Genomic DNA, 576716 nt, shown 5'->3' on the forward strand with positions numbered 1-576716 from the left:
GAGCATCTCTCTTTGATGTTTCTATTCTCAAATGTTCAAAAGCCAATTCCAACCACAGGATTTCCTTTTGCCTTACGTGGGAAAGAGACAAATGTTAAGTAGTTGCTGACCAATATGATAAAACAGATACTCACCTCAAAGGCTCTGATGCTCTAGTTTCCTCAGTGCAGGTTCACAGGTACAGCTGACTCTCCTAAGTGAAAAATCTCTAAGGGCCAGACAATAAATGAATTGCGGGGTAGAACAACATAAGAATAAGAATAATAACAACAACAAAACAAAGACAAAAAAAGCGATAATCTGTCCAACCTCTTTACTAGCTACCACAGTTCACAATATATTTCCAAGGTTTTAAAAAATGTATTCCTTTTGTTACTTTTCGAGCTACATTTCCTGGTTTTTGTCCATTGATGAAAGAATCACATTAGTTTTACATTATTGTTATGACAATCTCATTCTGATTATTGAAAATAAAAATAATTCTCTCTTTTGCCATCTAAAGAGGAAAAAACAGTAATGAATCCTTTGTCTATTTTCCCTCCCTTCCTTCCTTCCTTTTCAATGAAAATTTCAAAACTACAGAAAAGCAGATGGTCATATAACAAACTCCCATGTACTCTTTTAGAATTTGTAAATGTAACTTTTCATCATATTTTTCATGTATTTTCAAGAAACAACACATAACAGAGTTCAAGTGCCCCCTACTTATTCTACTCTCTCTCTCCTTCCCTCTGAAAAAGAACCACTGACCTGCATTAATCTCTCATATTTTTCTAGAGACTGCTATCTGTTCTAACTTGATTCTTTGATTCAGACTTTTAAAACTTGTGTCCTGCCAAATAAACTGTCCTTGTTTAATTATTTGCTTTTATTTATTTTTTTTAAGATTTTTTTAAACGCTTATTCATTTTTGAGAAACAGAGAGAGACAGAGCATGAGTGGGGGAGAAGCAGAGAGAGAGGCAGACACAGAATCCAAAGCAGGCTCCAGGCTCTGAGCAGTCAGCACAGAGCCCGATGCAGGACTCAAACTCACGGACAGTGAGACCATGACCTGAACTGAAGTGGGACACTTAACCAACTGAGCCACCCAGGCGCCCCAATTATTTGCTTTTAAAGAATAACCATGACATGGTTGATATACAGAAGCCCCGCACTCCTAGAAAGCTAAGACTTGCAGAAATAGAGTTTGTCCTGCTAGATGAAGGTAATCATATAACTCATGGACCAGGGCACTCATGCTATATGAGTAGGTGTGTGTCTTCAGATCACTGGGTTTCTGGATCAACAGATACTAGCTCTGTGAGAGGCAAGCTCAAAAACCAACCATTTTCCTCTTGAAGGGAATATTTTTGCTATTATCATGATTTGAGTGGCTCCAGGAAACTGGACATAAAACTCGCTCTTAACATTGAAAAAGATAACTTTCATTTTAGCATCCCCTTGAGCATAAACTAAATAAATAATGGACAAAGAAAGGTAGTCAAATGAAATGACAATCTGAAAAGAGAAGCTTCTTTCATTCCAGACACAAATTTGCTGGCTCCACAAGACGAGGCCACATCCTGGCTCCAACTAAATGGGTAACAGGCCAGGGTATAAATGACAGATACTAAGAGATATGGAAGAAAAAAAAAAAGGAAACATGGTGAATAATTCTTTCATTGAGAATGTTATAGCTCTGTATAAATTCAGAAGACATAAATGCATTGGTAATGCCTTCTTACCCCAGTGCTTTTGTCTGAGTTCATTTTTCTGTTGATAAATAACTCCTTGTCTAGGCAGCTCCCTGGAACGCCTTATTCCTCCAGATCCCTCATAATTAAGATGAATGGATAGGAAATAGTATCCCGTCAATGTTTCAAGCTTTTATAGTGATTTATATTGGAAACATGAAGGAAAAAATAAGGAGACAATTAGTTTAAGCACACAGCCCTAATTTCCTTTTCTTACTATAAAATATCAGTATTTACATGGAACATGATGAGTTTGAGAAAGTGACAGTATTTGAAGTCACAAAATCTGGACTACAATTATGGGTCTATCACTAGCTGAGTGAATTTGGGGGAATTACATTAATTCTCTCTTTCTGTTCCCTCATCAATAAAATGCGGATAAAAAGCCGTGGTATGAGAAAAAAAAAGTGAATTGTTGCATACCAACCTATAACTGCTTTCTACAAATAGTAATTGTTATTTTCTTCAGTGCTTGGCCCAGTTTCTAAGACTCCATATGTAACAATCAACAGGTCTTGCATTAATGCTATCTGGAACTTTTGTTTTTCAACGGTAGATAGAACTATATGTAGTATATAGCTAACAATCACTAATCAGTCTTACATGTGATCGAAGTGAAAATTTTATTTTGGGAAACCAAGTCAGATTACCTCCTGTTCCAATCCTAAAAGTTTTAGACATTTGTCCCCTAAAAGTATCCTAGACCAAAGGTATAGTCAGATGTATGCGTGAAACTTACTATTATATAAAAATATACTAAAAATAATAAGATATGGATAAACACTTTTAAAGATTGATGTTTTAAAGCAGAGCCCACATTAAAATTTACTCAGTTTTGACTATATGATGTCCAACAAGTTAATAATTCTTAATATCGGCTGGTCACTAGGAATTATAACATTCAAAGTACAATTCAACTTGCTTAAGTGTTTTATTTCTTACCAAAAAATATTCAGTGTGACTATACATCCAAATAATATACTACAAAATCATTAGTTGTATCAAAAAGGAGTTTTTGGCTATAAAATTTACACCTTCAAAAATATATATTGCTGTCTTCTGCAATAAAATGGACTGAGCAGTTCTGGGAATAACTACAGTATATCAAGGTGGGCTAATCTAAACTTCTCAAAACCATACATTTATCAAATACATAAGTTAGGAGCATTTTCAAAAGAAAACCTGAGATTAAATACTATGTGAAAACTATAGTAGATTAATTATCTGATGAAGTATTTTATTTTTAATATAATCATTATTTTTATGGCTTGATTTTAGCTAAAAATTAATTGCGTTAAAAAATTTGAATGACTTAAGACAGATAGGATTCATAAAACGTCTATAACATTATGGTAAGTCTGGTAGATGTAGAACTTGGGAATTACCCTTTTAGCAAAACACAGTAAAGATGTAATATTGTTAGCTAGCTGGATTATTCATTGTAATGGATATAATTTTTGACATTGGCTGGCAAATTCATAATTATTTACTTAAAAATTTAATAATCAGTAATTAAAATAATGTAATCTTAAATCATATAATGATGATTAATTTCACCATTTACCAGTATCTTTTACATCTGGATCCTGAGAAGTCTTTAATTGAGTACAAGTCATAAATGAAAATTCCTCATGGGGAAGGCAAATCCAATTTTATTAGAAACATAACTATTTCTGTTGATCTTTAAGTACTCTTCCCAAAATTCTAGTATACTTGATACAGAAATCAGGTTTGCTTGCTTTGTGTTGTTTACCTTTGAAGACAGTGAATAATGTCTAAGAAACCACTTTGAAATGTGTCCTTGTGACAAAAAACAACTATGAATTTTTGAAAAAGCCTTTTTTTGTTCTTTTTTTTTAATCCAAAGATCAGTTCTGTTTGTTGTCCTAAAATAATTCAAATGCAGAAGAGACAAAATCTGAGCCAAGTCCAGTCCCCCTTAGCCAAGAGGAGAACAGAACTCTGCTGGAGTAACAAAAGGGAAACAGTCTGCTTAATCAATTCAATTCATTACATATGTAGTGAGTACTGATTTTTTGCCAAGGAATATTCAAGGTGTTGAGGGAGCTTAGCATACAGGAGATAAAACAAGTAGGGAAATCAAATGTTACTCAGACTATAGTAAGTGTCACAAGAAGAAAAAGAGAACTACAGATCAAGAAAGGCCTTCTGAAAAGCAAACCACAAGTCACAAAGGGTGAGTTGGGTTTTGACAGAGGAAGATGGGTGAGGTCATTCCTGGCAGAGTTAGAAATGGGAAACAGTGAGCAGGCCTGCTTGGCTGGAAAGCACAATGCTTGTAGGGGAGTCATGGATGAGGCCAGGAAGAATGAACAGGGCTTGAATGTGGGGCACCCTGCATGAAAGCGAGAAACTTTTTGATTAAGAAAGTAGGTATACGCTGGTTCATACCTGCTTTGCAATACTAACCTTACCTACAGTCCTAAGTCCCTGGGCTTGATGCCTAGTGGCCTCTGTTCTATTACTTAAGACCTCAAAGCTTTTGTAGATACAAATTCTCCTGACAGTGAGCACTCCTGCTGCCGTCAGCCCCTGAATTTCCCGTCCCTTGCTGAGCAGGCTTGGGAGGTGCAGTGAAGGCTGGAGTATGAAATCTCAATGTGTGGTGCAAGGAATATTTGGAGAAGGGGTTGGAACTCGGAGGCAAATTTTCACCATGGAAGGGGCAAGTTTCTAAATGAATCGGCAGTGTGTTCACGATAAGAGGTGATCTCTTGTTGTCTGGGGCTGCGGGTCGAGAGCAGTTGTTGCGAAATCAGAGATCCAACAACAGTGCAGAAAGCTCAGAGCTGTGACTGATGAGATAAGCAGATAGATGTCTGCTTTACTGGGGATGGGGTGTGAAATGGAAGATTAAATTATACACGGAGGCATCAAAGAAAGGTTTTCGTTGTCCCCGTATGAGAGTGTACCAGTTTTCTATTGCTGTGTAACAAATTTAGCAGCTTATTTATTTTTTTAAAAGGGCTTTATTTTGGGGCACCTGGGTGGCTCAGTTGGTTGAGTGTCTGACTTCAGCTCAGGTCATGATCTCACGGTTTGCAATTCAAGCCCGGCGATGGGCTCTGTGCTGACAGCTCAGAGCCTGGAGCCTGCTTCAGATTCTGTGTCTCCCTCTCTCTGCCCCTTCCCTGCTCATACTCTGTCTTCCTCTGTCTCTCAAAAATGAATAAACATTAAAAAAATTTTGTAAAGGCTTTATTTTTTTTTAATTTTTTAGAATTTATTTGAGAAAGACAGATACAGTGAAATTGGGGAGGGGCAGAGAGAGAGACAGAATCCCAAGCAGGCTCCGCTTGGGAGCCTAAAGTTGGGCTCGAACTCACAAAACCATGAGATCGTGATGTGAGCTGAAACCAAGAGTCCGATGCTCAACTGACCGAACCACCCAGATACCCCACAAATTTAGCGGTTTAAAACAACACGGATTTGTTATCTCACTGTTTCCATGGGTCAAGAATTTGGGTACAAATTAACTGGGTCATCCATTCAGGTCTCAAGGATGAGATCTCATCTCAGGCTTGCGGTCCTTTTCCAAGTACATTGGTTGGTGACAGAATTTAGTTCTTAGCAGTTACAAGACTGCCAGACATTCTCTTGCTGACTAACAGTCTGGGGTGACTCCCAGCTCCTAGAAACCACCCTAATGTCCTTGTCATGTGACCCCCTTCAAAGGCAATTCACAACATGGCTGTTTGCTTCTTCCAGCTCAGCAGGACATTCTCATTTTCAGTCCCTGACCTCTTTTCAAGTCTCATCTGATTAGGTAAGACCCACTCAGGATTATCTCCCTACCTTAAAATCAATTGATTAAGAGCCTTAATTACATCTGCAACATCATTGCAGCACCAAGATTAATTGTTGAATAACTGGGAGAATGTGTATACAACCAGAGTAGTGGGACAGTTGGGAGCCATACTAGAATTTTGCTAGTCACAAAGAGTCATGCCAGAATCTTTAATACGTGAGAATTCCATACTGATGCCCTTATTCTATAGGGAAAGTTGTTGAAAAGTGGGCCAGCCCAACCATTTCTTGTATGTCTGTACAACTCAGTTTAGCACACAGTGCTTGAAATTTTACTATCTGTTAAAATAGCTACATTTGTAATATTTGATGATGGCTATATGATCATATGATTCAAAATTATATATATATGTGTGTGTATATATATATATATATATATATATATATATATATTTAGAGAGAGAATGAGAGATGTGGAGAAGTCACAGGGAGAGAGAGAGAGAGAGAGAGACAAATATTTTATTTATTTATTTATTTAAAAAAATTTTTTTAACGTTTATTTATTTTTGAGACAGAGAGACAGAGCATGAACAGGGGAAGGGCAGAGAGAGAGGGAGACACAGAATCTGAAACAGGCTCCAGGCTCTGAGCTGTCAGCACAGAGCCCGACACAGGGCTTGAACTCACGGACCATGAGATCATGACCTGAGCCGAAGTCAGACGCTTAACCGACCGAGCCACCCAGGCGCCCCAAGAGAGACAAATCTTAATCAGGCTCCATGCTCAGCGCAGAACCCAACTCGGGGCTGGATCTACAATCCTGGGACTATGACCTGAGTCAAATACAAGAGTCAGACACTCATCCTCCTGAGCCACCCAGGTGCCCCCAAAATTATATTTTAATAAAAGAATTTTATGATGTGATATTCAGGGTACCAGCACAAATGCACAAAATGATATTATAGTGCCCAGTAATATACAATAATGTATATACCAAATTAAATCAAATGTTTTGTCTGTTTTTGAGAGCCCTGTGGAACAGTGGGAGAGTGCATTAAGGGATCTAGATTTCATTTCAGGCAGCATCAGTTACTAACAGAGTGCTCTCAGGCAGCCCATTCCAGTCCTCTGAATCTCTACAATTTGTACAACGAAACAATAAACCTAACAGACTTACCTATTTTGCAATGTTGCTATAAGGATCAAGCAAGAATGCTGTTAGGATGAAGTGATAATGGTTGTAGAAATGTATATAATACAGAAATTCATGTAAAACTTAGGGAGAAACTCCTAGGCAAAATCTTGATGAGTTACTAGCTGGGCAAGGCCCTCCAAATATTTAAGCCAGAGGAGTCAAATATTGTGAGCCAGAACAGTGACAGACTCCTGCAACACAATAAAATAATTCTACGAGCAATGCAACCTTCAGATGCAGCCTCAGCAGCCCCTTTCCTTTTGAGGTGGGCTTCAAACATTATCATGATAAGGCTCAGAAGTGGTCTAAAGTTGAAGACTTGAGAACATAATTCAAGTGCACATGGCTAAGTCTCCAGGCTCCTCTCCAGGAGATACCCTTGCAAGGCATTTTCCATTGAGTTGAAATATAAGTTTCTTCTCTTCTTGTATCTTGTTAAAAGGGAATGATGGAATTGCATTGAGGAAGATAAACAAATTCTACCTGTTATACATGCTGTGAAAGTTAAGTGCTAGTCCAAAAATAATTTCTATGATTCCTACTACATCTGACTTAATAGCATCCATCCTAATGATTAGCCAATTACAGCCGCATCTAGCCCAGTGCCTATTTTCCTGTGCCATACAACTTAAGAATGTTTTTTACACTTTTAAATAGTTGAAAAAAAATCAAAAGATTTCATGATGTATGAAAATCACATGATTTGATTTTCAATGTTTAAAGTTTTCTAGGAGGACAGTCATACTTATTTATGTATTGCCTATGACTGCTTTCACACTGGAATGACAGAGATGAATAATTGCAACAGGGACTGCACCATCCACAAAACTGAAAATATTTTCTGGGGCACCTGGGTGGCTCAGTCGGTTAAGTGTCCAACTTCAGCTCAGGTCATGATCTTACTGTCTGTGAGTTCGAGCACCATGTCAGGCTCTGTGCTGACAGCTCAGAGCCTGGAGCCTGCTTCGGATTCTGCGTCTCCTTCTCTCTCTGCCCCTCCCCTGCTTTCTCTCTGTCTCTGTCTCTCTCAAAAATAATAAACATCAAAAAAAATTTAAAGAAAAAAAGAAATTATTTGCTATCTGGCTCTTTACAGGAAAAGTTTGCCAACTCTTGATCTATACCACAATCAGGTTGGTGAATGTGTTGCAAGATAGGTTCCCATTGCTTCCAGGAATGTTTATAACATGCAGTGATTATAAAGGACAGTTGACAATAGATATTAAGAGTCCGAACATATTTAAGAAATTTGCATGTTAAGATGCATCTGTTGGGTATTTCTGCTGCAGTTGGTTCTCAGTCAAGGCACGTTATCCAAAATGGTACTCTCTTGTGTCTCTGGAAACACTTCTATTGAAACTCTTTTTTTGTTACATGGTGTGGACGCTTTCCAACTTGGGGAAGGTCCCCAGGTCTCACTTCCCTGCCTATGCTGGTATAGGTGAAAACACTTCTGTAGGAGCTGTTCTTTCAGCACCACACTCCACAGGTTCTTTCAAGGGGCCTTCACTCACCTGAGTGCCCATGGGGAACTGAGGGGTCCCTCTTCAAAGAGCAAATCCTCCCAACTCTTGGGATTCTCCAGTTTAAATGGTAACAGCCTCGTATGGACTGCAAATCACAAAATTTGGGGGTTTTCCTAATACACTAGAATGGTTTAACTGGTTTTTTTTTTTCCTTGAAGAGTGTGACTTGACTCTCTCTTAGGAGGCAAACACTCACAGTTTTACAGTCAGGAAAAAGGTCCTGAACATAATCTCTATGTTATAATGTCCTGTTTGGGCTTCATTGTGTTTTAAGCCGTAACACTCTGTTTTAAATTTTAACATCAATTTCAAAGAGCTGAAATTGTGTACCAGGTGTTAAGAAGAAATCTGGACTGAGGTTAGCAATTTAATTAATCCAACTGTTCCCTATTGCCATTTTTACATCTGAAGCAAACTGATATTTTAGCTAATGTTTCCATGTCTGCCAAAAGGTAAAAACGAGGGGCACCTCGGTGACTCAGTCAGTTAAGCATCCCACTCTTGATTTCAGCTCAGGTCATGATCTCACTGTTCATAAGACAGAGCCCCGAGTCAGGCTCTGTGCAGACAATGGTGAACCTGCTTGGAATTGTCTGTCTCCCTTTCTTTCTCTGCCCCCTCCTTGCTCTCTCTCTGTCTCTCAAAATAAATAAATAAACTTTTTAAAAAAAGGTAAGACTTGAGAATGGCCCAGAAAAAGCTAATAACTGAAATAGAAAAGAGAAAGTCAGGGCACCTAGGTTGGTTAAGCTCAGTTGGTTAGGCGTCTGACTTAAGCTCAGGTCATGATCTCACAGTCTGTGAGTTTGAGCCCCGTGTTGGGCTCTGTGCTAACAGCTTGGAGCCTGGAGCCTGCTTTGGATTCTGTGTCTCCCTCTCTGCTCCTCCCCTGTTCATGCTCTGTCTCTCTCTGTCTCAAAAATAAATAAAAACATTAAAAAAATTTTTTTAAAAAGAAAAGAGAAAGTCATTGATCATGTAAAACAGTTCTGTACATATCTATTATTTGGTACCAAATAGCTTTTGGTTCCACTTCAAGAAGACTGGCAATATGGGGCTTTGCAATATGACACAAGATGCAGCCTAAATGGTTTAACGTGGATCACAAAAATTGGAATTATGTAATTCCTTTATTAAAAGAATTTCCTGAGTTTATCATTTGTGGGCACTTTGTTCTACACAGCTGGTGCATCAGTCATTATTGTTTGTCTCCCTCAACATCATGAGGGAAACAAACAAATAAATTGCAAATTAAAATATAACCTAAGTGTTATCAAAAGGATCAGCTCAGTCATGGGACACATACAGCCATCTTTGGAAGGTAAGGGAAACCAAGTTAGTTCTAAACAATGAGTAGGGAGGAGAGTGGTGTTGAAAGACCATGCTACAGAAGATCACAGGTGACCCTTGAACAAAGCAGGGGTTAAAAGCACTGACCTCCCCCCCACCACCATGCAGTAAAAAATCTGTGTATAACTTTTGACTTCCTCAAAACTTAACTACTAATAGCTTACTGTTGACTGGAAGACTTACCAGTGACATAAATAGTCAAGACATATTTTGTATGTTATGTGTATTATATACTACATTTTTATGATTAAGTAAGAGAAAGAAAAGAAGATGCTAAGAAAATCATAAGGAAGAGAGAAAATACATTTACAGTACTGCATCTATTGAAAAAAAACAGTATGTAATTGGACATGCACAGTTCAAAACAGTGTTGTTCAAGGGTCAACAGTATGTGCAAAAGACCAGAGGCAAGAGAGATCTTGGCTGGTTCTTGGAAAGCTTTTTATGAACAGAGGGGGAGGAGCAAAGAACATGAGAAATAAAATGGGTAGATCTGATATATGTATGTAAATACATACACATAATTTTGAATACGTAAAATATTTCATTAGTTTAAAAAATAAAAATACACGTAGAAACTCTAGAGGAAGTGATTCAAAGGAAAGAAGAAGGCATATAAGGGATCTGGTGCCTGATAAGCCCTCAACAAATGTTAGCTACTGTAGTAATAGAAATGCTAAGTTTAGGTTTTCTGAGATGGATACTTTATTTGCTCTGTTTGAGCCAGAACAAAGGGCAAGAACCTTGGTGGGTCAAGAGGGAATTTAGTGTAATGGTTAAGAGCTCGTCAGACTTTAATTCAAATCCATATATTAAATCTTAGCTCTGTGCCCATGGGCAAATGTTTTAACCTTTCTACACCTATTTCATCATCTGTAAAATGTAGATAATGTACTTCATTCACAAAGCTGTTGTGAGGGTTAAATGCAATAATATATGTAAAATAATTAGCACAAATTGACTGGCACAGAGAAAGCACTCAAAAATGGTTGCTTGTCTCGTTACAAAAGGAGACATAGGACATGTGGCAGGGATTGGGGAACATTCCCAGAAGATGCATGGTGATAAGGACAATTGTCTCAGCTGGGCATGAATTTGTCTTGCTGTGGCTGGGTCTGTTTGCAAAGAAGAATAATCCCATGGATGAATAGGCAGCCAGCCAAGATGGCTTGATCCTTTCCATTGGTTCTAGCCAAGAAATGTCTAAGTGTGAGTAGAATGTGAATCACCTACTTACTGTAAATTAATTATTATTATTCACTCAGCAAAGAGAAAAAGATGCTTGGTCAGAATTAATCATCTCAAAAAGCCCAGTGATTTTAGATTCATTACATTTGAATATGTTAATGAGACATTTGTCACTTTTATAACTCTTTGTGGGGGAGAGTGTCTATTGTAGGATGGAAAAGGATTAACATGTAATTTTAAGGGTGTGCCCTTCTCTTTTTCTTTTTCCATATTTATTAAAGTTCTAGTATAAAATTTGTTGCATGTCTCCACTTTACAGATAAGGAAACAGGCTTTGAGTCTCAAGTGATTCATAGTGAAATGGAGTTTACAATCGAGACTTTTTAGACTCCAACAATTCACAGTTCTGGATGCACATTAGAATCATTTGGAGGACTTTTTAAAACTAATGATGACCAGGGCCCACCCCTGGAGATTCTGTTGAGTTGTTCAAAGGTAAACAATTCTTAAATATAAAATTCCTTGGTCAAAAGCAACCTCCTTTTTTAAGGCTTGCTAAATACAGGATTTAAAAATTTTTTTTTCAATATGGCTGTGCTGACTACTGAGGAATCAACCTGGACAATAAATGGACTCCCTCCTCTCCCCATACCCATCTGTGCTGTCCAGTTCAGACTATTTCAGAAGCAGGTTCAAAGCTGGGAGAATGAATTCAACCATTTATTCTGTACTGGGGGAGGGGAGGGAATAGTTTTTGTCTCCCTTGACCTTTTTGATGAGTCACTGATAGCCTTAATGTGATGCCTTTTCTGCCTCATCAGAGAACAAATCTCTCCAAACATTCTAAATAATCAGAACATTATCTAACACTTGAATGAACTTGGTCCACATCACTTAACCAGTTGAACTTGAAGGCTTACTTCTCCGTAAGAAAGATGATTCTTTTTCCTTTTTCTTTTTCTTTTTTTTTTTTTTTTTTTTTTTTTATGGCACTGAATAGACAAGAATTTTGAAAAGTAGTCTCTGTTATTCTGGAAATGGCAGTGATCACATACTCTGGCTTCTTGCAATCACTCTCTCTCTCTCTCTCTCTCTCTCTCTCTCTCTCTCTCTGAATTACACTCACATCAAGTGCTAGCCTTGGAGGAGAGATGGGACAAAGACTGAGTCAAAATCCCTTCTTTGCTTGCCTGTCACTATTGCCTACGAACCAGAAGAAATTATAAAATTATTCCATTTTTTAAAAATCCTCTGAAGCAGTGAGTCTTAAATTTGGGTTAATCCTGAGCCCTTTTAAGTAGTTAACAAAAGAAGGTCCCTGGAAGGACTTATTAAGATATATATGCTTCAAAATGTTTATCTGTCTGGACCTCTGATGGGCCCATAAATGCATAATTAAAAAACTTGACACTACGGGAAAAAAATAAATACGGCTTTCGTCTAGTACCTATGGAAACAGGCACAGAGTAGAAAACAAGACAATGCAAAGCAAAGCTATGCATCAAAATGTTTTTAAAATTTGTTCTGATACAGAAAACAAAAGCAGCTAAAAAAAAAAAAATCTTTCCCTCAAAACAACAACAACAAACAAGAACAAAACAAACCCCCAAGCACTGCGATTGTTTCCCTGAGATAATTTCTTCCTCCTGAGCAGTAGATCACAAATTGCCCTGTGTGTGCAGATAAGACTGCTTTTCCCAATCTGGCTTCCCAAGTCAGTCTGACACTTCCTTTCCCTACCACTACCATTTCTGTGCTGTTCATCCTCTTTCTTATCTTTATCTTCCAGATGCCCAGTCGGATATACCCATGAAGGAGTCTGCTATATCATCTGGCCAAAAAGGGACATGATAAAATGTAAGGTCATGAAGGACCTAATAATGTCCCAGAAAATACTTTAACGGGAATTGGCTGGAAAAGGATTCTAAATGGGTCTCTTGAGACGGATATAACCCTGATAATTGTGCCTCAGCCCCATTTTCCAGTTTGAGTCAGAGGGGTGATTTGTAAGAAATCCTGGGAGAGTGAGGATGTGAGAGACTGTGTCTAAAAGTGAGAGAGAATCAGAAAAGGCCTGTCGTCTGTCAATTAAGTGGCCTTGGTTTGAAAAGTCCAGGGCTAACATTTTAATGCTTTATTTGTAAAGTGGGACAAGGTTGTGGAATAATATCTCCAGTGAGATTTATTCTACCTCTTTCTCTCATTTCAACTTGTCCTCCTGTAAATGGAATTGAGGCTGTGAATACTTGGGACATATGATTGGCAAAATTATGCTTTTTGTCTTTAACCTGCTAAAATGTAATGGGGCTAGGATTTACTTGCATACATGTCTCCTTATTAAATAATAATATTAATAGCTGGTATTTATTTACTGAGCTCTTAACTATATGTCACACATTGTTTGATGAGCTCATGTAATCCTTACAACAATCCTGTCAAATCAGTAGTGTGATCTCCACCTGAGGCACAGAGAGTATGGCAGGCCAAGGTCACAGAGGTGAGGGAAAACACAGAGCTTAGGTCTTGACCCAGGGAGTCTAACTGCAAATCCTACACTCTTTACTACACTCTACTACCCTCGAGCTCAGGCGTATTGGGCGTTACCTCAGAGTATCTTGATTATCTGAGTGATTTAATGCAATTCAATCTTGTTAAAATATAATTTTCAAAAATAGGAAAAATGATGATTCTCATGTAGATATATATATGACCATGTGTCAAAGTTATTAACTCATTAATGAGGAAATTAGAGATGTGTTAAAATGATATACACACGAAAGAGACATTCATAAGTCAGAAATATTGAAGTGAAAGTTAAATGGAGGCAAAATTGAACTTCTCCACAATGGAAGACAGAAATGCACTGAACAGAATTTGTACAGGAGCACCTGGCTGGCTCAGTGGTTAAAAGTCTGACTCTTGATTTTGGCTCAGGTCATGAGCTCACAGTTCATGGGATTGAGCCCCACGTCTGACTCTGCATTGACAGTGTTGAGCCTGCTTGGGATTCTCTCTCTCTCCTTCTCCCCTTCTCTCCGCCTGTCCCCCATTCACTCATGCTCTCTCTCAAAATAAATAAATAAACTTAAAAAAAAAAGAATCTGTACATCTATAGACAAGAATTATTTTGCATTGTTATCTGTTATTTACACTGTACAGAATTGTAGCTCCCATGTAATCAGAGTAAGATAACACCAGAATGATGTGCCACAGGCAATGCATAGTTTTCTGCTAAAGCACTAGCTTTTTTTTTTTTTTTTTTTTTTTTTTAACAATGCTTACAATTCACCCTTGCTCCTCAAACTCAGAAAGGTTTATACCTGATCGGTATAAAAGGCATTTTGGGAGACAGTCATGTGAATAAAAAGAGTTTTGCAAACTCCCAGGGCAGACATTTATAAATACTTTTAAGAAGGCAGATTATTAAAGAATATAAGTATGAGAAGGAGAGATTCATTCAGCTTTAGGAACCTAACGGAATTTCTATATGAGGCATTTAGGGGAGACAGTCCAGTTAGAGGAGAGGACTGAAGGCTATCCTCAAGCTTACCTCTTGGTAAGAAAGCACTTGGTTTTAGAAACCACTTTACATAAAACAAGAAAAAGTAAGCCATCTCTATTAAAGAATGCCATGGGGCTTAGATGGGACCATGGAAGCTTCCTAAAGCCATTTCATGTACTCACTTGGAAATCTAGAAAAGTTCCTTGCAGGAAAAAGCACTAAGATTGACCTGAGAGGGAGTAGGAAAACGTAGAAGTTCTATTCTACATTTTACATGACAGAGGGGCATCTTGATCAAAAGCACAGAGACCAAGAGAGGGGAGGTGACATGGACATGGGAATGACAGGAAAGAGGAAGTTAAGCATCTGGCTCAAAACCCAGTGCTCTCTCAACCTGTGCGGGTCCAGCATCTACTAAGCTCTGTTTCCTTCCATAGGGACCTTGACATCAGACTCCCTTCCTAAGGCCAGAGCTCTGGTGCCAGCATAAAAATAAATACGTAATACGTATTTCCAGAATGAACAAAAGTATGGAAAGAAGAAGGAAGGGAGGAAGGAAGAAAAGAAGGAAGGAAGGAAGGAAGGAAGGAAGGAAGGAAGGAAGGAAGGAAGGCAGGCAGGCAACAAGGAAGGAAGGAAGGGAGGGAGGGAGGAAGGGACAGAGGGAAGACATTGAACTTTAACTAGGCACTCTGCTACAAAAAAGTTCTTCTACCAAAAAAGAACTCCCCTAGCTTCACTGTTTCAGGAAAGAGCTAACCACAAAGAACCACTCTTTCCATATGACTCAGTTAAGACCCACCTCCACTGTCTACCTCATGATTCCCCTGTCTACTTCCTTCTATAAAACCACAGGTCCTCATGCATTTCTTTGAGATGCTTTTCATTAATGAACATTTTCCTTACTGCAACAACCTGAATAAAATCATATTTTTAATTGTCCTGTGCATTTTATGTTTCACCATTGGAAAGAAGAGGGTTTAAAACCTAATCTCTGGGTTTGAAGAACACTTCTGTGGGTCTGTGGCTTAATGCAGGATGAAGGCATGCAAATCTTTAATTTGTTTTAACTGTACCCTTTTCATATAGATGAAGCAGGGACATGCTTTGTGAAAGCCTCAGAACACAGCTTGACCAGGAAAAAGCCATCTCTTGTGGCTCTGGCATCTGTATCTTTGTCTTTGGGACAAAGGGTGAATTCAGGGCTTTTGGGATCAGGGCATATAAGGGAGGGTGGTTTTCCTTTCCTTCTTAGAAGATGGACTGGGATGGGGAGAGGATTTGAGTTGATTAAATTATAGATAGCATCAACAGAAAGACTCATTTGGGGTAATAAATATGCATACTTTTTATTGATCCAAAGAAAGTATTCCAGTTGAAGCTAAAGGTGGAAACAAGCAACAAAGCTATCTTTGGCCTGCTTAAGGCAAAAACAAAATCAAAGAAGTGACTGGAAGGATATGGTAGAAGTCAGTACTTTAAAAAGCTGATGTGTACATGCAGCTCTGAGATGTAGATGGTAGGAAGTGATTGGACAGTGATGGATGAGACCCTGTTCCTTTTGGCCTCACTCTCTCTCTCTAACAAAGAATCAAATACCAGGGAAAAGGCAGCTGATTGGTAGGACCTGGGTCACATGCTCACCCCTTGGCAGGGAAGTTCCAGACTGGGAGATTGACAGTTTCACCAAGACTGCAGCCAACATGGAAGAAATTATACAGCAAAATGGAATGGAGGCAGGAAGAACTGTTATTAGAAGGAGGAGCCAAGGATTTTAGGCAGGCAAAACAGTAGTTTTACATAAAATTACCATATGACCCAGTTGTCCCACTCGTAGGTATATATACCCCAAAGAAATGAAAGCATACATGGGGTACCTGGGTGGCTCAGATGTTGGTTGAACATCTAACTCTGGCTCAGGTCATGATCTCAGGGTTCGTGAGTTCAGTCTCAGGGTTTGTGAGTTGGAATCCTGTGTTGGGCTCAGTAATGTCAGCACAGAGCCTGCTTCAGATCCCCTGTCCCCCCCCCCCCCCCCGTGCCTCTCCCCAACCCCACTCATGCTCTCTCTCTCAGAAAGAAAGAAAGAAAGAAAAAAAGAAAGAAAGAAGAGGAAAAATAAATGAAAGCATACATCCACACAAAAACCTGTACTTGAATATTCATAATGGCATCATTTTATAATAGAAAGTGAAAACAGCCCAAATGTCCATCAACTAATGAATGTATATTCATACAATGCAGTGTTACTCAGCTTTATTTTTTTAATGTTTATTTATTTTTGAGAGAGAGCGGATGAGTTGGGGAGAGCGCAGAGAAGAGAGAGAGGGAGACACAGAATCTGAATCAAGCTCCAGGCGACTGAGCTACCCAAGTGCCCCATTGCTTCATCCCTTTTTAAAGCTGAGTAACGGGGGAGGGGGGGGGGGGGCGGACAAAACAGAAGAGACTCATAAATATGGAGAACAAACTGAGGGTCACTGGAGGGGTTGTGGGAGGGGGGATGGGCTAAATGGGTAAAGGGCACTAAGGAATCTACTACTGAAATCATTGTTGCACTATATGCTAACTAATTTGGATGTAAATTAAAAAGTATAAATTAAAATTAAAAAAAAAAATAAAGCTGAGTAATACTGGGGCACCCTGGAAGCTCAGTTGGTTAAGTGTCCAACTTCGGCTCAGGTCATGATCTCACAGTTCGTGGGTTCGAGCCCCATGTTGGGCTTTGTGCTGACAGCTCAGAGCCTGGAGCCTGCTTCGGATTCTGTGTCTTCCTTTCTCTCTGCCTCTCCCCCCATTTGTGTTCTGTCATGCTCTCTCTCTCAAAAAAATAAATAAATAAATAAACATTAAAAAAATTTTTTTAAAGAAGGAATGAAGTACTGATACATGTTACAACATGATGAACCTTGAAAACATGATGCTAAGTGAAAGAAGCCAGTCACAAAAGACCACATCTCATATGACTCCACTTTCATGGAATGTCCAGGATAGGCAATTTCATAGAGACAGAAAGTAGGTTGAATAGATTAGTGATTACTTAGTGCTGAGGGAACACTACTGAGTAGGAAAGAAGGGAAAAGGGGATTGTCTGGTAATGAATACTGGTTTCTTTGGCGGGGGGTGGGGGGAACAATATTTTAAAATTATATTGTGGTGATGGTTGCACAACCCGGGAATGTACCAAAAACATTGTATTGCATACTATAATCTTAGGACATGTAAATTTATCTTAACAAAGCTTTTTAGAAAGAAGAGGCAGCTTTTCCATTACAATACCATTACTGCAATGATGAAATTTGTTCTAATTACCTTTACTGTTTTTACTTGTCGATAAACTAAGGAGAAGTTACTGGAGTGGATCTTAAGAGACAGGGAAGGAAGTCACTGGTCTATCATGGTTTCGGAAACACAAATCATACCCTTGGATCAAGGCACTATTTTCTGTTAGAAACAGCTACCACCAGTGTGAACCTTAAGTTAGTTTTATAAGTTTTTCAAAATGAGTATGAATTATTCTATTATTCCCTTCCACATGCGTCAACCAAACTGAAACAGGTCCTGTCAGGGATAAAATTTACTCAAGGTGGTGGGGAACACTGTAAAGGATGCAGACTAGGTGGGAGAGCTGAATTAGTATCACTGATGTATATATGCCTGGTAAAAGAATGGTAGGTAGGTAAGTTTTTACCTGGTAAAAAAGGTAGATAAGTTCCTTCCCTTTTCTAGGCCTGTTTCCTAACGTGGAAAAGGATAGAGGTGAAGTAGATCAGTGGTTCCCAAAGACTGGTTTCTCATTAAGGGTTATGATATTTACTATTTCCTCAAAACAAATTAACCTAAACAATATAAAGAGAATTCTGGGCAAATAATATGGATATTGTACAGATATGGCAAAACCCATGATATTAATATAAGAATTATTGAGACCCAGCCAACGCTATGTGATACATTCTGCTATAATCTGATTACTTGCAACAAGAGGTGGGAAGACATTGGCTATAAACATCATTATTTTATAAAGCTATCTTCTCCCATGTATTGGATTTACAGCATTAAGCTTCTAAATGACAATGAGGTTAGTGTATAATTATCACTTGTTAGGTGCTTGTTATAGGCCATGCCACAAGAGCCGATGGCTTAGGTGACTGGGGAGGGCCTCCCTGGAGGATTGGGACTGGTGGGATGCAGAGGGTTAGTGAGCTAAGGGCGAGGGGAGCTTCCCACAGGCAAAATAGCCGCTGTGAAGGCCTCTGGTGAAAATCGAACCTGTAGTTTCTTTTAGGAACTATTGTATCCTATGTGTTTGAAACACGGAGAATGAAGAAGAGAAATGTACATTAGCCACCAACACTTACCTAGCACACCCCTCACTTCTGACCCTGTGCTAGCTGATTTGCTTATTTCATTCAAGCCGCAGAAAGGCTCTATAGGGTCAGTACTATCACTCCATTTTACAGATGAGGACTGAGGCTTTGTCTGTGGTTGCAGAGCTAGCAAGAGGGAAAGCCCGGATCTGAACACAACCAGCCTGCCTCCAGAGCCAGTGTGTGGAGTCACGACACGATATGCCTGCTGCCTGTACACTACTTACCTCAGCTTCTCCAAAGCTTTGCCATCCCTTGATTTTCCTTGGCCCCAGCCAGGATGACAGGCGGATTTAGCAATAGATTACTTGCTCTGTGATGCTGGTCAGGAAGCCTGTTGTTAAAGTAAATAAGACACTTGAAAGCAGAGCCAAAGTTATTAAAATTTTATAAGCCAACGTTACCCAAGATTCTGCACTGTGGATAAATGTCAAAAGGACTTGTTATGAAATCATATCTTTTAGAACTTCCATATAATTTCTTTCTCCTTAACAGAGAGTTGAGAAAGGTAAAAATAACAGTGTTTTATTTTTACTGGGAAAATAATATAGCTTGATTTGGGACAACGATTGAAAAACAACTGTTTGGTCGGTTTTTTCCCCACACGCTATGATTTGATGCAGAGAGGGCAAAAAGTCTCTCTGTACTACATTTATAAGAGGGTTGCTTAAATTTGTGTAACTTCTCAAGGTTCAGTGTGTACTCCTCCTAGTAGAATAAATCTCAAATAATAACAAACATTGCTCCCTCCACTGTGTACCTCTAACTGCATTGTTACTGAACAAACGGTCGAGGGAATATAATGCCGGAATTATACCCTACCCCATTCCAACTTCAACAGATAAAACAAATGACCCAAACACTTTAATTCCAGTCCAGACTTTGAAAGAAAGCCCTCTTGTTAACGTGTGAGTTTATTATCTTACCATTGGCAAGTCGAATAAAAAGAAACAAAAATAAAGGCAGTGTTTACTCATGATGGCTGAGGACTGGACCTACATTTTGGATAAAACTGTCGTTCTTTGGGCCTTTTCCTAAGAAGCATTTTAGAAAGAACTCAGAACAGCTAAGAATCTGTATCGTGTTCTCTTAAATGAAATCTCATTGGGAAAGAGAAACATTCAGGAAGTTAGAAGATGAAAAATCTAAGTGGTTTTTCGTTTTTCAAATATGACCCTTTTAACGGTCTCAATGCTCCACAAAGAAATGACTTAGGCACTTCAAAGGTTTCACTCCATTCTTTCTGGTTCTCATTTCTCTCTGTTTGCATCATGACTAGAAGAGTTTCGGGTGTATTCTGGCTAGGTGTCTGGAAAGATGATTTAGGATGACCAACTATCCCTGTTTGGCCAGGACTGAGGAGCTTCCTGAGATGCAGGACATTTAAATACTAAAATCCAAACAGGCAGGGGGAAAATCAGAACAACTGGTCACTGCAGGATGGTATTTGTTGGCCTAGTTACAGATCTTTGCTTCCACAAACCAGAGAAGACACCGTCACTTGTGTCCTGAGGCATAATACCCTGCTTCCCCTGGCACCTATTATTTCTAAAAGCTTCCCAGTTGTTCTGATAACAAGCCAGGTTTGGGAGTGTCTGATGTGGTGTGGGTAATTCTTAAATAGAATCATTTCTATGGTCTCAAATGAAAAATGCAACCGACATACTATTTTCTTTTTCTAATTTTTTAATACCTTCGAAGTTGAACTGTATTTAAAAACAAAATAGGGGCGCCTAGATGACTCCGTTGATTAGGCTATTGACTCTTGATTTTGGCTCAGGTCATGATCTCACAGTTCCTGAGTTCAGGCCCCTTGGGATTCTCTCTCTTTCCTTCTCTCTCTCTGCTCCTTTCCTGCTCATGCTCTGTTTCTCTGTCTCCAAAATAGATAACGAATATGTATAAAGATAACTGTGATCATAAGATATATGTGCAACATTACACTTTGCTTTCCTTTTCAACATTATATTGCTTTCCATGTGGTATAAGCTTGCTCCTATATCATAACATGCTCACCATAAATAGTACTTTTAATGGTTAACTTATGCTTCAAGAGAATGGGCATAAGTCACTTTATCAGGCTCTTGACTAACTTTCAAGAGTAATGCCCTTAAAATAATCTACCAAGTGCCAGGAGATCATTATAAGACAGATATTCCAAAAACATAATCTAAAGAAGAATCACTATCCTGATAGATCACTACAACTAAGTCTTTGCTTCAGGTGAAGAATATGTCCTTCCTCATGAATCTTTCTTTATTTCAGTGTTTTGTTGGTGTTGCTTTTAATTAAATGATAGAGTAGCTTGAGATGAAACTTAAAAAATAACCTATAATTCCACGGCTCTAACATAGCCATTCAAAGATGTATAGGCATATAGATTTTTATATAGATATAATCAGACAATGGATGCACTTTTGTGTTCCTTTTTTTCCACTCAATATTGCATTATAGCCACCTGGCCATGTTATTACATAGTCCTTATAATTATCCCTTTTAATGGTGGCATAATCATCTGCAAGTCATTGCTTGTGGCTACACAGTTCCTCTGGTTTGAGAACAGGTAACAATTATATGGAATAACTGAGGAAGAAAAAGTATTTAAACACATTCTAAAGCAGTGATTTTCAGATTGTGATCCTCAGCATATCCCAAAGCTTACCATAGTATGGAAATGAAGAAGAACCTGGGCCTAACCAAGCTTCCTTCTCTCAGAACACTTCTCCTTTAAGTTCCTTTCAAAAGTATGCTCTTAAAAAGAAAAGAAGGAAGGAAGGAAGGAAGGAAGGAAGGAAGGAAGGAAGGAAGGAAGGGGAAAGAAAGAAAGAAAGAAAGAAAGAAAGAAAGAAAGAAAGAAAGAAAGAAAGAAAGAAAGAAAGAAAGAAAGAAAGAAGAAATAAATAACCTAAAATCATGGAACGTTGTGGTAGAGTCTGTCATTTAATAGCTGTATCATTTTGGGCAAGTTACACAGATGCCTGAGTTTCCTTACCTAAAAATGAGGGTGTTAATATCCAGTTATGGAATCAATAAGTCACAGGGATGAAAGGCACAGCATAGGGAATATAGTCAATGGTATTGCGGTAGGATTGTATGGTGACAGATGGCAGCTACATTTGTGAGCACAGCATAATTTATACACTTGTTGAATCATTATGTTGTACACCTGACACTAATGTAACACTGTGAGTCAACTATACTCAAAATAAAAAGTGAACATGTTCATTTTACCTAACTCATTGGGTTGTGGTAAAGATTAAATGAATGTATGTGTGATATGTATAGATTGTGTAGAACAATGGCCGGCACCTAACTGTTGTATGTTTGTTAAATACATAAAATAAAAACTGGGGGAAAAAAACAGTATCAGGGCAACAAACCTAGAGAACATTCTTGCGAATTTTAAAGCAAGAAAGAGAACAATTAGTGATAGATCTATGGATGGCAGTGATAGCCCCAACATAGAAAAAGCCTAACCCCTAGGCTTGGGAGTAAGATCACCAAACTGTATGACTAGACTCTAATACCCCATACCTGTGTAACTTTGGGCAATTGACTTAGCTTCCCTAAGTCTTGATTTTTCTCAACCGTCAAAAAGTGGTGATAATATTAGCTATATCATAAGGTTTCTGTGAGCAGTAAACGAAGTTATCCCTATAGAGCATTTAACCCAGGACTTGGCACACACCGAGTCTTCAATAATAGATAGGCAGGATCATCCCGGGTACAATGGTTTGTTGAACACTAAGTGGAATTTTGGGGGGGCACCTGCAATTTGTTTTATTTTTTAAACGACCAAATATACTATATAAGGTGTCCAGATGGTCACGATGAAAAAGAAATTCGGTTTCAGTTTGCAAACACAGTAGAGGAAGGAAATCTATGCTGATATCTCTCTGGAAGTTAACGTGCAGACACCCACTTTTCCATCACTGCAGGTGTGGCATTTGGGAATTCATGGCAACAGTGGAAAGCACTGCCTGAGGAATTAGGGGATCCAACTCCTGTCCCAGTTTTATCCTAAATTTGCCATGTGACCTTAAATAAGCCACTTTTCTTCTTCTCTCTTAAATTATCTCCTGTCTAAAATGAGGTGGTTGAGGGGCACCTGGGTGGCTCAGTCGGTTAAGGGTTCAACTCTTGCTTTCAGATCAGGTCATTATCTCATGGTTCCTGGCATCCAGCCCCAGGTCGGTCACTGTGCTGACAGCATGGAGCCTGCTTGGAATTCTCTCTCTCCCTCTCTCTCTGCTCCTGTTTGTGAGCACACGTGTTTTCTCTCTGTCTCAAAATAAATAAATAAACTTTAGGGGCCCATGGGTGGATCAGTTGGTTAGGTGTCCAACTTCGGCTCAGGTCATGATCTTGTAGTTCGTAGGTTTAAGCCCCACATTGTATCCTCTTGTCTTTCTCTTTCATTCTGCCCCCCCACTCTCTCTCTCAAAAATAAATAAATATTTTTAAAAATTCATGGTAAAATATAACGGGTATTTAAAAAAAATAATAAATAAATAAACTTTAAAAAATAAAAAATAAAGTGGGGTGGTTGACTAACAGACAACCTCAAAGATCTCTTTTTCTCTCTTATTCCTATGGAGTAAAGAGGTATGTGCTATTTTTAGAATCCAAGACATCAAGGTTTTACAGATAAGAGGTGTTACATTTTACAGAGCAGTATGCAACTTTGGTAAAGATTGCCAATTGTAAAATCTGTTACATTGGCTCCATCTTTTCTCCCTATGGGAGAGAAATTATCATACAAAATAATCAAGATTTGGTGGAGAAATTCCTGGAAAATATGGATGGTGTTGTAAGTTTCTACTTCAAAAAAAATATTTTACCCAGATATTTGTAGTTGGAATCCATGTATTTAGCTTAAACACTCCCTTGTCTGTAAAATAAAATGAATTACCACCCTTAACATTGTATCTGGCCTTAAGCAGAGGGGAAAAACATTCTTGGTCAGCAGTACAGTAGAATTAGAGAATGCTTGCCTTATTTAGTCATGGTCTGGCTAAGTCATTCCGACTGATATTGTTTGGAATGAAAACTTGACCAGATGTTCACTTAAATGAACTAGAGATTAATTATCAGTCCTACCATATTATCTTGGAGGGTGGGTATAATCATCTCCAAAGAATTTCCTGGAGCCGGACACAAAAGTTGCCAATTGTAATCACAGCAAACACTTTTAAAATACACACAATGTACCAGGCATCCCTCTAAAGGCCTCACATGTATTAATTCATCCGGTCACACACTACTCCTTGGAGGAAGGTACTATTGTTATCCTTATTTCATGAATGACGTCATGGGTCTCGAAGAAGTAAGGGACTCACCTGTGGTCACTGTTGACTAAGTGGTAAGGGCAGAATTTGAATCCAGGAACACTGACCCATAGGTCTTCACTTTTAAAACTATGCTATACTCATTGCTTATATAATAATTATATAAAGTATGATCTTATTAGTTTATGTTAATTGTATAAATCAGTACTTTGTTTTTGACGTAGGTGTTATTAAAACTTGAATCTATTAGACTCTTCTCTAATCTTTCAATGAGTAAAGATGAATTTGAACTTTTGTGAGTAGGAAAAAAAACACAGAGCCCAATCCAAGGAAGGAAGAATGCTAAATTTTGGAGAAAACATTTATACACCTGATTAAAAATCTCTTGGGTTACCAAATCAACATATCTGTTGCTTATTCATCTCTTAAAATAATTTGAGGAATGTAAGAGTAACTGAAATTTAGATCTCTACTCCTTGTCTGCATTAGATATCTGGAATGTTTTGTTGTTATGATCAAAGCCAGGCAGATAATGCTGATTGAGGCTTCTTGGTTAACCTTAGGAAGAAGCAATAAGAACTATTGAATTCTCCTCATTTACAATGGAATCTCAAATATTTCTTTGTTGTTGGGGTTTGTTAAAATTACTATACTGGTTGACACTGACATTCTTCTAAGCTTAACTTACTGTCTGAAAGCTGCCTTATCTTTTGTCAGCATATACTCTCCAACAATATAAAGAAAGCATAACATTTATGCTATCCATTTAGGTTTTGAAATAACAGAGTGGTTTCAAAACGATGTTGGTTCTGGATGGGGAGATTGTGGATGGATCTTTTCAAATCAGGGACTGAGAACTCATAATATATTTGAGTAGCATAATTTCATCTCAGACTCAATCCTCCATTTTTTTTTCCTCTTAAGGATTGTGTTAAAGATATTTTTAATACAGCCTATTTTTTTTTTAAATTCCTCTCTCTGTGAAGATTTTCAGTCCATTTGCATGCAACACAAGCTCTCATTTATATAATTAGGATCCCAGAAACTTGCAGCAGTTGGCTGTGACATCTGCATAGATGCAATTTTGTGAGTTCAAGCATTGCAATATGACATGTGAATTAAAAGCTTGGGATAAGAAAGGGAGGCAGCTTTGACACAAGTATAAATATTGTGCTAATCACAAGCCACGAAACAAGTTAGAACTCAGATTAAGACTTTGATTAGCTAAGATATTGTCTATCCTAATAATAAAAGAAACCAGCTTAGTCGTGCCTCCTACTAAACATAGAATTTCTCTAGTAGGGAATCTGTGTCCTGTCACCTAAATTGTTTGTCCTTTTAAGGAGGTTTTTCTTTTCCTACTATTAAAAAATATACATGATCAATGAATAAAGCATAGAAAAGTAGAAAGATTACCTAGAGTCTCTACATTATCACCCTTATACTGTTATTTAAATGTTGGCACACATCTACTTAGTTATAATTATGCATAGAAGTGCTGCATCCTTCATTTTGAAAGCCGAACATAAAACTGTCTGTATTTTCTTTGTATCTTTTCTTTATGGAACCAGAGCTTTTACAGGTTTTTATAATAGTGTTCTGAGTGGGTGCTCTATAGTTAACTACATATTTCTAGATGCCTGAACAACTAATATGTTTCCCACTTTTCTATTCTAATAAATAATTGTTTGGTGTTCATCTTCATGTCTAAACATTTTCCTTTTTAGGATTATTTCTTTGTGTTAGAGTCCCTCAAGTGGACTCACTACTCAAAAATGTTGTATTCTGAAGTTTATGGCAGATAAACATATTTTATCAGCTTATACTAACTTCTTGCAATAAACTCATCTATGGTACACTGTTAATTGGTTTACCTCATTCCAAAAATGAACTTTGGAAAGCAGAAAGTCACTGTTCCCCAAAGGAATTCTGTGTTTTTCCAGTGCTGTAAACAAAGTTTCTGTATTTTCCTTATGTGACTTTATCTTTCTGCTATGGCACATGTTTCTGCCAGGAACCTAAGTCCTTGAGTTTATTCACTGGAAGGTTCTGCCTTTGACTACTGGCTCTTTCCACCTAGATAAATTCCCTTTTGTGACCCCAGTCTTCTGCCTCTCTCCCAGCGAGAGCGGATACTGTGGAGGCACCTGGGGGGTTCAGTTGCTTGAGCGTCCAACTCTTGGTTTTGGCTCAGGTCGTGATCTCATGAATTGTGGGATTGAGCCCCACGTGGGGCTTCATGCTGACAGCAGAGAGCCTGCTTGGGATTCTCTCTCTCCCTCTCTCTCTGCCCCTCACCTGCTCGCACACACGTGCTTGCTCTCTCCTCTCTTCCTCTCTCTAAAAATAAATAAACTTAAAAAAAAATAGAGAGTGGATACTGTGGTTATTTCCCCATGTCCAGTCTAGTTGTTCCATACGTCAATACTTTGGAAAATTGACCCTACCACAGCTGTGGCAGTGGTCTCTGATTTCATGTGATTGACCTTTCATTTGCCCACCACTCCGACGAAATTGCTCTGGCCATGTCACCAATGTCCTTTTTGTTTAAATCCATTAATCAATTCTTAGCCCTCACCTTCTTGATCTCTCAGCAGCAGTTAGCACACTTTCTCACTTGGCTTCCAGGACCTAGTCAATCAGGATCTAATCAAGAAAACAAAAACTCTTCTTAGTATTTTAACAAAGGGAATTTAATTCAGGGCCTTGATGACACAGGTGACAAAACATGAAAAGCCAAACAGGAGATACTGAGGAAACCAGAGATTGGCAACAGCAGAAATTCAGTACCAACCTAGGCTGGAGGAACAAAGAGGAGAGAAGGTGCTCATGGGATTCCGGCTAATGGAGGACTTGTCTAGCAGAAGCCACAACCCAAGAAGAGATACAGCCACAACCAGAGACACCACCCCAGAGAAGGAGAGAAAGCCCTTGATTTCTCCTTTTCTCCCTCACTGCAATTTTCCATCAATCCCCTTCCATAGCTAATCCCACTTAGAAACCAACATTAGAATCCTGGAAAAGCAGGTTGTCCTGGTCCATTCCACTGCCACACAGTCAAGTAGAGGAAAAATGAGGGATGGATTGAGAATCTACAGGGCCAAGTCTGGCGTAACAGACTTGCTATATCCCCTATTTGCCAGTCACTCCTTCCTTGGCTTTCTACTGGCCTACTCTTCTCCATGTACTTTTAATATACAACAGCTTTGACGCGTACTCTTTATTTCCTCTTTTCTTCTAGTTGTCCATGAAGCTTAACACACTTCCTCAACCCTAAATTGCTCTAAATTGTTTAAAACAACAATTTATTGTCACCTCTTATGATTCTGTGTGTTGACTGGGCTCAGTTGGCCAATTCTCTCTTGGAATCCATGATGAATTTTACGGTGAACATTGCGATATGTCAATGAGATCTTATTTTAGGAATGAAGGACATACTATGTCAGTTGCTGGGAGCATGGCTGACAACCCTCAGCTGTTCGTGTCATTCAGGGAATGCCTCTGAGCATCACCTCATCTAAGTTCTCTTACTCTTCCCAAGGTAGTCCATATCTGATGAATATGTGAATATAAAGGCCAACACTTTTCATCCCAAATTGGGATATATATGGAATTGTCCCAGCCTCAGAACTCCCTAAAGGAGTCAGTTCTTCTGACTTCAGACTTCTGATGAGATTGTCTAGAAGTTTGATTTCTCCTTCTGTCGATCCTGCTTCCTATGCTTCCCTTCCCTTCAACAGGTATGCATACCCAAAGCACTCTCTAGTGAACCTCCTCTGTCTCAGAATCTGCTTCCTGGGGAACTCAGCCTACAACATGGTTGCACTCAGACAATGGCTGAGGTTGGAGTCATCTAACGGATTGATTGGGCTGGACACTAAATGGCTCACTCACAATGCTGACAGTTGTCACTATCAATCAGGACTATCAGTTGGAATGTCTACACATAGTCTCTCCACCTGGCTTGGGTTTCTCTCAGCATAGTGGCTGGGTTCCAGATGGGAGCATTCCAAACATAAGTGTTGAAGAGACCTGGGCATATTGTCACTTCTCAGAACGTCGCTTTTTTTGGTCAAGCAAACAACAAAAATGCAGAGAGTGGAGTGTTAGACACCCCTCGTAATATGAGGGAAAATATTTCCCTACAAAGAAGAAAGAAAGGAATGGAGGCTTTCTGCCACATTTTCTCCTTTCTTTACCACTCCATTAAAACCACTCCCATCTTGGGGTACCTGGGTGGCTCAGTCAATTAAGTGTCCAGCTCTTGATTCTGGCTCAGGTCATGATCTCATGGTCATGATCTCATGGTTGTGAGGTCAAGCCCCAAGTCAAGCCCTCCATACTGGGTGTGGAACCTGCTTAGGATTCTCTCTCTCTTTCTCTTTCTCTCTCCCTCTGCCCCTCCCCTGTTCACATGCACAAGTGCACTTTCTCTCTCTCAAAACAAAAAATGAATTAAAAATAATAAAATAGGGGGCCTGGGTGGCTCAGTCAGTTAAGCTTCCAACTTCGGTTGGGGTCAGGATCTCACGGTTTGTGAGTTCAAGCCCCACATTGGGCTCCCTTTTGTCAGCGCAGAGCCACTTCAGGTCCTCTGTCTCCCTCTCTCTCTGCCCCTCCCCTGTGCTCTTGTTCTCTCTCAAAAATAAACAAACACTAAAAAAATAAAAAATAAATAAAAATAAAAAATAAACTGCTCCTGTTTTAATCCCCAGTGATCTTCATATGGTAAATCCCATGATCTATTCTCAGTTGTAATCTCACTTGACCTCTCCTCAGTATCTCTCATTTCTTTGATGATCTCATAATATCTATTAACTGATGGCTTCACAGTTTATATTCTAGCTCAGTACTATCTTGCAAACTGTGACTCCTATTTCCAACTGCCATCTCATCATCTCAAACTGATGTGTCAAAACTGAATTTCTGATCTTCCACTGAAATACTACTCTTTCCCAAACTTTTTCATCACTGTGAACACCATTCTTACAGTTACTGAGACCAAAAGGCTTAGAATCATCCCCAACTCTTGTCTTTCTTTCATAGTTTATATATAACTCAATAAAAAATACTGTTTGTTCAACTTTCAAAACATGTCCCAGGGGTGCTTGAGTGGTTCAGTCAGTTAATCATCTGACTCTTTATCTCAGCTCAGGTCTCCATCTGGGGTCCCCACACTGGGCTCCACCCTGGACAAGGAGCTGGCTTAAAACCAAACCAAACCAAAACAAAACGTGTCCTGCATCTGACTACTTTGCACCAGCTCTTGTTACCACCCTATTCTGAGAATCTATCTTCTTTCACCTGGATTACTTCAACAGCCTCCTAACTGGACCCTTTATTTCAACTCTTGTCCCCTTATAGTCCATTCACAACTCATCAGCTGGATGGTTCCTTTTAAAAACAAGTCAGATCATGGAATTTCTGAGGGGGAAAGAAAGCAAAACAAAACAAAACAAAACAGTGGCTCCCCCTCTCATTCCACATAATAGTCAAGCCTTTTCAGGTGCTCATAAGATTTATATAATTGGTTCCATTATGTCTCTGACCTCATGTTGCATTTTTGCAACACTTTGGTTTCACTGCTATTCTTTGAATGTGCTATGCTTGCTCGTGCCTTAGAGTCATTGCACTGGCTATTTGCTCTGCTTGGGGTGCTTTTTGTGAAGATAATCTGATAGATAACTCTCTCCTTTCCTTGAAGGTTTTATTCAAATGTTGTCTTCTTAATGAGTCCTGTGTTAACCATCTTGTTTAAAATCGAAACTATCTATTTCAACTTATAACAGCCCAATTACCCTTTCCTCTGCTTTATCTTTTTATTCCACAGCATTTATCACCTTTTAAACTAATATATAATTTACTTATTTATTGTGTAAATGTCTATCTCCCCTCCCCCACTAATATATGGATTTTTATTTTCTTTACTGCTGTATTCCAAATGCTTAGAACAATGCCTGACATGTAATAGGCACTCAAATATTTATTGAATGAATGAATAAGTGAATCATCATAAACCAGTCCTTTGCCATCAGTTCATGGAATTCACCCAGAGGAGAGTTTAGACTGGGAAAGTGCTTGTGATTCAGTTAAGGTCAATGAGAAGAAAATCTTTGTTGAGTAATTTTGGAAGTTGCTCACTCTTCTGAGAGAGCTTCTAAAAAACATCTTTTCTCACCCTCTGGATGATATGGCATGAGGATATGAAATCTGGAGCCGCTGCAGCCATCCTGTACTGAGGCAAGCCTTCTTCCAAATAAAGTGTCAGTGTGTAAGGCAGAGGAGAGCGATGAAAGATGGGTCCTTGATGACACTGCTGAGTTGTGGAGTGAAATCAATTCTGAAGCCTTTGCTAACTCTGAATCTTCTAGTTATGACAGGCAATACATCTCCTTCGTTAGTTAAGTCAATGTGAATTGCATTTTGATTACCTACAATATACAATACTCTCTGAGACACCCTCTAAGCAAGATTTTGTTTCTACAGTGCAAAGATACTTCTAGGGTTGTCTAGGATGATCTCTTCAAAAGTCTTACATTTGTTTTCTGAGTTCTCCATAATGTTCTATGTTGCCATAAACTGATTCAAACATATCCCATCCATCAGGTTTTCTTGGATTATGAATGTTTTTGAAAAGATTAAATCTTTTAGGTTTTTTTAATTTATTTAAAATTTATTTATTTATTTGTTTGTTTATTTATAATGTTAATTATTTTTGAGAGAGACAGAGACAGAGTGTGAGCAGGGGAGGGGCAGAGAGAGAGGGCAGACAGAATCCAAAGCAGGCTCTAGGCTCTGAGCTGTCAGCATAGAGCCCGACACAGGGCTCAAACTCATGAACTGCAAGATCGTGACCTGAGCCAAAGTCAGACACTTAACTGACTGAGCCACCCAGGTGTCCCTAGTTTTTTATTTACTGTTTACTATTTACTTACTCATCAAATAATATCTATTTCTATGTTCCTAACTGATGGTAGTCTTGGATACGTCCACTGCTGAGTTCTGATTATTTGAATCTATTTCTGCTCCAAGTATCAGTAAATGGTATGGCCCCTATTACTTTTCTTCCCCTCTCCCCTTATGACTTTTCTGACCTTATTTCTTACAACTCTCCCACTCGCTCACTCTGTTCTATCCCAGCTGGCCTCCTTGCTGCTCTTCCAAAGCATCAAGCACTCTCTGCTATCTCAGGACAGTTGAACTGGACATTCACCGTAAAGCATTCTTTTCATAGTTGTATTCCTGGCTTCCTACCTCAACTTCTTTGCATTTGAATTCAAGCCTTTTCAAATATAGTTGTAATGGTTAATTTTCCAGGTCCATTTCACTGGGCTAAGGGATGCCTAGATGGCTGCTAATACATTATTTCTGGGTGTGTCTGTGAGCCTGTTTTTAGGCAAGATTTCAATCACTAGACCAAATAAATGTGAGTGAGCCAAATCCATCCATTAAGGGTCTGGATAAAATAAAAGGTAGAGGAAGAGTAAATTTGATGCTTGACCTGGAACATCTATCTTTCCTTGCCCTTGGACATAGACACTCATGCGTCTCAGGCCTTTGGACTCAGATCAGGAGCCACACCACTGAGTTCCCTGGTTGTAAGGCCTTCAAGCTTGGATCAGAAGCATACCACCAGCTTTCCTGGACCTCCAGCTTGCAGGCAGCAGATTGTGAGACTTGTTCACCTCCAGAATGGTGTGAAACAAACTCTCATAATAAATCCCTATCTATCTATCTATCTATCTATCTATCTATCTATCTATCTATCTATCTATCAGCTATCTCTTCTCGGTTCTGTTTCCCTGGTAAGCCCTGACTAATATGATCACTTCCTTAGGGAGGCCTTCTCTGACCTTCCCATTTAAAATTATACCTTTCCCTCTTCACTCATTCCCTACCCCTATTCCTGTGTTTATTTTACTGCACAGTACTAAGAGCCTTTCTCATGTAATTTTAATGTATTTACTTATTCTATGTGTATCTCCCTCAGGACGTACAGATCTTGCCTATTTTTTTTTTTTGTTACTATAGCCCCAGTGCCTTAAAAAGTGCCAGACACATGTGTAGGGATCCAATAAATGTTGCATTTATTAAGTGATGAATGAATGAATTTACACAGGAGAGTATAGCTAGACATAGCCACCTTTACAGTGAGGTCATTCTGCCTGCCTTTTGTAGTGATGTTCCACAAAGTACATTATCACTGATAGTGATTCTCAGTAAATGCCTCACCATGTTGAATAGCTGTTGAATAGCTTCTTGCAAATAGAATCTCACATCCCAAAAAGCAGAAAATGCGTGCATTTTACACTGCACACTTCAGATGAATCACAAGGAGGAACGGAGTCACACATAACCATTGATGTCCTTGGGTAGAATTAGAAGTTTACTGAGAACTAATGTGACTCTCTTACATGTTCTCAGCTCTCAGAAGTCACCTATTTCCCTTGAGACTAGAGCTATATTTCCCGGAGAAGCCAATCTCCCTATCCACATCTCCATTCTGACATAGTTTTCAGTAGCCATGAAACACCTTCCTGGGCTAATTTTACCATGCAATACAGTATATGTCCCAAACTCAAATCTGAGTCAAGTCTGTGTATGTCTTTGAATTCTCCAAGTCAACAAACAAAATAACAGAAACATCATACCTCTTAATTAACTTAATATATGACTCAACAAAGAAAGAAACCATCGTTTGGAAGAGGGTTCTGAATAGTTTCTTGCAGAGTTGGATGATAGAACCTCTTCTTTTTATACTGTCTTTTTTCTTTTTTTCCATCTGAAAAAAACCTGATTCCAGGGAAAAGGCCTTGGAGACTTTCAGAATAAAGGGCACCCTGAACAGGAATGTAAGTACAGTCTGAGATCAGAAAAGAAACATCTGGACAATAAGCTGATGATAAGCACACATGGAATGTAGATAATAAGACGGATGGAAAACAGTCTTGTTGCTTCTCTCTGAATCACTCTTTCACTCCCATAGAGTGAACCACAGATGGATGTCTGGGAGTCCAATGTGTTTAACTTCTCTTACATGTTCTATCCAGTGCGCAGTCTCTGCTTCATCAAGTTTAATAGTCAAGGCCACGGTCAGGGTGATTATCATTTCTGCTCTATCCTGGGAGAATGGTACTAGCTCCTTTATAGACCTTCTCAAGAATGGAATCAGGATTCAGGGCATATAAGGTAAACATATCTTTCTATGACTCACATTGAGTGTGTCTCTCATAAATATTAGTAATATTTTTTAATAGTAAGGTAAGACTTCTTCCTAGTGATAAGCAAAAAAAAAAAAAGGAATGAATGAATATAGAGGTACAGTGAAGTATCTTGCCAAGATAGATTGACACAAGGCACTTATTTGTCAGTGGTGTATTAAGGTTGTTTAGGTATAAATAGGAGGCAGATCTAAAAAGGTAGGTGCTCAAAACAACAAAACAAGACAAAACAAACAAAAGAAAAACAACCCAGATTTGTTGAATCAATAAGTGAACCAATGATTTGTATTCAAACCCCAATTTAGCAAATGTTTGATTTGTCTCCAGTTTTTAATCTCTTCTCCCCTCCCTCTACTTTCTTCAGCTACAAAATGGTAGTAAGTAGGATTGCATAAAATAATGTCCATAAAGTCCTTAGAACAGCACAAGCACAGGGGGTGCCTGGGTGGTCAGTCAGTTGAGCAACCGACTTTAGCTCAGGTCATGATCTCACAGTTTGTGAGTTCGAGCCTTACACCAGGCTCTGTGCTGACAGCTCAGAGCCTGGAGCCTGATTTGGATTCTGTGTCTCCCTCTCTTTCTGCCTCTCCCCCACTTGTACTCTGTCTCTCTCTCTCTCTCTCTTTCAAAAATAAATAAAATGTAAAAAAAAAAAAAAAAAAGAACAGCACAAGCACAGAGTAACTGCTCAATAAATAGGATCTATTTCTACTATTCTACTTGACAGCTTCACAGTCCTGAATAAATTGCTGAAGGATGTGAAGGGAGAGACCACACAAAAGAAGTGTTGGAAGAACTACTGAGGATGCTGATGGTGGTTTCACAGTGGTCCAGTTCCACTGTTCCTTGCTTTTGCTTATTTGCAGGTCTGCCAAAGGATCCAGAAACTTTCCTGCTAGCTGAATATATGAGTAGTTCTACCCAGGACACAGAGTTACATAAATACTTATCTAGGTGGTCACACGCTTTTCATATTCTTCTGTGAGGACCCTTAGAACTATACAGAGATTACGTGAAGGCAAGCTTGCACCATAGCTTTGCTTTTATATACTTGATGTATCAAGGACCCACATAAGATTTTATTTATTGCAGCTTCCCTAAAAGTGTTGACAACATGTTGACTTGGAATATGAAGCCTATAGTCTCAAGAGTGAGACACAAATGAAAGAAACAAACACAAAATAAGGAACCGCAAGTGTAAATAGGGATGAAGATTAGGTTTTCTATTGCTGGGAATTCTGATTATTAAATTTATGGTGAATTATTTTGGGGGGCAAAAGGGCATCACCAAATGTAGAAATGGCTGGGTGACTGAACTTGAATCTTTTCTACAGAAAGACTCACAGATGACTATATTTTTTGCAAGAATCCTAGTAAAATGAATTTCAACACTGAAACTAAAATAGCTAATTTTGGGGACACCTGGGTGACTCAGTCAGTTGAGCATCCATCCGACTTCAGCTCAGATCATTATCTCATGGCTCATGACTTTGAGCCCTGCATCGGGCTCGCTGCTGTCAGAGCAGAGCCTGCTTCAGATCTTCTGTCTCCCTCTCTCTCTGCCCCTCCTCCACTTAAGCTCTCTGTCTCAAATAATAATAATAATAATAATAATAATAATAATAATAATAATAAAATAAAGAATAGCTGAGATTTAAAATAAATAAATAAATAAATAAATAAATAAATAAATAAATAAATAAATTGGCTAATTTCGTTTTTAAAAAGAAAAAAAATTCCTGCTGTGCAGAGCAATGGAAATGCTAAGACAAATAGTTTAGTGGAAATAGAAGGTCTTTCTTCATTTTTCTAAGTTTGGAAGCAGTTTTGAACGGAATTATTAACTTGTGTGTAACTGACCAGAATGTGGTTTGCTTGCTGAGTTCTTTTAGTTCCTTGGTTTTAGGTGACTTCGTGGTAAGTCTCGAGTCTTTCCTATGGTTTTGTAACCAAACCAAACAAGAGTTCATCCACACAATGTGCAGCAAGCCAATAAAAACTAATATCCAACTTTTACAGGGAAGAAAGATAGGCTGTTTATTAGTGTGGCAGCACCCAGGAGAAAGGGGAGCTAAAGTTCAAAATCCCAAACTCCCTGAGGGCTTACAAGCAGGGGTTTTTTAAAAAGTGAAAACTCAGGGTAAAGGTCTCAGGGTCTTAGATCATAGTGGTTGATTAGGGACTAGGTCAGCCGTAAGTCCTTTCTTGATCATCGTGTCCCTTGTGGCAACTCCCTGTCTAGTTTCAGAGTGATTGTAGTGACGTGATCGTTCTGCTGCAGGAGCCTGGAACGTAAAACATTCCTGGCAGACTGTATTATCAGGGTCGTGTCCAGCACACAAAGGAAGTTCTACATCCTGTGACTACTACGAGCCGCAAATTATTATTATTGTCTCTTGCGAACAACACATTATGTTTGTTATCTCAAGCAGAAGAGCATCCCATAGACTTCTTAGGAGGCAACTTTACGTTATTTCCTGAGACAATTTTTGTAGGTTTCTCATCATGTGACTCTCGTCAGAGGCAGCTGGGAGCCCCATGTTGCAATTCTGGGGCTTACATCTCCAGCTTTAGTTTCATCGCTGAACAATGATGGAGACTGAAAGTTTGTGATCCTGGGAACAGAGGACAAGTACCATCTTGGATCTAATCAGGACTAACACTGAATCCAACCTTCACCATCAAGGGTCTTCTTTTAAAAGAACTTCTTCCTGAAGTATAACAGGGCACAAATCCTAAGTGTACAATTTGCAGAATTATGGCAAAGTAAGCAGACCTGTGCGACCACTTCCCAGGTAAAAAGCTAGAACATCACTATTCCTGCCTTTCCAAGATTCTGGCTACCCTGTCACATAGCACCATTATATATCATATATCTGGTATACCATATATTATACCATATCATACCATATCACATAATATCTAGTATACCAGATATTGTATATCTGTAATTCTATAAATTCATTGCATATAAACAAACCCTGTGGTATCTAATCCTTTGTGTCAGGCTTTTTTCCCTCAGCCTGAATTTGGTAAGATTTGCTTATATTTTTGTATGTGGCACGATTTCACTTGTTATTATTATTGCTGTGTGGTATTCCATGGTGTGAGTTTGTTCTGTTGGTGGACATTGGACTTGTATCCAGTTTGAAGACATCAAGAATAATGGTGGGATAAATATCCTTCTAAAGACTTTTTCGTGAGCAAATACTTATATTTCTGTTGAGCATACATCTAAGAATGAAACTGCTGGGCCATAGGTTTGCATGTGTTCAATATTAATGGATAATGCTAAACAGTTTTCCAAAGTGGCTGCACCCATTTTTGGTCCTACTGGCAGTATATAAGAATTCCAGTTTCAATTCGAGAATGATTAATCCTTTTAATTTTAGCCATGTTGGCAGGAAATAACCTCATTTTAATAATGTTTCTTTAGGCAGACGTTTTTGCCCTCTCAGCTAATTTTACATTCACTTATCATTGTTGCATATAAATGTCACCTCATCATAAATCATCTCATAAAACTACATGTTCTAAAAGCTTAGTCTTCACAGGTTCCTGACTTTGCCACATTATCTTCCACATGGAATAGTCATAATAATGATAAGTACATAAGATAAAAATCTGTTGAAGGTTTATGACAGTCCAGATACTATATTCATTTATCTTAACATCATTTAATTAATTTAACCCTCATAACACCACTAGGAGATAGGTTCTGACATTATCCTCTTTTTACAGGGTTCAGAAATGAGGCCCAGAGAAATACACTCACTTGTCCAAAGTCACACACAACTGGTATAAGTCATAAACAGTCCAACCTCAGAGCCAGTGTGTAAAAATAGTTTACATCACTACGTATTCACACGTAGTAGAAAATCCAGCATCCCACCATTATCCCCAAGAATTCCAGGAGGCTTACATTTTTCTCCTATTCATTTTTTTCTCACGCTGCTGACTTTTGATATGCAATTATTGCCACTCTTATCTATCTGCCCTATTCTCTGGAAGGCTGGATGTGACCTGCAACATATTTTCCTCGATTTCCTTAAAATATCCCAATACAAGGAAATGCATGACATTCGTCGAAGACAGTTATGTCACATCACAACAAAGCAAATGATATAAAATGTAATGTAAGGCTTTCATGTTCTTAAAATCCTCCTGCCAGCCAGACTACTGAACAATTTGCCACTGGCCAGTTTCTTAGAGGGTCCTCTCACTGATACTGTTTTGTTTTTCCATTTCATTGTCTCTTTAATATTTCCTTTCATCTCTCTAAAGTAGAAATTCAACCCCATAACGTGCATTTTAGAGCCTCTTGACCACTCATGGATTGCCCTAGAAAACTTTTAAAAACCTTCTTGCTCTGTTATGCAGAACTCTTTGGGTCTTGGGGCACCCGGGTGGCTCAGTTGGTTAAGCATCCAACTTCAGCTCAGGTCATGATCTTATGGTTCACAAGTTCAAGACCCACACTGGGCTCTGTGCTGACAGCTCAGAGCCTGGAGCCTGCTTCAGATTCTGTGTCTCCCTCGCTCCCTGCCCCTCCCCTGCTTACAGTCTGTCTTTCTCTCTCTCTCAAAAATAAACATTTAAAAACATTTTTTAAAAAGAACTCTGGAGTTCTTTTGTTCTTTTGATCTGATTTCTTGGGCCTTCAAGTCGTTATCTTGGAGTCTCTTCTTTCTCAACCAAAATGGATGATCATGGAGGTTTGCACTGTAGCCTTTTCTAATAACCTGATAAAATTCTGAGCCATGGCCTCTTCATTCCAGTCTCTCTTCTGGCGAAAGAAAACTTGTATCTGTTAGGTGAAAATACTGCTGCAACAAACCAACGTCAAAATGCATAATGGCTCACTTACAGGAGTTTATTTCTTTCCCCCACCAAACCCATAATAGGTGTTCTGGAAAGGTGAGCGTCTCTCCTCCACAGGGCGATGCAGGTGCCTCCACTCCTTCCTTTCCATGGCTCTGCTTCCTTCAACACATAGCTTCTCAGATTTCTGTCCTTTTTCACATCAGCTTGGGAAGAATGAGCATATGGAGGACAAGAGCCAGGAGATTTGTATGAACTGCCTCTGACTGCTGGGCAATCTGAGACATGTGTTGTGGCTGTGAGCCCAGGAGGAAGAGTTGATGGGTCTGGTGACAGGTGAGCAGTCTCTGCCCCTGACAAGTGTGGAACTCTGTCCTCTCTTGTTATGAATTGTGCCACTTCTCCCACCCCTTCTACACCAAAGTGAATCTAACAAAAATAGTTTCTGTCATTTTGACATGTTTGTAGGCATGTCCAATTAAACACAAAATAGGGAATGTGCCTATGAAATGGGTTTTGAGTGGCTTCAGATGCAATGGGACCAGGAAAGGAGGAGAAGCAAGAGGCCAAGGTTCATATGAATCAGAGAAAGGAAAGGAGGGGAGAGAAACAGTTTACCTGCATCACCGGTCCCAGGGTATTTCTTTGCCTTGATCACGTCTTTTATTTATAAATCCTTCATGTTCAAAGCCTCAACAAAGAATCCATACTTGGCAATTGTTTCCTGTGGGAAATAAAATAGGAAGGATGTGACTTCACAGATGGGGGAAATGGGAATTTCAAAGAGGCAGCAGTCACCAGTAAGCAATTCTGGGCAAGAATGTGGACTTCCTTGTTCATTTCATATAATAGCTAAACACTGCGTCTGTGTGTGTGTGTGTGTTGGGGGGGGGGGGGTGTTTTGCTTGATTCCCCACCTCCCACTTTCTCCTCCATTGCTTAACCCCACCTCCATGCTCTTTGCCAAGAAAGTAGGTCGCTCTAGTCCAGAATTGACATTTTCCCATCATCTTCCAAAACTATTTTTATTTAGAACATGCTGGAAAACTAGCAAATTGTGTTCCAATTAAATTACTCTTTCCGTCTTTAACTGGTTGAAAACCTTTCCATCTTTTTCATTCCCATGTTTACTCTCAGGCAGTGAGTTCTCTGCTTTATGGATCTAACTACAGGGATTTATCTACAGACGTACACTCTTCCTCAGATTATCAGAGGCAGGGTCAGTAAGTAGACACAAACAGGGTGTGACAGGTTTTTTACCTTTGGGTACTGTGATTTTGCCCCTCATTTGATAGTTGACCTATTTATAGAGGTAGGGAAAATAAAGGGATAGACTTATTTTTTTTAATTTATTTTTTAATTTACATCCAAGTTAGCTAGCATGTAGTGCAATCATGATTTCAGGAGTAGATTCCAGTGATTCATCCCCTATGTATAACACCCAGTGCTCACCCCAGCAAGTGTGAAGATTTATTTTTTAAATAAACTCTATGCCCAACATGGGGCTCAAACTCATGACGCCCAAATCAAAAACTGCATGCTTTACCAATGGAGTCAGCCAAGCACCCCACAAAGGGACAGTTTGAAGATTTTTAATTACATATTGATAAGAACAAATATTGCTGATGATATCAATATAACACAGACAAATATTTCTTTAACCGTATATACTCCTAAGTGGAAGATATTTTGCCATGTTAAATAAAAAATGGGAAAATCTATGCGTAGTATCTTTGTGATGAAGAGACAACAACCATCTTAGAATTAGAGATTACTCTGCTGATAAGTATTTTTCATTTGTATTTGAAAAGTAATTAGCTGAGCAAGTTACTTAACATTTCTGTGTCTTACTTTTTTATTGGTAAAACAGAAATAATAATAGTAATGGTAATAATAATAATAATGATAATGATAATATCATTGACCTCTCTGATTATCTGGATGATTACATGAATTTCTGAATGTAAAATGCTTAGTACAGTAGGCTCGTACAAACTACCTGTTCTACAAGGGGAAAAGTGATATCCTCAGCTAATAGATTATCATCTTGTTGACATGAATGCTTCCTCCCAACACCCACATGCACACACATAACAGAAACACAGTCAAGGAATATTAGTGTGTGGTGTGTACTCTACCAAGCTTTTATAAACATGTACATGTTCATGTTCATATACTACCTATTTGTGTGCTTTATCTAGTAGAAATGAAAATGAGGTCTAATAACAATCCTGTTCTATAATTTGATTTTTTCCACTTTATGATTCTTGGTCTTTATTCTATTGTAAAGATCTATTTTAACATTTTGGCTTAGGATTCCATTATATGAATGTGATGTTTACTTAACCAGTCTTCTACTGAAGGACATTTGGGTTCTTTTGAAATTTTCATTTTACCAGGGTGCCTGGGTAGCTCAGTTGGGTAAGTGTCTGACTCTTGATTTCGGCTCAGGTCATGATCTCGTATTTCTTGAGTTCAAGCCCTGTGTTGGGCTCTGCGCTGGCAGTGTGGAGTCTGCTTGGGATTCTCTCTCTCTCCCCGTCTCTCTGCCCCTTCCCCATCCTCTCTCCTTCTCTCTTAAAAAATGAATAAACTTAAAATAAATAAATGACTGCTTTCTTATGCCACTAAACATTTTTTTGTTTCATTTTACCAGTCAAAATAGTGAAAGTCCCACTTAGGATTATATCCACCTTTGAAATAGTCAAGGAAATATAATGAGGCAGGACTTCTACATTCCAAACTTTGTAAAGATCATGTGTTGCCATTGCAAAAGGCTCTGCTACAACCTGACTTGTTCAAGGTCCCATACTTAGTAAGTACTGAAATGAGACTCAAACCCAAGTCCCTTGCGTTTCAATACAATAGGTATCTTTGACAGAGGTGGAGTATTGGTAAAGGTACTGGGCTTGGAAGAATTTGATTTTGATCTTAGAAACTAGGGGTCAGAGATACTAAGTGAATCACCCAGAACCTCACACCTGGTAAGTAATAGATGATAATAATCCTCTCCCTCACTAAATCCTAGTCATACTCCTCTGAGTTTTCATTGGGACTGGACCTCAACCTAAGTCTATAAAGACTTGAACAAAACACTAACATAGTTTCAACAGCTTCAAGACTGCATCCCTAGGATGACCCCAGCCCCCTTAAAGTGCCTGTCTGAGAAAACTCAAGGTTGCCAAAAGAATTTAATGTGTTCCAGTCAGCACCTGAAGACCGTACCCCTGTCCCCCAGCCTCTGTGGCAGAGGAGGAGCCTAACTTCCCTAAGTGCTGCTTACCAAAGCAGATGGATTTCACATGGACCAACTCTCCCTTCCTTGTTTTTGTGATTTTTCACTTCCCTGACTCTGCTGAGCCACTGCTCACCCCCCTCCCTGTTCTCTCATTCTCCTTTTAAAACACCCAGTAACTCCTGTACAAATCAAAATTGAGTTCAGGTCATGCTGGACATTCCTACTGCAATAGGCTATCATAATTAAAAGCTGTCCACACCCCTTCCACCAGTGTCTAGCTTTGTTTCTCTTTGACATGGAACAAAGCTCCTCTAGAACCCAGGTTGCCCTTTCTAATCTTGAGCTTTTCAACGAATCCCTGGATTTTTTTCTTTTGAGGTACCAAAACCAATCTGAAACACTGCTGTGATACTGAGTCCAGTGGCTCAGTCTGCTGGGAAATTCTGCTCCATTTTCTCTTTTTCTTTTCTGGAAAGTGAAAGTTTAGCTCTGTGACTGATAGTTTCTATTCCTTTTGGCAGCAAAAAGATGAGAGATTATGAGCAGCTTTTTTTTTTTTTAGTTTCTTTATTCTGAGAGAGAGAGAAAGCATGAGTGGGAGAGGAGTAGAGTGAGAGGGAGAAAGAGAGAGAATCCCAAGCTGGCTCTGCACTGTTAGCACAGAGACGGATGTGGGGCTCACACTCATGAACCGTGAGATCATGACCTGAGCTGAAGTCAGATGCTTAACCGACTGAGCCACCCAGGCTCTCCCCCTCCCTGCTTTTTAAAAATGAGCAGCTTTTAGTGGCCTTGCTGTGACACCTATCTAAATCTATCCGCCTTGGTCTGCTGGGTTTCCTGGACTTTCCACAATCATTTAATCTTTGGAACGTTTCAATCATCAGCAGCTGTTTATCAAATGTATTTATTCATAGGTACTCATTAGACCTTTTTAAAAAACAGATATGTATCATATTAGGGGGGTTTTTTAGATAGAAAGTTGAGAAATATGGAGCAGAGGATAATTTTGATGCAGAAGAAGAAAGGAATTTGAATTTTGGGATACAAGAAGGAATGGCATGCAGAGTCAATATTATTGATTAGTCGCCTAAGTAAAAGGATTGTCAAAATGGCAAAGGAAGTTTCTTTTTTGCTTTTGTTTTTCTTTTTTAAATATAACCACCTACTGAGGTATAATTCATATACCATATAAACCACCAATTTAGAGTATACACTTCTAAGGTTTTTAGTATTTCCCAGAGTAGTACAACTGTCACCACAAAAAATGTTAGAACATTTTCATCAACCCCAGAAAGACATGTTTCACCCATTAGCATTTACTCCCCATTTTCCCCAATGCCCTCCAGTCTCAGGAAACCGCTAACCTACTCTCTGTTACTATAGATTTGCAGCAAAGGAGGGTTTGTTTTGTTTTTACCACTTAACCATTTTTAACTGCAGAGTTTAGTACCATTAACACATTCACTAATCTGGTCTTACAACTGTCATGACCATTCATCCTCAGAACTTCCTTTATCTTCCAAAACTGACTCTCTGTACTCATTGAACAATAGTTCCCCATTCCCCTGCCCCCCTCTCATCCCTGCAACAACCATCCGACTTTTTCTCTGTGAATTTGACTATTTTAGGTACATGATGTAAGTGGAATCATACAATGTTTGTTCTCTTGTGACAGGCTTATTTCACTTAGCATGCTGTCTTCAAGGTTCATTCATGTTATGGCATGTATCAGACTTTTTCTCCTTTTTAAGGTTGGATACTATTCCCTTGTGTGTAGAGACCACGTTTTGTTTATCCATTCATCTGTCAAGAGATATTTGAGTTGCTTTCATCTTTTGGCTACTGTGAATAGTGCTGCTATGAATATGGGTATTCAAATATCTGTTTGAGATCCTGCTTTTAATTCTTTGGTGTAGATACCCAGAAATGGAATTGCTGGAATATATGATAATTCTATGTTTAGTTTTCTGAGGAACTGCCATACTGTTTTTCAGGGAGGCTGTACCATTTTACATTCCCACTAGCAATGCATAAGGGTTCCAATTTCTCTACATATCTGCTAAGAGTTATTACTTTTTTTTTCATAATAGCCATCCTAACAGGTATGAAAGAATATCGCTTTATGGTTTTGATCTGCATTTCCCTAATGATTAATGATGTTTTCATGGTCTTCTTGGTCATCTCTATATCTTCTTTGGAGAAACGTCTATTTAAGTCCCTTACCCATATTCATTTTTTGTTTGTTTGTTTGTATGTTTTTTCCTTCACCCATTTTGAATTGTGTTTGGTTTTTGTTGTTGAGTTGTAGGAATTCTTTATATTCTGGATATTAACACCTTATCTGACATATAATTTGCAAATATTTTCTCCCATTCCATAGATTGCCTTTTTACTCTGTTGATAGAGTCCTTTAACACACAGAAGTTTTAAATTTTGAAATTAAAAATAGAGTTGTGGGTCACCTGGTGGCTCAGTCAGTTAAGCATCCGAGTCTTGATCTCAGCTCAGGTCTTGATCTCAGGGTCATGCGTTCAAGCACAGCAGTGGGCTCCCTGACAAGTGCTATATGATCCAGTAATTCTGCTACTGGTATTCGTCCAAAGAATATGAAAACACTAACTGAAAAATACATATGCACCCCTGTGTTTATTGCAGCATTATTTACAATAGTTACGGGAGCACCCAGTGACCATCAATAGATGAATGGATAAAGATGTGGTATATATATATATTCAATGGAATATTACTCAGCCTTAAAAAAGAATGGGATCTTGATATTTGCAACAACATGGATGGAACTAGAGAGTATAATGCTAAGCAAAATAAGTCAGAGAAAGGCAAATAACATATGATTTCACTCATGTGTGGAATTCAAGAAAACAAATGAACAAAGATAAAAAGAGACAAAAAAAATAGACTCTTAGCTATAGAGAACAAACTGTTACCAGAGGGGAGGTGGGTGGGGGGTGGGTGAAAACAAGTGAAGGAGATTAAGCTTGTATTGATCATGATGAGCACTGGGTAATGTATAGAATTCTCAAATCACCATATTGTACACTTGAAACTAACATAACACAGCATGTTAACTATACTGTAATTAAAACAATAAAAAAGTAAGTTTTAAATTTTAATATAGTCCAATTTATTTTTTTTTCTTTCATTGCTTGTGCTTTTAGTGTCACATCCAAGAAATCATTGCCAGAAACAATGTCATGAAGAGTTTTGCCTGTGTTTTAAGAGTTTTATGGTTGTAGCTCTTATGTTTAGGTCTTTGATCCATTTTGAATTGATTTTTGTATATGGTATAAGGTAATGATCCAACTTCATTTTTTTGCGTGTGGATATCCAGGTTTAGTGACACCATTTGTTGAAAGCAAACTAAGTTCTTACAAGAAAATGTTTTATTTTGGGTTCCTCTGAAGCAGCACCTGTGACAAGAACGCACCAACAGCTTATTTAGAAGGTGATTTCAGGGGCACCTGGGTGGCTCAGTCAGTTAAGTGGCCGACTTTGGCTCAGGTCATGATCTCGCGGTCCATGAGTTTGAGCCTGGCATCAGAGCCTGCTTTGGATTCTGTTGTCTCTCTCTCTGTCTCTCTGCCCCACCCCAGCTGTCACTCTGTCTCTTTCTCTCTCTCTCAAAAATAAATAAATGTTAAAAAAAGCTTTTTAGAAGGTGATTTCAGGAAGTAGGAGTGAGGAAAAAGGGGCAATTGACATAGAAAAGGATAAAAATCTAGTAAAAACGTGTATTATGGAGGCTACTTCCATTATTGATAGAAGCTCATTTCTGTCAGGACATCTGAAAACTTTCTGGAATGTTTCCCAAAATGACCCCTCTGAAAAAAAGGAAAATGAGGCACCTACTCCTAATTTCTGTCTCTACTGTCTGAGGATTACCTCTAGCTGGAAGGGAGAGGGTCCCTGGCAGCTCTAAAGGGTGCTTGTGTGTGTGGCGTTGCTTGCCTGCTGGACTTTGAAGAAAATTTTACATGTGGTACCCACCGGGAGACATTGGCTATAATGCTTCAGCTTGCAAAGACCTATGCTCATGTGCTTAACAGCTCACACGTCAGATGTGGGCCGAAGAATGGGATGCAAGCCACCGAAAGTGTCTGCTAAAATTAGTAACCAAGAAATAAATAATGTCTGCCTCAACATCTACCAGAGGGCCAGCCGTAGGTCCAGGCCTATGTCTGAGGTTCACTGCAGCCGTAGGAAGCAAAACACTTAATTCTTTCATCAAGCACCTCTGATACAGAAGGATATGTTTGGGAAGTTATGAAAATGAACCAGCTGATCCTTAAGAACCTAGACTTTAATAGATATAGCAGCTATGCAAATCACACATATAAATGAAAAGAAATGATCAGTGCTGTGTAGGAGATGTGTGGGAGGGGGAGGAAGTTTCTAGTAATGGGTAATAAAGGCCTCATGAATAAAGGGTGCATATGAACAGTTCCTGAAAAATGATGTTTATTCATTCTATATGTGTGTGTATTAATAAATTTATTTTACTTTTCTAAGTTTATTCATTTATTTTGAAAGAGAGCACAAGTTGGGGAGGGAAAGAAAGACAGGCAGAGAGAGAATCCTAAGCAGGCTCGGCATTGTCAGCGCAGAACCTGACGTAGGGCTCAAATTTACGAACTGTGAGGTCATAGCTTGAGCTGAAGTTGGATGTTTAACCAACTGAGCCGCCAAGGCATCCCCCAAAATATATTTATTGACAGCCTTTTATTTGGCACTTTACTAGGTGCTAGGGAGTCTGTGGCAAGCAAACAGAAATAGTCCCTCCTCAACTCACACTCTAATGGAGAGACACGGACAGTGAGTTATCAATTAGATAAGCAAGATACCATCGGAGTCTGTTAAATGCAGTCAAGAAAACAAACCAGGACAATTGGGATAGGGTGCTGAGACAGCATGGGGTAACTGCAGACAGGGGTGGTCAAGAAATTCTCTAAGAAGAAAACATTAAAGCTGAGACCTAAATGATGAAGGCATCAGCTCCAAAACAATCAGAGGAAACTTCCAGAGTAAGGGAAAATGCAAAGGCCAGAAGCAGGAAGATTTTAGCATGTTTACGGAATGGAAATAAGGTCAGGGATTCAGGAGAGTAAGGGCCAAGGCATAGAATGGTATAAAATGAAGTCAGATGGATGAGCACAGGCCAGGTCACGCAGGACCCAGCAGGCAGCGCGAAGCCTTTGGACCAAATCCATATGCTTGAAAAATCACAGAAGAGTTTCAAGCCAGGGAATGAACTAATGTGATTTATATTTTTAAAAGATCATTCTGATTGCCGTGTCATAAACAGAGCGTGTGGGACAGGAGTAGAAGCACCACACCCAGTCCAGAGACTCTTGTTGGGACACCCAGGATGGACTTGGGAATAGCTTAGTCCTGGCTGGTGGCAGTAGAAACAGAGAGGAAGGAAAGTCTGGGATTCAGTTTTGGGGGTGGACTTGAACGCTATTTTGGTTGTGCTCAGATGATCGCTGGGAACATGGACAGAAATACCAAGGTCATGGGGCGCCTGGGTGGCTCAGTCAGTTAAGCGTCCGACTTCGGCTCAGGTCATGATCTCACAGCGTGTGAGTTTGAGCCCGACATTGGGTTCTGTGCTGACAGCTCAGAGCCTGGAGCCTGCTTCAGATTCTGTGTCTCCCTCTCTCTCTGCCCCTCCCCTGCTCATGCTCTGTCTCTCTCTGTCTCAAAAATAAATAAAAACATTAAAAAAAATTTTTTTTTAAAGAAATACCAAGGTCAGGCAAGAAAAAGTCTGATAAAGAAATTGGACCTCTAACTCCATGAACAACTTAAGGGGCCTGTTGATAAATAATGGTGGAGATGTGACATTGAAAAAGATCAAGAACTTTGAACACCAGGCAAAAGAATCAGATGTCATTCTGTAGGCAATGGGAAGTAACTGAAGGTGTTTTTTTGGTTTGTTTTTGTTTTAAGAAAAGGGTGACAAGAACAAAGCTGTGTTCCTAGGCCTTGTTGTTATTGGGTCTAATGGTGCACAGAGATAACAACAATCACAACAACAACTGTGTGTGTGTGTTTGAGTAGGGAACATAAGAGCCATTTGGACAGTATAAAGTCAGCAGACTTCTTTAGAGGTTAATTTACTTCTCTGTTTATGGATGTTGCTATGGTGACACAAAACGCTAGCCAGAAGGACAGAACAGTGGACTGTCTCTGCAGTTAATAATCTGATTTTATGTAAGACATGGAGAAAGTATGCAGTAACTCAGGCCCTTTGCTGCGAGCATTAAGAGAAACCAGATGAAACTGTGCTCACCTCCTTCCAGGAGGTGCCCCTCCTTGGGTACAGGGTTTCAGGCCCAGCTGTCCTGGCACTACTCTGCCTGACATTTGGAGGAACCCATCCTGCATTCTGCCTGGTCTCTCCCCATTCCTCTCCCAAACCAGAAATTTGCAAGCAGCCCACAAAGTGAAATAAAACCCCAAGGAAATGGAAAAGGAATTCTGCCTATAAAAGGGGGTTTGCAGAGGGAAGCCAGTTTCATTGGTGGATGCAAACTGCTCCCTCCTGGAGGATTCCTTGATATGGACCTGAGCTCGGGTTCTTGGAGAAGCTGTAGATTATTATTTAGATTTGGATTTTTCCACTTTATTTCAGGAAGTCAGTGTTTAGAAGCTGGTGGTCAAGGTATTTTTTTCCCCCAAGTAGAAACACATTCTTTCTGTTGTTGTTTAGAATAAAATCAGGAATTTTTCCCTTTTCCTCAGTTTCATAGTCAAGTTATGTTCTTGAACTGGATTTTTGGTGTGAGCAGTAAGAAACGACAAACCAAACAAAAACCTAAAAGAGATCCCTCGTGATTCTGAATTCTAAACCTTGAGTATCCTAGAGTTTTGAAAATGTTTTTATTCATTGCACAAATTTTGAGCACCTTTTATATGCCCCACACTGTAGCATAGTGAGAAGATGGCCTTTTTTCTAAGTGTCACCATAGCAGTGCTGATAATGAGAGTAGCTTTTCATCTTTGCCCTGTGAATGCCATCGTGCTCAGTCTGTTCCATGTAGAGCCTCCCTTATACTTCCTAGCAATTGTACAGAGTCAGTATTAGTATTATCCTAATTTCATAAGTGAAGAAGCTGGGGCTTCATTGTTTGACATGGAAATGCACTGAGTATTTTCGTGTTTTGTGTGGTGTGATTTGAGGAATTAAAAGAAGGACGACGGGCACTCTGAAAGAGCAGAGGCTAGACACTGTGCTCCTTAGAGTTAAGGGGGAGATCAAAATTATTAGTCCTTAATATCTTCGACCAAATATCTAAAATACTTCCCAGCTGGGATGTTGTGATTTATAAGAAAAATATACATTTGTTCTTCCTCCACGGTTCCTGGCTCACAGCTCCCCACACCCTTGGAATTTCCTAAATGCTGAGAGCAATGCATCTTTTGTTATGTTAATGAGACAACTCTTGGAAAGGGTGGGGGCTGGTTGCTGGTGGAGCCACGCTTGTGATTTGGGGTTGGAACTTGTAGTCCTATTCTCTGACCTCCAGGAATGAGAGAGGATCTGGAGAATGAGCTCAATTGCCAACGGCCAGGGATATAATCAATCATACCTGTGTAATGAAACCTCCATAAAAACCCAGAAGGACAGGGTGTGGAGTTTCTGGGTTGGTGACCGCGTGGAAATACACAGAGCAAGCCACATTCAAGAGAGCACGGAAGCTCCATGCTCTTTCCCCATCCATCCCCTATACGGAAGCTCCATGCTCTTTCCCCATCCATCCCCTATACATCTCTTCCATCTGGCTGTTTCTGCGTTAATATCCTTTCATAATAAACCAGTGATCTAGTGGGTAAGTGGGACTTTTGAATTCTGTGAGCTGCTATAGCAAATTAACCAAACCCAGGAAGAGAGCTGTGGGATCTTGAACCTATACCAGTCGGTCAGAAGCATAGGTGTCAGCCTGGGGCTTGCAACTGGCATCTCAAGCATGTGTGTGAGGGTGCTTTTGTAGGACTGAGCTCTTCATCTGTAGGATGAGAAGCTATCTCTAGATAGATGGTGCCAGAATTGAGGTGAATTGTTAGTATAGCAGGATTCTCGCACAGAGAAAAGGGACATCGAGGCTTTCTCTGTCTAGGAAGCAACTTTATTTGTCGTGCCAGCGCGGGCTCAGTGGGTTCCGACCCAAAAAACTGAGCCCTGAGTGCAGTGGGGTGTAGCCTTTTAGGCAATTTCTACTTCTTTGTCGCCCATATATGGTGACACATAATCTGATTGGACACAGTCCAAGTTACAGAGTCAGGTCAAAACTGTGCATATGTGTATAGGAACCAATAGGGCCATGTTGCCTTCCTTTGTTCTGAGGAGGCCTCCACCACACTCCTTAGGGAGGAGCTCCACCTCTACCACAGAGGATACCCAGCCTGTGTCTAGAGCTTTGTGTGGTGGTGTAGGGAAAAAACCCCTCCCCATATTGGAATTGGTACCAGAACCCCTATACCGGCATGGCAGGTAGCTGAGAACCATTCCGGTTGAGAATGAAACAGGTATAAAGGCCAAAGGCAGGCCAGCCCAAGATGGGCCACTTTGGGATATTATTTTATTTTTATTTTTACTTATTTTGGGGGGGGGGAATACTATTTTAAATAAAGGTTACTTACAAGACAGACTGCAAGAAAAACACTCTGACCCTCCTCTGTCCTGCTGAAAGCAGAAAACAAATCTCCCATGTGAAACATCCTCAACCAGTCTTGGGAAGTAAAGAGGCAATCTTATCCCCCAAAATGGGAAATTTAGAGCAGAGAAGGCTATATAAACCACCTTTGTTACTTGTACTAATTTACTACCCCAGCCCAATTTCTGTTTAGAATTCCTTACTAACTGAAGCTCCCAAAATTAAGGTTTTTTTTTTTTTTTTTGCCTTGTTAATTCCTCACAAATGTATTGTCTCTTTGTCTAAAAAGTGTAAAAACTGCCTGCCTCGTCATTTCTTTGGCTCTCATGCCATTATTGGGCATCTGATGACACGTAATAAAACTTTGTTTTTTTTCTCCTGTTAATGTATCTAATGTAAATTTAATCCATAATTCATCTGGAAGACCTTGAAAGGTAGAGGAAGAATGTTTCCTCCCCTTCACATGTCTCCCTCAGTGTTCCACCCTGAACACTCCATTCTCATACTGTGCTTTATTAAAAAATGCTATCTCAACAATTACCAGATTTCCGCCCCATCCCCGGCCCCCCAGCTCAGTCTTCTCTCATCAATTCCCTACTCTTTCTGTGATTGCATTCTCTCAGGTTCATTATGATATTGTCAAGGTCCTTGCTAATATTGATTTATTTTATTCAATATGCATAAAGTGTTCTTTTCCCGTAACAGAGGATTTCAAGAATTGTTCCCAGTACGGTGCAAAGTGAGTTAAGTTCAAATCTCATAGCCTTGATAATTTGTATTTAATAGAATAAGAGCTCCCCTCCTCCTAGTCTGTGATGACCTCATAAAATCACAATATCTATAGCATATGCTAGAAAAAATTGACTCAAAATGATAAACCGAAACAATAAAAAGAGTGAATTCAGGCAGTAAAAAGGAGGAAAAAACCCTCAGTTTGACACACATAAAAAAAAAAAAAAAAGAGGGGTGCCTGGGTGGCTTAGTTGATTAACGTCCAATTTCAGCTCAGGTCATGATCTCGCGGTCTGAGGGTTTGAGCCCCGCATCGGGCTCTGAGCTGACAGCTCAGAGCCTGGAGCCGGTTTCACATTCTGTGTCTCCCTCTCTCTCTCTGCCCCTCACCCACTCATGCTCTATCTCTGTCTCGCAAAAATGAATAAATGTTAAAAAAAATTCTTTTTAAAGAAAAAGAGTGAATTCACTGAAAATGAGCCATGATGAGTTCTTACCAAAATTCCTTCAAATAGTGATAGGACAAATACCAGGTGCTCCAGGTTAATCTTCCAATAGTAAAGAAGAACGTTACAAATCACAATAGTAAGAACTACTCGGCTGTCCTCCCTTACAATCAAGCATGAGGGGCCTTAAAATGAACATCTGCAAAAATATATGCATGGCAAGAAGTAGAATGCTCATTTGCAAACAAGAGTGCAAAGTAATATACTGATCGTTTTAAGGTGTTCATTTTATAGTTCTTTCCTGCCTAGGTGTAAGACCTTGGAGAGTGTCTGAAAATTTTCCATCATGCCAGATAAAAGGTAGACTTGGTGGTGAAGTCCTGAGTGGTGTTCACTGACTTATTCAAGAGCAAGGTGTAGCAAGGTTGTCTTCAGGAATATTAACAAGGCTCAACCTAAATCCCTTTTCTCTGGGGAGGATTTCCCCAACACTTTAGACTGGACCACATCTTTTGATATATCCACACTCTGACCCTATGACTTTCAGCCATAGCATTTGTCACAAATGTAATTTCAACACATATATGGGTAATAATTCGTGTAATGAGTGCCTTCCTCATTAGAACAGAGTTCCATTAGATGGTATTTGTCCTATCACCTTTTGAAAGAATCCAAATGTTTATGTCAAAGCTGAATATCTATGAGGAATTCAATTCATTTTGTTGAATGGATCTAAGGAAAAAATTTACTCAAAACGATAAACCAAAACAATAAAAAGAGAGAATTCAGGCAGCAAACAGGAGGAAAAAACCCTCAGTTTGACACGCATTTCAAAAAGAAAGGAGAGAGAGAGAGAATTCATTGAAAATGAACCAAGATGAGTTCTTACCAAAATTTTGATATTAAAAGAATGGTCCTCCATGAAAGCACCTATACTTTGACTTATATTGAGAAAGTTTTCAATATGTGATGATATACAAGCCCCTGTGTATTCAGTCATGCCTTTATAAGGTTTTGTATTTTGTTGTGATTCAATCTACATATACTTGGAAAATAACGGAGTTTTTGTATGCGGTACGTGATTCATTCCATCTGCAGACAACACTACATTCAACTGCACACATTTGGTGTTTTCTTCCACAGTTCCGTGAATACCAGGGGCTTGTCACCCACAATCTGGGAGCTACTAGGCTGCTGAATCATATCCCCAAATTGCTCCCTATCCTAAAATTCTGAGGTTTGTATGCTCAATGTTTGGGAATAAGGTAAATAAGCAAAACTGATTCTTAATAATTAGCACAAAACCCTCCCCAAATCTCAATGTTTTCCAGGCTTCGGCATTGCACAGTAAAGATGGCATCATGTACACTTTTGAGGTTTATTTGAGGTAACATAGGTATCTATTCAGAAGCCAGTACGAGCGAGAGAGTAAATACCCTCACCTCTACCTGTGTCTCCTCTTGCTGTCTAGTTTCTTGTTGCTTCCCACCTGCCGAACCCAACAGAATCCAGTGGGCAAGGGGGTCTGGACAATACATTTCAAAGGCATGAGCATTTTGGGGTTTCTTGTCCAAGATGGTGATATAGGAAGACCCTGAACTCACCTGCTCCACAGAACACACCAAATTATACCTATTTATAGAACACTTCCTCCTGAAGAAGAACTGAGGGCCAACTGAACAGATTGCGAACAACCAAAGAGAGAAAGAACAGCAAAAGAGAACAGCAAGAGAGAGGGAAACAGACATAAGCATCGCAAGGCACAGTCTAGCTCGGAGAAGGACCTAGATTTGATCTAGGGGGTCAAATGTTGGGTAACTAGCTGTGGGAAAAAAGAAATTCATTGTGGTCCTTGTCCTGGTTTCCTAGCACAAAGCTCCTTAAACCCTTGTAATTTCCAAAGTGAATCTTCCGTTATTGGTTACAAGGCCTTTCAATCACACCTAAGTTTATGCCAATGGAGTGACTTAGGGTGAGGTCCTCATGTAGGCTCAGGATGGGCTGGCCAGAAAGGACAAGTAAATCAGAGGGGTAGTAGAGGAGATGAACATTTCAGAAAAACTCCTCACCAGCAAGATTTGATGTACTTCCAAGTAGAGGAGCACATGGAGGTTTTGAAGAGGGGCTTTGCCCAGAGAGGGTGTGGAAGCCCTGTATCTCTTCCACAGACTTGGCCCTACGGGACTCTTCCATCTGGCTGATAGAGCTATATTCTATTATACTTGTATAATAATTTTCCTGAGTTACATCCTTTTATACTAAACTAGTAATCTAGTAAGTAAATGTGTTCCTGAGTCCTGTGAGCCTCTCTAGTAAATTAATGGAACCCGAGGAGGAAATAGTAGGAGCCACCAACTTATAGCAAGTCAATCAGAAGTAGAAGTGACAGGGACTCCTGGGTGGCTCGGTCGGTTAAGCTCTTGATTTCGACTCAGGTCATGATCCTAGGGTCATGGGATTAAGCCTCGAGAGGGGCTCCATGGTGAGCCAGGAGCCTGCTTCAGAGCCTCTCTCTCTTTCCCTCTGTCCTTCCCCACCCCTTGCCCCCCAAATAAATAAGTTAAATGAGTAGAAGTGACAAACTAGGACTTACAAGTGGCATCTGATGGTGGGGAGGGCTTCCTTGTTGGATTGGGTCCTTAACCTGTGGGATCTGATGCTATCTCGAATCGTGAGACACCTAGCTAGTGTTGCAGAATTGCTTGATGTGTGAAAAATTCACACATCTGGTGTCACAAATGACAGTGTTGCAGTAGAGAACTGAGAGTAGATAAGACACACAGACGTGTTTTTCCCTAGACTAGCCCAATGGGGAAACTAATGCATTTAAAGCACTCATGAAATTCACAAAGCCAAGGATTGGGAAGCTGACAATGGGATGAAATAGAGGAAAAGAGCAGTTAAGGTACTCACCCAAACTTGAACAGCTGGTCAGAAGCAGAACTACATCTTTGCTTAAGGGTCTGAACTTTGTCTGGTGTCTTTGTTGTTTATGCTTTCTACCTTCCCCACTTCCCACAAACACAAGATATCAGTCAATCTAGAGTCTAGAGTGCTATGGCTGAACAATGTGGGTGGTTTGTGTTCTGTTTCTTTTCTGTTTATTGGGGGATTTTGTCTCTATTTATAAAATATTACCTCTCTCTGTGTATAATATTTGTTGTTGTTGTTAAAGTGCCCAGAATGTTTCAGGCCCTCTGTGTAGATGAGTTATGGCTAACGAGATGCCTGATTATGCATGCTGTTGGTGAGAAGAGCTGGTGCTCATAAACCCACACAGGGCTGCTCGGTGGGGGCTGGAAGAAGGAGCCCCTTCTTGGCAGGGAATGGAACGCCTGATGTACTAGAATGATTGTGTGAGCCCTGGTGTCTACCCCAGAAAATTTCAGCAGTGACATTCCAGTCTCTGTTATGCCAATTCATGGTTTCCTGTATATTACTTTTCTTACCACTTGGGTGACCAGATTCAGTGAAGATCATCAAGAAAACCTAACTTTCAAAAATGAATAGGTGTTTTCTCAAGAAAACTCAAAAAGTAACAGACAAAATTGTCCATAATCCCATCACCAGAGAGAACATTTTCTTCTAAATCCTTCTAGTCTTTATTTTCTGTATGGATATACATGCCTATTTATATAAAATTCATTTTAAAATAGAATTATTCCATACACACTGCTTTGTAGCTTACTTTTTAATCCCATATGGTGTCTTAACGACATAAATTTTTCAAATTTCATACAGAACTTTTCTCAGCTATTTTATATCCACAGAATGCTATAGCTAGAAATGAATGCCCCCAGTTAGAGTAAGTGATATGGGGAAAGGCCAGCTTTCCAAACTGAAGTAGGCATATGACTCACCTGGGGATCTTGTTAAAATGCAGATCCTGATTCAGGAGGTCGGGCATAGGACTTGAGGTTCTAGATTTCTAATAGGCTCCCTGGTGACACTGATGTAGCTGTCTGTGGTCTGCACTTTGAGGAACACACAGGTGTGATGGAAAAAACTCCAATCTAGGAGTCAAAAACATTGTCTCCAAATTTTGCTCATGAATTTTGGATAAGTTTCTAAACCTCTTAACTTTAGTTAACTCTCTCCTCTTTTTATTTTTAAGTAGGCTTCACACCCAGCGTGAAGCCCAACGCAGGGCTTGAACTCACTACTGTGAGATCATGACCTGAGCCAAAATCAATAGTTGAATGCTTAACCAACTAAGCCACCCAGGCACCCTATAGGTCGTATAAAGTTTTCATTTCATAACAACCTGAAAATGCTTAGCAGAAAATATGGATTTAGTTGTACAGATTAATTACATGTGTGTATAGTTTTATGAAAGGAGGGGTACCTGGGTGGCTCAGTCAATTAAATGTCTGACTCTTATTTCCGATCAGGTCATGATCTCATGGTTCGTAAGTTCGAGTCCTGCGTTGGGCCTGGAGCCTTCTTCAGATTCTTTGTCTCCTTTTCCCTCTACCCTCACCCCACTCACACTCTGTCTCTCTCCCTCTGTCTCTCTCTCTCTCTCAAAATTAATAGGGGCGCCTGGGTGGCTGAGTCAGTTAAGCGTTTGACTTCAGCTCAGATCATCATCTCGTGGTTCATAGATTCAAGCCCCAAGTCTGCCTCTGTGCTGACAGCTGAGAGCCTGGAGCCTGCTTGGGATTCTGTGTCTCCCTCTCTCTCTACCCCTCCCCCACTCACACTCTGTCTGTCTCTCTCAAAAATAAATAAACATTAAAAAAAAAAAAAAAGAAAGTATTGTCAGACTCAGATCATCATAGAAAAGCTAGTTGAAGGAGAAACACAACTTTCTTTTCTCATATCCCCTATTCCCCACCTCCCACTGCACCAAAAGAACAAAATCTGCCATCAAAATAGAAAAGAAGGTTCATTAAATGGCTTCTTGTGCTCAGAGAAGTCCAAGACACTGAATTTTGAGAGAAAAATTGATCCATTTTGACTTTTTTTTTTTAAGTTTCATTTATTTATTTTGAGAGAGAGCACATGTGCACAATAGCAGGGATGGGCAGAGAGAGAGAGGAGGAGAGAGAGGAATCCCAGGTTCCATGTTGTCAGCTACAGAGCCAGATGTGTGGCTCGAACCCACAAACCGCAAGACCATGACCTGAGCTGAAATCAAGAGTCCAACTCTCAACTGACTGAGCCACCCAGGTGCCCCCCATTGTTACTTTTTTAAGTATTCAGTAAAAAAGGGATCTATAACCCAATGTGACCAGATGCCCCAGCAAAGCCTCTATTCATCCATCAGCAACTTGCAGTTTCATTCATTTCTCTTACAAATATACTAACATCACAAATAGATATACAAAACTACATAGAAGCCACTTTTCCTATTTATTCTTTTTCTATGTTTTCTGTCTAGGTGCCAGGCATTTTCTTCCTCTTCCCCAAATCTCCTCTTCCATGGCCTCCCCATCTTGATGACTTCAACTTCCCTTCTCTCCAAGACCATCCCCTATGGACCCTCCATATCCCTTTCCTTATGAGGTTCTTGGCTTCTCCTGTTTTTTTTTATCTTTATATGCATTTCTCTGCTCAATAAATGGCACCTCTCCAGGAGTCCAGTGGGACCTTGTGTTTTTCTTGCCATAATCATTATATTTGATGTTTTTTTTAATCTTCAAAAGCAGAAGAATATAGAATTAGACTTTGTTTGTCTTTTCTTCTATGGAATTTTCCAGCTGTATCAGTTTATAATTCCTGATAATTTTTTTAAAACATGAGGACAGACTCTAGCCTGCCTTATAAAGGTAGAAGCAGAGGGAGCCAGGTCTGTCCTGGGAGAAAGGACTTGCTCCGCCTGTATAGGGAGCTATGAGAAGGGTTATCAGTAGGTCATCTAGCTTTGTGAGGAGGAGTAGATGCCAGGCTCAGTAAGTCTGGTTTCCGCCTGTGTCCCAGGAATTTCTTTTTATGAAAACTCAAAGAGCTAATTCTTAGGTGCTGTTGGATTCTGGACTCCTGTGATTAAATTCTCAAGGCCTCCTACTGAGATTAAAATTGGAGGATTAGGTCCTCTTGAAATACCACCCTGGGTGGGCTCAGTTTGTGGATAGTTATAGCTAGATGAAGAAAAAGAGTGAACTAAAATAGTTTTATTAATTCTCCAAATCAGGCCAAGATAAAATTTCTGAGGCTTACATGTCCAGATCTTAATAAGCAAGTGCTGTCTTTTGGTTGAATTTAAGTAGCTGTATCTAATTTACTCTGTTGTAATTTCCTTGTTTATTCCCTTGGAGCCTAACATACTCTCAGGCTTCTTAGCATGAGCATTGCAAACCTTTCCCTTCAAACCCATAGTAGTGGGGGAGGGGCAGAGGAGGGATGGCTTCTTTGCTGTGACCTGGTAATTTTTTTCTCAGATTCCTGAGAATCTGAGCAGTGGAGAAAAGGCAGGGGTGGGGGTGGGTAGGGTTAATTTAAATACATGAGATTGCGCAAATCCTTTTTAGAATATTGGGTATATAAATATATATGTATATATATTTTTAATGTTTTTTCATCTTTGAGATAGCATGAGTGGGGGAGGGGCAGAAAGAGGGGAACAGAAGAACTGAAGCAGACTCTGTGCTGATAGCAGTGAGGCGGCTCGAACTCATGAACTGTGAGATCAAGACCTGAGCTGAAGTCAGACGCTCAAATGACTGAGCCACCTCGGCGCCTGGGATATATTTTTGATACAGAGTTTACTTTTATGGAAGGGAGGTAATTCAGGAGTGAAAAGAGAATGAAGGGGAGCAAAATAAACCACTTCAAATATGCCTCTTTGGCATATTGATTTTATTGAGCTGTTTTTGAGAGGTTGCATAGAAGAAAGTGAAAACCATATAGAAGTTACCCTTTTGTAAGACACTTTTACATTTATAAGGGAAGTCTGTATTTGTAAGGGTGTCTCCCTCTCTGTGCCAAGAAGGGGGGGATGGCCAAATCTCTACGACCTCTCGTCAGTAGACAAGGCATGGCTTTAAATCTGCATAATAACCACACCCATGCTTGCTGTGCTTTACTTGAAAACTTCCCATAACTAGCCTCCCCACCCTTTATCTCCAAAGTGAAGCATCTTTCTTTTGTCTTTAGCTGGAGGTATTTAATTCTGGCACATTACTCAGTTTTACTGGGTATCTCCCAAGTATACATAAGGTACACATGTAACTAAACTGCTTGCTTTTCTCCTGTCAATCTTTTATGATGGGGGGTAGGGGTAAGGGTGGGGTCGTAGCTGAGAACCTAGAATGGTAGGTGGGAAAAATTTCCCCTCCCTTATAGCAGGAGCAATGGAGGGAAGAAGACCATGAAGATATTTTTATATATTTTGGAGAATAACAAGATAATTAGGAACTAGATTAAGAAGATTGAATTTAGAGAAAATGAAAGTCTGAGCTAAAATGATGGAGGTTGGATGATATTTAGGGCATGTGAGGATAATAGCCCGGACTCAGTTTGATGATAATCCACACAGTTGTTCCCATCTTGGAAGGAAGCATCTCACCCACTGGTAACATCTTATATTTGTAAAGTGGTTTCCATTTATGGAGTACTTGTTAAGCAGATAGTAATGTTTCTTAGGTGTACAGGGCAAGCGCATTACAATCCCCATCTGGTAGCTCCTCTTGGTTACACAGAATTGGATGAAGGGAGGTACAAGTGGAAGCACTGTGAGACACAGGTTTTCCTACTTGGTCTACCGCATTCCTGCCCAGAGAAGTCTGGACCTCAACATTTTCCACCTGCAGAAACAATAGTTGGTGCTCATTTTTTAATGTGCAGTTCCGAGTTCTCTCTGCCGGAGGCCACAGAAGTATGTTTATACTTCTGTAAATTAGGAGGAGGTCAGTCTTCAGGGGGTGCAAGGGATAGTTGTGAATTTTGGTATACAAAGAGTTGCAACAATCACCCCTTCTCTTCCCTGGAGATGATTGTAATTCTCACGAATAGCTCAAAACATAATGCCTCCACCAGCATCTCTATTTATTATATATTAGACTGGATTTTTAAGCACTATCTGCTTCTTTTTAAAAATTGTATGTGGTCTATGGCTAAAACAAGGAGGAGAGTTCAGGGCTCTTGGGTTAGAATGGAGAAGGGAAGAAAATCATGCATCCTCCATGGTTTTGATGGTAGTGATTCTGCTTCCTATGACAAGCAAAATTTTTCCATTCCACAGTCCTTAGATAATATACAGTAAGTCATTTAATTTGCATAGAACTCAGCAGTTGTATTTTCTCCACTTTTTCAACTATGGAAACCAAGTCTCAGAGAAAAAATATTAATTTGATCAAGAGCACATGATCTGAGCAAAGAAGAGCTAGGCTTTAAAGCTCAGTCCAAAGACACCAAAGGTCCTATTCTTTACCATTTTACACTTCTGCCAGTGCAGAATACATCAGCCATTACTACCCTGCTCCCAGCTGCAGGGACTAACGGGAAGGGAGTGTCACAAAGGTCTCCTGCTCTGATAATTGCTCCTAAGTAGTTACCAGTCCTCTCCACCCCACTTGGGTTGTTTTGTTTTGTTTGGAGAGGGGGAGGAGGTCCTGTCTGTCTGCCAACTTCTTTATTCCTCAGAAGTGATAGATCTTGGGATTCCAGTTTAAACTTCAGTTTGGAGAAATCTGAGCCCAGTGAAGCATGTCATGGCCACGTCAGGGTGGGTTTTTTCATTCTTTCTTTTTCTTTCTTTTTTTCCCTTAGCCAAGCAGAGTTGAATGGACGGGCTCTTGGCAACCTCATCATATCTATTATGTTGTGATCATTATTTAAACAAATGGTATTCACTAGGGTCCAAGTCCAAGGGACGGGACACAGAGAAGGCTTTTAATCAGTCAGCTGGACTGCTCTTCTCTTTTCATGAGTCTTTTGTGTTCCCCGAGGATCCTTCAAGTGTGGAGCCGTTCACAAAGGAAGGAGATGGACACAGCTATTGTCTGGGGTGGGACATCCAATCAGTCCCCTTTGCCCTTTTGCAGATGTCTTGATCCTTTTGACGATTTTCTGTCTCTATTCAAATAAAAAAGTGGGGTTGAAACCTCCAACACACTTTTCAGATGCTGGGGCTGCAGAAATGGCAAGAGTCAGGTGCAGGTGTTTTATAAGGTAAGGCTTGATAAAGTATCAAGGAGGTACACCGTGTAGGTGCTCAGACTTACACAACAGAGAAGAAATGGGTGTTGAAGAACGCTGACTCTGCAACGGTGTGCCTTGGTTCCAATAATTATGCAAGTGATCTTGAAAAATGCCTCAACCTAGCAAGACTTAGATCCTTTGTCTATAAATAGGGACAATAATTATAGTAATTTCATTGCATTGACTAGAGGATTACATGAAAGATTGTATGTAGCTTGCTTATTGGCATATTTTGAGCTTTTATTAAACTCTCACTTTTATAATTACAGCTAAAGATAGATATGTGGAGGGCACTGGCCCTGGGTCCTGGAAAGGGAAAAATTATAGAATATTTCAAGCCCAAGTATTGGGAATTGGACTTGGTTTTGGAGAATAAAGACATCTGCAATTTATCTTTTTACTTTAGGTGCAACATTAGTAAGGATTTTACTAATCTGAAAGGTGTCAGGTAAACGACACTGGTTTACACACTGATGATCAAGCATAAGTTCCGAAGCCACATTCCCACAGAATAATAGTATAGGATTTTTTTAAATTATCTCTCTGAACCCTGTTAAAGAAAAGGGGGGGGGGGTTTGGCTCTTTCATTTAATGTATTTGAAAAACTCGGCATATTTGGCAATTCCTAATGAACAGTACCATAGAGGCTCTGAGCAGGCCTGCATAAAAATAACATAATCCAGCATTAACCAAATACATTTGAATATAAAGTGTCTGTTGTTGTTTCTATGGTTGTTTGGAGTCAGGAAACAGAAGGGTGCACGTACTGAAACCCTGAAAAACAGAGGTCTGTGTTGCTCTGCTCTCTGGTTATTCCCAAGAACGGGGTTGGCTGGAAGCTGGTTCACCCAGATGTGTGCCATGAGAGCAGGTGTTTGCATGCAGGACATCTAGTCCATCAAAAAATGTCCTTTGCAACAAATATGATGACACCAGGCATTGCTTTAAAGTGGTGGATATTAAGGACAGTAATTCTGAGGACTTGGGAGCTAAGAAGTCTTAATGGGTAGAACCAGCATGGGTAAGTACTTTATCATGATATTGGGACCTTGCAGTAAAGTATGGATTTTAATTAGTGGCATTCCCAAGATATTTTCATTATCAACTTGCTTCTAAAAACATATTAAGACTTTACTCACTCCAACTCTTTCCTACTGTAGTATACAGAGTGTATGAAAGTTCAGGGCATTACGTAGAACTGAGAATGTCATGGAGTATGCTTCAGACAGGGGAAAAGAAGGAGGGGCAAGGAAGGAAGCTGGAGAGAGAAAATGGTGAAGCTATGGTCTCTCAAGTATATATATAAAAAATGTATATATATAAATATATATATTTGACAGAGTATATATTTAGAAATATATATGTTTGAGAGAATACATATAAGTACATACACACACATGCACAGTATATAATGATTAAAATATTATCCTTATGGGGCGTCTATGTGGCTAAATTGGTTATGCGTCCGACCTCAGGTAAGGTCATGATCTCATGGTTGGTGAGTTTGAGCCCTGAATCAGCCCGTTTCGGATCCTCTGTCTCCCTCTGTCCCTGCCCCTTCCCTGCTCGCATGCGGTCTCTCTCTCTCTCTCTCAAATAAATAAACATTTAAAAAATATACCATCCTTATAACAAATCAGTAGCCATACTTTTAGATTTATCTAAACATGTAATTTGGGGTTTGGGGGAGTGGCAAAACTCTAAAGATAGCTGCTGAAAATTTCAATTTTTAAAACATATTTATAATCATATAACTGTGGATTAAAATTTGCTATGAGAAAGTTTTCATGAATTATTTAGCATCTCTTAGGGCACTGGCACTAGATCATGAGAACTTCCTAATTCTGAACTTCTCAGTCTAATGTATTGGGCCTTGGGAAATTTCTTTATATATTCCTTAGTTTCTTCATCTGTCAACTAAAAATAATAACTGTTTCTGGGTTTTTATGAAATAAAATAATATACTATAATATAATATACATTCCCAAATACCAGTCCATATACTGAGGTTAGTGCCATAGCAAAGGTTTCATGAGTATGTAGCAAAATAAGAGAAAGAAGATCAGTGTCATGAGTGTGAATCAAATTTTGCACAATTTTGAAAATGGAGATATATCCTTTTTACTCTTTGGTTTAAAATCCACTTGACTTTCTAAACTACTTTTTGGAGGTTTCTCCCTTATTTTCTCCCCTTTCTTATTAGGAGGGAAAATCTTTAAGTCCCAGAGCTGGTAAGGTAATGACATGGAACCACTGGGCCCAGCACAGATATGAGTCAGTGCCTCCTATGATTTTGCTTTCTGTGGGAAGTTATCCCTCTGTCTAGCAGAAGAGAGAGAGAGAGAGAGCTCTTCAGATATAAGTGTTTTTGGATTAGTCCCTCTCAAAAACAGTGTTTTGAGTGGCTGCCTTGAAGATGTTATTGGTGCCTATGGAATCAAATAAAGTGAACTGCTCACAAGGTGTGGCCTCATTAGCACTGAACTCCTACAGACAGAACAGCCAGCAGAACTGGAAGAGAGCCATTGGGCTTTCTTTTCCAAATGTCTCTGGCTGCATCACACAGCCGATACCTACTGATCTCCTGTTAGTCATTGTTTGGCATTTTCTGTGTCTCTTCTGTCCTCTATTCATGCTAATTTCTGCAGGCTTACTCCTTAATTCATTTAACAGACATTCACTGGGGTCTTCTGTTAATCAGGTATCATGCTGCATATTTTAAATGCTTCATTATCTCATTTAACTCTCACAACAGTTTAGTGAACCAGGCATTATCTTCATCCTCAATTTTCACAACTCAGGAAATGAAACTCAGATGGCTGTGTGCCATGCAAACTCCGTTTAGCAAGAGAGTCACTTAGCTGGGTTCAAGCCCAGGTGTCTCATGGTCACAACATGGACCATGGAAATATAAGCTCTTCTGTACAGCAGGGAAACTGTATGGTGGCAACATTAAAAGCAAGGACTTTGGAAATATACAGACCTGACATTGTTTTTAGTTTGTTTCAAAAATCGGGACAAAAATTGGGCCTAATTTTAAGGTTGCTGCCATGATTAAGTTAAATGCTGTATATAAATTTTCGGAGCCTAGTAAGGTTTTATGAAAAGGTGATGTCAGTAATAACGTTAACATTAGTAATTGGACAGTGCCGTGTGTTGTAGGAGTCTTTCTGGGAAATGAGAAAATACATAGACAATGTGAAGTAAAGCCAGAAGTTTGGGTGGTGGGTTCTAAGTTGTGTGGAAGGCTTGAAGGATTATAATCAGAGGTGAAAAGATGATTTTAAGTGGGTTCCAATATGGTGAGTGAAGCCTTCCTCACTGAGTCCATGGTGGCCTGGTGGGCCCTAGGGCCTTAGACATAGAGTTCTAGTTGTCTCTGTCAGCCATGTTTGCTGAGCTTTGCCCCACTCCTGCAGGGGAGGGAAATGACCAATGAGGGATGAGGTTCACATAGGTGAGACCTTGTGAAAGTAGTCTGTGGGGATGAAAAGCTGAGCCAGGCCCGAGGGGGAACCCTCCACACTGGCTGTCTGGTTTGTGTTGAGAAGTTCAGTTAGTCTCTGATTACCTTGGCTACAAACCCTTTCTCACAATGGTCCAGGAACGGAAAGATTAGGACTCTTCTGGCAGCTGCTGGCATGTTCTGAACCACAAGTTTTGAATTTACTCCAAGACTGGGAATCAACTACCCAATGGGGTGTATGAGGAGGGGATTTCACATGGGCAAGAACCTGAAAGGGGGAAATTGCTATGGAAGGAAATGAGATCATGGCTCCTGCAGCATAGCATTTCCTCCAGACTAGGGGACTGGGGCGACAGTTTAGATATCTTTAGAAACTAAAATCCACTATTATGATGAGCATTTAGAAGCTGGAAAAATTTAAGAAGCATGTCATGTTTGTTATCATTTATTTGCATACATTTTCTTTCTTTTTTTTTTTTAAGTTGATTTATTTGTTTTGAGAGAGAGAGAGAGAGGGAGGGAGGGGCAGAGAGACAGAATCCCAAGGAGGTTCCACACCAGCAGCACAGAACCTGATGCAGGGCTTGATCCCATGAACCGTGAGATCATCACTTGAGTTGAAAACCATGAGTCAGAAGCTTAACCGACTGAGCCACTCAGGGGCCCCTGCACACATTTTCAGTGTAGACAAAGCATCTAAGTTCCTCTAACTTCTTCAGAGGATGACTCGTTTCTCTTGGTTCTTATCTTGGGTGATGTTATCTGAGAGGATTGAGGGGCAATGTGCCTAATTTTAATGGATTCTCTTGCATTTCTCGTACATTTATACATATACCCTAAATAAACAGGTTAATTATAAGTTATTGAGTATCTACCAACTGCATTGTCGTATATAAATACATGTATATATGGCAATGTATTTATGTATATTGCCATATATACGCACATACATGCATACATACATACATGCATGCATATACTTAACCTCTTACTTTGGAATAATTATAAGTCCATAGAAAGTTGTAAAGATAGTACAAAGAGGTTCCCGGGTACACTTCATCTAGTTCTTTCCAATGATTACATCTTGTCTAACTGTAGCACAATATCAAAGTCACAAAAATGGCATTGGTACAAGGTACAGTTCCATGTAATTTGTTACATGTATAGGTTGGTGCAAGGAGTCCTGACTCAAGATACAGAATTATCTCATCACCACAGATTTTCCTTACATTATGCCTTCAGGCTTACACTCATCCCTATCCCTCCACCGTCGCTAATCCCTGGCAACCATTAACTTGTTCCCCATCTCTACAATTTTGACGTTCTGACAATGTTATATAATTAGACTCATATAGTAGGTTTTTTTCGTTTTTCACTCATTTCACTCATTTTTCACTCAGCACAAGGCCCTTGACACGCACCCGTATCAGTATCTACTAGCATTTATGGCTGAGTAATAGTCTATGATATGGCTGTACTACAGTTTGCTTAAGCAAATTGTCCTTTTGAAAGGATTTTCACTATTGGGAAATTGCAAATAAAGCTGCTATGAACAATAATGTACAGGATTCATTTGGATATAAGTTTTAATTTCTCTGGAGTAAATGTCCAAGGTTTTTGGGTTGTATGGCAAGTGCATGGATAGTTTTAAGAAAGCACCCAACTCTTTTCCAGAATGGCTATACCACTTTATATTCCTACTAGCATTAGATGAAAGATCCCATTTCTCCACATGTTTACGGTATTTGGTATTGTCACTATTTTTTCATTTTAACCATTCTAATAGGTATGGAGTGACATCTTATCATAGTCTTAATTTGTATTCCCACCAGCTGTATTGCCACATTTACATAGCCTTATTGAGTTGTAATTCACATACCATATAATTCACACTTTTAAAATAATTCAATGGCTCCTAGTTTATTCACAGAGTACTGCATCCCTCACCATAACAATTTTAGAGTATTTTTATTATCCCCAAAGAAACCCCTTGCTTTTTAACCATTCACCCTCCAAACTTCCATCCCACCCTCAGCCCTAGGTAACCACTAATCTATTTATCATCTCTAAAGATTTGCCTATTCTGGACTTTAAAAAAAATTTTTTTTAAATCTTTATTTATTTTTGAGAGAGAGACAGACACAGCGCAGGCAGGGGAGGAACAGAGAGAGGAGACACAGAATCTGAAGCGGGCTCCAGGCTCCGAGCTGTCAGCACAGAGACCGACGAGGGGCTCAAACTCATGAACAGTGAGATCCTGACCCGAGCCGAAGTCGGATGCTGAACCGACTGAGCCACCCTGGTGCCCCTGGACTTCTTACATAAATGGAATCATACAATTTTTGGTCCTTTCTGACGGGCTTCTTTCACTTAGCTTAATGTTTACAAGGTCTATCCATGTTGTAGCACATATTACTGCTTCATTATTGCCAAATAGTGCTCCAATGTATGGTTACATCACATTTTACTTATCCATTCATCAATTGCTAGATATTTGGGTGGATCCACTTTTTGGCTATTATTTATAATACTGCTATGAATATTCATATGAACATTTTTATGTGAACAAGTTACCGATTCTCTTGGGTATACACCAAGGGATACAATCATTAGGTTATATGGTAACTATATGTTTAACCATTTGAGGAATTGCAGACTTTTCCAAAATGGCTGCACCAATTTACACTCCCACCAGTAGTGTATAAAAGCTCCACTTTCTTCATGTTCTTGCCAACAGTTCTTCTTCTTCTTCTTCTTCTTTTTTTTTTTTTTGATTAGAGTCATCCTACCAGGTATAAAGTGGTAACCCATTGTGATTTACATTTCCCTGATGTCTAGTGATGGTGAGCATCTTTTTGTGTTTTATTGGCCATTTATGTATCTTCTTTAGTGAACTATTTAGATCCTTTGCTCACTTTCTAAATGAGTTATTTTTTATTACTGAGTTGAAAGATTTCTTTATATCTCCCTTATCAGATATATGATTTTCCAAATTTTCTCTTATTCTGTGGGTTGTCTCTTCACTTTCTTGGGGGTGTCTTTTGAGGCAAAAAAGTTTTGAATTTTGATCATCTTCAGTTTAACTATTTTTTGTTCTTGCTTATGCTTTCAGTGCCTTATCTGTATCAGTGCCATATTTTGGTGCCTAATCCAAGAGTATGAAGATTTACACCTTCCTTCTAAGAGTCTCACAGTTTTAGCTCTTACATTTAGGTCTATGATATATTTTGAATTAATTTTTGTTTAGGGTGTGAGGTCCAAATTCATTCTTTTGCATAGAGATATCCAGCTATTCCAGCACCGTCTGTTAAAAAGACTATTTTCCCTCTATTTAATTGTTCTGGTAGTCTTATCAAAAATGAATTGATAGGATGCTATATTTTTTTAGAGTTGTTTTTTTCTATCCCCAATCTCCAGTTCCTGAGAACTAAGCAATTTAAGCTTCCAAAGGATGAACTAATGCCTGATCTAAAGCCCCAGGAGCAACAACTTTCAAAGCTGTCGAGAGTCACTCATCCTTTATCTTAAATGAGATCCAGACACTTTTTAGAGAGCAACTTCAGATAGGGATGAGAGAAAATAGAGTCCAGTGGCTTTGGGTCACTGGAGGGGAAAAGGGGAAAAGGACAAAGAGACAGAGAATACAAGACAATCTCAAAGGTCAACCTTCCTTCTTTTCAGTTGTACTTTAATTAGTCTTGGGTTTTGATTGTTTGGTCTCCCTCTGTTCTCCACTGACTATAATGTAGCCTCACTCTGGTTAAAAATGTAGGATTTTGCGTCAGACAATCGTGGGCTCAAATCTCAGATGTTTTGTTATTTTGCTATTTCCTTTGTTACTTCCTACTTGTTTGATCTCCTTGACTTCAGTTTCTTCATTAGAAAATTGGGAGAGTGATTATGTCTACCTCAAAGGATCAGTGAGTATACATAGCACAGTGCCATGATATCTTTAAACTATTATCTATTATTATTATTTTCTCTATCCAAAATAAAATTTATTTGTCCCCCGTTCCATTTCCTTGGATCCTGCCCTATAAGATAACCTACTAATATGATTTTTAAAAATCCTCCTGAGTACTGATGCATAGGGGCACCTGTACCCCAATGTTTATAGCAGCACTCTCAACAATAGCCAAATTATGGAAAGAGCCTAAATGTCCATCAACTGATGAATGGATAAAGAAATTGTGGTTTATATACACAATGGAGTACTACCTGGCAATGAGAAAGAATGAAATATGGCCCTTTGTAGCAACATGGATGGAACTGGAGAGTGTTATGCTAAGTGAAATAAGCCATACAGAGAAAGACAGATACCATATGTGTTCACTATTATGTGGATCCTGAGAAACTTAACAGAAACCCATGGGGGAGGGGAAGGAAAAAAAAAAAGAAGTTTAGAGTGGGAGAGGGCCAAAGCATAAGAGACTCCTAAAAACTGAGAACAAACTGAGGGTTGATGGGGGGGGGGTGGGAGGGAGGGGAGGGTGGGTGATGGGTATTGAGGAGGACACCTTTTGGGATGAGTACTGGGTGTTGTATGGAAACCAATTTGACAACAAACTTCATATATTGACAAAAAAAATAAATAAATAAGTAATAAAAATAAATAAAAATCCTCCTGACCTCTTAGTAAATTTGAAATATTTTTCTTTGGGGGGAGTTGACAAGATTCAATTCACTTCATGCTTTAATTTTTTGATATACTACAAAGCTGTATTAAATTATATTTACGATTTGGGAGTTTTAAGGGTCTTTAAGTCATACTAAGCCTCTGTTAACATGTGATAGAAAAGATAAAAGTCCAGAAATCGGTAAAACTCTATGGCCCCTCCACTTACTCCTACGATCATAGGCAAGTTGTTTACTTTGTTGGGGCACCTGGGTGGCTTAGTCGGTTAAGCATATGACTCTTGATTTTGGTTCAGGTCATGATCTCACGATTTTGTGAGTTTGAGCCCCGCGTTGGGCTCTGTGCTGACCACACGGAACCTACTTGGGATTGTCCCTCTCTCTCTGTCCTTCCCCTCACTCATACTCTCTCTGTCTCTCTCAAAATAAATAAATAAACTTAAAAAAAAAGCGCCTCACTGTCACTACTTGTAAACTGGGGATAAAATATCAGCCTGGAGTATTGTATGGAGCTGCTATGACATTCAAAGGAGGTAAAAAGTGTGCAGAGCTTTCAAAGTGATGAAGTTTGCTCTGTCAGATGATTTTATGATTTCATTGAAATATGGAGCAACATGAATTCTGTGACAAAACACCAATATTAAATGTTTTTCTTATTTTTCATTAATATTGTACTACAGTATTGGTAGCCTTGAGAGATATAAAATGGACAGTACAGTTAAAAGTTTTAGCTATGAAACCAACGGAGGAGTCAAATACAGAAAAAAATAGTTGTCAGTCAAGTTTCTAAGATAAAAGAAAAAGATTCTAAGATGTTTTGAAGGGTTAGTGTTTTTTGCATTCTTTTCTGAAAGCTTAGTGGGCTGGCTCTCTCAAAGCTTCCTTTTTTAGTGGTATTATCTTTGAAAACGGAAAAAGAATTCAAGTTATAATTTTAGGGGCCTTAATTTTAAGGCCAAAATAATGGTCCCACAGGCTCTGGTCATTTAAGAAATTTGATACACCATTTTGTGTGTGTGTGTGCGTGTGTGTGTGTGTGTGTGTGTGTGTGTGGTAACAGTAAACTTATTTCAAACTATTTTTTTTAATTTGGTTTTTAAATTTCAGTATAATTAATGTACAGTGTTTTATTACTTTCAGGTGTATAATACACAATTCCATACATTACTCAGTGCTCATCATCATAAGTCAAGTTCACACTGATTCTTACATTGTTTAACATCAGGTTCTTTTGTTAAATTCAAGTATAATTATTTACAGATATTTAAAAATAGGATCTATGATAGAACTCCATTTCCCTAAAGTAGCTCCAAGTCTCCCCATCCACCTGTATAGTTACATAGAAAGATGTCTAGGATGATATCCCTGTATTGATAATGATGATCAAATGATACAATTTGTAGGTAAATTTCACTGTCATCTATTTGCCTATATTGTTTGAGGGTCTTTCCCCCAACCTAAAAAAAAAAAAAAAATTATAAACTCGAAGTTGGAAAATTGGTACAAAGTCCCATCTAGATTCTCCCTATGGTAACTACTTACATAACCATAGTGCAATGGCAAAACCAGGAAATTACCATTGGTATAGTACAAACTACAGGCTTGATTCAGATATCACCAGTTTTCACATGTACTGATTTGTGGTGACTGTCCATCTTAACTCTGTTTATTCCTCAGTGAGCACTACTATTATGGGTGGGGTGGGGTACAGAGCACATTGTACATCATAGGGATAAACACATGCCTACTTTGAAAAATCATATCACTTATCACTCATATGGCAGGAAGTTATCTTTAATTACTGGTGATGATGTACTTGAGTTGGCTTGTACCAGCCCTGAAGGCCGATTGTTAAATATTCTGGAATTTTGTCACTGGTGGCTTGAAATCAGCCATGGTAGAAATGTTTATCTTAGAGAAATCTGCAAAGAGTATAAATCAAGGCTTCCTGTCTCTTCCTGCTAGCCAGCATACCATTGATCACAAGGCATTTACAGTTTGTTTTGGCTAATCCTAATTCCCCATATCCCTCCTTTCATCTGGGTCTCTCTGTAAAACCTTATTCCCTTGTAAGACAAAGCCTGATAGGTTCCCGGCACACCCAGCCCCCCCCCCCACCCCCTCCCCCCCACCCCAGCCCTCAGGGCTATAAAACAAAACAGCTAGATAATCCAGTAAAAAAGGTTCTCTGTTCTACTTTAGTATATCGCCTTTCTGGGTAACTCACTTCTGTTCTGCCCAGAGACTTTCTCGAATATGTATTTGTTTTTAACTCCATGAGAATGTTTGAGGGCATGTGAGAGACAGGCAGCAGAAAAGGTAAGGAGGGTAGAAGGGCAACGGGGCAGGCAGCCGTGGTTTACCCACACTCAGGGTCAGCCCTGACTTCACTCCCCCAGTCCCACCCTTCCCTCTGTAGAGCAGCAGGGAGTCACTGGGCCCTCCTGGTTAAGGGAGAGGACGGGAATGGAGGGGAGAACCTTGCTTTCTACTTCAAAAGAGGTCAAAAGCCAAAGTGATTCTTTGCAGAGAACAGTGTGAATACACAAGCTTTTCTATAGTGAAGAGACAATATCCTTCCATCTTTAGTTAACACGCTAGCTATGTTTCTTCTTAACTCTTAGGATTGTTAAAGAAGAATTCAACTGAGTAAATTTGAAGATTTAATTGGCTTTATAAAGAGATTCATGAATCAGGCACCATCCCACCTGGCAAGCAGAAGGAAGTTTCGAAAAGTTGTATGATATGGAAGGTTTTTATAGGTGAAAGGGTGGGGCCATGAAGTTACTAGTAACAGGAAAGGAAGGATTGTTGCAGGCAAGGTCACTTTCCCTTAGGGGGAGAGCAGAGGGTCTTATGCATAACCCTTTGAGGGGTTGGGATGGGGATGGAGAGGGTCCACAGGACAAATTACCTCACTGGTGCTAACCAGAAAATTTATGACTGATGGGTTAAGACTACACCTCTCTGGGAGGTTGAAACTGTAGTTAGGTTAGGTATTAAGCCTCAGTTTGGTGACATGGCCTAGCATAAGTGACTCCATCTTGGGTCTGTGGTTTCCTTTGTACCAGTACATTAATTATAGACACACACACACAAAAGAGTAAAAACAAAAATATAACTTTCCTATTCTGTATTCTCCCCTTGCCTACATATGCTGCTCATTTAACAGACATGTGTAGACTAACTGGTAGAGGGGAGCAAAATTTGCCACCTCAAACATGTCTCTTTGGCATGTGGATTATTTTGGGCTGATTATTTTTAAGACACAGAAGATTTAAGAAGAAACTCTGACCTTCCCTCTAACTACCTAAAAGAGTTTAGGTAGAGTTCCCGTTTCAAAAAGGGAACTATCACTACAGATTAAGCCCAGTATAACATGAACTAGGTGTGGTCGACAGATTGGAACTTGGCAAAGTATGTTAAAATTTCTGTCTATGTCCAATTGTTTCTATAAGGCCGAGCAAACATTTGTTTACCGAACCTTTATGTTTTTTCATCTTTCTGTGAATTGTCTTTCTTCACCTGAAGTCTCAGATCTCCACCCTCTTTTCCTTACCTCTGAATGGCATATAAGCCTCAGTTGCCTGTTGTATGTGGGCCTCATATTCTTGTGATGACCCTTTGAGTAATTAAATTTGATTTTCTCCTATTAATCTGTCTCACATCAATTTAACTCTTAAACCAGCCAAAAGAATCTTAGATGATAGAGGAACAATTTTCCTCCCCAACATGTTTTATGTATAGCCTAAGCCAGGCACTGTGGGGCGCATTAAATATTCTCTCACCTCAAAGACCTAATCACTGTTTGGAGACAAAAAGCACACTGGCAGCACAGTACAGTGCAGTGAGCACAAACTTCAGAGGTAGATCTGAGTTCAAATTCTGACTCAGCCAATTATTAGCTGAATAAACACCGGCAAATCACCAAAAGTTTATGTGTTAGTATCTTCATTAGTAAATGCAACGTTAAGAGCATGAATGATAATAATTGAAACCCTACCCTATAGGGGGCATTTTTTAAATGAAGATTTTATTTCTTTAGGTAATTTCTACATCCAGCATGGGGCTTGAACTGACGATCGCGAGATCAAGAGTCACATGCTCTACCAACTGAGCCAGCCAGGTACCCCATGTATGGGACATTTTACATAGCTTACTAATGTTTTATTTCATTTTAATTTAATCCTTATCATAACCCTTATCATAATAAGTTGCATTATTTCCATTTTAGGAATGAGAAAATTGAGCCTCAGAGACATTCATTAACTTAATTAAGGTCACAGAGCTAATGGGGAACAGAGTTGGGACTCACAAGACCAGTCAAGAGGCCATATAGTATATGGAAAAAAAATGCATAAAAATTCCTGACATATGGTAGAGTCTCAGCCACTGTATGTTGTTACTCATTTAATATATAAATAATTACACGTTAGTTATATTGATGATTATATTAATATTATACAGGATTATATATTATATGATGCCTTAATTGCATGAATTAATTATATATATATTTTAGGGGAAGTTCACTACACTTGAAATCAGATTATCCGAGCCATGTCTTGGCTCTGCTATTTATTAATTCTGCCAACAGCCAAGTCATACAAGTATTCTCATTTATACACAGGCATGCTTGCCACATGGTAGCTGTTCAATAAATGTTGAAAAATGAAGGAATAAAAAAAATGAATGAATAAACAAATGAATAAATGTTTAAGATCTCTTCTAGATCTAAAAAACAACTGTTCTCGGAGCGCCTGGGTGGCTCAGTCGGGTAAGCATCCAAATCTTGGTTTTGGCTCAGGGCGTGATCTCATGGTTTGAGCCCCGTATGGGATTCTGTGCTGGTAGTGCACAGGCTGCTTGGGATTCTCTCTCTCTCTGACCCTCCTGCGTTCTCTCTCTCTCAAATAAATAAACTTAAAAAAAAAAATAAAAGAAAGAAAGCAACTTGTCCTTATGATGTACACAAAGAAAAACTGTCAGCGATATCGGAGTTCCAGATGCACAAGATCACAGGTCCTTATAGTGCCCCCCTGTGGTACTAAGGGGGAACTGCAAGGTCATTGCACAGGCTTCCCCGCAGCGCCGGGTCCTTCACACGTTGCCAGGGATTTGTCCAGCCCATTGTTTGCTCTCCCTCCACGGCCTAATAACCCCTGCCCAAGCAGGAAGGCTTCTGCTTGCTCCTCTGCATAAATCACTGTTTATTCTGCAATATTCTGGTTGCGTGTTTTTCCTGAGTGGCAGGATTTAGGGAAGGATCATGAAGACAGGGATGTCTTACTACTGTTCTTTCATACTTTGTGCTCTCGTATCATCCTGTGTACTTTTTCCTTTTATACTAACAAATGAACTTCAAACATAACAAATAATACAAATCTGATTTATGGAGACTGCCAGTGACTGGGCCCTTATATAGCAGTCATACATTAAAATTTTCTGTACTAATCTTGCTACATGTCTCATTTAATTCTGACAACAGCTCAACAAGGGAAATTATTTCATTATCCTATTTTATAAAAAAGGAAAGGGAGGCTTGGAATGATTCTCTCACTGAATAACACATACCTAGTGGCAGAGGTGGGACTGGGGCCTAGTCTGTTGGTCTTCTATACATAAAATGCCTCTCATAGCAGGAAAGAAAAGATAAATAAGTCAGAGAAAAGACAAACATGATTGGGTCTCTGCTTTACTTTCTTCCTCTTATTTTTTAAAAATACTTTTATGTTTTATTTTATTTTATTTTTGAGAGAGAGAGAGAGAGAGAGGGAGAGAATGAGGAGGGGAGGGGCAGAGAGAGGAGGAGAGAATATCCAAAGTGGGTATTTGATAGCCAAAGCGCTGATAACAGCCCGAAGTGAGGCTCCAACTCACCACCGGTGAGAGCATGACCTGAGCCGAAGTCTGACGCTTAACCGACTGAGCCACCCCAGGTGCCCCTAATTTCATCAGTAAATAAAAGAAAATGGTGGGGCCCTGGGTGGCTCAGTCGGTTGAGTGTCTGACTTCGGCTCAGGTCATGATCTCACGGTTGGTAAGTTGGAGGCCCGCGTCAGGTTCTGTCCTGTCAGTGTGGATCCCACTTTGGTCCTTGTTCTTCCTCTCTCTCTCTCAAAAATAAAAAGAAGTAAATAAATAAAGAAAAGAAAATTGAAGGTCCTGGCTCATTTTGAACTGTGCTTTCCCATCGCAGCCCCATATATATGCAGGGGGACGCCAGTACTAAGAAGCAGGGATCCTTTGTCAATTACACAGAGACATACAAAATGCTGTTTATGATTAAGAAGGGCAGACTAGTGGAATAAAAGCTTATTTAGCCAACGTTTTGTGCAAACAACAAGAAATTATTGGTGTTTCCATGCTTCTTGGGAGGTAAATGTTTTTTAAGGACAAATCCCTAATTTTTTCTTCAAAAATTCCTTTAAGAAACATAATACGTTTTGGCAAAGATATTTAAAACATAATACTGTTATTTAAAAAAATTCAAGTGCATTCACATAGAGAAACTCTAGACACAATAACATACCTTTCCTTGTCTGCTCCCTGGGGAGGGCTTGCTTCAGAGGTGGAGAATTAGGGAGTGAATCTGATGAACTGCCTTGACCCCTTTTGTCTGGCGTCTGAGCGAGTTTGGAATATTTGGAGACTGTGTAATTGGTCGCTAAGTTTCTCTGAGCCTGTGTGTTTGTAAATCAATTTGCTGCCTGGGTGAAGACAACTCGGCTCCCTGAAATGAAGAAAGGCTAAAAACACCAGGATGGTGAAAAACCCTATCAGGAGAGTGGACAAGGCATTGCTTCTATTTAGATTACTGCTTTCCCATGGATGTGTGCAAGAGAAACACAAAACCCAGGGACACAAAATACTCCCTAAGATCTGCTTCACATTTTCCTTGAGCTAACACTTTTTGCTGGGCTTCCGGACAAATGCTCCCCTCCTGTGGTCAGATAGTAAAATACAGGGGGAGTTAAGGTGAAGCGAGCAGGGAAATGTGGCTTTCTGTCTAGTTTTTTTTTAAGAGCTTTTTAAAAAAATTTTTTAATGTTTATTTTTTTTGAGATGGGGTGGGGGGAGGGCAGGGCGGGGGAGGGAGAGAATCTCAAGCAGGCTTTGCCACTGTCAGCACAGAACCTGATGTGGGGCTTCAACTCATGAATTGTGAGATCATGGCTTGAGCCGAAACCAAGAGTCAGATGCTTAACCCACTGAGCCACCCAGGCACCCCTGAAGAGCTTTTGTTTTACGGAATAAAACTCTTCTTGCAAATGGAAAAGAGGGAAAAAGAAAAAAAAAATGGAAAAAAATAAGGAAATAAGAAAAACCCAGAAACTACAACAAAATAACTTTCCAAAAAATGGCCCAATTTACCTATTTCCACCTTCATGGAGACTTTGATCATCCAAACAAAAAGCGATTCCTCCCTCCATAGTTCCGTACATAAACAACAGAATAATTCAGTGAGACTTGGCTAGGTAGTAGGAACTATGTAACATGCACAGGACTGAAAGTTGAAAAAGGCTTATTCTCTGCCCTCAGATAACTCAGATTTAATTGGGGGTATGGTGGGGTCAAACAGAGCAAGTAATACACATGGTAAATGACAAGCTAGGTTAACACTAATGCTTCGGGAGAACAAAGGCTATTTTGTTCATTCTCTTGAAGAAGATCATGGCTCAGCAGAGTCTTTATGGATAGGATTTATCCAGGGCATACATGGCCATGCTGAGGAGACAACGTGAGCCTTATTTTCTGGAGTTTGGTTAGATAAAATAGCAGCCTTCTGCTGTCTGCAGTGTCTTACCCCAGGTCCCACTCCCAGGTTTATGTCATGTGTTTAGTTCAATAAGCATTTGAGAGTTAACCCAAGGAAGGCATGGGAAACCAAGAAAGGATTTTATTTTTCAAAGTTTATTTATTTATTTTGAGAGACTGAACATGTGTGAGCAGGGGGGTGGTCAGAAAGGGAGGGAGAGAAAGAATCCCAAGCAGGCTCCTCACTGTCAGTGCACAGCCCGATTCGGGGCCTGATCTCATGAACCTTGAGATCATGACCTGAGCTGAAATCAAGAGTCAGATATTTACCAACTGAGCCACGTAGGCACCTCCCAAGATGGATTTTTTTAAAAATTTTTTTAACATTTATTTATTTTTGAGAGACAGAGTGCAAGCGTCGGTGGGGGGGTGGGTGCAGAGAGAGAGGGAGACACAGAATCTGAATCAGCCTCCAGGCTCTGAGCTGTCAGCACAGGGCCTGACGTGGGGATTGAACTCACAAACTGTGAGATCATGACCTGAGCCGAAGTCAGACACTTAACCGACTGAGCCACCCAGGCGCCCCCAAGATAGGATTTTAATGCGAACAACCTGGTCTGATTTGCACATTAAATCAAACTGGAAACAAGTAGGTATATTCATTGTGTTTTTATCAGATGGTTTTAGCTCTACGCCCAAAGTGGGGCTTGAACTTACCACCCCAGGATCACAAGTCTTGTGCTGCACTGACTGAGCCAACCAGGTGCCCCAGTAGTGTAGATTCAAAGACGGCATAACTGGACAGTTAATTTAACTAAGAAGCTGCTACAGGAGTTCAGGTGGAAACTCCTAATAGAAGTGATGAAGAACAGAAGACAGGTAGGAGAACTAGGCTCACTGGAACTTGGCAAGGATTTGATGCTGAGGGTCAGGGAAAAATAGGAGAGAATTAAGGCCATGGATCCACGATTTCATCTAGAATCTCCCACTGAGTTGGGGGAACATGAGAAAGAGCAGTTCTGGAATGAAAAATTAACTCAGGACACTTACTGGTTTGTGGTATCCTCATGGCTTTTCATCATCCTGGATTGATTTCTGTTTCATTGTTTCTTGGCCTGATCTGTCTTATTTTCCTACAAGTTCATTGACAGCAAGGACCATATCTTGTCTCAATATCCCTTAAAATGCCTTTTGAAAAAACACTCTTATCAAATTGTTAAAAATGTCATTCTCAGGGTGTCTGGGTGGCTCAGTCAGTTAAGTGTCTGACTACAGCTCAGATCGTGATCTCGCAGTTCATGACTTCAAGCCCTGTGTCGGGCTCTGTGTTGACAGCTCAGAGCCTGGAGCTTGCTTCTGATTCTGTCCCTCTCTCGCTCTCTGCCCCTCCCCCACTAGTGTTCGGTCTCTGTCTCTGTCTCTGTCTCTCTCTCTCTCAAAAATAAACATTAAAAATTTTTTTTAATAAATAAACATTAAAAAAAGTTTTTTTAATGTCATTCTCGGGGCACCTGGGTGGCTCAGTTGATTAAGTGCCTGACTTCTGATTTTGGTTCAGGTCATGATCTCAATGGTTTGGGAGTTTGAGCCCCACATCAGGCTTTCAACGGACAGTGCAGAGCCTGCTTGGGATTCTCTCTCTCCCTCTCTTTCTGTCCCATACATGCACACTCTCTCTCAAAAGAAATAGATAAACTTTAGAGAGTTATTCTCATAAAAATAAATGAACATATGTCTAAATGTTATGTACTTCATTAATTAAAGAAACCAATCAACATCACTCATCATAAGGGAAATACAAATCAAAACCACAATGAGATACCACCTCACACCTGTCAGAATGGCTAACATTAACAATTCAGGCAACAACAGATGTTGGCGAGGATACAGAGAAAAAGGATCTCTTTTGCACTGCTGGTGGGAATGCAAACTGGTGCAGCCACTCTGGAAAACAGTATGGAGGTTCCTCAAAAAACTAAAAATAGAACTACCCTACGACCCAGCAATTGCACTACTGGCATTTATCCAAGGGATACAGGTATGCTGTTTGAAAGGGACACATGCACCCCCATGTTTATAGCAGCACTATCGACAATAGCCAAAGTATGGAAAGACCCCAGATGCCCATTGACAGATGAATGGATAAAGAAGATGTGGTATATATATATACACAATGGAGTATTAGTTGGCGATCCAAAAGAATGAAATCTTGCCATCTGCAACAATGTAGATAGAACTAGAGTGTATGGTGCTAAGTGAAATAAGACACAGAAAGACAAATATATGATTTCACTCATATTTGCAATTTAAGAAACAAAACAGATGAACATGGGGGAGGAATGTAAATATAAAATAAACACAGAGATGGAAGCAAACCATAAGAGAACCTTAAATAGAACAAACAGGGTTACTGGAGGGGAGGTGGGTGAGGGATGAGCCAAATGGCTGATGGGCATTAAGGAGGGCACTTGTTGGGATGAGCCCTGGGTGTTATGTATAAATGATGAATCACTGTGTTCTGCTCCTGAAATCATTATTGTACTATATGCTAACTAACTTGGATGCAAATTAAAAAAAGAAAGATAGGAGGAAAGAAAGAAAGAAGGAAAGGAAGGAAGGAAGGAAGGAAGGAAGGAAGGAAGGAAGGAAGGAAGGAAGCCCCAATGCGGGGCTCTCGAACTCACAAACTGTGAGATCATGACTTGAGCTGAAGTCAGACACACAACTGACCTAGCCACTCAGGCGCCCCAAATTACCTTCTAGCTAGCATGTTTGAAACCCCTCCAAGGTGAAATTATAAAGATACACACTCATCATTTTGTCTTATTCTTATTTAAGATATTTTTCTACATACTTTCCTATAGTAGCTCTTAGAATATTTAATGTGCATTTAAAAATTTTTCAATTTATATCCTGTTCTGTATAAAAATAGATTTGAGGTGGTATAAATTACAGGCTAAATTAAAGGCAAAACAATAAAATCAATAAAGTAAAAAAACCAGAAAGAATTGATAGGATGCCATAATTAAATTTTAGATTTGTGCATTTCTAGGTAGGGTAAAATAATTTGCACAGTAAATTATCTCTTTATAAAGGAATAAAAATTCTGTTCCTGAGGTGGTTCTTATTTAGTTTTGTTTTTCCTCCTCCTCCTCAATTCTAAAAAAAACAAAGTGTCATATGGAGCTTCAGATGGATAACATACATGTAGTGGCCCTTGTTCTCAAAATTTTACAGTAATTACAGGCACAGATTACCAGTGACTATTTGTTACTGAACCTTTTGATCAAAAGGTTCTATATTCACATAGAATGTATTTGTCAAAAACAGATTTTTATTTGAAGTATCTTCAGTGAGCAAAAAACCCTTCATAATTCAACCTCACATTCCATATGTAACTACAAAGTTCCTTAAATAAAATAAGCATGCTCCGTCAGCCATTTGGCATAGATCTTTAGCCAGGAGGTAGGCAACCATTTGTCTAAATATCTGCACTTGTGTGACTGTACTTGCTCACCTGGAGGTAAGAGGCAGCGCTGTATCCTCAGAGGGATCCCTCTGTGTAGATGTTCACTCATCTCCTAGGCACTGTAGTAGGAAGTGTCTCCCATCCCCTGGACTATCTCCAGGAGACAGTGGGGTACTCTCTTCATGAGCTAGGAGAACTCAGTTGAGTTGCTGACATGATGGCATAGTTGACTTATGTATCAGAATTAAAGTTCATCAAAACAGAGCTTTTCATTTATAAAATTAGATAGAATCCATAACAATAACGGCCAATTTCCTAGAATATTGACATGCTTGGTACCTTTCTCAAAGAGGTTCAGTCAGTTGTAAGGCTTCATCAAATAATGCAGATTGTGATGTCTTGAGGGCTGGGGCTTTGTTTTAGTTTTCTCTGTTTTAATGGTTTGACACGGCACACAGATGGTTCCTAGAAAAGAGTAACAGAAGGTTGTAATGAACTGATGAGCAATGCTTTTTGCTTAAGCACTTAAGTCAACTAAAGTTTGCTGCAGTTAAAAATAACAGGATACAACTGAAAAAAGAAACTGTCTTAGCATGGGTTTTTGAAGCCCACCCCAAATACCATTATTAGTTTTACTGGTTCTTAACAATGACCTACAAAATTGTACCTCATATTGTGCCATCTTGGTTCTTTGTTTGATGCATACATGGGTTGTTTCCCACATTAAACTATAAGCTCTTTGAGGGTAGACCCATACATACCAGGCCATAAGGATGGGTACATAATGGATGCTCACATGATACATACTTGTTAACTTGCTACATTTAGTGACCCTGTACAATAGGGAACAAAGGCGGTGGATAAAGGAAAAGAAATATCTGGAATAAGGATGGCAAATACCCGTTAAGATTCTCTCCCAAGTTACACTCAGAGCAGGCATGCTGAATGATCATTGTTCCCTCCTCAGAAGTGTAAATTCTGCCTTCGATTCTTCACCACAGTGCTCCTGACAGGTGCAATAAAAATTCAGAGTGAACACATGAGGACAAAAATGTTTCCTATCCTTGATCACTGTCATTATACCGATAGCTCTGATTTACTTGAGCCTGTTTTTCAAAATACAGTTAAGCACAACAAGACAAAAACAAAAACCTATGAACGATGCAAGATAAAGTTTTAAAAAATGCAGCTTGTTTTATTTTTATATAAACTAAAACACCAGAGCTCATTGATTCCTATATTAAATACATAAATTATAAAATAACCATTCATAAAACTTTACATACAATAAATTGATTCCCATCTCTACGGTAATACATACATTACATGTACATGTTCAGTGTACTTCAGAGGGATCATCCTGGTGAAACTCAGTCAATTTGTATTTCTCTCGCATTAATAAACAAGCACTGAACCAATATATGGAGTCATGCTAATGAGATGAGATAAAGAACCCCAAATGAGGCAGTTGACTGGATGAAAGTTCTGAGAAATTGGTCCCCTGGCCACATTAGTACAGTAGGCATCTGGGGAATCATGTATTCAAATACACTGGCTCTCTACTTGAGTCCCCAAAGAATTGTATCTTGAAGGTTAGAACACGCATAAACCCTTCTTGGAACGAGATTTTTAGCTGAAAAAATAATGGGACTGTGGGATAATATTAATGCTATAGATCATACTGGACTTTCTGTTGCTCTTTCTAGAAAACCAGTGGCATCACTACAAGGCTGGTTCCCGGCCTGAGTAATTGGAAAACCAATCAGTAGTTCTTTGCCTCAGTCAACAACAGGGAATCGTGGTAGTGAACTGAAGGTAGGGGAGGAAGGAGAAGAGGCAGGGAAGGAGGAGAGCACAGACACCAGATGCTAACCCAAAATATGAGTTACCTAGCAGCATCAGAAAAACCCCTTCCTGAAGTCCTCAGTCCTAGGACAGAAGTACACATCTAGTAAGTGCTCACACCATCATACTATGTACAGAATATATATGCGCATATATGTACATATTTATAAAAGTGTTTGGATTTTGATCTGTCTCATTGTAAGAAGTTACTATAGTTAATGGGGGAAAATAGGCACATTTTGTGAGATGTCAATCAAAGGTAAGTGATTGCTGTTACTACTGGATGCTGAGGATGTGCTTTTGGGAAATTGCATCACCCACACTTTAGCAAGTTTGTAGAATCTTGATTGTAGGCAAAGTTGGACACAAACTTCTTTAGCTACACCACCTCCATCCTACAGAACTTTGACATAACAAGGATGGAAATACAAGCACGGATGCAAAGATCTCAATGAGAAAACACAAATACAAAATCAGGGAACTTCACCCAGTCGGTCACCTGCATCTCTGAGTATGATACATTAGGTTGAATATAGCAAATTATAATCCTCCTATTTTTGTCACATTGCTCCTTGAAGTAGATCTTTAGTAACTTGATTAAACATTGGACTTGGACCTTCAACAAGAGGTTTCTTTAGGAAGAACTGAACTACCAAATTAAAGGCAACAAAGGAATGTGAATCTGCCCGGCCCAGTACTAAAATGAAACCATAGGATCAACTCCACCCTTCTGTTATGTCTGATTCCTCTTGCCAATACACCTGAAATTCAGTCTCAAGGTAATATATTATATAGAAGTGACAAGGCGGTTGAACAGAATGGAAGCTTTTGTCCTTTAAGACCTTGTGACCTACTGTTTTTCCATTTAGAAAGGAGAAGTCCACTTAAGGAAAGGCTCGGGCCCATCCTGAAAGCATGAACTCATGACACAAATAATCGTCTAAGGTTTGCTTTGATTACTGATCTCTCAGATGTTATATTGAGCTTTTTCAATATAGTAGATAATGTGTTGTATACATACACCATACGTATACTGTATATATGTGTATATATGTACATATATAGTGCCACTCTTTGACAGATCAAAAAAATGCAATATTTAGAAAATAAAATGGCTATGCTGTCCATCTATTTCGATGTAACATAACACACATGATCCAATTATTCAAACATCAACACAAATTATAAATATTATTTTTACAGCTCCCATGAAAACCTAGGCAGTTTTTAAAAAACACTTCATTTTGAAACAATGAACTTTCGAATTACATTGAAGACATTGAACATGTGAATCACACAGTGGGTTTACAGAAAAAGGCGACAATAAATACGCAAAAAGGAACAAGCTTATCAAAGATTTAAACAAAAATTAGTTGCAAAAAATACTGTAGCAAAAATTATTTGGCAAAATTGTATCTTCTATATTACCAGAGAATGAATGTCCCCTTTCTACTCCAGCGATGACTGATGAGCCCTCTACATCATTTCTATCCTCCTGAAGAACCAGGCAACCTATGTGAACGCTTATTTGTGAATGGCAGAAAGATCAAAGCAAAATTTATTCTTCCACCTCTACAACCTCCCTATTGGCAATGATTTCATTTATATGACATAGGTTAAAAGGGATCTGATACTTATTTTCAGTACATTCTAGTGTTTCCTAAAATAAAATGTGGGTGACCAAAAAAAAAAAGGTTAGACAGTCAAATTAGTAATAGATGCTTGCTAGTATAGCCAAATAATTTTTTATTTTGTTTTTCCTTCCTCATGAAAATATTCCTGCCATGAATAACTGTGCCAGAGTGGGACTTTCATTTTAGGGCAAACTATTTTTTAATATTATAAGTTATGTTTAATTTTCCAAGAGATGAATACTTTGTTAAGAAAGATTAGGCAAATGAGCCCTGAAGAACGCTGTTCTGTTACTAACTCGTTGGCCAAATGTGTCAGGAGTGTCAAGATGCAGAAATTAAAGATCAAAGTGGGGATTATGTACTCTCTGTAAGAAGTTCAGCCACAGTAAGCCTCTTCATTACTAATGAGACACTCTTTACTGTTGCTAAACATTATCTGCAAGGGAAGCATTCATTTAAATATAATTCATTTCTCTGGATCCATGAGTGAAACACACATTTACAATTTTGTTAAATTTTTTGTAATTGTTGAGTAACAGAGAGATGTACCTACCAAAATATTCAGCCTCATTCAAAGATATGTTAATTATGAGGATCAGAAGTAAGACTTGGTAAAATATCACCATTTAGCCTAAGATCTAGAGAACTTTGCTCATCTCTTGAATGTTAAACAAAGAATCTCTCCTTTTGCATTCACCCTAAAAACATCAAAAGCTGCTTAGATGGTCATCCTACCTGTATTGCTCTTGTATGATTTTCTGTGTGATACAATCAGATTTATAACAGATAAGGTACATGATCAAGCCACACTAGTTTACAAATGTTTCTGATCATTTAAACCAAAGTCAGTGTTTAGATATAAAATTTAATATAAAGTTTCTTGGTGGAAAAAACACGATGAAGAGAAGGAAAGTAGGTATGATATAGCAGATGGAGTATGAATTTGCTCAGATGGACCCTGGAATGGCCAAGAAAGAGCAACGGAAGACAGAAGTCAAAGACAGGGAAGAATACTTTATCCTCCTCCATATATTCTGAGACTTGAAAGGGCTGGGTCACAGACGGTAGTGGCACCTTCTTTTACATTGTCTGCACAATGAATGTGCTGTTCATATTTAGTGTAGAAACTACCTAGTTGAATACAGAATCCAGCAGAAGGATATTTTGTATATTCCCAGTAGGATATATTACTGTACATCTCCCCAAAATTAAAGGGATAATCAGACTAATTATGTGATAACTATCGGTTTACTCCAAGCCTTAATTTCATAGTTGGCTCTCCTAAGATAAAAGTGGAGTTTGGTATCATGGCATGCATATGCAATAGAGAGAGCTAGGAGATGCTTATTAGTGAGATGATATTCTTCTATCTTGCTCAAAAGCATGAGATGATCTATTTACTATAGGTTATCAGAGATCCTGGCTCTGGATCTCTCAACCTTTATTGCTAGCAATATCCCAGGTAGTTTGATGGGAAAGCTTCAGTGCTGCAGTGCTTAGATTTAACCAGATGGAAGCACTATTTTATGACACAGGGGACTCTTTCTCAACAATATAAGAAAGTCAAATAATACAGCAGTCATAATTTTACAAAGCACTTTGTGCTACTTTAAGCACCTCTTGTTCGAGAATTGCAAAAAAAAAAAAACTTTATGAAAAAGCATTTAACCTCATTTTGCAGATGAGGAAACTGAGGCACAGAGAGGTTAAGTGACTGGGCCAAAGATACCTGGATTAGCAGTAAATATGAGGACAAAAAGTGGGACCCCAGCATTCTAGCCTTTCTTGCCTATTCTTCAGTTATTGTTCTGGCTTTGAAAATGCCAGTGCTAAAACCAAAGAATAAGATACTGAACTCATGTCTGGAAGGATTTGTGTAGCATTCCATAGAAAGAGTTTCTGGTTCCCTACACACATTCTTTAGGCATGGGAGATCTAGCCCTGTAAATAAAACCTTGACAATTTGAAAAATTGAGGCTGTTTTGTTATCTACAGTCAATGAGGTGTAAAATTAGGTTTCAGGAACATTTATTGGCTCTCAGAGCTGAATCCAAGACTAAGTATTACATAACTTAGGAAAAGTACCAGTCTTCTAATTGCCTCTGGTAGAAAATGACCTTATCATAACATATGTTGCTTCTGTATAAAAAAAGTAGAGCTGTCTTGCTGTGGTCAGCTCTCTGGGGGAAAAAAATGTTATCAGTCTAAATGACAAGAGGTCAGAATGCTCTAGGCATATCAGGATACTTTAAAAAATAATCATCATTTTATTTAATATTCACATCTCTGTGGCAAACTCAACTGTTGGTAGAAGTTTACTTATCGCCTCTATTGTGTGTTTTTACTCAAATCGTATAACATATTTATTTGCAGGCATTTTAAGCAGCCATTTGAAAACCGGTATTTTAGAAATGGATTCAAAGATGCTCTCTGGCCCATGTTCCCTATAGACATTGGCATTCGAAAAAGAACTACGTCAGGGAGCTTGTGATTTAGAGCATCGTCTTCTTAATTTTCGATAGCAATGAGATCAGTCTGTTCGTGGAGGAACACAGATGTGACAGAAGGCCAGGGAAACATCAAATCTGCTTTTATTTCTTATGTTACATTTGCCGAGGTCCTTTGCCTCGCCTCGTTGCCAGTTTAGTTAGGGCTCACTGTGATCCTGTGTCATCTGTGGAATGCATTCCACAAGCTTCACCTTTTGCAGAAAGACCAACGGGAGACTGCTTTTCTTCCCATTCACACTGTAGATGTCTCTGTTCCTGAGTTTTAAACAACAATAAAGACAAAAAGCAAATCCCTGTAGTAAGAAACCAGACTTTTCAAATGAAACATTTTATTGTAAATAGCTCCTCATAGGTATTCCTCGTGCTTCATTCCCCACCCTCCCTTGTTTTTTGTTTGTTTGTTTTGATTTTTTAAAATGTTTATTTCGGGACTAGAGTTTCCATGGGGTGTAGTGTTACATTAAAATGATCCCCCTGCACAGCAGGGGTAGAATGTTTCTTTGTAACTTTGGTTCCATGCCCAAGACACATCTTTCCTTGATCTGCTGAAACTGTTTCCATTGCTGATTTTTTTTCTTTACACAATATATGTTTATACTTCTTCTCTTCTGGTTTGACATATACATGTTTCATTAAATGCAGCATATATTGTAGATTTTCAACAGGGTCATGTAGGAACTGTCAAGTAAGAAACCTTGAATAATGGCTTTAAAATACACAGTTGTAGTCCTGGCTACAGGGTAGTTCTTAGCATTTGATCTCCCTCTCACTGTTGTAAACATTTCTGCCATCTTTGAAGGTTTAGAGGCATTTGCCTTTCTGGGGTCTTATCCATGTTTTCGGTTACTCTGTAAAACAGAGGGAAAATTCTTTAATCATCATTTCCGTCCATGGCTGAAACTGGAAAAAGCTCTTTCTTTTTCTAAAGAAAAAAAAAATTCTTTACCACCTCTTTGAGCTCTACGATCTTTTTTAAGTTACACCAATGAAGTTTCTAAGCTTAATTACTTTAAGTGAGAAAACAGAATGATCTATTTTAAGGGTTATTGTAACATAATGCACATAAAGCAATTAACAGTTCTTGTTTCATAATAAGTGGCCTGACATATTAGCAATTATGATTGTTGTCTTTTCTTCTGTGGCCTTCTAAGACAATACCTTAAGAAGCTCTCATGAATTATATCACCAAATATAAATAAGATTTTAAAAAGCAGGTCTGTCTATGCCCTTCAATGACTTACTTTTATGTCACACTTCCTCCTCAACAATTGTATCCAGTACCAGATGGTCTCCACTCTGAGGTCCTGACCTGGGAACTATGCCTTACAGGGTTTCTTCATTGGCTCCAGTGATCTTCCTGAAAGAGGTACGTCCCTGGACTATGCCAGTTAGGATTCCTATCCCTATTCCTCTTTAAGTCTCTATGTCTGGGTTTTTAGTTGGTTAGAAGTTAAGGACATAATAATCTCTTCCTCCAAACAGGCAAAGACAGCACAGAGGACATGCTATCATGTACTATTTAAGAACCTGGCCTGTTTCTATATAATATATATACAAATATACTATATGTATACAAATATATATACTATATGTATATAGTATATGTATGTGTGTATATAAAATAAATATGTAAACATAGAAAGTCTTTTACTTACAAACTTTCAATTTATACATTCTCAGAGATAAATCCTAAATTCTGTTTCAAAACACACAGGCATCATTTCTGCCTGTCACAACTGAAGTAAAGCCCATCATTTGAATAAAACCATGTTGGTTTAAAAAAAAAAAGGGCTTGTAGTCTCCCAGAATATTAAATTTCTGTACAGTGAGTATCTGTAAAGGAACTAGGAGCAAAGCCACATTTATTCAAACGGGCATTCCGAATACGTGAAGCACTAGCCATCTATGACCAATTTTCAGTCAGCTAAAGGTCAGTACACTATAACTCAAACTGTATAGAATATAAATTCATCTTGGTTCTGAAAGCTGATATTACAGAACCTCAAGGATTCTTTTCAGTGGGTTCCGTAATTTCAATGAGCTTTAGTTTCCTCCTCTGTAAAATAGCGATTGCAGCTATCATTTCTGAGAATTTACTACCTGCCACCAGACTCTAAGTGAATGAGCACAGTGATGTCACTTCTGACCTGAGACTCTAGTATCCAAGTACCCACCATGCCAGTTGATTCATAGATGACACTTAGCGAATATTAGTCGGGTCCAATCGGCAGACTACTTATGTTCACCATTCTTGAGGGTTTTCTAACTGCTAGAAGGTAGTTTAGATCCTAATTTATGGGCCACATATTTAGAGGCATATTAATTAACAAACTGTAGCCACATCCTGATCTCTAGTTACCACAAGTAACTGTAAATCCTGGACAGCAGTCACGCCCTCTTCCTGCTTCCTGTGTCTCTATAAAGGTCACCACGACCCAACCAACTGTACCATCCAGACCCCTAAGGGCCTTCATGACACCTTGCATTCCATCAGTCCTCATATACAGTTTATCATATGGTAGAATATTCAATAAAAGATAGCTCTTATTATTGCCTCCATTTTACAGATGAGGAAACTGCCCCATGAGAAGGGCAGGAAATATTGAATGAAATGTAACTGAAGTCAGAAGATCAGGGGAGGCTTCCCTGAGTCCCTGATTTTACACTGGGATGGGCAGTATAAACGGATATTAAATAGTTGACCATGGTGTGGGAAACATGTGGCCCGAGTAGATGCAAGTATGTCTCACAATGCATGATCCAGGACAGAATGCTTGCTATGTCCTAGGAAGTTGGCTTTTAATGAGTCTTTCTATGTGCCAGGTACTGTATTGGTTGCTTTACTTATATAACATCAGTTAATCCTTAGGAAAATAGTAGATGCTAATACTTGCTAATTTTTTATATTAAGAAATTAATGTTTAGAGAAGTATAATAGTATTTATTTTGTAGAATCACTCTATTAAATACAATAGATATGAAATGTACTCTTTCAACCACACAAGAGATAACCTCTTCCTCTTCCTTACCATAATATCATCACTACCATTAAGAAGTATTTATTGATTGGGGCACCTGGTAGCACAGTTTGTTAAGCATCCAACTCTTGACCTCGGCTCAGGTCATGACCTCATGGTTTGTGAGTTCAAGCCCTGCATCGGGCTCTGTGCTGATGGTGAGGAGCCTGCTCGGGATTCTCACTCCCTCTGTCTCTCTGCCCCTCCCCTGCTTGTGTACCCCTTCTTTCTTTCTCTCAAAATAAGTATATAAACTCAAACAAATAAAAATAAAGATAAAAATAATAAAAAAGAAGTATTTATTGATGGCCAACTATAAGCTAGGCACTATCTGGGTACTGGGGTTACAAGGACGAAGAAAACATGTATGGTCCCTGCCTTCATGAACCTATATACAATGAGGGAGAGAGGCATTATTAATTAAAAACAGCAACAACAATAACAACAACCAAAACAAGCCAAATGCACGTGAAATGTTGCTGGGAGTGAAATCAAGGAAGATTTCCCTGCAGGAATCACAAGTGAGCTGAGTTCTGAAGGATGAGTGAGTAGGTATTTACTAGATAAAGCAGGGTTGAAAGTACCATGCACACAAAGACTGTGTGGGCAAACCCCTGTGGTAGGCAGAAGGGAGCAAGACTCATCAAGGGAGATCCTAGAGCAAGAAAAACCCCAAAGAGACCATCTGCAGTGAGATGACACAGGGCTCTGTTGGCCACATGAAGGGATTGGGATTTCCCCCTAATAATGATACTTTCCCAGGAATGGGGCATGATTAGATTTGTTTCCTAAAACGGACTCAGGGGCCGTGTGGAGAGTGAGTTATAAGAGTGTCTGGAGAAGCAATGAACTGAGTTAGGAGGGTATCCCCACTAGGAAGTTGGGGTATTTGTTCATGTACCCTTTCCTTTGTTCACTTATTCTTGAGGTTATTCTCCAATGACATATAAAGAACAAATCACACACTTATCTTTGTATTACACTACTATGCTATCAAGGGCTACAATCTAACATGTCATAAATCTGCTTTCAATTTACCCAACTATTTACTCATTCATCTGTCTACCCTTTTGTCTATATGTCAACGTAAAATGTATTTAGCACCTAGTATGTATAAGACACTGTTGTAGACATTGAAGATACAAAGATAAAGCATAAGCCCTACTCTACGCTTTCTTAATAGTCTATGTAAGACAGATAGGGAAACATTCTTAATATGACTAGATGAAGGCTAATAGATACATCTACATAAAGAAAGACTGATTAACTGGCATACAATGAGTCATCTTACAGACCTGTCCTACCAATATAAAAGAATAAGGAGCGAAATTCTTTATTTGAAACAATAAATATAGTAGAGTTCCTGTTGCCATCTGTTTTCCACAGGCCACCTGCAGGCCTTGGTGGGAGGAGAGACTGAAAATTATAAATAAGAAATGAACATTTGCATATTTTAATGGAGAATTTGTAACTAATGACCTGTGGCTGTTCTTATACTGCAGTATATATATTTTAAAGGTTTTTTTTTTTTGGATCAGAACAATAATACAGTATTATGTGACTTTTAGTATGTTTTATGTTACTAGACAGGAAGTGAAAATACACAGCTATCAGGTTCAAGAGTTCGTGGCTGACACAGGAATCATTAAAAAGGAACCATGGTACGGGTGCCTGGGTGGCTCAGTCGGTTACTCTTCCGACTTTGGCTCAGGTCATGATCTCGTGGTTTGTGAGTTCAAGCCCTGCGTTGGGCTCTGTGCTGACAGCTCAGACCCCGGAGCCAGCTTCAGATTCTCTGTTTCCCTCTCTCTCTGCCACCCCTCCCCTGCTTGTGCTTTGTCTCTCTCTCTCTCTCTCTCTCTCTCTCAAAATAAATAAACATTAAAAAAAATTAAAAAGAGAAAAAAGGAACCAGAGTACGTAGACAAAGAATCATGATCACCTGTTTTCTGTCTGGTCTTCCAAACTTCATAATGAACAGAGCTGGTTCTATTATGTTCTTTATTAAACTGTCCCTCTTCAGAAGAACAGGGTTTTCAGTGGGTTATTGTAACCTGGATATAACAACCCAGTGATAGCTATTTCTGTACTCCTCTCATTTTCTTCTTTCCTTTGTCTCCTGAAATAACTAATATGAAAGAATTTGTGGTACCCTACTTATTTCGAGTAAATATACAGAATGCATGGACAGATGATATCTCCTAAAACTACCTGGGGTTCCCCTCCTTAAGATAAAAGTCCCAATATAATCCACGGACTTGCGTTACTTAGCAGCCACTGAGAGCAATAAGGCAATAAGGGTGCCTTCTTGGGAGCCTTCAGCAGCTTCTAGATCATCACTGACAAAAATGACTTAGGTAATTGTAATTGCTAAAAGGAAAAAAACCATGAGTCGCTTCACTTTAAGGAGGATATCTTTAAATATACTTTAAGTTAGTCTTGGGTTTAAGAGCAGAATATAAACCCTTAATTTAGTAGGAAAAATATTTTTATGATTATGTGTGTAGCATGCCTTTACTCTCTGCAGACAAGCCAAGCATTTTTCTCCCTGATTTTTTTCCCTATCTCTAGCTCATCTGCTATGGAGATAAAAGTGGCATTAATCAATTTCCAGGCATGTCTTATTTAAATCTAGATTACTCCCTGAAAAGAGGAGATGAAACGGCAACTACTTGTTCTGGTTTAGGTGGTAAACTACTTGATAATGCTAGAGGTTATAATTTCAAACTTATATATTGACAAATTCAGTAAACGTGATAGCCAGCTTTTAAAAATAATACCAGCTAAGAGTTGCTGACGATTGAACTATGTTCCAAGTGATGCAATTAGTCCTTTATATGCACAATCTCATTTAGTTCTCTCAATATAATACCGTGGTGTGGGTAATACAACCACTTTACAGACAAGGAAACCTAATCTCAGGTGGATTAAAGCTACCACGCCATAGCTTGTAAATGGCAGGATCCAAACTTAACAGTATATCTAACTTCGAAGTTGTAACTCTAAACTACTCAGCCATTTTCCCATACGTATTTTAGACTCCCCAGATTCCCTGTCACATTGATCTGCTATATCCATATTACTTATAATCATGATCTTTCATTCAACAGACAATTACTAAGTGTCAGTTATGTGCTACTCTGGAGGAAAAGCAAATTAGTCTTGTACAACCCTCAAAGAGTCACACAAAATGGGAAAAGGTAGAGACGAGCACAATGTAATTTCAAAACCCACTAGCCCAGCAGTACCACCCACATTTCAGAAGACGCCTCTGATTGCTTATATATACAAACAGAAATGGCGCTCACAAAGTGACAGCAATGCCCTCTCCTTTGGGAGGCAGCGTGGTGCTTAAAAGTGGCTAAAAGCCTTTAGAGTGAGGGTCTGGGTACAAATACTAATCCTGCCAATTGTAGCTCTATGGCCTTGGAAGTTCCCGTGCTACTGTTTCTCCAACTGTAAAGAAAGGAATAAAAGCAGCCCTTACTTTACAGGGGGCATTTTGAGGATTACTGTATCTATAGCTCAGAACAGCCCCTGGCGTGTAAGGGTAAGCCATTAATGATGTGACTGTTCGAACCTACCCATTTTCTGACTAGTATTGATGAGTTTTGATTTTTCTCCCCTCAATTACCACATAGTACTTGTGTCCTGTTTCTTTATTATTCTTGGTGGGGGAGGGCTATTCGTTTTCTGATGCTCTGGCCATTCCTACCTCGTCCTAGAAAATCTCACCCATTTCACCTTACATTTTCATTCAATTTAAGAGACACAGTCTTTTCCCTATGTTCTGCAGGATTACCATCCTTCTTGGCAGACGAAGGACGGCTGGCAGGCTGAACAGAAACTCTTTCGGAAGAAAGCATAAAGCCAGAAGGTTGGTTATATGAGGACATAAACTTTCTGGGCATATATGCTTAACTGCTTCCTTGTATCAGGCCATGCTAATGTACTTTTGCTTGTCAGTTCCTCACGTAGGTAACAGGGTTGATACCCATGGAGAGAAAGTGTCTCTTCTCTATTTTTCAACTTGCTATAGAAAATGTTGAATAACATGAGGCCCAGGGAAGATCCCTGTGTAATGGAACTTAAGAGGAAAATCAAAGTGGACGCAGACCATGACTTATGGATTTAGAAGAGCACCTGGCCCTTGCTCATTTTTAAATAATGCTATTACGAGGTGCAGTTTCTGTACCCGGGGAGACATCAGACTCAGCTGGTATGCCTGTTAGAAACACAGACTGGTCCTTGCTTTCCACCTCTCCCACCCCTCCATCTCACCTCCACCTCCAGTAACCTGATCCACTGAGTCGGAGGTAAGGACTTGGAACCTGTATTTTTCATAGCTTTGGGAATCAGTGTCTAAGATTATTTATACATGTATTTGTGAGACAAAGACTTAATCATTGAGAAGTAATAAAACTCTCGTTTTTCTATATGGGCACTGAAAGTTAGCTTACTTGAAAAGAAGATCCAATTTCACTTAATAGCCTGCTTTCCTGAATTCTGATGAAATCAGACTGGGAGAAGGGGTTAAAAATAACCAGCCATTTTTAGCTTGTTAGGTTTACAGAATCAGAATTTTCAAGCTGGATGAGATACTAAAAATATACTGATATTTCCTCATTTTGCAGAGAGGGAAGCAAATCCTTCCATATATTAAAAGACTGATGAGAATACTAAGCCCCATAAACACCATGACTTCCCAAAGCAACACGGTTAACTAGAACAATATTCTTGATTTCCATATTTGGTGGTTGCTTTATTTTTTTTAATAATCACCCAAATGGGGGGCCCCTGGTTGGCTCAGTCGGTTCAGCATCCGGCTTCAGCTCAGGTCATAACCTCACAGTCTGTGAGTTCGAGCCCCACGTGGGGCTCTGTGCTGACAGCTCAGAGCCTGGAGCTTGCTTCGAATTCTGTGACTCCCCCTCTCTCTGCCCCTCCCCTGCTCATGCTCTGTCTCTCTCTGTCTCAAAAACAAATAAAAACATTTAAAAAATAAAAAAAAAAATCACCCAAATGGACTGGATCTGTTTCTCACTTTTTTTACTTTAATCTTTTTTTTAATTGAAGCACAGTTGATACACAATGTTACATTAGTTCCAGGTGATCTGTTTCTCCTTTTATGGCATTTAAGCTAACCAAACCAAATGTATTTGTGTTTTTTTTTAAACCAAACATGGGCATTACTAGTAACTGTATACAGCATCCTTCTGATCAAACACCTCTTAGAACCACATTTTGAGAATTAAATGAAATCTTACCTGAAGAGGCACCTTGACATCAAGGCCATAGAATAAAGGCAAGAGAGAAGAACAAGAATAGAAACAGAAACTGCAGAAGAAAAAGAAGAAGATTACATAAATCTGAATTTCTGTAGTGTCAACAAAACCTCAAGCTTTTCCACTTTGCTCAAGTCTGACCACTTGTCACATATATACCAAGGACCTTTTGTTTAAAAAACAAAACAAAACATGTTTTACTTATCTATTGGCAAAATAATGTGAGGACTAACTGGTGTCAACCAACATCAACTGATACATTTTACAACTGAGGTGGTCTAATAGATCATGGATCTAAGCTCCTAATTCTTTAAGTGAGAAAAGCAAGCACTGAATGGTTCATCAACAGTCTAATTGCATGTAATTTCATGTCATAGTAAAGCCTTGAATTTAGACTTCCTGGATCCTACTTTATTATATATTATTGTCTGTTTTTTAATGTGTGACAGGGTAAATCAAAACTACAAAAATATGATCAGAGTATCCACTTCATCACTTAATGCTATCATTGTTTGGTTAATGTGAAGAAGGCATAGCAGAGAGAATATTAATATGTAAGGTAAACCTGTGATAAATTATCTGCAGTGGGCTACTCCTGAGGTAGAAATGCAGACGCTATCAGTAATTACATCAGGACAGCAGGTGTATCCTGGGTCTACCCTGGATGAGCCAGGATGTGTGGTATGAAAGGTGCTTGTACATCAGAGGACGCCTTAGATAATGAATAAATGCATGCTGCTGTTCAAACCTCCATGCTTCGCAGATATTCTCTTTCTTTGACTCATAGAACTTAAATGGAGTCTGAATTGTGTCTCTTCGCTTAGAACTTTCTCCAGAAAAGCAGATACTTGGGTGGACAGACATGCTTGCATAGCAGTGGTGCATAACCAACTGCATACTAATTGTAGAAGGTCACAGGTCAGATCAGTGGTTTTCAAATACCAATTTCCTTGGTGAGGTACTCCTACAGAGTCAGACTTTGACCTTGTTATCACATTTCAGCACCATTTTGTCAGACACGACTTCCTTGAATAAGGGTGGTGTATGGCATTCTAATGTTGAGCATGTTATCCTCATGTGTCTTTTAAGGCCACTGTTTACAGGGCTCTGGCTTCATCATAGCAAAATTGTAGGGACAAGTTATAAACATGGTGCTAAGAGCCATGTGTTGGTGACCGTTCTAGGAGTCTGGAAAGCAGAAACTCTGTCCTTTTTCTTTTTTTCTTTTTTTTTTCCCATTCTTCGAAGATGGAGAGTGGTAAAATGATGCCCGTAGTAGAAGATGGAGGGGAAAGGAAGCTTCCTCTACTCCTCTGAGGTCAGATATCAGCGCCGCCTCTCGGGGCATGAGGAGAGGCCCATCACCTCGCTGGCAATGAGATTCTTTGTCCAGGCAGTGTGGTGGGCCGAACGTAGCACCTTGAGTCAGACACCCTGGCCTCTGGGTGTCTTGATATGGACTGGTTATATGGTCCTGGGAATGTTGTTTAATCTCTCTGACCTGTTGTTTTATTACCAGCAAAAAAGGGGATCCTGAGATCCGCTGTGTCTGTCTCACAGAGTAACTGCAGAAGAGTCAATGAAGCCGATGAAGCCTGCTTTGCATTCTGTGTCTCCCTCTTTCTCTGCCCCTCCCCTGCTCACGCTCTCTTTCTTTCTAACATAAATAAACATTAAAAAAAGAAAATGCCTAGGGTAGTGACATTAATAGATATTTTAAAAATCCACTCCCCCCCCACCCTTTTTAGTCTGGTTTTCCTTACATGAATGGGGATGGAATCAAACTGAAGTTTGTGGTTTCAATTCTGACTTCCTCTTTGTCAGCCACAGAGCTGGTTAAGACTTCGCACAGAAAATTACTAGAACCAAGAGCTAGCCATTTGAAGCTGTGGAAAATGGAAGGCATCAGGCATGTGCGTTGACAACTGGAGAAGCTGGAAACAGTTCCCACCTTCTGTGGGTCTTCTTGCCAAACACTGGGAAGTCAGACTCAGTCCTTGGCTTACTGCACTTCACCTTTGCCTCATTCAGTCCCACAGAGCTAGGCAGCACACTTCTGAAATGAGGACCATTCAAATTTAAAATTTTGCAGAGGATGTGTACTTTATGTCTGGAAATTTTAAAAATTATACTTTTTAATCGAACACTCTCAGTGTTTCGTAATTTTCACGTAAGTGGCCCTGTTTGTTCCTTGCAGAACCCACGAGAGGAGATGAGGGCAAGCTCTATCATCCCCATTTTATCGATAAGGCTTAGACACAAGTCTCGGTCACATACCCAAGGTCAAGTAAGTATGTGAAGACCCAGCCGACGTAAGAATCCAGGCTGCTGATGGTCTGGCTCCTGGCCCCGACCAGCTCCCTCTGATCTCCCATGTATGGGCAGCTACAGAAGCAATTTGGGAGGAAGAAAATTCTGACCGTTGTCTCAGAAGCAGCAGATGGTTTGCTATTTTCTTCTTGGGTGCCCACGGAAGATGCTGCAAAATAGCCATATTCTTTGGCATCACAGGAATTCAGACTGGAACTCTAGGCAAAGCCTCTTGCGATCCTTGCTGTGTTCCTCAGCACGATGCTCCCGGGCATCACGGCAGGGTCACTGTTGTTGTGTTAAGATTGTTGGCCTCACTGCAGCTTGTTCAGCACTCCTGTGTGAGCCTTCTTCCGTCCCCCCACCGTGTACATTCCCAAATGCAGTCTTTCAGGACTATTACGCTCTCCCCTGAAAGTGTTGGCTGACTCTGAGGAGGCTTTCAGGCCACTGGGGGAAGTGACATGAGGGCTTCCTCATCACGTGTCAACCTAAGTTTCTGGACTTACTGTGGAGGAGACACTGCAGCACAAGGAAGAAAGGGCTTTTTATCAATAGTAACAGGAATGATTTTTTTTTTTTCAAAAAGGGACCAAAAACATTTTGAAAAGAAAGAGCAAAGTAGAGGCATAAAACTCATGAGAAATTTCTGGAAAGGAAATGAAGATAAGAAAGGGGAAGCGAGAAAAGAAAACACCCATAGCAAAAAATAGGAATCAACACAAAAGGCAAACATGTCCAGGTTAGGTTGCTGAACACAGAACCTTTTCTGGAATGCTGGTGACTGACTGGAGGTGAAGTTTATATTGACTGTAACAACACCTGCCTCAGCAAGATACACAGTAACAGAAGAAACACAATGCGGTGAAGGAAACTCCTATTATTTTCTGGTCTAAAAGTTAAAGACTGAAATTCACACTGAATTTAACACATACCTTTTCTTCTAAGTCCTTTATCTGTCTTTTCTGGATGTCTGTTTTATCTTCTAAGTCACGAATTCTCTGAACAAAGGAAAAAAGAGAAAGAGTTAGTGGGTGTTAACAAGAAGACTGTTTGCCAACCTAAAACACGAAACTTGCTATGAAAACATTAACATTAGTACTCACAGCTGGAAGCATCACATATACGTTTTCCCACACCCAGAAGATGGTTGGATTACCCATACTTGTCATGCAAAAGCATGGCATTGATTACATATGTGTTTTTAAATTTGCTACCCCTGTCTATGCACCTGTCTCTACAGACCTATCTCTGAGAGGGAGGTAATGTTCTCACCCCAGCGTCCTCGGGCTTGGCTGTGAGGCCTATTTGGCCAGTGGAACGTGAGTAGGAGATGCAGGAGTACCACCTGCTCATCGAGACAGCATTATGTCCTGGAACTAGCGAGCAAGAAACTAACTGTGTTGGAGCCATTGGGATTGGGATTTTTGGTTGTTGATTACCACTGTAAAAAATGGCTAGTGGTGATATACATACACAAATACAAACAGTCCCCTTGTTTTTTGCTACCCTTCCTTTCCAACCATGTCTCATCTCTGCTTCAGGGTAGAATTTCCTCATAAAACAGGATTTGCCAATTCTCATAAAACAAAGTAGAGATAAGACTTGGGCAAAAATTCCAAAGAGACAACTGATTAAGTTAGGGGAAAACTAAACATAGCAAAAAGCATAAGGAATCCTAAGGACAAAATAATTCCAGAACTATCTTTGAATTCACCTGTCAACTGTGTAACAAAATTCCAGTGATTTAAAAAGTGCAGATTTGAAATCAACATTACATAATTATTTGCAAGTGAAAGATAATCTTCAAATTTCTAGGCAACTAAAGGCCTTTTATGTTCATGGCACATGGTTACACAGTGTAAGTTTGTTATTTAATGCCTCTCTTGGGAATAATCAGAAAATGAGAACAGGAGTCTGAGAAGAAAACAGTGGAAGCTAAATGTGGTAATAATATAGAAAAAGAGGTTTTTATAATGCAATATGTGAAGAAGAGGAAGCTAGAACAAATACTTGAACTTGAAAATCATGTCTCCCTACTCTGAAACAGTGGTTCTCAACAGAGGATGACTCTGCCCCCCAGGGGAGCTTTGGCAATGTCTGGATATCTCTTAAAGTTATTTAATTTAATCTGAGGTATATAATTCAGTGGTTTTAGAATATTCACAAAGTTATGCAACCATCATCACTATCTGACTATCTGGACATTTTTTAATCACATGTGGTCAATAATCACACCTAGGGTGGGGGTTGCAATTAGCATCTAATAGGCAGAGCCCAGGATGATACACAGGACAGCCCCCTACCATAGAGAATCATCGAACCAGGGGTGCCTGTGTGGTTCAGTTGGTTGAACGTCTCACTCTTGATTTCGGCTTAGGTCATGATCTTATGATTTGGGAGTTTGAGCCCCACATCAGGCTCTGTGTTGACAGTGTGGAGCCTGCTTGGGATTCTCTCTCTGCCTCTCTCCCGCTCACACACACATGTGCATGCTCTCTCTCACCCTCTCTTTCTCAAAATATATAAACAAACAAACAAAAAAAGAATCATCTGACCAAATGTAGGGAATGAGAAAACTGAGGAATGTGCTCTAAAGGGAAGGGACTGAGGTTTGTGCAGGAGAGGATGAGATGTTTGGGTCAGAGAGACTATCAAGGCTGACCGTGAAATTATAGGACAATGAATGATGGGTAAGAGAACGGGTCTGGAAGCTAATGGTGCGTGTACTCGGGAGTGACGTGTGTGCTTGTGTATATTTCCACAGTGCTGCTCAGGCGCCAAAGCTACACAATAAAAGAATAAATTTGCTAGACATTTCCACCTTGAGTGTACATGTAATTCCTTTATATGTCCACTGAATGTGGAGGCAAGTGTTATCTCACCACAATCATGGACATGTGGGATTACTAGAGATTACTACAGTGTCTACTTGGCCACCAAGGGCATGTTTGTTGAGCAACTTCTTACAAAGGTCAGGACTATGCTGGATATAATGGAGAATACAGACACCAGTCCATTTTTGGTCCCAAAGAACCATTGGAATCAGATGGGGAGATGGAGTCTAAAACACAGGGAGAAACAAATTAAGTAGAAAAGGTAAACGATGGCAACGCCATTGTAACTTCATCACCAATCTCTAGTAAGTAGGACAGCGTTCAGCACAAGGAAGTTGCCTATGCTTGTTAACTACATGAGTTATTTATGCTACAGTCGTGTGCTGCATGCTCTATTTCTTTCCTTTCCCATTCACTTGCCACCCCATCCAAGGGGGAACCTTCTCAGGTCCAAAAGAGACCCCTTTTTATCTTACCTGTCCTGCTAATCAGTATGCAAGTCACTGTTGTCCGCATCAGGACTGGGGTGAGAGCTTACTGCTAGTTCTGTTTCTAATTTAGTACATCCATCTACAACAGCTGTGTGTACTCCTGACATGTGGAATAATCAGGGCAGGCCCTGAGTTTAAGGCGGAGAGGAACAAGCGTAAGAATAAGGGAGAGGCAGCCAGGCTGCACTCAGAATAGAACCCAACTCCTTCAAGGCCCAGTGTGATTTAGCCTTTTCTTCCTGGTCCAACTTCACTTCACATCCACTTCACCTTGGCTGTACGTGCTCCATTTTTATGGCCTTCTCTCTGTTCCTTGACTATTCCAAATGTTCCCACAATAGAGACTTAGACTCTGTTGTCCCTATCTTCTGGGGCACTTTGCCAAGATCTTTGTGTGGCTGGTCCCTTGGGTTTTAGACATCTTCAAAGATGCCTGATCTGCCTAGCCAGTCTAAAGTGGAGAATCCTATTCCCAAACACACACACACATCGTATACTTTTCTTCATAGCATTTATTGACATTCTCTGAAATTGCCTTGGTCATTGCTAATTTGTGTTGTTGCTTTGACCTTTTCATGGGTAGGACAGACGAGAGCAGTGACCTTTATGTCTCTGTCCACCATAATATCCCTGGCACAAGCAGGCTTTCAAATATGGTTTTGAAACAATGTGTAACAGGATATGAAGTACAGATTTTTTTCAGTAGTATGCAGTCCATTATTATCAGGGGAACATCCTAAAGGAGGTGGATCTTAAGCTGGGACTGGAAAAATGAGAACATTTAGATAAATGCAGCAGACACGAGGGGCATTTTATGGTGAGTGGTCATGCCAACAAAGGCTTAGAGGAGGGAGTCATGACCCAAGCGGTACCAGGAAGAGTTCTGCATGAGTAGAGAGGACAGTATACTCTGGAGATTGTCTCAGATCAGGTTTTCAGAGAAGGGGTAGCCAGCTAATGAAGGACCTGGAGAGAGCTGCATAGGCCTAGACCCAACTGCAAATTGAGATCATAGAGGTTTGAGGAAGAATGTACCATGAGGAAAGGTGAAAGAATGTGTAGTGATATGCATGATGAACTACAGAGAGGGCAGGAAGTCCTCTCCACCACTCAATCCCCGTGGCATCCTGCATATGACTTTTTTATGCCACTTGTCAAGAGATACCAAACGTAATTTTTTTGCTTTGTGTTAACCTCCTTTGTCTCCATCAATAAGTCCTATGCTTCCTAAAAGCAGAGTCCATGTGAGTTCTCTATGTCTGAAATGGTATCCAAAGACTGGGAAATGCATTTAAATATGTGACTGAATAAATGCCTAGATGACGGAGTCAGGTTACATCAGAGGACATCTGGCAGCATCTGGGAGCTGTTGCAGGATTGAAAGGTCCTGCCTCTGCCTCAAGTTACAAGTGTGGACAAAATAGACCACCTTCAGAAACATTTCAGGAGAAATACTAATTGGACGTAGTGCTATATTAGTGATTGGAGATAAAGGACAAAGAAGACTCCAGGGTTTCCAGCCTGAGTGCTTTGGGATATGGTAATTCTACTGACGAAAACAGGCACATGGAGAGAGAAGGGGAAAGAATAAAAATGCACACTTAGATATGTTTCATATGAGTTCACTGTGAAACATTCAAACAGAAATGTCCAATAAATAGTTACTGATAGGCTCTAGGGTTTAACTGGATCACATAGCTTATACATGACAAAACCTGGCCAATACCTTCTGGAATAATTCTCTTAAATCTACTGATTATAAAGGGAGACAAAGAGTAAGAAATAATTAGAAAAGGCATTTTCTAATGAACATTTGTTTGGGAGATAGAAAATTTCAATGGTTATCTCTGAGGCTTAGAAATGTAATGTACCTCTCACTGGATAGCTTAAAACAAAGTAAACAAAACATGTCTTTCAGGTTTGGCTTGGTTAGAGACTCAAAAAATGACAAGGTTTTAATCATAAATAAATTTAGATAACTCTTTGCCCATCTTAAAAATAAATACTTTTGGGGCACCTGGGTGGCTCAATCAGTTAAACGTCTGACTTTGGCTCAGGTCATGATCTCACAATTCACGAGTAGGAGCCCCGCATCAGGCTCTGTGCTGACAGCTCAGACAGAGCCTGGAGACTGCTTCAGATTCTGTGTCTCCCTCTCTCTCTGCCTCTCTCTCTCTCTCAAAAATAAATAAACATTAAAAATTTTTTTTTAAATAAACACTTCTGTGGTTCCATAGCACAACTGCTGATTTGTTGAAATAAACTAAATGCCATTGCAGTATAAAAAAATTACGCAGAGGGCACTTTTATTCCCGCAACTAATGAGGCCATGGGGTCTATCATTAAAGGACTAAAAAACATTCCAGGATCAAAACCCAGAACTTTATGATGGAATCTGAAAGCGCAGTGAAACAAACATGCATGTGTTCACCATCTCTGGGACAAAAGGCTTCACCGCTCTTAGCTCCCTGTTAACTCAGATAATCTGTTCGATTATAAAGATTCACACAACTCCTGGCTACGCGGGAAGTGTGCTAAGTGTCATGTTCCCCATAAACCGTTCTTATGGGTGTCATAAAATAACCTGTTCCTTTTCCACCCACCTTGATCTCTAAAGACCACACAACTCTTATTTCTTGTATTGTCCATCTGGATTGTGTATCAGTTGCTTAACCCAGCTTCTAAGTACCAAATCCTACTGGCACTATCAACTTTGTAATTCTTTTGGAATCTGCTTTTTGACCAGGGCCTTAGTCCTCACCTGTCAAGCTAAGACATGAACTATGAGATGGAATTAAGAATTTTGGCTATAAATGAATACTGAGTGTCTCCAGAGCCTTCCTGGTCTAGATGGGTCACATCAATCAGAGAGGACTCAAGTTGCGTAGGAGAGGGTAGCACAATGGTTATACGCACTGGCCTTGAGTTATGCACACCTGAGTAGATACTGGCTCTGGTGCTCGCTATCTGTGTCACCTTGGGCAAATGACTTAAGTACTCATGTCTTCAGTATCATTATCTCCTCAATGGGATAATAAGAATACTTACCTCAGTGGGCTACTGTGAAGATTAAATGCAATGATGTAAGCAGAGCCCTTAGTTTAGTTCCTGACATAGCAAATGCCAGTAAGTAAGCGGCAGCTTCCAGGCTTTGTTGTTGTTGCTGTTTGTTCTGGGAATAAAGAAAAAGGCCCTTGTTCTCTTTTACCCTATTCAGATGATCTGATCAGGCTAGATTATGGACTGGGATGAGTAACAGGAGGAAGCAGTATTTCTGTCCTGGGGAGAGTCTTGCCCTGCATAAGGGAGCTAATCAGGCTCCAGGAGACCCAAAGGGTATTTCATGACAAAACAGCTCCCCGAATAGTAGCAGTAGGCAATGCTTCTGGAATGCCAATTTTCTCAAGACTGAATCATTACCAAACTGTCATCCTGTCTCTGAGTCTAGGCGGCCAACAAGAGTTCTGTATCTTACTCTCCGAAGATGGCATACAGCTCCTGGGCTTCTCTCACCCACACTCCATACCACGCACTTAGTACTAAGTCCCATTTGCTTAGTACCAACCCTACAGAGATGCAGTGGCTCCGTCCTCACCTGATGGGCTTGCTGTAAGAGCTCCATTCGCTCCTGAAGAATCTGACAGTCATACTCTCTGCTCTTCCTCAGCATCTGCCGCCGTAACTTTTCTACCGCTGTTCTCAGCTCTTCTTGCTGTTTTTCACTTAATAATTCACCAAACTTGATAACGGTTTCTTGCTGCAGAGCATTGTACAAAGTAGCTTCTAGTTCCTGGATTCTCTGGCAAACAGAATTAGAAAAGTCTAACTTTGGAACTTAGCATTTCTGGTGGTATGTGAATGGAGACACTTGCGTGTGGGGGAGAGGGGAGTTATGTATTACTGGAATCTTACGGGATCATAGCACTAAAATCAATCTCAAAGCTTATCCAGCCACACTACCATTTTGATAATCCCCTTTGTAAGACTCCGTGAGTCATCGATCTAACAATACCTGAACTTCTCTGATAATGGGGCATCTGTTCTTTTTCTTGGGATCCTGTCCATTTCACACACCTTTCATTTTTAGTAAGTCCTTACTTTGTTATAAAAATTGTATATTCTTCTATTCTCAAATGTAGCTGAGAACAGATTTGTGCTCTCTTCCATCTGACAGCCCTTCAGATATGTAGACATCTATCATGGTGGCTGTAGGTTTAGAAATAAGCACTGAAAAGTGGTCTAAGTTGGAATACTAGGTTGGGGATCTATTTCACACACAAAATGCCTCCTCTCTTCCACATGACACACATACGAACTTGAAGATGGCTTTACAGTCTCCCTATCTTAAAATACAAATTAGGAGACATGATCTGAAAATGGCCTGGAGTCTTTGGAATTGGTTTGTTTTTTAATATTCTGACATTTAAAGCTGCTTTAGCTATAAAATGCCTCCTTGAGTCTTCTCTGTTTTGGATGAAGAATCCTTATATCCTTATATTCCAGTTTTGTTTTGTTTTGTTTTTTAAACATGCTTCAGTTATAGTCACCAAAATCTACAATCTTACCTCCTGTGACTTTGACAGAGGTGAATGGTCATGCCTTGGTACAGAGTATTTTCCTAGCTCTTGTTTCCAAGTTCCTAGCTCTTGTACTCGACTGAACAGATCTCATCTTTTTAACATGACATGTGTCTGAATGAGTACTTGCTCATGGGACACATAAGCACCTGAACCTGACCATGTGTAGGTAAAGAAGGCAAGGATAAAAGGGTAGGAAGGGAGGGGAGAAAGTGCTTCCTTCTTTATTCTCTGATGACCAACTCTCATTTCTCTCCTTTCCCCATCGAGCAGTGCTCAGAATCTCTTACTCATTTTGGAGAAGAATACTAATTCATCTCTGTTACAAGCAGGGGCTAAGTGCTTCATTCTTATCCCCAAAGTGACTCAGGCTGCTTCCAGGAAAGCATTATAAAAACCTCTACCAGCAACTCCTTGAAATGTTCCCCTTTTAAGTTTGGTCTTTTTCTCTTGAGTCATTACTGTGAATTAATGGTTGGGGGGGGGGGGCAGTATATGGAGAGAAGAAATGCAAGCTGTTGTCCCGTATTAGGAATTATGTGTTATGAATCTGTCATGGGGAATGAATCAAATGGGGTCCTCAGTCCACACAGCCTTCTGTGGGGGAGAAAAGGCACAACCCATCTCCCGAACAGCCTCACTTACTGTGGCTGGATTACGGTAGAGAAGGCCACAGGGTCTGGAGTCAGAACTGAGCACTACGTGCTTGTTCTCTCGGGCAGAGTTCTTTCACTCTCCAAGCCTTCATTTCCTCATATGTAATACAGGAATGATATTACCTGCACCCCAGAGGGTTGTTGTGAGAAATATGTGAAGGAAAAATATACACAGCAGACATTAAATGCTCTACTCTTTTCTCACTACGTGAGGCTCCCAAACAGATTTAATAAAATTTCTCTTTCATCTACAGTACCATCCAACCTGTCTCTCATTAAAGTATTCTGTAACAGACACTTAATTTTTTTATATGAAGCATAATTAAGTATGCATTACATATTATAAGAGTAATATAATGGGAAATAGGTAGGGATGTATTTATTCTACAACCAGAACTGGAAACCACTGAATAAATGAGCTTGCATGTTGTGGTCTATTCAAGTACATGGCGGGACAAGTGAACCATGATGCTTCACTCCACAGCACAGGACTGTGAACTCTGGGTGTCCTGAGTGCTTGCTGTACCTACCATATACGCTTGGTCGAGAGCTTGTTTTCTGTAATCTAGTTCTTCCTCCAAATAGCCTTTTATTTTGCAGAATTGTTCCTATAAAAAGGATGAAGACAAAAGACAAAGCGATATGAGCTTACATGATAAAAGATGAAGAGAATGATAAAGAGAAAAGAACTTAGTTTACTAGAAAGCGGTATATAAATGGTATTGATGAATGTTTCCTCTAACTCCCCAACAAGACCAGTCACTAGCATTTATAGGGTCATAGATTCTGTTAGGAAAATAGTTTAACTTTCATAGTCTCACACAGAGAATGTGAAAATCAATGGAAAGAAGTATACCAGATATCATGAACAATCCACCACATGGAATGCTTTCAAGGATTTTTATGCCAGTCCAAGAGCGCGTGGTTAAGGACAGGGTTACTAATAACTATATCTGTGCAAATATATTGTGAGAGTCTATTTTTGTAAGAATGTTTTGAAATGTAATATGCACAGTTGCATAATAAAAAATGATTCAAAATTATCTCGCACAATTAGCAAACAAAAGATGGATAATGATGTGGGTGGATGGCAGCTATTCCACCCACAATGTCACTTCATGAATGGGCTTCTGCTTCTGCCACAAAACCAGTACGAGATGGGACCGAAATCTGAAGTTCCTTTGCTTGTCCCCAGTGTCTGCATGCCTAGTCTCACATCGCAAGCATCTTTCCAACAGCATTTAAAAACATAACTTTGTGAGGCACTTGGGTGGCTCAGTCGGTTCAGGGTCCAACTTCGGGATCAAGGTTCATGAGCTCAAGCCCTGCATCAGGCTCTGTGCTGATAGCCTGGAGCCTATTTTGGCTTCTGTGTCTCCCTTTCTCTCTCTGCCCCTCCCCTACCTGCACTCTATACTCTCTCAAAAATAAATAAACATTAAAAGTATATATATATCTCATGGGGCACCTGGGTGGCTCAGTCGGTTGAGCATCCAACTTCTGCTCAGATCAAGACCTCGTTTGTGAGTTCGACCCCCGCATCAGGCTCACTGCTGTCAGCCTGTCAGCATGGAGCCCGTTTTGGATCCTCTGTCTCCTCTCTCTGCCCCCTTCCCACTGATGCTGTCTCTATTTTTTCTGTATTTGACTCCTCCGTTGGTTTCATAGCTAAAACTTTTAACTGTACTGTCCATTTTATATCTCTCAAGGCTACCAATACTGTAGTACAATATTAATGAAAAATAAGAAAAACATTTAATATTGGTGTTTTGTTACAGAATTCATGTTGCTCCATATTTCAATGAAATCATAAAATCATCTGACAGAGCAAACTTCATCACTTTGAAAGCTCTGCACACTTTTTACCTCCTTTGAATGTCATAGCAGCTCCATACAATACTCCAGGCTGATATTTTACCCCCACTTTACAAGTAGTGACAGTGAGGCTTTTTTTTTTAAGTTTATTTATTTTGAGAGAGACAGAGACAGTATCAGTGGGGGGAAGGACGGAGAAAGGGGGAGAATCCCAAGTAGGTTCAGCTGACCGTGTGGTCAGCACAGAGCCCAATGCGGGGCTCAAATTCACAAAATCGTGAGATCATGACCCAAGCCGAAATCAAGAGTCAGACGCTTAACCAACCGAGCCACCCAGGCACCCTGCAAGTTATTCTTGTTATAGAATTCCCTAACCTGATAGGAATCACTACCTGTTTTTCAGTAGTAATAATAATAATGACAGTACAGTTACAAAATCCTATGTATTCCTGTAAGTTATAATGAACAATTCCTGTGCTTAGGGATTTAAAGAAATATTTAATTACGGTAAAACACATAAAATTACTCTTAACCATTTTTAAGTGTACAATTCAGTAGGGTTAAGTATATTTACACAGTTAAGCAGCCAATCTCCAGAATGCTTTTCATTTTGCAAAACTGAAACCGTATCCATTAAATGACAACTCATTTTCTCTTCGTCTTCACTCCTAACGGCCATTGTTCCTACTTTCTATTAGTCTGACTACTCTAGATACTTACGTAAGTGGAATCATACATTATTTGTCTTTTTGCGATTGGCTTATTTCACTTTGCATAATATCCTCAAGGTTCATCCATGTTATATCATATATTAGAATTTCCTTCCTTTCTAAAAGTTTTTTTTAATGTTTATTTTTGAGAGAGAGAGAGAGAGGAGAGAGAGAGAGAGTGAGTGAGTGAGAGACAGCGCAAGCAGGGGAGGGGCATAGAGAGAGGGAGACACAGAAGCTGAAGCAGCTCCAGACTCTGAACTGTCAGCACAGACTCTGACGCGGGGCTCAAACCCTCAGACAGCGAGATCATGACCTGAGCCACAGTCGGATGCTCAACCGACTGAGCCACCCAGGCACCCCAAATTTCCTTCCTTTCTAAAGCTTTAATAATATTCATTGTATGTACAGACCACATTTTGCTATCCATTCATCCAGTGATAGACTCTTAGGTTGCTTCCACATTTAAGCTACGGTGAATAATGCTGCTGTGAGCATGGGTGTACAAACATTTCTTTGAAAACCTACCTTCAATTATCTTGGGCATATTCCCAAAAGTGGTATTGCTGGATTATACGATAATTCTATTTTGAATATTTTGAGCAACCACACCATACTATTTTCATTAGCAGCTACACATCATTTTATGTTCCTAACAACAACGCAAAGGTTCCAATTTCTCCATGTTCCCACCAACACTTGTTATTTTCTGTTTTGTTTTGTTTTGTTTTCGATAGTGGTCATCTTAATGGGCACAAAGTGGCTTGGAGATTTTTAAAATCATAGTTATACTCGTCATTTCTGTAATTTTTACTCTGACTATACATGGTGGAAAAATTATTTAGCCTAAGAAAGAAATCACCTAGTTGAATTTTATTCAGCATTAGTTTTAGAAATATTGTAAAAATACAACATATCTTTGAAGAATATAACTTGAAATTGTGGGATACTTTCAGGAATTTCATTCCCCAGTCTGTACACCAAATAATGCGAAGCTGCAAACTTTCATTGGTGCCAGTGAAACTGGTAGAAAACAGTTGTTTTCCATTTGCCTTGACTATTTTTCTTCATTTAAAAAAAATTTTTTTTTGAGAGAGAGGGTGCAAGTGATTGAGGGGCAGAGAGAGAGAGAATCCCATGAGGGGCCGAGAGAGAAAGAACTGGGGCTCACCTGAGGTGGGGCTCATGCTCACGTGAAGCAGGACACGAGCTTACCCTAAATGGGGCGTGTGCTCACCTGATTCGGGGTTCCAACTTACAAAGTGTGAGATCATGACCTGAACTAAAGTCCGGTGCTTAAGCACTGAGCCACCCAGGTGCCCTATTTTTTGTCATTTTTATGATGCCTCATCTTTGGACTCACCATGTCACTTTCCAATTCCATCATTTTCTGGTGCAGGGCAGCCTCCGCTCCTTCGATTTGCTGGATCCACTAAGGAGTAAACAAGGAGTAAACAAAAATGTCTGACATCTGACTGCTTGACATGGTGTATATGGTGCAGTCTACTAAGTTGCTTTGTGTCTTCCTCTTTTTTCTCAGAGAACTGAAGTGGAAACTCGGTGCATTTTATCTCTTAGTTCAGGAAATAGAGTTATTCATTCATTCATTCATTCACTCACTCAACAAACGCATTCACTGATGTCGACCATGTGTCAGGCACCGCACTAGGTACAAGGGCTTCTATGGTGAGTAAGACCAACATGTTTTTTGTGCTCATTAGAAAACATCATAGGAGGCTTTCTTGGAAAAGACAACTGCGCTAGAGTCTGACGATTTTGAGTCAAAGATGATTAGGCAAAAATGACAGGCAAGTTCCAAGCAGAAGAGATACCAATTCTTCGTGGTTGGGGGAAACATAATGAAAGTAAGAAGGCCAGGTGAGACTGGAGAAATGGCCATTTTTCAGTGTATGAAATGGACTACAGCTAAGTGTTGAAGAATCATTTTTGTTAAGTGGAGGCATTTTAAATCACATTAAAAAACTTACCTTTCCTAACACTTAGAATATATCATCCTGTTATATGGCACTGACGTTAACATTGATCAACACCCTGAGTAAAATCAGATTTTGAATAAGATTTTGAATAATAAGATTGAATAATAAGATTTTAAGTAATAAGCTTACCACATATATTGCTTAATAGAACATATTATAACATGTCTCTCCCAAGTTAAACATCGGCTTATCCTGTAGGGAGGCAACTGGGCGTAATAATTGTGGGGGTTCTACAGGCAGACTACCCTGGGTCTAATCCCAATCCAGGATTTTCATGGCTGTGTGGCCTTGAAAGGTTATCTGATTTCTCTAAGCTTTAACTTTCTTTTCTGTGAAATAGGGTTAATAATTTGAAGAATTACAGGATGTAATTAATGGAAGACACTATGCACAATGTACTGCATGTACTGGGTACACAATAATTCTAGTTCTTGGTTAACATTCATCCATTCATTTTAGAGAGAGAGATGAAAGCATGTGAGCAGGGGAGAAGGGCAGAAGGAGAAAGAGAATCTTTTTTTTAATATAAATTTTTTTTTAACATTTATTCATTTTTGAGAGATAGAGACCGAGCATTGAGCAGGGGATGGGCAGAGAGAGAGAGAGAGAGAGGGGGACACAGAATCCACAGCAGGCTCCAGGCTCCGAGCTTTCAGCACAGAGCCTGACATGGGGCTTGAACTTGTGAACGGTGAGATCGTGACCTGAGCCGAAGTCGGACGCTCAACCAACTGAGCCACCCAGATGCCCCAAGGAGAAAGAGAATCTTAAGCAGTCTGTATCCTCAGTGCAGAGCCCGATTCGTGGCTTGATCCCACCACCTTGGGATCATGACTTGAGCTGATATCGAGTCATATGCTCAAATGACCGAGCCACCCAGGCACCCCAACATTTATTTTTATACATCTACACTGTTAGGAATTTGCCTCCATACTAGTGATTTCATTTCAGTTTATCTGTGATAAATTATGTGGTGCACTGAGCATTTTTTTAAAATATTTATTTTTGAGAAAGAGAAACAGCATGAGCAGGGGAGGTACAGAGAGAGAGGGAGACACAGAATCCAAAGCAGGCTCCAGGAAAGAGCCTGATGCATGGCTTGAACTCACAAACCACGAGATCATGACCTGAGCCAAAGTCGGATGCTTAACCGACTGAGCCACCCAGGTGCCCCGTGCATTTTTTCTACGTACTAAAGCCTGACATTCACAAGGTGATACCATGTCCAACAGCCTCTTAGCTATAAGAAATGTGGGGAAAGAATAAATGCACAGGGAGACTGAGGACCTACTCTCTCAGTTCTTGTACATACACGTGGCCTCCCCTTGAAACAGATTTCCATCCGAAATCATGGGTAGTCTCTGCAAGTGCAGACCATCAAGCTTTATTAAAATGCTGCCTTTTACTTACTGCCCATTTATCATTGAGAAACTGTATTTTTAAGTATAGTAAATTAAAGCAGTTCAGTCATGGGCTTCAGATACAGACTTGTGTGTTGACTTGTAGCCCTTCTGACTTGTGAAGCTTGACACAAGTTACTGAATAGCCCACACCTCAGTTTCCTCATGTGTAGAATGAAAACAGTGGATAAATTTAGGATGGTTGGGAGAACAATGACATTTGTGCAGCACCTGGCCCATAACATGTTCTCACTTAAGGTTACTGCTCTTACTCTTATTAACACAAAGTCACAATAGGATTTCTTGTTGGAAATTTGTCTATGTTCAATCTCTGGTTATCAATTATACTCCTAGACAGCAGAATGCTATCCAAGGTTGTGGTATTCAAAAGTTCAAGGCTGACATTTAGAATTACTTGGAGATAAACATGTTCATCTGTAAATCCCAAAGGTAGGAGGCAACACTAACTGTGAACTGCACAGACTATGAGCACTCTAAGGACAGATTTGCATCTTGTGCATTTGGTTCTTCACTTATCCCTTCAGTGCTAAGCACACTGTCATCACTCTAAATGTTCAACTGAACCCCTCATACCGGTCTTGCAAAGGAGGTAAGTGGAGGCGTGAACTAATTCGCTGAAGGGCTAACAGATCAGCTCCTACAGGCTCTGTAAAGGGCACTTCCTGCTTTCAATAGAATGCTTGAGGGGAATTGTGGTGCAGTGGAGAAGAAGATCATGGACTCCGGGAACAGACTGCTTGAGTGTGAATCCTGTCCCCATCATTTTCTAGCTGTGTGACTAGGGCAGTTACCCGCCTTCTCTGTGCTTCAGATTCCTCATCTATAACAGTAGTATCAAGAGAAGTGCCAGATACAAACAAAGCACTATGCAAGTGTTAATTATGGTTAAGTTCAAGTTGCATCGCATGCACACAGGGCAGGGAATGGAAGAAAATTTCCATCAATCTAAGTAAATGTGAGGCACACAGACCCACTTTTCCTTTACTTTTTCCTATTCCTACTTTCTTTTTTTTAATGTTTATTTATTTTTGAGAGAGAAAGAGATCGCGCGCGCGCACGCACGCACATGAGTGGGGGAGGGGCAGAGAGAGGGAGACACAGAATCCGAAGCAGGCTCCAGGGTCTGAGCTGTGAGCACAGAGCCCGACGTGGAGCTCAAACTTATGGACCTCGAGATCCTGACCTGAGCCGAAGTTGGATGCTTAACCAACTGAGCCACCCAGGCGCCCCAGCCTATTCCTATTTTCTTTTCCATTTCCCTAATCTGTCCTTCACATCCTAGTCCTTGCCTTTTACAGAAATTGGCCCAAGTTTTCTTGATATCCCTAAATTAAGGTGACTTTTCTTTCAATAAGGAATTGTAGCCCTCATGAGTCCAATAGAATGCGACACTGGCTATTGCTGCCAAATAAATGTAGCAGATATGGGAGTACAAACTGTATTTTCTTCATCAGCGTGGCATTGTAACACTGTCCTGTGGACATTCACAAAGTCACTTATTCACTCCCTCAGTAAATACTTGCTGATCACCTGTTAGATGTGCTGGACTGTTGTGAAGAACTAGGGAAACAAAGCGGAATAAACAGATACCATAGTTGCCCTCATGGAGTTTAACGTCTAGTGGTAGGTAGTTGTGGGGCATATAACAACAACAAAAAACAAGCTGCCACATTACAATTGTTAAAAGCCATAGTAGCAGATGCACAGGTCACTGTGGAAATACAGAGAAAAAAGTACCTAACAGGGCTTGGGTGAAGAAGAAGGCTACCCATGTATGGGGATGTCTAATGGTTAAGATTGAGCTACACAAAGGGAGAAAAGGAAGAAGAAAGTAACTTCTAGGCAAAGAGAACAGCCTAAGGACCAAGGGATGGAAATACTGATAGAGATGGAGAAAGAGAGAGAGAAACAGAGACAGAGAAGACTGGGACACCAAAAGGATTTGTATATGGCTGGCCCTCAGCTAGGGACCAAGGAAACAAGTGGGATCCTGGAGAAGCAGGCAAGAGCCAGACCTAGGGACCCTCTTGGCAAGTTCTAGATTCTGGACCTTATGTTTGGGACAATGCAAGGTTATTAATGTGTTGTGGAGAGGGAAAGTGATGGGTCTGTAATTAAATTGCAAGGGAACTAAGTTTTTTAAAAAGCAAATACCAGGTACTATTTCACAGGTATATAATTCCTTTTGTTATCTGATACCTGGTCCATACTAAAATCTCCCCAGGTGTCAGCAAAATGTCTTCCCCCACCCCCTACTTGGTTTCCCTGAATCAGTATCCAAAAAAGGGATTATTTTAATAATTTTTAAGTAATCTTTTATTTTATAGCAGCCCTTCCCTCTTCAAGTACGTGCTGATTCTCAAGGCACGCTGAACACAGCCACTTCTCAGGCTTCTCTGATCGGCTCTTTCCTCCTCTCTTCCTGCCATTTACCAGGTTAAGACACAAGAGGGCCAGAGCACACACTCAGTGTTGCTCAGCTGACAGTCCCCAGGTTGGACTTTCTGAATTGTATAGCCATGAACCACCGCCAGGTTACAGAATCATCTGGGAACAACTGCTATATGCACACCCAAGGAAAAGCCCATAAAAAGAGCCAGGCTCTCTAGTTTACCATCTCTCAACAAAAACCTCTATTGGTTTCCCAGCTTGGGAGGGACTGTGTGGATAATATAATCCAGGAAGTTTTCCATTTTGTAAAAAATACATTTTTTTAAGAGACTACAAAGCAAGAATTATCCACCCACCCCAAATCACACTTTTCTTTAGTGTGTTCCCATTCTATTGGGGTTGCATCACCCTGAAAAAAAAGACATTTATTAGGTATTCAATAACACAAAGTCATGTGCAAAGAGAATGTCCTTCAACCCTACCCTAGTCTTTAGGGGTTAAGCCAGACACTGAGATGATCTGAATGTTAGTATGATGTATTACCTTTTCTGCCAGGGACAGCACAGTGCTGGCCTGAATTATGGCCACTTGTTCTTCATTTCTTAAGTTCTGTCAAAAAGAAAAGAGAAAGAGAGAGAGAGAGAGAGGAAAGAAAATAAGCTGAAGACACAATATTTACACTATCAGAAAATACTGCCTAACTGCCTGTTATAGATACTCTTGCCTATGCATGCATGAAGGTTAACAACTGTTCTATTTCACTTGGTAACAATTCTTAAAAAAATGTTCATTCAAAATGTGTAAAAAGTACATTAAATGTGATTTTTTATATGTCTAAAATGGACTTGATTTTGTTTCACAGTCGTTTGATGTGATTTAATTGATTCTGTTCTCTCCTTTGATAACTTTTCAAGGCAAAAAAAAAAAAATGGTGTGACTCTTTCAACCTGCATATGCATCATTCATCTAGTATCTCAATGAATGGTCCTCCCACTGAATTAATATGCCTTGACCCTGCCTGGAAGGTGTTTTTTAGAAAGAAAAGAGATTATAGTTTCCTGGTCCATTTTTATGGGGCTGCCACCAACCCTAGTATTTAGCAACATTTGCAACTGCATGACTGATTAATTTCACGCCGGATGGCTCTAAGCAACAGTGAGAAGGTAATTAGCTTTAATCACTGCAGATGTGGTCGGCATTCAAACCTGAAACCAGCCAGCGAAAAGGACTTTACCAGTTTCCATTTCTGCCACTACCTTCCAGAGATCCTTAGAACCCCTCAACTAACTTGTTTGATAAACCATGACTGGTTCTCTTCCATGAGCCACATCCTTAAGAGAACATGGTATCTCACTTGCTATTATTTTACATGCCTGGCAAAAATTTCTTGCTTCTCATTGGGCAAATTCGTATCTTTACTGCCCTTAATCAATTCATTACTTACCCCATTATCACCCAAGATATCAAGCTGCTTTATGAGATCAGGGATGTTCACATCCTGCAATATCAAGGAGATACATTCAAGTTAAAGACACAAATGCGGTTTAGCATTCTATCAGTGCCCGACCCTTAAGTCTGAGAAGACATTTTAAGACCTGTACTTCCTTGGGTTGTTTTCAATCAGGTACATGTGGCTTTATGTTTCCACTCTGCTTCTTGCAAGTTGCGTGAACCTGGGAAAACTACTTAATGGCTCCTTCTCAAATTCACCAGCTACAAAATATCTCCTGATCTTGAGGATAAGAGATTCTATATCAAAGAGTTTAGTTTATAATAAGGACTTGGAATTCTTTCATTAATTTTTTTCCTGATAATTGCCATTTTCTTTTCAATTGCAATAAATTTTAGGTATAAAGAAAACTAACAGGTAATAAATATAATCAACCAATTTCATTTTAATTAATGGAATTCTAACCTGGTTGAGATTTTGACTGCCACCTAGAAAAAAATACAGCACATTCCATCTTTTAGCATTAATTTCATGCTGTGAAAAACAGCTCATTTTAACTATATTTCTTGAGACAGTTTGAAGTAGCCGCACTCCATTTGAAAAAATTTCCCTGAATATAAATTACATCCACTGGATTAGCTTGTTTGTGATTTATCTAAGAAAAAGCATCTAAGGAAAAGACAAAGTACTTTTCATTTAATTAGAGCTGAATAAAAAACAAAACAAAACAAAAACATGGCTCTGGTTTACAAATTTTTGTGCAGCCCAGGAAGGCCAGAAATTTAAACACCATGAAAGAGGTTCAGGATGGAAAACAAGGAAACACAATTTTACTGCCTAATTTTCCTCCCACTTTTTACTGCGTTAGTACCACTTTCTCCTCTTACTCACATTCAGATAGTGGTATATCCTTTCCTTCCACCAGGAAGGGGGAGGTCTAGCTCAATCTCATAGGTAGAGAGAAAGCAATGAAAGCAGGTATTATCTGGCAGCTTGGGGTGGGAGCAGGAAGGGCCATGCACAAGGTCAAGGAGAGACCAGGAATAGCGGGAGGCATCCCAGCTTTCCCTCTGGGATAGATATTCACCATGTGATTTCATTACATTGAAGGGATAATATATTTTCCAGGAGATGGAGCCACCTCCATTCAACCTTAATGTTTAAAATGTATTCCGATATCCCTAAAGATAAAATTACATTTTATCTAAATGAACAATGTTACAAATCATAAATCCTTCCAAAAGACAAATCTTCCCTAGATGAAACATATCAAAAGAGAGGGTGGACCAGATGATTTCAAGGTCGCTTCCAGCACCAAATTCCAGGATTATGAATCCCACAGCACTTAGAACAGCACAACAAAGGGACTCGACAAACACTTTTTTATCTGGTATCCTTGAAATGTGTTTCTTGAAGTATGGAATTTATTTAGTATCTCCCCTAGATAATGAAGGTTAATTATCTTAATATCTGAATTTGCATCATTCCTTATGCTATTGTGTTCTAAATAATCATGGTTTATTGTGTTCTCTATTAACCATTCATACATCTGTCACACATCTTTTTAATAAATAAAAAAAATTATTTTAAATAAGCTCCACATGCAATGTGGGGCCCAGACTCATGACCCCAAAGATCAAGGGTAGCACACTCTACTGACTGAGTCAGCCAGGCACCCCTAGGTGCAGCTATTTTCAATATCTACATAGTTTGTATCAAAATGACATCCAGTGACTGAAAAACAAGTCATGAACAACCTCCCCTTTTCCAGTTCCCAGTTTTTCCACTTTCTACAAACATAAAAAAATTGAGTGTCTGCCTACCTTGACACCTTCTTTCATACAGTAGATCTGTAGAGCACTCACACCATCTGAGAATGGGTGAATTTGTAGATTAAATGGAGGGGATCGTCTCTCTCTTTCCTTGAAATACAGTGAAAAGTATATGGGAATTAAAAAACAAAAAGCAACAACTGATCAAATGCTAAACCAGTTGTCTGTGTTCTCTCTTTATACTGTTTCGGTTTATCAATGTCATTGTGCAAAAAAAAAATTGAACTCAAGATGTTCATGCTTAAATTTAATGGAAAAGAAGAGATAAATCAACTAAGTATGGTAGAAGAATTTATAGTGTCATTCAGTCTTGCGAGTTTTTTGATCAGAGAAATGTAGGAAGTGAAGTTCCAATTTAAACTACATGAATATTTAGAGCTTTCAGGTATCACAGAGAATGGTCTTTTGACCATGAAGTTTTATGGCAGCTAACAGCCTTTTGCATATTCAATCTACTCAAGCTTTATGATTAAGATATGTGGGCTACCAAAGATGACTTAACACTTCTTCACCGAGGAGCACCAACCACTAACTCTATCCAAATCTAATTTGAAAAAATCTCAAAAAGAAGCTGCTGGCAAAATAACAGAGCTATCAAATGGGAAATTTCTTACCTTTTACATATCAACATACATTCAACCAGACCCTATGCCAGATTCTTTTTTTAAAAAAATATATATTTAAGTAATCTCTATCCCCAGTGTGGGGCTAGAGCTCATGACCTCGAGATCAAGAGTCACACGTTCTTCTGATGGAGCCACCCAGACACCCAAAAGAAGTCAGGTTTTGTGTGTGTGTGTGTGTTTCAGATTATTTTTATAAGTAATGTCTATACCCAACATGGGGCTTGAACTCATGCCCTGACATCAAAAGTCATGTGGTCTACTGACTGAACCAGACAGGCACCCCACTAGGCCAGATTCTGTGTGATAAAATAAAACTCTGATTTTATTGATATGTTTTACTTAAAAAAAAATAAAAAAGACAGAAATTTGGCCAGGTTAGCCAAGGTATTTCCTTAAACAAGTTACCTTGCTTTTTGGCCTTTTTCATAAGTACGTTATAGATTTAAAAGTTTACTCACAAATTCAAGTGTCTAAAACAAAATATTTTTGTATATACCAGTCTGAAATACTGTTCTTGAGGTAACATTTTTATGAGTCAGAATTCAATGAAGGATGGAAATGATTATTGAGAAGCAATGAAATATTGATGAAGTTTGATATCTATTATTTAAATTATTTAAAAATTATTCATTAGCCTTGTTCTTAAAGGCAATAGTGTTGAAAAGTACAGTCTCTGAGCAGACAATTCTGACTTGCGTCAGTGTTTCACCACTTATAGTCACAGGTCTTGGGCAAGTTGTTTAACCTCGGTTGCCTCATCTATAAAATCCTGATTATGGTCGTTGAGGTCCAAGGAGAGTATGCATCAGAAATGCTTAATTCAGCACCTCCCACACAGAATGTGTTCAGTGCATGTTAACTGTTATGAGTATTTCTATTATCATTATTATCATCATTGCCTTACTTCTAGCTCTAGGTTTCGAAACTCCAGCAGCTCATTCTGGTCTCGGGCATCCTGTAGTTCTTGTTGCAACCGGTGATTTTCTGCCTCCTGTTTTTCTATCTAATAAAGTAAATCCTCAAGTTAGGTGAACATTGCAAACACCGTCTACAGCTTAGCAAAGCAAGCATGGAGAGCACTCGTTTATGTGGTGAATAAATCATCTAGACCATGAAAAAAAAAATCCCAATGAGATGTGAGCAAAAGAAGTCTTAGACTTTTCTCCTAGTTATCCTTTGGTTGAGTTTTTTGTGTCATGGAGGAAAATGAGACAAGATGACACACATTCACTGACAACGTCTGGGGACCCTGTGAGTAGTGAATCTGCGAGTACTCATTAGACTCTTGCTGTGGGTCAGGGACAGTGTCCTGAGACTAAATTTAATGGGGTAAATCATGGACACTGACATCTCTTGTTTCTGGAGTTACAAATGGTTGGAGAAATTTTACCTAAATAGCTCTGATCATATACAAAACTTTGAGGGGTTCCAGTTATCCATAAAATAAAGCCAAACTTGTCAATGTGGAATTCAAACACCTAGCTTTCCAGGCTTAAATATTCTGTCATCTCTAGACACACACACACACACACACACACACACACACACACACACACACTCTCACGTGTGATCACACATAAGAATCTAGAAATTCCTATCTACCCTATGGACTGATTATGCCAGGAGCTAGATCTTTGCTCATCTCTCTGCCTAAAAGAGGCTCCCCCCATTTCCTTTCCTATGTGAGGAAATCCTATTCTTCCTTGAACACGGAACTCTAATATCCCCTACCAGAAGAGGCTTCTTTTGTTTACCCATTTAGAAGTTACACCTTTTACCTCTGTTTTCCTATACGACGTCTATAACCTGATGAAGCATAGAATTAAGTTAGTTGTGTAAAATACGCCTCACCCTGTAAGACAGGCCCATATCTACAAGGGCTCAGAAAATTTTCATGATCTGTAATAGGTTCGGGGCTGCCTTTGATTTTTAAGCTGTGTGGGTGGACCCTTAGGCACAGTAACTATTTAAAATCTTGAACTTAGAAACAAAAATCCAGGGGCTTTTTATCATAGGATGAATCTCACTTCCCCAAGTATACACACTTGAAGTAGGATGTTTAGCTTTATTATCATTTTTGGTTTTCTTTTACTCTTAGAAGCTTGAGCCCCTCAAATTCTCCTTGTAGCCCAAGAAATCAAGACCGAATGGAATCATAAAGACATAATGAGAATTATTTTTTAGGTGATAAAGAAGTGTAATAACACTTACTACTGGGCATCTCTGAGACTACTAGAAGTTGACTTAGATCACAAAAAGAGATTCTACTACCTAGAATCTTGAATTTGGATCAGAGATGGGATATTTGAGGAGATGTTTGATTCTGGTGGATAGCACTAGCAATTAGGTCAGTGGATCTTGGGTTGCAATTCAGAGACCAGGGCCGATGTGTGATGAAGCTTCTTTACAGGGACCCCTCACCTCTCTGAGAGTACCAGTTCTCGATCCTGGAATACCCACCCGCCTTCTATCCATCTGCTCTGTTTCTCCTCATTCAGAAAGTGAGGTAGGGTAAGGACTGCTAGATCAGAGGGGAGGGAGGACAAGCATCTTCTTTCCCTTTGCATGCTTACAAGAGTGTTGTGGTTAATTTTCAACTTGCCACGGCTAGTGAATATTGGCAGAAAAAATCCTAAAGTAATTTCCACATAACCTTTGGATGAACCAACAGAATTATTTCCCTTATTCAAATGGGCTTTCAAATTCTGTTTTTTTTTTTTCAAGAATAATTTAAAGTTACTTTGTAATCTTTTCACTGGATTTATGGAAGGTGAATACTGATGGAAAGAACCACCTCTGAAGTTAAAATGATCTCTGTTGTATTTCACTGCCCCAATCAAAAGCCTGTGTTCAGATAATCGAATTAATTATATGTACTAGGCCTAAACCATGCTTTTGCATCTTGATTTGTTGAACAACTTCCTGGACATGCTGTTTTGTACCTTGGATGCATCTTTTAAAAAGTTCTTTATTTAAAAAAAGTATATATATATATATATATACATATATATGCATATATATATGCATATATATGTATATAAATAGCCAAGATTAGCAAAATGATTAAGAGTGAGAACACAATCTATGCTAGGGTGCAGCATGTTCTTGGAGTTATATTTTGTCACTGCCTTGCACAAAATAACAGGTCCTAATCACAGTGTGTTTTTTGTAGATGGACAACCACATAGGATGTGTGCACGTGTGGGTGTGTGCATATATATACATACAGATGTACAGTACCTACACAGTATATATATATATATATATATATATATATATATATATATACACGCACATATAGTTAACAAATCAATAGGCTTCAGGGATCACATCCTCTTAAGTTGGCACAACGCCAGCACAGAGCCATGCACACGTGCCACTAAGTGATGGCGATGGTGGTGACAGGGATGCAGTTGAGCACGCAGCGGAGGAGAGTGCAGCGCCGGGAAAGCCTCCCCTCCCCCGAGCCCCTGTGCCACTCCTGAGAGGACCCCCTGCTGCTCCTGGATCTCTCATCATTTTCTCCTCTGCCCCACTAGGGTGTTGCGCCCAACATACCTTTTCTAAAAGCTCCTGGTTTCTCTTAATGAAAAGTTGTTTATCTTCTACCCAGTGTGAATCCTGTTTGACAAAGAATACCGTGTAGTCAGCATTTCAGAGTGGCACGAAAGAGCCTGTGTCAAACCACTTTCCAGAGCTGTCTTCTCTCACCCAGTTTGTTGGCCTGCTGATGGCTGGTAAATGACACCCACCCCCGTCAGCTCCTCATTCAAGAACATTGGGGCCAAAGTTGCCAGGAAAATTGAACCCCCTCTTCATTGTCACTCACTATCTCTAACTTATTCAGTCTGAATAATCCAGGACCAGCCTTCCGGGGACTCAGAAGTGACCACATAGGCAAAAAGTGAAAAGGGTCAGAATGCACACAGGCTAGATACATATGGATGGAAAACATTAAAATGCAGAACCATAAATGTAGCAGAGAGGCAAAGAATGCAGCTTGAGGGGCGGGTCTTTGTCTTAGCAGCTTATGACCACTCTAGGCTACTTGTACAGCGCTCCGCTTCCTCTGGCATTCCCTCTCTTGCCCAGCCTCATTCATTGTTGTAGCTGGGCTCACACTCTGGCCAGAAAAACACCAGGGACAGAAACACAGAGTTGAACATTCTGACACAGTGTGAGAAAGGTCACTGTGGAGAGCCAAGCTGTGTCCTGGGTGCAGCCCATGCAAAGGGTGGTCTAGAGGAAGGTCAGATTGGATTGTCTGCATCTGCAGGAGTGCTAGCCATCAAATGCCTACCTGCCCTTTTTGAGCCAGAGTCGCTTCCAGATCTTCAATTTTGGCTTTATACCTTAGCACCTCTGCTTGAAGCTGTTCCTGAGCCTAGTGAAATCAAAATTCCAGAACTCAGTAAGTAAAATGGTTCAGTACTTTTCCTCCCCTCATGTTCCTTGATTAGCACTCAATAAGAAAGAAAAACAACTTTTTTCTATGACCAAAGATCCTTTTAAAACTATTTTTTTATGTTTTTTTTTTTTTTTTGAGAGAGAGAGAGAGAGAAAGCACGAGAGGGACAGAGACACAGAATCCGAAGACAGGCTCCAGGCTCTGAGCTGTCAGCACAGAGCCTGATGAGGGGCTCGAACACACGAACTGTAAGATCATGATCTGAGCTGAAGTTAGACACTTAACCGACTGAGCCACCCAGGTGCCCCTCCTTTTAAAACTATTTTTATGGTCGGGGCTCCTGGGCGGCTCAGTTGGTTAAACATCTGACTCTTGATTTCAGCTCAGATCATGATCTCGCAGTTCATGAGATGGGAACGTCGCCTGGGGCTCTGTGCTGACAGCGCAGAGCCTGCTTGGGAGTCTTTCTCTCTACATCTCCCTCTGCCACTCCCCCACTCACCTTCTCTCCCTCTCTCTCTACATAAATAAATGAACTTTAAAAAACCCTATTTTTATGGTCTAAATTTTTGCTTAAAACTTTCAATGTTCTCTTTATTATCAGGTTAAAATTCAAACTTGTTAGCTAAGATTTGAGAACTCCCATTATATTTGCAGTCTTTTCCCCCTACTCATCAACAAAGTTCACCCCTGATTTACTGGTGATCTCCTTATATCCTAAATATGCCTTATAACCCTCCACTTCTCTGTTTATTTGAACAAATTCCCCTTCTGGGGAGCCTTCTCTCATGTTGCCTCTCCCAAAACTTACCATTCTTTCAGAACCAACTTTGTGCTTTAAATCTAAATCCAGATGTATGCATGCATGTATGTATTGTGTGTGTGTGTGTGTGTGTGTGCGCGCGTGTGTGTGTGTGTGTGTGTGTGCGTGTGTGTGCGTGCGTGTATCAGCAGTTTTGGATACTGATCAGCACAGAGCCCGATGCAGGGCTCAAACCCATGAATGGCAAGATCATGACCTGAGCTGTAGTTGGATGTTTAACTGACTGAGCCACCCAGGCACCCCTGGACACTGACCTTCTATGGAGCAATCAGACTTCATTTGTTTTCAGATTCCCTTGTATTCTCCCTACACAGGACCTTATTCTCTGTGAAAAATTAGTGGGTTTTTTGTTTGCTTTTTGCCCATACACATATTTTATCTTGTCTTATCTGGATAGGTTCCTTATTACAATGTAGAATAAAGTCAGCAATGGCAGGTATCCTTTCCTTTTTTCTTTCTTCCATTCTTCCTCCTTCCTTCCTTAAAAGTAATCTTTATGCCCAACATTGGGCCCAAACTTGCAACCTTAAGATCAAGAGCTGCATTCCCTATTGACTGAGCCAGCCAGGAATCCCTCCTTTTCTTATTCTTCATGATGAGGAAGATGTATCTTTGGACAATGAAGATTATATTTACCTTTATCAGGTTAAAAAAAATTCTAAGCTTAATTTTGCCAAGAATCATTTTAACTTCAAATGAGTGTTGAGTACAATCAATTTTCTTTCGTGTATCAAAATGATTACATCTTTTGTTTCACTGATACTCATTCATCTATATTATTTATTTTTGCATTTCTACTTTGAACTTACTCTATTGCTTTATTTCTAACATATTGATTTGTTTTACACTATTTTGCTGAGAATGATTAAGTTGTTTTGTTTTTGGCCAGAGATAATGCTAAACCTTTATTTGGAGAAGAAGGTGAGATGAGAGAAAGTTTCTACATCACTACCTCTTCAAAAACAAAACATATGGTCTTATTTTAAATGACCAATCCTATGTTGGTGAGAATGCTTAGAACATACTGAAAATGAAAACCACAACTGATAGTAGAGCATAAACACAAAGGAACACACATATCTCCCTTTCTAATGATTGCCTGCCTGTCTATTCCAAATCACAGGTTTCTTTTTTAAACATTTATTCAGTTACGTATAAACATGTGCATGTACATATATTTCCATTTAAAAATACATAATTATAGTATCTATCCTGTCCCACTAAACAACTAACAGTAGTTCTTACAACATTCCTCAGCACACTACAGACCCTCTAAATTGAAAGTGAGACAAAATCACTGGGTGGTCATATTCCTTCTTGCCCCACGTAAATTAATCTATGAGGCAGTTATGGCATGGTGGTTATGACTGAACTCAGAAACACGAGGTTCATATCCTAGCTATCATCTAACTAAGCTACATATCCTGGTTTAAACCTAGCTAATCTACATTTAACTCCTACTAAGCTATTATCTCCTCTCCTATAAAAAGCACATAGTTAATAATAGCCTATAACTCATAGGGTTGTTTTAGGATTACGTGAGATAATGTATGTAAAGTGCTTAGAACAATGCCTGGAACACAGCAAGCACTCAATAAATTGTAAGCATTAGTACTGTATGCATATATGTATGTGTGTGGGGGGGGTGGGTGTCTTAAAATAACAGTTTTTAAAAAAACCGTGAGGCAGTTGTAGCGTAATGAAAAGAACGTGTGACCCAGTTAGATTTTACCTGGAATCCAAGTTTTCTATTTATTAGCTGTGTGATCTTGGGCAAGTCAATTAACCTCTCGGAGCCTTAAACTCCTCTTTTATAAAATACCTGCCTTAGGGTGCTGTTATAAAAATCAAATGAGATACTGGCACTGAAAATTCTTTATGAGCTTTCAGTTTCATGCTGTGCACTTATTAACTAAGAAAAGAAAATGACTAACCACTGAAGTATTTTTTTTCCCAAGAAAGAAGCTAAATAAAGTGGATTATCAAAATTCAATATTGTCTAGCTTTGAAAATATAAGTTTTCAAAAAGCAAGCATAAGAACTACTATCTTTACAGGAACAAAAGCATCGATCTAGGTTGGTTCTAATGTCTCTAGATCCAAGGTTTGTTGACATAAAAGATGAAACAGTTCAAAAGCCACAGTGGAGAGAAGGATCCATGGAAATCTATCCTATTGATATTTTTACGTCCATAGTACTTTCATGTTGTGACTGCTGCAAGCCAATTCAGAGCATGCTCCCTGGATGGATACTGACCTTGGCTTCTCTTTCAGCATCGATGATGCCTCCAGTCTGCTCCTGTAGGAGGGCATATGCTCTCTGAAGGGCCTGGTATTCTTTTGTTAATTGTCGAAAGCGTAGCTCTGATTCTTCAGCCGCTAAACTCTTAAGGTGACAAAAAAAAAAAAATAAAAGCCAAAAAATAATTATGTTACGTTCCGGTCCTGTGTTCAATATGAAATATTAACATTTTCCCACTTTATAAGGAGAAGTAAATGTTTGATACTGGATTTGGTGTGATTTTATTAATTTTAAAATGCATACATAGACACGAATTATGTACTTTCAACATGGACATTGCAGAAATACTCAATATTTGTTAATAAGAGGCATTTGCTTATTTATACGTTTCTGATGATTGCTCATTTGGGCTTGCATTGCAGTCAATTTTGGACCCAAATGAGAACTTATATCTAGTCTGGATACAAATGTGAGTCAATAATACTTAGAGTTTTAGTCTCAATTCTTTTCAATACATTCAAATCCAACAACTTCTTCCAGAGATAAATTATAAAAACATAGTTTTATAGTTTTACGTCTCAAACTTCAGAACATAATACAATCATCAGGAAGTTTTGGGAAAAATGCAGAGTTGAGGGTTCTACCCACAGGATCCTAAGTCAGGAGTTGTGCAGTAGAATCCAGGAATTTTCAATGTGATCAAATCCCCCTAGATGATTTTGATAAAGGTAGTCTACAGGGCACTTTCTGCTAAACCCTGTCTTTAACTGTATCGAGAAGCTTGTTCTTCTAAGCTTGTTTCTTGGTTCACACCTTCCCTAGATGAAGAATTTTGGAAACTTTCTTTTTTTAAGTAGGGGCTTGAACTTATGACCCTGAGATCAAAAGTTGCATGCTCTACTGACTGAGCCATCCAGGCAGTCCAGAAAAGGGACTTTTATTTTGGAAAAAAAAAAAAAAAAAAAAAAAAAAAAAAAAGTCTTCAAGTTACAGAAGTTTACACAAGTTGTTAAAAAGGCTACATGACACAGGTGAAGCTATTTTCCAAGAGGTAAAAAAGTCAAAAGGGTTCACTATTATGTGATCATGTTGTGCAGCTCATACAGGATATTAGAAGTGCAAGGCTTCTTTCCCACCTTAAAGGAAAGATTTGGTGACAATATCACAAAAGACTAGAGAAGCGGAAAAGCTTACTTCATCCAAGTCGTCATCAGGAGTAGCTGGTGTTCGGTCTGTTCTAAATGATGCCATAGATGACGTCTCTGAATCCATGGAGTCCTCATCATAGCCAATAAATGGGTCCAAAACAGGCCTCTAGGGTAGGGAAAGTACATATTTACTGACACGACTAGAAGTGGAGAAAGTCAACATATTATGAAGGCACCATCGGCTGGCATATGTGCAAATGGACACAGAAGACAGAGGTCCTTTAGTGCTTCTCAGATGAAAGAAAAGCTTTGGGCATGAACACTATAATTCCAATAAAAGTTTGTCCCACATTATTTCACACTTCTGAAGTTTTGGGGGGAATATTCATTAACATTTGGCTCCATTCATTGAATAGTCTTTTCAGTATTTAAAATATAATCAAGAAACCTAAAGTCCAGGCATCTATGTGAGAGTCTCAAATCTTAAGTCTTATCATCCAATCCCATATCCAAATCAAATGATGTACTTGATAAAAACAAAATCAAGTAGACAAATTAAATAAAAAAACTCTGTGGATTGTAAGGGGCTATACAAATATTGGTGGATTGGGAGTACCATTATTTTTTAATGATAATTTTTCTACGTTTATTTGAGAGAGAAGAGAGAGAGTGCAAGCATGAGCAGAGGAGGGGCACAGAGAAAGAGTGAGAGAGAGAATCTCAAGCAGGCTCCACACACAGCACAGAGCCCAATGCGAGGCTCAATCTCACAACCACGAGATCATGATCTTAGCCAAAATCAAGAGTTGGACACTTAACCGAATGAGCTACCCGGGCACCCCTGAGAGTACCATTATTAATAATCATTATCAATAATATTATCCAAGTGAATAATGGAATAAAAATCAAACCCTTATCAGTAATATTATCCAACTGAATAATAAAAATATACTAATCAATTATAGGGTGGGTATGAGACACTAATAATATTTTTCGCTGGGAAGCATTAAATCATACGTATCTCTTGCATGTTCTTGGAGTTTGACTCTCCAGCTTGTCAGATACTGCTTTCTACATCAAACCCAGTGCTTTCTTTCACTCAGATAGTCTCATATTAAAGCAAACTTTAAAGGTTAAAATCCATAACACAATCATTTGGGGACTTCTAAGAACTGTCAGGAGAAGAGATTTTCTTCTAGCAAATAAAGCCCATGGTTTGCTTCAGTGTAGGAACATCTGATTTATCACATCTTTGCAGGAAGATTCCTTGGCAAGCCTCACTTCCCTGGCAGTGTTTGTGGCAAAAGCCTGATAACCTAGTTTTCCCATTACCTTAATTGGCTTGGAACTTCTTCTATGTTTTCTCCTACGGATGAGCTTTTCTCGGTCCTGGAAAACAGATGAAGCTTTTCAGGTGTTGAGTTGTTACATATTTTCCTGTAGGTGTTTTTTTTTTTTAATTTTTTAATGTTTATTTATTTTAGAAAGAGAGACAGAGCGTGTGAGTGGGGGAGGGGCAGAGAGAGAGGGAGACACAGAATCCAAAGCAGGCTCCAGGCTCTGAGCTGTCAGCACAGAGCCCGACGTGGGGCTCAAACTCACAGACTGCGAGATCATGAGCCGAGCCAAAGTTGGATGCTTCACTGACTGAGCCACACAGGTGCCCTAGGTTGTTTTTTTTTTTTTTTTTAATGACAGAGTTTGTTTTTGCCTGAGTCATTACATATTTCTATTTAAAGTAAAATTGTGTTTTGTAATTTTGGCAACTTTTAGGTTTGATACTTACATATTTTTTTAAAGTTTTTATTTATTTAAGTAATCTCTACATTCAAGGTGGGGCTCAAACCCAGGACCCTCAGCTCAAGAGTCACAAGTTCCTCTGGTGGAGCCAGCCAGGTGTCCCATATATACTTACATATTTTTATAGTAAAAATACTCTACAACTTTTCTTGATCATCTATGTGGATCTGAGAGCCTCCCAATCAGGAAGGGCACAGTCTTCTTCATCAGAATCCTTTGTTATACCTAAAGATTAAGTAGCTCTGAAAAGAGTCGCTCCTATTTTCCCAAAGCACAATTTTTCAGTTTCTTTCAGTAATTTTTCAAATTACTTTATATTTAGGTACTGAAAAAAATACTACTGTACAAAAACTTTATTCTTTGCATTTAATCAGTTGAAGACACAGAAAACTGCCCTTTGACTATTCTTAGACCCTTGTTCTCACCTGCAGCCTCTGAAGATGGAAACAGGAGTATCTACTGAATTGGAATCATCTGGTGTGTGAAGGGACAGTGGTTCTTGCTGGAATGTTCTGGGAAACTCAAAGAATATCTAGAAATAATGATTGATTTCCTGATTCATTCTTGTTATGGATGGAGATATCTTGGGAATTGGGCGTTCATCTATGAAGTACTCTATGTATTTACTGTACAAATTCAAAGGTAGATTAAATAAGTGACAGTTTCCCTGAAAGTCTGGATGACATGCCTCCACATGTCAAAATCCTGTAAGAAACTTAGCTTTAACCTTAGATACTCAAAGCTGAGCAAATTCTTGGCTGAGTGAATCTGCGATTTAAGAGTTATTAAGGATATGGATGTGAAGTAAGAGGCACAGTGCTTCACATGTTTTATAAAAAGTCTGGTTAAAGTCAGTGATGTTAACTTTTTGGATTTCCTGCCTTCTAAAAAGTATTTTGATCATACAACCTCAACATATCTGAATCTTGGGAAGTTTACACTTAGATTATCCTTCTAATACACTATATGTCTTGTAACATAGACTGAACTTAGACCATTTACAAAGGGTAAACCACAAATAGTTACAAACAGAAGTTATAATCTTCTCTTCCTTCAATGGGAGGAAATTATCTTGTTCACCCTTCTCTGGAGACACCTACCTAACCACCCCCACCCCACTGCTGGTTCCTCAATTCTCCAGGCCTCAGCTGGGTCCTAAAGTGAGAGCGACCAGAGATGTCAATCACAGAATAAAGACCAAGAGGCAAAGAGGAAACCCAAAGGCATCTAAAGGTCTTAGTCCACTACTGATGGTAAAACAGGCCTTGACCGGATGCAAATGGGAATAGTAATTGTTCTACACACTTCAGTAGGTACTAAATTCACAGTCAGAACACGGGGAATGAAACTTCCACTGTGTCATGTAATTACGAGGTCACTATTCATTCAACAAATATTTATTTATTTAAAGTTTATCAATTCATTTTGTGAGAGAGAGAGAGAGAGCGCATGCATGCACACCTGAGTGGGGGAGGGGCAGAGGGAGTGGGGGAGAGAGAGAGAGAGAGAGAGAGAGAGAGAGAGAGAGAGACAGACAGAATCCCAAGCAGGCTTGGCAGCGTGAGGGACTAAAACTCATGAGCTATGAGATCATGACCCGAGCCGAAATTGGATGCTTAACCAACTGAGCCACCTGGGCAGCTCTCAACAAATAGTTAGTAAACTGCACATAAGTACTGGACACTGAATTAAATGTTGGGAAATAAAGGGCATGTGGTCCTGCTATTGTTGGCAAAATATTTCATCTCTGACCCTCAGAATCTTGATACAGGAAGGCAATTAGAAGGCATACCCACACTACCTCTCTACTCGCATAAGGATGCATTTGAAAGTCCTTATAAGGTACTTTGCAGCTAGTATTTATGTTGTCAAATTAGTTAACTAAGGATTATAATTGAAAATGTATAAAACAGCTTAATAATATAAAGTAATTTTGGAATACAGTCTCTTCAAACTATTTATATATTGAATATATAAACTTGGGCCTTTGGGGCTAATCTGAAGAAATTATCAAGTGCTTCCAGCATATGTTGATTTCTTGGCTACTTGTCCTTGGGAACAACTTAGAGTTTATAGACTGATCAAGACCCACCCTTGTGAGCTCATCAATAATGTTCTGCTGCTCAATGACTTGAAGTTTTAAAAACTCTGTCTCTTGTTCTTCATTAGCTTGATCGAGGTCATTCAGTGATTTTAATTTCTTCAAGGGTGGATGGGATGTTATTTTTTCTCTCTGGAGTGGAAAAGAAGAAAGTATAGGTTAAAGACATAAAAAAAAAACCCCAAACTTTAGTAGTTAACATAAAATATCTGCAGAAACTTTATGAGGCTCCAGCTAAATGTGTGAAAATTGCTCAGGTTCATCTGCACACCAACCAAAACCCTCAAGTACATTTTATTTGCTACAAGTCAAAATCACTGGGAATGTCTGAAGATCCCTATAGCTACCTTGTAAGTCTGTTAAAGAGTGGATGTGCTCATCACCTGTCCATACAGAATACAAACAATGGCGGAACGCGTGGGTGGCTCAGTCAGTTAAGTATCCGACTTCGGCTCAGGTCATGATCTAGAGGTTCGTGAGTTCGAGCCCCATGTCAGGCTCTGTGCTGACGGCTCAGAGCCTGGAGCCTGCTTTGAATTTTGCGTCTCCCTCTCTCTCTGCCCCTCCCCTGCTCATGGTCTGTCTCTCTGTCTCTCAAGAATAAATAAACGTTAAAAAGTTTTTAAAAAAAAATAATACAAATGATGGCAACTATTTCTCAACTATTACGCAAGGTCTTAGAAGACGAGAGGTACCCATTGTACAGTTCTATAAAGAGCACATTAGGGAAATTCTTGCAAGTTTCTGTGGCTGAGGGCTATGTTAAAAGTTTGCTTCTGTATTTGGGAGATTCTGGAAAGTGCAGATTCCAACCATTCTGCAAACTTAGAAGCCCCTTAAAATTCAGCCCCACGTTGCTTTCTTCCTTAAAGTTTCTTTGCTTACATAGGGAAAACCCAAACTTTCATGACCAGCATCGTATTTGAAAAACAAACTGAGAAAGAACAAATAAGACAGGTTGCTGGAGTAACGTAAGGACAGAAGCTGAAGCTTCTCAGAGTCTCTGATACACACCATTTCTGAATTTTCCTTTGTCACAGCTTTTAGCTTCTCTTCCATGCGCTGCAAAGACACCATCAGTTCATCGTTTCTCTTGGCGAGGCACTTGTTCCTTTCCAGAAGAGGTTTACATTGCTTTTCGGTTTCTCGCACACGTTTTAACTGGGAAGACATAAGTTACAATTTGTCTCTTGTGCAAGAGTGGATATGGGAGCAGAAGGAGTCAAAGCCCATCTGGGGCCACCTTTTCTCTGCTTCACCATGTATCTTGGGATTGACCACTTCCATCATTCAGCCTGACTGCTTTGTTCTCAGTTTCCTCTAATGGTTTTTCTATTTTTTTTAATGTAATTTCTTTTTGAGAGAGAGAGAGAGAGAGACAGACAGACAGACAGAGAGACAGGGCATGAGCAAGGAAGGGGCAGAGAGAGAAAAAGCCACAGAATCTGAAGCAGGCTCCAGGCTCTGAGCTGTCTGCACAGAGCCCAAAGCAGGGCTCTAACTCACGAACCGTGAGATCATGACCTGAGCTGAAGTTGGACGCTTAACTGACTGCGCCACTCAGGTGCTCCTGATGGTTTTTCATCATAGTCTTCTGAACTCTGTATCAATGTGTTACCTTAAAAGCTGCCAAAGTTCTGCTTTTGGAAATGCTCAGGAAGAGCAACTTCATACCTTGCACGTCCTTGATTCCTGTAGTCCAGTTACCATGCTGTGCTCAGCCCCAATCTCACGCTGCTCACACCTCTCCCTGGGCCTGTAATGACCCCTCACTGGCTCAGAAAGATAAAGCAGCTCATATGAATCACACATCACTAAGTAGTACAACTGGGACCCAAACCCAAGCCTAGTTATTGCCAAAGTCTGTTCTTCCCATGAGAGATCTTGCTAAGACTCCTGAACCATGCTGAAGCTCTTTATTTTTATTTACATGTTTAAAGTTTATCTATCTTTTTGTAATCTCGACACCCAACATGGGGCTTGAACTCATGACCCCGAGATCCAGGTGCCCCAAAGATGCTTATTTTTAAGAAAATTACTAAGGGGGGGGGGACTTACTCTCAAAGTTCTGTTGATATTTATGTTTAAGAACATTTAATTCTCCCCAAGCCTAGGCTAAGTATGATTGTATTCATACCCCCCAGTAATTAAGAGTGACCATATTCTGGTTCACCTGTTAGTCTAAGGCAGGATTTCTCAACCTCTGCACTGTAGACATTGTGGGCTAGATAGGTTTTGCCATGAGGAGATGTCCTGTACATTGTACCATGTTTACCAGCATCCTTGGCTTCTGCTCACTAGATTCCAGTAACATCCTCCCAGTTGTGACAATCAAAAATGTCTCCAGGTACTGACAAAATTGCCTATAGCTGAGAACCACTGGTCTAACTTTATGGATGCTGTCTTGGGGTAATTGTTAATAGTCGCCATCCCTTTTACTCTCCAAACTCTCCCACTTGGATGGCATATTTTATGTTCATTCTATACCTAATGGATTTCCATATTAAAGTTCCTATGGTTAATTCATTCACTTTATACTAATGATTCTGAATGATAAGTATTGGGGGAGGGGTACTGAAGCAAGAAAAGTGGTGGGGTGTGTCAGAACCATCTGACGAGACTGCTGTTTCTGAGACTCCAACGTTTTGGGAAGTGCTGGGATAGGAGACTTAGCTACCTATAAATATTTGAAAAAGCTGCTCGTGTGATTCTGAAACAGTATTCCCCAACTGTCATTTGAAAACTCATTTTATATTGAAGGCCAAAATTTTTCATAACCCCATTTAATCCTGAGTTTTGAGCTTCAAGTATCTGAAGCAAACATATTAAATATTGAGCACATACAAGGACAAATAAATTATTCCACTAGGTTTGCTATTTTAAACTTTGTCTCTTTGCCGAAGGTCAATGACAAGGATTTTAAATAGTTGTTTTTAAGCAGGCTCCACACCGGGTGTGGAGCCCAATTCGGGGCCTTATCTCACAACCCTGAGGTCAAGACCTGAGCTGAGATCAAGAGTCAGATGCTTAACCAACTGAGCTACCAGGTGCCCCCCGGGGTTTTAAATAGTTAAATTTACTTAGTAGATGCTATTTATGGAAGATGTAGATAAACAGAAATAAAAGGAGATATCAGTAATTCTACCAGATCATACATCAGTAACCATAGATCCAAAGTACCCCCAAAAATGTTCCTTTTAAAAGAGGTAGCTTAGGGATGCCTGGGTGGCTCAGTCAGTTGAGTGTCCGACTTCAGTTCAGGTCATGAACTCACAGTTCGTGAGTTTGAGCCCTGCATCAGGATCTGTGCTGACAGCTCAGAGCCTGCTTCAGATCTCTGCCCTGCTCTCTCTCTCTCTCTCTGCCCCTCCCTCAAAAATAGACATTAAAAAAAGAGATAGAGTTTAAATGCTATAAAGTTTGAAAGTCAATATAGTTATTCATGAAACCACTAAGAGAAAAAATTCTGAGGTAGTTCAACTAACACCAGATCAAGACTTTAAGAAGTATTACGGAAGATAAAAAAAATTCATGATGCAAGTATTTAACAAATCTTAATTTATATATACCTAGTACCCTGACTTCAAATACATATATAGCAGAATCGACAGAACTAAGAATAGAAATGGACAAATCTGTTGGGAGAATAAGCACACAAAAACGTTGTGAAGATATAGGAGATTAATGAACTTGATTCAAAATGCATGCAATGATCACAGGGTATACCTTCTTTTCATGGGAACATGGAATATTTCTAAAGGTGAGAAGAGGCTAGCATCATAAAGTGAATCTCAACGAATTTTAAAGAATGAAATGATACAAAGAATATCTGACTAATGTAACATTGTGGGTCAACTATACTTCAACTTAAAAAAGAAAAAGAAATAATACAAAGTATGTTCTCTGATTGTAGTGGACTTAACGTAGAAATCAGTAAGAGAAAGGTAACTCAAAAATCTCCAGATGTTTGAAGTTAAGCCTTGAGGGCTAAGTAACCCATGGGTCAAAGGAGAAATCCTACATTAGAAAATATTTTGAACTAAATAGTAATATATTATGACATTAAAAAAAAAAAAACAAATGGGATGAAGCTAGTCATGCTTAGAGATATTTATAACCTAAAATGCATATATTTGAAAAAAAGGAAAGGCTGGAAATAACTTCTTTGTACCAAGAGCCACCATCAAGAATCTAAAATGTAAGGCACAGAGCAAGATATTTTAAATACAAGTATCCAAAAATTATTTAAGAATTCCTATTCTTAATAAGAAAATAAAGACAGTACAAAAGAAAATTTTACAAAAGACAAAGGGCAACTTGCACAAGGATACCCAGAAGGCCAAAAGATATGTAAAAAATTATTCAACCTCAGTATTAAGGAAAGTAAAAATTAAAATCCTACAATACAAATTATCGCTCACACTCACCAAAGTGACTAATATGATCAATTATCGGTTCATGTTGGAAAAGATGTGGAGAAGCCATAACTCTCATACATCGTTGGTGGGAATGTAATTGCTATAACACGTGTGCAAAACTGGCAATACCTACTGAATCTTGCCACATGCATAACTCTATGATCCAGTAATTCTGTTCCTTGGGAAGTTCTCACCAGAAATGAACATGTTTTCTCACCAAAGACATGCACCATTAACATTAAAACTGTCAAGAAACGATATAAATGTCCATTAACAATAGAAGAGTAAATATACTGTGGTGTATTATTGGAAAAATAGAATAAGAAAACGAATGAATTATACATGCAATGCAATGAATGACTTTCACAAATGTAATGCTGGGCAGAAAAGCCAGACACAGAAGAGTAATTATTGTATGATGCCATTTATATAACATTTTAAAACCGGTGGTGGACCTTTATAGCGATAGAATTCAGTAGAGCGATCGATTATCTCTAGAACGATGGTGACTGGAAGCAGTCACAAGAAAGGGACGATCTGAGCTGCTGGTAATCCATGTCCTCACCTGGGTGGTAGTTATATGGGTGTGTCACTTTGGGTGCATTTATTAAGCTGTGCCTTTATCATTTCTGCATTTTTCTTTATTATGTTATACTTCTACATCATATATATTTTTTTTAAACAAAATGCTTAACTAATTAACCAACTAATTCTGATCAGAACTCACCAGTTCATTTCGTTCATCTCCAAGCAAGGTATTCCTGTCTTCTAATTTTCTTATGGTGGCATTCAATTCAGCTATTCTCTTCTGATTTCTTCTCAAATCCTACACATGAAAATTGAAATGGGCATTTCTTCAGTAACATTTTTCTTTTGTTTTTTTTTTTCAATAACACTTTTCACAAGGTTTTGGAGTTCCACTCATAAATAATTAAGAGGCTTGATATCTTTCATCTGGCTTATGAGGTGAGACTAAAATGTTCTCTATTCAGAGAAGAGTAAATATTTACCCTCTTCTAACCCTCAACATTCACTGCATGGATTGAAGACCAAGACTGGTTGAAATTGCAAGTGAATTCCATGTGGCAGATACTCTCTGGAGCCCTGACTCCTGGCAGGGGGAGTAGTAGATGGTTGGATGAACTTATCAGATCTGTGGGCTATGAGGCCAGGGTCATGTTATAATTACATGAGGTTCAAGAAGCATCTCTTAAGTCATGGCTGCACATTGCTTCCCACAGCTAAGACAGATGTCCTATTACACTTAGCCAAAGAGTAGAAGGTAGGGCTGGGCTTTAAAAATTCCTATGTATTCCTGGTGAAAAAGGCCAGTGTGAGAAGGCTGGTATATTGCCTTCACATATAAAAGTCAGTAGATTATAAGACAGCCTTTGCTAGTACATTTTTCCCAGAACACCTGGCTTCCCCACTGGCATCATTGCTGTGGATCACTTTACACATGGCATCATGGATTAAGTCTATGCTCCAGAGTCCACAGGACCATTAGAGACTTGCAATTCCATTATCATCTTATATTTTGAGAGTGCTGTACTGTTGATAAAGCAGTTTCCCACACATTATATCTCCAGATTCATAGAATCCTAGAGGATTCAGCAGATCAGGGAAGATTCAGAGAGGTCATACTCATCCAAGGGCTTGTGGCTACTACCAGTAGATCCATAATTAATATGCATTAAATGCTGACTATGAGCCAGACACTATGCTCAACATTTTACATACCATTTCTTCTAGACTCTGAGCAGCCTTACGGAGTAGCACTATGGCCTCTCTTTTACGGATGAGGAAATTCTGAGCAGTAAAATAATTTGCCTAAGGTCATCTGGTATGTGGTAGATCCAGAATTTGAACTAAAGAGTCTGACTCTAGAGCCCATTCTCTGGACAGTTTTGCTGCACTGCAGGTAAATGTCAGTGATAGAACTAAAACTTACGTCTGCTAAATCCTGGTTCCGCCACCTACTGGGATATATATATCCTGAATACCAATTCATAAATTATTCATTACTTGGTTCTAAGTACTACTTTGGAACCTCTCTCTGTTCCTAAATAATCCATTTTCATCTTTTTAGCAGCTAAATAATTTGAAAGGTATAACTTATGAAAGTCAACTATATACAAGCTGATTTCTATGGCTGCAGTTCTGAAAATAATTTCTCATATAAAATGATGAAAATCCAGGGTAATAAGCGGCAAGTTCAATCAGAATAGAAGCTTTCAGATGATGATTTAAGTGGTTTAGTCTTTGATACAGTTATACATTTTGACCCCTGCAGATGACAACCATCTTTGCCAATTTCCAACCCAATGGTTCACACAAGGGAAAATTACCAGTCTTGGCAAGAGGCAAAGTAGTTTCATCTAATTTATGGCACTTACAATAGGCTGAAGTTTGGACAGGTATCCCGTGGCTAAAAAAATTCTTTGAAAGATTTAAAAAGACCGGTAATTCTCTCCTGATCCGCTAATGTGGTGCCGACCACTTTGCTGTCTATGAGTTTAGAAAACCCTGTTCCCAAGATACTAGCTGGTTTTATAGTAGGAGGGAGAATTGATTGCCTTGCAGTAAACAGGAAAAGAGCTTAAGTGGAAAGTAAAACTTGGGAGCTAAATAAAAGATGACTCCTGAGTTCTTCACTTCAGCTCGGACAGACTTACAGGACTGCCGCAGTGCTCAGAGCCGTCTCCTGCTCTTCCTGGAATCTCTCGTTTTGGACTGTTCATGTTGCACTCGGCCTCCTTGACCAGAAAGAGCTGTTCATCCAAAGCCTCCTTCTGCAGCTGCAGTTTCTGTACATAGCCGGTTTGGGTCTCCAGTTCCTTTTCCAGGGAAAAGATGATCCTGTCCTTGGCTTTAATCTCATCCATCTGAATTAAACGACACCCAGGACATTTTATTTAACAATGCTGTAAAAAAAATGCATTTTTACAATGGTATGAGTTTAACTTCTTTCTGCTGATTGATACGGAAAAAAAATCACAACTGTGACAAATACACTGAATTTATGAATATGACAAGGCAGTACGGTACAATGAAAGGCTCTCTTAGGCTAATTAGGTGCCAAGGAGAACAACCTTTTCTCTCTGGTATATCCTGTGTAGATGTTTTAATTCAATATATTGTTTGAAATGGTCCAGGTTGGTTGGAGTTAGAAAAGAAAGGTTGACCCTAAAATGAGTCATTTGTTTTACTAAATACAGATACTCAATACTCCACTACAGTATTTCCCAGGACAATCGTTGATATCCCCTCCTGTTTAGAGGAATAGCCTTTGAGTTCACCTTAAACAGCAGCAGCCGCTATGAATTGGTCATTTTTTACTGAAGAAGCTCCAGCTTTTGCAGGAGCCTGGTCATTTCCTAAGGTCAATAGGTTTGCATTGAGGTGGTGAATTTGCAGCGAATTCAGAGAGGATTTGGAACATGGTTCATGTTATGTGGCTCTTTCCATTCTTTTCCACATGTCAGAGCAAATAGCTCTTAGCAAGCATTTTACCATTACTGTCAAAACCATGGTTGGGACAGCAGGAATGGAAAACACCTGGTAATATGAGCCACTGTTGCCCCTCCTACACCTGTGGGATATAATTATTGATCCCAACACTCACTTCTGTTAAGCCTGGGCTTGATCTTAGAATTACGTGCCAACTGAAGGCCATAAACATTCAATACCAATTGATCAGAGTTTCATTGGACTGAAAAATTTTTGCCACTCCTGGTGAGGACTAGTTAAGTTAATGTCTGTAAACAATTTTTGAGGGGAGCACAGCCATCGGGTGAAACCTTTCTTCTCATTTCATTATATTTCATGAGAATATTCAAAATGGGGATAGGATGGAGACATTTAATAAAATTGTATTATACTGTCTCATTTATAATAGATGACTTTGTACAAATCTTTCTTTACTGTGAGAAATTGTTAAATAGTCCCATTTTTCCACATATAAGTATCTGTGAGCTGTTGCCTCCCAGTCACATGATTACATTTTAGATCAATTTTGGAAGGACGCTGGGCTAAACTCTGCATGGCCCTATGATATCATCTGATAACTTTGTGAGTATTCAAACACTGTCCTGCTAATTTGGGAATGAAAGCACTGCCTTTATTTTTCTATCTCCTTGTAGAAATTTGAATCCTGTGTTATTCTTAACTGAATGGTACATTCATTTGTTAGACCTGTCATCGATGATGTCATTTACGATTTACCATAGTTCCACACCTGCATGCTCCTAGCTGGTTCTGATGTACCCTACCTAAACGAACGTACTGGAAATTATTCCATTACTGCCAATATAATCATCTTCATCATCACCATCATCATAACTAAAATTTACTAATTTTTACTACATTCAAGGCACTATACTCAAAGCTTTATATACCTTATCTCCTTTTATGACAATTCTATTATGTAAGTTCTGTTATCACCACTTTACAGATGACAACTGAGCACCCAAAGGGTTAAAAACTTTGCCATAGGCCTATGGCTCCTAAGTGGTGAAGCGCAATTTTAAATTCAGTCTTCTGACTCCAGAGCCCATTCTAATAGGCACTATGCAATATTGACCCCAACATCATACTTCCAGCATTTTCCAAAGTAGTTTTCCAGTAGTAACTGGATATTCAAAGTAGAATGTCCAGTAATTAGTGCCGATGAGTCTCTACTGCATAGTGGTTGTAAGCGTGGGCTTTGGTTTCAGAATACTGAAAATCCTTCCACAGTTCTAGTTCTTAGATGGGGAGGGGTACATACCAGAATTCCCTGGGGAAATTTTCTAAACAGAACGGCTCCCATTTCCCTCCTTTCCAGTTCCAAAAATGGAGCTGGGTGTAGGGGTAGTGACAAGACAAGAAAAAGAAAAAACTGAAGACAAGTGCATCTGTACTACTGAAAAAGTTTCCCATGATTCTCTGTTTGCACCCAGTTTTTTAACCACTCCTCAGGTAGCTTAGATTTTACACTCTTACTAAGAGAGACTGTGTGTCTACTTTAGTAGTATGCTGGTAAAATCAAGTCACAGAAAGAAACTACAGACCAACAGTTGGATATACTCAGAGAGTTTATATCCAAAACCATCAACAAACACAAATATTTGATGTACAACACCCTTTTCATCTACCCACCTGCTAACTCCAGAGTTCACAGTGCTGGTTCTTTCTTCATCAGCCGTTGTCATTTCAAAAACCAAAGGCAGGGCAGAGACCAATATTTCTGCACTGTGTTTGGTCTTTATTGTCAACCAGGGCAATAGAATGAATTGCAGATAAAGAATTTGGAAAGTGTGGAAAAGGCAACAATTTACAGTCACACCGTATTGCAGTACAAAGAAAATCACACATTTATCTTTTTAAAATGTTCTATGATAACCACTTTTACCTAAAATTGAAATCCTAGAGATATAATCCAACGAATATAATTGGATTCTTAAAAAAATAATTGCTTAGAACCAGCAGACACAGAAAGTGTAGATTTCCAAAGAAAATATTATTGCTATTATTTTTAAAGATCTTATTTTTGAGTAATCTCTACCCCCAACATGGGGTATAAGTCACAACACTGAGATCAAGAGTCGCATGCTCTACCGACTGAGCCTGCGAGGTTCCCAGAAAATACTACTTTTAGAGAAGCATCAAGTACATTCTAATAGGTGAGGGTTAATTTGATAAGATATAACTAAGGCTAAACATTCTGAGTATAAATGCATGTAAATGTGTCTTCTAAAACAATTGAATGTGGTCAACCTAGGCTTTCACATAATATTTTGTTGTTATTTTATGTATAGTGAGAGACCAATGTGGCTTTTGGTGATACATATTAAAAAGAAAGATCTGGGGCACCTGGGGGGCTCAGCTGGTTAAGTGTCCGACTTCAGCTCAGGTCATGATCTCACGGTTCATGGATATGAGCCCCTCACTGGGCTCTCGGCTGTCAGCACACAGCCTGCTTCAGATCCTCTGTCCCTCTTTCCCTGCCCCTCCCCTGCTCACTCTCTCTCTCAAAAATAAATAAACATTTAAAAAAAGAGAAAAAAGATCTAACTCTGTAGGCTTTGAAATAAGTCTTAGAAATTGGCAATAGCAAATAAACTACTTAGGAATGACATCCAGGTTAAAAATTAGAAGGGCTCCTGCTTAGAATGGCCCTTATTTATTTTGGGAAAGAAGATCTATTTTAAAAATGACTAGGGATCTTATAGCTCTATTTCTTGCTTTCAGACACAGTCCCTGGAAAGAACACAGGTGAATCATTCAGGAAGCTCTCAGTGGCTGCCATTTTCAGATGGCAAAGAAACTTAAAAAGCCATAGAAACTTTCCCTACCCCTTTAAAAACCCAGTAACATTTTATAAATGGAACGCCCGCAAAACATGTCGATTTTAGAAGAGTTCATAAGTTAGAATATTTTTATAGACATTCGAGAAAACAGGAATCATTGAACAGACACTCTCCATACATGTGCGGCTGGAAGAATCCAGTTTTTAGGAGAAAGGTGATTCCAGTGTCTTTTACATTTTACAGTTCCAGTTTTGGCCTGGGCCTATCTGTTTATCTACCTACCTGCCTACCTATCGACCCATCTTGTGTTTTGGGTAGAGCACTCGACAAGGGGTGGGCACTCATGAGAGACACCTGGAAAAGCGCGCCCGCGGCGCTCTGACACCTGCCAAGACAATGTGCCCCCGACGCACTGCACTGGGTTACTAACCAGCCTCCGAATATCCCGCTCTGACTCCCACTTGATCTTCGAGATGGCTTCCTGGTGGGACTGATGCTCGCTCCTTAGGTCCCCAGCCTTTATTTTATCCGCTTGGATCATATTGCTGAGAGCCTCGTCCACCTGCTTCTTGGCAGTTTTCAGGTCCGCAATTTCCTGTAGGAGCTTAAGGCGCTCCGCGTCAAACAGTTTCCGGGCCTCCTCCCGGGCCTCGATGGTGAGCGCTGTCCGTACTTTGTCGCTGCTGCCGTCCCGGAGAGCACACAGGGCCGACTTGAGCCTCTGGATCTCCCCATCCCGCAGCTTCACTGTCCTTGACATTTCTTGCTCGTGCTGCTTGATGAGATTCTCCCGCACGGCCTGCAGCTCCTTCATCTTCTCCTCGTGGAGCTTGGCTTTGAGTTCCGTCACCAGGACCGTGTGCTTGCGCTGCTCCAGCTCACGGATCCTCTTTGCTTCTTGAGTCTTCTCTCTCTCAAGCTTAGACACCTGAAGGCAGAGAGGTCAAAGGATGAAACGGGAGGAGCCTTCAAGGAAAGCATCTCTAGCTCGGGCCCTCTGGGCTCCTAACCCCTCATCGCTTCCTCCCAGCCGCGGTGTCCTCTGAGGGAAGGGAACCGAAGGGCCCAAAGAGGGAAATACAGCGCAGGTTGAGGAGGAAATACCTGGGGATGCTGTATTACTTTGTGCGGCAGTATCTGATGTTCCTCGGCCTTACTGTCCCATGTGTGGTCTGCAGACAGCCAGCACAGGCATCGCCCAGAAGCTTGTCAGAGATGCGCGATCTGGGGCTCCTCCTTCCCAGACCTCTAATCAGGACGTGCATTTTAACAAGTCCCCAGGTGACCACATGCACATTAAAATTAGGACACGGAGCTATAATGGTTTTCACCTTGGTGGGGAGGAGTTCAAAACAGACCACCTGCACACCTTTTCAGGCTACACATTCCCGGCCAGGTGCAAGCTGATTAAATGTGGGCATCTTAGGACTGTTCAATATTACGATCAGATTTGTAAAATGGTGCCCAAAGTGATATAACAAAACATTTCCCCCCTTTTCCCCCTTCCTTTTTGTCTGAGGCACTGGGGGAGGTAAAAAAATAAAGACAGTTGATACATTCTGAACATCATGTTTCCTTCTGTGACAACTTAGTTCTACCCCCAGACATTATACATACACACACACACCAGCCAAAAACAGTGCAGATCACTGGGCTGTCTCTGCCAAAGGGGTCTGGTGTCCGGAACTTTCTGCATGGTCCACAGATGTCCCTTTGTGCCCTTCTCTACCTCCACTCTTCTCCCTCTCCTGCTCCCCCAACAACCAACCTGCCAAGCAGTTTAATAACTATTCCTTCCAGCCTTTAGATCTTTCAGGTACTTTGGTTGAACAAAATCTTCTGTGTTTTGTTACATTTGTAACGATAACATAGGTCTTCTTGTAGATTAGCCATGGCACTACCTTAATCTGGTGTGTGAGTCTGGCTCTGATTCAGTAGATCAGGGTGGGGGCCTGGCATTTGTAGCTTGAAAAAGCCTCTTAGCAAATGTTCCTTATTTTTGTCCTCCCCCTGAACCCCACACCTCTGCTGCCTATCTTTGTCTCTCTGCCTCTGCCGTGTACCCAAAGAATCTCTCTCATCTCTCTCTCTCTCTCTCTCTCTCTCACACACACACACACACACACACAATAAACTAGAAAAAGGGAAGAATTAGGCAACCCCTGGAGTAATATCTGGTTGAGTGGAATTGGGTCTCTGCCATTTGTAAAATTGGAAGTTTTCGTGAAATAATTGTGAAGAGTCTCTCCAGCTGAAAAATGTTAAGATTCAAACTCCTCATTCAGACTACTGTAATTATAATACAAGCGTGTGAGATTTTACTTACCTTAACAGTTTACCTACCTTTGGCTAGAGCAGGATTTTCTAAGTCCACCTGGCAATTTATGAATATTTTATTTTAAAGGCACAGCAGTTATTCCCACGTTGGTTATTCTAAAAGAACTCAGGGCACAAGGAGACTTGGCAAAATAAACAGCCAGGCATCCTTAAATGGCTGTCTTTTGATCTTGCTTCCAACTCAGGCCAAGGTCCCTTCCTGGATGCGTTTTTATTAAATATGCTCTAGAGCTGTGCTATCCAGTCTGGGGGCTACTAGCCACACCAAGCGCTTGAAATGCCCCAGGTCAGAATTGAGACTTGCTCTAAGTGAAAATACACACCAAATTTTGAAGTCTTAGTGTAAGACAAAGAATGTAGAAGTCTTAGTAATCGTTTTTATATAGATTAGATGTTGAAATAGTATTTTGGATAAATTGGGTTACATAAAGTATCTTATTAAAACGAGGGGCGCCTGGGTGGCTCAGTTGGTTAAGTGACCGACTTGTGATTTTGGCTCAGGTCACGATCTCGAGGTTCGTGAGATGGAGCCCGGTGTCTGGCTCTGCACTGGCAGCACAAAACCTGCTTGGGATTCTCTCTCTCTCTCTCTCTCTGCCCCTCCCATGCATGTGTCCACGCGTGCTCTATGTCTCTGTCTCAAAATAAATATTAAAAAAAAACAATGATTCCTTTTATGTTTTATAATTGTGGTTACAAGAAATCTAAAAATTATATACATGGCTTGCATTTGTGGATCCCATTATATTTCTCCTGGACAGCTTTGGTCTAGGGTTCTTGGTGTGTCGAATGAATGAACCTGGCTTTCCCCACGCTGCTGGTGACACTTCTCTTAGTAAAGCCCAAGTCTGACGTGATCTATGTACTTGCTCAAAAATCACCCAGGGCTCCTTTATGTTGTAGAATGGAACCCCTACACCCCAGCTTTGCCTTTCAGGCTCTCAGAATATTTAGCTGGGGTGCCTGGGTGGCTCAGTCAGTTGAGCAGCTGACTTCTGCTCAGGTCATGATCTCATGGCTCGTGAGTTCCAGCCCCACATCGGGCTTTTTGCTGACAGCTCAGTGTCTGGAGCCGGCTCGGATTCTGTCTCCCTCTCTCTGCCCCTCCCCCACTCGTGCTCCGACTCTCTCTCTCAAAAGATGAATAAACATTTAAAAAAAAGTGAAAAAAAAGATTCGGCTGGACTTCCAGCTCCCATTTCTGCTTCCTGCTGTACCTCTCCTCACCTGTCCCATACTACAGGCATGATTAAGGGGGATTATGCTCTTTCCTGCACATGCCCTGAATCTCTGTACCCATGTGCCTATGGTTTTCTCTTCCTGACCTGCCCTTCCCTCAGCTCTCTTGGGGATCCTATCATCACTCGTGGCCAGCTAGATGTCACCTTCTCCAGTCATACCACCCCGACTGCCCAGGACAAACCTCATTTCTCCTGCTTATGTCTTTTCAGTGCACTTGGCTAATACCCCCTTACTGCTCCTTTCTGCATTTTTCTTTATACTATGGGTATCGTTTTTTGCATGCTTATCTGTCTTCACCACCTCTTCTCCTGCTCCTACTCCAGACTGCAAACTGCTCGAAAGCTGCCAACAAGCCTTGTTCATCTTTGTCTACCCAGTGGTTGCCAGCACAACACATAATAAAGAGCCTGAGAGTGTGTGTGCAATTAAAGAATGTACGCCAGTATGTTTCCCTGGCTAGCCCTCTAACCAGAGGCAAGAATAATACATCCTGTCATATGGTTTAGAGAACACAGACTTGTAGGGTTTCTTGGAGCAACCGCTCATCCATCACTTCCCTGCATAAAACAATCAAAGAAACAAATAAACAAAAGACCATCACATATAAGAATGCCTGTCTTCTGCTTGATAATTCTCTCAGTGCTTCAATAAGGACAACCTAAACCTTACTCCCCATTTTTCTAGAATAAACTCAAGTGACTAGACTATGGGTAGATAAACCACAGCCCATGAGACAAACAATTTCTTGCCTCTATTTTTGTGAATAAAGTTTTACTGGAACACAGTCATGCTCTTGCCACAATGGAGTTCAGCGGTCTCAGAGAGACTGGTCTGCAAAGCCAAAAATCTGTACTATTTTGCCCTCTACAGAAAAAGCTTCCTGATTTCTCTTCTAATAATGCAGTTTTTGTGAAAAAAGAGGGCTTATTTTTCATTGATTTAGAAACTCTGATAATTTACCCTGCACTTGAAGTTAACTTTACTTCAAGTGATAAGAAATTAGTTACCTTCAATTTCAGCAGGTTGTACTTACGTTAGGCCTTTGGAACATCTTGACTATAAAGGCTGGCAGGTAGCAACTTACTTAACGGAAATTTTAGCAGTTCTTTTGAGAACAATAAATAACTAGTAAAAAGGGACAAAGGATAAGTAATTCTGGGTTTGCATTTTTATTTAACAATCTGCTATATCTAAGGAAGTTGCTTTATCCCTCTGAGGATCTTTGGTTATGCTTACAACTTACCCATAACAGGATTATTTTGTGGGTTAAATTAGATAATGCTTGGGAAAGTACCTTGAACTGTAAAGTACTATGAAAAGGCGGGTAATATTACTGACTATAAGAGGAGATATCCAGGACCTAAAATTATTTATGTCAAACTCTCTGCAGGGGTCTTAGATTATTTCACATTGTGATTCTGTCATTTCCCTCAAATTATAAACACTGATCCTTTGTGTGTAGATTGGAGATGAATAAAAAAGAAAAAAAATGAAAATATAGGTATACAGAAAATATATTCCAACCTGAAGAAAAAAACAAACACTGGCCTTCTTGTCCATCACTTAAAGGAATCCATAGAACTCAAAGAAAATTCAAAGGCATTGATTGATTACATTTGACATTTTTCATGTCTGCTTATTTGGTTGCCATAGAAACTGGCATTTTTGCAGAATTTCTAGGTATGACTTGTTTTTCTAAGCTTGGGAGAAGTGTTTGACTATGAAGGAGACACAAAGGATGTGATTGACATTTGGGAGGGAAAAAAAAGCCAATTAAAATTTTTGTAGTAAAATAATTTTCTGAAAATAATTTGCAGCTCAGATTGTACTGGTAAGAAAATGGACTTTACCATCTTAATGTAAATGGTACCCAAAAAGAGAAAAGACTACTCCTGAGTAACAATGAAAAATATAAAGATAATACTTGAAGTAGAAAAAAAAAAATACTTGGAAGAAGAAAGAATCCATTTTGATAAGTGGAAATATTTCAGACAAAAATTTCCACTGTATCACATGATAGCATTTATTGGAGGTTTACTGTGAGTTTGGCACCTTCCCAAAGGCTTTACACACACCACCATGTTTACCCTCAGCAGCTCTGGGATGTAGGTAACGTCTGTGTCACCTGAACGTCATATAAGAAGCGTGAGGACTGGTCTCTGTACAAACAGAGTGTGAGGAAGACTGTGGAGAGACCAGTGTGGGCCAGGAGGCGGGTCTGGGTCAGGTCCTGGACCTGCCTGCTCACTTTGAAACCTCCAGCAAGCTCTTTACCAACCCCAGCCTCAGTTTTCTCATAAGTAAACTGGGATTGGGGGCCTCATTCTCATATGCTTGTGAGGGCTGACTTAGATAATGTTTCAAAAGTCCTTTGCAAAGGCTGGAACACCTGGGAGATTAATAATTATCAATAGTTAAATAGTACAGTGTTAATTTTGACAGATATTGTACATATTAATACTATTATATCATGCAATGCTATATTAATACCATAATATCATGCAATGCTATATTAATACCAACAACATAAATATAAAAACCCATATTATCAGGCTAAGACTAACATTACTATTATATTAAGACTGTAATAACTATTTTCCTAACAGATACAGATGTTCAAAGGTAAAACTGGGCCTCCTAGGGATGTCTTGAGTTCCCTAGTATTAGCAGCATCTACTCTTAACTTGGAAGAAACTCAGATTATGTGTGTGCAGGAGTGGGGGGTGGGGTGAGACAGGACAAGGGGCTGGGCAGTGAGCAGGGCTCTGAAAGATACAGAGGTTTTATGGAAGAGAACAAATCCCTAGGAAAATGTAATCTTACTGAGAAGAGCTGACACTGTGACAGAAGGAAGAACATTTATGACTACCCACAATGGTCTCGCATTGTATCTTCCGTTCTAGTCTGGCCTTTGAAAAATGCCAGTGTAAATTCTGCCAAGATAAAGATGGTGATGTTTGAGCTTTGATGTGACCTTAGAAATCTAGGTTTAAAAATTGGATGGCCTTGTCCAAGATAAGGAAGTTGAGAGGTTATCAAGGCAAGACAAGCTAATGTTAAGCTTTGGTGTGGATTATCTGCCCTGGATGTTCCAGGAGATCGAAACTCACAGTAAGCAGGCAGGGGGTCTCCCAGGCACTAAGTACCACTCAGTCAGGAGATGAGAAGGAGGGAAAAGCTCCCACTATCACAAGGGTGCTTATAAGGGCAATTTTATATGACTGGGAAGGTACAAAGGCTTCTATTGTTGCATTTCTTACTTTTAGACATTTAACACTTCCTGAAAACAAAACAAAAAGTGCATAAGGCAAGAAATACTGCCTCCCAAATTGGGGCCTTGAACGTGGAGGCTCCCTAGCAGTCACCTGAGGACAAGGGTTGACTGATTTTTTGGGAGTCCTGGAGGCAACAAGATATTCAGTATTACCCAGGTCATCCGGGAATTCCCATTTTGGCTCCTTCCTCCACTTGCTGTGTCATTGGGAGCACATCAGTTAAATGAGTTAAGAACTCATTTTCTTTTTCAGAGAAATTGGAATAGTAATTACACCTTGCCCTCCTCCCAGGCTCGCTGGGAGGTCTGAAAGTGTTCTGCAGTCTGAGGGCTGTTCCAGTTGTGCAAACTCCTGTCTGGAGCTGACTCCTCCAGACCCTGCAACCCAGGCCTGCTGCTTTGCTGCCTCCAGCGTAGAGCCTTGTTCTCTGCTACCTGGACCTCCAAGCCCTCTGTCACTGTGCCCTCAGGGTTCACTGGAGCTGTAGGCTGCCTCTGAGGAAAAGTAGGAAGCCCTAGGGAATTGGTGAGTGGATTTCACATCTCACAGCAATCCCCCGTGAGCTCACACCCTGGGCAGTGGATCATGGACTCACGCTGTCCACAGGAGAGACAAACAGAGGAAAACACCGAAGCCTAATGGCTCAGAGGGCTGGTCCAAAAAAGAGACAGACCTGGATGGAAATCCTTTCTCTGCTCAAGCCTGGGGCTTTCTACCTAAATAAATAAATTTATGCCAGGGGGTTGTTGGAAAAGTTTCTAAAAGGCAACATGAGAATGTTCTCAACAAGTAGCAGTGAGCACCTCCTTCATGCCAGGCAGTACTCAAATCACTGAAGGCATCTTCCCTAGGGGGTACCTTAAGCACACATGGTCTCTTACCCATGAGAAGCTTACATTATACTGAGAGTGAGGGAGTCAGCAGGCGATACATAAGCAGAACATGATACCTTCAGACAGTACAGAGTTCTATGACACAGGTACAGCAGGGTGATGTGACAGAGTAAATGGATGTAGGGGAAGAGGCATCACCTAGACCAGGGGACGTCTGACCCCTGAGGATCCTGAGAGCTATCTCCATGCAGGAAGAGCTGGAGCACACAGTTGCCTTCCCTGACGTATCCCTACCATTCTGGAAGGACTGTAGCGACTCTATGCTGTCCACAATCCGCTCATTTTATAGACATGAATGTGCAGGCTCAGAAATGACAAGGACATACAGCACAGAGGCCTCACTTTCTGTTCCCTCCTACCCACCACAGGGGCCTCCCCGGTTCCATCTTCTCAGTCATTATGCTTGGAGTTCAGTCAAAACGACTGACTTACCTGAATTGTTATTCCTATCAGTGCTTGGCAACTCTTGTAGACAAATTTCTACTAACTAGATGTTGATTGTGTCTAGTATTTTTGTTTCATTTCCCCGCAGTGGAAACGCAGACATCTATGGGGGAAGGGTTCATCTACTCCCACCCCCAACACTTTGTTTCTTCACTTGTAATTTGCATAATAGTGTAGAACAAACTTCTGCCATTCTTTCTTTCTTTGCTGAAGGTTTCCATTTTTTTCCGGACCTTTAAATTTTTTGAAGCTTATTTATTTATTTGGAGAGAGGGGCAGACAGAATCTCCGCACTGTCATCGCAGAGCCCAATGCAGGACTCGAAATCATGAACCATGAGATCGTGACTTGAGCAAAAACCAAGAGTCAGACACTTAACCAACTGAGCCACCCAGGTGCCCCAGATCTTCCCTTTTTTTTTAATATATTAAATATAGTTTATTGTCAAATTGGTTTCCATACAACACCTAGTGCTCATCCCAACAGGTGCCCTCCTCAATGCCCATCACCCACTTTCCCCTCTCCCCCAACCCCCATCAACCTTTCAGTTTGTTCTCAGAATTTAAGACCATGGGGGAGGGGAAGGGAGAAAAAAAGTTACCTTCTTATTTTTTAAGAGCATAGGTTCTGTAAGACATGGAAATAACCTAAGTCCATCAACGGATGAATGGATAAAGAAAGTGTGTGTATACACACATTATATAAAGTACATATACACAATAAAATATCATTAAGCCACTAAAAAGAAGGCAATCTTGCCATTAGCAAGAACACAGTTGGACCCTGAGAGTATTATGCTAAGTGAAATAAGTCAGAGACAGAAAAACAAACACTATGTGATCTCACTTGTATGAGGAATCTAAAAACCTTGAACCCATAGATATAGAGAACAGATTGCTGGGTGTCAGAGGCTGGGGGTTACAGGTGGGAGAAATGGGTAAAGGCGGTTAAAAGGGAAAAACTCCTAATTATAAGATGCATAAGATCTGGGAATATAACGTACAGCATGGTGGGTATAATTAACAAGACTGTACTGCATATTTGAAACTTTTGAAGACAGAAGGGCACCTGGGTGACTCAGTTGGTTAAATGTCCAACTCTTGATTTCAGCTGAAGTCATGATCTCACGGTTTGTGGGGTGGAGCCCCACGTCAGGATTTTAGCTGACAGCGTGGAGCCTGCTTGGGATTCTCTCTCTCTCCCCCCTCCTCTTTTGTGCCTGCAGACTCTCTTTCTCTCTCTCTCTCAAAATAAATAAATAAACTTTTAAAAAAGATATAGAACATTTAAAAACAAGAAAGTTGTGAAGAGAGGAGATCTTAAAAGTTCTCATCACAAGAAAAAATATTTTGTAACTATGTGAGGTGATGGATGTTGAGTAAACTTCTTGTTGTAATCATTCTTTAATATATACATATGTCAAATCATTATGTCGTACACCTAAAATGAATACAATGTGATATATCAGTTATAGCTCAATAAAGCTGGGGAAAATGTATCAGAAAAGAAAATAGGAGAATAGACTTTGGAGGAGACGCAAAGGGAGTGGAAGAACCAGTTCTGCCACCTAGTAACATGTGACTCCGGGTAAATTATGTTACTTCACTGAGCCTCAGTTTCCTCATCTGTAATATGGGGATAACAACAACGCCCACCTACACTCGAATCATAATAATGAACATGCTTGACACAAACTCACTATTCAAGACCAACATACCCACACACATCCGTATGAAGTAGACACTGCTATTCTCCCATTTGACAGAGGAGGAAAAGGAAACACAGAGGGATTTTAAAACCTCCTCAGGGTCACCCAGGTGCTAAGTGAGAGAGGTGCAGTGATGTCAGGATGAAATGTGCTTATTACAGTGTGTGACAGATAGTACACGTTCACATTCAATAATGTGTAGCTATTTATATAATCAGTTTAAAACATTCATGACTCTGTCTGCAGTGTGTTCTGTAAATGTCAGTGGGAAGATGTGTCTTTCTGGAAAAATGAGTAATGCTCCATCGTTCCAAAGGTTTCCCCTCTTTACCTTGCCCATTTCTCAGTAGCTGAATTGTGATTTTATCATGATAGCCTAGGAGCCAAACTGAGAGGATAAGTTCCATCTTGGCATTGTCTATATTCTCTCTCTTAAAGCCTGGGCCTTTGGAAACACAATCATATTTATTTTAATAAAACTGCTTTATGACTTGCTTGCCCTCTAAATTCCCTTTGCTCTTTGGGGAAGGCTGCTGACAGGCGATGGGGCTTTGTTTTAGTCCCTGTGCTGGGACTGTAATTAACTGCCACAGAGAGGGAAACTGGGGGCAGCCAGCAGAGAGAAGGATAAGGGCAGTGCTTTTCTACATGAGGCTGGCTTCCAGGCTCTTGTCAGAGGAAGGGGAGGTTACATTTGATCTGCTGGCTTAGATACCAGTGCCAGGCCCTGAATAAACAGGTAGCCCTGTCCACGCTCAAGACTCCCCCCTTTTAAAAGACTTGAATGTGTGCAAAATTGGCAATGGTAGGGTCTGCAGGACCTCTGCCTTTTGAAACCTCAGGAGTCTGCTCTCCGTAAATCAGCGTCAGTTTATGGCTACCGGTCTCCAGATGGACAGGCTTCTCCCATGAATGGAGTTTGTCATCCTGTCATGACTACAATTAAAGGAGTCGGCCTCCCTTGAAACGTTATGCTGCCCCAGGGAAAGTTAAAACTGGTGAAATGTTCATAGACTGTCAGACCTGGAAGGAATCTTATAGAGTGGTATGTTTGCCAACAAGAAGGCAGAGAGCCACCTCCACGGGGACTGCCTGGACGGTCTGCTAGAGGTACAAGTCCTGGCCCTCACCACGCCTGCTTTATCAGAATCTTTGCGCTGTGGGCCCAGAGATCTCAATTTTTAATGAGTTCCCCCAGGTTATTCTAATGCACAGTGATGCTTGAGAGACAAAGATATGCAGAAACACATTCAGTCATCTGAATTACGGGTCAAGGTATTGAGACACTTAAATTTGTCCCCGAGGAGAGATAAACACAAGGCCTTGGTCTACTGACTCTCAAATGAGTGTTTCTGTTTTGTTTTATTCTCTTTGTTTTTATGATATCACGTTCCTTTTAGCTTCATGGAAAAAAGCTTCCTTCACAAATTTTACAATGGGGTCTGGTTATCCAAGGTTAAGCCTTAGCAGAGACAGGAGGCAAGGGGCTTTGGCAGATCCAAGCTTTATTATTGCTGAAACCAGGAGAATACATATTTGGGAAAATAAATAATTTTAAAAATTGTTTAAGTTTATTTATTTTGAGAGAGAGAGAGAGCAAGAGCAGGAGAGGGGCAGACAGAGAGGCAGGGAGAGAGAATCCCAAGCAGGCTCCACACTGTGGACACAGAGCCCAAAGTAAGGCTCGAACCCATGACCTGGTGGAAGTCAAGAGTTGGATGCTTAACTGACTGAGAGCCACCCAGGTGGCCCAATAATTAATTTTTTTAATGTTTATTCATTATTTTTGAGACAGGGACAGAGTGTGAGCAGGGGAGAGGGACAAGAGAGAGGAAGACACAGAATTTGAAGCAGGCTCCAGGCTCCGAGTTGTCAACACAGAGCCAACCACAGGGCTCTAACTCACAAACCGTGAGATCATGACCTGAGCTGAAGGTAGACACTCAACCAACTGAGCCACCCAGGCACCCCAATAATTAAAATTTAATAGCAATGTCAAGGAAGAAGATATAGATAAAAAAGAATAAGGATATTGATTTTTGATCTATAGCTAGATCAGGAACATCTATTTGTGTTACTATAGAAAGAGTTATCTACATAGGGCAACTTTATGCTGGCAGTTGCCTGGTTTGGAGGGAGCAAAATGTCTCCTGTATGTCGGATATTTGAAAATACTTTCCTGTCTGTGACCCTATTTGATATCTGCACCACTCTGGAGAGATAAGTGTTAGCATATCCAGCTAAGAGATGAGATTCAGAGGAGTGAAGAGACTTTCCTAAATTGAGTTAGCAACTGACTCAGGTACAGAGGTATTAGAAAGAATATTACTATGAATAATTTTTTAGGAGTATACCAGGTGCCTGGCATCTCTCTGAGCGTGTGATACGAATTTTCTCATCCAATCATCATAACTGCTTTACATACTTGCCTAATTGGAGCCTCATCAGAGCTCTTGAGATAGTAGGATGTTGCTGACGAAGCTAAGGTATAAGGAATGAATCACCCTTCATTCGTTCCTCTGCTCAGTCGACAAACCTAGGCTAAGCTTTTCAGTTCTAGACACTTATTTAGGTTCTGGGGATAGAGGTCAGGTAGGACTCTGCTTTCTTGGAGATTACACTGGACAGCAGAAATAAGCACTAAACATGTAAATAGATAAATACAGAAATCACTATTAAATGAATCAAAATAGGCTATGGAAGTAACTGGGCATGAGAAGTGTACTATCTTAGAGACTGTGACAGATGGTAGGTACCACAGCTGACATAGGAAAGAGGTATACAGCTGCCTGGGGGCAAAGGGGCAAAGGCCCTAAATGTGATCAGTGGATATTTTGATCCAGCAAAGAGGATAGAACAGAGTCATCTGGGGTAAAGTACTGTGAGATTGCTCATCGAGGGGCGGAAGAGATATCCTGTAGTGGTAGGGAAAACCCTTTGGCTTTGAGAAAGGTAAGAAGCCGCTGAAGGGTTTGAGAAGAGGAGTGACCAGATACCATCTATTTTAGAAAGGCTGTCCTGTGCCATACCGGGAAGAACCCATAGAGGGCAGGGCGGAGCTCGCCCAGGACAGGACAACTAAGAAGTGGTGGGAGGGAGTGGGGGTGGATATCGTCTCAATGATTATACCTGGTTTCCTGAACCAGGCTTCCTGAGGAGGCAGAGATCAGTCTCATGAGCATGTTATTTTCACCTTCTGTGAATCCTGTGCTCGAGTCCTGCCACACACACACACACAAGAGAATCTCCATAAATACAGGGGTCGTTGCTCTTCTCAGAAAATGGCAGAGAGGAGCCACAGGGGTGAGCCAGCAGGCAGAGCTGGGCCAGAGCCGCTCTCCAGGCTGTGGCCCCAAGGGGCCTCACTCACCTTGGACTTCTCCTGATGCAGCTCTATCTGGATGTCGGTGAGCTTGGTTCGGAGGTCTTCATTGGCAGCTTGAAGGGCGACGATGAGCGCTTCGGGCTTCTCGCCCTTATTTCGCCCTTTCTTGGACATTGTTCCTTTCTAAAGGGAGTCTGCTGCTTTTTAATTCCTTTCAAACAGGTGCTGCCATGTTACTGCTTCTTCTCCTGGGGGCGATGTTTCAGCATCTACTGCGTGGTGCTCCTTGGTAAGGTCTCCTCAGCCGCTGCCCTGGAAGTCCTGATTAGAGGCAGAGACAGCGGTTACTGCTGTGGCAGAGACCTGGGAGAGGTGCCAGGCGGTGTCTCTCAGCCTGAGCAACATGTAGGAGCCTCCTCCTGAGGGATCCTGTCCCCAGATCCTCCCATCCACCTTGCACATAAATTTAGAGCGATCTTTCCAAAGATCTGGTCTGGTCATGTCAATGCCCTGCTCAAAATCCTCCAAAGACCTATGACTATTTGAGTGTATCTTTCCTATCTTGGAGTGCTCTTTATGTCTTTCAGCTCAGGTTCTCTTTCCCTCTCTCTCTGCCTCTACCCTGCTAGCACTCACTCATGCCACACACACACTCCCTCTCCCTCAAATAAAATGTAAAAAAATTAAAAAAAAAAAATAAGCACTAGTTCTTTCAGAAGTATAGACAAGGACTTCTCCCTCCAGTGGGGAGTTTCCTTGAAGAAGGTGCCACTGGTCTGGAATTTGAGGAGTAGGATGTTAATGGATTTGGAAACAGGTGAAGCATCCTGAGTGAAAGAAATGGCAGGTGCTGATATACAACAAAAACAAACAAACAAACAAACAAACAACTACAGTAACTATTTTGTGGGGAAAAAAATGGGGGCCTGATCCATTAGGCCAGAGTATGGTTGATGGGCACTAATACTGGACAGGGTGCATGGAAATGACAGATTGTGGGATATCTGGAACATCAACCTTAAAATTTTGGAATCTTACATTTTTAGTAAGCAATGGAAGCCATTGAAGTTCGTGGCAGGTGGATACCCTAACAGGGAAATGCTTTGGTGTAGTCATTCTGATGGCAAAGTGGGGAGAAAATGCAGGTATGGAGACTAGATAGAAGGCTACCGAACTTTCCAAGGTGAAGGATGATGAAGTCCTAAACAGACCAGTAGCAAGAAGAGAGTGAAAAAGAGGGATGTGTCTTGATCTACAAATTCTTAAATGCTTCGCAGGAACGGGATCAGAAAAATATGGGTATGAAACTGTTAAAGTCAATGGGAAAAACATGGCATGATACTAGAGAAAGTTTGTCGCAAAACCTTTTTGAAAATTGGGTATTGTGTACACGGAGGTGCTTCAGTCCACAACTATGGGGAATTCCTACTGGTCACCCATATGTTCTGGCAGCTGCTGCTCTCTCAAGGCCCACGGTATACAGCCTGGAGGACCATGCTGGGATCCTGGGCTTCCTGCCATTTCTACGTGAGCACTGGGGCCCTGCCCTTTGGAGTGTGACCCCAGGGAAAGGGCTAGGGAGAGGTTAGGAGGTAAGGAGGACCAGTATGTCTCCAGAAGTCATGGAACTATCCACCATTTTCCACCCTAATCTGGATGCTGGCGTCGTTCTTCATGCTTATTTTGCAAATGTTGCCAAAGTATTTAAGTGTACAGGTGGGAGATGTCTAAGAGGCCACCATTCTTTGCTTTTAGAGTTGAAATGAATTTAACAAGCTTTTATTGGATTTTTATGACAAACACTGCTAGGCACAAAGCTAAATGAGACAGTATTTAACTTCAAGAAGGTGCTAGGCGAGTAAACTCACACATGTATGTTAACAGGTTACTCTTCCTCTAGCTGATCTCTAAATATTGCTGGTCCCCAGGGTTCCCCAAAGTTATCTCCTCTGGTCCCACCTATAGAGTAATGACTCCCCATTTTATATCCACAGCCCTGACCGTTCCCCAAATCCTGACTCACATATTCAACATATTACTTACCAATTCTACCGGGATATTTGACTGGCCTATCAAACCTAACCTAAAACATGGATGTCTTTATTACTAGTCCCTCACAGCCTTATTCCCTCCAGGCTTCCCATATCAATAAATGCACCACGACAGGCCCAGTTGTTCAGATCTAAGCTTAGAAGCCATCCTTTTTTCTTGTATCCATCATTTCTCTTCTCTAGTCCACTGAGGGTCCTGTTTGTGTTTCCTATAAAATATGACTCCCTTTGGTCAACTTCTCTCAAACCCCTATGGTGCTGCCAGAACACAAAAAAAGGAGGAATTTGAGGAAAGCTTCATAGTCACTTCATAGCCTCATGGTCTTCCTGGATGAAATAAGGCTTTCCTTTTCTTCTTTTTAATATTTATTTATTTTTGAGAGAGAGAGAGACTGACAGAGAGAGAGAGAGAGAGAGAGAGAGAGAGAGAGAGAGAGAGAGAGAGAAAGCGTGCACGCATACGAGTGGGGGAGGGGCGGGGGGGTGGAGAGAGAATCTGAAGCGGGCTCTGTACTCCCAAACTGCGCTCAAACTCATAAACTGCGCTCAAACTCATAAACTGCAAGATCATGACCTGAGCTGAAGTTGGATGGTTAACTGACACCAGAGATACAGAAATGGCAGAGAAAGAGCTTGAGAAGTGCTTGGAGTCACAAATTTGCCAGATGTATTTAGAGAAGGTTGTGACCTGGGAGAAGACAAACGGGGGTTAGATCATACAGGTTCCTGCATGATCAGTGGTTAGATATCATTGCCAATGATTCGATTTCATTAGGTAGAAATGAAACAGTTGAATAGAAGTATAATAATAAAAGCTTATACTGACTGACTGCTATGAGCTCGACATTGGACTAAGCACTTAACATACTGCTTTCATTTCATCCTCACTAAAATTAGGGGGAAACGATTCACAGAAAGATTAAGTAACTTGCCTAAAATGCCTGAGTTCATAGCTGATGGGGCCTTCATGCAAGACTGGGACCCAGGCTTTGATGTCCTGGGCTGCACTGCCTCATTTTAGAGGCATTTTAGAGAGGTAGCTCATTTTGCATTTTAGAGAGGTAGCTCGGGAAGTGTGAGGGGAGGTGAGTTCCTAGGAAGAGAGAGACTAGAGGCAGGAAATTAAGTTGCTTCACTGCTTCACTGGTCGGGGCAGACGTAATACAGCCCTGAACCTACCCATGGCCACGGGGATGAAAAATGATGTGGCAACTCTGATACATGGAGACTTTGATGGATTCATGTCTTGCTTTTAAACTTTATTAGTGGTTTGAACATTCTTCTCTGCCATTGTAAATAATGAGTACCAGCGTTGTGGTATTGCTCGCAACAATAATGTGCAATGCCATGGTCACAGTTTACATTTTAATTTATAATCCTTTCTCCCAAATATAATATTATGTGCTTGACTTCATGATTTTTTTGTCTGACAATTATTTTGAGTTTAGTCCCATAAAGGCTAGGGAAAAGAAAAGGGTTAGAAAATTTGAAACATGTTCAGGACAGAAAAAAGCATCACAGAAAGTTAGCAATAGAATCAACTTATGGATACCATAAGGTGAGCATTTATTCATAAGGATGGTCCCGTACATCCACCTAGTGAAGGGGAACTTTCTGGAGTCTTTTCCAGTTGTGACGAGGATCTGGCAATCTCATGATTCTCGAGTATAATTTTACTACAATGCTTCTGTCACTTTGTGCTGCATTTCCCCCCTTTGGACAGCTTTACTGAGATACAATTCACATAAACAATGTACACTTTTAAAGTGTATTACTTCAGTGGTTTTAGCATATTTGCAATATTGTGCAATCATCGCCGCAATGAATTTCAGAATTTTTTATCACACCCAAAAGAAACCCTATACCCGTAAGCAGTCATCGCTTATTCCTCACCAAACTCTCCCAGCCCTAGGCGATCACTAATCTATTTTTTTCTCTTTATGGATTTGCCTATTCTGAACATTTTGGAAATTATTTCTTTTATCTTTTTTATGTAGACTTCACACACAGCACAGAGCCCAATGTGAGGTGTGAACTCACAAACCCTGAGATCAAGACCTGAGCTGACATCAAGAGTTGTACGCTTAACCAACTGAGCCACCCAGACGCCCCTATTCTGAACATTGTGTATTAAATAGAATTATATGATATGTGCCTAGCTTCTTCCACTATAGCATAATATTTTCAAGGTTCACTCACATTGTAACATATGCAGATATTTCATTTCTTTTCATTGCTGAGTAATATTCCCCCGTATGGCTAAAACTGCATTTCATTTACCCAGTCATCAGTTGATGGACACTTGTACTGCCTTTGCTTAAGTGGCCTGAGGACAGCCCTCCAGAGAAGCTGTCAGCCTTGTAAAGGGATGCCATCCCTGAAAGAAGTGTGCTGGAGAGCATAAAGGCATGCTTTAAGGTGTCACTGCATGCAGATGGAATGTTTCTGGACCATCCTAGGAGTCTTTGTCAATGACAGTGTCCAACACAGCAGATGACCTGGAGGAGGAATGGAAGCCTTATTCAATTAAGCCCCAATCCTCTTAAAGATATCAGATAATTAAGAGATAACTTCTGAGGAATCCTTGTATTTTAAAACAAGGATCGTTGTTTAAGAATAATCAAACGTTGTTTGAGAAGAGAATATAAAGTATTATGGCATTGGAGTGTTGGACGATTATACAGAAAAAAATGTAAGTGATAGTCTCACATAGTTCATGACACATGAGAGTTGCCACTTACTGAGTGCTTTCTATTTCTACTATTGGCTAAGGTTGTATAAACAAAATAGTTTGTTAAGCGCTGTCCTCAAGAAGCTTAAATTGAGTAAGAATGATGGAAGACGTGGAAAAAATAGTAATTCAAATGTCACACTTACGGAAAGACTCTAATACGAAAAAAAGCTGTTCTTATTCTTGGTTCTAAACAATCTCATTTAGGCACTGGCACAAAACCCAAGAGAGAGAAAGCAAGGAGAGAAGGGAATGACATGAACATGAGCAGAGGAGGCCTTTTTGCTTCCTCACCCTGGTTTCTCCTTGCACACCCCTTCTGGAGACTGTAAATAGGATGCTGCTTTTGGAATTATCTTGAGATCATCTACTTTCAGGTGTAGCCCTTTTATGTCTTTTACTGTTTAAGGAACATCAAGCAGTTATTTTTAGAACAAAATGTCCAGGTTTAAAAATTCTCATTCAGCATTATTCTCTTTTAAAGACATCCACACTTTAAGATTTTAAAAAATCAAGAAATTTAAAAAGGAACCCCCATGCACTATTTGTGGGAATGCAAACTGGTGTAGCCACTGTGGAAAACAGTATGGAGGTTCCTCAAAAAGTTAAAAATAGAATTACCCTATGATCCAGTAATTCCACTGGGCATTTACCCGAAGAATATGAAAACACTAATTTGAAAAGATACATGCACCCTTATGTTTATTGCAGCATTCTTTAGAATAGCCAAATTATGGAAGCAGCGCGAGTATCCATCAATGGATGAATGGACAAAGATGATGTGAAATAAAAGGATATTGGAATAAAATATCCCTTGAATATTTATCCAATGGAATAAAAGAATAAAACCTTGTCATTTGTGACAACATGGATGGTCTAAAGGGTATGACTCATATGTGAAATTTCACTCATGTGAAACTTAAGAAAGAAAACAGAGACAAACCAAAAAAAAAAAAACAACTCTTAAATATAGAGAACAAACTGATGGTTACCAGAGAGGAGATGGGTGAGGGAATGGGTAAAATAGGTGATGCAGATTAAGAATACACTTATCAAGGAGCGCCTGGGTGGCTTAGTCCGTTGGGCATCCAACTTTGGGTCATGTCACGATCTCGCTGTTCGTGAGTTTGAGCCCTGCTTTGGACTCTGCTGACAGCTCAGAGCCTGCAGCCGGATTCTGTGTCTCCCTCTCTCTCTGACCCTTCCCCACTAGCGCGCACTCTCTCTCTCCCTCTCTCTCTCAAAAAATGAATAAACATTAAAAAGTTTTTAATTAAAAAAAGGAATACACTTATCAAAAATAAAAAAAGAAAGGGGTGCCTGGGTGGCTCATTCACTTAAGCGTCCAATTTCAGCTCAGGTCATGATCTCATGGTCTGTGAGTTTGAGCCCCGTATCAGACTCTGTGCTGACGGCTCAGAGCCTGGAGCCTGCTTCAGAGTCTGTGTCTCCTTCTCTCTCTCTGCCCCTCCCCTGCTTATGCTCTATCTCTCTCTCTCTCTCAAAAATAAATAAATATTAAAAGAAATTTAAAAAAGAGTACACTTATCATGAAGACCTCCGAGTAATATACAGAATGGTTGAAATCGCTACATTACACACCTAAAACTAATACAACACTGTATGTCAACTATATGGGAATGTTTTTAAAAAACAAGAAGTTAGAAATGTTTATTAAGTTAGTTTATAAATATTTAAGTATGATGAATCTATGCTATTGATCATAGAATATAATTCTGGTTGCATAGTCTGTCCAAGAAAGTATAAATACCCTAGATATTCTGATATTTTAATGTCCAACTACACTGTCTACTTGCTCTCACATCCTAGGATACCACACGATTCTTTGTCAGGAGCATGGCCCCATATTTGGTCAAGAAAATGTGGCCACTATTTATGGAGCACTGTTCTTGTCTAGTCATAGATGTTAAAAAATCTAAGCATCAGTTCTATCCTCCAATGGCTTCCAACCTATAAAAGGAGACAAACGTCTGTAAAGAGAAAACAAATTCTAGAAAGCAGTGAATGCTATAGTTGGTACATGTTGTGGGAGTAACTTAGTTTGGACTGAGGCAGATGAAGAATTGATAGAGAAGGTGTCATGTGAGCTGAGTCTAAATGATGTCGTGTAGCTTATTGGGTTCTTACTCTGTGCTGGGCACTGTGCTATGGTACACTAACATTAGGTACATTAACTCACTGAACTGTTCCAATCCACCCTTTCAGATATTTACTCTTACTATTTCTTAGGCAGGAACTGAGGATCAGAGAGGTTAATTAACTTGAGAAAAATTACACAGCTAAGAAATGGCAGAGCTGCAACTCAAATATGCCATCTGTCCATCTCCAAAGCTTCTTAACACTTTCATTACCACTGTCCTGAAAGTCAGGCAGGATTCAGCTCTGACTGTGCATAGGCTAAAGAGGTGGGCAGAAGTGTGCCATTGTCAACTGGGGGCTTACAAAAAAGAATGGTAGGATGTAGTGGTTAAGAGATTAGAATCTGAAATCAGAAAAAGGGGCTTTGAATCAACCTTCCTAGCTGGATCTTCTTGAGAAGCTATTTAAACTCTCCAAGTTTTTGTTTCTTTACTGTAAAATGGGAAAAGGGATACATCAACTTCACTGAGCTCCTGCAAGGAGTAAATAAGCTAAAGTGTGTCAAATAATTAGGCAAATTATTATTACCATCATTACCATGGTTATTCTCTTTCTAGGAGCTAACTATCCACTAAAAGCCAGTTTAGATTTTAAGAGAAGAAGAAACATATTTGTCACCTATTCACGTTAAAAAGACAGGCCAGGAAAAGCACAGAGATCCCTGGGAAGACTAATGGAATTCATGTTTATGCTTTTGGGGGAATGGGACCTCCATTGGCAGGATCAGTATTCCCAGGAGTCGTGGCTTTGCAGTTGGTTTTGCCCTAAGCTATAGGCTGGATAAAGTCATTATTAATCTTGGAGGTTCCAATAAGGTTGTTGCCTCTGAGTCATAATTTGCAAAGCAACTGTAATATAAAAGGGCTGACGTTCCTAAATGTGAAGCTAAAGGCTCCAACACTTCTCTGGGATTAATATTTGAGTATGTCCACTCTACAAAGCCGTGGTAGTTTGTTTCAGCCATTCCCACCTTTTTCCTAAAGACGATGCTCTGAGTCCAATGTTATTAGTATTTAAAACGAACAAATTAAACTGCTTACTTGATGCCTGGTGATCTGCAGAGACATATTAGCACTTCTTAAACCTTTCTGTATGCAGGAAACAAGTCTCACTGTGCATCCATGAACTTGACACAGCGATTTAATATAAAGGATAAGGGGGTGCTGTTTAAATCAGTCCGACCCTGGAGTCCTAGTTTCCCTATATAAAAGGGATGTGGTGGTGTGGCCATGGCATCAAAAGACTTTTTACGCATTACACATCTGTTAGAAGAAAATGAATCTGAAAGGCTGACATTCAGCATAGTAGCGATTATGCATCTTCAAGATTGTAGGGGTACCGGGCATGTATGTCTTTTTATGTTTGTTTTTTCTCTCTCTCCTAGTCTTCCACTGAAATGCCCTCTTTATCACCTAATAATATTAGCAATCATTATTATCATAAAGTATTTAAAGTTAACGTGTTTTCATATTAATGAAATGCTTTTTTCCTATTAATGAATGCTTAAATAAAACCCAAAACTTATTAGTCCTGAAAGATGTGTTTTTTAGATCTCAGGTTCAAAAATTTACATCAGAAATATACTTCATAAAATGTAGAATAAGAGAGAGATTTTAGCACACATATAAGAGATATCTAACCTCTTTAAGGGGGCTTGTCAGGAAGGTTTGGTAGAAGTGATGTCAAATTTGGGATCCAAACCAGGTAGGATTCATCCAGAAATGCTCTATTCTGCAAACCCTTGGCTTTGCTCATGCATGCCTTTCCCTTTCTCAAAATCCTGGTGATCTCCCTTGCATCTTTTAGGGCCCAGGTCTGATGTCATCATGTATTACTTTCCTTTGCACGTTTTCACCACACCCTGACAGAATAAGTTATTCCCTCATCTGGATTTCCATTTTCACTTTGAAGACACTTATTACAGTATTCATCACTCATTCCTTAATCTATTCATCAATGCACATGTATTGATGATGCACCTTGAGGAGACGGGTGTCTGTGCTAAACATGAGAGACAGGGTCCTTGTCCTTCCCAGAGGAAGACTCAGCAATTTTGTACAGTGTGGTAGTTGCACATATGATAGGAGATAGGAATCATAGGAGCCTTGGTGGGTCAGGAGGGATGGCTTAGGAAAAGTGATACATTACAAAGATGTGTAAGATGAGAAGGAGTCGGCCATAAAGGGTTTGAAGGGGAAAAAAGAATGTTCCAGGTGGACAAAGCACAGAGTATGAAGGTCTACAGGTAAAAGAGAATATGAATGATGCTGTGGGAAGAAATATAGGCAGGAGCTCAGAGGAGGAAAGGTTAAGAGATGAGTTTACAGAGGCAGGCAGAGAGGGGCTGGCAGTCTCAGCAACACCAGAGGATATGGACTCCATGCCCATAGCAATGTGGAGTCACCAAAGGGTTCACACAGGGGAGGGACTTAATCACATTTTGGTTTTAGTAATAATCCTCTGGCAACAGAGGATGGAATGGACTAAAGAGGTAAACAGAGATGCAGAAAGAAAATTTAGGAGACTGTCGCCATAATTCATTTACACTGTAGTTATTTTTTAGGCGACTGAGTCCCTTAACTTAAGGGCAAAACTGTGTTTTATTCATCTTTGTACTCATAGTACCTGTCACAGTGACGACCACGAAATTCAAGTGAATTAATATTGATCCAAACCCAGGGAGAACAACTGAGATTGAGGGATATAGTTCACAATTTTTATAAAGATCATTTGTAATAAGGTTTATGATGGGAAATTTCTTTTACTTTGCAGGAGCCCTTGAATGACTGTTTTGATTTCAGGCAAAAGTTAAAGCTTGGTGTAACAATTAAACAATAAAACTTAATAAGTTTTTATTTAAGCCATGTGTTGAAATTTCATAGTCCTTGCTGCTATCCATCATGCTCCCAAGCTTAATTTCACTCCTCGGCACTGAGTAAGTCATCTTGCACCGTAATCTTTTGTCTGGATTTAGAAGGCTTTCAGAAGGACTAGTGTGGCAAAATAACTCTCTCAGTGCTTTATCAACTTCTTTGCATTGTCCTTTCTTTCCGTATTCGAAGTATTTTGCAGCTGTTATAGAATGAAAAGTACCAACTTCACTGGATATGGAGGAGAAATCTCAAACACAGCAGGAAACAATTATGTGTTCAAGGTCAGATAGCAAGAAACATGTCTCAGAGCCCCTTCCTCAGGCAGGCATTCGGTGTCTGTATGCTCTTATTAAAAACAAACTGGCATATTAAGTTAAAGCAAAATACCCAAATCAATGAAGGAAGTGGTCCTCAGATAAGTATATTTATAAGTGACAGCAAGCTTTCCTATTTTAGGTATAAGTAAAACATGTATAACCTCTTCTGCTGTTTCCTTGTTTTCAAAGTCCTTGAATTAAAAAAAAAACAACCCAAAAAACAAAAAACACCTATCATAGAAAAGCACCTTTGCAAAGTGTCAAAACATGAGCAGAAATTTCTATATATAGGAGGTGAATAACGTGTACCTGTTATTTAAAAAAAATGGCAGAACAATATCTGTATTCAGATTTTCACAGATTAATATGACTTAAGTAAAAGCACATAAACTTCTGCATATACTATATGGTTCTATTAGAACTGCAGTTAATTTTCCATATTCTACTGAAGAGAAACTGGCTGTCACCATTTTCCCTATGATAAAATATAGCATAAAGTAGTATAATAAATTATAGACCATTATAGATTATTCCCATTTTAACATTTAGGATTTTGTTTTGAGTTCTGCCCCAGAGGCCAATGTTTAACTACATTTTTTTTTCAATTGATGGGATCTCGGAAGCAAGCCTGTGAGGTGGACTAATGGAAGGTAGTCAACCTAACCCCAACGTAAGTCATGTGCTATAGGAAAATAATTTTAAGAAACAGATCAACTATTCTCTCTTGAACCACAGTTATCTGCAAAGTACTGTGTTACAGTGAAGTTGATGTATTATGTATGTACCAAACAAAGCTGCATATACCATGTGTCAAAGGAATGGGGAAAACACACACACGTGTGTGCACACACACACAAACAAGAGGAAGAGCAGCATGAAGGCAAGGACTCTCCATCCCTGGCTCCTTGTGAATCTCAGGGCCTAACACAGTGCCAGGCACAAAGTAGATTCTGAATAAAAACTTCTGAATAATGGAGTGACTTCACCAAAAAAGAAGTCCTTATGGTTAAGGTTGGGACCTGAATGATGAAGAGGAATCAAGGAAAGACAGGAAGGTAGGACAAGGGGAAGATAAGTGTGAGAAATACATTATAGATCACAATGTCTGGTGTGCAAGGTTCATTGTGAGGAACCAATGAAAGGACAAGTAGAGAAATAAAGAAAGAGTAGATTATGCACAAGTAGATTATGCATGAGTTGACCTAGATACCGAATTTACATCTTGTTATAATAAATACTGAGAATCTGATAAACATATTTAAGAGGAGATGTATGATCCAATTTTTTTAAAGGAAGATTAATCTTGAAGTTGTGTGCAGAGTGGAATGGGACAGAAAGGAAATGGAGGTTAGAAGTCCACAGAGGAATCCAGTGCCAATGTTCAGATAGAGAGAGAGGACGTTTGTATTAGGATGGAGAGTAGAAAAGCTTTTTCTTACCAAAGCTAAAAGAACTTGTATTCATCTCACCATCACCATTCTCTTGATCATCACTCTACACCTTTTTGCTTTATCGAGTACGTCATATGTGCCAAGCACTGCATAAAATGTGCTTGTGCACATTCTCCCATTTCAGACTTAGAACAAGGCGATGAGACACATGCACTTACTATTCTCCACTGATCAATGAGAGAACTGAGTTGACAGGAGACCCATTCTGTTAATCAGAGACAAAGCTAGGGAAATGGCACAGTCAAGGTGTGTGTGACTCAGAAGCTTCTTATGGACTTGATTCATTATGATTCTCTCCATCTGGTGGGTGGTGTTTGAAGAGTCCATATAATGTGCTGACTTGGGGAAGTAATGACAGAAAGAAGGGAAGGTCAAAGATGACAACCCACTCTTGCACATGGGACATTAGAAGAATGTGGGTACTGTCCACAGACTCGTGAGATGAGTCATACAAGTGCTTAGAAATAACAAGACCTGGGGTGCCCGGGTGGCTCAGCTGGTTAAGCCTTCGACTTCCACTCAGGTCATGATCTCACGGTTTGTGAGTTCGAGCCCCACGTCAGGGTCTGTGCTGACAGCTCAGAGCCTGGAGTCTGCTTTGGATTCTGTGTTTCCCTCTCCCCCCACCCCTCCCTTGCTGTGTATCTCTCTCTCAAAGATAAACATTAAAAAAATTAAAAGAAATCACAAGACCTAATATTTCAGGGTGTTTAACATAAGCCAGGCATCACACTAAATAACATGTATTCATTTTCTCATTTAATCCACAACATTATAAATGTTACAGATAAGGGGGAAAAAGCCCCCCAAATAAATATGGATTGTGTAAAATTACATTGGTGATAAACAGCAAAGTCAGGACATAACACGGACAGTCTCGTGCCAGAGAATGTTTACCCAACAGCTATGCTAGACCAGAAATACTCTAGTTTTTTTTTTTAGAGAAATCACATTTGAGCGCATGCAGTAGCATCATTTAATTATAAAATTAAATTTATAATTTTTTGAAGATTTTATTTATTTTTAAGTAATCTCTACACCCAACATGGTGCTTGAATTCATGACCCTGAGATCAAGAGTCCTGTGCTTTACTGAGCGAGTCAAGCACCCGCAATGATTTGTTGATTTATATACCTACTTAAAAAATTTTTCTCCACAACTTATTCGAAAACAATGTCCAAACCCTCAATCAAATAAATGCACTTCAACATACTAAGATTAAAGGCACGTAACATGAAGTATATAGGACGTGTGTATACATAGATATAGGGGTTTAAATGGCAATAGTTTTCTTTGAGTGGTAGATGTTGAGAGATCTTAATTTAAAATTCTTTTTTTTAATTTTTTAACATTTATTTATTATTATTGAGAAACAGACAGACCATGAGCATAGGAGGGGCAGAGAGAGGGAGAGACAAAGAATCTGAAGCAGGCTCTGGGCTCTGAGTTGTCAGCACAGAGCCTGATGTGGGGCTTGAACTCACAAACCGCCAGATCATGACCTGAGCCAAAGTCAGACGCTTAACTGACTGAGCCACCCAGGCGCCCCTGAATTTAAACCTCTTAAGGCTTTTCTTCCCCCAACCCCCCCCCCCAGATTTCTGTAATAATTGTTATGTAACTTCTATAATCTGAATGAAATAATGTTTTGGGGGGGGCAATGAAGAACTCAGAAAGGAAAGAGGAGCAAACAGAAAGAAAGTAAGGTAGAAAACTAGCTAGAGCTGGGAGTGAGCCTGGAACACACAGGCATGCTTTCAATAGCACATTATGAAAAGCTGGAATTAATGCAAACAGAAATTTTGTCCCTGAATCTGAAATGCTTTGGACTCTAAAATGCCCCTTCTCTCCGCTGAAGAGAGAACCAGCCATTAGACACAGCAAGTCACAGCACAATTGTTCACTCAGTAAAACTGGACAGCTGAAATCAACAAGATCAGAACAAACTCCTGAATGGATGCCAGTCTCCTTCTCAGGAAGGGACTATGCAGTCAATTAGATTAGATTGGACCTTGAATAAATCGTTTTTTGGAAATCACAGGGAACACTGTTTTTTATCAAACCTTTCTCTTTTTTCACTGCCTGCCAGCCTCTCCCATGTATATCTTACAGACTTAAGAGTACACATCACTCAGGGAATTAAATTGTATTACCTATGAAATTAACTTTCCTTCCTTCAATATCTCTATCCCTTTTTGCTTCATAGAGGCAGAGATTTTCCTGGGCCTGTTCACCACTTTATACAGAGTGCTTAGCATAGAGCCTGATGGTAGGTACTCAGATATAAAAATGTTTGTTGAAGTAAGGGAATGGAGCCAAAATGCAATTTTCTTTTCTTTCTTTCTTTTCTTTTCTTTTTTTTTTTTTAGAGAGAGAGGATGCAAATGAGTGAGGGCAGATAGGGAGAGGGAGGAGAGAGTCAGAGTGGAGCCCCATGTGGGCTCGAGCTCACTTGTTGCAGGGCTCGAACTCACAAACTGTGAGATCGCGACCTGAGCTGCACTCAGATGCTTAACCAATTGAGCCGCCCAGGCGCCCCTAAAATGGAATTTTCAATGGCGAGAATAAAGAACTCCTTTAAAGCCACAAAATATTAATGTTGTTCTCCCAAAGAAGGACTATTACCAAAGGAGGTGTAATTCAAGATTGACTTAAGCATATTGCTATCTTACCCTATGTTAAACTCTGGGGTATATTAATAATATCTAAGTACTCAGAAATTTAAGTAATATACTTTCAAATGTAAGCAATTTACATCTAAGAAATACATTTTCTTCCAGTACTTTTCCTTGACTTATTACTTCCTGACAGAGAAAGTAGGAATTATAGTTTCTCACTTGAAACTCAATACTTTCAAACTATTTCTATAGACAGTCTTATTAGGAAAAGCAGTCTCAAAGCTCACCAGTTTTTCTCCACGTGGAACCTACAGGAAGATTCTGAGAGCCAAACTTTCTCTTTGGATTGTAAGCAATCTTTGATATTTCCAAAGCCCTGGGGCCTTGGCCTATAACATTCTACATCACAATAGCATTTGTATAGATAATTATTAAACTTCATCTGCTTACTCACCTCATACTGTGACAGATGAAAGCTACTGGTACTGCTAATCATCGTCATCATTATTATTGGCCATTTACTCCTGCTGGCCACAGTGCTAAGCTATTTACAAGCATTATCTTTTCAGTGCTCTGAAGGGTGTTAAAAGTCATCTAGTCCAGCTCTGAATGCATGATTTATGAATCCTCTCGACATCTCCCCAGTTGGAGACACCAACAGCCAAATAATGAACCGCAGGCCTGAAGATGTGATGAGTGTTGCAACAGAGGAGGAAAGCAGACACTCCTGGAGCACAGAGGAGATCCAATTCCCTGGGGAGGACTCAGGCTGCGCCTAACAGAAGGCACAGCTGAGCTGAGTCTTGAAGGATGACAGAGTACTTGTCATATGGTTGAAAGGATAGGGAAGAATGGAATAAATATAAGATTGGGTAAGAATCACGGATGTACCAAGACTATTGATGAACCGGAGTTGTGAGGACAGAGGAGTAGGGAAAGGAATTTGGAAAGGGCTCATTTTTATACCTAATACTAAGCTGATCTGAATTTTCAATTTGGGGTGAAGGGTTCCATATTTTTAACTGGACAGTGAAAAGTTGTTTAATAACTGTATTAAAATCTTTCTATATGTCAAGCACAGTACTTACCATTGCACATATATTATTTCCTCAAAACAAATTCATGAGATAGATATCATTTTCTCGTTATACAAGAGAAGAAATTAAAATTTTAAATTTGCCCAGCATGACACAGCTTGTATGTCTACAAGCCACTCATTCATTCGACTTTTCCTTCAGAGCCTGTGGTGTGTCTGTTAAAATTTACAATCATGTCAGCCTGATTCAAAAACATTTGTTTTAACCACTACACAGTAATTGTCTCTCATTTAGTATAAGAGACGGAATCTCTATTTTTTCTTTTTCATATCCATTATTATCTTTAAAACTCTCAGATGACTCAAAGACAAGTCCTATTCTACAGAAAGCAAAGAGTGAGGCTACTAAACACATTTCTGGTCCAGAGCATTACAGAGATTTACTACAAAGCTGTGTATCATTGCTCTGAGAGCTGACTGAGTTAATCGCTTAGGGCATTTCACTGATAAATCCCATTTTTCAGGGCACTTATAATCTAGCAGTTAACATTTTTCCTGTGTGAAATAGGGTAAGACAAGGGAGTACTCTACTCTGGCACAATAGTACGCACAAAATAGCTATTAAATCTTAAATGATCACATGAGAGAGATAACTAAGTAAGATGGGATTTGAAGCCTAAATCTAGGGCTGTGGTGGACAAACTTCGTACACTGTTCACCTGGTTGCTTCGTACAGAGACTGACAAAATACAACCAATAGCGGTAAATAGTAATCATTACTATTCCCCTTGTATTCATTCAGATGGGGTAACAGAGACTTAGAGAAGACACATGATTGGCTCTCAGCCCAGAGCTGGTAAGTTACCGAGTGAGGCTTTAATCCAAGCTGTTTGACTGTACGGGCAATTGTCTTTGCTCTTTCACTATAGCACCTCCCTCATAGGGAGGAGGTGAAAATTACATGGAATAATGCAGGTAAAAAGTTTAGCAGAGTATGTGTCAAATAAGCACTCTCTTTAAAATCGGTTCAACAAATATGTATGAACACTTAATTTTGCTAAGCACTGTTGTTGGCACTGAATAAATAAAATAAAACGTAAGACATACATGTCTGGCTCCTGGAGCTAACGTGTTAGTTGGGAGAGACACACAGTAAGCATGATAACTAAATAAATAAGTACTATGCTCGATTATGAGAAAGTGCTATGGGGAAAAAATTATAAAGCACAGAGGTAATAGGAAGTGTCCAGGTGGGCCTGTAATTTTCGGTTAGGAAAGTCTAGGAGGAGTTAGGATGGTGGAGAAGTAGAGGGACTGGGATTTTCCTCATCCCTCAAGCACAGCTGTACTGAGGTCAGATCACTCGGAACACCCAGGAAATCGATCTGCGGAGTGGCAGAAGGATCTGCACAGGTGGAGGGAGGCAGCTTGGCAGGATCGAGGGTCACTTCAGTGAACAAATCAAAGCACACCTGGCTGAAGACTCAAACACTCCACCACTGCAAGCAAGGAGGAGCTCTCCAGAGGACTGACCAGTGGGATAGAGCAGCCAAATATGCAATGATGGCATGCATGCAACATACATCAGAAATGCTTCCTGTGCCAGGCCCTGGATGGTGTACGACCCCTTGTAATATAGTAGTGCTCGCAGGTACAGGACACATAACAAGCTATTAAAACACGCAAAAGACAGAAACTTAGCCAAAATGACAAAAGACAAGAATCCTCCTCAAGAGAAAATTCAGGAAATCACATCCAGAGAATTGCTTGAAACAGACATAAGCAACACATCTGAACAAGAATTTAGAATAACAGGCATAAGACTAATAGCCGGGTTTGAGAAAAAGCATAGAAGACAGAAGAGAATCTCCTGTTGCAGAGATCAAAGACCTAAGAACTAGTTGCGATGAATTAAGAAATGTTATGAGTGAAATGGAAAATAAACTAGATGCAGTGACAGCGAGGATGAAAGAAGCAGAGGAGAGAATAGGTGAAATAAAAGATACAATTATGGAAAATGATGAAGCTGAAAAAAAGAGGGAAAGGAAATTACTAGATCATGAGGGGACAATTAGAGAGTTAAGTGATTCCATGAAATGAAACAATATCTATGTCATAGGAGTTCCAGAAGAAGAGTGAGAGAAAGGGGTGGAAGGTTTCATGTGATAAGGAACACTCTAACCAAATAGGTGCTGTCTGGAAGAGAGTGAGCCATGCAGATGCCTGGGTGGGGTGGGGGAGGGGAAGCATTCCAGGCGAGTGTGGGGCAATTACAAGAGTTCCACAGCGGGCACAGACATCCAAGTTCCAGGAACTGCAGGCAGCCAGCGAGGCTGGAAGGAATGAGTAAACTGGGACAGCAGCCAAGTTGAGGGCAGACATTAATGGGAGGGCAGCGTGTGCAGACCATGCTGTGCTTTTTAGGCTATTTTACATCAGCTTGGGCTTTTCCTTGGAGTGAGGGCCCCACTGGAGGGTTTGATGGAAGGGTGCCCTGATCTGACTCAGGTTTTAGCATTTTACTGACGGCAGTAGTAAGAGCGGAAGAATTTGCATGAGTGGTGGTACCAAGACAGGTTTGGAGGCCCTTGCAAAAATCCAGTTTAGAGATGGTGGTAGCTTGGGCAGGGGTAGGAGCTGTGGAGGCAGTAAGGGGAATCAGATATAAGCTGCTGTTAATCCTTCTTAAATTGATATCTGGCCAAAAATTACGACCACTTAATTGCTGAGCTGAGATGCAAAGCCACAGAGGCCTCACTGAAGTTTTAAACAGTGTTCTATACTCTTTGCTTCTGAAATGTATTAAGCTCCCAGTTTAAGAAAGGCATTATGCCAGGCACTGCAGACTAAAGAGATGATGGTGACTATCCCTGTCCCTTTATAGCTTAATTCTCCTAAAAGGACAATACACCTTAACTATATGTGGAGGTATAATGTAGCCATATGCATTCCTCCAATAAATATATTGGCTGCAGTTTTAACTGCTGGAAATAGATGGGCAGAAGAGACAAAAATCCCTGCTCTCATCATGTTTATATTCTAATAGAGACAAAAAATCATCAAGAAATATATATAAATTATATAGCATATTAAAAGGTAATAATGAGGGACTTCAAAAAGATCAAGTTCATACTGCACAACACCCTTAAGAGTGAAAAATTGGGAACCATGTAATGTCCATGTAAAGGTAACTGGCTTAATAAAGTGGCATGTCCCAGTCTACAAATTAGTATGCAATAGTTTTAAAATATATAAGTAGATCTAATGAATCAATGAGACTAATTTTACTTCAAGACATATAATAAAGAACAAGATAACGAGTGAAGGAAAAAGCCTAATGTTATACACACACACACACACACACACACCTCTATGTACACATATATATCTATAATGCCACAATATACTCTGGAATGACATATGATAGGATAGATTTAGGAATCAAAAAGGCTTCCCAGATGGTTCACCTCACTGGCTTCAACCCATGTGAGGAATGTAGTTCCAACCCCTCCCTTCTCAACCATGGGTCAGTCCCCAGGCAACCCTCTACGGCGGCATGGCTTTGTGGTCACTGCACAATACACTGTGTGGTCCTCTGCCCCACTTTGACGACAGCTCTGACAACTGCAGACTTTGATCTACTCTGGAAAAGCTGAAACCCTTAGAGAGGACAGGGTTGGTCCTGGGTGTGAACAGGATTTCTTCACTTTCTCTCCTTTCAAGGCCTTCTTGGGAGTTTGGGGGTGACTAGAGTCCCTACTGGCCTCCTTTCTCCTCCTCTGCCACCATCTTCTCAAGCCCTGTCTCGCTCCGTTCAGTCTCCCCATGATCAGTAACCATGATAAACCACTTCTGCCTGTGTGCCAGTAGATAATGTTTGTGTTCACAAACGCTCCCATCTCCCCTGATATGTGAATTTTATTTTAAAAAGGCATTTAGGAGGGCCGCCTAGGTGGCTCATTCAGCTAAGTGTCTGACTCTTGGTTTGGGCTCAGGTCATGATCTAGCCATTCATGAGTTTGAGCCCTGCACTGTGTAAAGCCTGCTTGGGATTCTCTCTCTCTCCCTCTCTCTGCCCCTCCCCCACTTGCACTCTCCCTCCCTCTCTCTCTCTCTCTCTCAAAATAAATAAACTTTAAAAAAAGGGATTTAGGAAACACAAGCATTGCATTAGATTGTGTATGAGGAAACAAGCTGTAACCCATAAACCACTGTATATAAATTCAGTTATTAAAATGACTATTAACTCGCCCATCTTCTCCACTGCACACAGATTAAATGTTACGATTATTATTACCCTTCTCACCTCCTCCATGGTATACACATTAGGAAATGCTATAACTAAACTCCCTCCCCCAGCCCTGCTCCTTCTGTTGCTGGGAAGGCATTCACAGAAACTGCAGGAAGCTGAAAGGCCAAGGATTCCAGTCTTCCCTCTTCCTAGTGCTGCTTAGTAGCCTGTCTCCTTATTTATAAGTTTACAAGGTGTCCGAACATGCTTTATCTCATCGATATTCACAATGAGACTGAGGCGGATTCTAGTGTCCCCACGTTATAGATGAGAAAACTGAGGCTCAGAGTGTGCGATTACTTACCCACATTGTTACAAGGCTGGTGTTTAAGCTAAGCTGTCTTCTTCCAAATGCCATGGTCACATACCACAACCCGGGCTCTGGCCCTGAAGGGCGTTTTACCACATAGACGTTCTCTCCTATAGCCCTGCCCAGAACACGGGAGTGTTTTCCCTCTTTCTACTCAAGAACATGTGAGGGTGCTGGTTGATTAGGGGGATGCAGAAGGAGGAGTTCAGAACCAGAGTTAAGCATACATGGTTTGTGAGTGTCCACACCTTGTGTGAGGAAGCCTGTGTGGGAGCCCATGGGCTGCACCTGTGCATGCACGCACTTGGGTCATTTGCCTCCTGTGTTTCCCTGTGTCTGTTTCTGGATCCTCTTCAAGTCATCTAATAGAATGTTCCTTCTTGCCTCAGGGCCTTCACACATCCCATTACCTTTGCAGGGTCCTCTCTTCCTTAGATCCTAATGATCTCAGTTCAAATGTAATTGACTCAAGGAAACTGTTGTAGGTTGAGTTGTGTTCCCTAAAAAATGATGGTCAAGTCCAAGGTTCCAGTACCTTTGAACGTGACCTTATTTGAAGATAGGGTTTTTGCAGTTGTAATCAATTAAGAGGAGGTCTTACTGGATTAGGGTGGGTCTTAATCCAGTGAATAGTGTGCTTTTAAGAAAAGGAAAATTTGCACACAGACACTCACAGGGAAGAATGCCTGGATGAAGGAGGCAGAGATTGGAGTCACACATCGACAAACCAAGGAACACCAGGGATTAGCAGCAACCAGCAGAAGCCTGGAGAAAGTCACAGAGGAGATCTCAGAGCCTCCAGAATGAACCATGTCTGCAGACAGCTGAGTTTCAGATTTCTGGCCCCCAAAGCCAGAATACATCTCTGTTGTTTTTGCCACCCACTTTGTGGTAATTTGTTAAGGCAGCCTTGGGAAGCTAATACAGAAGACTTCCAGTTTCTCCAGATCTGGCCAGTTTCTTCTACTGTATGTTTTCACAGCACCAGCTATTTTTTTGTAAAGAGCATTGCATCACAGCATGTGGGTTATATATTTATTTGATTTTTTTTTTATCAATATTCACCCCCCCACTGAAATGGAAGCCCTGTGAAAACAGATGATGTTGGGTTTTGCTCACTAGACCGACTAGCATAAAAAGAGTACAGTTTGCAATAAATATTTCTTAAGTAAAAGAAAGAGTGAATGAATGAAAAGAGAGATGAATGGCAAGAGAACAGCAGAGCACTTGCAATTTTGGCCCAGGGGTGTGGGAAAAGTGTCCTCCAGCGAGCAAAACAAAGATCTCTCTATCTCTCTCTGTCTCAAAACTCTGCCTCTCTTCTCTCTCTCAATAGCCATCTCCCTCTCTCTTGCTTTTGCCAAGTTAGATTCAGAACGTTTGTCTTTTTAAAAATTTGTGGGGAATGATAAGATTGACAAGACAGTTAATAACATCAGGGAAAACTGTCAACACCAACACTGATGATACACTGTGAAAACTGTGAAAAATGAAAACAAAGGATTTCTTTCTTTAAGTTAGAGAAAGTGGATATGCTTTGTCATTTTCTCTTATCAGCGCAATCTTAATTATTTGTACATCAACTTTGTATATAATCTAAAATGGCAGACAATTTTTATTTGACGAAGATAGTAAAAATCATACATTGTTTTCTATCTTCAGGTTAGCTATTTATAAATATAACTGCATTCTCATGTATCTTAAAAATTACAGAAAAATGATGTACGATGATTGAGGTCAATAGCTCTGGAGTCAGACCCCATGCTTAAAGACCAGCTTTAACCATCTACAATGGTTACACTGGACCTTGGACACATAACCTCTCTCTGCTCAGCTTTTAATTTCTGTCTCATAGGATTGTGATTTGGGTGAAATAAGCTAATACATGCAAATACATACAAGAATAATTGGCATGCAGTAAAACTCAATACATTTTAGCATTATTATTACTATTAGACATCTGACGTTTGATGAGACCGTGGTGAGTAGTCACTGAGATAATCTCATCTATTCATGTCATAACTATAAATTGCAAATCATTTTCTTTTTTCATCTTTCAGAATTAAAAAGTCATCGACAAAATAGACTGGTGAGTGATGTGTGGGGTTAGGAATGGCAAAGAGATTCTGCAAACACCTTTCTTTGTATTAAAAAATGCTGAAGGCTTAATTAATCTTTTTTTGAGGGGGAGGGATAGGGAGTAGGGGGCATAAAATAAAATGTCCCCCAAACACGGAATTATAACACCTTATTTTCACTCTATTAGAAGCATTAACTTTTTTTATAGTAATTTTTAAAGTGCAAGTATTTACCGTTTAGTCTCAGTCTTGCCAAGTCAGAATTTCAAAGGATTGTTAAACACTGAGGTTTAATGGCTTACATGGTTTAAAGACTCAGAATTACAATTAATTTTGAGTTTGAACTTCTGATTAGACATGTAAGATTTCAGTAAAAAATCAAATCTGTTAAGCACATCGGTGGTGTTTACTCCTTCTAAAAGAAATACTTTCTTCTAGCGACATTTTCAATAACTCGTTTGTAAAAGAATTTTATGGACAATTATTTAATGTATTTAAACTTAGCTCTTCTCTGGGCATCAAATAGGATCGCTCTCATTCAATCTCAGACTTAAGGTTGACCCATCAGCTGGCAGGTGTTACAACCTACACTGGAAAACTACTGAGGTCTAAAAATTCCTCTAAGTTTCTATTTTAGGCTAGAGAAGATAAAATTCATCTTCCAGAGGGGATGCTAGCAGCTCGTTATCCTTTTGGGTGTTTCCTATCTGGTCTTTTTGGTTATTTGGGGAGCATGATCATACCACAAATAGAAACAGGACGCCTCAGTGGGCTGTTACACCACAAGCAGTCATTACCCCATTCCAGAACTTCCTGATAGATGGAGAGGCTGTGAAGGAAAATGAGCCACCCCAACAAGATTCCTACAGGTCCTATAATTGTCTAGTGAAATTGATAGGCTATGCTTGTCAAAGCTGCTGTTTGTCATTCTCCTCAACTCCCTCCCTCTCTGTCGCTGGCAATTTCCATCTGCAGCTTTTACAGCCTGATGTGTAATTTGGCCTCTCATGCCTCCTTGAATTTTTGCCTCTGTGTTACTTCTCTTTTTGAGACTGCATATTTTTCAAACTTTTCTTATCTCTTAGTATCGTTCAGATTCACTCTTTGCCGAAGAATCCAAGTTCATGTTTGCAAAAAATAAAGATGCACTGTCAAATGAAGAAAATAAAACAGAAAACTAAGTTGTTTTTAAAGCCATAGAAATCAAATTTTATGTCTCTTGCCCTTTTGACCCAAGTAATGAGTACATGTGGCACAAAGCTTATAAAATTGTGACAAATTTTGTGTTTAAAGTTCTTAATTGGAGGCTGAGTAACCAGAAGGCACAGAATAATAGAAGAACACATGCGAGCAAACCAGTTTGTTTTGCATGTGACCATTTTTGGACACAGGACCAGAAGGATTTTCTCCCCTTATTCTCAAATTCAGACTCTAGATTGAGTATTCATGGTCAAGTTAAAATCAATCTAAATTAAAGACATGACAAGTATTAACACTCAGGACTCTTATGAAGTGATTCGTGCACTAAATTTGGCAGTTTATAGATAGTTACCAGTCTAGCTTAATTAGGTGCTCTTTAACACAAACTTAAAAAAAAAAAAGCCTATTTATTAGTTAACAGGATCAAAAGGAAAAGCAGGGGCGCCTGGGTAGCTCAGTCGGTTAAGCATCCAACTTCGGCTCAGGTCATGATCTTTCAGTTTATGGGTTCGTAGCCCCGTGTCCGGCTCAACGCTGACAACTCGGAGCCTGGAACCTGCTTCAGATTCTGTGTCTCCTCTCTCTCTGCCCCTGGCCTGCTTGTGCTGCATCTCTCAAAAATAAACAAACATTAAAAAAAAAAAAAAAAAAGGAAAAGAAAAGTGGCACCAATTGTCGGGTTTCCTTCCACACCCACTTTAAAAGGTAGATCTCAAGGATCCAGGCTTTCATTCCTTAAGACTCAACATAGGTAAAATTTATGATGGCTTCTCATAGTCTACAGCTTAGCTACCCCAGTTCCCGTATTTCCTGTCTAGGGAGAGCCAGATGAGTAGGATTCCTTCTTACTGCATTATCTAACAGGGATAGCAGCACTCCAGCTGAAGCAGGTCTAGCCTGTGCCCTCGGCCTAGATATTTCTGTTCTTCCTTAGCTTCTGACCAGCAAAGCAAGGATTGCTTTTCTCTTTTCTTTCTCTATTGTTATGGAAGCGAAGGTATATCTGTGTGTGTGTGTGTGTGTGTGTGTGTGTGTGTGTGTGTCTGACAATGAGAGAGAGAGAGAGAGAGAGAGAGAGAGAGAGAGAGAGAGAGAGAGAGAGAGAGAAGTGTCAGAGAGCTAGGTTGCTTGGGATTTTTTCCCTCATTTGTTATATAATGATTTATACGAGTTGAGAACTAATGTTTGGCATACCTGCTTGACTTAGACATAGTTAAATAAATCAAAAAAGTTTTTTCTAGTAAGGTGATGCTGAATAATACATATTTCTTTTATACATTTTAAAGTCACAGCATATCCAGTATCTAAAATCTCAATATAATATCATTATATTGCTTCCATTCTAAAGGAGAGACAAATACAAAATAAAAATCTATGGAGATCTTTCCAATATTACAGATCATTACCTGTCGTAACTTTCCTCACTCCAACAAGGTTAGGTAACTACAAAAATAATGTTAAGACATATTCCAGTGTAGACTGGACAAAACGTGGTAAGCAGATACCAAATGCCAGCCATGCTTAAGATTTTGTTTTCTATGCTATGAGGTCTACTGAGGTTAGCCCACTGCACAATTTTGGGAGATGTCATTCATGTATGCTCCCTAGAATTGTGCAAGGTGGTGATACAAAAATAAATGCAATATGGTCTTTCATCTGTGCCCTCTGGCCCACAGAATGACAACAACCTGTCTGGCACGGAGAGCTTTTTACAATCTGGGTCAAACATCATTTATCACAATCTATGTAGTCTAAGATGATCTATAAAGAATCTCTTTGCTACCCATCTTTTTCTGTAATTGGTCTATACACATTCATCCCTTCTTGCCTTTGCTCATGCTGTGACCCCAGTCTAATAAAGCAGAGAGTATACTATATAGTATAGTATACTGCTACTATATAGCAGATTGTATGCTATATATACAATAAATACAATAGTATGTATATATATATTACTAATACTATTACTATTGCCATATATATGGCAATAGTATATATAATATATATAGTATATATTAGTGTACTAATATATTAGTATATAGTATATATTAGTATATATAATACTAATACTATTACTATTGTCATATATATGGCATACAATCTATGGTAAGAAAACACTAAGGCACATCAACTGTGTGCTGTAGGTAAAGGAAATGGAGACAATAGAGTTGGAAAGGTAATTTAGGCCAGCAAAAGTCTTATTCAGTAGGCCAAATGGATTGCTGATGGTGTGAACAGGTGTGTGAGATGAGCAAAGTTGTGCATTAGTAAGTCAAAATGAGTTATAGTAAGAAAATTACTGCAATCGTTAAATAAGATAGAATTAAGCTTTAACCTGGGTGGATATAGAGAAGACAGATGTAGAAAGATTTCCAGGGTAAGAGAAGGTAATTGACACACAGATTCTGAAAAGTCTCTACATTGGTAAGGAAACAATTAGAGGAGTCTTTTCTAAGAGTAAGACCAAGAAGAATAGGGGTAAGAAGACAGGCAAGTGAGGGGGAGATAGAGCTGAGTGGCTTAGGGAACTGACCTGAATTAAAAAGAATTTCTTGGGGCGCCTGGGTGGCGCAGTCGGTTAAGTGTCCGACTTCAGCCAGGTCACTATCTCGCGGTCCGTGAGTTCGAGCCCCGCGTCGGGCTCTGGGCTGATGGCTCAGAGCCTGGAGCCTGTTTCCAATTCTGTGTCTCCCTCTCTCTCTGCCCCTCCCCCATTCATGCTCTGTCTCTCTCTGTCCCAAAAATAAATAAACGTTGAAAAAAAAATTAAAAAAAAAAAAGAATTTCTTTTGGGGGTGTCTGGGTGACTCAGTTGGTTAAGCATCAGACACTGGCTCAGGTCGTGATCTCACAGTTCTTAAGTTCAAGCCCTGCATGGGGCTCTCTGCTGTCAGCACAGAGCCTGCTTCATATCCTCTGTCTCCCGCTCTCCCTGTCCCTACCCATGTGCTCTCTCTCTCACAAAAATGAATAAACATTTAAAATAGAGAGAGAGAGAGAGAGAGAGAGAGAGAATTTCTTTTCCAGACATAACACTGATCTAGTTTTCTTGAACATTTTGCCCACTTAAACACCTAAAATTTATGGATTATCAACAATAGCAACAACCAATAATGGATCAAAAATAGAATTCCAGAAATATAAACAAACACCACAGATGATTCAATCCTAGAGGCATCAGCCAAAAGGTGATGATTCTTGGGCACTAGGGACAGGAAATAAACCTTAATGTCTATCAAGAATATGCTCAGACATTTTATTAAGGAGCCTGCAAACAACTGGGCTCCCGAAGAGAACTAAATATCAGCCTACTCTACAGAAGAATACCAAGGGAAATTGCCACAGTCATACACCCTTTATGATGCTATGTGACCTGAAAGTATACTACCTATGTTATATCCACATGTTGGATGAAAGCCAGTGATCTAAGTGAAATGAAAGAGGCAGACTCAAAACCTCTTTGGAGAAACATACCTTTAAAAGAGACTTCAAAAACTTCTCCCAGATAAAGTTCCAAAGTAGAAAATTTTACTGGGAGAGGAGCAGACAATAAAATCTGACTTACAAAGATTCAAATATTGAAATTATCAGGCATAGAATATAAGTTATAGAGGCTAAAAATATTTTAAAATATGAGATTTTAAATATAAGCACTGATTTAAAATACAAATTTTTATTAAAATGATGGAAATAATCACACTAACAGAATTTATAAGATAACCAAAATTGAACTCATAAAAATATAAAAATCATTGGACGTTTAGGAAGGAAAAAATTATTATAATTGAAAATTAAATATATGGTGAATATTAAATTAGATACAGATGACAAAACATTTAATAGACTGGAAGACAGAGCTAAAGAAATTATTCAATATTATGAACAAAAAGAGATTGAAGAAAATGTGTAAGAAGTTAAGACAAATGCAAATCAGAGTAATAAAGTCTGATATATATCTCGTGTATCTCCAGGAGGAGAAAATAGGCAAACCTGGGGGGAAGTAATAGTCAAATAGATAATGACAGTTTTAGAATTTAGCATCATATGAGGGAAATTCAGCTGAGTGTTTGTATTTCCTTCACCGTGTCACTACTAAATACTCTGCTTTAGAACCAAGCCCAGATTCTCAGCCTGCAGCCAGAGCCAAGAATCAGCAAATGTCCAAGGAAAAAAAGCAACTGCAGATCTTCAGATCACCTCTCAAAGTTTCTCTCCTTTCTGAAATTTTAGTCCCTCTGGTCTTTGCTTCAGTGGCTCCCAAAATGCCTTTAAAATACAACCTGTGTAACACATTACAGCTTTTCTAGTTATTTGCAGTGGAAACATGGACCTGTCGTGAACAACTCAATTCTAGCAGGAAGAAATTTAGGGATGCTTCTTTGATATTTGAGCGTATTGAACTGGTTGGAGCATTTATAAAGAGAGGAAAGTGACAGAGGGAAATAGTGGTAGCTAGGAGTGAAAATATGTAGAACCTTGTAAGCTATAGTAAGGATTTCATTTTCCCAGAATTGTAGCATCAAAATTGGTAAGAACCAATGCCATGAATGAAAAAGTCTCTAAGAAGAGACACAAGATAAAGAAAAATATGATTCTGAGTAGAGGGGAGTGGGTATCATGGAGGAAGGAGTCTTGGATCCAAAGACAGTAGAATAAACGAATCATGATGCCATTAGATACTGGTTTGTAGTTGAGTGGTAGAGGCAGGATATTTTAAAGATGGTGAGAATTGGCTTCCTTCTCACCCTCACAGATAGTACAAGTAAGATGAAAAGCAGAGAGAAAAGTAGGGAGAGAATCTTGTTGGCAAAAGTTAGGCTTCAATAATACTGGAAACTATTGCCCACCCATTTTATATTTCCATCACCTCTACATTCTTCTGATAGCAGAACTTCCTTCAGGGAATCATCCCTCCTCCATTCTCACTCCATATAATTTCAGTAGAGCTAAGTTCTTCCCCCAGTACATCTCTTCTCCTTGCCTGGCAAAAGGCTGGTATGCTCCCAAACTGGGAGCCTAGCAACTGGTTCTAGGATGGGCACAATTTTGTCTAGTGAAACTCAATTCCAAGACTTCATAGAACTATTTTGCTCAAGTTGATGGAATGTTGGTCTACATCTGGTAGTGACTACTTTCCCTCCATTAGAGAAGAGCTAATACAGAGGACAATAGAACCCAAAAGAAAGACAGATCGAGAGTCAGCAAGACAGAACACTCATGATCCAAACATGCTTGAGTACCACTCTATCTCTAGACTTTCCATTTACATGGTATAAGTTACCTTTCCTGTTTACATCAGTTTGATGTCACTTGCAAAACAACTCCTGATGAATAGACTTGAAAAAATTTGAAATGGATATTATTTGTTTGCAATATAATGGGAGTTTCACAAGGCATAAAAAAGCCAACCTTAGAATTTCAAAGCAGTAAGGAACCTCAGAGATAAAGAGTACGTGTTGACTTGCTTCAAGTATCACAGCCTGTTAATGGTAGATTTAGTGATAAAGTCCAGATCTCTCCGGACACCTGGCTGGTTCAGTTGGAAGAGCATGACTCTTGATCTCTGGGTTGTGAGTTTAAGCCCCATGTTGGGTGTAGAGATTACTTAAAATCTTAAAAAAAAATCCAGATCTCTCATATTTTCTTATTTCAAGAAGAGATGGTGTTGTGCTCTCCCTTTTTCTCCTTGTGTCCCCTTAGTGGGGTCTTTAGGGCTAAAGAGGACCAAAGGAAAGGTCTCCAACATCAGAGGTGGAGCTAGGTAAGAAGAAAGACAACCAAGGAGGGATGCATACTCCTGTGGGACTAAATTATCTATTAATAATCAGCTTTTCCATGGGAATCAAATGGATCCTCTTTGATAGGCAATCAGTACAATCACTACTTACCAGTGACGTCTGACAGAGGTTTTGCTTCCTTAACTTTTACAGATCTTTGGCTGTCAGTAATTTTTTGTAGTTGATAAGGCTGATCATTCTGACTTTGAAAAAGGGCTCTGAGGTGGAGTTAGGAAGCACCTCAGAAAAAGCACTGCAGTGTGCCTGTGGGTAAAGGTAGTCAGAGGCCCAGTGGAGCTGTGTCTGTTCACTTTTCTGATGGAGGCAGCATTTATTGGATGAACCCAGAGAGAAAGAATAGCCCTCACAACATAGCAGAGTGTGAATAACAAGGTACAGGCAAACATCTGCACGCAGATCAGCGGGGATAATTTTATCTCATCATCTGCTACAGCCAGCATGCATGAGCGAAATCTCTTTAGAATCTGCTCATTGGTGCTGCAAGAGAGAATATTCCTTGCTCTTAAGGATAATTATCCTCTGATTACTTGGTTCCTTAGAATGCCTTTTGAATCAGATAAGCCCAAATGTGAATGTGGAAAAACTTGTCTTGCTCAAGTTGGGTTTGAACCCCAGAGTTCTAATACAGTCATTTATCTTTTCTGTACCTTAAGCAGATTATTGGAGTCAGAAGGGATTCAAAGAGTACTTAACTAAGGAACAGTGAATGGTTACTTAACTAAGTAAAGAATATATTTGAGGTGCTATGTGACTCTTGGCAAAACTCTCTCCACTTTGGGCTTCGACTTCCAGACCTGCAAAGTGAGAGAGTTGGGCTAAGTGAAATCTGAGGTCAATTCCAGGGCAGAAATGCTCTGATCATCTATCCTCTGGATAAAGCGTGTGGCTGGAAGGTTGGTCATTCATTTTAAACAAAGCATTGAAAGAGAACAGTTCAATCTTACACACAGTTAAGGACTTGCAATTTAAAGCTGTAATTCTGTTCTTTATATATCAGAGAAAAAAAATTTTTTATGTGCCATTTTGGCATGGATATGGGGAAACACTCCTGTACTGTAGTGCAAGGAGAAACTAGCACAACCTTCCTGCAGAGCAATGTGGTAACATATTTAGAAACTGAAAATGCACATGCCTTTAAGTTAGACATTCTGCTTCTAGAAATTTGTGCTATAGGTATAATTGCACATGTGTGAAATGACTTTTGTGTAAGGCTAGTCAGTATAGCATTGTTCATAGCAGCAAGAGACTGGAGAACTATTTAAATATCAGTATCTATAATGGAATAGTTCTACAGGGGAGGATCATGCGGTTGTGACAAAGAGTAGAACTGATAGAGAAGTCTTAAAATGTGTTAATAAGGAAAGTCTTGCACAAATGAAATCACTTTAGGTACCTGATTAAAGAAAGGCTTAAAAGGGATGCTGACTCTTTTCATGTTCCCCAAGGCTTAAGAATCAGGAATGGCTGCAAGGTCAGTAACCACATTTTAACAAAGAATTGGCCAGAACCTCTTTCCAGTCAGCACTGGCAAGGATGGGCATAGGGACTGTTGGCTAAGGTATTCTATTCATGATCTCTTCCTCTGCCTTGTCCCTCTTCCTACAATTCGCCCTTCCCAATAATGCCTGCATGTTAATACCTTATGTCATAAATACTCACAGTTCTTTTTCTTAACACTTTGAATGGTTACCTGATATGATGGACATCTCTTTAAAAAATAACAATTATACTGTTGAGTACCATACACCATGCAGCATGACCAGAAATTTATGTAGATTCTGCCATTTATCTTAAAAACTATGACTTACCTAAATATTACCTCCATTTGTCAGATGGGGAAACACAGACTCTTGAGAAGTTTAATAATCTCTGCAGAGAATGACAGTTACTAAAGGGTTCTTTCTGCTGTCAAAGCTTTCTTAGAGGATATGTGAAATATTTTTTTAATGTTTATTTATTTTTGAGATAGAGAGAGACAGCATGAGCAGGCGAGGGGCAGAGAGAGAGGGAGACACAGAATCCAAAGCAGGCTACAGTCTCTGAGCTGTCAGCACAGAGCCCAACACAGAGCCAACCACAAGATCATGACCTGAGCAGAAGTTAGACACTTAACCAACTGAGCCACCCAGGAGCCCCATGAATGTTTTTGTTTTGTTTTGTTTTTTTTATACAGAAAGTTGAACAGTTTAAACAGACATTGTGATTTAATACATAGTAAGTACAGCCGAGCTGTAGAGTCCCAGAAAGGACAGAAATGAACATGAGCTCTCATGGATGCTGGATGCCCATGATGTCTGTGCAGCCAATATTGATAAATACACTATTTCCCAAATTTCAGACATTTCCACACCACCCTCATAATTTTCACTATAGTTACATGTTAGCTATAATATTAATTAATTTTCTTTAAATCAACTCATTTTTCCCTTAAAGTCTACTTTTTTATTTTTTATTTTTTTTTACCTTGATCTAAACAGGTATATTTGTAAAACCAAAATTCTGGTGTCTTAGTAATATTTTTCTGGTATATGCTACAATAAAAATATAATTATGGGGGAAATCTATCCATGTCCCACTTAACATCACACTTTAGGAAATACTGGATTATTGCCAAATTGTGGCAGAGTCATAGCGCCCCCTCCGATGACCCATGAGATTCTCTCATTCAACTTTTATGATGCTAGTGCTCACAGAAATGTGATGCATAACCACCAGTTTTTGCTAGCACTGGTACATGCTTCCTGGTGACATATCGCATTCCAAATTTGACAGACATACACATTTTCCATCACATATTCTCCTTCCAAATGTTCGACCAAGACTGTTGATGCGATATGTAAGAACGGGTTTGTGATACTGAATTTAGTGAGTCAATGTTTGATATATAAATCAGGCCCAAAAGAGTAAGTAAAGAGTCTTCCTAGCAAAAAAGAATTGAAACAAGAAGTTGGAAAGGAGCTGAACTGATGTTTCCAGAGGACAGAACCTGGGCTGTTTTGATGTAGGCTAAACACTGACTGGTCTGAGGAAAGTCAGTTACAAAAAAGCTTTAGTTGCGGCTGATTTCTGAGCAATTTCTCCTAAGAGTACAAGTCAGAGAGAAGGGAGATTTAAATTTATATTATATACTATCAGCGAATATAAAGTTAGTTTCTAAACGATTTTCTTAGGACACATTCTTGGAAGTGTTACTGAGCATGAAAATATTTTACACATTTAGATATACATGATGAAATTCCAGCAAACTAGGGTTCAAGTGACAATCAAAGATTAATATCAATTTCAAACAAAAAAACCTCACAAAAATCAAAGTAAAATTTCAAATAAGGAAAATGGATCAAGGAAAGATCCACATTTCCTCAGCACTGGGTTTCAGACACTGATTCTCAAATTTTGAACAGATTTAGTATCACCTGAAGAGTTAGTTAAAATGTCAAAGTTGGGGTGCCTGGGTGGCTCAGCTGGTTGAGCTTCTGACTCTTGATTTCAGTTCATGTCATGATCCTAGGTTCATGGGATCGAGCCCTGCATCGGGCTCTTCACTGAACATGGAGCCTGCTTAAGATTCTTCCTCTCTCTCTCTTTCTCTGCCCCTTCCTCGCTCTCTCTTTCTCTCTCTCTCTCTAAAACAGAATTTTAAAAATTCAAATGTTAAGCTCTACCTGTACACATTCTGAATTAGCTCTGAGGGGAGGGCCCAGAATCTCCATTTTTAGCAAGCTCCCAGGTGATTTAAAAAAAATTTTTTTTAGGGGCGCCTGGGTGGCTCAGTAGGTTAAGCATCCGACTTCGGCTCAGGTCATGATCTCACGGTCCGTGAGTTCAAGCCCCGCGTTGGGCCCTGTGCTGACAGCTCAGAGCCTGGAGCCTGTTTCAGATTCTGTGTCTTCCTCTCTCTCTGACCCTCCCCTGTTCATGCTCTGTCTCTCTCTGTCTCAAAAATAAATAAACGTTAAAAAACGTTAATGTTTTTTAATGAGATCATGACCTGAGCCAAAGTTGGACACTTAATCTACTGAGCCACCCAGGCGCCCCTACTCCCAGGTGATTCTGAAGCATAACACATTTCAAGATTTAACTGACAGCTAGTCAGGTAGGAGGAGGAACAAGGTGGAATTACAATTACCAACACTTTAATTATGATTAGTCTAGTAATCAATCTACAAAGTAAACAGCTCTTTAAACTTAGTTATTTTTCATCCACAATTTTAACTTCCATTCCTTGTTCCTTCCATTCTAATACAACCCCCCCCACTTCAATATTCCTGAAACTGAGACACTGCTTACCATTTATGTATTTTTCTCCTGAAAAGATGTTACTAAATCAATGTTACAAAATACAATGGATTGGGTCTTAATCGAAGAAATGCAACATTTGTGGGTGACCTCAAATGTGCATGGCAGGAGGACACTTTGTAATATTGTAGATTCCTAGGTTTGAACGGGGGGGGGGGGGGGGGGGGGGGGGAGTACTCTGAAATCAGTGTGTAGCTGACATTACTGCTGGTGAGTGAGCCTAGGCACCCAGCCAACATCCAAAAGCAGCCTTACTCTTTAGAAATGCAGTGACTTTGCTAAAGTAATGAAGCAACCATCACCACCACCAACAGCACATTTTGTTTCCTGGTAAAAATCATTCCCCAAATAAAGCCAATGGTTGGCTCTGATATGGGTGTGGAAAGACCCAAGAGTGATCTTCTTCTCTAAAGAAGTTGAGCTGTGGCAGCAAATAAGATCTATTAAATCAATCATACAAATAGTTTAGATTTGTGGAGGTGTCCTGTTTAAATGATATTTTACAACTGTGTTATGAAAACTTCGTTACTAGGTAATTGAGATCTCAGATATCTGCTTAGAATGTTAAGGGTCTATATTACGAAACTATTGTATATATTTGCATGCATTTGGGTATGAAGATATACACACAAGAAAAATAAGTCAGAGAGAGACAAATATTGTATGATCTCACTTATATGTGGAATCTTAAAAAAAAACAAACTCATAGAAACAGAGATCAGATTTGTGGTTGGCAGAGGTAGGGATTGGAGGATGACAGAAATGGCTGAAGGAGGTCAAAAGGGACAAATTTCCAGGTATAAGATAATGAAGTTCGGGGCGCCTGTGTGGCTCAGTCGGTTGAGCGGCCGACTTCAGCTCAGGTCATGATCTCACAGTCCGTGAGTTCAAGCCCCACATCAGGCTCTGTGCTGACAGCTCAGAGCCTGGAGCCTGCTTCAGATTCAGTGTCTCCCTCTCTCTCTGACCCTCCCTCGTTCATGCCCTGTCTCTCTCTGTCTCAAAAATAAATAAATATTAAAAAAAATTAAAAAAAAAAGATAATGAAGTTCTAGGCCTGTAATGTACAACATGGGGATAGTTAACAATACTATCTTGCATATTTGATAGTCGCTAAGAGAGTAAATATTAAAAGTTTTTATCACAAGAAAAAAATCTGTAATTATGCAAGATGACAGATATTAACTAAACTTATTATGGTGATCATTTTGCAAAATTATACATATATGTATATATAGATGCATATATTATAACAAAACAAATACAATGTAATATGTCAATTATTCTCAATAAAACTGGAAAAAAGGAAAAAAGTTTAATTGTATAGAAAAAAGGAAATATGCATGCACACATCCCCCTAAAAATTTTTATGTACACATCTAAAATTACTTACAGATGCACACATGCTTAAAATTACACATATATAATTATTTCTATGCATATGTACATGGATCTATACAAGCATCCCTATTTAAATATGCACATATATACTTATATATACAGTAAGTGCTTTAAGTTATTTTAAAAATGCAATGAAATCGTTTCTGTGGTCTATCTTAGTATCTGAGCAAGTCACATATTAATAACTTACTCTGAACTCAATGTAAAGTAAATGAGAGGTAAAACTATAATTCTAATCTTTCTTGTTCTCCTGTTTGTATTTTTTTTTTAAAGTTCCCATTACATTCTGCCTTGCATTTGATTTATCAATGTGCATGCCTCACCGCTCCATTGGACTACAAATTATTTAAAGGCAATAATATTCTACTAGTGTTTGCATCCTTCAATGCCTAACAGAGTGATTGACATATCATAGAGGTTTAATAATATCTGAAGGAATACTGAATGAATGATGAGTCAAGAAACATGAGCTCCATTCTGAGTTCTTTTACAAATTATCTCTTTAAACTTGCACAAGTCATTTAATGTCCTTAGAACCTAGTTCACTCATACTTAAAATTATAGGATGGTGTTAGTTATGCTCTAAGGTGTCTTGTAGATTTTGTTTCATATAGTGAAAACAATTTTTTTTTTCAAAAACTATGGTCAGTGCTTTATAACATTACACAGATACATAGATTCTGCAGTGACACACAATTTTATCATCTCTTCCATCTAATATGTTAGCTATCAAAAAAGAAAGTCAGGGGTACCTGGGTGGCTCGGTTAGTTGTACTACCAACCTGATTTTGCCTCAGGTTATGATTTCATGGTTCATGAGATTAAGCCCTGCATCAGACTCTTCACTAATAGTGTGGAGCCTGCTTGAGATATTCTCTTTCTCTCTCTTTCTCCCTCTGCCCCCTCCCTGACTGATGTTCCCTCTCTCTCTCCCTCTCTCTCCCACCCACTCTCTCTCTCTCTCTCTCTCTCTCTCTCTCAAAACAAATAAACATTAAAAATAGTCAGGGGTGCCTAGGTGGCTCAGTTGGTTAAGTGTCCGACTTCGGCTCACTTCATGATCTCATGGTTCGTGGGTTCAAGCCCCGCATTAGGCTCTGTGCTGACAGCCTGGAGCCTGCTTCAGATTCTGTGTCTCCCTCTCTCTCTGCCCCTCCCCCGCTCACATTCTGTCTCTCTCTCTCTCTCTCAAAAATAAATAAACATTAAAAAAAAAGTTAAATCAACAGGTATGCATTATATATACAGCAAAGTGTCAAAGAGAAGAAACACAACATATGATCTTTTGCAACAGGCTTATTTCACTTAAAAGTCAGAAATCCTAGAATCTAGTCTGAGTTTTGCCAGCCACTAGCTTGGTGACTGTTAGGATGTCCTTGGAACCACAGTAGAGGGGACGGCCATTTTGCCAGCGCAACCCAACGAAAAGTTGCCAGAACGAATTGGAGGTCAACCAATCACCCAGCGACAGCACGACCTGACGCGAAAAAGGCCCACCCGGACCTAAACCCGGAACCGCTGCAGCTTAAAAACCCCACCCCACCACACCTGGGTGCGACTTCCCTGACTCCTCTCTCTCTCTCTCTCTCTCTCTCTCTCCCTGAGTCACGCAACCTCGCCTGAGACCTTAGTTCCCAAATAAAGCCTTTGACTGCTAAAATTTTTTAGCCTCTGACTCCTATCTTTACCCTGCCTTACGCCTGACCCTAATAGTGACCTTCAGAAACAAGTCAATAGCTTTTGAGGCTCCATTTCCTGGTCTGTAAAATAAAGATTATAATACCTGCTTTATCTCCTTCTCAGAATTATTGTGAGGTCCGTTAAGATAATATATGTGAAAGCAGTTTATATAGTGCTGTACAAATGAAGGTTGTAGTTCTATCCTCCAATACCAATGTTTTAATGCTTTGAACTATATATTATTATGGCACGATGAATTCAAAATGCACCAAGGCTCTGATAAAGAGAAGCATAAAATAAAATGATAGATGTGATGGGAAACAGCTCTGAAAACTTAATTACATTATGCAAATGTAAGGTACTACTATTATTTTACATCTGGATGTAGATTTCTGAATCAGTTATAGGGACACATTCCAAGGAGTAAAATGTCTAGGGAACAAATGCTTGTTTCTGAACAGAGAGGAATGAAAATATTTACACTATTTCTTATTTAAGCCAAAGTTTTAGGCTCTTACATCTGTCTGAAAATTATTCACTTTTTTGAAAAGATAACATGTTAAAATACACCATTTTACAACAATAGAGATATGAATGGCTCCACCTTAAAAAAAAAACTGTCCTTATTTTTATTTTCATAGTGACTTTGAAAACAGGATCTTGATGAAAAAGACAATAGGACCATGACTGCCAAGAAACAGATGCCTGTGCCTAATAGTAGGGGCAACATGCATTTTTCTATAGTCATAATGAGGTGGTTTCTGGTCCACAGGAGTGACAAAATAGGTTATTCTACTCGTTTACTCATTTATTAGTTTATTCAACAAATATTTATTTTACATTGGGCACTATGCTTGGAATTGGAGACTCAGTAGTGATTAAGAGAGATGGGCTTCTTTCCTTCCCAGGCTGTTCAATCAGGCAGGGGAAACAAACGTTAAATAACATGGAAATGGGCTGGCTGGCATATTGGTGACAATGCAGACAACTTAGAGACAGATGCTTGTGGGAACTGGGGGCAACTTAATTTTATTAAACCTCAGTTTCCTCATGGATAAAAGTGGAATAGTACTGTCACTGACCCCGTGAGTATTTCAGAAAATTAAATGAAACAGTGGATGTAAATTATAGTGTGTAACACACAGTAAATTCTTACAAAATGGTAGACTTTAAGGCATTGATAAAGAGGTCTTTACCAGCTCTACAACTTTAAATGAGTTGCACAGACATTACACCATTTAGAACATTCTACAAGGAGCCTTGCTTTATCCGTAATTTAGATTTCAAAAAGGTATGCCATGTTTCACTTTGAACTTTGTTTTCTGATTCAAACCCTCTTTGTTCTGGCCTTTGTCTTTGTCTTAGGTCTTCACCTACACACCTACAATCAGCCCTGTGTCTGAAACTCTCCTCCTGTTCTGGGCTGCCTTCTTGGCTCCACTCCACACTCATCTGCAGAAGTCATGCTTTCCAGCTACTCCACGAAATAACTGGAGGACCCGTAGGATCAAGATACCCACTGGGTTAGTCCCAGCCCAGGGAAAGGATTTAGTCTATTTTATTTGTGATAAAGTGATTTATGTTCCCTAGGTCTTGGTTTCTGCATCTGTTAAATGACAAGATTTGATTAGATAGCGCCTTTTTATGCATCATTTTTATAAAGTCCTGTTTCTCTTTGTTTTTAATTCTGGTATGAATAAGATACTATTTTGCATACAGTTCCTTGTAAAATCATATGAATCTTTTGAAACAGTAGGAATGCGCAGGGTAGGATAGGAAACACATTTCATAAAGTCCTGCCACTAATAATACTTACACAGGGCTTTGCTCACATCTCTTTGTGTGGCTTTCTCACATCATAAAATTGCTTTGCCAATATCAGTTAGTGGAGGGGGGAGGAGACATTTCAAAACTAGGAATTGGATGTTTCACTCGGTTGCTCCCTCATCCATCTTAATTTCGACACCATAACCACACAGCACCTAGCACCCACCCCTCCCACTCTGATGGAAATAATGGCCATGTCCATGAATGTTTAAAAGCAAAAATGGAAGGGCACACATTTCAGCTTCAAACACAGACACTTTGTATTTTCTTTCTCAAGTAAAAGCTTAAGCAGTAATCCTTTTGAGAATGCTAATGGTGAAATAAATACTCTTCGTTATGCTGAGATCATAAACCAAATAATTCTAGTTAGGCAGGGCTCCTGTAAGTAATAAAGCTAACAATTCAGAAATGTGACAAGGAGGGGAGGAAAGTGAGAGTATAGGGAAATACCAAAACTGGTAATCTCCAAAAATAAACCACATCATCCAGAATATTGATAGTACTTTGTATATATTTGTGACACTTTGTATTTAAACTATTTCTAGCCGGGAATGATACAATGCAGGTTGTTCAGATTTTTTTTCACTTTAAGGACTGTAGAATTAGCATATCTTTACTGTTTGATTACAAAATTGTTTAACATTTGTTTAGCTTTTTTGACAGTTCAGACTAAGCCTTTTTGCGAGTGTGAACCTTCACTAACATCAAGGTTCCATTTTTATGAGATATTTTTAACAAAGAGCAATAATGCCGGGAAAAGCAATATAAACTACACTTTATTGAACATTCACTAAGTTCCAGATACTATCCTGGGAGCTTTGCATTCATCAATTTGCTTGGAACAGTCTAAAGAGGCAAGTAATCCTTTTTTTTTTTACTCATAAAGAAATTAATAGTAGGAAAAATGGTAAATATTTAAGTGCATTGGGGATTCTAGTTAATTAATGGCAGATCAGATAATTCTGACTAACCCTCAACCAATAAAGACAATATAAAACTCTGGGGGGGGGGGAGGAAACCCCAGATTTTAAAATGCTTTAAAGAAAAAACAAGACTTATAAAGAATTCCTAGACTGAGATTTGGGGAAAAATAGGAACCCAGAGCCAAGAACACAGAGCAGTCAGGGGCTTTTGGTCTGATGGTATTATCTAACCCAGGAGAGAAGGCCAAGAGGCTGAAATGAGTTTTTGATAGACTAATGAGGCTAGAGTGGAAAGCGCTGGAATTCGGATAAACTGCCATGGCTTTGGGCTAGGACCTCAAAGTGCTGCATATGGGTAAAGAAAAGATGATGTAAAAGCACATGAATATTCATAAAGACTCCAGACTGGCTGTGAGTCATCTAGATGACCCAGAAAATCTCAAACTCCAAATTTAGATTAAGGTAATCCCAGATTGATATTACTCACAGGAGACTGGCAAATGCAAAAGAAAATTGACATGGTGCGCTCAAACAATTTCTAGTAACAGTTACTGAAATACCACACTCGGCACACAATCAAAGGTGACCAAATACATGAGCAGACAAGACAGCATTGTGAAAAACCAGCAGAGCCAAGAGACAATAGAAACATAAAGTCTTCAGGTACTGCTATTATCAGAAAGGTCCTACAAAACAGATACTGTTACCTAATTCAAGGAGATACAAAATCGAGCTTGAAAATTTTGAAAGACAACCTTAAAATATAAAAAGTAACATAGGAGATTTGGGAAAGCAAACAGAAATATAATATAATTTAATTATTATATTAAATCTAATATAATTTCTAAATTATAGTATAATAGAAAATATAAAATATTATATAATTAAATATATAAATGTATATTTATATTTAAATTAAATGTAAAATATAATTTCTAAAATAGAAATTATAGAACTGAGAAGGAATAAGCAACCAAAATTAAGAAATCAATAGTTGAGCTCACAAGCAGTCTATGTGCAACAGAAGAGAAAATCAGTGAATGAAAAAAAAAAAAACAGGTCGAAACCACGAAGACATTAAGAGATGGAAAAGGATGCAAGATGCAGAAGACAGAGAGGATTCTGCATCAAAGTCTGGCATATGTTCAGTGGAGCCACAGAAGGATCCAGGAATGGGGCAGAGGCAGTGTCTGAAGAGATAATGGTTAATTTTTTCCAGAATTGGTGAAGCATACCAATCCATAGATTCGAGAAGTCCAGTAAGTACCAGCAAGAATCAAAGACAAAGAGAAAATCTTAAAATCTATCAGAGCAGAATAGAGGTCTGGCTTACAGAAGAACAGCATTTATACTAACAGCTGACTTCTCAACAGCAACATGAGAAGCAGAAGACAGTAGAATGATATTTTCAATAAGTTAAAAGAAAGTAACTGTCAAATGAGAATCCTGTATTTACTGAAAATATTCTTTAAGAATGAAGGTAAAATAAAGACATTTTAGTTTTCTACTAAAGAAAATTGTGGAGGGGCGCCTGGGTGGCTCAGTAGGGTAAGCGTCCGACTTTGGCTCAGGTCATGATCTCGCAGTCTATGACTTTGGGCCCCATGTCAGGATCTGTGCTGACAGCTCAGAGCCTGGAGTCTGCTTCGGATTCTGTGTCTCCCTCTCTCTGTGCCCCTCCCCGCTCATGATCTGTCTCTCTCTGTCTCAAAAATAAACAAACATTAAAAAAAAAAAAAAGAAAGAAGAAAATTGTGGAGAGTATTCTTCAGGCAGAAAGAAGATGATACAGGGAAAAGTAAGGAACAGGCAAGTGATAAAAATCAGGACAAATCTAAATGAACACAGACTATTCTAAAATTTGAATATTTTTTGGGAGATATATATAGTTATATATGTAATTATAGTATATATAATTAAAATTCACAAAAATAACACAGCATATAGTTCTAGAATTCCACAGGGGTAAATATGGACTAGGAGGAAAATAGATAGAGGGATTTGATAACTCAAGACTATGTTGTAATTACTAGGTTAGTACTAAAAGACTAGAATAAAGAGTTTGTAACTGCTAAGTTATCAGAGAAGAAACTGAATTATCCTATCAATCCAAAAGAAGTTAAGGAAGGAGAGGGAAAAAAATGAAACTAATACAGAACTCTTGAGACAAACAGAAAATATATAATGAGGTAGTAGATATAAATTCAAATATCAGTAATTACATTACATTACATCAAATTTATAATTTAAATACATCAGTTATGGGATAAAATTGACACACTGGGGAAAAAAAGCAAAAAATCCAAAATTACATGCTTTATAAAGAGCCATATCTATAGTAGTGCAAAGATATAAAATAGTTAAAACTATATAAATGGATATTTATGTTATATATAATCTAAAACAAAGTTGAAAGAAGTGCTGACTGCATTAATAACAAAAAACAAATTTCACTAGAGGAAAATAGAGTAAATTCACAATGACAAAATTCAATTCCCCAAAAAGATATAAAAATTTTAAATTTATGTGTATCTGCTAACATAGCCTCAAAGAACATAAAGCAAAATTAGCCAAACTATAAACAAAAGTGGAAAAATCCATAAACATACTGGGAGGTTTTTGTTTTTGTTTTGTAAACACTCCTCTCTGAGTTAAAGATGGCCTTTTCAAGGGGCACCTGGCTGGCTCAATGGGAGCAGCCACTCAATCTTGGGGTCATGAATTCAAACCCCACGTTGGGTGTAGACATTACTTAAAAAAATAAAATCTTAAAAAAAAAATGACGGCCCCTTCCAGACATCTAATGACATTATTATTTTTAATCATATTTCTTTCATACTCAAGGGTAGGAGGTAGTGGGAATTACCTTCCTTATTTTCTCCCAGGGCTAGGACCGCTCAGGAAGGATTCACCTTAGAAATGATAAGTATTTAAGATTAATTATGAAACACTATACTACCTGTCAACAGGTATGAGTCCCAGTTATCCTGGGTATTCATAAATAGTTTACACTGCAAAAGGATTTGAAAGTACAACATTTTAAAGCCAGTGAACTGAATGATTTCTAAAAGGTCTAAATTTGACTCATTGCTGTTTGCACTCTGTACCCAACTTTGCTGCAAATGACTAATCTTAGTATTTTGCTTCTGGTTGCAATTCTCACCCTTGCAGTTTTATAAATACCTGTGCACTTCTTAAAGGATGCTGTTATAACATGCTCTCACAGATTTCAGGTTTCTCTCCTTGCTCTTTTTAGTTATTCCCCCCTTCTTTTCTCTCCCCTGCCCTTCTCTTCCTTTCACTTCTTTCCCCCACCTCCACCCCTTTAATTTGTCCTTTGCTTTTAATTATGCAGTTTACACATGGGAGGTTCCTTGTGTAAGGAGTGGCTCTTTCCCAAAAATTCCTCTTCATGATTTCCCCAAATTTCTAAATCTTTGAGGATTTGCACCAGCAGGTTCCAGAATATCATAAACTGAAATTTCTTATTTCTTTTTTTCTTATAGAGTGAGCTGAAACTGTTAAAGTGCATGACCAGTCCCAGCAGAGGGTAGCTAATAAAGGAATAGCATGGAGCAATGTTATTCATAGGACAGTGACAATATTTGGGTTACATCAGAAGTGCAATGGAAACAACTTCTTCTTCTTCTTCTTCTTCTTCTTCTTCTTCTTCTCCTTCTCCTTCTTTTTTTAATTAATTTATTTAGAAAAAGAGAGAGAGAGAGAGAGAGAGCGCGCACGCGCAGGAGAGGGGCCGAAAGAGGGAAAGAGAATCCCAAGCAGGCTCCATACTGTCAGCACAAAGCCCAGTGCAAGGCTGGAACTCATGAACCATGAGATATGACCTGAGCCAAAACCAAGAGTCGGTCACTTAACCAACTGAGCCACCCAGGTGCCCCTGAAACTTCTTAAAAGCATAAAGTTGAACAAAATCCACAAGGCCTGCACAATGCTTCAGTGAAGCTGGATTTTTTTTTTAACGTTTATTTATTTTTGACAGAGAGAGACAGAGACAGAGCATGAGCACGGGAGGGGCAGGGACAGAGGGAGACACAGAATCCGAGGCAAGTTCTAGGGTCCGAGCTGTCAGCACAGAGCCCAACGCCAGGCTCGAACTCACAGACCTCGAGATCATGACCTGAGCCGAAGTCGGACGCTCAACCGACTGAGCCACCCAGGCACCCCCAGTGAAGCTGGATTTTAAACTAAATAACCTTTCTCCTTTCTACTGCAAACCTCCTCTCCTCCCTTTTTTTTGTTTATTTTTGATATATAGGGAGAGCGCAAGCGGGGAAGGGGCAGAAAGACAGGAACGGAGGATCCAAAGCAGGCTTTCCACTGACAACAGAGAGCCCGATTCGCAAAGCGGAGCTCGCGAAGCAGAGCTCGAACTCGCTCAAATTCAGGAACCCAGATCACGACCTGAGATGAAGCCAGCTGCTTATCTGAGACACCCAGGCGCCCCTCTCCTCCCTTATTAGCCTTTTGTTTCGGAACCAGCGCCACATTGAGGCTGACAGCACCTACACAATTCCTGTCTGAACTGGCTAGATCCTCTATTTCCCTCTCAAGCCCCCCAGTTCCTTTCCCAGGGGGGAGACGTGCAGTTTTTGAAGGCCTGAGTCTGCTGCAGCGTCCTTTGCCCCACAAAGCAACAAAGCTATCGGTCCTCTTTATACCCAAACTCTGTCTTTAGGTTGCATATTTAGGATCCAGAGCACAGAAGTCAGGTTTTGACAACAAATGAAGAAACTAACTCATCTGATGTTAAGATGTCAAGTCTGGTGTTCTGACTGATAACACAAAGCTATAATTTACTATTCTCTTGATACCATAATAACTAATTTTCTCAAAGAATTGTCTGCTTTAAAAAAATTAAAGGTAGCCAATGGTTACATCTCATTTTCATTTCCATCCTCTTTCTTTCCCCCACAACCCATCTCATGTTGTATTGCAGGAGAGATTACACTACTTTTACATGCTTATAGTTACACAGCCTGAGCAAAGCCTTTCTGGGAAAGGAAAAACAGTATGCGATTAATTACATTTTGAATTTTGAAAAATTTAACCACAAATTACTATTACGGTAATGAATATAAAGGAAATAGTGGGGAATCTTTTTTATTTTATTTTTTTATTTCATTTTATTTTAATAGTGAGAATTTTAGAATATAATCCATAACTTGAGCATTTCAATAGGGCTGGTCTTTCTAAGCTACTTGGCTTTTATACCCTGTTACTCTCAATTTAATATCAGACTTAGAGGAAAACAATATCACACATCAACAAGATGATATCATACATCATCAGACACACAAAGCCAGACATATGTGTATGTTGTAAATACGTTGATTTACATAGCATTTAGTATCCTAGCGAAACATTTTATAAAGTAGCGTAAAATACTATGATTTTAATACTCACCTTCTGGCTTACATAAATCTTTAGAAAACAAAATAGTTACATTTCTGCACTGTGAGAGAAGATTTCATCTTTAGAAAATAAAATTAATTAAAGTGAATAAATTCATGGCCTCCCACATATGTTAACTAGAATATGGAGACAATGTAGAATAAAAAAATAAGAAACATTTGTGCAATTAAAAAAATTATTCAAACAGGGTAGGGGAAGAGTCTAATTACAATGACTTTGTACATTCTGGGTGGTACATTCTGTTCCAATTCCCTATTTGGGTTATTAACACCAATTTCGGGCAATGCCATGGAATGAAGTCTGGCCACTATTTTCAAAAAAAGAACTCTTCTCTCACTGCTGGGTGTTCGATTATAGACAATTTTTAAAAACAGGAAATCACTGATCCAAATATAGTAACGAGTTAATATTCCTTCTTAATATTCACAAGATGATTCTCTCTTACTCTTCTATGCCTTTTGACAGTTATTTTTAGTAATTATAGCTCTGCCTGTGTCTCATTCATTATGCAGTCTGTAGAAGCCATCATTACACATTACAGGAAAGAACAGCAGCACATGGCTTAAAAAGTACTCACTCGATCTATTAGCGATCACTACACAGTTGTGTCTTCGTGGTAGCCTGGGGATTATAATCCCAAACACCATAACTCTTTAAAAAATATAATGCATGGTCTAAAACCCAAAAGAAACACATAACATATCTGGGAGATACTCCGATAAAATGATCTAATTTCCTACTACCTGCAGGAAGGCATTTTTACATCTCCAAAGCAGTTTTTTTTTTTAATTAAAAAAATTTTTTTAACGTGTATTCATTTTCTGATAGAGACAGAGCGTGAGTGGGGGAGGGGCAGAGAGAGAGGGAGACACAGAATCCAAAGCAAGCTCCGGGCTCTGAACTGACAGCATAGAGCCTGATTCAGGGCTTAGACTCAAGGATCATGAGATCATGACCTGAGCCGAAGTTGGACACTTAACCAACTGAGCCACCCAGGCACCCCTCCAAAGGAGTTTTAATCAACTCCTCAATTCAATATCTAGAAAATGCTATTTGTTATAAAGAAGAACAATTCACTTCACCCTATACTTAATTGAAGTCTTATTCTGTGGCAGCACACTGTAAGATAATGCGGTTACGAGAACAAATAAGAAGTTAATTAAATAAACTATTCCTTTATTCATAATTCTACACTTTTTTTTAAACCTTACTATTACCAAGCATTGAGCTATGTCCTGAGAATACACGACACCTGACCTCAGCTCCGTTTTTCATTCGAGAGTGTTTACAACGCAAGGAAGTTTTGTTTCACCATCTAATGTGGCACATACTCATAAATGAAGGCCCAGGTAAACATGCCAAACATACATTTTCTAACACCATTATTTTTGTCATCTTCCTCTTGTTCGTTATCACACCTGCATCTTGATGTAATGAGACAAGGTGTCCTACACCAGTATCTTTTTATATCTTTCTTGCTCTTCAACAAAAAAAAAAAAAAGGAAAGAAAGAAAAACATCTAATGTATTTTGCACTTATTGTGTGCCAGACATTGGCTAAGTGCTTTATAGGGTTTGAATCTTTAAATCCATCTAAAAACTATATCAAGTAACAACTATTATCATTTTAATGTAATGAGAAGAAATTGAGGTTCAGAGTGATTTACTAAATCCCGTGGGTTAACCAGGCTATTAAGAGGCTCAGCTCAAACTCAAACGCAGGTCTGTTATATAAGATGGTGATACAAAGGGAAGATCTTCCCATATCCATACCTTCTGTATAAAGTCTTCCCAAGTTGGGGCAGTTTGAGCTGATTTTTAAAAGAGTTGGATCAGTAATTCTCTTTTCCTTTTCAATCACTGCTCAGATGAACAGATAGATGGATAAATAAGTAGGTAGAGGTAGATGAGATAGATGGATATTAGATGATAGATGATAGATAGATAGGTAGATAGATAATGTACTTGTCCCTGAATTAAAAATTGGCCAACATCACTTTTAGTCAGAGATGTGTCCAATGTATGTAACCCCTCCATGTTGTTTTTCCCATCTATAAAGTCTTAATTCCATCCTTGCCTAGTTTACATCCTCACTTTCAAGAGGATAAAATGAAGCTGTTTGAGCCAGCACTCTGGACATAGGAAGAAGACGCTCAAGCATCATCAATAAAAACAAGGGGGAGTGGGGAAAATGAAGGACAGAAAAACTGTCAAGCCTGATATCTCTGAAGTGTTATAATTTCAAAAGGCTAAGGCAGGGTTAGATGCTGTCAAATAAAAAGCTTTGTTCTGTGAAATATTTATTCCCGGAAAACCTTTCAGCAGAGTAAACAAAAGATTCTGTCTTTAAAGAGGAAGCAAAAAAATTGTAGGAAGTGATGGAGTGTGGTGGTTAGGGAAACAGACTTCCATGTCAGCTGTGCCTCCCTTCAATGGGATTGGCCATTTCATTATCTACAGGACTGGGAAAGTTGTGTAAGTTCTCAAAGCCTCACTATCCTTTCTATTGCACAGAATAATAACAACTACCTGAAAATATGGTTGCAAAAACTAAATGCAAATAATGTATGCAAGGGCTTGGTCTTGTGTCAGGCACTTGTGTCTGGCACCTAGAAAATGCTCAATAAATGGTCTCAGCAATGCAAAACGTTGGATGATTTCCTACCACAATAGTCATACTGTTTGTTTTTTTTTTCCACTGTGGGCCAAACCTGAGTGATTTCAGGCCATTTAAGGTGAATCAAGAACTCAAGCAGACAGAAGGGCTAGAACAATCGTGGCAAGTTTGTCAGACTGGAACAAAGTAAATGAGCAAGGAATGAGGGAGAATGTCCCAGGCCAGATGCACAGAGGCTGTGTGATTCGGGAACAAGAATCATTCAGTTCCATTTCAAATGGACTAGGGAAGAGAGGTCATGAGGACAACGAAGATCTAGTTTGACAATAAAAGGCATTGCTTGGAATCTTCAAGAAAAGAAATCCTTAAGATGAAAGAAACCCTTTTGGGGATGTAAGACTATGTAAGCTTCTGAGTGAAGGAATGGGAATACTCCATTTTGTTCAGGACAGACTTGCTTAAACCTGCTTTCCTGGTGTAATTATTCACGGTGCTCTGAAAGGGTCCAGGTCCAGGCAGTTATACACAATCCCCTACTCATGAGACCTGACAATAAAGGGGGTCTCCTTGGAGGATTCCGATGAGATTTTCATGGGAGTGAGAGCAACAGATCCTCAAATAATGTGCTGAATGCTTCAGAGGTTTTGCACTGTCTCTTAAATTCATGGTTATGTTTACCCAAGAAAAAGCCTCATATTTAGAGTCCCAGAGAACACAGCAATGCTCACCTCTTTTTTTTTAATCTAGATTATTTTCCTCCAAGATAATCGCAACAATAATTTTGAAAAATAGGTCACCTAGATTTCAAAACTATTTTGTTTCAAGCCATCTGGGGCTGAGGATGAATCTGAAATTAGCTGTTCTTGGTAGCATGGCAGAAATCCGACATAACACATTTATTTGCACATCTGCCAGCATTGCAGCATTGTTCTGGGTATTTGATATTCAGAAGATGTATCAAGAATTTGAACCTTGGAGAAACAAACTACTCAGCATTTCAATTAGGATCCGTGTGTTGTGCATACAAAGCATCACCACAGAGAATCTTGGAACATGTAATACGTGGGCTTTTAAAACTAAATGTTGCCGAGCTTTGCAAGTGAAATTATATTCTGTACGGGTGATCTCTTCCTCTGTCCCTGAGTAGTTGTTCTAAGAAAGATGGTTAATATAGACTCCTGATCTGCATCTCCAAACCCCTACCACCTTAGGTTTCCAGTCCATGCTTAGTGAATTATTCTCAACCCATAATTGACTATATATAAAGCTTTGATTAAATGGCATCTAAGAAAGCAGGTCATGTGACTCCATGTATTTCCCATAACACCCCACATAACTATAAAAAAGATTAGTAGCTTCATTTGGAATTGTTGCTGTTTGGGGGCCCTTCCCCCGCCTTGCTGGAATATTTCTTAATGTTCTCTTTCACTGTGTGCTTGTGGGGCCTCCAGTGTTGTAGTCACAGCTGCTATTATCAAAACAGAAAAAAAGAGATAGCTCCATCTCTTGTAAGAAGTGGAGTGTGCTAGAATTTAAATATGGCAATTTCTCCCCATCTGCCTTGATAGTGGATAAAACAGACAGTGGAAAAAACAGGGCTTATTGGGATCGTTCAGATGATAATAATTATAATGAGGGATACTACTACTACTGTAATAATAATAACAATAGTAACAAATGTATAAGGAACATTTTCTAGGTGCTGAAGGACTTGCCTGCATCACGTCATTAATTCTTACAAACCTGATGCAGTAAGTACTGTCATTTCTATTGTTTGAGTTAGGCAATAGGCTCACAGAGGTTTAACAGCTTGCCTGGTATCACACAAGTGCTACCTTTTCATGAGATCAGGATTTAAGCCCAGATCTGTCTGACCTTTGAATCTGCTCTTAATCTCATCCTATGATATTTCTTTTTCACAGTATGAAGTTCTGAATGCCTAACACCATCCTGCCATATGATCCTATGGTGTTATATCAGAATTTTTTTTGTCTTTGTGACACCTTTAAGGAAATATCTAAAATTAAAATCTTTATGATGCTTATAGAATTTAAAATTGCTAGAGATTACCTGTGCAAAACTGTTACTCACAATTAAATCATGGTCTGAGTGAGAATATTTTTAATTCATGAAACTTTGAGGTTCTTAAGGGGAGAGACAGTATCAATTATTTTATCCTCATTGATGACCATAAAGTTGACAGGTAATTGTCACCAAGTAATGTTTATTTGAATACATGCGAATGTAAAGGAAAAAAAAACAACAACACTTATTCATGATAACATCATTCCCTTTAGTTATGAGAGCAGTTCAGACAAGAACGGAAATGGGCAGCGTCACCCAAGCTGGGCTCTGTGTTTGACAAGGGAGCAAGGAACAAAGAAGAATGTGTGTTTTTACAGTTACGCTGTTCCAGCACTACCTCATCTTTGCCTTTTCTTATTATTATCCTTTTGTACTGGTATTTTCCATCCTGCTCTCTACGCCCTTTGTTTTCCTGCTTATTCTTGATAGAACTTTCCATCCTTGCATTTGCCACTGCTGTTTCAGCATCTTTGTAGGTAAGGTTATTGACAAAACAGATTGCTTTCCAAGAAGAACAACAGAAATTGATTTGGGGGCAAGATTTACAAACTACATGCAGATTATAACAAACTGCTAATAAACTGCTTGCTGTATATGAGTGTGAACAGAGTGTGATTTATCCTCTGTGTAAAGGGAGGAGGTATAAGGGGGGCACTGAGGGCTCTTGCAGACATGTCATATGAGGAGGAAATGCTCTGCTACAAGCAAGAGAGCTAACTCTCTCCTGCTAGTTTTGCAAGGTCCCATGCAGAGTGTAAGAGTGGAATCCCCTGAAAATGTATTCTTGTGGATCTTTATATGCCCAGGTCAGTACCCAAAAGATCCTTGCTATTCAGTTGTCCCTATTTCAGTGTGTTTCCCTCCTGCTCACCTTGGCCATATTACTATAACTGTCTTAGTTCCCTTGTCTAAAAAAAGCGGGTGGTGCAAAACTCCTATCAACTTTCAGAGTATGAAAGTGATTTTCAAGCAATGAAGCCCACTTCAAATGTTGCTTGCCATAACTACAGGTATCATCTTCCGAATGTTTTCACCAACTGAATTCTCATGTTTGCTCCTGATTAGCCTTAGTTAATAAATGGCCATCTTGAAACTATTAGTCAGTCATGATACTAAATGTTTTTAGCTGTTGTACTTTCTAGCAAACATTGCTATTGGTAATTCATTAATCACTTCTATGAAATAATAAATTCAGCACTGTGGACTAGAATGAGCTTTGATTTAGAAGTCAGGAGTTGATAATTCTGCTCTCAGTTTGGAGTCGAACTTACTACCACTCTGGGCAAGTCATTGTCCTCTTGAGCCTTAGGGCAGATTAAATCAGGCAATTACTATAAATAAATGCTCTTTCCTATCACTCATTCCACAAGCTGGCTTAAGAAAGGAATATAGTAAACTGTTTCTCACCTACAAGTCTCAAGACACATAGATCAATGGATCAGAATACAGACCCCAGAATTAAATCCACATTTATATTGTCAGTTGATTTGTGACAAAAGAGGAAAGAATATGCAATGGGGAAAAGACAATCTATTCAATAAAGAGGGCTGGTCAGCTACATGTAAAACTGGTCAGCTACATGTAAAAGGATGAAAATGGACCACTTTCTAATACCATATGCAAAAATAAACTCAAAACAGATAAAAGACCTAAATGTGAAACCTGAAACCATAAAAATCCTATTAGAGAGCACAGGCAGTAATGTCTCTGACATCAACCACACCAACATTTTTCAAGATATGTCTACTAAGGCAAGGGAAACAAGAACAAAAGTAAACTATTGGGCAACATCAAAATTAAAAGCTTTTGCACAGTGAAGAAAACCAAAAGACAATATACTAAATGGGAAAAGATATTTGTAAATGACATACCCAAAATATATAAAGAGCTTACACAATTCAACACCAAAACCCCAAGCAATCCAATTAAAAAATGACAAGAGAACCTGGATAGACATTTTTCCAGAGAAGACATACAGATAGCCAACAGACACATGAAAAGATGCTTAAAATCATTAATTATAAGGAAAATGCAAATCAAACCCACAATGAGTTATCACCTCGCACCTGTTAGATTGGCTAAAATCAAGAAGACAAGAAACAACAAATATTGGTAAAGATGTGGAAAAAAGGAATCCTCGTACACTAATAATGAGAATGTAAATTGGCACAGCCACTCTGGAAAACAGTATGGATGTTCCTTAAAAACTTAAAAATAGAAATATTATATGATCCAATAATTCCACTATTGGGTATATAGCCAGGGAAAATGAAAACATTTATTCAAAAAGATATATGTGCCCCCATATTTATTGCAGCGTTATCAACAATAGTCAAGACATGGAAGCAACCTAAATGTCCATCAATAGATAAATGGATAAGGAAAATGGGATATATATATATATATATATATATATATATGTATATATGGAATATTACATAGCTATAACAAGGATGAAATCGTGCCATTTGAGGCAACATGAACGGGACTAGAAGCTACTATGCTAAGTGAAATAAGTCAGACTAAGAAAGACAGATACCATATGATTCCCTTCATAAATGGGATCTAAAAAAATGAACAAACAAAAATCAGAATCAGAACCATAAATACAGAAAACAAATTGACAGTTGCCAGAAGGGAGGGAAGGAGTGGAGTTTGGGCAAAATGGGAGAAGGGGAGAAGGCGATCCAGGCCTCCAGTGATGGAATGAGTAAGTCATGGGAATAAAAAGCAGAACATAAGGAATAGAGTCAGTAATACTATAATAGAGATGTAATGGGACAGACAGTAGGTATACTTTTGGTGAACATAGCATAATGTAAAAATCTGTCAAATCACTAAGGTGTACATCTGAAATTAATGTAACACTGGGTGTCAACTATATTCAAGAATAATAATAATAAATCAAATAATAAAATAATCTGAGGGAAAAAAAGAATTGGGTTTTCTAGTTCATTTAACTTCCTAAATAATTAAAAGTGAATTTTTGTTTCAATCATTGCCAAGAACATTTGAGAAAGATTAATCCATTTGTTTTATAAAACATTAGCTACTAAGGAATATTTTAGAGTTCATTTTATCAAAACTCTGGATTTTGAAGATTTCTGATGTTGAGTATTTATAGATATCTTTCACACATATTTTATGTGAGCCCTATATCGTTTCAATGTTAAAATACTGGGAATACTCAGGTAACTGGTAGCAATTTAGGAAATTTAAGGTTAATACTTCACACATACTCCATACTGAGTATTATGTTTCCCAACTGAGATCCCAAGGGAAAAGAGTTTCCTAGAAGAGACACTTCATGTGATAGGGAGAGATTTGTAGTGTCCCAAGTTACTATTATTGCATGAGATAAATGATTTGTAAGACTGTCTAAGTGATCACATACCTCTTTTACTACAGAGAAGTAGTACAGAAGTAGTACAGAAGAAGTACAGATGGGCATTTGTCCTTATAGGTAAGTTATTTGCTGACTGTCTATCTGACGTCAGACCCAGTAATCTCCACTAAAGAACATAAATTTAGAGAAAAAAGCCAAAATATTTCCAGAAATATTTATTGTAATAGAAATTTTGCATGCTGTATTTAATTTTAATTTCTTATATTTAAGTACTGCCTGATATTTCAGAATGAAGATACTACCCACTTTAGTGTCAAAATATCTCCTTAATAAAATTAATTTAGAATTGAATCATATGATTATCACTATGGTTTTTCTCTGTGTCCTGTCCTAGCCTTGCTGTAACTCTGCTCTTTTGGTGCTATAAATGAGGATTATAAATAAAGAAGGATGTAACTTTTTATTTTGTCATTTTTATTCTTTTAAATTTTTTTAATGTTTTTTTATTTTTGAGAGAGACAGAGAAAGGGGGGGGGCAGGGGCAGAGAGAGGGGGAGACACAGAATCCGAAGCAGGATCCAGGCTCTGAGCTGTCAGCACAGAGCCTGATGCATGTCTTGAACTCACAGACCGTGAGATCATGACCTGAGCCGAAGTTGGACGCCCAACTAAGTCCCCAGGCGCCCCATTATTTTGTCATTTTTAGACCAACACATTCAAGTACTTTTTTCTAGAGACAGGGAGAATTTAAGAAGAAAGAACTCACTAACAAATCGCACTGAGACTTTAATTTCCCTTAACTGAGATGGCAATGATATAAATTTAGAACTGAAGTCCTCAAAGGTGGGAAATGTTACACCGAGCAGGATATTCCCATGATTCTCTTACTTTTGTAATCTTTGAAGTGTGTATTATGACCAAGAATGCATTTAAGCTGTGATAGACTTAGATTTAGTTATTTAAAATATTATACAGGAATTGGTTTCAATAGCTACTGACTGGTTTTAAGGTTCTGCTTGTAAAACATGTTTATTCTTCTACTGGAAAATAACATTCTCATTAAAGAGAGCCAGAATTCTTGATTAATTATGTGAGTGACTTACATGTCTCAGTTAATACAAGTGTCTTATTGAGCACATACATATAAATACGCTTTTTCCTCCCAAAATGTAAACATAATGAGTTTAAGCAGCAATGCCTTGAAGACAAGAGAAATTTAAGTTGTGCATTTTGTAAGAAAATTCAAGGTATGGAAATTCAATGTATAGGTCAGGAAATTACTGGATGAAGTTGTTGATTAAGAACTTGGGCACTGGAGTAAAAATAATCAGGATCAAACATTGGCTTTGCCACTTCCCAGATGTGTGACTTTGAGCCAGTTACTTTTCTAAGTTTAAATCTTCACATCAGAAAGAGTGTCATCTACCTTCCATGACGGTTACTAAGATTGAATGCGATCATGAGATGATCATAAGTAGAAGAGTGTTAATGCTAATCTTCTAACTAAGGTCAAATAGAGGATAAATGCTACAAACCAAAGAGAGATTCCAGACCAAAAAATAAGTGCTCATGTCTGTCCTGACAACAGTTTTATGACCTCTGGGTCTTCATCCAAGGATCTTAAAACAAGGGGTAGGATATAAAATGTCTGAAGGTGGAAATAAGGAGGGTTTTGTTTAGTTGATTTTGGAAAACAGACTTCAAAGGATGGTACGTCACACCTGCTCCCTAACCCTCCCCAAAAGGGAAGGGGTGAGGGAGGGCCATTCCTCTCCACCGAAGCCTAGTGAGGACCTTTAATGTGACCACTGGGAGACCTTGATATGGTCTCCCAGAACTTTAGAGGCAATGGACTTGAGTCTGGCTCTCCCCAAGGAAATGTGGAGGGAAGAAAAGTCTGGTGAGCTGCTTTTCTAGAAGAGTGGAGACAGTTCCTGCTGTAACAGCAGTCTCTCTAACAGCAGATAAAAGAATATGTGAGTTTACACTCAAGTTTAAGTCACAAGAGAGGAAAGTTGGCCAAGGGCTGTTTTTACTTACACCCAGAAGAACCACCTGGAAGGGGCAACGGAACTCCAATCGTGAGAGTCTATATGTGGGTCCTTCCAGACAACCAGCAGTGGAGTGAGGGGGTGGCCAACCAAAGGAGCAACACTGCCTGGTTCATGAGAGTAACAGCTCCAGAGGCCCAAAGAAGAGCCTCTGAAGAATCCTCAAAAAATGTCCACAAGGCAAAAGAGTAAGCTTTGAACACTTTTCTCTTGTGGAAAAAAAGAAAAGTGTCCATGAGAGAAGAGAACATGAAACCATTTTGAAACCATATCAGTTCAAGTGAAATCAACTTCTATATGCTCCTCCTTTGCCCTTTCATTTTCTGAAACTTCAACAACAGAGGAGCTGGTGGGTGAGAAAAAGAACACCCCTACACACACACACACACACACACACACAGACACACACACACACACACACTCTGCAAGAGGCTAGACTTCACTGTGGGTAGAAGAAAATCCAACATTAAATCAACTTCAGAGTCCTGATCATCCTCTGGGAATAGACAGCCTAATTCCTAAAATGAGACTATCTGTGATTTTAAAAAATTGCAGGACTTTCTATCTACTAAAACTGGCCAGAAAATTCACAGCCCCTGCCCATTTTCTGTCCAGGGTCATAGAAAGACTATGTCTAGTAGGCAAATTTTAAAGGAATAAAAAATAAAAATAAAGTTTTGAGTATGTTCCATGAGCTATACTTGTGCAAAGCATAATTGATTATAGGTATAAATACCTCTCTCTCTTTTTGTAATCCACTGGAAAACATTTTACTGCACACTAGACTCTTATCCATACAATTATATGGTGGTTTTTCATGAGTCACACTCATAATGGCACAATAGAAGAGGTGTGCTTATACACATAGTGCAGCACAATGTTATATAAGGGCAAATAGTATGTAAAGTGGAAATGTAGGTAGCACTAAGATATATTAGCTAATTATAGATTCAGAATGCAAGAAACACATTAACCTCTCAGATATAAAGAAAAAATTAAGGAGGCACCTGGGTGGCTCAGTGGGTTTGAGCGACCGACTCTAGATTTCAGCTCAGGTCAGGATCTCAAAGTCATGGGATTAAGCCCCAAATCGGGCTCCACACTGACAGCACAGAGCCTGCTTGGGATTCTCTCTCTACCTCTCTTTCTGCCCCTTCCCCTCTAGTGTGCTCTCTTTAAAATTAAATAAACACTTAAAAAAAAAAGTCTGCAGCCCAGAAATCCTGGTTTATTATTGAAAAAAGAAAGTAAAAGGAAAACTTAAGGACTGATTGCTATTACACACATAAAAAATACATTTTTTATCAGTGCATCGTGAAGCCCAAATGAACATTGCTGGGGGAGGGGAGAGGCTTGGGGAGCTAACAACCATGGCAGCTCTAACAAGCAGGTCTCATTACAGACTTGTTTCTAAGGACAGAGCCACCTTCATGAAATCTCTTTTTTCTGCTAGTTGACTTTCAGCTTTTCCCATGCTGGAACCTGGTAGTTGTCCCAATGAACCTTCTCTGCAATGCCAAGTCTTTTTCCACTGATGCTTGGCATGCCTGCATTTCCAAAAATATTTGGACATCTTAGAAGTAGTATGGGATAGTCACAATAATCCTGAAATCTTTGTCTTGCAGGCCCTTCTCTCATCTTCCAGGAACCCCTGGTATAATAAACAGGCTAAAACTAAAGCTCCAATATCAGGTTCCCCACCCCCCGCCCCCCACTATCAGAATTCGGCACGGTGACTGCTGCTACATATGGGCTTGAAAAATGACAGCTGGGCAAAAAAAATGTGTCATTATCATTACTGCAACCCCCTCCCGAACAGCAAACCTCACATACAGGACTGGTGAAGAACACTGTCTCCACAATGGGCTGTGGGGCTTCTTTTATGTGGGTAACACTGTAATATCATCATAAATCACCAGAATTGGAAGGTCCAATGAGGGGCTTTGCTGCAGCTCCTCATGGTATCCTACACAACGGACTGACTCTTCACATGGGTCACCTTCTTAAGATGGTGTTGATCAGTAGAGTCCTGTCTATTCAGGCCTGGAAGTACATTCTAGATACATCTTGCTGAAAAAAAAAATTAACTAAAATATAAACATGTTAAGCTAAATTAGTTACAGGGATATCACTACATGACATTTTTTTTTGCCTTACCTAAATACTAAAGTAATTTTAGTACTTTCTCCAAATGTAAATTAAAAACATTTGCATAGAGTATATTTTAAATAATTCTGATGAGAACTACATTGCAAAAAACTTAAGACATATAATTTTCAAAAAATACACCTTTTCAAGCTATTGAATGTGAATGTCAAAATGTTATCTCTTAGAGATAGCATTGTAGGTGGCATTTATTATGTTTCTATTCTTTAAAATTTTATTACTTCATTTTCTAAGTTTTCTAAAATGAACCCATATAACTTGTTTAATACATAAGAAGGTAAAAATTATAAATATAAGTATACACAATTTTTTCTTCCTAGAAGCAGGGAATTTTGCTCAATTCACAAGCAAATTAAGAAATCTTTTATTTTGTAATTGTCCATAAAAGTTGGTAATATATTTGTTATTTTATGAAAGAAAATACTTTGAAAGGCAACTGATAGAGATGGGCAATATTCAGTCTAGATTTTAACTTAAAGGCAAATAATTTTTCTTTACTCAAGAAATACACAAGAAAGCGTTTTCTTTCTAGCTTCAGGGAAAGCTTGTGAACTGTAATTAAGTACTGAATTAACACTACTAGTTTAGAATTAATAGTACAATCAATATCTGAGCTGGAATGAAATGTGAGCATGGGCATCAGCAAAATGGCTGAAAAGAAAGAGAATTCAAGACAAATTCCATTTGCTGTTCCAGGTCACCTAACCTTAACAATCAAGGTGACAATAGTATTAATATTGACCAGATTAGAAAAGGTTCAGCTCAAGATTTCATTTGAACACACATGTGCACGCACACACACACAAAGGCACACAATATTAAACGACAACAGCTTTGCCACATTATCAAACCATACTGCCAAACGGCATATTGTTACTTTGATATTGGATCATCTGGAACCTCGTCTTTTTGTTCCCCACAAGCCATGTGGACCATATATATTTACATTAGTGTATGGTACTGTTAGTAATTTTTTTGCCAACCTTTGGTGGGATTACAGCATGTTTATTAAGATAACTAAAGCCCCCTGAGCTGTCACAAAAGCAGGGCTAGCAAATACTGACCTATTGGCACAAATGTGCATATTATACTCTGATGCTTGTTTACTCGATGGAACTAAGATACAGCTCCCTCTCAATCCTGCCTCCCAGGATCATGCCCTCTGAGATCCTGCCCTCTTCTTAAGTCAACTCATTCTTGAGCTCTTCTGTGGCAAGGAATAAGTTTATTTTCATTTATTCATTCCTTTATTTATTCAACACCTATTTATTGAAATCCCAAAATTTGTATGGAATCATAAAAGACCCCAAATAGCCAAAGCAATCTTGAGAAAAAAGAACAAAGCTGGAGGTGTCACACTCTCTGTTTTCAAATACACCACAAAGCTATAATAATTGAAACAGTATGGTACTGGAACAAAAAGAGCATAGATCAGTGGAACAGAATGCAATCCAGAAATAAACCCACACATTTATGGTCAATTCATCTATGACAAAGGAGGCAAGAATATAAAAAGGGGAAAAGACAGTTTCTTCAACAACTGCTATCAGGAAACTGGACAGCTACATGGCAAAAAAAAAAAAAAAAAAAAAAGAAACTGGACCACTATCTTATACCACACAAAAAATAAACTAAAAATGGAATAAAGGCTCAAATGCAAGAACAGAAACCATTAACCTCCTAGAAGAAAACAGGCAGTAAGATCTTTGACGTCAGTCTCAGAAATATATATATTTTGAATCTGCCTCCTCAGACAAGGGCAATAAAAGCAAAAACAAACAACTGGAACTACTAAACTGTGAACTGTAAATAAGTACGGAATTAAACTACTGAATTAAAACTACTGAATTAAAACTACTAATTAAGTACTGAATTAAAACTACAAAGAAGTTTTTTCACAGTGAAGGAAACCATCAAAAAAGTGAAAAGGCAACAGACTGAATGGGAGATAATATTTGCAAATGATATATCTGGTGAGGGGTTAATATCCAAAATACATAAAGAACTTACACAACTCAATATAAAAACAAACAAACAAAAACTGATTCAATTAAAAAATAGGCAGAGGACCTGAATAGACATCTCTCCTAAGAAAATACACAGATAGCCCAAAAGACACGTGAAAAAATGCTCACCAACACTAATCATCAGGGAAATGCAAATCAAAACTACAATGAGCTATCATATCTGTCAGAATGGGTACTATCAAAAAGACAAGAAATAACAAATGTTGGCAAGGAAGTAGAGAAATGGGAACTCTCATGTACTATTGGTGGGAATAAAAATTGGTACAACCACTCTGGAAAACACTATGGAGTTTCCTCAAAAATTAAAAATAGAACAATCATACAATCCACCAATTCCACTTCTGGGTATTTATTCAAAGAAAATGAAAACACTAATTTCAAAAGATATAATAGAGCTCTAAGTTCATGGCAGCTGTATTTACAACAACTGAGATATGGAAGCATCCCCAATGTCCATCAACAGATGAATGGATAAAGAAGATATGGTATATACATACAATGGCATATTACTCAGCATTACTCATAAAAAAGAATGAGATCTTGCCATTTGCAACCAAACAGATGGACCTACACGGTATTATGCTAAGTAAAATAAGTCAGACAGAGAAACGGAAATACCCCATGATTTCACTTATATGTGGAATCTGAAAAACAAAACAACTTAACAAAACAGAAACATATCATAGACACAGAGAACAATCTGGTGGTTGACAGGGGCAAAAGAGGTAGGTAGATGTGTGAAATAGGTAAAAGGGATTAAAAGGTACAACCTTCCAGTTATAAAATAAGTAAACCATGGAAACATAATGTACAGCATAGGGAATGCTGCTGTCAGTAATATTCTAACAGTGTATGGAGACAGATGGTAGCTAGACTTCTGCTGGTCATCACTCATAAGGTAAGGTACATAAAGTAAGGTACATAAATGTTACTCATAAAGTAAGGTACATAAATGTTCAATCGTTACGTTGTACACCTGAAACTAACATACTATTGTGTGTCAGATATACTCCAATAAGAAAAAAAAAAAAAAAAGAAATACTTATTGGATATTTACTATGTGCCCAGTGGAAGGGAAACAACAAATGAAGTATGGCTTCCATGGAATTTACAGTCTTGTAAAAAAAAAAGGGCAGACACATAGTAACACAACAAAAATAAGCATGCAGTATGGCGGGTGGTGATAAGTGCTAAGTAGAAATAGTGAAGCAGGATAAGGGATAGAGAAATGAGGGTTTATTTATGCAGCATGGGCAAGAACGTGTGTTGGTGGTGCTCAATAAATGCCTGTTGCGTGAGCGAGTGCAACTATACACGATCTTGTATCTGTTCAGTTAGTTGGTCCTTCAAGAAGTGATGTCCTGAACTTAGCTCTGTTATCCTTTCTCCCAGGTGTTTTCATCTTAACTTTTTGAATTGTTTATCATCCTTACACTATTTTTATGTTAAGAGCAAATTAATTATTGAAATATAAATATTAATGGCTTAGAAAAATGTCTAGCACAATGCTTGGCATATAGTAGGTATACTAAAAGGCTGGTTGACTTATAACAGTGAAAACCTGAAATGGGACTGAATTTTGACTCTCCCTCTGAAATCCCACACACTATCCCAACTCTTCGTATTTAGCTTTCTCTGTGAAAAACCTTTCAGATAATAATTGTAACCATTATTGACCTTACCAGATAAGGTCAGGTTTATCTCTGTGATAAACCTTTCAGACAATAATTGTAACCATTATTGAGTTCTTACCCTGATAAACAAATGAGATGTTTTGTTAAGTCTTTAGATTATCATCTTGAGAATCCTCATAGCAACATTATGAGGGAATCACTCAATGATCCATATTCCTGTATGGATAAGGAAACACACTCAGAGAGGTTAGGTGACCCACTCTGCATCACACAGCTAATATGAGGTATGAAAGGTTTAGAGCCAAGGCTATCTGATTTGAGCTGAGCCAACGTTCATCACTCTCACATACACTGTCTAAATAAATTTTATATTATTTATTTAATTTGAAATAGCTTTTACGTAGAAAGCTGTTTAACCTGTTAAACAAAAATTGCTCATGGTACTTGAATAATAGTACTTGAGCGGGTGTGTATATGGAGGAGAAATGCTTTCTTCTAGTTGGAATCTGTGTGATCCTCACAATAGAACGCAAGCATTAGACTTGACCTCAAAGAAAACTAATAGCCCAGATATTTTAAAAATCTCTTCTGTTCATTGATGAGATGAAGTTGAGGTTGGGCAAGACAGAAACCCAGATTAGTAGATTATTCTTACTGTCTCTCCATTATCTTAGACAATCATTCATGAAAGAGCTACTTGATTAGACAGTACAGTGCTACATCAATTTTTATTTGAGAATATTACACATAGCACCTAATATCCTAATCAATGCAGGGAATCTGTCTAGGGGATTTGTCTACCTTCTCTTGTTTTTGGTCTAGGATATTACATTCTAATTGGCTCTAGTTTCCTTGTAAACTCTCCAGAGCTACCAGAAGGCCCTTGAAGCCTCAACCATGTAGTAATATTCTTCTCCAAAAGGCTCAGCCTCAAAAAACAGAACAGAAATTCATGCTCCTCTGAGGAGGCTGGCATTTTTCCAAGGTTAATCAAAGCCTGAATTCAATATCCCTCCCCTGCAGCACCCAGCCATTTCCCTCTCTTGGTCTCCCTCTGTCTCTTTCCCTCCTTCTTTCCTCCCTTCTTTCCTTCTTTCTTTCCTTCCCTTCCTTTCTAGCAAGTTGCCTCGTTTGTTTTTCAGAGAAAGAAGACAAAGAAATGAGCCCACAGAGAATTGGCCTGACTCCAAAGGGTAGTTGGAGATACCAAGGAGAAGACTTAGGATGGCTAAAGAAATTTTTTCCCAGACTACTCTTGGCAAAGCAAACCAAGCCTTCCCCAGCTTATCATGCCCTATTTTGTGACGACAGTGGACACTATGCTCATGATAAGGAGCCACCAGGTTCCAACTTGGCCCTTTGTGTGACACTATTAAGAACATGCTGAGATTCTTAAACATTCATTGTAGAAACATTCTATGATATTTACAAATAAACTGCCAAAGACTCTCAAAGGCCAACTGTATTAAAAAATGAATAAAAGTCCAAAACAATTGTGTAAAATTTGTTACATATTTTAAACCTATTTAGCTCCTCAATACGATTTTCAAAGCAAAAGATGCAAAGCAAAATAACGGTGCTGCTTACAAAAATAATTACAGTATTTATTTTATAAAAGTAATCACAGTTCACTAAAGACTTAAGTCTTGCAATGGGACAAAACTTCTGGATTTTATGATGGACGAATTTCCATCCTGTCAAGGTATCTGACTGTACACAGATCTGTACATGGACATAGCATCAAAGTTTAAATGTGAGACTCTCTTTGGAAATGAGGTCTGCCCTCAGCCCCTATTAGAAGCCCATTGAGTGCTCCCCAAACAGCAGGTCTGACAGGAAAACACAGACAAACCTTGGGGGATGAAACTTACAAACACGAGGGACCTAAGGACCGCACACTAGCAAACATGTTTGCTAGTGCAGGAAAATGAAGACTAAAATGGTCTTGAAATGATTTGGACCACTTAAGAACTCTTCTTTTAGACCCCCAAACTTTTGCATTTGTTCAATTCTGCTTGATTGACCACTCTTTGCTTTATTAAACAGAAATTACCAAGAGTAACTATCTCGGCTTGTGGTCTCTGTGTCATCTCTATAATGACCAGGGGCCGATTGTCTTTGCTGTGGCCTCAGTCTACCCAGGAGGACAAGAATGTCCATCCTTCCTTCATGACTACAGACCAACATGGAAGTTTCAGCTGTCAGGCTTGATTTTTATGGCCTTTCGTACTCCTCCCTTTACAGTTATATTTCTCACATCTGCTATTGAAACTGCAAATAATAGACTCTCCTCTGGCTTGTTCTTTTGTTTTTTCCTGAGAGCTTAAAGATTAAAGAACCAACTTTGATGGCTGTGTTTAAAAACAAAAACAAAAACATGTCTTGGAGTGATGTTATTATGAATTCCAAATACAGGACATTAACTTTAATACCTGACCTTTTATGATTTTATTTTTGTTCTCTTGCCTATTCGGTAGCATTCTGAGCCTGAGATTCATTATCCATAAACTGTGCATACAATTTTGATAAATATTAATACAGTCATGTAGTATAATAGAAATAGATGATATGCCCTTATACTAATACAGACAGGCATTTATAGTTATTAATGTTTGTGATTAATTGTTGTGTTAAAGACAGATGGGATTTCCAGAGAGCTGAAGTCTGGGGAGGTGATATTGGATTTTGAAATTCTGAGGGTATACAATCCAAGTTGAAAAAATCCACAATAAATATATAGTTAGAAAGAAGTGGATGCTTTCATTTATCAGACTCAGCCAGAGGAAATAGGTGTATGTTCTCAGGATTCCTTGGAGCATCCAAGTTATCCTAGCATAACAAGGCTTCACCAAACTTCATGTCCTGATTAATGGCCTTTCGTTCAGATGAATCTGGTAGAGGTATTTTCTCATCTAATTCTCCCTAGAAAAAAGCCTGATGACCTGAGTTCTATCCAGGGATTAAAAAGTAAGAATAGAATAAACACAGAGATAGACCTTTCATCTGACAGAAGAACCATTTTATGAAGTCAACTGTGCACCTGAGACTTTAGATGGTCTTATGCTTTATAAACTATTATTTATATATAAACATATGTAAATATAATATAAAGAAACAAATGTATGAATGAAAATATACAATTTATAAATATATATATTTATGCAAAACATTGATCATGGAGCATGAAACATGTAAAGTGTTCAAGAAAAATTAGCTAGTCTCATTAGTGATTATCTGCCAAAATATCAACGAATTACACTACTCTGTATTTTCTTCCATTTTTATTCATTCATTCAGTAGCATAAAGATAAACACTTTTTGTTTCTGTAAAAATGATTATTACTCAGAAATTCTCATTTACTTACAGTTGAGGCATTATTGCTGTTCACATATTTGACTTTATAATGGCTAACCCAGTAGTCCATTGGTTTGCTTCAGCATAGCTTGTTTTATGATTTCTATGTCTTTAAACATTTATAAGCCAATTACTCTGCTAATAAAAAAAATGAAGTCACCAAATGGGCCAGTGCCCATAAGTTAGTGCTTTAAGGCAGAAGATTGAATTTTTCTCCTAATAGCCTAGGACCAACCCTCCATGCAGAAAAAGCTGTCTTACGTGTTCAATGCTTATTAACGATGAGGCAGCACTAGGATTTTAAGGATGTGAAAAAGACTCCATGTAAGTACAAACGCCCCCCTACATGCCCACATACCACAGAGCTGGCATTATTTTACCCAGTAGAGTCACTATGAGTTCTTTTGAAAAACAAAGTCCTTATCAACTTTGGTGATGCCATGGTGGAACCAGAATAGGTTGTGTAATCAAGCACAGGAAAATGAACTGCTCCCCATTTCTCTGCTGGGGATAAAGGCCAAAAATCATTATGCCTATAAACATCACTGTCTGAGAAAGTGCTTCAAACATCACTTCTACCTAGATCCCGCGAGGTTCTGTTCTGAGGGTAAACAAGTTGAAAACCAAAAATTATGACAATGAACCCAGCTGGCCTGAAAATACAAGGATGCTAACAATAAAAACTAGTCATTACCAAAGATGTAAACAAACAGCTGATGTCCTCTTCTGATGTGGTCTCATGGCCACCTGGTCTACCCTATCAGATGTCATGTGAACCAAATGAGTGGGCTTTTCCTTGTCTCCTCTTTTCCAGCCTCTGCTTCCTGCAACCCATCTTCAAAGGGCCATGGAAGTTATTGCCTGACAGTGTCTCTTTGTACTCACAATCAGTAAGTGACTTCCCCTTATCAGATCTCTTCATTTTATTTAAACCACTCCAAAGTTCAATCCTAGACTATCTTTTCTTCAGGCTTATTGTCCCAGACTCTTCCCTCATCCTTTGTTCCATCCAAATTGCGCTCTCACTATTTTCCAAATAGGTCCTGTGTCTTCCTGCCTTTGTATTTTTGCATAAGCTGTTGACTCTGTCTAGAATGTCTACACACAAAAATGCCCTCAGAGCCTGGGTTTGCTTCACTATTTACTTGCTGATGTATATTCTTCAAAGAGCATCTCATAGATGCTACCTCCTCTGAGGAGCCATTTTCCCGTACATTATTATCCGTAACAAAAACTGCAAACATTTACTGAATGTTTACAGTGCACTAGGCACTCTGCTAAAGGTTTCACAGACTTGAGTAACAAATGAGAAAAGTATAGCCTAGTGTTGGAAAGTGCAGAATGCCAGGGTTCAAATCTTGGTTCTACAGATTATTTGCCGATGAACTTAGGAATGCCTGCACTTTCTGTGTGTATGGTGTTGTCATGTGTAAAATGGAGACAGTTATAATGGAGTTAATACCTAATAAAGTTTTTATAGGGATTATGTGAAATGATACACATAAAGCCCTTAGAACAATTCCCAGCACACTGTCATTACAATATAAATAGCTGAGGCTGCCATTATTGTGCCTCACAATATGCTACAAAGTGGAAGTTCTCATTCTTCCCATTTAAGAGATGAAGAAACTGAGGCTCGCTAATGTTGAAAAACATGTCCAAAGTTACACAGCTAACAGGTGACAGATTCAGAACATACACACAAACCTGTCAACTCTAAACCTTGATCTTCTGTTTTGCAATACGGGAAGACTAGCTGTGTTTGTTTTCAATCCAGTGCTTCCCCTGACTGAAATTTCAACAACAAACACCGTGTTTGCTGACACTGACTGGGTGCTCACTATTTGGTATGTATCAGGCACACTACTCAACACTTCATGCATTACCTCATTAACTTTCACAGTGGACTTAGCTGGAGACCATCTTTGTCCTCGTTTTTTAGAGGAGGAGACTGCTTTTGAGAAACTTGTTCAGTCACACAGCTTATAAGTGACACAGCTAGGACTCACACGTCCGACTCTTACCAAAACAATACTCCACCTTGCTTTTAGCTGAAATGATTCCTTTACTCCTCTGTTCTTCCAGTTCTCGTAGCAGAAACTGTGTCTCTGTCACTGGGCACTTTGTTGCTTATGCTTCTGTCTGAGGCCGCTGCCAACCTGTCAATCACCTGAAAAGCTGGACCCTGTCCCATTCACATTGCCTGCCTAACAGTGTCTTCCAAGTAGTAGAAGCCTAAGGAAATCTTGGACTGAATGGAACTTCATGTTGAAACTTGGATCATAGAGAATCAAATGTTGCACAGAAAATATTTTGCATATATGCTGACACTTTAAATTATAATAACAAAGGGCTTGAATCCAGTTCTCTAAGAATGACTAATGAATGAGAAACAACTTTCACATTAGTTAAGAGACTCAGCCTTGAAACTGGATTGAGCTGGAATCAAGCCCCAAGCTTATTAACATTTTTGCTTGCTTTACTTACCCATTCCAAACCTCAGTTTCCTCATCTATGAACAGAAGACTAATACCTCCCTCTTAGGGTTTTTGATATGACTAAGTGAAAACATTCATGAAAGCTACTTAGCATTGAAAGGGCGGGCCTACGCCAGCTGACTCCATCTTGTTCTGTGTCCTTCACCTTGACCACAAGCCTCCCCTTGAGTAACCACCCCCCCTCACCTGCCTAACAGGACTCGGACCCTTCCCCAGCCAATCGGCTGAGGCCATAGCCATTACCTCACCAACTGCCCCTAGGCCCCAATAAAACCTTTGTCCTTTTGAAACTCGCTCTCTCTCCCTGGTATCTTACCGCTGCGTCGGTGCAGGTAGGGGATTGAGCTCGAGCTAGCTCGAATAAAGGCTCTTTTGCTTTTGCATCGGACTCGGCTCCCTAGTGGTCTTTGGGGATCATGAATTCTGGGCATAACAAGCATGGTGACTCATACATGGTAACCACTCAGCAAAGTTTGCTTGATAAATAAAATTTTTTAAAGTTTTTAATTTATTTTTGAGAGCAAGAGAGAGAACACATATGCACACAGGAGAGTGCACGAGCAGGGGAGGGGCAGAGAGAGAGGGAGAGAGAATCCCAAGCAGGCTCTGCCCTGTTAGTGCAGAGCCCCACGTGGGGCTGGATCCCATGAACCATGAGATCATGACCTGAGCCAAAATCAAGAGTTGGACACTGAACCAAGTGAGTCACCCAGATGCTCCTAAAAACTATTTTTAAAAGTCAAATAATTAAAAGAATAGCTCCTTGATCATTCAAGTGATTTCTCTTGTTGAGATCTAAAATCTTCCTGAAGGAAGATCACAAATATTATGAAATAAACTTCAGTAAAGGTGAAAGAAAAGAAAATAAATAACTCTCCAGGAAAAGGTGCCCTGAAAGGACAATGCATGTGAGAAATGGCAATAAAGCAGGCCATTTTGTGGTAAACAGCTTCATTCTTAACCCAAGGGACACAATCTCCAGAGGGTACCTTTGTGTCGTTACAATGTATCATGAAGGCCCCAGGAAGGCCCCACAGTGAGGGTTTCCCTTTGTTCTCAGGTCACACTGAAAGAGTGAATTTCACTGTAGTACTCATTTGGAAACTCCCATCTCCAATTTACTGAGTTGCAAGACTGAGATTGGGTGAAAAGTATTACAACCAATGAGAAAAAGAGTAAGCACAGGTTTCCCAAGGAAGATAACACTCATATTGCAAGCAAATAGAAATATATATATATATATATTTGTGTATATATATATTTGTGTATATATATATATTTGTGTGTGTATACACATAGCAACATATATATGCATATACATATATATACATTAAGCAACAAAGAAGTTGGTATTACATGAAATTGCAGCATTTAAAGATTCCTGACTGAACTGTGATTATGGATTGAATTGTGTTTCCCCCAAATTCCTATGTTGAAGTTTTAATCCCCAATGTGATGATATTTGGAGATAAAGTTTTTAAAGAAGTAATTAAGGTGGGGTGCCTGGGTGGCTCAGTAGGTTAAGGGACCGATTTAGGCTCAGGTCATGATCTCTTGCTTCCTGAATTTAAGCCCACGCAGTTCATGAGTTTGATTCCTGCATTGGCCTCTCTGCTGTTACCGTGGAGCCCACTTTGGATCTTCTGTTTTCTTCTCTCTGCCCCTCTCCTGGCCTCTATCTATCAAAATTAAACATTTAAAACAAAACAAACAAAAAAAGAGGTAATTAAGTTTAAAGGAGGTCATAAGGATGGGACCTATTAATCTGATAGGACTGGTGTCCTTACACGGAGAGGAAGACACTCCACATGCACAGGGGAAAGACAAAGTGAGAGGCAGCCTTTTATAAATCAGGAAGAAAGGTCTCACCAGGGACCAGATGTGCAGGCAACTTGATCTCAGACCTCCAAAACCATGAGAAAGTGAATTTTCTGTTCTTTAAGCCTCCCAGTCTATAGTATTCCATTATGATAGCCTAAGCAAACTAATATACTAATATATATATTAAATGATTTCTTGTCCTCCTATAATAATAATGGTTACATTTTTCCAATGAAGAGTCAGAAGGGTTTATTAGATAAAGGACTTTCGTGTCTCTTTCAAGTCAAGGAGTCCATTTGGGAGCTGTAGTTTGGATCTTCTACCTTTGATACTTCGGAAAAAAGGGAAAAAAATTAATACTCCCACACATAACACTTGTTTTATAAAGTATCTCTTTACTAGGAATCACTTCCCCACGTACTTCCCTCCAGACATTAAGCAGGGGCAAAGGGCCACAGTGAGACAAAGACCAGTCACACAGCAGAAATCAACATAAACTTAGCAATGATACAGGCTGTTTGTTACATGGATTTTACTCTTTGTCCTTCTGAAATTTAAATTCTTTCTGGTTGGGAAAAATCTGAGAATTCCACCTTTTTAGGCTAGGCACACCTGGCAATTTTTGGTCAAGGAGGGCAGAACAAGCCAGGGCCTGCACTGACTGATGAGACTCTCCTGACCTTCTGGAACTACAGGCTTAAAGGGGTGTTAGGGTTTATACTGATTGAGAGCATTTGTTTATTCATTCATTCATTCTTCCAAAAAGTATTTTTTGAAGCCTCCTCTGTGTCTGGTACTGGACAAGGTTCTGGGGAAACATACAGCCTCAGTCTGCCACCAACTAGTATGTAAATACAGACAACCATATGAAATCAACCACATTAATAAATAAGGTGTTTTCTGATGAGGGTTAAGTGTTGAAAAGATCATCAAACATAGTAATGAGTGACGTTAAATTGTCATTGGAGTGAGTCTGGAACTGTGGTCACACTAAGACGGGGGAGGAAAATCCAGGGCAATAGGTACCACGACTCTAAGTTAGGAATCAGCTTGGTGTGTCTGAAAATCAGAGGCAAGGATGGCATGGCTGGAGGGACAACAGGCACTAGATCAAGAGGGCCAGGCAGAACATAATCAGGAGAGTTGAGGATGTATTCTTACTGCTTTGAGAAACCATAGCAGGGGTTTAAGCAAAGTGAGTCTAACTACAGACATTGGACCCACAGGCCAAATCTGAGCTCTCAGCCTGGTTTTATAAATAATGTTTGTTTGGGGCATAGTCAGGCCCAGAGCTTTAAGTATTGTCTGTGGCTGTTTTTGTGCCATGAGGGCAGAAATGAGTGGTTGCGACAGAGACTGTAAAGCCCAAAACACCTAAAATAAATCTACTATCTAGCACTTGACAGAAAAAGTTAGATCTAGTGGAAGCAGGGAAAGCAGTCAAGAGTCTGTTGTCAAGAGCCATTGGAGAGGCGATGATGGCTTGGACCAGAATGGTTGGCAAAGGTACAGACGTGGGGAGGTAGATAGATCTAGGGCATGCTTTGCAACAAAAGCTGACAGAAGGGGCGTCTGGGTGATTCAGTCGGTTGGGTGTCCGACTTCAGCTCAGGTCATGATCTCGCACTTCACGGGTTTGAGCTCCATGTCGGGCTCTGTGCTGGCAGCTCAGAGCCTGGAGCCTGCTTCCCATTCTGTGTCTTCCTCTCCCTCTGCCCTTCTCCCACTCGCACTCTGTCTCCCTCTCTCTCAAAAATAAATGAAACGTTTAAAAATAAAAAAAAAAAAAGGCCAACATTTATTAAAAAAAAACCTGACAGAATTAAAGAATTAAACATGGTGGGGGATAGAGGAGAGGATAGACAGAAATCAAAATATTCCTAGCTTTTTGGCATGAGCAACTGAATGGATAAGAAGGTCAAGCTACATTAAGGAGTTCTAGACTGGGAGTAACTTCGCGGGGCAGGTGAGAATAAAGAACTATTGGAGAATGTTCAGTTTGAAATGCCTTTTTACAAGTCCTGCCCGTTACTTTTGTTTTTTCAGTCCAGTGTAGTGATTCTCGAAATAACCAATGACTTTCCCTTCCTCGTTCCACAACACAAACAAAAGCCACATGGCCAGGAAAATGACAATGGACATTTCCTTGGATGCTCAACTATAAACATTCTGCAGGCAGGGACCATGCCAGTATTGCTCACCACTGTATCTCCATGCCTAGCCCAGTACCTGCCACATAGTAGGAGCTTAATAAATACAGGTTTTGAAAGTGAATTGAATAAACAATCACCAACCATTTACTAAGAACTTACTAGAACCTCAGTAACTTGATGAAGTACTTCACAAAAATTACATTATACCAATTCTACAAATTTGGAAACTGAGACTTGGAGAAAGGGATCACAAACTCAAATGCCTGTCCTACAGCGTTGAGTTAGGAGATATAAATGGGTGAAAGGAACCGTGTACTGACTGATGAGAACTAGTACAATGATGTTCTTCCTTACGCAATCCATTCAATGGCTTATTAGCTGTCACTAAGCTTTGCTCTTTAAAAAACCACCACCCAATATTGCCAGCTCTGAGTTCCCAGGAGAAGCTGGAAATCAAGTTTATTTCATAAATGTAAGATCTCTCAAAGAAAAAAAAAAAGACAATGTCCTAGAGGAAGCACTAAAAAATCTAGACCTAGCAGGCACCACTTGCAGTTTCCTTTATTCACCATCTTTCCAGTGGAGAGAAAAAGCTAATCCACTCCTTAGTAATTATTGGTGAATCTGGTGTAACACACTGTCCCTGTGTGCTCAGCCAAATGTATTTTTTGTTGAAGATGTTTCTTATAATAGCTTAGGGTTGCACTAGGCACTTGCTTTTTGTGTCTCAAACACTGTAGCCATTCTCTGGTGTTTGAACATCTGCCTGATAACTAGAGTGAAAGCCCAAATCATCTTGTGCAAGTGGCTAATGAATTCATGTAGTCCTCCTAATGCAATGATGCAACTAGGCTGACCTCCCTGTGCCAACAAGCCCTGCAATTTTAGAACTAAAGATATCGAATGCTTGCTTGCTTTCCTTTTCTTTCTTTCTTTCTTTCTTTCTTTCTTTCTTTCTTTCTTTCTTTCTTTCTTCCTTCCTTCCTTCCTTCCTTCCTTCCTTCCTTCCTTCCTTCCTTCCTTTCTGTTAAGATTCATTCTTTGTTACTAAGTCTGGTTTTTGGAGACTGGGTATCGTCCTGATGATTCCAACTTAAGTTAATTTCATACAAGCAGGAGATTAAAAAATGCCATCACTGGCTTATCATTTCAATTTTAGCACAACAACCTCTAAAAAATGTAACAAGGAGGGATATGAGATGTTTAAAATATCTAACAAATTCAATTTGGTGAACAATTACTAAATGCCAATTATATGCCAGGATCTGTGCTAGGTCCCAGGATACGAAATGAACAGGCCATTGCCCCTGCCCATGAGCACTCATGTTCCATTGGGGGAAATAGATTCATAAATAACAATAGATTGAAACACATGCTATAATAGAAGGATTACAAATGCTCTGGGAGCTTAAATAAAAGGATGATTAATAATGATTTCATGGGGGCAGAGCTGAGAGAAGTCTAGGTCAAGGAAAGCTACATAGGAAAGGTTACAATTTAGCTCTAACTTAAAGATGGCTGGCAGTTCAGGGAGGTGCATTCTGGGTAATACAAGCTAATATCTATCAAAGATTTACCATGAGTAAGGTACTGTGCTGAGCATTTACACTTCATTCTTCACAACAACCCAATAAGTTACACATGTTTTACATATCTATTTTTCAGGTTAAGAAACTGAGGCCCAGAAAAGTAAAATAGTTTAGCCAGGGCCTCACAGCTAGTTATTGACAAAACTTGTACTCTTTCATGTCCACATGACTTGAAAATCTGGGTTTTTTTTTTCTTTAGATTTTTTAGGGGCACCTGGGTGGCTCAATTGGTTAAGTGTCTGACTTCAGCTCGGGTCATGATCTCACAGTTCATGAGTTTGAGCTCCACATCAGGCTCTGTGCTGACAGCAGGGAGCTTGGAGCCTACTTCATATTCTGTCTCCATCTCTCTGCTCCTCCCCTGCTCATTCTCTGTCCCTCTCAAATGTAAAATAAAACAAAAAATTTTAAATAAATAAAAAATTTTTAATGTTTATTTACTTTTGAGAGAGAGTGAGCAAGGAAGGGGCAGAGAGAGAGGGGGGACACAGAATCTGAAGCAGACCCCAGGCTCTGAACTATCAGCACAGAGCCCAACGTGGGGCTCAAACCCACAAACCACAGGATCATGACATGAGCTGAAGTCAGATGCTCAACCAACTGAGCCACCCAGGTGCCCCGAAAGCCTGACATTTTAAATGTTATACTCAATCACTAGGTAGGATAAGCAGTATGCAGACAAAAAAAAAAAAAAAAAGTGACGATTAGCAATTAGTCCATTGTAAGTAGAAGATAGCTTGTATTTATGTGTGTTGGAGTGGAAGGTACAGGTAAGGAGCTGCTGTGAATGTTCAATATAAGACTTGTAAACTGGGTCCAGACTTTAAGATTGAAGAGTTGGAGCTTCATAGGCAAGTAAGGATTCTGGATGCTTGAAAGAATCAAAATAATATGATCAAGAATGAGCTCATTAGATAAATCCAGGAGTTCTGAAGCAGCTTTGGAGAAGCCAAAGGCTAGAAAATCTATAAAAAGTTTACTGAAATAGTCCAGACAAAATATGATGGTCTAAACTCAGGTGTGGGCAGTGAGGACAAAGAAGATAAGGATGCATCAAGTTGTCGTGGAGGGAGAATCAACATGATTTCCAATGGACTGATTGGAGAGATGAAGGAGAGGTATCATGGGTGACACTAGGAATTCTGGCTTGAATAACTGGGTAGGTGTTGATGTGAAGTTTGGGACATAAGGGGAAGGACCATGGACGTTCAAGTTGATAAGTCAAAGAAAATAATTGGTAATATAAAAACTTTCCTGGGGTGCCTGGGTGGCTCCGTCAGTTAAGCATCCGACTTCGGCTCAGGTCATGATTTCATGGTTCATGAGTCTGAGCCCCACGTCAAGCTCTGTGCTGACAGCTCAGAACCTGGAGCCTGCTTCGGATTCTGTGTCTCCCTCTCTCTCTGCCCCTTCCTTGCTCATGGTCTGCCTCTCTCTCTCTCAAAAATAAACATTTAAAAGAAAAACTTTTCTTAAAAACATAGTTTTAGGAGCCATAAGAAAGGAAAGATCACCTGTACCCAGGCAGAATGTGGCCATGAGAGGAAATGAGGACCTAGGCACAGTAGCAACACCAGAGTTATACTCACACATGGATGTTCACAGTAAGGTTTAACCTGACAATAAACATGATTCTTCCCAGTGCCTCTGTAATGTTTTTACTAATTGTCTGAAATTAACCAAGGCTGAGTAACTTTTTTTTTTACAAGTCCATGTATAAGTATTTAATGGCTGCCGGATCCAAGCATCACTGATACCTCAGGATCAGTATATGGAACATATTCCAACTGGAGACCCATAGTCAGACTGAGATCATTTAATTGATCTACATCTCTGTGTATATTGTATACAGCTTTAATAAAAACAAACATAGGTTACTGACAAACATCCATATGAAAGTATCATAAACAGATGAGTATATCACTGCAAAGAGAAGGGACCCATTATAAATATTATATTTTATTATTTTAGACAGAAAGCGTGCATGAGAGAAGATGGGCAGAGAGAGAGAGAGAGAGAGAGAGAGAGAGAGAGAAAGGACGCATCTTAAGCAGGCTCCACACTCAGTGAAGAGCCCAACATGGGGCTCAATCCCACGACCCTAGGATCACGGCCTGAGCCAAAATCAAGAGTCAGATGTTCAACCGACTGAGCCAGCCAGGGCCCTTTAAATGATTTTTTGAAAAAGGAATGGTCACTGTAACTACTAATGTTCCAACTTTAGTGAATTAAAGGAAAGTACAATGCTTTGAAAGAATTACTTCTTAAAGCATCTTACAGAAGAATTCTATAGAAGACAATTTGCATTTGTGTTGTCTTTACAGGAGAAATCATTTGTCAGTAAATGTCAATAAAAAACAATAGGGAGGCTCTTGCCCTCACCTCTTACCCTGGTACGTGCAGAGATTAGAACATTCTAACCACTTAGCTTTAAGAATTACTACATACTTTACCTTCTCAGCTATTCAGAATGGCTTTGTTCATGAAAAGTTCTCATGGTTATAAAACATTAAACAAAAAAACCTGTCCAGCGTGATATGTTGTATTTATATTTCTTTTTGTTTGAGGAACTGAAAAAGCTTTACAAACGAGACCTAATAAATCTCTGTAAGGCAGTTGCCCGTGGGAACTCTTCACCACTGAATGGAGACTGGGGACAGGTAAAGGGAGAACAGAGACTGAGAGGAGAAAAGGAGAGTGGACATACACCCACTGTCATCTAAAGTCAACAAAGAAGCACAGGGCTGCACACATTTGTCCTCCGATAGGACTTGTCAATATAAACAACCAGTGCTCGATGCTCCCCATGTGACAGCTGCTACTTCTAGATTTTGCCATCTGTTAACACAGGTGAGCAACAGGGAACAGAACACCAAAAGTGTGGAGGGTAGGGGAGCAGAACAAGGAAGACAAGAAAAAGGGACAAATACAGAGTGCTTCCTGTGCTCAGCAAACTGTGCTGGATGCTGCCACATTTATAATAGGCACTCAGTAAATACTTATTCTCATCCCTAAATTATGCTGTGTTCAATGAACATGAGGTAGAGACTGGCAGACTTTGACATAAATGCTATAGTTTATTCTATTTGATTAAGGAAACTGGTTTTGTAGAGAAAAAGTGAATTAGAACTGCTGATCATGAAAGAAAGTAATTTATTTCAGTACTTGGAGACATGAAAGAAAGAGGGGGCACAGTGCTGGGTCAAGGTCGGTTAACATACTGCATATGCATATAGTGATTACACCCAGGTAAGACCCATTCCATTTACAGAAAATATTACGACCAAGAATGAAGAACCCAAAGGACAAGTGAAGTAGCCACTGAAGTGGCCACAGAAGTAGCCACTGGAACAAAGAATAAAAACGATCCACAAATCTTTTCCTTAGTGGAGTGGACTATTGAGGGTAAGGAAGAACTTTTCATAAATGAAGTCATTGTCCTAATTCCTGATTTTGATAGCAGAGCAGAGACTGTGATGTGGCATTAGGGAGACATCTTATGCTTTCTACGCACAAAATTAAACTTGTTCTTAGATCTTTAGAAAAGTCTAAAGAAGTCCTTTGAAAAATTATAGCTTTCACAAGACGGAAGAATTACTCAAATCAACCAAGTCAGGTATAGTATCCCAATGGCCCTGTTGTCACACAGGCCTTGGTGTGAATCCAGCCCTTATCACTTAACCTGGACCTAGGTATGTAATCTCTGACTGTAATCCAGTACTCTCTAGACCCAGGTTTCCTTTTTTATGAAATGAGTAATAATAATTAATAATAATAATAATAATAATATGTATAATATATACCTCTCAGGACAACTATCATAATGAAGTGAGACAAGGCATGTGGACATTCAGCACAGCATCTGGCAAGTGGTAAGAATTCAATATATATTAGTTTATGCTGGTAGCAATTTTTTAAATCCTGGGATGATAATTTATTAACTGTGATAATTTACCACCTATACCATTTTGAAAAGCATTCTGATGATTTTTAATATAGATAGGATTTTGATATATATATTTAGTTTTTATATCAATCAATATAAAAGTGTGTGTGTATATATATGCATATATATATATATATATATATATATATATATATATAAACACATATATATTTATATCAACCCATAATCCACAGGATCTGCTGCTTCTTTTTCTTTTCTGGAATGTATCAAATACTAATACCAATTTTTAAAAAACATTTTTTTAATGTTTAGCTATTTCTGAGACACAGACCACGAGCGGGAGAGGGGAAGAGAGCGAGGGAGACACAGAATCCGAAGCAGGCTTCAGGCTCTGAACTGTCAGCGCACAGAGCCCAATGCGAGGCTCGAACCTATAAACCATGAGATCATGACTTAAGCTGAAGTCCGACACTTAACCAACTGAGTCACCCAGGTGCCTCTCAAATACTGATACTGATTAACTTGTTTTTTCATTTCAAAATGTAAGTCATGACTTTTTTTTAACTCATGCATAAGCTATATTATGTGTTACTTAACTTTTAAGGACAAATTTATATAGTAAAATGTTATTCATCATAGACTTTATTTTAGGTAAAATAGATGCAGTAATGCACGGTTTATTAAAGATTCAGAATATGAGTCCCTAAACTTTGATTCCTCCAATTAAAATGCTACTAGACCAATTATGAGAATACAGAAGTACTGGGGTAATCAAAATAGTGCCCACTATTTCTCAAATCTGCAACCATATTGAAACAGTTGTAGAAAAGCACATGGCAATGTAACAATTAAATAATTTAAATAATTGCTGTTGGTAATGGAAAGACTTAGTAATTGCTAAAATGCACATGATAGCTAATTTTAGGAAAGGTAAAAAGCAACTTCTTTGAAAAAAAGATGCAATGTGAAACAGCAAAAAAAAACTATTTTGAAAAAACTTAGATATCCTATCGTTTATACCATATATCAAAATAAGCATCAGGTTGTTTAATGAGCTACCTAGGACTTTCAAATCACAGAAAAACTAGCTAAAATGGACTATCGGATGTTCAAAGGTGCACTTTCTAAAGTTTGAAAACATATAGACTGTAAATTACAAAGGAAAAGTCCATGAAGAAAAGGTCCAATGGAATCTACCATAAAAGCTTTAGAGTTTTATACAATGGAAATCCCAGTAGAACAGATAGATACCATATATGCATGCAAAAACTAAACAAACAAAAAAAAGAAACCAAATGCCCTAAGAGTGCCATTTGTGAGCCTGTGTGTAGTCCAGATGCATCAGCAAGATATTCCACACTCTGGCTAATGCTACTTATTGGAAAGTGTTCATCATCCACTCTGTTACTCTTGGAAACCTAACTATCTAATCATACATTGTGCCTTCTCTTGTTTTTGGTGATAAAGGACTCAAGGGATGAAGAGAAAGGCAACAACTTTGGCCTCACTTTCATTACCAGGTAAATTATTCCCAGAAAATAGTCAAGAAAAAGAGTAAAAGGGTATGTCTAGAGATTTTCATATCACATTTCATATCACATTATTTTCAAAACACATGTTGACAAAGATGTGGAGAAAAAGGAATCCTTGTGCACTGTTGGTGGGAATGCACACTGGTGCAGTCACTGTGGAAAACAGTATGGAGGTTCCTCAAAAAATTAAAAATAGAATTGCCATATGATCCAGTAATTCCACTACTGGGTATTTACCCAGAGAGTACAAAAACACTAATTCAAAAAGATATATGCCCCCCTCTGTTTACTGCAGCATTATTTGCAATAGCCAAGATATGGAAGCAACCCAGTGTCCATCCACAGATAAATGGATAAAGAAGATGTAGTATTTATACACAATGGAATATTACTCAGCAATAAAAATGAATGAAGTCTTGCCATTTGCAACAACATGGATGGATCCAGGGGGTATAACTGCAAGAGAAATAAGTTGGTCCAGATAAATACCATATGATTTCACTTATATGTGGAATGTAAGAAACAAAACAAATGAACAAAGAAAAAAAGAGACCAAAAAAGACTCTCAACTGTTGAGAATAAACTGATGGCTACCAGAATGGAGGTGGGTGGGGGATGGGTGAAATAAAAGATGGATTAAACGGATTAAGGAATGCACTTGTCTTGGGGCACTTAGATGCCTCAGTTGGTTGAGCATCTGACTCTTGATTTTAGCTAACATCATAATCCCAGAGTCGTGGGATTGAGCTTCACATTGGGATCTGCATTGAGCATGGAGTCTGTTTACAATTCTCTCTTCCTCTACCCCTATTCCTCCCTTGTGTGCTCTCTCTCTCTCTCTCTCTCTCTCTCAGATTTAAAAAAGGAATGCACTTGTCTTGATGAGCACTGAGTAATGCACAAAACTGATGAATCAATATATTGTACACCTGAAACTAACACTGTATGTTAACTATACTGGGATTTAAAATAAAATAAAATAAAATAAAATAAAATAAAATAAAATAATAAAATGTTCATATCAATGTTATCTAATAATGAAAAACAAAAGAAAATAAAGGAAGGAAGGTAGAAGGGAATAAAAAAAGGAAAGAAAGAAGGAAGTGAGAGAGGGAAGAGATCAAGGGAGGAGGAAGAAAAAAAAAAAAAGGAAATGACCTGAATGTCCAAAAAACAAATGGTACATCAATGAAATTAATGGTTAGTTTTAAAGGTAGTTTTGCGGACCACATAGGTAGTTACATGGAGAAAGGTTTCTGCAAACCCTAGTGTAGGGGTGTTCACCCAGCACATATGTGAGTGCCTCCTCAAAGTAAGAGAAAAGAACATTCCAAGAAGAGCACATCTGAGAAACAGAGAGGGGAGCACATGAGGAAGAGACTAGTAGAATTTGACATTAGAAAGGTGTGTGAGGTCATGGGGCGCCTGAGCGGCTCAGTCTGTTGAACATCCGACTTCGGCTCAGGTCAGGATCTTGTGGTTTGTGAGTTCGGCCCTGCATCGGGCTCTGTGCTGACAGATCAGACCCTGCAACCTGCTTCAAATTCTTTGTCTCCCTCTCTCTCTGCCCCTCCCTTGCTCATACTTTGCCTCTGTCTCTCATAAATAAATAAATGTTAAAAAAAACATTTTTTTTAAACGAAAGGTGTGCGAGGTCAATTTGTAGGACTATATAACTTTGACAAGAAGTTTGTCTTTTTCCATTGTTCTAAAATGAAAGTTGTGGTCTGGTTTATGTTTCAAAGGACTACTCTGTTTTCTGTGAGGAGGGGAGAGAAGCAGGCTATCCCACCAGTGGGTTCTTGAGATTGTTCCAGCAGGAAAATGGTGGCTTCAACTAAGAAGAAATACAGATGGAAAAGTAGGCCAATTTAGGGAATGTTTTGAGGTGAAATAATAGAATTGTTAATAGATCAGATGTGCAGTGTCAGGCAAAGGAATCAAAACCAACTCCATAAATTGGCTTTAAAAATTTAGAAGATATTGGGGCACCTGGGTGGTTCAGTTGCTTAAGTGTCCAACTCTTTTTGGTTTTTTTAATGTTTATTTACTTTTGAGAGAGAAAGACAGAGACAGAATGTGAGCAGGTAAGGGGCAGAGAGAAGGAGACACAGAATCCGAAGCAGGTTCCAGGCTCTGACCTGTCAGCACAGAGTCCGATGTGGGGCTCGAACCCATGAACCAAGAGATCATGACCTGAGCTGAAGTCAAGACACTTAACTGACTGAGCCACTCGGGGGCGCCAAGTGTCCAACTCTTGATTTCAGCTCAGGTCATGATCTCATGGTTTGTGAGTTCGGGCCCAGCATTGGGCTTGCTGCTGTCAGCGCAGAGCCTGCTTCAGATCCTCTGTCCCCCTCAAAAATAAACAAACATTTAAAAAAAGTTAGAGGATATTAATGCCATTTACTACAATGGAGACTGGGGAAGGATGAGTCTGTGCTCAGTGTGACATGCATGTAAGTCAAGAGTTATACTTTGTCCCTGTTAAGTTTGAAAAACATATAAACACATCAGTGGAGAAGTTAAATAGGTGACTGAATCTGTACTTCGGGGAAGTAGGACTGGAAATGGTGCTGTCATTCTCCAGATGAGAATTTGTAAAATGACCTGGGGGAATGAAGCTAGACAGCTTGAGGAGATCTGGGATGGAGCCTGAACTCAAATACTTAGCAGTAGAAAGTAGAAAAATGGACATGCCACAAGAATAGAGAAGTGAGAGCCTGGGAAATAGGAGAACTAATCAGTGGGTGTAGAGTAATAAAAACCATGAAGGGAAGAGAGGTCAACAGCCTTATCTGAGACATCAAGACACAAAAAGGTCAAGAAAAGTACTAAGCGACCAGAATTTGGCATCTCAGAGGTCATTGGGATTTGACAAATGCAGTCCCAGAAGAGTGATGGGATTTGAAGCCAGTGTAGAGCCAACTAAGGAGAATGTGTGGGGTAGATGTAGGTAGCATTGAGAAACATGTTTCTCGGTGCACCTGGGTGGCTCAGTCAGTTGAATGTTGGATTTCGGCTTAGATCATGATCCCCAGGTTGTGGGACTGAGCCCCAAGTCGGGCTCTGCACTGAGTATGGCGCCTACTTGGGATTCTCTCCCTCCCTCTCTCTCTCTCTCTCTCCCTCTGCCCCTCTCCCCCACTTTCATGTGCACTCTCTAAAAAACAAAAACAAACAAAAAACAGCTCTCCAAAAAAAAAAAAAAGAAAAGAAAAGAAAATGCTTTCTCAACAGGTATTGCTGAGGAAGTCAGGATATAATTGGGGCAGTGATTAAAGGGGAAGTTCAGGTGGAAAGAGGAAAGGCAAGAGCATACTAAATGCTGATGTGAGCAATAGAGTTGAGAGGAAGAAATGGATGATTCAGGAGAAAGAGAACACAATTGCATGAGCAAAGACCTTGAGAAGGGGAGAGGAGCTCTGCTCTGGCCTCAACAGGTTACAGGGACATTCTTCAACTGTGAAAGGTAGGAGACCCACACACATGATAGTGTTGGGAAAATGAATAAAGTTTTACACCAGAAGATGGCTGAAGGGACTAAAACAGGCTCTGGTCGCTAGCTTGGAGACCCCTCTTCCAGGTTCTTCTTGCCCTGTTTGCCGCACACGCCAAAACCCGCCACACATATGGAAGCTGACAACTATAAATTACCCTTCCCCCTTCATTGGGGGCTCAGATCTTTGGAGAAATGGTCTCCTCTGAGCCTGCCGGTGTTAAATAAATTTCAGATCCACCAAGATCTCTGAGTGCCACTTGGTTTTTTTCTGCCAGCTGGTTTTTTTTGCTAGCGTTCCAGCTTGGTTCCCTAACAATAGAACAATGACCTTGCATATGTATTAGGCAGGCCAGAAGCAAATAGAGGTAACTTAAGAGTTAAATAAGGGCACTGGGGGTTAATCTTCTAGTGTCCCTTAGTATCTGTCTTTATAATAAACAGAATTTTCAAAAGAGGTTCTCAAACAAGCTCTTAAATCAAGGTGTTCTTAGCAGTTATACAGCAAGAAAAAAGCTGACAAATACACAGATGTTTCCAATATATGCAAAAACATCTTGCTACTATAATTGACAGTGTGATGCTCTTGATGATAAACATTGCACACTGTATTAATTCTTCACAGACTTTAAAAAAATTTTTTTTAATGTTTATTTTTGACAGAGAGAGAGAGAGAAAGAGAGAGAGAGAGAGAGAGACGGGGTATGAGTGGGGGGGGGGGGGCAGAGAGAGGGAGGGAGACACAGAATATGAAACAGGCTCCAGGCTCTGAGCTAGAGCTGTCAGCACAGAGCCCAACGCGGGGCTCGAAGACCCTGAGATCGTGACCTGAGCCGAAGTCGGACGCTCAACCGACTGAGCCACCCAGGCGCCCCAATTCTTCATAGACTTAATAAGTGCCTACATAGCCTTACTATGTGCCAGTACTATTTTAAGAATTTTATAAATATTACATTTAACTCCCAAAATAATACCCTTTTGGTATGTAGCATCATGATTCCCATTTCACAGATGAGGCCTCTGAGGCACAAAAAGGTTAAGTAACTTATTTAGAGCCACACAGCTAAGCCAGGGAGCTAAGATTCGGACCCAGGCACTCTGACGCCAGAATCCTTGCCCTGAATCTCTCTGCTGCACCTTAGGTATATTATCTCATTTCATCTTAACATCAAACTTGTAAGAAAACTATATTATCATATATTTAACAGCTAAGAAAAGTGAGACTTTCTATGTTTAGGTAACTTTCTTAAAGTCATACTATTTAAGGGGCTGGGCCAGCATTCTATCTGGATTTTGCCCTCTACAAGTGTGCATTCGTGGTGCTTAACACTAAATTTTAGAAACAGACAAGGTAGGGGCACCTGGGTGGCTCAGTTGGTTAAGCGTCCAAATTCGGCTCAGGTCATGATCTCACAGTTAGTGAGTTTGAGCCCTGTGTCGGGCTCTGTGCTGACAGCTCAGACCCTGGAGCCTGCTTCAGATTCTGTGTCTCCCCTCTCTCTCTGTTGCTCCACCTCTCATGCTCTGTCTCTCTTAAAAATAAATATTCAAAAAAATTTTTAAAAAAAGACACAGACAAGGTAAAAAATTTACATTTTCCATCACTCAGAAGTGTTGAATAAATACAACAAGTGGTATAGAAAGGGATTTTTTTGTTCACAGGCAACAGATTAAATTATAATGATGATGAAGATAATTAAATATTCAATGATATTATATATGTGGGTTCATAAGATAGTAGTTTGTGAGCCAAGTAATTTACAATCTATACACATTTTATTCCATATAAAAGCCACTTTTAAAACATGGGATTAAAATATACATGTTTATATGAATATTTCAGAAATAATTCATGTTCATCAGGAAAAACAGACAAGCAAAGAAAAATGGAAGGAAGGAAGGAAGGAAGGAAGGAAGGAAGGAAGGAAGGAAAGGAGGCTGAGAGGAAAGAAGAAAGAAAACTATTTAGAAAGGATATGAAGGTTTGTTGTATATATTTCCAGACATTGTACACATATACACATGCACATGCACAGAGATAAATTCACTTTATACAAATAGGATCACACTATATGTGTTTTTCAGTAACTTACTTTTCTAACTAAAATCATACTGGGAGCATTGTCTTTATCAATAAACATGATAAAAATCACTATTTTTTATGACTGCATTATATTCCATTGTTAGAGTACACACTAATTCATATAATTTTCTTGTACTATTGGGCAATTACACTGTGAACCAATTTGCTAGGGATATAATAACAAAATATCACAGAGTGGGTGGCTTACATAACAGAAGCCTATTTTCTCACAATTCTGAAGACTGCAAGTCCAAGATCAAAGTGCCAGCAAAACTGGTTTCTGGTGAGACCTGCCTTCTTGGCTTGCAGGTAAACTCCCTTCTGATGTCCTCACATGGCCTTTCCTCTTTGTGTACACATTCCTCGTGTCCCTTCTTCTTCTTATAGGACACCACTCATTTTGGATTAGGGTCCCACGCTTATGACTTCACTGAAGCCTAATTATCTCCCAAATGGCCTTAACTCCAAATACATCCCATTAGGGATTAGGGCTTCAACATATAGATACGAGGAAAACACGATTCAGTCTGTAATAGGTTATTTCCAATTTTTTGGTAGCATAAGTCATACTGATGACAAATGATAAAGTGAGCTTTATCCAATTATTTCCCTAGGATATAATCCTAACAGCATAATCGCTAGGTCAAAGGGTATGTCATTTAAGGCTTCTGATATTAACTGCCAACTTGTTTTCTGGAAATGTTTCCCCCTGTGAACTCTTGCCAGTAGTATATCAGGATAAAAACACAACTATTTTATTTTATTTTATTTTATTTTATTATTTTATTTGAGAGAGAGAGTATGCACATGTATGTGGGGTAGGTGGGAGGGGAGGGGCAGGGGGAGAGGGAGAGAGAAAATATTAACCAGGCTCCAGGCCGAGTGCGAGCCCAACGTGGTACTCGATCTCATAACACTGAGATCGTGACCTGAGTCGAAATCAAGAGTCGGCTGCTTAACCGAATGAGCCACCCCAGGCACTCCAAAACACAACCATTTTGAAGAATAATATATGTGTGTAAAAATCTCTAGCCCTGAACTAAATCTTAGCTCTGTCCATCATCTCTTGACTCTCTATGACAAGTGACCCCAGACTACCACTGGCAGCCATTGGTTTGTTCCTGCAGTCCCATCTGAATCTGGGGAGTGTAGGAAAACTTCATGAAGACAGAGAGACAGAACAGCCTGGCTTGGTGCATTCGGACAGCTTCCTTTAGTATCTTTGGTGTTTGTTTCAAATTACTCCCTTCACTTCTTCACGTTGCATTAATGGGAAGATGAAACCCAGTTGTTCTCACTGACACACAGTGAGGAACACAGTGAGGCAGAAGAGGTGTGGGAAAGTGGTGGTTAATTTGGGAGAAGCTCGGAGACTGTCTTAGTCTTTCTTCCTGCTAAGCTAACACAGTTGAAGGGGAGCCTTTCCATTTTCCGCATTCTCTATGTAAATATTCTGTTCTGCTGTCTCCTGTTGGGCTCAGGTTACAATAGGCTTCTGAATATCCTAGAGGCACCGCAGGGAATGAAGTTTGGAATCACTGCCTCCTCTTCATTGCCTTTTGTCTCTGGAGCCTGGAGCCTCCACAACTGGGAGAATATTTTAGTTTAGAGGCAGAAAACAATCTCAAAATGAAATAGAGAGAAGTACGTTCTTGCACGCAGGGAATAGAGTGGGCTTATTCATGTATCCGTGTCTTTAACATGGTTCCTGGGCTAGAAGAGCAATTACTGAATTGGGCACTTTGAGGTTGAATGTAGTTTTGGTGAGTGGCAAAAATACCACAGGAGAGGGGAAGAAAAACTTGACAGGAACAGGAAAGGCCATTTAAAAGCAAGTAACCAAAAGTTGACTTCACTTAATGCTTCTACCATTACATTTTACCTCACTTATGTCAAACAAAGCAAGAGCATGGGAAAGTAGAATATTAAATAAAATTGTGACCTACCACATAAAATGACTTGTTGTCAGTCAGACAATATGGTAGAATGGAAAACGTTTAGAGACACAGAGGCAGACAGCTCTAAGAAAGTAAACCTCTCTCAGGTTCACTCATGCCAGGACATAGGCAGCTATTAACACCAACTGAACAGAGTACTATATCAGGTATAAGCGATACGACGTGCAAAACACCCAGCATAGTATATGCCATACAGGATTCTCTCATAAAACAGAGGTTTTTCTCTACTTGTGAGAGAATTTCCTCCACTGTAAATTCTCCAAGAGCCTTTCAATCTAGACGTGCAGACAGAATGAGAACATTTGAAACAAGGAGAACAATTATGTGCTGAACAGTGTGGTAGTGATCACAAGCACGATAGGAATTTAGACAAGGGGAGATGTGAGTGCAACAGAGTACACTGCCAGGGGAAGATTCGCCTAATTATTGGGTCTCACACACTGGGTGTCTGCACTAAGTCAGAGAGAAGCGAACTGAGGAAAGAGGACACTGAAAGCGGGGAGGGGGGGGGAAGAGGGGGGATGCTGAAGCAAAGACAAATAAATGTTAGGGAATTGAATACAATTAAGCGAAAGAGACAAATGAAACTAGGGAACTGGCTTATAATTTATGAAAAGAGCAAGGCTCATAATGGACACATTTAAAAAATAACTAGAATGACAAAGAAGAATTACGGTATGAGTATGTACTGAATAGATACTAATAGATGGCAATAATGGTTTATCAGAATTCATTTTGTAAATTATAAAAGATCTGCAAATATAAACCAATTGGTCATATTTTCAAAAAAAGAGAAATGACCTCAATATTAATTTGTATAAGTATTAGCTCATGAAATATCAAGAAAGCTCTTTATTTAAAAAAATTTTTTTTAACACGTATTTATTCTTGAGAGAGAGACAGAGCATGAGTGGGGTGAGGGCAGAGAAAGAGGGAGACACAGAATCCAAAGCAGGCCCCAGGCTCCATGCCATCAGCACAGAGCCCAACTCAGGGCTCAAACTCACAAACCGCGAGATCATGAGCTAAGTTGAAGTTGGATTCTTAACCAAGTGAGCCACCCAGGCGCCCCAAAACCTCTTTAAGTGACAGTAATGACATAATCACTTTACTTTGCTTGACATGATTTTGGGACTTTTCCTTCAGTATCACTGCACTTTGATACTGGCAGGACAGTGCTACTGGTCTTCATTTGTCTTATCTAATTCCCAGGTCTTTCATTTCCTGCATTTACTTCTGGCTGATAATTATTTTAATTCACATTTTTCAAAAAGGAACAGTGAAATCATTCACCTTAATAGTGAAGAATATGAGCCCTGACTTTCACCTACTTAATAGCCATAAGGAACTTTCTAAAAATGTTCAGGTAAAAGCAACTTTAAAAGTTCTTTTTGGGGATGCCTGGCTGCCTCTGTTGGTAGAGCATGTGACTACCACCGCATGGAGCCTACTTTGAAAAACTAATAAATAAAAGCTCTTGGGGCACGTGGGTGGCTCAGTTGGTTGAATGTCTGACTCTTGATTTAGGCTCAGGTCATGATCTCATGGTTCATGGGTCGTGGGTTCAAGCCCCGCATCAGGCTCTGGGTGGACAATGTGGAGCCTGCTTTGGATTCTCTCCCTCTCTCTCTGTTCCTCCCCCCCCCCCCCATTCTCTCTCTCAAAATAAATAAATAAACATTAAAAATATATTAAAAACCCTTTTTGGTGTGCTTCTTTTCTTATTAACCAAGTAATGTATGTTCATTGGGAAAAACCTAGAAAACCTTCATCAACAAAAAATACAAAGTAAATTCACCCATATTACTACCACTTAGTATTTTTTGTATTTTTATATTTCCTTGAGGACTTTTTCTCCATACATATATGAACATATTTTTCAGAGACACAGTGCTGTTATGTCTACATGTTTACTGAATGTATTCTAAACATCTTTCCATGTCATTCACAAAAATTGTTTAATCTGTAACTGTTTAAAACATTGAAAACACATGCCCTCCACAATGTTCTTTCACTAGTCTTCACTACATCCCAACCAGTCAAGGCAATTTTATGCAGTATTACAAACTTCAAGGTTAAATCAAGATGTGTTTCTGTGCCATCTGCAATCCCCTCACCCCTTCCTGCATTCTGATTTACCCTTAGGATTCGGTTTCCCCCTTCTCTCCTTCTTCCTCCTACCTCACTTCCCTTGAGGGGATTGTAGGCTAATGGGGGAAATAAGTCAGGTCCATAAATAATTGTAATCACTGCCAGAGGCAAATAAAAGGGCAAATAGAAGGCCTTCCGATCTCAGAAGATTCCTTCAACCAGGTTGCAAACACGCCTACACACACACCTGACAATGAAGGATTTAGAAAACCCTTCTGGACTTATTTTTTTCTCCTTTCAAGGGGAACAACAAGGAAAAAAAAAAAAAAGGAGGTGATGTCCTTTCTCTGTCTTTTTACAGTTGGGAAAAAAAAACAAAAACCACTAACAGTCAGGATGCCTGTTTGCGTCACACAGCTAGTTGGTAGCTGAACAGAGAGATTAGACTCAAGATTTCTGAATCCCAGGTTTGTGCTTTCACAATAGCACAATGGTTCACCCTAAAAAGTACCTAGAAAATGCTCCCATAGCAAGACTGTGAGTAAAGAATACTTGCCAAGTCAAGGGATTCTTTTTGTTTTGTTTTGTTTTTTGTTTTTACAACAGCAAAACATGTCTTGAGAAATGGAAGGGAATGAAAAAGATAATCCTTTCATTTGATTTTTTTCTTTCAAATAGAGCTATATTCATACCTTGATTAAAATATCACACAAATGCAAATTGGCTTCCAACATGCCGCCCCGCCCCAAAAGAAATATCTAGAAAGTGATTTTCTGAATGTGCAAGAGCAAATAATTTTTTTAACTTTTTTTAATGTTTACTTATTTTTTTTTTAATATATGAAATTTATTGTCAAATTGGTTTCCATACAACACCCAATTGCAAGAGCAAATCATTTTGCACGACAGAGAATGTTCCTGCCTTGGGGGTCTACTTACCACACTCATAATGTTGAAAGAGACCTTAAATATAATCTAATATAACCCTTTAAATAAACTAGAAACCTTCTCAATAATACCTCTGTCAATAAGTCATTCACCTTATGCTTGAACATTAGCAATTAATGCATGCAGCATCTGGCTGAAATCAAGAAAAAGTAAACACAGTGCCTTTATGTACTGGACTAATTAGTCCAGCAGCATACCAAATTATATGTCTTTTTAGCTGTATGGCTTAGATTTAATGAGTTGTTTGCTAAATTAAATGTCAACATCTTTCTGTAACACTCATACACATACACACACTTGTACACCATGAAAGAGGAAAATAATCAAAAGTCAATATTACTGTATTATCTTGGGAAGCAATGATATGACACATGACTGACAGAAAACATGATAGGCAGTCACAGACTCATAAACATACAGGTTTCTGGCTAGAATAGTCCTTCTTGTACATAATCTAGCCCAAGACTTTCCTTTTACTTAAAGGGAAATCAAGAGTTTAAGAGATTTTCCAGGGTTTTATAGGTTTCTGCCTCAGTGGCATTTGACAACACACACAGAGGAAGGGAATTTATAGATTATTTAATATGGAGGTTGTAGTAGTAATAATCATAGTTCAAAAAAGGAAAAACACCAAAGTGAAGGCAGGCAAATCAGGATCAATACTCTCATCAAATACTCAATGACCTTTTCCCTCTGGATTTATATTTTTCCTTATTGTTTAGGTTGCTTTTTATGCATTAAATACAGAAAAAAAATAATGAAAGAGTCCCTTAACTGTAACTGGAATCAATGTATCTAACATGTTTTCCAATACTTACTGTTTATATCGCCTCATTAGATTAACATACTAGGAAGGGTTCAAAAAGGAAAAAAAAAAACTTTAGAAAGCCATTCATAATTTTCTCTTCAGGATTTAACAGTTATTCCTTACTTAAGTCTTACAGTGTGTTTTCTAATACATCCCAAGTGATAAAGCTTCAATTATGCTGAAATTCAGAGCCCAGGAAAACAAACAAAAACATTTGCTGCAAAGTGCTTTATGTGGATTTGTTTTGCTTTATTTTGAAAATCCATATTCTCATTATTCTCTGAAAACGAAGGCCAGTAGTGGCTTGATTTCATGTCACTGTAACATTCTTTTTTAACTTTAAGAAAAAGGCAGATTATGATGCCCCCTTCCCCCTCCCCCACTTCCAGGTACAGAAACTCAATCTTCATGAATTTACTGTCTTTCTTCATTCGTGTTTCTTGATTGATGTTGTTAACCAAGTTTTCCTGTATACATGTTCACATGTTCGATAATGTGAACATTTGCAAATGTTCTTATGTTCTGATAAAGGTCACAGGGTCTCTTGGCATGATATGATTTGATTTGATTTGATTTTTCTCTATTTATTTTTTCTGTATTTTGCCCTTGTAATTTTTAGTTTAATTTGTCTCTTAATTCTTAGTTTACTTATCATCTCTGCTTTAAGTTATTCGACATTGCACCTTATGTTATGAGGCTTTTCGCTTGTGTCCTCAAATATTAACCTTAAAGCAAATATTTTCAATAACAATGAAGACAGATGAAAATATGAAAAAATAAAAATCTTTACACAAATCTTTTTCTTCTAACTGTAATCCTCTCTCTTATGTCCTATTTTTTTTTTTAATTTTTTTTTCAACGTTTATTTATTTTTGGGACAGAGAGAGACAGAGCATGAACGGGGGAGGGGCAGAGAGAGAGGGAGACACAGAATCGGAAACAGGCTCCAGGCTCTGAGCCATCAGCCCAGAGCCCGACGTGGGGCTCGAACTCACGGACCGCGAGATCGTGACCTGGCTAAAGTCGGACGCTTAACCGACTGCGTCACCCAGGCGCCCCTCTTATGTCCTATTTTAAAAATTAGTAGTCTGTCCCCACTTTCTCCATATATTTACCAGTTGATCTTTTACTTCCTTTGCTCTAATCTCATAGAATTATTCTCCAGAGTTTAGAGATTTTAAGGTAACAATGACCTTCTAAAGGATGAATTCAAGGAGAATTTGGTAGTCATAATTCTTCTCCAGGTCTCTAATACCTTTGATCATACAGGATTTTCTTTCTTTCCAAAAATGATCTGCTTCAAAGATTTCTAAGTTTCTAAAGTGATCTGGTTTTCCTACCCACTTTGTTTTTTTTTTTTTATCTTTTGCTGCTTGCCCCAAATATGGAATCTACAAGTGACCCTCAAATATATGTTATCTATCAAAATTCTTTGAGAGATCTCAACCCACAAAACCTGCCTTTACAATGCCTGCCCTAAATCCTAAGCAGGTTCTGTGGCATTTTTTTGTATCTCACCATTTGTATAAAAACCATTGTTGGGACATCCTTGAAACCCTGAGACATAATGAATATGAAACAAATGTAGGTATAGTCAAATGACTAAATTCTTGGCATGATTTTAGTGTCTAAGTGCTTACTGCTTTGCTATACCTTTAAGAATGAATCTTACTCATCTTTGTAGATTTCCCACTCTCTACTCCTCCACACATACCCGTTACTTAGAGAACCCATCATAGGTGTTAGAATTATCTTCAAACTTAATTTTTTCTTTGTATTAAAATCAGGACCACAAATTGAAAGACTACTCATTTGCATTTGGTATGAAGAAAATATTAAACTTCTGTTTTAATTCAAAATGTTCAAATATACTCCTGGTTTTTCAATGAACAGGTTTCGCAGGTGATGTCAGAAAGAAAACTAGATAACCTTTGGTTAATAATTCACATAAGAAAAAGATATTTGAGTTATCTTAGGATTCATCACTGAGATGGGTTTGGTCAGATAAAATTAAAATACACAATCTAAGGTACAGTACTGCAGTGTGTAGCATACGACAGGAAGTAGGCACTACAAAATCATTCACATTCTGTTTTTATTTCTTCAGTAAAACAAAATTCAATTTAGCTTAAGTAAGACTCCGTATCTTGATGACAAAGGTTAAAGTATTCAATTTTTTTTTCAGGCCATGTCCTCTGGTAGCTGAATGGGAAAGCCATACCATCAATATATACTTTTATTTTTTGGCTAGACACAGTGCACTTTATTGATGATGCATGACAAGTTAGGGCCCTCTAAGCCCCACCCCTTTAGAAACTGTGGATAGAAACTGCGTGGAGGCTAGGAGATTCACAGTGTGTTGGAAGAGGAGTTGGGGCAAGGACTTTCCACCAATTGAGGACCTTTGTCTTCCCCTTGTTCTCTTGCTGGGGCTGGTAGTCCAGGAGTCTCTTATTCCTTGAAGGCCATGTGGACCATAAGGTCTGCCAGCCTGTTGCTCTAGCCAAATTCACTATCTTACCAGAAAACGAGCTTGAAAAAGTAGTCACTGAGGGCAATGCCAGACGAGCAATGAAAGTGGAAGAGTGGGTGTCACTGTTAAAGTTGCAGGAGACAACCTGGTCTTCAGTGAAGCCCAGGATGCCCTTGAAGTAGCCCTCCAGTGCTGCTTCACCACTTTCTTGATGTCATTGTATTTGGTAGCTTTCTCCAGGCAGCAGGCCAGATCCATGACTGACACACTGGGTGTGGGGGCCCGGAAGGCCATACCAGTGGGCTTCCCATTTAGCTCAGGGATGACTTTGCCCACAGCCTTGACAGCACCAGAGAAGCAAAGATGATACTTTGGTCATCACTTCAGCCATCACATACTATCATGATATTAGCCACGTTTTATGGTTAATGCTTTGAGCTGTCTTCCCTACTATTCTATAAGCCTTTTGAGAACAGGACCTTGATCTTTATCCCATATACCTAATATAAAGACAAGTACTTAGAGTGGTGCCTGGGTGGCTTGGTTGGTTGAATGCCCGACTCTTGATTTGGGCTCAGGTCATGATCTCATGGTTGTGGGATTGAACCCCATGTTGGGCTCCATGCTGAGTGTGGAGCCTACTTGAGATTCTCTCCCTCTCTCTGCCCATCCCTTGCTTGTGCTCTCACTCTCAAAATAAATAAATAAACATTAAAAAAAAAGACTAGTTAGAAACTATTCAGTCAACCATCTGTTAGTTGATCATCTCTCTCTCTCTTAGATTCAACTAAAAAGGCAAGAAGAAGATACAACAGTACCTACCTCAAGGTGTCACACTTGTCAAGTGTTCAAAACTTCACCCAGCACACAGCAGGTGCTATTTCAGTACTGCCCTACTGTACAGCTTTGGAGGTGTCCTTCACATAGTCCTCCCCAGAGCTGTGCAACTCCAGACCTCATCCTCAAAGTGGGAACAACCACCATCCTCCTCATCAGGCCCCCAAACAGAAAGACTTCACTTCATCTAAACTGCAGAAAGAGCAGCAAAAGTGTAAGCAGGTCCTTCATGTTGGGGATAACTGTGCCTGCCTCCTCAAGGGAAAATGGGAATTTTTTTTAAAACTGGGTATGGATTTTTGTCCTCTCATCCAATAATCCTTGTTAGGTTTTCAATAAGAATGAATTATGACTGAATCACATGGAGTTAAGCTTGGAGTTCTGTCCTATTAATACTGAATGCAGTAACTACTGTGAACTAAAACCACTCAAGGCTGTGACAATAAGATGATGAATATCCAAGTGAAAACTGAAAATTTTAGTTTTTTTTTTTTTAAATAGGTATTTGGCACACAGAGTATCAATTTTATCAGTTACATCATTGGATTTTCAAACTATCTTGTGACAGAATCTTCTTCTCAAAATTTTAGTAGGAGGACGCACAATGAGTCTTTTGTGTGAAGAGCCTGTATGCTGTCCTCTTAGCCATTTCCTTCTCTCTATGGCTCACCGGGAACACACTGTGTACACCAGTGTGGAATCTTTCACCCAAGCACAACAAACCTTCCATCTTCCAGAAGACCTGCAGAGTCACTTCAGATACTTAAATATCAGGTTTATGGATGATTTACCAATTCTGATGACAAAATCTGTCATTTAAAAATATATTCACATTTTGCTAATTAAATACATAAAATACATTTTAGCAAATTTGGAAATCATAAAAAAAAAAACCCAAAAACTCAATGAAGAAATTTTTCACAAAGTCACCACCCAGAATTAGTTCTTGTTAATATTTTGAGTTATGCTATTTTGGTCTTTTTAAAAACATATATATGTTTGTGTAATTTTTTCTCTTTTCACAAAGTTGAGATTAAATTCCATCTTTTGATTTTTGAGCTTTTAACTTAAAAGACATACCTTACATATTGTCCTGTGTTACTAAACCTTTTTCTACAATATAAACCTTTTTTGAAGGGTCTCACTGTATTCCACAGGTGTGACAGGTCACAATTATTTTATCATACATCTCTGATCTATACAGAGACAGATAAATCAAGTTTCAGTGTTTTCTCACCCAAAAATATCCTTGTCAAAACTCCTGCTATTCACTATAAACAAAAATTGAAACGAAAAAAGTCTTAAATTGCATGAATTTGGTTCCACGGAAACTATAAGAGCACAGAAACTGTATTGTTCACAACATTAAGTGCTAGGATTTGTGCTGCTCAGTCTGTTTTGCACTTGGGGATTTTTTTTCAGAGATGACATTTCTGTAAAACTGCTCTCTGAATCTCTTTAGAGAAAAAGAAAATGTTCATAGTTTACAGAACTGTGGAAAACACAGCATAAGATGTTTTCCTGCTTCTTTATTACTTGAAAAAAGTAGGAAGAAAACCTAGGTAGTTTTCTGTTATTAAAATATATTAAATGCTTATTTAAAACTTTGCTTTAAAAAGAGAACCCCCGATTATATTGTACAAATACACATAACTCATGCATCATCAAGTAGTTACTTAAACACAGACTCTCCAAAAGGTTTACAATAGAACTGGGATTCATTCAGACCCTTCCTTGTTTTCTTTCTTCTCTGAGGAAACTGGTTATATGGTCCTTGCTCTTGAATGTACATTTTCACACATTGCCGCTATCCTTTCTTTAGCAAGAAGTGGGTCTTGATTAATGTTGAACAATGATAATAACATTAAAAACGTATCTGCCTTTCTCTTCATTTACTTTAATTTTCAGGAGCACAATCAAATTTTCGTTACAAAAGGGAAGTAATTAGCATATTAGTTAAGAACGACTTGGGAGTCCAGCGCACTTGATTTCAGAGTTTGCTTCCATCGCTCACGGATAATCTGGAGAAAGTATTACGTTGCTTTACCTCCATAAACCCTAGTTTCATCATGCATAAAATAAGAATACTACTACCTTCTTCAAAGTGTGCTGGTACAAGGTATGCAATGACCTTAGTGCAATGCTTGGCATCTAGACAAAGTAGTAAAACAAAACCCAACAGCAACAACTGACATGAATGTCGAATATGTTTTGACTGCATTTTTTTAGACATTTTTAAACCTAAATTTAGTCTAAAGAGTAGATTGATATACCTCAATAATCTCTATTTATTAATGGAAGCATTATTACATTTGGCTCATCAAATGAAAGATACACCTCAGGAGGGGAAAGATAGGATTCAATACTGATTCAAAACCATCCTCATCAGCATATGCATCAATAGTTTAGGCTTAAAAAAAGTAGGCTAGGTTTATTAGCTAGAAGCCATGGAGGTCACCTCATAAAGACAGAGACTTGGGCTGGTGACCACGGTGCTGGCTATACGTTCCATGTAAGTGTTACATGTGCTACCATTCTATTAAATTTGGCCTTTTTTCCTTGTGAAAACAGAGGTTCCTTTTGGACAGGGATCAAAGCTCTTGTTTATCTAGTTGTTCCCATATACAGACATACACACCTAGATTATACGTGAAAAGAAGGAGCTGGGAGGAAGAACCAAAAGACTTAACTTACCTTAGCACCTGACTTAAGGCTTAGAGGCCAGTTCAGATCATGTCATAAGTTTTTGGCCCTGATCCACATCACTGATGGATTGTTTGATTGTTTGGGGCAGGATCTTATAGAAAAACAATGTTTAAGTAAAGAAATCTAGATTTAAGTTCCGTACCTTTCAATTAGTAGTTAGGTGATGCTAACTAAACACAGGTAGACACTCTGAACTTTACTCTGAGGATGATTATAAACAACACAACATAATGTAAAATAATACAATATAACATACCATATGTGAGACTTTATCAAAAGCTCTTTATAACTTGTATTAAGTTATTAAAGTATTAAATACAAATCAATTGTGAAAAAATGTCTTAGCTTACTAATTATAAAAAAGATAAATAATTGATGGGGCATAAAAAGAAACACTTGAAGTTGCAAATTATCATTGTGTCATTGTGATTACCCCAAAAACAGATCAACAGCTTAAAGTTCATGCAGACAGTTCATTTTTATCAAATTCTTATCTGCTGGGTCATTCTTTATCTTCAATTTCAGCTTTTATATTAATGAAATCTGGATGTTTCCCTGAAGAACAAAATCCATGTTTTACTGGGAAATAACATGGAGTAATGAAATGAAAATGGGCCAAACGGGAGTTAAGACCCCAATTGTCTCAAGTGCAAAAGAGTTAAATCAAATGAGTGGAGGGGACAGAAGGGGGGCGGTCAATGCAGCACACACACACTGCAGAGCACGGTACCCACCCAGAAGAGTGCCCATTAGCAAACTCACATATGTTTGCCATGAGGGGATGTGGGCCTAGTGAGGCCAGATTTTCTCATTTGCTAAGAAGAAGCAGATACTCAGGTGTGTTTTAAAATGTCAAAATTATAGGGGTGCCTGGGTGGCTCATTCAGTTAAGTGTCCAACTTCGGCTCAGGTCATGATCTCGCAGTCCATGAGTTTCAAGCTCCATGTCAGGCTCTGTGCTGAATGCTCAGAGCCTGGAGCCTGCTTCAGAGTCTGTGTCTTCCTCTCTCTATGTCCCTCCCCCACTTGTGCTCTCTCTTTCTCTCTCAAAAATAAATAAACATTAAAAAAAAATTTTAATGTTAAAATTATAAAATTTGGGGATAAAAGTGTGTCTTAAAAACCTCTGTGCTGGAGGCATAGACAGTTGTTTACAAACACTTAACACACGTTTACAAACACTTCCCTGAGCTGGGTCTACTCCACAAGGCTCCAGATTTGAACTACTGTGCTAAAAAATTGGATAAATCTTGCTTCAATCTCAGCTCTAAACTCACTAACCGAATGGCTTTAAGAAATTTAACCTCGCCAAGCTCCATTTTCCTCTTGCAAAGTGGGAAGAACAATGTCTCTGTTGTGAGGATTGCAAAAACGGACATGGATGAAAACAGTCTAGTAGATACAGAATAGGTACTCAAAGAATATTGCTGCTTTTCTTTTTGCGGATGACTTAGAGAAAATAAGTTGTTCTATTTTCTTCTTTTCATACTTGTTATACTCAGAGCATGTCAGATATCCTTGTTATTAAGAGGGTCAGGATTATCCCATTCATTGTTGGAATAAATTGTTTTACTTGAATTATAAATAAAATTGTAAATGATGGATGTCCCTAATTCTTGTAAAGAATAGAGACAAGTCAGCATCAAGTCTGAAAATTTTGCAGATTGACTCGAGAGAGTGCTTCTTTGCAAAATGACAATCTCCTAAACAAAATGCTTTTCCACTATTTCATCAGCTACTCTCTGTCATAAAGATCCTTTTGTTAGTCAAACAGCATTTAAGGACATCAAGAATGTAGTAAGTGATGATACCATTTGAACTAAGAATGGATCAATTCTGCTTAGATTACAGCTAACAATACAGCCAAAGGTCGATGTTTCAAAGCAAGACGATTATATAAAACAAATTTAGACAGTTAATGTTTTCCAACTATACAAATGTTATTGAAAGTTCAGTAAGAGATGACCAGTGACTGACTAGAAATATTAATCTTATCTCTTTACTACCTTTCAGGGGCCCAGGATGAACCATTTAGGTTTGATTTCAAAAAGTAAAAACAACATGAAAAGAAAAAATATATAAAATCACATATTAAATGAGATGGGACAGTATGTGTAGTCAAACCTGTTCACACAAGAGCATTAGTATGAATCAGGCATCTTTAAGCATACATTTAGAGATTGGGTTCATTCAAATCTATGGGGGATAAAAGCCTAACAGTCACACAGGGGTGAAGAAATCAATTTCCTTTATAGCAGGCTATTTTCCTTTTTCTTGTTTCAGAGCATAGCACTGCACCCTGTGGATCCCCAAATGTGGATAACCTACCTAAGAGAACAAGATGGCCAAACTGTTCCTTCTATGAAAAAGTAACTAGGGTAAGAGGTTCCTTGCTACTTCATTTTTTAAAAGCTAGGGTTTATTTTTAATGATGGCCGATGTTTTAAGCATCTGGCTCAAAACACTGTAAATGTGGAGAATTGCCTGGGTGGCTCAGTTGGTTAAGCATCTGACTCTTGATTTTGGCTCAGATCATGATCTCACAGTTTCATGAGTTCCAGCCCCGTGTCTGGCTCTGAACTGACAGTGTAGAGCCTGCCTGAGATTCTCTCTCTCTCTGCCCCTCCCCTGCTTACCCTCTCTCTTTCTCAAAAATAAATAAATTAAAAAATTTTTTAAAACACTATAAATTCTAAACTTTGTAGATGCTTTTATTCAATGAAGTGTTTTAAAAATAAAAGTAAATCATAATTCAAATGTTTTCCTTAATAAATCAAAATCATCTATTTTCTAAAATATAAAATTTATCTCATGGTTCAATACAGTTAAATTCCTCGTCAAGAGATAAGAGAGACAAAGAATGAACCAGTGAGGTAAGAGTAATTCTTTCCCCTGGATCTAGGTAACTGGAGCAGAGCAGATGATGGACAAACCCCAATAATTCCAGAGTACCCATCTTCATAATCTGAATTATCTAGGAAATTCATAAGAAAGCACATTTGGGATCTAGAGTATCTGCAAAACACCTAACTCCTTCTCTCTGTCTTGTCAGTGCCAATAAACAGAATTTTGAGAATTCTCATGAGAATTCAGGGTGTTCATTTTTGTACCACCTCCAGGTTGGTGACTGTTATATAAAAAATTATTGTCAGTTGTCTAATGGGTTTTTTGGTAGAATGACACCATGTCATGGATTTAAAAAAATTTTTTAATGTTTATTTATTTTTGAGAGAGAGAGAGACAGAGCATGAGCAGGCGAGGGGAAAAGAGAGGAGGAGACACAGAATCCAAAGCAGGCTCCAGGCTATGAGCTGTCAGCACAGAGCCTGATGTGGGGCTTGAACTCATGAACTGTAAGATCATAAGTGAGCTAAAGTCAGACACTCAATCGAGACACCCAGGAGCCCCACCATATTGAGGATTTTTAAGAATGGTACTCATTTAAAGTATTTTTTCTAGTTGTTTTCCTCAGTATGTTCTCATTTAAAAAAAAAAAGGCTTTTGTTCTGGAAAATATGTTCAAAGTAGGTATATCTGACCTATGAGTAGTTTATGGGAGACATAATGTGGATCAGTAATGATTACAGAGTACGAGCTCAGTTTATTTTTGGAAGGTAACCTCTCTCCATGAAATGCTGCACAGGAAAGAACCAGATAAGGAATGCGGGAAAGAAACATTTGCTTGGTTTACATTTTCATTGTAGTTATACTGGTAGCATTTTCCAGGGGAATATTTCCAGTGTGGAACAGAAGTCATGAGGAAAATATCACCCTTTTTCTTTGGCACATGCTTGCAAAGTTTTTTTAGAGTCCCAGTGATTTCAGCAAATTTCCTCCTTGAAAATAATACCAGGGACTTGTTTTCTGACAGAGATTGTCAACTAAACTTAGTCAGACTCTTGGTTTTCTAAGTATATTTTTGCTGCAGTAGGCTCCGGAATTTCAAGCACTGCAGTAAATGATCTTGATTTAGATGTCAAGCAAAGAAAGGGAACAAAGACTTCTACCTCATCCTTAAGTTCCAGAATTTCCATGAAGGCAAGATGCCACCTTAATTTATCTTTTCAGTAAGGATATTACTTCCATTTCTGTTTAGTCTTAATTTCTGGATACAGATATGAAGGGATGATTTGTTTATGATTAGCGAATTTAGTAGAGTGGATTTCCAGAATAGCAAAATAGCTGAGTGTGGATCATGTAATTTGATGCTAATAATAATTAAATTATTAATTTATTTTAATAAATTACAATGAATCCAAAGGTATTTGCCTACTGGTGTCATCATTTCTGACTTGCAATTCAGTTTTGAAAGGAAATAAAAGGAGCCACAGAAATGTTCACGGCTTTTCTTTTTGATGTCATAGCATGTAGTGAACAACTCTTAATTACAGGTTTTTAAAGCATTGTGATTTATTGCCTTTAATGATTTGGTTTTCCTTTATCAAAACCTTAAAATCCTGAGAATATCACAAAAAAGAATACAATCCACTTTGTGTTTGCACCAAAATAAAAGAATGATAATCACAGCTATTCCACAATCTTTTTTTTAACGTTTATTTATTTTTGAGAGACCATGCACGTATGCGCACACGCAAGTGGGAGAGGGGCAGAAAGTGAGAGGGACAGAGGATTTGAAGCCAGTTCCATGTTGACAGCAGAGAGCCTGATGTGAGGCTTGAACTCATGAACTGGGAGACCATGATCTGAGCTGGATGCTTAAACAACTGAGCTACCCAGGTGCCCCAACAGTTTCATTTTCTGCCCTCATAGAACTTCAAATCTACTGAAGGGTATGGAAAATCAAGTAAGCAAATAAATAGCTCTGTAATTACAACTTTGATAAATGCTATGAAGGAAAACCACAGGGCACAGAGAACAGAAATATATTTAAGAAAATCTCTCCAAGGAGTTATATTTAAAGCTCAAACTTCAAGTATAAGGAGATTCCAACCATTCATATTTTAAAAGAGCCAGATGACTCAGCTTTCATTTAAAAAACATAATACAGGGGCACCTGGGTGGCTCAGTAGGTTAAGCAACCAACTCTCAGTTTTGGCTCAGGTCATGATCTCACAGTTTCATGAGTTTGAGCCCCACGTCAAGCTCTGTGCTACAGTGTGGAGCCTGCTTGGGATTCTCTCTCTCCCTCTCCCTCTCCCCCCCACCCCTCCCCCACTCATGCTATCTCTGCCTCTCTCAAAATAAATAAAACTTTAAAAAAATTAAAAAAAAATAAAAACCATACACAGGTTTAAGAAATAGATGCCAAAAATATATCTCAGTTTAGTCTGAGAAGTCATGTGACAGCTAATATATGTTAAGTCTGCTTTCATAGAGCATTTGAGTTGGACAAAGAGGTTAAGACTGCAAGATGCCACTACCATACTGAGGAAAAAATGACAAAAACCTGAAAGAAATTTATTTTGTTTTTGTGTTGGCTTGTCTGCTTATGCATGTACATGACGATGCTTTTAGTGATTCAAAGATTTCATTGACTTGGGCTTAAAACTCACTCATTATGAGCAGACAAGAGAAAACCAAGGTTAATTTAATACCCATTGTGAGGTGCAATGGCAGTCAGGGTAACAGAGCTCAGATTTCCTGAAAAAAAAAAAAATGCTTGACTCACAGCTGCTGTAAATCAAGCAAGATCTACCTGTTTCATGACAAGTATTTGAAACAAAGCATAGAGACCCTTGAGTGGGGGAAAAAACAGCTTGAATCATCAGGGGAAAAAAAGCACACAGAGATTGGAAATTTAGTAGAGACATATTTTGTTGACATGAAAAGATGGTTACCTTGTAAGAACTACAAAACAATGCCTAGAGTATGGTCCCATTAATGAAATTGTATGTCTGAGTGTGTTTATAGTCGCATGTTTAAAAAAATCTAGAAGGAAATATTTCAAAATGCTTACAGTAATCATTTCTTGATGACAGGCTTATGGGTGATTTTCCTTTTACACATTTATATATTACCTTTTTTTGTTCCTTGCAATGAGGATATATTTTTTAAATGTGAAAAAAAACCCTTTAAAAGATAAAATTTAATTATATTGGTGAATATTTATTTAAATTAGAATGTCTAGTGTGACAGATCTCACTTGTACTACAAGCTAGTTAATTATAAAGGACACTTCCCAAATGTGGAATGATAGTTCAAATGGCTTAATTTGCTCTTTGGCCACTGCTGAAGTACCAAATAGTCAGACACAAAGTATGTGCCTAGGGCATTGGCAAAGAAAGGAAGACACCAAAAAATTAGAATATTTTTGGAGAAAAGTACTAAATTGTTGGTGTTTCACAAAAGTGTAAAAGTATTTGCCCAGGGAAAATATCAGAAAGCTGTTGAACTGATGTACACATTTTTATGATTTAATATCATTTTTAATTATAAGAACATGTACATGGAACGATGCTTAGGAAGTATAGGTGGGAGGTATGGCTAAGTGTTTTCAAGGTCCGAGGTCTATAGAAATCTTAATTTGGTCCTAAGCACAGAAATAAATTACGTTACTTCCCAAGCTGGATGTCACTAAAAATAAAAACAATACTTAGCCATAAAATAAGGGCACATCAATCCAACAAAGTTCTGATTTTTCCCCAAACAAATGCAACTATGCTTTTCTAAAATATCAAGAATCCAGCTTTTCTCCAAAATAATTTTTGCATGCACCATTTTTGGAGGGGGAGGCTGATACCCTAAGCATACACTGAGTCTATTTGGCAATTCAATGTGATCAAAGAGCAAATCATGGCACCTGACATATTCAAATAAAAAGTCAAATACAAATAGCCACATTTAATGCAGATTTGCTATATTTGATATTTTAAAATTCTAATTAGCAAGATAATATGTTAAATGTTCTAACATGGCAGATGTGGGCTCATGGGATTTGATATCCAGGTCCAGTTAGACCATTTACCAAACCCAAACTTGGACAAGTCTAACTTCTCTGAGCCTGTTTCCACTTATTTAAAATAGCTATAATGATGGAGCACCTGGGTGGCTCAGTAAGTAGGTTTGGCTCAGGTCATGATCTTCAGATTTTCAGATAGAGCCCAGTGTAGGGCTTAGGGTGGAGTGTGAAGCCTGCTTGGGATTCTCTCTCTCCCCCTCCCCTACTCGTGCGCAGTCTCTCTCTCTCTCTCTCTTTCTCTCTCTCTCTGTCGCACACACACAAAATAAATACATCAACTTAAAAAAAAACATCTAAAATAGTTATAATGACACAGTTTTACCAGCAAGATAGAATGTGGGGGAATATTAGATGAAAAATAAAGAATGTAAAAAGACTTTGTGAACTACAAAAGATGATATTAATGTAAGGTGTAATGGTAGTACTTATTACAACTATATTCTTTCCACATCTATATATCTTACGTATATATCTGTATATCATACAGAATATGTAGGATATTCTACATTCCTAGGATATGCAAATTTGTCCAGTCATATAAGAGCTCTACAAATAGTTTGATTATATGATTAATTCCTCTTTTGTAAAAACACAGTTTTTACTTGGTAGAATAATAGTTGGGATATACAAACAGGAGGAATTTTGTAACTGACCTCTCACATTAACACTCAGGTATAAATCTGGTTTATTTATTTCAGGCAGAACAACAGATTCTTGAGTTATTTATGTTGGAACGTCCATGATAAATTTGGTTTTCTTTTAGGCTGTAATCATGGAAAACAAATCATTAATCTTTTTACGAATCTATGAGAAATGTAGAAAATGGTTTTGACTTTTCAGACATTTACTAAGTCATCCTTTTGGAGTCTAGAAGCATGTACATAAAATTGAAGTATGTTCTGAGGTCACTTGAAGAAATAGGGAACATCCTATTACAAAGTGAGGAATTAGATAATGTATGCTATGCTCCAACTAAAACAAATTTCTAGTCAAAATATTTAACATTCCAACACGATTGGCATTTACAAGACAGTGTTTGAGAAAAGGGTAACTAACAAAATTTGTATGTTGTTAAACAGCACATTTACACAATAACTTGCATGTATTTTTCAAATACTTTGTTCTGAAATCAACTTGATGGCTTCTGAATTATTTTGTATCTAGACCCACTCAACCACATTTTAGTTTTCAAAATTAACCATACAACAGGGAATAATTTTAATATGACTGTTAGATATCAGACTACACAAAGTTGTGAGAAAAGAATCTTATGAAGAGGCCAACATTTAGTTCCGTGCATCCTGACAAGATGACATATAAAATTTTCCAAGCAGATGGTCAATCGATTTCTTTAAAAATATACAGATTCTGTAATTTAGAAGACCACTGCAAAATGGAGTCTTAATGTTATAGATCTCGAAGTACCAGATATTAAACAACTAAAGCACACTTTAAAATAGACAGTTTACTCTAGAAAAAGCCAGAGAAGTTCTTGACAAAGAATCTAGTCTACACTATCTGAAATAAGTGCATGTCTAGGTCAAACTTTTGGAGGTTTTAATGAAAGAAAGAATGTACGGTCTAATCTGGTTGCCCAGTTGACAACTCAACTTTGCTATCAGGAAGTTCTACATTGTCTATATATATATTTTTTAAGTTTATTGATTTGAGAGAGAGAGAACATGCAGGGGAGGAGCAGAGAGAAGGAGAGAGAGGATCCCCGATGTGGGGTTTGAACTCATGAACCTCGAGATCATGACCTGAGCCAAAACCAAGAGTTGGACGCTTAATGAACTGAGCCACCCAGGTGTCCCTCTACATTCTATATTTCTAATCTTCATTCTTCCTGATGATGCCCACTGACTAAATTTTAGGCTCCAAATAAACCCCAGCTCTTCTGAAGCAAATGATTGTCTTCTCTCAATTTTCTCTTCTCCAAATGAAATAATTCTAGTTTCCTTATCCTTTTGTTAGAGAAATCCACTTGTAGTCCTTTAAACACACTTCATTTTTGTGTGGCCCTTCAGCAAAGGCCATATAATTGTCTCAAGCTGTGGGATCAAAAACTAGGTCTATGATTCCCATCAGGGTCTTACCACACAGGTGAAACGTGCTACTACTGATAATCTGTTCTGTGTCCACAGCCTACAGTGATTGGCCTCTGCCCTAACTATACCAACTTCTCCTATAAAACCACAACCCAATGAAAACTCAACACAAAGGAAATAAAACAAAGCCCCATTGCATGAAACAGGGTCAACCAAAACATGTCTTAATTTCTTAAGCTTACTGTCGATATATCTGAAATTTTAATTTTTGGAAGTCGAAAGTTACTAAAAGATGTAGGATGCAGTGTGTTATAAATATTTGATATGACATGTAAGACCAGTACTTCTTTCCTTGCTCTACTTTATTTAGCTGTTATAATTAGGCACACGATAGCATGACTTTACAGAGTTGTGAATCTACATAATATATGACATGCTGTGAGCATATTAAATCCATTCTTCCACTAAATCTTCCTATATATAAACCAACTAGAATATTTATTCTCTGAGAAATTAAACTATAAACTTGATTCAGACACATGTAAAAATTTTAACTGAGGAGGCAGTGTGTAAAATAAAATGCAAGATTAAGACAAAAAATAATGTAACTTTACATTGCAAAAAAATGTTTGCACTGACAATGATATTGTTTGAGAAGAGATGGATGGATAAAACTAGTCCATATGATGAATGTAATACACTTTTACCTGCAAGGATTTTTCTGGCTTTAATTCAATGAGATCCATTATCCCGGGTAGTAATGGAGCCCTGTACCCTACTCATTTCAGGCATCTTCAGTCTCCTGAGCTGCCTTAAAGCCTTGACATAATAAAGGTCAAACAGATCCCAGTAAGCATTTGTAAACTACAACAGCCCCCCATTTCGGGCTACAAGCCACACATTCTCATGCTAAGCTTTGCTCAGTCTCTTGTTTCATTTCATTGTATAAGCAGGCTAATTTGGAAATGGCTAAGGTACTTGGGAACACCTATATTTTCAAAACAATCCCACTTTCCTACTTAACCACCTAAATAAATAGACCCATAATACAACATTTGAGAGAACTATAAAATGGTGCCTGGATACTGAAGGAATGAAGACCAAATAGCAAGCAGCCTTATCAAATAAAATGAATGCATTTCACCTTCCAGCTTGTCTGTGCTTCCCTGGGACACAAGGCATAAACATGAAGGGGATGGAGTGGAATTTTGAGAAAACTGATTTGTTTCAATATTCACTTGGCAAGATGCTGGACACAAAATAATACCACAAGCCACCTCCCTTTCCCATCATTGTAAATTCAGGGCTCTCAAGTCACCTCCCACAAACCCAATTAAAAATAAAGAAAAGAGGCAGGCTGTGAATTCGCATCTAGTGCTAAGATACAGAATTAAATGATAGGCATCTGTCCTAATTGGTCACAATGAAACTAAGGGACAATAACAAGAATAAATCTCACATTAATCCAAATGAAGCCAATGAATAATAATACAAACCAGAAGCATAGTTTCAAAAATGTGCAATTACTTCCAAGCATGCAAGGACATTTATAACCCATAAATATGATTGCAAAGCACAGTATGCATATAAATGTTTCCTAAATGCACTAGAAAAATGTGTATATAAGATATGTATACCCATAGGATACACATTTGTATGTTCACAATCACATCTATCTACTAAAAATCAAACTCTCTCCGGCAAATCGCTTCTCAACAAGAGTGCATTAGAATATGAAATGGAATGATAAATTCCGGGGCCACCTTTTCTTAGCGATGAAGGAAATAAGCAAAATCACCTTATAATTAGGCCGGGAAGCTCAGGAGGCACCAAATGGGTTTTTGAGGAAGGCCCAACCCTGTATGTGAGAGCTGCAAATTAAATGAGTCCTTTCAATAACACCCATTTCTTGTTAGGTCTTTTTCCACCCCTGATTCTGCTCCTAAGCTTGGAAGGAAAGGGACCAAGTGGCTCAGTCTGCATTCTGAGCCGGTTCAAGATAAAATCAGACCTTTTTTCTTTTCTTTCTTTTTTTTTTTTTTTAAATACACAGCGGATGCTTTCTTACTTCTCTCTTCCTGGCAACCTTCCTCTCCCTCCATCCCCATCTCTGTCTCCACATCTTCCTCTCCTACTCTGAGGGAGTCATTGTTCAAGTGCTGGCCGCAAATGTACACACAGGTCCTTTAACAGGCAGCTACACCAAGAAGATAGCCCCACAGTCTCCTGCTTACCATGCTGAGACCCGGAGAAGCTGTTGAAAGGAGGGAGAGATGCAAACTGAATCCATTTTCCTTGTGACCGAGTCGGATGCAGCCTCCGAACCCAACATCAGCAGCTGCCGGTGGGATTTTTTTCCCTCGCTCTCTGGTTGGCGACGGGGCGAAGAGGAACCACCCTTCCAGCCTCACTAGAGCATCAGCAGTCGAGGCGACAGGAGCAGCGGCATCACCACTTGGCCTCCTCCCTCTCGGAGGATGGGGTGAGCTCAGAAGCAGCCAGGAACTTGCAGCAGACACCTCCTCTGGCTCCTCCTCTCCTGCCCCCTCCCCCAAGGCCCCACCCCTGCTGCGGTAGAGGCTGCCTGTCCTGGCAGCTGCTGGTTGTCATGGCAACGACCAATGGTGAGCCACCAGACTAAGGGGGAGGGGAGATGGGTGAAATGAGCTGCAGGGCTGGAGGGGAGTGAATTTGTGCTGCTGCCCTCTGGGATGCTCTGGGTCTCTCCTACCCTGGACTCTGGGTCTTTAAAAATGGGGCAAGGGTGCAGAGGCAAAAGAGGAGAATAATTTGAATGTAATCGAAATCAAGGCTGAAACATACAAAATAGCTTAGCTATTTTTTGCACTTTCTAAGGTTTTCCAACAGAATGTATTAAAATTTGCCATCAGAAAAAACATAACAAATGAAGAAAATCATATCGTGTAATCAGAGATTATAATTACTCCAAATATGTTTGTCCTTGATAGAATCTTTTACCCAATGTCACTCAAGGTTGTTAAAAAGCAAAGTAAGTGGCTGGACTTTGCAATAAAATAAAAGTCTGATTCCTTAGCACTACTCTCTGCTTGTTCTTCTCAAGTGAGTCACTTGGTCTCACTGTTTTTCCAGTTCTCTCTCTGAATAGGATATGGAGGTATTTGGCACTCCCCTGTGGAAAAGAAAGTTGAAACAGAGGGAACAGAAATTTCTTGAGTAATCGTGGTTCTCGGTAACACCAACCAGTTGGTGGATAGTTCCAGGCCTTTATAATGTCAAACTCCTGGAGTGTTAAATTTCCTGCAGGAAATTGTATGCCATTTTCACGGATGCCACTTTCATAGATGCCCTTTTGGAGTTCCCAAGCCAGCTGGTAGTCAGGGTGGTAGGTAGAAAAAGGAAGTGAAATCAGCAGTGTTCCGAGATCTTGGTGAGTTCTGTTTCTAACTATAAATTACAGATGATGCTAGTATCTATCTCATGCAGTCATGGTAAAGATTAATGAAATAATGCATTAAAAGCACTTGGCATGTAGTAAACATACAAACAAATGCTTACTAGTAGTAGTAGTTAGTAGTAGTACATCGTAGCTGCCTCTTAATCCAAGGGATCAAGGAATAGCATGGCAAGTTCAGAGAAGGCAAAAAATTGAGAGAAAACAATACATGATAAATGTGATGGTGACGATGATAGCAAAGACAGAGATCCTGAGAGATTAAAGGTTCTGTAAAATGTGACAACTGAGGATATTCTAAGTCTTTTTTTTTTAAGTTTATTTATTTTGAGAGAGACAAAGCATGAGTCAGGGAGAGAGAGGGAGAGACAGAATCCCAAGCAGGCTCTGCACTGTCAGCACAGAGCCCTACTCAGTGAGATCACGACCTGAGCCAAAGTTAGATGCTCAACTCACAGAGCCACCCAGGTACACCCTAGCAACACTGACTTGAAGATAGTTCAGTGGTCAAGGAAAGGGGTGCACTCATCCTTAGCACTTGGCATCGCCTCTTGGTTCTCTGCAAGGAGAAGCCTGCATCCTGCTCTGTGCACCTCGTGGCCCCTGCCTCGCCCATTAGCCCCTGAACAGTCATGCAGTCTGCACATAATTCTACATCAGCGTCATGTAAATGTAGTCGCGTAACAGAAGGGAATGGGTTGTAATGGTTTTGCTTCTTTTTGTATTCTTCTCTGCATTTCACCTTCTGCTGTCTCCACAGAGGTACTCATGTAAGTAAGCAGGAAATAAGGGTTGTAGAATCTCAGGCGTGATGGGTGACAGAACCCTCCCCTCTGGCCTTGTGAGGAAGCATTTCATCTTTCACGCCAAAAGCTGACTTGATTGGGGAGAGTGAGTCCAATTTTTCTCCCTCCTCCCATCAACACAGGCAGAATCAATGGGGGAAGAAAAAAGTGTTTGGTGCTCCCTGTGTGAATAATTTAATCATTCAAATGCTCTTGCACTTTTTGCTACATCCATGCAGCATTATTATCATTATTTAATAATAGTTTTTTTTTAATATTTAATTGTTTACCATTTATTTTTATCTACTTTAATTATTTGTTACTTATTTTAAGATGAAATTTGTCTCTGGCTTCAGGAGAATATAAAAATAAGCATGGTACAGAGAGTGTCCTCAGAGAAAGGAACCTGAATCAAAATAATATATTTTGGGAGGCTAACACAGAGACTTCAACTTTATTTGTAATCATTTTAAGTGTTTAAAATTTCACTCCTTCTCTCCATTGCCATCTCCTTTCTTAGGATACTCTGTTTTTCCATGGTGTTTGTCATCTTCTAACATAGTATATTATTTATTTGTCCTTCTACATTTTTTGGTATCTGTTTCTCCCCACTAGAATGGAAGCTATAATGGGGCAGGGATTTTTTATTTGCTTGTCTTTTTATTTGTGAACAGTCCCTGACCTATATTAGGTGTTCAATAAATGTTTGTTGAACAAATAAACCAGTAAATAAATAAAATATCAACAACTTCTGCACTAAATCATGGCTATAGAAGTTATTGTTATAACATTATTTCTCCAGTTATATATTTTTGATATTTCTCAAATTAAAAACTAAGATAATTACACAAAATATATTACCATAATGCATATTAGCATAATGTCTATCCGAAGCATATTTTAAATATACATAGCTATGAATATGGAACCGTTTGCTCATGCATATTCAAAGTCACCTAGCACATCGCCAGTAGTATGCATGGCATTCTTTGAGAAATACTGATTTTGTTCTAAGAATGTCTTCTCCAGGAGTACCAACAGTGAGCAGACTGTCTACCTCTTCTGGGACCTTTCCAATTTTGACTTCTGGATTCTATGAGATATCTGAAAAAAGCATAGGGTGTGGGTCTTGGCTCCAAAAGCGGCATTAAATTTTCAGGAGAAACCACAGCATAATGGGAGGAAGCTGCAAAGTGTAGGCTTTGAAGACCAACTTTTTGGATTGAGTTCATGTTTCACCATTTGTTTTCTGAGTGACCTTGGGCAAGATGCTTCATTTCTGTGTGCCTCAGTTTCTTCATTGTAGGACACGAGAGCAGTATCTACTTCTTTGTGTTGTTTTGAAGATCAAAGTTATTACTGCAAAAAGCTAGTAAGTATCTGGCATGTAATAAATAACATAATATTTAGCTCATATCATTATAAATATCATTTTAAGTAACTATGGTTATGCATAGCATATTTTTAAGATGTTTCCAAAATACTCAGATCACTCAGAGTTATTCTAAAAACTCTGTTATGGCTGCACACTGGTTTTCAGCAGACCATGAGGAATTCTGGAGATGTTTATCTCAGAGATAGGCCAATGTCTTCATTTCCCCCAAAAAGGGGAAAAAGGGAAAAGGCACAGTAGGAAGTGACTGTTTATTCTTGGTCTACTCTGTAAGAGGTTATTAACATATTATGTATTTACAGACAACATTAAACATAAGCAGTCAGGATCTTTCTGAGTTCATTAAGAATAAGGATAACATTCTGACCTCACTGCATATCCCTTATTAATACTATCAGTAATGGGCTGGCTCGGTAGGTAGAGCATGTGACTCTTGATCTCGAGGTTATAAGTTCCAGCCCCACATTGGGTGTAGAGATTACTTAAAAGAAAACAAAATCTTTAAAAAAAATACTACCAGTAAGCAAATATATTAAAAGAACCTTCCTGTGAACTCCATACGCCTATGGCCAACCATCTTGTGAATGCCTTCCTGCATAGCAGGTGGACACATTGGCCTTTGCTCACCCTGTTCCACTAGCAGTGTCTTCCTTCCTCTAACTCTTCAACCTTCATAATGTATCCATCACCTCCTTTGGGGAGTCTTCAATGATACCAAGATTAGCATTAGAAGTGAGGTTCCCTGGTGCAGCCACTCTGGAAAATAGTATGGAGGTTCCTCAAAAAATTTTTAATAAACTACTCTACAACCCAGCAATCGCACTACAAGGCATTTATCCAAGGGATACAGGTATGCTGTTTCAAAGGGGCATATGCACCCCAATGTTTATAGCAGCACTATAAACAATAGCCAAAGTATGGAAAGAGTCCATATATCCATCGATGGATGAATGGATAAAGAAGAGGTGAGTATTACTCGGCAATGGAGTATTACTCGGCAATCAAAAAGAATCAAATCTTGCCATTTGCAACTACGTGGATGGAGCTAGAGGGTATTATGCTAAGCAAAATTAGTCAGAGAAAGACAAATACATGAGGACTTTAAGACACAGAACAGATGAACACAAGGGAAGGGAAGCAAAAATAATATACAAATAGGGAGGGGGACAAAATATGAGAGACTCTTAAATGTGGAGAACAGAGGGTTACTAGAGGGGTTGTGGGAGTGGGGATGGGCTAAATGGGTAAGGGACATTAAGGAATCTACTTCTGAAATCATTGTTGCACTATATGCTAACTAACTTGGATGTAAATTTAAAAATTAAATTAAATTTTAAAAAAGTGAGGTTCCTGTGGTTCCCTGTCATGTCTTTACTGCTGGCAAGTAGTTTCTTTGTCTTTCTTCCCTATTTGATTGTAAGCACTCTGAAGTCAGGGATATACTGTTCATTCATTAATGTATTGCTACGTTAATATAGCAAATATCTATTGCTAGCTGTTCCTGTGTGCTGTTCAAAAACTAGGGATATAGCTGTGAATAAGGCAACATGAGCAGTCTCTTCATGGAGTTTATAGTCTAAAAGGAAAGAGAAACTACAAAATCAAATATAATTAAATTATAGGGAGGGCTACAATAGAGAACCATCTGAAGCTCTGATAGCTCATAAAGAGAGGATATAATTCAGTTTAGGAGCCCAAGGAAGGTATCACTGGAGGGATAATGGGGTAGGGTAGGGGCAGGTGGTTTCAGACAAAGGGAAGGAAATGTACACAGATGCTGAGATGTGCAAGAACATGCGTGTTACTCACTTTTTACTCAGTCCTGGCTTCCCGCACAGTACCTGTGCACATTACACGCACTCAGATGTTTGCTGAAAGCATCTACCTCCTTCCCCATCACCACTCACACACATAAGCACACAACTTCTTTCCTCCGTGTTTTTTTTTAAATTTATTTGAAGATTTAGAGTCTGTCAATAGCTAAGGAGCCGACAGGCTGCATGGGATGAGAAAGAATGAAGGGAGGCCAAAAGGTTAACTGTTCTTACAGTAGAAAAAGAGGTGTCATGCTAACAGTGGCCACTGCTCCATTACAGATTTATTAAGTAAGATTTACATGGTAACACAAACCTTTGCTCTGATATTGAAACGTGAAACAGTTTTTCCCTTTCAGGTCCTGGGCAGCTGTATATTACCCCATGGCCGACAGCACATGGGCTTAGGTTATCAGCAAATGAAGGACACCAAAGAAAAAAGTTCCATTTCAGTGAACTTTTACAGAATTTTGCAATCAGAAAATCTACAAGTCAGTGTGTTTGATTTCAGAATATATGCAAGTTCTATTTTAATTTTAGTACAGTTTTTGCTTTTAGTTGTCTATTGGAGGCACCATAATTTTCGTAATTCTTACGGTGCTTAGTAACTCAAAACATCTTACTACATACAGCTCTAGGCGTAGAGAACTTGAGCCACATAACACAATAAGCACATGCATCCCAGAGTGGACGTCATGATGGAGCTTAGAGTCTAATGGGTGGGGCAGCCAAAGAATGAGAAAACAAACCACAAAAATAATAGCAAATTTTCACAAGTGCTATGAAGCAATGAACCACTGAGAGGAAGATAGGAATGGGGGTGGGGAAAGTGGGAATGACTCACTATGGAGGCGGCATTTAAACTGAGAAGTGAGGTATGGGTTATGGCAGTCATGTGGGAGCTGAGAAAAGAGAGGTTCCCATGGAAGGATGAGCTCCGAGGAGAAAGAAAGCCAGGAATAAGAAATACTGCTGAAGGTCAGTATAGCTGGAAATGGTGAGCATGGCAGAAAGTAGCAAGAGAAGATGGGAAGGTGGACAGGAACCAAATTACACAGCACCGTGTAGTAAAGGTAGTGAAGACCACTGAAGAGTTTAAATTTGGTTTAAAGCATTGTAGGGAAGGACCTCATAGTGGGCAAAAGTGGACACCATTAGGGTGCTACAGACATCTAGGCTGCAGGTGATATTGGTTACATGAGGATGGTAGCAGTGGATATGAGAAGATTGGACTATTTTGAAAGAATACATTTTAAGGTGACACTGAGGACTTGCTGGTGGACTCACTTTTTACTTAATGTTGATACCCAGCACAGTATCTGGGGATGAGGGACAGAGAGGTACCACGACCACTGCTGAGTAGACAGCCAACTCTTCCATTTCAAATGTCACACTGGCAAGGTTTAGTTTTTACCTTCTGTAGGAAAGAAAGGCCTCAGGGCTCTGACTCTGGCAAAGTGTGGGGAAACGTGAAGGGGTTTCAAAGCGCCCCATTTTCAGGGGCCTTTCCTCCCTCCCTCCCCAGGCCTAGTGCTCTGGAGAATTAGGCATTCACAACTGACTGGCACGATGGGCAAGTCACCAATGAGCTCACGGTGATGGAAGCAACTTGGCTGACAAAGGTAAATGAGGCCTGTAAGAATACCATGATTTGGATTCAGAAAATTCCAAGTCTGGACAAGTGGATTGCCATCAAGAAATGGCCTTCCTTGGTGGCTTAACCAGCTAAAGCATCTGACTCTTTATTTCCACTGGGGTCACAATCCCAGGGTTGTGAGTTTGAGCCCCATGTCAGGCTCTTCACTGAGCGTGGAGCCTGCTTAAGATTCTCTCTCTCTCTCTTTCTTTCTCTCTCTCTCTCTCTCTCGCTCTGTCTCTCTCTCTCCACCACCCCCCATGCTCCCCCACTTGAGCGTGCTCTCTTTCTAAATAAAAAAAGAAAAGAGAAGAAATGAAAAGAAATGGCCTTCCTCTGCTCTGAGCCTAAATATCTAAACCATATTCTCTCCCACATCTACTTTGGCTTCTTCCTGGGTTACAACCCCAAGTCCCTCTAACTGTGAGACCCTGTAACCATATCTTCTCTAGGCCTCAATGTCCTCATCTATGAAGCCAGGGTAGAAATTGCCTTTGCCTACTAAATGGACATCTAAATGAATTATGTTTAACCTTAGTACACTCCTGGCATGTAGACAGGTCTCAGTGACTTCTAGCTGTTCTGTTATAGTATGCTCACTCCCACATATGAACCTTTCTTATGAAAACCTACAGACCCAATTTCCTTACAGATTCTAAATTTAAAAAAACAAATGTCCCCCCCACCTCAAGTGCCCCAAATTATTTTTTAGATACCTCAAACGACTGAGTGCATATTTTCCTCTGATAGGTATCCCAGGTGCAGAGGGACTGAAAGGAGAAAAGGGCTGTTTACAAGCGGAGCTTACAGACTGCACGGTCTGTCTCATATTTATGAGCCAACTTTCTTTAAATATTTACATCCTGTATTTACATTTTATTACTATTCGATTTGTTTCCTACAGTTGATCTGAAGTGTGAAATTGGGAGCCTGGAGCTTGCTAACACTTCCATGTTAGAAAAATGCACAGTGAAGGAATTTGAGTTCTGTGGCTTCCCCCCACTCCCACACCAAGGACAAAAAAACCTTGTGAGGAGATCTTCGAGATGTCTGTGTCTGCCCAATGCTTCCTGAGGCACTCTTGCTTAACATGCCCCTACCTCCAGCCATGGGTATAAGCTAAGGGGCCTTTCAAGCTGAGGAGCCAGAGACTCCCATTGTGGACAAAATGGGTTTGATTCTGAGTGGGGATGATGCAGGGAAGACAAAGTCACACCCAGAATTGGGGAGCTCAATTTCAGCAAAGCAACTTTCTTCCTTTTAACCCTTTTAAGCCTCTTTTCTTTTATCTTAATTCTGAATTCCTTCACTTTTCTCAGCATCCTTTTCTCCTTATAATAAATTTCTCAGTCCTTAACAAAACCCCAAACCATCTCTCAAATAAATCTAAAACGCTGAACTCTTGTTGAAGTATAACTTTCAATATGATAAAATTGGGACCCTCAGGCAAATGCAGAGTGTACACATCAATGATTTTATTTTAATTAACTAATTAATCAGAGGGCCTGTAAGATGTGAAAACTGGCCCAAAGAGCATTGGAAAAGCTAGATACTTATAGGTGAAATACAAAAGAGAGGACAAGAGAGGTTACACAGTCTTATTTGAACTTCAAGCCTTGAGATATAAATTTATTCACAGGATTAATCTTTATGACCCTGAATAAACTGTGCTTCTGGGGGATCTTTTGTAGGTCATACTAGCCAGCCCTTGTACCACCTGAATCAACAGATGAAATGAATATTAATCTTTTCTGTTGTTCCTGGGAGAGACCTCACACAGGATGTTCAGGGCACAGTGGTCTGATACTGAAGTCAAAGAAATGGAATTTCCTACCCTTTCCCCTAACCCTTCTTGGTCTTGTCAGATTATTTTTTAACCTATCGACTGGATCCCAACATGCCAAGGACAACAAAACCTCTTAAGGAAATCTTCGAGATGTCTTGTGTCTGCTCACTGCTTCCTCCTGGCAAAGTTAAATTTGGGGGTTCTCATTTCATACAGTGTCTTCATCTCTCACATATTCCTCCCATTTTACAACTATATTTATGGCAGAGAGATAAGTAACTAAAAGTACAGGATAAAAAAAGGAGAATGGATGAAAGCAATGTTTGCAGGTGGAACGTGGCACTGGGCCTTACATCAGTCTGGATGCAGTCACACTGGGGGACAGTGTGGGGTGGGGGAGGTGTCAGCTCTTCCGTGTTCTGCATGGAAACTGAAAGATCCATCCTACTCAACACTTCCACACACTGGGGCCCAAGCAGTCTTGCTTTGCCAACTCTTCTAAAAAGAAGGCAGGGAGAATTGTTCTATCCTCACTAAAAGAGCTTTACATGGAGAGAAAACAGCTTTCTCCTTCCCTAAAAAGGGCATAAGGTAGAGGCGTGAGTGAATTCCCCTCTCTTTGAAAGGGCTGCTAAGCCTGTCTGCCTGACAAGGATCGAGGGCATTGGCAGGGAGGGTGAACTGGTCCACCATTGCACCACGGAGGAGATGAGGACTTGTGCAGAGAGCGGTGGGGAACACAGAGGACCACATGTTACAAGCATCCAGAAGCAGCACGGTCTGTATGCTTAGTGACACCGATGAAAGACCTGGTCATGAGAAACAAAGACCAGAGCTGCAGCACTGATTCTTGAGCTCATATAATAATCCTCTCGGAGACTTACAGAGAAATATTGAAAGAGCAGATGTGGAGGGCTTAGGCAGTATATTTGGCGGGAATGCCTTTCAGTGTGAGTAGGTCAGGGCTTATTCATTCACCCAGGCAACTCAGAGTTCAGGATATCTTGATTATACAACATGTAGGTATTTTAAGGTTTCATCTCCAATCCCTCCTATCTTCCTCGCAGTCAGATAAAATGAGACTGAGCTACAGACATGCAGAGCAGAAACCATGTACATGCCCATCATTTGTCTGATTTTTTATGTGTCCTTGCCTCCACATTATAGTGCATTAGGACAGGGGTAGAAAAATATAGACTCTTACTCATAGAAGTTGCTCATGCCCAAACCATCTATTCATTTCACTGTTTGTCTTTATAAAAAAAGAACTTTTGGGGTGCCTGGGTGGCTCAGTCGGTTGAGCATCCAACTTTGGCTCAGGTCATGATCTCACAGTTCGTGAGTTCAAGCCCCGTGTCAGGCTCTGTGCTGACAGCTCAGAGCCTGGAGCCTGCTTCAGATTATGTGTCCCCCTCTCTCTCTGCCCCACCCCTGCTTGTGCTCTCTCTCTTTCAAAAATGAATAAACATAAAAAATTTTTAATTAAAAAAAAAAAGAATTTCTTGAGGGCACAGGAAGAAGAGAATTTATGCTTTGTGAGTTTCCCTTGATTTGTCGAATGTTGTCCGGTGGAGACCTTCACAGCCCAGAGTCACAATGAGAAATCAAGCCTAGAAAAAGGACTTCATGCCTCTCCTTGTGTTCAATTTAACTGTAAATTCTGTGGACCTCACTTCTCTAGTGACCCTTCAAATGGAAGCTCCTCTTAGAAAGCCTAACACAATGTGTCCACAGTTCCCTACAGAGTAATGATAGCTGCTTCTGGGCAATGCAGTCAATGGATTTTACACCTCAGAGGTCCCTTTGGGGGTCACTTACATCACCCCAACTCAAAAGCAGACTTAGATTTTACATTAATATTATGAATAATGGGGCCAAACCCTTTTCCTGAGTTTTGAGTGCTTTCAATATGAAAGCAGAGTACCACTGGTAGAATTCAAGACTGTACTATTGTTAGACCATCCTCATATCTTGTGAAAGGGCTTATATGTAAGAATGCCATGAAGAGTGAATTTAACATTCCCTTTCAGGCTACTGTACTATCCGGAATGAGGCTTTGAAAGTCATTATATAAAGAGAAAATTAACACTGAGTGAGAAAAAATGTCCTTTCTGTATCTCCAAACAGCTCAATGTTCCAACCCTTCTTTATTTTATCTATAGTCACTGAGTAACTGAAGACCCAGACAGGAGGAACAGATCACATTGCTTCAGTATTATTTTGCCTAGATTCCCAGTAAGCTGTAATCTGCTGTAAATACAAGAGCAAAAGGAGATGTGGCATACTGAGCTTCAGGGAAATTCCTTGGTAACTCTTACGATTTGTCTAGCCTTCATAATTGAGAGTAGATGTTTATTCTTTCTTTTGACACAGTGGAATGGCTAATGACTATGTGGTTTTAATACCTAATTACTGGGATTAGAACACCCACTGTGAATCAGAAGGGATGAGGCTCCTAATATTTTCTCTGCTTTTCCTACCATTTTTATTTTGGCCCTACGACATAATAGTGTGAGGATGTCAAAAAGGAAGAGCAAAATGTTTTATGTCATGAAATGTCCTAATTTCACAGAATTTTCTGGAAAATGACCCAGGTCTGACTTTATGTAAATATCTGTATGGATATATTATAGACCAAGTATAGGTTTGTTTCATATATCTTCCCTGAAAGGGAAGCCTTCATGTCCCAGACCTCAGTATGGCATATCACACCAGAAAGAATATTTTATGCCTAGTCTACATTAGACTAAGTCAAAGGCCTGGCCATTTATAGGTCATGATGACAATCATTTCTATTTCTTGAACTAAAGGTTGGAATGAGTATTAGTTTCTGAGCCTTGGTTCCTCAGATCAACCTGGGTAAGTCTCTATAATCAGGATTTTAGAAGCAAATGGTATGAGACCAAGAATAAAAAGCTTCATACTTTGGCTACAAATATCTCCTGGGCTCCCCAAATTTCTTTAATCTAAGTTTCAGTTGATATATCACCAAACAGGAGTGACTAGGTGGCTCAGTCATTTAAGCATCTAACTCTTGATTTTGGCTCAGGTCATGATCTCACAGTTCGTGAGACTGAGCCCAGGTTGGGCTCAAGCTCAGAGTGAAGCCTGCTTGGGATTCTCTCTCTCTCCCTCTCTCTCTCAAAATAAATAAATAAGCATTAAATATATCATATGACATATATGAATATATATATGAACATATCTATATATAATCTAATAATTGTATGCTTCATTCAGTGTCCTCAATCCTTTTCCATTCCTTCTTCCATTCTGCACCTTATTCTCAGGTCAGAAAGATTCATGTATAAAATGGAGGATGAGAAGATGAATGGTTGAGATTCCAAGTACAATTCCAAGCACAATTCCAAGTACATGATATGGCAATTTCTTAGTCCAGAGCTTGGAGACCAAACTTCAAGAGGAGCCCTGATATTGTTTCTCTCCTTTTCTTTCAAGACACATCTGAGTGATGAGTCACCAACATTCCTAGTGTCCTCATAGTGAGGGTATTTTCCCTCCACCTTCACCTCTCAACAGAGAGTAGAGAATAGGGACTCCAAGACTGTTATCAAGATCCATGCAAAATCCTCAGTTTTTGTAGTTGTGCATGGAAGCTGCAGTTGGAAACCAGAACTGGACCTTTCCCTCCCCAGTGAAAAACCTTCTTCAGTGAAACACATCTTGCTTCACTCTTCCTCCAGTCTTGGCTTGATTAGAAATTCATCAGTGGAACACTGAATTTCATCCTTTCCAGGACTATCTCTAGAACTTGTTCAGTCTAACCAGAAAGACCAGGATCTTTTCACTCAAGCTTTCTGGCAAGACCTCATATGAACTATGGGGCAGCTGTGGATCTATCCTGTGTCCTGGTTTTCACACATACACTCTGTGAGCAAATCTGCCATGGCAGAATCAAGTGGAACAGAACTTCATGCTAACTCTTTTATCCTATTTTTCCTTTAATTTTTTAAAAATGTTTATTTATTTTTTAGAGAAAGACAGAGTGTGACCGGGGGGGGGGGGGGGGGCAGAGAGAGAGGGAGACACAGACTCTGACAGGCTCCAGCGTCCGAGCTGTCAGCACAGAGCCCAATGCAGGGCTCAAACCCTTGAACCAAGAGATCATTGTCTAAGCTGAAGTTGGACACTTAACCAACTGAGCAACCCAGGTGCCCGAATCTCCTTTTAGATGTTCTGTACTATGGCCAAGAATCTTAGCACTTAGCCCTGACGGCAGGCAAAGAGGAGTAATGCTTTATGTCATTTACTCATCTCCCCAATATTCCTTTCTACTCGTCTTTGTTTTACTGTGTAGGCGTTAAAGCCAAAATGGAGGATTTTTTTTTCCACTGAGGTGCTCCTAAGGACTCCAGAATTAGTGGGAGTCTTAATAATCCAATATCAGGAAAAACCTTCCAGACAGGGCTTCATGAACCTCCTGTAATTTGTGCTCTGATTTATGTTGGCCCTTCTTATGTCTCCCATATACAAGGAGGTAGGTAGACACAGATTACTGGGAAATACCTATCTTGTCTTGTACTGAAAGCTGGAAGCACAACTTGAGTCATAGATGGTCACACTGAGGGGACTCCTTTGTAGACATCTGACCCCCATGTTTACAGGTTAGGACACAGCATACATGTTTTTTAAAGATTTTACTTTTAAGTAATCTCTGCACCCAATGTGGGGCTTGAACTCACAACCCCAAGATCAAGAGTCACATGCTCTACCAACTGACCCAGCCAGGTGCCCCCACAGTAATATACACTTTTAAGTGGCATGGTGACCACTGCCACTTCCTAGATTTGTGTGAGTCTGGCCTTTATGACCAGAACAGACCATTAGAAACTGTCTTATAAAATCAAGTTATTATAGGGGCACCTGGGTGGCTCGGTTGGTTAAGCATCCAACTCCTGATCTCAGCTCAGGTCTTGATCTCAGGGTCATGAGTTCAAGCCCCACATTGTCATGGAGACTACTTAAAAACAGTAAAATCAGATTATTACAAAAACAGCTTCTGTTGATGAAGTTGTGGTGAAATGGACGCTCTCATAGATTGCTTGTGTGAATACAAATTGGTAGTGAGATGAGGGGGGAGAGAGAGAGAGAAATACAGTAGCTCCATCCACTGAGAGGGCCTAGCAGCAATGACACACCGGTATCCAGATCATGGTTTCTAAATATCATGCTTCATTAAAAGAAAAGGAGCCAGGTATCCTTGAGGAAGTGGCTGATTCTGGGGCTGGAGCAGTCAAGTACAAGATGAGCCTGGAACATCTTGCCACATCAGAAAGTAATGAAGTACTCAAAGAATCATGAGACACTTCAAAAGTCAAAGGAGACAATTTGAAAGGTCTGCCATTAGCAAAATATGGGAAAGTTAGAGCATAAACAAGAATAATGGCAGTAAGAAAATATTATCCATAGAAAAAAACTGCAATGCATGAGTCCACACTGTTATAAATAAATAAAGTGGAATAAATGGGGAAAAGAGAAAGCTCTTTCTTACAGTAAAATGTCAACTAATAAATATAAAAGGAATGATCGATCCATCATTTGGCAAATCGTCATTTGGCAAACATCATAACAGTATGTTTAAGCATACCCAGTTCATGGACCCTAAAACTAATAAGTGGAAGTTTGATGAGGAAGAGCAAATTTACAGTCTCAAACTATCTCCCCACAAGGTCCCTATTAATCCCAGAAGGAAAAATTGTAGCTTTGCAGTGAAGAAGGCTAAGCTGATTCACATCTCCTTCATCAAGTGATTACAGTTAAAAGCCCCAAGAGGAGAACAAATAGAAATCATGTGCCTCTTTAACATGATGCACTGAAAAGTACACAGCATCACTTCTGAAGGTATTTCTGCCCAAATGCAATCTATCTAACCCACGAGGAAACAGCAGACAAACCCAAACTGAGAGACATTCTACATAACAACTGACTTGCCCTCTTCAAAAATGTCAAGGTAATAGACAAACTAATAGAACTGAGAAAACCTTCTAGATTAAAGGAGACCAGAGACATAATTATTAAATGCTGTGGAATCTTGGAATGAATCCTGGAGAACCAAAACAAAATAAAGCAATTTGCCATAAAGAACATTAATGGAATAAGTGGCAATATCTGAAGGAGGTATATAGATTAGAGAGAATTATATTAATGCTAATTTCCTGATTTTGATCATTGAACTCTTGTTATGAAGAAAATGGTTTTTATTTTTAGGAAATATGCACAGAAGTGTTTAGGGGAAAGAACATGATGTCTGGAACTTATCTCTGTAAGTTTTCTCTTTTTCCTCCCCCTCTTGCTCCTCTGATTCTTTCTATCCTTCTCTTCTCCCCTCCCCATTCTCCTCCTCCCAGTGATGCTGGAGTGATGCTCACAGGAACCTCAAGCACACAGGATGCAAATGAAAAAGAACAAATCCCCTTTTCCTCCTACAGTCTGCTAGTCTTCTTTCAGCACCTCCAATTGGCAGAGTTGGCTGTTTGGTCAAGAAGCAATGGGGTTTGCATTGTCCCAGCTCTAATATCACAAATCAAAGTACTGAAGGGTTAAGACAAGGTGTGACAGAGAGTGCTTCCTTGTCTCCTAACCCTTCAGAGCTCAGGGAGGGGTCTTCATGACTTACACTTCACTGTAAGAGACTCAGCCTTAGAGGGGTAGCTTCATGTTGCTTCTTCAGTAGATAGAACTCTGATCCACGAGTGCTTAAAATTCCTAGTGTGATTTCTTAACAGGGGCACTTCCATCCCATAGGAAGTGAGCTATATGTTCAATTGACTCTTGTGGCGCAAAGTTGCTATAAAATGCTCAGCAAGTCTTTCACAGCACTAATGTTAGGACTTTATGTGAGAATCAAGTATTATAAGCCCCTTCTCCAGGGAAGACTGTTTAGAAATCATCTACCTCATTCCTCCAGATTTTATTAGATGTAAGATCCTTCCATTGCATATTGAGTGTCTCTCCCTCACAATAGCATAACCAGATCTCTCTAAATTTGACCCTCAGGGCTGACATGTTTACTTATTTTTAATAGATTATACCTTCTAGAAGAACATCATCAATTTGCAGATCAGTGAACTGTGTGGTATGCTCTGCTTAATACCAAAGAATTGGGGGTGGTACAGTTTGGGAACAAATTCAGCAATACAGAATTGGGAGAAATAAAGCCAATTCATATTGCATCTTCTGTTGTGCTCCCTAATTTCCCAAGGATTCTTTCCCCACTGTCTCAAGCCCTGAGATGTAGAGGAGACAGACAAGAAAGAACAGGATTCTGTGCCTCAGGTAATGTCCTTATTCCTTGAGACTCTTGTCTACTTTACAGTCATCCTTAATGGAAGAGAAATGCAGTCAGGAGACATCAGGGGGAAAGGAATGCTTCTTGCAACCTCCGCTAAGCCTGTCAGATCTTTCTAGCAGGAGTCTTCACGACCCAGTTCTTAGCATGAGAGCCAGTCTGCAAAGAATAGTTTAAGAAGTTATATATGTGCAGGTTTTCTGTTGCTCAACTCAAAGTAAATTATCCCCTCAGAGTCTGACTCTCATACTCTATCATTGTGGTTGTCTTTTCCTGCCAGATTTTCATTCAGGTTTCTTTACTGTACAGTGGGTAGCCATGACAAGGCAGAGTCTCCAAAGTTAGACAGGGACACTTGAGATTATTTAATTCTACCCCTTCCTCCCAGATGGGCTAGATTTAACTCTCTAGAATGAACACAAAGTCTCTTCCAATGAAAACCTTGGAAATGTTTTAATAGAGTGATGGGAAGAGATGAACTGAATGTAGGAGACATGAAGATTCATAGTCTTATACTAAACTATTCTGCATTCTCCCAGACTACTTCACTCTGGCTGAAGTGCTGCATCCTAGTGAACAATGAAGGACAAGAAAAGGATCATTTTCATATCCCAGAGTTTCCTATGCTTTAGCCTCACGGAAAAGGTACACATATAGTCCTGAGAAGATGCCAATAAAGGATGGTTTCATACAGCTTTTTCGTATTCCCCAACAGCTGTCTAAGAGGGTATTTGTAGGCCAGGTTAAAAAAAAATTCTGGAAGGAAGACTTTATCTTCTGTCACCCACAAATATATGAGCTCTCTAGGGACTCTGTTCTATTGTCCCTTCTAAGGGTCTTAACTCCTGGATAGTTCCTATAGGTCACAGCCTAGTGTGGGCAACAAATCAACTCAAGTAGAATCAGCAGGAATGTGGTTTTCTGTGTACCTCCAGTGCATACTCCCAATTCTCCCATGGTTCTTAGTCTCAGCGTGGATGGAGTCATGGAGAAGTATAACAGAAGGCTAGGTTTTATTTCAGACCCTTTTACTCTGTTATTTCTGCCCTTCTTTTGTGGTAGGGATCTGATATAGGTTGGCCTAAGAGAAAAAGGAAAGGAAAAGCCTCATAAAGCCAGTTGGGAGTTCCCCATCACCGTTGGGTGTTGTCTGTGAGACCCAAAGCCAATCTGAGAAACCAGGGCAGATGGAGGGACTTGAGTCCAATGGGACGCTCATTTCTATGCCCCTCTCTACTAATGTTCCTGGTGTTCCTTCAAGGAATGATCTTCTAGTTCTTTATTTTTTGTTAAAAGAAGTCTCTAAGTCCACCATGGAGCTTGAACTCACAACCCCTAGATCAAGGGTCACACGTTCTACCAACTGAGCCAGCCAGGGACCCCCTGCTACTTATTTCTTCATTAATTCAGGGAGGGCTTACTAAGTGTCAGGCAACTGACATAAAATACTTAAGATATAAAACAAAACAAACAACACACACCTAAAACTCAAGCTGAATCCCCAGAATCAGTGGCAGTCAGTGGTTATCTTTTCTCCTCGAAGTCTTAACAATGAAACCACTTGACACAGCACTTACACCTGAGGCTGGAGTTAAGGCTTCTCCCCAGAGGTGATTTATAACAGTCCTTTGGGCCTCCACCTCCCAGCAGTCCTAGATCAATCAAATGTCCCCCTCCAAAGAGCTTCCCTGAATAGGCTTCCTGCATTAAGGAGAATACCTGAGAAGCTGACACTGAAAACATGTTTAAGTTTCATTTCCTTCTGTTCTTCCTCTCTTAGAAAACTAACATTTCACAATACACCTCTGAATCCAGATTTTTTATAACTCACTTAATTTCTATCATGACAAGTTATGCCTTGCCCTTTCTCTCCTTTTCCTTGGCCCCTAATACTCTAGCTCACATCTTCATTAGCTTTGAGATGCATCGTAAACACGATTCCCATCTCGATCCCCGGTGAACTATCTAGATTTGACTCTGTGCCCCAAGTGGAGTTCCGATTTCCCCAAGAATTTCTATCAGAGTTCTTGGTTGTGCTCTGGGATATACTCCATCTACACTGAAATCACAAAATGTGTAATCAGTAGGTGCCCCTATAGGCATCAATTGTCTTCTCCTGTGCCCAATTGTCCCCTCCTGTGCCCAAATATGGAGGTGCTTGAGAGCTTTGCATGGGATGATCTTGCTAAAATCAGCCCAGGTTTTTGGTATCATCAGGAAAGATTTCTTTTCTTTGTCTTAGAAGGCTCTGGAATAAACAGGGCCCTACATGCCAATGAAAGTCCCTCTCCTTTAGAGTTTCTTTCCTCTAATTTGTCGACTTTTGCAAAATGATAAAGCCAGCCAGTAAGAGACTGGAAGAAAATGCACACTTAGTTTAGAGCAAATGAGTAAAGCAGGAGCTACAAGAGGTAGGAAATGAAACATAAGCTCTGTATCTTCCATTGGACTCTGGAGATCCTGCAGCCATGGCTCTCACATGATAGGAGGGCTCAGTTGAGCTGAATGGCTGGGGGATTTTCTTACCCCTGTACCTGGTCTGGTAACAATTTTCATTGTTGACCAATTTTATGATGTAATTACTTCTCAAGGAAGTACAATTTAAAGGTCCTATACAGCCTGCTTTTGGAGGAATTTAAAAAAGCTACACTCTGCTTCTTCCATCCTCCCCTCAGACAAATCTCACTGTTTGGGCACTGATGTGATGCTCTGCCCATCCTTGCTAAAAGGAAGTATCTCAAGTATGGTACAGGAAAGAGCATCAGGAGTATGTTCTCTGGAATGGGAGAGAGTTCCCTGAAATCAGGCATTTGGGAAAATAGCTCCTCCCCCTGCCCATGAAAAGAACAGAGAGAACAAGACTAATCAGATAGTCAAGGTAAGCAAATGTGGCAAAAACAAGCGGAACATGAAGGCAGATTTACTGGAGGATCCAGAAAATCATACAGAACACACTACACCAAGCTGTAGAAAGAAGTCTTTTAGTCAGAATCTCCTGTTCATTTCTAGAATACTCTTTTGAGAATCAGTATTTCTGATCTCAAAAATTCTCCTATGTTTCCATATACAGATCATCCTTGGTGTAAGGGCTGAAAGTTGGTAATTTTGTATTTACCCAATGACTTTTTAAAATACCAGGTTTTTGTTTGTTTTTTAGAGAGAGAGCTAGTGAGCGGTGAAGGGCAGAGTGGGAGACAGAATCTTTTTAAAAAAAATATTTTTAATGTTTATTAGTTTTGAGAGACATAGTGTGTGTAAGCAGGAGATGGGCAAAGAGAGAGGGAGAGACACAATCTGAAGCAGGTTCCAGGCTCTGAGCTGTCAGCACAGAACCTGACACAGGGCTTGAACCCACAAACGGCAAGATCATGACATGAGTTGAAGGCACATGTTTAACTAACTGAGCCACCCAGGCAGCCCAAGAGAAAATCTTAAGCAGGTTTCCATGCTCAGTGCAGAGCCTGATGCGGGGCTTGATCCCATGACCCCGAGATCACGACCTGAGCCAAAATCAAGAGTCAAGACACTCAACCGAGTTAGCCATCCAAGGGCCCTAAAATACCAGTTTTTATATTGAAAATTGACTCATTTGTGGTCTAGTATTAATACTCCTAATATTAAAATACAGGAGGCCACTTAAATAGCTCTCTCTTATTTCAAATATACTTTTCGAAAGATAAAGCTGGAAAAATATTTTCCATCGACTACGTATCAAGAGACAGCACATTGAATGTAGGCTCCTTTGGTTATGTATAGTGAAATGCAAACCTTGGCTCATCAATCATCCTTTCCCAGTGGCTTTAAGAAATGCAGTGCTCTTTCTTAGGGGAAGTGACTATATCCCAGTTTTCCTGAAATATCAACTAATTTTTTAATTTTTTTTAACGTTTATTTATTTTTGAGACAGAGACAGAGCATGAACGGGGGAGGGTCAGAGAGAGGGAGACACAGAATCTGAAACAGGCTCCAGGCTCTGAGCTGTCAGCAAAGAGCCCGACGCGGGACTCGAACTCACGGACCGCGAGATCATGACCTGAGCCGAAGTTGGCCGCTTAACCGACTGAGCCACCCAGGCGCCCCTCCTGAAATATCAATTAAAAACAGCCTCTTGTTTGCAGCAAGGAGGATGTGCCTATTTAAATTAAGCTGTTCTGGAGACAGATGGACATGTCTTTAACCTGGCCTGCCTGGGGCAATCGATATATCCAGCCATAAATGTTGAGAAAACAGCAGGTTAAACAGTAAGATAAGATTTAGAAACTGGGTCAGGTGAGTACCTAAGTTAACTTGAAATTGGCAAAGAAAATTGGAGAGTTTAGTTGGGATGGAGGGAGGGAAACACTAAAAACGGCCTTGATATGTATATCATATGGGTATGCTCTGAGCCCTGGGAAATCCCACCCTAATGTTTGACTTGGTTTTGCTTTGTCCCTTTCCTTACGCTTTCTGGCTAGTCTTGTTCTCAGTGCCCCTTACATCTATGGTTTTCCTTCTCTCACACTTTAAAGTGTTCTTTCCCAGTTCAGGGAGAACAGCTGATCCTAGCAAATCTTGCCCACTTGAAGCTAATTTCAAGCAATTATCTTGAAGTCAGTTTAACTGGTTTCAGGAATGTAGAGGCGTCATGGGGAGAAACTGAAGTATACACACCTCTCCTTCGTTTCCAACGGGAATTAGACAAGTGGTGATTTGGTGAGTGTCAAAGAGTAGAAATCAAAAGTCGAGGAAAACAGACACAGATGTTTCTATCTGTTGCCCAACGCTTTGTTTTCCTTTTCAGGGAATGAGAAACAAGTGACCCCTGAAATCTACTTCTTTCCGAAAGGATGCATGGAAAATTACACGTAACCTCACTGGCTGGCATCAGGGCCATGCTGGGCATCATAAGGAGCACCAAGTCTTCACATACGGGTTTTCTGGGCCCTAAGAGAAACTTCACGTCAGACAATACAGTCTAGAGAAAGCAAGTGCTGCCTGAGTGTTAGGGGCCTTTGCTCTCTGTCCCAGCCTTGGTCTCTGCCTGCCCCAGTGACACTCAGAATATTTCACACAAATTCCTTAAAATAGGCCAAATTTAACGTCTTCTCTCTTTTAAAACTTACGTCATTGATACCAGTTTGAGTGAAAGTACTTTTTATTTATGTTTGATTAAAAGTACTTCATATCAGGTAAGTAACCTCTGGCCATTGACTATTTGAATGTCTGAGAGGAAAACTGTCTAGCTTTCCAAAATTATAATTAATAAGCCTCCTTCCTAGTTAGGTGGGCAAAATACCCCTTTTAGTTCTCAGAGATGATCACTGTCTTGCAAGAGAACTCTAGCTAAACACGGTAAAAATAGTTGAAGGGAAGATCAGAGGAAGGTAGAAATGAGAGAGGTAAGGGCATCAGTTACACTGGGGCAGGATTTGAAGAAGTTTGGTTGTAGGGGCATGAAGTAAGTGAAAAATGTAGCACAGGGATGTCTTTGAGAACAGTGATAATCTTTTCCTCACAGACAATCTGCCCTGATCCTTAGGTATGTTTCCCCATGCCTTCCATGTTTCTCTCCTCTGACGTCTAAGAAGCCTTGTTCTCACTGCCTTCTACACAGAAGGCTAGGGGCCAATGGGCATCCTCTGTCCCTCGACTTGTCTCCTTTGATGGCTGTGCTTTCTTGTTCCATGGACAGTGGCCCTTTCTCCTGTCAGACGATGTTCCGAATTTTACCTGTTGAACAGAAGAAGTAGCTCATCCAGGAATCCTCCAGGCTTAGGACATTTTGCTTGATTTTGCCTGTGATCAGCAGCAGTCTCATGGAGGAGCCTGGGGAGGCTGTGTCTAGGCACTTATGCCTTTGGACTGACAAGAGGCTACCCATTAGTAGTAGCTGTCAAGGGGAACAAGTAGGGGTAGAGGCTCTTTGGATGAGGGGAAGGCAGCATCTCCTCTCTACTTCTTCCTTCCCCAGACTAGCATCTTCTCTTTGTACTGGCTCACACACTCACCATAGTCTTTGGTGTTTTATCCCTTTGCCTTCAAAAGACTCTGATTCATGGGCACCTGGGTTGGTCAGTTGGTTAAGTGTCTCAATTTGGCTCAGGTCATGATCTCACAGTTTATGAGTTTGAGCCCTGCATTGGGCTCTGCACTGACAGCATGGAGCCTGCTTCATTTGGATCCTCTCTGTCCCCTCTTTGCTCCTTCTCTCACCCTTCAAAAATACATGATCTTAAAAAAAAAAAAAAAAAAGATTCTGATTCAGCAGGGGAAAGAAGGGAAGTGAGTGGTAGTTCTGTTCTAGGATCCATCAACGCAACAGCTTCATCTCTGGATAGGATCCTGATCCTTCACCCTCAGCCTGGACCAATATCCTGACTAGCCATCCTCTTCAGTCATGCCACACTGTTACCCTGAGATAATTGGGCTAATTTCCCAAACAATAACCTAGCCCCAGTTTAGGGTAGGAAATAGTGACTAGAAAGAGCAGATAACTTTGGAAACTTTTTTTTTTTTTTATAAATCGGCGGTCCATATCTGTATCAGTTAATGTCATGCCCAGAGACTATTCTAAATATTTAAAAGGGGTACTGAATGTAGGGAATTGGTTACAACAAGGCTCTTAGAAAAGGCTGAAGCAACAAAAGAGAGAAGAGAATTACCTACAAACTAGAAGTTGCTTTTGAACTCGGACTAGACCCCAGCTTGCTCCTGCCAGAGGCGTGAAGGGGTGCTACTACTGGTGCTGAAACTGCCCCCCGCAGCTGAGCAGGAATGCAGGAGCTTATAATCCTACTGCCGCTGCTGAGGGCCTGGCTGCTGCTTCTGCTGGCATCCACCCCTCAGAGCTGAGCGGGAACTCAGAAGATGACACATCTACTGATGCTGCTGCCATTTCTCAATGTACCATCAATAACAGAAAATAAAATGGCTTTCCTCTTACCTCCTTTTTGTATGTCTTAGGTTCATGTGTCAAGGGAACCTGGGAAATATGGTTTGGGGGCTGCCATTTTTGCCAGTACAGAAAAGAGCCCTGAAGAATATGGATAAAGCTGCCAATTAGTAGACAAAGAATCACCATGGCCCACCTCTTGCTACTCAGTTTTCATTCATTTCTCTTCCACCCTTATTTAAACTTCACTCAACAACAACCGCAACAAGGTGCTCTTACCTGACACAATAAGCTACTTTGCACACAGACAGGAATGTTCTCACCCTGGATGTCCTATAATCAAAATACTGAATTGTAAAATTATCCATCATCTCACTTCTTACATAAAATAGGGTGGGAAAGGGAGAGAAAAAAGAATGGATTCATACATACAAATACTACATTACATCTAAGGAAGAAATCCTACATAACTGCCACAAGTCAGCATTTCTATAAATGGTTGTTAGAAGGTCTCCAGTCTATGATTCTAAGTGTAATTCACTCTTCTCCTCTTCTCCTTGTTGCAGGTTCCCTTTGATGGCCAGCAGCACCACATCTGGTTGAGATCCTTTACCTGGTGGGGAAATTCAAACCTCACTTCTTGAAGTTCTTAGTCATCCTTCTGTTGGGTCGCTGTAGTTTTCCATGAACTGTGTTAGTGAACTTAGAAGAACCGAGAAACACCCTGGAGAATCCCTTGGGGTCCAGAACTAACCTGCCCTGTCTCCATCATAGAGGGGCACCTTGTTTTTCCTTAATAACAGAGATCAGTGACCCTGCTTTGCTTGTTGTCTCAGTGACATGAGGATCCCCAAATGGCCAGGGACGAGCTAATCTTCTAGTTCAATGAAATCATTATGTCATGGGGTGGAAACATTGTCCCTTGGGAATTAAAACCTTTAAAAAAAAATCACAGCTTAAATTCATAGGGAAAGAAAAGCCAAAATTATTTAAGTTGGTCATTGGCTATACTTTTGTCCATTGATTTCCTAAAGTGTCTATTCTGGTTATGCTTGAAACAAGATATTCTGACTGCTGGTTCAAAGTATATCACATCCTTTAGGAGAGCATCATATCTTTGGAGGTGTTTTTTGCTAGGAAATACTGTAACTAAGTCTTCAGAAGGTCATCCCATGCTCTGTAGGACTGACTGTTTCTCGTTGATGAAGTATATCAGAAGATCAATGAATTTCAGGAGGCCCCAGTGACACACTTTATTTCCTGTGGCATCAATTCACTGGTAGCTATAGTAGGCTGAATAATGGTACCCCAAGATGTGTACCTACCACATGGAATTTATTAATGTGTTATGTTATATGGCAAAAGAAATTTTACTCATGTGATTAAGTTATGGCTCTTGATACGGTGCTTATCCTGGATTTTCTGGGTGGTCCCAGTGATGTGATCACAAGTGTCCTTATAAGAGGGATATACTGGTATAGGAGATGAGAAGTGATGTAATGATAGAAGAAGAGATTGGAGTGGTACAGTTCAAAGATGGAAAAAGAAGTCATAAGGCAAATAATACAGACAGGCCAATAGATGTTGAAAAAAGCAAAGTAACAGATTCTCTTCTCAAAGCCTCCAGAAGGAACCAGCCCTGTTGACACCTCCAGAATGTTAAGAGAATAAATTTATGTAGTTTTAAGGCTTTAGTATGTGGTAATGTGTTACAGCTACAATATGAAACAATTTCAGCAGCAATGTTATATGGAATATTAAGATGCCAAATAAAGCATTCACAATGCTACCTACAGAGGAAAACGACACACGGAAACTGTACACAGGAGTGAGAGATCCAGTCTCAGAATAACTATCTCTTCTAATGAGGACAGATCATTTCCCCTTCTATTAGGGAAGGGGTCCAGTGAAACCAACCTGCCACCAAGAAACTTTCTGGTTCCCTCTGGAATAATGCTAATACAGGGACTAAGCATCAACTTCTAGAGTAGATTCTCAACAGTGGAGGTAGCCAGATCACACCAGGTGAAACCCATGATGTTGGCCAATGTGTAATTTTCATCCCTACAGCCATAGGCATCTTTAACTTGACCACCCTGAGTAACTGTCAACTAAAATAACTTCACATAGGAGCACCTGGGTGGCTCAGTATGTTAAGCACCTGGCTCTGATTTTGACTCAGGTTATGATCTCACAGTTTGTGAGACTGAGCCCCATGTCAGGCTCTCTGCTAACAGCAGGGGGGCCTGCTTGGGATTCTCTCTCTGCCCCTCCCTCTCCCTCTCTCTCAAATAAATTAACATTTAAAAAATTTTTAAAAAAAATAAATGGGGCTCCTGGGTGACACAGTCGGTTAAGCGTCCAACTTCAGCTCAGGTCATGATCTCGTGGTTGATGAGTTTGAGCCCCACGACGGGCTCCATGCTGACAGCTCAGAGCCTGGAGCCTGCTTTGGATTCTGTGTCTCCCTCTCTCTCTGCCCCTCCCTGCTCATGCGCTGTCTCTGTCTCAAAAATAAATAAACATTAAAAAACATTTTAAAAAGTTCACATCATTTTAAGAAGAAACCTAGAAAATATATAAAAATGATTTTCAAATAATCAATTTTTTGTACATGTTTTATCACCACAAGATACCTGGAATAACAATCTATACAACCGTTGCATTTAACTGGAATTTGTTTTCAGTCTGAAAAAGTAAGATTTCATTTTAATTTCTGGATTTGTAGTTTTGGGGAGACTATAATAGTAAGAGTTAATTAGGGAAGTTCAGGTTAATAAGCATCTGTTGAGTCTCCTGAAGACAAAGGTAGGGACAAGACATGTCCTCTACTCTTAAGGAATTTTAAAATAATGAGACACAGATCACACATATGGACAAGGAAAGCATGAGGCATGCTGTAGAAAGGGGTGTGTACACAGGGCCTCCAGAGCTCAACAGAAGGGTACTGACCCACTTCATCCATTTAAGAAGAAACGAGTGATGGAAAGGGAAGAGGTGGAGTGAATAAGCAGAAAAGCATTTTCCAAGTAACTAGAAGTAAATCTAACGTGTGAGGGAGAAAGGGCAGGGTAAGTGGAGTTTAAATTAGGACCTAGGAAAAGGTTGAATCCCAGAAGATATATGAGGAAGTAAAAGCTTTTATTCTATCTGGAAGGCCACTGGTTCCCACCTTCTTTGCATATAAGGACATACTTCTTAATGTCAAAAATTGGAATGCTTGTTCTCTCTTAACTGAGAAAATACTCAGAGATAAAAATTGTTTTTAAAATTAAAAACATAGTACTTTTAAATTATTTTTTAAACATTCAACACCTCAGGTAAATATATATGAACACTTTTGCTACTTATGTGTGGGAGCTGTTTCCTTTTTTGTCTACCAAAAATGAATGGTACATGTAGAGATTAAGCGATCTCTTCTATCATAATTCACATTAAGGGACAATATTTAAGGCATGGAGGAAGCAGCATGGTATCATGGGAGTCAAACAGGCATTCTTATCCTGCTCTTCTTAGGCAGTAGGCAGTCCCTGAAATTTTTGAAGTTCAGTACCCTCACCAGGAAAATGGACTAAAAGGATTTACCTAGATTGATTTTTAAAGGAGTAAATGTAAAAGACCTTGTGATAGATAGAAGGGGAGGGAGAGATTAGGAAGAAAGAGTGTTCGTGTAAGAGGAAACATACTGCTACAGGAGAAGTCAGTGTGAATTCCAGGTTATATGATGATGACTAAGGGGACAGTTGAGTCTCTAGAAGGAAGAAAATGGAAGGAATGGTCTCATCTCTGAGAGGTCAAGAAGAGTAGGTCATTTATGTGATGACCACACCAAAAATGAAGTTCACCTACTTAGCAAGTTAGAGCACAATAAGAGCGGAGCTATGAGTAGGGGGGTCTATTTCCTAAGTTCAGGAAGAGGAAGGATGAAGGAAGACAATGTAAAAACAGTGCCCGAGCTTTAGTGTCTGCATCATATACTTTATCAATAACAATGACAAAAAAGACCCTGCCAAATTAGAACATTTTGACAACATATTAAAATATTGATAGTTTTATCGGTTTTACAGGTCACATGTCATAACATGAGGCAAATAAATGGGCTCCATTTTCTAATCAACAACTACCAGGTGTTATGGAAGTTAAGAAAGGTCTTTCTACAAAATACTCCAATCTCTTTGGGTACTAACTACCCCTTGCCTTTTTCGTCTTCTGTCTTTCCTCCACTGAGAGCAGAGACAAAAGTGCATACATTATTTACCTGAGGCCGATGAAGGTAAGAAGTGTTGGAAGCACAGTACCAAAGTCCCATTTTTTGCCTAATCATAGTATGACAGTGATTAATATCATTTACTCCACATGGAAGTATTCAGAAAAAGTTTCTAGTGGATCTTCACTCCTGGAAATACCCATGAAATAGCTTCATGAACAGATTGTTCCTGGCAAACTCAGCTCACCTCCTTCCCCTCACCCGACAACCATCATTTTGCTCTGCGTATCTATAAGCTTGTGTTTTGTTTTGTTTTTTAGATTCCAATTAAAAGTGAGATCATATAGTATTTGTCTTTCTCTGTCTGACTTGTTTCACTTTGCATAATGCCCTCAAAGTCCATCCATGTTGTCACAAATGGCAAGATTTGATTTTTTATGGCTACATAATTTTCTTGTGTGTGTACACATTTTATTTATCCATTCATCCATCAGTGGACACTTCTGTTATTTCCATATCTTGGCTGTGGTAAATAATACTGCAATGAATATGGTAGTGCGGGAGGATGCTGGTTTTTTTTGTTTTTTGTTTTTTTTAAGACTCCTTTGGGTTGTGGGAAGGAAAGATTCTGATGCCGATATTTCAGACCTGGTGAGAGTATAATTTAATGGAAGCAAAAAAAATAGTCTATTAATTATTGTAGCACAGTAAAACTGTTGCAACTGCAGAATAAATGCTAGATATTATGTATGTAATTTAAAACAAAACCTAAATTGGGTTTTGAAGGTCACAAAAATATAAATACACAATGTTCAATCAAGTGGAAAATAAAAAGTTAACAACCTAATTAATGAAGGCATTATTTTTCCTATAAGGATGTTTTTGTTGTTTTTTTTTTCAGGTTTCTACTGTTCAAAATTTCATCACAACCTCATTTAATCAAAACATTTGATGAAAATTTTTAAACATGTAATTCAATTTTAGCGACACACTAGGAATTCCAGAGTTGGTATGATAAATATTTTAAGCTGAAAACATTTGAGCTTAAAAACAAAAACAGAAGGAAGATTTCTCATAGCTTTTCTTATCTGACTAAAAGCAGCAACTTCTGGGAAATAAGGCTGACATAAATTCCCTCCGTGGGGCAGGTCTACCAGGAAGAGGAAGAGGAAGAATATACTACTATAAGTATAACCAAGGCCCTGAAGAAGATGGAAAGACCACTCACATCTGCGTAGAGAAACATCGCAAACTTCTCAATCTGTTTTCTCCAAAAAACCCATTTGTCTTTCCTAAAGAAACCTATCTGTTCTTTCCATAGAAGTCTTTTCTGCTCTTTCCTCTATTGAGTTAGGCATGTAAGTCTCTAACTGTTTGGAGAGCTGCCTACTTCTTTTGTTAACTTCCATATATGCACATGAATGAATGGTTTTTCTCCTATTAATTGGTTACTTGTCACTTTAATTTGTAGGCTCCCAGTGTCTGAGTCTAATTGGTTGAGGAAAAGTTTCTTCCTCACACAATAATTTTCACACAGGAATTGTCACAAAATATGAAAGAAGAAAACCCAACTTCTCAAAAAATGTTGAGTACCCCCAGATCCTTTTTTTCTAAATGTTTATTTTTGAGAAAGAAAGAGAGAGAGAGATACAGAAGGTCAGTGGAGGAGGGGCAGAGAGAGAGGGAGACAGAATCTGCAGCAGGCTCCAGGCCCTGAACTAGAGCCCAAGGAGGGCTTGAACTTGTAAAGTGCATGATCATGATCTGAGCCACCCAGATGACCCCTGGAGTACTAATATAAAAATATTTTTTTCAATGTTTATTTATTTTTGAGAGATACAGAGGGAGAGAGAGCATGAGCAGGGGAGGGGCAGAGAGAGAAGGAGACACAGAAACTGAAGCAGGCTCCAGGCTCCGAGCTGTCAGCACACAGCCCGAAGTGGGGCTCGAAACCACGAGCTGTGAGATCATGACCTGAGCCAACGTCAGACACTTTACTGACTGAGCCACCAACGTGCCCCTAAAGTAATAATTTTTAAAGAAGGAAAAGCCATAGGTGCAAATTGTTACAGAAGGCAGACGCAGTGGCAATAGTGATGGATGGATGGTTAAACATGACAAAGAAGCAAAGGAGCTGTGCAGTTTGACTAATTCTACCCCTGAGTGAGAATCTCCGTTTTCTCATTCCTAAAATGAGGATCTCAGTCATTCCTAAAATGAGGATCTCAGAGTTTGTGGTAAGGATTCAATGGGAAAATGAACTCATGGGAATCATGTAATGTAGGGTCTGACACATAGAATTACTCAATACATGTTAGTTCCTATTATCTTTATTATTCTTTATTAACTTTCACCTGATGCCACATCTTTAAGGTCTGAGAGTTAACTTCTATTAAGCTGTTTTTTGAAGATTTTAAAGATCTCCAGAATTCGAAAAAGTTTTTACTTCAAAATAGTGTTATAAGTTTTAAAAAAAAACACATATAATTCATTTCAGTAAATGAAGGAGCTCTAAAAAGCTGAAATTCAGCATGAACAGTTCAAAATATAATAAGGTTCGGCCCTTCAGAACCACATTTGCTATTAAAACTTAACTAATTTTTCTCTTTGTGCTTCTCTTTTTATATTCAGGTGCTTATCTCGAATTTTTTTTAAGTTTCTTTATTTCCGAGAGAGAGCAAGAGACAGAGACAGACACAGAGACAGAGAGAGAGAGAGAGAGCATAAGCAGGGGAGGAGCAGAGACAGGGAGACACAGAATCCAAAGCAGGCTCCAGGCTCTGAGCTGTCAGCACAGAGCCTGATGTGGGGCTCAAACTCGCGAACTGCGAGATCATGACCTGAGCCGAAGTCGGACGCTTAACCAACTGAGCCACCCAGGTGCCCCTATCTCAAAATTTTTTTTAAGTATGCATGGCTCTTTCTACTTTTTTCCCCCTTGTAACTTCCACACATGTGTATTTTCTTACTTTCTCTGCTGTTTTCTCTTTGTGTTTACTTTTCTTACACAAGTCTTGCCCTGGTGACTCCTAATTGCCAACTTTCTCTTATTTCTTTTGCTTCCTTCAGCAGGGAGTGAAAAAACCCAAAAGAGTAGTATTAATTTTACTTTACACTCTTTATTCATGACCACACCTGTGATGAGGATGGGTTACCGACTGGCACCTAAAAACAGCAAGAGCAAAGACAGCACACTACACAATTAGGTTCTGGTGCCTTGGTCTCCAACCAGCCTTTTTTGTTTGTTATTTGTACCTTTCAGTGAATACTGATTTGTATAAAGGCAAAAGATTTATGTCATTCCTTCTTCAACATCATTTTATGGTCTATATAGTCCATATTTTGAGCTAAAAGTTAGCTATGGCTTAAACAATGAAAAAAAAAAGGAAATTGGTGGCAGTGCTAAGGCTTTCAAAGGTAAGAGCTTCCTGAACTATGCAAGTAAATTGTATTTTCACTTAGTTGGATTAAGCTAGGGTTTATAGGGTATAAATTGGATCAGAGAAATGGAACTGAAGTTACAATATTAGTCATGTCCCTCTTTCTCAGAAGGTTCAAGCACAGTTTTTAAAAAAATGTTTCATTTCAAACAAGTGAACTTCTCCAGTGAGACAAAAATATTTTTATATACTATTCCCTTCTGATAGCTCCATATTTCAAATATTCTGAAACCAGTAAAGGAAACTGTACAGAACTCTATTGGACCTGTGACCATGCTTCCTTGGAGTTTATCTCGAGTTGTTGTATTCTGGCATTTAAAGAGGGTTACAGTTCTTAGGTTTACTCAGGGATTAAGACCTAACAGTAGGAACTGGGTTTATTACCCTATTTCTTGCCGGGACCTTGAAACCCTGCTCCACCCATAAAATTGTCGGTCACCCATGTCCCTATTTGGGGGAGTGTGGTTTATATCTCTAATTTTTTTTACATTTAAAAGCGGAGAGATTTTAGTGCGATCTTGTACACAACTGAGTAATCTCTTCCATAAAACCTCTGACTATTCAATAATGCATTGAACTGTTACTGGAAGAAATAAAATTCCTTCTATCAGGAAAATGTTAATATATCAGGAGACCTTTTTTAGTGAGCTCAAAGGATTACAAGATGAATAATAATAATAACAACAACAATAAAAAGTTAGTAATTCTTGAGCACTTACTGTATGGCATACATGGTCCTGTTAGGAACCTGTTACTATTCATCCCATATTAGAGATGAGGAAATTCGCTGGCTTCTCCCAGGTCATGTGGTTAAATGGTGGGAAACCCGGATTCCAGCAGAGCACTCGAAACCAGAGCCCCTGTTCTTAAACCATCCTAGCGTAAACCTTCCCACTGAGCCCACATCAGCCTCCTTTAATCCCTAACCAATTAGCCTAAATTCTCCCTTTGGGCCAACCAGAATATGTTCATCCCTCTTTCCCCCATTCATGTATGTAACAAAAAGAGTATTAATTGAGTAGCTCCTAGATGTTACTCTCCTCCAGCTTATAATACAGCCATGAAAAAGGATGTTTCTGCTTTCATGGTGGCAACACTCTCTCAAATGGTTTGAAAAGACCTTTCAGATTCCCACAAGTTTTCCTTTCTTTAGATCAAATTTTCCTATTTCTTTCAACCATTTATCATAGGACACATTTTCAAATTCTTTTTAATCCTGGTAGCCTTTCTCTTCTAAACACATTTCCGTTTGTAAATATGTCTTTTAAAATGTAACCACCAGACATGAATGCAGCAACCCACATGTTTTATTTTATTTTTTAACATTTATTTATTTTTGAGAGACAGAGACAGAGTGTGTGCAGGGGAGGGGCAGAGAGAGAGGGAGACACAGAATCTGCTGACAGCTCAGAGCCCAATGGGGGACTCGAACTCAAGAACCATGAGATCATGATCTGAGCTACAGCTGGATGCTTAACGGACTGAGCCACCCAGGTGCCCCTCCACATGCTGATGGGTCTGTTAAAAGCAAGACAGACCCACACCACCAAAGCAAAGAGTAATTTAATTACACTTTCCACTCTCCCAGAAATGGAATCTTAAACCAGTCAATTTGGAATTGCCTGATAAGCACTAGTTAGGTAAACTGTCCAATAGACCCCCTCATCCCCTAAAGGAAGGTAACCTTCCAGTAACCAACCAGCCTTTTTGTCTAGTAGTGTAACCTCTTCGTTCCTGCTCCCCTCTGGCTGTAAATGTCTTTCATTCTGTGCAGCTCCTTGGAGCTACTTTCGATCTGTTAGATTGGATGTTGCTGGATCCGAATCCATTTTTGTCCACATAAAGTCTTGAAATTGTAATATGCCTCATGTTTATGTTTTCACAGTCCTGGTGACGGAAGAAGGAACCAGGAGCAATCAGACCCAGGTAGGTACCTGTTGCTCCCCTCGAGCTCCAAACCAGACCCAGGTACCTGCTGAGCCCCTTGAGCTCGAGCAAAAAGACCCAGGTAGGTACCTGCTGAGCCCCCTGAGCTTGAGCAAACAGACCCAGGTAGGTATCTGCTGAGCCCCCTGAGCTGGAGCAACCAGACCCAGGTACCTGCTGAGCCCCTTGAGTTTGAGCAAACAGACCCCAGGTAGGTACCTGCTGAGCCCCTTGAGCTGGAGCAACCAGACCCAGGTAGGTACCTGCTGAGTCCCTTGAGCTTGAGCAACCAGACCCAGGTACCTGCAGAGCCCCCTGACCTCGAGCAACCAGATCCAGGTACCTACTGAACCCCTTGAGCTCGAGCAAACAGACCCCAGGTGGTACCTGCTGAGCCCCTTGAGCTCGAGCAAAGAACCCAGGTACCTGCTGAGCCCCCTGAGCTCAAGCAACCAGATCCAGGTACCTGCTGAACCCCTTGAGCTCGAGCAAACAGACCCCAGGTAGGTACCTGCAGAGCCCCTTGAGCTTGAGCAACGAGACCCAGGTACCTGCAGAGCCCCCTGACCTTGAGCAACCAGATCCAGGTACCTACTGAACCCCTTGAGCTCGAGCAAACAGACCCCAGGTGGTACCTGCTGAGCCCCTTGAGCTCGAGCAAAGAACCCAGGTACCTGCTGAGCCCCCTGAGCTCGAGCAACCAGATCCAGGTACCTGCTGAACCCCTTGAGCTCGAGCAAACAGACCCCAGGTAGGTACCTGCTGAGCCCCTTGAGCTCGACCAAACAGACCCAGGTAGGTACCTGCTGAGCCCCCTGAGCTCGAGCAAACAGACCCAAGTCCCTGCTGAGCCCCTTGAGCTTGAGCAAACAGACCCAGGTAGGTACCTGCTGAGCCCCCTGAGCTCGAGCAAACAGACCCAAGTCCCTGCTGAGCCCCTTGAGCTCGAGCAAACAGACCCAGGTAGGTACCTGCTGAGCCCCCTGAGCTCGAGCAAACAGACCCAAGTCCCTGCTGAGCCCCTTGAGCTCGAGCAAACAGACCCAGGTAGGTACCTGCTGAGCCCCCTGAGCTGGAGCAACCAGACCCAGGTACCTGCTGAGCCCCTTGAGTTTGAGCAAACAGACCCCAGGTAGGTACCTGCTAGGCCCCTAGAGCTTGAGCAACCAGATCCAGGTACCTGCTGAACCCCTTGAGCTCGAGCAAACAGACCCCAGGTAGGTAACTGCTGAGCCCCTTGAACTCGAGCAACCAGACCCAGGTAGGTACCTGCTGAGCCCCCTGAGCTCGAGCAAACAGACCCAAGTCCCTGCTGAGCCCCTTGAGCTCGAGCAAACAGACCCAGGTAGGTACCTGCTGAGCCCCCTGAGCTGGAGCAACCAGACCCAGGTACCTGCTGAGCCCCTTGAGTTTGAGCAAACAGACCCCAGGTAGGTACCTGCTAGGCCCCTAGAGCTTGAGCAACCAGATCCAGGTACCTGCTGAACCCCTTGAGCTCGAGCAAACAGACCCCAGGTAGGTAACTGCTGAGCCCCTTGAACTCGAGCAACCAGACCCAGGTAGGTACCTGCTGAGCCCCTTGAGCTCGAGCAACAAGACCCAGGTAGGTACCTGCTGAGCCCCTTAAACTTGAGCAAACAGACCCAGGTACCTGCTGAGCCCCCTGAGCTCGAGCAACCAGACCCAGGTACGTGCTGAGCCCCCTGAGCTCGAGCAACCAGACCCAGGTACCTGCTGAGCCCCCTAAGCTCGAGTAACCAGACCCAGGAAGGTACCTGCTAAGCCCCTTGAGCTCCAGCAACCAGACCCAGGTACCTGCTGAGCCCCCTGAGCTCAAGCAAACAGATCATGGTAAGTACCTGCTGAGCCCCTTGAGCTCGAGCAACCAGACCCAGGTAGGTACCTGCTGACCCCCTTGAGCTCGAGCAAACAGACCCAAGTCCCTGCTGAGCCCCTTGAGCTCGAGCAAACAGACCCAGGTAGGTACCTGCTGAGCCCCCTGAGCTCGAGCAAACAGACCCAGGTAGGTACCTGCTGAGCCCCCTGAGCTGGAGCAACCAGACCCAGGTACCTGCTGAGCCCCTTGAGTTTGAGCAAACAGACCCCAGGTAGGTACCTGCTAGGCCCCTAGAGCTTGAGCAACCAGATCCAGGTACCTGCTGAACCCCTTGAGCTCGAGCAAACAGACCCCAGGTAGGTAACTGCTGAGCCCCTTGAACTCGAGCAACCAGACCCAGGTAGGTACCTGCTGAGCCCCTTGAGCTCGAGCAACCAGACCCAGGTAGGTACCTGCTGAGCCCCTTAAACTTGAGCAAACAGACCCAGGTACCTGCTGAGCCCCCTGAGCTCGAGCAACCAGACCCAGGTACGTGCTGAGCCCCCTGAGCTCGAGCAACCAGACCCAGGTACGTGCGGAGCCCCCTGAGCTCGAGCAACCAGACCCAGGTACCTGCTGAGCCCCCTAAGCTCGAGTAACCAGACCCAGGAAGGTACCTGCTAAGCCCCTTGAGCTCCAGCAACCAGACCCAGGTACCTGCTGAGCCCCCTGAGCTCAAGCAAACAGATCATGGTAAGTACCTGCTGAGCCCCTTGAGCTCGAGCAACCAGACCCAGGTAGGTACCTGCTGACCCCCTTGAGCTCGAGCAAACAGACCCAAGTCCCTGCTGAGCCCCTTGAGCTCGAGCAAACAGACCCAGGTAGGTACCTGCTGAGCCCCCTGAGCTCGAGCAAACAGACCGTGGTAGGTACCTGCTGAGCCCCCTGAGCTGGAGCAACCAGACCCAGGTACCTGCTGAGCCCCTTGAGTTTGAGCAAACAGACCCCAGGTAGGTACCTGCTAGGCCCCTAGAGCTTGAGCAACCAGATCCAGGTACCTGCTGAACCCCTTGAGCTCGAGCAAACAGACCCCAGGTAGGTAACTGCTGAGCCCCTTGAACTCGAGCAACCAGACCCAGGTAGGTACCTGCTGAGCCCCTTAAACTTGAGCAAACAGACCCAGGTAGGTACCTGCTGAGCCCCCTAAACTTGAGCAACCAGACCCAGTACGTGCTGAGCCCCCTGAGCTCGAGCAATCAGACCCAGGTACGTGCTGAGCCCCCTGAGCTCAAGCAACCAGACCCAGGTACCTGCTGAGCCCCCTAAGCTCGAGTAACCAGACCCAGGAAGGTACCTGCTAAGCCCCTTGAGCTCCAGCAACCAGATCCAGGTACCTGCTGAGCCCCCTGAGCTCAAGCAAACAGATCATGGTAAGTACCTGCTGAGCCCCTTGAGCTCGAGCAACCAGACCCAGGTAGGTACCTGCTGACCCCCTTGAGCTCGAGCAACCAGACCCAGGTAGGTACCTGCTGAGCCCCTTGAGCTCGAGCAACCAGACCCAGGTACCTGCTGAGACCCCTGAGCTCGAGCAACCAGACCCAGGTACCTGCTGAGACCCCTGAGCTCCAGCAACAGGATCCTTGAGCTCGCTGCTTCTCGCTGCCTCGGGAGGTGGTCGGGACGCCCCTGTGAGATCCCAGCAGCTTTTACGTGAGAAGCTCTCAAGCGTTCCTGGAACATTTCTTCTTCCTGACTGGACCCGCAAGCCGGCTGGAGTCGGACTGGGTCTGACTTCGAAACCAGGCCGAGTCCCACGGCAGACTTAGTCCGACTTCAAAACCGGAAGAAGTTCGGGGCCGGACTGGTTCCGGCTTAGAAATCAGACCGGGTCCGACTGTGAAGGGGGACTGAGTTCGGGGTGTTCGGCGTCCGCTGTAAAAACCGCCCGGTTGCGGGGCCGGGGCGGGCGGCGGGCGGCGAACCCTTCCGCTGGAAGGCTGCACGAGCAGCTGAAGCTCCGCAAAGACCCTCTCGCGTTACCGTGGCGTCGCGGGAGCTCTTCTGTCCGGGAGCGGCTCGTGCACCTGCGCGGTGCCCTCCAGACAAAGGCGTCCCAGCCGAGCCCTCGCCGTGAGGGAAAGGGGATATTGGTCCTCCTCTGACGTGTCTGGTGACCAGGATGAGAACGCTGGGGCATCGTGCTCTCTCGGAGGCCGGCAGGGGCATTCTGGGAAAACTGGCCGAGGCCACCTAAAGGGTAAGCATTTGTACCAAAGTGGGCGCCCCTATGTCTATCTGTGGTGCCTGGTCGATAGAGGAGGGTAAAATGTCCTTGCCTCTTCCTTTCCAAATTCAGATTGGCAAGAAAAAAACAAACAAACACAACAAAAACAAAAACATTTGTAACAATTAGGTCTTTGAATTGTGACTCGTGAATTTGCTCTCAGGTACCATTAGTTGTTGGTCCTTTCCCAGGGACAGCTACTCCCTTCTTGTTTGTCTCATTTTGTGTCCTACCAACTTAGGTTGACAATCGTCAGATTGGGGTCCTCCAAAATATGGCTGGGCAGAAATGTAGGTTGTTGCTGTTTACCTTTTAACGGGTGTGAGAGAGAGAGTGAGAGAGCAGAACAGAACCATTAAAGGCGAACAATCTGGGTTTATGTATTCCTTCTTAGTGTAACCTCCAAACCTCTTCTCTCCAAACCTGTAAAATGGTCCAATTAGACATGACGATTTCTACCATTCAATGATTTAAATTCCGTTTCCTGTGGCAAAGTTCTTTCATATTAAGGGTGCCCTTCAAGTGTCCTCTAGCATCATAGACAAGATGCAGGAAGCCATCTTACATCCATAACCTCTGTTAGCACGGTATTTGGTGAGCTGTTAGGCTCAGCTGGCTGAGTCACTCAGCAGACCACAGCATCCTCTACTGGTGAGATTTAAACTTCAAGACACGCATATTCTGAATAGCACAACAAATTAACCTAAACCTTGAGTTTAGGGACAGATTTTGTGTTGGGACAGATTTTGATGTACCTGGTGCATCTCAGGCTTTTTTTAGACCTCTGTCCACTTCTCCACTCTCTGCTGGTTCTTCATGACAGCTCAGGATTTCAAGCTGCTTTTCTGTGTCTTTTTCATTGATTATAGATACTTTTTTCTTTTGAGGTACTTCCCTATCTCTACCTTATTTGCTGTCCCTAAGCATATAGGTCTTTTAATATGAGGATGTTACCCAAAATTCATATGGAAGAAATAGGCAAAGAATAATCCACCTGAGGTGGATAACACGAAGTGTTACATTTAGAATCCGCCCTGGCTTAAAAGCCTAACTCTGCCACCTTATTTGCTTATTTGCCTATTAGTCAGGTTACTTAACTTTTGTAAGTTGACCCACAGGATAAGGATAACCTTACAGGGTTATTGTGGCTCACATGTAAATCTGAGTCAACTACAAAGAGTCCTGGTACAATCATAGATGCTCTATTAAATCCCAAGGTAACCTAAGGGAATTATTTCAGTTGGCAAAAGGTAGTGGATAACATGTTTCTGGACTGAGAGTTTACCAACTTTCTTCTCATGCCAGTTAATTCTCTCTGGGATTATATGATCATTTGTGTCCTGCCTGCAGTCACATTTCCTGAGCCAGTTTTCAGAATGTGAGGTAGGAAATGGGAAAGGAAAAAGCATCATGAGGGAGACTTTGTCCAAAATTTCAGGATTGCTGTGTTTTGTGAAATTTGTTCCATTCTGAGTTTGTTTCAGCCCCCTGACCCCAGTGTAATCAAATGTGCCTTTGAGGAAAAAGCATTCGGGAACAACAGGAAGTATTTAGATGCATTTTATTTAACAGTAAGGCCAGCTAGGCGTTGTGGTGACCACATGGGATTTTAGAACCTTGGTTCTCAGCAAGGCCCAGATTTTTTAATGAGGACAGGGTTCTGGCGCTTCCTATAGAAGAGATTGGGAAAAAAAAAAAAATCAAACTTTGCTGACAAAAAAACTGACAATGGGAGAAAAACAATGAAAAAAGATCAGCTTTATTTAAAATAGAAAGGTTTCAGATTTATTCCCATTTCTTTGTCTTTCAATCATTTATTCATTTACTTATTCATAAATTCATCAAATATCGGTCAATGCTGTTGCTTACATACACTAAGGATACAACAGAAAGGAAAAATATCTGTCCTCACAGAGTGTGCAGATCTACTGTGGCATTACAGGAAACCAGTGAAATCAACCTCTAAGTCATCATTGGTTCTTTTACTCCTAATATCATTGTCCTAGCCACAAGATTTCCATCTTAGCTGCTGCCTGGCCTACTCCAGGATGCTCTAATTGGCTGATCTTTTGTCTTAGAACTCTGGGGATTAATATCTGTGGGATCTCACAAAAGGAAATCATATCTGTGTCCTGATAACTGCCAGCTCTAAGCATCCCCCCCTCCAGATAAAAACCTCACTCAACTACCAACTCACTCCCAACTCATTACCTTTCCCAAACCAGTTTTCTCTTCTGTCAGCTAAATGTTCTTAAATCCTGTAATTGTTCTTCATGAGATTGTTTGCAGAGCTCGCTCTCGCTCTCTCTCTGTCTCTCTCTCTCTCTCTCTCTTCTTAGCCATCCTTTCTTTGAATATACTGGTTTATAAAAATTCTTCTATTTCTCCGTTACTTGGGGACATCTGACTTCCATATATCTTTTTGCATGTATTTATCTGGACCTTGATGATTTTTTTTTTAAGTTTATTTATTTTGTGAGAGAGAGCATGAGCAGGGAAGGGACAGAGAGAAAGGGAGAATCTCAAGCAGGCCCCACACTGCCAGCACAGAGCCCAACAGGGGCCCCAAACCCACGAACTGCAAATTCATGACCTGAGCCAAAACCAAGAGTCAGATGCTAAACTGACTGAGTCACTCAGGTGCCACCTTTTTAAGAGCTTTTAATGTCTTTTTGTTCCATAATTATTATTCATGCATAACACTTATGTCTGAGTTGTTTTAACATACACAGCGCAAACTTTTAAACACATTGACTTATTTCTCTACCTGTGCTGTCCAGTAGAGAAGACACCATTCCTATTCAGCTGTTTAAATTCAAATCAGTTAAAAAATGATGTAATATTAAAAATACAGCTTCTTAGATGTACTAACCACATTTTAAGCCCTGGTGGCTAGTGGCTTCCATACTAGACAACACAGATATAGAACATTTCCGTCTTGAAGAAAGTTCTACCAGAGAACGCTGATCTATAGAACAGAATTTGACAGTACAGGCTCCCTAAGGAGACATAGAAGAGACAGAAAAAAGTCCTGACTGACTATATCTGACAAGCACATTAATGAGCTAGGAGATGCAAGCATAACCCACCAACATGGGTTAGAGCTTGGCTCTAGTTAACTCTACACCATATTCATTTGGGGCTTTCAGTGGGCAGTAGAGAGAAACGCAACATGGTACATTTGAAAATATTTTACTTTAGAAGAAACCACATTTTCTCTCTAGACCTGTTTACTTATCTGAGAGATACAGGAAGAGAAGTTACATTTTTCTGGCATTTAAATATTCTTCCCATATATGAATATTTTTGAAAAAATAGAACAAGTAAGCAGGATGGGTAGGTTTTAAAAGCTGAATGAATGATGTGTCTCAGCTCTAAACTCATATTTTCCCAATATTTTGCTATAAATATTGGGCCTTTTGGTCTTGGCACTTGGAAAGTTTCTAAATCTCAAGGCTGTTATAATTGCTTTCTCCTCCCCTTGGATGGAAATAGGATGTTTGACCTTTATGTCAACAGCCTAGATCATGAGAAAATTAACAAGTGTTTTTGAGTTCCTTTTACAAATCTTTAGTGTGGAAATAAATTCACCACAAAGCAGAACACCTAATATTTTGGTTCTAAAACTTCAGAATGATAGATCTCTCTCCCTGGGGCCCTATTTCCACAATGCTTGCTAACACTGAGAATTTTCTGAAGTGATTTAAAGCAGACCAAGAAGAGAGATCATGTTATTGGGAACTTAGACTGTGGAATAATGGAAATAATATGCAGTCGTTTGAGCTTACATCAAACCCTTTAATACTAAATCAGTTCTAAGAATAACTTAGAGTTTTCTGGACTACTTGCGCAATCTCTTTTATTTGTTTTGATTGTTCTACGCCATTATTTAACCTGGAATGCTTTTGCACTGCTACCAAAATTCAGAGCCCTATTTAAATGACATCCTTTTCATGAATCCTTTCTTGACCCTTTCAATGAGAAGACATCTGATTCTCTCCTTCACACCTGTAGCACTTTCCTCACACCTCATTTGATGCCGCTTTTCACAGGTTACAAGAAGCTACCTTGTTTGCCCTGATGAGTTAATTTCTCTTACTCAAAAGCACAAGGAAAGCAGAGGAAACTAGCACATTGCTGGACACATGTTAGGTGTTCAGTAGCTATGTGAAGTAGAAAGTTTGTGGCAGATCTGCTTCTCTGAGTGCCTGAGTTTGATTCCCGACCTGTGATCACTTCAGAAAATGAGCTTCATTGAGGCCGGCTCTCATCTCCATAAATAAAAGTGCTATGAAAATATATTTTTGGCCACCTAATCTATGTGATTCATATATGCATTTTTGAGGGCTTTAGTTAACACAATCATTACCATCAGCAAGAATGATTTTTTTAAAGATTTTAATTTTAAGTAATCTCTATACCCATTAAGGGGCTCAAAGTCACAACCCCAAGATCAAGAGTCACATGTGCTATCAACTGAGCTAGCCAGGTGCCCCTGATTTTTTTTAATTTAAAGGTATTTTGGGTGTATTAGCTTTTTGAAAATCTAGACCATCCACTGTCTTGCTGGAAAAGCATGTTTTTTTGTCATATACATGATTTTTTAAAAACCGGTTGAGAGAACCATTCAGATACTTTCCTCCTCCATTCCACTGTCCTTTCCTTAACACGTTTATCTTATGTGATTAATTCCTTTCTCCCTTTTGTTCAGCTTTTCTCCTTATTGGAATGCCTCACTCTCCTTCTTGAGGGTCTAGAGAAAGTGTCCAAACTTTTCCAAATCCTAGCAGGCATAATTAGTTGTTTTTAATCATGTTTAAACATGTTGGCTTTTCTTCTGTATCTCACAAATTTACTTAGGCTGGTGCCTGACTTTAAAGCATAGTTGAGAGGCACCTGGGCGGCTCAGTCGGTTAAGCATTTGAGTCTTGATTTTGGCTCAGGTCATGATCCCAGGGTCATGGGATCAAGCCCTGTGTCCGGCTCCATGTTGGGTGTGGAGCCTGCTTAAGATTCTCTGTATGCCCCTCCCCAACTTTTGTGCCCATGTGTGCGTGTGCCCTCCCTCTCTTTTTCTCTCTCTCTCAAAAAAACATGTAGTTGAAAAAGCAAGGATTTGGAACCAGATCTGTCACTTCCTGCTGGTTGATTTTGAGCAGGTAATTTAAGCTCAGTCTCAATCTCTTCATGTGTATAATGGGCTTAGTATTATGTACCTCATAGACTCATGAATATTAAGTGCCTTGCACAATGCTTGACACAATAAATATTGTCTTTTATTGTAATACACACATAAATGTATGCATGTCTCTGGATAGAATCATACCAGATATAGAATAAGGAGAAGAAGAGATTGAGAATTATTTTTGGAAAACTACTTGTTTTATTTCTCTTGTGGTAAGATTAATGTTATTGATATATTGGTTGGAACTTGGGATAAAATATATGAAAATGTGAAGACAACTAGGTTAAAAATACGTTTTAAAAGACACTCAAGTTCGTACTCACTTATTTTCAACACATAACAAGCATTCATTAGAATAAGTTTTTCCATCAGTCCCACAGACAGGAGCATAGATCTTGGTACATCCAGGTATTTCACTGTCACATTTAGCCTGAAAATGGAATTAAACAGAATTGTTTTCCATCATTTTGTAGTCTTCGAGTTTATAACAAAATCTCTAAAACAGCTTTCACTTCCCTGGAGTTGATTAGCTTAAAGACAGAAGCCTGACTCCGGTGGGGGTAGTGATAATGAGTGTCCGAGAGAAAGAGTTCAGGGTTTGGAATCAGAAAGCCTGACTGTATGGACTGCCTCTGCTATTTACAAGTTGTGAGATATTGGCAGATCTCTTGGTTCCTCTGAACCTCAGTCACCTTATCTGTGCAGTGAGAAGGGTATTTTCACTTCGCCAACTAGCTCATGACGGTCATGTGAGGTTTAAATGAGGTGAGTGTGATAATGTTGAGGTTTATATTGACTACTGGCGCTGGTTCCTCTCAGGTCAGCCACACCATGGGCATGTCTTCCTTGCTCACTCTGGCCCAGTCACACTGCCCTTCTTTCAGTCATGTGACAGACAACACCAAGTTCTTTGTTCCCTTGGAGTCCTGGCATAGCCTATTTCGTCGACATCAGCAAGAACTCAGAATTATGAAATGGCTGTCTTAGGCTATACTTGCTTTCATGTACTATTCTCTTTCAACCTCAAAACTATCCTTTGAACTTTTTATTATACTCATCTTCCAGGGAAGACAGTGAAGCACATAGAGATTAAATCACCCAAGCCACATAGCTGGTAATTCCTGGATCCAGGATTCAAACCTAGTTGGTCTAGGTCCTGAGCTTTGGCTCTTAACCCCTTCACTCTACTACTTCTACCCACCAGTAGTATTTTGCTAACACTCACTTATCCTTTATGACTCAAAATAAATTTCACTCAGGGGCACATTCTCTGATCTAACCAGTCTAGGTTCCACATGGTACCAGAACTTCTTCACAACCCTTATCATTAGTGTAATTTATTCACTCATGCCCTTTAAGTTTGTCATCTATCCCCTCACTAGATATAAATGTAATGAAAAGAGGGACACTTCCCCCTCTGGGCTTCAGATTTATTGCAATTTACCTTATAAACACAAGGAAAAAATAGGAAAGTTAGATATAGAATATTTTTCTAGAGGAAGAACCAAGTTTATTATTTTTCTTTTGTTAGTTATAGATTAGGGCTCCACCTAGGGGACTGGGAAAAGTTTGTGCCAGCATGGTCAAGCTGGCCCTAAGGAGGAAGGGCTATTTGGGGTGAAGTTAAAAAGAATGCCACCCAACATCCTTGTCCTACCAGCTAGCCTCAAAATATATAAAACCCCCTCACAGCGACGGCTGTATGACTACATGGAAACTGCCTGTGTGTCAGTGCATTTGTTCTTCAGCATAAGCCCCTGTGGGGAAACTGTTGTTACTCTCCATACTTGTTAAGACTTGCTAGCACCACACACCTGTCCTGATTTCAGGTGAAATTGAAATTGAAACGCTTGAATGTGCATTGATTGGGGCAAACAGTTCTAGCCCTAGAGATAAGAAAGTACAAAATTGTCTTTACCTGTCTTTCCAGCAAGTCAGCTCTAGTGTTGCCTATAAAACATAAATCAGACATTGTGAGGTTGGGTCCTAAATGGGAGAAGCCAGCTGTGCTCTTATTCAGAATTCTCAGCTTCCATTGAAGACTGGTGACTTCTCTGCTGGCCTCTTCTGCCCCCCCCCGCCAACCTTTTCTTATTTCTGTCTTCTCTCAAGGATATCTCACTGGTGTCCAATCACTCCCTGCCTGTTGAAGCGTCAAGGAAATGAAGCAAAAGTTTGATTATGATCAAAATATCTTAGTTCAGCATTTCACAAAAGTTGACCCATTTCTTTGAAAATAGAAGTGATTTTACTTACTGCTTGAAATGTATCAGGTACGGAGCAAATATCTTCTGAATGCTCACTGACATTGTCACAACTGGCTACTAGACCTTTGATCTTACAATTAGTGATGTAAGAAGTCTAAGTATCTTTAATTCAGTTTATAGATGAATATGTGAAGAGTTTATACGACTAATTGTAAAGCAGTTACCACTAGCAGTAACCAGGTCTTGTGATAACAAAACTAACTTGGAATGACATGTAAGTCTTTTTGTAAGTAATGTTAAACATGGAGCTCTTTTGACAACTCAACATCGGACCCTAAGGAACTCATTCCCTCTGTTACATTACACTGCCTATTAATCCAGTTCACATTTATCCAATTCACAGATAGATGCTTAAAATTGCCATGCTGCATTCCCCGGAAAATAACAGGTCTTGCAGACATCATGTAGAGGATGGTCATTTTGGTTGAGGTCAATGAAGGGAAAAGGAGCTAACCTGATAGTATCCAAAGAAAGAAATGTGGGTGAGATTTGATTTTGATATTGACAGTTTCTGAAGTGATCTAGGTAAGGAGGTAGCTCTCCCTAGCTAAATGTCATAAGAAGCCGCAAGGCACTTATGGGCTTGAAGAAGCCTCCTGGAATAGGCCCCTGACCTTATTTCGCTAGGACCAAAAGATCTAAGACTAGACTGTAAATCTAGAAGGTAATGGGTTTAGTAATGCAACAAGTCAAACAGGTTTTACTCAAATCAGAAAAATATGCAGGCACCTACCAGATAGCCCCAACAGGGCCAAGGCACAGAGGAGGAGGATGCTTGTTACCTTCATGGCTGAAAGTTCTGTATCCAGTCAGTAGAAGATGGCTTTGAACTCACCACTTCTTTTCAGAACCCTGGGACTGGAAGGGTCATATAGACAAAGTGGCCGCCCAGGCTCCACCTCCTGTCCTGTCACCAGATCTCTTAAGTTATTGATTGACTCGTGTTGATTGACTCGGTAGGATAACCTGACCCCAAGTCTCAGGAATGTCACCTGCATGAGAAAGATGAAAGAAGTAGCAGGGCCGGAATGTGCTTGGCCAAGACACCGTCAGAGAAGTTCTGGTGATTAGTTGGTTCTCCCCCAACTTCCTCTGTGACTCTGGGCAGCCCTAGTGTTCTCATCTAGCTACTCTGTAGCTCTGGGTATGTGAGCAGGTGTGGATATCCAAAAATGGGTCTCCATTCTTTCTTCCTTTCCTTCAGCTTTTCCCTTTTTCATTTTTTCTCTTTTCTTTTGTTGCACTCATTCACAAAGCCCAAGGTAGCTGGCAGAGACACAGGTTAGAAATAAAGAGGGCTCACTTCCCTAAGGCGTGTGTGTGTGCTTTGGGGCTAGATTGTGCTCTCCGGATACTTAATAGCTCTCTGTTCTTGGACAGATAGTTCACTTTTGCTGGGCCTCAATTTATTCACCTGAGACCTGAAATAATAATAGCACTTAACTCAAAGTGTTTATCTTTCATTCAAATGTATGTGTGCTGTGTCTACCATGTGTTATTAGGAGATAGTTCTTCATGTCTCTTGTGTTTCTGCCTTTCTTATAAGGAGAGGCACGCACTGCCTGTGCTTCAGACAATCTTTTCAAAAGTTTGTACAACTAATGGACTTAGAGGGTGGAATAGTGTCTCTGTCTGGAACAAAGGGGAGGTTTGTTCACCATTCATTATAATAAAGATGATATCCCTCTCCATTGCAAAGATTAGGTGGGCATAGTGCCCTTTAAAAAAGATTAGGGAGAGGCGCCTGGGTGGCTCAGTTGGTTAAGCGTCTGACTCTTGATCTTGGCTTACTCAGGTCATGATCTTACAGTTCGTGAGTTCAAGCCCCGCGTGGGGCTCTGTGTTGACAGCATGAAGCCTGCTTGGAATTTTCTCTCCCTCTCTGTCTGTCCCTACCCCACTGTGCTTTCTCTGTCTCTCTCTCTGTCTCTCTCAAAATAAGTAAATAAATAAACTTCAAAACGATTTTAAAAAATTCAAAAGTGAAAAAGATTAGGGATTTTGGGGGTACCTGACTGGCTCAGTCAGTGGAACATGCAACTCTTGACCTTGGGGTCATGAGTTTGAGCCACCCATTGGGTATAGAGATTACTAAAAAATAAAAATAAAAAATAAAATGAGCATTAAGAAAATTAGAGATTTTTGAAAACATGGCCTCCTTCTCTAGAGCACAATGCACTTTCTCTGTAGGTACCACTTGGTCCTCTTTTTTGTCACCCTGGAGAAGCATGAGAAATCAGAACAGATGACACTGGCACTCTAGCTATTGCTACTGAATAATTAAGTCCCTTGTCTCTGACTCAGGAGTCTGTTTTCTGCCAGAATCCCTTTAACTGTGGCAGGCTAACTTGTTAGCTTCCAAATAGGGCAAAATCTCAGATCCCCCCTGGTCTTGGACTGTGCGCATGTCTGAGGATACATCAGTGAATAACAATGACAGTCTTTGCCCTCATGGAGCTTCCACTGCATTTTACTTGGAGGAGACAGATAATTTTAAAGTATATCAGATTATGATAAATACTATGGAGAAAAAGGATAAAAAGGTTAAGATGCTGGAAGATCAGGATATAGTTGTTATAGATGGTCAGAGAAGACCTTGCTGATTAAGTGACATTTGAACAGAGACATGAAGGAAGTGAGGAATTGAACCAGGCACATATCTAAGAGCACACACTCCAGACAGAGTAAAGCGAGTGCAAAGGCTCTTAGGCAGAATCTTGCTTGACACTTTTGAGAAACAGCCAGGGTGATAGTCTGGCTGGAGCAAAGTGATAGAGAGGTAAAGGAAGCAGTGAGGGCTGGGTAGTGAAGGGCTGGGTAGGCTGTAGTAAGGACTTTGTTTTTTTAACCAAAGAGAAAGCCGATGGAGACCTATGTCACAGGAACTACATGATATAGCGCTCATCCTAAAAGTTCATTTTTTAATGCTTATTTATTTTTAAGAGACAGAGAAAGAGCACAAGCAAGGGGAGGGCAGAGAGAGGGAGACACAGGATCTGAAGCAGGGTCCAGGCTCTGAGCTGTCAGCACAGAGCCTGACGTGGGGCTCGAACCCACAACGTGCAAGATTATGACCTGAGCCAAAGTCAGGCGCTTAACTGAGCCATCAAGGCACTCCCTAAAAGGTCATTTTAACTGCTCTGTGAGAATAAACTTGAAGGCAAGGGGAGCAGCAGGAAAACCCAACTTCTTGGCTACTGTACTAGTCCACCCAAGAGATGGTGGTAGAAGTGGAAGGAAGAAGCTGACTCTGTAGTTCAGGTGATCTCAATACATAGAGATCATTTACAACAATTTCTGGCACATGGTAAACACTTAGAGATATTGCCCATCACCATAATTTTTGTTATTTTTTCAGTATTTATAATGCTGTTCCATCTGACAGGAATGTTCTGCATCAGTGAATCCTTCCTCAGTCTTTAAGATTCACTTCAGGTGTTGTTTCTTAATTGGAAAACTTCTTGCGCTCATTCTGGGCTACCTTGGTATTTTGAACCTGGTTGAACCCAACACCTGACACATTGTTGAAACTGTGTATATGGCTGGTTCACCCATTCCTTCTATGTTTCAACCTTCACCATCCCAGCTTCCTCCTGCTTCACTACTGCTCCTGAACTTGTTCTTGTTTAGGTCACAAATTCAGGTCAGTTACTTCCATGGACACTTTTTCAGAGCACATGGCTTCTAACTCTTCACATTTGATCACACTCAGTATAATTTCTTTTCTTGGGTATCACGACTGCATAGTCCCCTACATTTTCTCATACTTGATCCTCATATCATCTTCAACCTCTTTATTGACTCCTCTTCCTCTTAATGAGTGAAGATTTGAAGTTTCTCAAGGATTGGTCCTGTGCCTTATTTATGTCTCACTTTTCCTTTTCCTTAGGTGAGCTCAGTCATTCACATCGTTTAAATTATATCTATATAAAATCCCCAGATATGCATCTCTTCCTAGATGTGTCCTCGGTTCTTCAGACCAGATATTAAATGCATTCTTGACTGTTTGGACGTGCTATGGGTACTTCAAATGTACGATATCCCATACTACTACTTGGATCATTCATCACAAGTATTTTTCTCTTCACTCTCCCCCTTGCTTCTCTGCCTTCCAACTGGCCAGTTAAGCCAAAACCTAAGTGTTCTCCTTGATGCCTTCACTTGCCCTTAACATGCATAACTGTCCATGCTTAATTTGTTACCAAGTTCTCTTCTTGAATCTGTATCTGAAATCAGCGCTGAATGCTTCTCACCTTAAACTTTCCTATCAAAGATGATGGCATTATTGTCTGTGTCCCTCCCTGAGGGTATATCTGCCTTGAGAGATGTAGATTGATGTTTGAAGTCTGTGGCTTTCTGAAATTTCCTTCAAGACAGTATCTCTTGTTATTGCTTTCTCAAGAAATAACTCCATGGAACAGTCCAGTGATCTTATAGAACAAACATGATCATGCAACTCCCCAGTTTCCCATTGTTCAAAATCCTCAGGAAGGGTTTAGGCGAGATTAGGCTCTTTTTGACCTTTCTCACTTCATCCCTCACCAGTTTGCTCTTTGCTCAGTCTGTCAAGCTACGTGGGTCATTTCTCTGTTCCCCCTTAATTTCTCTTAATAGGGAAAAAAGCTTTTAGGTTTTAACCTTCAAGACTCAGGCTCAATATAATTTTCTCATGGAGCTGCTTTTCCAAGTCTTACCTCAGTCTCTGCTGCATCTACCTTAGGACTTACTGTTATATTATTTCATGATACCCTGCATAACACTTAAATTTCATTCTGTAGCTGTTTGTATGATTATTATGTACTATCTGTTCGCCTTTAAGGAGCAAATATGGTTGCTTGGTAGCTGCAGTACCTAGCAAAGTGCCTGGAAAATAGAAGGTTCTGAATAAATATTTGCTGAAAACATGAATAAAGTAATAGATGTTTATACTTCTTTCCTTGAAGACCCAGATCTATGCCTTGTTTGTTTCTTAGACATTTTTAAAAATGTTTATTATTTTTGAGAGAGAGAGATAGTATGAGCGGGGGAGGGACAGAGAGAGAGGAGACAGAATCCGAAGCAGTCTCCAGACTCTGAGCTGTCAGCCCAGAGCCCAATGTGGGGCTCGAACTCACCAACCGTGAGATCATGACCTGAGCCAAAGTCTAATGTCTAACCAACTGAACCACTCAGGCGCCCCTATGCCTTGTTCATTTCTGTGTCTCTAGTGCCTGCCACAGAGTACTCATTTATTGGTTCATTCCATCTTTTATGCATTCAACCATTGTTATAATTCAAATACCCATTGAGTTCCTACTATATAAAAGCTCTGGCCTGACTGCTAGGGAAATAGATTTTGGCCTCTGCCTTTATGGAGTTTAGGCCGAGCACTGATAGATACAGTTTGAATGAGTAAAAATTTTTTTCTTTTCATCTCAAATCATAATTTAAATAGCAGCTTGGTTGATGGTAAGAAGGTACTAATAGCCACTGTAAAGGGAGTTAATATTCAAGAGAAGGAATTTTTTACTTCATAAGCAATCTGAGGAAAAGGGAACTGTCTGGGATCTCGTTGCAGAAACTCTTTAGGTAATAATACCGGCAGTAATAGCATTCAGATTAAGACCTGTATTATGCCAAATCCTGGGCTCTTTCTACCAAACATTGATTTTTAAACATTTTAACTGGGTACCCAAAGCAAAAATAGAAATTCTGTGGTATAGCCTAGTGTATGCATACATATGTGTAGACAAAATTGTTAAGAAACAAAGCATAGCCTTATTCAATATGATGACTCTACATGCCTTTTATTCTGTTCTATCTCATAGCTCACTGACCCTGACTTGCATTTTGAAAAACTATTAACGACAGTAACTACGCTGCCTTACAATCTTCTTTTCTTAAGTGCTATAAAAGTAGGATAAAATTGGGGTGCCTGGGTGGCTCAGTCGGTTGAGCATCCGACTTTGGCTCAGGTCATGATCTCACGGTCCATGAGTTCAAGCCCCGTGTTGGGGTCTGTGCTGACAGCTCAGAGCCTGGAGCCTGTTTCAGATTCTGTGTCTCCCTCTCTCTCTGACCCTCCCCTGTTCATGTTCTGCCTCTCTCTGTCTCAAAAATGAATAAAACGTTACAAAAAAAATTAAAAAAAAAAGGTAGGATAAAATTCTAGTTAGAGGCTGGTCCTAACATTGTGTTGAGAAGGGGCTCTTGGGAGGCCATAGATTGAAGAGGTCATGAAGAGACAGACCTGGTTCCAGTTAGAAGTCTGCCATTTCAACTGTGATGTGACAATGGGTAAATCTTCAACTACAAAAACGCATATCATAATATATTCATTTAGTGTGAGAATAAACGTAGAAAAGCAATAAATACTGTGGAAAAGCTTTATGTTCCATTTCCCCTGGAACAATCATTGCTAGCTGGTAATAACCTGACTCTTCCTTCCACAGATTGGAATAAATGGATAATATGTTGAGGCTTTATATGATCACTGTCTGGACAGAATAAATATTGTTTGCCCTAAAATGGGCATTGGCTGGAATAACTCTGCTAGTCTGCTAGGCTATTGGTTGTATTTAGTGTGTATACATGGCCTAGCCTTGTGTAAATCTCTCCGTCTGTCTCCTTTTCCTCTCTGTGCACATATTTATGTGTGCATGTCTTCGGGAACTCAGCAAACATACTATGACCTACTTCCCTCTGTTTCAAGGACTAATTATTCACCTGAATAAAGAAAAAGTTTAAGAGAACTGTTTAGTGGGTGCTGATAATACTTGCTGGAATGGGGATGTTGCTTGGCACCTGCTGATTTTCACATCCTGTGCCCAAGGTTTAACTGGTAACAGAAACTAGTGACATGGAGTCTCATGAATTTAGCCTGATGTGTGAAGACCTCTGACTTAACTGCATCTTAACTCTTCCATCTTATTTTTCAGTATTCATGGAACTTCATGGCTTGTCTTAATTATAACCATTACTGCTGAAAATTTTCAAAAGTTTCTATGCCAGGCACCATGGTGCTTTTTTTCCATCATTTTGAATCCCTATAGCATTATTATCTCCATTTTACAAGTAAGGAAATTGAGATTGAGGCACAGAGGTTTCAGTTGTTATGTTCCCTGGTCACAGAGATCAAATACTGATTAAAAATTTTTAAAATAGTCAAGTGCACACAGATACACATATACAGATATACATGTATATATACACAGATGTACATTTTATGTGTGTGTGTGTTTCTGATACATGATTTCAAATCTCTTATTAATTCTTCCTAATGCACTTCTTTATGACCCACCACTTCACACTCTGAAACAGTAATTATAGCAATTTGAGCTTAATGACCTATTTAGAGCAGAGGCTTATACTTCAGGAGGCCTGGGTTCCTAATTTAAGGTAGCTACTGAAAATCTGAAGTTTTTGCAAGGTCTCTGTATTCTGTGGGCTTCAGTTTCCTTACATACATGTGTTATAATGAACTTCTGCTGAGTAGGTTACATTTTCACTCTCTTAATAATATCTTTTGGGGCACCTGTGTGGCTCAGTCCATTAAGTATGATTCTTGTTTTTGGCTCAGGTCACGATTTCATGTTTGGGGAGATCAAGCCCCATGTCGAGCTCCGTGCTGACAGCGCAGAGCCTGCTTGGGATTCTCTCTCTCTGTCTCTCTCTCTCTGTCCCTACCCCACTCGTTCTCTCTCTCTAAAAATAAATAAATAGTGGGGTGCCTGAGTGGCTCAGTCGGTTAGGCATCTGACTTCGGCTCAGATCATGATCTCATGGTTTGTGAGTTCGACCCCCACATCGGGTTCTGTGCTGACAGCCCAGAGCCTGGAGCCTGCTATGAATTCTGCGTCTCCCTCTCTCTCTCTGCTGCTCCTCTGCTCATGATCTGTCTCTCTCTCTCCTTCAAAAATAAATTAAAAAATTAAAAAAAATTTTTTAAATAAATATTTTAAAAAATAATATCTTTTGATGTACAAAGGTTCTTAATTTTAATTGAGTCCAGTTTAGCAACCTTTACCTTTGTTGTTAGTGTTTTTTGTATCCTATATAAGAAAAATTTGCCCGCCCCAGGATTGTGACAATAGTCTATATAATCCTAGAAGCTCTACAATCCATTGTAATTAATTTTTGTGACTGATGTAAGTAGGTCCCAACATTCAATTTTTTTTTAACGTGAATTTGTGGATAATAAACTCATTTTCAGTTATTGAAAATAACTGATGGGTTAAATGGGCAAGAGGCATTAGGGAGGACACTTGTTGGGATGAGCATTGGGTGTTACATGTCAGTGATGAATCACTAAATTTTACTCCTGAAATCATTATTACAGTATTTGATAACTAACTTGGATATAAATAAATAAATAAATAAATAAATAAATAAATAAATAAATAAAAACTGTGTTGGAAAGTGAAGAGAATGGGAGAAAATGTAGACAAAGGGAACAATGTTTATTCTAAGAAGTTTTACTCTGAAGAGAGTGAGACGTAAGGGTCATTGCTGAAAGTGGACATAGGGTTTTAAGATGGGAAATTATGTACTTCAAATAAAGGTTTATTAAGACAACAATCAGGCTCATTCTAAATACTTTTTTTTTCTGAGACTCAAAATTGTGAGTTCCCTTAATTTATCAGAATGGCAAGATGATAATGTCACCCTCCTTACAGCCTTCCATATGCAACACATAAAAGACAGGTGGTAAGTATTCACTGTTGGGGCAATAAAGGAAGAAAACAGCTTGAGAAGATCGTATCTTTGAATACAGGACTAGTAAGAAATATCAAAAGCAACTGTGGAGTTCACGAGGGAAATTTCTTCTAGCATTAGAAATCCTAGTAATGTATTTCCTAATAGTTATTAAAAAAGCACTTTTGAGTTCCTGTGAAGGTCTTTCCTGCCTTGGCTGTACTTGTGGATCCACAGCTAGAATAATGGTCCTTTTTCCCTGAAAACCCTGAATTTATGTATGCTTCTATTGGAGAGTGTTACATTGGGCATTCTATTTTTTTTGTTTAAATCTCTCTCCTACTAAACTATTAGAGGTTATAACCTTTTTTTTTCCATCTCCACAGTCAAGTACACTATTCAATCTAAAGGAACCTGATAAAATGGGAAAAATCCATTCACTCTTAGCTGTTCGTGGGCATAGTAGACTTTAATAAGTTTACAAAGAAATGGGAGAAGGGAGTACATACACCAGACAACAGAATACTATAAAACCACACCTTAGAACCTTTAGAATCTTCAGCCTTTAGAACCACTCTTACTTGGAGTCTTTCTTAGTCATTTCTCCCCAAACAGAAGCCAAACCACAAGTGTTTGGTTACTCCTTCTCCTACCCCTTCCACTCAATAATAAAATAATCAGTATATTTCCTTGTCTAAAGCAGAACCCAGTGACATTTAGGTCCTTGATACCACACCCAGCTTTTTTTTTCAGGGTCTTTCCCCACCAAAGACGGTTCTTTCTCTAGGGTAAATTCTGGTGCCAGCTGTTAAGTTAATAACATGTCCAACACATTACATAATGATTGAAAGCCCAGTCTTTGGAGAACAACCGACCTAATTTGAAATCTGCCTGTGTGACTTTGAGTGAAACTTCACATTTATGACCCTTGTTTTCATAGTCTTTTCTCTAAAATCCCTGGTGCTGATGAGTTTTGGAATTCATATATATTGTTTTAAATTTTAAAAAGTCATGATATACATAGTGTTTATTACAGAAAGCTCAGTGATGTCTAGGGTAGCACCCTCTCATCAAACACACTAGTAATTTTGTGGCAAAAAATATAAATAAATAGTCTTAAGTCATCTCTTGATCGGTTTTGCTGTCAAATGAGTTACAAAATAAACATAACAAAGACTTGTGATTGTCAGAACTCTCTGGGGTTGGACTGATGAAATAGGGACTGTGGAACTATGTCTACTTAATGGGCTTGTCACCAGGACTAAAGAGGATAGTGCATGTCAACCTCAGAGCTCAGACCATGGCACTAAAGGCTTAATACATGGCTATTATTACTACTCTTCCCCTACTTCAGCTCATGTTAAACTTAGGATCTACTCCCTGCCCTTTCTCCTTTCTCTTATTGGTAAAATCTTTCTATATTGTATATTTAATTTACAGGAAACTTCCAAACTGCTCTTATATTAAGATTTTTTTTTTAAGAGGTAAGCCATGGGGTGCCTGGGTGGTTCAGTTGTTAAACGTCCAACTTCGGCTCAGGTCATGATCTCACAGCTTGTGAGTTCAAGCCCCACATTAGACTCTGTGCTGACAGCTTGGAACCCGGGGCCTCCTTCGGATTCTGTCTCCCTCTCTCTCTGTCCCCACCCCCACCTAAAAAAAAATGAACATAATTTTTTTTTTTTAAATGGGGTAAGCCATCAGTGTTGGAGACCACCTCCATTAGAGCCAGAACAGTTGTGAACACTTCCCATCCTTGCTTGGTTGTTGATACAGCCTTGAGTCTCGCTTTCCAGCAGCTTTGCCTTCTCCCAGACTGGCACTGATTCCTCTCTAAGAATGATTGATTATAAGCTCGAACAGGAGAGAAGGAAGCCTTCCAGTTGACGTATGTAAATGTTTACTGAAAGAAAATAAAATGTTTTTGTGACATACTGAAACAAAAGAAAAGTTTATAGCTAGAGGTAAAAGTCTATATTTGGGCACAAAAGATCACTATTTAACCACATTTCAAATAAGGAAATAGGATGGGTATGGAACAACCATAGCAAGAGGAAGAGGATGTCAAGAAAATTAAAATAATTGGAATGGATTCTGATTTCTGGCCCTACTGCTCTTAAACTAACCTCTCACATTTTATTAATGAATTCATTCTTGCCAATTCTAATGACCTTTTGTTAGTTTTTCTCACATCTCTAGATACACAGTAGTATATGTCACCAGACTCTACCTGGTTTTACTGTATGATAGGGCATTTCCACTGATGCCCTGAAATCATTTCAAACATACTTTATAAGAGAAATCTGAATTATCTCTTGGTCAATCCTCCTTTTCCAGACTTCTGTTCTCTCTAGAGCATCATCCTAATTTCAGATCTTAAGCTTAAAGCCATCTTTGGTTGCAACTTTTCCATGGCCCTAGATCTAACCAACCACCAGTTTTCTTAGTTCATCTTTTATCCACATCCTATTTCTCTTCCTATTCCACCAGTCTGCCTCATGTCAAAATTACTTCCCTATATTCTTTCAGATGGGCTCTCCTATGTGCTATACTGTGCCTCTAAAGGTCATAAAGAAGCAGAGGACCTGGATTTATGAGTTGGTTTGGCCATTCCCCAACCATGTATTCTCTGTCCCCTCTCTATACCTCACCAGTTTCCTTTGTCTCCTACCACAGTCACTATATCATGTTGAGTCTACTTTCAATATGTTGACTTTGTTCTCTTCTCATATAGTGTCTCTCTACTTCCCTGATTCAGACCATTATTTACTTCTTGAAACAATTTTTTAACTGCTCTCACTACATCTTTCGATTTTTTAAGCAAACTTTTTATTTGGGGATAGTTTTAGGTTTATAGAAATACTAATTTCTACAAAACCCAGTTTTCCCCATTAACATTTTATATTACCTTGGTACATTTGTCATAACTAATGAAGCAACATTGACACATTACCATTAACTAAACCTCAGAGTGTTTTCAGATTTCCCTACTTTTTCCCCTAATGTTCTTTTCCTCTCCTAGGATCTAATCCAAGATACTGTATTAAATTTAGTATTGTTAAGTATGAAATGCTTCCTTAGTCTCCTCTGGTCCATGACAGTTGCTCAGATATTCTTTATTAATATACTTTGCTTATTCTTGGACAAGTTTTGTGGAACACTAGCCAGGATATCCCTCAGTTTTTTTTTTTCAGTATCTTCTCATGGTTAGACTGGAGCTAAGGATTTTGGGGGGAGAGCATCACAGAAAGGAGAAACCCTTCTCGCCATATACCATGAGTGCATGCTATTGACATGACTTGCCATATTGGTGTTAAATGTGTTTATTGGTTCATGTAGTGCTTGCCACTTTCTTCAACTGTAGAGTTATCTTTTACCTCTTTTCATAGTCTGTTATTTGGAACAAAGTCAGTAAATGTGGCCCACATTGGGAAGAAAGGAAGTTTATTTCTATCTCCTTGAGAGTGAAGAATTTGTCGTAGACTGTGGGTTTGGAGTTCTCTCTTGTCCACCAAGAGAGCATGTTGCAAGATTGAAAATGTGAGAGAGGCTAATGTCCAGGAGAAGACAAGAGTCCTGAGTAAGGGTCCTTACTCCATTTTTATTAGGATCAGAAGGCCTACAAGTGCAATGGGTGTGCATAGAGAGACAGTGAAACTGTGAACATTAACTCATGGGCTTGAGGAAAAGGGGGTTTTGGAGATAATGCGGTGTTAGGGGTTTGGGTCAATATAAAACAAGATTCTGGTGTTGGGTGGAAGGTTGTTGACAGCAAATATGAAGCCCCACCTCTGTTTACCTAAACTGGCCTAGGGGACAAGAAAGAGCAAGCTACCTCAGGGTCAACAAGGCATCTTTCTTTTGCTAATTGGCTCTGCTCTGGGCAACTTTGCCCCACTGAGGTCTGTAGCCCTATTTACCTTTTACCTAATTTGGTCCTTCTTTTCCTGTGAAAGCAGCTTTCTGTTGTTGTCCTTTACCTTTGTCCTATACTGGGGACCTTTGCCCCATTTACCTAATCTTGTTTGCCCAAATCTGGGTGTATTCATCCTATGGCTTTCTAATTCTTTATGCCTTATTAACCCATCAGTGCAGGTTCAGGGAATTCCTAAGCTATTCCCCACAAGAATCTATGTAAATTGTTATGAATTCCTCTGTAAGTAAGAATGATCTGTTTTCCTGTATTTATTTATTCATGTATCCAATAACTTATATATATATATATATATATAAATATAAATATATAAATACATAATATATATAAATTCAAATACAAATATATATAAATATAAATATATAAATACAAATTTATATGTATATATATAAACACAAATATAAATAAATAAATACAAATATAGAAATACAAATATATAAATATATAAATACAAATTTGTATGTACAAATACATACACACACACACACACAAAGTCTCATGGATATTTATTGTTTATTTTGGCTATAATTCAATACTACATTTTATTTTATTTTTTTGTCAAATTGTTCCAGCTTTTGCCAGGGAGAGTGATTTCAGCCCCAATAGCCATGTGGCATGCTTTTATTTTTATTTTTTTTGTTTTTTGATGAGTTCCTTAATTTCAGGTGCTCTAGGATGCTTGTGAGTCATCTTGTATTTTCCCTGGCTCAGCTCTAGAATCAGCTATTTCTCTCCTGCCAGCTTTTAATCCTCTGATCTGTTCTTTCCTTGGAAGCAGAATGATCATGTTACTCTCTTGATTAAACATTTTTATTGACCCCTTTTTGCAGTTATGGTAAAATGCATCACTGATCATTTATGATTCGCACCTTGCTCAGGAACCAGTTCACTTGCATTTCAGTTTGGATTTCACTTCTTCTGGGAAGCCATCTTTCACTTACCCGGAACTTCCCACACATGGGTTTAGAGTCCTTTCTATGTGTTTCCTTAGTGCTCTGACTACATGGAACTAGGCTCTGATTAAACTAAATTGAATGAATATTATGATCTTTACAATGGCAACTAACCACAGTGTTCTCATTTGAAAAATAGACTTGGTGTTTCCTTACAGATTAATAGTTTGAATGCAGTGAGGTAGGTTTGTGAAAATTAGATGTGAATTTTAAGAAAAAAAAAAAATTTTAACATTTACTTATTTTTGATAGAGCACAAGCCAGGGAGGGGCAGAGAGAGAAGGAAACACAGAATCCAAAGCAGGCTCTAGGCTCTGAGCTGTCAGCACAGGACCCGATGTGGAGCTCGAACTCACAAACCATGAGATCATGACCCGAGACGAAGTTGGACGCTTAACCGACTGAGCCACTCAGGCTTCCTGCATGTGAATTTTAATCACCAAGCAGATATAAATTTTCCTAGCAGATAGAGGTGAGGAATGAAATAAGTTGCGTTACTTTGAATTGACCCCTTAATCATTGTGTAATACTCTTCTTTATTCTTTAAAACTATTTTTACTTTGAAGTCAGTTCTTTTTGAAATTGATAAAGCTACTTACTTAGGTTACTATTAACGTGGTGTATTTTTCTACTTCCAGACCACTGACATGAAAGTGATTATTGATATAATTAGATTAATATCTACCATGTTTGGGACACTGGGTGGTTCATTCGGTTAAGTGTCTGACTCTTGATTTTGGTTTAGGTCATGATCTCATGGTTTGTGAGATTGAGCCCCATGTTGGGTTTTGCACTGATAGCACGGAGCCTGCTTGGGATTCCCTCTCTCCCTCTCCCTCTGCCCCTCTCTCTTTCTCTCTCAAAAATAAATAAACTTAAAAAAAAAAATCTACCATGTTCATTACTATTTTCTATTGGTTGGTCTTCTTCTTTGTTCCTACTTTTGTCTTCCACTCTTTTCTTGCCTTTTGGGGTTTTAACTGAACGTTTTATTTGATTCCATTTTCTCTCATATCTTAGCGTATGCGTTATACTTTTTAAATTTTTTTAGTGGTCATCCTAGAGTTTGCAATATACATATAAGACTAAGTTCACTTTCAAATGACACTATGCCACTTTATGGGTAGTATGAATACCTTAAAATAATAAAATGATCCTAATTCCTCCTTTCTGTTCCTTGTATCATTGCTGTACTTCATTCCACTCATATATAAGCATATAAGTATATAATATAATTATAGTTATATTTTATATGTTATATATCAAATTATATAATTATATATATAATTATGTATACTGTTAATTATAATTATATTTTATAATTATATATTATATATTGTATTTATATTTTAAATATTGTATATAATTCTAATTATATATAATATAATATTATATATTATACATAAGTATGCATAATCAAATACATGGTGGCTCTTACTATTTTTAACTGTTATTTGTTAGATAGCTAAGAATAAAAATAATAAGGGGCACTTGGGTTGCTCAGTTGGTTAAGTGTCCAACTTTGATTTCAGCTCAGGTCGTGATTTCATGGTTTGTGAGTTCAGATCCCCCACATCTGGCTCTCTGCTGTCAGTGCAGAGCCTGCTTCAGATCCTCTGTCCACCTCTCTCTCTGCCCCTCCCCTGCTTGTGCACATTCTCTCTCTCCCTTTCAAAAATAAACATTAAAACAATTTTTTAAACATTTAAAAATAATAAAAGTTTTTATTTTACCTCCACTTATTCCTTCTCTGGTACTCTTCCTTACTTTACGTAGATCCAATTTTCTGACCTATATTATGTTCCTTCTCTCTAAAGTACTATTTGAAAACACTTTTTATAAGGCAGGTATACTGGCAACAGATTTTCCCAGTTTTTGTTTATCTGAAAAAAGTCTTTATTTTTCTTCCATTCATGTAGGATAATTTCCCATGGTACAGACTTCTAGGTTGGTGGAATTTTTCTCTGAACACTTTAAATATTTCTCTCCTCTCCTTGCCTGCGTGATTTTCTGAGGTGGAGTCAGGTGTAATTTTTATCTTTGTTTCTCTATAGGTAAGGTGGGTTTCCTCCCTTGAACCCTGGCTTCTTTCAGGATCTTTTCTTTACCCTTGGTTTTCTTTAATTGGAGAATATTACACCTAGGTGTAGGGTTTTTTGGCCTTCATCCTGCTTGGTGTCGTCTGACCTTTCCAGATCTGTTATTTGGTGTCTGACATTAATTTGGGGACATTCACAGTCATTGTTTCAGATATTTCTTCTGTTCCGTTCTCTTTCCTCTCCTTTTGTTACCCTATTACATGTTCATTATACCTTTTGTAGTTGTTCCAAAGTCCTTGGATATTCTGGGTTTTTTTTTTTTTTCAATTTTAGCTGTCTTTCTTTCCAGTGTTCAGAGATTGTCGTAATATATCCACTAGTTCAGAATGCCTTTCCTAAGCTATGTCCAGTCTACTCATAAGCCCATCAAAAGCATTCTTCATTTCTGTTACAGTGTGTTTTTGTTTGTTTGTTTGCTTGTTTTTATCTCTAGCATTTCTTTTTGGTTCTGTCTTAGGATTTCCATCTCTCTGCTTGCATTGCCCTTCTTGCATGCAGTCTACGTTATCTCTTAGAGCCCTGAGCATATTATTCATACCTGTTTTAAATTCCTGGTCTGATAATTCCAACATCCCTGCCATGTCTGGTTCTGATACTATTGCCGTCTCTTCATATTATGTTTTTTGCCTTTGGATGCCTTATAATTTTTTTAATACCTGAATATGATGTACTGGGTCAAAGGAACTGTTGTAAATAGGACTTTAGTAATGTGGTGATGAAGTGTCAGGAAGGGAAAGTGTTCCTTGCCCTACGATCAGGTCTCAGTCCTAGTGAGCCTATGCCTCTGGACTATGAACTTCACAAGTGTTTCTTAGTTTTTGTTCTCCCCATCTAGAGGGCACATCATGGCTAGGGTAGCCTATAGTTGGGTATTTCTCTTCCCCACCCACATCAGTTAGGTTGGGATAATAGCTGGTTAGGCTCTGGTTAAACAGTTTCCCCTAAGGGCATACCTTGTTAAGAACAGAATGCTTGGCTTAGTTTAAAATGGTCCCTTTTCTCCTTTCCTCTGCTGGAAGCTCAAGGGATTTTTTTTTTTTTAAGTTTTAAATTTTATTGTTTTATAGAGAAAGACAGATGGAGAACAAGGGTGGGGAAGAGAGAGAATCTCATGCAGGTTCTACAGTCAGCGCAGAGTCCAATGTGAGGCTGTATCCCACAATCCTGGGATCATGACTTGAGCTGAAATCAAGAGTCCAATGCTCAACTGAGCCACCCAGGCGCCCCGGGATTTTTCTGAAACCTACTATGGCAATCTTGTCAAACACCTGGAAGTGAATGTTAAAATATTATGGGGTCCCCTGGAGTTCTAACACTCAGAATGTCCACACTGAGCTTCCAGCTGTTCATCACTTACAGCTCAGGTTTTCCTGCCCTGGCACTGGTTCCCATGGCAGTTTCCACTCACTAGTCTCTGCCCTGGTAAGCCGTGATTCCCTGTAATTTCCTCGTTGTCTCTCCAGTCTTGCAGCATCAGTTTGTCTTACGGATCTGAGAAGAGTTGTTAATTTTTCAGCTTTTTACTTGTTAGGACAGAGTGTCAACTTAAGTTTCTTACGCTGGAACCAAAAACAGCTCTATCCCTTCTAAATGCTTTCTGCTATTGTTGATGATAATGTCTTGGAAACCCTGGATCTGGCATCCATGCTAAGGAATGCCGAGAGGACTTAATGTCTATGCAGCCTGTGTTCAGCCAGAAGTCTATTGTTTATCGAGGTTCTGGCGGGACAGATCTTGAAGGTCTCCCTCTACACTGCTAAGTACTTAGGGATGCCGTAAAAATCTCAGGATTAGAGGCTTCCACGGCTTCCAGGTACCTTAGTCAATTTGATTACTCTGCCATCACTCCATGCACACCCTCTCCCCCGGATACACACACCCACATACACACCCAAACCCATTGTAATGGTTTCCACACCTTCTTCTACATTTGAGATAGTTTTTCTTTTAGCTGGCTTATCATGTGAGAAGTAGAACAAAACACAAAACCAACAAGCCCTTCCTTCCCTTGTTTAACTTAGCAATTGCTTATTTTCCTCCAGCAGGCCTGCCTAGCACAAAGATATTCACTAAGCTATTGTCTGTGGCTTGCTTTGCTTTGTTTTGTAGACCAAGCGTAGCGCCATCTCTGACCTGGCCACAAGAGGGCACTGGTGAACCATTTTAAAAATGATTCATTGAAAATTTCACAAACCCCATGGTTTCCCATAGTATTTCCTTTCATTCTGCCCTGGAAGAAATAAAATGTAGTTATGGGACTTCCAGACCAGGGAAACATGTCGGACCTAATATAATTCAGCTTGTCAACCTGAAGGTCCCCAGATCTCAGGACCTATGATAGGGTCACTCTTTAAAGTACTGGTAAGACAGTACAAACTATTTTCAATATTTCAAAAGAGAAATATTTTAAGTATTTAAATTGGTGCTGAGCTTTCAAACTGGCTTTGCTTTTGACTTAAATTATTATATCTTCATTTATCTTGTATCGAAAATCTTAAAAATATTCGGACCCAGAGGAAAAAATCATTTGTGCATCAGCATTTATTGCGCTGAGGAATTCTGTTTGTGGCAGAGTCCTAGAAATGGCAGGTGAGAAGCCTAATTTTTTTTTTTATGTTTTATTTCTTTTTGATATAGAGAGCATGAGTGGGGGAGAGGCAGAAAGAGATGGAGACAGAGGATCCAAAGCAGGCTCTGCACTGACAGCAGCGAGCCCAACATGGGGCTCGAACTCACGACCCTTGAGATCATGACCTGAGCCAAAGTCATAGGCTCAACTGACTGAGCCACCCTGGTGACCCAAAGCTTCACTGATTTCTAAAGGGTTTCTTCTTGAATTAAGCTTCAGGTTAAGGAAGCTGTTGGAATCGCGATCATAGAATTGGGAAAAGTAATGAAGGTGATGTAATCCATCTTGTCACCTAATATATGAACTTTTCTACAGTCATTAGCCAACCACTGTTTGTTGGTTTCAGTACTGAATCACTAAACTGTACATTCTTGTAAAGAATGCATTTCAAAAGAACTCTTAAAATTTTATTGTCTATCCAAGCCTATTCTTTCAGTATGATAACTCTCCAAGTATTTGAATAATATTGTAAGGTCTCCTTGATTCATCTTATCTCAAGGCTGATGTTCCAATATTCATGAACTGTCTCTCATATGATCCTTTGAAAGCCTTTGACACCCTTCTTATTATGGGTTTATTGTGGATTAAATATGGCCACGTATTTTTTGTAATAACTTCCACCAAGTAGAGTCTATTTCCTGTCTCCTCAGATCTAGACTCATCCTATGGCTTGATTATAAACATGAAATGTAGCATAAGAGATGGTGTGTATTTGTTGAAGCTAAGACATTAAGACATCTACAGTTTCAAATTTCATGTTTGGGATGCACTTTTTAAAAACAATTTTTTTAATGTTTATTTATTTGAGAGAGAGAGAGAGAGTAGGGGAGGGGAAGAGAGAGATGGAGACACAGAATCCAAAACAGGCTCCAGGCTCCAAGCTCCAAGCTGTCAGCACAGAGCCTGACGCAGTGCTCGAACTCAAGAACCATGAGATCATGACCTGAAACGAAGTCAGACGTTTAACTGAATGAGCCACCAGGCGCCCCTGGAATGCACAATCTTGAACTTATGGACAACTGAGACTTCTTGTGGACAGCTCTTGCTGATCTCCTAGGCAAAACCAACCACAAATGCCGGGGTTTGCATACCCACCACCCCATGTCCCAATAAACATCAATGAAGCAGGAGAACAGAGTCATTTCCAAGAATCATGAAAAATAATAAATTAGGATTGTTTCAAGCCAGTACGTTTTGGAGTAATTTGTTGTGCTGCCTGAAATAACTGCTAAGATTTTGCAAATGGCTTCAAAGTGTTGAATTCAGATTTAAATATGTTGCCTGTGAATAACAACCATCAATAAAATGAGCTTTTTTCTTCTTTAATTTTGATCACATTTGTTTAATTCTAGTAGATGTTTATATCTATGTTTTCATAACCTGCGGAGTTTAAAATGATTAGGAGATCCAGAACACCTTTTGCTCCTGTTGACTTAAAAAGAAAGACTATTGAACTGATGTCTTATTTCTCAGTTCCCTATTCTGGCAATTAAGAACTGAGTCCTGAATTCTTTTTCTATTTTTTTTTTTTTTCATTTGAGAGGGTTAGAGAAAGAGTGAGAGGGAGAGAGAGAGTGTGTGTGTGTGTGTGTGTGTGTGTGTGTGTGTGTGTGTGTGTGCGTGCGCAAAAGGGAAGACAGGCAGAGGGAGAGAGAGTGAGAAACCCAAGCAGGCTTCATGCTCAGTGCAGAGTCCAATGCTGGGCTTGATTCCACGACCCTGGAATCCTGACTCAAGCTGAAATCAACAGTCAGATGCTCAATTGACAGAACCTGAATTCTTTTTCTAGACTAGATGGAATGAATGATACGATTTTTATTATTGTAATACCTGTGAACCAAGGGCCTGAACATATACCATCTAAATTAATCCAAACAACCCTATATGGTAAGCATTAGTGACCCTTTTAAAAAGAAATTTTTTTTTAATGTTTATTCATTTTTGAAAGACAGAGAGAGACAGAGCACAAGCAGGGGTGGGGCAGAGAGAGAGGGGGACACAGAATCTGAAGCAGGCTCCAGGCTCTGAGCTGTCAGCACAAAGCCCGATGTAGGGCTCAAACCCACGAACCACAAGATCACGACTAGAGCCAAAGTCGGACACTTAACTGACTGAGCCACCCAGGTGCCCCATTGGTGACCCTTCTTTATAGATTAATAAGCTGAGATTCAGAAAGGTGAAATGATTTGCCACAGGAATTAAATGAGAGAGACTGGGCTTGATTAAAACTTCTCTGACCCATGTCAGTTCTTTCTATTCCAACAAATGGATGGATCTAGTAAACTGAGTCATAAACACAGAATAAGAACAAATCTTTGACACCCCAGTTGAAATGAGCAACCTAGTACATGGATGATCCCACAATATTACTCTTATACTAAGGACTAAGGGTCATTCCTTAGGGAAGGGGTTTATTCAGGGCTGGGGGCAGAGGATTTTGATGATAAGACTAGAACATCTGGCAGTACCAGAAACTAAGGCAGTGCACAAAATCTTGGGGACACAGCCCAAGGCAAAGAGGCCAGCTCAAAGGGGCTCAAAATTTGGGACAATTTGGTTATCAAATATTATAGTAATTAGGGCACCTGAGTGGCTCAGTTGGTTAATCATCTGACTCTTGGTTTAGGCTCAGGTCATGATCTCACAGTTGGTGGGTTCTAGCCCTGTGTCAGGCTCTGAGCTGATGGTGTGGAGCCTGCTTGGAATTCTCTCTCTCCCTCGCTCTCTGACTCTCCCCACCCACCCATGCACAAACACCCTCTCTCTCTCTCTCTCAAAAATAAATAAATAAACATTAAAAAAAATTAGTAATGAGGGACACTTGGGTGGCTCGGTCGGTTAAGCATCCAACTTTGGCTTAGGTCATGATCTCACAGTTTGGGAGATTGAGACCCACGTCGGGCTCTGTGCTGACAGCTCAGAGCCTGGAGCCTGCTTCGGAGTCTGTGTCTCTGTCTCTCTCTGCCCCTCCCCCCGTTCGCACTCTGTCTTTCTCTCTCTCAAAAATAAAACATGAAAAGAAATTTTAAAAATTAGTAATGAATTATAATCCATTTAACATAGTTTTGATATTTAAACGATAAATTGAAAATTGTATTAGGAATGGTATATTTACATAGTTTCAAAGTACCTTCCCACAAAAACACTTGTTAATTACAACAGGAAAAAAGTATAGTTGGGAAATCTGGCAGATTTCACCTTAATCAAGAGATTGAGATGAACAACATAAATCAGTAAGGGAACAAACCTTGTGCCAACTGATGGTATCCAGTGGGAACTCAGCCTGGCTTCTTTTATAACCTGAACCTAGCCATGAGGAAATGTCAGGCAAACCCAAATTGAGCAACATTCTACAAAAAAGTTGGCCTGTAATCTTCAAAAATGTCAAGGTCATGAAAGTCAAGAGAGACTGAGGAAGTCTTCCGGACCAAAGATGACTAAAAGACCTGTTAACTGAGTGTAACACGTGATTCTGAACCGGATCCTTTGCTGTAAAAGACGTTATTCAGACAGTTGATGAAATCTGAATTGAGTCTAAGTCTTAGATGGTAGCAATGCATGAATGTTAAATTCCTGATTATGGGCATGTTGGAGAATGTCTTTGCTTGTATGCACTAATATTTGTAAGTCATAGAACATCAGATCGGCAATTTACTCTCAAATGATCCTGAAAAAAATTTTTGTACTGGTACTCAAATCTTTTCTATAGCTATGAAATTGTCTCTTATTTAAAACTGTACACCAAAACATCCTCTATTATTTGGTTAGTGGATACAGTGATTATCCATTTCCCTCCTTGTATTCTTAATAGCAAGCTAAAGAAATATGGAATTCCTTAAAGAGAAAATTTTAAATAAAACTTCCCAAATATCACTCAATATTAAGTAATTGACTAGGGTTCATGAAGTTGTTGGTCCTGGTGGCTGCTGTGTTGGAGGTGACGGTTAGGGAAGCTGGAAAACTAAAAGAGGAGAGGTTGGTGATGATGATGATGATGATGATGATGATGATGATTGCCCATGCTGAGGTACTAATTTTTGTAAGCATTTTGCATACATTAACTTATTACGCCTTTTAACAATCCTATAAGAAGTCTTTTTGTTAGCTTTATTTTATAACTTGATAAAACTGAGGCCCAGAGAGATAATGTAACTCCCCCAGTGGAGAAGCTAGGACATGAATCCAAACGGGCTGGCTCTAGGACCTGTGCTCTTGATCACTAAAGGAAGAATAAGGGCATTCAGGAAACAAAAGATCATTCACAACAATGGAAAGATTTGGAGAAGGTGGAGACATTGTTGAGCAAACATCATCAACTGTGCCCATTTGTACAAGTCTTGCCAGGGGCTCACTCACCTTAGTAAAAATGCCCCTGCAAACTGTACCACTGGTCAATAGAGTCCGAGTGTAAATGTTTGGAAAGAGGGAAATGATTTATAGCTGAGACGCTGAGTGAAGCCCTATAACTTGGCACAGTGCACCATGAACTTTTCATGTTCCTGAGTCACACCCACATGGTGAACGTGCTGTTTGTCTGTTTATTGGAAAGGTGTCAGGAACACACATTGAAGACAAGGCAGAGCTAAGCCTGATTGATTGACCTGCTAAAAAAACAAGAGGCCCTTTTAGATTAGGTGGTTTAACACACAAACAGCAAAGAGAAGGACAAACCAAAAGTGCCAGCTCCCTGTCTTCTTTGTCCCATACAGCGAAAAGGATGATACCTGACCAGAAGGGGTTGGATGACCGCAACATGAGTCGTGGGCTACCCTCTTGCTGAGGTGTCCATTCTAGACTACAGCAAAGAGGTTTTGGTTTTACATTCTGCAGCTCTGTTCTGAGAGGGGGAGGGCAGGAAGCCTCATATCTCAGAGAACCTGGGAGGCAATGAGAAATGTCTTAAGACAGCCTTCCAGGGGAGGTGGAAGGGTGGGGGGTGGGGAGATGACCTCACAGTAGCTGGTCCAGGCCTCCCGTTCTCTCAGGTTCAGGTTCCAGGAGAATCACAGGTGTTCCCAAGACTCACATAAGCTACAGTTTGACACTTTGCCTGAGTGGATCTCTGCAAGGTTGCCAGGGTAGAGCAGTTGAAAGCCAACTTAGGATAAGATCACAGTGTGGAGAATGTGTGCTGGACATTGAAGATCTCCCCTCTGTGAAGATCTCCCCTCCTCTCTGTTTGACATTTTTGCTGGAAACTAAGTGTAGCAAATGCTCCCCTGGTTCCCTAAAAAGACAGTGACATTAACGGTGAATGTGGGAGTATACCATAGATTGGCATTATGTGCTCATCTGAGCCCAGAGTTGTCCTCGTTGCTGAAAGGTCTTTCTGCCTCTCTTTATACTAATCTGCTTAGAAACCTGGTGACCAGACTGCCTTCTGTATAAGAACTCATATCTCTCACTATTGATCAGATCTTGCCAGATAAACAACGAAAGCAAAAATAAACAAGTGTGACTGCATCAAACTCAAAAGCTTATGTACAGCAAAGGAAAGCAACAACAAAATGAAGAGGCAACCTACTGAATGGTTAATATCAAAAATATGTAAAGGAGTCATACAACATAATAGCAAAATCCCTAAACAATCCAATTAAAAAATGGGCACAGGATTTGATTAGACATTCTTCCAAAGAAGATACAGATGACCAACAAGTACGTGAAAAGATGCTTAACATCATTAGTCATCAGAGAAATGCAAATCCAAAACACAACGACATATCACTCACACCTGTTAGAATGGCTACTATCAAAAAGAAAAGAAATAAGAAGTGTTGGTGAGGATGTGGAGACAAGGGATCACCCATGTACTGTGGGTGAGAATGTAAATTGGTGCAGCCACTATGTAAAACAGTATGGAGTTTCCTTTAACAATTGAAAATAAAACCACCATATGATCCAGTAATTCCACTTCTGGATATTTATTTGAAGAAAATGAAAACACTAACTCAAAAAGATATACACAACCCCGTGTTCATAGCAGCATTATTTACAATAACCAAGATATGAAAACAACGTCAAGTGCCTATCAATAGGTGAATGGATAAAGAAAATACAGTGTGTATATATAATGGAATATTATTCAGCCACAAAAAGGAGGAAATCTTGCCATTTGCAACAACATGGATGGACTATGAGGGCAGTATGGTCAATGAAGTAACTTAGAGAAAGACAAAGTCTGTATGATCTCAATTATACGTGTAATCTTTAAAAGAACAACAACAACAAGCTCATAGATACAGAGGACAGATTGACAGATTGGTGGTTGCCAGAGGTGGGGGGTGGAGGTGGGTAAAATGGGTGAAAGGGGTCAAAAGGCACAAACTTCCAGCTATAAAATAAGTCATGCACAGGTAATGTACAACATGGCCACTATAGTTAATAATACTCTATTGCATATTTAAATTTAAAGAGAGCACATCTTAAAATTTTTCATCACAAGAAAAATTTCTGTAACTATGTATGGTGACACATGTTAACCACACTTGTGCCGATCATTTTGCAGTATATACAAATACTGAATCATTATGTTGTACATGTGAAGTTAAGCATAAGTTGTATGTCAGTTATACTTCAAAAAAAAAATCTTGCTAGATCAAGTACTAGTCTCATTCAGGCTATCAGAATTTAGTCTTTTACAGCCATATCTTCTCATCTAACTCTTGTGACCCAACTCATTGTTTGATTGCAAACTAAACTTTTGTTTGAAATCTGCCATGGTCAGACAATATGAATAAACACTGCTAGACAAGGAGAGGTGAGACACTGTCCACACTTCCTTCTTTTCAGCCCACGTAATCATCTCTGTTTTCTAACATAAAACATTGCAAATTGTAGCTTTATTTCTTATTTTCTCTGTTTATTCATGTCTTTGCATTTAGGTAACACTTAAATCCATTGAAAAATCAACCCCAGACCAATCACTGGTCACCCCTTCCAATGCTCCTCACATTTTGCTTCAAGTTGGTCTTGGTTTACCCATTATTTCCTGTGTTCCATCATCCTCAGCTCACGTTCCATTTGGGGTTCCCTGTAGTGTGTAGAAAGGGACTAAAAGCCTCAAATGACAATGGCCTGATTTTCACTGAATAGGATTCAGTCAATATGGAAGGGAGCCAGGAACAGAGTTTTTGCTTTTCTCCAATCTTTATGAGGTTGATACACTCCTGTGACATTTTTTTAAGTTTATTTATTTTGAGAGAGAGAGAGAGGGAGCAGCATGAGCAGGGAAGGGGCAGAGAGAGAGAGAGAGGGAGAAAGAGAATCCCAAGCGATGTGGGGGCTCAATCCCACAAAACACATAACCTGAGCCGAAATTAAGAGTCAGACACTTAACCAGTGAGCCACTCAGGCTCCCCTGGGATGACATCTAATTCTATTTTATGTGGTTGTGTTTTTAAAGACAGATTTTAAGACTGATTCCCCTTCTTAGATAGCCTTCAGTTTAGGCTACTTTTGACCATCCAGTCATAGCAAGGAGAAGAAGGAAAATAACAAGCTCTACTTCTACACTTTCAGTGTGATTTCCTGGTGACTGACTGTGTCCTCTGCAGCTGGAAGGAAGAGTGTTGAATGAAAATCTCAGGCTGATTCTTTTCTTTTTCCTGATCAGTATCTCATATCTAAATTCAGTGGCTTCTTTATAACTGCCATTCCTCTTACAGAGAAAAAAAAACTGATTTGATTCTAACAGTTTTCTTTAATATAATTTAAATGAGGCAAGAGTGATTCCTGCTTTTGCTCCTGCTGTATTCCCAACATCTACTACAGAGCCAAAATACCAAACGTGATCAGTAAATCACTGTTGAATGGCTAATGAATTTCCACTCCTGAGTACAAATTTTATCTCCACAAAAAATTCGTTCAAAAAGCACATCCAGGGGTGCCTGGGTGGCTCAGTTGGTTGAGTGTCCAACTTCAGCTTAGGTCTTGATCTTGTGGTTCTTGAGTTCGAGCCACACATCTGGGTCTGTGCTGACAGCTCAGAGCCTGGAGCCTGCTTTGGATTCTGTGTCTCCCTCTCTCTCTGCCCCTCCCCTGCTCATGCTCTGTCTCTGTCTCTCAAAAATGAACATTAAAAACAAAAAAAAAGCACATCCAAAATTAATTTAGAAACACTGGCACTCATTTCCTTTTTATTTATCTTCATGAGGTAATCTATTTTACAAATGCTTAATGGAAATGAATATTAGTTAAGTGTCTAAAAGTAAAGGAATACAAATCAGAAAAGAACGGACTTCAATGATGGTTGCATTTTTTATTATCTAAGTAATCTTGGCAATCAATTCTTGCTTCTGGCTTCAGACTTCTCATTTGTGAAGTGGGATAAAAGCCCTTATGGTCAAGGATTTTGTGAGGATGAAGTAGATAGTTTTTGCAAGGTGTAGTGCCTGGCGCTGATTAGTGGTCCCTAATAATATTATCAAGTGTGTAAGGCTCTGTGTTAGGGTCCAGACGTGAGCAAGACAAGCCCCATCAGGATGTTTACAAAGTAGTCCTGGGAAAGAAGACATTAGTTCAAATAATTATGTTGCAAAGAAAGACAGTATCAGCAGCATCACAAAGGCACAAGAAAAGCCTAGATTCCTGTTTTAAAATATAGGTTTTGTTATTTTTCAGGCCAACAGATCAGGAGATGACTGCCATCAAAAAGATAGATCGTTGTACTCAGATCCTTGTGGCCACATCACGGGGCGGGGAGGGGGGTGTGGGTTTCACAAGGGAAGCACCCGATCTGTCAGGAGGGTGAAGGGGTAAGGTTGGGGGGAGGAAAGGGGGCAAGAGCTTTTATTATGGTTTCTGTGGGAAGGGATGGATAAGATGGGTAAGCGGGTTAAGGATTGGCTAGTTTGAATAATTTCTGTTGGCTCTGGGGATTAGGGACTATCTCTAGTTGTCTGGTACCTGGCCTTGGGTGATTAAGGCAGGGGTGTAGTAGCCTAGAGTATGAGAGTTCCATAAAGGAGGTAGTTGGCCTGATGGGCTCTGTGTTGGTTGGTTTGGATATGAAAGGTGTCATTTGCTATCTCTAGGAATTACCTAGCCCTGGGAAGGGCAATACCTCCAAGGTCAACAAGTCCCCAAGATCTCAAAGCATCAAAAATATGGAATAAAAAAACATGATGACTGCAGTGGCTCAGAACTTAAGAAGCATGGAAGTAGCCAAGTCCAAGTTTCTTTTCAACTCTGATTATAACCCAGTCTACTTGTTCCCTATCACTGCATCCTCTTTGCTTCTTACCTCTTATCATTTGTTCTTTGCTTACTTGTTCATTCTCTGTTTATCATATTGTCACTTCCAGGAAGGCGAGAAATTTGCTTGTCTGGTTTACTGCTCCAGTTCTAATTCCTGACACACAGTTGATGATCAGCAAACGTTTGTTGAATGAGTGAAAACAGTAGTACTTGATGGTTGTGTGTGTATGTGTGCACAGGCACAGATGAGTGTTCTTGCATGTGTAAGAATGTGGGTGTTTGTGAATGTGTGTGTGTGTGTGTGTGTGTGTGTGTGTGTGTGTGTGTGTTTTGCATGGAGCAGGTTCCAGCCTTTAGTCCAAGCCATGTCTACTACCAGGTCTCAGCCAATACTGCATGTCTGGCAGGCTGTTTGATAGGCCTATTAGAATCCAGCACACGGGACTTCCTAGAGAAGAACTCACCCTGTCGGGCCAGCAGACAAGCTCAAGACACTATCAGACGCCTTAGAGGTTGGAAAGGAGAAGCAGCTTTGTGTGTGTGATGCTTTATTTCTCTTGGAGGAGTCTTGGTCTTGCCCTTCGTGAATCTATCACTTGATACCTGTGAGAGAAACACCTCTGTTTAGAAACTGTTTAAAAACTGAAAGATCTGTTTTCAACGAAAGCTCTCTAATATTTTAGAATGCTATATTAGTTATTTTCCAGCCAGAAAATCAAAACCATACCAGGTGATCAAATAGGAAGAATTTAACTTGGAAGATAATTTACAAGGTGCTAGAAGTGCAGTTAAAGCAAGAAGCAGGGAGGTGAGACAATCCTGATCTTACAAAATGCTTGAAGCTACTACTGACTCCTGTCTCCTTGACTGAGTCAGAGGATGAGGAGCTTGGACTGAGGGCTGGGGCCATGCCATAGAAGCTGGAACAGTCGTGTGTCAGCCTGGCTTGGGTGGGACCGCAAGCACAGGGCCTTACTGGAAGGAGCTGGAGCCACAGAGAAGATGGAGTCACTGGTCAAGATATTTCCTGAAGCAGAGAAAGGGAGAAATACCCTGGGTTCTCCCATTCTCTCCCTTGGAATCCTCTACCAGTGCCTTCCATAAGCTAGACCTAACCAGACACATTTGGCAAGCAAGTCTGGAAACCACAGTTTGGAGAACTCAGCTTCCTCTAGGACAGAGCAGAGGAGGGGATGTGCAGGGAAAGGATCTGAAAGGAACCTGGAAAATGACAAGCAAAGATGAGGGCATCGCTGATTAGTATCCCATAAAGATACCACAACATAAAAATATTTATTTATTTAATTTATTTTTTAATTTTAAGTAGGCTGCATGCCCAACATGGGGTTTGAACTCACAGCTCAAGATCAAGAGTTGCATGCTCTCGATCTTGACTGAGTCAGCCAGCCACCCCTCAACATAAAAGTAACTGATGGCATCAACTCACTTCTACTTTACCACACAGCCTTGGCCCTCTGAGGGTTTTGGCACATCGATATCCCTGGATAGGTGTTAATACCCAGGAGAAATGGAAGCACTCTCTGACAGACACAGCAGAAGTCGAAGGAGAGAATTAGCATGGTGGTAATTCATGATCTGCTTCACGCAGTTTATAAAGTAGCAGAAAAATAAACAAATGGCAGTTACAATGCAGTACCTTACAAGAATGAATAACAGATGACACTTATTAAGTACTAATCCTGATTTGCTGCAGTTACATTCTCTGCACAATTTTACTAAATTTTCCTGACACTACCACACCCTCAATTGGAGCTCCAACTCCTGGCTGGTGCACCATTAGGGCTCATGCCTTGGCATATCTTCCTCAAAATGTTCTGTGTCCTTCTTTCATGGTGGGGATGACTGAGGCCAGCAGTGCTGTTTGACCTGGGACTGGCATCTACCTGCATCCTGATTCCTGTTTTTCTCCTTCAAGGTTCATTCTTACCCTCTTTCTTGCATGTGAAGTGCCAGATGCTAAAGGAATTCCAGGGCTCGTGCTTACAAATAGGGATGTCCTGGAGCCCCGTGGTCAAGTCCTGATTCTAGGGGTGCGGCGTTGCAAGCAGATTGCTCCTGTGGCTGGCCCAGTATTTCCTTTGTGTGATTGTGTGAAATTGGATTGGCAGAATGGTTCTGAAATGCATGTTTTGGTATCCTAAGTTATTTATGTAGACAAGGTCTTGCAATGATTTTTTGCCTCAGGGTCACACACACCCCCATCGTAGGTGAGGAGACCAATACTATAGATTTTAAAAAGTCTAATCCAAGATTATACCAAGAGTAAATATTGAATCCTAGGTTTTTACAAAGGCATTTTGATTTTTATTTATTTTATTCATTTTTAAAGTTTATTTTGAGAGAAAGAGAGCATGTGCAAGCAGGGGGGGGGGCAGAGAAAGAGAGAGAGAGAGAGAGAGAGAGTAAGCGAGCAAATACCAAGTAGATCCCACATGGTTAGCCAGAGCCCAACCGAGGGCTCAATCCCATTAACCATGAGATCATGACCTGAGCCAAAATCAAGAGGTGGGCACTTAACCGACTGAGCCACCCAGACGCCCAAAAGCATTTTGATTTTTAGATCCTGAGCCTATTATTCTATGTGATAGCACAAAGAAGGCACACCCTAGGGATTCTCAAAATAACTGTGAGATACTAGAAAAGAGATCTTGCCATGGTAGATGTGTGAGTGGGGATGGGGTGGGTGGAGGTAAATTCTAGAGTAATATGGCACTAAATGCAATGAAGCTGAGTCTGTATATACCACAGCTGATGGGACCATCTGATTGCTTCCACAGCTGGGTAGCATATCAGGTGATGTGACTCTGCCAACTTTAAATGAATAGAAAGCTGGAGGAAAACAGAACATTTGCTCCTTATTTAATCTCAATATTAAACTTCCCCTTTTTGCAATATTATTTCAAGAGAAGAACTCTTAGAGCTCTCTGCTCCTGCTGGCATCTCTGGGCAAGGAAGGGCTTTTATGAGAGGTCCTTGAGAATGCTTCAAGTGAAGGCTTTGTTTCTCATAGGAACATGAGGAAAAGCGGAAAAACCTCCAATTTGTTTAGTGAGGAAATATGACCTTCATGCTCTTCTTCTTTGGGGTGGATCAAGTGGTAGTGACTGAAATTTAGGTCATGGGTGGTATATAAATATGTGCATGTGCAAAAAGTAGCTGTCACACTGCACAGCGAGTGGAGCCACTAGCTCAGTGCATTCACTGCCGTTTGCAATTCATTTTTAAACTCCAAGTAAATATCACAGAAAACCTATCATGAAGCTGGTAACTGTGTTTTTGCTGGTGACCCTCAGCATCTGCAGTTACTCTGGTAAGTAGCCTGAACATATATTCCTCTACTTTTCTGTTAATAGGAACATAACTAGTAAACCTAGGCTCCCAGGGGAATATAGTGGAGGGAGTTTTAGAACCATGGAATAGAAAGGTTGGAAGGGATTTCAGATACAGCAACCCCCTACCCCCATCCCAGCCTACCAAGCTATAACCCAATAAAAATACTATCCTTAATGAATCCTACAGAAGAAGTTAGCCAGGGGCACCTGGGTGGCTCAGTTGGTTAAGTGTCCAACTCCTGGTTTTGGCTAGGGTCATGATCTCACAGTTCGAGAAATAGAGCCACACATTGGGCTCTTTGCTGACAGCAGGGAGCCTGCTTGGGAGTCTCTCTTTCCCTGTCTCTCTCTGCTCCTCTCTTGCTCATGCTCTCTCTCTCAAAATAAATAAACTTAAAAAAAAGTTAGCCAACTCACACTAAAGATCAACACTGTTGAACATTGTCCCCTTAGTTTTCTTATCTTCATTAATCTTGAGTCAGAATCTCACTTTGTAACTTCTTTCTTTTGAAACTGTATGGAGTTCATTTTTTTTTTCTGTCACCTGTAGTCACTTGCCAGGTTGTTTCTCCTGAGACATTTCTACATTTATCTGTTCACACAGTTAACAGATAGTTGCCGAATGGCTACAACCTGTTGGGCATTTGGATAAACATGGGAAGATATAGATATGAATCAGACACAAAGATTGTTTACAAGGTTCTTTTAATCTGACAGGGGAGCTAAGTCTTCTCCAGACAGAAGTTACTACGATGCTAGACTAATGCACAGAGACATATAGACATACAGCTCTGTGAGAGGACTAAGAGGCCAACAGTTCAATTTCTAGGTGGGGTATAGAAGTTGGATTCTTGGAGGAGAATGGGAACTGATCCATTCTTTTTGGAGGTATATTGACATCTGCAAAATGCACTGTGATAACCATTGCTCATTCAAAGAACAGGAGGCTTTGAGGGTCTTCCCCTGAAAGTATATAAGTCTATACAGAGAAGACATTCACCAAAGCCTTAAAAATAAGTAGGGAGATTAATCATGAGAAACTGGATGCTGCCATACCCACATTGGCAACTTTGGCTTGTACTTTTTACTGAAATTTTGGATCAATTTGTAACTTAACCAGTCTTGGCTACTTTGTTTGTCTTCAGTGACTAGTGTCAAATGTCTACAGAAAGAGGTGGCAATTGAAAGGTGGTTGGAGGAAATAAATATCCCTCCTCTGGGGGAGAATTTTGGAAGGAAAATAGGTGGTAGCAGATGAAGGGAAGTAGATGCGTAGGCTCCTCTTGTATGATTTGAATGGGGAAATGAAAAGGACTCCTAAGGAAAATGAACTAGGGCAGGGTCTTTTTTCTTATATGTGTGCTCATGCATATGTGGGTTTACATATCTGCACCATGTGTCTTGTAAAAATATATATTGTATATATTCTCATTCTCTACATTTTCCTTCTTATTCATCTTCTATGTGAAAGGTATCTTTCTTTTTTTTTAAGTTTTTATTTATTAACTTTGAGAGAGAGAGAGAGAGTGCATGCAACCAGGGGATGGGGCAGAGAGAGGAAGACAGAGAGAATCCTAAGCAGGCTCTGCACTGTCAGCTCAGAGTCCGACACGGGACTTGAACTCACAGACTGTGAGATCGTGACCTGAACCCAACACTAAGAGTTGCACGCTTAACTGACTGAGCCATCCAGGCATTCCTATGTGAGAGTTATCTTTCTAAAGCCAAAGATAAAAAATGCAATTGTTCCATAAAGGAGCCTTGATACCTCCCCATTACCCTTGGGGAAAAAAAGTCTCAAACTCATTAGTATGGCATTCAAAGCTCTGAAAAACCTGACCTCACCTGAGTTCTGCAGCCTTACCTCCTTTCCCCACCTCAGCATGCCTCACTAGAAGTCTGCACTCCAGCCACTTCTGAAAGGCTCACCAGCGTGTGTATGCACTTTCATTTTAACATTTCAGTGCTTTTGTTAATTTTGTTCCTTTTTATAATGCACTTCCCCTTCTTTACCTTATGATCCTGGAATTTGCTTAAAGACGTGACTCCAACAACATCTCTCTGGGAAGAGAGATTAGAATTAGTCATCCCTTCTCTTATGTTTCCACTGAGCTTAATCCATAATGTTAGCACAGCACATTCCTCACTGTGGCATACACAGATCTTTATTGTCCACTAGACTGTGTAAGTTCTCTGAGTGGAATAGCGTTGTTTTATTCAACTATGCATCTGCACTAACTCTTAAAGAGTTGGAGTTCAGTTATATTTGCAGTGTGAAGTTGAATTAGTTGGAAGTTGAAGTTGAAACTCCCTGGACTCCCTGGGCATGCATATCCCCAAGTAAAGATTCATTATGGAATCTACTCTTTGGCCTCAAAGCCATGGGCTGTGGAGATAGCCACATGCAAAGTATATACCTATTCAGTCAACCACCAGTATCTACTGAGTGCTTACTACATGCCAGGGTCTGTTTTAGACAAGTGAATAAAACATATACCCCTTGTTCTCATGGAGCCTACATACTAGTAAGAGGATGAAGGCAAGAAATAAATAAACAAATATTTACTATTTTAGGTCATGGTAAGAAAAAATGAAGTTAGAGATGGGTGATGCTATTTTAGCTACCTTTCTGAGGAGGTAATATTTGATGAGAAACACGTAGCTATCTGGAGAAAGAACAGCTTAAGGAGGCAGAACAGCAGGTGCAAAAGCCCTGAGGCAAAAGTTTTCATGGGAAGTCAATTGGGGCTGGAATGGAGCCATTGATGGACACAGTGGAAGGTAGTGCAGTAACAGATAAGAATCAGATGTGCCTGTTTCACGTGGTTTTCCTTTTGCCCTGCAGCCACTGCTTTCCTTGCCAACAGTTTGCCACAAGCTGTCAACAATGCCTTACCTTTACCTGTGGATGACCTTCTCCCCTTTTTGGATCCGTTAAAGCTTCTTCTGAAAACTCTGGGCATTTCTGTTGAGCACCTTGTAGAAGGGCTAAAAAAGTGTGTGAATGAGCTGGGACCAGAGGCCTCTGAGGCAGTGAAGAAACTTCTGGTAACTATAGCTTGTGGGCTAATTTGTCTCTCCCCACTCTCTCCCAACCACTCTGTTCTCACCTCCGGACATGTATTTCCCTTTTACTGACTATACTCATATAAAGTTTGCATGTCCAGGCATCTCAGGGAAGGTGCAACATCTACTTTTCTAGAAGGAATTTTTGAATGAAGGAGACCTGTGTTCTGGTTGTGACTTTATATTTCTCAGCTTAGGGATTCTTTGTTGAAACTTAACCACTCTGAGCTTCCGTTTCCACATCAGCAAAATGGTGGTTAAATAGGTTGATGCCTATTTTTGGAAACATGCTAAGTACATGTAAGCTGCTTTATTTTTATTCTCATCCTTCTGCCTTTCAGGAGGCCCTGTCGCATTTGGTGTGATGGCAGCACTAAGCTCTGATGGAGGAGAAGGGGAAGGTACTCCCCTTCTTGCGGGCTGGAACTCATTCCGGCCTAAGATGTGGTGACCCCTGAAAACAATGAATAAAGCAATGAATAGATTTCATTGTGTCCTATGTTTATTTCTGGAGTCTGTCTATTCAGAAGGGCCTAAGTAGATAATTTTTTGGGTCATAAACTCCAGAGAGCCTGTTGTTATCAAGAGAACCTACATTTTCAGGAAGACATAATCATGTCTTCCCCTCTTGCTTGAGTCTAAATTAAACATTTTCATTTTCTTCAACTGCTCTTCGACGATGTTTCCAGACACCTCAAGTTCTTATGCCCTTGTTTCTAAAGAAGCTTTTTAAATAACGCTTATTTATTTATTTTGGGGGAGGGGGAGAGAGAGAGAGAGAGCAAGCATGAGCACGGAAGGGGTGGAGAGAGAAGGAGAGAGAGAATCATGGGGCTTGATCTCACAAAATGTGAAATCATGACCTGAGTTGATATCAAGAGTCAAATACTCAACCAACTGAGCCACGCAGGCTAAATATATTTTTAAATATAAAATGAAAAGGGTGTTCAAAGTATTGTCTGACAAGCCTACGGTCTTTCACTGGTTTAGAGTCTACATCACCAGAGTGGGAGTTTCTCTTAAGTTTATGGCTATACTATGGCCACTCCATAGGTCTTACAGACCCTGCCACCAAGTTAGGCCTTCACTGCATCATCCTTTGGCAACTAGTTTCTGAACTGTCCTTTCCTTTTCCCCATGCCACCATCTATTATGATACTAGAATTATCTTTTCAAGATATAATTACAGTGATATACAATAACCTATAAAATGGATGTCCAGCTCCTTAGCATGGCCTACAGGCCCTTCATGACCTGGCCTTTGGTTACATGTCTTGTCTCATCAATATTTCTTCCTTCCTTCCTTCCTTCCTTCCTTCCTTCCTTCCTTCCTTCCTTCCTTCCTTCCTTCCTTCCTTCCTTCCTTCCTTCCTTCCTTCCTTCCTTCCTTCCTTCCTTCTTTCCTTCCTTCCTTCCTTCCTTCCTTCCTTCCTTCCTTCCTTCCTTCCTTCTTTCCTTCCTTCCTTCCTTCCTTCCTTCCTTCCTTCCTTCCTTCCCTTCCTTCCTTCCTTCCTTCCTTCCTTCCTTCCTTCCTTCCTTCATTATTCCTTTTGTGACATGTGCTCTAGCCCTATCACTGAGAAGATAATTAAATCTCTTTGCTGCTGCACTTTTATGCCTTAATGAAAAATCAGTAATGTCTTTCTTCCCATTAAGAATGTCTGCTCTGTTCTTCCTTCAGACCTGAGGTTGTGCCATTCTTGGGACTATTTTTCCTCAGATCCATTCCCCACCCTTCTCCTGCTTGGCTCTGTGATGCTAACCCCTACAGGTTCCCTGTCTTGGTTCCTGGGTTTCCAGGTCAGCTGACCTTTGAGCTGCATTCTGACCCTGGGGGGTTCAGGCAGGACATAGGAGGTGGGAAGTGGGAAAAGCCTGAGTATAGCCTCCTCACCCTTCTACTTGGGAGAAGTCCCCAGAAATGTCACATCTGAAACTCCATGTCCTGCTGGATAGGTCTGCATTGGTTCCAGCCTTTGCCAGGCGACTCCAGTGGCAGTGGTTACACCACCTCTTTTTTTTTGCTCTTCAGCTGAAGTTGGTAATGGCTTCCTGCTTTATCCATTCCAGGTTGCCTCACCATCACCTCTTTGACTGTTTAGATCTTCTATCATCTATTGAATCAATTCTGTGCATTATAGCCCCTCTGTTCCAAATGTTAAAGTCATTTATGTTTTCTGGTTGGTTCTTGATTAACATAATGTTAACTGACATCTCTATGAAGATTATCTTGATTTCCTGCTATTTTTTGAGCCCCGTGTTTTTTTTCAACTAAAATAGTTGCACTTTGTGAAACTTTCTGTTTTCCTTTTTTGTTTCACCTAAGTCTGTAAGAATAGACTAGATTGCTCACCTACAATAATAGATAATCCCAAATTTCAGAGGCTTATATCCACAGCATTTTAATTTGTTCTCACACTGTTTGATTATCTTGAGTTGCTTAGAGTTCTCTTCATGTTGTGTGAATTCTGTGACCAGGAACTGGTGGAATAGTCTTTATCTTGAGCATTTCTGATCATCATGTCATATGCAAAAAGAGAACTCAGTGAGTCATAGGCTAACTTTTAAAACTTTCCCATGAAAGTGAAGTACATCACTTATAGTCCTGTTTCATTGGCCAAACCAAGTCACATGACTATGCTTGACTCATTTAGGAAACATAATGTCATTTACCATATTACTTGGCCACTTCAGAGTAGCTGCCACCTGAGATACTTCATTTTACTTGAAATTTTCTGCTCTGTTGGATTATCTTTCCTTCCACCACTAGTGTTCTTCTTACTCTCTGCCCATTATTTTCAGTTTCTTTAAATGGCCATTATTATCCTGATTCCTCTGAATATTTATTTCTCTTCTCTTTTCACTTTGTGTATGGCTTTCATTGAGAGTCTCATGCATTCCCACAGCTGCCAATATAATTTCCATGTTAGGAGCTCTAAAATCTATAGCTATATTCCATATCTCTCTTTTGAGGAAAAGAGATTGTTACCTATTAGACACTTCCAGCAGAAGTCCTTTTTTATGTTCACCTGAATTCACCTCCACCTGAACTCATTAGCTCTCAAAACATGCTACCATATTCTAATTTCCTGTCTCAGTATATAGTACAACTATTTTCCTGATTGCCTAAGTCAGAAAGTTGAGAATCATTGTCAGTATGCCTTTTTCTCAGCTTTACTTTCTAATCTCTAAGAAAGTTCTGTTTATTATAAAACTTTTCTACATCTGTACATACATTTTTCATTATTGTTCCTGTTACTTATTTTCCCCAAACCTTGTCATTTCTCACCATACTACTGTGTTAGTCTCCCAAATGTCCTCTGTATTCCCAGAGCTGATCCCTTCCAATCCATTAGCCACACAGCAGAAAAGGTGGTTTCTTACCTCTCCCTTCCAACCACTGCTTCAGACTTTTTGATAGTGTTTCATTGCTGATTGAAAAAAACATCAGATGCTATTCTAAACCAGCAGATATATTCATAACACATATTTCAACAGTCTTATTTTCATACTTATTTCTAAGTGTCCTTTCTAGATTCTGAAGTCAAATGGAGGGGAACTCAAACTTATTTATGTTGATAATCCTTAGCACATAACACAGAGCCTGAATATAGTCTGTGTTGGGCTTGGTTTATTGAATGGGTAGATTTTCTGTTAGGTTTTATCTGGTTGGGGTGACCCTTTTGTTCTCTTGCATCATTCATATTATTAAGCTATTCATTGCTCTCATTCCAAGCTTGGTGCACTTGGCATGTTTGAGAAGGATGACTCTCTATGCTTTCATTCAATCTGCTAAATAGAGAAAACTGAGTAATAGATTTAATATGGCAATCTTTGGGGAGTGGAGGTTTTTCTGGGAGTCTATCAAAAAGAGGATTGAATTAATAAGGAATCTAAGGACAGACCATGAGAAACTAGGCAGAAACTGATTGATAAACATTATGGCAGAAATTGTTGATAAACTTACTATGAATGTAACAACACCAAATGCTGATGAGGTTGTAGAAAAATTGGATCACTCATAATTGCTGGTGTGAATGCAAAATAGTATAACTCACTCTGGGAAAATCATTTGACAGTTTCTTGAAAAACTAAACATACATCCACCATATGACTCACCAATTGTACTGCTGGGCATTTATCTGGAGAAATGAAACATGTTTATGCAAGAACTTATTACAAACATTCATAGAAGTTTTATTTGTAGTAACCAAAACCTGCAAATAACCCCATTGCCCTTAAGTGGATGAATGGTTAAGCCAACTGTTATACATCTATAGGATGGAGTACTATAAAAAGGAATAAACAATTGATCTACACAAGCTGGAAGAATCTATAGAGAATTATGCTAAGTGAATAAAAGCCAACCCAAAAACTGAAATACTGTATAATTCCATTTACATAGCATTCTCAAAATGACAGAATTATACAAATTGATAAGAGATTTCTAGGGGTTAGGAGTGGGTAGGAGTAAGAGGGAAGTGTGTGTGATATATAAGGGTTATGAGAGATCCTTGTGGTAATGGAAATGTTTTGTTTCTTGTATGTACCAATGTCAAAATAAAAAAGTATAATTAAAAACATTGGGAAGACAAACAATGTGGAAATAGATATTATATAAAATTTAATATAAATTACATATAACTATAATCATATAATTATGTAAATAATTATATGTATGTAAATAATTATATGTATGTATACCTGTAACTTTCATTCCTTTAGTCCATAAATCTCCCAAAGTAGAGGAAACCACTAACAACTTTATGTGATTTTTCAAGACGTTTTCTGCACTTTTAAAAATAAGTATATATGGACACCCAGGACTCCAAGATGGTGTCCGTCATACCAGTGAAGGAGAAGTTGATGGATGTCAAACTAGGAGAGCTGCCAAGCTGGATACTGTTGGGGGATTTCTTCCTAAGGCATGGCTGGAATGTTTCAAAGGAAGGAATCCCTGGGATTTCTATGGTGCTGACAGCGTATGTGCTTTTCAACTACTTTCTTTCAAACAAGGAACTCAAACCCAAGTGGCTACACAAGTACTACTGAAGAGGGCCCAGTGTGGAGGATGCATTCTGTATTCCTGACCAGGACCTTTGCCTCACATCCCTGAATCCTTTTTTTTTTTTTAATTAAAAAAAATTTTTTTAACGTTTATTTATTTTTGAGATACAGAGAGAGAGAGACAGAGCACAAGCAGAGGAGGGGCAGAGAGAGAGGGAAGACACAGAATCTGAAGCAGACTCCAGGATCTGAGCTGTCAGCACAGAGCCCAATGTGGGACTTGAACCCAGGAACCATGCATGAGATCTTGACCTGAGCCAAAATCAGACACTCAACTGAGTGGGCCATTCAGGTGCACAACCCCCTGAATCCTTTAATTGAGAATGAACACCCACTAGGGATACCTGGGTGGCTCAGTTCGTTAAGCATCTGACTTCAGCTCAGGTCATGATATCCAAGTTGGTGAGTTTGAGCCCTGCAGGGTGCTCTGTGCTGATAGCTCAGGGCCTGGAACCTGCTTCCAATTCTGTATCTCCCTCTCTTTCTGCCCCTCCCCCACTCAGGCTGTCTCTCTCTCTCTCTCTCTCTCTCTCTATCAAAAATAAATAAACATTAAAAAATTTAAAAGAAAAAAACCTCAATAAAAGATGATTAGTGCATGGAAAATAAAAATAAAGAAATAAAAAGCACATACAAATGAATCATACTTTACTTAAATTTTGATTTATGCAAATATTTAAATTATTTTTAGTAATATTTCTTATTATAATGAGTAGTATGGTAAACGTCCATTTATTTGCATTCATGTCTGTATCGCTTCACAAAAGTCTTGAAACTGGAAGTGCAGTGCCAAGAATTATACGATGTTTAAAATTTTGAAAGCTAGTAACAAATTTCCATTGGAAACAGTGGTGGGGATCTGAAGTGATTGAGTCTGGAGAAGTTCCAGTCCCAAAGATGAGATTAGGGGCCCAAGACAATGGCTAGGGTATACTCATTCTACTTGAGAAAGCAATGCATTCCGTTTTACCATGTTTTGGAGGGTCAGGAGGTGCAGCATCATATTTTTTTCTGGCCTTCATGTTTAAGTTAGCTCATACAAACATATAAGTCAGTAAAATTTATTTTCTGCATTTTCTAAAAATTGTATGTATGTATGTATGTATGTATGTATTTATAATTTTAGAAAGGACCCAGTTGAAAAGCTCTCAGGTTTTAAGCAAGTTAAAAACAGCAGGGGGCGCTCATAGGTTGTCAGCAACACCAAGGAAGATTTTTTTTTTTTTTTTTTGTACGTATATGCTCAAGATATATAATAAGAAATTTCAGCAGCTTCGATTGTATTAAAATTTTCACCAGGAGAAACAAATAGACAAAAATTACCTGATGCTCCTTCATTCTGTGCTCTTCTGGCTTCATTTTGAGCATTTTTTATAATGCATTTTTTTCCCTTTGCTCTGCTACTAGCTCAGTGTGTATCTTATCAAATAAGAATTTGTTTCCTGATCAGATGATGATAATGCCTAATGTGACTGAATAATAATCATAGGCATAGTTACTGGCCATTGTGTTCTATGTATATATATTTCTTTAATTCAACAAATGATAATATTGATTGCAGTATCTTTGCTAGAAGTTGAGCATTCTGTGATAAACGAAATGAACATGACCCACACCCCCAGAGATTTTTGCAGTGCAAAGAAAGACACAGAAACTTTGCAAGTAAAAAATGGTAAATAAATAATTATAAATTATGATAAGAACAATAAAGGAAAAAATAGAATTTTTAAAGAATAATAGAATTTTAAACAAAGGGTAGGAGACATTATTACTCTCAAGTTAGATGTCTAGTATCAGTCTAACTTGAAGTTCTAACACTACATTCTTCATCCACATTGGTAAGAAGAAGGTACTGATGTTATGAAAATCCAGAGATCTCCCTTATTTCCTTCCCACTTTACCTGGACTTAGAGGTATATCAGTAGATTTGGCTCATGCAAGTTAGCTTAGCACCCACATAAGCCAATGAAGAATAGGAGACTGCCAAGTATTGTCCTCAGTGTATGAGACAGGGTTGTCAAATAAGTACTTCAAAGTCTATGTCATAATCCTAGAAAATTCAAACTAATCTGTAGTGTCAAAAAGCAAATCATTAGCTGACTGTGGATAGAATAGGGGATGATGAGAGGGAAGAATGAATTATTATAAGTGGCAAGAGAAGACTTTTGGGGCTAACAGGTGTGTTCATTACCTTGATTGTAGGGATGGTTTTGTGGGTATATACATATGCCAAAACTTCAAGTTGTATATTTTCAAAATGTGGAGTAATTATATATCGATTGTATCCCAATAAAGTTGTGAGGAGTTATTTATATACTGTGAGCTATAGACCTAAACTAATTTTTGTCAATAGTGTCAGTTTGGGTCAGTAAGAGAATTACTACATTTTGATGGTGTTATGACAGTATCTATTACAATATTTAAAAATTTGAAAAATGTCCTTTGATCTAGCCATTCAGTTTTTTAAATCTTTTATGAAGAAATAAATACATTAGTGCACAAGGTTATATGTACAAGGATGTTTATTGCAGCAGCCTCTAAAAAACACCCCCCCAAAATAGAAGCAATATGAATTATGAATGCCCCAACAATGGGGAAATTATGATATCTTAAATTATGAGCTCTCAAGAAGAATTTTTTTAAAGATTTTATTTTTAAGTAGTCTCTACACCCAACATAGGGCTTCAACTCACAACCCTGAGATCAAGAGTCATACGCTTCACCGACCGAGCTAGCCAGGCACACCTCAATAGATTCTTAAAGATTTGTATTATTTACCTAAAGTAAATACCATGAGATATCATTAATAAGAAAGGCAAACTACTGAGTAAAGTGCACACCCTGATTTCCCTACACATTTATATCTATATTTGGATAAGTTTGAATGGACAGGAAGAATGGAGTCAATATTAGTTGCTGGGAGGGCTGGTTTAAGGATAATGGTGTTAGAGTGGGAGATGGTTAGCTTTTAAAAATATATACATTTTTCTACTGTCCCCCTCATTTTTCCCATTGGTGTGAGCATATGCTACTTTAATAATTTTTGAAGTGGAATTTTGAATAAAACATTTTGTCAATCCATATTAGACAGTTTCCTTCTCTCTTAAACACTGCAGCATTAATAATCTGAGTGGTTTAAATGGGTTCTATAAACTTCCAGGTTCTCAAATGCATTATTTTATTTTATTATTATGTTTTTAAATTTTATATGTTATGTTTTAGAGAGAGAGAGAGAGAGAATATCAAGCAGGAGATTCTCATATGGAGCCCGATGTAGGGCTCGGTCCCACGATCCTCGGATCATGACCTGAGCGGAAATCAAGAGTTGATCACTCAACCAACTGAGCCACCCAGACACTCCTTGAGTGCATTATTTTAAAAGGGGAGTAATAATGTCTGATTTTTGTACTTGATGTGAGGATTAAGTGAGGTAACACAGATGAAGGACCAAGGATGGGAAATGTCCCAATGATATCTGTCTCTTTGCCATGTTAGGTAGCTTTTGAGGGGCCATCCTTGAATGACAGGCATTATTACAGTCTGAGCTTTGATTTAAAGTGTCCACTCTGCCCTTCCTCCTCTTTCTCCATGTGTCCAAATCCTTCCTCATCTATCAAGATATAGCTCAAATATCACTCCCTCTGAAAAGTCTTGCCACATCTCTCAAGGGAGCAATAATGGCTCTTTGTCCTGGTTCTCTTGCTGCCATGTCTGTGCCTCCTTTATATCATGCCATGCTGAATGTGGTTTGTTAATTATGTGCTTGTATCTTCTATATCAAGATTGTGAGCTACTTGAAATCCAAAACCATGAGACACTCAATTTTGCATCCTTATTTTCTTGTTCTTAGGTAGATGTTCTCTTTTCTCAGTTTTTTTTTTTTTTTTTTTTTTTTTTACTTAATACGGAATTCAGCAAATATTTATTGATCAGCTTCTGTCTGCAGACACTGTTCTAATTGCTCACTATTGTGTCAGGAACATTGAGCAAAAGAGGCAAAATTCCTGCCTTACAGAGCTTACACTCTATTGGGGCTAGAGAGAAAAAATAACAAAACATAGAAAAGTGTTTTAACACTGTTAAAAGAGAGTGAGGTGGAGAAGAAAAATGTAGCAGCCAAAGCTGATAAGAAATGGTGGGTCAAAGGGTGACTTTTAAAGTTGATTTTAAGTCAAGTGCTCAAAAAGGTCTCACTGGGAAGGTGATCTCTGAGAAAAAAAAACTTCAAGAAGTGCATGGGCATGCCATGTGGCTGTCTTGGGAAGGGTACTTTAGGCAGAAGGAAGAGTAATTGCGAGGTTGTGCGGAAAGTATATGCCTGTGGTGTTTAAGGAAGGGAAGGATCCCAAGTGGGTGGGGTGGTGGGATGAGTAGTAGGAGAAGGGGTGAGAAACAGGTGGCTCCGGTGAGAACTGATGCACCATTGTCAGGAAATTTAAAAATATCACTTTTGCTCAGAATGAGATGGAAAGTCGGAAAGTAGAAGGAATTTATAGGATTCAAGTTATATTTTAATAGAAGTACTTTTTCTGCTTAGCGCTTCTGTACAGTGCAAGGTGTAAATTCCCTCAAGCAGTGATGTCATGGTAGGAACCGTGGAATTGAGGATGGAGTTAGTGATACTGTGGATTGTGCCATCAGGGTGTCACAGGGAGCACTGTGTTGCAGGTTAGCCAAACCTGGCTGGAGTTTCCACTCATCCTTTACCAGCAATCCTATCTGAGGCGTAATGTCAACTAACCTCCCCCAGCCTCAGTTTCCTCACCTGTCATATGAAGGAAATAATGCCTGACCATCTTACTTCAATTGTATTGTGCACATGAGTTCCCAGTGAGAAAAATATATGAAGAGAACATAAAGGAAAAATATTATACAGATGCAAGAGATTCTTGATCCTCAAAAACAGGGTGCTTGTTGGCTACAGAGAGGGGTCTTATTGGAGGGTAGAAAGAGAAGGTAACAAGGTAGAAGGAGCAAGTATACATTGTAAAGCAAACAGAGAAATTTTCAAAATCTCTGTGTTTTGCTGGAGATCTGGGACAAGTATTTTTCAGCAGTGCATCCAATCTGAGACTGATTTGGCATCTGTTTCGTTTTTGTTTTGTTCTTTACCAGTATGGAAGAGTGATTTCAAATTGTATACCAAATGAGTGAATATAAAGACAAAGAAACTCTGAAAGGACCTGCCTCTCAAAAAAAAAAAAAAAAAAAAAAAAAAAAGAAAAGAAAAAAGGCAGTAAACTGATTATTGTAGCTACAAGAAATATATTTCCGAGGCACAAAGTAAGTACCCAGAATCTGAAAAGGGATTTCTGGGTCACATTTGTTGTGGAAAAGCAGTCTGCATGTCAGATGATGACTATAATAGAAATCTTGGGTAATTTAGCTTAAGAGGATGTAATACTTGAAGTTAACAGTCTCCAAATGATCAATAAAATAAAAAGGCAAATTGCAAATTTGCAAATTTGCAAATTCTGTATCTGATAAGGGGTTGATATCCAAAATACATAAGGAACTCCTACAGCTCAATAGCAAAAATGAAACAAGTAATTTGATTCAAAAGTGAGCAAAGGACCTGAATAGACATTTTTCTAAAGAAGATACATAAATGTCCAACAGGTATATGAAAAGGTACTCAACATCACTATTTATCAAGGAAATGCAAATCAAAATCACAATATTACCTCACACCTGTTAGAATGGCTATTATCAAAAGATAAGAGATAACAAGGACTGACAAGGATGTGGAGAAAAGGGAACCCTTGTTCACTGCTGGTGGGAATGTAAACTGGTAAAGCCACTGTGGAAAACAGTATGGAGGTTCCTTAAAAAATTACAGAAAGAACTACCATCTGGCAATATCACTTTTGAGTATATCTCCAAAGGAAATGAAATCATTATCTTGAAGAAATATAGGTACTCCCATGTTTACTGCAGCCATTATTTACAATAGCTTGGATATAGAAACAATTTAAGTGTCTTGATGGATTAGTGGATAAAGAAATGTAACACACAGACATACACACACAGTGGAATATTATTCAGCCTAAAAGAAAGAAAATCCTACCACTTGCAACTATATGGATGAATCTTGAGAGCATTATGCTAAGTGAAATAAGTCAGGCAGAGAAAGACAAATACTGTATGATCTCATTTACATGTGGAATCTTAAAAAAAAAATGGAACTCATAGAAATAGAGAGTAGATTGGTGGTTGCCAAGAGTAGGGAGGTGGTGGGAGAAATAGGTGAAGGTTGTCGAAGGGTACACACTTCGAGTTATAAGAACAATAAATTCTGGGGATATGACGTACAGCATAGTGACTGTAGTTAACAATACTGTATCATGTACTTACATGTTGCTAAGAGAGTAGATCTTAAACATTTTCACTCCAAAAAAAAAAAAAAACTCTGTAAGTGATAGATGTGTTAACTAAGGTTATGCTTATAATAATTTAGCAATATATATGTATATCAAATCATCACATTTGTACCTTACACTTACACTATGTTATATGTCAGTTATATATCAGTAAAACTGGAAAAAAAGAAGAAGTTGGCACAGTCTCTGGAAAATGCAGAAGGTGGCTTGTCTGAATTTATTGCCAAGAGTGTATTTCAGTATTTTGTAGGTGTTCACTCTTTGTTTAGTTACCTATATTATTAAAGGCTCTTTGTGTTGCATGCAAACATATTCTGGCTATTAAAATAGGAAACAAGACAAACAAAAGATTTATTGAAACACTGGAGTCACTTTCAGAGCCGAAGTGCTTTGAAAGGGCCAATCTCAGGACAGCTTGTGAGAACTCATTAGCAGTAGTACAGAGATCCTATATTCTAGATCTGTAATTATCATCAGCTCCATGATTTCAGTCTGGTCTTAACTGTCCACATCAATAATTCTGGGAGAATCTTTCTGGCTCCACTGCGTCAAGTTTTACAGGCATTCGATTCTCTATGACCTAGTGGGCAAGAGTGACAGCAATGGCTACTGGGGACCTGCCTCTGTGTGATGAGGTGGTGAGCAAAATATAAGAGCTGCACTAGACTATTCGAGGACTCTTCCATCCCTGACACTCTATGCTATTCTTTGAGAATTATAAAGACTATCTGGAACAGTAATAATCTAGTTAATTTAAAAAAATGTTGGTTTTTAGTTTACCTAGCCCAGGAGAATAGGCTCAGATGTATTTGAAAGACTTTGCAAAAGGATAGATGAAGCTTTTAACTCTGGAACTTCATATGTTTTTAGGAGTTAGAGTTTGTTCTTTGGAGTCCGTTTCAAATTCCTTTTTTGTCATTTACTGATTGTGTGACTTTGGACTTGTTACTTTATCTGGGCTTTGACTTTCTTATTTTGAACCATTCTTTGATTATTCTGGCCAATAATCACTTTTATATATTTTATATTTTTTGCATCATTAAAAACTTTAAGGATGCTCAGGAAAGTTACTACCACCAACAACAAAAATCTCATTTAAATAGGGTATGTGACCCCTAAGAGGACACAGTCCTCTGACTTCTAGAGGCAAGAAGGCAAAATCAGGATGTTCAGAATAAGCTGTGTTTGGTTGAGCCAGGTCCTGAATCCTGAGAACTTGCTTGGAGCTGCTTTGGGGCCTCGGACTCGTGAAGCAGAACTGGAAAAGTAGGATTTGCTGCCCTTGGGTTATCTGGAGCCATGTTGGGTGTGTCCTTAGAAATACAAGCCAGATAGAGGGAAACAATTACCAGCTATAGAGGGTTTAAGATTTAAGAAAAATACAGAGTTTTTAATCTTTAACATTTGCATGCCTCCACACTTTAAAATGGGAGATGATTTATAATGAAATCAACTATAATACATATTTGAGGAAATAAGCAACAACAACAAAAATGAAAATACAAGATATATGTGGTAAGGATGAGCAACAAGGATGAAGGGAGAATGCTCACAGGTTAAACTCAGAGATGAAATGAGTCATCAGTTTCACTTTGAGTTTCTGGATAGACATGAAAAGAAAATGAATGAAATAGACCATGCGACAAAAATCTTAGAAAAGAAGCAGTTTTTAGGGAGGACAATTTTTTTTTTCCTCTAAATTCTGCAGGAAGCTTTTCCCATAAGACGTCATGGAGTGGATATTAAGTAAAGTCATGCCCAACTGCAGTTTTGCTCATCAGCTGCATGAGCATTAAATGTATTTAGTGCCCCCCTCCCCCTGCCCCCACACACGCCCAGTGTATTTATTCCCAGGTCCCTCCCTTGGAAGTTCTGACTCAGCAAGTCTAAACATGTGATCTACCAGATCCATAGTATATTTTTTCTTAATTGAAAACATGTAATTAGAAATTAAGATTCAGAAAGTACTTTCCTAATTTTTACTTCTTTTGATAATAGCCTAGTGGGGTTCATCAGATTTTTTTTGTTTAATAAGAAAGGTAATTTATACCTTAAGGTGATTAGTGACTTAAGACACTAGGGGACTTGAATCCCTGTGATTCATTTCAAGTGATGCTGAACAACAGGGAATATGATTTTAAGTCTATTAAGATAAAGAAGTTTTACCAATGTGATTGAGCAGAGGTTGGGAGGGTCTCAGATTAGTTTAGTGTCCAGTCTATTGGATGATTTGCTTTTGAGACCTTGCCCCCTTTGTTCAGCATCTGAGAATGTGTGCAGAAGTTCACCTTCTTGGTAAAGATCTTTTAATGCCCACTCCTTTTTCCAGGTGTTTCTCCTTATCTCCTTCCTCCAAGGTGTGTCCAAGGCACTTTTATACATAACTGTATCGTTTCCCTCTACAGTCCTGGGGTACACTGTCTCAACTGATAGCCCAGACTATTGACTTCTCAATGGCTGGACATCATTATTTATCTTGATAGTACTGGCAGAATAGTAGGTACCGATTAAATAAGCACTAAAAGAATAAAATATGTAAGAAAGGGGCATATGTTGTAGAAGGAAGATGGGATATCTATGTATCTATTTATCTATCTTAATTTAGGGAATATGTAGAACTTTGGCCACATTTTGTATACTGGGGCATTGCTGTGAGTCACTTAATTCTAAAGTGGTGACTTGATTTTGATTAGATGTGGCAATTATCATACATGTGCAACTTTTAAAGCTACTTATTAAATGCACAGTCACTACTGTTTAAAGAGACACTCCTGACCAAACCATTCAAAATGTAATCTTTGCCTTAGAGGCTTTCTTCTTTCTAGCCCAATTTTTTAATATCCCTAAATTGAGCCATTCCTCCCAGCCCATTAGAGCATCTATAATTGCTTCATGAATCTACTCAAAGTTTTTTTTATACACAGTTAAAAAAAAATCTGGCATTAAGATCTGGAACAATTAAGTTCCCAAGATTTTTAACATTTTCATAAGGAGTAAAGTGAAACTCAAGGAGGCCAATAGACAACCAGTAAGTAGCCAAGTTAGAATTTGAACTTACTTTTTCTCTGTGTCTTCTGCTCTTTCTAACCCTTCATATTGCCTTGTCTGTTGGACTGGCTTATACACTGAACTGCTAGGGTAGCACTCTAAAGATTAAGGGTGTGTGTACCAATGGGTAGAGGGGCATCCCAGCAGCCTGAATGAATCAGCTAAGGGTCAGGACACCTGCAACAAGAGGTAGGCTATTCCCTGAGATGATGGAAACAGAAACATGCAAATATAAGTGAATGTTTTTAGAAACGTAGCTGGCTTTGGCATGAGAATCAGATGTGTCTGGGTTGGGCTTGTTTTGATTCTAATGCCCAGGACTGACTTCTGTCCTTTGAAGCTCATGGAAAAGAGTGGACTAAGTCCCTGAGTAATCTGATAGTAGGTTCCTGAGCTTACATTACTAAGACCTAGGTTAGGAAATGAAGACAGTAGGGAAAAGGAGGATTCCTAGACAAGATACGAAATAGAAGTTGAGAAAGGCCATGCTTCCTGGAGATGCATGTAAGGTAACTCAGTTAACCAAAGGTGTGGTGTTTTATTTCTATGGGAAACTTGAAGGCCTGTGTAAGATCACATAGTGTTTTCAAGTGCCTCCTCCTACAATGGTCTCTGCTCTCCACTAGCACAACTGCTTAGTAACAGAAGGCACACCCCAGAATAAGGCTGCCTACGTTCACATCTTTCCCTCTTCCCTTACTAACATGGCCATGTTAGTGACTTGGTCACATTCTTTACTTACAAAATTAAAGAAGAAGAAGAATACCATGTCATAGTGGTGTTTGAATTAAATTAGGCGCTACATACATAACACTCTGCTTAATGCTTAATACAGAGTAAGTACTCAGTTCATGCTAGCTGCTGATATAATAGTTACCTTCCCAGCTATATCATTTCTGTTTTGATATTTCTGTCTTTTCAGGAAAGAATAGAATAAGGAGAAAGCAGGTGTTTCTGAGCGCTCAGACTATACTGTTTGTAGTTCCCCCTTTTTTGTGGTTTTGCTTTCCGTAGTTCCAGTTACCCACAGTCAACAGAGGTCTGGAAGCAGATCCTTTTTCTTATATAATGTCAGATCATCAACAGAAACCTAACACTGTATCACAGTGCCTGTGTCATTCACCTCACTTCATCTCATCTTGTAGCCATTTCATCCTCTCACATCATCAAAAGATGAGGAAGGGGGAGTACAGTACAATAAGATTTTCTGAGAGAGAGAGAGAAACCACATTTACATAACTTTTCTTGCGGCATATTATAATTCTTCTATTTTATTATTAGTTACTGTCGTTAATCTCTTACTGCGCCTAATATGTAAATTAAACTTTATTATAGGTAAGTATGTAGAGGAGAAAACATATATATGGGATTCGTACTATCTACGGTGTCAGGTGTCCCCTGGCATCTTGGAATGTATCCCTCACAGATAAGGGGGGACTACTCTAAATACAACTATATGGGACTAGAGAGCTTGTTAGTCTTTTCTCCTGGAATGAGGTTCAGCAGAGCTCACTCTTCTCATGAGTAACTAATTGCACAATTACATGGGCCCTTCTATTTTAGCGCACACACTCCCCTCACGTCATAGGTGCTATGTGCGCAAGGAAAGTTACTGATAGCATTGTAGCAGGACCAGGTCTCCTAACTCCCAGTGCTTTCTTGTTTCTTCCCATAGTTGGGCCTCCTCTCTTAAGATAATCTTATTAGGTCAGTGACTTTATGGTGATAAAAAATACTTCTATTTAAAATTAATTTTAAGAAACTACTGCAGGGGCGCCTGTCCACCTATTGGACAGTACAGGTCTAGAAGTCCACACATGTAGCTCTAGTCCTTTGGGAGCTCTTGGGATTCAGTGAGAAACCTCAGTATCCTGATAATAATGTACGTGTTTGTGATTAAGATTGTCTGAATGGAGGGGACAGTCCAACCAATAATGATGTTGGTTAAGCATCCAACTCTTGATTTTGGCTCAGGTCATGATCTCACGATTCATGGGATGGAGCCCCACGTCGGCCTCTGTGCTGTCAGCTTGGGATTCCATCTCTCCCTCTCTCTCTGCCCCTTCCCTGCATATGCTCTTGCTCTCTGTGATCTCTCTCTTTCTCTCAAAATAAATAAATAAACATTAAAAAAAAATTGAAAAAAGAAACTAAAGCAAAAACAAACCAAAAAAACTCCACTTTTTCTGCTTATAAGTAGGCACGGGGGTGCCCAAATCAATTGAATAAAATAAGACAGATCCTTTTTCTTTGTTAAATATTCTATTATTTTAGTTGTAAATTGTAAGTTAAGAATCACCTGGGGAAGTCACTTTGCTGAATGTTCTCCTTGTTTATCATCAAATTCCATAAATCCTCTTGAAAAATAAAAGAGAAAAAAGTGGATTATTATTGAGATTAAGCAAGAATATTAGAATGATCACTAGAATGTCTTATAATGTTTGAACCACTATTTTTTTCTGCAGATCTTCCTATGTCATAAATAAAATAAGATTTAAGACTTCCATAACATTTGTAGTTTGCAAGCTATTTATGCACGATTATCTCTTTCAATTTGCCAACAAACCTATTCATGGGTGTCTGTTCACATATAAATTGTATAAGACAGATATTTTGGTATATTTGTTTAGTAATATATCCCTAGTAACTAGAATAGTGCCTGGCATACAGTATAAATGAATAGATGTTGGAATTAAATATCAAATGGATAAATTAATTTTTATCTCATATGGTGTATGAAAAAGCTTCTAAAGCTCAAAGAGATTAAACAACCTGTCCCAGACACATGGCTGATAAATGGCAAAGCAAAGTCTAAAACTGGGATCTCCAGGATCTGAGGTTAGTATTAGAACCATTGTACTGAAAAGATAAAGATGATTAAAATGTGGCCTGTGAGGAGTTTACAGTCTAGTGGAAAAAATAGACACAATCAGATACAAGTAATTTAAAACAACTAGAGGGAAAGAAAATCGATGTGAAAGTTCCTACAAAGCATAATGAAATCCAAAGTATGAATACCTGCATGTTGTAATCGTAGGGGTCTGTGATGTCTTCATAGAGCTTGCCTTTGAATTCGACTTTAGAAAATGACTAGACTTTCTAGGTAAACAGAATGGAGTTGGAGTTGGGGACCAGACCTTGTTGGCAGACGGAAGAGCCATGTGCAAACATGTTAGGGGTTTATACATACATGACCGGTTCTGAAACAAATCATTTGTCATTAGGGGCATCGGGTGTTTGACTTCAGGAGTGAGATATGCAATTGATTGGCTTCAGGGAAGAACATTTAACACCAGTTGAATGCATTTGTTCTGATTTTGTAGGCTGTGGAAATTCAAGAAAAAAGGTTTCAAGAATGACGGTGATGGAACTTAATTTGTGTTTTTACTGTATAACTCTGGTAATAAGTAGAGGATGGTTTGGAGTGAGGACAGACAGAAATGGTGGAACTCACCGTAAATCTAATAAAAAGAACTCAGTAAAGAGGTGATGAAGGACTCCACCAGGCCAACTAGTCAGTGGAGTTGAAGAAAAGGAATGATACAGGAGAAAAATTTAGAAGTAGAATATTCAGCAGTGTGATGAAGGTGGTGACAAGCAAGAAAGATCCACAAGGACCCTGAGGTTTCTGGATTCCAGGTGGGTGGGGATGTGACATGTGAGGAGATAAGAAACATGTGAAGAGGAGCAAGTTTGTGGGGTGATGGGTTTGGGGAGCAGTTGTAGCAAGCAATTAATCATTTCAGTCTGTAGCTCAGAAAAAAGAAGGCAATAGACATCTGATTTTGGAAGTCATTGGATTCCAATACTACCCATGTGAAAACCCATGCAGGTTACATTTGGAGCTTTGAAGAGAAATATTTAAGGGGAAGATACATAAAGAAAAGCCCTATAAAAAGAATGAGAAAGAGTGGCTAGAGGTAGGGAGAGAAACAGGAAAATGCCATGTCATGGAAACCCAGCAGGTGAGGGGAAATTCACAACAATTGGAGCCTTTGGGGGGGGCGGTCAGAAGAATTAAGAATATGTATATTTTTCAGAACAATGGTGACCAGAATCCAGTTCACATGGCTCTAAAGTAATCCAGAGTGGAGAAGGTGAGCTATTGTATTCACTGTCCTGAAAGCACATATCTAGTATTTTTACGTGCCTGACACACTACTTAGGCATCAAGATATGGAGTAAATAAAGACAATTCTCATTTTTATCAAGTACCTCATTCCTGTCATTCTGTCTTTCTACTCAAATCTCACTGAGTCTTTTAAGACCCAGATTGCATCTCATCTTTGCTATAAACATACCCCTAAGCGTCCTGGTATCAACCACAGCTCCTTTCTGTAGAAATTGCCTGTGATGTTTTGCTGACATTTATCTTATTTAGCATATTAGTCATTACTGCTTTTGCTGGGTCATCATACCATAAGGACTGCAAATCTTGGAGAAGGGATTTACATTTGAGTTTTTTCCTTCAAATTTCTGCCCCTACTTTGTGTATACTAAGTGCTTAGAAATACTTCTTGATGATCTCCTCCCACTCCCCATCCCCATCCTATCTATGGTCTTCCCTTGGACAAAGGACAGCTAGATTTTTCCCCTGAGCAAGGACTGCTATGTCTTTCAACAAAGATCCCCCAGGATTTCTCAGTCAAATTGCAGTAATAGGTTTTATATCTGATCTTGAAGATACCTTTCCTTAATTAATCAATTCAACAATTATTCACTAAGTGCCTCACTTAACCTATAAGGTACTGTGTTAGAGCCAGAAGCTAGTTAGATCTGGTCCCTATTTTCATATAGCCACATGATTGAAAATAAAGGTGGTGATATATGTTATAATTGCACTATAATTGCACAAGATAAAGTAATAGAAAACTAGGGAATGAAAGAAGATAGTGTTAATAAGAGTGATTATAGAATTGTTTTCTGAGGAGGTGACTTCTTAAGTTTATAAATTTTGAGAGAGAGAGAGAGAGAGAGAGAACACCAGCAGGGCAGGGGCAGAGAGAGAGGGAAAGAATCCCAAGCAGTCTCCATGCTGCCAGCACGGAGCCCGAGATCACGACCTGAGCCAAAATCAAGAGTTGGACACTCAACCAACAGAGCCACCCAGGCGCCCCTCTGAGGAGGTGACTTTTAGATGAGCTGCAGGACAAGCACTAGCTACAAGAGAAGGGAAGAGCCTTTTAGGCAGAAACGAAAGCAAGGTCAGAGAGCCTGAGATGGTTTTAAGTTCCAGACACAGGAAAAACATCATTTGCATAGAAAACAGTGAGGAACAGAGAAGATGGTTGAAGTGGAGTTGCTGTTCCTGAACCCTGAGCTGACAGCAAGCAGTTCTCCAGTATTTCCAACAGTGAGCTTCCAGGGTTAACAGAGAAGAATAAAAGCAGTATTTTTTCATGTCTGGGGAATTCCCCAGGGAAGGAATAAAAAGAAATATTGTTTCAACTCCTTGCTTGCTGTTGTTTTGATTTACAACAATAGGAATTCAGCTGGAGTGTAATATGTACTTTGTACATAGTGGGCGTTGCTCCTGCTTGCTTGTCAGTTTCTTCTTGTTTACATTAACAGTCATTGTAACTCAGCAGTTGCAAAAGCAACCACAATAGAAAAATAACAATGCAAAAATAAATATCTGTGAGTTTCAATAATTTGTGCATAAGGATGGTATGCAGAATCCTGCCCATCCACATGATAATATATTGGTCTAAGCAGATCACAGATTACAACATGGCCCCTGATGATTTCTAAAGAGAAGTGATTCTTAATCTGTTATTGGTCACAGACCCCTTTGAGAATCTAATAAAAGTCAGAAGCATTTTCCTTAGAAAAATGCAAAGATGCACACTTACACAAAATGTGAATAAAAATTTAAAGGGTATGCGGACCATCAAGGCCCAGCATTGTAGTCCAGAGCATTTCAAAATTGATGGGATATCAGAATTACCAGAAAGCTTGTTCTCAAGTGTACCCTTAGCTTTGTCCTAGGAAGACACAAGATAGGATGAAGGAAAACTCATTTTGTATAAATTCTCCAGGAGAGTATAGACCACACATTGTCAAACTCTGCTTAGGGATCTAGGAAGGAGAGAATTAGAGGCAGAGACTCCATGAGGTGGAGATTGAAAGCACCTGGCAATTCAGAACAAACTGGATCCCAGAGAGCTGAAAGTGGGGAGGTTACTGTGGGGCAAATAAGAACAGGGTGAAGTAGATGTGAAAATCAGAGCCTGTGTAGACTGGAGTAAGATGTGTTAGGAGTTGTGTTCAGGGGCTCGGAAGCAGGTGGAGAACATTGGGAAGATTATGGGCTGTATGCGCTGCCACCATGGCAATCCCTCATGATCAACACTCGTATGAGAGGTTCTCCAGATTGTCTCTGAGGAGAGATCAGCTAGTCTCTCTAACCCTCTTGAGTTTCTCAAACTAGAAAATAAAGGCGGGACTCACCACATGTATCACTAATGAACACATCACCACCCACCACCTTCACCAAAGAATTACAGTGCCTGCCCCGGGTGGGTCCTTTATTCCTTTAACTTTACAGATGAGGAAACTGAGGCACTCAGCGAGGGAGGGCCTTGCTCAAGGTCACCCAGCCAAGTAGCACATGTGTCAAGACCAGAACCTGGCTTTCTGTTCCCTGGTCCAGTACACTTCCTCCTTCCTACTTGGTCTCGAGATTAAAAATATTTTACGGAAGCACTTGTTGGAAATGCGTACACTCCAAAAGAGTTCAGGGAAATTCATTCAGATGCAAATATATCTCAAGATAGGGCAATACTTTTCAACTCAAATAATACATTGTCATGCACCACAGTTTTGTTTCTCATTCATTTTAATGCAATGCGGTCATTACCAACAGCAAACTGGACAAAAGCAAGGTTTGTCACAGTGCTTACGTGCTCCTCGTCATGGAGCGGAGGATGAACTCCACTGCATTCTCAATGATCTCTGTGCCCAAGAGGTTTAGGAATTTTGGAAAATCTGGCTCTGTTTTTTTGTCTGAGTCATCTGGCTTGTCATCTGGTTTGTCATCTGAAAAACAAAACAGAATCTCAGAAGTGATTTTCTGCAACAAGAAAGGGAAGCCTCTTTTCTTTGAAGGGAACCCTTAGACCGCTTTTTACCCCCTTTCATTAATTATACAGCCTCGTACAGTTATATTTGTTGAACATTTAATGCCTGCCTGGCCAAAGTCATCACATGCATCATCTCAGTTGTTCCTAAAAACAACAGGTGTCGATACTTAGGTAGACGTTGATTTCCTTTCTGGTTGAGAAAATTGAAGCTCATGGAAGTTAAGTAACTTGTCCACAGTTAAGCAGCCAGTTCCAGCATTGAAATACAGAATGCCCATTTTAATGTACTTTTCTCCATGCAATCCCGGCAAGCGGTAATGAGAATAATGATGGCATAATAACGCGTAGCATTTGTTGAGCATATACCTATGTCAGACAAGCTAATATGTTGTTACATCATTTTATTCTCACAGCAGCCCTGTGAGGTAGGCAAAACTCTTATCCCAAGTTTAAGTTCAAGAAGTGGAAGTTGAGAGAGGTTTACGAGCTGGTTCAAAGTCACAGAGTTAGTCAGCAGCCAAAACAGAATTCAATCCCATGTCTGACTAGTACTAAAATCTGGATTTGTAAGCACTCTGTGCAGAACTGCATAATGCCCCCCCCACCTTATTAACGATAGAAATATCTTTGTTTCTTTTATTGTCTAATTTTTCTACCACAGAGATTACTTATAAAATACAAGTTATCAACAACAAAAATGAGCTGAATAGCCTTTGACAGCAAAGCTACTATCTAACCACAAGTGTAAGATTGAAAGTAGAATAATAAGGATGATGACAAGGAGAAATTCTATCATTTGTACATCATTTTATACTTCTGTTAATAATGACTTTGTAAATGCTGTGTGATTTTACCCTTGACCAGTCTTACGAGGGACGCAGTTCTTAGTTCACTGGACTAAGAAACTGAAAGGATTAAGTGACTTGCAAGAGACCTCGCAAATAGCAAGAGAAGATGGAACTATAAATTCAGGTTTCTTACCCTTCACTTTTAATCAAGTGCCTTTTGCAATGAGGACCAAGGGTCCAGGGAGTGAGGTTGGTGACATGCAAGTTCCTTTGGGGCGTTTTGGCTTTGCTTAGTGGTCTCACTGGTTCAGGAGATTAAAAGTAATGGAAGAGTGGCAGTTAGTAGCTTCAAGTGGACTCCCCTCTGGACGCTGGTGCCAGGATAAAGTGGGATTTTTGTCTTTTAGTTTTAGTGTAGCCTCACACATAGTGTTGCCAGATTCAGTAAATAAAAATACAGGATACCCAATTAAATGTCAGATACACAACAATTTTTTTTAATTTTGGTATAAGAATGACCATGCAATATTTAGGTCATATTTAAACTAAAATTGTGGGGCATCTGGGTGGCTCAGTGGGTTAAGCGTTCGACTTCAGGTCATGATCTCCGCGGTTTGTGAGTTTGAGTCCCTCATTGGGCTCTGTGCTGACAGCTTGGAGCCTGAAGCCTGCTTCACATTCCGTGTCTCTTTATCTCTCTCTGCCTCTCCCCTGCTCACTCTCTCTCTCTCTCTCTCTCTCTCAAAAATAAGTAAACATTAGAAGATTATTCATTGTTTATCTGAAATTCATATTAGACTGGGTGTCCTGTATTTCACATGGTAACCCCACCACAAGTTTTGACTCAAAGAGTTCCAACATCTAGGCACTGTTTCCCGACTCTGAATGAAGGAGACATAACTAGCTTTTAGTGTGGAGGCTGTCAAAAATTATGTTAGAAGGCTTGCATCTGTATTGTATCCTAAAATAGAAACTCTTAGTCAAAACATGTGGCTTTCGATTTTGCAAACATTTGTTGTTTACTATGCCACAAGAAAAGATTTGATAGGAGCACCAGACTGGGACCTATAACCAAAATCAGTATACCAATTACTTACTCATTCAGCTGTTAATATTTTCATTAAGTATTTTTTTTCAGCTTACTATTAGGTACATAGCATATGCTAAGAGTTGAGATATGAATGAACATACTAGACATGATCCTTACATAAAGTGCAGGGCCACCTCAGTGACCAGAATTGCTCTCTGTTCTCATCACTGGAAGGAAAGATAATGCCAACTGAACAGGTACTGGGATTGTGTTTTCATGATGTGCCTTAATCTTTATTTAGTTCAGTGAAGGTATTAACAGTTTTATAGAAGAGAAAACAGGTGCTCAGAGAAGTTAAATGACTCACCTAAAATCATACATCTAGAATGTGGTTGAGCCAGGGTTTGAACCTAAATTGTTTTAACTACACAGAGCACATTATCTACATGATATAATACTATCTTCAAGCAGTTTCCCCTGAAGACATTTACCAGGTACAAAACAGCAATTCCTTGCATGAAAAGTGAGTTCCTTTTTCCCGTGTTGCCATATGGTTACTTGCATAATAAGTTAATTTTATTGACTTTTTATTTTAATACGACACAAAATGCTAGCCTGTCAATATGCAAAGAGCCCTAGTCTGGAATATGTGTGAAGTTTGGATCATAGGCCCCAGTCCTTGAACCACATCTATATTAGGAGGTTTTAGAGTATGATGGACCATATGTTTTGGAGTCCTATATACTTGAGTTTGATTCTTGTCTTCAACAAAAAAAAATCCACCATGGAACCTTGCACACAATTCTTAAATACTTTGTCTCTCAATTTATTCATTGTGTTATTGTCAAGATTGAAAGATATTTTATATATCTTTCACATGTAAAATATCTATGAAATGTGTACATACATACACATACATACACTACTTATCACAGTACCAGGCCCAAGGTAAGTCCACAATAAATGCTTGCTGTATTATCATGAATATATATTATATATAATATAATGGGTGCATATATATAATAAATTATATATAATATATAATAACGGGTACATATATTATGAACTATAATGTTAATAATAATAATAGTAGCAACAGAATGATTAATATTAGCTTTTCCTGTAGTGCTTTAGGAGATTATGAAAATTTTAAAAAGTGGTTAAAATATTAAGAAATTTGAAAATGTTGAAAAACAGAAAAACAAACAATAAAAATCAAATTTGAAATACTGTAAACAAACTATTAAAGCTAATAGCAGAATATTTTTTCTTTTCAAATATAATATGGACTGGCCTTTATTTACATTAACTACTTGGTTGAGTTTTTCAGTCAATGTAATTATAAAGTTCTGAAAAAAATACAGTGTTGCTGATATTTGTATAGTATTTATTGTTTACAAAGTGATTATAAAGGCATATTCATTTGACCAGGTGAAGTTGATTGTTGTCCCATTTTACAGATGAAGAAACTGAGGTTCAAAGCAGTGAACTGATTGAACCAGTTTTAGGGTTTATGAGAGACAGCTGGGGACTGGTCCTTAGGCTATAAATCTCACCTTTCACTTTGCTGTGTTGATTACTTAAGGAGTTGATGGACCCGGTAGTGTCTGAGGCCACCTCTTTGGTAATTCTGTTATAAATCTTTTTTTCTTAATTTTTGGTAATGTTTTATTTATTTTTGACAGAGAGAGGAGAGAGAGAGAGAGACACAGACAGACTACAAGTGGGGAAGGGGCAGAGAGAGAAGGAGACACAGAATCTGAAGCTGGCTCCAGGCTCTGTCAGCACAGAAGCCCAACGCGGGGCTTGAACTCATGAACCATGAGATCGATCGTGACCTGAGCCAAAGTTGGACGCTTAACCAGCTGACCCACCCAGGTGCCCCTGTGATAATTTCATTAGAGTGTGTGTCTGTATATTGTGCTGGTGGACTCTGGGTGGCTGAGGGTGTTGAGTTCTGCCAAGTTACATTTAGAAAAGCAAAAGGCTCTGTTACTAAATATTTGCACTGGCTTTGTTTCCTGACCTATCCTTCTGAATTGAGACCAGTCAAGAGCTCACCATATTCTGCAGGCCAAAAGTAATGAGAATTTTGCAAGCTGCCTTGTGGTCCCCTATATCCTTGGAACGGGCATAACAGAAGTAAGCATGGGGCATGTGGGTGGCTCAGTCCTGTTAAGCATCTGAGTCTTGACCTTGGCTCAGGTCATGATCTCACTGTTTGAGATCAAGCCCACATCAGGCTCTGTGTTGACAGTGCTGAACCGGTTTGGGATTCTCTCTCTCCTTCTCTCTCTGCCCCTTCCCTGATGTTGCTCTCTCTCTCAAAATAAATAAATAAATATTAAAAAAATAAATCTTTAAATAAGAAGTAGGCACTTAATCATAACGGACAGAATGGAGGGACTGGGGATTTCAGACCCAGGCATGCCACGTCTACCTGTGTCTATGCCCAAGTGACTTTCCTTCTGCAAGTTTTGTCTGTCAGCCTGCCAAAGGAGCATGATAAAACTTGGCATTTTTACTTAAGAGGATTATTATGAGAATCAAATGAGATAATATGTGATAACAATAGCAGTTAATATTTATTGGGTGCTTATTAGGGACCGGATGTTTTTACAGTTTTTGTCTCTAATTTTCATGGTAACTTTATGAGAAAGTTAACTATTGATATTCCCTTCAACATGTGAGGCCCAGACAGGTTAACTAACATGCCTGAAGTTAGATTTCTGATTAATGGTAGAACCAGGCCTAGGAGTCTTACTCCAGAGTATACATTTTTTTCCCTCCAAACATTATTAGTTAGAATCATCAAAAAATAAATTCCCCTCCCGGCTGTCAAGAAATTTATAATATGATAGTGTCGCGGTATCACATGACTACATAAGAAAAAAGGTCATTCCAAACTTCATTCATTCACTGAGGGTAGAGGCTATAATTGAAGCACATTTGAATAAAAATCCTTTCTTTTTGTTAGAAGATCTGCCTCTTGGGGGACTTTAACACTCCACTTACAGAAATGGATAGATCATCTAGACACACGGTCAATAAAGAAACAAGCGCCCTGAATGATACATTGGATCAGATGGACTTGACAGATATATTGAGAACTCTGCATCCCAAAGAAACAGAATATACTTTCTTCTCGAGTGCACATGGAACATTCTCCAAGATAGATCACATACTGAGTCACAAAACAGCCCTTCATAAGTATACAAGAATTGAAATCATACCATGCATACTTTCAGACCACAATGCTATGAAGCTTGAAATCAACCACAGGAAAAAGTCTGGAAAACCTCCAAAAGCATGAAGGTTAAAGAACACCCTTCTAAAGACTGAATGGGTCAACCAGGCAATTAGAGAAGAAATTAAAAAATATATGGAAACAAATGAAAATGAAAACACAACAGTCCAAAGCTTTGGGATGCAGCGAAGGCAGTCCTGAGAGGAAAATACATTGCAATCCAGGCCTATCTCAAGAAACAAGAAAAATCCCAAATACAAAATCTAACAGCACACCTAAAGGAAATAGAAGCAGAACAGCAAAGACAGCCTAAATCCAGCAGAAGAAGAGAAATAATAAAGATCAGAGCAGAAATAAACAATATAGAATCGAGAAGATCTGCCTCTTGTCTCCTAGTCCAGTGCTCTTTCTGCATTGCCCGAAGTCCCCTTCCCCCCTCTCCCCTTTACGTTCTGGAGCAGTGCTGCCACCTCCCTGCAATCCTGGCTGACAGTGCACAAGGTATGAGCTGCGGTCAGAAGCACTTACCTGCCTGGCAAGTCAGGATTAAGACCAGTAGTCCCAGGACAATCGTCAGCCGTAGTGCTGAGACAGCCATGCTTGTAGCACTGGGTATCTGTGCAGATAAATCATTCAGATGCACCCGAAGACTTCCTCCATTTATAGGGCATTTATAGGTGACATCACCTGCTATGGAATTTAGGTTGTTGCTCAAGATATCTGCGCAGCTTGCTGTTGGATCTCTACTGATGAACCCTGCTCTGTCTTTTAAACCAAAGTTTTTCATATAGGGGAAGAAAACCCCTGTTGATTTTTCTACTGTGTATTTTATAAACAGCACTGGAGTAACTCTTTTAGAGAGACTTCCAGGGCCAGCATTGATGATTCGATAGTTATCAGGCAGAGTTACAATGCAGGGCCAGGGAGGAAGCAACAAATCAGATTGGTGAGGTGTGCCTCCTCCCCTATCCCCCTCCCTGTGCACTCTGCTTATTTTCCCATGCTCTGAACTAATTGCTTGTCTGCACATGGGCACACCCATTCACACCCTCATGTCTTTACCTCATGTTCTTTAGTTTTCCCTGGACATCCTCCCCATCATCTCCCTTAGAGCATTTCTACTTATTCCTCTGGCTCAGGTTTACATGCCCCCTTCCCTGGGAAACCTTCCTGATGATGATGATTCCACCCCACTCCAGACAGTTGCTCTATTGTTTGCCTTCTGGAACCCTGGCATGTTGTTTGAGAACTAAGTATTTGAGTTCTCTTCTTTGGTCCATGTATCAAAGGGCAGAGTGTTTTATTCACTCCTGAATCTTCAAGGGGCTTAGTATGGATTTTCTAATTGGTCTCAGCTTTGACTTCATGTCCTTGGGAAGCTTGCTGTGGTTCTTCCCGGCAGAGGTGGACACTCTGCTCTGTGCCTGATAGGTGTGTGTTTACCGTCTCCACCAATACGCTGTAGGTTCCTTAGGGTCAAGACTATCTTCTTCGGAATTGAATACATGTCACTCAATGCATGTAGCAAACATTAAAAAAAGAAAAGAAAAATAAATTTTTGCTCTCAGTGAAAAAGAATATTGGGATTGAGATGCTACTATGGATTTCGGGTGCAAAATGCTATCCCTATGGAATACAAACGCTCAATGGGGTAAAATTTTGTTCAAGTCTATATGACATTGGTTATCCCGATAACTGCTAATCCTGATAATTTATCCTGATAAATTTAGTTAATTGGGATGAGGCCTTAGTTTAGGAACTAAATAAACTTCCTAAACTTAGAGATTGACCAAAACATATACACTGTGAGTATCAGAGGGCCCTATCATATTAATTGAGGTGTGGAAACCGGAGGCTTGTCTGGTGTCACAGAACCAAGGCTAGGACATAGCCCTCTGACTCCCAGGTTAGTACTTCCTGCAAGGCAACACATTGCTCTTAAAAGCCATCAGGCAGCTCTGCTTGGACCCTTCCAGGTCTCTCCAACCTATCTTCTTAAAAAGACTCTGATCCTGTTTCTCCTATGCAAGGGGTTGTGATCTAGAGATAGTAGCCCATAGTAGAAAGGTTTCAAAAGTTAGATTTATGCCTTCAGAGTCACTACTTAAGATTGAGCATTGTGCTTGTCCTGTAGGGTTAGTGGGAAAATAACACTCAAGCTTCCTCTGTTAGCCAGGCCATCGGCCCCGATATGTGACTGTATTCACATGGGGAAAGGCTAACAATGCCTACTGCTTTGCACAAGCTTTGAGCCCTCAGAGGGCTCTAATTCACCATAAGAACACTGTACAGGCGAGCAAAGACTGAATATTGTAACCTGGGAGAGAGGCCTGGGAGAGAGCTTTTGAAGGATACCATCTAAATGGGCATGCAGACAAGTTCCTGACTCAGCTTTCAGTGGTCTGGTGTCAAGGAAATAACACCACTTTCAGGATCAGGATAGCTGGATTCTATGACTGTCAGTGACTCATTGTGTGATCCTGACTAAATACCTTCTGGGTCTGATACTCAGTTTGCCGTTGTTTTTTTATCTCTTCTGTTGCTTTATTCCTTTTAGCTTCAGATTTCAGTTAAAATGCCTCTTTTTTGAGGAAAGCTGTGACTCTCTAATCTGAGATCCCTCTATCATAATCTTTTATACACTCTGTATTCCTCCTTTTTTAAAAAAAGTTTTTAATGTTTATTTACTTTTGAGAGAGAGTGCAAGTAGAGGAGGGGCAGAGAGAGAAGGAGACATAGAATCCAGAGCAGGCTCCAGGCTCCGAGCTGCTAGCACAGAGCCCAACACGGGGCTCAAACCCACAGACCTCGAGATCATGACCTGAGCCAAAGTAGGATGCTGAACCGACTGAACCACCCAGGTGCCCCTGTATTCCTCCTTCTTAGCATTTCACTCTTTTGTTTGATTATTTAATGTCTCTCTTCCCAGGAGATGTTAAAATCCAGGATGGAAGGATTCTGGTCTATGTTGTTCACTGAGACAGCTCTGGTTTCCAGAATAGTACCTTAAAGTAGAAGATACCCAACAAAAGAAATGAATCAAAGAATAATTTTGAGAAAAGAAACCTGGCCTTGTGTGATAGTTTTATCAGTTAATATCTGTGATGTTGGCAAATGATTGATGCCACTCAGTTTCCTCATCTGTAAAACTGGGACATATTATAATTTGTGCCTATTTGTCTGCACTATTTAAGGATATAGGAGATAACAGATAAAATACCTGCTACGCCGTAAAGAAACTTTATTTGTTTTCTCAGTTTTATTGAGATACAATTGACATACATCACTATATAAGTTTAAGATGTACAGCATGATGGTTTGATTTACATGTATTGTGAAATGATCTCCACAACAGGTTTGGCCAACATCCATCTTCTCATAGATACAATGAAAAGAAAGAAAAAAGGAAAAAAAAATTCTCCTTGTGATAACTCATAGGACTTATTCTCTTAGCTTTCCTATGTGTTATAGTAGTGTTGGTCATAGTCACGTTGTACATTATGTCCCTAGTACTTAGTATAACTGGGAGTTTGTATGTTTTGACCACCTTCCTCCAATTTTCCCTCACCCAAGCCTCTGTCTCTGGTAACCACAAGCCTGATCTCTTTTTCCTCTGAGTTTGGTTTTTTTGCTGGTGTTGTTTTTTAAATTCCACATATAAGTGAGATCATACAATAATTTGTGTGACTTACTTCACTTAGCATAATGCCTTTAAATTCCATCCATGTTGTTACAAATGGTAGAATTTCCTTGTTATTTTTTATGGCCGAATAATATTCCACTGTGTGTATATTTGTGTGTGTGTGTGTGTGTGTGTGTGTGCGCGCGCGCGCACGTGTGTGTACAAAACAACCTCTTTATCCATTCATCCTCTGATGGCCAGTTAGGTTGTTTCTATGTCCTGGCTATTGTAAATAAGGAGCTTTCAATGTGTTCCATGTATATATATTTTTTAATTTTGCCTATTTATTTTGAGAGAGAAAGAGTGAACACACATAAGCTGGGAAGACAGAGAGAGAAAATCCCAAGGAGGCTCTGTGCTGTCAGCACAGAGCCCAATGTGGAGCTTGAACCCACAAGCTATGAGATCATGATCTAAGCTGCAACCAAGTGTCAGACGCTTAACCAACTGAGCTCCCAGGTGCCCCTATTGTGTGCCATATTAATAGCAATTAAGAAGCTGTGACTTATCGTTCATTGGCATAAGCAAATGAATTTGCCTTTAGGTAGAGGAGAAACTGAGATTATGAAAGATGGTTTTATCCGGGCTGGGAAGAGGAAGATAAGGACCTTCCCCTGGTCCTTGTTGAGAAGATATGAGAATGAAAGGAATATGGAATCCTTTAATTCCTATGGACATTTCCATGCATAAATGAAAGTCATCAGAGTTCTTAGTGCAGAAAAGAATTGCAATGTAGAGTGGAAATCCCACAGAAAGATTTTGATGTATGTGTTACTACAGGTTAAGCATGGGCTTTGGGATCAGACAGAACTGGGTTTGAGTTTCAGATTTGCCACTTACAAGTTGTGTGACTTACCACCTTAGAAATATTTCCTAATTTATTTATGCTTTGGATCCAGTATCTATGAAATAGGAGTAATGATATCTCTCAGGGGTGTTACAAGGATCACAGGAGAAAATACATGCATACAGTTAGCACAGTGCCTTGTACATACTAAGTAAAACATAAGTGGTAGACTAATCATTCTCTTCTATTCTCTTCTATTCCATTCCCTTCTGTTCTACCCTCTCCTATCCTATTATTCTATCCTGTCCTATCTTATCCTGTTCTATCCTATGCTCCTCTCTCCTGTCTTGTACTATCCTCTTCTACCTTGAGTTGTCCCAGAGGATGTAGTGACAGTTAGCCATGCAAGCAGCATTAGGGTTAATAATAATAGGCCAATGTTGATTCTCTGGTTAGGTATCACCTTAGATGCAACATATCAGTGAAGCATGTGGGAGGTGGCTATTATTATCCTAATTTATAGAAGGGAATTCAAGCTTGGAGAAATTAAGTAATTTGCCCAGGGTTACAAAATTATATATGAACTAGAGCAAGGAATCGAACTCAAGGATGTGTGAATTCAGAGTTTGTATTCTTTTTTTAAAAAGTTTATTTATTTTGAGAGAGACAGAGAAAGCATGAGCAGGGGAGGGGCAGAGAAAAGGGGGACCATGAGAATCCCTGGAAGGGATGCATGTGGCTTCAGGAAGGGCTTCCTTGTGCATGGTGTCCATGTACTGAGGAGTCACCATAGTCTTTGTCACCTTTCTACACAAAGCTTGTATCTTAGTTGATCCTTATGCCACTGGTCAGCTTATTAGTTTCTTATTCAATGGGCATTTATTGAGCTTGTGCTATTTGCCAGGTGCTCTGCTAGGCATGAAGGACAAGAAAATGCAAAGCACCAGTCTCTGACCTCACCTTTGTTGAGGAGGCAAATATGTAACCAAATGATTACAATTTAAATATGAGACATGCTGTGGGAGCTATGAACAGATTCCTATGGGAGTCTATCAGGTAGTGTTTAACATTTTCTTGGGAGGCAATCATGGAAGCATCATTTGTTTGGGGCATTGAAAAATAGGTTTGTGGGTGTTTACTGTGCAAGCAAGTTGTGGAGAAGATGCTTCAGGTAGGAAACATGACATCTACAAAAACAAAGAGGCTTGAAGAGCATAACATATTTCCAGGAATGAACCTTCAGACTCTTGAGTGTTATTAGAAGTAAATATTAAAGTGAGCTAGCTGAATCTTGAAATTTGCTTTCATTAATGAACATTAAATAATACAGAGAGAGGGAGGGAGGGAGAAGAAAAAACAGAAAATGTTGGGAGGAGTAAGAAATCACAAATCATTAAGTATTAAAGCTCACAGTTTTTCTGCTGTTCTTATTTCCCTGTTACAATCTCAGACAAGTACGTTGTCATCCATTCAATTATAAGAGTTAGAAATGCTAATTTTCTTTAACTCATTTTCCACCATGAAACTTATTTGTTCACAAAGTTCTATCAGTTCTCTTCTTAAATAGCCTTCAAATTTATCAAATTCTCTTCATTTCCACTATTAAGTGTCATAGTTTGGGACTTTGTCTTGGCTGTTGCAGTAACAACCTCGTCTTCCTAATGTATGCCACTCCCATCCCTTCAACATCGCTGCCATTTTTTTTAAAGGTTTATTTATTTTTGAGAGACAGCACGAGTGAGGAAGGAGCAGAGAGAGGCGGACACAGAATCCTAAGCAGGCTCCAGGCTCTGAACATCAGCACAGAGCCCATCGCAGGGCTCGAACCCACGAATCGTGAGACCATGACCTGGGCTGAAGTTGGTCGCTCAACCGATGGAGCCACCCAGGCACCCCAACATTGCTGACATTTTTATGTTTCTAAACATAATTATGTTTACATTCTCTGTCATTTCCCTTCTCTAATTTTCCTGATTGCTTACTGCAGATGGATAAAGCCCTTCATGTTTTATTTTCCATCGTTCTACTTTATCTTAGTCATAGTGTAGAATAAGTCTTACAGCACGGGTCTGCAGTCCAATGGCCTGGATTTCATTTCTGGCTTCATCAAGACTAATATTTACCTGGAAAGTACTTGAAATGCTCACACTAATTGTTTATATCCCATCCACTGTGGAGGTTCAGTCTCTGTACATTCCTTATTTTATTACATAATATCTTACCAGTTCCTAACAGTGAAATTTGGCAAGTTGCTAGTACTCTCCAAACTTTAGTCTCCATCATGAATATGAAGATAACAGGAGTGTCAGCTTCATAAAATTTTTATGAGCATATGGGATGCCTAGGTGGCTCATTCAGTTGAGCATACGGCTCTTGATTTCGGCTCAGGTCATGATCTCAGGGTCGTGGGACTGAGTCCCATGTTGGGCTCTGTGCTGAATGTGGAGCCTTCTTAAGATTCTCTCTCTCTCTCTCTCTCTCTCTCTCTCTCTCTCTCTCTCTCTCCCCCTTTCTCTCCCTCCCTCCCTCCCTCTTTCTCTCCCTCCCTCCCTCTCTCTCTCTCTCTTCCTCTTCCCCACTTGTGCTCTCTGTCTCTAAAATAAAGAAATAAAAAAAATTTATCAGCATAAATGAGATTGTGCTGTAAAGACCTTAGCACAATGTGTGTCTAATACATGTTACTATTTGCATCATAACCTCCCACAACTCTTTAAGTATACATCTTCTCCTTTTGCCTTACCGACCATACTTCCAGACTATTAGTTATTCCATCACTGTGTTAGTTTCACTTGGAATATCCACCTCCCACAAACTCATCCTTCAGAAAAACATAGTGACCACATTCTTGACCTAATCCATGGCAAAATTAATCCCTTCTGCTGTGGGCTTATTTGCACACACCTCTATTATAGTATGCATTATACTGAGTCATAGTTATTATTTAATATTTGACACCTTCATTAAGCTACAGGCTCCTCAAGCATGGGCCATACCTTATTTACCCTCAAATACTCTGCCTACAATCATGATTGGTAAGAAGACAGTGCTGAATGAATGCCACGAGTATTCAATGGATGCTAATTAAATGTGTGAATGGACAGCTGGGGCTAGAGGCAGAGGTAATTCTGGAGCCCCACTGGAATGACAGCCAAAGCTCAGGCCAAGAGATCAAGTATCAATAAGGAACGTACTTAAAAGTCCAGTGGCTTTTGTTTTTCTAGCAGCAAGAGTTGTGGCTGAGGTGAAGCAACATTCCAGAATAGGTATTTGGTCATGCCTCACTTTGGCACATGGGATAGAATGAGGGGGACTTAAGAAAAAAAAAAAGCACAAATTGATCACATGGAAATAGTCATGGTACCCTAAATTATGAAGACCCTAGCATTAAATTCACAGTGTAAATATTTCTATGTCAGTCATATATAATTTATCTATGCCAGATAAGAGTATAATAAAACTGAAATCACAAGGTTTTTCTGGTATCAATTGAGGTAGTGGATAAAGAATGATTTGAAAACTATGAATTGTCAAACTGTGAATTGAAAACTATACATTAAAGGAAAACTGATTAATTGAAGGAGGCATATGTATTGAGTCAATAATAGAGATAAAATAGATCTATAAAAAATACTCATTCAATCCAAAAGAGGGAAAAAGAAAAAATAGATGGAATTTAAAAAAAACATCTAATAACATTGTGAATTTTGATACAATCATGTTAATAATTACATTAAGTATAAATCTAAATGCATCAACAATAAGACAGATTGTCAGACTATGCTGTACATAGAAACTTACTTTAAATATAAAGACAAAGATAAGTGTAAGTGAATGCAAAAATATATATCATCAAACACTAATCAAAAGAAACTTGGGATGGTTATATTAATATCAGACAACATAGTATTCAGAGTAAGGAATATTACCAGAGATAAAGAAAGACATTGCGCAATCAAAAAGAGATCAATTTATTAAGATCCTATAAGTGTATACAAGTAACAGTCCTATAAATGTATACAAGTAACAGCTGAACCTCAAAATATATGTAGCAAAGACTAACTGACAAGAAGGAGAATATATAAATTGACAGTTATAGATAGAGGCTTCAAAACTAGTCTCTCAGTGGTAGATAGAACAAGCAAATAGAAAATCAGGAAGGACACAGAAAACCTGAATACCAGTATTAACCAAATTGACCTAAATTATGTTATAAAATACTCTACTCCTAACAGTGGAATGTACATTTTTTCATTTGCAAAGGAAACATTGTTCGAGATAGATTTTGCTAGATCATTAAATAATCCTTAATGCATTTAAGAAAATTGAAACAATACAGAGGTTTTGTGTTTGTTTGTTTTACTCTAAGGGAATCAAACTAGGAATCAAATAACCAAATATGTCAAAAGTTTCCAAATATTTGGAAGTTAAATTTGAAAAGTATATAATCCATGAGTAAAAGAGGATGTCCAAAGATATACTAAAATATATTTTGAATTGGACAAAAATAAACATATGAAAATTTGTGGGTGGCAGCTAATACAATGCTTAGCAATAAATTTATGACACTAAAGACTTGTACTAAAAGAGAAAAATCAGTGAGCTCAGCTTCCACCTTAAGAAACAAACAAACAAACAAATAAATAAATAAATAAATAAATAGGCAAGTTAAACTTAAAACAAATAGAAAAAGTAACATAATTAACATAATAAAGATAAGAGCACAAATCCATTAAATTTAGAATAGAGAAAAACCAATGAAATGACAATCTGGCCCTTTGAAAAAAATAGTAAAACTGATAAACATCTGGACAGAGTTGTCAATGAGAGAGAGAGGGAAAGCGAAAGAGAAAGGCACAGATAAATTGAAGACACAAACTACCAATATCATGACCAAAGAAGGAACATCACTATAGATCCCAGTTTTTTAAGAATAATAAGTAATGATATGAGCAATTCTATGTCCATAGATGTGACAACCTTGATGAAATGGACATTTCTTGACACAAACTGAAGAAAGCCATTGAAGAAGAAAGAGGTAATTTGAATAGTTCTATATCTATTAAAGAATGAAATCCATAAAAATTTTCAATAGAGGAAACTCTAGAATAAGATAGTTTTATAAGATATTTTTACTAATAAGATAGTTTTACTAATGAGTTCTATCAAACATTCTATGAACAAATAACAGATCAACAGAAAACTCGTTTAGAATATGGAAGAGGAGGGGACAGTTCCCAACTAAATGTTTTAAGAGCTTTATTAAGATAGAATTCACGTACCATGCAATTCAACCATTTAAAGTGTACATTTTAGTGTTGTTAAAGTACATTAATAGATGTCATAATCAATTTCATAGCTTTTTCATTACCCCCAAAAGACACCCATCCCTATTATCAGCCCTCCTCTCCTCTCTCTAATCCTCTCCCACTTAAGCCCTAAGCAATCATGAATCTGCTTTTGGTCTCTACAGACTTGCCTACTATGGACATTTTATATAAATGTAATCGTAAAATATGTGGCCTTTTGTGTCCAGCCTCTTTCACTTAGTATAGTGTTTATAAGTTTCATTAATGTTGTATCATTCATCATATTTCATTCCTTTGTATTGCCAAATAATATTCAACAATGTATGGATATACTGAATCTTGTTTTATAATGCATCAGTTAATAGAAATTTGGGTTGTTTCCACTATTTGGCTATTATGGATAATACTTCTGTGAACATTCCCTTACAAGTGTTGAATAAATGTATGTTTTCATTTCTCCTAAGTATATACATAGGAATGAAACTGCTATGTCATATGATGACTCTAAGTTTAATGTTTTGAGGAACTGCCAGACTTTTACAAAACATCTACACCATTTTACATTCTCACTAGCACTGTATAAGGGGTCCAGTTTCTCCATATCATAACCAACCCTTTTTACTATGTCTTTCTAATTCTAGCCATTCTAGCAGGTGTCAAGTGTTGTCTAATTTTTATTTTGTTTTGCACTTCCCTAATAGCTAGTAATACTGAGCACATTTCAGTGTGCTTCTTGGCCATTTTATGAGACCAACATTACCCATCCACCATGATCAGAAAAAGAAACTACAAGAAAATTACAGATCAATACCCCTTAGAAACATAAACATGAAAATCCCAAAGAAAATACTAGCAGATCAAGTAAGGCTTATACCTGGCAAGCATAGCTTTTCAGTATTTGAAAATCAATACATGCAGCTTACCATATGGCTAAAGAAGAAAAACCATACAATCATCCTAATAAGGACAGAAATAGTTTAACAAAGTTTTTACATGTAGTAAAATTCATTCATTAAATACATATATTCAATTAATATTCATTAAATACATATACCTCTCAGCGAAGTAGGAATAAAAGGGAAATTCAGCTTGATAGAGAATATCTGTAAAACATCCACAGCCAAAAGTACATTAATATTGGAAGATGAATGCTTTTTTACTGAAATTAGGAACAACACAAAGATATCCTTTCTCATTGCTCCTTTGCAGTATTGCACTAGAGGTTCTTACCAGTCCAATATGGAAGGGAACATAATTAAACAGCATACTAATTGGAAAGGGAGAAATAAAACTGTTTCTATTCACAGAAGACATCTATGTAGAAAATCCCAAATAAAATAGAAAAATGCTAGTAGAACTGACCAGTTCTTTTAACAAGGTTGTAGGACACAGGTTAACACGCACAAATCACTTACATGTCTCACTACTTGTAAAGAACAAATGGAAATTGAAATTAAAACATGTCATTTCCAATAAGACTAAAAAACAAAATACTCAGGTATAAATCTAATAAAATATTTCATGTTATGTATGCTGATCACTCTACAATTTTGTTGAAAGAAATTAAAAAAAAGACCAGTATAAACTAAGGGATTTATTATGTTCGTGGATTGGAATACTAAATATTGCTAAGATGTCAATTCTTTCTAAAGTAGTTTTATATAGAAACTGACAGTGATTTTAAAATTTATATGTAAAGGCAAAGAACTAGAATAACTAAAACAATTTTGGGGAAAAACCCACAAAGTTTGAGGAGTCATTCTACCTGATTTCAAGGCTTCTATTAAATTCACTAATTAAGACAGTATTATATTGGAGAAAGGATAGACACTTTGATGGAACAGAATAGAGTCTAGAAATATATTCACACTTATATGATCAACTGATTTTCATCAAAGGTAGAAAAGTCATTCAGTGGAGAAACAGTAGTCTTTTCAATTTTTACTACATGTAAAACTTAAACTCTAAAATTTCTATAAAATATAGAGGAAAAGCTTTATGTCCTTGAGTTAGACAAAGATTTCTTATATATAACACCAAAAACATGATCCATAGACACAAAAAGTAATTAAAGTAAATAAAAAGTAAAGAGTAGAGAAACCTCACATATAGACACTATCAATAAAAAGACACTATCAATAAAAAGCACAGAGTAGAGAAACCTCACATATCTGTTAAAGGATTTATAGCCAGAATACGTAAATTATTCTCAAAACTAAGTATTAGGAAGATAACATGATTAAAAGGTAAGGACAAAAGATATGAACATATATTTCATCAAAGTAGGTTTGTGGTTGACAAACACTTAAAAAGATACATTCTGCACCATTTGTTGTCAGAGAAATACAAATTAAAAACCACAGTGAGGTATCACCACCCGCCTAGCTGAATGGCTAAAATTACAAAATAAAAAAACCAAACTGACCATAGTAAGTGCTACAGACTATACAGATAAACTGGAACACTCATGGATTTCTGGAGGAAATGTAAAATAGAAAAATAGTTTTGCAGTTTCTTATAAAATTAAATATATCCTTAAGCATATGACCCAGCAGTCTCATTCCTAGGTGTATAGTAAGTGAAATAAATAATTATGTTCACACAAAAAGCATACATGCCTATTTATAGTGGCCTTACTTGTAATAGCCCCAAACTGGAGACAAAGTTCTTGAGCAACTGGTGAATGGGTAAACAAATGTGGTGCATTCACAAAAAGAAATACTTCTCAGCACTAATAGGATCAGACTACTGATACATGCAACAGCATGGATGAATTTCAAGTGCATTATTCTGAGTGAAACCCAAAATGCTGCATACTGTCTAATTCTAATTTCATTTCTATGATATTCTAAAAGAGGCAAAACTCTAGGGACAGGAAACAGATCTATATATTGAGCAGGTAGGTAATGCCTTCCTCTAAATGGGCTTGACAGAATTGTTCCGGATGAGGGCCATTTTATGTCATGAGTATGCTTTGCAATTTGGCAAAAGACACAGAACTTCATATTAAAAAGTTAGGGGCGCATGGGTGGCTCACTGGGTTAAGATTTTGGCTGGGGTCATGATCTTGCAGTTCGTGGGTTTGAGCCCTGCCTTGGTCTCTATGCTGATAGCTCAGAGCCTGGAGCCTGCTTCGGATTCCGTGTGTGTCTCTCTCTCTGCCCTTCCCCACTCACACTCTGTCTCTTTCTCTCTCTGTCTCTCTCAAAAATAAACATTAAAAATATTTTTAAAAGGTAAATTTAATGTGATTTCACTCATGTGGAATTTAAGAAACAAAGCAAATGAGCAAAGGGAAAAAAAGAGAAGGGAGGGTGCAAACCAGGAAACAGACTCTTAACTATAGAGAACAAACTGCTAGTTATGGGGCAGGGGGAGGGGATGGATGGGTGAAGTAGGTGATTGGGATAAAGGAGTACACTTGTGATGAGCACCGCTAAAAAAAATAAGTAAATAAAAAATAAAAGGGGTAAATTTAAACTGTATGTAAATTATACTGTAATATCTTAGTACATGTAAATTGTACCCTGATAACAGAAAAGAAACAATTATAATAGCCTTCTGGGTGAAAAATAACCATAATGGCCTTGTAGCAGGAGCAGTTAGAATGTATAGTGAACAGGTAGCTTACATGTGTATTCTAGCTCTGCAGCTAACTTGCTGGGTGACTTTGGACACTTCTTTTCCTCTTTCCAGGGCCCACATGTCTCCATTTTTCCAATGAGATTGTTGAATGGAATAATGACTAGGATGCCTCTAGCCTTGGCATTCTGGGTTGACTAAGGAGGCAGTCTCACTGGTTGCTTTTATATTCCCTCCATCTTTGAGACCAGGCACTTTGACTGAGGTGTGGGCTGGGCCTGTGTCCTGAGGCATTACCATACATGACAGGTGGGGTGTTGCAGATGTCTAGGGCCGGAGTTAATGTGGCCACCACCCTTTATCCTTCATGCCCTTCCTTCAGCAAACTGTTTATCGCTGAGCTATGGATAGTTGCCACCAACAGCTACCCAGACCTTCAGGATAAACACAAGAAAACATCTGTCTTGCACACTGATAGGCATCCTGCTCTCTGTCTCTCTTGATTGAATAGCTCAATACTGTTTAGTCAGAATAATTCTCATTCCTAAGGCCCTCTCCCATGTGAGAACTCATGCATTCCTCATAATTACCCTATTTGAAATGTAGGTCAGGATGGGTATAATTATCCTCATTTTGTGAATTGTTAAAAACAAAACAAAACAAACTAACAGCAACAATGAGAAAGTAAACTAAGGTGTGGGCATTATAATTCTTTAATCTAAAATCACTCCACTAGTAAGGGGCAGAAATCGGACTTGAACTTAGCTCTACCTGATGTGAAAACCAGTGATAAGAATGCATTTTACTGGGTTCTAGTCTGAAATATGGGAGCCCACATACTTCTCCTATACTTATCTATCCATTGCTACATTTAATCATTTATCAACAAATCCTTTCTGACCTATACTCAGAAGAGGGGACTTGACATGAGATATGGGCTTGGGAGTCATCACTGAAAGATAAAGCCACAGGAACAGATAGGATAATTCAAAGATAGTGGGAATATTAGAAGAGAAGAGCACTTAACCAGAAGCTTGAGAAACATCCACGTTTAAGGGCCCCACAAAGCAAGAAGGCCCTGGAGGAGAAGTTCAGAAAAAGCCACTAGAGTGGCAGGGGGAAAAAAAGAAGATAGTTAGATGCTGCGTAAACCAAGGGAAGGGAGGCTTTATGAAAGGGAGAGCTATCTCTGTGTTGGATACTGCTCAGAGATAAGGGTTGGGATGTTTCAAGAATCTAGTGGAAAGGATGGTCACTTGCCAAAGGGGTACCCATGTAGCAGTTGTGATGAGCCTGACTACCTGGTGTCGGAGACTCAAGGAAGTTGATTCCATGCGAATAAGCATCTCTCTCAGGACTCTGTCTTACAGTCTCTGTGAAACATGTATTCACAGCCTTCTCCACTTCAGAAAGATATGCAATGCAAAGAGCTTTAATATAAGGTAGAGTATGATACAATTTTAATCCTCATGTACCCAGGAGAAAGAGAGTACTCACATTCTGCTCTTGCTAGTTCTGTTGCTTCCATCTTAAATGTCCTGTTACATTCATCACTGCATGTTATAAAACTGTTTAAAATTCAACATCTCATGTGATTGGGAAGGCCAGAATTATTCTCAAAGGTCTCATTGAATTCACCGGCTGCTTAGAACTTCATTCTATTGTCCTCCCAAGTGACATCCAGATTTTACTTTTATATTTCTGAAAAAGAGCAGTCCGCTATTTCTTGGGACAACATAGTGGGTTCTGCATTGCATAGACCCCGAAGTCAGACAGAACTCAGTTTGGATGCTACTCAACCAATCATATCTTGGATAAGTTATTCAAGCTCTGTAAACTTGAGATTTATTATCTATAAAATGGGGATTGTAATACCTAGCTCTCAGACTCATCAAGAGACTCAAATGTAATGATGCATGGAGAGCTAACAGCACAGCCTCTGGCACAGAGAATATGTTTAAAAAAAAGAGAGGGAGAGATGTTTTTTTTATTGTTTTCTTTTTGACAGCTTTGACTGGTAGAACATGTCTTAGTTGTTTTGGCCTAAAACATCTCCCTCTAATTCCCAAACATTGGCCCTTGTGTTTGCTCTTGAACCTGAGCAGCAGATACAGGAAAGTCTAATCCATTTTCCCATAATAGTTCTTAACAACATTAAATCATCTGTCTTCTGTGGTAAACATCTCAAGTTCCTCAAACAGTCCTCAAAGGCCATGTTTTTAAAGCCCCTCTCCCTCATTGTGGCTATTTTGTGAATCCATTCTAAGATGTCCCTGTTCCTCCAGAGTGGATATGGTGTCATTTGATCTAAGAGCTGAAGAGTTGTTGATAGCAAAGGCATCATTTAGATGTGGGGTTGGAAGTGGAAGCAGGTAGGCAGGTGAAGGGCATTGCTGGCTGAGGAAATAGCAAGCAAAGATATTAGGTGGAACTTGATGGGGTACGTTCCAAGATGGCTAAGAGTTAAGCTGCAGTGAGGCTGTTGGATGGGAAGTGTTTGGAATTAAGTGTGAGAATATAGATTAGGGGCTCAGATCAGGGAAAAGCTTAAATGCCTTTTTAAAAAATTAGTTCTATTCAGTTGACAATGGAGATTCCTTAATGTTTTTGGAATGAGTGTGACCCACGAGCAGATAGTCATTTTGGCATGTTATTCTGAAAGTGTTAGGTATAATAGATGTAAGGGAAATGAGAGAAAAATGGCAATAGTCCTTGAGTGTAAAATGAGAACCTAGGAAGAAAAGGACAAATGTGAGATCTGTGTTAGCTAGTCATAGGTAGTGTTATAACTTTTCCTGATTCATAGAGTATCGAAATACACTTGACCATTTGTCCATATTGGACACATTCGTCCATTTAAACAAAAAAAAAACTTATTAATATCATTTATTTTTACAAAGCATTATTTTTATCTGTCTTTCTCTGTATGACTTATTTCACTTAGCATAACACTCTCCAGTTCCATCCACGTTGCCACAAAAGGCCATATTTCATTCCTTCTCATTGCCACATAGTATTCCATTGTGTATATAAACCACAATTTCTTTATCCATTCATCAGTTGATGGACATTTAGGCTCTTTCCATAATTTGGCTATTGTTGAAAGTGCTGCTATAAACATTGGGGTATAAGTGCCCATACGCATCAGTACTCCTGTATCCCTTGGGTAAATTCCTAGCAGTGCTACTGCTGGGTCATAGGGTAGATCTATTTTTAATTTTTTGAGGAACCTCCATACTGTTTTCCAGAGCGGCTGCACCAGTTTGCTTTCCCACCAACAGTGCAAGAGGGTTTCCGTTTGTCCACATCCCCGCCAGCATCTACAGTCTCCTGATTTGTTCATTTTAGCCACTCTGAATGGCGTGAGGTGGTATCTGAGTGTGGTTTTGATTTGTATTTCCCTGATGAGGAGCAACATTGAGCATCTTCTCATGTGCCTGTTGGCCATCTGGATGTCTTCTTTAGAGAAGTGTCTGTTCATGTTTTGTGCCCATTTCTTCACTGGATTATTTGTTTTTCGGGTGTGGAGTTTGGTGAGCTCTTTATAGATTTTGGATACTAGCCCTTTGTCCGATATGTCATTTGCAAATATCTTTTCCCATTCCGTTGGTTGCCCTTTAGTTTTGTTGGTTGTTTCCTTTGCTGTGCATAAGCTTTTTATCTTCATGAGGTCCCAATAGTTCATTTTTGCTTTTAGTTCCCTTGCCTTTGGGGATGTGTCAAGTAAGAAATTGCTGCGGCTGAGGTCAGAGAGGTTTTTTCCTGCTTTCTCCTCTAGGGTTTTGATGGTTTCCTGTCTCACATTCAGGTCCTTTATCCATTTTGAGTTTATTTTTGTGAATGGTGTAAGAAAGTGGTCTAGTTTCAACCTTCTGCATGTTGCTGTCCAGTTCTCTCAGCACCATTTGTTAAAGACACTGTCTTTTTTCCATTGGATATTCTTTCCTGCTTTGTCAAAGATTAGTTGGCCATACTTTTGTGGGTCTAATTCTGGGGTTTCTATTCTATTCCATTGGTCTATGTGTCTGTTTTTGTGCCAATACCATGCTGTCTTGATGATTACAGCTTTGTAGTAACCAGTTGATGGGGTGGGGTGTAGGAGGGAGGGGTGGGTGGGTGATGGGTATTGAGGAGGGCACCTTTTGGAATGAGCGCTGGGTGTTGTATGGAAACCAGTTTGACAATAAATTTCATATTAAAAAGAAAAAAAACCAAAGCATTATTTTTAAGTACCAGGAAATAAGAAAATAGAAAAAACACTGGGATATAGTAAAGCACTGGGAAAGTACACATTTCTGGTACTGTGATCAAAAAAGCTTCATAGAACTTGAAGCATTTGAACTTATAAGGATAGCTATATTTCAACCAAGTGACAAGAGATAATAAAGCACTAAGGTAAAAAGGACAAAGCAAGCACAGGGAGGTGGAATGACTGAAGTATAATCAAGGAAAATTTCATTAGGTTAGAGCTGCCCTGTCTGATATGGTAGCCATTAGACACATGTGGCCAATTAAATTAAAATTGAGTAAATTAAATTGAATTAAAAGTTAAAAAAATTTTAATGTTTATTTTTGAGAGAGAGAGAGCATGAAAGGGGGAGGAGCGGAGAGAGGGAGACTCAGAATCCAAAGCAGGCTTCAGGCTCTGAGCTGTCAGCACGAACCCGAGGTGGGGCTCGAACCCACAAACTGTTGAGATTATGACCTGAGCCAAAGTCGGGCGTTTAACCAACTGAGCCACCCAGGTGCCCCAAAATTGAATTAAAGATAATTACAGGATTGTTGCAAAGAGTCAACAAGACAAAATGATTGCTGTTTAACATTTTTTCATTAAACAAATACTTACGGATATCTTCAATGTGCCAAGCACTGTGCAAGATGCTCAGTAGTTAACAAAACAGAGTCCCTGGCCTCAAGTAGCTTACATTGTTTTTGAATCTTGTGGACCAAACTTATTCCTGTTCTGGATTATAGCAGCATGGTGTTGTAGATAGATAATTGACCTCGAAGGTGAGAATACATACATAGAATGTAGTCCTTGATTGCAACAATCAAGTTCATTAATATTTCTAAAACCTCACATAGTTATTTGTGTGTGTGTGTGTGTGTGTGTGTGTGTGTGTGTGGTGAGAATGCTTAAAATCTACTCTCAGCAAATCATGTATTATTATACTCTTACAATACCTTATTATTAACACTAGTCATCGTACTGCACACTGGATCCTCAGAACTTATAATTCAAAAGTTTGTACACTTTGACCTACATCTTCTCATCTTGACATCCCCTAGCCCCCAGTGACCACCACTGTAATCTCTGTTTTTATGAAATTGACAGGTGTGTATGCATATATTTAGATTCCACATAAAAAATGATACCATGCAGTATTTGTGTCTCTTCTTCTGGTTTATTTCACTTAGCATAATACCCTCCAGGTTCATCCATGTTGTCGCAAATCAGTCCTCCTTCTCTGGAATGTACTCTATAAGGCCTTAAACTAGTCATTTCTGGGGTGCCAAAGTGGCTCAGTTGGTTAAGTGTCTGACTTTGGGTCAAGTTATGATCTCATAGTTTGTGAGTTCGAGCCCTGCGTTGGGCTCCGTGCTGTCATTGCAGAGCCCACTTCAGATCCTCTGTCCCCCTCACTCTTCCCTCCCCGGCTTGTGCTCTCTGTCTCTGTCTCTTAAAATCTTTAAAAAATCTTAAAACGATAACAACAAACCAACAACAAGTGATTTCTGCTTTCTGAACATTGCAAATGGGATCTTAAGAATACCAGACCACATGAACAGATCCCAAAGCGTGCTTCATAGAACACTGAATGTGTGCACTTTATGGAGGGGATAAAAAAATATAAATGAGGCCAAATAACTTGGGGAACTTATTTCTCTCTTAGGAGATCACAATACGCTTTTACCATATTAAAGGCTTCAAGAAGTGCCAAGTAAAACACCCATTTAATTTGGCATACTCCCACATTTCTGGTGCTTATTGACAAAGATTCCTTCCTTTCATTTATGCCTTCCTCCCTCCCTTCCTTCTTTCCTTCTTTCTTCCTGTCACAGTAATTTGGGGAGATCTCAGACTGGCTCTCTAAGGCCATTTATGGACATGATAGTTGGTGGATCTATGTTAAAAAAAAAAGTTGGGAGGAAAGGAGGATTTTGCCAAGGGCAGTCCTCTACCGTGGCTGATCAGGATGATTCCCCGTGGTTGTTTGGTTTCCCAAGAGGAAGTGTTAAGTTTTAATAAAAGGGCAGGGGATGAGGAGCAGGCTTTAGGAGTCTCCTGACATTGAGCAAGTGTCTGGCCCTCAGTTTCTGTGTCTAAGAGAGGGCGTGGGATAAGCCTGGTGACTCTGTCATGGTCTGGAATGCCTGAGCTGTGTAGGAACCTAAGACAGGAATTGCCTACTTGTGAGTGAGGAGAGGGACGTGTGTTGGCGCCCATGAAGTTCAGAGAGTGTTTTTCTTGTTTAACTTGGAAATGGTGTTTTCCCCAGTGAAAGCTGGGCTTCTTCCCCCAGTGTGAGGATTGGAGAGTCCTGCATTTGGCTGGAAGAGGGCCTACTGACTTAATTAAGTGCCCAAACCTGCCCCACTTGCTTAGAGTATGGGTTTCAGAAATATGGCCACAATCCAGAATGAAGCCCAAAGCTTGTCACAACATGTGTTTTGAGGTTGTCTCTCCTCCCTCATAAAGTTCCCAAGCCTTTGATGTGAAGGAAAGCATTTCTTATTATGTTTTAGTTTCTAAAGTTTACTTTCCTGTGTGCTGATATGTAGAAACTGTAGAGGCATGTATATCCTGGTTTAGTGCAGTGGGGAAAGAAGGTAGATAGTTACGTACCAGCAATTTCAGACAGAGGGTTTAGCAGATATGAGGCATGGGGAAAAGGGAACTGAGGTAACGGAGTAAAGTCTTCAGGGCACATTCAAAGGAGAAGTTCTTCTAACCACCTAGATTCAAGACAGAAATACGCATAGGGACCACACAGAAGGCCCACTTTCTGTGGGGCACAAAGCAGTTTCTAAGAACCTGGACTCTGAGGAAGACAAACCCAGAAAAAAAATGTTGAAGGAGGTCATTGAGAGGATGTGACCACGGGATAACCTTAGAGCTGGACCCAGGCAATTAGAGGCTCCTCATCCCCCAACCCACTCAGCTGTGTCCTTGAAATATATGTTTTTCCCGTTGTCCACACTAGGAGGCATTTTCAAGGACATGGCCTTGAGAGAGTAATGTGTTGTTGAGACCATCTGGACTGGACACATGACTGAGCCCCATTAAAAACCTGTGTATAAACTTTTATGATTCTGGCAGATGTGTGTAGAGATCTGTCTGTCTTGCTGCCACCCAAGACAAGCCTTGCTTGGGAAAGTTGTTTTAACCTCTCTGAAATCTTGCAAGGTTATGAAGATTAAATGGATGACAAGTCTATGTACCTGTTATTAATGTCTGCCTTATATAAGACTTCAGTAATTATAACTGTTATCACCATTAATATAGAATATTGGTGTTCCAGAATACAGACAGATTTTTAAGGAAAGATACATACCATATGATTTCATTTATATGTGGGATCTAAAAAACAAAACAAAGGAACAAACAAAAAGCAGTATCAGACCTATAAATACAGAGAATTGATGGTTGCCAGAGAGGAGGATAGTGGGGGGATGGGCAAAGTAGGTGAAGGGGAGTGGGAGATACAGGCTTCCAGTTACAGAATGAGTAAGTCACAGGGATAAAAGGTACAGCATAGGGAATGTAGTCAATAGTACTGTAATAGTGTCCTATGGTGACAACTGGTAGTTACATTTGTGGTGAGCGCAGCATAGTGTATAGACTTGTTGAATCACTCTGAGGTTTACCTGAAACTAACGTAACATCGTGTGTCAACAATACTTCAAGAAAAAAATAAATGCAGGGGCGCCTGGGTGGCTCCGTCGGTTAAGCGTCCGACTTCAGCTCAGGTCATGATCTCGAGGTCCATGAGTTCGAGCCCCGCGTCGGGCTCTGGGCTGACGGCTCAGAGCCTGGAGCCTGCTTCGGATTCTGTGTCTCCCTCTCTGTCTGCCCTTCCCCCGTTCATGCTCTGTCTCTCTCTGTCTCAAAAATAAATAAACTTTAAAAAAAGATTTTTAAAAAAAAGGACAAAAAATAAATGCAAACACATGAAGTTGATAAACTTCAGAGTGGAAAAATAACTTATCCAAAGTTATAGAAAAGTAGATCTAGAACCAAGTCCTTCGAGCTCTAAGCCAAATGCTTTTTGCCTCTATGTATTCAGTAAATCTCTATGAAGTAGTATGTGAAGGTCTTCTGAACGGGGGAGAGGTGAGGTGACAAATCCCACAGAGCCCAGGGGACTTGCAGTCGGAAATTGAAGTTAAAATCTGGCTCTACCACATACCGGCTTTGTGACCTCCTGTGAACCTCCTTTCCCTCATCTTGTAAAATGGTGATAATGACCCTTGCTTGCTTTCCAGGAATGTTGTGAAGTTCAAACAAGTTGAAGTTTAAAACTGTAAGGAGCAGCAGGTGTGGAAGGCATTTGTATTTCTTTTACACACTTGAAAGGGGCAAGGGAACATAATTTGCTTAATATTGGTTTTTCAGTATCACAGAAATGATTTATTTGACAGGTCTGCTCGGGAGCAAGGGGAAACAAACAGGATAAGAATTGCTCATTCCAGCAAGGTGGATGAGTGTGTTATTGCTTTGGTGAGTGTTGCTATAACCAGAATAAATCCGAAAACTACAGCTGACTGGTGTTCTCTGGGAATTCATCTTCAAAGAAACCAAGTTTGATGTCCAAAAGTGATTAGAAGTGATTCAGCTCTTTACTTGAATCCCTTGGCAGACATCAACAGGGGTGCATCTCCTACTCCGTTCTTCTACATCCTCCTTTCCCCTGCCTCCTGTCTTCACATCTCTCATGCTCTAGAGCCACCCTAAGCCTTTATTTTAAACCTTCACTATTCATCTTCCATGAAACTCGTGTTGGTAAAAACACAAAAGAAAACAAAACTGAGCCTTAGTGATCTCCATGTTTCTTCTTTCATATCCTTCAGCTCTCTATTTTATGCTCTCAGTTGACTACCTATTTGCCTTTCTGATGAAATTTCTCTCCACTTCTCCATGCATTTCTCTTCTCATTTGCCAATTCGCTACCAAAAATGGGCCAGGAGCAGAACTGGAGTGCTTTGAATCTATTTTTTTGAAGTTGGGGAGGGACTGAGGTCTAGTGAAAAGCCCAGAATGAAGCAGAATTCTCTTTACTACACTGGGGAAGGGTAAAAGGTAACGAGCACTTACAAATTAATATACATGCAGTGTAAATTTCCTATAGTTTTCATCTCTCCAAAGCAATGTGGATATGAGGATGTGAAATTTCTGCAATAGACCAGATGTATAGGGAAGTTAGTTGTAGGGAGTTGCTTATGTTACACTCTTGCAAGTTTTTCCCTCATATATTTTAAGCATTTAAGTGCCTCTCTTGTGTGCTACATTTGTGCTAGTGACCACACCACCTATCTGCTTTCATTATTACTACTTTACCTTTGAGATCTACTCTCTGAGCAAGTTTCAAATATGCAGTATAGTATTATTAACTACAGTCATGCAATACGTTATACCCTCATGACTTACATGCTGTCCTTAAATACTGGCTTGAAGTCCTGCTTTTGGAAGAAAATGTCTACATTAAAAATACTGACTCACCCCCATGGGGCCTCATTTTGAGTTGCTTATCTCTTTGCTTGAGAGGGTTTAGCAGAAAAAGTCACTGTCTACTGCTGAGCACCACCTTGTGGATAAATAATGAGTTATGATGGCAGCACTGGCGTGTTGCAACAGTGTCTGGGCCAGAATTCTTGGATTAGTGTTCTTGCTTTGCTACCTACTGGCCGTGTGACTGTGTGCAAGCTGCTTAACCCGTGTCCCAGTTTCCTCTGTAAAGAGAAATAATCTATCAACTCTGTGGTGCCTGGTATTGTAGTAAGCACACAGAGCTATTAATCTGATGTCATTATATATAATAGTTTGAAAGCATTGTCAAATAAGGCCAGATTTCTAGATAAGGGCAATTGTAATAACCAATATCAATGCTATTACTAATAAGATAATAATGGCTAGTATTTACTGAATACCTACCAGTGGCAGATGCCGGCCTGTGTTCTTTGTGTGTGTATGTGCTGCATTCTTTACAGTCCTCACAATACTCCTTTGTGTTGAACACTTTTATTATGCCCAGTTCATACGTGAGGGAACTGAGACTCTGAGTTAACTGCTTTGTCCAGAGTAACACATCTAACAAAGGCAGAGTTGAAATCCAATCCAAGTCTGGCATTAAACCTGTGATCTTAACTGTTCTAACTGCTTGTGAGAGTATTAAGCAAGGGGATTATATTTTTTAGGGAGAAGACACTGCGTGTGTGTGTGTGTATGTGCACATGCATATGCGTGCATGCGTTATACACAAGGGAGCAAGAGGAAGGAGAATAGTGGAAGTATGGTTGCCTTCAACCTGCTATATAGCTGTCCTAGGGAAAGGGATACCATGTTTTTTCCAAATGATCCCAGGTGTTATAATATTTGGGGTGAATATGTTGCTGCCCACTTATACAGAGTAATTTCCTAATAGCCAGAATTTTTTAAACATGAAATTATCTGCCCTTGGAGACAATAAAGCCTCCATTATTAGAGTTTCTTTCTTTCTTCTTTTTTAAATTTACATCCAAGTTAGTTAACATATAGTATAATAATGATTTCAGGAATAGAATTTAGTGATTCATCACTTACATATAACACCCAGTGCTCATCCCAACAAGTGTCCTCCTTAATGCCCATCACCCATTTAGCCTATTCTCCCGCCCATCTCCCCTCCAGCAACCCTCAGTTTGTTCTCTGTATTTAAGAGTCTCTTATGGTTTATCACCCTTCCTGTTCTTATATTATTTTTGCTTCCCTTCCTTTCTGTTCATCTATTTTGTATCTTAAATTCTTCATATAAGTGAAGTCATATGATATTTGTCTTTCTCTGACTGACTTATTTCACATTGCACTCTAGTTCCATCCACATTGTTGCAAATGGCAAGATTTCGTTCTTTTTGATCGCCAATATTCCATTATATTTATATATATATTATATACGTATATACGTATATAATATATAGATATGTATTATATATATATATATATATATATATATATATATATATATATATATATATAATTACACCACATCTTCTTCATCCATTCATCAGTCGATGGACATTTGGGATCTTTCCATACTTTGGCTATTGTCGATAGCAGTGCTGTAAACATTGGGGTGCTTTTGCCACTTCAAAACAGCACTCCTGTATCCTTTAAATACCTAGTAATATAATTGCTGGGTTGTAAGTTAGTTCTGTTTTTCATTTTTTGAGAAAACCTCCGTACTGTTTTCCAGAGTGGCTGTACCAGTTTGCATTCCTACCAACATTGCAAAACGGTTCCCCTTTCTCCACATCCTTGCCAACATCTGTTGTTTCCTGAGTTGTTCATTTTAGCCATTCTGACAGGCGTGAGGTGGTGTCTCATCATGATTTTGATTTGTATTTCTCTGATGAGTGATGTTGAGCAACTTTTCATGTGTCTGTTAGACATCTGGATGTCATCTTTGGAAAAGTGATTATGCATGTCTTCTGCCCATTTTTTCACTGGGTTATTTGTTTTTGGGGGGTGTTGAGTTTGATAAGTTCTTTATAGATGTTGAATACTAACCCATTGTCTGATACATCATTTGCAAATACCTTCACCCATTCTGTCAGTTGCCTTTTAGTTTTGTTGATTATTTCCTTCACTGCACAGAAGGTTTTTATCTTGATGAGGTAACAATAGTTGATTTTTGCTCTTGTGTCCCTGCCTCCAGAGACATGTCTAGTAAGAAATTGCTGTGGCCGAGGTCAAAGAGGTTGCTGCCTGTTTTCTCCTGTACAATTTTGATGGTTTCCTGTCTCATGTTTAGGTCTTTCATCCATTTTGAGTTCATTTTTGTGTATGGTGTAAGAAAGTGGTCAAGGTTCATTCTTCTGCATGTCACTATCCAGTTTTCCCAACATCACTTGTTGAAGACACTGTCTTTTTTCCATTGGATACTCTTTTCTGCTTTGTCAAAAATTACTTGGCCATAAATTTGTGGGTCCAATTCTGGGTTCTCTGTTTTGTTCCATGGATCTATGTGTCTGTGTTTGTGCCCTTATCATACTGTCTTGATGATTACAGCTTTGTAATATAGCTTAAAGTCTGGAATTATAATGCCTTCAGCTTTGGTTTTCTTTTTCAACATTACTTTGTCTATTCAGGATCTTTTCTGGTTCCATACAAATTTTAGGATTGTTTATTCCAACTCTGTGAAGAATGCTGGTGTTATTTTGATAGTGATTGCATTGAGTGTGTAGATTGCTTTGGGTAGTGTTGTCATTTTAACAATATTTGTTCTTCCAATCCATGAGCATGGAATGTTTTTCCATTTCTTTGTGTCTTCAGTTTCTTTAATAAGCTTTCTATAATTTTCAGCACACAGATCTTTTACCTCTTTGGTTAGGTTTATTCCTAGGTATCTTATGGGTTTTGGTGCATTTGTAATGGGATCAATTCCTTGATTTCTCTTTTTGCTGCTTCATTATTGGTGTATAGAAATGCAAACAATTTCTGTGCATTGATTTTATATCCTATGACTTTGCTGAATTCATGGATCAGTTCTAGCAGTTTTTTAGTGGAATCTTTCAGGTTTTCCACATAGAATATCATGTCATCTGCAAAGAGTGCAAGTTTGACTTCTTCCTTGCCTATTTGTGTGCCTTTTATTCCTTTCTGCTGTCTGATTGCTGAGCCTAGGACTTGCAGCACTATGTTGAACAACAGTGGTGAGAGTGGACATCCTTGTCATGTTCCTGACCTTAGGGGGAAGGCTCTCAGTTTTTTCCCATTGAGGATGGTATTAGCTGTGGGTCTTTTGTATATGGCCTTTATGATGTTGAGGTATGTTCCTTCTGTCCCTACTTTCCTGACAGTTTTTATCAAGAAAGGGTACTGTATTTTGTCAAAGCTTTTTCTTCATCTGTTGAGAGGATTATATGGTTCTTATCCTTTCTTTTATTAATGTGTATATCACATTGATTGATTTGTGAATATTAAACCAGGCCTGTAGCCCAGGAATAAATCCCACTTGATTGTGGTGAAAAATTCTTTTAATGTGTTGTTGAATTCAATTGGCTAGTATCTTACCGAGAATTTTTGCATCCAGTTTCATCAGGGATATTGGCCTGTAATTGTCCTTTTTAGTGTCTCAGACAAAGACCCCACTAAATCGAGGTAATGCTGTCTTCATAGAATGAGTTTGGAAGCTTTGCTTCCATTTCTATTTTTTGGAACAGCTTCAAAAGACTAGGTATTAACTCTTCTCTAAATGTCTGGTAGAGTTCCCCTGGGAAGCCATCTGGCTCAGGACTCTTGTTTGTTGGAAGATTTTTTGATAACTGATTCAATTTCTTTGCTGGTAATGGTCTATTCAAATTTTCTATTTCTTCCTGTTTCAGTTTTGGGTAGTGCATGAGTTTCTAGGAATTTGTCTCTTTCTTCCCTTTCTTCCATATTGTCCAGTTGTTGGCATATAATTTTTCATAGTATTCTCTTATAATCATTTGTATTTCTGTGATGCTGGTTGTGATCTCTTTCTTTTGTGACTTTATCTATTTGGGTCCTTTCTCTTTTCTTTTTGATAAGTTTATCAATTTTGTTTATTCTTTCAAAGAACCAGCTTTTAGGTCCATTGATCTGTTCTACTAAGTTTTTTGTTTGTTTGTTTCCATATCATTTATTTCTGCTTTAATCTTTATTATTTATCTTCCTCTGTTGCCTTTAGGATTTATTTGCTGCTTCTTTTCTAGCTCCTTTAGGTGAAAGTTTATATTGTGTATTTGCAACCTTTCTTGCTTCTTGAGACAGGTTGCACTGCAGTGTACTTTCCTCTTAGGACCACCTTCACTGCATCCCAATGGGTTTTGTCTGTCATGTTTTCATTTTCATTTACTTCCATGTATTTTTTAAATTTCTTGTTTAATTTCCTGGTTAACCCATTCATTCTTTAGTAGGATGTTCTCTAACCTCCATGTATTTGACGGCTTTCCAAATTTTTTCTTGTGGTTGATTTCAACTTTCATACTGTTGTGATCTGAAAATATGCATGATATGATCTCGATCTTTTGTACCTGTTGAGGGCTGATTTGTGCTCAAGTATGTGTTCTGTTCTGGATAATGTTCCATGTATACCGCATCTTTATCCATTCATCTATCAATGGACACTTGGGTGCTTTTGTAGTTTGGCTATTATAAATAGTGATGCTATAAACATAGGGTGCATGTTTTCTTTTGAGTTAGTGTTTTTATATTCTTTGGGTAAATACCCAGTAGTGCAATTCCTGGATCATAGGGTAGTTCCATTTTTAATTTTTTGAAGAACGCTTTATACTGTTTTCCATGGTGGCTATACCATTTTACCCTCCCACCAGCAACATACAAGGGCTCAAATTTCTCCACATCTTTGCCAACACTTATTTTCTTTCTTTAAAAAAATTATAGCCACTCTAGTAAGTCAAAATCTAGTAAAAATGGTATCTCAGTGGTTGTGATTTGTATTTCCCTCATGACTAATGATATTGAATGTCATTTGCCCTCCAGTTTTATGAAGATATAATGGACATACATCATTGTATAAGTTTAAAGCACACAACATCATGGTTTGACTTATATATAGTGAAATGATTGTCACTATAACTTTAATTAGCATCCACCATCTCATATAGATACAATAAAAAGAGAAAGCAAAAAAGAAAGAAAGAAAGAAAGAAAGAAAGAAAGAAAGAAAGAAAGAAAGAAAAAGAAAAGAAAAAATTTTCTTTGTGATGAGAACTCTTAGGATATACCTTCTTAACTTTTCTATGGGTCATACAGCAGCATTAGCTACAGTCATCATGTTGTACATTACATCCCTAGTACTTATCTCATAACCAGAAATCTGTAGCTTTTGTCTACCTTCTTTCAATTCCTTCTCCCCTACCCCCGTCTCACCTTTTGTAAACACAAATATGATCCCCCCTTTTTTTATGAGTTTGATTGTTGTTTTTTTTTAATTTCAGGTGGTTTTTTTTAGATTTCACATATAAGAAAGATCATGTTGTATTCATCTTTTCTTGTCTGACTCATTTCACATAGCATAATTCCCTCAAGGTCCATCTATGTTGTTGCAGATGGCAGGATTTCCTCATTTTATGCCTGAATAATATTCCATTATTTATATATACCACAATTTCTTTACCAATTCATCTATCAGTGAACACTTAGATTGTTTTCATCTCTTCACTATTGTAAATAATACTGCTGTGAACATGGGAGTGCAGGTATCTTTCAAGTTGGTGTTTTTGTGTCTTTTGGATATAGTCGCAGAAGTAGACATTTTGGATCATATGCTAGTTCTATTTTTAATTTTTTAAGGATCCTCCATACTGTTTTCCATAGTGGCTGCACCAGTTTACAATGCCAACAACAATCAGCACCATTTTAATGTACTTTACATCCATTTGTACTTGATTAATGTACTTCTTTGGAGAAATGTCTATTTAAATCCATTGCCCATTTAAAAAATGTGCTTGTTTATCTTTTTGTTGTTGAGTGTAACAATTATTTACACATTCTAGATAATAGTCCCTTATCAGATACAGCTGATTCTCATTGTTTACAGATTCTATATTGTGAATTTACCTACCTGCTAAAATTTATTTATAACTCAAAAATCAATATGGTTTTGTCATCATCTGAAGACATGTAGAACAGTGAAAACTTCAGTTGTCAGAGGCACACATTCCTAGCTGAGGTAGAATAAGGTGTCACTCTACCTTCTTGTTCCAGCTGTTACACAGAGATGAGCACAGGATGAAGATGGTCAGGGCAGTGCAGTGTAATACAAGCCTGTTGGACGGGTTTGAATCCCAAAGCTGGCATCCAATAGTAGCGTGGTCTCAGGTAAGTCACTTAACTGTTCTGAGCTTTGTTTTCTCTCATGTAAAATTAAGAAAAAATTGAATTTTTTTTTATTTTTAGGATTTATGATGATAATCTGTATGATTATGTCCCTTCCCTCTATATGTCCCTTGTCTATATACATTCCTAGAAGCAGTATTTTAGTCTCTGCTAATTCAGTGTTTGCAGTGATTTTTAGAATGTAAATATCACAGATAACAAGAATAGACTACATGATGTACAAATATTTCTCCCATTTGTTAGGTCTTGTCACTTACTTGATAGTGTCCTTTGATATATAAACATTTTTAATTTTGATGAAATCCAAATTGTCTATTCTTTATTTTGTGGCTTAGGCCACAGTTTAAACTTTTGAGTGGAAGTGGATTTGCTTAGTTCAATCAAAGATGAAGCAATTGTGCTTAAGTGTATTCCCATTCATTGATAATTAGTTGCAGAAGTGCTTAGAAGAGGTTAATTGATTTACCATAATGAAGGGCAGAGTTGAGAATCCAACTGGCACCTGAAGTTAAAACATGTAATCTTACCTGCTCTAATTATGCAGAGAAGGGATCATTATGGTGAACTAAAGAAACACTTGAAGGTGATCAAGTTTCTCTCGAAGAGTGGGTAGCATTTAGATAAAGAGGAGAAAGGAAGTAGTTTTTTTGTTTGTTTTTTGTTTTTTTTTTTTTTTTTGCAGGGGATTCTTGTTTGTAGAAAGTGTATGCAATTATAGCAGATCTCTATAAATAATGATAAACTTTTATCACCACCTCAACTTCTTTGTTCCTGGTATTTTACTCCACTGCCTTTGGCCTTAATACAAGTCCCTAATACTTAGTGGAGATTGGCTGTTGTGATAATTAATTATGGACACAAGAGGGCGCTAAAAGATCTCGGTGCTTCTGGTTCCTTAGGCCCAGGTGTAGGAAATTAATGTTACCCTCCATTATTGCTGTTTCTATTTGCAGAAAAGAATTTAGATTACAAAACTTAGGAAAATCTGAGTAGAACTAATGAAAATAAAAGCCTAATAATATACAAATGTTTAGATTTCAAGATTGACTGAAGTTCAGTCCCAGAGTTGATGATTTGGCACCATTTTAAATGAATATAGTAGTAAGACTATACTTTCAGGGATCATTTCTATAGTTTGTTAAATGAATGTAGTAGAATTTCAGAACTAGAAAGAATATTTGAAATCACCTTTCCTTTTCTCCCTTCCTTCTCCCTTTACTCCTCTTTTTCTCCTTTCTTTCTGGCAATGTCTCCAGTTTGGAAAATAAAACAAACTATAAGCAGAGCTGTTCTTCTATATATATGATTTATACACAAAAAATTTAAAGCACATAAAAACATTTGAAAACCACTGGAGTTTGATCCTACTGTTTCACATGGGGAAAAATTAAATCAAGACAGAAAAAAAAAATGATTGTTCAAGGTCTCACAGCAAGTCAGTTGCAAGTTCCAACTCTTTTTACCACATCATTTTACAAACATGCCCACCGGTCTTTTGCTGCCCTCTAAGCTGGGATTTCTGAAGTAAGGCTCACCTGTGGGGACTTCAGATTCACTCTGTATCACTAGACATATTACTACATAATACATTAAAAGAAACATTATCCTAGTCTTGTTATGGGTCTTGGATGTTTTGGCTACCTGTGTGCTCTTTGAGCTCTAGAGAGAGGTTGAAGATTACCCTGAATTGGCCCCAAATGTTTTCTCTGAGCTTGCAAATATCACATAGACAGATACAGGAGAAATCTGCACACATGCTGCATGGTACAAACATCCTCTGCTTTAGGCGTGTGGTGCCAGGAACAAAGAGATTGGAAGAGTTTCTGTAGTTGATTTGGGGATTGGTTGGAATCCCTAGTTCGAATGACACAACCTATTTAGGAAAGTCACAATTCAGGAGGGACACACAAAAACTTGTGCATATCCAAAAGAAGGGACAAGATCATGAAAAATAGGAAACGCCAAGTCTATGAAGAAGAGTAGAAGAAACTACTATTTAGTAGTAGCTCAGAGATAACTCAGGTGCCAAAATAATTATTCAAGTACCCGAATGACTAACCTGAGCCAGGAGGAACTTAGCTGCTCTGTAAGCCCAGAACTAGGACCTATGGGTAGAATTTGGTGGGATTTAGAGCTGAACTTACTAGTCAGAGCTGTATAATGATGCCCTGGATGCCATAGAGACTTGGGCATCACACGTACATGTGAATGGTTCCTGGTTCCATCTCTACTGCATATATGATCCTGGGAACGGTGGTGATGAAGAGGAGTAATATTTTGCAATGTTGTGTAGATAGCTCTTTCTTCCCCTACCCACATGCTTTTCTACGTCATGGTCTCACTGCCAGCTTATAATGTCAGGATTTTGAAAGTAAGCACTAAGAGAGTAGTTTGAGAAAAAGTGTTTTGAGTGCTCAAAGTCTGGCTTTTAGAATCAAAGGCCAGAATGTCTGAAAGGAATCAGAACATAAAGTCTATACTAAGTAGGTTTGGAAACATAGAGTAGGAGTTGCACTGCACCAAATAAAAATTCCACAGGCTCCAGCTTAAGCTGTGAAAGAAAGACAATGTCAAGGGAAGAGATTGGTGAGCCCAGCTTGCTGGGGCTCAACATGCCAGGGGGAATCTGGACAGAGCAGTGGAATCAGCACTAAGACTGTTAACTACCAATGGGAAAACATGTATCACAAGATGGGAAGCAAATTTTTAACGCAGATCATGGGATCACTTTAGACAATTGCACCAGTGTTGTAAAACATCCGTGCCAAAGAGCTATCTCTATTAGCTGCCCTCATTGCCTCCTTATGAAGACCTCTCCTGACACACCAGGAGTGTGTTCCTCTTTGTCCTAAGAAGAGTAACAGCTCTTTGAGACCCATGTTTTGCTCAGCCCCATCCAACTTGCCTTGTATGGAAAAATCTTTGGTTTGCTTTTTGTTTGGTATGTTCTAAGGCCCGGTTGAAATGCCAGGAGGTCTCCTGAATAGCGAAAGGAAGAATGCTTATATAGAAGGGCAGGCTCAATTGTGTGCTTTAGGAAAGTAGAACTGGCATGAGAGATCCAGCCTGCTCCTCTCCTCTCTCACTCACTCTCCTCTCTCACTCAAAAAGTTTCAGTGACAGGTTAACCATTCTTGTACGCTTCTCATCCAGTTACAGCTAATTTGTCTACATCTTCTTTTTCTGTTATAGATGATAACCATAACCATTATTTTATAAATGTGTTCCAAAGTTAAATGAGATAGAATGCATAAAAACATTTTGCATTTAAAATACTAGCATGTCGATTTTCTTAGAATATGTTCACTAGATGGAAGCTGTTATTATTATTTGAGATGATGAGATCATAATCCCTTTAAGTTTACTTGTGCAACTGAATGACTACTTGCTGTTCCTGTGGGAAAGGTTATTAAAATTTCTGAATGTGATAGTGATAAGTGATTTTTCAGTTTAGATTGATATTTTCAACTGCCTCTGCCTGGGCTACAATAGGCTGGCTGTATCAGAATAACTTGGGATAAGTGTTTTTTTCTAAAAAAATATTTTATTTTTTAAGTAATCTCTGCACTCACTGTGGGGCTCAAACTTACAACCCCAACATCAAGAGGTGCATGCTTTATCAACTGAGCCAGACAGGGTGACCCAACCTGGGATAACTTTTAAAAAATACCTAAGTCTGGGCTCAAATCCAGAGACATTAGTAGATCTAGAGAAGCGTTCCAGAGTCTGTGTTACTAACATGCTGCTTTCTTCTGGAAGATTTAGGGAAGAATCTATGTCCTTGCCTTTTCCAGCTTCTGCCTCATTCCTTGGTTCATGGCCCTGCATCACTTCAGCCTCTGCTTCCATTGTCACATGTTCCTTTCTGACTCTGCCCCTCTACCTTCCTCTTATAAGGACCTTTGTGATTACATTGGGCCCTCCAGGAAAACCCAGAGAAATCTTTTTATCTCAAGATTCTTAACTTAATCACATCTGCATAGTCCCCTTTGCCATATAAATAACACATAAGGTCACACACTGGCAGATTCTAGGAATTAGAATGTGGACATCTTTGGGAGACCATTATTCTGTCATTGATGATAATCTGATTTTGTTTTGTTTTGTTTTGTTTCTTTTTTTTTGACTGTCAAATACACAGAAGAATCCCTAGATGATGTCATTCATTCCCACCTAAATCTACATGTGAGAGGTTTTTTCTTGTACACTGCCAACGTTCCCTCTAAGTGTCCATTTCATTGGTTATCCAGGTGTCCGAGTAGGCCAATGAAGAGTTGACAATTCTAGGGTAAGACGAATGGGAACAGAACAAGCTTATGGGTGAGGGTATAAATGCTATCAGTCTTGCTAGATGATCAGTGGGCTAGATATTAACTTCTGTCAAAGAGAGGACTTCCTCATAACTCCTCTGTACAGGCAACATAAGACTTCACGTCTGAAGGCACTAGCCTCTGTCCCTGGGCCCTGGCTACAGGTAATGCACACTCAAATTGACACTGAGCATTCCCTGTATGTTGACTTAATAGTGTCCTCTCAGTCTCTCTGGCTATGTCCCCTCATTCTTTGTCCAGCTAATCTCTGGGTCTCCCCTGTGTCTTTCTTCTTGGCCTTGGAGATCTATCCTTTATATCAAAGGTAGGAAAATGTTATCACTCATATCATGACAATATCATACATTCTTTCAAAATTTCATGTGTTATAACAGGTGGGTTGCTAAACTCAAAAGCTAACAATTGACTTTCTTTGTTTTCTCTGCCTTCTGCTGTCAGTTCATCTCTGAGACAATGATGAAGAATTCTTAGCTGACTGAATGAAGGAAAGGATTGAAGCAAACTCTGGAAACAAAAGTATATTAATTAACATTTCAAAATATCCATCTTCACGATGTTTAAGATTCTTGATGTTTGAATTGCAAAAATATAATTTCACTAAGTCCATAACTAGTGCCCGTTCTGGTCTACCGCACCCCTTTGTGCTGTCTTTAGCTTTTTCACTTCAGTAATTTCTTCATAACTTCAAGACCTTGGATTACCTAAGTGGCAATGGCATATTCCACCCCTACCAACACACCTCCCACAGTTATTAAATCTCTACTCTCACTTTGTGACGAGAGCATCCGGCTCTCCAACTCCTGGGAAAGGTTGACTGTCAAGGGCTCTGCACCACCCTGGGTTCAGCTGCCAGTCTGTCTTTCCACACTTTCAGCCAACTCTCTCTGACTCAGCTCTCTGTCTGCAAAACCAGGCAAGGACTTGTAGAAAGCATCTCCTACTCTTTCTCTTCCAGGGAAAATAGGATTAGCATTAGGTACACTGAACACAGGGCAGCTCCCTTTCAGTTGTTTGTCTGGTATTAAAAGGGGATGGGAACTAGCTTAGCATCTGAAATGAGTTCCTTCCCACAGATGCCTGCCCACCCTCTAATACCCAGGTACACGTCAAGAATGTGGACTGTTCTTGGCAGTTCAACTGGTCCAGCTTCCTTAATGCAAGTGGCTGCTTGTCTGCTTCTGTTTCACCATTCCAACTCTTCTCTTCCAATTGTATAGTGAAACAATACAAGGAGGCAGCCTAGATTAGTGTGTAAATTACTGTGTGTTTGCATCGGAAAAAATATGGATTAAGTCCCAATTTTGCTACTTACTAATTATGTGACCTTGGGCAACTTAGTTAACTTCCTAAAGCTTCTATTGCTCCTCTATAAGCAAGACTGAAGACGCCCACGTCACTGGATTGCTGTAAGGATAAATAAAATAAAATATGTAGGGCACTTAGTGGCATGCTTGGCACATGGTGCTCCACAAATGGTAGTCATTGTTATATTCTGTTTTACTTTATAAAAATGTGCTTACCTCTTATTGTGAAAAAGAGCATGCTTCAAATATGGAAGTAAGTAAAGAAGAAGGAGATGTGGTCCCTGCCTTCAAGAAATATTATAGACTAATGGGAGAGATGGAAAATATCCAAGTAAGTAAAGGGAATGGATGGAGCAGGGTAACGTTAGTGGGAGAGAACTACGTGAACATGAAGCTGGAACAGCACAGCCTGGAGAAGGGTCCCAAGAGAAGCCTCACCACACAGGCGTGGCAAAGGCCACCCTGACGTTACGTCCCATCTTATGGGCAAAATCTTTCCCCATGTCTCTGTGTGAGACTCTTCTATTCGATAGTGCTGCATTAAGACCATGAACATACATGCCTCTATTATTCTGTGTTTGGGGGGATAACCATGGATTGGAGCTGCAGTTAGTTAGGAGCCTCTAGAAAAATGAGCAAAGAAACATCTCTTTCTTTTTAGTCCACTTGTCCTTCCCTTACACTACTGTGATAATCTGGTTCACAATTAAAAAGCTTAGTTTTTGTTTTTGTTTTTGTTTTTGTTTTTTTCCTAGATGCTGTTCAATCACAAAAAATCTCTGGGCAGGTTTTAGCTATGTCTAAAATTTGGAATGAAGATTAACTGAAGTGTGTGTATGCCAAGCTGAGTGCATGGCTGCCCTCTCTACAGTCGATAAAGCATGCAGATTCTCTGAATGCCTTACCAGACAGTCATTGCGAATGTGGGCTGAGTAGTACATAGGGAGCTGGCTGGGTCATTCCTCAGCTCACTAGCACAAAAGTTACAAAACTCTCCTGTTCCCCAATGTCACAAGGAGGCAGTGGAGTATTATGAGAATGAGGGCACTTCTACAGATCTTCTTCAACTTATGATGAGGTTAATAAACCCATGGTTTAAGTTGAAAATATTTAAGTCAAAAATTCATTTAATACAGCTAACCTACCAAACATCATAGCTTAGCCTAGCGCACCTTAAACATGTTCACAACACTCCCAATAGACGATAGTTTGGGGAGCGGAGAACCTATTTCAAAATAAAGTGCTGAATATATTATATAATGTATTGAATACTGTACTAAAAGTGAAAAACCAAATGGTTGTATGGGTATCAGTTGTGTATCCTTATGTGCATGCGGCTGACTGGGGGGTGTGGCTCACTGTCACTGCCCAGCAGTTTGAAAGAATATCTTACCACATATCAGTGGCCCTGGAAAAGATCCAAATTCAAAATCTGAAGAATCGTTTATACTGAATGCATATTGGTTTCTCACTATGAAAAAGTCAAAAAATTAAAGTCAAACCACCTTAAGTTGGGGAATATATTCTAGTGATAGCCCAGCTGTGATAATTATATGTAAAACGAGGCAAATTTTCTTAATTGCTTTCTCAATAAGCAAAATAGGTGAAGTAATCCTTGCCTGTGGCTCTGTAGAACACAAATGTAATTTTCTTTGAAGAATCTGATTCTTCTTGTTGTAAAGTGGTAAGAAGTGATAACTTCGGCTTGAACCACTGCACCTGGTTGTTGTGAAGATCTGACAACGTAAAGGAAAACATTTTGGCAACTTTGTCTTCAAGGCTAGTTTTTAAATGTCTGAGAAGATTGACAATATTCCTATGAAGGTGTCTCTGGGTTCATCATTTCCTCTTCCTCCATCCTCATAGGACAGAGTTTCTAGGTCTCTGTAGACCATCCTGCAGAGGGTCTCCTCCTCCGACCCTGTTGAATGGATTGTAATCAGCCACAGCATATATATCTTGCAGAACATTAATCAGCCTCAGATTTTCCAATTCTGGTAGAGAGACAATAGGAAAGGGAGGGTCTTCCAGGATTTGAGTCTCTCAGAATAAAGCATTTGGTGAATAGGATAACCACATGTCAATGTACTTAAGTCATTCCAATGCCTTCTGCTCGCACTTGGAATAAAATCTAGGCTTGTTGCTGAAGACTGCCAGCATTCATGTGCTCTGGCCCTGACCCACCTTGAGCAACCTGCGTTACGATCCAGTCATATGGGCTCTCTGTTCTTCGTATATGCCAAACCCATTCTTGCTCTATGGCTTTTGTTCCTACTCTTTCCTCCTCCTCCTGCAGTGATGTTCCCCTAAACCTTTGCGTGGCTGGCCGTCATTCCTTCATCCTCATTCCCTTCTCAAGTCAATGCTAACTTCCTTGAAGAAGCCTTTCCCACTTACGCTGTCTAATGTTCCCTCCTCTGCCCCCATCACCATCTCATTCATTTATAGCTCTCATCACAATCTGCAAATGAATTATGCGTTGTTTCATTCACTTGCTTACTCTGTACCTTCTCAATACAATGAAACTTGTTCTTGCAGTATAATATTCCAAATATTTAATAACTGGTGTCACATGGCACTAATCAATCAGAGTTGATACTGGTCAGAATCTTGGGTCAGGGTCCAGGAAGCCCCTCTTTCTGCCCTTTAACCCTTATGTTGCTGGCATGTGGGGAGAGATAGAAGTCCTGAGGGAGGAGTTGGAGTAAATAGGGCAATGCATGTGAACTAGGAGACTAGGGAAATGGGTAGTCATCCATTAGTATGAAAATATTTCAATATTTTAGCAATCGGTATGGCCACTAGTTTGTACTGTTTAAATATTAATTTATTTCAGGATTTCAGGACATAAAACAGTGACTGGAACATAGCAGTTCCTCACATGGTGAATTACTTGAATATCAAGTCCACCTACCACTTTCTCCAAGTTGATGTTTTCTAGAAGAGCTCTATAACTGCCCTGGGTTTATGAGTTATACAAAGGGGTAAATACTGGTGTATTTAGGCCATGGATCTTGGTTTAATGATAACTAACGTCTGTAACTCTTCATAGTTTACAAAATCTACACATGAATTGCCTCATTTTGTCTTCACAACTATCCTGAGAGAGTAGCAGGACAAAAATTATTGTATTCGTTTTTCAGTCAAGTAAACTCAGGCTTTTACAGGTCAACTGATAGCTAAAGAGTAGTCCAAGCTGGGAAATAAATAGCTTATGTCTTCTGGGTAGGGACTGTGTTCTTTCTACTAGCTTCTGTATTCTGTCTCCAGCTGGATGGATCTGAACCTGAGGTTGGAAGCAGCTACTGGATACATATGTAAAGATTCTGGCCTCCACAAGTAGGAATATATATGCCTTTAAATTTTTTTTTAATGTTTATTTTTGAGAGAGACAGAGATAGAATGTGAGTGGGGGAGGAGCAGAGAGAGAGACACACACAGAATCCCAAGCAGGCTCCAGGCTCTGAGCTGTCAGCACAGAGCCTGACGCGGGGCTTGATCTCACGAGCTGTGAGATCATGACCTGAGCCAAAGTCAGACACTCAACCAGCTGAGCAACCCAGGCACCCCTATATATGCCTGTATACAGTAAAGTGTGACTGGGTTACAAAATAGGGGATTTCAAGCAAGACTGACCAGCTTGTGAGGGTCTAGATGGCCCTAGAAACTAAGAGGTTGGAAGAACAGTTAATGACCAATATGGAAAAGCCTTAATGGAAATACAGTTAATCTTTTCAGACATTTAAAAACCAGTCTTGAAGACAAGATTGCCAAGGCTTTTTCTCAGCAAGTTCACAGGGCAGAGTTAATACCAACAGTGAAAAATAATTGCAAAAATCAGAGTTTTTGTTTTTGTTCTTTTATTTTTTTAGATTCAAATATAGTTAACATACAATATTATATTAGTTTCAAGTATAAAATATAGTGATTGAACAATTCTACCCATTACTCAGTGCTCATCGTAATAAGTGTACTAAAAATATACATTTAAAAATGAAAAGTAAAAAAGATTAGGGCAGTGTTTACCAAAATATAGTACATACAAGATGGTGCTAAAAGTTGATTTTACTTAGAACATTGTTGAACACTTTGAATACTTTTACTTGTTATGAATTTATTTTAATATATATTGGAGAAAACACATAAATAGACAAATTTTGTGATTTCAGATATATAAGTAGTTAAAATAAATATTTAAGTTTTTAAAAAAATGAAACCAGATCATTTAAAGAGAAATTTTGAGTGCATATTAATAAAGGTGACTCTCAGACAATACAAATAAAGTGATAGATGAGTGAATAAAATCTGTGAAAGTAATATTCCTTAGAGCTAGCTCTATTACTTTGCATGATCTTGAACACATTTTTAACATTTCCTCACCTGTTTAATAATTTTGTGGCAAGGATTCAATGACCGAATGCATGGAAAGTATTCAGCACAGTTTGACACATAGAGCTCAACAAATGGTAGCTGTTGTTTTCACATTATATCAATAGCAAGGAGAACTTTGAACCATGGAAAGCTGTGAAGCCGGAAGCTCCTTGTCATTGGAGGTATACAAACAAGACTAGGAGGGTATCTGTCAATGCTGCAAAGGACTTTCCTACTTTGGTGGGAGCTCAGCTAGAACTTTGAGGTGATTCCAGCTGGGAGATTCCTATAATTTTTCTTTTGGTGAATTCCAGGATGCAGGAGAGACTTGGAACTAGAGTTTTTCTCCTACATCTTGGGAGGCCCCTTAAGTTGCTGCTCATCAAGACTCAAAGAACCATTGCTCTCTGAGCACCATTGTTGGCTGTGACACCCAGGCTTGGCCTTTCCATCACCCACATCACTGTCAAGGAGAGCTCTCTGAGAACCACACAGCTATTGTCCTATAGTTCTTGCCCAACCAGGAAAAACGCCTGTTCTGTCCTCGCATCCTTCCTCACAACCGTGGGAAAGACTAGAAGTGTTTCTCATGGGTATAGAGAGAATCCATCCCATCTAACTCTCAACTGGAACCTGGCCTGTTCCCAGTAGTGGCTGCTGAGGCTTCAGGTCCACCTTGAGAGTTCTGGCTATGGGAAAACTTTTCTTAAACAAGCTGAAATATGTTTCTCTGTAGCTTTCACCCACATGCTCTAGTGTCATCTCCTTGAACCACAAAGAACAAGTTTCCCCGTTGCCTCCCATGGGAAACTTCCAGAAGATTGCAGACTAATGGAGTGTTTGTCCTGTGGTTGTTCATTTCCTTGTCATTCTCCATTGTTCTCACAGATGCATTGTTTCTGTCAAGCAGCTTCCAGTACCCTCCTCTGCCTAGTTATTGATAGCATGCTCTAATATGGTGCACCTCACCTCTGCCTTTTTTAAAGGGTAGAGATTGTAGAATCTGGGCCCCCTTTTCTTCATAAAGACACTTGCTCTCAGTAGCAGTTCAGTTACAAGGGGTCGAGCAACTATATTTATTTGAAGCCACTAGTAATAGATCGTGGGATGTTTGGTGTTCTTTAAGGCTCTGACCCCCCAGGGGTAACCGCTATCCCAGCTCATAACACCAGGGATTTCTTTTTCTTGTTTTTGAGCTTTAATTAAGTAGGTTCATACAGTGTATACTCTTTTTGTGTTGGACTTCTGTTGTCCTACATTTCTCTACATTGTTTTGATAGTCATACTACAGCCTGTAACAATACTTTGTTTATTCTCATTGATATGTATAGTATATCGTTGTGTCTGCATTCTATTTTGTGACTATATAAATTTCCATTCTAAGGATATACTATAATGTATTGATCTGGCCCCTTATTTTTTTTAATTTATCACTTATTTTTTTTATTATATGAAATTTATTGTCAAATTAGTTTCCATACAACACCCAGTGCTCATCCCAAAAGATGCCCTCTTCAATGCCCATCACCTACCCACCCCTCCCTCCCACCCCCCATCAACTGTCAGTTTGTTCTCAGTTTTTAAGAGTCTCTTATGCTTTGGCTCTCTCTCCCACTCTAACCTCTTTTTTTCTTTTTTTTTTTCCTTCCCCTCCCCCATGGGTTTCTGTTAAGTTTCTCAGGATCCACATAAGAGTGAAAACATATGGTATCTGTCTTTCTCTGTATGGCTTATTTCACTTAGCATAACACTCGCCAGTTCCATCCACGTTGCTACAAAGGGGATCTGGCCCCTTATTAATAGATATTAGGACTGTTTCTTATCTTTGATATACAAACCATGCTGCTGGGCACAACACTGAACTTACATCATTTTGTGTATATGTAAGTAGAACTACCAAATAAATTCCTAGAAGTACAACTACTAGGTTAACAGGTATAGATATTTGTAATATTGAAGAGTGTTGACAAATTACCCTCTCTACAGGATGTACCCTTTACATTCCCATCAGCAGATTTTTTGAGTTTATTTTCTTAGGATTTTAAAGGTTAAAGCTTGAAGAGTTAGAAATCACATTGTATAACCCACTCATCTTACATGGACAGAAATCAAAGACCTTAAAAGTAAAAAGACTTGCACAAAGCCATAGAACAGGTTAGTGATAGTCCTCAAATTTGGAAGAAGGCTTAGATGCTGGTCCCACATTTCAGAGAGACCCAACAAACTTCAAACTCCCTGTCCTGTCTACAGCTATTGGCATGCTGCCTCTTTGTCCCCTCCTCTTCACCAAGTGCCTTCAAAGACAAGCACAAAAAGGCCCAGCCCCACACACCAGGACCACCAACCTAAGAGATCTCCTTCAATTCTGCTGCCCTAGTTTCAGTCCACAGACTGAGGATCCTAATATCTAATTCTAATGTCATTTCTCTGCTGAGTTCCAGGACTGGATGCATAGTCCACTATGCATGAATATCTCAAGGGTGCTTCAATCTCACGACGCTCAAAACTGAACCCATCCACTTTCTCTCAATTTCCCCATCTCTGTAATGAGGATAGTAAAAGGACTTACTTTACAGGATTGTTATGAAGATTACATGCATGAATATGCACTTAGAATAGGAACTTAGGATAAAACATAAAGCTCTTAGAATAGTAACTGATGAATTTGCTATATAGCTATTATTGGTGAGTATAGGAAAGCAAATAAATAAAATATATGATGAATGGTGATGTGGGGGAAAAAATGAAGTTGGAGAGCTTGGGAAGTGCCAATAGGGACAGAAGAATGCCACAGGGCAATTTTGAAAAAATGATCTATTCCTCAAAGTTTTCTTCTTGCAAGAAACAAAGGTCTGAGGAAATTCTTGGCAAACCATGAAAGATATATATAAACCATTATGGTTTGTTGGTCACTATGAGTATTTTTCGAGTTGTTCAAAATTCTCAGCATGAGGAGCCTTCTCCCCAATGGCTAAAGTTAATTCTAGATCCTGAATCCATTTCTCTGGACTCCTCAGAGGGAGTGAATTCATGGTGAGGTTAATTTCCAAGGGATATGGGATTGCATTTGTAGATGGCAACAGCCTGCCTCATAAGAGTCTGTGAAAGTCCAGTGTCAGCTTGCTGCAGAGAAGGATCTTGGCAACCTGGAAGGATGATTGGTTAGACTTGACACACAGAGCTGAGCCACTCAAAGTACCATCAGCAGAACGCTGCCGGTTCACAAACTGTCACATCAGTCCACAAGAAGTCATATTTTGGAACTACTTCTGAATGTCCCATTGATATGAATGTATGGAATCAGAAAAGATGCAGGCGGCGAATAACTGTAGATGCAGAGTTTTAGATGGAAAGACCTTTCATCCTTCCATCTCTTTCACTTAGAAAATGAAGGTAACAAACAAAAGTGCTACATGTAGAAGCCCAAACCATCCCAGACCAAGTGCTGGCTTGATGAGTTCTCAACCCTGGGGCTCCTGAGAAGGTAAGAGATCTGCCTTTTTAGATTAACTGCCTTCAGTCACGCAGACCCCATGTTAGCTGACTCAGCAGAGAGGGCAAGGAGCCATTCAACTCCTTTTACTTTGGACTGTGTCCAGGCATTTCCCTGGGAAGGAAAGGACTTAGGGGACAATTTGAGGACTCCACCCAGATAAAAGCGTTCTGGTGTAATGCAGTGAGTAGGTGATTTCCATCTGGGGGAATGTCCAACGCCACAGATGACCAATATCCGCAACTACACAGTGAAGAGAAGAGATGAGGAAAGGATTCATAAAACACCTGAAAGGAGGCAGTGGGAAGTGATGCAGAGAGCCCCAGGCTTTGGAGCTTGAGCTGAGATTCAGTTCACTACTCTTTTCTCTACTGGCTTCTGATTTCAGGTTCTTGTGTACTTACCTGAGGCCATACCCCCTTTGTAAAATTGCACATTGCATGGTTGATGTGAGCCTCAAGTGAGAACTAGATATCAAGTGTTTGTAAACTATAAAAAAAACCACAGTGTTGTTAGAATAATAAGACCTATGCTGAATTGCATCAGACTATCAATACTATTTGTGGAATTTACACAGTCATCTTGGTCAGAACACTGGTAAGTGAAACTTGAAAGACACTGTGAGAAAACACCTGTAGGCGTGGAATTGCATAATGTAGAAATATGGTGATTTTATGTGTATGCATGTGTGTACGTGTTTGCACTTTTTCAGTGCTATATTTGCGCTCCAGTGTTAATTATATTTTGACAAGATGGGATCAGATGCAATATGGGACAAAGGTTCAGACCAAGGACTTTGAGTTCCAACTCTAGCTTACAGCCTTGGTGACAAAATCACTTAATTTGCCTGAGCTTTGCTTTCATCATGTGCCAAATGGTGATAGTCCTATCTACTTTGCAGTGTGGATGTGAGAATGAAATATAATAAAAACATGAAACTGAGCAAAACAAAAGACTGCAATAAATGCCAGTTACTGTCACTGATGTTATTATTATTAATAATAAAACCCACTCCATGCCTCCGTCTGGATGGATGGAGCCTCTTGCCTGAGTGACAGTACCCACAGTGGGACAAGCAGCAGAGACAATCACTGTGTGAGGAGGGAACACCATTTCTGCAGTCTGCACCTTCCTGGTTTGCAGAGGAAGTCTTCAGAATCAGAGCCAGGGTTTGATTCTCTATTCCTTGTCTTTCTAAGTACTTCTAGAAATGAAAGAAGCCTATGTATTCTGGGAACTACGAATGAGAAAAATGAAGGAATAAAAAAAATTTTCGCAGCCTCCTCTGAAGTCGTCCAGGGAATTAAGCTGGACAAATAGGGAGACCAACAAGGAATAGGACACATGGGCACAGTTGGAGACAGTGTGTGCACTGTCCTTAGGACTGAGGAGATGGAAGCCTCAGAAAAACATAGTGGATAACAAAAGTGACTTTAACATCAGCCAAAGCTGGGTTCAAATTCCATTTCTATCACAAACCATTGTGTAGTTGAGAAAGGTGCTTGAACTTCCTGTACAATACAAAATGGAAAGAAAATAATACTTTTCTCCTTGAGATGAGATAATATATGTGAAGTGCTTGGCAAAGTGATCATACTTTCGCTACTTTTAGTAGCTAAGCACCAGACACTTTTCTTTTGGAAACTTGTTTGATCTTAATCCCTAAAATTATTAACTTATCTATTTGACATAGATGAAGACGTTCATTTTGAAAAAAAAATTTTTTTAAGGTTTTATTTATTTTTGAGACAGGGAGAGACAGAGCATGAGTGTGGGAGGGGCAGAGAAAGAGGGAGACACAGAATCCAAAGCAGGCTCCAGGCTGGGAGCTGTCAGCACAGAGCCTGATGTGGGCCTTGAACCCACAAACTGTGAGATCATGACCTGAGCTGAAGTTGGACACTTAACCAACTGAGCCACCCAGGTGCCCCTGAAGATGTTCATTTTGAAAATGCTACTCTGGTTTACATATTAAGATCATCAAAGAGAAATGATTGAGGTCCAAGTCGGGACACAACTGTAAATAGGGGAAGGAATAGGGTTTACCTGATCCTTGGGTTTAGAAATGATGGCAGATAGAGAGAGAAGCCCCCCAGAAAAGAGAGAATTCTAGACTCCTGAGTCAGGTCTGCTAAAACTGCTGTTCCTCTCCTTCTGGGGATTATGGTCCTGACACACTTCACTTTTAAAATCTTGCAGTCTAACTTAACTAAATAAACTGTTGCCTGATCAGTTACTTTTCTCATTCTGTTCTTCATTTTGTTTTCTTTTTTCCACAAACAGTTATTAAATGGCTGCTTGTTCTTGGCATTAAAAGACTTTTTGGAATAATAACAGTTCCTGACATTGGAAGAAACAGAGAGCTCTGACTTCTGTCTCCAAATAACTACAATACAAGGCAACATGTGATAAGAAACCTGAGAGAAAAGAGTTTCATGAGGAAGGGTAGTCAAGAGCTAGAATTTGAATTATAGAGCTATTTTAATAGTTCATGAAAACCAGATCTCAGATAGAGACAGTGTTGTGTAAAGAGACTCAAAGACTAATACATAGTTTGGTATGGGGAGGGGAGTTCTCAGGAATGATTCTAGAATTAATCCCTGATCAAGATATCAGCACATTTAAGTATGTTGGAGTCTAGACTGCTTTGTTTCAATGCTAGTGTTACTTCTTAACTAACTTGTGTGACCTATGGCCAATAACATAATGTCTTTTTGTGTCAGTTTCTGCATCTGTGAAATGGAATCATAATAATATAAATAACTTTCAGAGCAGCCAGAAGGATTACGTTAGGTAATCAGTGTAACATAATTAGCATAGGGCCTGGCACATTGTGAACCCTCAGTGTAAGTAGTTATCATTATTGAGATTATTCTGAATTATTTTAAAGGAGACAACAAGAGAAGATTTTAAATTTATGTTAAGATTGTTTTAAGGTGCACACCAGTTTCTTGAAACTTGGACTACAAAAGCTGGATCAGAAGACATTAATAGTGAAGGGATCCTTTGGAATATAAATCCTCATAAAGGTAAGAGTTGAATCTCTTGTGTTTTCTGTTTGTTTGTTTGTTTGTTTGTTTTGTTTGCATGAAGTATATATAATACTGCTGCTTCTATATCTGTGGTATTCTGAACTAACAGAACATAATTATACCATAGTATATGCTGTTAACAAGGAAGGCAATGGTACTGTTATGCTAATTTAAACTCAGCGAGTGTTCTCTCCTCTGCCCTATTTGGGTCAACCTGCTGATTCTTCTAAACCCGATTAAATGGTCTTTCTTTTGAATTAGTGTTTCTGGTAAACGTAATAACCATTCTTCTCTTTCAAATACATTTAATTAACATACTTTCTTCTAAGCAGGACATTCAGAGTAAAACTATTTTAATATTTACAGTTGTTTATGAAGATACTAGCTAACATTTTTGCATCAGTGCTATATTTTATAGCTAACCAAGTTGTAGCACATTGTGCTTAAGGGCTTTATTTTAATCCTGGCTCTGGCTCTCAGGACCACACTGCGGCACAATTCCCAGGGCGCAAGGCATACCGATGACGGTATCAATGGTGTCAACTAGAGTTTTACGCTACGGCAGTTCTTACCAACAAGTTGTTTGATCTCTTCTGTCTTGGTTCCTTCTTGTTAATTTTTTTTCAGAAATCTGTCCATATTACAAGATTTTTGTAAAATTCCTTTAGGTTATGTAGATAAAACATTTAACAAAATACTTAGCACATGGTAAAGCAAAAGTGGGGGCTGTAATTATGGTATTCACAATCACTGTCACCTTTAAACCTTATGGCAACTCTCTGAACTTGATAGCCATTATTATATCCACTTTACACAGGAGGAAACGTGACATTGTAAAAAATCTTTTTTTGTTGTTTGGGTTTTGTTTTTTGTTTTTTTAGTTTTTTAGTGGGGAAGGGGGAAGGAACAGAGAGAGAGAGAGAGAGAGAGAATCTTAAGCAGACTCCATGCTCAGCACAGAGGCTGATGTGGGGCTTCATTCCATAACCCTGGGATCATGACCTGAGCTAAAAATCAAGAGTCAGGACTTAACCAACTGAGCCACCCAGGTGCCCCCCAAATAATTGTTTTTTCAAAGCACAAACACAGTATGCATCTAGGGTGAGAGATTTTGCCATAATATTAAATAATATAATCATATTATTTTTATAAAATTAAATCATACATTTAATTTTTTTTAATTGTGATTTTTCTTTATTTAAGTAAATGTTGTTCTTTGCCATTGTGTGAGCATATGCAAAAACTAAGGTTTAAAGCCCAAGCATCAAAACAGCTGAGTGTCTGTTTTACCACTTTAGCCATCAAAATTTAGGTGGGAATGTGCTATCATCTTCACATTCCTGAGGCCTGAGAACACTTAGGCAGGTTGACTCCCAAGACATGTCACTTTGAATGTGACTTTATTCTAATGACACCAAATATAACAATACAAGGACTGACTATTATGATTCTCCCCCTTCCAGAATAACATGAAAGTACACAGGGAGAAACTATTTCCTTGGTCACTAACTTGTTGATGGAAGGTATTAGTATGTTGTGGCTAAAGGATGCATTTATTGCTGAGTGTTATTCTGAAAGGTTCTTGTAATTGCAGTGAAAGAATTTGTAATATTTAGTGATGGTGGGAACAGAGTGACTCATGAGTGAGAGATGTAGAGTCAGGGGAAAAAAACAATTTGTAAAACGTTGGTCAGGTCACCTGTACCTTAGAATGTTTTCTTCACATAATTTCAATTTATGTTTTCCATGAAATATGAAGGCTACTTTTTAATTGTGTGTTATTTTATCAATTTGAATCCTCTTTTCATAATTACTTTTACTGGAAAAGATTTATTAAGCACTGACTACCTAACATGCACTCTTCTTAGGACTTGGGACACATTGTTGTAAGATGAAACAGGACATAATTCCTGCCCTGATGATCAAGCTGGGAAGACAGATAAATGAATTATTTTAGACAAAGGGTGCAGAGGGAGAGCTTATTTTGTCCAGTGGGTCATGGAGGACCTTGGAAAAATTCACTACACCCTAAAGCAGGTCTGGTTCTGTGCATTCATTCATTTATTCACTCCTCTCCTGTGACAAATGTGTATTGTTTTCCTCCAATTAGGCGTCCCCTATTCTAGGCTTTAAGGACTTAGTAATGGATAAGAACTCTGTCAGAGAAGGGAATAAATAAACAGGTAAACAAATGTGTAGGATAATCTTAGGTACTGGTGCAGCATAAGAAAGAGGAGGAGGAGAAAGCTGCAACAGGAAGATACGTTACCGTCTGATTTGGGAAGGTCTCTCTGAGGAGATGACATTTCAGGTGACCCCTAAATTAAGAGGAACCAGCCACACAAAGAGCCTTTTAAAGTTATTCTCATTGTTTCACCTTCCTTTCATTATCTGCAAAGCTCCAGTGAGTTTTGGTCAAAAAGAAAAGCCTTTATTCAGGTATGTTTTGAGTAGCAAAGGCAAAATTGTAGAGCAAACCACCTTCTCCAGGTGAAGCCAGAAGAGAGTAACAATGGTGATGTCCTCGGGACGATAGCTGTATCAAACTAAATAATTATTTCCAAGAGTCTCTGGGAACAGAGACTTTCGAATGCTGGCATGATGAAGGATTGACGGCAGATGAATTAAAAGTTTTACTTTACAATAATGGGGAAAATCTCAGAAATACTTGGGGGACCTGTGGGAGATGGATGGGTTTTGACCAGGGGTTCATTAATCCTGTCACAATTTGGTTATAAAAAAGAAGTATGACCTTATTTTATTGTCACATCGTGGGAAGCCTGGAATATGTGGATTATACTTAGCTGTGGGCATTTTCATTCAACATACAAAGACTACTTATGCTGTAATAACTGCTAACACTTATTGAACATTAATTATGTGTCACCCTCCCCTCTAAGCGCTTACATATGTTAATTCATGTAATACTCACAACCTCTCCATGAGGGAGCTATTATGTTTTTGTATTTTACATCTGAGGTGGAGAGCAGTTAGAGAATTTTCCCAAATTCACAGTAGACAGGAGCCAAGCCCAGGCAGGCCAGAGTCAGAACTCTTACTCATTTTGCAAGCCTGTTCCTCATATGCCACATCCGTGGTTTTTCTCCTCATCAGCCACTAGGGAAGCATCACCGTGTTGTTTGTCACACGATGAGAAGTTAATTGTGAGGGAGAGAGAGAGGAACAGAGAGAGACTGAGACAGAAACAGAAGAGAATGACAGAGTGTCATTCTGAAGAACAAAAAAAGAACACTCAGGTATTGTTCCACATGTAGTCCCTATTTCTCTTCAATCTCAAAGCAAACAAACAAGGCATTTTTAGCCCTGTCTTGCAGATGAAGAAATTAAGCTCAGAAAAGTTCAGCAACTTGGGTCTGCCTTGTGCCTAAATTTATGCTCTTTATGGTACTATTCCCTAGAGGTGTTTGTAAAAAAAAAAAAAAGAAAGAAAAGCAAAAATAAAGCCATTATCTGACCTGTTCTCCAGCCCTAGTTCAATGATGCTGAGATAGGCTTTCATACACAAAGAGAAATTGAGGGAGCTTTTTACTGAGGACTGCAAAATCATACTGTGAAGTATAGTTGACCTTACATAAATCTACATGCTCAGCTACCAAAATACATTCATGGAAGAAGTGAGGACATACCAGCACTCTCAGCGCGAAGCTAGGAGCCCTCCTAGTATCACACCAACAATGTTGGAGTGTCGTTTTTTCTTCCATTGTTGCCAAGTGTACACACACACACACACACACACACACACACACACGAGGGATAGTGAAAATTCTTTTGTAGCATAAAAAAGGAATATACACAGAGCTAACAGTTTTGAGAAAAATATAAACCATGTAAGAGGCTTCATACACAAAGGCCCTTTCTTTAATTTAGGAAGGTCTCTAAATATGAGTACTTTATCATAAAATATCACAAAATATAAAACATAAAACAGAAAAGAGAATCACTTTGATTAAATTATACTTCCATTATTATTTTTTTTTCCAGGTTTGTTCAGCTTTCTTCATTGTTTTTTGTGTTTTAGAGTTTTTGATATAAAGTCACTTAGCCATGGCTTCAAAAACACATACCCCTTTAAATAACCATTTTAATAATGTATCCTCCCTTCAATATTGTCAAGCTGATGCTACTACTTTTTTCTTGGTTAGAATCGGTGATTTTGGTCTATGTTGTTAGTCATATTTAAGGACTTGGACTTGACTAATTTAGGTGTGCTTGTAATTTCTAAATTAGATGTAACAACTTTCATGTCATTGATTTTCTTCTATTTATTTTTTTTAATTTTTTAAAATGTTTATTCATTTTTGAGAGACAGAGTGCAAGCAGGGGAGGAGTAGTGGGGGGAGGGGGCGGGGGCAGGACACAGAATCTGAAGCAAGCTCCAGGCCTGACTGAGCCCCTCCAGTGCCCCTATTTATTTTCTTGTTGTGTGATTTTTTTTTTTTACTTTTTGCGCAGAGTAATTCTTTGACTAGAATCTATAAATTATAGTATATAGGATTTAAACGTTAATTGTTTTAAATATTTTTCAATGGTTTGCATTTGTCACAAATTTCTGTTTCATCTGCAGTAGGTTCATTTTGCTGCATTAATATAAAACTTTGTTTCTGACATTTAAAAAATATGTCTGTTTTGTTTTACAGATTCCTTTCATTCATACCATTTTGTGTATTTTCTAATTATTGTAAAATAAACCTCCTAAAACTTGCCTGCTGCTTTATCTTTTATCTTTTTGTCTGAAGTTCATATTGGCAAACTTGTTCTTCTTTTGCTTAAGCATGATTTTTCATTTTTTTCCCAGCCTTTTACATCAATTTAATAATTAATTGCTAATTTTGTTTTAGAAATGCCTCTTAAAAGCAGTGCTACTAGGGGTTCCTGGGTGGCTCAGTTGGTTAAGTGTCCAACTTCAGCTCAGGTCATGATCTCACAATTTGTGAATTCAAGCCTCACGTCCAGCTCTGTGCTGACAGCTCAGAGCCTGGAGCCTGCTTCAGATTCTGTGTCTTCCTCTCTCTCTGTCCCTCCCCCACTCACATGCTGTCTCTCTCTCTCAAAAATAAATATTTAAAAAATTATAAAAAATAAAAAAAACAGTGTTGCTAAATTTCTCTTGAGATACTCTTGTAGGCTCCTTAGATTAGGGAAATTTAGACCATTTACATTTACTGAATAATTTTTCATAATTTGACTTTTGTTATCTTTTTAAATACTATCTTGGATTTATTTATATTTATTGTTTGTTTCCTTGCTTATTACTACATGGAGTGTCTTTGATTTGAACTTTCATTTAAAATTGTTTGTGAGAGAAGGATTTTTTCTATGCCATTTGTTATTTCCTAATACAATTTCAAACATTGTTAATCATAAAATTGTTGATTTACACTCATCCAAAATACATTTTTTATTTATTTTTATAGAAAAAAAGACCATCCTTATTGGCTTTTGTTTTGTTTAATCTGAAGAAGGAGACCCCATCTTTGATTAGTTTTTTGTTGGTTGTTATGAATTAAATTTCTTCGAAACATTATGTTAATTTGGAATAATTATTAGTTTCAACTTTTTTTTTAAAGTTTATTTGCTTATTTTGAGAGAGAGAGAGAGAGAGAATCCCAAGCACTGTCACTGTGGAGCCTGATGCAGAGCTCAATCTCAGGAACTGTGAGATCATGACCTGAATTGGACTCAACTGACTGAGCCACCAGGCGACCCATTAGCTTCAACTCTTAACATTTGCAGTTAATGTTTTATTTCATTTCTTTTTCTAACGCTGGTTCTTTTCTTTGTTCATCATAAGGTTTTTCTACCTTTGACATTTTGTGTTAAGCCTTTATTAGTTTTCTATCACAGAGTAACAAATTAACACCCACCTAGTTTCCTGCAGCTGTTGAACTGAGGCCCCCAACTCTTAGCTGTTACCTTTCATTACCTCAGAAAAGGCCATCTTTAATATATGGAGTTTCATTCTTCATATCTGCAGGAGTGTGTATGATCCTGATTCACATCTCTCTGACCATCTGATTTTCATCTCTCTAGCCCCTATTTGAAGGGCTCATCTGAGTAGGTCAGATCCACCCAGGGTATCTCTGTTTAATTAACTTCAAATGAATACATTAGAGACCTTAATTACACCTGCAAAATCCCTTTACTCTGTCATATACACCATAGCCTGCTCTTGATGGTAATTTGCTTTCATATTTTTAGGACCTGCCACACTCAGGTTCACTGACATAGTATGAGCAACAGAGGTTGGGAATCTTGGGGGCCTTCTTAGAATTCTGCCTACCACAAGGTCTAATTTAAATCACATCAATTTTACATGGTCTTTGACCATGAAATGTTTTTAAAGACCTGTTTGAGGATGTCTTTCTGTATGAATACGTTTTGTGGTGTTTGGGGAAAAAAATTTTGTGATACATTCTTTTTCTTTAAAAGTTTTATTAAAACACAGTATATATAGATAAAGGTAGAAGAAAATATATGGGTGAATTTGTAACGAAAAGTGTATTCTAAAACACTAATTTTTGTTTTTTAATGTTCATCTGTTTTTCAGAGAGACAGACAGAGTGCGAGCCGGGGAGGGGCTGAGAAAGAGAGAGACACAGAATCTGAAGCAGGCTCCAAGCTCTGAGCTGGCAACACAGAGCCTGATGCAGGGCTCGAACTCACGGACCGCGAGATCATGACCTGAGCCAAAGTTGTATGCTTCACCGATTGAGCCACCCAGGTGCCCCTTTAAAACACTAATTTTAAAACCTATTGTTATTATGAATTAGCATAGCATTATAAAAAATTAATTTAAATTATTTATGCTTTTTGGGTCAGTAATCCCACTTATAATAATCTACACTGAGAAAATGATTGAAGACAAGGAAAAATCTTTCTGTACAAAAATATTTATTTTAAAACTTTTTTATAGTTAAATATGTGAAGTAACCTCAAATTACAAAGTTGGGGAAATGTTAAGGCACATAGAACGAACTCTGTGTGAATATCATATATTATACGATAATTATAAATACCATTAAGAGTATGAAAGATGTGTACAACATATGTGAAATACATAAAATTATATGTATACTCTGATTACAACCATGTGAAATAGGTAAGGGTTGCTGTAGAGGACTAGAATAATTTATGGAAAAATAGAAGCAGTTGAAACAGGTTAACAAATCAGGTATATATTTGTATATATTTGTATATATTTGTAAACAATTTCTTTCAGACTACAAACAGGTTTATACAATGTATAAAAACGAAATTAGGTCAGATTTCCAAGTGTCTGGAAAAGAATAGGTGTGGACCTCCTTGACTTCTGATTCTCTTTCATCTGAAATCTGCTGAGCCCTTACTAAGTGAAGGGTGAAATCTTCCATTGCCATTGATGAGAACTAAGTGAATTATAGTGGGAGTAGACAGACCCGGCCCTTCCCTCAAGATAGTGACTAATTGACAAACCTTCTTGATGGGTGTGACCTAGGGCTGACCCTTGATGACTGGTGATGGATTAAATACAGAATGCTCACTTTTCCCTGCTTTTCTATGAGGTTTCAAATGAGATGGGGCCATTGTGAGCCAGAAGGAATTACTAATCCTTTTAATCAAAACACAAGGACTGAAGCTGAGATGATAGTTTAGTTATAAAGTCAATTCTTTCATCCTGTGTGGAAATCCCTTCAGGTGCATGTGTGATTCACGTGCATGTGTGAGAGAGATCACCATCTTGCCTCTGCTTGTTTAACATGTATTGGTACCACCGAGTGTATCCTATGTTTTTGATAAGAAACAAACTTTGACAACAAACCACCCTTTTCATGGAACGGATCCTAATAGCACTCTACTCTGAAAGACAATTTGGGAAAGACTGAATTATAAATAACCCTTTAATCCTCATACAAAGAACCATGTCAAAAAAAGGAATCTGGGGTGTGAAAGAGGGATTATATTTATTCTTCAAGATCCCAAGGGGGTTAAAACTAGAATAAAATAATAAAATTATAGTGAATTAGGTAACTACATGAAAATATGGATTTATTTTAGGAGTCAAGCTTCCCATCACAAACTGTTCTCGAACATGGATGTGATGATCATTTGCTGTGAATGTTATGAGGAGGACTCAAGGGTTATTTAGGAACTTAGAAGAATTTGGAAGATTTGTGGCTGTCAGCCCTGATGATTATCACAGATTATCATCTGTGAATCAGAGTAGAGACCAGGTTTCTGAGATTTCTAGTCCAGGCACAATGGGACCAGTCTGTGCTACTGAATTTCATACTCTGAGAGGTGGATGGGAAAGAGGAGAACTAGGGAAGGAGGAGGTAGCCTGGGAGTGCAGCTTTGGAAGCTGTCTTCTCCACCCATGTACAATCAAACCCTTCCTTGCCCTCTGCTGTACAAAACTAAGATTTTGATCGCTTAAGTTTGTGGCTGTTGCTTCATGGAGTTTAATGAGGTACATCCCATACAGAGAAGCTACAGGACTTCTCAGATGGTTGTTACAGGGAGGGCCTTCCTGCATCACCGCAGTCCATTCATCTCTCTGCTGCCAGCAAGGGTCTGGAGGGATGTGTCTGTACTGCCAGAGCTCTAACTGTGCCAGATGGTTTTGTCCGAACCAAGGGAGTGACCTCAGACAGTGTTTGTCACAAGTTGCAGTCACTTTTAACTGCAAATCTTAGTTCTGCCGGTGTTAATGTAGAAATCTAGGAAAAGAGGCAGCCCCTCGTAGGAAAGTGCACCTGGGTACTGGTTCTGGAGGTGGCTGGGAAACATGGATGTCCCTCCCAGAAAGCCCATGCTCTTTACCCAGATGTGTATGGTTGAGATCACTGCTCCCCAGGGATGTCTAAACTCTGGGCAGACGGAGGGTATTTGCCGGATCCATTATTCTTTCTCATTTATCTGTATTTGTCAAGTGTAACTATGTGCTATTTGTTACATTGTAGATACTGAGGATAAAGTAATAGGTAAGAAAAAGAGAGCCAATAGTTTACAGTCTGGTTAAATTTCTGTACTTGCTCTCACTGAGAATTAGCTTCTCTTGGTGATCATCATTAACAAAATAGCAGCTTAGCATTTATGGACTTGACACCTACGTGCTAAAAACATTTTGGTGGAATATTCCTAATGATGTAGGTGTTATTATTATACCCATTTTCCACATGAGAAAGTGGAGACACATAGACAAGCTAAATGGACCAAGATATATAGCCTCCATTCATCGTGAGAGTGGGCATGAGAAGGCAACAACTGAGGATTCCTTCATCCTATCCTGTGGGTATTGCTTGCTGTTAATCTCTGGGACAGGGTCTGAACCAGGCCAGGCTCTGTTAGTAACACAATCTAGTCTCCATCCCCCATAAAGATCGTTCTGAGGAGCAGGGATTATATATAGGCCCTGAGTGAAGTAGCTCGTTTTGGAATCTCAGGTGAACAAATAATCTCAAGAGAGGAAGGAAGATTCTCAAAGTTTGGAGACGGCTGCTGCAGGTTTTCCTTTGGGTGGACTAGAGGGTGAGGCTCTTTTTATGAAACTCTTAAACTCTTAAGGAGTCAACAGGCCAGCTAAATTGGACTTCCTGGGTTCAGAGGGTCAGCTGGACCTAACCCCAGTGGGTCAAGGAGACTTGCCAAACCTGATGAACAGGGTCTTGGCCAAGTAGCTCAGATTTAGTTAAGTTTTGTTCCTGTAATACTGAAAAAACTATATGGATGTGATTCATTTTAATGAGATTTAGGTGTAATGCAAGAGTTGAGATTTTTCCAGTTTGTAAACTCTGAACTATTTTATGGAGACATAATACCTCATAATGTAAACCACCATCCTGATTTTAAAACAAGATACTCTCTATGTTCTTAAGTTATTAACTTTTTAATTGCTTCTTCAAAACAGATTTCTTACATTCTTATTTATAGATTAGGTGTTTATCTTCATCCAGCCTATCTTTACAACTGCATTCAAATATTTACTGAGTACTATTAAAAACAAAGTTGGGGGGCGCCTGGGTGGCTCAGTCGGTTGGGCGTCCGACTTCAGCTCAGGTCATGATCTCGCGGTCTGTGAGTTCGAGCCCTGCGTCGGGCTCTGCGCTGACAGCTTGGAGCCTGGAGCCTATTTCAGATTCTGTGTCTCTCTCTCTCTCTGACCTTCCCCCGTTCATGCTCTGTCTCTCTCTGTCTCAAAAATGAATAAATGTTAAAAAAAAAATAAAAAAAAACAAAAACAACAAAGTTGGAATAACTATAATCTATATGATTTTGTATTATTTTCCTCCATAAACACTTTCCAGAATATTCCAGAACACTTTATGTCAGTGAAAAATTTATTACTCATTTTATTTTGGAAAGATGAATGACATTCTGTCATACAGATAAACTGTGATTTTATTTATTTATTTATTTATTTATTTATTTATTTATTTATAATTTTTGAGAGAGAGAAAGAGCACGAGTAAGTGAGGGGCAGAGAGAGAGGGAGAGAGAGTGCAGAGCCTGGAGCAGGGCTTGAACTCATGAACTGTGACATCATGACGTGAACTGAAGTTGGATGCTTAACCGACTGAGCCACCCAGGTGCCCCGATAAACTGTGATATTCTGTCTTACAATATCTAAGTGTTCACTCTTTCATTTTACTATTCACATTTATAACAGTGAAAAATATCAGGAGCAATCTGAACATTAACACTGTTTTGAATACATTTGACCATAAATCTTTCTGGTGAGTTATTATATTGGATCAAATATCGATACTTAAAATTTTCTTGTATAACATCTAACTAATTTTTGCAGGAGGATTGTATTGAATTAATTAGTGGCTGGGAAAGTCACTTAACCTATCTGTGCTTCAGCCTCCTCATCTCTAATATGGGAATAACATTAGTACTTACTTCACGGGTTTAAGTTGACATTTGGAAGGTACTTAGAACAGTGGATGAGGGGCATCTGGGTGGCTCATTCAGGTAAGCATCCAACTCTTGACTTCATCTCAGATCATGATCTTATGGTTTGTGAGTGTGGAGCCTGCTTGGGATTCTCTCTCTCCATCTTTCTCTACCCCTCCCCTGCTCTCTCTCTCTCTCTCCCTCAAAATAAATAAATTAAAAACTTAAAAAAAAAGAACAGTGGATGTAAAGTACTGAGAATGATACATTCTGTACAGTTGTTTGCTATTTTGATTATGCTCCTACCAACAAGGTACATTAATGTCATTTTTCTGTGTCAAGTTTGACAGCTTTTCCTTTTATTATATATTTTAAAAATACTAATTTAATAGATAAAAGTTACCCCCTTTTTATTTGCACTTCTTTGAACACTAGTAAAGTTTGACATTTTATTCTGTATTTGTTTAGCCCCTTGTATTTCTTTTGCCTGGATTTTATTCATACTTTAACTAGAGTCTCAGTGTTTCCCAATCAATGTTATGAGCTTTTTTAAAAAAATTATTTATTTAAATTCAAGTTAGTTAACATGCCATGTAGTATTGGTTCAGAGTAGAACCCGTGATTCATCACTTACATATAATACCCAGTGCTCATCCCAACATGTGCCCTCCTTAATGCCCATCACTCCTTTAGCCCATCCCCCACCCATCTCCCCTCCAGCAACCCTCATTTTGTTCTCTGTATTTAAGAATCTCTTATGGTTTTCCTTACTCTCTGTTTTTATCTTATTTTTCCTTCCCTTCTGCTTGTGTTCATCTCTTTTTATGGTGATCCTTTGCTGCCATTTATGTTAGATATTTTTCCGGTTTGTAAGATACCATTTACTAAGTTCTAGTTATTTTTGACTCTGGGTCAGAGAGGACTGGGAAGACTTTAGGGAAGAAGTCATACTTGGGCTGCTTGCTGGTTGAGCAGAGGTGAATGGACTTGGTAGATGCAGAGGCAGTGACTATGGTTCTGGAGAAAATGTCCTGTGCCAGGAATCAGAGACCACAGTTTTATTCCTGATTTTGTCTTTTAGACCAGTCAGTTAATATCTCTGAACTCAAATATACTCATCCATAAAATGGGCTCATATTAATGATTGCAGAGTATCAGTCAGGGTCAAATGAGTTTTCACATATTAAGCCTTTGCATAAACTAGACAAACCCCATGTAATTGTGAACTTATTGCTATTTTTTTTTACCGGCATATACAAATGTCAGAAGAAAGCCAATTTTGCATTTAGACTCTGTTGTGCTGGCCCGGATGGGCTTTCTATTCCTCCTGGCCTGGTTAGCTTCTTATGCAGATACCAGCTCCTTGGAACCTACCCCCAACCCTATTCACCCGTCCTTGATTTGGTCAGACTCACCTTGTTTTCTTACAGCACAGGCGCCTCTCAGTTGTAGCATTCTACACAGTTAACAGTTTCACATTTACTTATGTGAGTACCCGACAAGTGTCCATTTCTCCCTTCACACTGCAAGCTCTGTAAGGGCAGAGAACCATGCTTATTTTGCTTACATAGATTTTTCCATGTTTACTATGTCTCCGTAGGCCCTTCATTAATTTTTCTGTCATGACTACTGAGATGGTTGAATATGCATGAAAGCACTTCAGAGAGCATAACAATGTAAGGAACATGTAAGGAATGAACATGTCATGCTACAGTACTAGCAAGGGGGACAGGCGTGTGTGCATTAGACAGCAGTGTATGGAGGACAGCCATGGGAGATGAGACTGGGAAGGGGGACTGGGTTTGATCATGAGGAGCCCTGGACACCAGGTGGAAGAGTTTTCATGAATGAGATGTGCAGCCAGGAGCCCACGAAGAATTCTGAGCAGGTGTGGCATATCAAAGACATGTGTAAAGAGGATGTATGTGGCATGTACAGTGGATTGGGAGATAAAGGCTAGAGCTCATTAGGAGGCAAAGAGCTCATTATGAGCCTGTTACAATTTTCCTTTGAAAAACTATTGATCATCTGCTTTAGTGTGCTCCCACTGGAATTTGGGGGAAAGGGGGAGAATGTGAGTGGCATTTCCAGGAAAGAAATGACATCACTTGTTGGCATTAAATGGGAAAGAGAGAGGAAATTGTCACTCTAGGCAATAAACTATTAGTTCTGGAAGGGGCCTATGAGAGCATCCCTGCTAATGTCCTCAATGGCACAGTTGGGAAGTTGAGGCCAAGAAGAGGAATGCAACTGTTAAAGCCCCATAGCACACTCCATGTTAGTAGCAAGTGAGGATCTTGAAGACAGTGTTTCTGAATCATACCTACTCTCTTTTTTGATTCCTGTCAGCAATGGAGATACGTTAGTAGGAGGATTATGAATTCTATTTTATACAGGTTGGGTTTGGAAAAAATAGTGAAATAATCAAATGAAAATGGCAGGCAGTTTTACGTGTTGGGAAGAGAGTCTGGTAGGGAGGTCAGAGCTGGGGTTACATGTTGTAGACTTGGTGGCACAGAGATTTTGACTTCTGATGAGATGAAATTCTTCCTTACGAATTCACTTATTGTCTCTTTAATCTCCCATTTTTGAAAAAAGTCAATGCTATTCATAGATGTTTACTGAGCACTTGCCCTACGAAGAAAACTTAACCAGCATGATATTTAATCTTGTCATGAACTCTATGAAAGAGTTGTCATCACCCTTATTGTTCTGTTTTACAAATGAGGAAGCAGAATCACAGAAGTCAAATAACTTTCCCGGGGTACCTGGGTGGCTCGGTCGGTTAAGTGTCTGACTCTTGGTTTCGGCTCAGGTCATGGTCTCACGGTTTGTGAGTTCAATCTCCACATCGGTCTCTGTGCTCAGCACAGAGCCTGCTTGGGATTCTCTCTCTCCCCTTCTCTCTCTGCCCCTCCTCTGCTTATGCTCTTTCTCTCTCTCTCTCTAAATAAATAAACTTTAAAAAAAAAAAAAAACCTTTCCTATTGTCTATCAAATTCCTAGTGATCCTTTGAAGCAGGGTTTCTCATTCTCAGCCAGGTAATTCTTTGTTGAGGAAGGGCTGTGGGATGTTTAACAGCATCCTTGGCTTCTACCCATTAGGTACCAATAGGACTCACCCTTCACCTGTGACAACCAAACAGGACTCCAAACATTGCAGTATGTCCCCCAGTTGCGTTTGAATAGCCTTCTCTATTAAAAATCTTCTCCAGAAATTTCAACTTTAGTTGACAGGTACTTCCTCTGCATTATTGTGCCATTAACTGACATATTTTAAATAATGTTTTTGATTTTGTCTTGTTTTGTTCTTGGAAGCTTCTTCCCAAGAAGCTTATGAAGGTTTTGAGGTCAGTCTTTCACATTTCACACAATGTTGGAAGCAAGCATCTTTCATCTTTGTTCTGTTTCTTCATTCCTACTGCCATTTGCCCCCTGGTGGGGACCGTCATAATTCTTACCTCAACAGCTGAAATAATTTGGCTGGCTTCCCAGACTATATTCTCCTCCCTTTGAATTGCATCAGTCATTCCCTAATTTAAGACTCTCGCTAAAACATGGATATGATAACGCGTGTCTTTCTTTTTTAAAAACTTCTTAATGTTTATTTATTTTTGAGGCAGAGGGAGACAGTGTGCGAGTTGGGGAGGGGCAGCGAGAGAGGGAGACACAGAATCTGAAACAGGCTCCAGGCTCTGAGCTGTCAGCACAGAGCCCAATGCGGGGCTCAAACCCATGAATCGTGAGATCATGACCTGAGCCAAAGTCAGACGCTTAACTGACTGAGCCACCCAGGTGGCCCTATAACACGTGTCTTTCCTGCTTGAAACCTTATTCAGAAACACATCCTTACCCTTATATAAAAGTCATTCCACATTCTGGTATTAGTATTTCTTTCAAAAGTGATTTTTCATCACCTGCTCACGTGTAAGGTTGGCTCTAATAATAAAAAAAAAAATGTTCATTCTGTATGGCCTATGCTTCCTGTCTCCACACTGTTTCTGCTCTTCTTCCTCTCATAGTTGTTTGATTTCTCTCCGCCCTTCAGAGCTAAGCTCCAAAGTGCACATTCCCACTTTCTTCTCTCAAGCAGGAGTTGATTCTGTCCTTATTTAGAACCCCACAGACCTCTATCAATACCACTCTTATGGCTCTTAGCAATATCCATTTTGTATCAGAATTAGATATGTGCGTGTATGTTTTGTTTTTTTTCCCTTTTGCTTCATAGGTTTCAAAGTCAAATGTTTGAATCCTGATACTCACTTACTAGCCATGTTATCTTGGGCAAGTTACTTTAACTTACTAGCCCTCAGTTTTACCTCTTTACCCTTAAAATGGGGATAAATTAGTAGGTAACTCCTAGTATTGTTTAAAGATTCAATAAAAATGCAGGAAAAGTGCTTGACATAGAGCTTGGCAGATAGGAAAAATACGGCTCAACAAATACTACCTACTAGTTTTAAGCATAATCAACTTCCTCAGGAATAAACAGGCTACATCAGTTTGATTTATACTTTGCTTGGTGATGATGGGTGCGAGGTTTACTCATGAAGACTGTCAAGGGAAGTGACAGGCTACATCAGTTTGATTTATACTTTGCTTAGTGATGATGGGTGCGAGGTTTACTCATGAAGACTGACAAGGGAAGTGTCAGGAATTTTCTGTTCCTTATTATAGAATCAATACAGAAGTGATACGTGCTAATAATATAACCCCTCCAAGGAAGGCAGCTTTTAGAAGGGTTTTGCAATAGAAATTAGGGGATTTAGTGGATAATGAGGCCAGCCCTACTGAGAGTCCTCGTAGGAACTGATTGGAAGGTTCCTATGGCACAGTGAGAATGCCATGAGCCAAAGCAGATGGCACGACATCACAGAGCAGTGGAGGATAATCAGCATGGAGATGAAACACAAAAGGCTGAATGGAAATGCACGGTTCAGGGAGCATGAAATGAAAACCTAATCTTTCAGTTTGAAAGGATAGTTCCACTTGGATGTCAGAATCTTCTTTCCATACAAAGCTAAGTTTGTCAGACCAGATGATGTGGATTTGTGGTCGAAGTCTTTGCCACAAGCCCAGATGATCAATCCATCACATATTTATGTCAGAACCAAGGCTAGTGATCCCAGTGGGAAAGGGTGGAGTAGGAAGAGGTAGGATTTTGTGATTTGATACACCTGTGAGGAGCAGGGCAGACAATCGAGGATGGCCCCTGGGGTCGGTCAGAAGAGGACTATGGTATGTGTAGATGGCTCTGGCCACATACAGTGTGTAAAACTGTAGTCAGGTTTGTGAGTGGTTTCAGAAAATAGGGCTAACCCACCTGAATTGATATGGAAGGAGCCTCAAGGAGCACTGGTGTAAACAGGATGTGCAGATTTAAGGGCTGCACATACAAAAAGCCTGATAGCTCGCCCCTTTGTGATGGTCACCACAAAAGAAGTGAGACAGGGGCTCAGACAGAGCACTTATCCCATGATCCTTTTGTTCTTTTTCCTTATTTGAGCAGATTGCCTCATGAATGACCAACCAAACCTTATTTTACTGGAAAATCATTGAACTGCAATCTTTAAATGTGCTATCATTTCCCAGTTGGGGAGAAATTTCAGTGCCCTTTGCAGGTTAATCCCCTGAAAAATTTCCTATACCAAATATAGGAAGAAGGTATTGATTTAAAACACATAATACACCTATGAAAGAAATCATCTATCAAAAAAAATGAAGTTAGAGAGAAAATTGTCTGAGGGCATGATAAATGAGATTAAAATTTGTATTTTATTACAAATTCTAGCTGACTCAGTCAGAAGAGCATGTGACTCTTGACCTCAGGGTTGTGACTTTGAGCCCCACATTGGGTGTAGAGATTACTTAAAAATGAAATCTTTTAAAAAAATAAAATAAAATAATAAAACTTGTATTTTTTAATCAACTTCAAGTTCAGGGAATGCTCAGTGAGTATCTATAATATTCCACATGGCAGCAACAGCTCACCAGATGCCTGTGGTATTTAAGTGGTTTGGACCAGAAGAGAAGGAAGCTCAGCAAAAGCCTAACAATTAATTTCTGTTGCTTACCTTGTAACTTTCTTAGTGGACTGTATTCCCCAAATGTCTCCATGGATGGGCTAACATTTCCTACTATTTAGTTTCAGTAGTGGAGATCATAGATAGGATTTGGATTTCTACTTTCTGATCGCTGTGTGAATGAGCATTAAGAAGTATGCCTTGTAATATTTTTGCTCTCGTTGACCTTTTCTTCCCAACCAGCAATGAAATTCTCTATTATATTCCCCATCACACTGTATTATAATTCTGATTATAATTTAGCTCTCTAGCTCTAAGCAACTGCAAGCCCTATGGGGGCAGAACCAGGTCTCTATTGTCTCCTCCAAGAATGAATTTACTCCTCAAAATACAGCTCTAATTTAACCTACACCATGAAGTTCTAATCAGTTTTTATTTCACTTAATTGTTGCCTCCTTTGTTTCTATTGCATTTTGTTCTGTTAAAGTAGCATTTGCTGTATGGTATTATAGGTAATTGGCTGTGTCATGCTTTTTGCCTTAGATTAAATTCATCTTTAACAAAAATTTTTATTTGCATCTGTAATATTTTGGTGTTTTGAACTTAATAACTAGACCTATCTTAGAAATCTATCATTCAGCATGTGCAAAATTGGTAATGACTCTACCCCTGAAACATGCCATTCCTTTTATATCCTCCGTATGTTGATGGATCCTTATCTACTCATTTTCACACGACAGAACTCTAGAACTTGGTTCATTCTACCTTCCACCATTTATACATCTAATAACTTGCTAAATCCTATTAAGTTTACATTTGGAATAACCATTGTATTCATTCCTTTCATTTTCTTGTTTACTTAACTTAAATGAAAGTGGTCTGATCTGCTTTTCAATGGACTCTTCAGCCCTTTCCCTTTAGCCCATATTTGGCAAAGTTTCAAATATTCTAAGGAAAATAAATAAAATCAGGTACATTTCCTGCTTAAAAACCTCAAACCCCATCTTATTACCTATAGAATGCACCCAATGCATCCTGCATGGCAAGTAGAGATCTTTATGATTCAAATATTTTTTGGGTTAATTAATGCCATGGACCCATTTTTTTCATTCCACATTCATTGGCTTTTTGTGTTGTATCCATTCTTTGCTAGCCACTGGGCAAAGTACTGTGTATACTATATATTATTTATATATAATTGAATATCATATATATGAATATCATACTTATTGGGCATATCAAGATGAAAAGGACACAGCCAAGACTTTAAGAAGCAAATTCTAGTAGACAAGACCCCTATATAAACTCACACATATGACTAAGTATCATATGACTAATACCACATTAGGGAAAAACACAATTTCATGGGCACGAGAGGAGAGATGTCTCTGCTTCAGAAAGTCAGAGAAGGCTCAGAGAAGACATTTGAGCACTAAGCAAGACATTGTCACGTGGACAGAGGGGAGGGAGTCCTTTCAATCAGAGGTGATAGCTCTGATTGAACTATAACAATATACTCTTTTCAGGGAAAGAAAAAGCCTAAGGAAAAGTGTAGCTTGTTGTAGTGAGGGGAGGAGATGGGAAGGTCTGCTGTCCTAGATCTGAAGGAATGTTCATGCCCCACTAGTGATTATGAACTTTTCCCTTATTCACACAGGGAATAGTGAAACACTATGTGCATCTCACATAGATAACGCTGGTGCTTCAGTATGGGTTAAGAAGGAGAGAACCTGGAAACACAGGTATCATTGTAGAGACAACTGAAATGCTGTGGTTTGAGAACAACAGCAAGGTTGTGTTGACAGTAATGAAGAGCAGAAGATGGGTGCCAAAAGGAATCTAGAGTTGGAGTTCACAGGACTTGGTCAAATTTAGGTATATTCAGAGTGAAAGAAAGGAAAGAATATGACATGATGGGTGAATGACACTTGGCCAGTCACATAAAAGGGAGTCTTGATTCTTCATCAGGACGCACTAACCCTGATGCCCCCTGACATTGACTTCAATAAATGAGAATTTTAGTTTTCCAGCGAAGAAAACAACACAAAACGAAAAGCAAAGCAAATAAACAAATACAGAAGGACCTCCTCTCTTTGTAGTACTCACCTATGGTAACAGATAAATGAAGATTCTTGTGAACTATTTTAAGGCCCTCATCATAAAGAAGATGAAGCTTAAGAATGTGCAGAGTATTCCAAAGTGAAATGGAGGGTCAGTAAATCTAATTAAATGAGGTAACACAGCCCACTAGTGAAACTCATACCCAGCAGGATTTTCCAGAAACGGGTATAACATCACTTCTGCATATCTTATGCCACTCCTTTTTTCACACCCTACCCTCAGCCATACTAAGTGTGTTTCTCAGCCTCTCCTTACCAGTGCACAAACTCTGTTCCCTCTTCTTGTAGTAATATTCATGGAGCATTATGTCCACTGCTACACCTAGGGATAGAATGAGAAGTCAAAAGGACAGTTTCTCTGCCAGAAAAGAAAGTAAACTTCACCCCTGCAGAGTGAGGGTATAGCTCATTGTGGTCTACTGTGAGCAGGAACGTCCTCTGAAAACTTTTTTTTAACTGAAAGTGGACAGTGGGGCTCCTGGATGGTTCAGTCAGTCAGTCAGTTAAGCATCTGACTCCTGATTTCGTCTCAGGTCACAGTCTCACAGTTTGTGGGATTGAGCCCCGCTTTGGACACTGTGCTGACAGTGAGGAACCTGCTTGGGATTCTCTCTCTCTCCCTCTCTTTCGGCCCCTCCCCCACTCCTTTCTCTCTCTTTCCCTCTCTCTGTGCTCCTTCCCCACTTGCACACTCTCTCTCTCAAAATAAACACTTTTTAAAAAGGCATTTAAAATACTTCAAAGGGAAATTAAGTTTATAAATGTATTTTTTTCAGTTTTAGAGTATTAACTAATTTTTTAAAAAGATATCGAATATATTTCAGAGACCATTAAAAAAAATTTTTTTATTTGGTTAATTGGGGCATCTGGATGGCTCAGTCAGTTGAGCATCCAGATTTTGATATCAGCTCCAGTCTTGATCTCGGGTCGTGAGTTAGTGCCTGTGTTGGGCTCCATGCTGGGTATGAAGCTTACTTAAAAAATAGTAATATTAAAATTTGGTTAATTTAAAATGTTTTATAAAAAGAACAAGATTTGCAAACTAATTTGGTTGCTTAAAATGAAAGCTCTAAGATTTCACTGCCTAAGGCAGTTTTAATTTTAATCTGGAGAGAAAAGCTGTTACTCTGAGGTTTGTACAGCAGACCTCAACGTGCTGCACATAAAGGTTTGGTGACAGAACAAATAACCTCAGGATTTGTAGTATTGACCAGGAAAACCACAAAGCTAATAGCACCAGAGGCAGAAATTTTTTCCTCACTTCTCACTGCATCTGTCTCCTTCAATGGTCTCTTACAAGGATGGTGAACAATTATACCATCACTATAAAATTTACAGCCTACTGGGCATAGACATGTAAATGTGCACAAACTGTGGACTCCAGGCCCACCAGCCCTGTGGAATATGACAGTGCCTCATTTAGTAATGATGGTGGGGTCGTTGTGGGGCCGAAGTTTAAAGTCTCAACTAAAGACATCCTTGATAAATAATGTAACCCTTTTATAGATCATAACTTTTTTCCAGATAAATTAACAATTCCTTCCAAATATATACTGTTTGCACCCTTTCCAAGTAGCTCTTTGGGTTTTCCTCTTCAGGGCTACATCATGGTCAACTTTCTTCTCCCTTTTCCCAGTGTTGTGGGTCTCCTTTTCCTGTGGATACATGAAAGCCTTTTTCATCTCTTGGCAAAAAAGGCAATCTTAGAGTAGTATTTAGGTTATAATTGTCCATGAGAATAAGTCTGTAACTTAGATATTTTGAGGAACTGGGATGAGATGGTGGGTTCTCATCCCTGGCTGGTGAGCAATTATTTTCTTCCTCTCAGCAAAGCAGTTTGAAAAGTAATTAATCAGCTGAGGTCAAATAGGTTTTTGCCTGCTTTCTCCTCTAGCATTTTGATGGTCTCCTGTCTTAGGTTTGGGTCTTTAATCCGTTGTGAGTTTATTTTTGTGTATGGTGTAAGAAAGTGGCCCAGGTTCATTTTTCTCCATGTCACTGTCCAGTTTTTCCCACCACCATTTGCTAAAGAGACTGTCTTTATTCCAATGGATATTCTTTCCTGCTTTGTCAAAGATTAGTTGGCCATACATTTGTGGGTCCATTTATGAGTTCTCTATTCTGTTCCATTGATCTAAGTGTCTGTTTTTGTGCCAGTACCGTACTGTCTTGATGATTACATCTTTGTAACACATCTTGATGTCTGGGATTGTGATGCCTTCAGCTTTGGTTTTCTTTTTTAGGATTGCTTTGGCTATTCGGGGTCTTTTCTCGTTCCTTACAAATTTTAAGATTGTTCTCGCTTTGTGAAGAATGCTGGTGTTATTTTGATAGGTATTGTATTGAATATGTAGGTTGATTTGGGTAGTATCGACATTTTAACAATATTTGTTTTTCCAATCCATAAGCATGGAATATTTTTCCATTTCTTTCATATTTTTAATTTTTCAAATGAATTGAAATTCATTTCAATTTCTTTCATAAGCTTTCTATAGTTTTCAGTGTACAGATTTTTCGTCTCTTTGGTTAGGTTTATTCCTAGGTATTTTTTGGGTTTCAGTGCAATTGTAAATGGGATCAATCCCATGATTTCTCTTTCTGTTGCTTCATTATTAGCGTATAGGAATGCAACTGATTTCTGTGCATTCATTTTATAATCTTGTGACTTTGCTGAATTTGTGGATCAATTGTAGCAGTTTTTTTGGTGGAATATTCTGGGTTTTCCATATAGAGTATCATGTCATCTGCAAAGAGTGAAATTTGACTTCTTCCTTGCCAATTTGGATGCCTTTTATTTCTTTGTGTTCTCTGATTGCTGAGGCTAGGACTTCCAATACTATGTTGAATAACAGTAGTGAGAGTGGACATCCCTATTGTGTTCCTGACCTTAGGGGGAAAGGTCTCAGTTTTTCCCCATTGAGGATGATATTAGTGGTGGGTCTTTCATATATGGCTTTTATGATCTTGAGGTATGATCCTTCTATCCCTACTTTCTTAAGGGTTTTTATCAAGAAAGGGTGCTGTATTTTGTCAAATGCTTTCTATGCATCTATTGAGAGGATCATATGGTTCTTGTCCTTTCTTTTACTAATGTGATGAATCCCGTGAATTGTTTTGTGGATATTGAACCAGCCCTGCATCCCAGGTATAAGTCCCACTTGGTCATGGTGAATAACTCTTTTAATGTATTATTGGATCTGGTTGGCTAATATCTTATTGAGGATTTTTGCATCCATGTTCATCAGGGAAATTGGTCTGTAGTTCTCCTTTTTAGTGGGGTCTTTGTTTTGTTTTAGAATCAAGGTAATGCTGGCTTCATAGAATGAGTTTGGAAGTTTTCCATCCATTTCTAATTTTTGGAATAGCTTCAAAAGAAAAGGTGTTAACTCTTCTTTAAATATTTGGTAGAATTCCCCTGGCAAGCTATCCAGGCCTGGACTCTTGGTTTTGGGGAGAATTTTAATTACTAATTCGATTTCATTACTAGTAATGGGTCTGTTCAAATTTTCTATTTCTTCTAGTTTCAGTTTTGGTAGTTTATGTCCAAACTAGGAATTTGTCCATTTCTTCTGGATTGCCCAATTTATTGACATATAATTGCTCATAATATTCTCTTATTATCATTTGTATTTCTGCAGTGTTGGTTGTGATCTCTTCTCTTTCATTCTTGATTTTATTTATTTAAGTCCTTTTCTTTTTGATCAAACTGGCTAGGGGATTATCAGTTCTGTTAATTCTCTCAAAGAACCAGCTCCTGGTTTCATTGATCTGTTCTACTCATTTTTTTTATTTTGATAGCATTGATTTCTGCTCTAATCTTTATTATTTCCTGTCTTCTGCTGGTTTTGGGTTTTATTTGCTGTTCTTTTTCTAGCTCTTTAAGTGTAAGATTACATTGTGTATCTGAGACCTTTCTTTCTTCTTTAGGAAGGCCTGGATTCCTATATACTTTTCTTTTATGACTGCCTTTGCTGCATCCCAGAGGTTTTGGGCTATGGTGTTATTATTTTCATTGTCTTCCATGTACTTTTTAATTTCCTCTTTAACTTCTTGGTTAGCTCATTCATTCTTTAGTAGAATGTTCTTTAGTCTCTCAAGTATTTGTTGTCTGTCCAATTTTTTTCTTGTGGTTGATTTCGAGTTTCATACAGTTGTCTGACAATATGCATGGTATGGTCTCAATGTTTTTGTACTTGTTGAGGCCTGATTTGTGTCCCTGTATGTGATCTGGAGAATGTTCCATATGCACTGGAGAAGAATGTATATTCCACTGCTTTAGGATGAAATGTTCTGAATATATCTGAATATATCTTTGACCTCATCCACAGCAACTTCTTACTCAACATATCTCCAGAGGCAAGGGAAACAAAAATAAAAATGAACTATTGGAACCTCATCAAGATAAAAACTTCTGCCCAGTGAAGGAAACAATCAGTAAAACTAAAAGACATCTGATGGAATGGGAGAAGATATTTGAAAATGACATATAAGATAAAGGGTTAGTATCCAAACTCTATAAAGAATTTACCAAACTCAACACCCAAAAAAACCAAATAATCCAGTGAAGAAATGGGAAAAAGACATCAATAGACACTTTTCCAAAGAAGACATGCTAACATGTCTGGAAGATGGCTAACGGACACAGGAGAAAATGCTCAACATCACTCATCATCAGGGAAATACAAATTAAAACCACAATGAGATACCACCTCACACCAGTCAGAATGGCTAAAATTAACAACTCAGGAAAAAACAGATGTTGACGAAGATGCAGAGAGAGAGGATCTCTTATGCATTGCTGGTGGGAATGCACACTGGTGCAGCCACTCTGGAAAACAGTATGGAGGTTCCTCAAAAAGTTATAAATAGAACTACCCTACAACTCAGCAATTGCACTACTAGGTATTTATCCAAGAAATACAGGTATGCTATTTTGAAGGGGTATATGCATCCCGATAGCAGTGCTATCGACACTAGCCAAAGTATGGAAAGAGCCCAAATGTCTATTGATGGATGAATGGATAAAGAAGATATGATACATATATATATACATGTAATATATATATATACGTATATATATATGTATATATATACGTATATATATACATATGTATATATATACGTATATATATACATATGTGTATATATATATATATATACACATACATACACACACACACACACACACACACACACACACAATGGAATATTACTCGGCAATCAAAAAGAATGAGAACTTGCCATTTGCCACAACATGGATGGAACTAGAGTGTATTATGCTAAGCTAAATAAATATATGTGGTATATATATATATGTATATATATATATATATATATACACATGCATATATGTATTAATACATATATACATGTATACCACATCTTTATCCATTCATCAGTCGATGGATATTTGGGCTCTTTCCATACTTTGACTATTGTTGATAGCACTGCTATAAACACTGGGGTGCATGTGCCTCTTTGAATCAGCACGCCTGTATCTTTTGGATAAATACCTAGTAGTGCAATTGCTGGGTCGTAGGGTAGTTCTATTTTTAATGTTTTGAGGAAACTTCATACTGTTTTCCAGAGTGGCTGACCCATTTTGCATTCCCACCAGCAGTGCAAAAGGGTTCTTCTTTCTCTGCATCATTGCCAGCATCTGTTGTTGCCTGAGTTGTTAATGTTAGCCATTCTGACTCGTGGGAGGTGGTGTCTCATTTTTTATTTCCCTGATGATGAGTGATGTTGAGCATTTTTTTATGTGTCTGTTAGCCATCTGGGTGTCTTCTTTGGAAAAGTGTCTGTTCGTGTCTTGCCCATTTCTTCACTGCATTATTGTTTTTTGAATTTTGAGACTGAGAGATTATAGATTTTGGATACTAATACTTGGGGCTTTTCTTAACAGACTTGCTGAATTTCTTTTGTTTTGTTTATTAGCTCTGAGCTTTTTGCATTTTGTCAGTCACTGGAATGACAGACTTTAAGGAAACACTGATACCTTCCTACTAAAAACAAGGTCAACCAAGCTTCCCCAACCTGTGAAGAACCCTATGAAGAACACCTTGCCTATGACGTTGCCTCTTCCTAGCAGTAACACCTTGTCTTTTACTCAGAATTTTTGTGTTTCACTTTTTAAGAAACAACATGACTTTTTTTTAATGTTTCTAAGCTAATGAGAGATAAGGCACAGACATTCATTAAGAAAGCTACTCCAAAGGCCTCTAGGAGGTCATGGCTCATTTTTCCAGGATGTACAGGCATTCAACATTCATTAACAGGACAGTACAAATGTATAATGTTCTAATTAACCTGTACTAATTTAAAAACAAATTTTCCCATGAAATATCTTAAGAAATAAGATTACATGTAAGTCTAGATAGGAAAAGCAAAGGCTTTAGGACTTGAGTAATACGTTGAGCAATGTATACATAGTAGACACTCAAGAAATGACAGGATTAATTTTTGTGACCATTGCTTTTAGGTTTTAATTTGAAGAAAACTATGCATGATTAAATTGTCAATTTAGAAGATATGTAAGATTTGTAAAGCCAGCTAGAAAATAATTTGCAAGGTTATATTACTGTGTATGTGATACATTGATTTTTTATCTATTGCATTTAAATAAAATATTTTGATATATAGTTGAAATATCTACTAAGAAAAAAAACAGAAATTTCTTCCCATCCTTTTGGAAATTGAGGGCTAGGAGGGGATCTCAGGGTCAGGAAGTCAGTGATACAGAAGGTGAAACTTGAAAGATAAGGGTAAGTAGGGCCAGGGAAACAGGAGGAAAGTCATGTTCAAGATTACGATAATTCTGCTAAAGTCTAACTGAGGAGAGAGATGGAAATGAGAGGAGACACCAAAAATTCCCAGAAAGTTCATGGAAACTGTTTGAAGGGAAGGAGGAAATATAAGACAAAAATAGAGGCTGAGAAGGAATGGGGGTGGCAGAGGAGAAAGAGATGGGAAGGTCAGAAAAAGAAATTGAGAAGAAATGAGAAGCTGCTGCAAAGTAAAAAGCATGGGTTAACAAGGAGCCAAAAGCTCAGAAGGACAAGGCAAGTGGGAGAACAATGACAGTGAGAAGTAGTGAGAAGGAGCGAGAGGAACCTCAAGGAAAGGCAGGAAAGGGGTGGAGGTGGAACGTGAGAGCAGGTTACAGGTGGCCCTCGCCAATGGCCTCTGCCTAAATTTCCCCCTCCCACGCGGCTTCCTCACTTCCTCTTCCTTCTCCTCTCTGTTTCAAACCTGACACCGAAAGAGAGCAAGCTGGCAAAGACACTTGAAAGTAGGGCAGAAAGGCTTCAGGAGGAAGGCAGTAGTTACTGTGTCTCATGACCTCTCCAGGTTGACAAATGAGTTTCAATTTAAATGCCAGCTTTGACTGATGACAGCAGCCTGGGCATGGAGGAGTCTCCTGGGCTCAGCAGAAAAGGGTACAGAGATCAAACATGGAAGCTTCTCACACCCTTGGTAATAGGTAGTGGTGTCCTCTGGACAAGTATTTGTCATTTCAGGGCTAGAACCAGAACTAAACTGACAACCCTGTCTCTTAAGACCCTGGTTTTGTCTTTTTTTTTTTTTTTTCTCTTTCTTGAAGTTCTCTTTTGGTTTGATAATGATTTCCCAATTCCTTGTGTCATACCTCTGAATACAAATTAAGTTAGAAGTTCTATTTTCTAGGAATCTTGTCCCCTGAAACCTTCTTAATGCTAGTCATTCATCATGGTCATTTACCAAATATGGAGCCTTCACTAGATGTCAGACAAGTGGTAGAGAATGATATTAAAATAAAGTATAAGATGGAGTTCCTGCACCTGAAAAGCTTGTAGTTAGGTGACACAGTCTGGCCAGTAATAGGGCAATTACAGTACTGCCTCAGGAGTAGACAACATGGTGTGTTTTGGGATGGCATTGGTGGGACATCTCACCCAGCCTTGTAGTGATGAGGGCCAGAGGGAAATGAATGTCAGGAAGAAAGTACAACAAAAACTGAAACTTGAAAGTTTCCTAAGAGTAGAGTCAAAGGAAGAGGAGAAGGAAAATTTAGGGCTAGGCAAAGGAATCATTACTGAGTGGAGAACAGAAAGTAGTTCAGCATGCTTGAAAAGAAGAGAAAGGGTGTGGTCAAATGACATGTGGTATGGAGCAGTGGTATGTTGGTAAATCTGTTCTCGAAAAACAAACAAACAAAAAACAACCTTCATTTGTAACTTTTGCTCATTTCTGTGGTGTCAATATTCCTGCTATTGCCAAATCTAAGCTTCCAATAATTTATCAATGGACTTGCAAAATTCCTTCATATTTATCATTTCCCAATGGCCAGTAGGAACTGGCTCTAGCATAGCAGAAATAAGCAGTAGTCAGATCAAAATAGATCTCCAAGTACAGAACTTTATCGCTAAGACTCTGGAAGATACCAAATCTGAAAGTGACATGTTCATATCTTTCATTTAGACAGATTGTGCCACCCACTCTATAGGGGAATGGATTTGGGGGAGGGACAAGGACAAGGCCAGAGCTTCTTGCCAGCCTTCCTGAGCTCAAACCTTGACTGCACTCTTTTGGTTCTGTGAATTTGAACAAATCACTTAACTTCTGTGTTCTCTTGTGTTTGCTCATCAAGAAAGTATTGGTAATATCACACAAGTTGTGTGTTTGTTGTTTCTGTTGTTTGGAGCATGTAAAGAGAGATTCTATGGAAACACTTTGTTAAATGTAAAATTATTAATTCATTCTCCCTTGACTCTCCTTAGTCCTATCCTTTTCTCTTCCTCTGTCTACCTATTGTTTCCATAATCCTCTTCTCTGGCCCTGAGTGCTACAGAGGGCATTAAATTGGAAGCAAGAATGCCTTGGATCTACATGCTGCTTGACTACCGACCTAAATTCTGTGGTCTTTTGTTATGGTGTAGGAAGCTGCCTCTTAATTCTGAAGAGACAAAAACCTGCTGAAAAAAATAATAAAACAGATGAAAATGTGATTAATTTAATTACCTGTGTCTTGTGCAGAGAGAATAGTTTAAGCAAAGTAATTGAAAGCTGATGCACACCACCCCTCCCCCATTTTTTTTTAGCAAGATGAGTGATGTGTGAGTGACAGTGAAGCAATATTAATTCTGAGCTAGTAAATAAGAAAGTGGCCTATGCAGAGGACCCGAATAGATATTTTTCCAAAGAAGACACACATGGCCAAGAGACACATGAAAAGATGCTCAAAATCTCCAATCATCAGGGAAATACAAATCAAAACCACAATGAGATCTCACCTTGCACCTGTCAGAAGGACTAGAGTCAAAAAGATAAGAAATAACAAGTTTCGGTGAGGATATGGAGAAAAAGAAAGCCTCATACACTGTTGGTGGGAATGCATACTTGTACAACTACGTTCAAGACAGTAGAGAGGTTCCCTGAAAACTGAAAATAGAGTTACCATATTAGCCAGTAATTGCACTACTGGGTATTTACCCAAAGACAATGAAAACACTAATTTGAAAAGATACATGAAAAGATACATGTTTATGGCAGCATTATTTACAGTAACCAAGATATGGAAGCAGCTTAAGTGTTTATCAATATATTGTGGTATATTTCTCATCCATAGAAAGAATCAGATCTTGCATTTGCAACAACATGGATGGACCTAGAGGGTATGATATTAAGTGAAGTCAGACAAATATAAATACCATATTATTTCACTTTTATGTGGAATTCAAGAAACAAAACAAAGGAACAAACAAAGAGAAAAAGAGACAAATATAAAAACAGGCTCTTAAATACAGAGAACAAACCAGGGGCTGCCAGAGGGGAGCTGGGTTGGGGAATGAGTGAAAAAGGTGAAGGGGATTAAGAGTACACTTATCCTATGAGTATACTTATGTATAGAATTGTTGAATCATTATATAGTACACCTGAAACCAATACAACACTGCATGTTAATTGTACTTTGATTGAAAAAAAAAACAAAGAAAAAAGAAAGTGGCCTGTAGACAGAGTACACTATGAAACGGTATGAAATCCTGCTACTTATTTAGTAGGTGATTTAAATATTGGAAATTCTGCCTCTTGAGTTAGTATGTTTCTTGGATAACTTTGCAAGATAGGTGCAGAACTAGTTTATATTTTTAGGAAATTTAGTTGGCACATTGGTTTCTGTTTTTGCCACCAAGTGGAATTTGTTGTCCATGGTTTTAAACACTCACTCTGGACAGATATGGAACGATTGTCTCTGGAGAAAGGAAATAGCTCGAAGTATGCAAGCAGACTGCAAAGATATTTTATGGCAATGCTGTAGAGTAAGGATCCTTAAACTTTTGGTGTGTGATCTAGACACCTGTGGTGGTGTGGTTATGCCTGTTATTTTCTTCTCAAAATGCTTGAAATGCATAAAATTACAAGGAAACGAATTATAGTGAAATGCAGTTATCAAAATATTATACATTTGTCATCTAATGATACATTTGTTCTTCTTTAATATGCTAATATGTAGTTCAACCCCTCTAATAACTACCACAATTCCTGAGTGGCAAAGAATGTTAATATTTCCGGTAATATTATGTGTATATATAATTACCATTGGTGATGAGGTCAGAGTACTACTTGTATTAAAATGTTTGCTTAATTTTAGTTTTAGATTAGGGAAAGCATTTAAAAATATTTTATTTGCAAATTACGTATTGGATAAAGGGCTAGTATCTAAAAGCTATAAAGAACTCACCAAATTCCACACCTGAAAAACAAATAATCCAGTGAAGAAATGGGCAGAAAACATGAATAGACACTTTTCCAAAAAAGACATCCAGATGACCAACAAACACATGAAAAGATGCTCAATGTCACTCATCATCAGGGAAATACAAATCAAAACCACACTGATATACCACCTCACACTGGTCAGAGTGGCTAAAATGAACAAATCAGGAGACTATACATGCTGGCGAGGATGTGGAGAAACGGGAACTCTCTTGCACTGTTGGTGGGAATGCAAACTATTTTCCAGCCACTCTGGAAAACAGTATGGAGGTTCCTCAAAAAATTAAAAATAGAACTACCCTATTACCCAGCAATAGCACTGCTAAGAATTTACCCAAGGGATACAGGAGTGCTGATGCATAGGGGCATATGTACCCCAATGTTTGTAGCAGCACTTTTAACAATAGCCAAATTATGGAAAGAGCCTAAATGTCTATCAGGTGACAAATGGATAAAGAAGATGTGGTTTATATATACAATGGAATACTACTTGGCAATGAGAAAGAATGAAATCTGGCCATTTGCAGCAACGTGCATGGAACTGGAGTGTATTATGCTAAGTGAAATAAGTCAGGCAGAGAAAGACACATACCATATGTTTTCACTCATATGTGGGTCCTGAGAAACTTAACAGAAGACCAGGAGGGAGGAGAAAGGGGAAAAAAAAGTCACAGGGAGGGGGGAGGCAAACCATAAGAGACTCTTAAGGACCGAGAACAAACTGAGGGTTGATGGGAGGTGGGGGAGAAGGGAAAGTGGGTGATGGGCATGGAGGAGGGCACTTGGGATGAGCACTGGGTGTTGTATGGAAACCAATTTGACAAATTATATTTTAAAAAATATCTTATTTGTTATATTTTTAAAAATTTAAATCGAAGTTAGTTAACATATAGTGTAATAATGATTTCAGGAATAGAATTTAGGGATTCACCACTTACATATAACACTCAGTGCTCATCCCAACAAGTGCCCTCCTTAATGTCCATCACCCATTTAGCCCATCCCCTGACCCACCTCCCCACCAGCAATCCTCAGTGTGTTCTCTGTATTTGTCCTTTGCGGTTTATCTCCCTCTCTGTTTTTATATTATTTTTGCTTCCCTTCCCTTATGTTCATCTGTTTTGTTTCTTAACTTCCACATATGAGTGAAGTCATATGAAAGTCGTTGTCTTTCTCTGACTGATTTATTTCGCTTAGCAAAATACACTCTAGTTCTAACAATGTTGTTGCAAATGGCAAGATTTCATTCTTTTTGATCACCAAGTAATATTTTATTATATATACACACACACACACACACACACACACACACACATATATATATATATATATATATATATATATATATATACACCACATCTTCTTTATCCACTCATCCATTGATTGACATTTAGGTTCTTTCCATACTTTGGCTATTGTTGATGGCACTGCTATAAACACTGGGATGCATGTACCTCTTTGAATCAGCACACCTGTATCCCTTGGATAAATACCTAGTAGTGCAATTGCTAGGTCGTAGGGTAGTTCTATTTTTAATGTTTTGAGGAACCTTCATACTATTTTCCAGAGTGGCTGCCCCAGTTTGCATTCCCACCAGCAGTGCAAAAGTGTTCCTCTTTCTCTGCATCCTCGCCAACATATGTTGTTGCCTGAGTTGTTAATCTTAGCCATTCTGACAGGTGTGAGGTGGTATCTTATTGTAGTTTTGATTTGTATTTCCCTGATGATGAGTGATATTGAGCATTTTTTCATGTGTCTGTTAGCCATATGGATATCTTCTTTGGAAAAAAATATTTTAAATGATTATTAAATGTCATAAACCATAAAGGTTAAAACCATAAAGGTGAAAAACTCCCTTAGAGAAAATTTAAGCATGGAGTGGTAGGGTCTGGGAAAGGTTAGACTAGATAAACTTTAGAGATGTGTTTTTATACCTAGATTTTATGATCTGTGCTCCTAGAAGATGAAATATATCAACATTCCTCACTAAGGCAATGTTGGTGCTACCACTGTTGATAAGATAGCAGTTAGCACTTGTTGACCTCACTATATGCTAAGCACTGTGGTAAGAGCTTGACATTGATCATTTTATTAATATTCATAACAAACTGTGGATAGGTATTCCCATTTTTCCAATGGTTAAGTGAATTACTGAAAGAATATATAAGCTGCTACAAATCTTATGCGTCTAGAAGTTGGGTGGGAAACCCAAGTGCGTTTGACTCCAAAGTCTGTGTTTCAAACATTTTATTAGTGTCTCCTGTACCCTAATCATTCTCATACCATTTTCATGAATTTTATCATAACACCTATACTATTATTTGCATAATATTTTTCTTTAAATTTATTTATTGTAAAAGAAAAATTCATATCACCATCATATTTGGAAAGCTTATCTTACCTGGCATAAAGAGAAGGTAATCCTAAGAATATAAGTAGAATAAAACAAAACAAAACTGTCCACTCTCAATTTCTTAGAAACAGAGATTATCAAGTCACAGAGGTTTTAAAGTTATATTAACACCATATAGAGACTTTCTCTTTGAAATAAGTAAAAATATTTTTTTTAATTGTTAATGGAATTATTTTTCAATGGAAAAATGTGATTCAACATTACCTAAATTCAACAAGGGTAGAAGCTCCCAGACTTTGAGAACTGCTTCCCTACTCTGCCACAGGGCCATGGGCCAAAATTACTGGTGCAGAAAACAAGTAGCAGCTATAGCAACATTAGCACTATTTTTTTGTTTTTATTTTAAGTTTATTTATTTTCTTTTGAGAGAGTGTGTGTGCATGTGATTGAGCAGGGGAGGGTCAGACAGAGAGAGAGAGAGAGAGAGAGAGAGAGAGAATCCTAAGCAGGCTCTTTACTGTCTGTGCAGAGCCCACAGTGGGGCTCAAACCCACAAACCATGAGATCATGACCTGAGCCAAAATCAAGAGTCAGACACTTAACTGACTGAGCCACCCAGGCGTGCTGACACTAGCACTGTTTGGGGAAGCAGCGACTAGGAGGCATAAGCATTTATCAGTTGCAGTGGAGTAACATAATAGTATTTCACTGGATTCTGCCTCTGCCGTTTATTGCCTGGTTTTATCACCTATAAAAATCAAAGAGAGTGAAAATAAATACTTCAAGATGCCTTCTACCTCTAATTCTTTAAATAACCTGGTGAAATTTTATTGAACTTGCTACTTTTTGCAGCCACCTAAAAGAAAGTAGGAAGGACATGTATTTACATGTTATATTCAGTTTTGCTCCTGAAAGAATTTAGAGATGGTGGGAAATGGTAACCAAAAAAAAAGGGGGGGGGGGTTTCAAGGACACTGAAACAGAGAAATGAGAATATCCTATTCCCTTGTCTTGATGAACATTTCTTTGCTCAAAGCTAGAAATCCCAGAGCACTTGAGTGAGCTGCAGGGTCTAGGAAAATTCTCTTCCCGAGTGGGTCTTGGGATCGTCCTTGGGAAGGATAGGTCAGCTCACCAGAAGCTAACAGTAAAGAGACTGATGCATAGAGATAAAAAGTGACCTCTTCAAAGTCATAGAGTAAAGTAGAGTCAGGAAGGAGGGGGAAAGCTCCAGAATTCTCAGGTATCCATAGGTACTCCCACCCATGGTGTAATTTTGGGATTGTTGCATAAGTCTTAGACCTTACACTTTCTGGTCACTGGTTTTTCCTATCTATTCAATGAAGGCTTCTAGATGGAATAACTTCTAGAAGGTCTTTGTTCATGTGCACGTATTAGTAAGATTTTCACCTTTCCCCCCTAATGATGTCTTAAATGTCAGAAGGCAGAGTAGCTTATCAATGTGTTAATAGGCAGTAGACAAAAACAAAAACAAACAAACAAACAAACAAACAAACAAACAAATGGCAGTGAAATGATCAATTCTTGGCTCCATCGAAGTATGCAGATTCAGTGGGCCTAGATAGAGCTGAAGAGTTTGTATTTTTAATAAGCATCCCAGGTGATTTTGTTGTGAATAGACCATGGGCCACATTTTGAAAAACAATGGTTGAATCATTAAAAGTACAGGCTTTGGAGACAAAAGAGCCTGGGCCCAATTCTTTTCATCTGTTATTACTTATATACCTGGGGCAAATTGCTTAATCTCCTCTGAGTTTCAGTTTCCTCATCTGTAAAATCATTAATGATAATAATAGTAATAATAATACCACCTACCTCAGGGGCTTTCTGGTGATAAATAAGATTGTATCTGTAACGTGGATAAGTACTTAATATAAGAGATCATATTTGTTATTATTTATTTTTAACTAAGCTTTGAGTTCCATTTTCAATGATCCATTTTTATTCTGGATAGAGAGTTGTCTCTCATATGTTCAGCAAACATAGCTTGTAGTTAGTTAGCTGTCAGGTCTTGTTAGACTGCCCTTCGGATACTAGCCATGCTACCTATGTATGTCTTCATGCAATTCCATTTTTCTGCTGGAATATAACATCTATATTGCCCTGGGTGTTGAAACCACTTCTACATAACAGAGTGAACAATGAAGAGTCTCCATTCTACTACTGCTAAGATGGAAATGTGCATATGTTTATTATACTTATTTATGATATCTCAATATACATGTATATATAGCCATTCATTAGCCCTGATCTAATGTGTTGGGCCATCCTTCCATTCTACTTTGTATAGGATAGAAAGAAAAATACATTATAATAATTGACATGTCTGTCTCTACCCCTTTACCCACAACACAAACACTTTCATGAATTTATGCTGTTATACTCACTGTCTAGAATACTATCCAGCATGTAGCACTTGCTCAGTGACTGCTAAATTGATTAATGAACTTTGTAAATGAGTTACTAAAAATAATACACTGTTACTGTGATCACTTCACAAATGATCATTTTCTGTCATTCATGTTAATAGACCATGGAAATGTACTAATTGTATTTTCAATCTAAAATATCAGGTGTTGGCTTCAAGTTTGAAGAAATTTATAAGGCAAATGCTATCATCTAACTTTAGGACTTCCACTGAAGAATTCCTTTGGGTCCTATTCCTGCACTAGAGATATGCCCATGTGTTGGCCCCCGGTGACCATTGTTGTTTCCGTACTCAGCATGTATTCCACTCTCCGCCTAACAGAAGACTGATTTTTGTCCATTGTTCATCTCTTCATACAGCCTTGTGCCTCTAGGAAGCTGACCTTACCTACAGGCCCAGGCTGGGCCTCACTGACATAAGGGAAGTACTATTCTCCTTGCCAGTGCTTAGCTTCAGGAATGACCTGAACTCAATACAGACCGGTGGTATCTGTGCTGGGCTTCTGGAAAAGGTTCCTCTCTTCTAACAGATGCCTGAAGAAGAAATGGTCTTTTGTCGTCTTGCTCCATGCCTGGAGCTGCTGCAGCCAGTTGGCCTCCTGCATGAGGAAGATGCAAGCCATGCTGCCGAGTCACCCAGTCCTGAAGCCTGCTCCACCTCTAGACTTCCTGTTCTGTGAAATAATGACTCCCTTTCTGATTAATATCTAATTGACACAGGCTCTTTTCACACAGGCCACTTTGCAAACCATGTAAAAGTAGTGGTTCCCAGGGAAGGGGATCAAGTTTCTGTGGTGAGACGGGTTTCCTAAAGTTTTGCAAACTGCTAAGGGGTCTGCCTGCACATTGGGTATTGTTGGTAGACCAAGAACACGAAGATACAATTTCTGATTCATGGAATCCTTAAAATGATTTAATAATTTAAAAATAGAGTGCTCTGAGAACATCAGAGAATAACAAAATAATGGAAATTCACTCTTGGGGAGTAAAATTTATGTCTCAGAGCAAGTCTTCAACTAGTAGTCTGGGCTTTTCCAGTCCCTATACAGGGGACCTCAGGCAAAATATTTAACCTTGCCAAGATACTTGTTTGTAAAATGAGAAAAATACATCATCAACTTGTCTTCCTAGCAGTGTTATGTGAGGATAAAATGAAACACAACAAATAGTCATTGAAAATACACAACACATTCCACATGGAAGAGATCATTTTTGTTATATTATTGCTAAAGCTAATTTATTCATTTGCTATGCCCCCCCATCCCTCCCACCCATTTCCAGATTGATTCTTGGTCACTGCTTTTCACGTAGCAATTTGAAAAACATTTCCCTTTTTAAAGTTTACCAGTTTTTCATTTACTTTCGATGATAATACTTCAGCATAAAAATGTCAGTTCATCAGATCCCGAAATCCTAGCTTATGTTAGACATTGTATACACCCAGATGATTATAGCTGATTATTCCCACCCCATCTATAAATTAAAGACTCATTAAAGTGACCACATCCTCAGTTCAAAGACTTCCAATTCACAGGATTTATATCTAGCATTGGCGCTTAAATTTCATAAGGCAAAGTTGCACATATATTTTCTACAAAAAAAAAAATCCTGGGAGATCTGAGAAAAAAAAATAGAGAAAAACAAAAATCGGATTTGTTCTTTTTAAAATGTAACTTGAAACTGAAATCGCAAAATGGAATACTGAGAAACAGAACAGTAAGCCGTACCATCCACAGACTTGGGAGATACGATGTCATGAATGCCAGTTATGTGAACCATGGCAGATGCATTCAGGAGGAAGGGGAAGGGGATGACGGTTCATAGGAAGTCAAATTAGGGCAGGTATGGTACACCCTAGAGAAGTGTTGCCATTATGAGACAGTACAACTGAATCAAACTGGGCACAGAGAGCTAAAGCAGAAGTGTCTATGAATCCATCTATCCAGACATGAATGCATACATATATACATGCATCTACATACTTACTACAGACTAATATTAGTAATACTAATAATATAGAATATAAACTATTGCTGAATACATGATCCCTTATTTTCCTTATAGGCCTGAGGCTTAGCCAGGGATTATTAGTATTTCATATGAAGAAAAAAAAAATGAAGCTCAGAAAGATTAAATGATTTATCTCAAGTTGTAGAGCTGGTCAGGTTAGCATTGGAATTTCAGCTGATATCTCTGGACTCAGAGTCCAAGGCCCATTCCACTCTCTGTCCAGAATCACGGAGTCTCAAATGTTTTCAGAAATCTTGAAGTAATGTAGTCTAACCCAAATTGAATTTAAAGATTAATTCTACATTTGATTAATGAGTTGGTCACTTCATCATTTTATACTCCAAAGAAAATAGAAATACAGTTACTGTAGCTAATGGGATGTATCCATTTTTCACCATCCCCCTTATCAAACAAATGTTCATAATACTGAAAACACAGTAATCAATCTAGTATCTCGCTTTCATTTTTTTCTGGCTCATAAATAATCAGATTTTACCCCATGCTAATAAAAAAAATATAAAATAATAATAAGAAAACCTTCAGCTACTTAAGTCCTGAGAGGAACAGCACATTGGGTGCTGATGCCCAGCATTGACAGTGACTCACTGTGTGACCTTGGGCAAGTCATTTATTCTTTCTGTGCATCAACTGTGTCATCTGTAACATGAGGGAGTTACAAGAGATGACCCTTGAGGCCCTTCCTACTCAAAATTCTGTATCACTCTCAAGAGCTAAATGGGAGTGATTGTATCTTCAAGCAAGACCACAGAATGAGTGACTTCTGGAGGGTTTTTCTTTTCCTCTTTTGATTTTCCATTAAAAAATAGGAAAGGTTGGATAGAAGCCTCCATATTCACTGAGTCTTATTTCAGTGGTGGTGATTGATCCTGCTTCTCGAGGGAAATGTCAGATATTGATATGGCTTAGCCAAAACTGGGGAAACCCAGGGTACCCTAGGAGGAAAATTTATTTTACCACTGTACATTTTCAATATCTTTAACAAAATCTTTCCTTTCCTGATTCCTGTCCAGACTTACCCCAGATCTTACTTCATTATTACCTCATTCCCTGTTCCTCTCCTTCCATTAATTATATAATTTTATTCAAATCTACTGGGTCATATACTCTGGATCATTGATGTGGCTACTTCATACACTGAATTGATTATTGCTCTACTGTATGGGCCAACATGGTACAAAGAGGTGATGAGTAAGGGTGAAGAGGCTGATAACATCTTAGCCTCAAGCCCTCATACGGAACTGAATTTCTATGCACTTCAACATTGTGATGAATCAGACTCAGTGCATTTAATTTTCTGTATTCCTTGCCTAACTTAAATGCATTTGAGGGGAACTTAAATGTACAGTGCTTTAGTGTTTGAAACCTGAGTTTCATGGTTTTGCCACTTGCTAGCTATATTAAACCCAGACTAATCAAATTATATGTGCCTCAGCCATCCTCAACCAGAGAGTGGGACTTATGATCTATGTGGTTTCAATTTCACAGAGCTTCTGGGAAGATCAAATATAATTCCAAGCATAGCCTGGTTAACTTTAGTGGAATTTAATGACTGGGAGAGTCTGGAACTTGGAACTTCATCCACCCACTTGAATGGGACAGTGGTGGGCAGGGACTCAGCTGCAGATGGTGCAGTTAGGAATTTCAGCCAGCCAACACAGTTCAATATTTCTAAGAAGAGTATGGCAAGAGGCAAGTAATGGTTAAAGTAGACCGTCTAACTGACTAGTTAAGAGCATAGTTCTTAAAGTTTCACAGACCTGATTTCAAAGTTTCCACTTATTAGCTGTGTGACTTGAGTGAGTGTTTAGTCTTTGTGGCCTCGGTTTACATATCTATAAAATGAAAGTAATAATATTTTTCCTGCAGAACTTTTGTGAGATATATATACATATAAAGCACTTAGCAATCTCCTAGACACAGTAATTGTATTGCTGTTAGCATTAAGGGAGTTTAATATTAAATTAGGGGGGAGTGGTTTCTTATGGCTAAGCATTATGGCAGGAAGTGGAGAGGACATTACTTGGGCATCCTGTCAAGTGAAAGCATCTGGGAACTCTGTCTCTGTGTTCCAGAGCACGTACCTGTGCTCTACCTAATGTTCTGGACTGTGGGAAGGTGGGGAAACGGCATTGCAAGTCCCCACACTTAAAGGGGCTGATAGTTCTTTTGGGTAAACGAGACCAAGTAGAAGTGAAGTTAGCTGCCTAGGCCCCTAAGTGTGAAGGAGAATATGAAGAAAAGTGCCTCAGGGGGAGCCCTGAGAGTGCTAGGCTGGGGTGGATCTGAATCTGGAGCCCTGAAGCCTCAGCAGAAGAACATAGCAACCAAGAACTACCTGGGGTCTGATAAAAAGATTCTGAACGTTTTAAAAACTACAAAGTGCTAAATTTATGTAAGATGGTATTAGTATCGATAGAAGGAATGTGAACTCAGTTTCTTTCCAGGAGAAAGAGCATAGTGGACACTGTTTGAAATAGGCCTGTGATGTCATACAGACACCTGCAAGGAAGCATCTGCTGGGAAAAGGATATACATAGGCAGATGGCAGGCATGGGAGTAAGTTCCTGGAGCCCCAGAGATTGGACAATCATATGATACTCTCCCCTACATAGTTTCAAGGTCTCAGTCTGGCAGGAGATGCTTGGCTTTCATTTTTCCTCTTCTTTTTTTAAGGAAACACAGACTTTGGCTGTGCAGTGAATGAAACCATATAGATAAGCACTGGCAAACACATGTTCTAGTTTTCATACCTCGTACAGAGAATTTTAAGTTTCATTAAGTACAATTTCTTTATCTGCCAGATGAGGACATAGTGGTACAATGAGAATAATTGTGGCCTTTTATCTATATAACCTCCTACAAACCACTTAACCTTCCTGAGTTACTGTCTCCTGATAGGAGAGAGAAGAAGGTAATTGTGCCAATATATGTTAGTGTTTTTGTTTTGATCAAACGAGATAATTTATGTGAAAGCACTTATAAATGGTGAAGTATACCTTGTAGATAAATGGTTAACCAGTGAGTGAGATTCTAAGATACCATAAATCTGACTAGAGGATCAGTTTCTTTCCTACTTCTGGGATATGCTGACTGGTATTAGCTGTTTGCTTCTAAATTAAATGAAAGGTCTAAATCCTGGATTTTTCCTGTCTACTTGCTTAGAGCTGTGTTTCTCAAATATCAAATTAATGAGAATTACCTGGGGAAATTGTTAAAATGCACTTTTTATAATCCTTTCCAGAGAGATTCTCAGTAAGTCTAGGTTAGTGCCCAGGACTCCAGTTCTGGTGGACCATGGACCTCATTTACAGAAATGTAAGTAGAAATTTGTCCCTGGTGAATCAATATGCTATTAAATGCTTGGCCATACATGTTGTGGCACAAGGGCCTGAAGCTGAGAATCTGGAGACCTGGAATTTATTCCTGGCTCAAATACCAACCCAGCGCTTAGTACAAGGTAGGAGTTCAATAAATATTTACCCTAATGAAATAACTTGTCCTGTCACCTGGCTAAGTACTACTTCCCCTCTCCAGGCATCTGTCTCCTCATTAGTAAAATTAAGGGGATGAACTAGATAATCTCTAGTACCATACCATGTCCAGCTTTGCATGTCTTTGACCCTTCCAACTTGAGACCTGCTGTGGACATAAGTAATAGCTTTTAGAAAGTTATGTAAGCATCTTGGAAAGTGGTACTTATTATTTCCAGAAAATAAAGGTTTTCAGTAATATAATTTAATTGTCAAGTTGGCATCCTGTTGAATTAATGCAATTTATTCGTGTGACTGATTTCATTCCATAGAATATCTTTAGCAAAAGGGAGATGATTTTGGTTAATTTCCTAGAACATGATACTTAAGCTTTAGAGATAACTCCTTTAAAAACCCCCATACTTTTCTCATGCTATTAGTAAATGAATATGTTCTGTCCCCAACCAGTGCATGCTATCCCAGATCCTTCTCTTTTTCACAATAGCCTCCAGATGGTTCACCCTGCTCTCCACTCCATTCTATCCTTTTGTTTGACTTTCATGGTTCTTTTTTTCTAAATATAATTTATTGTCAAGTTGGCTAACATACTTACATCAGACAAATTAGAGTTTAAACTAAAGACTGCAAAAAGAGACGAAGAAGGGCATTATATCATAATTAAGGGGTCAATTCATCAAAAAGAGCTAACAATTGTAAATGTTTATGCTCCCAACCTGAAAACACCCAAATATATAAATCAATTAATTACAAACATAAGCAATCTTAATACAGTAATTGTAGGTGACTTTAATACTCCACTTACAACAATGAACAGATCATATAGGCAGAAAATCAATAAAGAAAAAAATGGCCTTGAGTGATACATTGGACCAGATGGACTTGACAGATATATTCAGAACTTTTTTCCAAAAGCAGCAGAATAAACATTCTTCTCAAATGCACATGAAACATTCTCCAAAATAGATCACATACTGGGTCACAAAACATCCCTCAATAAATATAAAAGGATTGAGATCATACCATGCATATTTTCATATAACAATGCTATGAAACTTGAAATCAACCACAAGAAAAAATTTGGAAAGCCTCCAAATGCATGGAGGTTAAAGAACATCCTACTAAAAAGTGAATAGGGCAACCATACAATTAAAGAAGAAATTTAAAAAATATATGGAAGCAAAGGAAATGAAAACATGATAGTCCAAACCTTTTGGGATATAACAAAGGCAGTCCTAGGAGGAAAATACATTGCAATCCAGGCCTATCTCAAGAAACAAGAAAAATCCCAAATAGAAAACCTAATCTCACACCTAAAGGAACTAGAAGCAGAGCAACAAAGAAACCCCAAAGCCAGCAGAAGAAGAGAAATAATAAAGATTAGAGCAGAAATTAAAAAAATAGAATTAAAAAAACCCAGTAAAACAAATCAATGAATCTAAGAGCTGGTTTATTTGAAAAAGTAAACAAAATTGATAAGGCCCTAGCCAGACTTCTCAAAAAGAAAAGAGAGAGAACCCAAATAGATAAAATCATGAATGACAGAGGAGAGATCACAAGCAACACCACAGAAATACAAGCAATTACTAGAGAATACTATGAAAATTATGGGCCAATAAACTGGACAACCTGGAAGAAATGGACAGAGTCCTAGACACTACCAAAACTCAAATGGGAATAAATAGAAAATGTGAGCAGACCCATGGCCAGGAAAGAAATTGAGTCAGTTATCAAAAATCTCCCAGCAAATAACAGTCATGGGCCAGATGACTTCCCAAGGGGAATTTTACCAGACATTTAAAGCCAAGTTAATACTTATTCTTCTCAAGCTGTTCCAAAAAATAGGAATGAAGGAAAGCTTCCAAACTCATTCTGTGAAGACAGCATTACCTTGATTCCAAAACCAGACAAAGACCCCACTAAAAAGGAGAATTACATGCCAGTATCCCTGATGAAAATGGATGCAAAAATTCTCGACAAGATACTAGCAAATCAAATTCAACAGTATATCAAAAGAATTATTCACCATGATCAAGTGGGATTCATTCCTGGGCTGCAGGGCTGGTTTAATATCTGCAAAACAATCAATGTGGTACATCACATCAATACAAGAAAGGATAAGAACCACACGATCCTGTCAATAGATGCATAAAAAGCATTTGACAAAATACAGCATCCTTTCTTATTAAAAACCCTCAAGAAAGTTGGGATAGAAGGAACATACCTTAACATCATAAAAGCTATATATTAAAGGCCCACAGCTAATATGATCTTTAATGGGGAAAAAACAAAGCTTTCCCCCTGAGATCAGGAACATGGCAGGGATGTCCACTCTCACCAATATTATTTAACATAGAGTTGGAAGTCTTAGCCTCCATAATCAGGCAACAAAAGGAAATAAAAGGCATCCAAATTGGCAAAGAAGAAGGCAAACTTTCACTTTTTGCAAATGGCATGATACTCTACATGGAAAACCTGAAAGATTCCACCAAAAAACTGCTAGAAGTAATCCATAAATTCAGCAAAGTCACAGGATATAAAATCAATGTACAGAAATCGGTTGCATTTCTATATACCAATAATGAAGCAACAGAAAGAGAAATCAAGGAATCAATCCCATTTACAATTGCACCAAAACCCATAAAATACCTAGGAATAAACCTAACCAAAGAGGTTAAAGATCTATATGCTGAAACTATAGAAAGCTTATGAAAGAAATTGAAGAAGACACAAAGAAGTGGAAAAACATTCCATGCTCGTGGATTTGGAAGAACAAATATTGTTAAAACGTCGATACTACCCAAAGCAATCTATACATTCAATGTAGTCCCAATCAAAATTGCACCGGCATTCTTCTCAGAGCTAGAACAAACAATCTTAAAATTTGTATGGACCCACAAAAGACCCCAATAGCCAAAGTAATGTTGAAAAAGAAAATCAAAGCAGAAGGAATCACAGAATCCAAAGCAGGCTCCAGGCTCCAAGCTATCAGCAGAGCCTGATGTGGGGCTTCAACTCAAGAACCATGAGATCATGACCTGACCCAAAGTCAGACGCTCAACCAACAGAACCACCCAGGCTCCCCATTCCTTTGCTTTTTTATATGTGCATATATAAATAACTTTGTTCCTTATAGGACATCCAAGTGATTTGTTTAGATTTTTGTATGTTTTGAATTCATATAAATGTTATTACACACTTTATATTGTTACCAGTTGCATTTTTTCTAAATGTTTAATTGTGAGGTTTCATCTATTTTGATATGTATATTTCTACATATATCACATGTTAATTACTCTGTACTATTTTACTGTATGAATAAACCACAATTCACTCATAGGAATATCTTACTGATGGATATTCATATTGATTTATTTTTTCTTTTCGTTTTTTTTTTTTGTTGTTGTTGTTGTTGTTGGAAAAAGTAGTATTTGTACATGTCTCCTAGTGTAGAAGTATAAGAGTATCTCTAACATATTCATCTAGGATTTGCATTGCTTGCTCATATGGTGCCTATATCTTCAACTTTCCTGGATAGTGTTGTTTTCCAAGGTGTTTTTGGAAATTTGTAATTTGTAATTAGTAATTGGTATTTAGTTGTGATTAAACTTTTGTGTTTAGGAAGACTGTTGGGAAATAAAGTTGCCCGGGTGCCTGGGTGGCTGTCATTTAAATGACTGACTCTGATTTCGGCTCAGGTCATGATCTCACGGTTCATGAGTTCGAGCCCCCGCCTCAGTCCCACTTCTGAGCACTGCGCTAACAGCCTACCTGGGATTCTTACTCCCTCTCTCTCTCATACTCGTGCTTCCCCGCTCGTGCTTTCCCTCTCTCTCTCACATTAAATAAATAAACTTCTAAAAAAACAAAGCTGGGAAAGAAGGTTATAAATCAGACTGTGCAATAAGCCGAGGCGCCAAGGTGTTCTTCTAGAGGAAAAAGAAAGCCATCAGTTGTGAGACCTTGTAGGTTACTTACCTTATCTGAATCTTAGTTACCTTCTCAGTAAAATGGGGGCAGTAATGCCTACCTCATGAGGTTGTTTTGAAGACCCTAGCATGTGCTAATGGATCAATAAATTTTTAGATATTCGTATCAGAAAACATGGTGAACCAGGCATGGTATAAGTAGATTTTTATTTAACTTTATTTTATTTTATTTTATTTTATTTTATTTTATTTTATTTTTTAATATGAAATTTATTGTCAAATTGGTTTCCATACATCACCCAGTGATCATCCCAACAGGTGCCCTCCTCAATGCCCATCACCCACTTTCCCCTCCTCCCATCCCCCATCAACCCTCAGTTTATTTTCGGTTTTTAAGAGTCTCATGGTTTGGTTCCCTCCCTCTCTGTAACTTCTTTTTTTCCCCTTCCCCTCCCCCATGGCTTCTGTTAAGTTTCTCAGGATCCACATAAGAGTGAAAACATATGGTATCTATCTTTCTCTGTATGACTTATTTCACTTAGCATAACACTCTCCAGTTCCATCCACATTACCACAAAAGGCCATATTTCATTCTTTCTCATTTCCAGGTAGTATTCCATTGCATATATAAACCACAATTTCTTTATTCATTCATCAGTTGATGGACATTTAGGCTCTTTCCATAATTTGGCTATTGTTGAGAGTGCTGCTGTAAACATTGGGGTACAAGTGCCCCTATGCATCAGTACTCCCGTATCCCTTGGGGAAATACCTAGTAGTGCTATTGCTGGGTCATAGGGAAGGTCTATTTTTAATTTTTTGAGGAACCTCCACACTGTTTTCCAGAGTGGCAGCATAGACTTATATTTTAGAAAGCCAATGGCACCTGGGTATAGTATGGATGTTTTCAGGAAGACAGGAAACTATGATGGTTATCTAGCTGATAGAAAATCTTCATTAATCTTTTAAGATCTAATTCAGGGTTTCTCAACTTTGACACAATTAAAATTTTGAGCTGGATAATCCTTTGTTTTGGGAGTGCTGGCCTGTGCATTGCAGGATGTCCCTGGTGTTTACCTACTTGACGCCAATAGCAGTCCCTCTCTTCCCCGTGTGGCAATCAAAAATGTCCATAGATATTGCCAAATGTTCCCCAGGGGACAAAATTACAGCCATATGAGAATCTTTGATCTAATTCCAATGTCAACTTCTTCATAAAGTTTTCCTTGTCTCCCTTAGAAAAACAGAGTTTTTCTCTTCCTACAAATGCCTTTCTATGGCATCTCTCAGATAGTTTTGAATTATTTATTTGTCTATTTCTATACAAGGCCATGTTCTTATAAACCACATTGATCATTTTTATATTCCAGGCACTTAGAACATGGTAGAAACTAACATAGATTTTTAAAATGTGAATTATCAGGGCACCTGGGCATCTCAGTCAGTTAAGGGTCCGACTCTTTTTTCTTTTTATTTTTTTAATGTTTATTTTTATTTTTGAGAAAGAGCATGAGCGGGGGAGGAGCAGAGAGACAGAGGTACTGATGATCCAAAGCGGGCTCTGAGCTGACAACAGCGAGCCCCATATAGGGCTCAAACTCATGAACCGTGAGATCATGACCTGAGCTGAAGTCCAGTGCTCAACCAGCTGAGCCACCCAGGTGCCCCAAGGGTCTGACTCTTGATTTTGGCTTACTGTAGAGCCTGCTTGGGATTCTTTCTCTTTCCCTCTTCCTCTCCCCCCTCTTCTGCTTCCTCTCTCTCTCTCTCTCTCTCAAAATAAATAAATAAACATTTTTAAAAAATAAAATTTGAATTATCAAATGAGTAATTCAACAATTATTACTGTGAATATCCCTTGTCCTAGAGACTGTGTCAAGTGTTGTATTGAAGTTAAAGTGTTAAACAAAAAGGCATGGTTCCTGACCTTGCAGAATGTATAATGTAATGGAAGAGAAGGAACAGACAAGTAATAAATTAACAAAATAGTTACAGATATGATAAATGCTATGAAAGAAATCCAAATTGTGCTTTGACAAAAAAAAAATGAGGGCCTTTATTTATTTTAGGGCCTTTAAGTTTTTCAGGGAAAATGGTGTCATTTAATTTGAGGCCTGAAAGTTGAGATAAGTAAGGTATGGAAAGAATTAGGTAGAAGAACTTTCCAGGTAAAAGAACTAACAGGAGCAAAACTCTTGAGGTAGGCAAGTTTGTGTGAACACACATGACAGCAGTATGTGATGAAGATGAAGAACTGGCAAGGATGAGATCATCGTTGCCTGCCATAAACAATTTGTGTTTAATTATAAATGTAACGGAAATCTGTTGGATGGTTGCTTAGGAAAGGAGAGACATGACCTGATTTCATTTAGGTCTTTGGCCTTAAGTGACCTATTTAACTTCTCTGAGCCTTAGACCTCATAGGGGTGTTGTGAAGATGAAGTTAATTAACATGGATTAATTAGTATAGATGACGGATTGCATGTGATCATTGAGAGAACTGAGAAATCAAAGACAAATGCTAGGTTTGGGGCATCGTTGGGAAAATGATGGTATAATTGACTGTAATAGGACAGACTGCAGGTGAAGGTCAGGTAGGGAAAGTCACGAGTTCTATATTTTTTTTAAAAAAGTTTATTTATTTATTCTGAAAGAGTGAGAGAGAGAGAGGCAGAGAGTGGAGGGGAGAGAGAATCCCAAGTAGGCTCCATGGTATCAGTCCCGAGCCTAATGCAGTACTGGATCCCGCAAACAGTGAGGTCATGACCTGAGTTGAAACCAAGAGTCAAATGTTTAACCAACTGAACCACACAGGCACCCCTATCTTGAATGAATAAAAGCAAGTGAGCCAGCATGCAGGCATTAGTAATGAAGTTAAAAAAGAAGCATAGAGATTGGGAATTTTATTAATAGAATCAATAAGGTGTTGTGACCAGTTAGATGTACCTGGATAAAAAGATGTTAAAATGACTTCTACATTCCTAGCTGGGGATAGGGAAGTTCTAAATATAGGGCACAAGAGAGGAGGAGACTTGGGTGTGAGGAAGAAATAGTGAGTTTGGTTTTGGATATGTGAGTAATTATGACTGATGGAGAGTTAGAAGTTAGAAGTTTGGTTGAAGGGGGAGATGGAGATGATTTGGAGTTAATGTCATGTAGTTGACAGTTAATGGGTCAGGAATTAAATTTTGAGACATACCAGACTTGAGAGCTAGGCAGTGAAGGAAAGGAAAATAAGGAAATGAGACTGAGAAAGAATGTTCTGCATGGTAGAAGCATAGGTGAAGAGAGTAGTGGCGCTGAAATGAAAGGCAGAGACTTCAGAGGGAAGTGCAACTATCATCTCGAATTTTGATGAGAAATTAAATAAAATGAGAAATGAATTTATCTTTAAATAGCTAATGCTAGTGATTTTCAGTACAATTGTAGGAGAGAAGCTAAATTAGATTTGGTTAATGCTGAATAAATGAATGAGAAGCAAGGTAGTAGAAGCCATAAGTAGATACTGCCCTTCAGAGGACCTTGGGAACGCAAGAGGCAAGGGAGAACTGAGGGAGTAACTTACAGGAGAAAGATAAAGCGTGTTTGTGGATCAAAGGAAAACATCCTGTTGTAGTGAGGATATTATAAGGAACTTTGATAAGGCAATGCACTATAGACGTGGGAGTCCTTGGAATACAGAAGAGAGGTGGGTGATTAGCCTTGAAGAATATTTAAGTCACCCTTCTCCTGAGGCAAAATGGAAAAAGGAAAGGATGACTGAAACTGTAAATGTATTTTGAAGTGAAAAGAAGGAACAGTAGTTGAAATTAATGGCATTTCCATGACATTAAGGAGGGTAGTGTTCATTTTCATTCAACAAATACTCACCTTGCATATGATTTTTGTCAGGCATCATGGACATACCAGGGAATATACCTTACGTAGAGAATTGAGGCAGAGAGAAGTTAAATAAATGGCCTTGGTTCAAAGAAATAGTAAATGGAAGAATTGAAATTCAAAATTAGATGTGCCTGAGTTTAGAGCTTAGTTTCTTAAATATAAGCTATACCTCCACATGAAAATAGCTGTCCTTTGTTGATTAGGTGTGGAATATTGCAAAGAGAAGGGGTAGAAACTCGAGATTATGTGTTACTGAAGGTGAGGTAATACCTGATATGTTGAGCATTGGATTTAGGTTGGAATAACGAGAGAGAAAACTAAGATAAGATATTCAGTTAGCAATAATAGGAAGAGGAGAAGGAACTTGGGTATGAGTAATGTGAGGAGCAAGATGAGTGAGAGAGAGTGGGAAAGATGGAAAGAGGGGATCTGATCAGAAATGGCACTTTTATTATTATTATTATTATTATTATTATGAAATTTATTGTCAAATTGGTTTCCATACAACACCCAGTGCTCATCCCAACAGGTGCCCTCCTCAATACCCATCACCCACCCACCCCTCCCTCCCAACCCCATAAACCCTCAGTTTGTTCTCAGTTTTTAGGAGTCTCTTATGTTCTGGCTCCCTCCCTATCTAGCCATTTTTTTCTTCCCCTCCCCCATAGTCTTCTGTTAAGTTTCTCAGGATCCACATAGGAGTGAAAACATATGGAATCTGTCCTTCTCTGTATGACTTATTTCACTTAGCATAACACTCTCCAGTTCCATCCATGTTGCTACAAAAGGCCATATTTCATTCTTTCTCATTGCCAAGAAATGTCACTTTTAAGTTTTACATCTTGGGGGTGGAGAATACCCTGTGATGATGAGGGCCAGAGTGTAGCTCTGTAAAAAAACTCCACAAGGAAAGCTTATAGGAGAATTCAGAGAACACATAAATTGGACGATAAAAACAGTGCAAGGCAGACGGCAGACAACCCCATGAACCTTAATAACATCCACAAGTTGTAACTATTTTATACAATTGTCAAGGATAGTTAAATTTTGTGTATTATTTTTTATTCAAGGAGGCAAAATGTGTGTGTAGAGATTTTTAGAATATTTTCCCCTTCTGGGATATGGTTAAGCTATATGGAATGTAAAGGGTAAATTCTGCATTATTCAGAAATCTCGATCATATTGAATAACTCATTCTGTAAGGTATTGGCTTACTGATATCATGTTCTTTAAAATTATTCCCACCACCTGTATGCTCACTAAATGTTGTGGCCCAATTGTTTAACTGATTCTTCTGTCACACACGGCCAGGTTGGCTATGTGTCTGTTGAGTATAATGCCAGTAGGTGCAGGAGTCCTCAGAATCCCAAAAAACTTCTCTATTCTTTGATGGTATTTCAGTTGAGCTACCCTTTTGCCATGTTTGATAAGCTCTTCCCTCCTTCAGATAATTACTCAGGAAATTCCCACCCACATTCCACCTGAGAGTCCCAGCTGCTTCCTTCCCACTCAGATGTTTTTAATAGCTCCCAAAATAGCCTCTGTCATGTAGTTTTTCTGTCTTCTTCCTGATATAAGTAAAATTCCCAAAGTAATAAAAGCAGTAATAAATATATATATGTGGCACAGTTTTCAAAATGCTTCCATATGCACATTTTTGTCCTCACCCCAATAATGTGAGAAAGCAGGGATTATTTTCACTTTACTGACTGAAGAGAGAAGTTAAATGACTTGTCCAAGGTTGTTTCTCCTAGTAAATAAAGATGACCAGTGTGAAAGCCTGGGTCTTCTGAACTCAACTTTCACCCCCAAGAGCTTCATTCTTTTAAAGAAATATGAAGTTTAGAGCTTGAAGGAAAAGATTTTAGGCATCGTTAATTGCAACTTTCCATTTATTGCTAATATCCCATCGTCAGTATCCTTGCAAAGGACCCAGCTCTTCTTGGTCCTTTGCACTTTAACATGTACTATAAATTCAGCTACTCATTCTCTATGAAGAGTCTTGCTAGAATTTTGAATGCAACTGAGTTGAGTTTGTACATTAAATTTGGGTACATTTGAAATTTTTATAATTTTAATCCTTTGTATCCACGAACATGTATTTATTTATTTATTTCAGTTTCCTTCATTTCTTTCAAGTATCGTTTCATAGTTTTAGTGTAGAGGTTTTATACAGCTTTCATTCTATTTATTCCTAAATTTTTTGTTTCTGATACTATTGTAAATGGCCTTATATATTTTTACTAAAAAAAATTCTTTCTAGGGGCGTCTGGGTGACTCAGTCAGTTAAGTGTCCGACTCCTGGTTTTGGCTCAGGTCATGATCTCACAGTTTCGGCGTTCAAGCCCCGTGTCAGGCTCTGTGCTGGCAGCGTGGAGCCTGCTTGAAATTCTCTCTCTCTCCCTTTCTCTCTGCCCCTCCCCCACTCATGCTCTGTCTCTCTCAAAATAAATAAATAAACTTAAAACATGTCTTTCTAAACATTTTTAAAATTTATTTCTTAGAGTATAGCTGACATTTATTATATTAGTTTCAGGTGCACAACATAGAGATCCAACGGTTCCATGCATTACAGAAAGCTCACCAAGTGTAGTCACCATCTGCCAACATACAAAATTATTACAGTATTATTAAGTATATTCCCTATGCTCTCCTTTTCATCCCTGTGACTTATTTATTTTATAACTGGAAGCTCATACCTCTTCATTCCCTCCACTTATTTTGCCTATCCTGGCACCCGTCTCTTCTCTGGTGACCACTAGCTTGTTTTCTATATTTATGAGTCTGTTTCTCTTTTGTTGTTGTTTGTTCATTTGTTTTGTTTTTTAGATTCCACAAATAAGTGAAATCATATGGTGTTTGTCTTTCTCTGACTTATTTCACATAGCATAATATCTTCTAGGTTCATCTATGTTGTGGTGAATGGTAAGATTTCATTCTTTTTTTATGGCTGAGTAATATTCCTCTGTGTGTGTGTGTGTGTGTGTGTGTGTGTGTGTGCGTGTGTGTGCGCGCGCGCGTGTGTGTGTTTATCCGTTCATCCATCATTGGACACTTAGGCTGCTTCCATATCTTGGCTATTGTGAATAATGCTGCAATGAACATAGAGGTAAGTAGGTCTTCTCAAATTAGTATTTTCATTTTATTGACAATTGATATTGACAACAATTGGATTTGGATCCACCTCCTTACTATATATTTTCTGTGAGTCTTTCCTCCTGTTTTTGATTCCCTTTTCTCATTTTCCTGCTGTTTTTGCATTGAGTATTTTTCTATGATTCCATTTTTGTTGCATCATTGTTTATTAGTTACACCTTTTTAAAATTTTTTAAAGTTTTACTCTAGTGTTTTCAATATACATTTTAAGCTTTTGCAATCTATGATTAAATATTATGCCAACCACTGAGCATGTAATAACCTTACAATAGTATATTTTCATTTCCTCTCTGCAGTCATTCATACCATTGTGGTCATGTTTAATTTCTTTCTATGTAATAAACACACAAATATATTTAACTTTAGGGCACCATATCTTTTAAAGTTATTAATTAAAAAAATGTTTAAATTTGGGTTTGGAAGTTAGTAAAACTGAAATCTCATCTTATTACATTCATTTTTGTTCTGGATATCATGGACTAATTTGACGTTTTTCCTCATCCTTTAAAAAGATAGGATGTTTCCCTTCTATGATGCATTTTTGCTTTTTGAGATTTTAATAATAGTCCAACCTAATGATAATTTAGTGGCTAAATGATTTTAGGAAATGTTCTATATTTAATTTTTCTCTAGATTTCACGTATCTTTTAGCACTTGAAAGAAGTCCTGCAGCTAGGTAAAGTTATTTAATTTGTTTAAACCAAGATTGATAAATCGGGTGCCTGGGTGGCTCAGTCAGTTAACTGTCCGACTCTTGATCTCGGCTCAGGTCATGATCTCATGGTCATGATCTCTGCACTAGCAGTGCAGAGCCTGCTTGGGATTCTCTCTCCCTTTCTCTTTGCCCCTCCCCTACTCTCTCTCTCTCAAAAAATAAATAAATAAAAATAAATAAACATTAAGAAAAAAAAGATCGACAAGCCACATTTGACCCTAAAAGTCTTTTTTCTAAAGATACAATTGTAAATACTTGTTTTGTATGGAGCATACTTTGAAGATTACTGTTTAAAATACATAAAAATTTTTATTTTTATTCTTCCTAAATTCAGAAGTTAAATTACTGATCATATTTCTTTCAGTCATCCTTTCACACACCCCCTCATTGAAAATAAATTGAATGCCTACCATGTGCCAGACATTGTAATTTATAGAAATAATGGTAAAGTTGATCTTTAAATACGAATTATCTGGCTTCAAATTCAATACCCTTTCTCCTGTGATTTTTCCACAGTACGGCTGGGGCCTCCATCAAAACTTCTTTAGAGCTTCAGGTATTTCTAAGCCATTATGGCATGAAATATAAAATCCAAACCTAGCTATGTCACTAGTCTGTGATCTTGAGTAAATGCCTTCCCTGTTCTACAGAGCAACTTCCCACATCTGCAGCACTGAATGTAACTTTCAAAGTAGCACAAAATGGTCCCTGAGTATTCAGTAAAAGATGAGATTCACACAGGCCTCTTAGTATACAGACAGCTATTTTCTTTCTCATTTTCCTTTTAGATATAATTTACATACACTAAAATTCGCAAGTCATAAATGTACAGTCTGTTCCATGTTTATATATGCATAGACCTATATAATCACCTTTCATATTAAAGTATAGAAATTGCCTTAAAGGTTTCTTTGTGCCTCTTTATGGTCGATGCCCCCCCTACCCCTGGTCACAGAAGTTACCATTATTTGAACTTCTATCCCCACAGATTTGCTTTATTTGTCTGGAACTGTATATAAAAGGAATTATATGCCGTGTAGTCTTTTTTTTTTTTTTTAAACAGGTAATTCACTCTAGTTTTCTTGTATAAAAACATTACGTGGTGGTCATTTAGTCTTTTGTATGTGGCTTCTTCCACTCCGCAGAATGTCTTCAAGATTCGTCCAGTTGCTGTCCCGTGATTTAATGTCAATAGGGCTTCAGTCTCTTAATCTAGACAATGAAAGAGGTTGGGCTAGATGAACTGTAAGAGCTTCTTGAGTTCTGACAGTAAGACACTCTTTACTTTTCACTATTAGGCAAGAATTAAAATGCAGGAATTCTGATCTGAATCAGTTGCTATGATACCATAACAATATTGGGAATGACAGCTTTGAATGTGTAATCCAATGAGAACTTTGATGTTGCGTGTCTGGGCTGGGAACATTTTATGCACCTGTGTTATGTAAGGACAGAAACCATGTTCTATCTCAGGATGCCCTCACTGACTCCTGAGCCCTCCCCTATTCAGCATTTTTCTTGTGTGACTTACTAAGTTGAATTGCCCATATTACAAGAGAGAGAGTGCACAAGTGTGGGAGAGAGGCAGAGGGAGAGAGAGGGAGAATCTTAAGCAGACTCCACACTCAGCATGGAGCCCCACTCAGGGCTCGATCCCACAACCATAGTATCATGACCTGAGTGAAATCAAGAGGCAGATGCTCAAACTGAGAGTCAGATGCTCAACCGACTAAGCCACCCAGGCACCCCGCCCATGTCAGAATTTTAAAAGTTTTTGATAAACAGGATTAGAATAGAACTCTAGTGAAAAGCTCCCTCCTAATTTTATTTAGAAATCTATATGTGTAGTGTTTAAGAGTTTAAGAGTAGCCCACAGTGTTAGGAAAACTCATACTCAAATCTCGGTGCTTCACTTCTACCTGTGTGACCTTGGATGAGTCTTAAACTCTGAGTCTGTGTTTCCTCACCTGGAAATGGAGATAATGATAGCTCCCTCATAGGGTTGTTGTGAAGAACCAAGCGAGATAACGCATGTAAAGTGTTCATTGTGCCTGGAATATGGGTAATCCTTCCTCAAGGATGACTATTAACTCTGACAGACTGCAAAGTCTCCTGCATTTACAATGTTTCAGTTTTTTTGTGCCAGTCCTATATGTTCACATTTTCTGGGACAAGGGTGGGTGTAAGCAGTGGGTAGTGATCAGCCAGAGAATTTCTTACCAATCCTATGAAGAGGAAAACTGTCAATAAAGAATGGTGTGGGACAGCTAAACAAGAAGAACAAGCAATGGTCTAGGGAGTGAGAAAAGGGTTCTAACAACTTGGCTAATCATAAAACACTTCATACTCTTGACTGAGGTACTAAATATCACTGGGATAGCAAAATAGTTTAATAGTTTAGAGTATGTGATTTTTCATTCAAACCCCATTCTGCTACGTATTCTCCATTTCCTCAAACTCTCCCAAAGGAAACTTTTTTTTTCATATGTGAAAGCTAGATAATATAGAAGTTGAAAAAAATGAGGCCAGAGTCAGGTGAATTAAGTTTGAGTCCTGACATTGTCATTAATAATGTCTGTAAAATGTCAGACCAGTTAATTAATTTCTCTTCTCCTTGGCTTCCTGATCTGTAAAATGTTAGTTGTCATGAAGATTGGTTAATTTGAGAGCACGTTCAACAGTGCCTGCTAGAGAATAATCAGTCAACAAATGTTAGCTGTTATTCATGAAATAGGCATGATGATATCACCTCTTCAGGTTGTTGAGGGCATTTAAATGAGGTATAGTAGGTTAGATGACTGACAGAGATATAGTTGATACTTCAAGTCCTATTGCTATAGAAAAATTATAATATATAAAAAGAGGTCTGGGAATGTGATAGGATGGGAAGATTTAAGGAAAAATAAATATCATCGGCACCAAATTAATGGATTTACTATTTTTTTAATGAGAGTATAAGAAAAAATGAGTGGAAGAAGTTATATTTGTAGTATATGAGATTTATACAAAGGAATGCTCTTATTTTTGCTCTGAAATAGGGGAAACCAAGTGAAAATTCTCAAGTCACATAAATAATAATAATAATAATAATAATAATATGATAATGATGGGGTTTGGGGGTGATGGTGGGGTTCAGAGCTGATGGCCAAGAAAGAATTCTTAAAGATGTATTTGGTGCAAAAAGGTGATTTTATTAAAGCACAGGACAGGACCTGGGGGCACAAAGAGCTGCCCTGGGGTTGTGAAGAGTGACTGGTTATATACTATGGGGCCAGGGGAAGTAAAGTCAAGAGGAATTTTCATAAAGGGATTTCGACATGCTAAAGACTCACAAATTACTGAAGGCCTAGCTATTTGTCAAGCTAAAGTTGTTTTCCCCTCTAGCAAAGCATTAACAATAAGACAGTAAGGAGTTCCTAGAGAAATGTTTTAGTCTGCCTGCCTCACGTATTTGTCAATGGGCTGCAGGTTATAAAGAAATTCAATTTTATCTGCCATTTCCTTCTACCTTTCTTTCCCATATCACTGTGGAGGGAGGGTGATGTTGGGGCTCCAGGAAGCTGAGTCTATAGGTTTCTGGAGATTAGGCTAGTGATAAGATTCCTTTTTCTTATAATTTACTAAGATATTTGTAAACTGATGGAGACTTTATCAGCTTACCCATTTGTTTTCAGTCCTTTCCTTTGTCCTTGGGCAGCCAGGAGTGCCTGAGGAACGTCACACATATCCCACCTGGGTAGGGGGGAAGGCAATTCTAGGTTGTGCTTGGCCCTCAGTGTGCCTTATGGTCCCTCATCAGTAATACCAATAACAATAATCATGCAATACAGCTTCATGGAGTAAAATCTGAGAAAGAGTCCTTTCTTTATGGAGCCTATATTCTAGTGGTAAAGGCACATAGTAAAGAAGTAAACAGATTAATAACAAAAGGATGCCAGAGAGTGATTATTTTACAATGAAAATAAAATAAACTGGGTCATAAAAACAACCAGGATTGGGAATGCAGTAGCTGGAAGGTCTGCTTTAGATTTGGTTACAAAGAAAGGTCTGTCTGAAAAAAAAAAAAAATTAAGTTGAGGCCTGTCTGGGAGTCAACTCCTCAAAAACTAGGGGAGGAGCTTTCCAGACAGAAGGTTAAGCTCATATAAGATTCTAACATAGGAAGGAGCTTGCATGGTGGAGAAACAGGAAAAAGGCTGATGGTGAAAGAATATGATAAGTGAGAAAAAACAATAGTGCAAATTGACATTGGAAAGATTCATTAGCATCTTGTAGGCCAGAGCTGAAAGTCTGGATGTAATTCCAATGTGAAGTTAGATGGAAAACAATCAGAAGTTCTAAGTAGTTAGTCTAATTCATGTGATTTGTATTTTTAAAACATATCTCAAACTACTGTGTGGAAAATTGATCAGCATGGGGGTCAAAATGGAAGCAAGGAAGCTGATGAGGAGGCTAGAGCAGCGGTCCTTAGGAGAGATGGTTTGGTTCAGTAGGTAACAGCGTAGAGGCAGATATGTTGTAGAGGAAGAATTGACTGGACTTACTGGAAGATTAGGTAGAAAGGAGTCAGATAAGAATCCTAGGTTTTTGACTTGAGAAATACATTTACTGAGATAGGCTCAGAATAGGTGGGACAGGTGATAAAGAGTACAGCTAGGGTGCAAGAGTTGATAGACTCAAGTCTAGATAGCTGCACTGTGAATAATCCATGATTTATTTATTTTTTAATGTTTATTTATTTTTGAGAGAGAGACAGAGACAGAGCATGAGTTGGGGGGGGAGGTGGGCAGACAGAGGGAGACACAGAATCCAAAGCAGGCTCCAGGCTCCGAGCTGTCACCACAGAGCCCTTTGCGGGGCTTGAACTTGTGAACCACAAGATCATGACCTGAGCCAAAGTTGGAGTCTTAACCGGCTGAACCACCCAGGTGCTCCACTATGGTTTATTTTACCATTTTCTTTTTGGTGTATGTTTAAGTTGTTATTTTGTTTTATATAGAGCTATACAATTATTAAACATCTATGTTTAGGTTAGTGCATTTGATCTGTTATTTCATTGGCATTAAGAAGTTAAATTACAAAGATATGCATTTAAAATAGTTATGGACTATCTATATTGCTCTTCAGAAAGGCTGTACCAGTTTCCACAAACTCTTCCAGCATTACCAGTGTCTTTCTTTTCAAGCCTTGTAAATCCAAATTGCATTCTATCTCAAGTCATTAAATACTCAGGACCCTCTCTGTCACCAGCTAATGCTAAATATTTGGAGAGGGAGCTGGGGAGAGGGTTAGAGACAACAAAGAATCAAATAATAATAATAGCAAATACTTATTGAGAGCTTATGATTGCCAGGAACCATTCTAAGCACTTTATGCATGTGTTAACTTATTTAATTTTAGTTATTTAATTAAGAGATAGCTACTATTTTCCAGCTACTATTATCCAGCTATTATTATCCATAATTTACATATGAATAAACGGAAGCAAGGAGAGATAAAGAAACCTGTCCAACCTTACACAGTTAGTGGCAGGTGCAAATCCAGGCAATTTATTTCCAGAATCCATACATTAATCATTAAATTCCGTTGGCAATCTGTAAGACACTGGATTGGTGAATGTTTTATTTATATAAAGACAACAACATGAGATAGAATATGGGGTACAGATGTCACTCTGTCTAGTAGAAAAACACATGTGAGCTGAATAAGTCAATATTGATTTAGTTAAAACTTGGTTAAAGTATTGAAAGAAAATGTTTTTCTACTTCCTGCATCTCTGCTCAGTGGCCAGAAAATCATCATCCTCATTATCACCATCAATGCCAACTATTGAGGGCCTACTATGTGCCAGGTCCTGAGTTCTAAATTATATAGATATTAGCAGCAATCCTTATATTACCACCACCTTTTCACAGATGGAGCAGGTTAAGTGAAATCTGTAAGATCCTATAGGTATGACGTCTTTCTGTCAATCTGTTTTTCTGTCTGTGACTAGCTTTAAAATCCTATTCTTTCTATAGTGACAAATGGAGGGACAAGAAGAGGTATTCAAAAGCTAGATTGTTAAGGTCAAAGGACTCATATAGATTCCCTTATATTCCAATAGGTAAGCCACAGAAAATTACATGGTCTTTGAAAAGCAGAAATGAAAAGGAACATCTTGATTCTGAGGCTGAGAGGAGTCACTGGAAGATTTTTTGTGAATGAAATCACAAGGTAAGATTTAAAAATCAAGTCTATTTTTTACAGCAGTTTTAGGATCACAGCAAAATTAAGAGAAAGGTAAAGAGATTTTCCATATACCCCTGGCCAGCCTCCACATGCATAGCCTACCCCACCCAGGTGGAATATTTGTTACAGTTGATGAGCATAAAAAATATCATCAACGAAAGTCCATAGTTCACATTATGGTTCACTCTTTACACTGTGCATCCTATGAGTTTTTAGAAATGTGTAATGATATGTATCCATCATTATGGTATCACACAAAGTATTTTCACTGCCCTAAAAATCTTCTGTGCTATAATTATTCATCCCTAACCCCTGGCAACCACTGATCTTTTTGACTGTACCCATACTTTTACCTTTTCCAGAATTTCATACAGTTGGAACCTGGCAGTACCTAGCCTTTTCAGACTGCCTTCTTTCATTTAGTAATATGCATTTAAAGTTCCTCCATATCTATTCATAGCTTAATAGCTAATTTCTTTTTAGATTGAATAATATTCCATTTTCTGGATACACCAGTTTATTTATCCATTTACCTACTGAAGGACATCTTGGTAGGTTACAAATTTTGGTAATTATGAATAAATATCCATGTACATGTTTTTGTGTGAACATAAGTTTTCAATCCTTTTAAGTAAATACTAAGGAGCTATGTTGCTGCATTGTATGGTAAGAGTTTTTGTAAAAAACTGCTAAACTGTGTTCCAAAGTGGCTGTGCCATTTCACACTCCCATCAGAAATGAATGAGAGTTTCCATTGCTTATATCTTCACCAGTATTTGGTGTTGTCAGTGTTCTGGATTTTGGCCATTCTAATCACTATGTTTTGGTATCTTTGTTGTTTTAGTTTACATTTTACCAATGAAGTATTACATGGAGCATCTTTTCATATGCTTGTTTGTTATCTATCTATATTTTTTGTGGGGTGTCTGTTAAGGTCTTGGGCCCAATCTGATTTAAAAATCAGATTGTTTCTTATTGTTGAATTTTAAGAGTTCTTCGTATATTTTGGATAACAGTTCTTTATCAGACATCTTTTGCAACTATCTTTCCTAGTCTGTGGCTTGTCTTCTCACTTGCTTGTTTTTGCAGAACAGAAGTTTTTAATTTAATGAACTCCAACTTATCAATTCTTTCTTTCATGGATTATGCCATTGGTGCTGTATCTAAAGAGTGATCTCCATACCCAAAGTCAGTGTGGTTTTCTCCTGTGTTATCTTCTAGGAGTTTTATATGAAGTTTTATGTCATTTTACATGTAGATCTGTGATCCACTATGAGGTAATCTTTGTGAAGAGTGTAAAAGCTGAATTAAGATTTTTTTTTTTTTTTGCTTGTGGATATTCAGTTGTTCCAGCATCATTGTCTTGATTACTGTAGCTTTACAGTAAACTTTAAGTCAGGTAGCATTACTCTTCCAGCTTGCTTGTTTTTTGTTTCTGTTTTTGTTTTGTTTTGTTTTGTTTTACTTTGTTTTGCTCCTTCAACATTGTATTGGCTATTTGGAGTCTTCTGCCTCTTCATATAAACTTTTGAATCAGTTTGTTAATACCCACAAATAACTTACGAGGATTTTGATTGGGATTGCATTGAATCTATACATCAGGTTGAGAAGAACTAACATCTTGATAGTATTGAGTCTTCCTATTCACGAACATGAAATATTTCTTAATTTATTTAGTTCTTTGATTTCATTCACCATAGTTTTGTAGCCTTCCTCATATAGGTATTGTACATATTTTTTTATATGTAGAACCAAATATTTCATTTCTCTGGATGCTAATGTAAATGGTGTTGTGGTTTTCATTTTAAATTACACTTGTTCATTGCTGGAATATAGAAAAGTGATTGACTTTTGCATGTTAACCTTGTATCTTGCAACCCTGCCATAATCACTTATTGGTTCCGGGATTTGTTTTGTGTATTTGTTTGGATTTTCTAGAGAAACAGGCATATCATCTGTGAACAAAGACAAATTTATGTTTTTCTTCCTATATATGCCTTAATATTTTGTGGAATGAATAATAGTTACCATTTATTGAGTACCTACTAAAGCCTAGAAATTTTCAAATATTAGCTAATTAATCCTCCTGATAACTATAGAATCGTTTACTCTCAGCCAAGACCCAGAAATTCCAATAATTTGCTGTTGTTTTCATTGCTGATAATGGTGGATTCATAACCAAGAACCTGATCCAATTTTAAAGCACATGTTCTTCACTTGTCTTGCTTCCCTGCTTGTAAAATGTTACAGGAATGTAGATCAGTAGTAGGATGTAGATCACTGTGCAAGATTTGAGGCTGGTGGAGGCATCAAACATAATAATTAAGGTGAAAAGACTTTACAATGTCTGGGACCAACATTAATGACAGAACTCTTTTGTGTGAACCAGAGAACACATTATTGTAAACACATTTAAGGTGTTTAAATTTTTAAACCCGAGAGAACAACAACAACAAAAGTTTCCCTTATCAGCAAGTATTCACTCTCTTTAGATACTCTATCAGGTATTGGAGTTATGAACATGGATAAGGCTCTGTTAATTATGTGTCTTCTCTGTTAACTACACTATGAAAACAAAAAGCACATCATAATTTAATCTTAAAATAATGCGTCAAATGGGTGATGAAGACAATATGTGTATGATAGAAGAGGTTAGTGGAGGGAAGGGTCACAAGTGGACAGGAAGCCCACTCCACTTCAGTTTTAAGGTAGTGGCCAGGTTCTCTGTTGGTGTTTTACACCCATAATAACATAGCATCATAAAAATTGGAACAAAAATGAAGAATCAACTAATCCTACTCCTTCATTTCACACAAGTGGAAACTGAGGCTCAGAGAGGGCAATTTTCCTAAATCTAGCTTTTTTGATGTTGAAATTAGTACTTAATTCTAAGTGTATCTGGGTTTCAGATCAGCACTTCTTTTCTTTTCTACAAGCAGGCTTTTTTTTTTTTCTTTTTTCAGTAGGCTTCATGCCCAGTGCAGAGCCCAATGCAGAGCCCATTGCAGGGCTTAAACTCATTACCCTGGGATCAAGACCTGAGCTGAGGTCAAGAGTGAGATGCTTAACTGACTAAGCCACACAGGCACCCCTCTACAGGCAGTTCCTAAGTTGAAAGACCACTGAAAGAATGAGCTCTCTCAAGTTTATGTCACTGTTTATATCCTGGCAATTTGATTTGAGTTGAGTTGTCTGCCTTAAATTCTTTTTAGAACAAGGCGGGGTGGAAATAAATTAGCAAGTGAGCAGAAATAGACATGAGTAGTCTGGGATAAAATGACACTCTAAATCTAAGGAAATCCTATATGATGAATCATCCTTCATATATTTCACATTATAATTTGACCTTGGAGAGTTTGATGGACATTAAACACAGTGTGATTTAGTTCTTAAAAAGAGGGTGGGTGGGATCTGGGATGAAAATAACAAGAGAACAATCATCTTATTGAATATCTTTTACTTGCCATTTATTGAGCTAGATTTCATTTAATATGAATCCTAACATTGTTCTATGAGATCAATATCATTATTGACATAGGAACTCCCTATTAGTGAAGCACAGAAGTTCATACACCTGGTAAGTGGAGGAGGCAGGCATGTGTTCTTTCCTCTGCAATGGTTTACTTTATAGTCTCCAGATTGAGTGGCATGCTAGGTTTCTATATCTGAAAATGGAAATAATATTACCTTTCTCGTTTAACTTCCACACTGGAGCAAAGATATGAAGACATGGGCTAAAGACATAGAAGTATTTTGAAAAATATCGCACTATCATTTTCCTTAGAGGTGTGGGATAACAGCCTGTTGGTAATTTACATTTGGAAGGCATCACAATAGCATAGTCTTTGTGGCCACACATTTCTAGGTTTGAAGGCAGTCTGTGCCACTGTCTAGTTTTGTAATTTGGGGTAAGATTCTGAGCCTCAGAATTATACATGGAAATAATAATTTTAAAATGGAGACAATAATGCCTCATAGGTTTTGAGGAAACATTAAATCAGATGACAGGTGGAAAAAATTATAGTCATTAGTTCTCTAAGTTCCAGGGAGAAAAGGTTTTACCCAAGCTACTTCTTTCTAGTAACAGGAATGTATTATAAGGATAACATGTCATAGTAAGAAAAAAGGATCCCAGAGGGAAAATGTGGCATATACATACAATGGAATATTATTTCATCAAAAAGGAAATCCTGCCACATGTTACAACATAGATGAAACTTGAGGACAGTATGCTAAGTGAAACAAGACAGTCACAGAAGGGTACATACTGCATGATTCCCCTGACATGAGGTATCTGAGATAGTCAAATTCACAGAAACAGAAACTAGAATGATCAAGGCCAGGGGCTAGGGGGTGGTGGGGGGGGGGGGGAACAAGGAGTTGTTCAGTTCAGTTGTTTTAGTCACACAAGATGAAATAGTCCTAGAGATTGGTACATTGTGCTTGTAGTTAAAAATACTGTACTGTATGCTTAAAAATGTTTTAAGAGGGTAAATCTTATGTTATATAATTTCTATCAGAAAGAAAGAAAGAAAGAAAGAAAGAAAGAAAGAAAGAAAGAAAGAAAGAAAAGAAAGATCACAGTTCAAATAAATGATCCAATAGGAAAGACTGAGAATGTGCTTCAGGCACCTAAGACTTGTTCAAAGACAAGGTACTGGATTTTTTTTTTTTAAGATTTTGATATTTCATTACAGTCAGTTCATAGTCATAAGGGGAAAATTCAAGTGTGTTGGACTGCTGTGCCCATGCTTTGGTGTTTAGTAATCTTACAATTTTGAATTCCATATTTTGTAGAGAGCTGTGTCAATATATTTGCAATGCTTAGAACACCTGCCTTCATCACTGGGAGCAATGGATTTTCTTGCCATCCTTTTCCCTGGTTCTTCTGACTCTACTATCCGGCCCTCACCTACTTTTCTGTATCTTATTTCTGTTTCCATTTATCAGTATATTGATTCTTTCCATATTACACTACTCAAATTCCAGCGGGGGGGGGCATTATTTAGCTAAAATAATATCCATCACCCCTATTACACAGAAGTCCTCGTGCAAAGTATCCTCAGCCTATGTATTGACTGCCCTCGGACTACATGTCAACCTTTGTCTGATTAGTAGTCATGCCTCCCCACGCTGAAAGAAGGGCCCTGAGTTCTCTTTCCTCAAAGAAATTGGGTGGGACAATTTTTCATAGAGGTCAGGCATCATGGAAGACAAAATTACTATTAATGTCATTATTTGAAATTAGAAGTTATTTGGTCTATTCTCAATATGGCATAAATGAGTAATCTCTGTTTTAACAGGACAATGCAGTTTGCCCCAGGCCAGATGAGTTGTAATTAGTAGCCAAGTTATAGTTTGTGTCTCTAGATTTCTACCTCTAATGTTTCTCCTGTACCAGGTACTACCATTGTGATGATCAGCATTAGTAAAGAAAACTAGCATGTGGCAACTTTTTCTTAGCAGTACCAATCTGTTACTGCATTTGTCATGGTAAATGTTATCACCACTGAATGTTTGGATAGACAGCAACAGGTATCAATAGATGCAGACATATAAATATACAGGTACATTTAAAAACCACAAGCTTGCAGTATTCTTTTTAAATAACTTTGATAATTTTTCATTTTACTTTTTTCAGAATATTATTCATAAAGCTTAGCTCATTTCCAGTAAAATTGCTTATTCAATTCCATTTTTAAATGTCTTTTTTGTTAATTTTGGCCGAGTTTTAAGTACTTTTCCTTATTGATCATATGTAAGTGATAACCATTTCCACTGATTACATTATCTGACTTACAAAGATGTATCAGATTACTGTTAAATTTGCATGTCAAAATTTTTGCATACTCAGCAAATATTTAAGGCAGAATAGTTAATTAAGATGTTTATTTTAATAGAACATTAACCCAGTACAAAGACTTTCAATAAAGAAAATATTTGCTATCTTAAAATATCGGTAGAAAAAGCCATGAGAAATAAAACAGAATGAGACTCAAGATTTAGGTATTGTGCCCTTTACATTTTGGTCTTGTTATCCTATTCTAATTGTATCTACCACTATTTTAATTTACCTTTTATTACAGTCTAGTTAAACTCCACAATATCCCTTTTCCTCAAAATATACTTCTCCTGAACCTCACCTGAGTGTCTTTATGTTTCAGATCACTCTTTTCTCAAGACTTTTATCAAATTTCATGTCTCTTATAAATCTTTTCTTAATGTTTCAGCTGGTTGTAAACTTTCCCATTACAAACTCCCATGGCACTTCATCTTTTGGTGGTTATCACTGTTTATTTCAAAGTAGAGCTATGTTGGGGATTAGCCTTAACTACCCTATTAAATTAGAAGATCCTTGAAAGCAAGGTTTATACCTGATTCATCTTTTGTAACTTCCACAGACTTTGAAATTGATGATCAGTAATGACTCAGCAAATCAATGAATGAATAATTTTAGTTTATGTACTGCTGAAGTGAGCACAAAGAAGGCATCATCTTGATAGAGATAATGGAAAATGAGAAGTGGACTTTAAAAATGAAGAAAGAGGGTAGCAAATCAGTAATGTGTTCAGTGGTGAAAGATACACTTCTTCATACCATGAGGAATATTCAACTGATACAAGATTCAACATACTCAGAGCGATTGAGATGCAGGGGAAAATGTAGCATGGAGAAAAGGCCACACTTGGCATCACTAATTTTCAAACGGTTTATATCTTTTCCCTCTTTCATTTTGATCAACAAATATGTATATAATATCTTTGCATGTACTCCCTGTACTAGATACTAGATACACACTGGTAATTTAATCTCTATGCACTTTTTTTTAGTTTATTTATTTATTTTGAGAGAGAGAAGGAGAGAGGGAAGGGCAGAGAGAGAGAGAGAGAGAGAGAGAGAGAGAGAGAGAGAATCCCAAGCAGACTCCACACTGTCAGTGCAGAGCCCAATGCAGGGCTCAAACTCACAAACCATGAGATCATAACCTGAGCTGAAACCAAGGGTTGGCTGCTTAACTGACTGAGCCACACAGGCACCCCCTCTCTGTGCACTTTTTTTGATGAGCACTGGGTGATGTGTGGAAGTACTGAATCACCATATTATACAACTGAAACTAATATTATGCTGTACGTTAACTAACTGGGATTTAAATAAAAACTTAAAAAAAGTAGAAAGTAATGAAGGTGGAAGCTGGGTGAGGCACACTGGTCCTCCCCTTTCTACATGAAAACAAAATACTTTTATTTGTTATATATGTTATGATTACATTCACAATCTTATTTGAACAAATTTTACTGTTTAAGCATTAAATTCAATATAGCAAAGACAGAAACATTGTAAGCCCCAGAAAAAGAACAGAAGACACTTAGGAAAGTTCTAAAGGAACAGGAAGAGAGGAAGTTAGGAAAGCAGTCTTTGGAGTGGAAATTTGAGATAGGCCATGGTTACAACAGTGAAGAGAGTCAGAAATACAAATAAACCTTTAGAATGTGGCCAATTGTGAATACCTAGGTAGCTTGGTGAAGTTCCACCAAAGGTAAGAAGCCACTCAAAGAAGGTCCTTGGAAGTTAAATCTCAGCGGAGTTCGGCCATGGAGATGCTAATGACAAAATAATGATTGCAAAACAAGGAGGAAAAGGATAGAAAGAAGGCTAAAGAAAAATCTCCAGGGTTCTACATCTTCTCTTAAAAGTGTATCTCTGGCCAAGATGGATTCTGGATTTGTGTATACATTCTGCAGGCAGGTGATGATACAATTTTTAAAATCAGAGATGAGAAACTGGCCAATCTAATAAATCATTAAAAAATAAATACTTGGCTTTTCTAACAGTACCCTTATACCCTCTGTGGGTCACAGCAGAATCCCTTGTTCCAGAAATAACTGTCTCATCACCAAGATAATTAATAAAACTTTGAAGCTAATTCTGGCTAGGAAGCATAAGGCAGGGTTTCTGAACATCTCTATTGGCATTTTGGACTGGGTAACTCTTTTCTGGGGGCCAGAAGTGCTTTCCTGTGTATTACAGCATGTTTAACAGCATCCTTGGCCACTATCCACCAGTGCCATAGAAGATCCCTAATTGTAACAACTAAAACTATCTCCAGATATTGCTAAATGTCCCCGGGGTTGTGTGGAGAAGGGGGACAAAATTGCCTCCAGTTAAGATAGAGTAAAGCTAATAAAATGTAACCTAGAGTCCAAACCATTACGTAAAATTCTATGTAGAGATGAGTCTGAGTTTATTCTCCAAAATACAGGATGTGAAAGAAGAGTCAATCCCCAAATCAGGCATGAGTAGGTGATTGAAAAGGTGTGGGAGAAAGCACATGGAGCTGGAAGTCAGGAGACGTGGAATGAGTTTCAGCTTTGCTGTTCTCAGCTGTTTGTCCTTGAATTTATGGCTTCCCCTCATCGGCCTTACAGATAAAATGAAGATCTTTGAAAATACTAGAATATACCAAGACCCGTTCCAGTTCAAAGACTATAAGTTTGTGACTATTCATAAATGTTCACCTAGTTCTTTGGCTATTGAATTCTCACAAAGACTAGACACTCAAGAGGGCTGAGTGTATTTTCTTGTTGAGGCCTAACCTGACAGCTTTCCCCTCTTTCTTTTTTTTTCTTTTTCTTTTCTAACAGGGCTCCATGCTATATCTACCCTCACTGTTTAATTCTATGAGCAATGGAAGGAAAAAGTGTGCTCTGGCAAAGGCATCTATTTTGCAATATTCATTTTTTTTTCTTTCTAGCAGTTTTGCTTATGAACGCACTTTTTGCTGGGCTCAGAAATGTAATTCAAGTGGGCAAGGAGTCAAGGGTGAACTTCCATGGGAATTGTTCTCTTCATTTGACTCTCTTCCCAGAAAACAAACGTCAGAGGATATTCTGCATTTCCGCCATAAGTAGGCTGCCATTTTCCATTGCATCACAACTTTGAGAGATTACTGTGACTCCCAAGAGTTGTTTTCAGAGCACACCAGTTAATTAGGTGACAGACAACTGGGTGGAGTGATACTTTATTATTCTAGATGTCTCCACACCCAGGACGGATTTGGCCTGGTGCCACCACCAGCCACCCTCACAGCAGTGGCATCTTACTATTGCAGCCACACCCAGATGACGACAAATCATATTTTTTAAGAACTTTAATTAAAATTGCATATATTAATTAATCTAAGGGCAAAAAAAAAAAAAAGAGTGTCAGCTCTTTCTTTCCCACTCTCCTTTTTTTTTTTAAGATTTTGAGATGTAACGAGCTAGCCTTGTAAGTGAATGTGGCTGATAAATATATGAGTTGAGGCAGCTTGAGGCACATAATACCAGTATGGACCAAGAACAGCAATGAGCTTAGGCTTAGCACCTTATAGCTCATGGAATACTTCTACTCTTACTGTTTAATTTTATCTTCATGACAAAACTGATTTGTAGATGGCAGTATTAGGTGTATGTTTTAAATGAGAAAATGGACTAAGAGATGTAAATAAATAGGTTTAAAATTGCACAGATAACTTATGGGACCCATTTTTTTTTTTACTCCAAATCTTACACTTTTTTTCACAGCTGTTCCCTATGTGACTTAATGATAGGATATTTTAGTCAAAAGAGTCATCATGTAATTTACTATCTACTGAATGCTGTTCTAGGCATTGTTGCCTTTGAAGACTGTATTTTTTAAAACTTTTTTTAGTAGGCCTTATTTTTTAGAGATGTTTTAGATTCACAGCAAAACTGTGTGAAAGGTACAGAGATTTCCCATATACGTCCTGCACCATACATGCATGGCTTCCCCCATTATCAACATCCTCACCAGAGAGGTACATTTATTACAATTGATGGACTCATCTTGACACATCATTATCACCCAAAGTCCCTAGTTTACTTTAGGGTTCATTCTTGGTGTTGTAGATTCTATGGGTTGGAACAAATGCATAATAATATATGTGTATCCTTATAGTATTGTACAGAGTAGTTTTACTATCTTAAAAACCCTGTCTGAAGGCAATGTTTTTATTACATTGGTTGATATACTTGATTAGTAAAATTTAATTAGTCTACCTTCATTTTGTTCCTTTTGTCAATTTTCTGATGTGCCTTGCCTCATGAGTAATTTAGAAATTTAATCCATGTTCACAGTCTCACTTCAGCTAAAAGTGAGGACTGGAATTAAAATGCAGACTCTCAAATTCCACATTAAGTACTATTTGGCTGTATTCATGAACTTGCTAATGAGTTAAAGGCCTAAGATGGACTCATAACAGTAGGAAAAGGCATTCCCCCCACCCCCATCCCCAGAGAGCTGATAAAATATTCTCTCTCTTTTAAAAGAGGAAATATTTGAAAATGTAAGAGCTTAAAATGAGCTGTTTCATTTTCTGACCTATTTGAAAAGGTGTCACTTTTTCATGTTTCAAATGACCTGTCAGTCCATCCAGCCACGTGTGGCTATTGTTCATTGTGGGTGACCCAATTCCTTGCCAAGGCCTCACCACCTGGAGTGCAATAAGCTGTCCAAAGGAAGGGGCAATGATGAGGAAATGACTCCTCTACCCTGGAGGCTATTAGTTTGTACCCATAAAATTAGGCCCCGGTTTTTGGCACTTTCCATAAAATATTCAATACTTTCAAAGCCCAAGAATTGGATTTCCCCACCGTGATCTCTAATTCAATATTGTCAACAGGGTAACAAGAAGACCTTTCTAATAACATCTAACACTTGTACTCTCCATACACCAGGACTCATCTGAAGTCTTTACAGGAATTACCTCATGTAATCTTCATGGCATTACTATTACAATTTTGAGTTTAGCAGTGAAGAAATTGAGACAGGGAGTTTCGGTCAGTTGTCCCTGGCTACATATCACAAAAGCCAGTTTCTGAATCCAAGTAGCATTGGTACAAAGCCAAACACTTAACTTCGAAGTTTAAAGTACTTTTGGCTCTCAAGTAGTCTTCACTATGTAATTCACACTTACCAATATAATAGTGGCTTTGGCTTTTTCACAGAATCATCTCAATCTGCTTAACAATGCTGTCAAATGGATGATACTCTTATCATGGCTTGCATGACGTCAAAATGCCAGCAAGTCACACATTTCCAAAAAATCACTGGTCTTCTATGGTGCACTTTGGAGAATTGATCTTCCCTACCCAGACATTGTCAGGCTCCACCTGTAGGAGATGGTTCAGGAAAATCCTAAAACATTTTACTTCATTTTGACTGGACTCTTGAGTCCAGTCCATTTCTTTCTTTTTTTTTCTTTTTTTTTTTTTTTGAGAGGCGGAGAGAGACAGAGCGCGTGTGGGGGAGGGGCAGAAAGAGAGGGAGACACAGAATCTGAAGCAGGCTCCAGGCTCCGAGCTGTCAGCGCAGAGCGTGATGCGGGGCCGAACTCCCGGAACGGGAACACGAGATCACGAGCTGAGCCCAAGTCAACCGACTGAGCTACCCAGGCGCCCCAGCAGTCCATTTCTTTCGATTGATGTTTCTTCTCATTACAGGTTCTATTTCCTATTACTCTGTTAAGTTTTTATTGTAGACTAGTCATTGTCTTTACTCTGTTGGGTGATAAATATTTTTGTATTCCTCTGTTCTTGAGCTTTGTTCTGAGACACAGTTAAGTTACTTGGAAATAGTTTGATACTTTGAAGTCTTGATTTTAAGGTTTTTTTTGGATGGAACCAAAGCAGCCTTTGGGGTTAATTTTGCCCCACTGCTAGAGCAATACTGTTCTCAGATCACTAACTGAATGACAAGGTTTTTCCCTTTTACTGATGAAATACAAGGTATCTCCTCTCCTGTTTAAGTTCTGTATATTGTTTCCTGTAGGGTGATTTTTTTCCCCTCGACTTGAGTAGCTTTCTCAATTACATGTACTTCTTAGTTCTCAGTTGAAGACTATTATTTGCTGCAGCTCTCTGAAGACCTTTCTTTGAAGTTCTCTTCTCTTAGTCCATGCCGTGTGATTTTTTTCTTTTCTTTTCTTTCCTTTTTCTTGAGAGAGAGAAAGAGAGAAAGAGTCTGTGCACACACATAAGCAGGGGAGGGGCAGAAGGAGAAAGGAGAATCTTAAGTTCCATTCTCAGTGCAGAGCACTAAGCAGGGCTGAATCCCATTACCCTGGAATCATGACCTGAGCTGAAATGAAGAGTCAGACTCCAATGACTGAGCCACCTAGGCACCCCATGCCATGTGAATTTTAACTCCCTTGGTCTCCCCAACTCTCAGCTGTGTATCTGCATTTAGGGAAACTGCTAGGCTCTGCCTGGGTTTTCTCTCTCTGTGTAGCAGCCTGAAAATGCTCTATAGACAGTGAGCAATGTAGGTATTGCTTACTCTGTACTTGTTCCCTCTCCCAGAGATCACCGACCTGTACTATCTGATGTCTGATGTCAGAAAACTGTGTAGTTTTTCTGTTTGTTTTTTTTTCAGGCAGGAAGAAATATCCTTTCCCTGTTACTACTCCATTGTAGCCAGAACATAAATCTTACTTATCATTTAAAAACAAACCAGTGAACTCCTTAGCATACATACTAATTTCTGTTTCTCTTTTCAGGATATAAAGCAGGTATTTTCCTTTTCCCACCTGTCTTCTCAAAGCCTTCTCATAATTTGCCTTCTAATGAAATTTTGAAAAGTATATCTTTAAGCATCTTTTACATTGTTAGGAGACCCAAAGGTCATTGGGAAAAGACAATAGAATCTTGATTCATTAAATTCCTGTCTGATTCCAACTTTAACCATTTACTGCCTTTGAGAAATTTCCTGTATCTCTCTAAATTTCTGTAAAATGGGGATATTAACAATATTATATGTCTAACCTACTCACCAGGTTAGTAATGAGGCCCAAATGAGAATATGTATTTTAAAACACCCTTTCGTACTCTTTCAACATTTTCTCCTCTTTTTCTTTTTCTTTTTTTAATTTTCTTTTTCTCTTTAAGTAATGTGCCCAACGTGGGGCTCAAACTCATGACCCCAAGATCAAGAGTTGCATGCTCTACCGACCCAGCCAGCCAGGCACCCCTCTCCTTCTTTTCTTTCCTAATATCACTGAATTAGTGTTTAGATCTATCAAATATGAGAGTGAAAAAAAAAAAACATATCAGAATAAAAGTCAAGAGACATGAATTCCTTTGCCAACTTTTTGGCTAATAGATTTGAGGAAAAATCATTCAATCATGCTGATTTTCAGTTTTACCAACCATGAAATGGAAATAACAAATTATCTACTTACTTTAAAGGGTTAATATGAGGATCAAATATATAAAATATAAACAGCGTACACATATTTATACTGTGTACAAATTGGTATTGTACTATACAGTATTCTATGAGTATTATTATTCTGGAATAAAATTTACATATAAGTACAGTATAATAATAAGGTGAATACCGTTATTAATGCTAGTAACTGCATAGAGTTCTTAAATAATTTCTTGTACACTTTAAAAACACTTCTCCCGGGGGAACCTAGGTGGCTCAGTTAGTTAAGCATCTGACTTTGGCTCAGGTCATGATCTCATGGTTCGTGGGTTCGAGCCCCGCATTGGGCTCCGTGCTGACAGCTCAGAGCCTGGAGCCTGCTTCTGCTTCTGTGTCTCCCTCTCTCTGTCCCTCCTCTGCTTTGGGTTCTGTGTCTCCCTCTCTCTCCCATTCCCCTGCTCATGCTGTCTCTTACTCTTTCAAAGATAAACATTAAAAAAAAATTAAAAACAAAACAAAACACTTCTCCCAGAAGCATAAGTAGTATATTCTAAGAGTGAGAGAAAAAATAACTGCTATCTTATACTATAGACTAAAGCTAGTTATTGCATTTTCCAAGAGTGTTCTTGTGGTTGGCAAATAAATGTCCACCACTTACAGCTCCTCACTCAGAAATATTAAAATTACTTTTAAGGACAAATATTTTCTTAACTAGATTAGTTTTTTAGTGAGGATTTGAAACGCATTAATATCACCTGGGAGATATCACTCAAAATAAACCAAAAACCCACTAGATTTAAAATCACTTTCACATTCAATTTTAATTTCAACTCCTGCCTAGCTGTTAGATAACTAACTAGTGATATAGTAAAAACTGAAAATATCAGATAAAAGAAATTACCAGAGGAAAACTTAGGCTCTCATAATTATTTAAGGAATGATGCATTCTGATTGTGTGAATTTTTCAGGTAGGTGATTTTAAATACCTATAATCCCAGATCATTTTTTTAAATTGAGCCTGATTTCATCAGGGAATCCCCCTTCAGACGCTAAATACCTGTGCTAATAGACTAGCTTTACTCCATGGATATTTTTTTAAAAAACACTTTCACAGATTTGACTGAACAATGATTTGTATGATTGTTTTCCACCACTTTCACTAGACCATAACCTTTTAAAGATAGAGGTAATGACTTTTTATTCACAAATCTAACACTAGCCTCTCACACAGTGCCAGGCAAACATAGGCATTTAATCAATATTTGTTGTATTCATGTGGGAGTACTATGCAATCTGCTGGAATACCATAGCACCTCACTTTGGACTCACATTTTTAACTTTTTAAGTCATTTGGTCCTATACCCTAGAACTCTCTGATTTCAAGCTTACTATTCATCCCTTTATTGCTTTTTTCTGTCTAATGAATAAAGATTGTCACATGACACAATCAATGTATTACTTGATTGAATGAAATTTTTCAAGTCTTAAGACCTAGATACGACTCTCAGCTTAACCACCTACAAGCCAGGTGCTTGGTGTAAGTCACTGTGCGCATGCTTCACTGGTGTGTCCCTGCGTGTCCAGATCTCTTCTTATAAGGACAATGGTCAGTTTGGGTCAGGGCCCAACCCTAATGGCCTTATTTTAACTTAATCACCTCTTTAAAGGACCTATCTCCAAATGCAGTCATATTCTGAGGTATTGGGTGTTAAGGCTTCATATATGAATTTTGGAGAGACACAGCTGAGACCATAACAGTGAGTGTCTGAGATAAGTTAATTACAGGTGTAGGTAACATGGTCTCTACAGTGCGATATTTAAGAGCATGGGCTTTGGAGTTTGACTGCCTTTACTTGCAATGTAAAAACTACTTCTTATAGGCTGTACGACCTTGGGAAAGTTACAGAATTTTACCAAACCTCAATTTCTTTACCTGTAAAAACAGAACAAAATAGTTTCCTTTTAGGTTTTCTGTTATACCTGTCAGTTAGTACACAATAAATGCTAGCAAGTTAGGGGCACCTGGGTGGCTCAGTCGGTTGAGCGGTTGAGCGGCTGGCTTCGGCTCAGGTCATGATCTCCTGGTTGACGAGTTCACACCCCTCATCTGGCTCTGTGCTGACATCCCAGAGCCTGGAGCCTGCCTTGGATTCTGTGTCTCCCTCTCTTTCCGCCCCTCCCCCGCTCATGCTCTGTCTCTCTCTGCCTCAAAAATAAATAAACATTAAAAAATTTTTTAATTAAAAAAAGCTAGCAAATTTTATATTTCTTTGCAAATAATTTTATACAGATATATAAATCAAAAACACAGATTATCTTTTCAAAATTTTACTTATAAATATAGCAATTTTGTTCTTGCTTACTGTACACATAGACACATAAATATTTCACATATAAAATACACAATATTCTTTCAACAAAATTCATTATACTAGCTAGTTCAAAGTAATTCACTGTGATTTTTTCCCAAGGACCATAGCTCCACAAACTTCTGTTTTGTAGAGTCAGAATGACTCCTAGGAGACTCCAGAATGTACTGAATTTCCAGGTGATGGACAGTGTGGAGTCATGGAGCAGTGGTTCTAGTAGCATCAACTGTAGAGATATTGTATTTTAGAACAAATATAACCCAGTATGTAAAAGTTAATCCAGTTAAAAATTAGGTATTGAAACTTTCCTGTTTTCTTAATCCTAATCTAATAAAAGCAACAATATCTATAAATAGTAGGGTCTGTGATCAAACAGTGCCCATCCCATCTTGTTCTTAGATAAAATGAGATGCTTATCTATAGTTTCTAAGGCTTTGTGGACAAACAGAAGGGAATTTCCAGAGAGGGAGTGAAGTTAGCTGTTAATGGAACAGTGCAAGATAAGAAGGTGAGTGAAGGCTGTTTTCCAGTTAGCGTCTTTAATAAAGAGAATACAGACAGACCTGTTAATGGGGAAAAATATGAGAATTATAGGAAAGGAAATTAAGGATAAGAAAATAAGAAGTAAATTACTTCATCTTCTAAGATCTATTAGGGTATATACTTTACAGTCATGATCACAACACATTTATTTTGCCCAAGCCATTATGGGTGAATGGTTTTGTGTGTGTATGTGTGCAATTGTATGAGTGTGTGAGAGCAGGCATGAGAAGAACTAAATGATCAGTAGCACGCTGTCCCTAGTTTACAGCATTATAATGTCTAGATTCTCTTTGAACTCCCTAAAAGGCTCTGGGAGAGCTTTATCGGGTGTATAAGGTGAGCAAGAGGCAAGGCTGGGATTACTTTCCAAGCTAGTTCCTGATCTGGGGTTCATTCATGCTACCATCTGGGGCAGGTAAGAAAAGAATAACACGTACTTTGCTACCTCACGTGATTGCATAAACAAATCAAGACAGCTAATAATGGCAGATTGTTTTGAAAATGCAGAAAGTGATTTTATCTTAAAAGACTATAGTTATTTATTAAACTATGGTCATCATCAAGGATATCTCTACATAGAAAAAGAAGATTTGAACCACAGTCTGATAACTTCGGATTTAGGAAATAAATTTGGCCTTTAGCAACACTACTGGTCTACAAAATCTCGTTTGCTTTTATAGTTTTCTCATCTCTTTCCTGTGTGTCAATATCCTTGACGTGAATTCAGATTCTGGACCACTTGATACCTGTTTTGAACTGTAAAGTTTATACTTCTTGTACTCTAGCTTCGTTCCTTCTTCATGAGAAGAAAACGGTTCTACATGTTTCATGAATAATTGAAAGAGTGAAGAAAAAAAAAAAAGATGGAATTTGGAATTTAAGGAAAAGTACGCACGCTCCCTGCCTGCCTTGCTGGCGCGTCCCTGCACCTGCGCAGAACCTGCTCCTTGAACGCTGGCGGGGGAAGGGGGGACGGCGCGCTTCCGGAGCCAGAGGACAAGGGGGGCCTGCCGGCCCGCACCTCCGCGAGTCAGTTCCCAGCACTCTGCAAGACTAGAAGGGACAGAGGAACCTGTCCGGGTTCCCTGCAGGGCAGGAAAAAAGGGGAAATGTCAACATGGAAAAAACTCTACGATGAAAAGAAAGGAAAGCTGGAAGCAAGGCTAAAGCCGGAAGATGAAGGGAAATCCGATGAGGAAGAGAAGCTGGAAGTGGAGGGGGAAGCCAGGGCATGAGGGAAGTTTCCAGAATGGGAGACAGCCAGATGATGAGGGACAACCAGAAGATGAGGGAAAGCAAGAAAAGCCGGGCAAGTCCGAGAATGAGGGAAGGCCGCAGTGTGAGAGCAAGCCAGAATCCCAGGCAAATCCTGAGAGCGAGCTGTGGGATGCGGAAAAACGCCTGGCTGAAGATGACATGCCCAGGAAAGCAAAAAGAAAAACGGACAGGGGAACAGACGATTCCCCCAAGGATTATCAGGAGGACTTACAGAAAGGGCACTCGGGCAGTGTGAGGAGATGATGAGAGAACGTGGAGATATGTCAAGGGCTCAGGAAGAGCTAAGGAAAAAACAGAAAATGGGTGGTTTACATTGGATGCAAAGAGATGTACGGGATCCATTCTCGCCAAGGGGACCATGGGTGTCAGGAAAGTCACGGGTGGAGGTAGGGACCAAGTGGGCTTACATGATATCCCATATCTCTAATGCCTTTGGTCTTAAATTCTGATTTCTCTAATGAAAATATTGCTGACTCTGCTTTCCCTGGCAGGCATTTGCCATGCTATGTGCTTTAACCTTAAGCTGATACTTTGCTTTAGCATTAGCTAAACTTTAGCTTTAACCTTTAGCTGATACCTTGCTTTAGCTGGCACTCTTGTTGCCAGCAGCCTTTTGATCCAACTGCAGTGTTCTCTGTCAGTAGGACATTTTCACTCATGTGCATGGAAGAGGTTTTCATGGTACATTGTAAAATAACAATAAAGAAAAACAGTTTTCAGAACCACACTCACACACAAAAGTACTCTCATAACCCAAACCCCATTTTTCTAAAACTTCAATCCCATTCATTTGAATTTAAACGTTGTGGTTGTCAGAAACATGGAGTAACTAACAGAGTATGTGATGAATCACCTCTGGATTTAGAACATTCCTGAAATGAAATGGAGAAAAAGCCCTGATGTCAAGAGGCAACTGGTTTTCCTTCCAATATTGGGAGTGCTCATTGAATCTTCTTTTGGCTCCCTCTCCTCATAGAAGAGGCTATCCATTCCAAACTTCTTATTCATCATTTCATACGTACTGGGTGTCATTGAGGAGCACTTTTCCAGTAAGAAGGAAACCAACTCCTCAACCTTTCCTCATAGCAGAGATTCTTTAGAGATGCAATAATTTTTGGTTCTTTTGTTCTGCCTTCACACTACTTCCACTCCTGGGAATACTATCCATTTGGGCTAGGTTTGGGGTTCATTGGAGCATATTACACAGTCACCAATTCTACTTTAAGACATTAAATTTCCTTATCACCAGTAATAGAGTGTATTGTTGGGTCCCATTTCATATGATCTGACAGAGCAGATAAAAAATAAAAAATCGGTACTGGTGTGTCAATATTTAGAAGACACTTGTACAGAAAAAGCTAAGGAATCAATGGTGACTGAAATCTTGCAATGACTTTGACAAGTTTTAAACAGCAAATGGTCTGATTTGTTTTAGGTATTGTGGTTTAGGGCACAATAAAATGGGGATGCCTGGGTGGCTCGGTTGGTTGAAGGTCCAACTCTTGATTTCAGCTCAGGTCATGATCCCAGGGTTGTGGATTCGAGCCCCATGTCAGGCTCGCACACCAAGTGTGGAGCCTACTTAAGGTTCTCTCTCTCTTTCCTCTGTCCTTCCCCTGCTGGAACTTGTGCATGTGTGCACGCTTCCTCTGTCTAAACTAAAACTTAAAAAAAAGAGAGAGAGAATATAATAAAATGAAAAGGAGAACTTATATCTTGACTTTTTAATCTTAGTTCAGAACGTGTTGGGGGTGTTATTCCATGATGAGTAAACTTAAATCTATTGTTGAGGTCCATGTCCAAGTGATATTGACTTTTCTTGGGATCTGTGACATTAACTAATACACCTACACCATTATAATAACATAAAAATGCAAAACCAACTATAATTAACTATAAGACTTATCACTATACTCAAAATTATTCTAAGCCTTACACACACACACACACACACACACACACACACACACACGAATTTCCTTTAACTCTTACAACAATTGTATACTGCAATTTTATTACCCCTGTTTTGCATATTGGGAAACTGAGGCCGAAAGAAAATAAGTGATTTGCCCAAGGCAACATAGCTAGTAACCAATGAGTCAAGATTTGGACCCACATCTATCATACGTCAAAGCCAAGTTCATTTCCATTATGCTGTGAGGTTGCAAAGACAGGAATAGAAACAAATTTCCTGACTCTCTGTTCCATTCTCTTTCGATTATGCCATGATGGATATCAATTTTCTAATCTATAACAGTAATGCAGTTTGAATTTGCTTTCTGTAGACACTCATTTTACCAAACTATTGGAAGAAACAAAGCACAGACCTTGAAACCAATGATTATACTTTTATAGGAAATAAGTTATTTCATTAAAAAAAAAAAGAAAAGGAAATACTCTGGCTTTGATGGTATCCAGAATATTGACATCATTCTCAAATTGGCTAGCCTTAGATCAGTTTTCTGGAAGAACCTTTAAAAGGGCTTTGATCCCATAAAGTTTAAAACTTTCCCTCTATGAATGTAGAGACCCTTTGAAGTACTGGAATCAAACCGTTGGGCTCTGGCTTCAATCATTTTTACATAATTTTTCAGGTGCTTTCTTGAGCTACTGGAGTAGAGTAAGCAGGTAGACAAAAGGCATTACTTGTAAAATGGAAGAAGGAACTAAGGAGAAGATACTATCTCTAGAAAAATGTTACATTGATATACTGGTATTTTTAAATACTTTATTCTTTCTTTCCTCCTTGGGAGACTAAATAATGAGTCAACATAGGAGTAAACTAAATTTAGGAGAAAATAGGTTGAGACAAGTTTTTAAAACAGTCATTTGGGGAGTGATGGGTTGTGGAAACTTAAAGCTGGAGACTCTAATGTTTATGATTATGATGTTTGGTTAGACCAAACAGTGAGACCTTAGAATGTAAAATGTCCTTCAGGTTGAGAATTTTTAAAAGTAGTTATGTGCAAGCTTTGATTTCACACAGTTTCTGCCTTTACTAATGCGTGATGGAAGCCATGAAAAAAGTTGAAAAAAGTGTTGAACTTGTGGTCTTCTTCAAGTACCACCCTTGAGTCTTCCTTCTAAACTGTGTGTTCTGGGGAAAGTCAGTGTTCCTTTTCTGAATTTCAGCTTTCCCATGTACTCAGTGTTAGAATCTTGATGGGTTAGCTTTGTGGGTTGTTATTTCTAACTTGTACATGAGTCCATGGCACTGAATTGAGACACTTCAAAACATCTGCGGATGGAAGCAACAGCTTCTCTCACTACAGGCAACTTTCTCCAGATGTGGGAATCTGTAAGTCTCTGACTAGTAGGGTAATCCATCTGTCTTTTTCCCTCCCCTCCCACTTATGAAGGGAGACCAGTTAGAAACATGTTTGTCTGAAAAGTAATGTGTCTGGTCTTGGTGAAGAATTCAGTCTTAGATACTAATAACCGTGGAGTATTAAACTTTAATGACATTCTTGGATTCAATCTATCGCTTTTTGGGGGAGGTATCATGAAAACATATTAGAACTGTAGAAATACACATTATTGGTTCAAATCTGCTGCCTTGACAGGATGCTAAAGGATGGAAACTAAATTGATGTGGTGTATTAAGTCTAGCACGACCTTGAACAACTGGTTTTATAATGTTGCTTGTTGTTGTGGGTGTCACCAGTATTTGCCAGTATATATAAAAAGTAGGCTGCATCTCCACGGGTTCAGTCTTAGAGCACCAGCTGGTGAGCAATGCACGGAGCAGACTTGTAACCAACTTACATCATCTTCAACATGAAGATAACCACAGTGCCAATGCTTCTGACCCTGGCTCTTTGCCTTATACAAGGTGAGCAATTTGCATGTAATCTAAGCCTCTTGCCACACATGGTAAAGCCCTAGGCAGGGACTTGTCTCCCTCCCCCTACTCCTAAAATGTGTGTTTGTATGTATATATGTATGTGTGTATGTATAATCTTGAAATATCTTGCCAGACAGAGTTTTGAAGGATTACATATGTGGCTTAATAAATAACTATGTTGTTATCTTTAGAAATGGCAAGTAGTTTGACATAATCTGAATTTTTACCAATGAGAAATCCTTCTATTAATTCTTTATTAGTTCTGAAAAGCTAATAGATTCTTCTTCATCTTCCCGTAACCAACTACATCAATTCATACTGATAGGAATTATGTATGTAGTAGATATTTAAAATGTAGATGTATATTTCATGTATATATATATAGTACTATATATAAACAATTAAAAATCAAATTCAATCATCTATTCCTATTTTAAAGTAGCAGTGCCTCCTTGTATATTTTATTTTTGTATTACCAAATCCTAAATGGACTGAGAGCATCTCTCCTAAAGGGTAAGAGACTTTTATAAGAAGTGAAAGGTAAGTTTTTGCACTTGCTATTTGAATTTGAAGGAAACATGAATTGCCTAGGCTCAATCTTCTCTGAAGCATTTGCATTTTTTAAAAGAAAATCTCAGAGATGAAGAGTCTGGATATTATTATACATAAATGATGCCACTTTCCTAAAATAAGTGTGTAGGTACAAAAGAGAGTCTGTTGGGGCGCCTGGGTGTCTCATTTGGGTAAGCAACCTACTTTGGCTCAGGTCATGATCTTGCTGTCTGTGGATTCAAGCCTCACACCCGGCTCTGTGCTGACAGCTCAGAGCCTGGAGCCTGCTTCAGATTCTGTGTCTCCCTCTCTCTCTGCCCCTCCCCTGCTCGCCCTCTGACTCTCTTTCAAAAAATAAACATTAAAAAAGGGGGGCACTGGAGTCTGTTAATGAGAGAGTATAATAGCCTGGGATTTTAATTATTCTTAATTTTTGTCAAATCTCTAATCCTTGTAGCTGTAATAAGGAGGCAGAGTTGCCAGAATTCAGAAAATTTAATTTTATGTGTATATATGATATAAACTTTACGCTACACTATACTTTTAAATTATAATTGCTGTGATATACTTGGTATTTGTTACATTATAATTTTAAGAGAGGTCTCTCATACTTTTCTGTGAAAGGATCTTTTTGAAATCAGATATTTTGAGGGGGTAAGAAAGTATATGAGTATTATTTTCCAAAGTAATTTAGACTTTTATGAGTGACTGGATCTCTGTGAGTGTACATGCTGATTTCTTGGTGCAGTGCCTTCATTTTATTTGCCATCGTAAATTTTAATGTGTTCAAAAACAATTTGTGGTTTTATAACATATTGCCATTAAAATAAGCAAGACACTGCACTGAGTGAATTGTTTGTTTATTGAATAGTTTACATTCCCTTAACTTTGGTTTCTATATTTTTGTCCCAGATGCTGCCAGTGAGGGTGAAAATCAGGTTAGTCCTGCTTTTTCTGTTCATTGAATCCATTCCAAGATCTCTAAAGAAAAATGATCTGTGGCCAACACCTTCACGTTAATAATACAGACATATTATACTGATAGGTACTAATAGCTTTTGTTAAAAACAGAAACAAGTCTTTATGAAGGAAGACATGAATCATACAGACGCACACACACACACAGACACGCATATCAATGTACAAATGATGATGGATGTCTGCAAGAGGCAATCTACCATGCTAAAGGAGTGCTTCAAAATTCCATAAACAGGGGCACCTGGGTGGCTCAGTTGGTAAGCTTCTGACTGCTGGTTTCGGCTCAGGTCATGATCTCACAGTTTGTGAGTTCGAGCCCCAGGTTGAGGTCTGTGCTCACCGCACAGAGCCTGCTTGCAATTGTTTCTCTGTGTGCCGCCACCCCGCACCCCCCCACCGCGTCTTCTCTCTGTCTCTCTCCGAATAAATAAACTTTAAAAAAATTCCATAAACATACCAGTGAATTAGTATTGTTCAGTTTAACACCTGAAAAAGTAACAACATACATAGAAAGCTGAAGTGAGTGCTCTTGTGATTATTGCGTATAAAGGGGTTGTCTGTACCTAGTATATATTTGTATATGTATGTCAGTGTATGTATTTCATTCAGTTAATATTTACTCAGCATCTACCATTTGTCAGACCATGTTTGAGATGTTGGAGATATTGGAAAGTAAGGAAACAGACAGGAACCCAGCCCTTGTGGAACTTGCATCTTAGTGGAGAAAAACAGACAAGTTAATGAGTCAATTAATAAAATGTATAGCACATTAAATAATGATTAGTGTCACAAGAAAAATGAAGTAGGATGGAAGGTAGGAATTTCTGGGGATGGAGGTAGTATCAGTTCTTCTTAGGATAGTCAAGAAGTTTTCTCTAAAAAGACAGCATTAAAACAAAGATCTGAAGTCCAAAGCCTGACTCAGGGCTCTGCCTCACCAACCGTGACATCATGACCTGAGCCAAAATCAAGAATGAGACACTTAACTGACTAAGCCACCCAGGCACCCCCGGTAGAAAATTTCACCATAGTCCCTATTATTTCAACTAAGTTTGCTGTCTGAGGAGAGGCTCAGAAACCTCTATGGAATAAGTAGGGTAGTAGAGTAGAGTAGAAAAACTTGGATTTGAAGGAGTCAGAGAGCATGCTCACTTGCATGTTTTATACTGGCAAAAAGAAGAGTATTGTATAAATATCACTGTGCATGAAGCCATGATTTGCTTTTTCAGACTCTATGATAATGGGTGGTGATTTCTGATAGATATTTCTATTTTTTAAAAAAATTTTAAATGTTTTTATTTTTGAAGGAGAGAGAGAGAGAGACAGACCATGAGCAGGGGAAGGGCAGAGAGAGAGGGAGACACAGAATCTGAAGCAGGCTCCAGGCTCTGAGCTGTCAACACAGAGCTGGATGCGGGGCTCAAACCCACTAACTGCGAGATCATGACCTGAGCTGAAGTCAGACGCTTAACCGACTGAGCCATCCAGGCAATTTTGCAACTGGGACTTTGCACAAACTCTATGTCTTTTAAAAATAAATTTAGCCACCCTTTATGTTGGCATAGGCAAGAAGAACACAAAGAAATAATTATGTCTCTGGAAATATTTCTGATAGCAATCTTTGTATATTTTGTCAGAAATGAGAAGTATTGATTTAATGTTTCTTATGGTCCTGGAATTTTTATTTTCCAAATTCAGTAGCTTGAGTTCTTGACAGCTCCAGAAAAGCATGTTGAATGTTATAAACATGACCCGGAACAGCACAGAAAATGACTGTAGTCATCTGCAAGGATCTTTACCATACATTTAAATTTGTTATCACAGAAGGGTTATTATAGTCAAAAGCACCTTGTTAGTGCCCTAACACAGAATGGAGGTGATGCCAGCTCCTGGTGGATTGTATTATGATGTTGGAGGAGAGACAGTAGAAGACAATGAGCTGTGTCAGAGCCAGTAAAGGAAAGAGCTTGGCCCTGGAGGGCTTTAGTTTTTCTGAGACATGTGGAGAAGACATGAACAACAACAATAGCAAAACAAAACAAAATGAAAACAAGCCAAAGGCTGTTTTTTTCCAGGGAAAAACCCACCTCCTGCTTTTAATTTTTATGGCCTTTTTTCTGTTTGCCAAGAGAATCCATTGGATTATTTCACAACTCAGAAAAACAGCATTGTGTTCTATCTTAACTCATAAGGGATATGTTTCTATCACAAAAAATACCAAGCTCTTCTCTCTATGACAAAGTTGCATCTAGAATTTTGCATTTTTAGAATCAGTTATGTCTGGCAAGCTAAGCAGTAACTTTCCATGTTGGCATAAGATACTGTAGAATCAGAGGCTCCTGGGTGGCTTAGTTGGTTAAGCGTCAGACTCTTGGTTTCGGCTCAGGTCATGATCTCACAGTTTGTGAGGCTCACAGAGCCTGCTTGGGGTTCTGTCTCCCTCTCCCTCTGCCCCTCCCCTGCTCATGCACACTCTCTCTCTCTCTCTCTCAAAATAAATAAATAAACTTAAAAAAAAAAAAAGATACTATAGAATCAGAGACTACACAGAGCTCAAGCAGCCCAGTCATCAGTCAGTTGCCAGAAATTATTACTGTGCTACTCAGATAACATCACTGGGTGGTGATAATCATTTTCTGAGGTATTTTAGTAGGTCACCATTAGCAAAATTTCCCAGGGCTTGTCTCTGATATTATTTATTTATTCCTCTTCTCCATTAATTATTCTGCTAGTGCTACCAACTGCCTCCCATGTTAAAGAAGCTAGGTGAGGTACATCATTATCCATTAGTATCCATTAGATGGTAAGCACAATTCAGGCAAGGATGGTCCTGCCTCATTGCTCTATCCATGCACCTAGCTATATACATGGCACTTAGCAAAGTATATTAATATTGTAATGACTTTTTGTTAACTGATTGAATGATTATTATAAAGATATAGGAGGCTGGACAGAATTCTATGATCACTTCTTTTGAAGAGGTTGTATTTGTCAGAGTTGGACACAAAAGCATCGTTTATTTTTTTTCTTATGTAAACATGTTGAGGCAGTATTTTTTTTGGCAAAATCAAAACAAAATAAAAACCCCACAGAACTTACATTCTAAAGGCTTGCTCTAAATACCTAGTGGATTTTCTAAACTGATAGCAAGTAAGACATATTAAATTAGTACTGTATGAGATAGTGCAAATGCACCATTGATTTTAAGTTCCTAGAAAATAGTGACATACAGAAAGCCTTCCATGAAATACATTGAATTAACCTTTTCAGTAGTCTTTTCATGTTCCTTTTGACAGCAGTTATTATCGACCTACCGTGTGTTGGGTATCTTATATGCATCATATTCCAATAATAATAATAATAGCAACAATAATAATAAAGGAGGAGGAAAAGGGGAGAGGAATGTGATTATTGATTATTTACTATTTATCAAACACCTTTGAATGTTTCACATACTTATAATATTTAATGTTCACAAGACATATGAAACGTATGAAATTATATCCTGTTTTTACAGATAGGGTAAGTTAGCCATTGAGAACTTAATTTGAGAAGGCTATTGGGTTTGGGAATGACAGCCCTGGAATATGAGGTCAGGTCTTTCCATTTTACTAACTGTTTTAGATGAATGCTTATTAAGTGGATTTTCAATCCCCAAGGGACAATCCAGTCATTATTTGAATTCATGTTATTTGTGTCAATTGAGTGATTGGCTTCGATAAAAGCAGGTAGTGGTCATTAAATAATATTGCTCAAGGAAGTTCTTAGAAGGTAAAGCCTTGGTTTTATGAGCTTCAGTAAACACAGTTCTTTAAATCTTTTCCTTAGGAAACATGCAATGAATATCGGGCATTGATGAAAAATGGAAAATTATTTTGTTCCCAAGATAAAAAACTTTTTCAAAGCCCAGATGGAATAGCATTCATCAGCAGGTGTGCCACATGCAAAATGATACTGTGAGTAAAAGTTCTCGTTCTTTTGAGTGTTTGAGTTACCAGCTATTCTCTGAAATAGTAAATGTATTCTTTTTATATCCCATCAAATGTACTTTTCTAAATCTAAATGGTTAAATAAAAATGCTTAGCAGAAGTTGGATAAGTACCTCCTACCTGGAAAGATTATTTTTTAACTTTTATTTATTTATTTATTTATTTATTTATTTATTTATTTATTTATTGAGAGAGAGAGAGAGAGAGAGAGAGAGAGAGAGAGAGCATGCTAGGGAGCGGAAGAGGGGCAGAGAAAGAGGGAGAGAGATTCCCAATCAGGCTCCATACTGTTAGCGCAGAGCCCTGCGTGGAGCTTGATCTCAGTAACCTCGAGATCATTACCTGAGCTGAAATCAAGAGTTGGACCCTTAACTGACTCAGCTGCCCAGGTGCCTCCTGGAAAGATTTTTAAATCGCTCAAATGGTATTCTAAAACATTCCAGAGGGTAGAGGGTTAATACCTTATGTAGCACTTAATAGTCTTTTGAGGATATAGTTCCAATTTGAGTTTCCTGACTCTGGGAAAAAAGAATTCTTAGTTGTGTTAAGCCCTGACTCTGTGGTACCCTCAGGACTGAGAAAAGCCACCACCACCCGCCCCCCCACCCGCCCTGAGAATGATGCCAAGCTCTCCTTATGGCAGCCAAACAGTAGAAGGCTTTAAGCAGGACACATCTTGCACCCTGACCCTGTGAGCTGCCAGTGTCTGTAGACACCTAGGATTACACTAGGATGAGAAGGTCTAAAGAATTAATTTTATTTTCTACATCCCGGCAGCTCAGAAAGGGTGAGTGTCCTGAAAGTTTACCAACATCTATGTAATGCTTCTTAACTTGACTTCCTTCTCTTTGATGACACCCAAAGGTGGAAGAAGGCTTGTTATCAATACAAAATCCTCAAATCAAATTGTTCTATTTTGTTTTTGAATAGGGAGGTCATCTTTAATTTCTGACCACCATCAAAACTTCAACACTGATACTAAGCCAACACTAAGCTGATCCATTTAAGATAATTATGTTATAATTAGCTTTTAAATGCTAATTAAATCTCAGGGGATTTAATTTGACATAGTCAATAATATTGGGATAATGAAGCCATGATCACACATGCTGCTGCTAGTGAAGAAACTGTGGGAAGATGAAGGAAAAAGATCAAGATTTAGGTGGGGGTGGGGGGAGGCCTATGGCAAATTATTCTCTTGAAACCTGAATGTAAACTAGCAGTTGTATTAGTTACTACAAAGCTTCTTCCTTGTTACATAGGATTGTCTTGATAGGAGACTGAAACTATGAACCTAGTACATTTACTGAAAAATAATTTAAAACAAAAGTAGAATGCCTTGAGACATAAAGGCAGTTTATCTCTTTGAAGGCATTCACTCAATTATTATTTTTATCACTTACTTAAATTATGTCGGAATAAACTCGGTTTCTTAATCTGGAAAGGAAACTGTGCAAGGCATAAAAGCTAACCTCAAATTTCTGAATTTTCTCTGTGGGACCTTAGAGTGTAGAACCAGAAACAAACAGATTTTGGTTCAGTGTGAACATGGTCTTTCAAAGAGACTATTCCAACAGTGGCAGAGATGGCTTTTAGAGTTGGTGACCACCTAGATGTTGAAAGCACTGAAAGGGGTGGGGGAGTAGTCATTATGCAGTTAAAGGTAAAGATTCTTGCCTTCTGTGGAACCATATCTGAGATATTTTTCAGTACTGAGGAGACATTTATGGTACCTTGGCTCATTTCTGCGTGTACCTCACTTCCGATATACCTGATTGAGCTCAGGGTAAGAGTCAAAATTAAGTTTGACATGTATCCTATTCTCCCCCAAATTGGGAAAACATATCTAAGCAAGCTATGCTCTTCCTTGCTCTCTTCCAGGGAAAAACAAGCAAAATCCCAGAAGAGGGCTAGGCATTTAACAAGAACCACTCAGGCCGCTGCCCCAGAAACGGTGAGATTATTTGAAGTCAACTTGTCATATTTACTTTCAAGATTATGTTTGACTATTCAAAACTATTTGTTTATTTCCTAATTACTGGGTCATACCTGTTGTGAAGCCAACTACTTAGGAAGGGAGGGAACATGGCTTAGTCCAGGGGTGGGCTAACTATCTGGTACAGCTTGTCCCTATGCCCAACCCATGACCTAACTCTCAGAAAACATTTTGGGCACTGACAGACACTAAGAGGTGGAGTAAGTGAGTGTGATGTCTGCCTTCCATAGCCATTTCTCATTCCTCCTGTCCTGTCACGGCTTCACCAAGAGCCTTCATGGAACTATTAGAACTAAGTTCAAATCTCAGAACTCTTATTTATTGTCTATGTCACTTGGACAATTTATGTGTCTCTGCCTCTCAGTCTTTTCATCTGTGAAATGGAATGTGGACCAAATGAGAAACTAAGTTTAAAAAGCCAAGTACAAGGTTTAACATGTGTTAGCAGGCATCTGATTCCTTTTCTTTGTTTTTTCTTTCCTTCTTTTATTTCCTACTCACGTCCTTTCTGATACCTGTAGTTTCCCTAACTCAACTAGAGTTGCTTGTTTGTATCTATTTTGGAGATTGGAATACAGGCTAATATTTGTTTGAGAAAAGTGCTCTGTGGTAAAAAAAAAATTTATTTTTGATAAAAAATCAAATAAAATGAAACCATACAGCTGCTAGCCACCACACAATGATTTCACTTTTTATTTTTTTATGTATACACAATTTTTGTATTTCTACAAAAAAATAAGAATTCTAGACCCAGATTAAGGGAAATTTCTAGGGTGCGCCGTGTCACAGTAAGTTATTGACAAAGCTGGGGTTACCACTAGGAATCCTGACAACTCATATCACTATAGATCTCCTCTGTAGCTTCTTTTCCAACATCTTCTTTCTCCTCCACTCCTGTCCCTGACACATAATTAAAATGATCAGTCAGGGGAGGCACACCCAAATTGCTGTAACATCCCTGGGCTAACCGAGCTAAAATTTTCCTTGTCAATGTTACTCAGGTCTGTCTGAGAATCTTAGCCTCCACAGTAAATCTAGTCAACCAAATACTTTGCTTGAACTCAACTAATCTCACTTCCAAAACAATAACACAGTCACCACTCAATTGGTCAATCCCTGAAAATCCTTTATCTGAGCAAAAGCGAGCTGCTTCTGTGCTCTGTAAAGTCTGTGGAGATCAGAAAGGTTTACTGGTAAGTTCCAATTCTGCCCTTACTGGTCACATTGAGAGAGAGGCTCCTTCAGTAAGATCTATTCTCCTCCACATTCTCTTCCCCATCTTTCTCCTTCATGAGAAACTAATCAGTGATGTTTTAAAATATAAAATACAAGCAAATACAAACCAAAAAATGAATTATACAAACATAGCAATTTTAACAAAACTATTTCTAAATATTGCTAGTCATATGTTTTCACATGTAGGCATATATTTGCTGAATTTTAATCAAGTAGGATTTTTAAGAAATAAAATTTTGGAATTTGAAGACATTATACCTTTCTGTTATCATTTTATGCCTGAGTTATAATTTTTACCTCTTAAGTTCTTATGGTTACTTTTTTCCCACCTAGGAAAGTACTTGTAAATTAAGGTAGTTCATATTTGTCTCTGGGCCTTTCAGATAATTTGTTTAGATTTTTACTTATTTGTGTTTGAATCAGTTCATGTAATTTACTGTTTTTGTTGTTACTTTCTCTCTACTATAAGAGAGAAAAATCTACCCACTTTTTGTGCTTAGATTCCTCCCATCAAAAATCAACCCTGATACTTTCAGAATAAGGTGCTCTTCCAGTTCAAGAATTTTCCTCCTACAGAAATCCTTTCTCTCTTGCATCATCAATTTCTACTTCACTAGTATGTCATTTTTTCACTTTCCAACTCTAATATCCAGTCCATCTACAACTGTCATTGGTGTTGCCTCCAAAGTATATCCCAAATATGACTCCTTTTTACCATTTTCATTTCTACCACCCTCGTCTAATTCCTCATAATCTTTCATGTATTTGGTCTGTGTAGAGACTTTATTTTTTAATTGATTGATTCATTTATTTATGATTTAGGTTGCCAACTGTGTAGGATATTAAGTTCATATGTGTGTATGTATGTGTTCCTGAGTTACCTATTCTGTTTAGATGAGTTCATTGCTTTAATAACTAATAAGGCAGGTCCCCTTTCTTAATTCATCTTTTTCAAAGTTGACTTACCTATGTATGGACCTATATTTCTCCCCTATATTACAAATAAACAGTTTATTCAGTTTATGAAAAAATCTAACTTGAGTTTGGGAACCCAAAGTGATTAGGGATACAAAGAATTTATAAATTTGATTAATTGACTTTTTTAAAATGTTTATTTATTTTTAAGAGAGAGACAGAGTGTGAGTGGGGGAGGGGCAGAGAGAGGGAGACAGAATCTGAAACAGGCTCCAGGCTCTGAGCTGTCAGCACAGAGCCAGGTGTGGGGCTTGCACTCACAAACCACAAGATCATGACCTGAGCAGAAGTTGGATGCTTAACCGACTGAGCCACCCAGATGCCCCTAAAATTGACTTTTTATAGTAGTAACTTGACCAACTCAAGAGCACAGAATACCTTATCATTACTTCATAATAATTTCTGTGTACTTCATGAAATCTATATTCTCCACAGAGATTTTTATGATTTTTGCTAATACCTACAAAATTTGTAATTTTATGGCTATTTTGATTGGTATTTTATTTATGGTATTTCTTTCGGTTATTGCTGGTATAGAAAAATTCTTTTGATTTCTACAGGTTAATCTTACACTGAATAGCTTTATAGCATTTTCTGTTAATTCTGAGAGTTTATCTATTAATTTTATCATTTTTTCTTGGTAGTTCATCACATTATCTGCATAATAAGAGATTGTAGGTGTTTCATAACTTCCTTTTGCATTTCATCACTCCTTTATTTCTTTTTCTTTTCTTGTATCATTGGTCAGGATCTAGAATTCAAAAGTTAAATAGTAGTGATGATAATGAACATCAGATTGCCCTCTCTTCATATATTAAAAGGAATATATCTAAAGTTTCTCCACTAAGTATGTTTACTGTAGGTGTTTTTTAAATAAACTATAGCAGGTTTAGAAAAATTTCTTTCTGTTCTTAATATTCTAAATCTGTTTTGATCATTGTCAAATGCCTTTTCTGCAACTATTGAAATAGTTTTCTAATTTTCTTCTTTCAGTCTATTAATGTAATAAATTTCTTGATAAATTTCTAATGTTAAACTATTCATGTTTTCTTAGGGTAAATCATACTAACCTTAATATATTTTTAATATTTTTAATACACTGTTGAATTATAGTTAGTATTTTATTTAGAAAATTTGAAACTATTTTCCTAAGTAAAATGAGTGTATACTTTTCTCTTTTTAATTATTCTTATCTGGTTTTGAAATCAATATCAAATTACCCTGAGAAGTGGCACTTAAGGCTATAGCTGAATAACAATGTTAGCAAATCCTTCCCCCAAAAAGCAACTATAAATCTAGACAAAATTGACCAAACCAACCCTTATAGCATCTGGAAATTGACCAGTAGCCGATGTCAATCTGATAAGCATTTATGCTTGAAAAACTGCTGAACTTTGATTTAGAACAATGGGAGTCTGTGATGTTCTTCTTAAGGAAACTCCCATCTCACTCTTGTTGTTGGGTTGGTATAGAATGTCCACCAGTTGGGCAGACTATGAGGGTCAGCAACCGCACTGTCTTATTGAAGTAATTTAGAGCAGTGGGCAACAATTATATCCAGAGGTGTTTTCAGTAGATGTCATGATCTTCACCCAGAGTAAAGACAATGCCCTGAAGTGGTAACATGGTTGAGGCAAGCATATTTCTGGCTGAGTCTTCATACATAGGCAACAGAGAGCAAAGAAAGACTGAGCAATTCACAAAGTCTTCGTTAGCCATAGATATTGTGCACAAGCACTTAGAAAACATACATGAAAAAATCCAAGTGGAAAGCAAATGCTGAGGTAGATGTAAATGTATTCTGAACTTTGAATATCCTCCTCAATATACACAGGCCTATCTGTAGGGGATGGAAGCCTTACTAGCTTGAGATGTTTGAGCACAAACTGTTTCTAATCATTGGCCATCTGCTAAGCTATAGAGATATGGAAAGAAAAACCTAAAGACCCAATCTTAAAAAAATAAAAACTATAAACATTTTCTTAGCAGATGTATCAACAACTGTACATTGTGGGACAGCAAGAAATCAGAGAGTTAGCCCAGCCGAAGATGCAAATACACAACACAACAGCAAAAATATTCTTTATAGTGAAATCATTATCCAAAATGTCTAGCCATCAACAAAAATTATGAAATATGAAAATAGTAACTGGAATGTATGACCCCTGCTCAGGGGGAAAAAAAGCCAGTGGAAACTATCTGAATGCCTCTGGGGGTTAGATTTTGCAGACAAAGGCTTGAGGCAGCTATTTTAAAAGTGTTTAAATAGTTCAAACACTATTTAAATAATTAAAGGAAAGTATAATAACAAAGAATAAATAAATGCACATCTTCAGTAAATAGAGATAGAGACGGAGATAGACAAAGATAAATATCTCAAATAGAAATTCTGGAGTTGATAGCATAATTCACACAAAAAACTCAGTAGAGAGGCTCAAAAGAAGCTCTGAGGCTGCATAAAAAAGAATTAGTAAACTTGTAGAAAGATAAATAAAAATTAACAATGGAAGTAGAAAAAATATTGGTTAAAAATGGACACAAAGAATCCCTGAGGTAGCAAGCATGTCAATACATGTGCAATAGAAATACCAAAAATAAAAAATATCAAATAAACAGAACAATTATATGAAGGAATAATGGCCTAAAATGTATCAAGTTTGATTTCTAAAAACTTACTCTTCACATTCAATAATTGCAACAAGTCCCAAATAGTATGAATACAAAGAGATCAACACCTAGGCCTATCATGATTAAAATGCTGAAATCAAGAGAAAAAATTTTAAGTGGAAAAAGAAAAATGACACATTGTATATAGTGGTTTCAATTAATGACTGGCTTCTCATCTAGAATAATGAAGGCCAGAACACAATGGTATGACATGCTTGAAGTACTGAAAGAAAAAAAATGTTTATCCATATTCTATATTCACCAAAATTAACCAATAAAAATTAAGTCAAATAAAGACATTTCCAAATAAGTGAAATTGGAGAAAATTTATTGCCTTCAGACCTGTTTTACAAGTAATAATAGGGTAGTCTTTTAGATGAAAGGAAATGACTTCCAGATGGTAACTTGGATTTATAGAAAGAAGTGAAAAGAACCAGAAATGGTAAACACATGGGTTAAAATGAACTACTTTATAAATATATTTCCCTTATTTTTACCTAGTTTCTTTTAACAATATAATATTTTATAAAGCATTAACTATAACACTGTTTTATTGGGTGTATAGATAAATATTTAAGATAACCATAGTACAAAGGGGAATAAAGGAAATGGAGCTATATAGGGGCAAAATGTCTATATTTTACCAGAATTAAATATTAATCTGTAATAGATTGGGATAAACTGGGGTGAATATGATAATCACTAGAATAAGCAGCAATAAAATGATATATAATAAATATGTAAAATCAACAGAAGTATTAAAAAGACATACTAGAAGTATTTAACCCAAAAGAAGGCAGTAGTGGAAGAACAGAGAAGTAAAAAGGGTAAGAGTATATTGAAAACAAGCAGAAACATAGCAAATATAAATACAACTATATCAATAATTATACTAAATGTAAATGATTTAAACATTCTGATCAAAAGTCAGAGATTGTTGTTTTATTAAAAAAAAGCTACTATAACTATCTCCAATAGATACTCCTTAGATCTACAGACACAGGAGTCTGAAATGAAGAGTGATACCATGACAAGTATAACACTAAAGAGCAGGATTTGCTATACTACTATCTAACAAAATAGACATTAAGTCAAATATTATTGGAGACAAATAGGGACTTTTATAATTTTATCTTTTTAATGTTTTTATTTTTATTTTTGAGAGAGAGAGCATGGGCAGGCAGAGAAAAAAAGGATGACAGAGGATCCAAAGTGGGTTCTGCAGGCTCTGTGCTGAAAACAGCGAGCCCGACGCAAGGCTCACATTCACGAACTGTGAGATCATGACCTGAGCTGAAGTCAGACACTCAACCAACTGAGCCACCTAGGTACCCCAGGACATTTTATAATTTTAAAAGTATTAATACATCAGGAGATATAACAATTATAACCGCTCTTACTCACAGAAGCTCGAAATGTGTAAAACTAAATATGCTATAAGTAAAGAAAGAGACAATTCAACAATAATAGTCAGAAATTTTAATACTCTACTTTTAAAAGTTGAAAGAGCCAACTAGAGAAAATACCATCAAAGATATAGAATACTTGAACAACACTATGAACTAACTGAAATATAGGGAGTATTTCCCCAATGATTGCAGAAGGTACATTCTTTTTAAGAAACAATGGAACATTCTATAAGATATCTATCTCAATAAATCTATTATTTTTTTGAGAGAGAGTGAGAGAGAGTGTAAGTGCAGGAGAAGGAGGAGAGGGAGAGAGAGAGAATCTTAAGCAAGCTTCATGCTCAGCCCAGAGCCCAATGCAGGGCTGATCCCACAACCCTGGGATCATGACCTGAGCAGAGATCAAGAGTTGGGTGTTCTACCAACTGAGCCACCTGGGAGCCCGTATCTCAATAAATTTAAAAGAATTAAAATCATACAAAGTATGTTTTCTGAAAAATAGAATTGAATACAAAACCAGCAAGAGAAAGAAATTCTGGAAATTCCCAAATATTTGCATGTTAAGCAAATTTTTTAAAAAATTGATGGATAAAAGAAACACTCCTGACAGATATTAGAACACAATTTGAATTGAATAAAATTTTTAAAAACATAGCAATTCGAAACTTAGGCATTTAGCTAAAGCATTCTATAGAGCTCTAAATGCATAAATCAGAGAAGAAAGTTCACAAGTTAATCATCTTAACTTCCGCATTAAGAAGCTTAGAAAAAGAAGAGCAAGCTAAATCTCAACCAAGCAGAAGGAAGGATATAATAAAGACTAGAGCAGAAATCTATAAAATACGAAACTTTATTAAAACAATAGGAAAAGTTAATAAACCAAATATTGGTTCCTTGAGACAAATCTTTAAATAAATTGACCTAAAGAGAAAGAGAGAGAGAGAGAGAGAGAGAGAGAGAGAGAGAGAGAAGACAATACTTACCAAAATCAGGAATGCAATTTGGGATATCAATATATGCCCTGGAGAAATTATAAGGATTATAGTAGAGTATTATGAATAAATTTGTGCCACAAAAAAGTAGACAACTGACATGAAATGGAAGAAATCCTAGAAATAAATGAATTATTAAAAACTGACCCCAAAATTAGAACATCAAAATACATGTATAGCAAGCAAAAAAATTGAATCCATGATTAAATCAAAGAAAAGTTCAGACTTTAGTGGTGATCCCCAGCAAATAATGAAAGAAGAAACAGTATCAATATTTTATAGACTCATTCAGGAAGTAGAAGAAGTAACACCAGACAGTATTATTTTGATACAAAATCCAAAGGAAGTGGAGCATGTGGGTGGCTCAGTTGGTTAAGCATCCAACTTGAGCTCAGGTCATATCTCAGTTTGTAGGGTTCGAGCCCTGCATCAGATTCTGTGCTGACAGCTCAGATCCTGGATCCTGCTTCAGAGTCTGTGTCTTCCTCTCTCTCTGCCTCTCCTCCAGTCTATCAAAAATAAATAATAAACATTATTAAAAAGTTTTTAAAAAACAAAGGAAGATAACACAACTACAGAAAAACTACTGGCAAATATTACTTATAAACGTACATGGAAAAATGTTTAACAAAATATTAGCAAACAGAATCCACGACATAAAAAAGATAAAACCATGACCAAGTAGGAATTACTCTAGGAATGCAAGATTGGTTTAACAACAGAAAATCTATTACACCACATTGATAAAGGCAAAACTACACGATTATTTTAATAGATGCAGAAAGGCATTTAACAAAATTCCACACTCATTCAAGATAAACACACTCTCTTTCACACACACACACACACACACACACCTACCAATAGACAAAAGTTTCTCAGCTGATAAAGGACATCTATGATAAACCTATAACTAAAATCATACTTAATGATTAGAGGCCAAAGAGATTGAGAAGAAAGCAAAGATGGTTGTTCTTACCGCTCTTATTCAACACACCACTTCTATTCAACATTGAACTGGAGGGTATAGCCAATTTAATAAGCAAAATGTTTTAGTTAATTAAAGACATTCTGCTGGGGAAAAAAACCAATTTTTTTCATTGTAGGAACATGATACTATATATAGAAAATCCAAAAAGAAAATAAACTAGAACTAATAAATGAGTTTAGCAAGATTTCAGCATGCAAATAAATAATGCAAATTCAATTTTATTTCTGTATACTAATGATGAACAATCGAGAAATTATTATCAAGATGACAATTCTCCCAAAAGTAATCTATAAATTCAACATCTTCCCTACCAAAATCCTGCAGCAGGCTTTTTCTTTGGTAGAAATTGACATTCATGAACATTCATGATTCATGGAAAGAGGTCAAAATGCAGTATCAATATTAACAGGAGTTGAGAACCTCCATGGACGATTTTCAAGGGTTTAAGACTTCAGCAGAGGAAGCAACTATAGATGGGATGGAAAGAGCAAGAGAACTAGAATTAAAAGTGGAGGCTGAGATCTGACTAAATTTCTACAATCTTGTGATGAAACTTGAACGGATGAGGAGTCACTTCTCTTGGATGAGCAAAGAAAGTAATCTGAGCTGGAATCTACTCCTGGTGAAGACGCTGTGAGGATTGTTGAAATGACAACAAAGGACTTAGAATATTCCATAAATTTAGTTGATAAAGCAGTGACAGGGTTTGAGAGGACTGCCTTCAATTTTGAAAGAAGTCCAAATGGCATTGCATGCCACAGAGAAATCATTCATGACAGGAAGAGCTCATCGATATGGCACACTTCCTCGTTGTCTTATTTTAAGAAATTGCAACAGCCACACCAGCTTTCAGCAACCACCACCTTGATTATCAGCAGCCATTGATACTGAGACAAGACTCTCAACTAGCAAAAAGATGAAGACTCACTGAAAATTGAGATGATGATTAGCATTTTTTAGCCAAAAAAACCTATCTTTTAATTAAGGTATGTACATGGTGTTTTTTAGACGTAATGCTATTGCACACTTAAAACATTAGCATAGTGTAAGCATAACTTTTGCAGGTACTGGGAAATCAAAAAATTCATTTGACTTGCCTTATTGCAGTATTTGCTTTATGGTGGTGGTCTGGAACCAAACCTGCCATGTCTCCAAAGTATGCCTATACAAACATTTGGGCTTCAAATGAAATCCTTGAAACAACAGGACTGGGAGAAAATTTCAGATTTTCATATATTCATATATTGGGTAAAAGACTTCTATCTGCAATATGTAAGGACCGCTTACAGCTCAGACATAAGAAGACAATTCAATTAAAAAGAGCTGTTACACTGGGGCACCTGGGTGGTGCAGTCGGTTAAGCGTCCGACTTCAGCCAGGTCACAATCTCGCGGTCCGTGATTTCGAGCCCCGCGTCAGGCTCTGGGCTGATGGCTCAGAGCCTGGAGCCTGCTTCCGATTCTTTGTCTCCCTCTCTCTCTGCCCCTCCCCCGTTCATGCTCTGTCTCTCTCTGTCCCAAAAATAAATAAAACGTTGAAAAAAATAAATAAATAAATAAATAAATAAAGAGCTGTTACACTAAAAACATCTTAATGGCTAGTGCACACTTAAAAAGATGTTTTACATTGCTATTATGTAGGGAAATGCACATTAAAACCACAATGAGGTGCCATTGCACACCCACTACAATGGCTATAATCATAAAGACAAAAAAAAAAAAAAAACCCAAAATGTTTTTAAGGTTGTGGAGAAACTGGAACACTTGCAGATTTCTGGTAAGAGTACTCAAGAGTGCAGCTACACTGGGGGCACCTGGGTGGCTCAGTGGGTTTAGTGTCTGACTCTTGATTTCTACTCAGGTCATAATCTCAGGATCGTGGGATCGAGCCCCAAGTGGGGCTGCACGCTGAGTGTGGAGCCTATTTAAAATTCTCTCTCCCTCCCCCTCTATCTGCCTCTAGTTCCCTAAGGGGGGCGAAAAATGCCACTACTCTAGAAAAGAGGTGGTCACTTTCTTAGGTGAAACATCAATTGACCATATGACCTAGCAAGTTTGGTCCTAGGAATCTGCCCCACTGATGTGATAACATATGTCCATACATATGCCATGCATGTGAATGTTCATAACAGCATTCTTTTTAATAATCCCAAACTAGAAATGATCTAAGTGTCTGAAAGTCCACTGGTAATGGAACAAAATGAGCTACATTTATAGAATGAAATATTATTCTGAAATAAAAAGAAAGTTATGATATGGATGAACCTCAAAAACATTAGGCAAAGTGAAAGCCAGAGTCAAATAATTGCATATTTATGATTCCATTTATAAGAAATATAGAGGAAAGGTAAATTTATAGTCAGAAAATTCTGTGGTTGCCTAAGGTTAGAGCTGGGAACTGGGATTAACTGTTCGTGGTCATAGTGGAAATCCCTTGGGGTGACAGACTTATTCTAAAACTGAGTTATGGTGATGGTTGTAAAACTCCATAAATTAACCCAAAATCATTGAATTGTACACTTAAAATTCATGAATTTTATGTTAAGTAAAACCTCAGTAAAACTGTAATTGTTTTTCAGTTTACACGCTTTCTCAATTTTTGGAATAACATAAATTATTATTATTCAATATAAGTTTTCCTCTTAATTTAAAACTTTAGAAAAATGGATTTTAAGGCTATTAGGACTGTGGCATTTTGGGGAGGGATTATCTCAGACCAGTATATCAGTTGGATTAATGCTTTTGGTCTGTTCAACTTTTCTTATTAAACAATGGAGAGTGTTTTACACTTTTTTTTAAGCCATGTCTCCATTTTGGTTTTCAGATGTTTTAGCATATGGATACTCCTAATATGCTTTTATTGTATGTATATCTCAACATTTACACAGTTATTTTCAATGGTCATTGCTTGTATTTTTTATTTCCATCTTCTCTTTCTCATATCAATTGTACTAGAAATCTATCTTACCAGCTGTTTTTGTTTATCTTCTCTATTGTTTATGTTATCTGTGTCACTCATTCTTGTTTCTTTAATCTTGTTCTCCTGCACATCTTATAATGGATTGCACAATACCTCGTTTAAAATTTTTAACTTTTAAAATTCTATGACCGGGGTACTTAAAGATATTAATGATTATCTAAAGATTGGTACTTTAAGTGTTTCCATTTGTCATTCTTTGCCAAACATTCTTTAATTTTCCTCCCTTGCAAAGTTATTCAGTAATACATTCTTTATATTATTGATTTGATTATTTGATTTTTGCCTATTTTAAATTAACTTTGATTTTATTGAATTTTGGTCAGAGAACATAGATCATATGACATTGATCCTTTGGAATTTCCTAACACTTTTTTAGTGACCTAATAAGTATTCAACTTTTATAAATGTTTCTTATGTCTTGGAAAAAGTGTTTATTTTCTGTGTCATGGATGTAGTTTTCTATCAAAATCTAATGGCTTAAGCATCTTAACTTTTTACTCTTGATCTATCAATTTCTGAGAAGTGCATGCTAAAGTCTGTAACTCCAGCTACTGATTTATCTAATTCTTTTTTTTTAAATTTTTTAAAATATTTATTTATTTTTAAGAGAGAGAGACTGACGGGGCGGGGGGCGGGCAGAGAGAGAGGGAGAAACCCAAGCAAGCTCCACGTTCCAAGCTGTCAGCACAGAGGCCAATGCGGGGCTTGAACCTATGAACAGTGAGATCATGACCTGAGCTGAAGTCACTTGACTGAGCCACCCAGGCACCCCTATCTAATTCTTTTTTTTTTTTTTTTTTAGTTTATTTTTGAGAGAGAGAGAAAGAGAGACAAAGAGAGACAGAGAGAGGGAGGAAGAAAATCCCAAGCAGGCTCCATGCTTTCAGCCCAGAGCCCGACGCAGGGCATGATCTCATGAACTGTGACATCATGACCTGAGCCAAAATCAAGGGTTGAATGTTCAACCGACTGAGCCACCCAGGCGCCCCCTGGTTATCTAATTCTATCACATTCTGATGGTTGTAGTTTGACATAGTTAAAGCCTGTTTAATTAACTGAATGAATGCTCAGTGATTACTATGTCTTCATGTTCTGCTTTTTCTTTTACTTTATATAGAGTCCTTCTTTGTCACTTATGATGCATTTTGAACTGAATTCTATATTTTTCGTATTAATATTACTGCATTTTTACCTTGTATCCTTTCTTATCCTGTTGTTTTAGTATCTGTGTGTTTTTTAATGTTAACTTTTCTCTTATCATCCATACCTGATTTGATCCTAATTTTTAAAATCCAGTAACAAACTATATTTTAACTTGTGTGTTTAGCCCATTTACAGTTTGTTATTTCTGTTTTTCTAGGACTTGGTTCTCCTAATGTTTCATAGTTTCAGTTACTAGACTTTAATAAAAACATATTTTAAAAGTAGTCTCTTCTTTCCAGCTTTTGTGTGATGATGAGTTAAAGGTCGCATATCTATTTTTGTTCTTATTATGACTACCCTTAACCAAATATCCATATTTATAATTATTTATCACTATTGCTAACATCTTTGTTTATTGTCAATATCTGTATTTTCTCCCCTAACATATGTTAGGCTAGTCTGGTTTGCTTAAAATTCCCTAAACCTCCCCCAATTTGTTATTGACCAGATGCTATTTTTGATTTGCTATGTCTATTTCTCTTTCTCTTGTTTTTTCAGTTTTCATTACTTCTAGAAATGTTCCCTATTTCTTCAAATATTATTGTCTATATATGTTTGCCTCCTTTGGGGGACTTCTAATTCTATTCACCATGTTCTTTAAATTTTTTATTTTAAATTTTGTTTTCCTTTATCATTGCCTTTTATAAGAGTTTCTTGATCTGATTGTCTGGTTCACAAATTCATTAGGTATGTGCACCTATCCTTCTTTTATTCTTTATATTGTTTTATTTATTGCCGTTTAAATATTTCCGTATCTAAAACTTCCAGTTTTTTCCCATTATAACTTTTTTCCTGTTTCACGTTGAAGACGTTTTATCTCTCTAAAGCATAGTTACACTCTTGATAAATTATTTTTCTGTGCATTTTAATAATTCTGCTTCAACTGATACTGAATATTGCTCACATTACCATATTTCTTTTACCTTGTTTTGCTCCTCATGTATACAAATATTTTTACTCTTAAGATTCCATGATAGCTTTAGTTACTTTTTCTGCTACAGTGAGTGAGATGGTGTTTAAGGCCACACTTCAGGCTCTGCCTCTCCTGTTGAGTGTAAGGATAGGAAAAGGGATGAAGCCCAGATCAGAATGTTCTGGAACCAGTGTTACTCCTCCAGTTTGTTCCCTACTCCACAGGTTAGAAATCCATCTGTCCACTCTCAGAATCTGTTAGCAATAGGAAGAGGTGTTCTCTGTAGGTTGTGATCTACCAGCCCTTGGAGTTTGGAGGGGGAGGAGGAAGTGGAGTAGTAACTACCTGCACCTGTTCTCATCACCTCACAGCTGGGCTCTTGATCGGCCCTGTCATCACCCTGCCAACACCTGTGACCTAGTATGCTGCCTTTGCTTTTGCTGGTGAAGGGGAATCACAGTGATTGTCCCAAGTTAATAAAATCAATCCCTATCATCCATGCTTCTGTCGTTTCTCCAGAAATGACCTTAGAGAGAAAGCCAGCAGCTCTCCTGCTTTTTCCTTCTACTTCAGCCACACTTCTTGGTGCCTCTTAAACAGGACGATCTAGTTCCTATCACAAATCCTTTGCAATTGTAGTTTCTCTATGCCTGAAATAGTCTTCCCTCAGATCTTCAGTGGCTGGCTCCTTCTCATTAATCCCATCTCACCTCAAATGTTACCTTTACAGAGAGACCATTCTCGACAGTGTATTTAAAATCGCCACTATTGTGGGTATTGTTCAGTTCATTTTTCATAGCATTTATTATAATTTAAAATGACTGTATTTATGGTCTTTGTCTTCTCATCAGAATGCAAATGAACAAATGAACAACCGAAAAAGTGAAATAACACATAGAGCCATTACTTACCCTGTTTTGCCTCTATTTTAACTTCTTCCTAAACATATGACATGAATAGTTGGGCATGTCCCATAGCTTTTCTTTACTATTCTACATTCTTTTTCCTTTTTTATTGTCTTTCCGAAGTCCTCAATGTCACCTTTGGTTCACAAATTCATTATATATTTGTATCCATTGTACTTTTATTCTTTGTATTGTGTGACATACTAGGTCACAGGTCTATACATCGTAAGTTTTCCGCATTTACATTTAAAATATTTTTGTTATGACAATAACATCAAAAATTTATGTTGCCCTCTGATAACTGAAAAAATACCTAGTGTTATTATTTGCTTTTAGATAGAAATTAAATGCAAGTTAACTTGAGGTCTTCTTTAGTTAACTCATGTCACAATAGTGTTGCCAAATAAGGTTTCTCAAGTGTTCACTTGATCCCCAGCATAAATCTGTAATATGGACTGGGTGTGAATTTCCATTTGTCAGGCAAGGAGGAAAGCGAGGTTCAAAGAGGTGAAGTGAGTGGGTGGCAGGTCTGAGATTCAAACGCTGGTCTCCAGGTATCACCTCAAGCTGTTGCTCTCTCCCTGCACAGCTGTGTCCCTAAGTACATGTCATATCACTAGAGCTGAGACTTGGGCATTTGTTCCGTCATCCAAAAAAGGTTGTTTAGTCTTATTGGCCTGATTGTCTTTGGGGAAAATGTTTAAAATAACAACAAAACAACAACAGTCAATGGTTATGAAATGCCATGCACTATTCTAAGGGCTGGGCATGTATTCATACATTGAAACCTCTTTGTAATCCTAAGAAGTTAGTAATATTGTACACATTTTGCAAGTAAGAACACTACAGCCCAGAGGGGTTAAGTAACTCCCAAATCACAAAGCCAGTATGTGGGAGAGTTAGAATTATGAACCTAGCAATCTGGCTTCTGATCACTATCCTCATCTGTAATGATAAAAACTTTGTTACAGCCTATAGTTACAGAGAGTTTTCATATCCATTATCTACTGGGCCTCATTACTACTCTGTAGAGAAGACAGGCAGGATTTGACAGACAAACAGGAAACTAAATTTCACAGAGGTGCCTGACTTGCCCTACTGAAATCACATAGAAATTCTTTCTCCTGAAATCTAATTGTATCTCTGTTCTTGGACCATGTTTTATTATCCATGACTTTTTTAGTGTACTATAGTCTCCTAAACCTGTTTTGTTCTCCAGTGTAGTTATATTGTTGTGGGTTTAAAATATTAACTCATTTATGTACCTAAGGAATATTTTATCTCTTGTATTTTGATGTTCCTTGATAATGTCTCTTGCAGTTGAATTGCAATGATTTCAGAAAAGGAGAAAGAAATGGGGGTTTTATCTGTACTCTGGATTATGCAGCTGTTTGTGGCACTGATGGGAAAACATACAGCAACAAATGTATGCTGTGTGCTGAGAACGCGTGAGTATCTGCAGCAGACTTTCTCCCTAATGCATGCTCTCCAAATAATTACAGGACACATTATTTTCTTACAGTCTTTAAAATATCAGTTCATTTTGTGGGAGTTAGCCATCCATAAATTATTAGGACCACTCCTTTTACTATATTCTTTTTTAATTTTTTATTTTTTTAATGTTTATTAATTTTTGAGAGACAGAGAGAGGCAGAGTATGAGTGGGGTGGGGGCAGAGACAGACACACACACAGAATCCAAAACAGGCTCCAGGCTCTGAGCTGTCAGCACAGAGCCCGACGTGGGGCTCGAACCCACAAACTGTGAGATCATGACCTGAGCCGTGGTTGGACACTTAACTGACTGAGCCACCCAGGTGCCCCACCTTTTAATATATTCTTAGGGAAAAAAATATGTTGTGTCACACTTTATATTTTACAAAGCACTTTTGTGTGTAATTTATCAAATAGTTATCAGTGTCTCTGTGAAGTAGACATCTGATATATCTAGGTACATGCACAGATAAGTACACATGTATGTATATGCACATACATACACATACATATACATACAGACACCTATCTATTTCTATGTGTCTAGGAGTGTATCTTTTCTCACAGTTATTTAATCATCAAAGTATTTTTTTATTAAATGCTCTGTAATTTATAATATTAGAGTAGATTAATTCGAACTTTTAATATTGAACTTCTTTCCATTTATTTGACCTTTTGTCACATAGCTAAAGCATCTCACTGTCCAATATTTTGTCCCTCTTTGATTCTTTCTCCACCCTCAATGCTAGTTTGGTTATCAGTTGTCTTCAATCAACAAGATGGCATACCTGCTTTTCAGGTTCTGGTTTGTGACCTCAGTCTTGAATTGTCTACTCTTCAGTTTTTGCAAAAATGTTAAGAACCAGTGCTTGAGGCTAGTAAAGGATATAATAAATATTCGGTCTTCAAGCTTCTGCAAGCTTTATCTTTCCTTGTAATTAGTATCTTTACCAAAACACAACTGAATTAAATCACTCTGGTCCCTCACATTACTCCATTTTCAGAGATGCACTCTGAAATTATGCCTTCAACTCTCACCAGTGGCCAACATAAATGAAAACACAAATAGACATTAGGGAGAACAGACAGGCTTTGTTAGATAATGCATTTTGTAATACTATTATGAGCACACTGAACAGTTAATGACTACTGTGCTTTATGTGGGGATCCTGTGATAGATTCTTTAACTCTCTGTTTTAGGTGTAAATTTCTCTCTCCTGATTTCTGGTATACTTCTTTTATAATACAGTGATAGCCATACTGCTCATTGTGTTTCTGTCTTAGCTCTGTCTGCTAGAAGACTCTGCAATAACATTAGGATTCGATTTTTTTCTTTCCCTCAGATGATATCTTTTGATATAACTTTTTTCTTATCGCTTTTAATGACTTCATTTTTCTCCTTATATTGGTCTTTTATTGTTACACAAATGCTGTGGTTTTTATCTTTTTATAAAGTAGAAAGTGTTTTTTTACATTTATGGTTCTGTTTTCAGATATGGTTTAAAGGTCTATTAGACCGAATAAAATTCTTAGGACTTTAGGTACTTTCCATGATAACTAAAATATTAGCATCAACCAAACAAAGAATAGTATAGTAGCAAGTTACATCCAATAAACTTGAATTTGTATATTTAAAAAAAAACCATCAATGACAGCAGCATAGTTTTTTGGGGGCATATCTAGTTACAAGGTGTAGTTTTTCCCTCTCTCCTGTTATGGATCCCCTCTAGACACAGGAAGAAAAATTCTGGAAATCATATTTTCAGGTCTGAATCTTATTAGCCCTCCAACGTGATTCTATTTCTTTGACTCCAAGGTATAAACACAGGCTCTCACTATAAAGAGTAAGTCAGGAAAAGAATGCAGTGTGACATCTGTTTTCAAGGGTAAAAGAGAATCGTAATACAATGAAAATAAGTTATTTTTTGAATGGTAAGATGTTCTGTGATGCTAAACTTCTGTGTCTACTAACTTTCAATTCCAGCAAAACCAGGTCCCAAGTTGGCATAAAAAGTGAAGGGGAATGTGAGACCAGTAATCCAGAGCAGGTGAGGACAAGTGTCAAAATGATGGAAACCCTTGGGAGGCTGACCAGAGAGAGAAAAGATGCTCTCCTCTTCCTTCTTGGGTGGGGTGTGAGGAAGGAGACAACTTCTGCTCATTTAAACATGGCTCATTTAGATGAAAAGCAATTGATAGTTCCTGAAACTGGAACCGCTTATTTTGGTAGTGAGACTTTCAGCTCTCTTTCTGCTTTCTAAGAAAAAGAGAAATCAATCAATCAGTCAATCAATCAGCCAATCAAAACAAAACTACATTTGTAGTTGAAAGGGCATTATGCATCAGGCTCTTAAGCTGAATTGAAACCCTAGAACTGTCACTTGCTGTCGGGAGATCTTGGGCAAATTACTTACCCACACTGTACCAGTGTTACCATATCTAAAAGTGAGATTTGTATTAAATGGCTTTTCTCTAGGCTAAAATTCTATGCACTTGTGATGATAGGAGAAAGAAAGAAGTATCTCAGACATGTCACGTTTGACTTTTTCTAGCTGAATGTTTTGCCTAAGTCAAGGTTTGGTGCCCTTTCTATGCTCGTAGAGCACCTACCAAGACATTTAGCACATCATGTAAATTTTTCAAGTTTATTTATTTATTTTGAGAGAGAGAAAGCACGAGTGGGGGAGGGGCAGACAGAGGGAGAGAGAATCCCAAGTAGGCTCTGCATTGGCAGCCCAGAGCCCAATCAGGTGCTCAAACTCATGAATTGATGAGATATGACCTGAGCTGAAGTCAGACGCTTAACCAACTGAGCCATGCAGGTGCCCCACACATCATATTTTAAGTGTCTCTTTGTGTCCCCCAGTAGATCATGAGCAAGTTGAGTGCAAGGACCGTGTTCTACCTTGGTTCTAGCACATACTAGGGTATCTGTGTTTAATAATAAATGAATAGGTAAATGGGCACCATACTAAACCACATGATTAATGCAGTACTTACTAAGCTACTTCTAGGCATCTGGCACTGCTCCAGGTGGCTCTGTGCATTGGGCAGAGAAGCACTGAAAATTATAAAAATTTCTGAAAACAGTGTGGAAGGCATTACAATCAGTATGGTGAATGTCAAGTTCCTTTCCCTGTTCTTCAGGATGTATGTAGTGCTTTTCGGCCTTATGTGAAAGATGGAAGACTTGGATGCACAAGGGAAAATGATCCCGTCCTTGGACCTGATGGAAAAACACATGGCAATAAATGTGCGATGTGTGCTGAGCTTTTGTAAGTATCGTCATCCCCAAGCAGGGCACGTAGGTGGACTTGGTGAGGATGCATTTGGTTGCTGTGTTGAGAACCACTCCACAGAGAGATACAGTCCTTTTCATGAAGCATATCATTCTTTGTCTTCATAAGGTGAAATAGTCCTTGCTCTCAGAGTGGCTTTTCTTTTTGATTAATGTCATCTGCTAGTGTTTCTTAAAAGAAGTGGATGAGATGATTACGTTATTAAATTCAGTACTCTTAATTTGCTTAATTATAACGACAAGACAATGCACCATGTTTTATAAGGCACAATATTTTAAAATTTAGAAAGCAGTTTCATATGGAATAATCTAGGTCAGTCATTTGACATGCAGTGTTTCATTTGAATATGTATAGAGACTCTTACTGAAAGTAAGTCTAATTTAAGATGATAATAACAATGTCATGTGGCTGAATTCATTATTAAAATAAAAGGTGGAACTTTATGAAAGGGAAGAATTGGGTTATCTTTTTCTGAGTGTCTGACATTGTTGTGAGTACTGAGGCTGGGATATGAAGACCATCCAGTGAGTCTTTTGAATATTCTGGCTGTTAAACAAGGTATGGACTCTCTATATGTCAGCAAGCTTTAAAATGTTCCATTTACCTCAATAGATTTAAGAGATTAATAAACTTCACACCTGCCTTTGAAAATTACAGTGTGCTCTTATAGAATTCAGGGGCACATCCTATCAGGTTTGCAAAACAGTGATTATAACCGGTTTCCAGACAGGAAATAAGCCTAATTTCCACTTTCTTATCTAGGAGGCATGTGATTTTAGTGTTCCAGCCTGCCTCAGTTCTGTGAGTTTCTGTTTCTTTTCATGCACTAGCTAAAAAAGAGAATTTGACCTCTCTAACTCTTGGTTTTCTCCTCTGTAGAACTAATAATGCCCATCTCCAGGGTGAGACTGCAAGTAGGTAATAGATATGAGAGGACTTAGAAGCTCAGTTCAATGTAGCTTTTTTTTTTAACAGAGGTGCTTTTACATTAAGGCAAACAAATACTTTACTAGGTATAGAAAAGGTTTACATAAGGGCGTGGATGGCAATACTTTAAATGCTTAGTTTGGTTTCACTGTAGTCACAGCATTGTATTAAAGCTCTTAGTTCTGCCTGTTAAAGGGGATTTTCCTAACAATCTTCTGTTTGTCAATCAAGGAGCCACACCCATCTACTTTTACAGAACAGAGCTTCTAATTGACTGTCAGTGAGTCAGTTTCACACCCTTCCTTATCTTTGGCAATTTTCTGGCTCAATCAAGACAGGGAAAAGCTTGTCTCATGTAAATGGATCGGTTTAACCAGTTACGGCCAAGGATGTGAAAGTACCTAGCACAGGGATGCTGAAAATATGATTGAGCTGTAAACTGACCAACTGTTTTCTTTCTTAACAGCTTAAAAGAAGCTCAAGAAAATGCCAAGAAAGAAGGTGAAACCAGAGTTCAACGAAGTGCTGAAGAGGTAAATTACTCACCAACATAATTTGGTTCTTGTGGCCAAAATATTAACAAACTTAGATGTGACACTTTGAGGTAATTCAATAATGTCATGGTCCTTAATTTTTACAATAAATTGTTTCCCTTAATTTCAAACTTTACCACATTCACTATTCCTAGTATATTAATCATTAGATTCAATTTTAAAATAGCATTTCCACACCTAAAGTTCAAGCAATTTCCCTCCTTGCTTAAGAAAAAAAGAGAGAAAGAAGTCAGAAAATATGCAAATTTGGGGAGCCTCGGTGGCTCAGTCAGTTAAGCATCCGACTTCAGCTCAGGTCACGATCTGCTCTGGGCTGATGGCTCAGAGCCTGGAGCCTGCTTCCAATTCTGTGTCTCCCTCTCTCTCTGTCCCTCCCCCGTTCATGCTCTGTCTCTCTCTGTCTCAAAAATAAATAAACGTTAAAAAAATTAAAAAAAAAAAAAGAAAGAAAAAAAAAGAAAACATGCAAATTAAATTCTACTTAATTTCCCCCAGACTTCTCTCTGGTTTAGTGTAGATTAATTTTGCTTTGAATAAATTTTTTTAATGCAACATAAATATAGACAGAATAACTTCTAAATAAGTCTAGACTTTTTAATTTTTATTTTATTTATTTTTATTTTTTATTTTTTTTTTTTTCAATATATGAAGTTTATTGTCAAATTGGTTTCCATACAACACCCAGTTAGGGTTTTTTAAACAGTATATCACTGGTGTATTTTATATATGATCCCACTGATACAAATTGGAGTTATTTTTCCATTATGGTTATTACATTCAATGAGGCCTATGTTTATAAAAGTATTGCTTCTGTTTAAACAAAAAAAAAAAACCCACACAAATATTGAGATTGTAGGTTTAATTTTTATTTTATTTTTTTAAGTTTATTTATTTATTTTGAGAGAGAGTGTTAGCAGAGGAGGAATAGAGCGGGAAAGAGACAGAGAATCCCAAGCAGGCTCCATGCTTTCAGAACAGAGCCCAATGTGGGGCTCAGTCTCACAAACTGTGAGATCATGAGCTAAGCTGAAATCGAGAGTCAGATACTTAACTGACCCACCCAAGCACTCCGAGATTGTGGTTTTTAAAGTACCCTTTAAGTTTTTTCAAATTATTGTATGATTTTATTGTTGAACCTAGTATACAAAAATTATTCCTTTCGTAATTGAATAAGCATTGTAGATCATACAACTTGATTTCCTAAATCACCAGTTATTAAACCGTACTTTCAATGACAGTGACAGTAATTATGTTGCTAAATGACTAACTTTTTGTTGAGAAGTCAGAACACCTAAGTTTTAGCCATAGTTCTGTTATGCTCTGGCTCTGTGAAACTGACCAAGTCATCTCTTCTCTCTGAACCTCAATTTCTTTGTTCCAAATTAAGGAGGTTGGATAAATGTCAATTTTTACTTTGTTGTTGGAATGTGATTACACACTCTGTACCTTTTCATGCTAATACAAGTTTAGAGGCTGCTTTTAGACAATAGGCTTGAGCAATGAAATTTGATCAAGGCCGAAGGACCCACATTAACCCCTGGCTGAATACAGACAGGCCACTGGGGCAACCCAGCTCAAAATATCCACAAGTCCTAACTAACAAATGGGCTACTTACCACGAGGCACTCTTACCAAAAAAGGAAAATTCCAAACATTCTCATACCTCCTCACTTTCCCTCTTTACATACAGTCCCCACTGCCTCCTGGCAGATAGCCTCTCCTTTGCTCTCCTATCCCCCACCCTTGTGATGTATTCAATAAACGTGTATCTCTTTTGTTCTGCCTTGGGTGAATTCTTTCACCCCACGTTTGGGGTTCCCCATCAGATCGGGAGAGGCATCACAAGTATACTATTTTTGTGGATGATGGGCAGATGTTTTCCTATGATAGTCATAGGTCCAGTTTTGGGTGGACCTGGGCTAAGCTTCCACCTCATAATACTATTCAGTGAAGCATATTTTCCACCCTAAATAGAATGTTGAGAGTTTAAATGAAGAAAAGTGGAGCATTCAGAGTTGTCTGTCAGTAATTTGTTGAATACTCACTAAGATTTGAAAAGCACTTCTTTTGGTGGTTAAATTTCAGTCAAAAATGTTGGGTCATCTTGTAATATCGAGCATTTTATTACTTCAGAAACACAGATCTTTTCCATTGTCTTTTATCATGTCTTGGCTATTTTTCCCTCTTTTTCTCTGTAGCTGGGGTCATTGTTTTGGTGGGGTCACGGGACATGATTTTATTGAATGGGGATGCTTTATAGTGATGGCTCAATAACTGCCCCATAATTAACCTGTCAGTGGTTTGCTCACAAAAGTATTTCTTCAGAATCTCCTTAGATGAATCACAACTTATAAACTGAAATTATCATTGTTTCTCTTATGGGAACCATTGAACAGTAATTTTGTTACTATGCTGTGATTATCAGGTGATTGTCTTCTATGTCTTTATTCCTAGATTATTATAACCAGGAAGTTTGGAGCACACCCACTGCTCCTCCAAAAACAAGTATCTTCTTATTAGGAGTCAATTAGAGTCCTTTTTTAAAGTGTCCTCATGAAATAGGAGTTCTTTTTTAAAAATTGAGAATACTAGATCTAGAAAAAGTCCTAAAGAGCATCTATTCCAAAAGCCTCATTGTGTAGGTAGGTGAGATTGAGGTCTCTAAGGTGATGGGGCTTTTTGTGATCTCCCAGGGAGTTAAAGGCAATCTAGCTGCTCAGGTCTTCAGACTTCAAACCGCATTCTTTATGCTCATGTTTTCTTGGCTGAAATGGGAAAATGAGGGTCACACAGTTGAAAAAGGCTTTGAAAAGCATTTTTTGTAAGTTATATAGTAATATACACCATCACAAAACATGTTTGTTGACATGAGAGATCCCTAAGTCTAGAGCAATTTAGGGGAGGTATAGATAGAAATATAGACATAAATATAAAGTTTAGCCTTCATCTAATAGTAGGATTTCCAAACAGAGAGAAAAACCTGAAACCACTGAACTAAAGCATTGGGAAATCTGGGTACAAACCTTTCTTGGAACATTTGGGGAAGTCACAGCCTTTTAAGGTTTTCTAAATAAATATTAATCTTGATGTTTTACCTCTCTCTGCAGTGGGAAGTGAATGAAAATTAGATTCATTTTCTGTGCTTTCTATCTACTGTATTAGAAATAGATATCAGTAAAGGAAGCAGAGCCCATAAAAATGAACATCAGTAAAAGAGGCCACAGATTCACAGAGAGAACAAATGAAAGAAAGTGTAATGTCATTGGATGCCACCTTATTTCCTTGCAAGCCATATTGGATTGTTCTTGATTCAGTCCATATTAAATAGTGTTTAAGCATCACATCTCACAGATTCTCTGTTCTGCTTGTTGACAAATTTTTGCTTTTGTCTTGGCAGCTGCGTTTTGTTATGTCTTGGTTGGGACTAGTTGAAAGATTTTTTTTTTTTTTTTATAATCCTTTTTTCATAGACTTGGAAGTTAACAAGAGCTATCTCGTTTTACGAAATAAATGCTCAGCCTTATTCTTTATAATGCTCTTTACCTTTTAATAAACCAAATAGTAGATACAGGTACCAAGTAATGTCATGACATAATTACTATTTCTTACTAATCTTCATTAATATGTTACATGTTTACCAACATCTTCTACACCTGACATTCTGTGACTATAAATCCATGGTATACATTTTCTGTGTTAAAGAGTAGAAAAGTGCTAAGTGTAATTAGTTATCTTTTTGAAGGATTTTTGTAAGGAATTTGAAACCCAAGTGAAGAATGGAAGACTTTATTGTACACGGGAGAGTGACCCAGTTCGTGGCCCTGATGGCAGGATGCATGGCAACAAATGTGCCCTGTGTGCTGAAATGTTGTGAGTATAGATGCAGTTTCTTTGGAGTGAATGGGCGCGTGAAGTGGAGATTGATTGGCACAGTGAATAAGCACGATGTTGAGGTACAGCTTTGTTGTTTAGAATTTTTTGAGCAGTTTTCTGCCCTCTACAAAACATGATATCACCTAGTAAGTAGATCCTCATGATGTATGTCTGTTTCTGAGTACAGATGGATTCGATTTTCCAGTTAGAAGACTGGATTACAAAATACTTCTTAATATATACTCCCACCACTTTTGTAAGCCTTTTTATGAGCTACTCATAATACAGAATGAGGGTAAAAGCAGGTACGAAGACTTTGTTTTCCTTCAGTAATTATTCCATTGTGATAGACAGATGTTGACACCCACAAAAACTTGAGGTTCATATGTGAATGAGATTAACTTTATCTTTTCATCTCGGTCATCTGACCTTGGGGAAGGGCAAATCCCACAACATAGAAATCATGGCATTTATGAAGATGTCTCAGACAAGGTCTTGTCACTCATTCATATCCTTGATCTTTCCAAGCTCTTTTTTTTATGCTGTCCTCCAGCAAGTCTGTCTCAGTCTTGGCCAGCTAGTGTCTCCCCCTCTGTGGATTGCATTTCAAGATTATCCTTCTTTGGATAAGACTCTTGAAATTCCTAATTGAAATCAATCCTTGTAACTCTTAATTTTATTTCCTAACAATCATCACAGCTGGTAATTGTGTAATTATTCCTATGACTATTTGTTGACTGTTAGTCTTTTCTACTGGGTTCTAAATTCCAAGAACACAGGGTATATGTCTGTTTTGTATGTTGCTGTAGTATATGCCCGAGGGTTTGGCGTGTACTTGACAAAAAAATTGTTACTGGCCAAATGTTGAATGAATGTACAAGTGAAGGTCCCTGCTCTCAAGAAGCTTAAAGTTAAAGAGTACAAATAAGTGCCTCCACAAACACACACATTTCAAGACAGAGTGAGAACTATCCTATAAGAGAATATTCAGGTATGAAAATACAGTGACAGATATACAACCCATTTCCACTTTGAGATCTGGGATGTCTTCTCAATGAAGGTAGAATTTAAGCTAAGGGGATTTTAAAAAAAGGAAGATGACAAAAAAGATCACTGCAGTGGATACATGAAAGCAAAATGAAAGGGATTTGGGGGGTAAAGAGTGAAGATTTCAATCTAATTAGGAGCTTTAAGATGATTGGAAAATGTTTGTATTATAACTCATGAACATGTGGCTGTTTTCCCACCTTCACCTAAATGACTATTTTGTAACATAAAGATTTGAAGCATCTGTATACATTTATTTTGTCTTGTTTTTCTCCAGGAAACGGCGTTTTTCAGACGAAAAAAATAAAGCACATGAAAACCTAAGGAAGGCTAAAGAAAAAGTTAAAGTTAAAAGAGAAATTGAGGTGATAATTAGTTTGATCACCTTGTTTTGACTTTTGTGGGTGTGTGTGTGTGTGTGTGTGTGTGTGTGTGTGTGTGTGTGTTTACATTTTACTCTAGAAAGCCTTTTCGATGTTGGTTCATTTTTCCTCCATTACTGATGGATCTTCTGGAAAGTGATTTATAGTTATTAATTCATAAGATTTATAAGAATAATTATGGCATTACAATTTTTAGCTCTATTTGGAGAAAATTAATCAAGTCATATTAGTAAAATAGTTCCTAAATGAAGGTAATATATCAAAGCACTATCTGAATTCAAAGTTTGATATGTGTGGTAGTTGTTTGGAGGTCTTCAGGGTAACATTTTAATATGCTCCTTTTAAAATCATACCACATTCTACTTTCTAAACATATCTTAACCAGGCTTGTGTTGTTTTTTTTTTTCTCCTGCTACTGACTTAGCTCATATCTCTAATAGATTCTCTTTGTGTGAGGGTATTAGCATTCTGCCTAGTCTCTATGTCTGTAGCCAACATCTCCCTCAGTCCTCAAGATTCAGTTCATCTTCTACATTGTGTTCATAGAGTCAGAAATATTGGCACAATCCAGTGGTAGTATGACAAGCCAACATTTGAAGGTATCCTGGAGGATATTTGGACCATTTCACTCCATGAAGAAACTCTATTTAAGTTGTTTCTAACAGTGAGTTAGCCCACATTCTCTAGTGTGCAGTTTCACAGTTTCATAAAACAGCCTACCTCATTAGTCCCCTTCTGACTTCATGTAACTCCATCTTTTTGTCTAGCCCTCATCTTCAACTGATTTCTTTCCCACAATCCTTTAATTTTAGTTCTCAAATCAAAACTATCCTTTTATCTTTCATTTCCAGTTACTTCCTTCTTTCTCTTCCTTCTTTACCTTCCTTCCTTCCTTCACTCTCTCCTTCCTCCCTCTCTCCCTTCCTCCCTCCCTTCCTTTCTTCCTCAGTTCTTCCCTCCCTTTCTTTCCTTATTTTTTTCTATAATTTCTCTAACTTCAGTCTCCTGTCACTCAAATCCTCCACAGTATCTAAAATGTATAAACAGAATAGAGAACTATATCTAAAGTGTCTCATTTTCATTATTTAGAAACTCTGCAGTGAATATCAGCATCATGCAAAGGATGGAATACTTTTCTGTACCAGAGAAAATGACCCTATTCGTGGTCCAGATGGGAAAATGCATGGAAACCTGTGTTCCATGTGTCAAGCCTTCTAGTGAGTATAGAATGTCAAAGTGTCTAAAAGAACACCAAAGAGAGAAGGGAACTTACAGATGGTCTAATAGAACTAGCTACTTTCATAGATGGGGAAGCTGTGGCTCAAAATAGGGAAAGGAGTTGAATAAGTTGAATACTTACATAGAATGTTAGCAATAAAGCCAATAAAGCTGGGAACTATTTATTCCAATATGTCTGTTTCCCCGACATTCATTCTCTTACCACTGGAACATCCTGACAACCATGAGCTTGTGCAAATATCAGATTCTTCCCACTGCTGAAGCATCATATGTGAACCTGTTGTACAAGTTTGTGGCATCTCATCCTCTGGAGACGTTAGGGCCCAAAGTGAACACCTAAAGCAGAAAGTGATTATTAGAGTTAGTATTGCCCATGAAACAACCATGAACCCTTATAAAATTAAATATTACTATATATAATGTGACATTTCTCGATAAGTTAGAATTGACAGTTTGCTTTCAAAATTTGGAATTGCTCCCAGTTTATTTGATTGAGCTCAGATTAAGTAGTTGATTTACATTTCAAATCTATGGTCTTTTGTTTTGATTGACAGCCTTGTGTAATTGAAATGCCATCAGTTAGCTGTACATACTATGCAATTCCATTGTGCCAAGCAAATGTAAGCTCATTTGGTTTATCAATGTAAGAAAATTATTGGCCTTTTCCCACCACCCTATATTTTGTTTTTAGATAACACAGCCATGAGTAAGCAATACATGTAAGGTGAATTAATAAAGCTAGGGTGTGCACGATGTGATGGATAGACTACAGACTTAAGAGGAGAGAACTTGTTTAGTTGTAGTCCTGTCCTAAGATTATAGCCAAAACTGTCTCTGCCTCACTGTGAAACAAGGGAACCAGTCAATGTGCTTGTAAAGGCCACTTTCAGCCTCCAGGTATACTGTCACAATGGTACCAGTTTTGATACCTCCTCTGTGGACATTGATGACATTTCTTTTCTGACCTCAGGCAAGAAAGGTAATTTACAGAAAGCAAGTTTTCCAAATCCACAATCACTATATTTCTTTCAATGTTAAGCAAAAACTATGAAGAAGTTATGGTGCCTTACCATACTGGAGGCTATTTTGTTGTTTCTCATTGGTTTAGCGATAAAAGGCCAAAATTGCTCTTCCTAAAGAGGGAGGAGAAATTATCAATGCAGGAATGTGGACAAATAATTGCCTGTTTTTGGTCCTATGGATTCTTCTCGTTTTCTCTCATTCAGCCAAGCAGAAGCTAAAGAAAAGGAAAAGGCTGAAGATGAAGCACGAAGTAAAAGAGAATCTGGAAAAGCACCTTCATATGCAGTGAGTGGAACCCACCCAATGAGTCCTACTGGGCACTATAATTTGAACATATTTCAGAGTCTATAGGGTAGAAAATTGTCCTGCAAAAATTCCCAGGAAATCTTAACCCTTTCCTCTGGAGATGACATTGAGATGACTGCTATGGGTGCTTGATCCATTCTCACTGCTTCAGAGACTAATCCTGTACAATAAGAATAACTTCTTTGAAGTCTGAAAAAACTGACTTCTAGTACTGGTTTCACCAGTACAGACTGTGCTAGCTTTGGCAAACCACTTTCCAGAGACTCTACGTGTATATTTTCTACCTGCGAGTTTTGGAAATTTCACATCTGAGTTGGGATAAAAATACCTTCATTCTGCACACAGAAAGCCTGATTTTTATCCCTGAAATTTATAATATTTGTTTCCATAGCCTTTTATTAAGTTATTATCACGCATTGTTTTGGGGTTTTTTTCCCTTGGGTTGTGTGTGTGTGTGTGTGTGTGTGTGTGTGTGTGTGTGTGTGTATTTGAGAGAGAGCATACAAGTGGTGGAGGGGCAGGGAGAAGGGGAGAGAGGGAATCCCAAGTAAACCCCCCCCCCCTCAGCACAGAGCCTGATGCAGGGCTTGATCCCACAGCCCTGGGATCATGACCTGAGCCAAAATCAAGAGTTGTACACTCAGCTGACTGAGCCACCCAGGCCCCCCATCGCCTATTGTTTAGATGATGAAAGTCTCCTACTTCTCCCTCTAGGTTTTAGTCTTTCCCTTATCCAACTATCCTCCCTAACACAACTGAAGTTTCAAAATATTAATCTGCTTAAAGCCCACAAATGGCTCATCATTAACTGCAACATACACCTCAACCTCCTTAACTATTTTATTTGGCTTCTTACCTTCATTTAGAAATTCACGTTCTGCTATATGCCCATGTAGTTTACAACTTTGTTTCTCAATTTGCTTTAACAATCTAGTATGCGTATTCCCCAATTGTCTTCTTACCCACAAAATCCTGTTTGCTCTTCAGTCTCATACAAATTATTCCTGTCCCATGACATCTTCTCTGCTTTTCACAATCAGATCTCATGGCCTCAACCTCTGCATTCTCAGATTTTCTTGTACCTACATGTTTGCACTTATTTTATTCCATTTAGATTAAAATGGAGTTTACTTGCCCACCTCATTTATTATATTTTGACATCCTATTATGTTCTACTTGTTCCCATCTCTTAGCAAATGATGAGTTTTGTTTGTTGAACTGAATTCTACATGTGAGAGAAACACAGCTGAAATCCTGGAATCAAAGAAACATAACACTAGTTTCTGCCACTGTAGATGTTCCAGGATTCTGCTTGGAATAGGCATAAAAGCAAGTATCCCCAACTTGCTTTCTCTGTTTCGGCAGGAGCTGTGCAGTGAATACCGTAAGCTTGTGAGGAATGGAAGACTCCCCTGCACCAGAGAGAACGACCCCATCCAGGGCCCGGATGGGAAAATGCATGGCAACACCTGCTCCATGTGTGAGGTGTTCTTGTGAGTAGCGCTGTAGCTGGAAAAATGAGGGAGACTTTTGTCCTTTCTGCTTCATTTTTTAAATTTTTTAATGTTAGCTTTGTTGTATTTACTTCTTAAAAATTAAGTTGTGTTTTATTTCTTGTCAGTGGCAGTTTTGCACAATGTCATAATTATCAGAGAATAATTCCTGTTCTGTCCTCAGAGAGAGGCAGAGAGGTCCACGTGTAGCTCCTTCTCTTACCCTTTTAATGCAGTCTGTCTTGGTCTCTGAGGTCCAGTGTGTGCTTCAGCCTCACCCCTGTGTTGTAGGATTCTCTCAGTCATATCGTGTTCTTGAATAGAGGTCGGTTGTTCTCGTGAGGGGGAGGGAAGTTAGGAACCACCTATGTTGCCATCATGGTGATGTCACTCCTAACCAACTCCAAAGAATAATTCCTGCATATCAATCACTGGTTGAGTTCCTCTGGAAGTATACAGGATATAAAATAAGGATCTCACCCCTACAGATCAGGTTGTGAAGTCATCTAAAATCACACAACAAATCACAAAGCAAACATATCAGTATGCAAAATGGTACATTAGTCCATACACAGGACCTGGGGGAACGACTTGGAATAGGAAAGATGAGTATCTGGCACAGTGAACCCCTCCATGTGTTGACTTGTCAGCTGAAACAATCATGGTGAAGCCTACTCCATGCCCCTAACCCCTCAATTGTTCCATCTTGGTGACGAGGACTTTCCTTTATAGCACTAACCACAATTAGCATAGCTGTAAATTGATATGTGTGGCTATATGTTCAACATCTCTCTCTTCAATAGACAATTGTTGTTGTTATGGAAGGGATTCTAGAAAATGTAAGCACTGAGTCCAGATTAACTTTGTGTTCCTTTGTGAGAGCTCCACTTCAGCAGAAAAGCAAAAACATATTTAGAGGAAATGAATACAAACCATGTCCCCTGAGGACTGTTAAGACATAGCATACTTAGCAAGGGGAGAGTTATGGCCTTGAAATACCCAAGTATCTTTTGTTTTTAAATGTGGAATCAACACTGTAGGCTGTCTGTATGGATGAAAGTGGGAACAATGAGTTGAAACTCTGGAAGGGGTCCAGCTCAATGCCAAGAGCAACTTCCTAACAGTTTGAGGACTTCAGGGGTAGAATGACCTATGTGGGGTTTCACAGATGATGTAAGTAGAGAATTTACTGGCAGATTAAAGCAAAGCTAGATAGTAATGAGACATACTGAGTATTGAAAGTTGTGAGTACTGGAAGATTGGAAAACTGCAAGTGTCCTTGGGGCAGTGATCCATTCTGTCTGTCAGTTTTCTTACCTGTGGGGTCGTAATAGAAGTTTTACAACATGCAGTTGAGAAGATTTCATGGTATGAGCACGAGTTTAGGTACATAGTAAGAACTTACTAAATGTTAACTACAATAATTAACTGATATTTGAGATCACTTTCAATTTGGGCATTCTATGATCCTTACTGATCTCTTTCTATATTCTCTTTTAGTCAAGCAGAAGAAGAAAAGAAAAAGAAGGAAAGTGAGTCAAGAAATAAGAGACAATCTAAGAACACAACTTCCTTTGAGGTGAGGGAAACTTTTCCAAAAGTCAGAGGCATGTGGACCTGGGCTCCATAGATGGCATTCAGGAAACTCATAAATCCCCTGAAGCTGTAGGAAACGTTTGTACAGTTTGTGTTTGTTTACATGTGAGCATATACACACATGCATGTGTGACTATTTCTAGGTTAAGTGTTTATAACTTTCATCCTTAAAAAATAGTCATGTCTTCTAAGACCTATTCTAAAATAAGTCACTTGCTGATCCCCATTTGAGAAAAAATGCAGCTGTTTTGCCAGTCTGATCCAACCTATGTTCAAGACCTCGAACTTCCTTCCTCAATTTCACAGGAATTGTGCAGCGAATACCGCAAATTAAGGAAGAATGGACAGCTTCTCTGCACCAGAGAGAACGACCCCATCAAGGGCCCAGATGGGAAAGTGCATGGCAACACCTGTTCCATGTGTGAGGCCTTCTTGTGAGTAAAGTTCAGGACTGCTGATGGTGGGGGAGAAGGAACCGAGCGAAGTTTTCAAACATTTGTGAATAATCAGTTGTGAATAATGCATTTTTCTCTTCAGTACAGCAGTCATTTTGGGGTGTCACATTTAAATGAACTAAACACACACACACACACACACACACACACACACACACATTAAAATACAAAACCTAAAAGCAAGTGGAGAGCTTTCAGATGATGATGATGATTGCGATATAAAGAGATTTTAGAGAGAACTCAAGATCTTTGATTCAGAGAAGAGAATACTCTGTGGTAACCACACTAATTGCTTTTTAGTTACTTGAAGGATTATCAGCTAAAATAGGAAATGGATGAGATTACATATAAAATATCATTATGGTGCATGGCAGGTTTTAGGAGAGTGTTTTAGTTTACTACCTTTCTTCTTACTCATTCTGTGTGATCTTAAGAAGTAGAGTTAAAATGGATGAGAGCTATAGGGACACAGATTTGAGTGTAACACAAAGATGAACTTTGTAATATTTGAAATAGGTGAAGCCTGTTTTAGGAACAGTGGAAGTTGGATCCTTGTTTACAGGGGACTAAAGGGTAACTGTAGAATAAATGGCATGATGTATTTTCACAAAAAAAGAGTCTATGATATTCCTTAAGGCTTTGATCTTTGTCCCAAGAAACACTCCAATTGATTTGCTATAAACTCAGAATCTCTGAAAGGATTCATTCAGTCTTTCCCAGTAGAGAACAATATTTGTCCCATAGTGGTTGGGCATGGAAACATTAAAAACCTCTTAGATGGAAGTCAAGATGATGAACATATAATCATTATAACCAACATTTATTTAATGCATATCATCGACAAATATTTGCAAAAAGCTTTGCTGCCTAATCTCATTTGATCTTCAAGACAAACATGAAATAGATCTTTCTTACATTATCACAAGTTATAGATGACAAAATAAAGGCCCAGAGGAGTAGGGAAAGTTAGAAACATTAGTGCAGGAAAAAAAAAAATGAAGAAAATGATGTTTCTCACCCTATGGTATAGATAGAAGATAATCATTTAGCAATGCCATTATCAACTTCTAGTAATTATATTTGCCTGAATTTAGGCTTGTTTCAGTCTGTTTTTCTGTGTCTGTACATCAGTCTTTCAGTGATGAGGAAGGAATTCTGCCACCTAGTGGTCAGCTCTGCTGCTTCCTCTGATGATTTCCCAGGATGGAAAGAAAATGCTTCTTAAATATTTTAGTCAACTTAGACTCATGGCAAAGTTTAGGTCAGTTTCCATATAAAAAAGTATGAGAAATCTCATAATTTTGGAACTATTTTAGTACTTTTCTCCCATCCCTATAAAAATTCCTTATCAAGGGGACCCTGGGTGGCTCAGTCGGTTGGGCGTCCGACTTCAGCTCAGGTCATGATCTCGGGTCATAATCTCAGGTGTGTGGGTTTGAGCCCTGCTGACGGCTCAGAGCCTGGAGCCTGCTTCAGATTCTGTGTCTCCCTCTCTCTCTGCCCCTCCCCTGCTCATGCTCTGTCTCTCTCTGTCTCAAAAATAAACAAGAACATTAAAAAAAATTTTTTTTAATTCCTTATCAAAAAGAAATAAAGTTTTATTTATTACCTCATATTTTATGGGTATGTTAGCAAAGGCTGTTGCCTTTTTTGAGAATCCTTCTTCCCTCCATGGTCTCGTCTTGCAAACATTCATACCAAATGCAAACTGTCTTTTCACCTTTTAAGGAAGTTTAATTTGATCAATGGGAGCAAGCCTTATGTTGATTGAAACATAACCTAATTTTTACATATTATCTAAAACATTTTGCATTTTAAAATTAAAACTTCTTACATATTGTTTAATTTTTTTTCCGTCTGTACACCAGGATTAAATTGTGCTGTAGATTCAATTATGCTGAACTCAGTTTGCAGCCCTGTTAGTTATCCAGAATGGTTAAGATCCATCACCCCCACTTTATTTCCATCATATGCCTGTTTTGGGAGGATTGACTTGTAATAATAATTACAGTGATGATGACACCGATTGCTTTTGACAATCACTTTATCATGTACCGAATACTTATTCTACTTGTTTTACATGTATTAACTCATTTAACACTCACAACAATCCTATAAAACTAATTTCATTGCTACTTCTCTTATCCCTCCCTTCCCCTTCTCCATTTAAAGATGAGGAAGGCACAGAGAGGGTCAGACATTTCTTGTGATCCTTCTGCAGTTTGACTCCAGAGTCTGTCCCCTTAACCATGCTTGACTGCCCCACAGAAACCAAATATTACCAAAGTAGAAGGAGTTATCGCAGATGCAAAAGAATCCGTAAACAGGAAATATTATTGCAGCCTTTGCTGAGGAGCTAAATGGGTTTTACTCATGAAGGGACTTTTTCTTACAGACTATTATCTTGAGGTAAAGTGAATCATTTCAGTTTATTATCCACTAAAATGACAAACTGCTATGAGTGGATCTTTGGGGGTGTTTGAGACCTGTTAAAGCAACGGATGATCAACCTGTACACGTTAAGAATCTACTCTGTTAAGACCTATTTCTTCTTTTTCTCTCTTTTTCTTCCCCTGCTCCTTACAGTCAGCAAGAAGAAAGAACAAGAACAAAGACTAAAAGAGAAGCTACAAAGGTAATTTTCTCAGGACTGCTAATGCTATGCCTTGACATTTTTTTCTCCTTAAAGCATTCTAGATATCTCATTAGCAGAAATGTTTTCCTTTTCAATTGTCGTGCCTGAAATGAACAACAACAAAAACCCTGAAAAAAAGGTCTTGATTGGAAGTTTCCAGAGTATCAATTATATTGCATGATAATTCAAATTTTGAGTTTCATTTTATAAAAAGTAGAGGGTTAACTTACTTGTTAAGGTATATTCTCCATATTTGGCTTTTCTTAGATTTCTGTTGTCAGGCACAGATTATTAATATCAATTTTTACAATTTACTAATTTCAGTTTACATCATTCCAACCTCTATTATTTCAAATACACAGTTCAATGTCCCTATTGCTTTCATTAGTCCAATTTATAAAACAAAGTACACATATATTACCATATTTTATCTTTCTCACCCTCTAAACATGGAGAAAGTACTAATATTCTCATCCTAGTTAATAATTGTTAAATCCTTTGACTTTCTAATTATTCTTAATCTACTGTACATGATTAATTTTATAAGCAGCACAATAAAATCTGTCCATATATGATATTGAAATACTCTTATATAATGGCCATAAACAGGATTTACCTTTATGTGTTTTATTTCCTAACAGCTGCAAGGTGTAAGCCTACTATTTATTTGGGGGAAAGTTGACACAGTTTAAAAGTTGACCTTTAAACTGACTCACTTGCTCATTAACTTTCTTTCTGTTAGTTGGAGCCATCTTTTTATTTTAAACTGAACACTTGTTTTATCCATAATATCTGATCAGCTGCTAAGTCATCTTAGATTTTCCAAATGGTCCTAAACCATTTTTCCTTCTCTCTGCTTCTCTTGTACCTCTCCTGTATGAAATCTGCATCCCTCTGCTTTATCAAGTGACTCCCACAAAGGTGTCAGTTTCTCCAAGGGATCATACTTGTTCTCTCCTCCATATCTTTTTTTGAAATATGTCTTTATTTCTTAGTTTGGGCATCATTTTCTTTTCTTTCTCGGCCTTCTAAAGACAAATTGAGGTTTACCAATAATTTTTGGAGACTATATTATTATTTTAATTTTTTCTAGCTTTCTTAAGATTTAATTGACATATCACGTTGTATAAGTTTAAGGTGTCTATCGTGTTGATTTGGCACGCTTATATATTATAAAATAATACTCCCATACCATTACCTAACACTTCCATCACATCACAAAATTACACAAATACATTTCTTTTTTTATGGTGAGAACATTTAGGATCTAGTCTCTTAGCAACTTTCAAGTATACTGTATTGCATACTATTGTATCGTTAACTGTAATTACCACACTCTACATTAGATCTCCAGAACTTAATTCATCTTTAAATGGAAGTTTATAACTTTTAACCAACATCTCCCTATTTCCTCCACCCCACCCAGCCCCCGGAAAGTACCGTTCTACTTTCTGTTTCTATGAGTTCAGCTTTTTTAGATTACACATATGAGTGAGATCGTACAGTATTTTTTGTCTACCTCACTTATTTCACTTAGCAGAGTTCCCTCTAGTTTCATCCAAGTAGTTGCAAATGGCAGGATTTCCTTCTTTTTTGTGAAGGTTGACCAGTATTCTCAGTTCCTCCAAGAAGCCTCTTCTTCTAGGTCCATTGAACCCCCCTCACCTTTGATCATTCAGTTAATAGACTTTGATATGTAACACAACACAAACATACATTTTATATTGTTCTCTACCAATTTTGTCAGCCTTCTTCTGCACCTAGATTGTAAGCAGTCTCAGGGAAATGATGATGTTAAATATTTCCAGACCTGCTCTGGTGCCAGGACAATGCTGAGTTCGTGATGGAAGTTTTGTAAATACTTACTGATTTACTGCTACACATAATCACTCTTCCTTTTTCTTCTTACTCTGCATCACTTATTCCTCAGAATAGGCAAAGGAATAGTCAGGGTAAGAAATCATTCTCAGAAAATATTTTCCAGGAGCTCTGCAGTGAATTTCAGAACCAGGTGAGGAATGGGACGCTTATATGCACCAAGGAGAATGACCCTGTCCGTGGCCCAGATGGCAAAATGCATGGAAACAAGTGCTCCATGTGTGCAAGTCTATTGTGAGTACCTGTGCTCATCTGTTCTACTGCATCTCTTTATTATCCATCACGTCTGAGTCTCAGTTTCTTTAGAAATGTGTAGAATATATGCCATGGGTTGTGTGCTAGGTAAGCTGAAAAGCACATGGACAAGGCAGGAAGTAATATTGAATCACACAGTGACAATGTGATTCTCTATTCAGTTCTCTTTCTATCCTCTAGGTAAGTCATGGGAAAGTTTTAATTTAGTGCTGGTATGTTTGTAACACTTGATAATCATCATTCATAACAAAGAGGGAGCAGAAGTTTGATGATCTGGATGCAGTGATATCATTGGTCTCTCTCCCACCTCTGACATTTTATGATTCTGTGAATATATTCAAATATTGGCTAAGGAAGAACCAGTTGAACAGAGATCTATGAGGCCGGTGTGCAAGAACTGTTAGAATAACCTGAATGAGAAATGGAATAGAGAGAATTACATTTATCCTTTTAGGAACATTACCATGCCCAGGTGAGATAAATACTTTGATAAGTGGTTTAGTGTAGAGAGTAAAACCCCTAATAGGCAGGGCCATGTAATAGGTGTTTATTGAAATGTCTTCTTGTGAAGCCAGGTCCAGGGACTTTTTTTGCTGCTGTTTTGGTGAGTCGGACCTGAGCTCCATTGTGTGGAACAGTATAGGAGAAATTGATTATTACCTCCTCTGGTTCTCCTCCTCCTTAGATTCTTAGTCCTCTACAGAGTCTCACGCTAAAGTAAATGTTGAGGAAAATGTTTAATTTTTTTTATTATTTTTTTAATGTTTATTTATTTTTAAGACAGAGAGAGAGCATGAACGGGGGAGAGTCAGAGAGAGAGGGAGACACAGAATCCGAAGCAGGCTCCAGGCTCGGAGCTGTCAGCACAGAGCCCGACGTGGGGCTCCAACTCACAGACCGTGAGATCATGACCTGAGCCAAAGTCGGAAGCTCAACCGACTGAGCCACCCAGGAGCCCTGAGGAAAATGTTTAAATAGTATCTGTTGAAAGAGGTGCAAAGTTGATTTCTGTCTTGTAACTTTTTGCATGTCCTCGCCCAATCTCAGGTATATGCACATAGCTCCTTAAAGGAAAGGTTGACACACTAGGCCAGTAAGGCAGGCGATGGGCTCAGATTCAGGAAATCAAGGGTCTTCTCTTACTTGCTCATTTGTTCATTCTGTGGAGATGACCAGATATAATGTCATCCATGCTATAGATTTTCAAGCTTTGATAAGCTGTGTATCAGTAGAACATGGCAAGAATGCCAGAAGCTTAGGCTCTTGATCAACCTCAAAATGTTAGTTGTTGAATTTTCTTGGGCTTGGATCATTATTATACTTTAAAACGTGAATTCAACTTGAATATTAATGCCCTTAAAATAATATCTAAAGTTTTAATTTTATAGTGAAACGTGGTTTACTTTGACTAGGGCCCATCATCTGACTTGGTATCACCTCTGCTTTGATCATTGATATGGTTGTTATTTACACGGGAAGAGTTGCACAGTTTAGAAAAATCAAGGCAATGTGGCTTGCCTAAAGTCAGATCACTAAAGTCACTGACTGATAGAAAAAGACTACATGAGGGTCACATACTGATAAAAAAAAAAAAATGCTAGTTTTATTTTTTTAAGGAGAATTGTAAACTACTGAATTATTTATTTTTTATTATTATTGTCTGCAAAGTAATAGCACCTCTTAGACTGGATAAATTTGTACCGAAGAGTGAATCTGACCTTGTCTCGAAGATCCTCATTCCTTTTTAAAATACATTACCAAAGAGAATCGAAAACTGTACTTAGCTTGTATCTTCTTTATTTTTGATTGCAGCAAACTTGAAGAAGAAGAGAAGAAAAATAATAGCAAGGAAGGAAAGGAGAAAGTAGGAGCTGAGAAAGTGAAGAGAGAAGCAGTCCAGGTAGTTGTTTCAGGCCATCAGAGCCACATAACTGTTCCATTCTCTACAGGCAAGCCTCCTGCTCCCACCTCCTTATCCCATGTCCTTAGTAACTTCTCGGACTGAGGACATGTATTGGATTCTCGTGTATAAGGAGATCTCTTCTTCCTATTCAGTTTATTCACTCCAAGTATGATTTAGTTGCTTGTGCATTTGAGAAGAAGTCAATCACCATTTTCTCCACTTACCATGTGAATTGTAGTATCCCAAAAAAGAAGCATATACAGATTGCTATCTTGTATGAATGCAAATCAATAGAGGCAGATTTCAAAGTTTTCTCCATATCTTTTTATATAAGCACGTTTAGTTCAAAACAAATAAAATAAAAAACAAAACAAAACAAATAAAACCTAAATTTTAATCCCAATTAATTATCTGTGAGATTTTGGGAAAATTACTGAACAGCATTTTTGAGCCTTGGGTTTACATTCTCACGTAATGATGATGATGATGGTGATGACTATTAATTATTTAGTTGCTGGCATATGTCATGTGATATAACAGTTTTATGTCTGATCTTTGTAGTAACCATTCAAAGTATGTGATTGTTATCTGTATTTTATAGACGAGGACTCAGAGGCTCAGATAAGAAGTTAGGAAATATATATAGTTAAAAATTTGAGAGCTAGCCATTGGACCACACGTTCTGGCTTGAATGCCCATGATGCGCCTTAGATTTTGCACCTTATCACCATTTGTATCATTTTTACAGGATGTGTCTCAGATCTTCATTGTTCCTCTCCTGTGTCCTTTTCTAATTTGGAAGACCTCACTCCTTAGTGTTCTCTCTGCTCTCATCTTTATTTCCTACAATCTACCCTTAACTCCAAAACCAAAGCAGTTTTGCAAAACATAAGGCAATCTGTGCCACCCATGGCTTCTAACTTACTCAGAGTAAGAACCAAGGCCCTCTTAGTGGCTTATAATCCCACCCATGATCTGACCTCCGCCACCTCTCAGGCCTCATTTCCTATTTTGTACCCATTGCTGCCCTTGTGCCAGCCCTACTGGCCACCTTGTTGTTTCTCGGACATCCCAAGCATTAATTCAAGGTATCCCATCTCATGGACTCAGTCACCTTGTGGTTAAAGACCTGGGCTGAGACTGTCAGGGCTCAAATACTGGCTGTCTCCCTACCAATAAGGCAGACAGTTAACATTTTTGCATCTTAGTTTCTTCACTTATAAAATAATAAACTATATTTATGTATATTATTTTTATGAAGTCCCAAGGAACTTACCCATATATAACAGCACATGTCTTAAGTCTTCAATATTATACACACAATGAACTTTACTTTCTATATGGTTTTCCTCATACTCAGATATGATTGTCCTTGTCTTCTATCTGTCAAAATTCTGGCCACTTTCCATGGCTCGGAATAAGTATTAGCTGCTCTCCAAAGATTTTCCCCATTTATACAATATACTTAATAGCTCTATCATCTATTATGCCAGAAATTTTCCTTTATTTCTCAATTATCTCATTCTTTTTATTCCAAGTTATAGATGGTTCTATGCATTTTCTTCAAAGACTCTAAACACTCTGTATTTGCTTTTTATGATTGCTCTAACAGATTATCACAAACCTGGTGGCCTAAAGCAAAACAAACTTCCTGTCTTTGGTTCTTTACATTAGAAGTCTGACCTGGGTCTCAGTGAACTAAATCAAAGGGCTGGTAGGGCTCTGTTCCTTTCTGGAATCTCTAGGGGAGAATTTGTCTCTTTGCCTTTTCTTACTTCTAGAAGCAGTCCATGTCCCTTCCATTATCTTCAAAGCCAACAACATCACATCTCTGACTGTTGTTCTACAGTTGTGTTTCCCTCTCCATCTCTTCTGTCTCACTCTTCCTATTGTTAAGGACTGACCCTTACAGTTACATTGGACATACCAGGATAATCCAGGAGAATCTCCCCATCTCAAGGTTCTTAACTTAATTACACCTGCAAAGTTCCTTTTGCCCTGTAAGGTAATATGATCACAGGCTCTGGGTGTTAGGACTTGGACAAATAGGAGGGATGGGAGCTGTTGTTCTGCCAACCACAAATTTTTTACAAAAAGAACAATAGATAATTCTTTCTTTCTTTACTTCTCTTTCTTTCTTTCTTTCTTTCTTTCTTTCTTTCTTATTTGTATTTTTTTAGAGAGAGAGAGTGCAAGTGCAAGTGGAGAAGAGGGGCAGAGAGAGAGAAAGAGAATCTTAAGCGGGTTCCATGCTCAACATGGAGCATGATGTGGGGCTTGATCCCATGACCGTGAGATCATGACCTGAGCAGAAATCAAGAGTCTCAACTGACTGAGCCACTGAGGCACCCCTGCTCAATTCTTCTTTATGTATCTCACAGTATCTAGCCCAGAATAATATTTGAGTTGAATTGAAGGTTTTCTAATGAACTAAGTAATTGTAATCTTATACTCCAGATAATGCGTGACCTTAAAAAGTCCCTAAAAAGCATCTTGGCTAATGTTGACCTTCTATATCACCATTTTGATGTATCTGCTATGTTTGGGGGCGTTGTATCATAGGTTTTATAGGGGGTAATGTAGAGGAAGTTTTCCAGTATTTAGTTACCTGATTCTTAAATCCACCCTCATTTGGCAGGAGCTGTGCAGTGAATACCGTAACTATGTGAGAAATGGACGACTTCCCTGCACCAGAGAGAACGACCCCATTGAGGGCCCAGATGGAAAAATGCATGGCAATACATGCTCCATGTGTGAGGCCTTTTTGTGAGTAGAACCGCAGCCACTGCTGCTGAGTGTGAGAGAAGATAGGCCTGGGACAGGCAAGGGAGGTGATTTTGAAGGTTTTCTCTAGGAGGTAGATATGGAAGCTATCTTTGCGTTATTTTCAAGGATTTACAATTAAAAAGCCATATCCTTAGCACATTTCTTTGAGGTGTTCTCAGTGTTCTAAACTGTACTTGAATTGTTCCAGGGAGTACTATGTGCTAAGGGCAAAGTCCCCCAGAGTTAATGGCATACAAGGACTGAGAAATCTGTTCTCTGCTTACATACTACCATGAATAATCCAAAGATGTGATCGTTAGGTGCTAACAAATGGAACATTTGCTAACATCTAGTAAATATTTTCAAGCATCCTCATTGCTTTCTGGGGAGAAAAACCATATCTTTATTTTCCAGAAAAATGTAGTGGTAAATTTGCTTACTGGTTTGCTATGACATGTGTGTCTTATTCTTTAAGCAACATTAAACACAGAAAACAATATGGACAGGTGTGCGTTTACTCTCCTACTCCCAAGCTGAGTTGGTAGAGGTATGGAGGTAATGGGATATTTCTATCTAGAGAGAGTTCCCATTTAGGATAACATGTACTGGGTACTAGGAATGATTCTTCTCCCTCCCCCTCCTGCAGCCAGCAAGAAGCAAAAGAAAAAGAAGAAGCTGAATCCAAAGCAAAAGCTAAGAGAGAAGCTGAAAAGGTAGTTGTCCTGGAAGTTTAATACCACACTGAAAGATGAGGTTTTGCAGTTTCTCTGTAAAAATAACATGCAATTACTGAAAGCCTGTGTCAGAGAACTCAAGGTTCATCGAGTCTAGGAATTGATACAATTTTCTTTAAGGATCAAATAGTAGATATTTTAGGTTGTGGCCATCCAGTCTCTGTCACAACTCTGCTGTTGTAGCTGTAAAGCAGCCGTAGATGATATGCAGACAAATGGGCATGGCTATGTTCCAATAAAACTTTATTTATTTAAGGAGGTGGTGGGCCAGATTTTGCTTACAGGCCATAGTTGGCAAACATATGATTTACTTCATTCCTGAGTTTTAAATGAAGGTTTAAAATCCAGAGAGAAGGAAGAACTTGCTTACAAAGGCAGTGGGACTATTGGTATCTGAATCCACATCTTCATATTTCAAAGTACTCACAGTTAAAAAATGGAAACAAAAGAATTGTAACCTAGACCTCTGGACACCAAATCTAGCATTACTCCTAACCCACCATGTAGTTTTCGATGACCACATTTGGTGAAATCAGTTGTTTTCCTTGCTTTACCTTTATTTCTGGTGACAGCATTTGGGGGAAAATAAAAATAATACATTGGGTACACTAGGATAATCTAGGATAACATTTTCTTGGCTTCAAAAAGACTGATTCCAAGTGTATTTTTTCAAATTTGTGGTCATTTCCTTGCCCCCATCAAAAACGAGTCTTATGTGTGATTGCAGATTCAGTCTGGATTTGGGGATTACACCTCAAGGAAAAAGGAAAAGAAACCTCTTTTTAAATCGTGTGTGTTTAGGGGAGGGTGGGTGATGGGTATTGAGGAGGGCACCTTTTGGGATGAGCACTGGGTATTGTATGGACACCAATTTGACAATAAACTTCATATATTGAAAAAAAAAAAAGAAAGAAAAAATAAATAAATAAATCGTGTGTGTTTAGTAGGAATTGATTGAAAAATTCAATCGCCAGGAAAAAATATATCTATAGGTCATTTTTTGTTGTTTCTAGGAAGCACTTAGTAGGAACCCAACAAAGTAATTTATCAGAAAATACCCCTACTCTTGCCCTTTCTCCTCCTTTAGGATACATGCAGTGAATTTCGGAGCCTTTTGCAAAATGGAAATCTTTTCTGCACACGAGAAAACGATCCCGTGCGTGGCCCAGATGGCAAGACCCACGGCAACAAGTGTGCCATGTGTAAAGCTGTCTTGTGAGTACACAAATGAAGCCCCTGCTGTGAGCTGGCAGATATGGTGGAAGGCAAAGAGCCAGGATAATAATATACATTGTGTTTGTCCTTTCTTTACATATAAAAGGAGCAAATTATTATCTGTAGAGCATTTTTAGGCAAATCTTCCTCTATAAAGGCCAAGATTTACAATTCTAGAAATAGACAATATATCTAGGTTGTTATATTCTCTCCTAGTTCTGGGGTAGAGCCTACCTATTAATAGATCACAACATCTTTCTTGGTAAAATTTTAGGTCCTTTGCTGTCAGATGGATCCCTTCTCTAGATTATAATTACCACTGGGAATATAATACACATATTTTGCTATCAGTCTAACTCTTCTACCTACATTTTTTAAAATATCACATTTTTCACAGAATGAAAATAAATTCTTTATACAAAGCTCAGAAGTACACATAAAATATTTAACTCATTTAATAGCCATTTACTATCTACAATGTACAATGTGAATAATGATTGTTCATAGATGGATTAAATAATCTTCTCAGAAATCATATAGTTGACTAAAGATTAGACATGGGTACAAGTTAGTAAAATATGAGGGAGGAACTGCTAAATGAAAAATGATGTGTACAGTGTATTCTGGTACTTCAGGGAAGAGAGAGTTAATAGGAAGTTTTATGGGGGAATAGAACTGGTCTTTATAATTTGGATAAGATATGAACTGTACAGGAAGGAATGAGAGGGGCAGAGGGCAACAGCATGGGTAAAGCTCTGAAATTAAGAAAACAGTAATCTGAACAACAAAGAGCAAGTCATGTAGTTTAGTTAGAACTTAGCCACTTTGTTGGCTTTGAATGCCAGATCAAGGATTTTGAAGTCAATGCTATACATAGTGGGAAGCTGCTATGTCTTTTCGCGGGTAAGAGAGTAAGTGGCATAAAAATGGTTCCTTTGGGAAGATTCATACGTCACCAATAAAAAGGGGGGGAAGAGAAGGAAAAGACTAAGATTCAGAATGCTACTGGTGATGGTAGGGGTTTTCAGGAATCCAGGAGCCACTAGATCTCATCAGAGCCAGAGGAATAAGAGGGAAGGTGAATGGATCAACATGGGAGATGTGAAAACAGTGTCACAGTGTCAACAGCCATGGGGGTTGCAGGGAAGGGGACAGAGATGGCTCTAGTGTTTTCTTCTTCATGGAAAGTAGAGAATCCAGGAGCAAGGACACATTTGGTGGAGGAGGTAGTTCTTGTTGGACCTCTTGAATATGAGGTGTTTGAGAAGAATCCAGCTGGAGAGTCACAGTGAGCATTTAGGAAGTGGTAGTAAACCGCTCACGTGGCCTTGCTTGTGTTTGTGTACATGTTGGTTTTCCTCTACAGTAGTGAGAGCTCTTCTAGGCAGAAGGACTCCATGTAATTCGTCTTTCTATTTTCAAAGGAGGGCCTGCAACATAGTGGATGTTCAGTAAATGCTGGTGGATTCTGTACAAATCTATTTGGGTCACACGATGAGCAACTCACAGAAATGGGCTCCGCTCTCTGTAATCTGTTATTCCGTACTTCCCCCTTTCTAATTTCCAGCCAGAAAGAAGATGAAGAAAGAAAGAGAAAAGAAGAGGAAGATCAGAGAAACGCTGCGGGACATAGTTCCCATGGTGGTGGTGGCGGAGGAGGGAAGGCGCAGGTGAGAGGACCTCTAATTTCCACGACCAGGGTGGACGCAAGTATCTGACAAGAGCACCGTGGCAGAGCCTGGCATAAAGGGGAATGAATGTCAGGCTGAGTTTGAAAGCATTCTCTGAAGGACAGGGGAGTTTCCCCTTGAAACTTCAGGGTAATATCTCAGCAAATTTTAGTCTCTCTATGGCTCGTTTTGATTTCTTTAACCCTGGAAATAATGAACATGATGACCTCATCCCAGTCTCCTGACCCCTTTTTATATAGTGTAGCTCTCAGGCCATTAATTGATCATAAGACTGTTAGGTGGTATAAACATGGAGATAGTCCTCAGCAGCATCACATGCTCTTTGTTTTCTTCTATTATTCTCTTTCCTTCGATAGGGTCACTTTTTCAGGGCATTTTTTCTGTTGATCCAAGGCAGCATAATATGGTGAAAGAGCATGGTTTTCAGACCCTACAACCCATTATGCAGCATTGAATAAATTACTTCATGTCGCTGAACTCTAGCTTCCCTTATCTAGCAGTACTCTTACAGGGACAAAATAAAATAATTTAGGCAAGTTTTTAGCACATTTTCTGAGACATTTTTAAGAGTCAGAATGACAGTGTTGCCTATAAACCCAGTCCTTGGGCCTGTGAACACTACTGCATAAGATTACAGCTGCTTGATTTCACTTCTTACGACCTTAGGATATCAAGATCCTCTCTTTGCTTCCAGATCTGACACAGGCCTGACATATGTCTTTGATAAATTCTGGCTATTCTGCTTTTCTATCTTTTCTCCTTAAGGAGGCTACATCCTCACTCTCAAGAATGAGCACTCAAAAGTCCCCTGTTTGTCTTCTCCACAGTTGTCTTGAGCCTGTCTTCCTTAGCATTTTGTATAACTTTGTACTTTCTTCCAGCAATTCTTTCTCCCTTCTGTCTACACCAGAGGTCAGCTTTTTTTTTTCTTCTGTAAAAGGCCAGATAGCAAATATTTTAGGCATTGTGAGTCATATGGGCTCTGTTTCTCCTATTCCATTCTGACATTATTGTGGGAAAGCAGCCATAAATATATCTAAATGAATGAGTTGAGGGTGTGTTTCAAGTTTTGATTTGTAAAACCCCCATATATAAGAACAGCTGGATAGATTAGTCTTATAGGCTATAGTTTGCCGACCCTTCATCTGTGCTATTAAATCCCAGCCAGCTTTATAATTTCCTTGTGTAGAACCTTAGAAGCAACATCATTATGACAACTGACCTCTGAGAATATGGGTGATTCCAGTCCCTCTTTCTCTGTAGATAGCAGTGCTGGACATTGTAATAACAGAAACTCAAATTGTTTAATGAACTTAACAATGCAACAAACCAAGTAATCCAAGAGACCTACTCTCCTCTCCTTTTTCAGGACCAATGTGCAGAGTTTCGGGGAAAGATGCAAAACGGAAAACTCACCTGTACTCGGGAGCGTGATCCTGTACGTGACGCTGATGGCAAGGCATACAACAATAAATGTACCATGTGCAAGGAGATACTGTAAGTACTTCTTTCAGCTGACAGTCTCAAAGATAGTCCCCAGTTCCTCCTGAATGACTAGCTATTTCTCATTTACTTATAGCTCCCTCCTGAAAAATTATTTTTGTTAATTCCCAAGTATTATCTCTTTCCCTTATATCCCATGAGAAACAATGAGCATTAGCAATGGCAGCTAATCATTTGTCTGATTCCTAGTCTATTTTCTCTCATAATTCTGTGACCTGCAATTGCCATCATGATAGAGCATTTCTCTTTAGAACATATAATGCCTAAGTCCTGTGGAGAGTTCACGAAGGTCATTTGGAATAGTTGACCAGCATAGTTTAAGAGGGTTGTTTCTTGCCGTGTGTGTGGAACACATTTATTGCATAATCCAGAGTGTTTCTTCTGTGTGTTTTCCCATGGTGAGTGTACTGAATTGGAGTGCTTTCTGATCCAACTCAGCCACTCTTGATTTGTGTTACTGGGTCAAGGAGCATAACCACCCTTGTACACGGAGATAGTTTTCTGGGTGACCTTGATACGTACTCATAGTTTTAAAATTTGATGCATATATCATAATGATATTAATTATGACACTTAATTGATATGAATTTAATAAGTATTTAATGCTTCTCCACACATACATCTTTTTCACCTTTCTCCTTGAAAAGAAATTACAGTCTTGTGATAGTGTAGACCATGTGAGAAAATCTGATTAGTTCAAATGTTGCATTTTACAGATGAGAAAAACTGAAATTTTTCTTTTTTTAACTTTTTTATTTTGAGAGAGACAGACAGTGTGAGTAGGGGACAGACAGAGCGGGGCTGGGAGAGAAAGAGGGAGAGAGAGAGAGAGAGAGAGAGAGAGAGAGAGAGAGAGAGAGAGACTCCCAAGCAGGCTCTGCACCATCAGCACAGAGCCTAATGCGGGGCTTGAACTCACGAAACCATGAGATCATCACCTGAGCTGAAACCGAGAGTCAGACGCTTAACCGACTGAGCCCACCCAGGCGCCCCTGAAATTTTTTTAACTTCAGGGTCTCATGGGGAAGTGAACTTCAGAGCCGAAATCAGAATCCAGTTCCTCTGAATACTAGCCTAATATTTATTCACATTATGAAAATTTGTCAGTAGAAGCAGGGCAGTAGAGTAGAGCAGTGCTAGGGTTTTAGCATCAGATAATTTCAGCTTCATGTTCTGGACAGGTTATTCCACTTTCCTAGGTTTCCATCTGCTCATATTTATAATGGTGGTAGAGGCAACAATAATCATCATAGCCACTAGTGTTTGTTTTGAAAGGTAAATGAAAAGAACCAGGTAAAACTCTCTACACAGTGCCTTGCACAAAGAAGGCATTCAATAAATGTGAATTGTCACTATTAATGCCATCAGTAGTGTCCAGTAAATAATAGGCATCAGCATGAATAGTAATAAATAATAACTAATGTTACCATTTCCTGCACTACACTGTGTTGTCCTTTTGCACAACTTCTACTTTGCAGATATGACTAACATAACTGAGAGAGCATTTCACTTAGGACTTTGCTTCTTTTTGCCACATATATTAATAGATAATTTTGTTAAGGAACGAATGACAATTCTCCAATGCAAAAAATGTATAAGATAAAATTTTGTCAATATAATCATTGTCATCTATATTATAAGATACTCATCTGGAGTATTTAACAAAACACAACATAGATGGAATATTTTTTACAATCTTTAGAAATCACTCATCTGACAATGAATGGTTTTTGACTGTCTGCATTGTAACAGGCACTGGTCATGGACAAGCATTCTTCATGTGAACAAGACAAAGTTCCTGCCATGTAATTATAATGTAATATAGAACAGACAAGTTATAAATAAATAAACAAATAACTACATAGCACAGAGCTAGATGGTAATATGGAAAATAAAGCAGAGTAAGGCAACATAAGGGGAATGCAGTTGCTGCTTTATTTATGGTGTTCAGGGAAAGCCTGACGTGTGAGGGACACCCGTAAAGAGTAAGTGAAGTGAACCATGTGGACATCTAGAGGAAGAAAGTTTCAGGCAGAGCAAGAACCAGTGAAAACTTTTCAAGATGTAAAATTACCAAGCTGAAAAACAGAAAGGAGGTCAGCATGTCTCAAAATTATTGCATGGAAGATTGCAGAAAATGAATATGGGGACATTAAATAAGGCTTTTTTAAGGCCAAGAGAAAGATATTGGATTTTATTCCATGTGTGTTCAGAGGTCACTGGAGGCTTTTGATCAGAGCCATGATTATCCCTCGAGTGGCATTAAACTGAATCATTACAGTACCCTCTTCATCCAATAGTACTTGATTAAAATTTCATGACTTTATATTTGTTTGAATCTTCAGGATCTATTTTATTGCCACTTCCCTATTTCTTATACATGCAAAGGGAACTCCCTAAAAAGAATATATACATGTATATATGTTATATACATACATACACATGTTGTTTTGTGTACAACACCAAATGAAACTTGGAAAGAAAAGTAAATGTACTAGATCTTGAGCCAACTGCATCAGAATGACTGGCTTATTGAAAATCAGGCTACAGAGTCCCAGTCTAGATCTTGTTGGGATAGTCAGTGGATCTGGATTTTTTTAAATTTCACAGGTGTTTCTTAATGTGCATGAAAACTTAGAGACCACTGGCATAAATATTTTATCAGAAAAGAGTTTAAAAAAAAAAAAAACATGATCCTAAGGTATTTTCTAGATTACTTATCTTCTTTCTATCTTGGGTTCCATACTTTAAAAACGAATACCCTAATGGGTTGATCTACAAGTCAAGGCACTAGACTGGTGAATTGGTGAGGTATTAAAAACCACGACGTAGCATGAAAAGATGAGGACACTGGGCCTGAGACTTGAAACTTGCCTCTAACTATCTGATGAGTTAATATCGAGAAGAGCTAATGGGTTCAGCAAACTTGTTCTGTGTTGTCCTGGGATTGTGAAGACCAAAGGACGAAAGTTAAAGGTAAATTTGGACACAAATAAAGGAGACTTTGAAATTACTTGAGTTTGTCTACCTAGAATACCTACCTACCCTATAGACCCTGTGATGAGGAAGCTTCTTAATAACCAAGCTGACTCTCAGCTTTGAGGATGCACAGAGATTCTCTGTGAAGGAAATGTAGGATATGAACTCTAAGGCTCCTTCCAAGCCTGAGTTTCTACTAACAGGATGACTATTGACTCTTGTCTCTTTCAGAGAAAGAGAAGCAGAGGAAAATAAGCACTCTGACTATAGATCAAATGAGACTCAATCAGCATCAAAAAAGGTGAGTCACTAACTAGATTGTGATAAAAATGGTCTTTCTGTAAGTCAACACTTGGCTATCAAAAATACAGAAAGAGAATGTCAATGTTGCCAACTAAGATCTTTGCCCTAAGAAGGTCAGAAGCCATCATAAACGTCAGTATTGCTGATAACTTGTTCAGTGTGGAAATTTCATGCCAAACGGAAATCTTTCAGTCTAACAGATTACAAAGCACTTTTATAAATCGTAGTTTATTTAATTCTCTCAACAACCTGATCAAATACATTTTTTTAACCTTATTTTATAGATGGGGAGAATGAGGCTCAGCTGCTGTAACAAATTGCTATCGACAGTGGCTTGAAACAGCACAGATGCATTATCTTATATTTCTGGAGTTCAGAAGTCCTAACTGGATCTCACACTGTGTTAAAACTAAAGTGTCAGTAGGGCTGTGTTTCTTTGTGGAGGCTGTAGAGAAGATCTGTTTCGTTGCCTTTTCTAACTTCTGGAGGCTTCCTGCATTGGCTCATGGCCACCTTTAAACTGAGCGGTGTCCACTTGAATCATTTTCATGCAGTATCACTCTGATATTGACTTCCCTGCCTCCCTCTTTCACTCCTGAGAACCTTTGTGATCACTCTGAGCCACACAGATAATTTAGGATAATCTGTCACCATTTTAAGGTCTGCTGATTAGCAATCTTAATTCTATCTTCCACCTTAATTTTTCCTTGCCATGTAAGGTAGCATATTTATAGGTTCCAGGAATTAGAATCTGGTCATGTTTGTAGGTCATTTATATTGCCTCCCAGCAAGGTTAAGTGGCTTCCTGACTCTTGAGTCAAAATCTTCAGACTTTCAAGCCCAATCAAATACTATGTGAAAATAGTCATTTCCAATATCATCTTTCCTTATTTTTAGGATACGTGTGATGAGTTTAGAAGCCAAATGAAAAATGGACAACTTATCTGCACCCGAGAAAGTGACCCTGTTCGGGGTCCAGATGGCAAAACACACGGCAATAAATGTGCCATGTGTAAGGACAAACTGTGAGTATTTTTCAAAAATGGGGCTTTAATTGTGAATATTACAGTATAATAACCGTTTCTCCTTTCTCATCAGTTTGAGAAAATGACTTTTTTTTTAAAACAGATCAGGGTGCCTGGGTGGCTTAGTCAGTTAAGCATCTGACTTTGACTCAAGTAATGATTTTGTGGTTCATAAGTTCGAGGCCTGCATCAGGCTCTGTGCTAACAGCTCAGGGCCTGAAGCCTGCTTCGGGTTCCATGACTCTCTCTTTCTGCTCCTTCTCCACTCATGCTCTGTTTATCTCTCTCGCTCAAAAATAAATAAACATTAAAAAAATGTTTTTTAATGAAAAAAATAAAACCGATCTAATTATTAATGAGGTGTTTTTTCACTCTGCTGAAATGTTTTTGTTTTTTTTTCCCCCATTTTTTTCTTCAAGGGAAAGGGAAGCAGCTGAAAAAAAAAAGAAAGAGGAGGACAACATGAGAAACACAGGGGAAAAGAGCAATGAAAACCAGGTAGTGCGTGTTAGACATCCTAACACTTAAAGCTGGATGCTTGATTGTAAGGTTAATTCTTTCAACAAATATTGATGGAATGCCAACTGAACTCACTCATTGTGGGCATAATGATAAACAGGAAACCATGGCCAGATGTGGCAAAGAAACAGCATGTGAACCAGTGCCCTAAAAGCAACTCTGATGCACTTAACCACCTGTTTGCAGGACCAGTGACAAGTGTCAAGTTTTGGTTGTTATCAAGGGGATTTCTTCTCTGAGGTTTTAAAACAAACAAATAAACAAACAATTAAGCAAACAGACACCAAAATTACAAACAAGAAAGCAAATATCAAAAACTTGGAGCTCTGATGATAAATTCTTGACTTGGTGGTCCAGTGTCATCTTGTATTCAATTTGGGCTTTAAATTTTTTTTTAATTTTTTTAATGTTCACTCATTTTTGAGAGAGAGAGAGAGAGAGAGAGAGAGAGAGCTAGTGGGGGAGGGGCAGAGAAAGAGGGAGACCCAGACTCACTGAAGTCTGAAGCAGACTGCAGGCTTTGAGCTGTCAGCACAGAGCCCACTGCAGGGCTCAAACCCACAAACCGTGAGATCATGACCTGAGCCCAAGTCAGATCCTTAACCAACTGAGCCACACATGTGCCCCCAATTTGGGCTTTAAAAATAATGTTCAAGGAGCAATGGGGTGTCTTAGTCGGTTAAGCATCAGACTCTTTATTTCAACTCAGGTCATGATCTCCTGTTTTGTGAGCTTGAGCCCCATGTCTCTGTCTCTGTCTCTGTCTCTGTCTCTCTCTCTCTCTCTCTCTCTCTCTCAAAAATAAACATTAAAAAAATAATAGAAAAAACAATGTTCAGTGCTTTATAATACTAACACATAGACTGTGACACAGCACAATCTCCTCCAATCCATCTATGGACTCCAATTAGAAAAGAGAAATTGTGAAGTTTCCCCAGGGAAGTTTTCCCATTAATGAGGGAACTTTTCATTAGGTCTATACTGACTTACAAAATGAACCATGAATAGTAATTTTCATTTTTTAAAAATATGTTGGGCATGTGCATTTTGGTAAATGAATGGGCTTGAGAAAAGATTTTGTTATCCAACTCTAAATGATCTCTTCGAGCCATCTATTCTATTTGTAATCCTGGTCAATATTTTTCTTTTTTTAATATCTATTTTACAAATTTCAAACAAAAAATACTGTCTACATTCATATATGAAAAATATCCAGACATTGTCTGTGTGTGTTTTGTGGCAAAAAGAGAACTATGGTCTTACCTACAAATGCAAAGTAAAATTTTTCACAGAACACATGCATCATCATATAAACCAGCCCAGTAGAAACTTTTGGTTCTAGAATAAATGTCACGGGGATATAAAGTACACATGGGGAGTATAGTCAGTAACAATGTATTAACTTTATATGGTAACAGATGGTAACTAGATTTATTGTGATGACCATTTTGCAAAGTATGCAAGTGCCAAATCACTACGTTGTATACCTGAAACTAGTATAATATTGTATGTCAGTTATACCTCCTTAAAAACACTAATAAACAGGCCTTCCCAAAATCAATGCAGTAGGCGGTACTGTTGCAATTTTTCAGTTGAGAAAAACTCAAGGGAAGTTAACTACACAGAGGTAATAAATAGAAAAGCCGGAGATTGCACCCATAAAGCAAAGATTGCAATATGGTGCTATCATAAACATATAAGTGTGTGGCATTTGGAGTGTATGGAAAAGGAAATAATTCCAGCAACTCCCAAAAATGATGGCTGTGAGATATTTAGTATTTGGATCAAGTATTCAATTCCAGAGGACTTTTTTACTGCTGCAGTTAAAAGTAGTTCTGGAGTTGTTCATGGGTATCACACTTTAAAGAAAGAAGGTTAACTATCATCTAGGTTACTAGTGGTGTCTTTCAAGGGCATCTTCCCATATCTCTACTTTGGCTCTTTGAACTTACAGATTTCTGTAGATGTCCAAAAATTTCCAGATCCTTTGGACTCCGTTCCATTGCCTTTTTTTTAAGGTTCTTATTTTTCAATGAATGTACAAAGCCACATTACCTTCTTACAAGTGCTTAGGAGTTTTATTCTCTGCCAGGTGAAAGCCCAGAAGATGGGAAAGCTTGTTAACAGATTTCTGAACACAATTCCAATGTTGACTTTAATTACTTCATCACTTTGAGCCTTATTTTCTCATCTGTAAAATGAGGATAATGAATGTTTATCTTCTAGGGTTTTTTATGACAACCAAAGGAAATCCACTACAGCATACAACAAAATGCCTGGCATATGATTATACAGACTTGATTTTTGCCAAGAGAGCATCTTTCAGTTCACTCCAGGGCTTTTGTATGTGTGGAATATTACGTAGAGGTGCAGGGAGACAGGTGTAGCACTCAGCCTGCTGCAAATTGTGTTAACACACTACAGGCTGCCTGACACAGTAGTAAAATTCCACTGGGATGCTATGGAGAGGATTCTAACTTCATAAGCAGATATTGAATAAAGTTCCTTTGAAACACAGTCCATCTCCAACATTTTGTTGTCTCTAGATTTTTATTTCCCCCCTTAAGTATTATAAGTTTATATCTCGCAAGTTACACTTAAAGTTTTAGAGATCAGGGGCGCCTGGGTGGCTTAGTCGGTTGAGCGTTCGACTTTGGCTCAGGTCATGATTTCACGGTTTGTGAGTTCGAGCCCTGCATCTGGCTCTGTGCTGACAGCTCAGAGCCTGGAACCTGCTTTGGATTCTGTGTCTCCCTCTCTCTCTGTCCCTACCCTGATTGTGCTCTGTCTCTCTCCATCTCTCAAAAATGAATAAACATTAGAAAATTTTTTTTTAAGTTTTAGAGATCAGACTATCATGGTAACATCTCTTTTTTCCTCAGGATCGATGCCATGAATTCCGGAACATGGTGAGAGAGGGAAAGCTTATCTGCACAAGAGAAAATAACCCTGTTCGAGGCCCCGATGGCAAGATGCACGTCAACAAGTGTGCTATGTGTCAGAGCATATTGTACGTGAAGAGGTTTATCAATCACTTTGGCACATTGTGCTCATTTGTGAGGAGATAGTTATTTTTTTGTAATGTTTTTTTTGTCTCTTTTTTAATATTTATTTTTGAGAGAGAGAGAGTGAGTCAGGGAAGTGCAGAAAGAGAGGGGGTCAGAAGATCTGAAGCGGGCTCTGCTCTGACACTGGAGAGCCCAATGTGGGGCTCGAACCCACAAATCATGAGATCATGACCTGACCCTAAGTTCGACACTCAACCAGTGACTGAGCCACCCAGGTGCCCTAGAGATAATTCTTTTTAATTTAAAAGTTAAGACCCTGGGCATCACACATTAAAAATATAGTAGGCCTTCACTTTAGAAGAGGACAGTAAGCTTCTAGAACACTCTCATAAGAAATTTTCATTTTGATAATGAGAAGCATAATTGTACCTGGAGCATCTGGGACAGGGAGACAGCTGTTGTAAAGTGTGCCAAAATCACGGACTTTCAGGAGCTGAGGAACACGGGACATGCCAGTTCACTCTGCAGTGTTTCACTTCCTCTTATATATAAAGGAAGAAATTACTACATAATAGACTTTCTGTGGGGATTCAAGGAGATAATATTTTTTAAACATTTATAAACTTTAAAGCAATATAACTATATAATGAAAATGAATATTGGAGAGTTCAGTTCTAATTTAATAAGAAAAAGAAAAAAGAGAAATGAAACATCACACCACATGAGGGCCATACAAATATTTTACTAAGGAAAACATGCAATGACCTTCTAGGAGCATATATCATTCGGGTGACAGCATAGTAGCTGAATTTATGAAAGTTGATAACATTGCCACAAATGAATTATGACAATTCCAACAATTAGGACTCATTAGTAAATATATAGATAGATAGATATTAGATATTTTTTAGATACGAGAAAATGGTGTTAGATTTGCTAAGGTTTAGAATTAGAGAAATACTTAGTTTAAAAAACTCACTAATAACCCTATAAAAAAAAATGACCTAGGCTTTTTTATTCTGCAGTGAGCGAGAAGCTAATGAAAGAAAAATGAACGATGAAGAAAACTCAAACACCAAGCCCTCAAATGACGCAAAGGTTATTTTTTCTTAATGTGTATTTATTTCTGAAAGATAGAGCACGAGCAGGGGAGGGACAGAACAGAGAGAGGAGGACAGAGGATCCAAAGCAGGCTCCACACTGACAGCAGAGAGCCCGATGCTGGGCTGAGAACTCACAAACCGTGAGCTCACGTTGGACACTCAACCCACGGAGCCACGTAGGCACCCCACAAAGATTATTTCTTAAAAGATATGAAGATGACTATTTTGCCATCTATCCTCAGCATCTTACATTCTCCAGTTTTTTGATAATAAAAATGCTAATGTTTTGCTTCAAAGAAAAGAGACTCTGCTAATATTTGCATTTTGGTTATAACAACATTTTTTTCTGTCCTTAAGGTTTAACATTTTTCTCAATTTTGTAGAGAATTCTCCTGCAGTGTGTGTCCACTATTGCTTTATTCTCTCCTCTTTGGGAGAAATAGGGATTGAAAAATAGAGTATAAAAATCTTTACAACCTCAACCGCATGCTTATCTCTGACACTAAATGTGAAATGAGGTTTCAGGTAGTTTGTTGACATTGATTTTTACAATTCAGGTAATATAAACTAATTTCAAAGCTTCCTCTTCAGCTTCTCTCCTTGATCTCTTTTTTCTGTTTCCTCCAGATGGCTTTCTGAGCATCAATGACTTAATAGTGTGTATGTGTGATGCTGCCTTTTCTATTTACTTTTCAATGCAAAGAAGACATGTTCAGTCCTTTGCAATAATAATCACATTTGTAGCATTAGATTCCTGTGATATTGTCCTTGGGTCAAGAGTACACCTCATGTGGAAAATGAGAGAAAGGAAGAAAGGAAGCAAGGAAGGAAAGGGAGACAAGGGAGACAAGGAGATCTGTCAAGAATTAACCCCCTGCATTTTTGGGACCAGTGCAGAGAGATTCAGAATGAAGTGGGGGATGGAAAGTTTAAAGTCTGGGTGCTCCTTGGCCTACATTGTCAGGGGAAGTGCACTGAGTCTGAACTCAGAGCTAAGAAAAGACTTTCTGAAATCAAGTTTGAGAAAGCCACCAAGCCAAGAAGGGGGAAAATCCTGTTCACTTGCCCTTTCTCATTTTCTAGGATGAGTGCAGTAACTTTCGGGAGTACGTGAGGAATGATGAGCTCATGTGCACGCGAGAGAATGACCCCGTGCGAGGTGCTGATGGAAAGTTATACAAAAACAAGTGCTACATGTGCAGAACTATCATGTGAGTAAGAGGATCCTGTTACCCTCTTCAGTGGGGCAATTGCATTTTTATTTTTATATTTTTCAATGCAAAAAGGAGTTTTTATTAAAGCATGGAGATAGGATATGTGGAAATTGCGTTTTTAGGAGCTGCTGGTTAAATAAATGTGTGCACACAAATCAATGGAATCCTTAAAATAAGTCTTTAGATTCAAGGCCCTTAAAAGTTGAGAACACCTGGTATAGGAGAAAGAACACTTGGACTTGGAGACAGGAAATCCAGGTGTAAATTCTAACTATGATATTTACTAACTGTGTCACTCAAAAGAAAAATTTTTTTCAACTCTCAGGATCATAGCTACAAGAAATTGTTCCAAATCTTTGTTCCGTGACTAGATCAGACTCATCAGAGAAGTCTTTCTTTTTAAGAAATATAGATTTTTACACCCCAAAATATATTGTCAGAAAATTCAGAGCTAAGGAACTTGTTTTTTAGAAAGGGTTTCTAGGTTATTTTGACAAACAACCATATTTGGGGACAATGGACATGATAGAGATTAATGAGCATGACTATGAAAAACACTGTGTGAACATGATAATAATATGTTCCTGGAGATAAGAATCATCAATACTACCCTCTTTTTATGTTCTAGGAAAGCTAATCTCAAGGAATTGAAGCAACTTGTCCAAGGTTATATGTCGATTAAGTGATGAGCACTCTAAACCAGTTTGCCTTTGTGTACCTTTCTTTACATCATCCTCTGGTTGAATGTTCTATATCACATTTTATTCAGGGTTATTTAACACCCCCCTGGAAGTTATAGGAGGTAGTCTTTGTGGCTATACCTTTAAACTACTTTCTGTCTTCTTCTATAGTCAAAAAGAAGCTTTGGAAAGGGCAAGAATTCGAGAAAAGTCATCCCACATTAGATCTTCTGCAGAGAAAAACAGCCCAGCTTCCTCCAGTTCTTCTCTGGTAAGAACGGCTGCTTCAGAAAAGCTACTCATTAACTTAAAGCACCTATGCTTGGGGCGTGTTGCCACTCGCTCTCCATGAACTTCATTTCTATGGAAAGGCCTTGGAAAGGCTAATCCAGTGTAACTCCAAATCCTTTGTCTGTACTTCATGCTCAGTGAGAGTTCTGGGATGACTGGGCATATTATTCTGTGCACTTTTAGATTATTAGTCCTGCTCCAAGCCAATTTAGTACGTTTTCAACATTTTAAAACATGAATGTGACTTATTGCTCATGTGGTCCAATAAATAATTTTAGCAGACCAGAAAGACTCCTCATCCAGCTTCCTTTTGCTCCCCATCCCCAAACCAGCCCTCCTCCCAATAGCCCAGAGAGGTGTGCTGAGCATGTTCAAACTTGTGAAATTCCACCAATCAGCAATTCACAGTGGTTAAAACTTGCTTCTTCAAAATACAAGTTGAAGGCCATCAGTAATGCATACCTTAGTGTAAATTAGCCTGAGAGAGAGAGTGCGAGTGGGAGAGGGGCTGAGAGAGAGGGAGACAGAGGATCTGAAGTGGGCTCTGCTCTGGCAGCAGAGAGCCCAATGTCAGGCTCAAATTCATGAACCATGTGATCATGACCTGAGTCGAAGCTGGACGCTTAATGAACTGAGCCAACCAAGCGCTCCACTGTTTGCTTTTTTAGAGCTTTGCCAAGGTGGGGACTAGAAAGGAGGAAAGGGGGGTAAGAGAACATGAAGTATACTCATGAAGTAGAATATCAAATTGGCCCCTAAAAGTGAGACTTTAGCACCTAGTCCGATGACCAAGAAAAAAAGAAAGTATCAAACATGAATTTTATCTTATTATTTGCCCAATTTAAGTAGGATAATAGATGAGTTGCACTAGTGAAATACATAGTAATGACATATTTCTAGTAAATTAGACACTTCGCTAGGAATCCCATAAGCATGAAGATAAACTATTCACAAATCTGTTCTTTTTTCCCCAGCTTTATTGAGATATAATTGACATATAACATTGTGTGAATTTAAGATGTACAGTGTGTTGATTTAGTACACTTCTTTGTTGCAAAATGATACCACCGTAGTGTTAGCAAACATTGCCATCATCTCACATAATTACCATTTTTGTGTGTGTTGAGAACATTTAAGATTTTTCACTTACCAACTTTCAAGTATATAATACAGCATTATTAGCTATAATCACCATGCTGTATATTACACCCCCAGAATTTATTTATCTTATAGCTGAATATTTGTACCCTTTGGCCAATATCTCCCATTTCCCCCAATCCTATTTCCCTGGTAACCATCATTCTATACTCTGTTTCTGACTTTGAATTTTTGGTTTCCATATATAAGTGATATCATAGAGTATTTGTCTTTCTCTGTCTGACTCTAGCATTATGCCTTAAAGATTCATCTCAGTTGTCATAAATGATGGGATTTCCTTCTTTCTAATGGTAGGAATTTCTTCTTCCAGTGGCGTGGGTGTGTGTGGATGTGTATGGGTGTGTATATAACACATATTCTTTTTTTTTAAATTTTTTTTAATGTTTATTTATTCTTGAAAGAGACCGAGAATGAGGGAGGGAAGGGCAGAGAGAAACACACACACAGAATCTAAAGCGTGCTCCAGGCTCTGCACTGTCAGCACAGAGCCCAATGCGGGGCTCAAACTCACAAACTGAAAGATCATGACATGAGCTGAAGTCGGATGCTTAACCACTGAGCCACCCAGGCATTCCTATAACACATATTCTTTATCTACTCATCCACTGATGGGCATTTAGGTTGTTTCTGTATCTTGGCTACTGGGAATAATAAAATCTGTTCTTTTTTTTTTTTAAACATTTTACTGAAGTGTAATAGTCATATAGAAGAAGTATGCTTTTCATGAGTGTACAGCTACATGAAATATCACAAAGGGACCACCCCTGTGATAATAGCACCTAGGTCAAGAAATGAGATATTGCCAGCAGACCAGAAGCCTCATCAAGATTCTTCCTAATGTACAATGTCATTTTGAGCTGAGCTTTTCCTTGGAGATGAGAACCATATGCATTATTCATTTCATCATCCATCCATTCATTTGACAAATGTTTATTGAACACCCACATTTTCCAAGCATTATTTATGTGTATGAGAATGATAGCCATAAACACAGGAGACGAAACTGTCTGCACTCATGGAGTTTATATTTGAAGAACATAGGTAATCGATAACATGAATGAATAAAGTGTAAATCCAAGGGGGTATTAAATAAAATAACGATGTAGCAAATACTGGGATCGGAGTAAGGGGGGGATACAATTTTAAGTAGCCTGTACAGGAAAGCACTCTGAGGTGACATTTACACCAACACCTAATGGGATTGATTCCATACATGTAAGTGAGAAGACAGCATTCCAAGAAAAGAATAGCAAAGCTCCAAGGAAGGGGTTAAAGACAGCAAAGAATCCAGTGTAGCTGAAATAGAGTAACCTCAAAGAGAGCCATAGAAGAGGAGGTCATTAAAGTAACAGAAGGCCATATTATATAGGATTTTGTAGACCAGACTAAAGATACTGAGGGGCCCCTCAGTAAAGATACTGGGTGGCTCAGTTGGTTGGGCCTCAGACTTGGACTCAGGTCATGATCTCATGGTCCATGAGTTCGAGCCCCATGTCAGGCTCTGTGCTGACAGCTTGGAGCCTAAAGCCTGCTTCAAATTCTGTGTCTCCCTCTCTCTCTGCCCCTTCCCACTCATGCTCTGTCTGTGTCTCAAAAATAAATAAAACATTAAAAAATATTAAAAAAATAAAGACACTGACTATCATTCTGAACCAAGGTTTTATAAAGAGGAGTGATATGATCTGATTTATTTTTTAAAAGAATAACTTTGCATAATATATTGAAAATAAACTACAGGGAGGCAAGAGCAAAATCTGGACAGCTGGTTAGTCATAGCAGTCATCAATGGAAGAGATGATGGTAGTTTATACCACGGCAGTGGTGGTAGAAGTCATGAGAGGTGGTTGGATCCTGGGTCTGCTCTGAAGGTAGAATCAACCATACTTGGTTCAGAGTTGTTGTAGTACATAAGAAAAAAGAGAAGCAGGGATGCCTGGGTTGCTCAGTCAGTTAAGCATCCAACTTTGACTCAGGTCACGATCTCGCGGTTTGTGAGTTCAAGCCCCATGTCGGGCTCTGTGCTGACAGCTCAGAGCTTGGAGCCTCCTTCGGATTCTGTGTCTCCCTCTCTCTCTGCCCCTTGCCTGCTTGCATTCTGTCTCTCTCTCTCTCAAAAATAAATGAACATCAAAAAAAAATTTTTTAATGTATAAAAAAGAAGAAAAAAGAGAAGCAGCCTGTCTTTGTTGTTTCCGTACAATGCTTTATCCTAGTAGTTTTGAACCTTGTAGCAGCAGATACATGAAAAAATACTAAGGATATATGTGGTTCAGTCCTGCCTTTGTCAGTGATTCATAGACGGTGCTTGTCTAAATTCTCCCTGATTATCTATTAATATGGAACTCATCATAATCTAAAGCAGTCCATTTGGATGCTTTAATTATTTGTCTAAACAAGTATACTAGCAAACAAGTATTTCTGTATGAGTGGCTACAGATATGATACTATTAAATTTTCTCTTTTCAGTCTGTTTCAAAGAGTGGTTTTCAAGGAATTTATTAGTTTCATCTCAGTTGTCATGTTTATTGGCATATAGCTATAACATATCCACATCATGCTTTAATATCTATTATCTAGTGAAACCCCCTTTTTATTTTTAATATTGCTAATGTATATTTCTTGACTTTTTATCAGTTTTGCAAATGGTTTATCAATTTATTAATCTTTTTAAACAACCAGTGGTTGGCTTTGTTCTGTTTTCTATTTCATTAATTTCTCTTCTGTATTATTGTTTTCTTCTATTTTCTTTGAGTTTAGTTTGTTTATTATTTGCTAGCTTCTCGACATGGAAGTTTGGGTCACTGATCTTAAAACTTTCTTCTTTGCCAATTATAAAATTGTTACAACTGTCCCCATATCACTGCTTTAGCTGCTGTGATTTGACATCTGGTAGTTTTGTCATCATTCAGTTCAAAACACTTCTACATTACTTTGAATCATGAGTTATTTAGAAGTGGATTGGTTGATTTTTAAATAGTGAGTGTCTATGACTTATGTTACAGTTCCTTTACTAATCTTTTATTCAGATGTGACTGAGGAAATCAAAAGGTTTTTCCAAGCCCATCCCTCTTGAGTGCCATTGACAAAATCTGATTTATGTTTTGCTTGCTCAGGATTCTGAGATGTGCAAACACTACCGAGTATTACCCAAGATGGGTTACCTTTGCCCAAAGAATTTACATCCTGTCTGTGGTGATGATGGCCAGACGTACAACAATCCCTGCATGCTCTGTCATGAAAACCTGTAAGTCTACAAGTTGCACTACTATATCTTCAAGGGTAGAGGTTCTTGACTGTGGTGTTGACCCACAGTACTGCACTGATAGCAGTTTGAGGTGTGTTGTACCAATTTACTAACCGTAACAGTTAAAAATTCAAAATTTGTGGATGATCTTATTCATATATAAAATAGAGAAGACTGAAGATTATCCTTTTGGCTAAATTGCTTACATATTTTACTGAGTAGAAGAGAAAGGAAAAGTGGTGGGGTTATAACAATTAGAGAAAGTCTCTATTAGCCCATGTATACTCAGGAGAATGTGAACATCGTCCACCCACTATATAAAAAGGAAAAAGTTGAGAATTATTGCTATGTTGAGTCAGCCCAGCCTATAATCTCTACTGGGCCTATTGACTACCTGATAGCCAGGTATTTCAGATCCTCTCCAGGTCTTCTTGGTGAAGAAGTGGTGTCATGCAAGAGAAAGCAACTGGGAACAAATGGCAGACTTGCTGTGGGCTCTCAGATTTGTGCATCTTGGGCATATCCTCATTCTGAGATTCAGTTTTTCCACTGGAGAAGTGCACACTGTTCTCTGAGCCAGCTGGCTTCACTAGGTTGTTAGGAAGAATTGCCATTTTTATTTGAAATTAAATATAAGGGATTTGTTTTTATACTGTCATCATTGGTTTTAGCTCTGTTGCTTTTCTGCTCAAATACTGTCTTGCCCTCCCCTCCGTTCCCAGCCTCCATTGGGCCAGCTCGAAGTGAAAGCACGGTGACAAATCTTGACTTTTCCATCCTGCCTCACCCCACCTAGATTTACACTGTAGTCCATGTATGTTCTAGTCTTCTGAGGACACTGTAAGCAAAGGTCAGAATGTGAGGATGGTACACTCTGCAGTTCATATACTTAGAATAACATCTGAAGACTGTTTTATGTGTTCTCACATCTGTAGGTAAAGCACTTGCACTTTAATCCTCTCACTGAATCCTCACTATATTGTACAGAGGATGACTCTGAGGCTCAGAGAGTCTAGGTAATTTGTTTAAAGTCACAAAGCTAGGAAGTAGATCAAACAGGATTTTAACCTTGTTGGTTTAGATCTAAATACAGTTTTCTTTTCTTTCCACTACACTACTGTTGTATCCAAGGTGGTAGTTCTTTAAACATTTGGGGATCAAAAATTTCTTTGTCGATATGGAGAAAGTTACCTCTTTCCAGCAAAGAAAAAAAATGAAGCAACATTAATAATTTGTATGTTTATTATCTATGGGCACATAAATCTCTTGAAATCCATCCATGGATCTTACAGAGTTTTAAGAATTAAGAAATCTCCATTCAAGAAATGAATGCAACCATTCAGGAATTTGTTTTATATATGCCTTCTCTTCAGCCCAGAAAATTTTCAACTTCCCATTACTGTAAAGGTCAGAGCCTAAATTATCCACCCAGTGTTCTTTAGTCATTCCATTAACTGTATAAACCCATAACAAGTGATACTCTAGTCAAGGGAACATTGAGTCACACACTTCAATGGTAAAAATATTAATAAAGCATGCCTCAGGATGGATTTTTTACCTAAAGGAACTGGAAATATATATTACGGAGAGAAGATCCAGGCTATCCAAGCAAGAGAGAATAGTACCGGTTTCTGTGTTCTCAGAGGAAGTTAGAGGGAAGCCATTTCGACTTGAGCAATGTCCAAAGACAAGGCAAATTATCTTGATAGATAGTGAGTTTCTCATCACAGAGGCAAACGAGTAGATATTTAATATATGATATTTCTTAAGAGAGGCATTAAAATTTCATACCTTTTAAGATTTTTTCCAGCAATAAAATTCAAACTGATTATGTATTGTTATATTTTATAAAATCTATATTCTATATTTAGTATATTTTACATATTTTATTATATATATGTATTATATTTTGTAATCCCACATTATCTAGTTTTCCCATCTGTAAAATAATGGCTTTGGACTAGATAGTTTCCAGGTTTATTTCCAACATTGAACAATTTCATAAGTAGATAGGTGGATTGAAATGCGATGGAATGGATCTAGGACTGGAGAATGAATTTGGAGCTGAATCTGAAGAGAGGACTGAACCTGGGTGATCCCTACTGGAAAATAGTTGAATTCAGATCCCAGGTCCTACCTTTAATTTCAGTTCTGGTGTGATGCCCAGATGTCACCCACATTGATCCTTGTTGTTGTTTTCTCATTATAACTGTGAGTTTTTCCAGCCTTTAAATTTCCTCTGTTCTGTTTTAGAATACGCCAGACTAACACACACATACGCAGTGAAGGGAAGTGTGAAGAGAACAGCACCCCAGAAACAACACCTCTTGATGTGCCAGCATCTGTAAGTACACCACATTCGTGATTACAGTGTCAGAGCCAATTGGTTCTGCTTCTGTGTCTTCCACTGGCTGATGGACGTTTCTCGGCTAGGGAAGTGACACTGGGTCACGTGACCCCAGAACTGGTCATGTCTTCCTTGTGAAGATAATTAAGTAATTACTGAAATATGCAGGGATAATAATATAATAGTTAATATTTTAAAAATATTTACTGTTTACTGGGATCATTAAGAGATTGTTTATAAGCAATGTCCCATCAGGGGACATTTGTCTAAGTATGAACTTAGACAAAGAGTCCATAGTATAAACTTAGAGTAACAGACCCTGGTAGAGTGCTTATGTATTTTTAATAATATTAACGAATTATAGCTTAATAAATTTACATTTGATGTTAAAATATATATTTGTATTCAATAAAACAAAATATTTTAATCAATTACATTTACTAAAAAAATATTTCTTATTATTCACAACTGGTTTCATGCCACTCCACTGCCGTAAAAAGCTTTGGCAATAATGGAATTGGAAACCTCTCTGCCAGATTTGGGGCTCTGAAGCAACACTAGATGAGACCATGTTCAAAAGAACTACTCAGTGAGCCTTGACATGGCAAACTGGAAAAATAAGAGGCGTAAGCTAGGTGTTTTGGGTTTTACGTTAGCGGCTAGAAGGCCAGGTAGAGTAGGCAGAGTATAGCGGTGAAATCAGGAGACCTTCCTTTTTCCTCGTGTGTGCTTGACAGTCATCTCTTTTCTCTGGATTCTACACATCCATAAAGAAAAGGTATAAACTTTTGCTCTACTCCTATTATTGTGTTTGCTGTCTTATTACATATAAATTCTTTTTTAACTATTACATTTAAATTCTTAGTGGTTTGTTCCTTATTGACAGAATATACTATCCCTCCCATCTCACAAACATACCCTGTTACATATAACTCAGGGCAGGGACGTAAAAATACTCTTTATGTGAATTCTAAAGACCACACCTCCGACCATATCATGCTGTTATCTCATGTAGACAAGTTGACAAAAAGTACTTTATGAGGAATTTGCCATAGGAAATACTGATAAGATGTATTCATTCAAATAAGGAAGAATCTTGCCAGGGCTAAGCATTATAAAAGGTTTTGTAAGAGAGTGCCTTCCTTTCATTTTTGGGTGTGTTCTTTCCACTAGAATTATGTAACAGACATTATTAACAGCAGGACTTATTTATGGTGTTAGATGATGGAATAAATCATTAGAACAAAAGATGTCCCGAACATGGGTTCAGTTCCCTCTGTAGGATTCGTGGTGTGATCTTGGATACACCAAGGTGGTACAGGTGGGTGATGGCCCAGCATTGCTCTGATGACTATGATGATGCGTGTCCTGGAGGTCGAAACCTATTGCCTGAACTTTGTTCCTGTATAGAAAGATTCTATAAGACAGTCTGGAGTCTGAAGAATGAATTAAACGCCAGATCACAACTTTTCTGGAATAACAGACCGAGGATCCTAGAACGCATACTTACATTTAATATCTAAGAAGTATTTTCTATTGTACGATAACTACTATGATTTATATAACTCAGAATTTTATGTGCTCTTTCCTTGTGCGCATCTTCACAATAGGCCTGTGATTAGGACAGGGATTATTATCTTTCCGATTTTATAGAAAATCAGCCCAGGGAAGATCCTGCAATTACCAGAATTATTCAATATTACATTTTGGGTCTGGTATAGGTCTTCTGACTTCAGAGCTTATGCTCTGCTACTATCCCTTGGTTATCAGGAGATTCTGAAAACCAGGAGCTCTAGAAAAGGGATTACATATCTCAATTAAATAAAAATTAGCTACCTTGAAAGGAAATTTCCTGACAAAGATTTTCAAAGATGTAACGAGACCATAGATTTCCACTTTCAAACCAAAGTAAATCTCCTGGGGTGGTTGTGAGGACTAAACTGGAGGTTTAGGTTTGGAACAACAGTGCTGCTGGTGCTCCAGGTGGTACTAGCTGATAACGCACAGGAATATGGAAGAAAACTTCCTGAGGCCCTTGCCTTCTTCTAAAAATCAGAGAGATGATTAAATTCTTACAACCCAAAGAAGCTATAATAGTAAAGCATTAGTGTTGGAGGAATTGGATTTAAGTTCTGACCAAATGTGAGACCTTGGCAAGTCACTAGCCTTCTCTAGAGCTCAGTTCCCTGCTCTGTGAAACGATGTTAATGACACCTACCTCTTTTCATTACCATGAGGACCACATGTAATCAAGCACAGAGTTCGTATTTGTATCTGTCTCAACAGGTAGTATGTACTAGGTGTTCAGTACTCATTGAATCAATTGAATAAATGTGGAAGTGATTTTAAATGGTGAGTTCTAGGCAGAATGCACTGATCTGTGGATTTCTCTAACTACAACATAACTATAAATGTATAGCCCACATCTCTATTATATCTCTGAGTTTCTAGCACCTAAACTATCCATCTTCTCTTCCAGGACAAATGATGGAAGAATTGGTGAAAGCCATGAGGGAAAATATATGCCCTAATTCTGAATCGCCTCTCACCATCTGTATATACAAAGAATTCTTCAGAGCTTATTATTTACTATAGAAAATGATACAGTGCTGTTGGGGGAATGGACTCACTGACTTTCAGTCTTTCCCATCTCTTTCCTCCTAGAATCTGTGATCCAAGGGCACAGAGATATCTCCATCTGTCTGTGCTTGAAAATCTCCTGATCGCAATGCTGTCTGTTCAACTACTTGTTCAATAAAAGTAAACCCAGCAGAACACTATTTCTGGGATTTCTTCATCACTGCCTGGATTTACAGGCTTTACAGAAGCTGAAAACTACCCTTTTGTCTTGCTAAGCTATTGGTGGACACAAAATGCTCACTTTTTTTTCAGTTTCAAGTTGCTGTCCTAGTTAGAGGAAATGTCTAGAAGAGAGGTAGGGAGGTATGGGATCCAGGCATTCAAGAGCTGTATAAAGCCAAACCAGTTATGAATCACCTTCCGTATCTGTCACTTTACCAGCTCTCCTATGTAACTTCCGTATTTCCATGCAGAGTGTAACTACCTCTGTGACACAGATACCATCCAAAGACACAAACCAGTAGTTTCTCATATTCAGTCGTGTTGCCTATTGACCATTTCCTATATCACAGTCTGGGAGAAGACTAAGCAGATGAGAATTACCAGTGTGTTGCAAGTCTCTAGAGCAGCACAATCCAATAGAAAAAGAATTCAAGTCACATGTAATCTCAGATTTTCTAATAGTAAAGAAATGGGTAAAATCAACTTTAATAATGTATTTTATTTAGAACCCAGTATGTCAAAACTCTTTATCATTTCAAAATATAGTCAATATACACTTTCATTTTAGCAGGTCATTGATATTTTATATTCACAGCATACCTGTTTGGACCAACCACATTTCAAGTGCTACGTGTAGCTAGAGGCCACGAAATGAGACAGTGAGCTAATGCACTTGAGAAATTAACCAGGGAATACAAGTGCGAGGTAGGGGTGGGATGGAACAGCTTGTAAGCTCCTGCCTCAGCGCTGAAACTCTGTCACGTTCAGCATCTTGATACTGACGTCCTGTGACAGCACCTAGATGGGATAAACACATCCTAGAGGGAAAAAGCTATGGAGAATCCATCGTGGTTGAAGTTGTTCTCAGCTGAAGAACTGTACCCAGAATGGTAGGTCTACTTGGATTTGGGGAGTTAACTTTGGTTTTTTTTCCTCTGCCCTTTTCTCTTAGATAAGTTGTTGCTAGGGCAATTACAGTTAGGATTTTGTAATCATTGTCCTTTGTAACTGCGTGAAAAATCAATTCTATGCTGTTTTTCCCCTTATGTTATCATTAAGGTAACAGAAAAAAAAAAAAAAAGAAGGTTATAAATCCTTTTTTTTTTTCAAGCATGAAAATATTGTCATTTCTGGAAAGAAAAAAAAGTGAGAAAACAATGTTGCTATTTTCTTTGGCAATTCCAGGATATAAGGGATGGGTTAGAGATTCTTTAACATGAGATTGTATCTCCTAAGTGGGTAGTTCTCGGAAATCCAGAAACTCTATTTTCATGGCCAAGACATATTGTTTTTTGAGAAGTAGTTGCTTTTTTATGTCACTTTGAACATTTGAAATATAAACAATAAACCATTTACAAATATTCAACTTTCATTATTTTTTCTATTATGATTATCATTATTAGCTAATATGCACAAAAACTTTGTTACCCATGTTTAAGACTTAACCAATCCTTGATAATCATTCTGAGCACCAGGGCAAATGTGGCTTAGGAATAGGATGGAGTGGAGGATAAGATGGTCTGGAGTGGGATTAAACAGGGAGATGGAAAAAGGCTCAGGGACCCAGGGAAGGTCAAGAGTAAAGTGGGGGGTGCAGATGTCAGGAATGGGATGGGTACCAAGAAAAATAGAGAGTGGACTGAGATGCAGGGATTGGGGTTGAGTGTGAATGTGTTGAACATGTTACTTGGAATTTAAAACAAAGCTGAAAGTTGATTTTTTTGGTGGGGGGGACACAAACTAGAGGTGAATATAAAATGTCCTCTGTGTCACAACGGTCACAACAAAATAGCTGCATTAATAATCAAGTAAACTAATTTTTGAGTTGCTTCTTGAGTTATGTCTTGATGGATGGTGGGCAGATGAAAACTGGACCCATCTCACTGAGGTTACACAAACCAGCTCTAAAATTGTAGACCAGGACGTGACAAATGATCCTGTGTTGGAACTAAAAAAAAACAAAACTATTTATATCACCTCTTCTTGGTCACTCTGACAGACTTATGCATTTCTCTATAACTGATGCTCTTTCAGATTCCATTTTCAGAATATGGGTTTTCATAGATCTACCACTGTCAACTCCTTTATTTTCTCATGTAAGGGACTCACCTGAGATCTTCCTCTTTCTCTCAAGGCTACACAAACACCCAAGGAGAATACTTATCTACACTATGAGTAGGGAAAATTTTTCTGTAAACAGCCAGATAGTAAATATTTTAGGCTTTGTGGGATAGTTTCTGTCACAATCACTCTATGCTGTTGTTGTGTGAATAAATGAATTTAAATTATGTAAATAAATATACGTGGCTGTGTTCCATGTATATTTATAAAAATAGGTGGTGAACCAGGTTTGACCCGTGGGCTGGAACTCACTAATGGGTAGGAATCTGTCAGTTGTCCCTCTTCTTTGTAACATGTTTGTCTTCTCTTTGTCCCCTTCTGTACTTTTAAACACCAACCACACTTCTCACTCCATGATAATAGAAAATAAAATAGAAATATAATAATAGAATAAAATAAGAGAAATAATAAATGTTGACATTTCTAAACATTTAATATGTGCTTGGAACTGAAAAAAGCACATGGCAAGACTCACATTTGTACCCCAATCCAATATTCTTTGTGGCTTTCTTGGTTGACTTTGACCAAAGACAATATCATATTTTACACAGAGATAATGGTAAATGAAGTCAATATGTCCTGTGGTCTTTATAATGATGAGGGTATCTGTTTTCTTCCTGGAAAAAAAAAACATAGCAAGACATTCCTGTTCTTTCTTTGATGCCATTGTGGCACATAAGTCCCTTTTTCTTTCCAGTATTGAAATGAAAGTTTTATCTAAATAACATGTGACTATAAATCATTCTTTGAGCATAAGGAGAGAACAGAGGCAAGGACTTTGTCATATGAGGATTAGTCCCAGGAAAGAAATCAAACAAAATATTTGTCATCCTTAATGGAAATTTCATATGACCATAGAGCTCCTTCCAGATTATTTTGAGGGATAATGTGCTGTCTTCCTCCAAGTCATTCTATGCTATTAACTACTTTTCATTATATCTTTGCTTCTCCTGTATCACGAAGCTATCAGAAAACAATGTACTTTTGCCATTCTAATCTGTTACAGTACTTGTAATATTTTTTAATGAATTTTAGACCCTCTTTTTCTCTCCAACAGAATTTTCCAAAGGCCTTTCAACAGACTTGTTTGTTTCCCTCCTTTACAGCTCTCTCTTAAAACAAACAAACAAACAAAGAAAGAAAAAACTCCAAGGGCACCTGGGTGGCTCAGTGTTAAGCATCCGACCCTTGGTTTCCGCTCAGGTCATGATCTCATGGTTCATGGGATGGAGCCCCATGGGATCACTGTTAGCACAGAGACTGCTTGGGATTCTCTCTCTCTCTTCTCTTTCTGCCCCTCCTGGCTTGCGTGTGCACTCTTTCTCACTCAAAATAAATAAATAAACTTTAAAAAAAAAATGAAAAACTCCAAATGACCTCTTCCAAACACAGATCTGTTTAATTCCCCAGTTTAAATTTTTGAAGACTCCTATGAAGCAGCCACACTGTACCAGAACAAAGCAAAACGAGACAAACCTGAACTCTAGACATTGTCTTCTATCTTCTCCTCTCCTTTTCATCCTCCATAGAGTCAATCACCAGTAATAAACCAGTAATAAACTCCAGTTCAAGCCATAGTCAATCCCTTCATGACTGGCCATATCATCCTTATAAATGATCTCCCTCTATAGCCTTCTCCCTTCCATTGAATTCTTTACTGTAGGCAGGGTAATGCTCTGAAATCCAAATCTGATGGTATTATTCTTAAAACCTATAAGTGGCTTCTCTAGCCCCCAAGATTAACTCGAAACTCTTCCTGGTACAAATAAAAAATTGCTGACACTAATAGCTGAAAACAAACTAGTTACTTGAAAATATGAACTTATAAGATGTATCTCCCTCCCCACTACCCCTGTAGGCTAGATAGATTCATGAGGCGTTTCTCAGAAATATTAGCAAAAGCTGCAGCTGAAGAGGAATGCAAAGAGTAGCATGAGCCCAGAAAATATGTTGTGAAGTGTACTGTTGTAATTGACATTGTACTTTCAACCAACTAATTTTGTTATCAGCTAAATACGTAATTGACAGAGTTAGAGAAAAATTAGAGATGACTTATCCAACATGTTTCAGATATGGGAATCCTGAAGCCCAGAGGGGGGGAAGTGATTTTCTGAGCTTACCCAAAATCAGAAATACAAATTCAGCTAAGTGGTTTTTAATCTCATGTTCCTTACACCATTCCCTCTGGCTTCATGAACCCTAGTTCCATGCTGTTCATACAAATAACATTATCTGATTATGTTTTCAGATAAAAAGGAATGGATTTTTCATCTAGTGATCCAGAATATTGCTCATGTCCTACAGAAATGGTCACCTCTTTTTATGTGTGGAATAATTCAATTCCAAATCTAGGGAGTGTGTGGCAGGACAGAGAGTACATGTGCTGATTTTTTAGCACATAGTAATGGGATTAGTGATGAAAAGTGAATTCCAGTGGCTTGACTTACATGAAAGAAGTCTTGGAAGCAGTAATAAAGTAAGAAGTTTTCAACTATTATATTCTCACCTCTGGATCAATTTTCTGCCTGGAATTTTAAGTGTGAAAGTTGCCAGAACTTCTGTTCTGAGAACAGAACTTGCCACAGTCTCTACAAGTGAGTTATGGACAAGGTGTGTTCACAGGGGATATTTGCGTAAGTCACAGCCTTTGATCACAGGACAGACATTAATAAATCAAGCAGGAAATGCCACATCCTTCTCCACCCAGAAGTTGTTCCTATGCATTCAAAAGAGGAGTAGACAGCTGAGTGATTTCCAGTTATAAGTGCCCACTGAAGATTTGCTGGTGGAGCTATATAGCCCAATTAGTACTTAACCAGAAGCACAAGATATTCCAGAGAAAACAAACATTGATAGTCATTTTAATGTCAGTATGTCAAGTCAAAGAAGAAATAATAACACAACATCTACAATAAGAGCAATAGTCAAAAGCTGTTAACTAGGTTTTTTTTGTATCTTTCCTTCCCCTCTATCACAAAGCTCTAAGAAAGCAGTGTGTAGTTTATTTCAGCTACACTGGACAAAGGCATAAATAATAGGCAAGAAATTATCCTTCATGGCTTGAGTGCTTTGGGAAGTAACCCAAATAGTAAAATTTTCAAGAGAAATGAAAGTGACCAAGTTCTGACACTGCCTAACACTGCTGCCTGGCAGCATCCTCAAACGGCAAAAGACTGCTGATGCTTGACTGTAAAAGGTGTCTGCTGAACCCTGGAGTCAACAGTTCTCAATCTCAATCAAAAATCACTCTGTCCCATGAGTGGCACAGAATCAGGGAACAACTTCAGGGAAGGGAACCATTTATGTCTGGATTGGACCATCAAGATGCAGGCAGCCGCCATGACTGTCTACAGATCAGAGGGCCTCTTCTGAATTACTGGGCACCTGCTTAAACAGCTCAGATCCTCATAAACCCCAATAATGAATGAAACCAAATGTCCCCAAAACCCAGCAGAACAGAGGACTTGGAATCAGTTTATTTAGAGAAATTTTATAATTTTATTTAGAGAAAAAGAAGGAATAGATAATTTTGTACATCTACATTATTGATCAAAGCTCACACCTACTATGTGTGGGATCTTATTGAGGGTTGCCAGGAATTCATGTGGGATTCATACCCACATCAAGGGCTTCCTTCCCTTGAATCACAGCCAATCAATCATTTTTGAAACAAGATCTTGAACCTGTAAAGGAACTGGTAATAGAAGTTGGTATGGATTTGAAGTCGCTTTGAGACAACTTTTGATTTGGGCAATGTATTGTGATGATGCTAAATTTTACACAATCCTACATACTCATTTTAAATCTTTAGACAGTTACTGACTAGATGGCAAAAGGAAGAAAAATGTAGTGTTGGTAGAATTTGTTGACAGGGTTAATTTTTCTGTCATTCCTGTGGGAATTTCCAGAAAGGAAGGAATATGGGAAGTAGATTTATAAGGTATTATTCTTGAACTCTGAATTAAAAAAAAAAACATCAAACAAACAAAAATCCTTATATTCTTTCTGGAGAGAAACGCACACACACAAATTAAAGCCTAGTTGGTGAGAGATTGGCTGTGAGTATGAAAATCAGAAGAAACGAAGACTCCTCTAAGTTTTCCTGGATTGGGTTGCTACTGGCAGATATTAGCAGAGTGAAACTGTTGCTAAAATGAGATTTAGCAACAAAGTTTGCTAGGAACATATTGAACTAGAAGATCCTATGGGATGCCAGGATGGTGATGTCCAGATAGCAGTAGAGAATTGAGTGCAGGACCCAGGCAGCAAATACTTCCTCACCTTCTCTGGGATACCAAGTCTGGACAGAAACCCCATGCTGACCCAGGGCTGTGTGATGGTTTGAGAAGTTACAGCATTAGCAGAATAAATCCTGTGCTAGAATCTAGGGATTTATTTCACTGCATGGTCTTGGACAAGATATTCTCCCTCCCAGGGCCTCACTTCCTTTTGTGTGTGTTTTCTAGGTCAGTTTTCAAATGGATTTGCATGGAGCCTTTATAGTATGTGGTGGAAAAGCAGGGGCTCTTGAATCCTGTCTTGCTTCTATTTAAGTGACTGCCTTTTTAAAACTGTTTCATTTGTTGCTTACCTCATAAAATTACATTTAGAAAGAAATGTAAAGTTCCATTTCGTAATTAAATAACAGTAATGAAGAGTTTGAAAGTCACAGGCCTAAATGCTTGCCCCTGGCCTTGCCAGATCCAGCATCACTGAGCCATGGTTCTCATTTCTGTTATCTACTTAGAACTTGTGACTCTAATCAGATGTTCCACTGTAACTTGGGAAGAAGATCATTTACCCCATTAAGAAGAGTTTCTGGAGCACATTTCATTATAGTATACATATTTCAAATACTGAAGAAGGATTGAAATATGGGTGAGGTGTAAGTACTCAAATTTCACAATAGGAGAAACCAAAATTATAGAATTATTTCTGAGAAAAAGAAGTGATATTGGAGATGAAAAGTGGGAGATCGTAAGTTCTGAAATTGGAAGAACTAGTTTTGGATCAAGTTTCTATTACTCATTAGCTATCTACTTTGGGCAATTTTCTTAATTCCTCCAATCTTTGAGTTTGTCCTTTCGGAATTAACTCTGTCTTAACTCCACAGTAAATTTATCTTCTGGACAGCTGATGTTGATGACCACATCTAAGTACTTGGAAATCATTAGGCCTATATTATTGGGAAAAAAAAAAAGGTTCGTTATCAGACATATATAGATAGGGGCACCAGAGAATGTGTTAAGCAGAATATCATATTTGTAATCTTAAGAAGCATGACACTCTATGCTAAAATCTGGATTTTCATTATAAACAATCATTGTTGCTATTGACATAGCATATATGAATAAAAAAATACAGAATAGAAGCATAAGTCTAGGATTCTGGAGGACTGGCTCTTACAACTATTAACTTTATGACTAAATAGAAAGCACTTAATCTTTCTGTATTTGTTGTCCCATCTTCTAAGTAGCAATAATACTGCATATTTCACAAGTTTGTTATAATCACTTAACAAGCCTTCATAGAATATTAAAATTGTCTTCCTACTCTAGAAAAGCAAGGTATTACAGCACTAAGTATTCATGTTGTACCACTGTACAACAAGAAATGTCCTCATTGCTTCTGTTTTCTGTTTCAACTTTCCTACATTTGACATCACCTTAAAACCCTTTACGCATACCATCTTAATGTTTTTTTCTCTTTACTACACCTGTGATTTTTATTTGTTCTTAAATATAGCCATGCTGTTGTATTTGCTAAGAGACCAGAGGATTATTATGCAAGAGAGCTTCTGGTAGATGAGTTTCGGGGTATAACTATTTCCACTGGCTACAATTCAAGATAATAAGGAAGTTTGTGAAGTTAATACCCTAGCTTGGCTTAGCAACCAATCACCACTGAAAAGGTCGATTTTTAATGAAGGTGGGACCCTGCCTTATGCATGTGTGTGTATATATACGTGTTCGTATGTATTTGGCAGACTGCTTTCTCTCTCTTTCTCTGGACTTCCTGTCTCAGAGCAGCATATCTCTGCCACCCTCACTCATCATCATGATGAAGAGCATCATTGCTTTTGCCATCATCACTCTGGCAGCCGCCGCGTGGGCTGCCTCTCCTCCTGGTGAGTTAGGACTCCTTTTAGTATCCATACCCATGTGTTAGCTGCAATTTGTTCAACCTCCAGTAAATATAGGATGTTAAAGTCAGAAGAAAATTTAGAAGTTAACTATCTGGATTGTTCTGATTAACAAAGAGGGGGTGGGGGTCAGACCTTCCAGAAGAGGAAGAGAGACTGAGAAGAAGAATAAAAAGATTGCCATGGGAATAAAAGGTACAGCATAGGGAATATAGGCAATGGTACTCTAATAGGGTTGTAAGGTGACAGATGGTAGCTACATTTGTGGTGAGCCCAGCATAGTGTATAGACTTGTCAAATCACTGTGTTGTACACCTGAAATTAATGTAACATTGTGTGTCAACCATACTTCAGTTAAAAAAAAAAAAGAATAAAAGGACTATGGGCAGCCTGCTCAGTTGCTGATCGATGTCAGGCTTCTGAATTGCCCTTTCAGAAACAACTTAGGCAACTTTGAGACCGTAACCAACCCCTACCCTTGACATGCTCACAGGAATTCCTAGATACCTATGACAGCCTTTTCTCCAACGACCACAAATTTCCCCCATGTTTATTTATTTATCTTTTAAGTCAGAATTGCATACATTTCTGGCTTCGTCCTGAACTGGCCGTAAGTAAAGAAGTGACCTCTTAGGTCTGATGGGGGCAAGGGATGTTAGAAATGGGTTTTAGTTACTGTAGACCGTGAATTCAACCTTGCATTTCTAACTGTGGAATTTGCTCTTTCTCCACTTCCTTCTGTTCAAATGCGTCTCATGCCACACTCTTCTGGGCATCATAGAGGTGAGTATAGCCCCTTTCTGTGGGGTCTTTGTAAAAATAAAATCAGAGCTAATTCGTAAATGGGGCTGTGAAAGTAGGTAACCTGGATCACTGTGGATGGAACTAATTCCTAGGGAGGTAAAACCAGTCCTAACTCCACTTCTCCTGGTGGTGTTTTTTTTTCTTTAAAGGCTGCAAAAGGAATCTTTTTGCAAACGGGGAACAGCAGATTAAGGAAACTTTTACCTTAGGTAGCTTTAAAAAATTTTTTTTAAATATTTATTTATTTATTTGAGAGAGAGAGAGAGACAGCATGAGTGAGGGAGGGGCAGAGAGAGGGAGACACAAAACCTGAAGGAGGCTTCAGGCTCTGAGCTGTCAGCACAGAGCCTTATGTGGGGCGAGGACCCATGAACTGTGAGATCATGATGTCAGCTGAAGTCAGACACCTGACTGAGACATCCAGGTGACCCTTTAAGTAGCTTTTTAAACTTTCACATTCATTATTACATTGCACTCTCATCATAACTCTAAAAGGAGAGATTAACATTTCCTTCTTTACCTGTTAATTATCATTTTATTTACAGATTATTTCAGGTCTGACCTAGTTGTGTAGCACAGCGCCTGGATCATACAAGGTCTTCTAGACATATTTGCTAGAAAGTTGAACAGGCTATGGTAGTCTTTTCACTCTCTTCTCTTTCTTCCCAGCTTGATAGAAGAATGGTTATAGAATTGAAGGAAAACAATGTAGGCCATTATTTTTTATTCTAATTATAGGTGAACTGCTCCCAATACAACAGAAAAGGCTCTGGGATTACATGCTCAAAGGAGCTGAAACCAATATGTGGCATAGATCATAAAACTTACAGTAATGAATGCATGTTTTGCCTACTGAACCAGTAAGTATAATACCCAATTTGGAGCCCCTCTTTTTTTAAAGATTACAAAGTCCACATTGGCTAAAATCTGCTTGGTTTCTAACAACATGGTTTGATAAATCCTACCTTTTGTCACACTCCTCCAATACCCTTTGGACATTGCTTTGTTAAAATAAAAATAAATAAGTAAATAAGTAAACAAATAAATATCTCTAAGGATATACATATTTCTTTGCTATCCAGCCAAATTCTCATTCACATATTACACTGTTCTTCAGGCATTAGCTGTTACATAGAGACATTTTTATTTTCACATTACATTTGAGGAAACTGAGTCTCAGGCAGAAAATGTATCTTGGTTAAAGTTCCATAATCTTCTGTTTATATCTTTCTTATTGTATAATGAGAGCTCAGAAGACAACTCTCTCTATTTAGGCTGTTTGCCATGGGTACTATTATAAGAATTTGATCTATCTTTTATAACCCAGAGAAAATCCATGTTCCTTCTTAGAATTATCTGGAAAAGTCTAAGGAAGAGATTAAAAATACAAATGGATAGTTGGAATCCCCACCAGCAGACCCACAAATTACACAAGAAGTCCTCACTATAAACAACATCTCAGCCTCTAAGCAAATGAAAGAAACATTATTACCAGCCATTCCATGAATTTGAATTCACCACTTTATGGCTACTGGTTAAAATCATGGGCTTTGGTGTCACACATCTGGATTAGAATCCAGATTGCACTTAGTAAATATGTGACATCAGACAAATACCCAACCCACTACGTACTTCACTATCCTCATTTGTAAAATATAAGTTATTTTTTAAAGCTTATTTATTTATTTATTTATTTATTTAAAGCATCAGTGAGGGAGGGGCATTGGGAGAGGGAGAGAGAGAATCCCAAGAAGGCTTTGCCCTGTCAGAGCAGAGCCCGATCCAGGGCTCCATCCCACAAACCATGAGTTCATGACCTGAGCCAAAATCAAGAGTCAGACACGTAACCAACTGAGCCACCCAAGAGCCCCTGTAAGATAGAAATTATAATGGTGTTTAGGGTTCACTGTGATAAAACATATCAAACCTTAGCTCTGCAACTAATACAGAAATGAGCTCTTCTTCCTTCTTATCATCTTCCCCTTCTTTTCTAACCCTTCTTAAAATTTATAGTCAAGTATAATAACAAGTGTTATTCAGAATAAAGTCTCTCAGGATATGCAAACTCATGTGCTGAAAAAAAAACACAAGAGATTAAAGACTGATGAGATCTTATTGATTATAGCATCACCTAACCTCTTTTTAGGAAACAGGAATCTAATACAAAGAGGAAGTGACTATAACAAAATTACACAGACTGTGAGTGCCAGAGATGGATTTGAACATATTTTCTTTTTCTTAACTGCAAAAAAATGTTTTCACACTATATTACACCTTTGATTTTCATGTGGATATTCATGGACTATTTTTTAAATGCCCAATCTCCTCTTAGTGCTGATTGTATTTTCTCATACTTTTATTTGTTTACAAAATGATCACCCATCAAAGATGTTAATGGTCAGTATTAGCCGACTAGAGTAGAATTTAACCAGAACTCGTCATTCTCAGTACAGGTTAGACAACATAGAATAACATATGTCTGTATTTTACTCTATAGATTGTGAAATACCAAGTAATGCATTACCCATTCAATAAAATCTTTTCTTTCAGAAATAAACGATTTCAACTCAGAAAACTTCATGATAATAAATGTGTAAGTATACACAGAAATTTCATTTATGCTCAATATAAAATGTTATAATTCTCACTTTATGAAAATTTTAAAATAAGTATTCTAGAAACTGTCTATGACTATGTATAGACCAAAAAACTCAAGAACACATGTAAAGACAATTCAGGGCTAAAGAGCTATGTGAATGGGTTAAAATATTAAAATAATTTTAATAGAGTTTGAAACATGACAAGAGAATTATACACATGGGATTGTGGTAGTAAATATTTTAAGGAGGGGCATCTACACCAATTTGATGGGTGAGGGAGAGAAATATCATCATGAAACTGTTAAAAAAGTAGTTAAACTGACTTTTAAGGGCTAAGAGTCTTAGGAGTCAGTCTGATGGAGAAAGGGGTAAGGTGATGCAAGATAGGAAAAACACCTTAAGCAAGGGCACAGGGATGTATAGGAGCAGGAAACACTTCGGGAATTCAGTTGTTAAGTTTAGCTAGAGTAAGAGGCAGAGGATAAGAGAGATAAGCCAGGCTCATGAGGGGACTTTCTGTTGACGGGGAATCAGTTAAGTAATCAAAAAACAAAAACTGATTTTGTTTTTTGAAAGATCACTCTGGTGTCAGTGTGGAGGGTGATTGAAATCTCAGATGAAGGTAGGTTTAGGGCAACAAACTGGCAGGCAACTGTGACTATGCAGGCAAGACCATGAGGACCTGGATAAAATGGATGACAGCATGGTAAGGAGAAGACTGGTTCAAAAACTAAGTACAAGATAGAAGATGTATTCTATTCATCAGTTCCCTGAGGAGAATGAGGGAAAGGGAAGCCGTAACCTCAGGCTAAGCCATCTCTTTCTGTGATGAGAGTGCCACCATTTTGGGTCAGATTTTGTAAACTGAAGAGGGTTTGTCTTTTTATGAGTGAGATTTGGAACTAAATGACCTCTCAAGACCTTTAAAAAGCTCATTTTCTGTGATTTAACAATTTGAAATTGTTCTTTTTTTTTTCTTTTTTTGGACTGGAGCAAATTGAGTGCACCAATTATTCTGCCATCTGTACTATGGAACATTTCCCTCTCTGTGGATCTGATGGAAAAGTATATTCTAACAAATGCTCATTTTGCAATGAAGTTGTGTAAGTGCCGAATTTAACATATTATTTGTAGTAATGGCCTCTCCTGCAGAGCTTGAAACCATCTTAGCTACCTGATAAGCTTGCTGCTCCTATGAAGTGTATGAGTGTATACACTGCTATGAAGTGTATCAGTATAGCTTGCTGATAATTATAATATTTTACAAAAAGAAGCAAAAATAAAGAGAAAGAGGCAAGAGAAAGAATGATAGTGGATAGTAGGAAGAAAATGAAGCTCAAAAAGGAGACTTTATCAACATCATAGTATTACTGAATGGCAAATA

The 576716-nt window shown here is 38.8% G+C and overlaps 6 protein-coding genes, 3 long non-coding RNA genes and 1 pseudogene across 18 annotated transcripts in view; 6 read left to right on the forward strand and 4 right to left on the reverse strand.

Moving 5' to 3' along the window:
• Positions 1-18751: 18751 nt before the first annotated feature.
• LOC113594530 (uncharacterized) lies at positions 18752-75244 on the reverse strand. Its single transcript, XR_008298629.1, has 4 exons — positions 74833-75244; positions 38580-38685; positions 26498-26565; positions 18752-18965 (listed from the first exon to the last, which is right to left on the reverse strand). It is a non-coding gene; the product is annotated as an uncharacterized LOC113594530 (long non-coding RNA).
• Positions 75245-78825: 3581 nt separating this feature from the next.
• On the reverse strand, positions 78826-296272 carry JAKMIP2 (janus kinase and microtubule interacting protein 2). 8 transcript variants are annotated; one of them, XM_015083175.3, is made up of 22 exons: positions 259242-259554; positions 153430-153705; positions 140591-141088; positions 136546-136755; positions 134598-134696; positions 130467-130613; positions 129444-129584; positions 126884-126940; positions 125598-125717; positions 124419-124547; positions 121232-121315; positions 120490-120552; positions 117836-117934; positions 116297-116395; positions 114468-114521; positions 113567-113632; positions 108578-108646; positions 105220-105297; positions 103052-103255; positions 97064-97129; positions 93801-93870; positions 78826-86364 (listed from the first exon to the last, which is right to left on the reverse strand). In XM_015083175.3, the coding sequence occupies exons 2-21, from the start codon at positions 153556-153558 to the stop codon at positions 93820-93822; spliced, it is 2463 nt and encodes an 820-aa protein (XP_014938661.2). In that variant the 5' UTR covers positions 153559-153705; positions 259242-259554; the 3' UTR covers positions 78826-86364; positions 93801-93819. The 8 variants fall into 8 exon arrangements, with proteins under 8 accessions (XP_014938661.2, XP_026897904.1, XP_026897917.1 ...); XM_027042103.2 differs by having other exon boundaries at positions 80697-85771; XM_027042116.2 differs by lacking the exon at positions 120490-120552 and having other exon boundaries at positions 80697-86364.
• On the forward strand, positions 295474-337550 carry SCGB3A2 (secretoglobin family 3A member 2). Of its 2 annotated transcripts, none has more exons than XM_053222860.1 (3): positions 295474-295744; positions 336841-337043; positions 337403-337550. In XM_053222860.1, exons 1-3 carry the CDS (start codon positions 295711-295713, stop codon positions 337424-337426), a joined length of 261 nt encoding a protein of 86 aa, XP_053078835.1. In that variant the 5' UTR covers positions 295474-295710; the 3' UTR covers positions 337427-337550. The 2 variants fall into 2 exon arrangements, with proteins under 2 accessions (XP_053078835.1, XP_026897882.1); XM_027042081.2 differs by lacking the exon at positions 295474-295744 and adding an exon at positions 333791-333973.
• SPINK1 (serine peptidase inhibitor Kazal type 1) lies at positions 297252-304019 on the reverse strand. Its single transcript, XM_015083165.3, has 4 exons — positions 303893-304019; positions 302811-302842; positions 301216-301322; positions 297252-297377 (listed from the first exon to the last, which is right to left on the reverse strand). Exons 1-4 carry the CDS (start codon positions 303945-303947, stop codon positions 297332-297334), a joined length of 240 nt encoding a protein of 79 aa, XP_014938651.1. The 5' UTR covers positions 303948-304019; the 3' UTR covers positions 297252-297331.
• A 3010-nt stretch (positions 337551-340560) lies between the features above and the next one.
• On the forward strand, positions 340561-342113 carry LOC113603471 (ATP synthase subunit f, mitochondrial-like). The gene has a single exon (XM_053200200.1). The coding sequence runs from the start codon at positions 341874-341876 to the stop codon at positions 342111-342113; it is 240 nt and encodes a 79-aa protein (XP_053056175.1). The 5' UTR covers positions 340561-341873.
• Positions 342114-348835: 6722 nt separating this feature from the next.
• Positions 348836-364691, reverse strand: CA1H5orf46 (chromosome A1 C5orf46 homolog). Of its 2 annotated transcripts, XM_027042067.2 has the most exons (4): positions 364232-364658; positions 358459-358594; positions 353856-353913; positions 348836-349821 (listed from the first exon to the last, which is right to left on the reverse strand). In XM_027042067.2, exons 1-3 carry the CDS (start codon positions 364488-364490, stop codon positions 353865-353867), a joined length of 444 nt encoding a protein of 147 aa, XP_026897868.1. In that variant the 5' UTR covers positions 364491-364658; the 3' UTR covers positions 348836-349821; positions 353856-353864. The 2 variants fall into 2 exon arrangements, with proteins under 2 accessions (XP_026897868.1, XP_026897862.1); XM_027042061.2 differs by lacking the exon at positions 353856-353913 and having other exon boundaries at positions 364232-364691.
• Positions 364692-393009: 28318 nt separating this feature from the next.
• On the forward strand, positions 393010-419842 carry LOC128315647 (uncharacterized). The gene is made up of 3 exons (XR_008298634.1): positions 393010-393123; positions 409566-409669; positions 416241-419842. It is a non-coding gene; the product is annotated as an uncharacterized LOC128315647 (long non-coding RNA).
• Positions 419843-484870: 65028 nt separating this feature from the next.
• LOC128315648 (transcription elongation factor A protein-like 3) lies at positions 484871-488633 on the forward strand (annotated as a pseudogene).
• Positions 488634-488772: 139 nt separating this feature from the next.
• On the forward strand, positions 488773-565026 carry SPINK5 (serine peptidase inhibitor Kazal type 5). The gene is made up of 33 exons (XM_027042039.2): positions 488773-488927; positions 490404-490429; positions 494298-494425; positions 496340-496412; positions 512045-512172; positions 514202-514265; positions 515365-515492; positions 516910-516976; positions 520740-520867; positions 522195-522282; positions 523390-523517; positions 524766-524847; positions 526234-526361; positions 527862-527940; positions 528264-528391; positions 530999-531047; positions 533032-533159; positions 534993-535080; positions 537722-537849; positions 538496-538562; positions 539671-539798; positions 541366-541468; positions 542859-542986; positions 546203-546272; positions 547172-547299; positions 547719-547797; positions 550701-550828; positions 551852-551924; positions 553013-553140; positions 553995-554094; positions 558386-558516; positions 560770-560860; positions 563343-565026. The coding sequence occupies exons 1-33, from the start codon at positions 488873-488875 to the stop codon at positions 563349-563351; spliced, it is 3186 nt and encodes a 1061-aa protein (XP_026897840.1). The 5' UTR covers positions 488773-488872; the 3' UTR covers positions 563352-565026.
• An 8426-nt stretch (positions 565027-573452) lies between these two features.
• The window catches only part of LOC128311148 (uncharacterized), a 3643-nt gene continuing 379 nt past the window's right edge, over positions 573453-576716 (forward strand). The window contains exons 1-3 of the long non-coding RNA XR_008289207.1: positions 573453-573592; positions 575283-575325; positions 576326-576435. This is a non-coding gene — a long non-coding RNA (uncharacterized LOC128311148). The remainder of the gene's footprint in view (positions 573593-575282; positions 575326-576325; positions 576436-576716) is intronic.

The sequence above is a fragment of the Acinonyx jubatus genome, chromosome A1 (genome assembly GCF_027475565.1).
Source record: "Acinonyx jubatus isolate Ajub_Pintada_27869175 chromosome A1, VMU_Ajub_asm_v1.0, whole genome shotgun sequence".
NCBI classification, from domain to species: domain Eukaryota; kingdom Metazoa; phylum Chordata; class Mammalia; order Carnivora; family Felidae; genus Acinonyx; species Acinonyx jubatus.

Bases quoted from the DNA above. Each gene is read 5' to 3' on its own strand.
- JAKMIP2 (XM_053222839.1), bottom strand. From the start codon at position 153,558: ATGTCCAAGAAAGGGCGAAATAAGGGCGAGAAGCCCGAAGCGCTCATC. The intron at 121,316-124,418 runs GTCAGTATCCAT...TGATTTCACTAG, and splicing joins ATGCTGAAAGAGAAGCCAAG to GCTCAGGAACAGCTTCAAGC. The intron at 108,647-113,566 runs GTAATACATCAT...TTTACTCCTTAG, and splicing joins TGCTGTCCCTGGCAGAAAAG to TGGATCCAGCAAATCGAAGG.
- SPINK1 (XM_015083165.3), bottom strand. From the start codon at position 303,947: ATGAAGGTAACAAGCATCCTCCTCCTCTGTGCCTTGGCCCTGTTGGGG. The intron at 301,323-302,810 runs GTAAAGACAATT...TTCCATTTTCAG, and splicing joins CTGACTTGCTGGAAAGACAG to GCTAAATGTGACAGTGAAAT. The intron at 297,378-301,215 runs GTGAGTACGAAC...TCTCTTCTATAG, and splicing joins TTGTTATGTGTTGAAAATAA to GAAGCGCCAGAACCCTGTCC.
- SCGB3A2 (XM_027042081.2), top strand. From the start codon at position 333,919: ATGAAGCTGGTAACTGTGTTTTTGCTGGTGACCCTCAGCATCTGCAGT. The intron at 333,974-336,840 runs GTAAGTAGCCTG...TTTGCCCTGCAG, and splicing joins CAGCATCTGCAGTTACTCTG to CCACTGCTTTCCTTGCCAAC. The intron at 337,044-337,402 runs GTAACTATAGCT...TCTGCCTTTCAG, and splicing joins AGGCAGTGAAGAAACTTCTG to GAGGCCCTGTCGCATTTGGT.
- LOC113603471 (XM_053200200.1), top strand. From the start codon at position 341,874: ATGGACACCCAGGACTCCAAGATGGTGTCCGTCATACCAGTGAAGGAG.
- CA1H5orf46 (XM_027042061.2), bottom strand. From the start codon at position 364,490: ATGAAAAACTTTGGTTTAAAAGACAGAGCAGGGTTCATCAGTAGAGAT. The intron at 358,595-364,231 runs GTAAGTGCTTCT...TTTGTTTTTCAG, and splicing joins AATCCTGACTTGCCAGGCAG to ATGACAAACCAGATGACAAG. The intron at 349,822-358,458 runs GTAAGCACTGTG...TGTATTTCTAAG, and splicing joins CGCTCCATGACGAGGAGCAC to GACACACCCAACATGGCTCC.
- SPINK5 (XM_027042039.2), top strand. From the start codon at position 488,873: ATGAAGATAACCACAGTGCCAATGCTTCTGACCCTGGCTCTTTGCCTT. The intron at 541,469-542,858 runs GTGAGAGGACCT...CTCCTTTTTCAG, and splicing joins GCGGAGGAGGGAAGGCGCAG to GACCAATGTGCAGAGTTTCG. The intron at 550,829-551,851 runs GTACGTGAAGAG...TTTATTCTGCAG, and splicing joins GCTATGTGTCAGAGCATATT to TGAGCGAGAAGCTAATGAAA.